Source organism: Mobula birostris, chromosome 9, assembly GCF_030028105.1.
Source record: "Mobula birostris isolate sMobBir1 chromosome 9, sMobBir1.hap1, whole genome shotgun sequence".
Lineage (NCBI taxonomy): Eukaryota > Metazoa > Chordata > Chondrichthyes > Myliobatiformes > Myliobatidae > Mobula > Mobula birostris.
Window position 1 is genome coordinate 104,591,734 of NC_092378.1, and position 468,025 is coordinate 105,059,758.

General features: G+C 41.2%; 6 protein-coding genes and 1 long non-coding RNA gene across 15 annotated transcripts; 4 read left to right on the top strand and 3 right to left on the bottom strand.

The window, feature by feature from the left end:
- Positions 1–1,692: 1,692 nt before the first annotated feature.
- Positions 1,693–156,576, bottom strand: unkl (unk like zinc finger). Of its 4 annotated transcripts, XM_072268524.1 has the most exons (17): positions 156,499–156,576; positions 155,996–156,205; positions 100,310–100,486; positions 71,959–72,092; positions 61,554–61,689; positions 58,395–58,512; positions 56,582–56,666; positions 50,199–50,380; positions 48,651–48,690; positions 48,502–48,575; positions 44,425–44,490; positions 38,729–38,894; positions 23,394–23,486; positions 20,098–20,316; positions 11,781–11,983; positions 10,812–11,069; positions 1,693–8,691 (listed from the first exon to the last, which is right to left on the bottom strand). In XM_072268524.1, the coding sequence occupies exons 1-17, from the start codon at positions 156,561–156,563 to the stop codon at positions 8,536–8,538; spliced, it is 2,382 nt and encodes a 793-aa protein (XP_072124625.1). In that variant the 5' UTR covers positions 156,564–156,576; the 3' UTR covers positions 1,693–8,535. The 4 variants fall into 4 exon arrangements, with proteins under 4 accessions (XP_072124625.1, XP_072124624.1, XP_072124626.1 ...); XM_072268523.1 differs by having other exon boundaries at positions 48,502–48,690; XM_072268525.1 differs by lacking the exons at positions 61,554–61,689; positions 71,959–72,092; positions 100,310–100,486; positions 155,996–156,205; positions 156,499–156,576 and adding an exon at positions 60,029–60,217.
- LOC140202927 (uncharacterized) lies at positions 155,876–171,671 on the top strand. 2 transcript variants are annotated; one of them, XR_011887234.1, is made up of 3 exons: positions 155,876–156,225; positions 160,161–160,241; positions 170,625–171,671. It is a non-coding gene; the product is annotated as an uncharacterized lncRNA (long non-coding RNA). The 2 variants fall into 2 exon arrangements; XR_011887233.1 differs by lacking the exon at positions 160,161–160,241 and having other exon boundaries at positions 155,876–156,201.
- A 1,340-nt stretch (positions 171,672–173,011) lies between these two features.
- On the top strand, positions 173,012–178,165 carry LOC140202928 (histone H3.3A). Of its 4 annotated transcripts, none has more exons than XM_072268528.1 (4): positions 173,012–173,143; positions 174,207–174,349; positions 177,076–177,229; positions 177,803–178,165. In XM_072268528.1, exons 2-4 carry the CDS (start codon positions 174,222–174,224, stop codon positions 177,929–177,931), a joined length of 411 nt encoding a protein of 136 aa, XP_072124629.1. In that variant the 5' UTR covers positions 173,012–173,143; positions 174,207–174,221; the 3' UTR covers positions 177,932–178,165. The 4 variants fall into 4 exon arrangements, with proteins under 4 accessions (XP_072124629.1, XP_072124631.1, XP_072124628.1 ...); XM_072268530.1 differs by lacking the exon at positions 173,012–173,143 and adding an exon at positions 173,670–173,766; XM_072268527.1 differs by lacking the exon at positions 173,012–173,143 and adding an exon at positions 173,774–173,859.
- Positions 178,166–187,985: 9,820 nt separating this feature from the next.
- Positions 187,986–239,105, top strand: top3a (DNA topoisomerase III alpha). 2 transcript variants are annotated; one of them, XM_072268532.1, is made up of 19 exons: positions 187,986–188,229; positions 198,855–198,914; positions 202,746–202,819; positions 204,104–204,179; positions 207,253–207,361; positions 208,449–208,592; positions 209,724–209,894; positions 214,084–214,184; positions 215,122–215,196; positions 216,637–216,719; positions 217,529–217,736; positions 220,174–220,359; positions 220,836–220,965; positions 221,596–221,709; positions 229,205–229,370; positions 232,483–232,626; positions 234,495–234,617; positions 234,700–235,373; positions 237,890–239,105. In XM_072268532.1, the coding sequence occupies exons 1-19, from the start codon at positions 188,092–188,094 to the stop codon at positions 238,012–238,014; spliced, it is 2,901 nt and encodes a 966-aa protein (XP_072124633.1). In that variant the 5' UTR covers positions 187,986–188,091; the 3' UTR covers positions 238,015–239,105. The 2 variants fall into 2 exon arrangements, with proteins under 2 accessions (XP_072124633.1, XP_072124634.1); XM_072268533.1 differs by lacking the exons at positions 187,986–188,229; positions 198,855–198,914; positions 202,746–202,819; positions 204,104–204,179 and having other exon boundaries at positions 207,263–207,361; positions 208,445–208,592.
- Positions 239,106–248,114: 9,009 nt separating this feature from the next.
- On the top strand, positions 248,115–309,186 carry flii (FLII actin remodeling protein). The gene is made up of 30 exons (XM_072268534.1): positions 248,115–248,222; positions 251,071–251,181; positions 252,139–252,210; positions 252,696–252,776; positions 254,825–254,910; positions 258,291–258,452; positions 259,049–259,152; positions 260,359–260,534; positions 261,910–262,067; positions 262,544–262,628; positions 263,175–263,322; positions 265,900–266,033; positions 267,368–267,580; positions 269,817–269,996; positions 274,435–274,514; positions 275,646–275,720; positions 280,977–281,060; positions 282,271–282,442; positions 288,025–288,129; positions 288,227–288,418; positions 290,960–291,145; positions 297,389–297,528; positions 297,831–298,038; positions 301,806–301,960; positions 302,548–302,608; positions 305,663–305,791; positions 306,435–306,541; positions 306,948–307,053; positions 307,854–307,919; positions 308,480–309,186. Exons 1-30 carry the CDS (start codon positions 248,160–248,162, stop codon positions 308,612–308,614), a joined length of 3,774 nt encoding a protein of 1,257 aa, XP_072124635.1. The 5' UTR covers positions 248,115–248,159; the 3' UTR covers positions 308,615–309,186.
- A 9,422-nt stretch (positions 309,187–318,608) lies between these two features.
- llgl1 (LLGL scribble cell polarity complex component 1) lies at positions 318,609–416,186 on the bottom strand. Its single transcript, XM_072268535.1, has 23 exons — positions 415,962–416,186; positions 414,182–414,279; positions 370,927–371,008; positions 367,417–367,547; positions 360,287–360,445; positions 353,657–353,819; positions 351,875–352,007; positions 349,987–350,041; positions 349,200–349,354; positions 348,394–348,611; positions 347,872–347,939; positions 346,491–346,644; positions 345,281–345,385; positions 344,244–344,536; positions 343,278–343,431; positions 341,993–342,146; positions 339,373–339,489; positions 334,108–334,274; positions 332,411–332,675; positions 331,592–331,718; positions 325,882–325,976; positions 322,628–322,751; positions 318,609–320,258 (listed from the first exon to the last, which is right to left on the bottom strand). The coding sequence occupies exons 1-23, from the start codon at positions 416,040–416,042 to the stop codon at positions 320,249–320,251; spliced, it is 3,108 nt and encodes a 1,035-aa protein (XP_072124636.1). The 5' UTR covers positions 416,043–416,186; the 3' UTR covers positions 318,609–320,248.
- A 12,201-nt stretch (positions 416,187–428,387) lies between these two features.
- Positions 428,388–461,548, bottom strand: alkbh5 (alkB homolog 5, RNA demethylase). Its single transcript, XM_072268536.1, has 4 exons — positions 460,485–461,548; positions 437,036–437,116; positions 431,767–431,922; positions 428,388–429,364 (listed from the first exon to the last, which is right to left on the bottom strand). The coding sequence occupies exons 1-4, from the start codon at positions 461,222–461,224 to the stop codon at positions 429,169–429,171; spliced, it is 1,173 nt and encodes a 390-aa protein (XP_072124637.1). The 5' UTR covers positions 461,225–461,548; the 3' UTR covers positions 428,388–429,168.
- Positions 461,549–468,025: the final 6,477 nt, after the last annotated feature.

Below are 468,025 nucleotides of genomic sequence, written 5' to 3' on the forward strand. Positions count from 1 at the left end.
GGAACCGAGTGGTATATGGATGTGACCAAACATTTCTCTTTGTTGCAACCTAATGCTGAGAAACTGTAGGTTGGAAACTATTTTCATTGACATTTTCAGTACAAGTTCCTTATTTCTCAAATCAGAATACTATTTGAGTATTAGCTATATGCAATTTGGATGTGGTACTTCCTACAAGTGAATGCATTTTTTAAAAATGTATTTCATAAACTTTGGAATGCTCCTGGGTAATGTTACATAGATGCACATTCAATCTAGCACAAATAAGCAAAATAAATATTTGGCTTCTCCCTGCTAGTAATTGGTTATTCTTCAGTTCATTTGAGCATGAGCACTTCAGCCTAGGAGTGCATTTTAAAGCATTCAATCTCCACTCTCTTTATGGATGCACCTGTTTCATTGGAATGAAGTCAATTTGGTGAGGTGCTACCAAAAGCTTGCGATTGCATAGTGGGATTAACTGAAGATTGAATGTTAACTTGCAACTTCAGCCTGAAAATCGAGTAGAGCAGGAAAAAGTTATTTTTAAATTAACATGAGCATTTCAACTCCAGAGCACCATGTAGGGTGTTAATGAGCACAGTGCTACCACCTGTAGTGCCTGCTGGTTAGTAGTCCCCACCCTCCATACTATCTCACTGTGGTAATGAACAGTTATTTATCCTTTGTAGAGCAATAAAAATAAGTGACCAGAGATTCTCAGCAGGTTGAACAGCATCAAAGAGAAAAGTATCTCTGTTTTGGGTCAAAACCCTGTATCAGGAGTATTTCTTTTTTTAAGTTGCTGTTGACACCACTGTTAAATTGCACTACTAGTAAAGCTAGCATAGTGTAATTTGTTATTTCCCATTGAAAATTAGGAACTATAATTGTATGGGAGGAATAGCACTGTTGATTTCCAAAGTTGCAATGTGTCTATGGCAGGAGCTTGGAAGCGGACAATATGGATCAAAAGTGATGGTTTCATAATACAGCAGGACATGATCCAGAATTTATAACCTAAAATTAGAAACTGGCACCAAAAATGGAACTAAAGAAATAGCTGAAAGCAAGAAAGCTTTTGTGATAGATACTAATTATTTTTGTCCTTCTGTGCCATTGACCACTCTGATAACTTCTACCTCAAATGCACAGCATATGGCTTAAATTTGGAATCCAGAACGAAGTTTTTAAATGTATTGTCAATAGTAGAAAGGCTCATTTATTAAATACTGGTGGGCATGAAAAAAAATCCCAAATAGCACCATCATGGCCCAGTTTACACCAAAACTTAACATTTATTTTCTCCCCATGGCTAACTCTATTCTGTTAGAGGAGCACAGTGAATAGTTTACTGAATATATCGGGGTGATTAGGCATTAAACTAAGTTCAAAGAGCACACTCCATACTTGTAGCCTAATCACAAATTAAGGCACTTGGCACAAGAGAAATTTTTAAGTGTTATTCCCTTTCTGTAATCCCAAATAAACTTAGTTTCGTTTGCAACAACCAGATTGGAACAGGTTACTCAATCACCCACTACTGCAAATTTCCAAATTAGATTTGGGGATCACCTGGTTCTGAAGTTTCAAGGCACAAATTTAGCTAAGACCAGTGAATTAAGATTAGTCATACTCAATTTATCTCTTCATTTTTAAATCCTTAAGAATGATAGTAGTCTGGGAGGAGAGAAGCAATGAATAATAACACACTGAGGATCAAAAATTATTTTAATTCCCATATTGATAATAAAAATAATTCCATGAATTCTGTAAACCACTGCATAAATGCTATAGTGTAAAAATCTTAACAAGTGTTAACAATTTAAACAATGAACTAGAGTAAAATGATTATGCATTTATAAATACCTTCTGTAAGAACATTCCATTCAGATCGCCATTGTTTGTGTACACTCACCTAGACTGCATACAACAGGCTTCCATAAATTAATACACAAAATGAAAAATTCCAATAATATTCAATTAAGGTCTTGTTTTGACCACACAAAATTAATATACCATGACAATATTTCAGTAATATTTAGACACTAGTTAAGATATGAGCTATTCCACATCAATACATAAATCACAGAGTCAGGGATATGTTACTAATGTAATACATTTTGCCAGTAATGTAATTGAATTCTTGCACCTTATGTAATTGAATGTCAAATTTTCATGAGAACAAGGTGGCTAAATTAGTTTGTTGCAGATCTGAAGCAACTATTTACTGGTTTAGCTGTTTTCTATTCATGCAAAGTTTTAGATTGGTCAGTCCTGTATGCCCTCTGATTTAAAAAAAATGCAAGCGGCATACATAATTATGATTGGATTAAAGCAAAAAAAGATAAAGGGGCCAGTTGGGTATTTCATTTGAAGTGAAATGGTGATGTGCACAGAAACTAGCACAAATACATAGCTGCTGGATTTTTCCAACAGTCCATCATGCCTGCTGCCCTGGTCATAACAATAACCCCATTCAAAGAGCTTTCAAAATAAACAGATCTATAAATGCAGCTTAACTGCTACAGAATGGTTTACAGATTGTTCCTTTAAACCCTGAGAAAATACAAGTTTTTTTCCCTCCCATTTCATTGCTCTTCCCAGGCTGAGGAACTTGCATATAAATATTCTGAAAGTGTGTTCACATAGAAACTAATTCCATTAAAAAATTAAATTTTTACAGCAAAGTTAAGATCTTAAGACTGAAAATACTTTTACTCTGTACATTTACATCAATGGAATTATCGTCAGATAAAAGATGAAGGCTAGTCTCAGTAATTGGCCATCTCAGCACATCTACCACCCGTCAATTATGGGCTATTATATAATGAACCAATTTGTTTCCATGAACAATTCTGGCAGTAAAAAGTTACAATAACCAAGATTAACTATTTGTTGTTGCTTAACTTGTTCGTCTTTGATTAATGTTGCCCATGGTGATTTTCTATAGCATGGACCAATTGTGAAGTGGAGCAAATTATGTTATAAACTTAATTAGTTATTACAATTTAATTAATTCTACAAACCTTGCAGAAAATAGGCATTACTGCAATAGCCACAGGATTACATTTTATTGACATGGCAACAAGCTATTTCTATACTCAAGCATGTATTACAATAAATGAGCCTTAAAACACACCTACTGATGTGCAACAAAGTTATCACTTGCTGGAGGATACAAGTTTATTCATATACTAAAATGCTGCACTTCTGCTAAGGGCAATTGGGGAAGACCATAAACACAGCTAATTAATTCTCCAAAAGGGGTAATCAGAGTATGACAAGGAACTGCACTACTCCCATCCTCATTAAGAGGGAAATAATTAATAGAAAAAGGTTCAGCCACAAAAGAATGTACCTATTGAATCAAAGGGCACAGGCACTGGATAGAATTCAGGAATTGTTAACATTATCCTTCCTGGCTCAATAGAATAAATTCAGACTGCTTAAAGTATCGCTGACAAATCACATCAGTTAGCCGATATCTCACTGAACTATCTGTAAGTGGGATTGATAAAATTCTTTAAAAATAGCAATGGAGATGGATTCATAAAATAAATGACGTTCTTTCAGCCCATTATGTTTGTGGTGGTTGAAAAAGTGCAAACCCACCTAATCCCATCTCCCAAGCACTAGATTCTTAAACCCTGCATTTCACAATTTTTAAATACGTCAAGCTGGTGCAGAATTCTATTTCGGAACCACTGGGCAATGCGGTTAACCGTTATGTGGGGGAAATAGTTTGTATACCAACACACATTCAGTGACTTCACATACCTGGGAAAGATTTATTTCAACCCTGACAAGCTACTCACTATGGGAATTTCAGCAATTTATTCGTTATCACACTGCATGTAACTGTACCACCTTCCTAATCTTAACTGACCGAACCCAAAACTCAAGTCTGTTAACTATAAAACACATTAGATAATGTAAATGTTTATCTTTTGATATATTTTTGTAATATAGTTGGACAATTTTTTCTATACAATTGGTTCCTTGAGGATGGGGCATAGTATTCAGCATTTAATGTTTGAGTGGCTCTTAAGGCAGTTTTGGCACTGTAGGTTACTTTTTAAAATGCTCTTTGTTGACCATTTACACTTTTCTACCAGTTTGGCACCATTAATGCTAACCATTTCTTCCACAGGTTACTTCTGCGCATACTTCATACTTAATATATAGCACAAAGTGTGCAGGTCAAAGAAAACTTACATTTAATATATACATTTTCCCACTATCACTCAGCAAATGGAAGGAACTACAGAAAAAGAATCAAACATTAATTCACTGCAAATATTTAGGACATTTTGTGTTCAGGGTTTTATGTTTCTTATTAAGTGCTCTGCAACTTCAACTTTGCATTTCATTTTTTTTAAATTGGAGTTCATTGAGTTCTTTCTTGTACAAAAGTCACAATAATGCTAAGTAGTGGGGCTGCAGAGGGTAAATGCTCAGCTGGTGTTGTGAGGCAGTGGTTTACTAGGCCAGGTCACTCAGCATCTCCAAAGTATTTTATGATTTATAACTGACAGATCAGGGAGGAAAAAAAAGTTAATCTCGTGCTATCTAGGTTTAAGACAGTGAATGAGTGATCAAACGGTTCATTGCTGCAGCGATGTACAAGCTTTGGTACAGCACTGACGTTGTGCAAAGAACAAAAAAAAGGTTAGTTAGGACTAACAAGATCCAATGAGAATAGTGACAGCTAGCTCATGAAAATCTGGATGATAATCTTAGCTTGGGCTGAATATATAATTTTAGAACATATCAATTAAGGAAATTAAGTTGATTGGGCTTTCTGAACAAGTACTGACCCACAAAGCCGAAGAGGGAGGACACCAATAAAACTACAGGCAATCTGGTATTTGTTACCTTTATAAGTCTTTGGCGTGGGCAGCTAATAGGCAAGTACTTGGAGAAAGCAGTTAAGAAATTGCCTTGTCAAATGTATTTATTTAGAGATACAGCATAGAATAAGCCCTTTGAGATGCACCGCCCAGCAGCCCCTGATTTAACCCTCACCTAATCACGGGAGAATTTACAATGGCCAATTAACTTACTAGCCAGTACGTCTTTGGACTGTGGCAGGAAAGCAGAGCAACTGGAGAAAACCCATGCATTCCACAGGCAGAACGTACAAACTCCATACAGGGGATACTGGGATTGAACTCCAATACCCCAAGCTGTAATACCATCACGCTAACCGCTGCGATACTCTAAAGTTGACTAATAATCTTGCTTTAATGCAACAAGAATTCTTAATATTGATTTATATCAACTCTTTTTTTCCTACCATACTGTTTCCTTCCAATTACTAGATACTGGCCAAATTGCTAGTTTATGAAAAGAGAGTGAATACTTAAATGTATAATGAATACTGCACGTCAGTCAATGACGCACATTCAGCACACGAAGTGAAAATAAATGGGGTCATTGGTTTTCTATCATAATGATGGCAGAGTACAGTACATGCAGTAATGAACGAATTTAGTTACATAGTTCCTCATGAATGCCAACAGTAGTGCACAAGCAATAATATGTAATAGGTTTAACCATTAACATGTTTCAATACAAAAAAAACCTACAAAATTCTTCTAAGCAGTTTAATTAAGCATTGATGCATATGGCCACTATTTCTTTTGGAAAAAATAACAAATACCAAGCAAAAGTTTTCTTCACAATAATCTTGAATACATGAAAGTAAACCTTGAATTGTTGACTGCTTATGTAAAGTTGCTATTCTCCCCCAATAGTTTACTTAGTAGCTGCTGAACTCAACACAATCCACATTCTTTTAAAGAAATGTTAGCAATCTGTGATCAAAGAGCATTTCATGTAATGTTTCATTTTTATACAAAAAGTGGAATTTTTTTCCCTTATTGAGAACATGATACAGAATTAAAATTTCTAATTTTGGTCACTGTTTCAGCAATTCTGCCTATAACAAGCTACCGTTTAGTATATACATGTCTTGTTAAAACTACAGATAATAAATTGCTATACAGAGAAGTTCTTTGGCAAAGACTACATGTGATCCAGAAGTCCATTATAACACTTCACCAAAGTGCTTGTTTGGTTTGTGCACACAGTTCAGCAATAGTAGAGGATAGGGAGACATTGAGATTTGGTGGGTGGGTGAAATAAATGAATTTCACATGGTAAAATTTGTATTACTCCAGAACAGGGGTTTCCAACCTGGGGTCCATGACGAAAAGAAAGGTTGGGAACCTCTACTCTAGAAGCAAGTTCAACTCAGTTGCAAAATTTATACTGATGTGCATAGAATTTTAATCAGAGGTGGAAAATTACCCACCCAATGACATGATGAAAACAGTCTCTAAATCCACAGCGTACCAGGACACAAGTTCCTCAGTTTACTGCATAACTACAAATATATTTAAAGGTTAGTGGCAGTGTGTTTCATGAAATTGGTCCTTAACCACTGCATTTAGTTTACTGTACTACACAGAGTTATAGTCATTTAGACTTTCAATCAATAATGGACCCATCATCGAAAGAGAAGTATACACATAAATTTAAGGACATTAATTCTGGCTGCTTTTGAGGTTTTGGCTTGGATAAGTTAATCCAATATTTAATGTCATTGATACTTTAAAGACTTCAAATTTATTAATTATACATAGAATGGGAATTTCAAAGTTTTCCTGATTACATGTTACTGTAAACAATTAAAATTTAGTTCAGCTGCCTTAGTTCAGATTTCTTCCAAACATGCTGTTTTGGTGGAAGCTTAACTAGTAAGGTTGGTTGTAATGTCAAATCCATAACTGTAATGATTAGTTTCTACCAAATCAGCCACTTCCTCAGTTACTTGTTTCAAGGATGTTCCAATAAGGACTTGGACTCCTCTACATTTACACATGGGGCTAAACAATATGCAAGTCTTAAAAAGATCTCAAATTTTAAAATTAATGGTCAACAACACTTTATGATCCATTCACTCAGGATTTAAAGTATATGTTACTATAGGTTTCTTTGAGCACTTTGTTGGCAATATTATTAATGGACTTCTAATACAGAATGACAAGAAGTAAAGACAAATAATTTAAATCAACACAGTAATAGGTCAGTTTTTTTCCATTCTTAATTACAACTTGTACATACAATGCTGTTCAATCAAGTGACCAATGTGAAAGAGAGGATAGGTCTTAGCCCTCCTGTAAGTATACTCAGAAATCAGATGGAACAAGTGGTGGAAATTTCAACATCCACAATCAGTATGGTTTTATCCTGAATTTTATGCACCTTACCTCTGTTCTATTAAGAGAAAGCTGGTCTGTGGTTTTGCATTAATTATATATTTAAGTATAAATCTGTATATATAATCAGTGCAAACATTTCACAAAGTACCTTTGCCTGTCTGACAAAAGTTGTCATTGCAATTCAGGTTTAGGCAAGGCAGAAGGCACTTGGTAACAGTGGCCAGAAATTAGATAGTTATTTAAAATACTTAAAAGGCTAGGAGTTGCACCAACAGAGGAGGAAAAAAAACTCATTAAAAATTTTCGTGATGCTAGCTACAAAATCTCCAACCACAAGCTGGTCAATGCAGCTTACTTTGGAGAAAAGAAAAACAAAAAAAAGACTAGTTCATTTTATTATATAAAATAGCAAACTTGTCTTCAGACTATTTGTTTGCTTAGTTTAGCATATGTGCCTTTATGAAACTGCTGCTGGTTATCCTTTTAAGCATTAAAAGTTTGCATTTAATTTATAAATTGAAAAATGTAAAAATCCTAGCAAGTTGCACAATACTAATATTTATAATTGTACTTAATTAGAATAGGAAATCTAACAATGTTCACTGTACTATAATTTAACAGTAAGAATTGGAATACCAAATATCTATTAATAGGTTTCACAGTACACATACAAAGCTTTATATCATCACATATTCTGAAAAAAAACTACAAAGCAGCTTGAAAGCAATTTATTATATCTTCTAAATGAAAAAAAAAATACCCAGGTTAACAAAGTGCTTTACAGGAAATTAAACCTCTTCACATAACCTAGTCTTTTTTTTCCTTTTTAAATTTTATATGTAAAATACTAGAACATAAAAATGCTAAAGCTGCAGTGCTCTGCATGCAGTATTCATTGGAAATACACAGCAAGTCGATCCTACACTAGAACTTGGTATCTGAAGTGCCTACAGTTTACTTCAATTGCATTTCTGAATGCATGCGGTAGAGTCCAGTTGTAAACTTAGAAGTGATGGAAATGCAGCAACACTGTCTATGAAGCACGGTCAGACTAAAGCAAACTGTATAGCTAAACGTGCTTAACAAAATACCAAAGGAGTTACTGTGAATAACAGGTTTACCAAGATGCATATAGCAAGCTTTCCTAGTGGAAAGAGCTATATGCATTTTTTTAAAAATTAGAGACGAATGCTGTATTTTGTAGGGTAGGATGTACTCACTGCGTAATATAAAATATTTCCAACATGAGGGGGCACTACAGCTTTGATTTGTTAGAATAGTGTAGTCGTTCTTCAAAAGGCTAGTCCCTGTACCTAGAATATATTCATCACCAGTTCATTACTTTAGTTTTACAATAGGGACATTCAATTTTGTTAGGTGCACAGTGCTCACAGAGGACATAATGCTGGCAAGGCTGGAGTAATATAGAACGGTCACGTTCCTGGCATACAATGCATTTCTTCGACTGGAGCTGATATATTACCTGTATTGAATGAAAAAAATATTGTGATCTGAACATAGTAATTTCTTTGCCAAGTTTATAACATTATGTACATTTTTTTTAAATTTGTAGAGATTACATAAAAGCTTTTTATGAGAGGTTACAAAAACTATTGAACTGTTAGCCTGACATCAATGGTTATGAAGTTGTTAGAATTGACTGTTAGGGATGAGATTACAGAGAATCTTGAGGCACATGACAAGATAGGCCAAAGTCAGCATGGTCTCCTGAAAGGAAAATCCTGCCTGACTAACCTACCGCAATTTCTTGAGGAAATTACAAGCAGGCTGGACAAAGGAGATGCAGTAGATGTGGTGTACTTGGATTTTCAGAAGGCCTTTGACAAGGTGTCGCACACGAAGCTGCTTAGCAAGGTAAGAGCCCGTGGAATTACAGGGAAGTTACTAGCATGGGTGGAACATTGGCTGATCAGCAGAAAACAGAGTGGGAATAAAGGGATCCTATTTTGGCTGACTGCAAGTTCCCAGTGGAGTTCCACAGGGGTCAGTGTTGGGACCACTGCTTTTTACTATGTATGTCAATAACTTGGACAATGGGATTAATGGATTTGTGGCTAAATTTGCCAACGATACACAGATAGGTGGAGCAGCGGGAAGTGCTGAGGAAAAAAAAGAGCCTGCAGAGAGACTTAGAGAGTTTAGGGGAATGGGCAAAGAAGTGGCAAATGAAATACAATGCTGGAAAGTGTATGTATACTTTGGTGGAAGAAATAAACGGGCAGACTATTATTTAGATGGGGAGAGAATTCAGAATGCAAAGATGCAAAGGAACTTGGGAGTCCTTGAGCAGGATACCCTAAAGGTTAACCTGCAGGTTGAATCAGTGGTGAAGGTGGCGATTGCAATGTCTAGAGGTATAGAATGTAAGAGCTGGGATGTGATGTTGAAGCTCTATAAGGCACTCATGAGACCACATGGAGGACTGTGTGCAGTTTTGGGCTCCTTATTTCAGAAAGGATATACTGACATTGGAGAGGGTTAAGTAAAGATTCATGAGAATGATTACAAGAATGAAAGGAATGAAAGGGTTACCGTATGAGGAACGTCTGGCAGCTCTTGGGCTGTATTCTCTGGAGTTCAGGAGAATGAAGGGGATCTTATAGAAATATTCTGAATGTTAAAAGGCCTGAACAGATTAGATATGGCAGAGTTATTTCCCATGGTAGGGCATTCTAGGACATGAGGGCACGAATTCAGGGTTGAAGGATGTCCATTTAGAACAGAGGTGTGGAGAAATTACTTTAGTCAGAGGGTGGTAAATCTGGAATTTGTTGCCACAAGTGGCTGTGGAGGCCAAGTCAATGGGTGCATTTAAGGCAGAGATAGATAAGAATTGGATCAGCCCATGATTGAATGGCAGAGTAGATTGAATGGCAGAGTAGACTCAATGGGCCAAATGGCCTATTTCTGCTCCTATATCTTATGGTCTTTTGTAACATGCATCTATGACCACTGCTGGGCAAGAAATATTCTAGTTTAGTACAAGCTCTGCATCTGTTAGTCCCTTTTCCCCACCTTCAAGCAAAATATCACAGCCCTATTAATGGAACCTCCTGGCCTAAAGGTCTGGGCAAATAACATAGTTCCCAGTTCATGATACTCAAAATAAAATGATTTTATTCCTCAGGCTCCACTCTCTGATCACGAGGGCTGAGGCAAGTAATTTCCAAGGTTTTGTTATATAGCAGAATACAATGAAGTTGGCCTCTGAGAGTGCCAACACTCAATATAGTCAGCCATCATTTAATTCTTCAAAGCCAAGTTTACATTACTTGTGCAAATATAATTCAATCTGTGGGTAAAACTTCACACACACAAACATCAACTGGAAAGCAGAAAGGAGAGCTATATTCTAGAAGTGACATGGTGAATTGAAATCAGTCAATTCAACCAGATAAGCAATGAAACTAATTGCTTCCTATTACGTAGAGGTTAAGTCATACAGTGGGTAATGCATGCTTACTTAGGTAAATAATGCAATAGAGGTTTCAAAATAGGGTGGAGAGTGGATAAGAACTGTATAGTATTTTTTCAATGTATACATGCCTCTATTTTCAACACCGTAAACAAATTCCAACTCACCCCATCTACAAGGTCCAAATCTGCACGCAATTGGCCTTGTATAGAATGTAACTTTGGTAAAGGAAGCTTGTCTATATCCCCATAGTTTCTAAGGAGGAGAAAGTTTGGAGAACGACATAAAGCATCAAAATCCTCCTGAAGCTTTTTTAGCTGTTTATCCACTTCTTCCTTCTGTTGTATTACTACTTGCCGTTCTGTATCAGCCACTTTTGCCCTTTCTTTGGCCTCCTGAGCTTCCTTTTGCCATGCATCACATGCCTAACAACAGAAACAAATTGTAAAACAAGCAGAGGAAGAATGACTACTGTTAATGGACATTAATTCATTCTCAAAAGTAAATGAGCAACTCCATCAGAACTCTTTTTTTAAAAAAGAGATGCTGCATTCAGAACCCAACACCAATTAATGATCATTCCATTCAATCTGGGATTGAAGGAAGCTATATTATGCTAATAAAATAATTGGCTGAAGCAAAGCAATAACAATGTACACTTGGAGCTACACTAAAGTGAAGTCTATTTCTATTGTGATGACACCAGTGAATGTGGTTCAGTTCAGTATATAGTCACTTAATTACACGATTTGTTATAACAGATACCAAACATTAGTTCACTATATGTAGTTTGTTTCATGTAATAGCAATGGTACACACTGAAAATAAACTGGAACTTAACAAATAAACAAACAATGAAAAAACACAATTCATATAAAGCCCATGCAAACCTCTTGCCACCATCTCACCCCGGTGGGATTTCAACATTCTCTTACTAACTTTCTGGCAAACTAAACATCTATTAATAAGTGTAGAACCTCAGATCCTTCTTTTAATACTACTCCAATTCCTTGCAAATATATCAAATGATTCATACTTTCTAGTAATTTGTAGCATATCTGCACTAACTGGTGGGAGGTGAGCATTAGAAAGTTAAAGAAATATTTAAAAGTTACATCCACCTCCTTCACACCCACCTGTTTCACTTGTTGCCAAGAGTCTTCCCACTGTTTTATCTTGCGCTTTGCCTCCTCAAGTTCTCTCCGCACTCTGGCAAGCTCATTGTTACTAGAGCCAGCAGTGGTCGTTGTGGCACTACTACTGAATACAGGGGATGGACTGGGAGAGAAATTACCACTAACAAAGTGATCCCAGATACTTCCAGAAACACCATTCAAACCTAATGGAAGGAAAACAGATATTAAAGTGCACAATTCATTGAGCAAGCATGGGAAAAAAAAAATTCAGATTCTGATACTTGTGGCCTATCATCCACAAAATCTGGCCTTAAAGGCAAAGGAAGCATGGCAGTACCTCTACTTTCTTAGGAAGATTTAGCATGACATCTAAATCTATGACAAACTTCTACAGATGTGTAGTGGAGAGTATACTGACTGGCAGCATCACAACCTGGTATAGAAACACTGATACCGTTGAACTGAAAATCCTACCAAAAAGTAGTCCATTACAGGTAAACCCCTCCATTGAGCACATCTACTTGAAGCATTGTTGCAACAAAGCAGCATCCATCAGGGACCTCCACCACCCAGGACATGCTCTCTTCTCACTGCTGCCATCTAGAAGGCACAGGAGCATCAGTACTCACACCACCAGGTTCAGGAATAGTTATTACCCCTCAACTATTAGGCTCTTGAACCAAAGGGGATAACTTCACTCAACTTCACTTGCCCCATCAGTGAGGTGTTCCTACAATCTATGGATTTGCTTTCAAGGACTCTTCATCTCATGTTCTTGATATTTATTGCTTATTTATTATTTCTTTCTTTTTGTATTTGCAGTTTGTGTCTTTTGCCACCAGATGAATGCCCAAATTGGTGTGGTCTTTCACTGATTCTACTATGGCTATTATTCTATTACAGATATATTGAGCATACTCGCAAGAAAATAAATCGAGGTTATAAATGGTGACATGCATGTACTTTGATAATAAGTTTACTTTGACTTTGAAATCAACATGGAAGTGGCAACTTCCAGCATTTAATTTTCTACTCTGCTCTTGATACTTATTTAGCTAATTTCTTTATATCAAGGCATTATGCTTCTTTGTACTATTAATGTCCCAACCCAGTGTCATGCCCTTTCTATTCCCTCTCCATCCCCTCACCTAGAACTCCATCCTCAATTTGTGCTCCTTCATCTAGTTATTGTGCTTTGGTTCTCCCTAGACCCAATGCAATTTGGCTGGAGTATTCACGATGGTAATCAAATTTGAGAGAAAGTTTCCACCAAAAATTGGTAGAAAACTGGTACCAGTTTCCAGAAGGAACTGAGGAACATGTGACATAAGGGAGTGGAGGTGGCAGTTGGCACAAGAGTATGAAGTAGTAAATGAAGCGGGGCTAAGAGAATGACGATCATGAGTTCAGAAAGCATGTACAATGTATACTGTAAATGCAAAGTATGGTGAAACATGCAGGTGAGCTGCAGGCACAAATAGATGTGAGATATGTGATGTTACAACAATAACAGAACATGGTTGGAAAGAGAAAAGAATTGAATATTTTATAAATCTAGATGGTATAAGAGAGAAAATAATGGTATAAGAGAGAAAAGTTGTTCTTGAGGAAATAAAGGACAAATTAAAAAGGACAGCATTATCAAGCAATTGGGATTATTCTGTAAACACCAAAAGGTGAGAGTGGGCTGAAGGAAATCTCCAGAGCAATTAGAGAAGTGTGCATGCAAACCTTCAATTACCACATTAGAGTATGAGGGAGAAGAATTTCTGAAATCTGTTCAGACGAACTTCCTTGATCAATACTTTTTTAACCCAATGAGGAAGAATGCATTAATGGATCTCCTTCCAGGGAATGAAGTGAGCCAAGAGGATCATGAAACTGTGGAGAATATCAAAGATGTGGATTATTCGCTCCCCCTTTCCATTACCAATCTAAATCAGAACTTAATTGGAAGAGGTCTAACAACAGAATGAGGGGGAATCTTGGCCGAGTGGACTGGCAGCTAAAATTGTAATGGAACAATGAGACCTTTAAAAGAGATGTCTCAAGAAGAGGTTACTTACATTCACACAAAAGTGAAAGACGGGGAACCAAAGCCAGAACTCTCATTTTAAAGATAATTAAAAACAGAAGAAATGTGTGTGACAGATATCAGATGAAGAATTCAAGTGAGAACTGGGCTGAATACAAGATGAGAGGAGGTATAAAGGAAAATGAGGGCAATTGGAGAACATGGAAAAAAGCACAAGTTAACATAAAAAGAACAGGAAGTCTTCTAAAGGTGCATGAATATTATGCAGGTGAGAGACATGGATCAAGAAGTAAATTTATACAGTGATGTAGGTGGCAAAGTAGAAGACAAATCAGTGTCAGAGAATAGAAGTCTTCAGGCAGGAATTCACTGGTTTCACTGCAATCACTTTCCCCACATAAAAAAGGCAGGAATTCACAACCTGATTACCCCTGGATAACAAAGTGCATATAAAACAATCAGTTTCATAGCATTAGTGAGGTATTTGGCTCCTTGAGCTTGTTCAGCTAATCAACATTACAGTGAATATGGTAGTAACCTGAATTCTGCATTCCTGCCAATTGCTAGTAACCTTACCCCATGCGCTTCCGGTTATCAAGCAGCAATCTACTTTTCCCTTAAAAAAATACTCAAAAGCTTTGCTTCCACCATCATTTCAGGAAATGGCTCAACCCTCTGGAAAAAAATGTGCGTTTTTCTGTCTCCAAAGGATGACCTTACTTTTGAATAGAAACTTCAAGTTCTAAATTCTCTCAGAGGAAATATTCTTTTCACACTGACCTCGTCAAGATGCTTCATGATGTTACATCTTTCCCCAATGGACAAATCCTCCAAAGATACAGAGAGGTATCAGTGAAATTAAGAATAAAGTGAACATTTTGGCAGAAGGACACAAGGAGTAATATAGACTAAGTAGTACAGATTTAAAAGGTACTTAGGGACACAGGCCCTAATTCTTTGAAAGTGACAGGATACTTGGCAGGTATATGGAACCTTCGGGAATAGGAGAGATCAGAAGCCTGACAAGACATAGTTCACTCAGGCTCGCCAACTGAGCAGAAAAGGCAGTGACCTGTGGCAGTTTTTGAGCTTTAAGCAGCAGCTAATCGGAGAGATCGGATGCCTAAGAAGATGTAGTTCACTGATTAAGTAGAAAAGGCAGTTTTGGAGCTTTGAGCAGTGGCCAATCCACATTTGGGATTGATTAGTAAGATCAAATTAAAGTAATGCAGAGATAAGTGGAGCAGCCATCATTGGAGTGCACAGAGTTAGAGTGGAGGTTTTGAGGTTTTAGCTCTTCAGTGAGAGGACTGAGTGAGAGAAGGCAAAAGAGCAGTCCTGCTGAAGGATCTTGGCCCGAAACATGCACTGTACTCTTTTCCATAGAAGCTGCCTGGCCCGCTGAGTTCCTCCAGCATTTTGTGTGTGAATGTGTATCTAGGTGCAACTTCTAACAACTCGTGTTGAAGAGCTGGAGCCGGAACTGGATGAACCTAGGATCATTCAACAAGCTGAGGGTATGATAGATAGGACATACAGAGAGGTAGTTACATCTACAGTGCAAGACACAGGAAACTGGATGATAGTCAGGAAGGGGAAAGGTGTTAAGCAGCTAATGCAGAGTACCCCTGTGGACATCCCCCTAAAACAAAAGATATTACTTTGGATATTGTTTGGGGCGGGGGTGCTGAAATGAACTAGCAGAGGAAAGTCAGAATGGTCAGGTCTCTAGCACCGAGTCTGACTCTGCAAATCAGAAGGGAAGGAGGGAGAAGAGGTGAGCTGTGGTGATGGGGGATTTGTTAGTTAGGGGAACAGAAAGAACATTCTGTGGATGAGAATGAGATTCCCAGATGCTAGGTTGCCTCCTGGGTGTCAGGGCCCAGGGTATATTGGATCAAGTCCTCCACATCCTGAAGTGAGAGTGTGAACAGCCAGAGCTCGTTGTCCACTTAAGTATCAAAGACAAAGGTAGAAAGAGTGACAAGGTTCTGCAAAGGGAGTTAGGTGCAAAGTTAAAGGCCAGGACCTCCAGCATTGATCTCAGGATTGCTATCTGTGCCACGTGCTAGAGAGGCCAGAAATATGAAGATTATACAGTTTAACACTTGGCTAAGGAGCTGGTGTAGTGGGGAGGGCACAAGATTTCTGGATTATTGGGCTTTCTTCCAGGAAGGTGGGACCCGTACAGAGGAGATGGTTTGCATCTGAACTGGAAGGGGACTAACATCCTAGTGGGAAAGTTTGCTAGTGCTGCATGGTGGGGTTTAAACTAGAGTTGCAGGGGGATGGGACCCAGAGTGCCAGAACAGTTAGTGGAGAGATTGTGGAATCAGATGTGGGTAAGACCTCAGACAAAATCAGGAATCTAAAGTTAGAGCACGGTGCGACTAGTGCCCTGAGCTGTGTATATTTCAATGCAAGAAGTATCATAGCAATGGTGTAAGACCTCAGGGCATGGATCAACATCTGGAATTATGATATTGTGGCCATTACTGACACTTATTTGCAGGAGGGACAGGAATTGCAGCTCAACATTTCTGGGTACAATTGTTTCAAACGCAACAGAGCAGGAGGGATTAAAGGGGGACAAGTGACATTACTAGTCAGGGAAATTTTTACAGCAGTGCTCAGTCAGGATGGCCTGGAGAACTCGTCCAGTGAGGCACTGTGGGTGAAACTGAGAAATAGGTATAACCACGTTAATGGGGCTATATTACAGACCATCCAACAATCTGAGGGATTTACAGGAACAAATTTGTATAGAGATCGCAGACTGTTGCAAGAAACACAAGATTGTTATAGTTGGTGATTTTAACTTTCCACATGTTGACTGGGACTCCCATATTATAAAAGGACTAGATGAGATAGAGCTTGAAAAATGTGTTCAGGAATGTTTCCTTAATCACTACATAAAAGTCCCAATGAGAGAGTTTGTGGTGCTCCATCTGTTATTTAGGAATGAGACAGGGCAGGTGACAAAAGTTTGTGTAAGGATCACTTTGCATTTAGTGATAACAATGCCATTAGTTTCTAAGAAAATATACAAAAAGATAGTAACACACACAAAATGCTGGAGGAACTCAGCAGGCCAGGCCGCATCTATGAAAAAGAGTACTGTCAACATTTCAGGTCGAGACCCTTCATCAAGACTGGCCTGCCAAGTTCCTCCAGCACTTTGTGTTTATTGCTTGGATTTCCTCTTAATAGGTCTGGTCCACAGGTTGAGATTCTAAATTGGAGAAAGGCCAATTTTGATGTTATCAGAAAGTATCTGGCAAGTATGAATTGGGAAAGGGTGTTGTCAGTAAGTGGGAGACCTTCAAAAAATTAAATTTTGAGAGTACAAAGATTGTATGTGTCTGTCAGAATAAAAGGTAAAGATAACAAGTGTAGGGAAACTTGGGTTTCAAGAGATATTGAGATCTTGATTAAAAAAAAAGATGCATAGCAGGTATAGGCAAGTTGGAACAAATAAGAAATGCAAGAGAACAATTAAAGAAATCAAGAGGGCTAAAGGAAGGCATGATGCTGCCCTAGCAGACAAGGTGAAGGAGAATCCTAAGGGATTCTATAGATATATTAAGAGCAAAAGGATTGCAAGGGACAAAATTGGTCCTGTGGAAGATCAAAATGATAATCCATGTGTGGAGCCAAAAGAAATGGGGGGGATCTTAAATATTCTTTTTTGCATTTGTATTTACTCAGGAGACAGACAGAGTATACAGAAGTGAGGCAAGGCGGCATCAACTTCATGGACCCTAAACAGATTCCAGTGGAGGAGGTATTTGCTGTCCTGAGGCAAATCAGGGTGGATAAATCCCCAGGGCCTGACAAGGTGTTCCCTCAGACCCTACAGGAGGCAAGTGCAGAAAATATCGGCACCCTAACAGATATTTAAAGCATCTTTAGCAACAGGAAAGGTACCAGAGGACTGGAGGATAGCCCATGTTGTTCCGCTGTTTAAGAAAGTCTCTAAATGTAAACCAAGAAATTATAAATCAGTGCGTCTGACATCAGTAGTGGGAAAGTGACTGGAAGATAGTCTAAGGGACCAGATAAACAAGTAGTTGGATAGACGTGGATTGATTAAGGATAACAAGCATGGCTTCATGCCAGGCAGGTCATGTCTAACCAATCTTAAAAGTTTTTCAAGGAAGTTAATAGGAAAGTGGATGAAGTCTACATGGACTTTAACAAGGCCCTGTATGGGAGGTTGGTCAAGGCTCAGTTGCTTGGCCTTCATGGTGAGGTAGCAAATTAGATTAGACATCGGCTTTGTGGGAGAAGCTACAGAGTGATCGTAGGTGGTTGCCTCCCTTGGACTGGAGGCCTGTGACTGGTGGAGTGTTGCAGGGATAGGTGCCGGGTCCATTGTTATTTGTCATCAACATCAATGATTGGGATGATAATGTGGTTAACTGGATCAGCAAAATTGTGGATGACACCAAGATTGTGTGGACAGCGAGGAGGAGTATCATGGCTTGCTGAGGGAGCTGGAAAAGTGGGAAATGGAATTTAATGCAGACAATTGCGAGGTGTTGCAAGGTTCAGCAGGACCAACTGGGATAGGTCTTACACAGTGAATGGTAGGGCACTGAGGAGTGCAGTAAAACAGAGGGATCTGGGAATACAGGTCCATAGTTCATTGAAAGTGGTGTCACAGATACACAGTGTTGTAAACAAAGCTTTTGGTACATTGGCCTTCATAAATCAAAGTATTGAGTACAGGAGATGGGATGTTATGTTGAAGTTGTACAAGACATTGATGAGGCCCAATTTGCAGTATTGTGTGCAGTTTTGACCACCTATCTACAGGAAAGACATAAGGTTGAAAGAATACAAAAAATTTACCAGGATCTTGCTGGGTCTGGAGGACCCAAGTTATAAGGAAAGATTGAATCAGTTAGGGCTTTATTTCTTATAATTTTGTATACCACTATCAAATCTGTTCTCAGTCTGCCACATTCTGAGGGATATAGATAAGATAAATGTAGGCAGACATTTTCCTCTGAGGTTGGGTGGGACTATAACCAGAGGTCATAGGTTAAGGGTGAAAAGTGGTAAGTTTAAGGGGAACATGAGGGGAACTTCTTCAGAGCGTCGTGAAAGTGTGGAACGAGCTACCAGCACAAGTGGTGCACGCCAGCTCGATTTCAATATTTTGAGCAAAGTTTGGGTAGGTACATGGGTGGTAGAGCTATGGTCCTGCTGTTGGTTGATGGGAGTAGACAGCTTAAATGGTTTCAGCATGGACTAGATGGGCCATAGGGTCTGTTTCTGCACCGTACTTTTCTAGAAACACACAGGTCAGGCAGCATTTGTGGAAAGTGAACGTTATTGTTACAGCTCAGAAGCCTTCATTAGAACTTCAGTTAACTGATTTTCTTCCCACAGGTGCAGTCTGAACTGATAGAAAATATTGAAAGCTCTTGTTTTTGTCAGATAAGATTTTTGTTTTACTTCCACATGGGATTCTGTGATTCATAAAGATATAGACGAAAGTACATTAGACTTGAAGTAAGATACTGGTTAAACCACAAATGGAGTACTGGTTATAATTCCCATCACCACACTTAAGCAAGTGTAAGCCTAAACAAATACAGAAGAGCTATAAGAAAGATGGATTTCAACTACAAGGTTAGACTGAAAAAACTGGGATGCTACTTGGAGCAAAGTTCAAGAGGAATTCTGATAGAAATGAACTTCATAGAGAAGCTACACCAATCAAGATATTGTTTCAAGAAGTAACAAATTAAAAGCAATGGCCAAGAAATGTAAGGGTTTTTTAAAAAAAATACATGAGCGTAGTTATGATTTGAAGCTCACAACCTACAAGGATCGGGTAATTACCGAAGCAAGGTTTTCAGAGAATCGTATAGGGATTTGAGAAAAAATATTTTTTAAGCTCCATGAGAAAAGAGCAGGGTAATGGGATCAAATTATTCAATAGAAGATAAGGGTCAGGGCTGTAGCCAGCAACACTGCAGGAACGATTTTGTAAATTTACATTTCATTCATGATAACACAAACAATGACACTATAAGTGTGCAAAATCTACATGCATGTGAATCTATGTGAGTATACCATGGTTTCTTCCCTAGAAATGATCAACACACTACAAGGACACATTATTTAATAATCTACAAGACAATAAAATAACAGATTATTGTAAATACAAGACCTACCATCAAATCATTAGTAGATTTCTAAAAGTTTAATTTAAGATTTCCCCAAGTCAAAATGCATAATAGAAATCTGAGAAAGATTATAACAACTTACCCAAGGAACTGTGAGAAGAAGCTGAAGTACCTAGGAGAGTATGCTCAGATTTTGATTGTTGCTGAGACTGCTGTTGTGGAGCCATGCTGGATGAAAGGAAAGACTGGGAAAGGGAACCAAGTGGAGAGGCAGATAAGGAGGAAGAAGAATGCAAAGAAGAAGAACGAGCAAGAGATCCCGGAATATTTACAGGAGCCGAACTGCCCAATAGTCTTTGACCTGTGAATGTAAAGTAAATGAGAACTGAATTTTTTTTTAAAAATCCGCTGTGCCAGAAGATACAACACATTACAAAGTTTATATCTCTATTGGGCCATTTTTAATTGGCACCAAGGCAAAAGCAACTCAGTGTTCAGTTAGAATTCAGCAGCAAAGCAGTAATACTCATGTACTCCCAGTAAATCTGTCTATGGGTCAATGGATCACAGCTTAATGATCTGTAGCCAAGGGGAAAGATGCCTGTACATACACATATTAATTAAAGGGAAAAGCTCTTTGACATTGCAATTTGCCTGAAGACATGAAGTTCAAGATCCACATCTGAAAAGTGAGCACATAATTCAAGGTAAGAGTGCATCACAATATAGCAAAACTTTGATCTGGTAGGCTGGGAATTTGGTGGTGTTAGACTTGCACATTTTCTAGACTATTGGACATTATTCCAACTAATGCTCCAACATTTCTAATTCACTTTATGACATCACAAAGTAGAGTAGCATAACATTTTCCAGCAAATCCAGTTGGTTTCAAGGGACTTTAGGAATGGGGGCCTTTGGGTGTCAGAGAGGGGCAAAACCAGAGCTGCCATGTGTCAAAGGGAGCATAGGAATTGGGATCTGTTCAAAGGGGACACACTGAGTGAATTTTCAATGTGTCAAATACTGTGTTGATACTAGAGCCCCAGTGTCAGAGGAAGCATGGGGATATTGGTCTCTGATGCTGTGAGCTTGTGATGCAAATAAGCTTTTCATTGCAACTGTGCATATACAGTGTCTATAAAAAATATTCACCCCCTTGGAAGTTTTCATGTTTTACAACTCTGAACCACAGTGGATTTAATTTGGCGCTTTTTTTTTTAAAAAAACACACTGATCAACAGAGAAACTATTTTGTGTCAAAGTGAAAACAGGTCTCTACAAAGTGATATAAATTAATTACAAATATAAAAACACAAAATAATTGATTGCATAAGTATTTGCCCCTTTTTATATGACACACCAAATCATCACTGGTGCAGCCAATTGATTGTAAAGTCACATAATTAGTTAAATGGAGATCTGTTTTTGAAGACCAGTGTACAGTGTGTTTCAAATGATCGTAGTAAAAATACACCTGTATCTGGAAGGTCCAACTGCTGGTGAGTCAGCATCTGGACAGAAACTACACTATGAAGTCAAAAGAACACTTCAAGCAACTCCACAAAAAGGTTATTGAAAAGCACAAGTCAGGAAATGGACACAAGAAAATTTCCAAGTCACTGAATATCCCTTGGAGTACAGTTAAGTCAATTATTAAAAAAATGAAAAGAATATGGCACAGCTGTAAATCTGCCTACAACAGGCCGTACTCAAAAACTGAGTGACCATGCAATAAGGGAACTAGTGAGGGAGGCCACCAAGAGACCTATGACAATTCTGGAGGAGCTTCAGTGGCTGAGATGGGAAGGACTGTGGATACAACTGCTGTCCTGGTGCTTCACCATTCACAGATTTATGGGAGAGTGGCAAAAAGAAAGCCATTGTTGAAAAAAAAATTCTCATGAAATCTTGGCTAGAGTTTGCCAGAAGGCATGTGGGAGAGTCCAAAGTCAGCTGGAAGAAGGTTCGGTGGTCTGATGAAACCAAAATTGAGCTTTTTGGCCATCAGACTAAACTCTGTTTGGTGTAAGCCAAACACAGCTCATTATCTAAAACACACCATCCCTACCATGAAACATGGTGGTGGCTGCATCTTGCCGTGGGGATGCTTCACTGCAGCGGGCCCTGGAAGGCTTGTGAAGGTAGAGGGTAAAATGAATGCAGCAAAGTACAGTGAAAACCTGATGCAGAGAACTGCGACTTGGAAGATTTGCTTTCCAGCAAGACAATGACCCCAAGTATAAGGCCAAAGCCACAAAGCTTAAAACAACAAAGTTAATGTCCTGGAGTGGCCAAGTCAGAGTCCAGACCTCAATCCAATTGAGAATCAAGCTGGATTCGAAAAGGGCTGTTCACTCATAATCCCCATGCGAAGAAGAATGGGGAAAAATTACAGTGTCCACATGTACAAAGCTGATAAAAGACTTATCCACATAGACTTGAGGTGTAATTGCTGCCAAAGGTGAATCTACTAAATACTGACTTGGAAGTGAGTAACTATGCAATCAATTATTTTGTGTTTAATAATTGCAATAAATTTAGACCAATTTGTAGAAATTTTTTTCATTTTGACACAAAAGGGTCTTTTCTGTTGATCAGTATCAAAAAAGGTAAATTATATCTACTGTGATTGAATGAAACATGAAAACTTCTTGTAGGTACTGTACGTATTTGTGCTTTGACAATAAACTTGAACTTCTAACCTTGGAGTCAGTAACAAGTGTTCAGATGCTAAACCACTGAGATTTCTGAATTATTTGTTAATGGATTATCAGAATTTAATTGCACTGTTGAGATTAGTACCACTGCAGTTTACTACTGCTGAGATTTTCCTTGTATTTTCTAACAAGAGTGCTCACAATTCAAATTAAATACCAGATAAACTTTTTACAAGAAATTACATATGCAAAGGAGCTTGATAAATAATTTTACTAAAAGCCTTTTTTAGAATTGCCCTGCTGAGTCTCCGAGCTTAACAGATTGTGGTCAATTAATCACTACATTCTAAGAAAAGGTTGAAGAAAATCATCGAGTAAAAGTTGTGAAAATAGTTCAAGGCAGAGGACATTTGAATGAAGATCAGAAAGTCACGGATCTATTTACTGTCCTAAGCCACGATGACAATTTTGTAACTTAATGTTTGTATTTTTCTGTGGAGACTTCCTTCCATTAAGTGTGCATTAAAGTATCCCCAAGTTGTAAAGAAAAATAAAATACCCTTGCTACAAGACCCAGGTATGTGGTGAGATAACATTCTCAGTGCCTCAGTGATCAGTCAAGTAACTTGCAAAGCAACGTTGCCTAAATTCAGCAGAGCTAAGTAAAGAAAGATCAGCTACTCTGTGAAACCAAAGCACAGTGCTAGCCATCAAGAGGAGAACACCGGAGAAAGTAAGAATGAAATTACAATATTCTAGTGATTAAATACTTTCTGATTACCTTTTAATCCTATGTCACCAGTATCTTGATCCTCTAATTCTTTATCAAGAGATGCAACATTTACATCACCAAAATGAAGATCTAAAGCAGAACCTAAGGTGTGAAAAGAAATTTAATATTCAAATTAGAATCACAGAGAATTTATGGGACACACACAAAATGTTGGAGGAACTCAGTAAATCAGGCATCTATGAAGACGTTTCAGGTCAAGACCCTTCATCAGCATTACCAGACTTGAAACACCAACTGTTTATTCCCCTCTGTAGATGCCACCTGACTTGTTGAATTCCGTAACATTTGATATGCGTTGCTCCAGATTTCTAGCATCTGCGGAATTTCTTGCAACTCAGATAAATTTTGGAATGGTGAGGCCCAAATATTTTTAAAATCTTCTCTGATGTAGACTTACCACAAGAAAAGCTGTCAATCTCAGAAACAGCAAGTGAAAAGTCACTGAATAGTTTTAAAGGACACAACTAATCTCAGCAAGGAATTTGTTGTACAGCAAGCTCTGCTGCCAGGGCACTGTTTGGGAAATTAGGAACTTCAAGTACATTAAAACCTCAAAATGAAAGTAATGTTTAAGGAAGATTAAGAGTAAAGAGCTTTGGAAAATAAGCCAGGTTATTATGGCAGCATAAACGTTGGACTTTAAAAAATAACTGCAAAATTCTAGTTCATATGGAATACAAGAATATAGGAAATAAATTGCTGCTGTGTTTAGGACCACAATTTAACAACTCAGTTAGTATAATCAGATATGGAAAATAACAATTGGAAATTAAATAATGCAGATGATGGTTTAATATTTACCGTAAAAATGATACCCTAATTTTCCAGGGAATGAAAAATATAAACAAATTCCTGTTGGATTCTAAGTCTAGTGTCATGAGACATATTGACCAGAAATTTCTATTCCTGGTCTGTACAGACCTCACACAGATGAGGAAAGGCTGGTAGAATTGGCCTCAGCACTGAGCAAAAATAAAAATCAATCCTTGGGGTGGCATAGTAATGAGGCTGTTAGCCCAACACTATTCAAGTGCCAGCTGTAAAATCAGAGTTTAATTCTCACTGCTACCTGTAATGAGTCTGTACATTCTCATGACCTCAAGGGTTTCCTCCAGGAGCTCCAGTTTCCTCCCACATTCCAAAGACCTACTAATAGATTTAGTAAGTTGTGGGCATGCTCTGTTGGCACTAGAAGCATGGCAACACTTGCAAGCCACCCAACACAATCCTTGCTGATTTGATTTAACACAATGGTTTTCACTATGTTTTGATGTACGAGACAAATAAATCTAATCTTTAAATTTGATCACTGACTAATGACCGCTATATTCAGAATATTCAGAAAATATAGTCTGCAGCTCAGGAGAACAAGAGAATCAGAGCGTGTCACAGTAGCACAACTAGTAAAGCTGCTGCCTTAATGTTCTAACAGTCCAGATTCAATTTTCTATATAGGTTTCCCATCATGTCCCAAAATCGTGTGGGCTGGTAGGTTAATTGACCATTTTAAATTACCTCTCATGTTTGGGGGGGGTGGGGGGTGAAGGGAAAATCTGGGGAGGGGAAAGAAAAGGGAATTTGAGTGAGTGAATGCTTGATGGCCAATGGGCCTAAGAACCTGTACAATGACCTTATGATTATAGCACAAACTAGCAATCAAACAAATTGAATTTTTTTCCCCCACAACAAATTTTGCAGACTTCTATTTTTTGTTGCCAAGTTCCTCATTCTGCTCCTCTTTAAGATAGTACTGTTACCAGGATACAATTCTGTTAACCAGCATGGGAATTTACCCTCATTCATGATATGGCTTATTCTTCATTCGACAACCTCCAACATCCACTTAAATAGGAAGCAGTATACAGCAAATTAGATCTTCCCAACTACAGGTATGGGCCAGCTGAATGAGCCTACAATCTTTCTCATTAAGAAAAATGAACACAGAACAGGTCAAGGAATAAACCACCTTTTGTTTTTAAACTTATTTTTGGAATCTAAAAGTCACTAGCAATGCCAGTATTTTCTTCCCATTCATAATTCCCCTTGAATGTAAACTGTGATGGCCTTCTTAAATGAGTTGTTTGTACAAACGTTTGTAGATCATTCCAGAAAGCACTCAAAACTCAAGCAAGCGGAGTGACCACATGGGTCAGGATGGCTGATTTCTTCCGTTGAAGGCAATGAAACAGATTGATTTTCTTTAAAAATGACAATCCTGTAGTCTTCATGCTGATCATTACCTAGAGACAGTATTTCTTTTCCCTGCACAAATTCCAGATTATTCACTGAATTTAAATTCCACAAGTGCTGAATGCCAGTCTTGGAAATGTTAACCCAGGTCTCTCTCCAGATTTTTAGTCTAGAAATTTTAACAATGCACTCATAAAAGTAAACTCTGTTCCTAAATTAATTAGTTCAGATTTGACTGAGAGGTAGGATGAATGAACACCTCAGTTACAAGGCGAGACACAGTAATTACACCAAATTAAAGATAAACCTGTTTAAGGAAGCTCAGAATCAAAGTTAAAGAAATCCTTAATTGCACAAGGAACTTTCACTGATACCAAGAAATACAGCTTTCAAAAGCATCAGATCATTTTTTTTAAACTGGACTCCACACCAACAATACAAAGATACAGCAATAATTATCAAAGGACAAGCTGAACATCCCCAGGTTATTAATAAATGGGCAATACACCAAGTCAATTAGTGCAATATAAATACATGAGTAGAGGTGCAATACCAGGTCCTTCTTCGAAGTTTAAAAGCTCGAAGTAAATTTATTATCAAAGTACATATATGTCACCATATACATCGTTGAGATTCATTTTCTTGCAGACATACTCAATAAAACCAATAACCATAATAGAATCAATGAAAGACCCAACCAACAGGTCGGACAATGGGTGTACAAAAAAACCATGCAAATGCAAAATGAAAAAAATATTAATAACAATAATAATAAATAAGCAATAAATTTCAAGAAAATGAGATGAAGAGTCCATGAAAGTCAGTCCATAGGTTGTGGAACCTATGATGGGGTGAGTGAAGTTATCCCCTCTGGTTCAAGAGCCTGATGATTGAGGGGTAATAACTGTTACCGTTACGTGTCATTTATAATTAATCAAAACAAAATCAAGAACACAGTCCTAAATCTGACATCAGTAATCTGTCAAGCAGGGTACCGTGCACAATTCTAATTTGATGCAGACAGGCGTGAGAGGACGGAGGAACATCTGGAGAAACTTCTGAAATGCCCGCTTCGCTGCCGCTGCTACTGTGTGGTCCGGAATCTCCAGAGAAGGCCCCGAATCCTCAGCTTTGCTTGTTTTGGTGGGCGGGGTGAGGTCGAAGGCACTTGGCTAAGGATGGCACTCAGGAGGCTGTATCGGAGGCTTGAAGTTTTTGGATGGACAGACTCAGTGTCGGCTGTGGTCAGCTGCTTCCAATGCATCGGCAGTTGTTGGTGCCTGGAGGTTTATGGCGGGGAGTTTCTCCCTTTTGCCGCCTGCTATCGGGGACTCGGGAGTTGATCGGGACTTTGAGACTCTCTTTTTTTTTTACCATGCCCATGGTCTGCTCTTCATCAAATTATGGTATTGCTTTGCACTGTTGTAACTATATGTCATAATTATGTGGTTCTGTCAGTGTTAGTCTTTAGTTTGTCCTGTTTTTCTGTGATATCACTCTGGAGGAACATTGTATCATTTCTTAATGCATGCATTTCTAAATGACAATAAACGAGGACTGAGTGTACTCATAATCTAATCTAATGCTGTACAAGAACTGAGTATGCATCAATTCTGGGTACTATACTATAGCAAAATAGTTTAGACAAAATCTTTTGCTTAAATTGGGGAGGGGGCGTTCAATGTCAAATTTAAATTACTAATCCCACCTGTTGGCCTGAGGTATCATTGGAGTACGTTTGCAGAGATGATGCCCAGCCTCCTATTACCACACATATATCCCTACTATTAATTCAGATATCTCAACAGTGAGTGCTGCAGCCCAGCCATTTACTGCAGATCATGCTCTGTCACTTTCCACACACCTCAAGTGCAGTCAGTCTCTTGATATGCACTTGCACTGGGCTTTCCTCTTCCCCAAATTACAAAGCACAAAGGCCCAATGTATCAGGCCAAAGAGCACTGACATATTTTAAAACTCTTTCAGTCGTCAGTACAAAGATGCTGATACCATATAAAGCATACCTTTACGATTAATATGAAACTTTACATATGCAAGACCCTGTACATTACTTCTTATTTGACAACCTGAATCAATACTTTGTTTAAGTGTTACACAAAACTCTATGTAGCCTTTTACAGAGTTCAAAACCTAAATCACCTATTACAGAACATTCCTTCCTCAATCAAATACTTGCGTTCTGATCTGTTCAAGTAATGATGCCACTTCCTAACAAAGCAAGACACTCAGACAAGAATTAGGCTTAGCTTCCTTATTGTGAATGTTCTTAAAACATCAAAACGTCCAAACATCCGTAAAACTCAAGAGAAAATCTTACATAGCAACACAATACATTATAATGGAATATGACTGCAACTGAAAGCTTAGCAGTAAGAGGACACTACACTGCAGGAACTTATGCATTCTCACAGTAAATGTGTCCTCACCTTGGAGGAGTAAGCTGTTCAAGACTGGTGCTGGCCTTCTGACTGCTGAGTCACTCTGCACCAGCCTCTGTTCCACACCCATTTCCAGTCAAGCACTCCCCTCCCTCTTCACAAACTGACTAATCAAAGCAATTTGCATCACGTGTTCTCTGCAGCCTAACAGCATTAAAAGCAACCCGACACCTCTGAGGAAGAAGCAGGCTGTATTAGTAACAACTTCATTTAACACTGTAATTACCAAGTCCCTTGTGATGGAAATACTGATTGAGCAACTTGTGAGTAGTCAAATTCAGCGCATTAGCGTGAATAGCACCGTACCAATATATAAACCTAAAAAAAACTAATTTAACTAATAAATTCTACCAATTTATTAGAACAGATGGCTGGGTAGATGATGTGTTGCAACTGCAACATGTGGGATTGGTGGATCCCATTGTAGTAAACAGTGATTGTAGGTGCAGCATGTGTTGGCTGCTCAAGGAACATCAGCTCAGGGTAGGTGAGCAGAAATTCAGGTATTGACACTGCAACCCACCAGGGAGGGATAGAGTACCCTGGACATGGTATTTCAGAAAGCAGCCACGCCGCTTAGATTAACTACCTCAAAATTGGTGTATGGTCAGAAACAAGATGGTATGACTACAGACAGGCAGGTTGAGGGAGCCTGAGAACCTGAAGCCCAACTGTTCACATTATCTAATATGGTCTTGCTCCCTGTATAGATCCGACGAGAGGACTGCGAAGAGGATATGCAAACAGTCCATAGCAAATGGTGCTAGGAAGGCTGAAATGTAGCAGTCATATATGATGGCAAACGCGAGGAAATCTGCAGATGCTGGAAATTCAAGCAACACACACAAAAAATGCTGGTGAACGCAGCAGGCCAGGTAGCATCCATAGGAAGAGGTACAGTCGACGTTTTGGGCCCAGACCCTTCAGTTAGGGGAATAGACACTTCTCTGCAGCAAAATGGTTTCCTGAAGACTGTGTTGCTTGTCTGGTTCTACAGTTAACGACATCTTTTCTGGACTGGAGAATAACTTGGAATGGTAGAAGGTAGAACCAGTTCATGGTCATGGACTATGCAAGTACTAGTGACATAGCTAGATGAGGAAGTAAGTTCTGTTGAAGTATGAAGAGTTCAGGCAAAACTGAAAAACAGAACCACTACGGTGATAATATCCACATAATTATCTGAGCCACAAAGGGTAAATAGGTTTAGAGAAGTAAATGCAGGGCCTTAATTCACCTGGACAATGCAAATACATAAGTCAGGATGCTGATATTGACTATAGTTCAGCATTTAACACATCATTCCTACACTCCTAATCAAAAAGCTACAGAACCAAGGCCTTTGCACCTCCCTCTGCAACTGGATCCTCGACTTCCTAACTGGCAGACCACAATCTGAGCGGAATGGAAATAGCACCTCCACCTCACTGACAATCAACACTGACATACCACTGTGCTTAGCCCACTGCTCTACTCTCTGTACACCCATATCTGTGCGGCTAGGCATAGCTCAAATGCCATCTATAAATTCTGCCAACCATCAGCAAGACAAAAGAACTGAATGTGGACTTCAGAAGGGGTAAGACAAAGGAACACAAACCAATCTTCATTGAAGGATCAGAAATGGAGAGAGTGAGCAATTAAGTTCCTGGGTGTCAATATCTCTGAGGGCCTAACCTGGATGCAACATAATAATGCAGCTATAAAGGTGGCAAGACAGCAGCTATATTTCATTAGAAGTTTAAGGAGATTTGGTTTGTCAACTAAAACATTCAAAAACTTAAAACAAAAGTACCATGCAGAGCATTCTAACTACCGCACAAGATTCAAGTGAGTTGCAGAAACTTGTAAGATTAGTCAGCCCCATCATAGATACTAGCCTTCACAGTATCCAAGACATCTTCAAGGAGTGGCGACTTAGGAAGGCAGCGTGCATCATTAAGGATCCACACCACCCACAATATGCCCTCTTCTCGTTGTACCTCCTTCCGACAGTAACAGAAGCCTGAAGGCACACACTCAGCGATTCAGGAACAGCTTCTTCCCCTTTGATTTATAAATGGACATTCAATCCATCAATGCTACCTCACTACTTTTGTGTCTTTTTTTTAACACTACTTATTTTGACTCAACTATTTAATGGATAGTTGCTGGGACCAATGTGCTGGTAAATTGCTTATCTAGCATTGTAGATAGGTCTATAAACATACTAGGAAGGGGTGAGAGCTCCAAGAACATCAGATTTAATAAACTGGAGAAATCAGGAAGAATTGAAAGAGCAATGGTACAGGATAGCGACAGGGAAATTGACAGTCATAGTGTGACAGGCTTGGGCAGACAAAGTAAATAAGTTGTTAGCTCATGGTTGGTTGCAAGGTGTCCAGGATTAGTTGCTCAATATTTCAGGTTATACATTTTCCAAAAGAACAGGCCAAAGGGCAAAGAAACTGGGATTGTTTTGTTAATCAAGGAAGGTACCAGAACAATATCAAGACATGATATAATGGCAGTGCATTGCAGTGTCATTGGTTTGGGTGAAGTCATGAAGAGCAGGGGAAGGCAAGCATAGGCAGGAGTAATCTACAAACCCGCAAAAAAAAAGACCCTCAGTAAGTCACAGTATTAATTGGAAAATACCAAGGATGTGTTTGAAGGGTACTACAATTATCATAAGGGATTTCAGTTTATATATTAATTAGACAAACCAAATTGGCAAGAAATAAATTAGAAGAATATACAGAACGCATCAATAGTTGCCATTTAGAGCAGTAGATGCAGAATTAAATAATTCACATTTGAACTTGCACATGTGTTTATTTATTTAGAAATACAGCACAGAGTAGGCCTTTCCAGCCCTTCATGCCGTACCACCTCACAACACCCAACAACCCCAATTTAACCCTAACCTAATAATGAGACAATTTAAAATGACCAATTCACCTAACTAGTACATCTTTGTTCTGTGGGACAGAACTGGAGCACCCGGGGAAAATCCACACGTTCCACAGACAGGATTTACAGACTTCTTAAAGATGATACCGGAATTGAACTCCGAACTCTGACACTGCAAGCTGTTCTTACGTCCTGCTAACTGCTACTCCACCATGGTATGTAATGGGAAAAGATTAATAAGAGATCCATTTGGTTAAGGATACTCTAGTGCAGGGGTTCCCAACCTTTTTTATGCCATGGACTCCTACCATTAATCGAGGGGCCAGGGTCCCCAGGTTAGGAACTCCTACTCTTGTGGGTAGTGACCACAAATACAATAAAATTCCAAATGTAGTTTGAAAATGAAGACTAGATTTCCAACCAGTGTAATCAATTTAAATAAAGGCCATTATATTGGTACGAGGGAGGAATCATCCAAGGTGGATATATCTTTTGTGTCAGTCTTCTCCGTGGAAGACTCTGCTGCTATCACGGTAGCGAAGTGGTTAGCACAATGCTTCACAGTACAGGCAACCTGGGTTCAATTCCCGACGCTGCCTGTAAGGAGTTTGTATGCTCTCCCCGTGACCATGTAGGTTTCCCCTGGGTGCTCCAGTTTCCTCTCACAGGTTAGTTGGTCACTTAAATTGTCCCATGATTAGGCTGGGCTTAAACTGGAGGATTGCTGGGCAGTGTGGCTCGAAGAGCCGGATGGACCTATTCCGCGCAGTATCTCAACAAATAGATAAATAAATGGAATATCAATTTCAAATAACATGGTAGAACATATAAAGTTCCCCAATTACAACGGATAAATTATTGGAAAAACTCAGAAAACTAAAAGCTAACATTGGCAGGATCCAATGGACTGCACACTAGGCTTTTAAAGGAAGTAGCTGCAGAGATGGTGAACCCATAGGTTGAAAATTGTCGTAACTTGCTGAATTCCAAGGTACGAGAATATTAGAAGCCAATCTGCCTCCTCTGCTCAAAAAAAGGAGAAAGCAGAAGGCAGGGAACTTCCAGCCAATTAGTTTAACAGCTGGAGTCAATAATTAAAGTAATAGTTAATCATTTAGAAAACTGAATATAACTATATATTACACGGTAGAGCAGGCAGAAGGGCCTTATAGCTACTGCTCCCATTTTGTGTTCCCATATCAACTTCATTCTAAACAAAAGACAAAAAGAAACTGATCATGCTGCCTAACATATCCAAGATAAGAATTTCACAGAATCGTGGTTTTGCTTTCAAAAAGGAGAATGTGGCCATACACCTCATCCCACTTTTTTACTGTTTCAAAGAGTTCACTAGATGTTCTTATTTTCTAATATAACAAATCCAGATGTGGTGGGGTGATGGGGAGATCAGGAAGAACAAAGGAAACCCAACCTGACCAACTGGTTTACATGACAAGTGGAACAGAGAAATGGTATATAGGAAGGTATATATGGTGATTATTTTCCTAAAGAATGGAAACGTACCAACACTATACTCTAAAGTCAAACAATTTTTACTACTGTGCAATTCTTTTAGCTTCAGTGTTGCCAACATTTCATTGAAGGGTGCCAGAGATTTTCTGGAAAATTTATTTCAAATAAATTGAATGTTTAATTCCACATTACCAACCTGCTCTTGCAGCTATGGTTGTTAATGCAAATTGCCAGGGAAATCAGAAAGTAATGTCAATTGAATGTCAAATGTAAGCAGTTGCACATTTACTGGAGATGGCCTTTGGCTGGCACTTAAGTGGCATGCAAGTTACATCACTTGACAGCCCAACCTTCCAAGCTGTATACAGAAACACGCCGCTTCATTTACTGAAGAACTGAAGTGAAACTGATCATTGCACAGTAAGCACCCATCCTCCACCACTTCTGAAATTATGATGGAAGGAAGGTGGCTGAAAGAGCAGCAGGAGATGTCTGGTACTAAGACACTGCTTTGAGGAACTCCAATGATAATATCATGGGAGTGAAATGATTGACTGCAATGTCCACATTTTCTTTTGTGCAAAATACAATTCCAGTTAATGGAGAATGTCCCCATTTCTATGATTTTAGTTTTACCATTCTTGGTCACTTACTGCTCTGATGTGAAGATAATCAGTCTCAATTGACAACTGAAATTTTGTGCCTTGGTACAGACCAAGGCTGTAATGAGCTCAAGAACAGAGCAGCTTTGGAGAAATCCTAACCAAGCATCAGTAGAAAGGTTAATGATGAAAAATGTACTTCTTGCTAGCACTTTTGACAACTTCATCACCTGACTGATGAATGATATTCATGGGTTGGCAGTGGAAGGAATCAGCCAAAACAAATTTTAACTGGGAAATTAACTGGCAAACTCATTCAGTAGAAGTCAAATCGAATCAATTTGTCCTGGAGCATTCTTTGCTGTATCTAGTGCTCTCAGCAACTTCCTGAGATAGTATGGAATGTATCAAATCACGGAAATCATGAAATCTTTAACTACTCTTTGAGCTCTTTAAACATTCTGTATGCTTCTCCAGAAGTTTTTCTGAAATTAAGAGTTTTATAGAAGACCTGTTCATTTAACACCTTCTCAAATCAATCTGGTGAACCTTCACTATACTCACTCTATACTTGGTAGAAGTACCTGAGCTATCAACAAGGTCCAGTCTTACTAATGTTCTCCATAATTGGAGCAGTACCTCCAGCATAAACATTTATCTTTTTAACTGCTTGTTGAACCTGTACATCTACAACTCACGCACAGAACCACCCTCTAAACCGACCTTTCTCAACTTTTTCGTCTTGGAGGAATCTTTGAAATAATTTTCAGGTCTTGGGAATCCCTGCGTAAAAATTATACCCACAGCACACAGTACGTTAGAGTGATCAGTCAGTTTAATATCCAAAAATAATTGTCAATGCCCTTTTGAGTAGAGAATGTATTTTTAGCCAACCTTTCTTGGAAAAAAAAAGGCAGTTAAGCTTAGCTTACCTTTCTTGAAATTAATCTCTTTCATTCCCTTTCATAAATTTTAAAAACTCATAAGGCAAACATAATAAATTTCTGTTAAATAACTGGCTTAAATTAAAATGGGATTTAATGTTTCTAAAGGTAGGCTCGTTAGATTTAATTTAAATAAAGGGTGTAAATTGATTTTAATTAATGCTATTTACAACATGAAAATTTAGTGACATTGTTGAATAGTAAAGTTACTAAAAACCATAAGCCAAAGCAACACAGTCCAAGACAAACAATTTGTTTCCAGCTATGAAGACAAAACATTAAATACATCTTGGCCTTTGCTTGTTTCAGGCAGCTCTTTGCGCAGAAAAAGTTTTCTTGATTTTCATCATCATTTACTAATCTTACAAATGCTACAACATGATATTTATTGGTGAAATCCATTGACTCAACAACCTGGAGAGAGATGATGAGCCAATGGATTTTCAGTTTATCACACAAATGTGACATGTCATCAATATGTTGACTTATAGTACAGTTTGAGAGGAAACTTTTTCAATTTCTCAGTACTGCTTTTTGTCCCAACATTTTGCCCTCTATAATTGTACATGCTGGAACTATTAGGCTCTCGTCAACTGTGTGACTTTTCCTTTTCTGGGTACAAATTTTTGCTACTAAATAGCTTGCTTCCTGAACCCTTTTACTGACTGTGACTTTATTAACAAAAACTTTCTTTGTTTTGAGATTCCAATAGGCGTTTAAAATAATTGGTATTTTTAGATGTCCTATGGCTGTGATTTGTAGTCAAGTGTCTCTTCAATTTTGCTGGAGCTATTGCTGCATTTGTAGGTTATTTGCTATAGACTAGACACAATGGAAGAAGACAACTTGGATCGCTAGTCCATGTAAGACCCATTGACAAGTAGCTTTCATTGTAAAGACGGACTTTTTTTTTGTGTTTGTTGTTGTACCAGTGCAGTGCAATACTCAGAAGACTGTACTGTCAGACATGTCTGTAAAACACAGGGGTTAATAAAATATATAAAAGAACAGCATAATAAATAACTAAACAGGAAAACTGCGAAAAAATACAAAAACTTCACAAGACAATTCACTTCTAACCTACACAATCACTTTTTGCAATGTTTACAAAAAACAGCAAACTGGCAGGCCAGCAGCTGAGTCTCAGCGCGTAAAAGTTCCTTCTTTAGAATAAAAATTTCCCTCCAATTTCCACTACACCAGTACAGTAAGTCAGTTGGTGGCATGCAAGGGGAAGTTGGGGGAGGTAATTCAGGAGGGAGAGGCTAATGTCACAGCCCAAGTTGAAAGAGTCTATTAAATGCTCAGAAAATGCACTTCACACTTATCAGCCTACTGTCCTCCCTTCCGTGCAATGCAGCCATCACCAATTATCAGTGTCCTTCCCCATCTGAGAATGGACACAACCAAATAAAGTCTGTCCTACTGGGCTGAGAGGCCTTTAATGAGATTGCTAACGGGGGTGCTTGGTCACTGCCCACTACTGTGAGCGCTAGCACTGTGCGTCGCACAAAGATCACAAAGCTATGTTTATTTTTTTAAATCACCATCTTTTGCAGAACCCCTAACGACCTCTCGCAGAACCATAAGGATCTGCGGAATCCTGATTGAGAATCCCTGCTCTAAGCAATACCATTCTGCCTTTATTTCTTCTAGCAAAATAGACAACCTAGTTTTTTTTTCAGTTTCACAACTTGCATTTTCTTGCCCAACCATTTGTCCTGATTATATCTCTGCATCCTCCACCCAGCCAACAATGCCATCTACTTTTGTATAATTAGCACATTTGGATATATTACACTTGATCCCCTTATTGACAGCATTGACAAGAGATTGTGAACAGCTGGGGCTTCACCATCAATCACTGCAGACCTTCATTGATCACAGCCTCACAAACTAAAAATGACTTTTATTCCTGTCTGTTAAAAATTGTTAATCCACACCATTACATTATCCCAATATTATATGATATAATTTAGTTTAATAACCCTTCAGTATAGCACCTTTTCCAAGAAATTCTGAATCCAAATCAAAAGTTAAGCTCTTAGTTATTATAAACAATTTCAAACAGATTTGTCAAATATAATTTTACTTTCATAAGCCAGTGACTCTAATCCTATTATTGTTTTCCATGCATTGTGCTAACACTCTCTTTATAATGAATTCCAGTACTTTCACTTCTATTCACGGAAGACTAAGTGGCCTATAGTTCCCCATTATTTTCTCTTCCACCTTTCTTAAATAGTAGGGTTACATTTCCTACCTTCCAATTTAGTTCTAAAACCGATCATTATCTTGGAAGCTGGTGATAAGTGATCAATTATCTCTTGAGTTACACCTACAAAACCTTGGGATGTTTATCATACTTTTGGGATTTATTACCATTCAGTCCCACCAACTTTTCAAGGACATTTCTTTTTACTAATAATAATTTGAGATTTCATTTGCTTTAGATTTGTCATTTTCCATCATTTTTGGAGGATTTCAGTCTTCTTCCCAAGGAGACAAAATATTCAATTTCTCTGCCATTCTAGATTCATTTACTTGGTTAAATACAAACTCCCTTGCTGGTGCTAACAGATTTGAATTCACGTCTTTAGAACAATGATTCTGAACCACTAACCTAAAAATACAATGGAGCTACTGTAACATATGCTGCAATAGGGCTTTTGAACACTGATCTCTGCTGTTCAACTAGTAAACCAGACAATGACTGGAAGATAAACAAACTCAATTGTGCTGAACTTACTTGCAATCAGACTGCCAGCTCATTTCCCTTCCCCACCACAAATTAGAGGCTTTAAATAGAGAACCTATATGGCACTTCAGATGGTACCGAAATGGAATTTTTAAAATATTAAATAACAGCTGAGTCATTTCCAAACAGAACACTTCTGTCCCAAAACCATCTTCTGCAACATCCGTGTGAAATCCCCATCCGTCATGCATTCAACTCTCTCCAATCTCAAGGCAAATTCAATTTATTCTCTACACAAAAGAAACAATAAAACAATCAAGAAATATTTGGCACACATACCCAGAAGTGAACATTTTTCATGGCCTTGTAAATCTTCTCATATTGAGACAGCATTGAACAGTTTACAAACTAATCCACATCCACAATGAAAACTCAGATAACACATGATAAAAGCAACTAAAAATATGGAATTTTTAAATGCCAATTAAAGTTCTTGGCATTTTTTGAATACTGACATTATCCAAGGATGCATTTCACATCCAAAGCCACCACTGGCTCAGTTACTTCTGTGCTAATGAATTTCACTATTAAAAGCCAAAACAGAGTAATTTTCTCATTGCAATCAGAGACTACCTTCTCATATCTCTTTAGCTCATTTAAGTGCTTTATGCCCAAGGCTGGCAGATTTTTCCAATTCTTCTTCAAACCAAGTGTGGGTGGGCAGATGTTAACATTTTCAATCATTAATATGCTTTTAACTCACAGAACACATCCAAGAAACTAATGAAAGGATGTAAAATATTCAATACAGATTCGTGAGGTGATGCGTTTTGGAAAGTCAAACCAACATAGGAAATACTATGAATGACAGGGCACTAGGAAATATAATGGAACAGAGAGACATAAGAGTGCGAGTGCATAATTCAATGTCACAGGTAGACAAGAGTGGTGAAAGAGGTTCTTTAGCACACTGGTCTTCATCAGTTAGGGCACTGAGTACTGGAGTTGGGACACTATGTTGCAGTCGTACAAGTCACTGGTGAGGCCGCATATGAAATATTGCATAGTATCATCACGTTACAGGAAAGATGTGCTTAAACTAGGAGTGCAGAAAAGACTAGAGGGCCTAAGTTATAGGGAGAGGTTGACCAAGCTGGGTCTTTATTCTTTGGAACATAGGAGAACAAGGAGCAATCTTGTAGAAGTGTTTTAAGTTATGAGAGGCATAGATAGTTTAACAACCTTTTCCCCAGGGCAGGAGAGTCCAAAACTAGGGGACATTTAGGGCAAGAGCGATAAGATTTACAAACAGACCTGAGGGGCAATTTTTTCCACACAGAGGGTGCAAGTATATGGAATGAGCTGCAATAATATTATTTAAGCACCACCAGGATAGGTACATGGAGGTTACAGTACATGAAACATAAGATATTATACGCAGGTAGAGCAAGGAATTAGGAACCCTAAAGTAATTGATTCAACTTTACATAGTCTTGGGGGATTGTGTAAAGTTCTGTCTTCATGTTTAAAGATGGATGTACATACACCAGAGGCAGTGCAGGGGAGGTTCAGTAGGTTAATTCCTGGGATAGTTTGGCACAACAATAAAGGCTGATTACAATGATCCTATGTTCACTGAAGTATAGAATAGTTAGAGGACCTTATTGAAACTACGATTCTGAGAAGATTGACAATGTTGATGCTAAACTTACGCGTTTCCCCTAGTGGGTATACTTTAGATGAAGATGAGGAAAAATTTCTCTCAAAGCAGCATGAATCTTTGGAATACTCTACGCCCCAGTTCCGATGGGGGAAAACAATGAATATATTCAAGGAAGAGATTGGCAGGCATTTAAAGTAAAATATGTCAAAGAGCATGAGAAGATTTCTGTAAATGTTAAGGCCAACAATAAATCAATCATGACTCATAGCGAAATGGCAAAGCAGGTAGGAGGGGTTAACTTGCCTACTTTCACATTTTATAACAGATCTTGACACTTTCAGAGATCTGTAAATAAACATTTACTTATGTTGAATAGGTCACTGAATTATTGTTATCACTTACCAATTACTGACTCCACTGTATTGCTAGCAGGATAAAATGGGACTGCTTTGGCATTCATTGTTGACAAAGTAGAGGGAGATGAAGTATCAGATCCAATACTGGATGCCAAACTAGATGTTATACTGGATGTTAGTGGATTTACCACTGAAAATACATTTAAAAGGTTCTGCAGAGGATAGAATGAATTTGATTAGAACATATTTAACAACTTTTCAAAGAAGAGCTTTTAATAAAACTTATGATAAATTTCAATGTAAAACAAAATGAAATTCATACATATTGAGCTTTCAAGTATTATTCAAACTCACTTCTCTCCATTGAAATATAAATAAAGGAAAGGGACTGGAGGGGCAGGGGGAGGGCTGAGGGGGAAAATAAATGTTGACGAATTGCTTTTTATCTAATAAGGAATGCCCAGCCAAAATCTTAAGAGGACATCATGACTACAAGTGGCTAAACAAATACTTCCAAATCACATTGCAATGCTTACAGTGCCTTGTAAAAGTATTCGGACCCCAACACTTTGTTCACATAAGTGAATGAAGCAACTTGCAATTTTGAGTAATTTAACTGAGAATTTTCATTTGTGAACCAAATGCTCCTTAAAAAAAAACAAAAACACAGGGAAACTTGTAAATCATGAAAACTAAAACTTCAAAAAGTGAAATGTTGGCAGTTCAAGAGTATATATCCCCCTTTGTTCAGTGTTTAGTTGAACCACCTCTGGCAGCTATTACAGCCAGTCTTTTTGATTAAGTCTCTATTGGCGTTGCACAATGTGGTGGAGCAAGATTTGCCCATTTCTCCTTGCAAAATTGCTCAAGTTGTGCCAGCTTAGTTTGGGAGCAGCAGTGGATAGCCATCTCGAGATCTTGCCAGAGATGTCTGATCGGGTTAAGGTCAGGATTCTGACCAGGCCACTCAATACATCAATTTTCTTCATTTGCAGCCATTCCATGGTTGCTTGGGCAGTGTGCTTTGCGTTGCTGTCCTGCAGAAAGACCAACTTACTCTGGCAGAGGCTAGCAAGTTTTTATCCAGCATCTCTCTGTACTTAACAGCATTCTTCTTCCCCATCGATCCTGACCAGATTACCGGTCCCTGCTGCGGAAAATCATCCCCAACACATGATGCTATGCTATTCCATCATACTTTCCAGTAGGGATGGTGTTACCAGGCTGATGCACAGTATTAGATTTACACCACACATACTACTTAATGTTCAAAGCGTTCCACTTTGGTCTCATCCGACCTCAAGGCTTTAGAGATAGTGGAGCTTCCCAGCTCACACAGTGACTGTTGTGGTCACAATAGCTTTTCTCACAAGTGCCATTCTTCTCTGACAACTCAGTTTAGAGGGGCGGCCTGACCTAAGCAGTGTGGCTGTGGCTTCATATTTTTTCCACGATAGACTACACAGAGCTCTGGGGTATATTCAATGCCTTTGAGATGGTCTTGTGCCCATCCCCAGATTTGCGCTCCTCTATTATCATTTCCCTGACTTGTCTTGAAAGTTCTTTTGTCTTCATTTTGGTTTGGTCTGTTGAAAATCTACCTTACTGTTGGACTTTACAGAGAGAGGGGGTATTTATCCTTATGAATTCATTAAAAACAGGTGATCCTCCAGTTTTCTACGTCAGCAAATTGGGTGAGCTGGTAAGGTAAAATACAGTACACCTGAGGAAAATTAGCATAGTAATTACAGCTCCATAATTTTGGTTTCTAATTTTTAGTAAATTGTTGACAGGTTTTGGATTTTTTTTCTTTGATTTGAAATGATGCAGTGTTTTATAGATTGCTCAAAAAGTCTTACTTCAATATTTTAAATTTACAAAGTGAGACAGTAAAAAGTGAAAATCGTTGTTGGGGCTGAATACTTTTTCAAGGCAACGTATATTTGACATTCTTATGAAGACCACTCATTCTTATGCCCACAAAAAATACTGGAGGGATTCCACAAATTAGGCAACGTCAATGGAGAGGAATAACAGGACCCCACCACCAAAGACATCTTTACTACTTCCACCCCCACTCACTGCTATCTGCAGAGATCACTCTGTCTGTAAATCCCTTGCCCATTTGTCTTTCCCCACTGATCTGCCTTTTGGCACTTATCCCTGCAAGCAGAAGTAGTACTACATGTGTCCATTCACCTCTTCCCTCACCACCATTCAGGACCCCAAACAGTCCTTCCAGGTAAGACAATACTTCACCTACGAGTCTGTTGGAGTCGCCTACTGTATCTAGTGTTCCTGGTGCAACCTTCTCTACATTGGATCTCACTGATGGCAGACCGCTTTGTTGAGCACTTTTGCTCTACCTGCAACAAGCAGGATTTTCTGGTGGCCAATCATTTTAATTTCTCTACCTATTCCCACTCTGGCATGTCGGTCCAGTTTCCTCTGCTGCCATGATGAGGCCACTCTTAGTTTCGAGAAGTAACAACCTCATATTCCATCTGAGTAGCCTTCAAACTGACAGCATGACAGCAGTCTAACTTCCAGTAATTTTCCCCTCCCCCTTTTCCATTCTCCAGTGTGGCTCCCCTCTTACTGCTTCTCTTCTCCTACCTATGACCTCCTGGTGCCCCTCCTCTCCCTTTTATCCCCATGGTCTAACTAACTACCTTGCCCCTCACTTGGCTTTACTTATTATCTTCTGGCTTGTACTCCTTCCCCTCCCCCCACCTTATTCTGATTTCTTCCCCCTGCCTTCGCAGTCCTAATGAAGGGTCTCAGCCCAAAACATCAGCTCTTTATTCCTCTCCATAGATTCTGCCTGACAATAGACAATAGGTGCAGGAATAGGCCATTCTGCCCTTCGAGCCAGCACCGCCATTCACTGTGATCATGGCTGATCATCCACAATCAGTATCCAGTTCCTGCCTTATCCCCATAACCTTTGATTCCACTATCTTTAAGAAGTCTATCCATCTCTTTCTTGAAAGCATCTAGAGACTTGGCCTCCACTGCCTTTCTGGGGCAGAGCATTCCATATATTCACCACCCTCTGGGTGAAGAAGTTTTTCCTCAACTCCGTTCTAAGTGGCCTACCCCTTATTCTTAAACTGTGGCCTCTGGTTCTGGACTCACCCATCAGCGGGAACATGCTTCCTGCCTCCATCGTGTCCAATCCCTTAATAATCTTATATGTTTCAATCAGATCCCTGCTCAGCCTTCTAAATTCCAGAGTATACAAGCCCAGTCGCTCCAATCTTTCGACATATGACAGTCCCGCCATCCCGGGAATTAACCTCGTGAACCTACGCTGCACTCCCTCAATAGTAAGGATGTCCTCCCTCAAATTTGGAGACCAAAACTGCACACAGTACTCCAGGTGTGGTCTCACCAGGGCCCTGTACAGCTGCAGAAGGACCTCTTTGCTCTTATACTCAATTCCCCTTGTTATGAAGGCCAGCACGCCATTAGCTTTCTTCACTACCTGCTGTACATGCATGCTTGCTTTCAGTGACTGATGTACAAGAACACCTAGATCTTGTTGTACTTCCCCTTTTCCTAACTTGACACCATTTATATAATAATCTGCCTTCCTGTTCTTACCACCAAAGTGGATAACCTCACACTTATCCACATTAAACTGCATCTGCCCACTCACCCAGCCTGTCCAAGTCACCCTGCATTCTCATAACATCCTCCTCACATTTCACACTGCCACCCAGCTTTGTGTCATCGGCAAATTTGCTAATGTTACTTTTAATTCCCTCATCTAAATCATTAATATATATATTGTAAACAGCTGCGGTCCCAGCACTGAACCCTGCAGTACCCCACTGGTCACCGCCTGCCATCCCGAAAGAGACCCGTTAATCGCTACTCTTTGTTTTCTGTCAGCCAGCCAATTTTCAGTACTCTGCCCCCAATACCATGTGCCCTAATTTTGCCCATTAATCTCCTATGTGGGACTTTATCAAAGGCTTTCTGAAAGTCCAGGTACACTACATCCACTGACTCTCCCTTGTCCATTTTCATAGTTACATCCTCAAAAAATTCCAGATTAGTCAAGCACGATTTCCCCTTCGTAAATCCATGCTGACTCAGACTGATCCTGTTACTGCTATCCAGATGTGTCGTAATTTCATCTTTTATAATTGACTCCAGCATCTTTCCCACCACCGACGTCAGGCTAACTGGTCAACAATTCCCTGTTTTCTCTCTTCCTCCCTTCTTGAAGAGAGGGACAACATTTGCCACCCTCCGATCCACAGGAACTGATCCTGAATCTATAGAACGTTGGAAAATGATTACCAATGCGTCCACAATTTCGAAAGCCACCTCCTTAAGTACCCTGGGATGCAGACCATCAGATCCTGGGGACTTATCAGCCTTCAGACCCAACAGCCTATCCAACACCATTTCCTGCCTAATATAAATTTCCTTCAGTTCATCCATTATCCTAGGTCCTTTGGCCACTATTGTATCTGGGAGATTGTTTGTGTCTTCCCTAGTGAAGACAGATCCAAAGTACCTGTTCAACTCATCTGCCATTTCCTTGTTCCCCATAATAAATTCACCCGTTTCTGTCTTCAAGGGCCCAATTTTGGTCTTAACTATTTTTTTTTCCTTTTTACATACCTAAAGAAGCTTTTACTATCCTCTTTTATATTCTTGGCTAGTTTACCTTTGTACCTCATTTTTTCTACGCGTATTGCCTTTTTAGTTACCTTCTGTTGCTCTTTAAAAGTTTCCCAATCCTCCAGTTTCCCACTCGTCTTTGCTATGTTATACTTCTCTTTTATTTTTCTACTGTCCATTACTTCCCTTGTCAGCCACAGCCTCCCCTTAGGATCTTTCTTCCTCTTTGGTACGAACTGATTCTGCACCTTCCGCATTATTCCCAGAAACACTTACCATTGCTGTTCCACTGTCATCCCTGCTAGGGTATTGTTCCATTGAACTTTGGCCAGCTCCTCCCTCATAGCACCATAGTTCCCTTTGTTCAACTGTAATACTGACACTTCCGAGTTTCCCTTCTCCCTCTCAAACTGTAGATTAAAACTTATCATATTATGGTCACTACCTCCTAATGGCTCCTTTACTTTGAGGTCCCTAATCAAATCCGGTTCATTGCACAAAACTAAATCTAGAATTGCGTTCTCTCTGGTAGGCTCCAGTACAAGCTGTTCTAAGAATCCATCTCGGAGAGACTCCACAAACTCCCTTTCTTGGGGTCCAGTACCAACCTGATTCCTCCAGTCTACCCGCATGTGGAAATCCCCCCCATAACAACTGTAGCATTACCTTTGCGACATGCCAATTTTAACTCTTGATTCAACTTACACTCTACATCCAGACTACTGTTTGGGGGCCTGTAGATAACTCCCATTAGGGTCTTTCTACCCTTAGAATCTCTCAGTTCTATCCATACTGACACTACGTCTCCTGATTCTATGTCCCCCCTCGCAAGGGACTGAATATCATTCCTCACCAACAGAGCCACCCCACCCCCTCTGTCCATCAGTCTGTCCTTTCGATAGGACGTATATGCTTGAATATTCATTTCCCAGGACCTGCTGAGCTCCTCCAGCATTTTGTATGTGTTACTCCAGATTTCCAGCATCCGCAGAATCTCACATTCATTCTTATGCACTTTACATCAAGCCAACACAGAACATTGTTAGTGAGGATCAAACTGCCATTGGTAAAATACTTGTCAAAACTTAGCCTTAACTCACTCACCTGTTTACTATCATGTTCATTTAATTTCTGGTTATTTTCTACTGTTTGGTTCTTATGTTGTTTTGCCTGCAAGTAAACAAACTAATTGTAAGCATTCAGTTTTTATGCAAATATCTATCATTCTAATCACCAACATTTACTTTCATTGCTACTAACTACTCCCTCGCCACTCAGGGTGGAGAGGAATACAGCAAGATCACCAACTGCACCTGCTCACCATTTCTAGAAAAGGTAGTTGTGCATTAATCATTTCAGTAAACAGATACCTACACCACCAGTCAACAAATCCCACTATATTCACCTGTGTAATCTCTGCAAAGATGAAATTATCATCTCTGTTCAAACTTGGATGTGACTAATTATCCAAGAATGTTTAATTTACCTGAAAAAAAATCACTGAGATTCCAAACACTCTAAGCCTTCAAGTTGCCTTTTTTGATAAGCTCTTGTTCTTTACTGCAGGGTGGAAAATCCTAGATTGTAATGCTAGGTTCCTTCAGAGTCTGGAACGGTACTTCTTTAAATGGTGGTGGCTTCACAAATGGCACAAGTAGAATTTAACAAGTTGCGCTGTGACAAAGGAGGAACAAATCTCACCTGCTATGCAATTTCCAGAAGCTGGTTAAGTCAGCTCTAGGATAAACTGCAGTACAGATCAATCTGCTATTCATTTCAGGAAGATGTATTATAAACAATAAAGTTAAAACCAGCAAGTTGCAGGGGAACAACATCACTATTCCAAATTATTAAAAATCTAAAATTGATTTCCATTATCTTCAAATAATGCTTTTGAAATGTCTTCGGCTATCAGTTAGAATAGAACTCACCTGAATTGATCTGGAAAATTGGTTCCATGACATTACACTTCTGCAAATCCATACATCAGAGACATCAATTATCGAAAGCTAACACCTAATATGGTGGCCAAAACAGCTCTAAACTGTTGTCAGATTAGACAAGAGCCAAATTAGGTATATTGGAATTTTCAGTGTACAGAATAGAATGGGCTTAGATGATATAACCAATCTTTTCTGCACATCCCTAACTGGCATGGAGAGTATTGGTGAGCCAATGCAGTCCTTGTAACAAAGGTGGTCTGCTTGATGTATGGGGTTCCAGAATCTGGTTTCAAACAACAAAAATAAGTGATAGACTCAAAAATTATGATACTCTTCTACTTAGATGAGAACTGAAGTTGGTGTTCCTGTGTACCGTATTTATATGTCTTTTCAAGAGTTCTGTCAAAGAATGCCAAGTGAGTTGTTGGATTCATGCTGCACCTGCACAGGGCAGCCAAGATATGTCAATGACAAACAGAATTAATGTTTAGAATGAAAGATAGATACCAGTTGGCCTGGATGTTATTGACATTGAGGAGTTACGGAAACTCAATTTACAGCAGTTAGGCAACCAGTCCAACTAACTTTTCATGTGTGGTCATTCAGGATTGTGATCTAATTCAATGGTGAATTAGTTGTATGCACTCTTTCTGAAAATAGTTACACGCCACAAGTGTGAGCCAGGAAATCACTTCCACCATAAGGCATACGAACAGAATTAGGCCATTCAGCCCACTGAGTCTGCTCTGCCATTTCATCATGGATGATCCCGGAAGCCATTCAACCCCATAAACCTGCCCTCTCAACATATCCCTTGATCCCACGACCAATTAGGAATCTATCAACTTTTGCTTTGAACATACCCATGGATGTGGCCTCCGTCACAGTCTGCGGCAGAGCATTCCACAAACTCATTCTCTGGATAAAAAAAATTCCTCCTTACCTCTGTTCTAAAAGGTTGCCCCTCAAATTTGAGGCTGTGGTCTCTAGTTCTGGATTCCCTCACCATAGGAAACATCCTCTTCACTTCCATCCTATCCAGTCCTTTCAACATTAGGTAGGTTTCAATGAGATCCCCCACTGCATTCTAAATTCCAGTGAGTACAGACCCAAAACTGCCAAACGCTCCTCGTATGTTAACCCTTTCATTCCCGAAATCATTCTTGTGAACCTCTTCAATGACAACACATCCATTCTGAGATATGGGGCACAAAACTGCTGACAATACTCCAAGTGCAGCCTAACTAGTGTCTCAAAACGCTTTAGAATTACCACCTTGTGTTTATATTCTATCCCCCTTGAAATAAATGCCAACACTGCATTTGCCACCTTTACCACAGACTCAACCAGTGTATTAATCTTCTGGGAGTCTCGCATAAGGACTCCTAAACTCCTAAGACCCTTTGCACCTCCGATATTTGAATTTTCTCCCTGTTTAGATAATAATGTACACTATTGTTCTTTTTACAAAAATGCATTATCATACAGTTCTCAACACTGTTCCAATTTATCTAAGCCCTGCTGCAATCGCATTGCTTCCTCAACACAACCTATCCCTCCACCTATCTTCGTATTATCCACAAACTTTGCCACAAAGCCATCAACTCCAATATCTAAACACTTCTAATCGCTGGCAGCCAACCCTTTATTCCCACGTGTTATTTTGTTCTCCAAATCTGAATGTTACCCAGCTACAGTTAAAACTTTATGATTTGTGGATGCTCCTATGCTTTCCACTTCGATTAATTAAAGAATGCTCATTGATAAAGCACCTGAATGTTACTTAGCATAGAACACTGATCTCCAATAGCCCAGTAGATGAAATAACAGGCTTGCAACAATCACAACCATCATCTTCTGTGCCATATAGTCAAAACAGTGTTCTCCCTTGCTTCCCATTTATTTCAATATTATTTGGGCTCTATGCTGTCACACTTCCATGAATGCTGTCTTAACGTCAAGAGAATTTAAATGAATCTTTCCCCACAGAAGTCAGTCCTTATGTCATAAAACTCCACATGGCAGGCTGGTCCAGAAGGTTAAGTTGCTCAGCATTCAGGATGAAATAGTCAATTGGATCCAACATTGGGTTAGTGGGAGAAGCCAGAGAGTGCTATATGGCTGTATATCCACTGGAGCCCTGTGACTAATAGCGTGTCCCGGGTCTATTGTGGTTTATCATCAATATTAATGATGTAGATAATAATGACAACTAGAATGAGGGAGTAGTGGACAGCAAGGAAGGTTATCAAAGCCAGCAGTGGGATCTGGATAGCTGGAAAATTGGGCGGATCAATGGCCAATAGAATTTAACACAGACAAGTGTGAGGTGCTGTGCTTTGGGAAAATAAACTTGCACAGTGAATGGTAGGGCACTGAGGTGTATAATAGAATAAAGAGGCCTGGAAATACAGATTCATAATTCCTCAAAAGTGGCAACACCAGTAGATAGGGTAGTAAAGAGATTTGTTAGCACACTGGCTTTCATAAATAAGGGCACTGAGTCCAGGATTTGGGATGTTATGTTGAAGCTGTACAAGATGCTGGTGAGACCAAATTTAGAGTACTGTCTGCAGTTCTGGTCATCTACTTGCAGGAAAGATATTAATAAGCTTGGAAAGTGGAGAGAAAGTTTACAAGGATATTGCCAGGACTAGGGCCTGAATTATAGGGGGAAGTTAAATCAGTTAGAACATTATTCCGTGGAGCGCAAGAGAACAAGGTGAGTTCTTATAGAGGTGGACAAAATTATGAGGGTTATAGATAGAGTAAATGTATGCTGGTTTTTTCTCCTGGAGGCTGGATGAGTCTACAACTGAAGGTTTAGGGTGAACAGTGAAATATTCAGGAGAATCCAGTGGGGGGAAACTCCTTCACTCAGAGAGTGGTACAAGTGTGGAACAAAGTGCCAGCATGGGATCAATTGTAACACTTAAGCAAAGTTTAGATAGGTACATGGATGAGGAGCATGGTCTGGGTGGAGGTGGATGGGATGAGTCAGAAGATCAAGTTGGCATGTACTGAACAAGTTGATAGGCCTGTTTCTGTGCCGTGGTAAGTGCTCTGTGACTATTGTTGGACCAATATTCTAGTGATGCTTGGAACCAAGTTTCTGACAGACCCCAATTTGAATACCTGTCAACAGGTTACTGTAAACACAAAATGGGAAAAAGCATTTTCAGAAAAAGACTAGCACTTAGCCTCAATCAAAATGCAGATATTTTTGTATACAAATTACCTGATCTTCGCGTTCAAAGCCCGGTGCTTTTGGATACGTAGATGTGGGTGACGAAACACTGGATGTCGCAGCATCTGAACATAAACTAGAGTTAGTAAAATATTTGCACCTACTTATTTGTCCAACAGGATACAATGAACCGTTACTACCTGAACTTGAAGTAACTGTTGGACTGCTTGATGATGAAACCTGAAATGAAAACAAAAACATTTAATACCGAAAAAGAAAAGCACAATTTATTCCTTAATTGTGTCACTTAATAATATACTGACAGACATTTGATTTATACACTCAGAATTGCATACTTAATTTATATGCAACACTTTAAATAGAATTTCTTAAAACGAACAAAATATCAAACTTAAAGACATAAATGTCAATATTCTTGCTGCTCCACAATTAATTCCATGCTGATCTTGTTACTTCCCCATTGCCGTTGGGGAAAAGCGTTTGGATATATTTCAGGCTGAGATATTTAGAAGGGAATCAAGGGCTAAAAGGAAAGTGCAAGAAAGTGGATCTGAGAATTAAAAAGTATAGGTTTAAGGCGAGAGGGGAGCAATCTTTAGGAGTTCTGAGGAGATTCCCACACAGAGGTGGTGGAGGCAGATTCCATTATGTTTAAAGGCTCTTGTGCTGTTACTTCCATAGGAATCGAGTTGAGGGATATAGGGTAACAAGGCCAAATGAGATTTGTATAGATGGTCCTCCTTTTTTCCCCATATAATTATATGAATTTTAGTTGTACACTTAACTGGACATAGTTCACAAGAACAATATAGCAGGCATTTAATTATGGGTGAACCTATACCAACTTGTATCAGCTCCCTCATCTATCACCCTGTGCTTCTTTTGTTTTTGGCGTGTGCCTGCGTGCGTCTGTGACGATGCCTTTTTCATGGTTTTTTACAAGGCACGGAATGAGAGAGAGATAGAGAGAGAGAGAGAGAGAGATAGATAGATAGAGAGAGAGAGATAAATAGAAAGAGAGAAAGAAAGACTGTGCAGCCCGCCACTCCTCAGATACATCTTCACAGTATTTTCCCTTTATTTTACGAGGTCGAGTTGCAATCTCGACACTCAACCTGGCACGGATGGAAAGCGTACGCAGGAGCGGACCCGACTAGTTTCGAACCCAGGAACCTCCGCTCCCGGGTCCGGCACTGATGTCATTGCGCCACCAGCCGGCCCCACTCTGTGCTTCTTAATGTGTTCAGCCACAGTAAACTAATCAAATAGCGAATGGACAGCAGATCAACTGCATACAATAGGTAGCTGAGTTCCTCACATCAAAGCTTCCAGTGTGGCTTTGACAAACAGCAGCGGCAGAACTAATTCAGCTTTTTTCCCCTGAATACATTTATCTTACTACCTATCCTCCTATATATAACCAGAATGTATAGTCTCTCTGGACCCCTTTCATACCTTAACACCAATATGGCCATACAAAGGCTAATTCTTATTTGAAAATTGGAATTCTCAAACCTATTTTCAGGAATTATAGATGATAGAGTGTGCTTGTAGAACCTTCCTATTATTCACAAAGTCCTCAACATCTCCATGAAATGTTTTAGCAACAATAAATACACACAAGTTGCCCGTGAATGTCCAAGTTGCATTACGTTGACAAAGCTTGTCAGGATACGGATAGTAGAACAGACAGTTTGATAACATGAGGAAATAAGATATCTACTCACATTTCCTATCTGTCCATTATTGCTGGCTGGATTAATACTTGTGTTCCATTCGTTGGTAGATCCAAGACTTTCTGTAGAATAAAGTCGAGGGCCTTGCTTGGGCTGAGCACTTGCCACAGCTCCTGCCTGCATCATTGAGGCTACCTGATTCATGATTTGTACTTCCTCAGTAGAGGGTATTCCTACAAGTAAAAAATAATCAAAATTTATAATGAAACACATGACTTAATCAATAAAAGAACATTAACCTAACAAATAATGACCAGCTATTTAAGAACCAAGATTTCAAGATTGTAACTTGTTAATGCGGTGAAATTAAAACACTCCATTATTCATAACATCATGAACTGCACTAATTAATAAACAGTAGCTGTCCCATACATTCAAGCTGTAATATTTCTAAAGACTATACTAGCTTCATCCCCCTGAAAACATCACATCCTCCAAAACAAAAAAAAAACAAATCTTCAAGCCTGCAGCCCACAACAATCTCACTCTTTTGCTTTCCCCCATGCCCTTTTATTGCTATTTAAATATTTATCCCTTAAAATTTGCAAAGTATTTGAAGTTGCAATAAGCATCCATATAAACAAATATGCCCCAATTTCCTCTATCATACTTAGTGACCACTTTATATTGATCAGCTTTTACAGACAGTTTCTGAACTGATCCTTTTATGACTCTCTTTCTAGCTCTTCTTTGCACACTCTGCTTTAGTGGAAATTATAGTACTTCTAATAAAATTCACAACATTGTTTTTTCATCTTTGATGTTACTTTGTGGAATCTACAAGATGCTTTTCATGCTTGACAAGTCTGAAACTGCACTTTGGCCCTACACACAGACTTGAGGAAAAAAAACTTTGCAAGCCATGTCTGGTCAAATTTCATATTTTTAATACTTTTTTTTCCACTTTCAGGGATTTAGGCATTTGAAACCAGAGGATTTCTTTCATTAAAAACAACTTTTCAGCATCTTTCCATTTAGTATCAATAAATGGGATCAGTATTCTGATGGAAGTCAGTAAATTGAAACATGAACATTCTTTCTACAAAGATATTTTTTGACCTCTGATCATTTCCAGCACGAGTTTTTATTTCATAATTTCAGAATCTGCATTCTTACTTCCATTTCTGTTTTACTCATGACAGCACTGCAGAGATCCATAACATTGAGTGCTAATCTGCTCAATGTTGTTACTGCAGTATTTTCCAAACCTCTGATACTTGCTGAATTCTGCAACTAAGTTTCAATAGTTTGTTACTTACAATGATTCAGTTAGAGAAAAAGGTCTTCTCATCTTATGATAGCTCTTTGAAACAATTTGACTATTCCACTTCCTTTGTCTTTTCTACAAACACCTGCACAATTTTTTTTTCCTTTTCATTGGTGTCCAAGACAGTGGATTCCAGTTAATCCGGTCACATCGGGACCAGTACATTTTAGCCCAATTAAGTGACTGTCCCAATTATTCAAAGCTTCATAAAAATAGTTAGAACACACTACTGTTAAACTAAAAACAAATTATGTATTTAAGTTAAATACAGAATAACTTAGAACACTACCAATGCTACTATAATATTATAAAACTGTATATTATTTCCTAATAGTTATCGACAGTGGAATTCATCCAGTGTACACTACCCTATATGGGGTGTCTAAGGAGGCATAGCAACTCTGGTGAAGGGGCTTGTCGTGCTATTTAGGGGCAGCTCACTCTATCCCCACTGGACACTCAACTCTCACATGTGGATCCAAGAAACTGTTTTCAGCGACAGCAGCCACATCTCAATACACCGCTTCGACAGACAGGCTAATCCAGTTGAGGGTAGCCAATGGGCCTCATACCCAGTGAAACTGGGACATGCCTGTCCTAGCATGTGGTCAGTTCCAGTGGACTGGGCAGATGAGTTCAACAGTGGTTCTGTAACACTTCATGGAGAGCGAAAGGGCACAATAAGACACAGGAGTAGTCATGTTTATCTACTGCAACCAAGGAAGACCCCAGTTTGTGGCGACTACTCATACCACTGGACCTGGACTTCTGAGGTCGAGAGAGTGGAAGTGTCCTAGTACAAACAACAGGAATTCTGCAGATGCTGGAAATTCAAGCAACACACATCAAAGTTGCTGGAGAACGCAGCAGGCCAAGCAGCATCTGTAGGAAGAGGTGCAGTCGACGTTTCAGGCCGAGACCCTTCGTCAGGACTAACTGAAGGAAGAGTGACTAAGGAATTTGAAAGTTGGAGGGGGAGGGGGAGGGGGAGATCCAAAATGATAGGAGAAGACAGGAGGGGGAGGGATAGAGCCAAGAGCTGGACAGATGATTGGCAAAAGGGGATACGAGAGGATCATGGGACAGGAGGTCCAGGAAGAAAGACGGGGGGGGGGGGAGAGACCCAGAGGATGGGCAAGGGGTATATTCAGAGGGACAGAGGGAGAAAAAGGAGAGTGAGAGAAAGAACGTGTGTATAAAAATAAGTAACAGAAGGGGTCCGAGGGGGAGGTGGGGCATTAGTGGAAGTTAGAGAAGTCCAACATATTATTCTCCGTAACTTCCGCCACCTCCAACGGGATCCCACCACTAAGCACATCTTTCCCTCCCCCCCCCTGCATTCCGCAGGGATCGCTCCCTACACAACTCCCTTGTCCATTCGTCCCCCCCATCCCTCCCCACTGATCTCCCTCCTGGAACTTATCCGTGTAAGCGGAACAAGTGCTACACATGCCCTTACACTTCCTCCCTTACCACCATTCAGGGCCTCAAACAGTCCTTCCAGATGAGGCAACACTTCACCTGTGAGTCGACTGGGGTGATATACTGCATCCGGTGCTCCCGATGTGGCCTTTTATATATTGGCGAGACCCGACGCAGACTGGGAGACCGCTTTGCTGAACATCTACGCTCTGTCCGCCAGAGAAAGCAGGATCTCCCAGTGGCCACACATTTTAATTCCACATCCCATTCCCATTCTGACATGTCTATCCACGACCTCCTCTACTGTAAAGATGAAGCCACACTCAGGTTGGAGGAACAACACCTTATATTCCGTCTGGGTAGCCTCCAACCTGATGGCATGAACATCGACTTCTCTAACTTCTGCTAAGGCCCCACCTCCCCCTCGTACCCCATCTGTTACTCATTTTTATGCACACATTCTTTCTCTCACTCTCCTTTTTCTCCCTCTGAATATACCTCTTGCCCATCCTCTGGGTCCCCCCCCCCCATCTTTCTTCCCGGACCTCCTGTCCCATGATCCTCTCGTATCCCCTTTTGCCTATCACCTGTCCAGCTCTTGGCTCTATCCCTCCCCTCCTGTCTTCTCCTATCATTTTGGATCTTCCCCCTCCAACTTTCAAATCCCTTAGTCACTCTTCCTTCAGTTAGTCCTGACAAAGGGTCTCAGCCTGAAACGTCGACTGCACCTCTTCCTACAGATGCTGCTTGGCCTGCTGCATTCACCAGCAACTTTGATGTGTGTTGCGTGTCCTAGTGCAACATCTTTTCCACTTTAAAAACTCTCCTGCACAGGTTTTTGATCATTGTTGGATACGACATACAAACCACTAAATGAACAAAATCAGTGCAGACATCTCGTACAGATAATGCACTGAATTCATAAAATGCCTTTCACGATTGTAACCTCCAAATCTTCATTTTTATTGTAAAATTCAAGGAGATTGTCAATACCTTCAAATTCTTTGTAGTTCCTATCTTGTTGAAGTAGTCAAATTGTTTCCTTTTCACTTCCAGCTGTTTCTAGCATCTCCAAGCCTAAATGCTTGAAAGCTCAGTCAGCTTGTCTAAATCGCCTTACTGTTCATTTCGCACCAACCATCAGTGGAAAAAAAAATCACTTTTTTTTTTAAAACACAGGCATTCGCAACTGATGCTATTTAATAACTATTTACTCCAAGCATGATTTAGTGTCTAACGGCCACACAAGTTCATGCAACTGATGCTAGTAGAAAGCGCTCAGCAAGTCTCCTGTCCCATGTAAGCAGCACAGTGTCCCAAATAAATGAAGGAAATCCTGGCTATTTTCTCGATGAGTTTTTATTCTTTAAGAGTTGACCCATATAAGTGGCTGCCCCGATTAACCAATAGACCAATTAACCAAAATCCACTGCTTGAATTATGCCACTGAATCATTTTATGCCATTATTTTAGGCATCAAATTTCTGAGCACAAAATTCCATAAACTCTTCCTTCAAACAAAATCTGTGCCTTTTGATTACAGTCGGCCCTCCTTATCCACGGGGGATTGGTTCCGCGACCCCCCATGGATACCAAAAAACGCGGATGCTCAAGTCCCTTAATTAACCTGTCTCAGTGACTTTAGGACACGGGGGAGCTCAGAACCGCTGCCCGTGGCTGCTGCTGAATCTGCAGTGTTTCTGTTCCGTTGACGGAAAGCGATCACGATTGAAAATAAAGTGGAAATAATAAAGCGATCGGAAAGAGGCGAAACACCATTGGTCATTGGAAAAGCGTTAGGCTACAGTCGGTCAACGATCAGAACAATTTTAAAGGATAAAGTGAGAATAATGGAGCACATGAAAGGCCCTGCCCTGATGAAAGCTACAATTATTACTAAGCAACGCAGTAGTTTAATTATTGAAATACATGTTTCTTAAGTGTTTCATATGCATAGAAAGGTAAAATATATACTATATACTAAGACAAACATTTCACTAACAGACGTTAAATAATAAAGGATGTACCTGTTCCGACTTGCGTACAAATCCGACTTATAGGCTGCCTGTACTTTAAATCATCTCTAGATTACTTATAGTACCTAATACAATGTAAATGTTATGCAAATAGTTGTTATACTGTATTGTTTAGGGAATAATGACAAAGAAAAAAAGTCTGTACATGCTCAAACAACGAGTGCTGGAGAGAGAACCTCCGGGTTTTCCCAATCCGCGGTTGGTTGAATCCGCGCAAGCGGAACCCGCGGATACGGATGGCCAACTGTACTGACCTTTCTGTTATTGGAATAAGCTTCTCCTCACTTAACTTTTCAAACAATTCACAATTTTGAAGACATTTTGTCTTCAACATTTTGCTCAAAGGAAAACTATTGTGTTTTCTCATGCTACCACCAAACTGAGCTCATGCCAGTCTAGTAAACTGGAAAAGCACCCTCTCAGAATCCTCCTACAGATCCTTCCTAGAATGTAGTTGCCAGAATTTATCACAATCCAGTTGTGGCTTTATCAGTGCTCTTATAAATACTTGTTTAAAAAAAGTTTACAGATAACATTACATTTTTTTAATAAATATTTTCAACTTGTTCTGTTAACTTGAAAGGATCTGTATATTAACTGCCAGGTTTCTATAAAACAGTATTATTTTAATCATCTGCTCCATCTTGTTCTTACAATAAATTCTGTCATTTCATATTTCAATTGAGAATGAGAAGAGTCAGCAGGAAATGATGGTGTAAATAATTTCTAAACTTGCTCCAAATGGAGCTATGCAAAATCTGTGCAACACCGACTCAGCATACTAAAGCAGTATGGCTCTAGGTATAAAAATAGTTAACCCACTAAATAGTTTACAAATGATGTTAAGAAGAAAGAATTTTATGTAACAGATAAGCAGTAGAATATTTATTGGACAGATTTTTTTTTCCATGAGGATCAGTAATTAGAGGGCAAAATTTCAGTATAAGGGGTTTCCCATTAAGATAGCATGAGGAATTCCATTTCCGTAGAGCTTCATGGCTCTTTGGAATACTCTAGCCCAGAGAGCTGGCTGTTTATTTTGTGTATTAAGAGTTGGAAAAAGAAGTCTTTTTTGGATTTATAGGAATTCATGTATTCATAGGATCCATTGCACTTATTCTCAGAGAACTGAAAATTGTTAAGGACAGCTTATATTTGAAAGATCATCCAGGTCATCGTCATTCTAAATACTTCCAATTTCAATCTAAAATTAAGTATTCTGAATATACAACCCCTGTTAAGGTTTCAAGAGTTATAGCTGGTGAACCCCAGGACCAGTCATAGACTTGGTTTGTTCTCTCTTCTACAAACACCTCCATCAATCCTTTGACATATGCAAATAAGACTTAAAGACTTGTCTGCACTTCTGCTTTCTTTTATCCAATTTCCTTCATTGTGATTAAAAATATTAATTATGTCTTGAATATGTAATGGTTGGTTTCAAAAGGTCTCAAAATTAGCATCTTTGGATAAAAAGGCTATTAAAATTAAAATATTGAATCTTGTGACTCTTTCTACATGTTAAGAAATCAATCATGCTTCAACTAAGTAATCACATAATGTTGCCCAACAACATGTGAGAGAACTGAAAGAGCTTCAGGAAGATGAAGATTCTTAATGTGAAAAAAAGCCACAGATTGCCAACTTACGTTCAACATGTGCAAATGCACAGAAAGGCCCACGTGGGCAATATCCTGTCTGTCGCATATCATTGCATTTTGTGGATTTGTAGATCTAGAGGGTGGTGGAAAAAAAGTTAATGCAAATAAAAAATACTCTCTAGCTCACTTACATTCTGAAACTGATTATGCTCACCAACCACCTTTACTGTTCAAACTACCTCTTACCCAGTCTCAAATACTTCAGCTCTGCAAAGTTAAGTTTTCTTGCTGTGAATGGCAGAGCCCAGGGAATTGTTATTAAAAACAGAGAAACTGAAGAATACATGTACTTCCTTGTTCCTTGAAAGTGGCAATACAGGTATACATTCACCCAATCCAGTATAAAGAAGGGTAACCACAGTAAGAAAAACAGAAATATGGAAAGGGAAGTATGGGGTCAGCACAAAATGGTATCCATCATATAAAAAAAACTTAAATTTACATTCAAACCATATGAATGCAGAAAAGAACATAGCATGCATCCAAATAGGGCAATTTTCTGACCAATAGCTGGTATTATCAGTCAATCACATTATTTCTTATACAAAGATGATATTAAAAGAGCAGCAATGACAGACTATGGTTAAAATTTAAGTGTCTACCAGAATTTTTCAATAATACAGGCTTATTCCCAATTTGTAAATATGCAGGGTAATATTTGGGTTATTATTTTTGTTGCAAATAAAGTTTATATTTATTAAAGGTCTAACTCTAAGATTCATGCCAATAATAAAGAACATTTACTGAAACCACACATGCTTCCATCCCATCTCGTTACTGATACTGAATTCATTTTACAGATCAGGGCTGATGGAAACGGAGGCAGAAGGGGCTAATGGATCAAAAAATCCCACCATACTTTGGTATACAGCAACAAGAATTCAGCTTTAGCTGTATCCGCTACAAGGAACCCACTACAGGACATAACTTTTTACAATATGCAAGGACACCTTTCAAAAACGTAAAAGAGATGCAGGGAGGAACTCGCCTGCACTGTCCAATTTTATGGGCTGCCAATTTAATAAGAGAAAAATCAATGTGCAGCTTTCATGGAGATTCCTGTTGGTTCTGTAGGTTAAGTATAGATCTAGTGGTAGGAAGAGATACATGGATTGAAATAGCTATTTTCAAAAGCAAGTTACTTTTGAATTATTGTTGCAGTGCTTTTTAAAAATGTAAAAACAGCAGCAAATTTTTAGGACAAGATGCAAAATAGATAATCTGCTCTTGTGGTGATGATGATTGAGAAATAAAAGTTGGTCACTATACTATTCTTAGATCTTTGTCCACACAAGGAAGCAGATATAATTCTTGATTGAAAAGGCATGTATCAACATACCATTCTTTCAGTACTGTATTGAGGCAAAGCAGGCAAACAGCTTTCTATGCATTTATTATGTGCAAATTACTAGTTATGGGGCAGCTATTTAAAACTGAGATACATAGAAACGACTTCTTGTTCTGGGTAATTAATCTCTGGAATTCTCCATCCTGGAAGTTAGATTATGGGAATCATTTTTGAAAAAATATCAGTGAAGGTAAGGTCAGGAGATGAGGGCTGGAGGATTTCAGCCATATTCATACTGAACAGCAAAGCCAACTTGAGGAGTCGAATGGCTTATTCCTGCTTTTATTATGCTCTTACATGAAGAATGGTCACTGCTATGTCTAGACATAACTCTACCCAAATTTTTCAGAGTGAAGCCCATCTCAAGTTGCAGTCATAATTCCCTCCCTCCTTGATCAGATCACAGAATCCATATTCATTGCCATTTTGCGTGTTCACACATTTTAGACTTACCTCTGGATGAAACTGCTGCTCGGTGCGAGAGTGACAGTACTGACAATTATCTCCACTCTCACATTTTGTGGGCTCTCCCCATTCGTCCCCATGTTTGACATTAGGACAAGGCGTTGACCTAAAATGCAAATCAAAATAAGTTTATTCTGCAAGGTATGGGATACAAATATTGTAATCTGTAGACTTTTCTGTGCATTAACACATCTCAATTTATTAGTGATTGACAATAATAGTAAGACATTTACATAAAATTTACAGTAAAGGAATGACAATATAGCAGATACATCTGTCATTTTAAATGCACAACATAATCAACACATAATGCAATATTTTAACTGCTGTACTGGTTTAATGATATTTTGGTAAAGAGATCTCCCGAATTGTTGCCCACACTCAGCAATATGGGCTACCATCTTAAGTACCTTAGGTTATACAAATATAATGAAAGACTGAGATGACAGCTGCAAACTTTAATTTCAATGAGAAAGTGAAAGAGAACAATGTCATCTGATACAAACAAGCTGAAAATACAAGCAGAGACTTACCTTGTCTGACCAGTCTCCTTTCCCAAAGCCCCTCTAGTGCTACTATCAAAATGATAGAAACTCCAATCCTTGTGCTTCACTGCAACCTCATCCATTGCTGTATTCATGCTTCCCCAACCAATACTTCCACTTTTAAAGCTCTGAACAGCACCTCTTTGATAAAGCTTTTTGATTACTGTTACAAATTTGCTTTAAACTCCCAGCTTCAATCACACCCACAAGTGGCCCAAATCTCTATTTTCACAAGTTAACTCTTGTATTTGTTGACATGGTAGCAAATCTCAAGAGTGTCCAAGTAGCATCCCCTTGTGATCAGCTTCAGACATTTATGGCTTTTAGTGTTGAGAAGTACCTTCAGCAACAGATTCCAGCCATTAAACACAATGGCTGACCTGGATACTTTTAAACACAAACTCACGTGCAATAAATGCAAATGAGTAAACACATATTTACAGAGAAAATCCTGAAAATGCTCAGCAGGGCAAGTTATAGAATGAGAAAAAATATTAACATTTCCTCAGACCTGCCCATATTTTTAAGCATTTCTATCATTATATAAATTGTTGCTGCAGCATAAATTTGACAAAAGCACAGCCCAACTGCTATACTGAAGACTTATAACAAAATGAGTTTCAAGAAATTCCAATACTAAAATGAGCTACTGCTAAAGTGGGATCAAAAGCTGAGACCTTGCAACTTTATTAGCAAAGGGTCTACTTTCGTTAGTTTTGATTATCACCCTAAGTTCTGAATACAGTCAAAAGCAGTGAACTGCTTCATGAGTCCCATTGCAGCTTTGGGTGTTGGTTTATTATTGTCACATGCACCGAGATACAGTGAAAAGTTTGTCTTGCATACTGTTCATATAGATCAAATCATTACACAGTTTATTGAGGTAAAACAAGGCAAAGCAATAACAATGTACAGTAGAATAAAGTGTAAAGGCTACAAAGAAAGTGCAGGGCAGGTAAACATAAGTACAAGATCATAACAAGGCTGATCGTGAAGTCCATATTATCATACAAGTGGTCTGTCCAAGTGTCTACTAACAGCAGGATAGAAGCTGTTCTCGAATCTGGCGGTACGTACTTTCAGGCTTCTGTATCTTCTGCCCCATGGGAGAGAGAAGTGAGAATATCTGGGGTCTTTGATTATGGTGGCTACTTTACTGAGGCAGCGAGAAGTATAGACAGAATCCATAGAAGAGAGGCTGATTTCTGAGATGTGCTGAGCTGTGTCCACAACTCTTTGCTTATTTTGCAAAAGCACATCTTGCGGTCACGGGCAGAGCAGTTGCCATACCAAGCCATTATGCATCCAGATAGAATGATTTCTATGGTGAATAGATAAAAATTGGTAAGGGTCGATGTAGGCATGCCAAATTTCTTTAGCCTTTTGAAGCAGAAGTGTTGGTAAACTTTCTTCATTGTGATATCAACATGGTTGAACCAGGAGAGATTACTGGTGATGCTCATTTCTGGGAACTTTAACCTTTCAATCTCAACATTATGGATATAGACAATGAGGAAAAAGTTGTTGTCATGACACCACTTCACTAAGCTGACTGTGTATTAGGGGAAAATTGCCTGAGTTGACCTACAGATAAACAAAACTCAATGGGAGCAACATTCAGGGAGGAGAGCAGTGGCTTTAGTTCTGGATTGCTCTAAGAAGCAAACAAGCATGGACGCAACTATCTAAATGGCTTTTTCACCGTGCAGTAAAATATCAGGGTTCTATGAATTCCAAAGATCCATTACACAAAGTGATGAACAACCTGCATCAAAGTGTTTAATATGGTGCCTTTACAAATATTTAGTGTAGTCTGGCCTCCAATATTGAACATATCTGATTTAATTTTAAAGCTAGCCAGTTGTGAATTTGATACCAAAAGTCTAAGCCATATTCCTCAAAAAGGAAGAACAGAAACAAATCCCAGTATGGCTTTGAATACTTTCCAATAATTCAAGTTCCAGAGTAATTTGCAGTGTCTCTTCAGGGTAGGGAGAGATCAGGCATATTCCTATGACCTTATAACTTCATTCATTCCCAGTACCAAAAAAATTTTTCCTTTGAATCTTTTCTTCACTCTTATCTAAAAATTTTAAACCCAACCTGCAAGGACAGTATTATCTCCTCTTTCATCATATACTCTGCAAATATGATTTTATACTGGTCTTGCTTTACCTTAAACTTTTTTAGCAGACAATATGATCATTAATCAATTATGTCAGATTCAACCAGGAGCTTTCTTATTAATGTTTTAAGCCTGGCAAACTGAGAAGTAATAGCAGCATAACAGGCAATGAATATGATAAGTTAATTAAAATGGACACAGCTGTACTGTAGTGAAGAACATAATGGTAGACAAAATACGTATCCAATCTGCCATTTTATCCTGGTCCATCTCCCTGCCAAGTCATGATTTGTAATTAAACCCTAAATTGCAGCATACATCAAAATAAAATTTAAGTTCAAACTTAAATAGAGCTCACAAACCATGCTCCAAAAATTACTTGTTGAAATCTAGGAGAGGTAATACTTGTGAATGGTCAGGTGCAAATCAGCATCACACAAAAGCAAACAACACCCCCAAAATAAACTGATTCTTTACCGATATTTAAATTTTCGTGGATTCCTTCTTCGGTCTCGGCTATTGTGATAATGAGGACAAGCATATCCTTGTCGGCAGAGTCGAGGTGGTTTATTACACTGATCAGTCTTGTAATTTGCTAGCACAAAGTTCGTTTCTGCAAAGTAAGCAAATTTACATCAAGGTTACACTACTCAATAGTCCACAGCACAAAGTAGAAGATATAATATGGAAAATGAACTTTTGCTGAAAATAATGCACACAGCTCTCTTCCACACCAAACTAACAAAACCTCCTTCCTACACTAAGCCTCCTACAGATTCAGATACATTTATCTATCACATATACATTGAAGCATAAAGTGAAATGCCCTCTCATATCCTTTTTGCCAATCACCTGTCCAGCTCTTGGCTCCATCCCTCCCTTTCCTGTCTTCTCCTATCATTTTGGATCTCCCCCTCCCCCTCCCCCTCTCAAATCTCTTACTAGCTCTTCCTTCAGTTAGTCCTGACGAAGGGTCTCAGCCCGAAACGTCGACTGTACCTCTTCCTAGAGATGCTGCCTAGCCTGCTGCATTCACCAGCAACTTTGATGTGTGTTGAGTGAAATGCGTCACTTGCGTTAACAACCAACATAACCTAACAAATCTGGTGATTAAGAGTGTTCCACAGGGATTGGTATTGGGGCCGTTTCTTTTCACATTACATGACAATGATCTGGATGATGGAATTGATGGCTTTGTAGCCAAGTTTGTAGATGATACAAAGATGGACGGAGGGACAGCTAGTGTTGAGGAAGCAGGGAGCCTGCAGAAGGGCTTGCACAGAGCAGGAGAATGGGCAAAGAAGTGGCAGATGGAATACAGTGTAGGGAAGTGCATGATTAGGCACTTTGGTAAAAGAAATGATTGGAGTAGAATATTTTCTTACAAAAAGGAGTAAATACGGAAATTAGAGGTACAAAGGGATTTGGGAGTCTGAATTCAGGACTTCTTAAAGGCTTATTTGCAGATTGAATCAGGAGTAAGGAAGGGAAATGCAATGTTAGCATTCATTGCAAGAGGGCGAGAGTGTAAAAACAAGGATGTAACGCTGATACTTTATAAAGCTTTGGCCAGACCACTCTTGGAATATGGTGAGCAGTTTTATGGTGAGCATCTTTTATTTAAGGATTTGAGAGGATCCAGAGGAGGTTCAAGAGAATTATTCCAGGAATGAAAGGGTTAACATACGAGGAGAGTTTGATGGCTCCGGACCTGTGCTCTCTGAAGTTTAGAAAATGAGGGGTGATCTCATTGAAACTTATCAAATACTGAAAGGTCTAGAGTGGATGTGGAGAGGATGTTCATTTGTAGGGGAGTATAGGACCAGAAGGCACAGTCTCAGAATATAAGGACGCCCCTTCAAAACAGAGATGAAGATGAAGAGACAGGTGGATCTGTAGAATTTATTACCATGGACAGCTGTGGAGGCCAAGTCACTGAATATATTTAAAGAAGAGCTTTACAGATTCTTGATTAGTAAGGGTGTCAAAGGTTACAGAGAGAAGGCAAGAGAATGCGGTTGAAGGAGATAATAAGTCAGCCATGATGGAATGGTGGAGATGATTTGATGGGCCAAATAGAGTAATTCTGCCCCATGTCTTATGATCTTAACCTATGGATGTGTTGGGGACAGCCTGAAACTATCACCATGCATTCTGGTGCCAATATACCCTGTCCACCATGCTCTACAAAATAACACAACAGGAAAGCAAGCCCCTTACCCACCCTCCCAGTGACCCACACACAGAGACAGGCCTCCAACCCCATGACAAATTACCTCTGGGCCTCCAAATGCGAGTCCTTGGCCCTGAACTCTTAGAATCACAGACGAAACAAAAAAAAAACCTCTCCTTCCAACAGAACCCCCCACCCACCCCATGAACAGGAATGTGATTGTTTAGCCAACAAATCTGGCTGCCTGTCCCCCCCCAACATAACTTCTATCTAGCAAAGATCTACAGAATTTCCTCCGATCCTCAGAATTTCCCTTGAAGCAGAAAGAGACCCTCCCTGACAAGCAGCCACTACACCACAAACCCTAAAAATTGATTTCCTATACACTCGTACTGCCAAGACTCCACCTCCATCTTTCACATACTTAAAAACCATCCTTCCCAACTTCAGCATCCAATACAAAGAAACATTCTTCTGAAACTCCTCACAAAGCTCTGTTAAATTATAAACAAATACAAAGGTGTCACATACTAATCATAAATTTTAACATTTTATTGTTCAATTCACAAGAGTAGGATATTCAGTTAAATTCAGTTTCTCAATTACGTTAGAGCATTCAAGTGACAACTGCTTGTAGCAAACATATTAAGAACATCACTCACAATCAGAGTATATTTTCCTACTCAAAATTCTTAAACCCACTTCTTATATAGTTTACAATTCTGTGTAAAAGCAATAGCCACTATTAGGAAGCTGTATGCAAAATACTCATTTTATTGAGGCATTAATGCTTCACAATGAATTGGATACAAACTAGATTGAAGTTAAGAGTACACTTCAATCCCCAATTAATAATATCAATTAGAAAAGTGCACTTTTAAAAATGCTTTAGAGGGTTATAAGACCACAGTATATTTGCCATCTGATAATAAGAATTAATTTCACACTCACACGTTTAATTTCATACCCTGACTGATGGTAGAAAGCATCCCCATAATCTTTCAATGATTCTGAATTTTCACAAATGCATCTCAGAAGATTTGTATGCTCATTGCAAATATTACTGTTGAAATTGGAAAGTACATTAACGGAACTTCTTTCTTCACAGGAGAACACTGACTATACAATGACTGTTATGCAAACCCAAGCGCAATGACTGATTACTTTCGAGAGGAGATCCACAAGCAGAGCATGCTGGAATTGAATCTGTAATATGTCATTACTGTCAGTTCTTGAGGTCATTAACCAACTGAACTAACAGAAAAATTAAATTCAACCAGAAGCATAAACATGATTTACAACATTTGGACTTAACATATCATGGAACAAGATGGCACCGGTGATTGTCAGCAACATTGTGGGCTGCAGACAATAATTCTAAATATTCTTTCAAATATACCTCTTTCGAATTACTCTCACTGCAATCTGCAACATGTAACTTCCCTCTAAGCAATATACTTTTAAATCAACTTAATGAACTACAAATCTCACAATCGTCTGAAGGACGCAGCGGACCAATTGGGAATTGCACCTTTAAGTGGTCGAGGGTTCCTCGCCATGACCAGGCAAACGCGGGCAGACTACAAGCCAGGCTGAAATGCAGAGGGCCAAAGCCTCCTCCACCCAGCATCTTGTTGGCAAATGTGCAGTCACTTGAGAACAAACCTGGGGACCTGAGGGCAAGATTGCTGTATCTGAGAGAAATTAGAACTTGTTGTATTCTATGTCTGACAGAGAATTAGCTTTCACCAAGCACGTCAGGCACAGCGACCACAACCAAAGGCTTCGTGATTTACCGAATGGACTGAACTGCTGACTTGGAAAGGCAAAAGGAGGAGGTGTGTGTTTCGTGATAAACTCTCAGTGGTGCTCCAATGTGGCAGTTTTGTTGAACTCATGTTTCCCTGATTCGTAACACCAAATGGTCAAGTGTCGGCCATTCTATTTATCTAGGGAGTTCTCATCCATGATCCTGACCGCAGTTTACAAACCACCAGCAGCCAACTATAATCAGGCGCTTGCGATACTGCATGATGCCATCTCCAATCAAGAAAAAGTCCACGCTGATGCATTTCAAATCATAGACAGACTTCAACCAGGCTTGTTTGAAGAAAACCCTGCCCAATTACTTTCGGCCTATAATCTGTAGCACCAGAGGTCCCAACACACTAGACCACTGTTACACTAAGATAAGGAATGCCTATCATTCTATGCCCAGACTGCATGTCAGTAAATCAGAACACTTGGCTGTCCTTCTACCTGCATACAGTAAGAGGCTAAAGAGCAAAGCTCCAGAGATTAGGACAACAAAGGGGTGGTTGCGGGAGGCAGAGAAGCAGCTACAGGACTGCTTTGAGTCGGTGGACTGGGCCGTGTTCAAGGACTCATCTATGGATCTGAACGATACACCATGTTCGTAACAGACTTTACTAAAACAGCTGTACATGAGTCCCCCACAAAATCATTCAGAGTCTTTCCCAATCAGAAGCCCTGATAAACCATGAGATCTGAAATCTGCTGAGAGCCAGATCAGAGGCACTCAAGTCTGGTGACAAAGAAAGTCCCAGAAAGCCATCTTACGGGTGAAGTAGCAATTCTGGACGAAAACTGAATCAACAAAGGATGCTCAACAGTTGTGGCAGGGCTTGAATAAAATTACCTCTTATAAAGTTAAATCAAGCAACATAGGAGAAGGTAGGGCTTTACTTCCAGATGAGCTTAATGCATTCTACGCCAGCTATGACCGTCAAGACTCAGAGAAACCATCATGAACTCACACATCCCCCAATGACCCTGATTTCAGTCTGTGAAGCAGGCGTATGGGCAGCCTTCAGGAGGGTGAACCCATGAAAGGCATCCAACCCAAAAACTGTACTTGGCCAAGTTCTAATGACCAGTGCTGATCAACTGGCTGGTGTGATCACTAAGATCTTTAGCCTCTCACTTAGTCAGTGTGTGATACCCACCTGCTTCAAGCAGGCTTTAATTATACCATTGCCCAAGAAGAGCGTGGTGACCTGCCTCAATGACCATCGCCCAGTAGCACTTAGATCCACAGCAAAATGTTTTGAGAGGTTGGTGATGAAACACATCAACTGCTGCCTAAGAGGTGACTTAGAACTGCTCCAATAGGCCTACTAGAATGACAGATCAACAGCAGATGCCATCTCATTAGCTCTTCATTCAATCCTAGAACATCTGGACAGCAAAGATGCATATACTGAATGCATTTTACTAACTATAGCTTGCCATTCAAAACAATCATCCCCTCAAAACTAATCAATAAGCTTCAAGAGCTTGGCCTCAATGGCTCCTTGGGCAATTGGATTCTTGATTTCCTTACTTGCAGACCCCAGTCACTTCATTTTGGCAACAACATCTCCTCCACTATCTCCATCAGCACAGGTGCACCACAGGGCTGTGTGCTTAGCCCCCTGCTCTACTCGCTTTACATTTATGTCTGTGTGGCTAAGCACAGCTCCAATGCCACATTCAAGTTTGCTGATGACACTGCTGTCGTAGGCTGAATCAAAGGTGGTGAAGAATTGGCATATAAGAGGGAGATTGAAAATCTGACTAAGTGATATCACATCACAACCTCTTACTCAATGTCAACAAGACCAAGCTGATTATAGACTTTAGGAGAAGAAAACCAGAGGTCAGGAGCCAGTCCTCATCAAAGAATCAGAGGCTGAGTGGGTTAGCAACTTTAAATTCCTAGGTGGGGTCATTTCAGAGGACCTGTCCTGAGCCCAGCACATAAGTGCAGTTACAAAGCACAGCAGCAACTCTACTTCCTTAGGAGTTTATGGAGATTCGACATGACACCTAAAACTTCTGACAAACTTCTATAGATGTGCAGTGGACAGTATATTGACTGGCTGCATCACAGCTTGGTATGGAAGCACCTAGGCCCTTGAACAGAAAATCCTACAAAACATAGTGGATACAGCCCAGTCCATCACAGGTAAAGCTCTCCCAACCATTGAGCACACCTATGTGAAACACTATCGCAGGAAAGCAGCACCCATCATCAGGGATCCCTACCACCAGGAGATGCTGTGCAAGAGTCTCCAGACTCACACCACCAGGTTCAGGAACAGTCAGGCTCTTGAACCAAAGGGGATAACTTCACTTGCCGCATCACTGAACAGTTCACACATCCTATGGACTCACTTTCAAGGAATCCTCATCTCATGTTTGTGATACTTATTGCTTTCGTTTTTGTACTTGCAGTTTGTTGTTTCCTGTAACCTGGTTGAACGCCCCAGTTGGGCAGTCTTTCATTGATTTTGTTATGGTACTATTCTATAGATTTATTATGTCCACAAGAAAATAAATCTCAGTGTTATATATGGTGACTATGACAATAAAATTTACTTTAAACCTCCTTTAATACAAGAACGGTCAACTATTTCAAATAACTTGCAGCAGCCACAAACAGCAATCAAAAAAGCTATTTAATCTTAGCTTTCTTGATGAACCAAACTGTTCAGTAGGAGACAGTGTTTATTAGAGGTGCCTACAGACCCAACAACTTTAAAAGAGACTCAAACAATATTTCACCCTAAAATGGTTGAAACACGAGAAGAATTTAACAATTCCTTGTTGCTTGGTTCCATGAGCAATGGTTCAATTCTATTTCTGAATCTGAACATTATTCATCGTAGCAAGGTGTTGTTTCTTAGGCTTGTATTAGGACTCTGCAATAATATAAGAGATCACACAAGAATTGGCATGGTAAATTAATGTGGCAGACAACTGGAAGCTCAAAGTCACTCCTGTGGAATGTTTGGTTACTCTTTTGTAGAAAAGGCCACATTGTGAATAGCTAATACAATAGCCTAGATCAGAAGTGCAAGTATATCACTGCTTCAGCTGGAAAGACTGCTTTTATTTTCTGAAAAAAGATGAAAGGATAGACACTTCATCTTCTGCATTGGATGGAAAAGTACCTTAAAGATCATTACACTGGTAAAGCATCTCCTCACTCTCACTCTGATCTTCCTGTCTGTGACTTCCTGCACTGTTACAAGGAGGCTCAATGTAAGCCTGATAATTTATCTAAGCAAAGTGGAGCCTTCAGACATGAACGCTCCAACTTCAGGAAACATGCTTTCTTGTGAATTGTATCAGAACTAGCCACGTTTGATTAAGGATCTTGCCCACAACCTTCACTTCCATACATGGGCTTCTTTAATGGTCCCTAATAACTTCTTACATCAACCAACACACATCAAAATTGCTGGTGAACGCAGCAGGCCAGGCAGAATCTCTAGGAAGAGGTACAGTCGACGTTTCTGGCCGAGACTCTTCGTCAGGACTAACTGAAGGAAGAGCTAGTAAGAGATTTGAAAGTGGGAGGGGGAGGGGGAGATCCAAAATGATAGGAGAAGACAGGAGGGGGAGGGATGGAGCCAAGAGCTGGACAGGTGATTGGCAAAAGGGATATGAGAGGATCATGGGACAGGAGGCCCAGGAAGAAGGAAAAGGGGGAGAGGGGGAAAAAACCCAGTGGATGGGCAAGGGGTATAGTGAGAGGGACAGAGGGAGAAAAAGGAGAGAGAGAAAAAGAATGTGTGTATATAAATAAATAACGGATGGGGTACAAGGGGGAGGTGGGGCATTAGCGGAAGTTAGAGAAGTCAATGTTCATGCCATCAGGTTGGAGGCTACCCAGACAGAATATAAGTTGTTGTTCCTCCAACCTAAGTGTGGCTTCATCTTTACAGTAGAGGAGGCCGTGGATAGACATATCAGAATGGGAATGGGATGTGGAATTAAAATGTGTGGCCACTGGGAGATCTTGCTTTCTCTGGCGAACAGAGCGTAGGTGTTCAGCAAAATGATCTCTCAGTCTGTGTCGGGTCTCACCAATATATAGAAGGCCACATTGGGAGCACCGGACGCAGTATATCACCCCAGCCGACTCACAGGTGAAGTGTCGCCTCACCTGGAAGGACTGTCTGGGGCCCTAAATGGTGGTAAGGGAGGAAATGTAAGGGCATGTGTAGCACTTGTTCCGCTTACAAGGATAAGTGCCAGGAGGGAGATCAGTGGGGAGGGATGGGGGGGGGGGGGAGAGACAAATGGAAAAGGGAGTCGCAAAGGGAGCAATCCCTGCGGAAAGGGGGGGGCGAGGTAAAGATGTGCTTAGTGGTGGGATCCCATTGGAGGTGGTGGAAGTTACGGAGAATTATATGTTGGACTGGAGGCTGGTGGGGTGGTAGGTGAGGACCAGGGGAACCCTGTTCCTAGTGGGGTGGCGGGAGGATAGAGTGAGGGCAGATGTGTGTCTTACATGTCTATTTTTTTTCTTCTGCTCTTTATGCACTTAGAAAAGATGCTTGAATTTTCTTTGATTTTACTTGCCAGTGTTTTTTTTCATATATTCCTTGCATCCTAAAGAGTCACTTCTGTATTTTCTATATTCTCATAGGCTTTGAACTCTCACTATCTGACATGTACAGTATTTGGTTTTGTCTCACTTTATTCTGAAAAATTCCCAGTACTTAAAAGAATTTTCTGGATTAGTCAGGGTTAGGGACTTGAAACTGCAAATGAAGTAGGTAAAGAATATTTAGAGCACACGAGTCTTGACCTGTGCCATTATCTCAATCTCTGCGGTTGTCAACCAGGTATAATGGCCAACTGACCATAACATCGTGATGTAGGAAGTCATTTAAGTGGGTGCAGCCAACACAACTACAATGTTAGCAAAGGTCAGTAAAGCAAGGACACTGACACCAGTTCATCAACAAACAGCAAGATATCGGAAAGATATATTGCTTAGCCAATGTTTGGGTTTACAACCTGCAAGGGGGAGGGGGGGAGAGAGAGAGGAAGAGGGGAATAGTCATCATTGTTCCTTCAACACCAATAAGATATTATTGTGTTTTGATCAGGGATAAGAGAATGTGATGCAAACAAGGCAGGAGTAGCAAAAAGGTTCTGGAAAGTTGGTATAAGAGGGCCTTAAGATTAGTATTGTCCTTTTTCTTTATGGGAAAATATTTACTCCAAGACACCTTGAATCTTTCTTGAATGCCTTCAGTGCTCTGGCATCAATTTATATTCAAAAAGTTATTTCCAGTCCATAAGACAGAGGAATAGAATTTGGCCCATTTGGCCCATCAAGTCTACTCTGCAAACCCATTTTTGGTAAATCACTTCTAAGTCTCATTTCTAATTCAGAATCTTTCTTCAAATTTTATCCTTAGTCTATACCATAACAAAACAGAATTAAATGATCAATACTATGATTGATTTCCCACTGATACTCCCTATATTTATTCCTAAATGCAGAAATGCCCTCCAATTTCTTGTCGGGACTTTTTGCATTGTTGCTTAAAAATTCCACTGAATTTAATGCTGTGCCCTGTACCCCCTTACACTGACTGCAGCCCAGTTAATTTTAGAGCAACTGAGATCCCTCACTATTATTGTTTTGGACTGATATAAACGGAAAGAGCCCAAAGGATATGAGATTGGATCAATACTGGCTTGGTGGTGAAGTTAGAAGTTGACAGTTAATAGTTGTTTATGTTTTGGTGATTGGGAGCCTGTAACCAGTGGTGCACTGTAGGGATCAGTACTAGGAACCATTCTATTTGTTCCATACATTAATGTGAAAATAAATGTACAAATTGTGACTAAATTCAAAGAATACACAAAGATTGATGGTGTAACTGAAAGCAAAGAAGATAATCTTCAGCCACAGATGATATTGATCTGTTGTTATGATGAGCTGAAAAATAACATGAATTTCTGTCCTGAAAAATGTGATGTGATTCATTTGGGAGGACAAAATCTCAGGGTAGACACAATGAATGGTAGTATCCCAGACAGTACAGAAACAGATGACCCTTGGTTTCCATGTCCAAGGAACCCATAAGGTAGCAGCATAGGCAGATAAGGTGGTTAAGGCTGCAGAGAATTATTGTCTTCATTAGACAAGGTAAAGAATATAAAAGTAGAGAAATTATGGTACAGTCATACAAAGCATTCATTAGGCCACAACTGATATAGTGTTGGCAGTTCTGATCAGATTAAGAAAGATGTTTACTTTGGAAGAGATACAAAGGAGATTCACCAGGACGTTGGTCGGAAAGGAACCCCTCAGCGATACGGAGAAATAAGATGGGTGCACAAGGTGAAGGAGGAGATCTGATTGAGATACACAAAACTGTGGGCCGCAAATAGGAAAAAAATGTATCCCTTTTTAGTGGGGATGGCTAAATCAAAGTAAAAGGTTAAGGTAAGGAGTAAGAAATTTATAGGAGATTTAAAAGATTTTTCCCCCACTCAGAGGGTTGCTGAAATCTGGAATGCATGGCTTGAAGAAGTGTGAAGGCAGGTACTCACAATATTTTAGTTTCTAGACAAGCACTTGAAGTACCATGGCTCAGAACATGAACTATCTGCTGGAAAACTGATTTAGCATAGGAAGTATTACTAACTACAGCCAAAGGGCAAATAGACCAACTCTGTGCTTACTAACTCTATCACTCTGATTCATTAATACCTTTCTTGATGTGCTTTCTCATATTCTGAAGCATTATATAGCTTGGAGGTGTTCTGTTGCTCTTGCACAAGAGGCTGAACACTAACAAACCTACTGAAATAATGAAAAGCATCTAAAAAGACATGACACCCATTAAGGAACCAAGTTTTAAGTGATATTTCACATGTAGTTCACTCTATCCTTACCCTGCCATCTTGGATCTTCAGATAGTGTTTTCTCTATCATGGCTTGACTAGCTAGCACACCTGGTTGGAGATCAGGAAGGCCTTCCCCTGCTCCGAGCTGGCCATTCTGCAATGCTTCTTGTGCTTGGAGTTCCCTAAAAGAAAAATGCTTATTAAGAAAATGGATTAAGACATACATACTTTAATAATAAGCAGGTGATTGTAAATATAATCCCACTAGTTTGCAGGATATACCAGAAATCTCTCATCTCTTTTCAAAAACCTAAAATTTCACAATAGCAATCTTCTCTGATGTTTCTGCATAATGCTTCTCAATCAAATGGATAGCTACTTGCACTGCCCAGACGCCTATCAGAAACTACTCTAAGTGGCAGACCAACTTATTTCCATTTAGTATCTTTTATAACATAAAACACATTGGCAGCACTGAGAGGAATAAAGATCAAAGTTTTACAGAAAAGCTTTATGTAGACTTGAACCCATGTTCTATCATTCCAAATGTTTTAACCAAAACATCTGCAAAGGCTCTTAAAGTAAGATAAAAAATCACTCACTACCAATTTGTGTCTAACTGGGCAAGATCTCAATCTCAAACAAATTTTATTTTCAACAGAATTTAGCAGCATCTCTGACAACCACTTCCATGCAAATGTACTTAGCTTGCAATCATTCAAATGCTGAACTTAGTCAGAAAGTCAGATGGTATGGGATCCAGGGCAACATGACTGTGTGGATGCAGAACTGACTTACCCATAGAAAGCTGAAGGTGGATTATAGATGCAAACAAGAGGAATTCTGCAGATGCTGGAATTTCAAGCAACACACATCAAAGTTGCCCAGGCAGCATCTCTCGGAAGAGGTACAGTCGACGTTTCAGGCCGAGACCCTGGCTCCTGACGAAGGGTCTCAGCCTGAAACGTCGACTGTACCTCTTCCTAGAGATGCTGCCTGGCCTGTTGCGTTCACCAGCAACTTTGATGTGTGTTGGTGGATTATAGATGGAGCTTCTTCTGCTTGGAGGTCAGCGACCAGTGGTACTGCATAGTGATCTGGGATTCCTGCTCTATGATTGCTCTAAATGACTTGGATGAGGAAGTGGAAGGGTGAGTTAGTAAGTTTACAGATGACACAAAGGTTGGTAGTGTGGTGGATAGTGTAGAATGTCATTGTATTGACAGGATACAGAGCTAGGCCAAGAGGTGGCAGATGGCGTTCAACCCAAAAAAGCGTGAAGTGATTCACTTTGGAAGGCAGAATATCAGGATTCTTAACAGTGGGAAGGAACAGAGGAATTTTGGGTCCACATCCATAGATTCCTCAAAAGTTGATAGCATTTGGTGTATTGGCCTTCATTAGTCAGATGATTGAGTTCAAGAGCTGCAAGGTATGAATGTAACTCTATAAAAACCTTGGAGTATTGTTAAGGTTACCTCAGCAAAGGAAGGATAACTGCAGAAATGATGCAGAGTAGACTTACCAGGATGCAGCCTGAATTAGAGAGCATATCTTATAAGGAAAGATCAAGTGAGTTAGGGCTTTTCTCTTTGGAAAGGAAGAAGATATGAAGCGCCGTAACAGAGGTGTACAAGAGGCATAGATTGAGTAGATAGCCAGAGACCTTTTCCCAAGGCAGAAATGGCTAATATGAGGGGGCATAATTTTAAGGTGATTGGAGGAAAATAAAGGGCAGAATTCCTTTTGTTTGGGATGTCAGAGGCAATTTAAAAAAAAAACACGAAGTGATGAGTGCAAGGAAAGCTCTGCCGATGGTGGCGATAGACACAGATGCATTAAGGGTATTTAAGAAACTCTTAGAAAGGCACATAGAAGATAGAAAAACCTGGAGGGCAATGTAGGAAGGAAGAGTGACATTGATCTCAGAATAGGTTAAAAGATCAGCACAACATGGAGGGCCAAAGGGCCTGCGTTGTACTGTAATATTTTATGTTCTATGTTCTAACTCCTGATCTTAATATTGTTGAACAGGACTGGTGACATTTAGAGACAGAGTTCAATATAAAAAACAACCAGAGCCATGACATCTATTTTAGTTAAAAGAGCCACTAAAGTTTATAGACAGATCTTGCTGCATAGATTATTGCACTTTTTCTTGCTGCATTACAAATGATACATGGAAATTCAAACCTCTAAAAGCTCCAAATCAGAAATAAAAACAAAACAAAAATCCTCAACAGCTCAGGCAGATTCTGTGGAAAGAGAAATCAAGGCTACTTTTGAAGTCAAATACTCAGTCAGTTCCAAAGAAATTAACTGAATTTATATTATATCTTTTACAAAGTAGTACTGTGGTTCTAACGAGAAAGATACTATACATTCTGCAGCATTCTCCAAAGCAAAAGCACCTACTCTTGCAACACTACTTACCAAAAAATGCATGTAGTAAAACATACCGGTTGATTACAACATGACTTGATGACCACAGTACACAGGATATTGATTTTCTGGGCGAAAACCCAATTATCATTGCAGGAATTCAAAGCTTGGTTATATCAATGAGGAAAATGGGTACAGGAATGACAGATGGAATTTAACTCAAACTTGTGAAGTGATGCATTTTAGGAAGTTCAACCAAGGCAGGACAACACAATAAATATAGAGGACGCTAGGGAGTGTTGAAGTACAGAAAAACCAAGGGATACAGGCACAAACTTTCCCAAAAATGGTGATACAGGTCAAACAAGTAGTCAAGACATTGTTTGGCAAGCTTCACTTCATCAGACAGGACAAAGAATACAAAAGATGGGATGTCACTTTTCGCATAGGATGTTGGTGAAATTGCAAATTGTGTGCAATTCTGGGTGTATAACATAGGAAGGATGTGACAAAGCTAGAGAGGGTGCAGAAAAGGTTCCTAAGGATGTCGCAGGACTGCAAGACTCTAGTTTATAAGGAGAGACTGAAAAGGCTGGGACTGTTTTCCCTGGAGCAGAGGCAGAGAAGCGATCTCAGGTTTATAAAACACTGAGAGACACTCAGACGGTCACAGTCTTTCTCGCCCAAGGGGTCTAAAAATAGAGGCCTAATCTTAAATCTAGATAAGATTAGAAATCAAGATTAAGATGAGAGGAAGAATTTAAAGGGGATCCGAGGGATAGGCTTTTCCCACAGAGGGTGATTGGTATGTTGCCATTTGGAACAGTAATTAGCTGGACTGCATTTGTCATGCTTTCTGTGAAAAGGATTAAGAGCAAATTTTCCATATTGTCAGGTGTGACAGCTGTACAATTACAGGTTGGCCCAATGTATGGATACTTCTAGAGCTCAAATGATCATATATACAGTTGTAAAGTTATATTATTTCATTTGCATTTACTGCATCTACAAAAATATAAACATTAAGAGGTTTCTCAGCCTGTTCAGCCATTTGGTACGATCATTCACTTCAACGCAACTTTCCTGCTCAAACCCCAAATTTTTTGATTCTCATCTAACAAATTATCGGCTGCCAAGTGGAAGGTATGTAGCTACTAAATCATTAAAACTCCTTGGAAAGAAGTTACAAGTTTCATTAGTCTCTGATGAATGACTCCTGATTTGGAAAGTACTGTGCCTCATTTTGATGACGCCAACCCTACTTCTATCCTGTCAAATCCAAAAGAATTCTGCACATTCCAATGAGATCTTCTCTCATTCCTCAAATTTGACTGCTTAAATGCAGTCTGCTTAATTTTTCCTCAGACAACATATCTGCTATCCCTGGAACAGTTTCCATTTCATGCATGTCTGCTCTTACCCCACCCTCCGGCCACCCTACCAGGGATAGGGTTCCTCTTGTCCTCACCTACCACCCCACCAGCCTCCATGTCAAGCACACAATTCTCCAGAACTTCCGCCATCTTCAACAGGATCCCACCACCAAGCACATCTATCCTTCTTACCCCCCACCCCAAACTTTCTGCTTTCCACAGGTATCACTCCTATGCAACTCCCTTGTCCATATGTCCCTCCCCACTGATCTCTCGCCTGGCATATACCCTTGCAAGTGGAACAAGTGCTACACCTGCCCTTACACCTTCTCCTTCACTACCACTCAGGGCCCCAAGCAGTCCTTCCAGGTGAGGCGACACTTCACCTGTGAGTCCGTTGGGTCATATACTGTGTCCGGTCCTCCCTGTGTGGCCTCCTGTATATTGGTGAGAACCGATGTAGATTGGGAGCCTGCTTCACCAAGCACCTACGCTCCATCCACCCAAAGAAGTGGCATCTCTCAGTGGCCAGCCTTTTAATTCCACTTCCCATTCCCACATGTCAATCCATAGCCTGCACTACTGTTGCAATGAAGCCACACTCAGGTTGGAGGAACAACACCTTATATTCCTCCTGGGTAGCCTCCAACCTGATAGCATGAACACTGAATTCTCAAACTTCTCCTCCCCCCCTTTTCTTTCTTCCATGGCCTTTTGTCCTCTCCCATCAGACTCCCCCTCTTTAGCCCTGAATCTCTTTCACCAATCCACTTCCCAGCTCTTTACTTATCCCTCCCCCTCCTAGTTTCACCTACCACCTTGTGTTTCTCTCTCCCCTCCCCCACCTTTTAAATCTACTCATCTTTTTTTCCTCCAGTCCTGCCAAAAGGTCTCGGCCTGAAACGTCAGTTGTACTTTTTTCCCGTAGATGCTGCCTGGCCTGCTGAGTTCCTCCAGCATTTTGTGTGTGTTGCCCACTATCCCTGGAATCAATCTGGTGAGTCATCTTTTGATTACAAGGACATCCTGCCTTGGATAGGGAGACAAGCCTGTATACCACATATAGTTTCAGCAGGACCACATAATTCAATAGTTCCATTTAATATTAGAGAAATGTATACAATATACATCCTGATTTTTTTTTTGTAGACATCCACAAAAACAGAAGTGTGACCCAAATAATGAGTGACAGTTAAAATGGCAGAACCCCAAACCCACTCCTCCATTGGAGCAAGATTCCTGTTTTCTTATAATTAAATCTGTTTGACCCTTCGCTCTATCCACCAGATGGCCACTGGGAGATCCCACTTCCAAAGATGAGAATGCAACATTTGTCATCTTAATTACTTGCTGTAGCTATACATTAATTCCAAGTCCCTGCCAACAAATGTCAAAAGTCTACTAAAAGGTTTTCAGCTTAATTATCAACTCTGTTCTTCTTTCATAGATGTTCCTGACCTGACTATTTCTGGCATTTCCTTTAATTAACCAATACCATTTGGCTTTATATAATTGGCAAATTTGGATATGTTGTTCTTCATTAAGTTGATACAATTTGTGAAAAACTGACAGTAGCACTGATCTTTGCAGCAACCCATTAGTCAAAGCTTCTCAGCACTAAATAACTACTCTATTTCTATTCTGCTTTCCATCCAACATTCCCTCTCACTTTTTTTTTAAAAACACCTGCACGGAGCAACTATTGCTCTGAAGAGAATTTTTTTCCAGATTTTAATTTATTTACCTAGCCTTAAATCTGTGTGGCACTTTAAGTGTTTTTTGTAATATGTATACTCGGAATATTTAGAATGAAAACTGAAAAAAATCACATACTTTTGGTTTTATTTCTTAATTGAATGGAATAATGAAATACAGTACAAAACAAGCTTTCACATAAACTTTTTTATTACGTATCCATTGTCGAAAAACACTGTCCAGATTAATTTTGCATCCAGATGAAAGATGCATCTTAATCTTCATTAGATCATCCAAATGTTCTACTTCCGGGCTGTTTCTGGATTTATACTTGATTGAATTCATTAGATTGAATCCACGTTCGCAGACTGCACTAGAAGCTTGAAATGTTCCAACAATGTCAACAGTTCTTCAAATTCTTTGTTTCTAAGTACACAGTTCAACATATTAGTGAACATCTTAACTGAACCAGTCTTAACTTTTTCAAAAATTACAAATTTGAAATCACAGTATTGCTATGATATTTCTCAGGCAACACTTTTGTTGCAGTTCATAGTAGTAGCTGAGTTTTTTTTCTCAGTCATACAATATTCTCTTTTCGAAATTCAAAATGGGCTGCATTTGCAATAGTAACAGGGTCAAAAGCTTATCATTCTCTTAACCTATTATCAGGAAATCTACTATCCAAGTGATTACACACACGTTGACTGAATCAAATAATAGGTGCAGTATCAACATCAGAACTCAGATGCAGTTATTTCACTTTGTCACAGGAATACAGCGGTCCCCAACCACCGGGCCGCGGACCGGTACCAGGCCACAAAGCATGTACTACCCGGCTGCGAGGAAACGATGATTTGGCGATATGAGTCAGCTACACCTTTCCTCATTCCCTGTCACGCACTGTTGAGCTTGAACACACGTGAGCTCATTACGCATGTGAGGTCATTACGCATGCGTCGTCCATGTCAGTGCGGGAAGGAGATCAACTCCTGGAGCTTGCAAATGGTGGCGGGCTGAAAAGCATGTTTGACATAACATCTCTGCTGGCATTCTGGATCAAAGTCAAGGCTAAATATCCTGAGGTAGCCATGAAAGCACTGAAAACGTTGCTTCCATTTCCAACATATCTCTGCAATGAATGCAACGAAAACTAAATTGCAGAACAGACTGGACATAAGGAACTCCCTTCGAATATCGCTGTCTCCCATCACCCCTCGATAGGACCGTGTTGTTGCAGGGAAACAAGCCCAGGGCTCCCACTGATTCAGCGATATTGGTGGGTTACAATTATTTTATATGTTCATACGGGGAAAATATGTGCTGTATGTTTAATATCCAAACGTTACTTAAAATGTTATGATGTTATTGATTTATAAGTGACCTATATAACCATATAACAATAACAGCACGGAAACAGGCCATCTCGGCCCTTCTAGTCAGTGCCGAACGCTACTCTCACCTAGTCCCACCGACCTGCACTCAGCCCATAACCCTCCATTCCTTTCCTGTCCATATACCTACCAATTTTTCTTTAAATGATAATATCGAACCTGCCTCTACCACTTCTACTGGAAGTTCGTTCAACACTTACTTCAAGCTCTCCTGTCCTCCCCTGATAATTGACTTATCACTATATTCATGCGAGGAAAATATGTTGTGCGTTTAATATTAAATTCGTTAGATAAACCCTTTTAGAAACAAAATTGAGTGTATTAGCCACTTATCCCAGTCATGATTAACTTATTCCAGTCGGGATTAACACTCTACCCCACCAAAAGAATCGCCAAAAGCGACTTGTAGAAAAAAAATCTGCACATACACGCATGTACACTGGTGCCCGCGCAAGGCTTCATGGTAATTGTAGTCTTTCTTGGGGCAAACACAACGTATTTGACTGCTACTCTTGTCCGTTGGCAACCCTACCCACCCCCCCCCACTCCCCGGGTCGGCCAGTCCGCAAGAATATTGTCAATAATAAGCCGGACCGCAGTGCAAAAAAGGTTGGGGACCCCTGCACTAATAAACAGTATCGCCAAGATACTGTTACTGTAACTTGTTAATGATTGCTTTTGCAAACTGCAGTGCTTTATGTTCAAACAGCTTTTCTGAAGGAATTTATAAAGAGATGCTAGATCTTCTAAAACATCGTTATAGACAGTTAATTTAGTCAATATTGCGGATTGGTTAAAATTATCAGGCAGTAACTGCTGATCGGATTGTTAAATTCATGGACTTGCTCTTTGCAATACTGGATCAAGCTGTTGTAATTCCTCATTAAAGCAGTAACAGCAAAATGTCTCGACAGCCACCTTACTTCATTTAGTGGTCTAAATGACATAACATCACATTCAGTTACATTAGGTGATTCTTCTAGCTTTCTTTTTAAATGTTATGTCACTTCAACACTGGTAGCAGTGTTTCTATATCTTGCATATTTGATACTTTTTTCCCTGCATTGTCTAATCCCAGGACTTCTCTGTTTGCAACACAATATTGCTCAGACAGATAGTTTATTTCTTGTCAAAGAATTGCTGTTACACTATTATTTTCTACACCAAGAATAGCATTTGCCCTGTCTGGCGTAAACACCATCTTTTCAATATCTAGATTGTTATTGATAACTTTTTTTTATTGCTTCAACAATAGTGATATTGTCACATGCAGTTAGTTTCAAAATACCCACAACAGTTTCATTTACTGGTCAAAACTTAAATATAAAGTTAGCATTTTCTCTACCGAAATGTCTGTACTTTCATCAGCAATTAGTGTATAGAAAGCAGATTTCCGCAATTCTTCCATTATCTGTCTCTGAAGCACAAAGCTGATGCACCCAACAAACTCAACCTGTGCCAACTCTGATATATTTACATAATTGGCCACATATGCATGAATTTCTTGCACAGAATGCAAAGTAGCCATTGCTAAATTAATGCCATCAATTACCACTGACCATATTGGAGTTAGATTTCTTTAAAGCATCTTGTTTCACTCTTGCTGCGTGCTCATTTGGAGCTTCAATTAACATGCACATAATTTCAGATTTCTGACTGCATGATTTGGTAACTGCCATCAATACGAATTCTCTGGTTAAGATGTTGTTTTAAGTAATCTAAGTTCCATTCTTTCCATTTTTTTTCCACTACTCACCTCTCCCCTCACTTACAATTCTGCATAAACGGTGCATACATCACCAGTATCAAGTTAAAATTTTGCCAATTTTTATCTTTTGTTCAGTATCTATGAGTTGCAAAAGCTACCTTAAGTTTTATACAAGCTGTGATCTTCAAATCATTTGACCCTCTATTTTTCTTTTTGACAACCTTCGGATATTAACATTAATAATAATCTGAATATATTAAAAAGATTTTTTAAAATTAACAAGTGAAATATTTATAATTTTAATAAAATGACCAGTCAAAAAATCTACAGAAATGAATTTTTTCCTTTAACTCTTTAATTCAAAAATCTTATCTTATGATTTTTTTTAAAGAGAACTTACCAAATCAGAATATAGAATTTTACAGAGCATACAAACAAACCCCAACTCACAAAACGAGTAAACAATATCAGGCAATCAAAACAACCGATGGCACAATGGAAAAAGTAAAATGTTTTGACTGGACAGTGTCGACATCAGCAGGCTGGTGGTTTATTGACAGTGAGCTACCGACTTTAATTGTGTTTATTGTAATAACTTGTAACAGTATTGTAACTTGAAACACTGACAATGTAAATATGTTGAAGCTCTAAAATGTTTCAAAGGTTGTGGAATGTTCATTATTTAGAAAATTTACGGATTTATGCATTAACATATAATTGCATGGCATTTCACAACCATATTAACATGATTTCAAAATTATATTAACACAATTTCAAAATTTTAACATTAGAATAAAAGACAATTTCAGCCGCATGGCAACAAGAGCTTTGTGCGCGGCAGCATTTCAGTTACTGAAATTTTTTCTGAGTATTCAAATACACCACAATGATTCACATTTACCTATGGCGGTTAAAACCTCAGAAGCACAGAATTGTCAAACATTATTTTTCCTTCATTATATTCATATACAGTTGCACCATAAATAATTAAATAGTAATAAAACCATACAGTTGCACCATAAATAATTAAATAGTAATAAAACCATAAATAGTTAAATAGTAATATGTAAATTATGCCATGAAATAAGTCCAGGACCAGCCTATTGGCTCAGGGTGTCTGACCCTCTAAGGGAGGAGTTGTAAAGTTTGATGGCCACAGGCAGGAATGACTTCCTATGACACTCTGTGTTGCATCTCGGTGGAATGAGTCTCTGGCTGAATGTACTCCTGTGCCCAACCAATACATTATGTAGTGGATGGGAGGCATTGTCCAAGGTGGCATGCAACTTGGACAGCAACCTCTTTTCAGATACCACCGTCAGAGAGTCCAGTTCCATCCTCACAACATCACTGGCCTTACGAATGAGTTTGTTGATTCTGTTGGTGTCTGCTACCCTCAGCCTGCTGCCCCCAGCACACAAAAGCAAACATGATCGCACTGGCCACCACAGACTCTTAGAACATCCTCAGCATCATCCGGCAGATGTTAAAGGACCACAGTCTCCTCAGGAATTATTGTACACCTATTCACACTTTTCACTTTAAATGTCCAATTACTACTACTTAAATAAGATCCCAGCATTTCTCCTACTACTGTCAAGCTGAATTATAATGTCCTACCTTTCTTATAGTGAATAATAATTCTTAAATTATTCTTTTTTGAATGATCCAGTGCTTGAAGCCACTTTTGAACATCAAGATGGTGCCAGTGAACCATGCTGATGTTCTATGGGCTATGTACAATAATTCTAAATATACCTCTTTTGAATTACTCTCACTGCAATCTGCAACATCTAATTTCTCTTTAAGCAATGTAAATTAAGTAATCTACAGATTTCACAATCCTCTGAAGGATGCAGCAGACCAAGCATATAGAACGCCTTACAGATTCATTGCCATGACCAGAAGCGAGGAGGTGGTGGTGGTGAGGGGGGATACTCCAACCCAGGATGAAACACAGGGGGATGAGGCTCCCTTCTATCTAGCATTTTGTTAACAAATGTGCAGTCACTGGCGAACAAAACTGAGGACCTGAGGGCAAGATTCCTGCATCAGAGGGAAATGAAAGATTGTTGTGTTCTATGTCTGATAAGACACAACTTTCTCCCAGCAGGCCAGATATAGCAATCAGACCCAAAGGCTTCTCGATTTACAGATTTTCCGAAATGCTGATTCAGAAAAGGCAAAAGATATAGAGTGGTGCTTTGACGTGGCAGTTTTGTTGAGTTTGCGTTCCCTCGACCTTGAACACCTAAAGGTCAAAGGCCATCTACTTACCTAGGGAGTTCTCAATAACCTTGACTGCAGTTTACACGTCACCAGTGGCCGACTATAATCAAGCTCTTTGAGATACTGTACAATGCCACCTCCAGACAAGAAACAGTCCATCCCGACGCATTTCAAATCACAGTTGGGGATTTCAGTCAGGCTTGTTTAAGAAAACCCTACACAATTACCATCTGCATACAACCTGTAGCACTAGAGGTCCCAACACAATAGACCATCCTAATAAATAAAATAAGGAATGCCTACCGCTCCACGCTCAGACCACATTTTGGTAAATCACATCACTTGGCTATCCTTCTACCTGCAAACAGGCAGAGGCCAAAGAGGAAAGCTTCAAAGATAAGGACAACAAGGAGGTGATCATGCAAGGCAGAGGAGCGGCTCGAGGATTGCTTCAAGTTGGTGAACTGGGCAGTGTTCAAGGACTCATTTGTGAATTTGAATGCATACATAATGGTTGTCATGGACTAAGTCCCCACAAAATCATTCAGGGTCTTCCCCAATCAGAAGCCACAGATGAACCATGAGATCTGCAATCAAGATGAGGGTTAGATCAGAGGCATTCAAATCTGATGATCAAGAAAGTTACAAGAGGTCCAGGTACGATCTCCAGAAAGCCATTTCACAGGTGAGGTGGTAATTCCAGACTAAACCTGAATCAATGAAGGTAGCGCAAAAGTTGTGGCTGGGCTTGAATACTATCAAGCGACACAGGTGATAACAGGGCTTCACTTCCAAATGAGCTCAATGCCTTCTATGCTTGCTTTGACCATCAAAACATGGAGGAACCATCACAAACTCCCACAGCTCCTGATAATTCTGTTATTTCAGTTTCTGAAGCCAACGTGTGAGCAGCCTTCAGGAGAGTGAACCTACAAAAAACATTCGGCCCAGAGAGGTTACATGGCCAAGTACTAAAAACCTGTGATTGTTCACCAATACCTTTAACCTCTCGCTTCAGCAGTATGAGGTATCCACCTGCTTCAAGCATGCTTCAATTATACCAGTGCCTACGAAGAACACAGTAACTTGCCTCAATGACTATCATTCAGTAGCACTTACATCCACAGTGCTGAAATGTTTTGAGAGGTTGGTGATAAAACATATGACGTCCCGCCGTAGAAGCAAATTGGATTCACTCCAATTTGCCTAGCGAAGCAAAGGGTCTACAGCAGACGTCATCTCACTGGCTCTTCACTCAACCCTAGAACATCTGGACAGCAAAGGTGCATACATCAGGATGCCCTTTAATCGACTACAGCTCAGCATTCAATACTAATCAAAAAGCTTCAAGAGCTTGGCCTCAATATCTCCTTTTGCAATTGGATCCTTGATTTCTTCACTTGCAGACCCCAGTCAGTTTGGATGGACAATATCTCCTCCTCAACCTTAACCAGCATAGTTGTACAAGTCTGTGTGCTTAGCCCCCTGCTCTACACTTATGACTGTGTGGCTTAGCACAGGTCCAATGCCATATTCAAATTTGCTGATGACACTGTTACTGCAATGTGTTTCCATTCAACTGAATAGTGTTTGGACACAACTTCGTTTGTGGCAGTTGGTTGTGATAATTGAGGATTTGGTCCATATTTGTTCCTTTCCAGTAAACCGATGTTTTCAAATTTCTGTTCACATTCTTCCTGATCAGCACATCTAGGAAATGGAGTTGGTCATTCTCTTCAACTTCTATGGTAAAGCTCTAACAAACATCAGATAAAAGAGGTGCAAAGCCAATCAGCAATGTATGCAACTGTATTAAACTTTACTGCCAATTATCACAGCGATCACCCTAACTGCCACAAAGTTGCATCCAAACCCTATTCAACTGTGTCGAAACACACTGCATTGGCACGGACCTCAAGAAGAAAGAAGAAAATCACCTTTTCAAAGAATTCCCATGCAACGGCTATCTAAAAAATATCATCAGAAGGTGCCTTGTCCAGAGAAACAACCTTTTAACTTCTATTGAACAGACAAGAGGTGAACCCTTCCATACATCAGGAATATTTCCAAATTAATGGTACGACTGCTTCAGCCACATGGAATAACAGTAGCACACAAACCCAACACAACCATCAGAATGCTTGCCTCAAGACCCAAAGATCTAAAAGCCCAGCCCACCTGGAGAGAACAAACATAATATACCATGTCCAATGTGGAAAATGCCCCAAACACTATGTAGGACAGGCAGGGAGAAAACTATCACGAGGCTGCATGAACGTCAGCTAGCTGTAAGAAGACTCTATCCTCTGTCACATCCCAGTTCATGAAGACCAAGGAGGACACAAGTTCGTCTAGGAAACTACAAATCCTGGCAGAAACACAAAGCAAGAAATCAAGAAAATTCTTCGAAGCTTGGTTCTCAACAGAAGACTATATTGAATTGGGTGCAATTTATAAACCTAGGTGTCTGTGGGATCAGGGCTGAGGGATGAGCCATGGACACCCGAGGAATCAACATTCACAGTGACCGATAACCAGGGATATAGGACAATAGAGATCACTCAGCTAATTGGTTGGCCGAGACCAAGCAGAGTCTAGCAGCCAGTGCAAAAGCCAACCAATCAGAACAAGATGGACCAATATAGATGCAAACACTCAACAGAAACAGCACTCAATTGCACACTGATGATGTCACCTTGACTGGTAATCTAACCCCCATGCTCAGTGAGCAATCCAACAAACAGCCAAATCAATATACCAATCTTTTCTTTCATTTCACTTGCTTACACATTTACTTTAAACTTCGCAGTTGATTGAATCAATCTAGATGAAGACTGACTTCAGCCAGTTTGATTCATTCAATTTGCTATCAAACAATTGTACGGGGTTTCTTCTTTGTTATGTTAAAATTAAAATGGCTTCTTTGTTATGTTATGTTAAATGCTGTGGAAGTCTCTAGCTAGCACTTTGCTTGGGTTATAACAGATAGCAGATGTACTATGAGACAATTGGTGTCCATGTTATTCTTTCTTGGCGTGTTACGCTGTCTCATATCGCTGGGAACCAGGGCTTTTGGCGGGGAGTTGGAGGAGAGACCCCGAGGACGACAGACGTACTCAGGTTGATCACTCCAGGTGGTCCCGAGCTGCGAGTCGAAGGGGTCAGAGTGGTCCCGAAGAGGTCCCCAAGCTCCAACGTGTGCACGAAGAAATTGAACTTTGATAAGTCTAGCGCCTTTCCCATTCCTTTTTTGTATTGAACTTCTATTAATCTCATAGACAGTAATATCTATAAGGTGCTGGCTGATGATTGATGTTTGAAGCTGAATCAGGTGGCAGTTGTACAGCAACCGACATCACCGGGAGACCAGGTGGTCAGCGGACGGGGTCTCCCCTGAATAAATACAAGCCACTATAGCTGAGCGTTACACAATGATAGAAGCCTCAGCTTGCACCACAACTTCCTATTTAACTTCCATGTCTAACTTTCAAAACAAAATAATGGAAAATGGCAAGTCTGGCCAAAAAAATGACCACACTGTGTGGTGCTCAAAAAAAAAGGGTAAAATAGAAACATGGATGTTTAAAATAAGATGACTTTTCCTTCAAGTTTTGCTGAGTTTTAATTATTAGCTCCTGATCAAGCTGCTATCAACCTGAAAAATTGCCCAGCAGTTATTTTCTGCTTAAGAGACTATTGAAATATGCTTAACATTTCACTAAGCATTTGTTAAACAGGTCTGTACAAAAGATCAATTAAGCACAGCAAAATATTCCATTGCAATTTAAACATATTATGTTTATCTCAAAAGATTCACATGGTTTCAAGTATTTATCATTTGGCTCTTTTATGTACAATAGTATACTTTGTCCAAACAACAAAACAAAGAGATACTTAACTCTAAGGCTATGTCCACACTAGACTGGATAAATCCGCAACTGAAGCTTTTTCTGTTTGTTTTGACCCTCCGTCCACACTGAAACGGTGTTTTCCTCCCCCGAAAATGGAGCTTTTCTAAAACGCTCTCCAGAGTGTTTAAATCTGAAAACGCCAGTTGGACGGTGTAGTGTGTACGGGGTAACCAGAGCTTTTTAAAAACGCTGTCATGACGTGCCGGAGCAGATGGTGGCGGCAGCGCTGCATTTCATTGTTTTCTTGAACACAACCTCCAACACCACAACAGTATCTGACAACAGATGTGTAGATGTGTAACAGCCTAATGTAACATTGTATGGAAATACAAGATAACATTGACGCAGACATGTTTTATACATTTAACAAGGTGCTTTATTAATGTATTGCTTGTGCAAACAGTCAATAGATGCAATTGTTACTACTTCCAAAATGTCATTTTTAAGTAGTAGCTTATGTTTGGCACAGACGTGAAAATGTTAAGGCCAAAAAAGGAAAATTGTAACGTTCGCTTTTACTCAGGTAAAAATAAAATCACTTTTGCCGAGTAACTCGTTTTATTGCACATGTTAATTACAGCAAAATAATACAGAAAGACATGGTAAAAGTAAAAGCAAACAAATGAGGTAACAGCAAATCTCACTTTTGCCCAGTAACAAGTCTTATTGCATTTAGTTGTAGCTGTCGCCCCACTCATCGGTGAAGAGACTATGGCTGTTGGAAATGTTTCCAGGGTGACCCCTCTGTGGGAGTGGGGAAGGTATTGGTGGGGCCACCCAGAGGTCTGTGTGTCTGTATGTGTAGCTACTGTAATGGCTGTGAGGCTGGTATTGTGGCGATGAAAAGTATGGGGGGGGGTGGAGGGGGGCCATCATATTCCTCATCATTGCAAATCCCTCTGCACAGAGTTAGTCAGTTCTTCAATGTTTGTCGTCAGCCGGGTCATACTGTCTGTGAACTCCCTGTCGGTTGCCTCCATACACTCCAGTATTTGTTTTTTTTAATTTTAAGTCCTCCTGCGCGAGAGCCAACAGCTCGTTTGGCAATTTCCTTTTAAGTCTTTCTAATCTGTAACTGGACAAACGCACACCAAGTATACTGTTTCCTCTTCACTTGTTTTCTGTAGATGAGTCCCGCGCATGCCCAGTAGGAGGAGATTCGCCCAAATACCCGTTTTAATGTGGACGGAGGTATTTTCAAAAACGCCTGGTGTGGACGCCTATCGTTTTTACACGAAACCAGCATTTTCAAAATTATCCAGTCTATTGTGGACGTAGCCTAATTTTTCTTTTAAATAGCATAATTGTTCAAGGAGAATACAGGTGTCCCCCGCTTTTCGAACGTTCGCTTTACGAAACCTCACTGTTACGAAAGACCTACATTATTTACCTGTTTTCGCTAACAGGTGTTTTCACTTATGAAAAAATCAGTGCGCGCCCCGAGCAGCTGCTCTCCCTGGGATTCGGAATGGCATTCTCGCCGGCATTGCTTAAACACGTGCCTGTGAGCAGCCCTTAGCAAGATGAGTTCTAAGGTATCAGAAAAGCCTGAAAGAGCTCGTAAGGGTGTTACACTTAGCATAAAACTAGACATAATTAAGCGTTTTGATCGTGGTGAACAAAGTAAGGACAAAGTGAGTTTGGCTTGTGGAAGTTGACGAAGATGATGTTGAAGAGGTTTTGGCATCTCATGACCAAGAACTGATAGACGAAGAGGTGATGCAATTGGAAGAGGTAAGGATGACAATCGAAACCGAATGCAGTAGCGAATGGACCGAAAGTGAAGTTGTCCAGGAACTGAACATGAAGCAACTGCGTGAGATTTTCACTGCAATGGTAAAGTACGACTTTAATTTTGAAAGGGTATGTCGGTTTAGGGCATATTTGCAAGATGGCTTGAGTGCTTACAAAGAACTGCATGATAGAAAAATGCGCAAGGCTAGCAGTCAAGCATACTGTTGTTTTTCAAGGTTCCACGTCAGCCACAGCAGACAATGAACCCTGATCTTCGACATCAAGGTGGGCAGTCATAGGAGAAGATGACCTGCCTGCCCTAATGAAAACAGACAACGATGAAATGACACCCCAGTGTCCCACCACCCCAACCCCCAGGCTGCGGACAGATATCGATTCGCGGAGAATGCAGCGGTAGCTGGGAGGCACTCAGCACATCTTTAAGAAAAAAGCCAAAATAAACATGTTAATTGCATTAGGTGCAATTGGCAATTGCCTCTGATCTGGGCCGACAATTACGTGCTCGGCAGCACCTAATTAATTCACATGTTTATTTCGGCTTTTTTCTTAAAGATGTGCTGAGTGTGTTCCAGCTACCACTGTACCACTGCATTCTTCGTGGATCGGTATCAGGTCGCTGCCCAGAGGGTGGGGGCCACTGCACCACCCCAACCTCCGACGACTCAGCCTAACACACCATCATCAGTGTGTTCGATGTCTTCCCGATTCCCGTAAGTGATACTACACTGTACATATATTATTTCTACTTTATATAGGCTGGGTATTTTTAAGTGTTATTTGGTATGATTTGGCAGCTTCATAGCTTAAAAGTTATTGGAGAGAGTGTTTTTGCCGACAGCGCTTGTGCCATTTTTCTGCCGAGAGCGCTTGCATGAGATTTTCACTACGGAGAGCAGTGCAGTAATGATTGTGGAAAAGTATTTCTACTTTATATAGGCTGTGTATTTATCATATCATTCCTGCTTTTACTATATGTTACTGTTATTTTAGGTTTTGTATTATTTGGCATGATTTGGTAGGTTATTTTTGGGTCTGCAAGCGCTCAGAAATTTTTCCCATATAAATAAATGGTAATTGCTTCTTCGCTTTACAACAGTCCAGCTTACGAACCGTTTCATAGGAACACTCTACCTTCGGATGGCAGGGGAAACCTGTAAAAGCAGGGAGGAACTTCAGTCTTCCTTCAATAAATTTCAAAAGTGTATTAATACATCCAGACATTTATACTTGTTACAGCTGTAGACAATTCCAGTTTTCACTTTCATTCACAGATGTTTGCTGTTGACTTCATTCCAGTCCGGAATTTAAAAAAACCTAGATTTCATGCACATCTTTGCATTTCAACAAGTTTATATTGTAAATAACTATATGGCTGTAAAGAGAAATATTGAGCTAGTTAAGGTGTTTTTTTGTTCCTATTAGAGAGCTGATCCTCATCCTCTGAAGCAACCTTATTATACATAATAATATACACAGCACCAGCCAGCTTGTGGAAATCTGGCTCAAGTCAAATATATAAATAAAGCAAAATATTAAGTAGCAAACAAGACTGAACTGTAGGCTTAAATCAGAAGCACCATGGAACAACACAGAAAAGAAAGCAAAATACAAAAATAGAGGATATTAATAGTAGCATTTGCACCAGATGAAGTTCATGTTATCTTCTATTTTCTTGTATTTTCCATCCAAAATTCCTCTTGGACCTTCCTCGCCAATTACTTACAATCACTGTTTCCCCTAACCTGTGCACGTGAGCAGCTACGCAAAAACACACTTCCACGCACATAGCCTTTGTTGCCGCTGTTGAAATTGGACACAGCTAGAAAAACTTTACCAAACATGAAAGATTTTCTTTGTTGTATTCTCTTTCAGTATACCCTACAATTAATAAATATAAAGTATGATGTTGAGCACCTTTTCACTACGTCTTATAACAAAAAACTCAAGAGTATACCAATTATAACTGGTTTATTTTACTTGCTGCAAAAGAAGGCTAGCACTGCACAAGAGTCAGTGATAGCTTTGTGAAAAAAAGACAGCAGATCACCCCTTATCACCACAAGTGTTACTTACCTGCCATAAACAAGAGAAAATCTGCAGATGCTGGAAACCCAAGCAACACACACACACAAAATGCTGGAGGAACTCAGCAGGTCAGCCAGCATCTATTGAAAAAAGTACAGTTGATGTTTTGGGCTGAAACCCTTCAGCAGGACCGGACAAAAAACGCTAAGGAGTAGATTTTAAAAGGTAGGGGGAGGGGAAGGAGAAACACAAGGTGATAGCTGAAAACTGAAGGGGGAGATAAGGGGAGATAAGGTGAGAGAGGGAAAGGAGGATGGGGAATGGTGAATTGGGGGGGGGGGCGCTATACGTCGGGTCTCACCAATATACAGGAGGCCACACCGGGAGCACTGGACACAGTAGGTGACCCCAACAGACTCACAAGAGTCGCCTCACCTGAAAAGACTGTTCAGGACCCTGAATGGTAGTAAGGGAGCAGGTATAGGGGCAGGTGTAGCACTTGTGCTGCTTGCAAGGATAAGTGACAGGAGGGAGATCAGTAGGGAGGAAACAAATGGACAAGGGAGGATCGGAGGGATAGATCCCTGCAAAAAGCAGAAAGTGGGGGAGGGGGGAGAGAGAAAGGGAAAGATGTGCTTGGAGGTGGGATCCTGTTGGAGATGGCAGAGGTTGCGGAGAATTGTGTGTGCTGGACATGGAGGCTGGTGGGGTGGTAAGGGACAACAACAGGAACCCTATTCCTGGTAGGATGGTGGGAGGAGGGGGTGAGAACAGACGTACGTGAAATGGAAGAGATGCAGTTGAGGGCAGCATTGATGGTGGAGGAAGGGATGCCCCTTTCTTTGATGTAGGACAGCTTCGTCATTTTGGATTGAAAAGCCTCACTCTGAGAGCAGATGCAGTGGAGATGGAGGAATTGAGAGAAGGGGATGGTGTTTTTACAAGTAACAGGGTGGGAGGAGGTATAATCCAGGTAGCTATAAGCATCTGTGGGTTTGTACACACATCAATAGACAAGCTGCCTCCAGAGAGAGATTGAGAAAGGGGAGAGAGGAGATGTCAGAAATGGACCAGGTAAATTTGAGGGCAGGGTGAAAGATAGAGGCAAAGTGGATGAAGTCGATGAGTTCAGCATGGATGCAAGAAGCAGCACCAATGCAGTCGTCGATGTAGCGTAGCAAAAATGCAGGTGGTCACCAGTGTAGACTTGGAACATAGACTGTTCCACGTCGCCAACAGGCAGGTATAGCTGGGACCCATGCAAGTGCCCATGGTGACACATTTTGTTTGAAGGAAGTGGGAGGAGCCAAAGGAGAAATTATTTCGAATGAGGATAATTTCCACCAGGTTGAGGAGTGTGGTCCATTTCACGCACGGGTGCTCTCACCCTATCCTCTACCTCTTGTCCTCACCTACTACCCCACCATCCTCCACGTCCAGCACATAAACCTCCACAACTTCCGCCTTCTCCAATGGGATCCCACCACCAAGCACATCTTTCCTTCCCCCTCCACTTCCTGCTTTCCGCAGGGACCGCTCCTTACTTGACTCCCTTGTCCATTCATCCCTCCTCACTGATCTCCCTCCTGGCACTTACCCTTGCAAACGGAACAAGTGCTACACCTGCACCTATATATCCTCCCTCACTACCATTCAGGGCTCCAAATAGTCCTTCCAGGTGAGGCGACACGTCACCTGTGAGTTTGTTGGGGTCATATACTGTGTCTGGTACTCTGGGTGTGGCCTCCTCCTGTATAATCAGCGACACCCACATAGATTAGGAGATCGCTTCGCCGAGCACCTACGCTCCATCAGCCAGAAAAGGCGGGATTTCCCAGTGGCCACCCATTTTAATTACACTTCCCATTCTGATATGTCTATCCATGGCCTCCTCCACTGTTGTTATGAGGCCACACTTAAGTTGGAGGAACAACACCTTATATTCTGTCTCGGTAGCCTCCAACCAGATGGCATGAACCTCGATTTCTCAAACTCCTCCGGTAATGTTCTCCCCCCCCCCATTACCATTCCCCATCCCTTTTTCCCTCCCTCAACTCAACTCCTTGTCTACCTATCGCCTCCCTCTGGTGCTGCTCCCCCCCCACACTTTCCTTTCATGTCCTTCTGTCCTCTCCTATCAGACTCCCCCTCCTCCAGCCCCGAATCTTTTTCAATCAACTTCCCAGCTCTTTACTTCATCCTTCCCCCTCCCTTGGTTTCACCTATCCGCTCCTCTCCCACCTTTTAAATCTACTCCTCAGCTTTTCTTCTCCAGTCCTGCTGCAGGGTCTCGGCCTGAAACTTCAACTGTACTCTTTTCCATAGATACTGCCTGGCCCGCTGAGTTCCTCCAGCATTTTGTGTGTGTTATTTACCTGCACCAGTTCAAAGACTGTGTGCATTCTGTTAGTCTGCTTAATTAGTTTATTTGCCATTCTTCCAGTAACCAAATCCACTTGCCTTTTTGCAGTTTGCCAATGCCATGTTAATCAGTTCCCAGGACAATCTAGCCTTTCCCATATCCCAGACAGGCAATTATCCAAAATCTCTCCGCCTCTGTTATGGACCTTTGGTGCCACCTGACCAGAGGGTGGTGAGATAGTGACGCCAAGTGTCGCACGTGGTGCACTACGTAGGCAAGATAACAGCAGCCCTTCCAGTGCCACAGGTCTCTCCACTTCCCCAGTAACATACCCATTAAGTGGCGTTTAGCTGAAGAGAAAGGCTGGATTTTGTCAGTTCTGTACATGTACCTTTACTGCTCCCCAGATAGGGGCCCTTGCCCTTTCAGTTGCAGTGGCATGTTACCTGATGGCATGTTACCCTTGGTTCCAGAAGCAACCATTTGAATCATTTGAGAAGCCAGTGTATAGAGTAAATCTTTTGCAGAGCATTAACCAACAGGATGCTGTCTGTCTCCATGCTCTTGAATTAAGACTGCTATCACGTGTTTCTCATTGAGATACAGAGTGAATTGTCCAACTGCATCAAAGGTTCTTAACACAGGTACAGTACACTGTTACCGTTAAACATCAAAATACTTCCAGTTGTTCTTCATTAAGAGCCACAGGGTCGTCTGAGCATTTCTTGTCCTTCAGCAGATTGTTGAGTGGTTCAGCAATTATCAATTGAACTGCCACTAGCTTGTCAATAAATTAATCAGCAATAGTTTCATCTGACATAGCTGTCAATCTATTTGTTTCTTCACTGTCATTCTCACAAGTCACTTGGGGTCACTGCGGAGTCCATGTCACGTCCATTTTTGATACCTGGGAGTTCAGATGATGTTGCTGTTCCCGGGGTCCTGTAATTCTGAGTTTCAGTCATGGCACTGTACAGGGAGAATAATTGATGTGAGCAGTAATTCCTTGGGCAGAGCTTCAGTAGTAGGTGTTTCCCAGGGTGGAGCACCAACAGTAGTGTCACAAGCATGACCGCCCACTTGAAGTTGCTGCGGCACTTTTTCATTTTGTTTTTAGTTTGGTTTGAAACTTTATACAATCCATAATATGGTGTTTTTTCACTCATTAAGTTAATGCAAAGATTTGCTCTTTAGACTTTTCACTGTCTCTATCATGCTGTTTATCACATGTTTGGCATTTCTTTAGATTACTAAAAGATAACTTGCCTCATTAAATTTCAATCACTCACACATTTTACTAAGCTTGTTTTTAATCATTCCAATCATCCTTTTTACTAAGCTTGCTGACTGAGGATGGTAGCCATAATGGAAATTTTGGTCAATCTATAAAGGCTTACATACTCTTTTATTACCTTCCCAGTAAAATGAGAACCCTTGTCGCTAGACAGTTTCCAAGGGATCCCGAACCTTGGGATGATTTCCTTGAATAAACATTTAGCTACTGTAACTGCACCATTCTTTCTACAAGGAAATACTTCAACTCACCATGAAAATACATCAATAATGACTGAATCATATTTATATCATTCACATGAAGGTAATACTATGAAATCCATCTGTAAGTGCACGAACAGTCCATCAGAGGGTGCTGTAGGAGATCCTTCCAACTTCACTAGTTTCCCTGGATTTTGTAAAAGGCGTATCATATACAGGTGTCCCCCACTTTACGAAACCTCACTGTTACGAAAGACCTACATTAGTTAACCTGTTTTCGCTAACAGAAGGTGTTTTCACTGTTACGAAAAAAGGCAGCACACGCCCCAAGCAGCCGCTCTCACCCGGATTCGGAACGGCATTCTCGCTGGCATTACTTAAACACGTGCCTGTGAGCAGCCATATGCAAGATGAGTTCTAAGGTATCAGAAAAGCCTGAAAGAGTTTGTACGGGTGTTACACTTAGCATAAAACTAGACATAATTAAGCATTTCGATCATGGTGAACAAAGTAAGGACAAAGTGAGTTTGCCTTGTGGAAGTTGACGAAGATGATGTTGAAGAGGTTTTGGCATCCCATGACCAAGAACTGATAGATGAAGAGCTGATGCAAATGGAAGAGGAAAGGATAACAATTGACACCAAATGCAGTAGCAAATGGACCGAAAGTGAAGTCATCCAGGAACTGAAGGTGAGCAACTGCGTGAGATTTTCGCTGCAATGATAAAGTATGACTTTAATTTTGAAAGGGTGCGTTGGTTTAGGGCATATTTGCAGAATGATTTGAGTGCTTACAAAGAACTGTATGATCTAAAAATGCGTGAGGCTAAGCAGTCAAGCAAGCCTTCCACATCAGCCACAGCAGATGACGAACCTCGATCTTCGACACGGAGGCAGGCAGACATAAAAGAAGATGACCTGCCTGCCCTGATGGAAACAAACGACACCCCAGTGTCCCACCACCCCAACCCCCGGGCGGCGGACAGATACCAATCCGCGAAGAATGCAGTGGTAGCCGGGAGACACCCAGCACATCTTTAAGAAAAAAAGCCGAAATAAACAAGCTAATTAATTAGGTGCCACCCGGCACGTAAATGTCAGCCCAGATCAGAGGCGATTGCCGATTGTGTCGCCTCTGATCTGGGCCGACACTTACGTGCCAGGCGGCACCTAATTAATTAGCTTGTTTATTTTGTTTTTTTCTTAAAGATGTGCTGAGTGTGTTCCAGCTACCACTGTACCACTGCATTCTTCGTGGATCGGTATCAGGTCGCTGTCCGGAGGGTGGGGACCACTGCACCACCCCAACCTCCGACGACTCAGCCTAACACACCGTCATCAGTGTGCTCGATGTCTTCCTGATTCCCGTAAGTGATACTACACTGTACATATATTATTTCTACTTTATACAGGCTAGGTATTTTTAAAGTATTATTTGGTATGACTTGGCAGCTTCATAGCTTAAAAGTTATTGGAGAGAGTGTTTTTGCCGAACAGCGCTTGCGCCATTTTTCTGCCGAGAGCGCTTGCATGAGATTTTCGCTATGGAGAACAGTGCGGCAATGATTGTGGAAAAGTATTTCTACTTTATATAGGCTGTGTATTCATCATATCATTCCTGCTTTTACTATATGTTACTGTTATTTTAGGTTTCATGTGCTATTTGGCATGATTTAGTAGGTTATTTTTGGCTCTGTGAACACTCACAAATTTTTCCCATATAAATTAATGGTAATTGCCTCTTCGCTTTACGACATTCCGGCTTACGAACCGTTTCATAGGAACGCTCTACCTTCGGATGGTGGGGGAAACCTGTATTGTTCACAAACTCGTGATAAACCAGACACATACCATGTTTGATTTATATCATCTATCAATCCCCTTTTCAGGCTCTGGGAAAAGATTTCCAATTGAGTTAGAATAAGCCATGCAGTAAAGAGAACAATGCTGCTTACCGAGTTGTTGATCTGATAGAAATCTAGAAAAATCTCCTTAGGCTGTCAAGGCACTGTCGCAAAAAATGTTCCAAACTCCTTGATAAGTGAGTGGGGAGTAACTGCCACTTGTACAAAATAGGTTGACTACTACTGAAATAGTTTCACCCACAATGGCTTTCTGCTATACACACGTTAAGTCCCTCAGTAGTGTAGGTAATAGCAGCACACATTTTACACAATAAATCTCTTCCACATATATTTATAGGAATGTCCAGAGAAAAACAGGAACGCATGATATAAATCCTGGTCTCCTGCACTAACCTCCACTAGGTCTGAATTTGGGACATTAATAAGCTGTTCTGTTTTGGAAAGGATAGAATGCAAAGACCATTTGCGATAATACTAATTATAAGTCCCATAGTCTGCTCTTTCAGCAGTTCTCAATATTGTTCCATTTCTGTACCATCTTCTGTATATATTCTTTTAAATATTCACCTCTACCTTGTGTCTCCATAATCTTAGACCAATTAGCCTTTTTAGGAAAGGCAGCATGTAATGCATCATACATACTTTTATTAAAATCTTCATTTGGCACCATTACAGTGTTCCTGAAAGCCCTGAAATTTAACTTCATAAAAATTTGAATTTGGGGGCTAACCATGTCCTCATTAAGGTTTATGACAACAAACAATAGTTTAAGTTCTTGAATAGCTTTTCCCAAACCTGTCTTGGGTCGGGCTGTTCTTCTACATGGCCTGTAATTCTCCTACAGTCCAAGGTCGATGTACACTCCTTGGTTTCCCATCTGTAATTCTTCTACCAATCCCCTCCCTTAATTATTAAACATATACCATGCTGATGTCCCCATACTTGGGACAGGCAGGACTCTCCTTGTCCCATTATTACCAATTTCTAATCTCTCTTCCTCACCCTACTTACCAATTTTCTTTTTCTTTTGTTCACTAGAGTGTTTTATAGGGATTAAACTTGTGAGCTCAGATTCCACAAATCCCACTCTTACTTAAACTATTTACTGGTACCAGTATATCCCTGACGCCAGATTTTAGGTGTCCCTGACACTCTTACTGGTTAAACCTAATCATTGATACCCATACATTTCTGGTCACTTTGCCGTAAGCGTCGGAATCACGGTGAGAGAAACTGATCCACTCAACAGATAGTAGCTCAGATCACAGTGTACAGAATGGGAGCAGGGCAGATCTTGGTATTGGCCACTTGCCTAGAAAGACCACACAAAGTCAAAAGCAAATTTACTTTTTGGTGATCACTACTCCGCCGGAGCTTCTCCCAGGAGCAGGCAGACACCAGAATGCCCCTTGGGTCCCTTCTGCACTGAAATGTGATCACGGTGGAACATCCAAGTTCTGTCAATCACCTTTTCACTACGTTTTGCAACAATTAACTCAGATTGGATCAATCACAAGAGCATTTATTTTATGTGCAGCAAGGGAGGGCTAGTATGCACAAGAGCCGGTGACAGCTTTGAAAAAAGTCACTCCTTTCTACACAAGCGTCATCTACTTGTGCCAGTTCAAAGAAGGATACATTCTGTTTGGCTGCTTAACCAGTGTGCTTAGCATTCTTCTAGTAACCAAATCCACTTGTTTTTCTGTAGTTTGTCATGCACTTCAGGTCTATCGGTATAACATTGCACAAACACCATTAGCAAAGCACTCTGGTGCAATGAAGGTTCCATTTTGTTACAGTCAAAAAAGCCAATTTGTAACAAGTGAAATACATTTCCACAATGTGATTTTTAAATTGACATTCTAAATATTCATAGTATGCATATTACAAAGGGAAAAAATCATTTAAACTGCCACACAGTTTTCAGGCCATGTAAAATCTTCCTGCTCAGACCAAAGGTTGGTCCACATAGGTGTAAAAATTAGAGGGAACGTTACTTACAGTGTCCTCTTTCCTCCTGAATATACCTCTTCAAACTCATTTTCGAACAACTCCTTTCCATCACTGATGGCATCCATCTCTTGACACAAACCTTGTCAAGATCCACCTATGTGTCCGAGCTTTCGGTCATTCCAAATGACCTCATGTGACTGCCTGTCTTTTGTGCAACAATGAAAAAATCTTTCAAAGTACTAAATGAATTTAATGTTTGCATTAATCCCATGTTTAAAGAAATAACTCCTTTCCAGGGACATAAAGAAAGTAAGAGAAAGTGCAAGTTAGACTTCCAGATAAATATTTGGACCCAAGTTATACAGCTGACCTAACTTTCATTACTCTCAGGCTAGGATCGGGAAAAACAAATATAATCCATTGAAAAAAGTTACCTCTCAGAGGGGAACAATATTTTCCTTACTTACCCACAAGGCTGATGAAGTAACAAGTGACTCGAAATATAAATTGCAGGGACATTCTACTCCCTTCTCCAAAAAAATTGTCTGTAGGGTTCTACACCTCCAAAAAAATTCTCTGTAGGGTTGATTTTCATTGGTTCACAATGCGAGGGAAATCAGCCAACTCTGAAGTTGTTTTAAGCATGCCCACAGTAGAAGGCATTTTCATCTATTTTCAATCATGTCACATTATCACTCAGCTTGGATTAAAAGCTTAGATACAGTCTTCACTGACTGAAGAAATCCCTGTACAATCACTGGATATCTCAAACACTTTCTTAAATAACAAACTCTACAAAGACTAAAACTGGCCCGTAAGAGACAAGGCAGGATGTCATTTTCATAGTTAACAGCTATGCCCAGAACTTTCACATAACTACTGATGTAACTACCCTAATAGGAGAAGGTGAACCAGGGAATTGATATTTCAATGTAAATTAGGTGCAGCTGCTTGAAATTTTAAAAAAGTACTGGAAATGATGCTCAAAGTGATTCTGACGAACACTTCTGATGAAAAATCTAAAATACCAGTTCACTCTCTATCTACACATACTGCCTCACCTGAGTTTTTCCCAGCATCTTTCATCTTGACTTGATATTTCAACACTATAGCACAGCACATCAAATACAATGCACCACATTGTAAACATAATTCACTAACTGCTCACATATATAACCTCTGCTTTTCTGAAATCAGGGTGTAAATTCTAAAACAAACAGTACTGAGAAAGTACATATATTAGGAAGGCTTGAGGGGTGGGGATAGCAGAGAGGCAAGGCAGAGATTTTTTTCTCAAAATTCTCCAGGCAATAGATGAATTTTCAACACTTAATAATATATAAATCCCTAAGTTTGTATCAAGACATATTATCATCTTATTGAGGTAATAATTTCCCCTTTGTCTTCAAATTAAATCCAAAACAAAGTTCTGCATTTAAAATCATATTAAGTGGGTATTCATTCAACTCCTACAGGGTTTAAATTTGGAGCTAGAATGTCAATTAAAATCAACAAAATTTAGCAATCAACTTTGAATGGAAACATCAAGCCAGTGCCAGCGATTCATTGAAAGAAGGCACATTTGAGCAGATACTACCAAGTTCCACTCTGAAATCATGGACTGGAGATTACAAATGAGGAGTGCCACCGGCAAATGGAGAGTATATTTTTGACATGGACAGTATAGTGGAAACACCACCATTCTTCAACTCATGAGTCAACATTGTTAAAGAATGAACTAGACATTCCTTGATGTCTAAGAACTGTATGAATGGGTGCTTTCAAATGGATTTCTCAAATGCTTAAACCAAAACTTGTGTGATAAATCATTCATCAATTAGCAACAATATTTATATGCACAATATAAAACCTACAACAAATATTTACTGGTATTGACAAACCCAGCATATTTCTGCATTGAAACTATTCCACCTGTTGTGTAGATTATTAATGTATCTATACAACAGTCTAATGAAACAACGTATAACTGAGGCAGTGCATTACTAGGAGTCAGGCAGACAAGGGGAAAAAAAATAAGTGGCTTGATATACATGGAAAATACAAAAAGCAATCCAAGCACAATGCATGTCCAGAAAGTTTGAAAATTTCATTAGGAGAATGCATTTAAAGAAACAAATCTTACATGCCAGAAAAAGTTTGAACCAAAGATAACAGACAACACAAAGACAAGAGGTAAAAGGCAGACATAAAATTATGTCAAGTATGGTATAATCATAATAAAAAACAAAAATACCTTATATCATATACTGGAGGGCGAAGATCATGTGGTCCATGCGCAAATGCACAATGAAGTCCATTCTTCACACAATGCCCACGAGCATCTGTTTCATGGATACATGTACCAGTCTTATAATAACGTAGATGATACTTTCTTTCTGTGTCTCCAGTTGTTCGATGGAGATATGGACAGCTTTAAGAGAACAGAAAATATTTTTGCATCACTAGCTGCAGTTCACCCAAATACTTATTAATCAGTACAGACCTAAAAACATGCAACAAAGTTTACTTGACATAATGTTTTATGCACATTTTCCCACCATTCTTAGAAAATACTACTGCTTTAAGATAGCTCTGCTGTGGGCGAGGGGCAACTTACTCACAGTTAACAAAACAAGAAATACAACTAAATACCTTATTAATCACACTTTTTATGCAAAAAATGATGGTTAACGATCACCACAAACAAAGAGGTGAGTGAAGGAGAGAGAGGCTGAATTAAGAGTTGAAGGATGCGGGTGTAAGGCAAAGTTAGGGCAAGGTCGAGGCATAGTCGAGGAGAAGTCAGGGCGAGCAGAGCAAAGGAGAGGCAGATTCGTGGCTTGTCCACCTAAACCAAGAGTGAGGTTTGATCGATCCAAGTGCTGGGCTGATTTGGAAACGTTGGTTATAGGTCAAAATGTGGCTGCAGAGTATAGGCCCAGAGTGTAACAATGCAACAGGGCCTGGGTCTTAGAACGAGGAATGGGCGATTTAAACACTAGGCCAGATTAATTGAAAGGGCAAGGTTTCTGAACCAGAGACGAGAGTCGGGCCAGCTCCGTTCACTGCTTCACGATGTTTACTCTGCTCTTTGCTGAGGTTGTGGGCCTGCTCCAGGCTTCATGTCGGAGGACTCACTTTCATTCTAAATGCAATTTGCTTACTTTTATTGTTTGCACAATGTTTTATCCCTCTCTCTGCACAATGGGTGTTTGTCTTTTTGTTTTAAAATGGGTTCTTTCTGGTTTCTTGTTTTGTGGCTGCCTGTAAAGAGACACATCAAGGTTGTATACATACTTCGATAATAAATGCAGTTTGAACTAATAGAAACTCAAATTTCTAACTCCACTGATTAAGCCAAGTTCTTTTGTGCTCGTCTGTGAAGATAACTCAACTCATGATGTCAACTGTCTGCCTGTAACTCAACTGGTGGAAGTTGAAGATCATTAACTTCTCATGATCTTCAGGTGCCCATACTACTAGATACTACTTTTAGTTTGAGTTGATGACCTTGCAATGACAAAATTAAAATACAACCATATTCAATGCATTAGTACATTTCCTTTCAGTCAATCGTTTTAACTTATAATATTTTGTTCGGTGTCCTATTCACAGCCGATATTTTGTGGACAAAAGTGACAGAGGCTGGGAGCCCTGTGTTACTCTGTCCTGGTGTACAGTCCACAATGCAAAATGTCAACAATCCTTTTGCTCCAAAGATGCTGGTTGACTCAGAATTCCTGTTTTTTTTTTTTGGCCTGCATTACCTATTTGTGCCAACAATAAAATTCATCTTTTGCCATTATTATACTGTAATATTAATACCATCCTCCAAGAGGACCACAACCTTGTCGTGGCTTGGATGCTTGCATGCCTCAATGACTTGGAGAGCTATGCCGGCTGGAGTCAGGATCAGTTTTGGCTCTTGGTAGGGTCACCCATGCCAGGCAGGTCAAAATAGAGGCCAGACTAAGAGTTGTCCATCAGTCCTCTTGGTTCAGGGCTAACAACCCTGACTAGTCAAACAAAACTGTTACAGTAACAGCAATGACGAACCCTTCTATATCTAGATATCCAAGGACGGACAGATGGAGGACCTTTATTGCTGCCCAAATGCCAAAAGGTGTAATGGACAGTAAGTAAGTAATTGATACCAACACTGGGATTTCTGTGTGTGCAAATTTTTAATCAGAAATCATAAAATTCCTGTCATGTGTTGCTCTAAACTCTATGATTCAACCCTACTTCCAAGGCTGCACAAAGTGTCCACTGCAGTGAAGAGAAATCAATCAGACTGATGAAAAATTCATATACAGGTCCACAATCCCTTATCTGAAATCCTTGGGGCCAGATGCATTTCGGAATTCAGAATTTTTTGGATTTCAGACCTCCCCCACCCGATACCAAAAAACACGTATGCTCAAGTCTCACACATAAAAGTTGCTGGTGAATGCAGCAGGCCAGGCAGCATCTCTAGGAAGAGGTACAGTCGACATTTCGGGCCAAGACCCTTCATCAGGACTAACTGAAAGAAGAGCTAGTAAGAGATTTGAAAGTGGGAGGGGGAGATCCGAAATGATAGGAGAAGACAGGAGGGGGAGGAATGGAAAGTGTCCCGAAGGTATGGAAGGGCCTGGGATAGGGACACCAAATACCTCCTCATGGCGGAGAGGGTTGCCTTCAGAGCTTGACGGGAGAAGCGACGAGAGGCAGAGTCAACAAAATGTAAGAAATTACAGATGGGGAGCAGTGAGAGATGGTTTCATTGAACTCCCTTCAAAGAGAAGATTTAAACTTCTTCAGTGCAGGCATCACCGGAAGAGGCTTCACAGTAGTGAATTTCAAAACGCAAGCACAACGAAATCTGTAGATGCTGGAATTTCAAGCAGCACACATAAAAGTTGCCGGTGAACGCAGCAGGCCAGACAGCATCTCTAGAAAGAGGTACAGTTGACGTTTCGGGCTGAGACCCTTCTTCAGGACTAACTGAAAGAAGAGCTAGTAAGAGGTTCACTACTGCGAAGCCTCTTCCGGTAATGCCTACACTGAAGAAGTTTAAATCTTCTCTTCAACGGGAGTTCAGTGAAACCAACTCTCACTGCTCCCCATCTGTAATTTCTTACACTTTATTGACTCTGCCTCTCGTCGCTTCTCTCGTCAAGCTCTGAAGGTGACCCTCTCCGCCATGAGGTACTTGGTGTCCCCATCCCAGGCCCTTCCACACCTTCAGGACATTTTCCATCTCTCCCCCTCCTGTCTTCTCTTATCATTTCGGATCTCCCTCTCCCCCGCCCACTTTCAAATCTCTTACTAGCTCTTCTTTCAGTTAGTCCTGACGAAGGGTCTCGGCCCGAAACGTCGACTGCACCTCTTCCTAGAGATGCTGCCTGGCCTGCTACGTTCACCAGCAACGTTTATGTGGTATGCTCAAGTCCCTTATTTAACCTGGCTCAGTGTGGTGGACTTTAGGACCCGGCGGCGCACCAAACCTACGCACACCCTCCCGTATACTTTAAATTATCTCTAGGTTACTTATAATACCTAACACAATGTAAATACAATGTAAATAGTTGTTATACTGTATTGTTTAGGGAATAATGACAAGAAAAAAAATTATTTCCAACAAAAACATTCAATAAAACATAAAAATATACAGCTTCAAACAAACCGAATCAAACACATGGTAAAGGACCCATTGGAATAAATGTAGAACATCATTGTCACTATAAAACTTCAGTAACTTGTCTTTCTGTTTATTTAAATCATATACAGTAGTAGTTCCGACACTATTTTCTTCAGTAAGATTCCGCATAGACACACCACGATCAAGCTTCTGCAATAACTCCATTTTCTGCTTTATTGATAATCATAAATGCTTCCTTCTCTTTTTCTCATTGTTACCCATAGGGTATCTGCAGTTCTTTTTAACATTTCCACAGTGAAATTAAACACAAAGTCAACAGTGAACACAAAATATCAGTGAACAGCAAATGCACGTGTGACATTAAGGTCCCAAAGCACTTCAGATTTTCTCCCCTTGAACTATACACAAATTGCTGTAGTTTTCCAACAATCCTTAATACATTCCTCCAAATCTTCCCTTAAAACTTCAATACTTTAGAAAATGAGTGACAAGTTAAATGGTGAGATATGATGTACTTTAAACAGCTGAAAAACCAACACTTAAGTTAAAATTTAACTTTGAAGTTCCTATTCCATATCTCCCTTCCACTTCAACCAAAGCAGTATGTAGCAAGTTCAAGGAACCAGGTTTCCTACTTTATTACAGATTTTAGTTAATTACAAATAAATGTACAAGGTTAAGTTTTCCAAATATATTTTAAAAATGGCACTGTGCACATTTGTTTAAAGTAGTAGATTTCTAGCATCATTGCTTCTAGAATTTCAACCACAATTCCTAAATCAATTAAAACAAGATAGTGGTCGAAAGATCTGGGATTATTTGTCAAAAAACAAAATTAATGTTGCAAGTCAATTAACCTTTCAGTAGAGCTTTCATATCAATTGCAAAATTATGCAAATATATTGCAAAGTGCATGAAAGTGATTCAGAGGGGATGACTAAATTTTAAACTCTCATGCCAACAGAAGCAAATGTTGTATTTGAAGACAACATTGAAAAATTCCTTTGATTTTAATGCAAATGCTGAAAATGAAAAAAATCACATTCATAATAGTCTATCCATTTTTCTAAGCTATTTTGCAACATCCTACTATTCCCCTCCACCAATTATTCAAGAAACCATTCAACCAAACAGAAACTATTGCCTATAGTTGTCACAGGAAAGCAGCATCTATCATTAGGAATCCCCACCACCTAGGCCTTGCTCGCTTCTCGCTGTGCCATTGGGAATGTGATACAACAGCCTCAGGACTAAACATCACCAGCTTCAGCAACAGTTATTACCGCTCAACCATCAAGCACTTGAACCAAAAGAAATAACATCACTCAATTTGATAATAAATTACTTTGAATTTTGATGTATCCTATAGTGGGGGAGATTGGGACCAGACAGCACAGCCTCAAAATAGAGGGATGCCCCTTTAGAACAGAGATGAGGAGGAATTTCTTTAGCCGGAGGACAGGGGATCTGTGGAATTCACTGTCAGGAGAATGGGGTTAAGAGGTATAATAAATCAGCCACAATGGAATGGCAGAGCAGACTCAAAGGGCCAAATGGTCTAATTCTGCTCGTGGTCAAATAAGGCTTTTTGGGATTAATGACAATATTGAAGTCAAAAATATTTCAGACATTGCTTCTAAAATTTCAAAACAACATTTCAAAGTACTTTACAGCAAATGAAATGTGTGATAATGATAAAATATTAATGGGGATATGCCTACATAGGGAATTTTGGTTATAGCAGTAGAACAGTGAACTTCACTTATTGTATTAAGTAACCTTATTTTAGAGCCCAGTTAACTAACCTGACTGTAAAATATCAAGTCTGATTTTTTCTTTTTCAATATTTTTATTGATATTATATAAATTACATGAGTACAAGCACAAAATTCATAAGGATACAAATAATACGAATTACATTACGTTTAACAGTAATATGATCACAGTATCCCATATTCCAAATCAATCATGTATAAAAAAGATTGAATTATGAAATGAAATAAATAAAATAATTGTATTTTATTTTTTAAAAAAATCTACCCCCACTACCAAAATGAGCTGGACGGTAAAAAAAAAAGAAAGAAAGAAAAATACCTTACCATATGATATTATAATAATAATGGCTCAGATCCATACTTCAATAACAGTTCAAAGATTGTGAAAATAATTCAGAAAGGGTCTCCATAACATTAGAAAATCATGTTTAGAATTAGAAATCGAACAACGAATCTTCTCTAGATCAAGGCACAACATAATGTCAGATAGCGATTGAACATGAGTGGGCAGGGTGGCCTCCTTCCACATGAGCAAGATTGCCCTCCTGGCCATAAGAGACATAAAGGCCAATTCCCACAAATTAGATGGCTTCAGTTTTGTAGCACTATCCTCACTCAACAATACCAAACAAGGCAGTTAAAGGACTGGGCTTAAAGCTGACATTGAAAAGTGCAGAAAAAGTTTGAAATACATCTTTCCAGAATTTTTCAAGGCTCGACATGTCCAAAACATATGAATTAGTATGGCCATTCCATTGGCACATCTATCACAGTAAGGGGAAATATCTGCGTAGAAACGGGAAAGCTTGTCTTTAGACATATGAACTCTATGTACCACTTTGAATCGTAATAAAGAATGACGAGCACATAATGATGAAGAATTAATCAATTTTAAAATAATCTTCCAGCTCTCTTCAGATATGAAAATCTGTAAATCCTTTTCCCAATCTCCTTTAATTTTATCTAAAGAGGCCTTTTCCAGTCCCATCAGTAGACCATAAATGTAAGATATTGAACCGTTATCAAAGGGTTTCAGGTTAAAAATTGTATCTATTATATTCTTATCTTTTGTAGGAATTGTAAATAATTGAGGTCTTAAAAAATCTCTAATCTGTAGATATCGCAAAAAGTGAGTGTTGGAAAGGTTAAGTTTCATTGAAAGGTGCACAAAAGAGATTCCCTCCATCAAAGAAATCCTGAAATCGTTTAATACCTAATCTATCCCATTCTATAAAAGATAAGTCAATTAAAGATGGTTTTAAAAAAAAATTAGAAAATATGGGACTTGAGAGGGAGAATCTCAATAAATCAAAATGTTTTCTAAACTGTAACCAAATCCTCAATGTATGTTTAACCACCACATTGTCAATTCGTTTAGTTAAAGACAAAGGAAGCGAGGATCCAAGTAAAGAATTAATGGAAAATTTTATAACGGAGTTGACTTCCAAAGAAACCCATGTAGGGCAATTCTCATGGTTAATGTAATATATCCCAAACGTAACATTACGTATATTAACTACCCAATAATATAACCTAAAATTGGGTAAGGCAAATCCTCCATTCTCTTTGGTTTTTTGAAGGTGAGCTTTATTTATACGAGGTTTTTTATTCTTCCATACATAGAAAGAAAGAACTGAATCCAAAGAGTCCAAAAAAGATTCAGGAATAAAAACAGGCACAGCTTGAAAAAGGTATATAAATTTAGGTAAGATATTCATTTTAATAGAATTGATTCGGCCAGATTTTTTTAAAAAGGAAGAGACAGACAAATAAGGTGGGATGGATGGAGAGAGGGATCAGTGTGAGAGTGTGGAAGGTTACCGTGGATAAGCAGAAATCACGAGGTTATAATCAGATCAGTGCTCATCTAATTGAACGAAAAGCAGGAACCAGTTACACAATAACATATTCTTAGGTCTATTTTACTTTTGAATTTTCAGACAAATGCTTCCGCATTTCTGGATAGCTGTGCTGGTCTTGAAAGCCAGATTGGTCTTTTCATCAAAATTCTACAAAATTTCAATACAAATCCTGGTTCAAAGCAGTTTCATTTTCCTGTTGTAGCAAATACCACATCCATTTCCTCCAGAGTATAGAGAAGTATATCTGGCCTACAGAAGTATTCCACAGATTGCAATGGTGTTCCCTGATCTCCTCCATTCATCATTTCTTGTTCATCAACATTCCTGACATTAAACAAACTTTGGGATTCTAGAAGGCAAGTCACTGATCCATGCCATCACTTTTTGTAATATTTTCATAGAACAGTAAGTCTCTACTATAAACCAATAAAACATTGGAAAAAGCTGCAGAAAGTTGTGAATTCCGTCAGTTCCATCATGGACACTAGCAGCCCCAACATCAAGGATACTTTCAAAAGGCAATACCTCAAAAAGGTGGCATCCATCATTAAAGACCCACATCACACAGACATTTCCTCTTCCCATTGCTACCATCAAGGTGGTGGTATAGGAGCCTGAAGACACACGCTCAACTTTCTAAGAAAAGCCACCATCTTCCCCTACGCCATGAGATTTCTGAATGGACAATGAACCCACATATACTACCTTACTATTTTACTTTTCTTTTCTTGCTCTCTGCACTACTTACTTTATATTTATTTCTTATTTTAATTTATAGTTTATTAATTACTGTGAATTGCAAAATACTGTAGCTGTACAAAATTACACGACATATGCCAGTGATATTAAACTTGATTCTAAAAGAAGAGATGCATTCCTTGCAACAGCTCAGGGCACTGTTTTGTATAAAATACAATTTTTCTAAATTCAGAATCAGATTTAATCAGAAATAGATGAAATATCACTGGCATATGTCATGAAATTTGTTCAATTCTCAGCTTTGCCTCTATAAAATATGCCATTCAGTGCCAATCATGTAAATTGACTAAAATATACAGTGTAAGTTTAGCCATCTTTAAGTAATATTTGCTGAAGTCAGGGCTACTGAGAAGTCACCAAACACCCCTCTCAGTTCTTAGAAACCTGAAAGTGCAAGTGAAATGACTTAACCAGCCTCTCTGGCTAAGCAGTACTATACTCTCATGAATGGAAATTTCCCATACCAAGGAACAAATTTTGAATTAAATGAGATCCGGTATATCATGAGTGGAATACTAGAGTAAAGAGCTGTTGACTGGCTATTGACCCGGGGAGACCATCACTTCAAACACTTAATGGAGGGTCATGGTAGCACAACAGTAAGTGCAACACTATTACAACTCGGGGCATCAGAGTTTGGAATTCAATTCCAGCGCCATCTGGAAGGAGCTTGTATGTTCTCCCCGTGTCCTTCCTTCAGGTGCTTTCCTCCCACTATCCAAAGACATACTAGTTAGTAGGTTAATTGGTCATTGTAACTTGTCCTATGAACAGGCTAGAGTGTAAGTATGATGCCGGGCAGCACAGCTTGCTGGGCCAGAATGGCATGTTCTGTGCTGTACCTCTAAATAAAAAGTCAGGAGATATGGCTAGAAAGATTCTACAAAACTAATGAATAATGTTAGGCAAGATAATTTTTAACCAGTCATTATTCATAAACATGAGAAATTCCACAGATGCTGGAAATCTAAAGCAACACACACACAAAGTGCTGGAAGAGCTCAGCAGGTCATACAGCATGGAAATGAATAAACAGTTGATGTTTCGGGCTGAGACCTCGTTGTTTTACAGAATCTTTCCAGCTATGTACATTAAAAGGATATTTTAACAAAAATGTAAGAAAAATAGTGAAGTTCTCTGTTCTTTTTGATATGTTATAGGACCATTCTCAAGCCACTTGTAACAAACAGAGGAAAGATAATAAAGTGCCTTTTCATCTCAGGAAGTTTTTCAACTTAAGTACAATGGAGATAAAATCTAATGAAAACACTAACTAACCTACTTTTGGAAATTTTATTCCATCTTCATCAAAGAGGGAGCTAGGCCTTTTGTAACCAAACAACCAAAGCACAATCTGCTGCTAACAGCCAGGTCCTGGGAGATGAGGGTCGACATGGGAAGGAGGTTGCAGTTCCCGGATGTGGTGCACACAACCCTACATTATACTGTGGTCAACCGAAGACAAGAAAATAATTCTGGTTGAGCTGACTGTGCCGTGGGAGGAGGGATGGGAAGAGGCCCATGAGAGAAAGGCCTTGAAGTACCAGCCCTTAGTGCAGGAGCGTAAAGACAAGGGATGGCAGGCATGGTTGTTCCCTGTGGAGATCGGCTGCAGAGGTTTCCCAGCCAAATCAGCATAGCGGTTGTTGTCAGATCTGGGCCTGGACGAAAGGAGCAAAAAAAAACAAGCAGTTCGTAGGATGGGGGAAGAGGCAGAACAAGCCTCTTGGTGGATTTGGAGTAGGCGAGAGGAGGGAAGCTGGAAGCCAGGAGCAGATGGGCAGTGATTAGGCCACCACTGCTAGCCCACCAACTGGAGAGTGTCGTGGTTAAGGGTCGAAACACTGTGTAGGTTGGGAACCACCTGATGATATCTGCTCCCGGCTGAAGGCTATGGTTGGTTACCTTATAAGGTAACTGGAGAATGCACCCTAACAGGTGTATGTAACAAGGGCTCTCTATAAATAGCTTATCTAAACTAATTATTCGCTCAGAAATCCAATGCAAAATCAACAGCAATGAGTTTACTTAACAATAAGATCAGATAAGCCATGATTTCATTTAACAAGATGAGCAGGCTCAATCAGGTTTATAGCTAATTCCTGTTTCCTACTTTTTTTTGTTACATCCATAAATTTGTGTCTTCTGAGGAAAAAACTGCATTCTGTTATATATTCCCTACCAAAAAAGAAAACCAGTACTTTAGAAAAATAGTACAACAGAAATTCTACTGGATAAAATGTTATTTAGAATATATAGCACAGAAATATTTTTCAATATTTTTCATCCTTCCTTATCCAACTCTTAACATTATCCGGTATTGCCTTTCTTGTTCATTTCGCTTTTTCTTAAATTTATCAATGCTATTTCCCTAACAATATCCACCATTAACTTCCTCTCAATAGCTGCCCTCAAATAAAATTAACAACAAATCTAACCCAATGAAGGCCAATCTGAATCTGATCTAGCTAGAAGGCAATTGTTTTTGACACCTAACCAACACCCACAAATTATATCCTGGCCTGGATATGCAGAGCAAGGCACACCTCGCTCTCTCATTAACATGTGATAGTGAATTTACAAAGTCCTCAGCATGAGCATATTTATTAGTAGAGAGTCGGCCCACCCCATTCTGACTCAAATCCAAGTGCAATTTTGTTTTGTAAATTAGACTATCTGAAACCAATGCACAAAACTTGGTCATAGCAACTTTCCCATTCTCACCACTCTGGAAAAGTCATTATCTTCTCCCACCACCCACCCCACCCCCAAAAAAAACCTACTTGTCTTTTTTGGTAAGTTGTATGGAATGCTACTTATTCTCCTTTTCCATGAAAATAGGACCTTTCATAACTCTAAGTATTTCCATACTGTCACCTTTTAAACAGAAAAGGGCACTGGTCAGCTCCCCTCTCCAGTGCCTACATAGCCCTTTTACAACCTATTGATCAGAATTTCCATTTTCTCCAACTACAAGTTCTCTATATATGAAAGAGCTCTCATCTTGGCTATTCCTTTTCCCACATTTCTCTTTTCTTGCAGAACAACATTCTTGTCCTCAACATTATTCCCACCAGCCTCCATATTCACATTATTATCAACTTTCAACAATACTAACACAGCAGCAACACAACATCTTTTCATCTCTTAGCATTTTGAATGGGCTGTCCCCTCCAGAATATTCAAACTTTCCAACTTTATCAATGTCACTCCCATTCTTACATCTCTAGCAATGCTTGGCCTTCTTTTTACTATCTTCCCACTGACCACTGCACCTGATGTATGACTAAATTCAGTGAGTTCACTGCACTGTGGCGTTCCACAAGGATTAATGCTAGGACTTCCGTTTTCAAAATATTTATTAATTATTTGGATGAAAATAGTGTATCTGATTAGTAGTTCTGAAGATGACAAAAAAAAATCAGTGGAGTTGCAGAAGGCTGTCAAAGAATATAGGAGGATTTATATCATTTGAAAATTGGGCAGAGAAATACAGTCTAAAAGGAATGAGGAGATGGCCCAATGCAAAGGGAAAGTATATAAACAGCAGAACCCTTGGAAGCATTAATGTACAGAAAGATCTTGTAGTGTGAAGCCATGACTTCCTGAAACTGACAACACAAATGACTAGAATGCTAAAGGCAGCATAAAGCATACCTGCCTTCATCATTTGGGGTGTCAGCTATAAGTAGTCAAGTTTCTCGCAGCTGTATAAAACTTTGGTTAGGGCACATGGAGTACTGAGTGCAGTTCTGGTCACCACACCACAGAAAGGAACCAAAGTTTTGGAGAGGACGCAGAAGAGGTTCACTAGAGTGTCACCTGGATTGGAGTGTACAAGTTAAAAGGAGAGTTTGAACACGCTTACAATGTTTTCACGAGAGTGTTGGAAGCTGAGGGGTGACCTAACATAAGTATAGGAAATTACTAGATAGTGAGAGCCTTTCTCCCCGGGGTAGAAATGTCTAATATTAATGGGTCTATGTGCTGCAATGGAGGTTGTAGAAGCAGGTATGATAACAACATTTAAGAGGCAATTAGACTAACATGATCAGGCAGGAAATAAAGAGATGACAATCATGCCTGGCTAGATGGGATTAGTTAGATTAGTGTCATTGTCAACACAGACAGAGGGCTGAATGGCCTGTTCCTGGGTAGTAACTTTCTATGTTCACAATGTATTCTTCTCTAACTAGGGAAACTAAATGACAACTGGAGAAAAAAGACACACACACTTTCAAATGGCGTGCCTGGGCTTTCTGTCTTGTCTTCTGACTTATCTATCTATATACTATTAAAACTCTCAGGCTCTGTCTGTTTGTGACCTCTAACTAGCGCAAATGGTGCATTACATCGGCACTTATTTTTGGCTAAATCGAATTAAAATGCGCTAACTTACAGAATGCAGGCAAAGTTCAGGGTTATATGTTCGTATAAAATTGCTCATTCGCCAAAAATCAACAGGCTTGCTTTGACCCGAGACCCCATTGGCCATCATGGAAATCAGGACATGACAGCCCGATGCATGCGCATGGCCAGCCTCAGCAGCGACACCTACCGGAGCAAAAGGGCAAGGCAGCTCTATTTCGAGGGGTCCACATTCTGCTAATCACCAACAGCATGTGCAGGATTGGGACAGATCTAACTGCCACCCATCAATAAGAGATAATTAAATCTTATTGTAATGACGTACGCCGAGACACCCATAAAACCCTTTGCTGCAGTCAAAGGACAGTGGTGACTATATCACATCCATTTAGGAGAGCGCCAACCACATCACCAAGAATAATCAGCATCCTTTGGTGTTACTGCTTCGTATCTTCTATCCAGCATTAGGGTAAAAAAAAAACGGTCAACCTAATTATGCTGCGTGGAAAGAGAAGGGGGACATTATGGTCAAGAGATGACGCCAAACGTCGTCGGGAAGCGGTAAGGAGAGGGAGAGAACAAGAATCGAATGAGGCCAGGGCCGTACGACTCCAGGATCAAAGAGTCAGGACAAAAAAAAATGAGAGAAGAAGAAACAGAGGAGGAGAGGCATGCATGTCTCCAGGATCAGAGACAAACAACAAACAGCAGACGAGATGAAGAGATGGGGGATGAAAGGGCTGCACGTCTCCAGAATGACAACAAGAGGCACAAGGGTGGCAGAGCAACATTCATAACACGCTGGAGGAACTCAGCAGGTCGAGCAGCATCCATGGAAATGATCAGTCAACGTTTCGGGTCGGAACCCTTCGTCAGGACTGAAGAGGGAGGAGGCAGAGGCCCTATAAAGGAGGTGGGGGGAGGGTGGGCAGGAGAAGGCTGGTAGGTGCCAGGTGAAAAACCAGTAAGGGGAAAGATAAAGGGGTGGGGGAGGGGAAGCAGGGAGGTGATAGGCAGGAAAGGTGAAGGAATAGGGGAAAGCACAATGGGTAGTAGAAGGAGGCAGAACCATGAGGGAGGTAATAGGGCAGCTGGGGGAGGGGGCAGAGTGAAACACGGATGGGGGAGGGGGGGGGGGGGAATTACCGGAAGTTGGAGAATTCAATGTTCATGCCCAGGGGCTGGAGACTACCCAGAAGGTATACGAGGTGTTGCTCCTCCAACCTGAGTTTAGCCTCATCCTGGCAGTAGAGCAGGCCATGTATGGACATATCTGAATGGGAATGTGAAGTGGAATTGAAGTGGGTGGCAACCGGGAGATCCTGTCCATTGTGGCGGACGGAGCAGAGGTGCTCGACAAAGCAGTTCCTCCAATCTGCGTCGGGTTTCACTGATATAGAGGAGGCCGCACCAGGAGTATCAGATGCAATAGATGACCCCAACAGACTCACAAGTGTTGCCTCACCTGGAAGGACTGATTGCGGCCCCGAATGGTGGCAAGAGAGGTGGTGTAGGGACAGGTGTAACACTTATGCTTACAGGGATAAGTGCCAGGTGGGAGATCCATGGGGAGGGACGTGTGGACCAGGGAGTCGCGGAGGGACCGATCCCTGCGGAAAGCGGAGAGCGGTGGAGAGGGAAAGATGTGCTTAGTGGTGGGGTCCTGTTGAAGGTGGCGGAAGTTGCGGAGGATAATGTGCTGGATCCGGAGACTGGTGGGGTGGTAGGTGAGGACAGTAGGAACTCTGTCTCTGTTGTGGTAACAGGAGGATGGGTGGAGGAGATGTGGGTGAGGGCATCATTGATGACAGCAGAAGGGAAACCATGATCCTTAAAGAAAGAGGACACTTGAGATGCCCTGGATGGCAGATAAGCCAGAAATGATGTCATCAAAAGCGTCCTTCATTAAATGAGGAGGAGCTCTATTTGCTTTGCTACGCGTCATTCTTCTTTAATAAACTGAGGTTTACTACTTCAGTTTCCAAAGCAAAACGATACCAATAGCATTCAGGAAAACTTATTGTTCATTCTGGTCACATCAGATTGCACTACCCTTGTCTCAAAGGGTGCCCCAATGGGTCATTCCGTTGTCTAGTTGCTCCTACAATATTCCAATGAAGCTCAACTGAACGAGAAACATCACACCTTCTGACCTAGATACAATGCAGTCTTCCAAACTTAATGAAAAGTCCAAAATATCAAATAAATCTGTACTTCTGGCATTTTTATTTCAGAATTACTCCATTCATGGGTCTTAGTCTTCTGATAATTTCAGAGAACTAAACTGTTTCCCCGAACCACAACTCATCCAGAATGACTTTTTCATCCCTTAGCACTTCTATTAATATTAGCATACCCATGATTCTCTCTAACACTAATCAAAATTCCAAGAAAATTATGAGTATGATAGAAAAGCAGACAGAAATTTTTAAATTTCCACATATCGACTGGGACTAGATGGGATAGAATTTGTTAAGTGTATTCGGAAAGTTTCCTTAATCAGGACATTAAAGTCCCAATGACAGAATATGCAATACTTGATCTCCATTTAGGGAATGAGACAGGGCAGGTGACAGAAGTTTGTGTAGGGGAACACTTTGCATCTAGGTGATCATTATGCCATTAGTTTCAAGATAAGTATGGAAAATACAGGTCTGGTTCTCAGGTTGAGATTCTAAATTGGAGATAGACCAATTTAGGTGGCATCAGAAAGGATCTAGCAAGTGTGGATTGGGACAGGCTATCTTCTGGCAAAGGTGTACTTGGTAAGTGGGAGGCCTTCAAAAGTGAAATATTGAGAGTACAAAGATTGTATGTACCTGTCAGAATAAATGTTAAAGATGGTAAGTGTAGAAAACCTTGGTTTTCAAGAGATATTGAGTCCCAGGTTAAGAAAAAAAAGCAGGTATAGGCAGGTAGTAACAAACGAGGTGCTTGTGGAGTATTAAAAATGAAAGAATGCAAGGAGGACTGAAAGAAGGCATGAGGTTGCTCTAGCAGACAAGGTAAAGGAGAATCTACAGATATGTTAATAGCAAAAGGATTGCAAGGGACAAAAATCAGCCCTCTGGCAGATCAGAATGATAATCTATGCGTGGAGCCAAAAGAAATGGGGAAAGATCTTAAATGGATTTTTTGCATCTGTATTTACTTGCGAGATAGACAGAGTCTATAGAAGTGAGGCAAAGCAGCAACAGGGTCATGGACGCTATACAGATTAGAGGAGGAGTTGGAGGTGGTTACTGTCTTGAGGAAAATCAGTTTGGACAAATCCCCAGGGGCCTGACAAGGTGTTCTCTCTGACCCTGTGGGAGGCAAGTGCTGAAATTGCAGGGACCCAGCAGTGATATTTAAATCATTGTTAGCAAAAGGCGAAGTACTGGGAGGATTGGAGGATAGCTAATGTCGTTCCACTGTTTAGAAAAGGCTAAGAATAAACCAGGAAATTACAGGCTGATAAGCCTAACATCACTAGTGGGAAAGTTATTGGAAGGTATTCTAGGAGACTGGATATTTATTTGGATAGACAGGGACTGGTTAGGGATAATCAGCATGGCTTTGTGCATGGGAGGTTGTGTCTAGCCAATCTTAGAGTTTTAAGATGTTACCAGGAAAGTTGATGAAGGCAAGGCAGTGGATGTTGTCTACATGGAAGGTTGGTCAAGAAAGTTCAGTCACTTGGCATTCAAGATGAGGTAGTAAATTGGATTAGACATAGGCTTTGCAGAAGAAGCCAGCGAGTGGTAGTAGATGGATACCTCTTTGACTGGAGGCCTGTGGTTAGTGGAGTGATGCAGGGATCGGTGCTAGGTCCGTTGCTGTTTGGCATCTATATCAACGATCTGGATGATAATGTGGTTAACTGGATCAGCAAATTTGCGGATGATGCCAAGATTGTGGGTGTAGTGGACAACGAGGAAGACTATCAAAGGCTCTGAACAAGCTAGAAAAATGGGTTGAAGAATGGCAGAAGGAAGTTAATGCAGAGAAATGCAAGGTGTTGTATTATGGTACAACCAATCAGGCTGGGTCTTGCACAACGAGAGGTGGGGGCACTGAGGGGTATGGCAGAACAAAGGGGTCTGGGAATTCATTCAAAGTGGCATTACAGGTAGGTAGGGTCATAAAGAAAGCTTTTGGCATACTGGCCTTCATAGACCAAAGTACTGAGTACTGGAGTTGGGATGTTATGTAGAAGTTGCAGAAGACTATGGCAAGGACAAATTTGGAATATTGTGTGCAGTTTTGGTTGCCTACCTACAGGAAAGATAATAAATAAGATTGAATGAGTACAGAGAAAATTCACAAAGATGTTGATGGCATTGGAGGGCCCAAGATACAAGGAAAGATTGAATAAATTAGAAATTTATTCCCTGGAAGGTAGAAGATTGAGGGAAGATTTGATTAGAACTATACAATATTATGAGGGGTAAATACAAGCAGGCTATTCTGCTGATGTTGGGTGGGACTTCAACTAGAAGTCATGGATGAAGGGTGAAAGGTAAAATGTTTAAAGAGAACATGAGAGGAAACTTCTTCACTGAGAGGGTGGTGAGAGTGTAGAACAAACTGCCAGTGCAAGTAGTAGATGCGATTTTGATTTCAACATCCAAGATAAGTTTGGATAAGTACATGAATGGGAGGGTTTTGGAGGGTTATGGTCTGGGTGCAGGTCAATGGGATTAGGCAGTTTAAATGGTTCAGCACAGATTAGATGGTCTGAAGGACCAGTTTCTGTTCTGTAGTCCTCCATGACTAAAATGAATAGACCAACTGTGGCTGTTCAATGGGCATTCTACTTACCTTTCTGTACATATTTTATCAATATTAAATGATCAAAATTGTTTTAAATGCAAAACCTATTTTTTCCCCAAAATTGTTTTTGTTCCATGGTTTAAAGTACATATGTCACCATATACTACCATCAGATTCACTTTCTTGTGGACATTCACAGTAGATACAAAGAAACAGAATAGAATCAATGGAAAACTACACACAAAGACAAGCAGCCAATGTGCAAAAGATAAACAGTGAATACCAAAACAAAAACAACAATGAAAATATAAATTGTAGAGTCCTTGAAAGTGAGTCCTTAGGTTGTGGAATCAGTTCACTGCTGAGGTGAATGAAGATATCCACAATGGTTCAGGAACCTCATGGTTGAAGGGTAATAACTGCTCCTGAGCCTGATGGTTTGGAACCCAAGGCTCCCATCCCTACTTCCTGGTGTACAGTGTTGTCAGAGTTTGGACATGCAACCTCTGCTTCAATTAATGAACTCAGGATCATGGAGTAGTACCAGCTGAGAATAACAGCTTGTATTTGTATGATAACAATAGGTTACCAAGTTAAGAGCTGATACAAAGAGCCTGGAAAGATATACAATTGCGAGAAGAAGTTTGTGAACCCTTTGCAATTCTCTGGTTTTCTGTATTAATTACTCATAAATATGGTCTGATCTTCACCTAAGTCCCAAAAATAGACAAACATAATCTGCCTAAACTAATGACACACAAACAACTATACTTCTCGTCAATACTGAGTACACTATTTAAACAAGCACAGTCTAGGTTCAATCAAGTACGTGAACCTCTGTGATAATGCCTTCTACTAAAGCTATTTGGAGTCAGGTGTTCCAATCAATGAAGTTAGACTGGAGGTGTGGGTTGTGGAGGAGTCCTGTCCGATATAAGAAGAGACATACAAGGTCAGGTTACTGACAGAGAGCCTGCTCTTCAAGAAAGATCTGTTTATGTGCACCATGCCTCAATGAAAACAACTTTCAGAGGACCTTAGAGGTAGAATTAATTGTAGAGATACATGAAGCTGGAAAAGACAACAAAAGCATTTCTAAAGACATGAGTGTTCATCAGTCCACAGTCAGAGAAAATGTCTACAAATGGAGGAAACTCAGTACTGTTTCTACTCTCCCTAGGAGTGGGCATCCTGCAAAGATCACACTAAGAGCACAACGTACAATGCTGAAGGAGGCTAGAAAGAACTCAAGGGTAACAGCAAAAGACTTGCAGAAATCTTTAGAACTTGCTAAAGCCTTTGTTCATGCGTCCACTACAAGAAAAACACTGAACAAGAATGGTGTTCGTGGAAGGACACCACGGTGGAAATCACTGCTCGCCAAAAAACATTGCTGTTTTCAAGTTTGGAAAAGACCATCTGGATGTTCTGCAGCACTTCTGGGACAATGTTCTGTGGACAGATGAGACAAAAGTTGAATTTTTGGCAGAAATGCACACTGCCATGTTTGAAGAAAAAAGGGCACTGCACACCAACACCAAAACCTCATACCAACAGTGAAGCATGGTGGAAGGAGCATTGTGGTTTGGGGCTGCTTTGCTGCCTCAGGGCCTGGACAGCTTGCAATTGTTGAAGGAATAATAAATTCTAAATTGTATCAAGGCATTTTACAGGAGAATGTCAGGGTAGTGGTCTGTCACCTAAAGCTTAATAGAAATTGGATGATGCAACAAGACAATGATCTGAAACACAAGAGTAAATCAACAACGGAATGGTTTAAAAAGAAGAAAATTTGTGTTTTGGAATGGCCAGGTCAGAGTCCAGCTCTTAACCTAATTGACATGCTGTGGCATAAGCTGAACAGGGTTGCTCATACAAGGTATCCCAGAAATACTGATGAACTTAAAGAGTTTTGTATGGAGGAATGGTCTAAAATTCCTCCTCGCCCTTGCGCAAGTCTGGTCAGCAGCTACAGGAAACATTTGGTGGAGGTTATTGCTGCTAAAGGAGGTTCTACCAATTATTAAATACACAAAAGTTCACATACTTCTTCTAGCCTGGACTGTGAATGATTAAATATTGTGTTCAATAAAGACATGAAAAGTACAATTGTTTGTGTGTTATAATTTAGACAAGATAGTGCGTGTCTATTATGGTGACTTAGATGAAGATCAGATGACATTTTATGAGTAATTAATGCAGAAAACCAGGTAATTGCAAAGGGTTCACAAATTTTTTCTTGCAAATGTAGATTAATTAAAAGTTGGCAAATGGAGCATATAGGGGAAAATGTGGAGGGAAGATTTTGGAAGAATGAATGTAAACAGTAAGTCTGCAAATTGTTGCTACATAAAGATCTGGGGATCTCAGTAGATTAAACAGAAAAGGTTAGCATACAAATACAAGTGGAATTAGGTAGGTTAATGGAGTATAAAAGTAGGAAAATTTTGGATGCTCACAGGATGCTGGTGAGACCATACCTGGAACACTGCATTTAGTTTGATCTACATATTGAAGGAATGACATGCTTTCATTGAAGGCAGTGCAGAGAAGGTTTACTAGATTGTTTCCTGGAACCAAGAGATTGATGTATGGAAAAATAAAAGATCGGGCAAGCTGAGATATGCTCATTTAAGTATTATAGAAGAATGAGAAGTGATTTTATTGAAATTTACAAACAGTCTATAGGAAATTAACAGAAAGAAAACTACAAGGATGTTTAAGCAGAGGTATCTAGAACTGGAGGGCACCATTTCAAAACTAGGAAGAATTTCTTCACCAAGTTTCAAGAATCTTCAGAGTTCTCTACACCAAAGGGCTCTGGAGGCCAAGTTATTGATTATATTCAAGAAATTGACAAACATTTAAACTATAATGGAGTCTATAAGAATGGGAGGGTGCAGAAACTCAAACCAAGATTGGATCTTATTAATTAGATAAGCAAGTTTTCCCCAAGGGTAAACCAATCTACTATTGCTCCTGTTAAATCTTCTGTTTCCAAGAATTACTAATGTTCTTTTGAACTTTATTCTGCATTCAGTTATTTGCTTGCCTTGTTCTACATCAATTTGCTATGATATGATTTGATCTGTATAAACAGTATTCTAGACAAGCTTTTCACTGCATCTCCATTGATATAACAATAATAATAAACCAATTCTATTTCCAAATAGCTTTACCAATGATTTTAAAAAGTTTCATTGACTACTATCTTGCGACTTCTGAAAACCCAAATTCAATACAGGCAACACCATCTTACAGCTGTTTGCCTATGGATTCACACTTAAAGCATTCACTAATTAAACATTTTAGATACAGAATAAAATTCATTCCCAGAGAACTTAAGTGAAAAATAATGAGGACACATTTTTTCAACTTACTTCTTACTACCCTGGTATTTGCACTGCTATACTGGGTGGTGGGGCTGAACCCTAAAACAGGTATGGCTGACATGCATCAGACAGCCCAAATACTTCACACCTGGTTAGGGATTTGTAATCAGCAAAACAGAAGGCAAATTATTATTTTCACTTGTCTTTAATAGTTTTTAAGCATCCAATGTTTTTAACAAAAACATTTTTGTAATATTTACATCTTTTCTTGTGCCTACAAGTGTCAGTGAAATTCAAACTGCTTCACAGCAAAGCTTCAAGATGATAGTTCAGCAAAACTTTCTGTGGATATTTTTGGGACAGGGCCCCAGTATTCTGGCTCTTCCATCCTATTCTCTGTATTCCACCTTACGATTCCCAAGAGGAGAAATACAGAGGCCCAGTCTTGCTGGACACAGTTAAGCTTAATGCAGTGACCATTGTTAAGTATTTAGATACATAGATAGATAGATAGATATACTTTATTAATCCCGAGGGAAATTTGGTTTCGTTACAGCCGCACCAACCAAGAATAGAGTGTAAATATAGCAATACAAAAAAACCCAACAAACACACACCAAAATGCAAACTATGCCAGATGGAAAATAAGCCCAGGACCAGTCTATTGGCTCAGGGTGTCTGACCCTCCATGGGAGGAGCTGCACGTTCGATGGCCACAGGCAGGAACGACCTCCCGTGCCGCCAAGTGTTTTATCACGGTGGAATGTGGCCGAAGTCCAACAGTAAAAAGTTCAATATCCAGTCTGCAAGCATATTCCTCGATCGTAATGTACCACGGATTGCACCATCCATTGTTAGCCAGGTCAGTGAGTACCCAATTCCTTTACGCTTACCGCTCTCAGTGCACTTCCGGTCAGCCGGAACGGTATTACCCACCGAACTCTTCTCCAAAAGTCTCTGTTGTCTCAACCCGATCGTCTTTCCTCGGCTTTGTGATCCCCCTCTGTGTGTTTTCCTCCAGATTTCAGCAGGGGTGGCCGCCGCCGCTCTGTTTGCTAAGCCGGCCGGTGTTTGCTGGTCCGTGGAATACACAATGCGACCTTGTTTCTGTCCCGCGTGTCGGGATGTAACCATTTCCAGCGCTAAAGAAAACCCAAATAAAACACTCTCTACCAGCATGTTAGAGAGGATGCAGCTTCGACATGTTACCATGTGAAAAAAAATACAAAAAATAACGTAAATTAAAAAGTAAGAAGAAGGAAGTAAGAATAGATCGGAACGGCTGTACCAGGTTGCATGCACAACCGGCGCATGCACACTAATTCAGATGAAGATCAACTAACATCCAACCCAGTGACCAGGAAGTACCTCCAGTTCCCTGGGGGAGTACCAGTATCTACCTTCCTCTAAAGGCAACTGTCCACTACGAGTCAAAACGAGTTATTTCCATCTTACCATAGTCCCATTTATTACATGGGTTTCAAACTTACTGGCAAGCATATTGCATGGCAATAATCCATTCTGATTACTGATTTACTTTTAAGTACAGCAAGCCTTTCCATAATCTCATTGCTATGGGATTGTTGCCTCAGCTCCATCTTTTGTTGAAAATATGACAGCAATTTTTCTCATTAAGTGTCAGAAACGTTTCACTTAAAATTTCAACCACAACCCCTTTCCATCTCATTACCATGCAGCTATAACTTTTCAGCTTACACAAGTTAATAGTGACAAGTCTAGAGATCTGTTATTCTAATCTAGCTTCTTCAGTCTCTTTACTATTCACCTCCCTTACGGATCAGTCCCTGCCATGATCTTGACCACAGCTTACATCTACCAACGGCAGATGTCAAGCAAGCACTCGTACTGAACTCCATGATTAACAAAAGAAACGGCTACACTGATGCCTTTCACATCCCTGCTGGGGACTTCAATCAGGCTAACTTACAGAAACTTCTGCCCAACTACCATCAGCATATCACCTGCAGTATCAGAGGACCCAAACACTGCTGCACTACCATCATGAATGCATACAAATCGATTCCTTGACCACATTTCAGGAAATCTGATAATCTGGTTGTCTTCTTCTTAACTGCATAGGGGCAGAGATTATAGAGAAAGGCACCAGAGGCAAGGACAACAAGTTGGTGGTCACAGGAGGCACAGTAGCAGCTAGAGAATTGGACTGAGCCATGTTCAAGGACTCATCAGTGGACCTGAATGAGTACAAACAGTTGTCGCAGACTTTATAAAGACACTTGTGGATGAATGAGTTCCCACAAGAATATATATCAATAAATAGTGCAAAATAAGAGCGAAATAGTGAGGTAGTGTTCATGGACTGTTCAGAAATCTGATGTGGAGAGGAAGAAGCTGTTCCTAAAACACTGAATGTATGTCTTCAAGCTCATGTACCTCTTCCCTAATGGTAGCAATGACAAGAGGGCATGTCCTAGATACTGATGGATTCCATCTTCTTAAGGCATTGCCTTTTGAAGATCTGTTCGATAGTAGGGAGTCTAAAGTCCATGATGGAGCTGGCTGCACTTTCAACCCTCTGCAGCTTTTCTCAATCCAGATGGTGATGCAACACTCGCAACACGCTGGAGGAACTCAGTGGGTCGGGCAGCATCCGTGGAAAAGATCAGTCAACGTTTCGGGCCGGAACCCTTCGTCAGGACTGAAGAGGGAAGGGGCAGAAGCCCTATAAAGAAGGTGGAGGGAGGGTGGGAAGAAGGCTGGTAGGTTCCAGGTGAAAAACCAGTAAAGGGAAAGATAAAGGGGTGGGGGAGGGGAGGCAGGGAGGTGATAGGCAGGAAAGGTGAAGAAAGAATAGGGGAAAACACAATGGGTAGCAGAAGGAGGCAGAACCAAGAGGGAGGTGGTAGGCAGCTGGGGGAGGGGGTAGAGTGACATAGGGATAGGGGAAGGGAGGGGGGAGGGAATTACCGGAAGTTGGAGAATTCTATGTTCATACCAAGAGGCTGGAGACTATCTAGACGGTATATGAGGTGTTGCTCCTCCAACCTGAGTTTAGCCTCATCATGACAGTAGAGGAGGCCATGTATGGACATATCCGAATGGGAGTGGGAAGCAGAATTGAAATGGGTGGCTATTGGGAGATCCTGTCTGTTTTGGCGGACGGAGCGGAGGTGTTCGACGAAGTGGTCCCCCACTCTGCGTCGGGTTTCACCAATGTAGAGGAGGCCACCGCCTCCTCCTACTACCCATTGTTTTCCTCTATTCTTTCTTCACCTTTCCTGCCTATCACCTCCCTGCCTCCCCTCCCCCACCCCTTTATCTTTCCCCTTACTAGTTTTTCATCTGGAATCTACCAGCCTTCTCCTTCCCACCCTCACCCCACCTTCTTTATAGGGCCTCTGCCCCTTCCCTCTACAGTCCTGACAAAGGGTTCTGGCCCGAAACGTCGACCGATCTTTTCCACGGATGCTGCCCAACCTGCTGAGTTCCTCCAGCATGTTATGAGTGTTGCTTTGATCCCAGCATCTGCAGATTATTTTGTGTTTTAGATGGTGATGCAACCAGTTAGAATGCTCTCCACGGTACAGAAATTTGCTATTCTTTGGTGACACATCAAATCGCTTTAAACTCCTAATGAAATACAGTGGATTCCAGTTCATTGGGCCATTGATTAATCAGGGCAGCCATTTATTTGGGACAATATGCCACTTAACATTTTCTAATCAGTCATGTGCACCTCATGTGGTCATTAAGACACCACATCAAGCTTAAATTGAACAGTTGTTAAATAGTGTCAGTTGCATGTTTATTTTCAAAAAGCAGTGGTTTTTTTTAATATCAATGATAGTCGGCAAGAAATAAGCAGCAGCAAAACAATTCAGACTTGTTTTGTTCACCAGTTTCAAGCATCCAGACTTGGAAATAACAGTAAGAGCTAGGAGTGAAAATGAAACAATCACTATTGAACAAGTTAAGAACTACAAAAAATTTGAGGTATCGACAATCACCTTGAATGTTACCCTTGGTCCTCAGTGGACACGCAGCTCTCACCTGTGGCTCCAAGTAGTGTTTGCGTGTGACAGCAGCCACATCCGGTACACCACTACCACAGATGGGCTAAACCAGGAGCTGGCTGGTCTCCTACCCCAGTGAGATAGGGACATGCCTGTCCTACCATGCAAAGTCAGCTCCAGCACATGGCGCAGATGGGATCTACAGTGAGATCCAACAGCCAGAAAGGTGGCTCTGCAAAGCTATATGAACAGCAAAGGGCATGACGAGGTACAGAAGCAGTCATGGCTATCCACTACAACCAGGGAAGACCCCAGCTGCGATGTCTACTTGTCCTACTGGATCTGGTCTTCCAAGGTCTAGAGACTGGAACTGCCCTAGGACAATGGCTTTTCCACTTTCAAAATTCTCCTGCACAGGTTTCCTGTCATCAGTGGATACAGCCGCAGTATCAGAGGACCAGCAGTAGTATTAGCAGTGCTCCAATCTGTTATGTATTTCATTTAAATACATAATTATCCAGTTAAAAAGCAATTTGTCTTTTTTTAAATACTTTTTTGACTATTTCTATAAACATCGTCTATTTGAGACAACTGATTAATTGGGCCGAAATGTACTGGTCCCGATATGACCAAATTAACCTGAATCCACTGTATAGTCGCTGATGTGCCTTCTTCGTAATTGCGTCAATATGTGGGGTCCAAGATCAAACTTGAGATGCCAACTCCCTGGAACTTGAAGTCGCTCACCCTTCCCATTGCTGACCCTTCGATGAGGACTGGTATGTGTTCCCCCGACTTCCCCTTCTTGAAGTCCACAATCAATTCTTTGTCTTACTGAGATTGGGCGCAGGTTGTTGTTACAACACCACTCAACTAGCCAATCTATCTCACTCCCATATGCCTGGTTTGTCATCAACTGAAAACAACAGTTGTATCATCAAATTTATAGATGGTGTTTGAACTGTGCCCAGCCACAAGGTCATGGGTGTAGAGAGAATAAAACAGCGGACTAAGTACACATCTTTGAAGTGTGCCTGCGTTGACAATCAGCAAAAAGAGATATTTCTGACCTGTACTGACTGTGGTCTCTCAATGAGGAAGTCAAAGATACAATTGTAGAGAGAAGTAGAGACCCAAATTTTGAAGCTTGTTGAATGAGGGGAGGATAGTGTTGAATGCTGAGCTGTAATCAATAAACAACAAACTAACATCAATATTGCTGTTGATCAGGTAGGCCAAGGCCAAGTAGCGAGTCAGTGAGATTGTATCCACTGTCAGCAAGTTGTAGTATGAGGCCAACTGCATTCCACTGCCATCGCCCTAACTGCAGAGAGTAACATATTAAGAAAAAGAAACTCCTCAAAGTGTTGTGACTGACTCTTAATAAATCAATTAAATATTCCTACTTTTAATTACTTGATTAACAATTTTCTGGCAAATAATGGCACCTCAGCATATAAAGAATTATGACTAAACCCAAAGTATTTAGAAAGGATATCTATCACTTCATTTCTACGTTAGTAAAGTTTGTTGGATATTTTTGTAATATAAGGAAACAAAAAAAAATTGGAAAAGACTCCATTAAGAGCAATCAAAATCAGTAAATTAATCCATTTAAATCTGTTTTCCTTCCCATTCTATAAAAATATTTAGGAGCATGAAGCTTTAAATTTTACATACATTAACATGATGCAAGTCCAAATATATTTATTTTGAAGCACATCGATTTAGATCTAAAATGAAAGAATCTGTATTTAAATAATTTTAATTCTGATGTTGGGCGATGCCTTTATATTAAATTCTAAATTTATGTAGTTTATTAGTTTTCATCTGTACATCAGCTTTCAGTACAATGAAGGCCAAATATTTACAGAATTGCAATGGGGCAAAAAAATATCTGCAATAATCCACTTGAAGATGGTAACAGTGAACAACACTACCAAAGGCAGCATCCTCAAAGCCGCTGACAAAGCAATTCCTTTTACTTCTTTTACATCTTTTTATTTCAGATATGATTCTGCTACTGTAGAGCTTGTTACCTACATTCTAGGTGTGGTATCAGGACCCCTCGTGTGATCTGGCACTTTACTGAGTCAGAGAGTGTTCCACAAGGCTGTGATCAAAGTGTGTGGCATGGAGGCCAAGAAGCTAGGAGATAGGGTGTGGGCCCACGATCAACTCCTCCTCTCGCCAAGTAAAGTATCGAGGAAGATTGAAATCATCAAGCTGGTGAGTGTTCAGCACCATCCACCAGCCTCTCGCTCACTGCTGCCAGAGAAGTTGTCTGCAGGTGGCAGTCTCTCGCTCTCTGCTCCTTGCATTCCAGTGCTTTCTCTTTCCCCTCGGTGCTGTTGGCAGATTGCAGATTTGGACTCTAATTTAGGTTTATGTCTGTTCTGGTCACTTTTTTTGAAAAAATACTACTAATGGGCAATTTTTGAATCAGGATAATGAACACTGTGCTGAGCTGAGCAAAAATATGCATTTTGATTTTGTATTTTATGTTCTGTATCTTTGCTAGTTTTTTTGTTGCTGTTTGCGTGATTTTTTTTGCACGTGGGGGGACGTTGATGTTTCTCTTTGAACAGGTTGGTTCCAAGGTTCTTCTTAGTTTCGTGACTGTCTGTAGTGAAGACGAATTTCAGAGTTGTATACTACATACATACTTTGAAAATGAAAGTACTTTGAATCTTGAAACCGAATACCTTATTTCTTGATTAGAATTCAACAGAACTAATGGTAGTTTTGATGGGGGTGGAGGGCAGAGAAAGAATACATTCTAGCTCCTAACACCTAGTATTAAATAACAACTGTCAGAACGATTAAATAATACGACATCAGATCATAGATCATTTTTATACTGCCAATAAGACACCAAGTGTAATTCCCCTCAATAGTCTGGACTCATCTTGGCTGGAGTTATCGAGCTGTAACCAGGGCAAAATAATACCTCTTGCTATACTCAGCGTTACTCTTCGCTCACCAGTAGTATACAGTACCATTTCATCCTGTAATTCTTTCTGACTATATTTCATGCTTATTTATGTTGATATAGTTATTTCTTTTTTCCTTCTGCAGATACTCCAGCTATTGTTTCAACAGCTTAGACTTAGAAGAGCTCTTCAGAATAATGGCTGTGGTAAATGCAATGACTATACCAATCAGGCTCAAAACTACACTACCTGATTACATCTTTCTCTCTATACCTTTGTGATTTCTTCTTTTCTTTCTTGTATATTTTGAATTGCTTTCATCACTCCTCACTTCCTTGCTACGTCTCCTTTAATTAAAAGAATGATAACATTAGTTGCTTTTCCAGTACAAAACTGTTTCCTGACATCCATGTTTATTTCCTAACCTAATTTTTCATCACACCTTTACCATAAGTTTATCAGATGAATCCATGATGCATATTATGCAACTTCTGTGACTTTTTGGGTTCTGGCATTCAGTTTTTCACTTTGGCTTTTATTCTTTAGCATTGGCTCTGGACTGCACATCCTCCCCCAGTTTGTAAATATATCACCATTCCTTCATCATGGCTAATTTAAAATGCAGAAATTTACTGACTAACAGCATTTTACCATCATAGACTTTCAATCTTAAGAGACCGGTGCAAATCTTACAAATAAAGCCCAAAAAAAAGATTCGTATTCCTATCTTTGATTCTGCAATACTGTACTTCAGTCGTACTCAAGAGTATTTTCGCACTTCCAAAATCGTCACCACCTTCACTACTATTTTTATCCCCAGAATTCCCACCTAGATTTATTCGGCACTGAATGCTAAAGTACTTGGTATAATACAAAGTTATGTCAGTTCATAAACTTCCTGTATTGAAAAGAGAAAGGTGGTTATTAATTGGATGATTTAAATCTTAAAACATCTTACTAACTTTTTTTAAGATTTAAATTGTTCAACGAACAACCAGCTTTTCTCCCTTTTCAATACTGGAAGTTATGAACTGACATCTCCAACCCCTTCAAAAAGGAGGGAAAAAATATGATCTTGCTCTTAGGCATGGGTGCAAGATCTAAAAAATATAAAACACTAATAATCAGTCTATTACTGATCTTCCAGACTCAAAAACAAACAAGGAACAAATATGTAAAAATTAACATCCTTATATGCAGTTATGGGATTAAAAAAATCAATTAACTTGCTGTATGTTACCTACTTCAAGCCACAAACACTTAATATCTCAAGTTCAAACAGGAACCTAACATCCTATCTCAGGGCAGTAATGATCTTTAAACAATAAATCAAAAGAACTGTTAAGAGAAACAACACCAGTTTTGCTTTCTGCTTCCTATTTGAAAGGATTGACAACCAGCCTGAAAAAGACAGAAATTTTGTACCAACCAGCTCCTGGCTCAAGCTACAAAGAACCAACTGTCCTCATTGATGACACTCCTCTCAATGCTGTCAACAAGTTTTTCTACCTGGGGAGCACAATAACATCCTCAGCTTCTCTGGATGTACAGATTGAGTCAAGAACCAGAAAAGCCTGCTTTGCCTTTGGTCAGCTGAAAGATCGAGTTTGATCACAGAACATCGGGTTGGCCATCAAGTGCAAGGTATACAGGGTCATTGTCATATCAACCTTGTTATATGGATGTGAGAGATGGTGCCCATATCAGAGACACTTACGCCAGCTTGACCAACTGCAGCAGCGTCACCTACATTCTCTGATGAAGATCACCTGGCGAGACAAGGTCTCCAATACTGAGATCCTCTCTCGAGCCAGAATGCCAGCAGCTTCAGCCTTGGTGATGTCAGCCCAACTGCGCTGGGCAGGACACGTTGTCAGAATGCCTGACGTAAGACTGCCCAAGAACATCTTGTACGGGCAACTGTCCAGTGGTACCTGAAAAAGAGGAGGCCAGCAACTACAGTACAAGGATGTTCTGCACAGGAGCCTCAAGAAAGCTGACATTGCCCCATCAACATGGGAGGATCTGGCTCAAGATTGCTCACAGTGGAGGGATGCCATCAGAAAAGGTGTGGATGCTGCTGAGAACAAGCTCAACAAGGCAACAGAGGAAAGGCACAGGAAGCGCCACAACAGAGCTTCTGTCCCTGCTGCCCCTCCAGGCCTCACCTGCCAAGTATGTGGCAAACAGTGCCTGTCAAGAATTGGCCTGTACAGCCACTCCAGGACACACATATTAAACCCCAATAACTGACTGAAAAATCCCATTATCATCCTATGGGATGGATAGCCAGAGAGAGAGAGATTTGAAAGTACTTTTAAGCAGATCCTAACAGATGACTACATCCAAGTAACAGCAACACAACAATTTTTCCACAATGAGAATACGTTTGGTACAAATCATATTAACATTTTGATGTTTGCTTTTGAAGTTAAAATTTTTTTTTCTTTCTAAAAGTTCTATCAAATATAAAATTGCACTCAACAACTTAAACTGAGCAAAATGTCCTAATTATGTTTCCATAACACTCCAGCTGAGTAATTCTAACCGGCATTTCTGTTGATCTTAATCTAACATCTAGACCGACAGTGTTTTCCAGAACTCCCGCACGAAGTTGCTTAAAAGTAAAAGAAGCAATACTTTACGTTCTGCAATTTACAAAAGATAACTTCAACAAACTACCAGTTAGTAAATTCATTTTCTGTATTTTGCCAACACTAGAATTACAAAAATCATAAAAGAAATAGAAATTACAAACTGCCAGAAACATTTGAATGTATCTCATGGCTTGAGGTACGAGAATGTCACCTCCAGACTCAAGAACTTACTACATTGCTTACTTTCAAAATGTAGAAACGGAACAAATGCTGATCAGCAATGGAACTCAAATTTAGAGTCAGGGGAAACAAAACTGTTGTTTACTGTCATTATGCCCATGAGCAATGCAAACTTATGCATCAATGCATGGTCAGAAGTAGCAGAATGCTATACAAGTTGTGTTGCTGGTGTATTTTCCAAATTGAAATTCAAAGCCTACAGTAACATAATGGGCACACAATTAACTTCATGGTCTTAAAGACATTGAGTGCAAGGTTGTTGTTGCAACACCACTCAACCAGCTGATCTTTCTCACTCCTGTACGTTTCCTCATCACCATCTGAGATTCTACCGACATCAGCAAACTTATACATTTGTACATTTGCACTGTGCCACAAAGCAATAAGTTTAGAGGGAGTAGAGCAGCAGGCTACACATGCATACCTGAGGTACACCAGTATTGATTGCCATCAAGGAGATGTTATTTCCGATCCTCACTGACTGTGTCTCTGATGAAGAAGTCAATAATAATCCAGTTTCAGAGGGAGGTACAGAGGCCCAAATTTTGAAGCTTCTTTATTAGTATTGCAGGGATGATGGTATTGAATGCTGAGCTGTATTCAATATACAGCAATCTCACCTAGGTACTGCTGTTATCTAGGTGGTCCAAGGCCAAGTGGAGATCCAGTGAGATTGCATCTGCTCTAAACCTATTGTGACAGTAAGCAAATTGCAATGAGTCCATGTGCATACTTAGGCAGGAGTTAATGCTTGCCATAATCAACCTCTCAAAGCACTGCATCACAGTAGATGTGAGTGCAACTGAGTGACAGTCATTGAGACAGCCCCTTCTTGGGCACTAGTATGATTGACATCCTTTTGAACCAGATGGGAACCTCCAACAGAGAGTAAAGATGACCTTGAATATTATAGCCAGTTGGTTAGCATAGGTTTTCAGTACCCTACTAGGTACACCCTCGGGACCTGATACCTTCAGCGTGTTCACGCTCTTGAAAGATGTTCTGATTTGCCTCGGAGACAGGTATTAGAAGGTCGCCAGGTGCTGCAGGAATTCACACAGCTGTAGTCTTATTCTCGATTTCCAAGTATGCAGAAAAGGTGCTGAGCTCATCCAGGAGTGAAGCATCACAGTCTAACATGACATTAGGTTTTATCTTTTAGGAAAGCAATGGCCTACAAATCCTGCAAGAATTGATATGCATCCAATTCTATCTCTAACTTCAATTGTCTTTTTGCTCTTAAAATAGCCTTCAATAGGTTGCACCAAGACTTCTGGATCACCAGTCCTGAATGCCACAGACCTAGCACCCAGTAGACTGCAAATCTTATGGTTCACCCATGGTTTCAGGTTTGGTTTTGTCCATTATGTTCTAGGAGGATCACGCTCATTCACACAGGTCTTGAAGAAGTCAGTGACAACTATGGTATAGTCATTTAGACTTGAATTTGAATCTCTGAATAATATCCAGACCATGGATTCAAAACATTCTTGCAAGTGATCCCCCGCCTCCCATATATTTGAGGTGCTACAGTCCTCAGTCTCTACCTGTATTTTGGTAGTACAGCCAGGCAATCAAACTTGCAAAAATGCAGATGTGGAAAGGCACAGCAAGTGTTCTTGATGGTGCTGTAACAGTGGTCAAGTACATTGGCTCCTTTGGTTCCACAGGCGACACATTGGTGGTAGTTGGTCAGAGACGTCCTCAAGCTGGCCTGGATTGAAATCCCCTGCAATGATTGATAAGACATCAGGGAGAAATGTCTCGGGACTGTTGATCACTGTCTTCAGATCCTTCAGCGCCTGCCTGATGTTGGCTGAGGGGGTGGATCATGCTTCCATGAAGCAAAGTACAAAGCAGACCAGATGTCCCTCCGATACTGCCAGCTTGCTCTGAGGTCTTCAATTTTATTTTCCAGAGACGACATTAGCCAACAAGATGGCAAGGAGTGAGGGGGGGGACCCTTAGGGCCTGTGTCTCAATTTCACCTGCAGTGACAACTGCACTTCCTTTTTCTTAATGGAAACTGTGCTCATGACCCGAGTCTGCAGTCTGGACTCTGCTTAAAGGCATTTTAAAAAATTTATCTGTTTTTCAAGTTAGCAATGTTGCTTTTTGAAGCACCCACAGTTGTGACTGTAGATTTCAGCTGCAGTAGTCCTAAACAGGAATATTAGATGATTCCTTTCAGAGTTGCTTGCAAAGTCTCCAGTTGTTGTTCATGCAACGAGTTAGACTCAATCACAAGCAATATCAAGTATTGTAAATTCCAGTAAAACCTCCCATTGAGACTTTATACATAAGCAAGCTAGCTGTAAGAGATTTTGTCTTCAAATCTGGTGCTTGTTTGACTTATTTGACTTCTAGAGGAGTATTCCATGTGTTAAATAAATATTGGCTGTACAAATTAGGTTTTTATACTTTCTCCCTTGCATTTTCACCAACAAAGTTAATCCTATTTAAAAATTATATTGGAAGAAAATTATGCTGAATTTGCAAAAGTATGAAAAACTGCCAGATGTGATTGGTCACATTGTCAAAAAAGTCTTCAAGACTTTTACAGGATGTTGCACTACTGTCAGCAATTTAATCTCACACAATTGCATAAATAAAATGCAAAAATCAGATCAGGTTCAGACAGCTGCAGTAAGAATCAAATTTTCCCTCATGCTTCAGTGGCTGGAAATATGCTCAGTGCATAAAGCAGTTTTAAAGAAGACATTATGAATATAAAGTGTTTGAATACCGATTGTAGGTCCTCCTGAAACTATATTATCTTTATTATCCTGCAGCTCTATTGGATGACAACCACATAAGAGGAAATAAATCTGTATATTTTTTTTAAACCATCACCTTCCACAATTACAACATTGAAAAGCTCATTGTCAGAACGGTGTTGCATGAAGCTTGACATTAATCTCCTTAAGCAGGGCAGGAACAAAAGTACATCTTGATTTGCTCACCAGCAATAAATTCTAAGCTTATTTACATAACCAGGAACATTTATTCTGAATCAAGTATTAAAAATATTTAGTTCAAATTTTAAATACTGTTTACATGTGAAAACACAAACATCAATTTTTTAAATAGTTATGCATTATTAACAAGAACAGTGAAAATACCTTGTTAGTTATCAGTAAGACTTGCACATTAATTATTTTGTACAGACAAGGGAATCCTTGTTTTAAGTAGTCAAATATGCTGTCAGTAGTTGTTGATACCCCCCTACCGGACACTGGGATCAACTGTCTGCTGCTCAAATTTGAAGTTTTAGGATTTGCACAAGCTCCCTACTAATATTAACAAAAAAAAGCAGCTTGGAACAAAGCAATAAGCAATTCAACACTTTCAGCATAAACTCTCTCCTTTGCCATAGACTCTTCTTCATCCATTCATGTTTTGTTGATCTAGCAGCAGGTATCCAAGATAAACTCAAAACAAATAGTTGAGTTATTCCATTTGAAAATGGTCTTTAAGCCCAGAAAACACATTCAAGTCGAAGTGTGCTTTGGTGCTGATAATAAACATAAATGTCAGAGGCTAACAGGTTCTTGATTGGACATGGCATCAAAGGTTACAGGGAGAAAGCCGGAAAATAGGGTTGAGAAGGAGGCGAAAAAAAAGGATCAGTCATGATTGAATGGCAGAGCAGACTCAATGGGCCAAATGGCTTAATTCTGCTCTTATGTCTTATGGTCTATAACTGCCATGAATTAAATTATAATCTGGAAAATTAGTTGCACACAATAAAGAGTAGTGGAGAGTTCACAATCAATTTACTCTTCTATGGCTGGGGGTTGCAAAGTTTAACTTAACTACACAAATGATAACAAATTTAATCCATACCAGTAATGCTTCGCAGAAAAGTCAGCAATTTGGAAATTAGTATCAGAGTGTGAACAGCATCACAGCTACACCAAGCAACTTACCAACTCTTGCTCAGAAACAGATACTTGGACAAGAGCTGCAGCTCAAAAGCACCCATATTCACCCTCTGTTAGCTTTTCATAAGAAAAACAATAACAAATACGGCACTTTTAGAAGTTGTATCATCATACAAGAGTGGTAGCAACTTATAGATTGATATCCAGACTTTGAAGTCAAGCTGTGGCAACTGGTGTAGCCATGCTTTGAGATGAGAATCTAGCTGCTTTGAAGCTTTGCAGGTTTTTATCAATACTGCAAAGCATATTTTTACATACGCTTCGCATTTACAGAATAAACAATCTGCTTCAAGATATACATCTTCAAGTTTCCTAAACTGAAAGCAAAGTTTCAGATGGTTTTAACACATGACCAGTCTTGAACTCTCATAATTTTCACAACTCAAAATTAAAAGTTTCACACCAGAGCAAATATTGCCACCCATCACGAAAAACAGCATTTTCTAACAGTAGTTTAGAAATACCACTATAGTTCACTCAAAGAAATAGAACAAATATCTGGAGAAATGCCACACCACATTGAGGCCTGTAAAAGATTATGGTCACAAAAAATGGAAAAAGGGTGGATTTGAGCTAAACAGTGGAATATTCATGTTTTTACAGTATTTCACTTACTGCTGCAATTAAAACATACTGCTGCTATTACATTTGGTAAATTTGAGCATTAATTTTTAAGTTGAAGAGTTTTGGGGGTAAAATTCATATGCTTCCCTTAATTTGGAAGTAAAAACTGCTCTCAAATTAAGTAAAATAAACTTCTGAAATAAGTAATTGACCAAGTTATCGTATACCAGAACATTTTCAAAATATCTCAAATTGACTTCTCTGCCTGTGGTTTTATTAATAATAAAGAAATTGTTGTTCCACATCAATAACTGAATGCACGGGGAATTTCTTTGAATTCTTGAGGTTATAAAGCAAAAAGGAACAACGTATAATGAAAACGTCCTGCACATCTTTTCTACAGCTATTTCAAAGACCAATGCATTTCAAGTATTAAAATGAATTGCTGTAGAAAAGCGAATCAGGGTTAAAAAAAAAATCAGCGTAAGAAGTGTAAATGCAAGCTAGTTCATGCTTAACTGTCACTCAACCATACACAAATACTCATGCATACAGCCAAACAAAATAGCGTTCCTCGGGGATCAGGTGCAAATCACAGTACCAACAGTCAATACACAGCACAAGGCACATATGCACATAAGATAGCAAGTAAACTTACAGTCACACAAAAAAATATAACCCAAGTCAGTGAGTGACATATCCTATAAATTGATGCTGCATGGGTGTTATCAGCACAACTAAGCAGTTCTCAGATGAATGCATGCATGCAAGCACCCAATCCAGCATGTCATGCCACTGGGGGCAGCACCCAGACCCCAAATGAGCCAGCACCCAGACCCCAAATGAGCATGAACACTGCACTACACCACCACCAACATCTCCCCTCCTGGACTGCTGCAACAATCAAGCCCACGGCTTGAGGCCTAATTCTCACTACAACCGTGCTCAAGCAGCTCCCCCGCCATCTGTCTCATCAATAAACAAGGGAAATGGGCATACAGCATTTTACATTTATATCCAACAGGGTCTTATAATCGCAAGAGAAACATCACTGAGTCTGGCTCTGCAGTGCAGAAGGGAGGGTGGAAAAAGAGGAGAGCGGTAGTGATAGGGGACTCGATAGTAAGAGGTACAGATAGGAGGTTCTGTGGTCGTGACAGAGAATCCAGGATGGTTTGTTGCCTCCCGGGTGCCAGGGTCAAGGATGTCTCTGATCGATTGCATGACATTCTGAAGTGGGAGGGTGATCAGCCAGATGTCGTGGTGCACATCGGTACCAATGACATAGCAAGGAAGAGTGAGGAGGTCCTGGAGAGTAAGGAGGTCCTGGAGAGTGAGTATAGAGAGCTTGGTAGGAAGTTGAAAAGCAGGACCTCAAGGGTGGTAATCTCAGGATTGCTACCTGTGCTACGTGCCAGTGAGGGTAGGAATAGGATGCTCTGGAGGATGAACAAGTGGCTGAGGAACTGGTGTAGGAGGCAGGGTTTCAGATTTCAGGATAATTGGGACCTCTTCTGGGGCAGGTGGGACCTGTACAAGAGAGACGGGTTACACTTGAACTACAGGGGGACCAATATCCTTTCAGGGAGGTTTGTTAGTGCTGTTGGGGAGGCTTTAAACTAGATTTGCAGGGGGATGGGAACCAGAGTGCCAGAGCTGACAGTGTGACTGGGGTGAAAATAAATGATGTTAAAAGTTCAAGCAAATCCGCTAATAGAAAGGTTGGGAGAGGTGGTAAAAATCTTCTAAGGTGTATATATTTCAAAGCTAGGAGTATTGCGGGGAAAGCGGATGATTTGACGGCGTGGATTGACACGTGGAATTATGACGTTTTAGCAATTAGTGAAATTTGGGTACAGGAGGGGCAGGACTGGCAGCTTAATATTCCAGGGTTCCGATATTTCAGATGTGATCAAGGCAGAGGAATGAAAGGTGAGGGAGTAGCATTGCTTGTTAGGGAAAATATTACAGCAGTGCTCAGGCAGGACAGATTAGAGGGCTTGTCTACTGAGTCCTTACGGGTGGAGCTGAGAAACAGGAAAGGTATGGCCACATTAGTGGGATTGTATTACAGACCACCCAATAGTCAACGAGAATTGGAAGAGCAAATCTGCAGAGAGATAGCAGGCAACTGCAGGAAACAAAGTTGTGGTGGTAGGGGATTTTAATTTTCCATATATTGATTGGGACTTCCATACTGTTAGGGGTCTAGATGGTTTAGAGTTTGTAAAACGTGTTCAGGAAAGTTTTCTAAATCAATATATAGAGGGACCAACTAGAGGGAATGCAATATTGGATCTCCTGTTAGGAAACGAGTTAGGACAAGTGACAGAAGTCTGTGTAGGGGAGCACTTTAGTTCCATTGATCATAACACCATTAGTTTCAACTTGATCATGGACAAAGATAGATCTGGTCCTAGGGTTGAGGTTCTTAACTGGAAGAAGGCCAGATTTGAAGAAATGAGAAAGGATCTAAAAAGCGTGGATTGTTCTCTGGCAAGGATGTGATCGGTAGGTGGGAAGCCTTCAAAGGAGAAATTTTGAGAGTGCAGAATTTGTATGTTCCTGTCAGGATTAAGGGCAAAGTGAATAGGAATAAGGAACCTTGGTTCTCAAGGGATATTGCAACTCTGATAAAGAAGAAGAGGGAGTTGTATGACATGTATAGGAAGCAGGGAGTAAATAAGGTGCTTGAGGAGTATAAGAAGTGCAAGAAAATACTTAAGAAAGAAATCAGGAGGGCTAAAAGAAGACATGAGGTTGCATTGGCAGTCAAAGTGAAGGATAATCCAAAGAGTTTTTACAGGTATATTAAGAGCAAAAGGATTGTAAGGGATAAAATTGGTCTTCTTGAAGATCAGAATGGTTGGCTATGTGCGGAACCAAAGGAAATGGGGGAGATCTTAAATAGGTTTTTTGCGTCTGTATTTACTAAGGAAACTGGTATGAAGTCTATGGAATTAAGGGAAACAAGTAGTGAGATCATGGAAACTGTACAGATCGAAAAGGAGGAGGTCCTTGCTGTCTTGAGGAAAATTAAAGTGGATAAATCCCCGGGACCTGACAGGGTGTTCCCTCGGACCTTGAAGGAGACTAGTGTTGAAATTGCGGAGGCCCTGGCAGAAATATTTAAAATGTCGCTGTCTACAGGTGAGGTGCTGGAGGATTGGAGGGTGGCTCATGTTGTTCTGTTGTTTAAAAAAGGAACAAAAAGTAATCCGGGAAATTATAGGCCAGTAAATTTAACATCTGTAGTAGATAAGTTATTGGAGGGAGTACTAAGAGACAGAATCTACAAGCATTTGGATAGACAGGGACTTATTAGGGAGAGTCAATATGGCTTTGTGCATGGTAGGTCATGTTTGACCAATCTATTCGAGTTTTTTGAGGAGGTTACCAGGGAAAGTGGATGAAGGGAAGGCAGTGGATATTGTCTACATGGGCTTCAGTAAGGCCTTTGACAAGGTCCCACATGGGAGGTTAGTTAGGAAAATTCAGTCGCTAGGTATACATGGAGAGGTGGTAAATTAGATTAGACATTGGCTCGATGGAAGAAGCCAAAGAGTGGTAGTAGAGAATTGCTTCTCCGAGTGGAGGTCTGTAACTGGTGGTGTGCCACAGGGATCAGTGCTGGGTCCATTGTTATTTGTCATCTATATCAATGATCTGGATGATAATGTGGTAAATTGGATCAGCAAATTTGCTGATGATACAAAGATTGGAGGTGTAGTAGACAGTGAGGAAGGTTTTCAGAGCCTGCAGAGGGACTTGGACCTGCTAGAAAAATGGGCTGAAAAATGGCAGATGGAGTTTAACACAGACAAGTGAGAGGTATTGCACGTTGGAAGGACAAACCAAGGTAGAACATACAGGGTTAATGGTAAGGCACTGAGAAGTGCAGTGGAACAGAGGGATCTGGGAATACAGATACAAAATTCCCTAAAAGTGGCGTCACGGGTAGATAGGGTCGTAAAGGGAGCTTTTGGTACATTGGCCTTTATTAATCAAAGTATTGAGTATAAGAGCTGGAATGTTATGATGAGGTTGTATAAGGCATTGGTGAGGCCGAATCTGGAGTACTGTGTTCAGTTTTGGTCACCAACTTACAGGAAGGATATAAATAAGGTTGAAAGAGTGCAGAGCAGGCTTACAAGGATGTTGCCGGGACTTGAGAAACTCAGTTGCAGAGAAAGGTTGAATAGGTTAGGACTTTATTCCCTGGAGCGTAGAAGAATGAGGGGAGATTTGATAGAGGTATATAAAATTATGATGGGTATAGATAGAGTGAATGCAAGCAGGCTTCTTCCACTGAGGCAAGGGGAGAAAAAAACCAGAGGACATGGGTTAAGGGTGAGGGGGAAAAGTTTAAAGGGAACATTAGGGGGGGCTTCTTCACACAGAGAGTGGTGGGAATATGGAATGAGCTGCCAGACGAGGTGGTAAATGTGGGTTCTTCTTTAACATTTAAGAATAAATTGGACAGATACATGGATGGGAGGTGTATGGAGGGATATGGTTCGTGTGCAGATCAGTGGGACTAGGCAGAAAATGGTTCGGCACAGCCAAGAAGGGTCAAAAGGCCTGTTTCTGTGCTGTAGTTTCTATGGTTTCTATCACTCTGTTAGATGACACACCACCTTCCTGCACCAAGTAGAGTAACACAGTCCACACCAAGCAGCTACTTTTGCTCCTCTTTAATTAAGCCTCATACACACTAATTCAAACTCTGAAATTTAAAGCATTTTACAAGAATCACCTTCATTTTAAACAGATGCAAAAATCAAACCGAAAGATTAATGCAATATTGCCCTTTATCTCAAAGGAACTGGCTTTTCAAAAATAAGGAAGTCACTTGATAATTGTGAAAAGCAGGCATTTTAACCTGACAGTATATAGAGTCCTGCATTCAATTTTGGATGAAGTAGTTCTGGAGTGATGTACTGGCTTTGTAGATTTACCAAGCACCAGGATTTAAATAACTGTATCTTTCATCTTAAATTGGTTCGACTTGGTTTGCTTTTACTCCAGTTGAGACATCTGTGAATGATGTCATCAAACTATCAGAGATGCTCGGGCATTAAAGGTGGCTACCTGTTCCTCAGTGGTCCAGGTAATGTTTTCCCTTCGCTCAAGTCAAAGCACTTCTTTTCCTCTTTTTAAACACTTGTCACCAATTCTGATAATGCATCTTTACAGAAATGTAAATATTGACTCTTTTCAAGTTGAAAAGGCCACTGTACTGCATTATCAAACAGTTATAAAAATACGGTCAGGGAAGGCATGAATTTCATGCAAACATACTTTTCATAGTTAACCTCCATGATAATATTTTCACCACACCAATCAAGTTGCAATGCTTTTCAAATCAAGAAAATAATGCCTGTTACAAATTGATCAATAGCCTGGAATGAGCTATGTTGGGCCCAATCTGAAATCTACTTGTGACCTTAAATCACAATATTAAAGAATGGTGACTATTTTTTATTCAGGTAAATGATACTGAATAGATGGACATGACTTAAATCTAGTAAACATCTCTTTTCCAACAGATTGCCACAGTATAAGTAAAGCCAAGGTGGTCACTTTACATACAGTCAGATGGATTGCTGCTGTGTCCACGCGCATCATTAAGTAGCTGCTTTAAGATATGGCAGGTCAAAATTAATTTTCTGCTTATTTCTGTAACCTTAAGCCCTACATGTGTACTTGACTGAGAAGGTTCCGTCGGCCAACCTCTAGAACAGATGACAGCAATCAACTACACAAAAAAGAATTAAAGCACATATTAGACAATGAATAATTTTTTTTCTGCAGGATTAGAATCACATCATTATTCATTATGTGCCGTATCGTATGATGTGGGTCATCATGGTCTTTCCATGACCATGGAGAGTGATTTTGGAAACGTTTTTCCAACGAAGAGGTTTGCCATTGCCTTCTTCTGGTTGGTGTCTTTACAGAACTGGTGACCCCAACCACTGTCAATACTCTCCAGAGATTGTCTGCCTGGCATCTGCAATCCCATAATCAAGGCTTGTAATATGACCATCTACCACCTGCTCCTATGGTTTCATGTGACCCTGATCTGTAGTGCTATACCTTGCCCAGCGGTGACCTGCAGGCTAGCAGAGGGTAGAAGCGCCTTATACTTCCTTTGGTATAGACATATCTCCACCCCACTACTCATACATTATGACAGGATAAGGAAAACAGACATCCCTCTTCAAAGGACACTGATGAATCATCTGAATGGTTACAACAATGAAATATACTTTATCACATTTTTTTTAATTTACGCATTTTTGAGCATAAATTTAAATTGTTAAACTGTAATACTAAGATTTAGATATACCCCTAGAATTTGAATAATGTAGCATAAGATTTCTTGAAGGGAGAAAAGCAGCTGAACTCCTAAAATAGCTCAGAAAATTTGATTTGATACTTCCATTTGTAACCTGTGACTATATTCTGTAATTTGTGCTTTTAGAAAGTAATCCTTGTATAGTTGTAAGCAATTAATTCACTAGGTAAAGAACTGTTTCTAAAAAAAAATTATGACTAAATACTGGCTGAAAAGCCCAAAATATAAGCAAGCTTTCAGAATTAATTATGGCAAACTATACTACCAAACACAATAAGACTGGTGATAAATACCTTCCTTTTAAGCAATTATTAGTTTATTATTTTGTATTAATCAATATAGACACTAGACAACTCTTGGTGCCTTTCTTTGTGAAAAATAAAAATATCATTATGTTTTGCATGAGATTCCCTCAAATAATCCAGACTTTCAATTTCATCCATTTCATAAAAAGGTAGACTTAGATTATGTTAAAAATTAAAATTTACAGGAAAAATGTAGCATGGATAAAAGATTAGTTGACTGGCAGAAGCAGAAAGTGGACAAAAAGGGAGCCTTTTCTGATTGGCTGCCAGTGACTAGTGGTATTCTGCCGAGGACAGTGTTAGGTCCACTTCTTTTCATGTTGTATGTTAATGAATTGGATGAAGGAAATGATGGCTTTGGGACCAAAATTGTGAACAATATGAAGATAGGTGGAGGGACAGGTAGTGTTGAGGAAGCAGGGAGTCTACAGAAGGAGCTAGACTGGGAGAATGGGCAAAGAAGTGTTAAGTAGAATAAAGCGTAGGGAAGTATATGTTCATACAGTTTGGTAGAAGGAATAAAGGCATGAACTTCTTTCAAAACAGGAAGAAAATTTTTAAAAATCAGAGATGCAAAGGGATTTGGGAGTCTTTGTGTAGAATTCTCTAAAGGTTAGCTTGCAGGCATGAATAATGGTGAAATGAGGGAGGGAAAAATGGATATTTATAGAACATCACTATATAAAGGAGATAGACAGACTGAATGATACAAATACTACTACTGCTGCTGTCAGCTGAGAAGATGAAGGTGATAGCAGATTATCTGTCTGTCTGGAGATGCAAACACAGAAATGAAGTGAAAGTGAAAGAAAAATGCTGGAACTATAGGATACAAAACTCTGAAGGAGCAAGCCACTGCAGATGCTGGGAATACAAAATGCTCAGCAAGTTAGACAGTGTCTGTGGAGGGAACAATCGTTAATACATCAGACTGATAATTTTGTTTAAATGCTTATTATCTGAAAGTGCAGAATTCAATGTCAAATCCTGATATTTTAGGTATTCCAGCATTTTCCTTTCATGGTTATCTTTTATCTTATACTTCATTTTTCTTTTTGTTCCTGTTTTTATTCAACTCTTTTTTACATCTCTGCCAGACATATCTACAGCTAATAATCAGTCACCATTCTGTCTCAGCAATCACCAATACTTGTACCATTCAGTCTCTCTTGGTCTCCATGCTATCACAAAACATCCAATGGATTAAGACACAGAAACCCGAACATCCTGGAATGAAAATACAATACTGGAGCTGGAGACTAAGAGCAGAACTGTCTGGAAACGAAATAGTGGGAAACTTCAATTATACCTTCAAAAACTTGAAATGAACTGAATGCCAGCACATCCCTTTTGTATATCACCTCAGGAAAAGTCTGGCAACAAGACAGTATTCATTCAGAGACCAGCACATTTAGCAGCTGGAGTCACTAGCAAGAGCACTCTGAATCAAAACAAAAATTTAAATTTTCCAATTATGATTATTTCCTTCAGAAGTTCCTTTCACTACAAAAATGCACATGGGAGTATTGGAAGAACCAACAAAAGCACTTTTTTGGGTGTTGGTATCAACCTAAATGGAAAAAAAAATCTGATATCTGTCCAACTATACCCTAGCAAACACAAGTCTTGCCCTGAATCCATAACATTTCCCATGGCTCAGCAACACAATGTTTATTTACCAATTAAGCAAGAGTGATATGAAAGGAACTTACCTTACTGGCAATAACAACTGAACTCCCATAATCCACTATCTAACTCTTTGGAAATCCTCTTGTTTGTCACCTGGCTGATGATGTGATGTTTCCCTGCTCCCCTTCCACTCAGGCAGGAATATTTTTGTTTTAAAATCAGTCTATTCACCCATGCTGTATAGCTAAACCTGCTGGTTGACTAGAATGAACAACGGGGAATCCTCCCCAAAAACATCCTTGCGACTATACATGTAGTCTGCAAATAGGCTTCCCCAACATAAACCAAGTTCAGTGCAGAATAACAGCTGCTGTTGCACCTCCCATGCAAAGTTAAAAAACACTGCAATACTATTCCATGGAAGAGCATGCTGAAACCTGTAGATCATTATACCAAATATCATATTTATATTTTCTTTAGACATGAAGGGGTTGGGGTAGGTATAGAGTAGGGGAAAAGAGCCCATTTGGCCCATTGGTCTGTCCAGCTCTCAGAACAATCCGATTAAGCCACTTCCTCCTCTGATCTTCCGTGTCACCTACGGAATTTTTCTGTCATATTTCATGCACAGCAACCTATTAGTATTTATTACATATGCAATCGCAAACACACACTATATTGGAAAAAAATTTGTAACACAAGTAGAACAATGTAAGCTACATACGTCACATATTTACTGTGCCATTCAGCATGATCATCAATGCAATTTTAGTGCACTGTCCCCATTCTTTGAATACAGGTGTCCCCCGCTTTTCAAACGTTCGCTTTACAAAACCTCACTGTTACGAAAGACCTACATTAGTTACCTGTTTTCGCTAACAGGTGTTTTCACTGTTACGAAAAAAAGGCAGTGCGTGAAAAAAAGCAGCGCGCCGCGTGCCCCGAGCAGCCGCTCTCCCACGGATTCAGAACGGCATTCTCACCGGCACTGCTTAAACACGTGCCTGTGAGCAGCCATTTGCAAGATGAGTTCTAAGGTATCGGAAAAGCCTAAAAGAACTCATAAGGGTGTTGCACTTAACGTAAAACTAGACATAATTAAGCGTTTTGATTGTGGTGAACGAAGTACGAAAAAGTGAGTTTGGCTTGTGGAAGTTGACGAAGATGATGTTGAAGAGGTTTTGGCATCCCATGACCAAGAACTGATAGATGAAGAGCTGATGCAATTGGAAGAGGTAAGGATAACAATCAAAACCAAATGCAGTAGCGAAAGTGAAGTCGCCCAAGAACTGAACGTGAAGCAAGTGCATGAAATTTTCGCTGCAACGATAAAGTACGACTTTAATTTTGAAAGGGTACGTCGGTTTAGGGCATATTTGTAAGATGGTTTGAGTGCTTACAAAGAACTGTATGATAGAAAAATGCACGAGGCTAAGCAGTCAAGCATACTGTCGTTTTTCAAGCCTTCCACATCAGCCACAGCAAACGACGAACCTCGACCTTCGCCATCGAGGCAGGCAGACATAGAAGAAGATGACCTGCCTGCCCTGATCAACGATGAGATGACACCCCCGTGTCCCACCAACCCAGTGGTCCCAACCCCTGGGCCGCGGACAGATACCGATTCACGGAGAATGCAGCAGTATCCGGGAGGCATCCAGCAAATCTTTAAGAAAAAAACCAAAATAAACAACCTAATTAATTAGCTTGTTTATTTCAGCTTTTTTCTTAACGATGTGCTGGGTGCTCCCGGCCACCGCTGGACGACTGCATTCTTCGCAGATCAGTAGCGGTTCACTGCCCGGAGGGTGGGGGACACTGCACCACCCCAACCTCCGACAACTCAGCCTAACACACCATCATCAGTGTGCTCAGCACAGTCCCAATTCCGGTAAGCGATACTATACTGTACATACATTATTTCTACCTTATATAGGCTGTGTATTTTTATGTGTTATTTGGTATGATTTGGCAGCTTCATAGCTTAAGGGTTACTGGAGAGCCCTTGCGCCATGTTTCTGCCGAAAGCGCTTGCATCAGATTTTCGCTACGGAGAACAGTGCAGGCAGTCGTTGTAGAGAAGTATTTCTAATTTATACAGGCTATTTATCATATCATTCCTGCTACTATATGTTACTGTTATTTTAGGTTTTGTGTGTTATTTGGCATGATTTGGTAGGTTATTTTTGGGTCTGCGAACGCTCACAAATTTTTCCAATATAAATGGTAATTGCTTCTTCGCTTTACGACATTCCGGCTTACGAACCATTTCATAGGAATGCTCTACCTTCGGATGGCGGGGGAAACCTGTACCTAAGTATTCAAATATCTATCAATTAGTCATTAATCAGTAACTAGGCCTTCAAAGCCCTCTTACATGAAGAATTCCAAAGATCCACTATCTGGATGAAGGAATTTCTTCAGATCTATGTCCTGAATGACCCTTTGTGACAACCCAGCTATGAGAAACTATGTCTCTTTATACAGTGTTAAGTCGCATTAGAAACTTATATATGTCAATTACAGCACTTTTCATTCTTCTAAACTCCAGTGTATCTCACCAGTCATCTTATGATTAACCTACCATTTCAGAAATAAACCTTGCTAGCCTATACTTGTTTTTAAAATGGCAAATTGTCACAGCGAGTACTGCATTGTCACAAGTTCAACATGCAGGGTTTCCTCTGAATGCTCTAGTTTACTCACAAAGACATATGGCCTGGTCAGTTAATTGTCCACTTCAAATTGTCCCTTAGTACATAGGCAGTGTTAGAATATCTGGAGAGTTGGTGAGAACGTGAGGAAATATTTTTAAATGGATTAATAATAATAATAATGATAGAGGTCGATCGGTGGTGTAAATTTGGTGGACTGAAAAATTTATTTCTCTATAGCAATATACCATTTATTTGCAGGGGAACAAGACAACTGTAATTTCAATGGGGCCTTAAATAGCTGCAGGAAGGTTGGGCATACTCTTCATTAACCAAGAGTTTATGTTGAATGAGGATTGATTTATGTATTTGACATTTACGCTCCATCAAGAAAACAGGTTGAAACCTGTGACTTAAGGAGAATTGCTAGTAAGTGAGTTGACCTGGCCAAGGTTACAAACTCAGCAAAAGGTTCATATCTAGTTACTTTGATGAACAAGAGTTGTCAGAGGTTACAGCAGGACATCGATAGCAGAACTGGGTTGTGAAGTGGCAGATGGACTTCAACCCAGACAAGTGTAAAGTGGTTCATTTTGGTAGGTCCAATTTGAAGTCAGAATATAATATGAATGGTAAGACTCTTGGCAGTGTGGAGGATCTGAGAAATCTTGGAGTCCATGTTCATAGGACACTCAAAACTGCTGCGCAGGTTCACAGTGTTGGCATTAATCAACCGTGGGATTGAGTTCAAGATCTGTGAGGTAATGCTACAGCTATACAAGACCTTGGTCAGACCTCACTTGGAATATTGTGTTCAATTATGGTCACCTCACTACAGGAAGGATGTGGATACTATAGAGAGTGCAGAGGAGATTTACAAGGATGTTGCCTGGATTGGAGGGCGTACCTTCTGAGAATAGGTTGAGTGTACTTGGCCTTTTCTCCTTGGAGCGACAGAGGATGAGAGGTGACCTGATAGAGCTGTACAAGATGATAATGGGCATTGAACGTGTGGATAGCCAGAGGCTTTTTCCTCAGGGCTGAAATGGCTAACATGAGGGGGCATAGTTTTAAGGAGCTTGGAGATGGATTTCAAGGGGGTGTCAGGGGTAAGTTTTTTTTTACACAGAGAGCTGTAGGTGCATGGAATGCACTATCAGTGGCAGTGGTGGAAACGGATACAATAGGGATTTTAAGAGCCTCTTAGATAGATACATAGATGTTAGAAAAAATAGAGGGCTATGCCGCAGATAAATCCTAGACCAGGGGTCCCCAACCTTTTTTGCACCGCGGACTGGTTTAATATTGACAGCAGTGTTGCGGACCGGCCGACCCGGTGGCGGGGGTGGGGTGGGGTGTTCAAGTAGGGTTAAACTCACCTCAACATGTCTTTTACAGTTAGGGCTGCCAATTTTGTCACTCCCAAATAAGGGACAAAAGTAGCAGTCAAATACGGGACACTTTACCCCAGGGAAGACTACTATGACCATGAAGCCTTGTGCGGGCATGTGTCATGCGCATGTGATGTGCGCATGCGCGTACCTGCCAAGTTTTCCCCCCACAAGTCGGTTTTGCCTTTATCTTCCCAACTATACTGTACATACATTATTTCCACTTTATATAGACTGTGTATTTATCATATCATTCCTGCTTTTACTATATGTTAATGTTATTTATTTTTGGCTTTATGTGTTATTTGGTAGGTTATTTTTTTTGGGCCTGGGAACACTCAAAAATTTTTCCCATATAAATTAATGGTAATTGCTTTTTCGCTTCACGCCATTTCAGCACGAAAGGTTTCATAGGAACGCTGCACCTTAGCGGGGGAAATACGGGACAAACCAATTTAGCCCAATATATGGGATGTCCCGACAAATACGGGACAGTTGGCAACCCTATGTTCAAGTTCAACAATGCGTGACAGGGAATGAGGAAAGGTGCAGCTGACTCATATTGTTTCCTCACGGCCCGGTAGTGCATGCTCTGCAGCCCGGTGGTTGGGGACTGCTGTCCTAGACAGTCTCCAGAGTAGATTACATGGTTGGCACAACATTGTGGGCCGAAGGGCCTGTAATGTGCTGTAAATTCCTATATTCTATGTTCTCAGGAGGATCCGTGCAAATTGATGTTGAAATGTTAATATTCTTAAAATCATAAAAAAAAATCAAGAAGCCAAATATTCACATCACTAGACAGGTATATGGAGACTACTAGACAGGCATATGGAGGAATTTAATGTGGGGGGTTATATGGGAGGCAGGATTTGAGGGTCGGCACAACTCTGTGGGCCGAAGGGCCTGTAATGTGCTCTACTATTCTATGTTCTTATTTCAGTTTTGTTGCACTGTTACAAGACAAAAATATGGAGGATAAATAACATAGCAATTACAAGTTTGGAATGAATGTGAAAGGCTACAAATAACTGGTTAGGTTTAAAGTTGCTTTTTTAATAGAAAAATCATGGCCAGCTATCTGAAAACTCCATCAGAATGAACAAGAACAAAGTGCTACAATAGATCACAACTTTATTTAAGTAAACTCAAATTTGTAACTAGAGGTGCAATACAACAGATGTAAAAAGTAATTTTTCTGGCTGCAAAGGGCATTCAGCCTTCTTACAGCCAAAAGAAATGTAATCACTGTTGTAACATTGGAATCACAACAGTTAACTTCTACACAGCAACTTTTCAGGAACAGCTACAAGATAAAACATATTAACTGGTTTAGTAATGTTGATGGTGGTTACATTTCTTTGGGTTGTAAGCACTTTAAGTCACCCCAAAATGAAAATGGATATTATAAGCTATCATATGAAAGCTGTATTTAAACTTTACAATGTTATATATTGCAACCAGAGGTTAGACTGAATAGACCATTACCTTTCTCCCAAAGAATTTCATATGTGTATTTGCTAACAAAATTAATGACAACTACTTTGACTTTGGCAATTACAAAATTGTACAGTTAACTCACAGCTGGGCCATGCTCAAATCTCACCTCTCATTGACTGGCCTGATTTTCTTTCCCCATTCTTGAATGCTCAGGAGTTCTTTATTTTGTAGACTACCATCCTGATTGAAATCAAACAAGAGTTACATTTAGACCTACACATTTATGATTTGCAACCAAAAAGGATATAAGGACTGAACACAACATCCCACAGATGAACCAGTTGCTTTTTGTTCTGCTCACCCACCTCAAAAAGTTGCTCAGTCTGCTGAGTTCCTCTACAAACCATTTGTAACTCCAGACTCCAGCATCTGCAATTGCTAAAATAACTGTCATCACCGATAACAACTAACACAAATAACTGAGCCCAAAACATACACACTCTAACAACTCAACCATTTTTAATTTTATTAGTGCACAAGGAGAACGCATGGGTCCATGTCATAGACAGGGTGTTAAAACTACAGAGGCTTCACTTGCTTGGCTTAAGTGCACACTGCTGGTCAACCCAGTCATCTCGTCTGTAGTATGCAGCAGTGTCTCTGGCAGTCTCACCTCAACTGCCCAAGGCTGTTTTCCTTACCATGACTTCCACACAGTCTCATATCTCCTCTTTATTTCATAGTTTGAGATCAATTGAGGCTTGATTATAGAAAACTGTATTACATTACCTTGAACATGGATCATTATAAGGTTATTTAACTGTAGTGTTTAAGTTGATTGAAACACAAATAGAATTCACATAGAAAAAAGGTGGAAGAAGACTGTTTCAAAGAGGCAACACTGAATGTGAATGATTAGATTAGAGGGCAAGAGACTTTGCAAAGCTGTGTAATTCATTTCAGAATTATTAACTCAGCAAGAAACTATGAAATCAATAAATTGATTGCATAGATGAATGGAGACAGAGGCTGAAAAGTTATGGGAACTGAGTTGACAAATATATTAACCGTTCACTCACAAAAGATTAAACAGACTAGTTGGACTGACTGGTCTATGGTATTGGGATAGATCTGCTGGAACCCAGCCTGCCATCCAGGATCAATACTGATGGTCCCACCCATCTACAAACACTTGTGCATTTATAGAGGCTACTCTCACTAGCAGGCAGTGACTTCTAGCCTGCAACTAGGTCCTGGGCAGCTCAATAGAGATAGTATCGAATTGCCCAAACAGAAGGCAAAACTGGTGATGGAGCTTTGGCCCTGCAAAATTTTGAACCAAAGTAAACAGCTCCAACTTCAAGAGCCATTACTTACATCAAATTTTAATAAATATTTAGTTTAACAAGAATGTTTATTAAAATACTTACAAACATTTAGAAATGAAGGAATTACAAATAATAACTTCTCCATCCATACAAATAGGCTCTCCAGTTCTACACCAGGTCTGACCTAACACAGAAGGGAACAGGCAATTTCCCAAAGTAATATTGGGTAATGTTACCAAAATAAGGTTCTACCAATGAGCTCCATATGGTCAAGTGTTAGAGCACAGTGAGAGATGCTGTAATGTTTATCCTTTAACAAGTCTTGAACTTCCAATGGGTCCCATTATAAATTTACTTCCACTGTGATGGTTGAACTTCAGTGGCTCCCTTTGGAACTGCCAGCCACAGTAAGAAAGATTCAGTTTTAATTATATTTCATTACTCAGAACTAGGAAAGATTTTAATAATCCATGTCCCTACTCAAACCTAAGGTTACAGTTGTGGAATATTAACACTACCACTGTCTTATTTCAAGCACAAATGCCAAATTTTAAAAAAACTGTGAAGAATTTGAAAAATATTTTGAATTTATTCTTATTCTAGGTATAACAGGGCCGATACACAAAATCAAATACCCATATACTTTAATGGACTGAAAATCATGCAAGTTAACCAAGGCTTTGGTAAAGACAAAACTGAACAGGATATATAGGTTATGTACAATGTGGAGATTAGGAACAGTGGACATAGGACAAAATAATATTTTGATGGTAATAAAATGGAGCTCAGCAAAAGGTTGTAAAACATTTGGTTTGGCATAAATCATGAATATCGAGAGAAGTTCCTTGGATTACAGATGACCTGACTAATGGAAAACCAACTTTTAACAACATATTGTTATTAATAATAACTTGAAAATTTGCTTTATACTATTTCGTAATGTTCACTAATGATAAGATACAGTATATATTCTGTTAGTTAATTATAGGTAGTGTTAGGGTGATTATTCAATTAAACAAAATTATAGCAAGTGTACATAAAGCAATACAACATAGTCTTCTGTAGAAAACCACATTTCTGATCTGAGGAGAAAATCACTTTAACAGTTCTCCAGAAAGGAACTGTTATGTAAACTGAAGATTTTTATATTTTACAAAGAAAAAGGACCCTTGACCCAGTTAGTCCATGACATTTTAGCTTCATTAAACCACCTTTCTTTCCTCACAAAATATATCAACATAATTCCCTATCCCCTTCATCTGCCCCTTATATTTTGCTTTAACCACTCCATCTGTTCACAAGATCATTCACACCATTCTTTGGGTAGTTTCTTTTGAATTCCCTATTGAATTTCTTGGGGACCATCTTATTTTGATCTTATTTTCACTATTTTATAGACTCTTATTAGGTCATATCAATGAAAAATAGAGTTTTCACATTTCTGCCATCATACTTGCAAACTCACATTGCACCCTTTCCATTTTCTCCATGTCCCTTTTAACATTACGGCACTTCAGAACTGCATGAGTACTTCAGCATGGACTAAACAAGATTGAATTCACCATCTGCTCTATTTCAAACAAAGTGGATCCTGGTTAATTTGGCCACCAGTTAATCAGGGTAGCCACTTATTTGGGACAACCCTTAAAGAACAAAAATTAATTAAGAAAATAACCCGGATCCACTTCATTTATTCGAGACACTATGCTGCTTAATTGGGACAAAAGACTGCAGCCAAACAGTCTCTAACTAGCATTAGTAGTCCACGCGTGGTCACTAGACACTGCACCATGCTTAGGGGAACAGTTTTAAAATATTGACAGTTGAGTGTGTTTGCATTCACAAGGCAGTGATTTTTGTTACTGATAGTCTGCAAGAAATAAGCAGTAAGACAATTCAGAACTGTTTTGCACACTGCTATTTCAAGCATTCAGGCTTGGAGATGCCAGAAATAGCCAGCAGTGAAAATGAAAATTTCACTACTTGAATTCTTCCAAACTTGTTGAAAAGTATCAACAATCATCTTGAATGTTACAATGAAATTGACAGTCCATTATCTGCACTGATTTTGTTCATTTATAGTCATTCAAAAGAACATGGTGGCATACACTGGATGAATTCCTCTGTCAATAACTATTAGGAATTAATACACTCAGACTCCACATAATGTTACCCCACATAGCGCTGATTCGTTACCACACGATTATTCAATTCTTTATTGAATTTTTTTAAATGACCAAAATTCATTCTAAATAACCCTTAAAACTTCAAGAACGCCCGCCATTACAGTTAGTATTCAATCGGTCAATGAGAGCACTTTACTTACGCTCAGCAAATCACATATTAGTTCATGCTTTGCCTCCCCCACGTGTAAATGTTCTTACTCCCTTGCCCAACTTATTCACCCATAACGTCTGGAAAATGGCCTGCAACTTCCAATGAGTGTAGTACATCTAAAGAGTTTCAAAAATCGGTAGAGCAACATATCCTGGGTGAATCTGAAGACATGGATAGAGAAGAGGAAACACAAGCAAGAAACCTCACCACAAAATTCCTCAGCACTAGCATCACCACAATCACACAAATCATGGATCAGTTCATCGTTAACGACCCTGACTGGAAGCGAAGCAAAAGGCAAAGAGAGGTATCATCAACGTGATTTCTTGCTATCAAGAACTGTTTCTTCCTCTAAGATGTAACCACCACATGTCTCTCCGTCGCTGCTGCGATGTGTTGCAGCAGCACTGATGTACAGGTTAGGCCCATTTGAGTTATTGTTCCTCCATGAATTACTGTGTATACATAAAATAATATTCTCAGGTTTGGTATTTTAAAATCAGACACACGTCCATTTACATCACGTTATAATGACCCTGCATAGCGCTGATTTACATAGTATTCCACCTCCGCTGAACATATCCTCAGCATTAAGCGGGGTCTGAGTGTACATAGTTTCATAGTACTCTAGTAGATAACTGTCATTCAGTTAAACAGTATTTTGTCTTTTTTATATCTTTTTAACTATTTCTATGAAACTTCAGCTATTTGGGGCAACTGCTTAATTGGGCAAAATGTACTGGTCTTGATGTGCCCCAATTAATTGGAATCCATTGTATATCCCTCTAGAATTAAACCCCAGTACTTTGCTTAAGGGGAATCAATTTGAAGTATCAAGATAAAATCTTTCAAAACCACTGAAAATCATTCCATAAGGTAACAAAACTCATAACTAAAAGAGCTGAAAGAATAACAGGATTTGGGAACAACATGGGTGAATTGCAAAATTGTACATAAAATCTATAAAACAACAAGGTATGGGAGAGGGAACTTAATGAGGCAAATTATGTAGTAGAGATGGGAGGTCAAATACTTTGAAGCAACAGCCCATCCCCATCAATAATACACCTAATACACTGTGGAATTCCAGGTAAAATCCGTCAAGATCAGTCAGGACATTACAGCATATTAGGCCATTTAGCCTCTTGTACCATTCCAACTTCATGCAGAGCAACTGAACCATTCTCATTTTCCCACTATTATCACAGCCCTGAAAGTACTTACACTATCCTCCCCTTCCCCCTCTCTCCGATTTGGTATCAGAGACAATTTTAGAAATGTGTTTTTTAAACCACAGTCAAAACCATGAACACAAATTCTGAACAACAGTGCTCCCAGCATCGATTCTCATGGTACACTAACTACTTACAGAATTTCCACTGGCCTGAACTCTCACCTGTTTCCTGACCCAAAATAAAAGTAACAGTTTTCTGGGGTACCTTTTGAAAATACAGATTAAATACATCTATTGGATTATCACCGTTTCCAACTACATTTTCAGTAATTTAATGTTATGAGCAAAATCTTTTCTTTTGAAGTCAAAACCAACTGTTGTTACATTTGCACAGCTAATTTCTATGAAGATTTGTTTCTTGCTCTTTCCCCAGCTATTTGGTTTACAGAATAACCCCAGCAGGAATTTACACTATTTCTGCTTCTATTTCTAACAAAATGGGCATCACCTTTCCGAAAATATAACATCTCCCTGTCAGTTTTGTTGTCTTAACTTAAATGCTTCATCTTTTCTGAGCACTCTGAATCCAAAAAGATTATGTATTACAGTCCTTACCATACTTCAACTACATTTCTGTTCTTGTCACCACAATATTCCCACATGGTTATTTGGACTGATGTTCATCTTATTCACTTTGCTCATTTATGTACATACAATCTAAAAATAAACTTGCCTTCGTATTTCTCATGCTATTTCTTGACCACATCTCATTTCTAATGTGATCCAATATTCACTCCTTTATGTGCCTCTTGCATGTTTCTCTGCTTAAATGCTAAAAACTGATCCTCCTGTGAATTTAGTTTAAATCCAAATGTTTCTTTCAACAGAAATTGACAACTTTAAAAAAAATACTAAATTTCACAAAATATACACAACGTCCAGAAAACAATGCTCCAGCTGGACTAATATTTTGTTTACAGGTTAGAACAAAAGTTACCTCACTGCCTACAAATATAGCAAAAAAAATGAATCACAAGAACTTCAGACCAACATACAAATGGAATCCACAATACTGCCTTCACAAACAACCGCTTGTGAATCAAAATTCACAATCAAATTTTGATTACACTTAGATCAATATTAATTTTCAATTTTGTCCACTGCACTAATTAAAATAAAGATAGCAAGCAATAATTTTTAAAAACTCTCATAAAATATCTTGCAAACAATTTATTTGTAGTTTCTGAGAATCCCAACCAGTTAGTTGTAAGCATGCACTTTATTCAACTTTTCATGATTTTAAAGTGATGCTTTCCAACATTTCCTCTAATTTTATGACTTTACATTTAATTACATAAACTATCATTAAAAATTAATTGTACATATAACCACAGAGTTTAATTTACATATTTTAAAATAAGTGTCTTTTTCTAATTGCAAGTAGATGAGGGGAAATAAACCATACAGCTATATGGCAATGTTGTTTAAATATATTTAGTTGGCCATGATGTAATTTGGGACAATAAGTCATGAAACTATTTAAATAGCTATCTTCCACTTTTTACATTGCCAGAAAATGCCATCCCAGTAAAACTTTGAAGCACAGAGAAATACATTTCATAACAAGAAGCATTTTCAATTTGTTTACAGATTTATGTTTGATAATGTGACCTGTAATAAACTGCAGAGCTGTTCAATGTTATGACGTCAGGAAATGCCACTTCAACTTAATATGAAAAGTTCATATAAAGTTTCAACTTTAAAAATCTACTTCAAAATACATTAATGAATTAATGCAATACATTTCTTTCTCAAAATTGAAAAATTAGGAAACTATACACAATTCAACATTGCAACTGATACAGAATTACTTTTTGACAGTGTGCATCTATAGATGTGGATATGGTATCATGAAAACAAAACAAGCAAAAAAAATGACAAGTATAAATAAAATCACATATGTAGTCACAGGAAACAACTGGAAAATCTCCAAGCCCATGTGGCCTAGCTTCATTAATTTTCAAACACGTATTGCTTTCAAGTGCACTGACTAAAATTTACAAAATGAAGATTAAGCAAATTGTATTGCTAGAATATATCTAAATGATTGCCACAGCTCACACCGTAAAAGTTTGTTACTTCACCACCCTCTATCCCTAGAAAAAGACCTCTATCAATACACTGAAGTAAATTCGGAGGCAGTACTTTAGTTAATCTAATAAGCGAATAAAATGTTTGTTTTAAAATGAAATAAACCATGCAAACAGAATATCGCTTTTCCAAGTTACGGAATCTTGGACAACTTCACAATCCTGAGGCAGAAAAACCCAGCCTACCACAGATCAACACGGGGGACAAGGGTTGTCACAATGGAAAACTGCAGACCTGAATCAACAACCCGCCATCGAGTAACATTCCATTCACCAGCCCCGAACCCCAAGTCCGTGGCAACAGTGAAACTCCTGAGGGGGCGGGCCCAGGCGCGTCCCTCTGGCTATTTCCTCGAACACACCTCCCACGGCCCGAGTACCAAACAGTGTCCTATTCACTCACTCGTCTCCGTCCGGGCAGATCCCTGTCGTCTCATCGTATTTCGTGCAATAGACGTCTGGGCTGTAGTTGAAGGTACCATCCCGCCTCCTGATGGGCCTCCGCCGTCTCTGGTTCAGGAAATGCCAGTGGAAGCAGGTGAAGGGCCTGTGTTGGGCGCACTTGTGCTGCAAGAAGAGCGGGCATTGCTCCGTGCGGAACTCTTTAAGGTACCTGCAAAATAAAACGCGAAGGTTAGAGACTGACTTGCACAAGACGAGCCGAGGGAGGTATCTAACCGAGGTTGGGGGCGGGGGTAGGGGGGGACAGAGAATGGGCCTGCGGACAGGGGGGCCGAGGCCTGGGCCTGGCGGGCGGGGGAGGGTCGCTACTCCGAGACTAAATTAGCTAGCGTGAAGAGATTTGTTGGATAGCTTTCCTGCCGCTGCGTTTTTCGCTTCTAGCTGGTTGCAGCGTGCTCCGTGCGCGCTTGCGGCGCTGCGGCGGCGGGTGGGCTCGGTACCTACGTGTAATGAGACGGTTTCTCGGTCTGAGGAGAAGCGCTCGGCGCAGCTTTCGAAACCGACGGCATTTTTAGTCAAAACAATGAAATGCGCGTGCGCGGCGCAAAGCGCGCCGGGTAATTGGCGGGACGGTTCAAACGCTGGCCAGGGACACGTGGCCAAAATTGGGGGCGAGTCCAGCCGGAGAGCGAGTGGTGGGGTCGGCGGGGCGGGGACCGGCGCGAGCGGGGTGGGGTCGGCGGGGCGGGGACCGGCGCGAGCGGGGTGGGGTCGGCGGGGACCGGCGTGGGCGGTGGGCCACTACCGTACCTGAAGAAAATCACCTCAGTGGTAAAATACATTCGAGAAAGTCCGTCTCTGGTGACCGGCACTTTATGAGAGAGATTTCAAAATAGTATGCAGAAACCACTGTCAATTAGTAAGTCAAAAATATTATCTCTCTTTCCTTTTTTTTAAATGCCTGCTATGTTGTTTATAATCAAGTCGTCACTGGAAAATGTAAAAATGTAGGATTCCGTTGAGGGAAATGGTCAGTGTTAGGACTTTTTATTCGTCAGCATTTCGCTAAATCTTGGTAGTTGCAAAATTGTCAATGGAGGCGTTGTGATTTTCTCAGATCGCGAAGGGTATTGTAGAAATGTCCAAATAATTGGCTAAAGTATTCTGTTGATTATAGTTACTTGCTGAACAGATATGACTGGTGAAAGTGTTTTCTCTAACTATACACATTTGAACTCCAGTCTACAGCTTGGTCTTGTGTAGAGATAATAATTTGAAGGGAAAATTGGAAATATAATCTAGAATCCCCGTCAATATAAATTACAACCCTGGATAACACGTGGAGTTTCTATCGTGTTTGTGGTGACTCAACCGGCTGAGTCAGATTGTCAGCGAGTAGCTGAATGTTTTCATCCTGTAAAGGACTTGTTTGTCTTAGTCGAGCGGCGCTGAGGTTTTCGATATTTGTTTGAACGACTAATATTTTAAAATGTAAAGAGGCGATATCCGTAACAGCTGGGTCACTCGGGCCCGAGAGCGTCAGCAACAGGAAATCTACTGTACCTTAACCTCTGATTCAAAATTGGAAGTGTGTAGTCAACAGAAAATACGGTCCGGTCTCTGTTGGGAGGAACTACGGTGCAGCGGTCAGCACCACAGCCTCAGTGTTTCGGTCAGTCTGCACTCGGGTCCTAACCTCAGGTCTTCTTTATATGAAGTTTTCATGTTTAGTCCGAGACCTGTGTGAAGTCCCTTCTTTTCCGTCGCCTTCCAAAAACGGTGGGTCAATTTGCAACTGTACGTTGTAAGTTATCCCTTGGTGTCGGTAAATGGTAATGTTGAAGGGAACTCGGCAGGTCGAGCAACGCTTGTGGGAGGGAATGAATTAGCGACGTTTTGGGTCGAAACACTGCCTCAGAGGAAGTAAAGGAATTAGAACATGTGTGTGCGAGATAATAAGTTGCACGACTACAGAGAGTTAAAGAGGAGTATTGGACTCTGGGGAGCCGGCATTGTAGTACAGTTAATTGGCCAATGCCGGTTATGACAGACAAAGGGGGAGTTGTAGTTTAGCAGATTGACCTCAGTCTTGCTGAGGCCAGCCGGCAACTCTCATACCTCCTCTTACTTGCCCCTTGAAGAGGACCCCACTCGGTACCAGCGGAAAATTGTCTCGGACACCATCACCAATCTCATCAACTCTGGAGAACTCCCATCCACAGCCACCAAACTCATAGTCCCCTTACCCCACACTGCTCGTTTCTACCTCCTATCCAAAATCCACAAACCTGTCTGGATAGACCAATTGTTTCTACCTGCTCCTGTCCCGCTGAGCTCTCCTATCCGCTGTGATGTTCACTCCCAAGAAGTTAAAGATGACGACCCTTTCCACTGCTTCACCGTTTAAGAGCAGTGGAGTTTGTTCATATTTTCTTGATTTCCCGATGTCGATAATCATTTTTTTTCATATTGAGTGAAAGATTCTGGTTATTGCATCATTGACTACAGCTCTGCCTTTAACATCATCATTCAAAATAAACTGATTCCTAAGCTCCGGAACCTGGGCCTTAGCGCTCAGATCTGCAGCTGGATCTTCAACTTCCTCACAGACAGGACCCAGGCTGTAAAAATAGGGGACAAGCTCTCTTCTACAATCACTCTGAGCACTGGTGCCCCCCAAGGCTGTGTACTCAGCCCCCTGCTGTCCTCACTGTACACCCATGATTGTGTAGCCAAGTTTCCATCAAACTCAATATATAAGTTTGCTGATGACACAACAATTGTAGGCCATATCTCGGGTAATGATGAGTTTGAGTACAGAGAGGAAATTAAGAACCTGGTGGCATGGTGCGAAGACAATAACCTATCCATCAATGTCAGCAAGACGAAGGAATTGGTTGTTGACTTCAGAAGGAGTAACGGACCGCATGACCCAATTTACATCGGTGATGCGCAAGTGGAACAGGTCAAAAGCTTTAAGTTCCTTGGACACGACCCACCCAGCCAACAGACTTTTCGTCCCTCTTCCCTCCGGGAGAAGGTTCAGGAGCTTGAAGACTCGTACATCCAGATTTGGGAACAGCTTCTTTCCAACTGTGATAAGACTGCTGAACGGATCCTGACCCGGATCTGGGCCGTACCCTCCAAATATCCGGACCTGCCTCTCGGTTTTTTTGCACTACCTTACTTCCCATTTTTCTATTTTCTATTTATGATTTATAATTTAAATGTTTAATATTTACTAATTTTAACTATTTGTAATATTTTAAATATTTAATATTTGTAATCCAGGGAGTGGGAAGCGCAGAATCAAATATCGCTGTGATGATTGTTCGTTCCAGTACCAATTGTTTGGCGACAATAAAGTATAAAGCATAAAAGTATAAAAAGTATTCTGACAGTTTCTGCACCTCCCCTCTATGCTGTTTCCTTGTTATTAGTAATTAATCCAATCACTGTGGTGTCCTTTGCAAATTTGATGATGGAGTTGGTGGAATCCCCCACAGTCATAGGTGAAAAGCGAGTAAAGAAGTGCGCTCAGTACATGTCCCTCCTGTGCATGGGAGTTCAGGGTCAGGGAGGCTGATGTGTACTTGCCCAGTCTGACTGTCTGGGTGCAGTTGATAAGAAGGTCCAGAATCCTGTTGCAGATTGATGTTTTGAGTACCAGATTGATTAGATTAGATTAGATTCAACTTTATTGTCATTGTGCCGAGTACAGATACGAAGCCAATGAAATGCATTTAGCATCTGACCAGAAATGCAAAGAATAGTGTTATTTACAAAATAACTGCGAATTTTAAAAAAAAAGTGCTAAAGCACACAAATATAGAAGTACTGAGACAGTACAATATGGATGCAATACTGCTTAGCGCTGTGATGAGAGGTTCAGCAGTGTCACAGCCCAGGAAGAAGCTCTTCCTGTGCCTGCTGGTGCGGGAACGGAGGCTCCTGTAGCGCCTACTGGAAGGGAGGAGAGTAAAAAGTCCATGGTTAGAGTGAGATGCATCCCTGATAATGCTTTTTGCCCTGCCCAGGCAGCGTTTATGGTAGATGTTCTCAATGGTGTACTTTACTGGCCAACTTGCTGGGAAATATGGTGTCGAAGGTAGAATCGAAGTCAATAAAAAAAAATGTATTCTGACATGGTTGTCCTTCTGCTCCAGGTATTCCAGTATGCCATGGAGAGTGATGGAGATGGCATCTTTGGTTGATCTGTTTTGCCTTGTAGTTGAACTGGTGCTGAGGTTAGTAACAACAACTACTACTACTACTAGTATGTTGACTGAGGCCTAGGGGGCCATCATCTCCACTTCTCCCTCTCCCTCATCAGTGTGTTCAGTTCATCTACATTAGCCGCGCCGCTGTCTTCTAGGGGCATGTTGACCACGGTCTTGGGAGGGCGCCCAGGGTTCATCCTCCTGTGCTTGAGCTCCCATATGATGACTAGGCTGGCAGGTAGCTCTGGGTGGCATAGACAGTGCCCCGCTAGTTGCAGTCTTCTCGCCTCGATTTTAGTAGTGAGCACTGGTAGGTCTTCATAGAGCTCGACATTCATCATATGTTGTTGCCAACACACGTCAAGAGCCTCCAGAGCATTCCTGTATAGCAACCATTAGAGACTTTCACATAGTCTTGGTGAGTGTCCACGTCTCGCATCCATACATGGGAATGGACTCTATGACTGCTATGAAGATTCTCTTTTTAAGCCCTCTGGTCAGGTTTGACTTCCAGATTTCCTTCATGTCGTTCATAGCCTTCCACGCCAGCACCTTCTGTATCTTTATGTCCTTCTCCGAACTCATCATTCTTGACCCAAGGTACTTGTAGTCAAAAATATTCTTAATGGTATCATTCTTTACGGTCTTGAGAGTACCTTCGTCGCAGTTAAACGCCATGTACTCTGTCTTTGTAGCGTTTATATGAAGTCCAACTTTATTGCACTCAATTTCCACTTTTGTCAGTAGCTGTTGTGCTTCCTCCATCTGGTCAGAGAGCAGGACTACGTCATCTGCAAAATTGAGATCTGTGAGCGTAACTGACAGGGGTTAGTAATGCCATTCTGTAAAAACCTAGAGCTGCAGAAACACCAGCAAAAACTCCAAAAGACCTCATCCCTGGGAGAGGAAGGAGCTTTGAAAGGAGGGTTACATCTAACGACAACTTGAAAGGCTGGCCCAGGACTGAGGACTCTAACGAGTTGCTGTCAGTGGCCTGTGCCCAAGTAGGAATGATGGGCTTAAGTAAGTAAAGGAAGCACCCATTCTCTACTGTTTGACTTACAGCCTTGTCTACAGCCATTGTTAGCTGATTTATTTTAGCCTAATTCAAGTAAAGCCCATCAAGCCCTCCAAACTTGGCATCATCCTTGTGAATCTGTTTTGCACTCTCTTAAGTAGTGATCAGAAATGCTTACAATACTTCAAGTGTTACCTAATGTAGGTATGGAACAACTATAACATTCAGAAAATAATTTTATTGCTTCCTATTACACCTGATTGAGGGTCAGATTGTGTTTCTTAATGGTCCTGCTGCCATTCCCTTTTGCCTTAAACTATCAACCAAATCACAACCTTCCATTTTGCCATTTCCTCCTTTCCACACTTTCTCTGAATCTTAACACCTGTTTTTATCTTTGACCTTATCTAATTTGGATTCATTGAGTTAAAGGATTATTTTGCCTACAGTTTGGAAGAGAATATCACATCTGAATTCCCTTCATAGATCTGTGCATTTCTGACTTCTACACTTGCACACTGCAAAACAGGTTGGGAATTCAGATTCTCGGACTTGTGACCTTCCAGTCTGCTATCAGAGAGTAGAGGATAATCAAATTGATCAGGGGCTGTGGATGCAATTAGTATCTGGCCCCCTAGCTTAATGTCAGACATGGCTGGCTTTTTTTTTTTTTTGGCGTTTTGTAAAATAAAGCCATCAAAGGCAAAAACAGTTTTTATTGCCCAATGATAACAGCCACCAAGGAGTCACTTCCTTGGATCACTGCAGCCATTTTGGTAAAGGTGATTTGGAGCAGAGATTTCAAGAGCAAGACCCAGCAGTGATGAAGGAACAGTAATGTATTTCCGAGTTGGGATCACGTCTTGCTGGAGAACCTGCAGATGTGATGGTCCCAGCACCTACTGTTCTTGTCCTTTTTGGCAGTTGGGTTTATAGGTTTTGGAGATACTGAGGAATTACCTAGGAGAGTAACTGCAGAGCATTTTATAGATGGCACACACCTCAATGCATTATTAGTAATACCAATGAATATTGAAAGAACAGGGTGATATGCAGGCAGCTTTGTTCTAGATGAATTGAGCTCCCTGAGAATTGTTGGATCTGAACTCGTGCAGGCAAGTATAGAATATTTCATCACACTTTTGATTTGTGCCTTGTAAACGGTGCAAGGACATTGGATAGTCATGAAGTGAGTATCCTCTTCAGATCACCTCTTGGTGAATATTACTTGCCACTTAACAGTCAAATTAATTTTGCAATGTTTATGTGACTGGCCCAGTTAAGCTCTTGGCCAGTGGTGACTCCAGGATATTAATAGTATGGACTTGGAATAAGAATGCAGCCATATGTAAATGATATGCAGTTCAACTGTCACGTGTGTTCCACCAGCGGTCTCCAACCACCGGGCCGCGGACCAGTACCGGGCCACAAAGCATGCACTACCGAGCCACGAGGAAACGATATGATTTGGCGATAGGAGTCAGCTGCACCTTTCCTCACTCCCTATCATGCCCACTGTTGAGACTGAACGCATGCGTCATCCATGTCAGCGCAGGAAGGAGATCAACTCCTCGAGCTTGCAAATGATGGCGAGCTGAAAAGCATGTTTGACATAACATCTCTGCCGGCATTCTGGATCAAAGTCAAGGCTAAATATCCTGAGATAGCCACGAAAGCACTGAAAACGTTGCTTCCATTTCCAACATATCTCTGCAATGAATGCCAACGAAAACTAAATTGCAGAATAGACTGGACATAAGGAACCTCCTTCGAGTATCGCTGTCTCCCATTACCCCTCGATAGGGCCATCTTGTTGCAGGGAAACAAGCCCAGGGTTTCCACTGATTCAGCGATATTGGTGTGTTGCAATGATTTTATATGTTCATTATGGGGAAAATATGTGCTGTGTGTTTAATATCCAAATGTTACTTAAAATGTTATGCTATCGATTTATATAACCATATAACAATTACACCACGGAAACAGGCGATCTCTGCCCTTCTAGTCCGTACTGAACGCCACTCTCACCTAGTACCACAGACCTGCACTCAGCCCATAACCCTCCATTCCTTTCCTGTCCATATACCTATCCAATTTTTCTTTAATGATAATATGGAACCTGCCTCTACCACTTCTACTGGAAGCTCCCCTGATAATTGACTTATCGCATTCATGCAAGGAAAATATGTGCTGTGTGTTTAATGTTAAATTCGTTAGATAAACCCTTTTAGAAACGAAATTGAATGTATTAGCCACTTATCACCTATATTGTGTTCATGATTAACACCCCCCCCCAACAGAATCGCCAAAACCGATTTGTAGAAAAAAATCGGCACGAACACGCATGCGCACTGGTGCCTGCGCAAGGCTTCATGGTCATTGTAGTGTTTCTTGGGGTAAACCCAACGTATCTGACTGCTACTCTTGTTCGTTGGCAACCTTACCACCCCCCACCCCCACCCCGGTCAGCCGGTCCGCAAGAATATTGTTAATATGAAACCGGTCCGCAGTGCGAGAAAGGTTGGGGACCCCTGTGTTAGGCAATGAGCATCTCCAGCTTTAGTGGTGAAAATGCTACATGTAATCTATCAACTCGTGCCTGAATGTTATCGTGGTCTTGTGTATGGCTCATTTTGCGAGGAGTTGTGAAAGTAAAGGAACATAGTGCATTTCTTGCTGAACATTTTTACTTTTGACCTTCTGGTGGAAGGAAAATGGCCAAAGATGATTGGGCTTGGGTCATTGCCCTAAGGAGTTTCTGCAGTGTTGACTGGGCTCTGGTCTCCAGTAACAACAACCATTTTCCTTTGTGTAAGATATGACACTAACCATTGGTATGGTTTCCTCTTGAGGCCCTTCAGTGGCAATTACCAAGGTTCCTTAGTAGCCCAACCAGTCACTTGTAGCTTTGATCTATTGGGCAGTCAGTAATGCTTTACTTCTGAAATTCACCAAATACATCTTTACCTCCTTTTGTTTTCTTCCCCCCCCCCCACTCCATTCTCCACTTTCTGCTGGGATCACCCCCTCCTGGCACTTATCACCCCGCAAGCAGAAGAAATGCTCCACCTGCCCAGTCATCTCTCTCCTCTCTGTCCTTCCATGTAAGGCAATCCTACAGCTGCAAATGTTGGGCTTGTCAACTGTATATGGTGCTCCTGATGGGGCCTCCTCTACATTGCAGAGACCCGGCATAGATTGAGGGACCACTTTGTCAAGCACCTCAGATCCATCTGCAAAAAACAGGATTTACTGGTGTCCAGCTATTTTAATTCCAATTCCCATTCCAACATTTTGGTCCTTGGCTTTCTCTACTGCCACGAAGAGTCCGCACAGATTTGAGGAGCAACACCTCATATTCTGTCTCAGTAGCCTCCAACCTGATGGCGTGAAGATAAATTTCTCCAACTTCTGCTCCCCCCCCTTTCTATTTTCCTCTCTTGCCTCTTCACCTCACCTGCCTATCACCTCACTCAGGTGCCCTTCCTCCTTCCCTTGCTCCCATGGTCCAAACTCCTCTCCTATCAGATTCCTCTTCCATCAGTCCTTTACCTTTCCCACCTATCACCTCCCAGATTCTTACTTCGATCCTGCCCTCCCCTCCAACCCCCCAGCCCTCTTGGCTTCACCTATCACCTTCCCAAGTAATTCTCAACATTTTTGAATAGATACCAGTGTTGGAACTGTTTCGGTACTACTCTTTGGTTGGAGGTGTGCATGGTTTTTTGGGTAATGGACATTGAAAAATCACTTGGAGTAGGTTATCTTCTGTAGGCAAGGAGGCTTTGACTAAGTGTTCCAGGGAATCATCTTAATAGCAGGAAGGCCAAATAAAAGGTCTATCTCCAGTTCACCCATAACAAGCCTCAAAATCATTGATACCAGCAGCACCACCTGAACATGAGAGCTAAGATTATCACAAGTGAATCTCAAATTAAGGTTGACAGGTACACCAACTATGCTCTGCCATGAACATCATAGCTACAAAATACTTCTGTTCATCTTGGCTCAATAGCCATCTTACCAGACATGCTAGACATCCATATTGGAACATGATCCAAACCCTACAAACCAGTGATAGCCCCATCTCTATGGTGCACATGTTGGCCGATGATAAACAGCTGTCATCACAGCCTGGTTACAAATTAGAGTAATGAAGTGCCTGGCTTTATCCTTTCAAGAAAAGACCAGGGGTGATGGGGGGGGGGGGGGGGGGAACGGAACATGGTAGGAGTATCAAAACCAAGGGGAATTAGCTTGAAGGTGAAAGGAAAGACCTTTAAAAGGGATCTGAGGGGTAAAGATTTTTTAAACAATGCTTGATATCTGAAATCTGCCCGAGGTGGTGGTAGAATGACAAAAGACAACATGTACCAGCTACCAAGATATGCCGATGACTATGTAGTGCGTAGACCATTCAGTAATGGAGCAAGACCCTCAAAGAGATGCTACTACAGCTCGAGGCAACAGAGTTCAATTCTGGCGCTGATTGTAAGGAGTTTGTACATTCTCCCCATGAGCGCTCCAGTTTCCTCTGAAAGTCCAAAGGCATACCAGTATGTAGGTTAATTGGTTATTGTAAATTGTCCTGAGATTAGACCAGCGTAAATTAGGTGGGTTGCTGGGTGGCATGGCTCATTGGGCCAGAAGGGTCTGTTCCACGTTGTGTCTTTGAATAAATGAATAGGTTTGCGGGTATTTTTGACTGCATCTTACTATTTAAAAAGTAATGCTCATTTCTGCACATACCCTAGAGTAGCATATATAATTGAGATATGAAGTGCTTAGTTGCCCAAGGATAGTCATGGTTCTGTTAAGTGTGACAAACTGCACTTTAAGCCACACACATCAAAGTTGCTGGTGGATGCAGCAGGCCAGGCAGCATCTCTAGGAAGAGGTACAGTCGACGTTTCAGGCCGAGACCCTTCGTCAGGACTTTGATGTGTGTTGCTTGAATTTCTAGCATCTGCAGAATTCCTCATGTTTGCACTTTAAGTCAGTCCCTTTTACCAATGCTATCTTAAAGTTTTGGTGTTTGTATTTTCCATTTTCTTGCATTTTAGGAAATATCAATGCTCTAGAGCAGGAAAACTTGTGCATCAAATAGGACCATTTGCTTTGTTGTGAATCTGAGTGAAAAGGGAGAAAGAAACACTTTCAGTTGAACCAATGGTACCAGCAGAGACAGAAAGTGTTTGGATAGTTTAGAAACCAAACCACATGCCTAGGAAGAGGCATGGCTATGTGAAAGGTAAGCCGCAGCACAGTTATTATGAGACACGTGACAAAGATGATACTGCAGTGCTAGCAAGAGAAATTGTCTAGTTCTTCAGAAGAGTTGATTACACAGACTACAAAGAGCCAGTTGCAAGAGGTTCAAAGCATCTATCCATATACAACTCTGAAATTTGTCTTCTCCAGATAGCCACAAAATGAAGAACATGAAAATCTCAAATAAAGAACATGAATGCCACTTAAACTAAGAAATCCCGAGCAACACTAAAAATAATCAATTGCATTCCAATGTTTGGGAATAGCTGCACCAATGGTTCAGATATCTGGAAAGGCAGTAAGAATCCATATACTTTAGAAACCATAGAAAAACTACAGCACAGAAACAGGCCTTTTGGCCATTCTTGGCTGTGCCGAACCATTTTCTGCCTAGCCCCACTGACCTGCACACGGACCATATCCCTCCATACACCTCCCATCCATGTATCTGTCCAATTTATTCTTAAATGTTAAAAAAGAACCCGTATTTACCACCTTGTCTGGCAGCTCATTCCATACTCCCACCACTCTCTGTGTGAAGAAGCCCCCCCTAATGTTCCCTTTAAACTTTTCCCCCCCTCACCCTTGACCCATGTCCTCTGGTTTTTTTTCTCCCCTTGCCTCAGTGGAAAAAGCCTGCTTGCATTCACTCTATCTATACCCATCATAATTTTATATACCTCTATCAAATCTCCCCTCATTCTTCTACGGTCCACGGAATAAAGTCCTAACCTATTCAACCTTTTTCTGTAACTGAGTTTCTCAAGTCCCGGCAACATCCTTGTAAACCTTCTCTGCACTCTTTCAACCTTATTTATATCCTTCCTGTAATTTGGTGACCAAAACTGAACACAATACTCCAGATTCGGCCTCACCAATGCCTTATACAACCTCATCATAACATTCCAGCTCTTATACTCAATACTTTGATTAATAAAGGCCAATGTACCAAAAGCTCTCTTTACGACCCTATCTACTTGTGACGCCACTTTTAGGGAATTTTGTATCTGTATTCCCAGATCCCTCTGTTCTACTGCACTCCTCAGTGCCTTACTATTAACCCTGTATGTTCTACCTTGGTTTGTCCTTCCAACGTGCAATACCTCACACTTGTCTGTATTAAATTCTATCTGCCATTTTTCAGCCCATTTTTCCAGTTGGTCCAAGTCCCTCTGTAGGCTCTGAAAACCTTCCTCACTGTCTACTACACCTCCAATCTTTGTATCATCAGCAAATTTGCTGATCCAATTTACCACATTATCATCCAGATCATTGATATAGATGACAAATGACAATGGACCCAGCACTGATCCCTGTGGCACACCACTAGTCACAGGCCTCCACTCGGAGAAGCAATTCTCTACTACTACTCTTTGGCTTCTACCATTGAGCCAATGTCTAATCCAATTTACCACCTCTCCATGTATACCTAGCGAATGAATTTTCCTAACTAACCTCCCATGCGGGACCTTGTCAGAGGCCTTACTGAAGTCCATGTAGACAATATCCACTGCCTTCCCTTCATTCACTTTCCTGGTAACCTCCTTGAAAAACTCGAATAGATTGGTCAAACATGACCTACCACGCACAAAGCCATGTTGACCCTCCCTAATTAGTCCCTATCTATCCAAATGCTTGTAGATTCTGTCTCTTAGTACTCCTTCCAATAATTTACCTACTACCGACGTTAAACTTACCGGCCTATAATTTCCCGGATTACTTTTCGATCCTTTTTTAAACAACGGAACAACATGAGCCACCCTCCAATCCTCCGGCACCTCACCTGTAGACAGCGACATTTTAAATATTTCTGCCAGGGCCCCTGCAATTTCAACACTAGTCTCCTTCAAGGTCCGAGGGAACACCCTGTCAGGTCCCGGGGATTTATCCACTCTAATTTTCCTCAAGACAGCAAGCACCTCCTCCTTTTCAATCTGTACAGTTTCCATGATCTCACTACTTGTTTCCCTTAACTCCATAGACTTCATGCCAGTTTCCTTAGTAAATACAGACGCAAAAAACCTATTTAAGATCTCCCCCATTTCCTCTGGTTCCGCACATAGCCGACCACTCTGATCTTCAAGAGGACCAATTTTATCCCTTACAATCCTTTTGCTCTTAATATACCTGTAAAAGCTCTTTGGATTATCCTTCACTTTGACTGCCAAGGTAACCTCATGTCTTTTAGCCCCCCTGATTTCTTTGTTAAGTATTTTCTTGCACTTCTTATACTCCTCAAGCACCTTATTTACTCCCTGTTTCTTATACATGTCACACAACTCCCTCTTCTTCTTTATCGGAGTTGCAATATCCCTTGAGAACCAAGATTCCTTATTCCTATTCACTTTGCCTTTAATCCTGACAGGAACATACAAACTCTGCACTCTCAAAATTTCTCCTTTGAAGGCTTCCCACCTGCTGATCACACCTTTGCCAGAGAACAACCTGTCCCAATCCACGCTTTTTAGATCCTTTCTCATTTCTTCAAATTTGGCCGCCTTCCAGTTCAGAACCTCAACCCGAGGACCAGATCTATCCTTGTCCATGATCAAATTGAAACTAACGGTGTTATGATCACTGGAACCAAAGTGCTCCCCTACACAGACTTCCGTCACTTGTCTTAACTCGTTTCCTAACAGGAGATCCAATATTGCATTCCCTCTAGTTGGTCCCTCTATATATTGATTTAGAAAACTTTCCTGAACACATTTTACAAACTCTAAACCATCTAGACCCCTAACAGTATGGGAGTCCCAATTAATATATGGAAAATTAAAATCCCCTATCATCACAACTTTGTTTCCTGCAGTTGCCTGCTATCTTTCTGCAGATTTGCTCTTCCAATTCTCGTTGACTATTGGGTGGTCTGTAATACAATCCCACTAATGTGGCCATACCTTTCCTGTTTCTTAGCTCCACCCATAAGGACTCAGTAGACAAGCCCTCTAATCTGTCCTGCCTGAGCACTGCTGTAATATTTTCCCTAACAAGCAATGCTGCTCCCCCCACCTTTCATTCCTCTGCCTCGATTACATCTGAAACATCGGAACCCTGGAATATTAAGCTGCCAGTCCTGCCCCTCCTGTAGCCAAGTTTCACTAATTGCTATAACGTCATAATTCCACGTGTCAATCCACGCCCTCAACTCATCCGCCTTTCCCGCAATATTCCTAGCATTGAAATATATACACCTCAGAAGATTTTTACCACCACTCACAACCTTTCTATTAGTGGATTTGCTTGAACTTTTAACATCATTTATGTTCACCCCAGCCACACTGTCAGATAGAAAGTTGGGATACCTGTTCTCTTCATTGGTGGTCTTTTTTTTTAATGGGTTCATTGGTGTTTCTTTGTTTTGTGGTTGCCTGTGAGGAGACAGATCTCAGGGTTGTATAATGTATACATAGATTATAAATGTACTTCGAACTTAATAGCTTTGAGGGTAAAGGTTACTATAGGAATATAGAGTCACAATCATCTTGAGGATGTATTTAATCATTTGCTCACTTCCAGGCCATGCTTGCACCTTCAGTTGACTGACTGTCACAATAAAAGTTTAAAAACTGAATTGCAGGAAATTTTACAACTCAGGATTCTATTCAACCTGTTTCTGTATCGGTTTAAAAAAAAGCTTCTCAGCCTAATCCCAGTTCTAGCGATTGATCTGTTTACTTGTAGTTCTTCAATACTCAGGTTTTTTTAAACAAGTGTTTGCAATGCTTGCTGTTCTTTTCCACCGTTTCAGTCAGCAGTCTCAGACCCTTGAGATCCTTTGAGCAAAAGCATTTTTCTTACCTTGTAGAAGTCGTGGCAAGGCAAGGAGGGTCTTTGAAAAGCCCAGCTTTCCTTTTTTACAGCAGCGAACCAGACTTTACTAAGATGACATAAGAATACAACGTATAAAAGAAGGAATCAAGGGGCGATTACTTGATTAATTTCAAAGTATCATCAGTTGTTAGCTTATAGTTTCCATTGACTTAACACCGGCATTGTGAATTGTCAAACGTACAACTTATCAGAGGGCAGAGTTAAAAATGATGCCAAAGAGCGACTTCTCCCAGCTTATCAGCAAAGCAATTAAATTCTTCCTATTCTAATGTCTCTATTATTCTTTTCAGGATGGCTGGGGTCCTATTGGGATCTTTGATCTACAGTGACCCCCAAAGACTTTTGCACAATTGTGTATTCCCGTTCTCGGAGCTCGCCAATCGGTCGCATTTCAATATGTCCAGGTTTGGCCTGATGTCGGGCAACTTTGGAGCCTGTGGACACTAATTCTCGCAGGTGTCGCAAACTAAAGTGTAGCAGGAACTGGAACATCGAAGACAGTGGGAGTGGCTATCAGGGGGCTCTACAATCGAGTCGGGGAACTCTAAATAAAAAAGCAATCCTTCAGACTGACTGCAACATTGATATAGTGACTGGTGTCTCCCCTGTTGCTATGGAAGGAGCAATATCTGACTAACAGAGAGACAGAGAAAGCCTGTGGGATGTTGAAATGTTGCATTGAACTGTTAGGTTTTGATGGACTGTAGACCATGATCTCTCTGTGGGGGGCTTTGCTTTTGCTTGCATGGTGAGTGCTGGGTATGCTGATGTTTTACACTAGAATAATGAGGGGGAGGGGTGATGGTTGATGCTCTTTGTGTGTGGGAGGGTGCTTTGGTGTTCTTGTGTCTTTCTTCTGTCATTAATTCTGTGAGTTTTTATCTTCTGTTTCGAGGATATCTGCAGAGAGTAAGAATTTCAGGTTGTATATTGTATTCATTCTCTGATGTTAAATGCAACTATTGGAACTATTGAAATTATGAATATCAGTTCTTTTTAATAAAGGCATTTCTCTGTTCCAACTTCAGAACAGTGAAGTGACAAGGGCCATGCTGTTTTCCTTGTGCACAAGTGAATAAAAGTACGATTGAGTTTTCAAAGTTTAATTAATCAGCATAGACAATCTCTTAGAATTTATCAATTTTATTTATTATTATTATTTATTTTTGTATTTGCACAGTTTTTTGTGCACTGGTTGAACACCCAAGTTGGTGTGGTTTTTCATTGATTGTATTATGGATTTATTGAGTATGCCTGCAAGATATTGAATATCAGGTTTGCACATGGTGACATGTATGAACTTTGATAATAAACTTTGAAATTTGAATTTACTTTAATTATTTTTTTGTAATATAATTTTTATTGAGTTTTCAAAAAGAATACATGACTTTAATTATTTTTAAATATATGCCCCTCTATACTTGGGTGGAAAGGTCCTCATTGGGTCTAACATTCACTTCAGTGAAATTTCCATTCAGTCTCCCCTGTTGGAGAAAAATGAATCCTGCCTTATAGCTCAAATTTTCCATTCCTGGTAATTTCCATTTATGCCTCCTTAGCACCCTCTCCAGCTTTGCTTTAGCCATGACTGTGTGCAGACTCAAGCGGTGTCCTAACCACTAATCTATGTAATCTTACTACATCTTTCATAGTCTTATATTCAGTCGCTCATCTCAGAGAGAAAAGCTTTCCATGTCTCTTTAACCGCCTTTTCTAATTTGACCTATTACATTTCAAATCTTATTACTGAACGTAACAACCATACACTATCCTCATGAAACCCCATTGGGCCACAGTGTTCCAGTCATGTAAACGTCTATCAACCATTGCATTGTATTCTTCCCGTCCCTTCACAAATTTTTATCCAAAATTGGCTTATCTCCCCAGGACCACTAAGGCCTTGTATATTTGACCAGCCTGCCCACTGGGACCTTTCTATTGCCTTTAGAAAATCTATATATACTACTTTATTCTTTGCAGAAAATATTGAATAAAAGTTAGCCAGACGGGACCCTTCCTCGAGAAATCCATGTGGAATGCTCTTGTTTAATCTTTGTGTTTCAGATGTAGCTTTAGAAATCCTCTTGAATTAATTCTAAAAATTTATTTGGGACTGTAATTAAATTAACTGGCTTTTTAGTTAAACCAAGAAGTTTATCTCTTTTTTTTAACAACAATTCAAAGTTAGCAAGCCTTTTTTAAAAAGGAGTTAGGGCCTCCACAATTTGCTCCTTTGCTTTGCTATGTTTAATTGTCTGGTATATTTCAAGACTGATGATTTAGCCGTTTTAAGTGTTTCTAAATGTAATGCTTCCTCTCTTTGCTTCTGCCCTCACTATTTCACACTTCCTCTTCAACTACCCGATTAGCATCTTTTGTGTAAACAGTGGCAACATATTCATTTTACCGCATCCTCGGCCTCTGTACATGGGTTATCTATTTTGATCCCATATCGGCCCTACTCCTTTCTTGCACTTTGTGCGTTAAAGCACCTTTTGGAATTTCCTCATTTTGTCTGTCAATTTGTGTTAGTGGCCAAATAAAACGAAGTGATATTCAACTCTGAGTAATTCAGAAACCGCAATACACTGCGTCACTCATGTTATGTTCATGAGTTACAAGGTTATTTCCGCAGTGTTGCAACTCTGTAAACTACCGAATTGTGGCTTGAATTTCTAATTCAAAAATGATACGAGTATATGTGTACGGACTGTTGAGTGGACGAGGGATGGTGTTTTAAAGAGAAGTCTTGCTTGAAAGCTACTTCATCCAGGCCAAAAAATAGTTTTTCATCGCGGAGGAGAAATATGTAAGGCTATTCCACTGAATCGCAACACTTTTATCATGGCATATAAACGAAGTGTAAAATGAGATCTGGAAACGAACGTTGGTTTTTAAGAGGGGGTTGGTGAGTGCAGGTCTGATTAAATTACAGGATGAACAGCTCCTAGACTGTACCTCGGCCTGACCTAGGGATTGTCCACAGTTGCAAGAAGAGAATGGGAATGTATCTCGTAAAACATGACTCCCTGTCCTCTCTTTACGAGAACAGAAACGAGCAAAGGCGGACTGGCCGCCTTTCATCAGCAACTGGTGGTCATCGCCAAACCATTGGATTTTGACTTAATTTATTTGTTCAATTTCCAGTAACGTTGGCGTAAAATAACTTCCAGTTAGCAATCAATCTAAAACGATAAGTGAAGAATCTAAACTTTTGTTTTGGAATTTAAAAAAAGCTGAAGCAATTCCTTTTTGAAAATCAAGGTGTGAATTAAACACAGATGGGGCGGAGCCAGCGTTGTTTACTATCAGTACGATTGCTTCAGCAGTTTTGGCCAATGGACTTTAAGGAACGCTCATGGAACGTTGGCCCTGGAATGACGTCAAACGTGACACAAAAGTAGAGTACGACAGTCAGAGCGTGTAAAGCTTGTGCGTTAAATTTTGAGTAGAGATTTGTAATAGGAATGTCTCTGGTCTTTCCGTCTTCGGTCGGTTTTGCGTGAATACTTTTGCCATTGGATTGTGTGTACTATTCCCTGTAATTTCAGATTCGGGGCATGGGTGGGAATAAACAATGATAAACTATTATCTATTCAAAAGTTAATTTTATTGTCAAAGTATGCCACTGTGATCGGTAGCAGGATATTAAGTACGGTTTGGCTGGGCTCCGAGATGAAAGTGTTGCCATCGGGAGGGTTATGCGACCGCCATTTCATTACAAGAATTCGAGCCGGGGACCCGCCCCCATACTCCCCTTTGGAGCCACAGCGCCGCCACGAAATGCAGGAAGGCTGGTGTGTGAGTGGAGGCCCTGGAGATTGGCGACGTAAACTTGAACGTAATGAAGTTTAATCTTTCCGTGTCTACAGATCCTATGAACGGAGATGGCTCGTACAAAGCAGACCGCCCGTAAATCGACCGGGGGTAAGGCGCCCAGGAAGCAGCTGGCCACCAAGGCAGCTAGGAAAAGCGCTCCGTCCACCGGTGGGGTGAAGAAGCCTCATCGTTATAGGTGAGTGGACTCCGGCTTGTACGGTCTCCCTCCTGTCTTTTAAGGCCATGGAATAATTCCCCATTAATAGATGTCCTCCTTTACGGTCTGTAATTACTTGTACCTTATTCCTTGAGTTATTTTAACTGAGCCTGTGGTTCAATTTGTCTTATAGTTAATATGTTTCGGTCTGTAAAGTCTCTTGCTGCTAGGGCCTGATTGACAGTAGGAGGCACTTGTTGACCGCTCGGGTCAATGTAGAAATCTTCCAGTCAGAGCCGTCCGCGTCAGTCGTCACTTCGGTTGTTTTTGATGTTGGGCTCCCCACGGAGACAAGTGGCGACTCCCTGCACTTTCACTGGATGAATTTGCCTGTTGAAATTGTACTGTGAACGCCGTTTGTGAAACAAAAACAGTGTGATGATTCGTCGACCGTTCATTCATTTTCATAAATGCGGCCTGACCTACTGAATTCCTTCAGCATTTTGTGTGTGTTTTCTGTAATACTCAAGTCAGGTAGCATTTGTGGAGAGAGAAACAGTTAACTTTCCGGGTTGCTGCTGAGTTATCACCAGAAACGGGGGAAAATTAAAACTGTAGAGAGAAGTCCGATTGTATGTTATGTGGTGTGCATCAGCGATACAGGTGGTATTGGGGCAGGGCCGAAAATGGGAGAGAAAAACTTTGAAATGGCAGTAGAGGAGAAAGGAAGAGTAAAAATTGATCCCGGGGTGGTTGAATGTCTAAAGCTGGTGTATTTGTACTCCAGAAGCCTACTTCGAGCAACTGAACTGTGTATATTCCTACTCCAGTGATACTGATACGGTGATGAGGTCAGTGTGATATCTGCCACTGGCATGAAGGGCTTAACTTTCGTAGACAGCTTGGGAAGTGATGTGCGCTTCTCTTTTGATGCAACCATGTTGGTTTTCCCCAGGCCCTTTGGCTTCTCCCTATATCCCAAGGCTATGTGGATTGTTTGGTTTTAAATACCACTGTAAAATGTCTTTCCTGTGTATGTGAATGGTAGAATTTGAAGGTGTGTGGAGAAATAGGTTGCAGGGAAAATTAATGGGGAATAGAATAGTTATTTTGAGCTGGTATCGGCTTTATTGGCTGAAATTTCCTCCCTCCTGCCTTAAAATAATGAAGAAATGAAATTGTAAATTTGTCTGAAGGTTTACTCTGCCAAAATTAGAATTCCATTAAGGACACGCACTGCTACTGAAATGCTGATGTTGAACACTGAAGAATCTGTACATATTATGATTTATCTTGTGTTGCAGACCTCCATCCACTATTTGTTAAGTGTAACACTTTCTGTTGGCCATTTGCCAGATGTCCATTTCTTTCCCTTGATGTGTCAGTTCAGAGTTTCCAGTTCAAGAATAAAAACTAGGCTGGTAGACAGAATGGTCAGGCTAGGCTATTATATCAGCACTTGTAACACCATGTTCATATAGATTACTGTACCTTGCTGTTCCTCACTTCCAGCAGATGCCTGTGCCTTGATTGAGATGAGGGGACAGTAGGAAGGGTGTTGTAGAGGCCCTTCACTTTTTTTCCAATTAAGTGGGATACTGTTTAAAATGACAGGTAATTGAAATCTTGATCACAAACACCATTCTTTTCAATGAAGAAAAATGACAGTAAGTCAAGATTTGTATTGTTTCCATTTTATTAATATTATACATATTTATAGTTGAGTCAACTCAATTAAATAGATTTGTTTTCTACTATGGTCCAAGTTTTAATGGATCGTTTTTATTCTGAAATTTTGAAAATTATTTTAAATTGTTTATGAATATTATTAACTTTGAATTTTTTATTTAGAAATACAGCGCAGTAACAAACCCACCCAGTCCAACACCATTCAGTTACACACCTGACCAATTGACTGACTAACCAATATACAGTTTTGGGGAGACCGTACGTACTCCTTAGTGGCAGAACTGAACCCAGGGTGCTGGCACTGTAATGGCATTATGCCAGTTGCTCCACAAGTGTGCCACTCTTTTGACAGATAGAAGTATTTCTGTCTGTCAAAAGGGCTTGTTACTTTAGGCATGAACATTCAGCTCATCAGCCAGAAGTTGTCTTCGAGAACATGGCAGTTTTATGGGTTTTTTTTTCATGAAAGTATATCAGTGATATATGCAAACTGCAGATACATATGTAAGAAGAGGCTTATGCTATTTGATATACAGAAACAATTTACTTTCCATATGCTTGTCATTTGTCAATTAATCTTTGAAATATCATTGATCTTAGCAGCATCCAAAGATGGCAGTAAAACTATCACCTGGTCTTAATCACTTGCCAGCTTGTACTCTTTCCCCACCCCAACACCACTTTATTCTGGCTTCTACCCCCTTCCTTTCCAGTCCTGATCAAGGATTTCAGCCCAAAATGTCGACTGTTTCTTCCCCTCCATAGATGCTGCCTGACTTGCTGTGTTCCAGCATTTTGTGTGGCTGAAATAACTGTTGTGCAAATGTGGATGTGCTAATTTGCTGCCAGTCACACAACCAACTGGGAATGCCCTTCTTCAGAAAGGATTATGTAGGTAAGCACAGATATGAGAGTAGCAAGTGCAGAGAGATCATGTTATGAGTATTTTGTGGTTACTGTGGTTTCCCTTATGGCATTGGAGAAATGTCAGCTGAAACTACTTTGACTTAACCTGACTGCTTTGCTAAATAGAGTGCATTTGCATTTTTTAGTAATGTTTATCTCAACACAAATAGGCCGGGCACAGTTGCTCTACGAGAAATCCGCCGATACCAGAAGTCCACTGAATTACTTATCCGTAAACTACCCTTCCAGCGTCTGGTCAGGGAAATTGCCCAGGACTTCAAAACTGACTTGAGGTTTCAGAGCGCTGCAATTGGAGCTTTGCAGGTATGGTATCTAATATTAGAAACTTCAAACCGAGTAATTCTGTTTGTGCCTATAACTGTAGGCTCAAATACCGATATAAAATCAATATCTAATACTTTGCCATTATCCAGTCACTTACAGTAAATACTTGTAGTCTGCTGATTAGATGTGAAGTACATTTAATGTTTGCATGTGGAGCCCTGCATTAGTTTCAAGTACACTTTAATTCTGAACTTGTTTAACTTATACAGCCCTATCAAGAATATAAAACTTGCCGTCATAGGATACTAGTGCCTGATATTGCACATTCCTTTTGAGGATATAACATCAGTGTTTGAGATTTCTTTGGGACAATATCTAATTCTGTTCTCTAGCCAGGTTGAATACCTTGGCTCAAACTTTCAAGGAAATGAATGGATAATGTGGAAGGAACAAACCATGAGCATGTTACATGTGGGGAAAATCTCAGGCAGTTTATATTGTTTTACAATGGGATTTTGACCCATTGGAAGTTAGAGTATAAAGGTAAATGTATAAGAAAGTAAATGTTAATTTATTACAACTTTTTAAGTGAAAGATTTAACTTAATTGCAGGAAGCCAGTGAGGCCTATTTGGTTGGCTTATTTGAGGACACCAATTTGTGCGCCATCCATGCTAAAAGAGTAACTATCATGCCCAAAGACATTCAGCTGGCCCGGCGAATCAGAGGAGAACGTGCTTGAAATTATGCATTATGTAAAATTTTCTGTAAAAGTTAATTGTATTTTGGAATCAGTATTTGAAAATGATAATTTCTAAAGCATTTTTGGACTGTAGTCTTGACTTGTGAAGGCTAGGCCATGTTTCACATCTTTGTTAGTATTGACAGCAACTTGCAGCATTGAAGTAGCAGATCATTTTGTAAGCATTCCATGACACTTGGCTCAGGTTTCAAAATAAAACATTTTGTATCTTTAGTCTGTAATGTTTTTACATCACACAAATTGGGGATGGGAACTGCAGACTTCGTATTGCAGTTTTTTTTTGGGGTGGAGGTTGTTTCCGCCAAGGTTCTAAATTAAAGTTCACTACCTCAGCTATGTCAAATGGCATTTCTTCAAATTCAAAGTTTTATCTTGAAAGGTGAAAGCTGTTTTGAAGATCTGTATTTATTGCTCAAGAAGCTGTTGGTGAGCAAAGTTGTAACTTGCAGTCAGGAAAGTTTTTTTTAGAAAAAACTGTCCTGAAGGTTTTTTGACATGAGTTATTAAATCTTTTTTTCCCCCGGGGGGCTACCTGACCTGGTGTTTTTCTAGCATTTTCTATTTTTATTTCGTATGAACTAAAATATTACACTATCTGGATTTCAACTATTATTGGCCAACACACACCCCAGCATCCTTGCTCTATATGTCTATCCTTCCAAAATATGAAGTACTCTAGAGAATATTTTAGATCCCAGTCTTCACATAATCAAGAATATGCATTTTAAACATGTGTGAAGGTGGAATTGAAAACTTATATAAAGTTGGAAAAAATGGGGATGGAAACAATAGGCCAACCAAGATATTACTGTTAATTAAAATACCAGATTTCTACTATGGTTTTATTTCTGGTATTGTATTCCCCAGTCTACTATGAACATTGTGAAGGGCCTACTGATGGAGCCATACAAAAGAGTACACAACAATATTCCAGTTCTTGTTTTCAAAAATATAATTACAGAAGTACTTCAGTTTTAAAAAAATCAACTATTTAGAACAATCACAATGATCGAATGCAAATGGTTCCTTTGTATCACAATTCTTACCTTTCCATCTGACAGATTGTTTGTACCAATGATTCCTGTGTTAGTTTTACCTGATTAATGTTGCCTTACATATCTAGAAACATGCTGCATTCCAGCAATTATGGTGTAGCAAGATGGAGGTGAGAAACATTAGCATTATATAATTGCACAATAATGTATTTACAGATGGTAAAGCAGGCTTTAGATCAGATGACATGCATATTAAAGGACAATATTCAAAAGACTCACCTGCCTGTCTCCCAGAACAAAAGAAAACACCACCAACCACCTTCCACTCATTCAGTACAAATCCCTCTACCTCTTTTTGGGATCTCAATTAAATGGACACATGCTTCAAGTTGAATATAGAGTAGGAAACCAGGCTGAGATGTATTTGGCTTGTTGTTACCATCTGCCCATAGATACACAAGGGAAGTTGCATTACTTATGGTTGCAGGTTTGCTGAAACCTGCCATGTCTCACTTCACTTCCACCATTAACATGCTGTGGTTAAACTGCAATATCAGACTGATATTAATAATGCATTATTGTCATCAATAATCAGAGAATGTGAAGGGCTAAAACCTGAAACTACTCATGTAGTTTAAATGTTTTCTCCCCAATGACTGCTCTGATAGGAGAACTCAGTTCCTCAGGCAAAGGCCTCCCCAGATTATTGAAACTTTATAAATAAGGTATTAATAGAAATGTTCAGTCTCAACATTGCAAATTAGGACTAAGAGGTGAAATAGTGACAATTTTGGACTAGCTCAAAGAGCTAAATAACACAAATTATGTTGGTGTCACAAAGACTGTAACTGAGTAACCACACACACAGATCAAGGATTAAATGTGAACAACTGGTGTAGAAATAGATTGGAATAATTGATGCAAACAGAATATAACTTTTACCATTCAGAGGCAGGTCATTCAATGCTTAGTTCTCAGTTAATACTAAGTAGGAAGAAAACCATGAAGTGTTGTATCTCTCAAATTCTGCTTCTGAAAGAATCTCAAGAACTTGGGTGGAATATTCCAACAATAACATTTCAACCTGTACAAATTTAAACTGAGGTTCAGCCAGTGTGCAGTTAAAGGAAATAAAAGCAGAAAATGCTATAAATACTCAGCAAGTTGGGCAACATCTGTAGAGGGAGTAACAGAATTAACGTTTCAGGTCAACAATCCTTCATCAGAATTGGGAATAGTTAAGGAAATTAAACAAGCCTACATTGCAACGAAAGGAAATGTCTCTATCCTGCTGTTACCTAACTCCTATATTTAGACTCTTGCATTCCTCCAGTAAAGCTTAACAGAAGTTAATGGAACAGGATCAAAGGATACATTATAGGGTTCAGAACTCAAAAATTTTAAGTTAATCAACCAATTCAATGTTGGCATCCTATTTTTACTTTCAGCTTTTGTGGTAATTTTGTAATTTGTTTTTTATTTACATCACTTCTAGACATACCTTGCTAATCTTTCTCACTCTCTAAGTTTGCACCACTATTATTGGTGTCTTTCACTCTCCCTTGGCTTCAACCATCTCAGACATTTTTGTCTGCCTGTCCCTCCTTCCCATCTCTTCCACTTAAAACAGTTCATTTTTAATTTTATTCAGTTGTAATGAAAGGTCATCAATTTGAAATATTGTAAGTTCTGTCTCCACGGATGCTGTCTGAACATTTGAATATTCCCAGTATTTTCAGTTTTATTTCATCTATCGAACCTCTGCAGTGATTTGCTTCTGGACAGTAGTTACATATTGTGTTTTACCATCTGTACAATTCACATTATTGGTCTCTAATTGTGGGAGTTACCATCCTCTGTTTACTAATTTGCTTGTCTGGTTGCTTGGCATCTTCTGGCTCAGCCTTTGACAGTTCGTAGTCAGGTAAGTGGTCACCCAGTGTTTGTTCCATGACTCTATCAGCATCAGTTTCTTTCCTGAAGAAGCACCAAGCTAAAAATGCAATTCCAGCAAGGCTGAAGGGAAGTACTTTCCACAAAGATCTCTGATAACTACTGCCCATGGCTTTCTCCACAGAACAAACACGACTGTTTGCCTTACTGGTACTGAATTTTATGGCTCCAACTTCTTCATTAGTAACGTCCTGTAGTGATGGTTTGTGATCGCCTGGAGCTGTAGAGAAGAAAGCTCTTGCTGCGATGTTCTTTCTGAAGAGAAACAAAATCAACAACAGTTTGTCTGAGTAGGCCATTAAACTATAAATTATGCTGGAAAAAAAGACCATCTTTCTCCTCTCCCTAAAGGCGACTCCATCTCTCAATCCCCTTCTAGTAATCCAGATAAGAAGCTCTTGCATACGTTTACTGGCTATGAGGATCTGACAGGATTAGAATATGTGCTGTCAAGGGTGGCCACCCCACGAAACATTTGTTGCCCACAATCTGCATCTTATGTTACATTCAATAGAATTAATCATTCAAGTTCCTTAGTCACTGACACCATCTCTCTTGGCATTGGTTTAAAACACAATGAGGATTTTCACAAAATGTATTTGTCTCCTAGATAACATCATAAATGGCAGTGATGTTTCACTCCCCAAAAGAGCTGAACACATGCTTTGAAAGGGAGAATAAAACTATACCTGTGTGAATTCCTGCAGTGTCTGGTGACCCTGTGACATCTGTCACAAAGGCTGACACCAAAACAGCCTTCAAAAGGGTGAACCCTCGCAAGGTGCCAAGCCCTGATGGTGTACGTGGCAGGACATTGAAAACCTGTTCCAACCAACTGGGTATAGTGTTCCAGGGTCATCTTCAGAGTGTCACTCCTTCTGTTGGACACTCCCATCTGTCCAGAAGAGCAGGGGGAGATGCCTCAGCGATTGCTCAGTAGCACTCACTTCTACCATGATGAAGTACTTTGAGGGGTTGGTCACATCTAGAATTAACTCCAACCTAGGCAAATTGCAGCGGATCCAGATCCTTGCTTATCCCCACAATAGGTCTACAGCAAATGCAATCTCACTGGCTCTCCGCTCAGAGAACAGCTAAACCTATATCAGGCTTATTGATTACAGTTAAGCAATCAACACCATCGTCCCATCAGTTTTAATCAATGAGTTTCAAAACCAGGGCCTCTACAACTAACTTCCACATTGAGAGACCAGTCAGTCCAAATTGGAAATAATATCTCCTCCTTACTGACAATCATCACAGGCCCAATTCAGGGATATTTGCTAGGCCCACTGCTCTATTCTCTCTACGCCAATGACTGTGTGGCTAGGCACAGTGCAGGCTTCATCTATAGATTTGCTGATGACACAACTGTAGTCAGCAGAATCTCAGATGGTGCCGAGGAGGCGTACAGGAAATTTATAGATACATCAGCAGATTGAGTAGTGCCACAACAACAAACTGGCACTCAATGTCGTCAAGGAACTGAAGATCTATTCTGGGCCAACATTTTGATGCAAATATGAAGAAGGCATGCCAGCAGCTATATTTCATTATGAGTTTGAGGAGGTCTCGGTATGTCACCAAAGACTTGAGCAAATTTCTACAGACGTACTGTGTACAGCATTTAGCTGGTAGCCTCACGGTGTGGTATGGAGGTGCCAACGCACAGGATCAGAAAAAGCTGCAGAGGGTTGTAAACTCAGACAGCTCCATCATGGGAACTAGCTTCCCTACCATTGAGGACATCTTCAAAGGCAGTGCCTCAAGAGGATGGCATCCATTATTAAGGACCCTCACCATCCACAGCATGCCTCCTTTTCATTGCTACCGTCAGGAAGGAGGTAGAGGAGCTTGAATACACATACTTAATGTTTCGGAAATAGCTTCTTCCCCTCTGCCGTCAGATTTCTGAGCAGACCATGAACATGAACATGACCTCACATTTTGCTCTACTTATTTTTATATATATTTATTGTAACTTATTGTAATTTTTCATGTATTGCACTGTCTGCTGACACAAAATGAATTTCACTACATACTACGTCAGTGATAATAAACCTGATCTGATTTGCTATATAATAAATCAGGCCATCATCAAGATGGAGTTACATTGCCTATCTTTTGCCAAAAAACTTACCCGTACCATGATTAGTTCCTAAGCGCGACCATTCTAACGCACTCCTGGCAGCCCGATCATCTGTCTTCTAAATCACACTGCATCTCATTCACCCTATTTTCCTTTCTCAACCACAGTTTTAATTTTAGTAGCTACACTGTTGCTAATAACTCCTTCCTTAGCCTTGCCTTCTCTTCATGTTACTTCATTCAGGTTTGCAAGATGTCTACTCTCCTTGAGCCCTGTCATGCTGTTCATCCTTGATTTTAATGATCACTTCTGCAATCAGCTGCCCACACCCTAAGCTCTGCCATCTCCTCCTTTAAGGTGCTCCTCAAAACTCTGACTAACCTTTTGGTCATCAGTCCAAATTGCACAGCTTGATGTGAAATCTTGTTGATAATGCTTTGGAGCAATTTCGGAATGTTTTGCAAGAAGTGTTACATTAGGGCAATGGATGTGGTGAATCATAAACTCGAGATTCTGCGACCAGCATTCTATTCCTCTCCATGGATGCTGCATGACCTGCTGAATTCCTGCAGCATTTTGCCTGTGTTACACTGGATGTGGTGGTTTGAATACTTCATCCAGCAGTCTTGATTAACAAACTGAGGATATAAAGGAGTCCAAACTCAGTTATTGGATTACCTGAGATTATAAGTAAACCTGATTCTCTGTAATGGTGGCTCATCTGGTTCACGTTACAGAGACTAGCCTGTGTGTAAACATGAGAAATAAGAGGACTAGTTCATTAGATTCTTCACATCCAAAGGTTTTTAGTTTCTATGTTGTGCTAAATCCACATCCATTCACTCACATAATATCTACAACTGCTGAGACCCACAGTCACAGCAACAGTTATACCTGGAAGTCTTATAAAGCATTTCAATCCACCATATTAAAGTGGATTAAAAATTCAACTGGCCATATCACCCACTTTTAACTAATATGAACTGATTGCCATGAGGCATCCACACTCAGCTAATGAATCAACACTCTTCCATCTGAAACTACTGAAAGAAACAATGAGTAATACAGAGATTGAATAAGTACTAGGTGAGACATTAATGTCCAAAAGCAAGAATAGAATCACTACTGACCAGATTGACTGAGTCCTGATAGCACAAAACGTATGGGTGAAGGTGAGGTCGAGCACATTACCTACTGCACACCCAGTCTGCCGTGGGCAGTGTTTAGATAACATGAGGGATAGACATGCTTGACCTCACCTTCACCAATATGCACATCACAGACACAACTGCCCATGACAGTGTTTATAAAAGTGACCACTGCACAAAATTCCTAAAAGACTTTTTTGTTAAGGATATAAACCCTTGCAATTTAAGTCCTGAAGAAGGGTCTCAGCCTGAAAAATCGACTGTTTATTCTTTTCCATGGATCCTGCTTGACCTGAAGAGTTCCTCCGGTGTTTTGTGTGTGTTGATAGCAATTCAAAACTGGGCATTTCAAAGTTCAAAGTAAACCTATTAAGAAAGTACATATATGTCACCATATATAACCCTGAAATTCGTTCTTTTGTGGGAATTCACAGTAAGTACAAAGAAACACAATAGAATCGATGCGAGACTGCACATGATAAGACGGACAAACGACTAATGTGCAAAAGACAACAAACTGCAAATACAAAAACAAAAAAAACATGATAATAAATGAATTAGCAATAAATAGAATATATGAGATGAAGAGGAATAGATAGAGTGGACAGCCAGCGCCTCTTCCCCAGGGCACCACTGCCCAATACAAGAGGACATGGCTTTAAGGTAAGGGGTGGGAAGTTCGAGGGGGATATTAGAGGAAGGTTTTTTACTCAGAGAGTGGTTGGTGTGTGGAATGCACTGCCTGAGTCAGTAGCGAAGGCAGATACACTAGTGAAATTTAAGAGACTACTAGACAGGTATATGGAGGAATTTAGGGTGGGGGGGGTATATGGGAGGCAGGGTTTAAGGGTCAGCACAACATTGTGGGCCAAAGGGCCTGTACTGTGCTGTACTGTCCTATGTTCTAAGAATCCTTGGAAGTGAGTCCATAAGTTCTGAGAACAGTTCAGTATTGGGGTGAGTAAAATTTAATAAAGTTATCCCCTCTGTTTCAAGAGCTTGATGTTTGAGGAGTAATAACTTCCAGAACCTGGTGGTGTGGGTCCTGAGGCAACTGTACCTCCTTCGAGATGGCAGCAGTGAGAAGAGAGCATAGCCTGGATGGTGGGGGTCCTTGATGATGGATGCTGCTTCCCTTCGACAGTGCTCAATGCTGGAGAGGGCTTTACCCGTTATGGACTATATCCACTACATTTTGTAAGACATTTACCCTTAAAGAGCTGTGCCCATCATGATATGTGATTTCTTGTCCTCCTATCCACAATCTTCCATTACAATCAAGCCAGCAGATCAATAATAAGTGTAAAAGTTCAGAAGCCGCACCAGGGAATCAATGAAAATAAGATGTTACCCTGACGAAACGGCATCAAAAGCGAACATCATACGCAGCGCATACTGCAGCTCAGTGACCCCTCAACGAGTCAATAGGATCAAAACTCTGCAGTCCAGTCACATCCAATCATGAATGTTGGTAGTTGATTAGAGAAGGCTTCAACCTCGACGATGAAGATCAGAACCAAAGACAGGGCTGAAGTATTTGCCACCAGGCATACTAAGATGATCTATCTTGGATTCGTCCAGAGATCCTCACCAAAATACAGAACAAATCCATCCGTCTTTATATGGCCAAACATAATCTAGTTCCACACCGTACTGAGGAAACTCTCGAAGATTCCTCGACATGAGTCGACAAACCTTTAGAATGCCTTCTAATACGCTTGAAGATCCCCGGGAAGTAAGACAATCTCCTTTACAACACTGGAGACACAAGATACTGCAAATACAGAATTATGCTGCAGAAAGAAACAAGGTCCCGTACGAACTCGGTGGGTCGAGCAGCATCAATAGGATGAGGGAGGGGTGGCTCCCATCTGTTCCATCCAGCAGTTTGTTTTCAGTTCATTTACGATATTCCCTGGCGTAAAGGTCACAAAATTCAAAATTGATCCACGCCAGTATTAAATTAAATTAAAGATCCCTTCAATCCCAATATTTAATTCTGAAAAGGACGACTTTCAAGGTCATGTGCTTTAATATACAGTCAGCGATGCCTCCCAACCTCTCAACTCAGTTGCCAAAGTTTCTCAATTGTTCTATAATGCACGCACCTGCGTCCCGCGAAAGCCGTTCCAATCAGGCGTCCTTCTGAGGATAAAAAGGCCTGTAAACTTCTCGTTAATGTCACACATACCACCATCATTCCCCACACAACTAAGGAACCGGTCCACTGGTGTACCAGTCCAATCTTCCCCAGCCCCGTGCTTTGCCCTATCTTTGGTTCCGGATACTTCAGCAGAGAGCTGTCACTGAGCACATTCGACGGGCATTAATAGCAGTAAACCGGTTAATTTGATCAGGGGAACAGCATTATCGTCTATCTCAGTATCTCGTAAAATGTTATTGTATCCAAATGGGAAAAAAAAAGTTTTATTATAATTAGAAATGGATCGCTCTGGCTTAACAAGGTATATTTCGCAAACGGGTAAAACCAGCAGAAATATGGCCTGATTCAACAGCTATTATTTGTTATAACATCATTAAAGATTGAGATTTTAATGGGGAGAAATTATATTTAACCTTTATTTTCTACCTTCATTTTCTATTCTTATATCTGAGTTTGGATACAGATTTTTTGATATTTCAGTGTCTCTTTCGTGGTGTGTCACTTATGTGAATGTGTTTTTATTTACATTGGCTTATATGGGGTAAAAACCTAGATTTTAAACGCATATTATGTCTGTTAATTATTTTGCTTGTCAGATATCTTGGAGCTCTCTAGTAGGCAATTAACTTTGGTCGGGATTCCTAGCTTCTTCTTGGGCAGTCCCATGGGATGAGGATGATCTATTTCCATTCCTGCAATTCTAGGGTGATTGCTGAGACCAAGGTAGGACCACTGGTGGCACAGAAGGCACAGAGGGAAGTGCTGAGTGATTAGGGAGTAATTGTGTCCACTCTGCTATTTGCAGAGTCAACCCGGACCATCGCGGTTCCCCACCATCCCCACCATTCCCCTACACTGAAGCGCTGTCACAGGAAAGCAGCATACATCATCAAAGACCCCCACCACCCAGGTCATGCTCTCTTCTCACCCCTGCCATCAGTAAGAAGGTACTGGGGCCTGAGAGCCCAGACCACCAAGTTCTGGAACAGTTATTACCCCTCAGCCATCAGGCTCTTGAACCAGAGGAGATAACTTTGCTCACCACATCACTGAACTGCTCCCATAACTGATGGACTCACTTTTGATGACACTTCATCTCATGTTCTTGCTATTTGTTGTTTATTTATTATTATTATTATTTCTCTTATTTATTTGCATAGTTTGTTGTCTTTTGCACATTGGTTGTTTGTCGTCCTGTTGGGTGAGGTCTTTCATTGATTCTGTTGTTTTTCGGATTTACTGTTTATGCCCGCAAGAAAACGAATCTCAGGGTTGTAATGGTGACATGTATGTACTTTGATAACAAATTTACTTTGTACCTTGATACTTCTCCAGGTTGAGTAGACATGGGTCAGGAATTTTCATGACTAAATGGGGATGTTATATTTGTCATTATTGTTATAATCTGATTCTAATTCAACGGGGGGGGGTTCTGAACATCCTTGAATAATTGTCCTCTATAACTGCTTGCTTTTACAGAGTAATCAAAACCTCCTCGCTGCAGATGTTGGCTTGAGAGGGGACAATGATATTGATTCCCTTGTTTTGCAGAACCATGTGCAGATACTGTTAGTAATCACCTATATTCTGAAGTCTGTGCTGTGGGTAGCCACTATCTCAGAAGATTGGAAGCGAGTGGGGATTTACTGTACCTGGCTCGAGTTTGTGATCATTAAAGATTGTTTTCCTTGGCGACAGCTGCGGGAGCTGAGCGCCAGGGGGCGCTCGCGGGTAGCGTGAGGCGCCAACGCTGATGGCGGGGTGAGCGCCGGGCCTGGTCTCGTCTCGGCATGATAGCGGTGCTCAGGCGAATGATGAGCAGCGTTGTGGGTCGCCGGTTGCAGGCACGTCAGGTGCTGTGCGTGGCCGAGAAAAATGACGCAGCTAAAGCCATTGCGGAGATCATGTCGGCCGGACGCTTCCGCAGGGTAAGAACCTGGTGTACAGTTTTGACATTTAGGACATGGAGCAACCACTCACAACTTTATCCCGCCACTATCCCTCCTGGGGAACCGTTCCCAAGCACCAGACTTTACGCCACCATCGCCACACTGCCCTGATTAAGTCAACCCCTGCGTACCTCAAACCCTACAACTAACACAGCGCAGGCAACAGAGTCCACTGCCTCCTCCCCTCCACTCCACGTTGTTGAAGGACTGCCATCTAATCCTCCCACCCCCCATCCTTCACCTCCCACACCCCCGTCCTTCACACCCACCCCTCACTTCCCACCCCCACCCCCATCCTTCACCTCCCATCCCCCATCCTTCACCTCCCACCCCCCCCGTCCTTCACACCCACCCCTCACTTCCCACCCCCATCCTTCACCTCCCACCCCCATCTTTCACCTCCCACCCCCCCGTCCTTCACACCCACCCCTCACTTCCCACCCCCATCCTTCACCTCCCACCCCCCCGTCCTTCACCTCCCACCCCCCCGTCCTTCACCTCCCACCCCCCCGTCCTTCACACCCACCCCTCACCTCCCATCCCCCATCCTTCACCTCCCACCCCCCCGTCCTTCACACCCACCCCTCACTTCCCACCCCCACCCCCATCCTTCACCTCCCATCCCCCATCCTTCACCTCCCACCCCCCCCGTCCTTCACACCCACCCCTCACTTCCCACCCCCATCCTTCACCTCCCACCCCCATCTTTCACCTCCCACCCCCCCGTCCTTCACACCCACCCCTCACTTCCCACCCCCACCCCCACCCCCATCCTTCACCTCCCACCCCCCCGTCCTTCACCTCCCACCCCCCCGTCCTTCACCTCCCACCCCCCGGTCCTTCACACCCACCCCTCACTTCCCACCCCCACCCCCATCCTTCACCTCCCATCCCCCATCCTTCACCTCCCACCCCCCCGTCCTTCACACCCACCCCTCACCTCCCATCCCCCATCCTTCACCTCCCACCCCACCCGTCCTTCACACCCACCCCTCACTTCCCACCCCCACCCCCATCCTTCACCTCCCACCCCCATCCTTCACCTCCCATCCCCCATCCTTCACCTCCCACCCCCCCGTCCTTCACACCCACCCCTCACTTCCCACCCCCACCCCCACCCCCATCCTTCACCTCCCACCCCCCCGTCCTTCACCTCCCACCCCCCCGTCCTTCACCTCCCACCCCCCGGTCCTTCACACCCACCCCTCACTTCCCACCCCCACCCCCATCCTTCACCTCCCATCCCCCATCCTTCACCTCCCACCCCCCCGTCCTTCACACCCACCCCTCACCTCCCATCCCCCATCCTTCACCTCCCACCCCCCCGTCCTTCACACCCACCCCTCACTTCCCACCCCCCACCCCCATCCTTCACCTCCCACCCCCATCCTTCACCTCCCATCCCCCATCCTTCACCTCCCACCCCCCCGTCCTTCACCTCCCACCCCCCCGTCCTTCACACCCACCCCTCACTTCCCACCCCCACCCCCATCCTTCACCTCCCACCCCCATCCTTCACCTCCCATCACCCATCCTTCACCTCCCACCCCCCCGTCCTTCACACCCACCCCTCACTTCCCACCTCCATCCTTCACCTCCCACCCCCATCCTTCACCTCCCATCCCCCATCCTTCACCTCCCACCCCCCGTCCTTCACACCCACCCCTCACTTCTCACCCCCACCCCATCCTTCACCTCCCATCCCCCATCCTTCACCTCCCACCCCCCCGTCCTTCACACCCACCCCTCACTTCCCACCCCCATCCTTCACCTCCCACCCCCATCCTTCACCTCCCACCCCCATCTTTCACCTCCCACCCCCCCGTCCTTCACACCCACCCCTCACTTCCCACCCCCATCCTTCACCTCCCACCCCCATCTTTCACCTCCCACCCCCGTCCTTCACACCCACCCCTCACTTCCCACCCCCACCCCCACCCCCACCCTTCACCTCCCACCCCCATCCTTCACCTCCCATCCCCCATCCTTCACCTCCCACCCCCCCGTCCTTCACACCCACCCCTCACTTCCCACCTCCATCCTTCACCTCCCACCCCCATCCTTCACCTCCCATCCCCCATCCTTCACCTCCCACCCCCCCGTCCTTCACACCCACCCCTCACTTCCCATCCCCATCCTTCACCTCCCACCCCCATCCTTCACCTCCCATCCCCCATCCTTCACCTCCCACCCCCCCGTCCTTCACACCCACCCCTCACTTCCCACCCCCATCCTTCACCTCCCACCCCCATCCTTCACCTCCCACCCCCATCTTTCACCTCCCACCCCCCCGTCCTTCACACCCACCCCTCACTTCCCACCCCCATCCTTCACCTCCCACCCCCATCCTTCACCTCCCACCCCCATCCTTCACCTCCCACCCCCCATCCTTCACACCCACCCCTCACTTCCCACCCCCACCCCCACCCCCACCCCCACCCTTCACCTCCCACCCCCACCCTTCACCTCCCACCCCCACCCTTCACCTCCCATCCCCCATCCTTCACCTCCCACCCCCCCGTCCTTCACACCCACCCCTCACTTCCCACCTCCATCCTTCACCTCCCACCCCCATCCTTCACCTCCCATCCCCCATCCTTCACCTCCCACCCCCCCGTCCTTCACACCCACCCCTCACTTCCCATCCCCATCCTTCACCTCCCACCCCCATCCTTCACCTCCCATCCCCCATCCTTCACCTCCCACCCCCCCGTCCTTCACACCCACCCCTCACTTCCCACCCCCATCCTTCACCTCCCACCCCCATCCTTCACCTCCCACCCCCATCTTTCACCTCCCACCCCCCCGTCCTTCACACCCACCCCTCACTTCCCACCCCCATCCTTCACCTCCCACCCCCATCCTTCACCTCCCACCCCCATCCTTCACCTCCCACCCCCCATCCTTCACACCCACCCCTCACTTCCCACCCCCACCCCCACCCCCACCCCCACCCTTCACCTCCCACCCCCACCCTTCACCTCCCACCCCCATCCTTCACCTCCCATCCCCCATCCTTCACCTCCCACCCCCCCGTCCTTCACACCCACCCCTCACTTCCCACCTCCATCCTTCACCTCCCACCCCCATCCTTCACCTCCCATCCCCCATCCTTCACCTCCCACCCCCCCGTCCTTCACACCCACCCCTCACTTCCCACCCCCACCCCCACCCCCATCCTTCGACTCCCACCCCCCGTCCTTCACACCCACCCCTCACTTCCCACCTCCATCCTTCACCTCCCACCCCCATCCTTCACCTCCCACCCCCCCGTGCTTCACACCCACCCCTCACTTCCCACCCCCACCCCCACCCCCATCCTTCACCTCCCATCCCCCATCCTTCACCTCCCACCCCCCCGTCCTTCACACCCACCACTCACTTCCCACCCCCATCCTTCACCTCCCACCCCCATCCTTCACCTCCCACCCCCTATCCTTCACACCCAACCCTCACTTCCCACCCCCATCCTTCACCTCCCACCCCCATCCTTCACCTCCCATCCCCCATCCTTCACCTCCCACCCCCCCGTCCTTCACACCCACCCCTCACTTCCCACCCCCACCCCCACCCCCATCCTTCACCTCCCACCCCCATCCTTCACCTCCCATCCCCCATCCTTCACCTCCCACCCCCCCGTCCTTCAAACCCACCCCTCACTTCCCACCCCCATCCTTCACCTCCCACCCCCATCCTTCACCTCCCATCCCCCATCCTTCACCTCCCACCCCCCCGTCCTTCACACCCACCCCTCACTTCCCACCCCCCAGCCCCCACCCCCATCCTTCACCTCCCACCCCCATCCTTCACCTCCCATCCCCCATCCTTCACCTCCCACCCCCCCGTCCTTCACACCCACCCCTCACTTCCCACCCCCATCCTTCACCTCCCACCCCCCGTCCTTCACACCCACCCCTCACTTCCCACCCCCACCCCTATCCTTCACCTCCCACCCCCTATCCTTCACCTCTCACCCCCCCGTCCTTCACACCCACCCCTCACTTCCCACCCCCACCCCCACCCCCATCCTTCACCTCCCACCCCCCCGTCCTTCACACCCACCCCTCACTTCCCACCCCCACCCCCACCCCCACCCCCATCCTTCACCTCCCATCCCCTATCCTTCACCTCTCACCCCCCCGTCCTTCACACCCACCCCTCACTTCCCACCCCCACCCCCATCCTTCACCTCCCACCCCCATCCTTCACCTCCCACCCCCATCCTTCACCTCCCATCCCCCATCCTTCACCTCCCATCCCCTATCCTTCACCTCTCACTCCCCCGTCCTTCACACCCACCCCTCACTTCCCACCCCCATCCTTCACCTCCCACCCCCATCCTTCACCTCCCATCCTTCACCTCTCACCCCCCCGTCCTTCACACCCACCCCTCACTTCCCACCCCCACCCCCACCCCCATCCTTCACCTCCCACCCCCCCGTCCTTCACACCCACCCCTCACTTCCCACCCCCACCCCCACCCCCACCCCCATCCTTCACCTCCCATCCTCCATCCTTCACCTCCCATCCCCTATCCTTCCCCTCTCACCCCCCCGTCCTTCACACCCACCCCTCACTTCCCACCCCCACCCCATCCTTCACCTCCCACCCCCTATCCTTCACCTCCCACCCCCATCCTTCACCTCCCATCCCCTATCCTTCACCTCTCACCCCCCCGTCCTTCACACCCACCCCTCACTTCCCACCCCCACCCCCACCGCCATCCTTCACCTCCCACCCCCCCGTCCTTCACACCCACCCCTCACCTCCCACCCCCATCCTTCACCTCCCACCCCCATCCTTCACCTCCCATCCCCCATCCTTCACCTTCCATCCCCTATCCTTCACCTCCCACCCCCCCGTCCTTCACACCCACCCCTCACTTCCCACCCCCCACCCCCATCCTTCACCTCCCACCCCCATCCTTCACCTCCCATCCCCCATCCTTCACCTCCCATCCCCTATCCTTCACCTCTCACCCCCCCGTCCTTCACACCCACCCCTCACCTCCCACCCCCATCCTTCACCTCCCACCCCCATCCTTCACCTCCCACCCCCATCCTTCACCTCCCACCCCCCGTCCTTCACCTCTCACCCCCCCGTCCTTCACATCCACACCTCACTTCCCACCCCCACCCCTATCCTTCACCTCCCACCCCCTGTCCTTCACCTCCCACCCCCCTGTCCTTCACACCCACCCCTCACTTCCCACCCCCATCCTTCACCTCCCACCCCCATCCTTCACCTCCCACCCCCTATCCTTCACCTCTCACCCCCCCGTCCTTCACACCCACCCCTCACTTCCCACCCCCACCCCATCCTTCACCTCCCACCCCCTATCCTTCACCTCCCACCCCCATCCTTCACCTCCCATCCCCTATCCTTCACCTCTCACCCCCCCCGTCCTTCACACCCACCCCTCACTTCCCACCCCCACCCCCACCCCCATCCTTCACCTCCCATCCCCCATCCTTCACCTCCCACCCCCCCCGTCCTTCACACCCACCCCTCACTTCCCACCCCCATCCTTCACCTCCCACCCCCATCCTTCACCTCCCACCCCCTATTCTTCACCTCTCACCCCCCGTCCTTCACACCCACCCCTCACTTCCCACCCCCACCCCTATCCTTCACCTCTCACCCCCCCGTCCTTCACACCCACCCCTCACTTCCCACCCCCACCCCCAACCCCATCCTTCACCTCCCACCCCCCCGTCCTTCACACCCACCCCTCACTTCCCACCCCCACCCCCACCCCCATCCTTCACCTCCCACCCCCATCCTTCACCTCCCATCCCCCATCCTTCACCTCCCATCCCCTATCCTTCACCTCTCACCCCCCATCCTTCACACCCACCCCTCACTTCCCACCCCCACCCCCACCCCCACCCCCATCCTTCACCTCCCACCCCCCGTCCTTCACACCCACCCCTCACTTCCCACCCCCACCCCACCCCCATCCTTCACCTCCCACCCCCCCCGTCCTTCACACCCACCCCTCGCTTCCCACCCCCACCCCCACCCCCATCCTTCACCTCCCATCCCCCATCCTTCACCTCCCACCCCCTATCCTTCACCTCCCACCCCCCCGTCCTTCACACCCACCCCTCACTTTCCACCCCCCACCCCCATCCTTCACCTCCCACCCCCATCCTTCACCTCCCATCCCCTATCCTTCACCTCTCACCCCCCCGTCCTTCACACCCACCCCTCACTTCCCACCCCCATCCTTCACCTCCCACCCCCATCCTTCACCTCCCATCCCCTATCCTTCACCTCTCACCCCCCCGTCCTTCACACCCACCCCTCACTTCCCACCCCCATCCTTCACCTCCCACCCCCATCCTTCACCTCCCACCCCCATCCTTCACCTCCCACCCCCATCCTTCCCCTCCCATCCCCCATCCTTCACCTCTCACCCCCCCGTCCTTCACACCCACCCCTCACTTCCCACCCCCACCCCCACCCCCATCCTTCACCTCCCACCCCCATCCTTCACCTCCCATCCCCTATCCTTCACCTCTCACCCCCCCGTCCTTCACACCCACCCCTCACTTCCCACCCCCACCCCCATCCTTCACCTCCCACCCCCATCCTTCACCTCCCACCCCCATCCTTCACCTCCCATCCCCCCGTCCTTCACCTCTCACCCCCTCGTCCTTCACATCCACCCCTCACTTCCCACCCCCACCCCTATCCTTCACCTCCCACCCCCTGTCCTTCACCTCCCACCCCCCTGTCCTTCACACCCACCCCTCACTTCCCACCCCCATCCTTCACCTCCCACCCCCATCCTTCACCTCCCACCCCCTATCCTTCACCTCTCACCCCCCGTCCTTCACACCCACCCCTCACTTCCCACCCCCACCCCATCCTTCACCTCCCACCCCCTATCCTTCACCTCTCACCCCCCCGTCCTTCACACCCACCCCTCACTTCCCACCCCCACCCCTATCCTTCACCTCCCACCCCCTATCCTTCACCTCTCACCCCCCCGTCCTTCACACCCACCCCTCACTTCCCACCCCCACCCCTATCCTTCACCTCCCACCCCCCCGTCCTTCACACCCACCCCTCACTTCCCACCCCCACCCCTATCCTTCACCTCCCACCCCCTATCCTTCACCTCCCACCCCCCATCCTTCACACCCACCCCCACCCCTCACTTCCCACCCCCACCCTTCACCTCCCACCCCCCCGTCCTTCACACCCACCCCTCACTTCCCACCCCCACCCCTATCCTTCACCTCCCACCCCCTATCCTTCACCTCTCACCCCCTATCCTTCACCTCTCACCCCCCGTCCTTCACACCCACCCCTCACTTCCCACCCACCCCTCACTTCCCACCCCCACCCCTATCCTTCACCTCCCACCCCCTATCCTTCACCTCCCACCCCCCCGTCCTTCACACCCACCCCTCACTTCCCACCCCCACCCCTATCCTTCACCTCCCACCCCTTATCCTTCACCTCCCACCCCCCATCCTTCACACCCACCCCTCACTTCCCACCCCCACCCCCATCCCCATCCTTCACCTCCCACCCCCCGTCCTTCACACCCACCCCTCACTTCCCACCCCCACCCCTATCCTTCACCTCCCACCCCCCATCCTTCACACCCACCCCTCACTTCCCACCCCCACCCCCCACACCCCCATCCTTCACACCCACCCCTATCCTTCACCTCCCACCCCCGTCCTTCACACCCACCCCTCACTTCCCACCCCCGCCCCTATCCTTCACCTCCCACCCCCCCATCCTTCACACTCACCCCTCCATCCTTCACACTCACCCCTCACTTCCCACCCCCACCCCCGTCCTTCAAACCCACCCCTCACTTCCCACCCCACCCCTATCCTTCACCTCCCACACCCCTGTCCTTCACACCCACCCCTCACTTCCCACCTCCACCCCTCACTTCCCACTCCTCACTTCCCACACCCACCCCCCGTCCTTCACATCCACCCCTCACTTCCCACCCCCACCCCCATCCTTCACCTCCTACTCCCACCCCCCATCCTTCACCTCCCATAGAACCATAGAAACTACAGCACAGAAACAGGCCCCTTGGCCTTTCTTGGCTGTGCCGAACCATTTTCTGCCTAGTCCCACTGACCTGCACACGGACCATATCCCTCCATACACCTCCCATCCATGTATCTGTCCAATTTATTCTTAAATGTTAAAAAAGAACCCGCATTTACCACCTCGTCTGGCAGCTCATTCCATACTCCCACCACTCTCTGTGTGAAGAAGCACCCCCTAATGTTCCCTTTAAACTTTCCCCCCCTCACCCTTGACCCATGTCCTCTGGTTTTTTTCTCCCCTTGCCTCAGTGGAAAAGGCCTGCTTGCATTCACTCTGTCTATATCCATCATAATTTTATATAACTCTATCAAATCTCCCCTCATTCTTCTATGCTCCAGGGAATAAAGTCCTAACCTATTCAACCTTTCTCTGTAACTGAGTTTCTCAAGTCCCGGCAACATCCTTGTAAACCTTCTCTGCACTCTTTCAACCTTATTTATATCCTTCCTGTAATTTGGTGACCAAAACTGAACACAATACTCCAGATTCGGCCTCACCAATGCCTTATACAACCTCATCATAACGTTCCAGCTCTTATACTCAATACTTTGATTAATAAAGGCCAATGTACCAAAAGCTCTCCTTACGTCCCTATCTACCTGTGACGACACTTTTAGGGAATTTTGTATCTGTATTCCCAGATCCCTCTGTTCCACTGCACTCCTCAGTGCCTTACCATTAACCCTGTATGTTCTACGTTGGTTTGTCCTTCCAACGTGCAATACCTCACACTTGTCTGTGTTAAACTCCATCTGCCATTTTTCAGTCCATTTTTCCAGCTGGTCCAAGTCCCTCTGCAGGCTCTGAAAACCTTCCTCACTGTCTACTACACCTCCAATCTTTGTATCATCAGCAAACTTGCTGATCCAATTTACCACATTATCATCCAGATCATTGATATACATGACAAATAACAATGGACCCAGCACTGATCCCTGTGGCACACCACTAGTCACAGGCCTCCATTCAGAGAAGCAATTCTCTACCACCACTCTCTGGCTTCTTCCATCGAGCCAATGTCTAATCCAATTTACCACCTCTCCATGTATACCTAGCGACTGAATTTTCCTAACTAACCTCCCATGCGGGACCTTGTCAAAGGCCTTACTGAAGTCCATGTAGACAATATCCACTCCCTTCCCTTCATCCACTTTCCTGGTAACCTCCTCGAAAAACTCCAACAGATTGGTCAAACATGACCTACCACGCACAAAGCCATGTTGACTGTCCCTAATAAGCCCCTGTCTATCCAAATGCTTGTAGGTTCTGTCTCTTAGTACTCCCTCCAATAACTTACCTACTACTGACGTTAAACTCACCGGCCTATAATTTCCCGGATTACTTTTCGATCCTTTTTTAAACAACGGAACAACATGAGCCACTCTCCAATCCTCCGGCACTTCACCCGTAGACAGTGACATTTTAAATATTTCTGCCAGGGCACCCGCAATTTCAACACTAGTCTCCTTCAAGGTCCGAGGGAGCACTCTGTCAGGTCCCGGGGATTTATCCACTTTAATTTTCCTCAAGACAGCAAGCACCTCCTCCTTTTCAATCTGTACAGTTTCTATGGTCTCACTACTTGATTCCCTCAATTCCATAGATTTCATGCCAGCTTCCTTAGTAAATACAGACGCAAAAAACCTATTTAAGATCTCCCCCATTTCCTTTGGTTCCGCACAAAGCCGACCACTCTGATCTTCAAGAGGACCAATTTTATCCCTTACAATCCTTTTGCTCTTAATATACTTGTAAAAGCTCTTTGGATTATCCTTCACTTTGACTGCCAAGGCAACCTCATGTCTTCTTTTAGCCCTCCTGATTTCTTTCTTAAGTATTTTCTTGCACTTCTTATGCTCCTCAAGCACCTGATTTACCCCCTGTTTCCTATACATTTCATACAACTCCCTCTTCTTCTTTATCAGAGTTGCAATATCCCTTGAGAACCAAGGTTCCTTATTCCCAACCCCCGTCCTTCACACCCACCCCTCACTTCCCACCCCCACCCCCATCCTTCACTTCCCCCACACCCCTTAGCTGCTCCCCAACACTCCTTCCCCCTCCCCTTCACCCACCCCTACACCTCTCAACCTCTGTCCCTACTCCTTCTCCCCTCAGCTCCTGCCCCTACCCATTCCCCCTCAACCCTCCCTTCCCTCTCAACCCTCCCTTCCCCTCACCCCCTTCCCTCTCACCTGCCCATACCTGTCCCTCACCCCCATCCTCCCCTCAAAACCCCTCATCCTTCTCACTCCTCACCCTCCGGAAGGTCTGCCAAATATTGCCACACATCTCCAGGATATTTCTCTACTCTCCCCTCTGCAGCCCCAAGATCACCACCATCACTGTAAATGGGTGTTCTCTTCCCACTCGTCACTGGCCTGAATTATCAAGTCTTGTATCATTTTCTGCAGGTGCTGCCTGGGCACTTTCTGGGCAAATCATTTTAGATTTTCACTCTAGTGTGGTTTGGTTTGGTACAATGTCAATAACATTCACATTTTTACTTCATTTAGAGAGAAGGGCTTTCAAAATTCAACAAGATCTATGAATATGAGTGTAATCTGTTTGGTCAGGTATGTGTTTGTTTTTCTACTCCTTTAAATGGAACTTTGTTTGTTTGATGCCATTCCTTCTCACTGCTATATCTGTGCTGGGGGTGACTGGGAGAAATGAATTGCTCCAACTCGCCTTCCAACTCTTCTTGCCCTCCCCTCCCCTCCCCATCCTGCATCTCCCCCCCCCACTCACACATTTTTCCAACCTTTATAGCTGAACATGTTTTCATGTTGCTGAATGGTGTGATTTTTGGATAATCGAGCACTCATAAAAATGTCCTTCTCCTTCTAGAATGGCAATTGTTTTATTCTAGCATCATATACTGAGGTGCAGTGAAAACAGTCACCCATACAGGTCACTCCAAAACATAAAGTACAGTACATCAAAGTGGTACAAAAAGAATAACAATGCAGAAACTGGTGTTACAGAGAAAGGTCTGGGCAAGGGTCATGATGAGATAGACTAGGATAGGCAAATCTTTCTTTCTTTTTAAATCTTTTTATTGAATAAGTATACAAAAAGGTAAGCCATATAGGCATTAATACACTGTTAGAATATAATAAAATTACAGGAGATATTAATACAAAAAAAAATACAAACAATGTAATTTAAACATAACATACCAAGGTAACATAACAGTATACTAATTTTTATATATATCAATAGAGAAAAGGAAAAAAAAACCCCAAAAAAAACCCACAGTGCAACTAACTAAAAGCAAAGCAAAGCAATGGGCTAACTTGAAACCAAATAGAGTTAAAAAACTTAAAATCACATCCTCAATCCCGACCTCCATTAAAAACAGTAAAAAAAAACAAGAAGGGTATATATTACATTAAATGAAAATATTGAATAAAAGATCTCCAAGTCTGTTCAAATTTAAATGAAGAGTCATAAAGATTGCTTCTAATTTACTCCAAATTCAAGCATAATATCGTCTGAGAAAACCAAAAAAAGGTAGTTGGAGCATTAAGCTCTTTCCAATGTTGTAAAATACATCTTTTCGCCATTAAAGTAAGAAATGCAATCATTCTACGGGCTGAAGGAGAGAGATTACTGGAAATTTTAGGTAGTCCAAAGATAGCAGTAATAGGGTGAGGAGAGATATCTATAATCAATACCTTGGAAATAATATTAAAAATGTCTCTCCAAAAAGTTTCCAGAATAGGACAAGACCAAAACATATGAGTTAAAGAAGCTATCTGCCCCGGACATCTATCACAAAAAGGATTATTATGAGAATAAAAGCGAGCTAATTTATCTTTGGACATATGTGCTCTATGAACAACTTTAAATTGAATTAGGGAATGTTTAGCACAGATAGAGGAAGTATTGACTAATTGTAAAATCTGCCCCCAGTCATCCACGGAAATAATAGATCCCAATTCTTGTTCCCAATCTGACCTAATCTTATCAAATGGAGCTTTCCTAAGTTTCATAATAATATTATAAATAATAGCCGATGCACCTTTCTGACATGGATTAAGGTTAATTATAGTATCTAAAATGTATGTAGGAGGAAGCATTGGAAAGGAAGAAAGTATGGTACTTAGGAAATTTCTAACTTGTAGATATCTAAAAAAATGTATTCTTGATAAATTATATTTATTAGATAATTGTTCAAAAGACATAAGGGAACCATCTAAAAATAAATCCAAAAACCGTGAAATACCCTTAGTCTTCCAAATTTGAAAAGCATGATCTGTAAAAGAGGGAGGAAAAAATATGTTACCTAAAATAGGAATCGCTAGCCCAAATTGGTTAAGATCAAAAAATTTTCTGAATTGAAACCAAATACGTAAGGTATATTTAACTATCGGGTTAGACACCTGTTTAAGGCAGGCAAATCATTTTCATATTTTTTGGGATTGCCCTAAATTAAGTCTATTTTGGGAAGGTATTCATAGAACATTAGTTAAGGTACTTAGGTCCCAGATACCTCTGAACTTTGAGACGCTCTATTTGGGGCATGTATTGTTTCTTGAACAGAAGGAAGATATAAAGTTGCTGCAGGCCCTCTTAGCGGCAAGTAAGAAATCAATCACTAGAAAATGGCTAAATCCAATACCACCTACATTAGAAGATTGGTACGAAATTATGTTGGAAATATTTAAAGTGGAAAAGTTGACTTACTCCCTGAGAACTCAAAAAGAAAAATTTTATCAAATCTGGAATAAATGGATTGAATATATAACCCCAATGCGAGCAGACTTTAGATGACTCTCCTAATGATTTATACTGCTCTTCTCATCAACACAGTAATATTGCTAACGTAAGCACCCCTAGTCTAAATGTTTATTTTTTTTGTTTTCTTTTGGAAAATAGAGAATTAACACAAGTAAAGGGAAAGATTTGGGAAAGGGATAAAAAAATGAAATAATTAAGTAAATAAGTACATAGGGATTGAATAATTATGTCTGCGGGCAGGAGCAAGCATGAACAAATTAGGATATAAATACCTACAATGGTTGATACATAGGCTTATATACAACATTTTGGACCAGTGGAAATGGTCCAGAAGGGTTATATGGAAACTATTATTACCATTTTTCTTAACAACTAATTCCATTACTTAGCCTAATAGGTTAGATTTACCACAGTACATAATTATCTATTTAAATGTTTATTTTCCTTTTATATCATCTCAATGTGTACTTAAGAATGTATAAATAATTGTAGTTTTATACATATAAAAAAATGGAAAAGGTTATATGTGTGAAAAAAGTACATGATATTTGTGAATTCCTTATCCAAATAAAAATAAAATTAAAAAAAAGAGATAGACTAGGATGTCAAAAGTTCATCTTTATCATACAAGAGATCTGTTCCATAACCTTATATCAGAAGGATAGAAGCTGTACTTGAGCTGTGCAGTGTGAGTTTTGAAGCTCTTGTATCTTCTTCCTGATGGAAAGGGAGAGAAGAGAAAATATCCAAGGTAGGAGGGGTCTTTGAATATGTTGGCTGCTTTCCTGAGTAGGAAGTGCAGACAGAGTATGTGGAGGGGAGGCTTTTTTTTTATGATGAATTGTGCTGTGTCCACAACTCTCGATGTTCAGTTTAAAGAAAAAGTTCTTTTTAAAGTACTTGGACTAATCTTCCCAGACTTGTGAAAATTAGAGAAGTGTTCATAGAAGTAGAATGTGGGATGAGAAGTTTAGTGTACCCAAATTTGAGTTCCCCGTAGAAAGATTATTTTAAAACATTAAGTTCAAATGAGGAAGGTGTACATAACTAACCAGTCTTTGTTCAGTAAGAAAGTTAGACATCCATGCGCTAGTATAAAAGATCATAGTCAAAACCTAATGTACTGGTAGATACTGTCTCTTGAGAACTGGATCCTACCTACAAGCTCGTTTTAAATTAATACTAGAATGTGTTAAATAAAAACTTACTTTGTCAAGTGCAAGGGTGTGAAGGAGGAAAAAAAACCACTACACAATTAATTTTATTTTACTGTTGGTAAAATGCTGCCTCCATCCAGTCCATTCAAACAGCACCCACCAATGGAGTTAGAGAAGCCTGAAGACTCATTACTGGGTTCAAACATAGCTGCTTCCCTTCAACCACTTCGATCTTGAACCAACCAGCAAAACTACAATGATATCACCACTTTGAACTAAAATGGACTTTTTAAAGTTTTTTTCTAATCATGTTCTTGTAAAAACTACCTATAATTTGTTGAGTTTATGTTTTACTTGTGAATGCTGCTTATGTGATAATGGTGCCGATTAGTTTTTATTTCACTTGGGCTTACATGTACTTGTGTGAATGACAATAAACTTTACTTTGGTAATGACTGAATGTGCTTCTTTTTCTTTTATTCCCTCCCATCTTCAAATCTGCAGAATGTTGCTATTGTGATGACTTCTGTCTCAGGTCACTTACTTGAGATGGAATTTAAAGCACCTTTTCAGAAATGGTAAGTTTTTATTTTAATACGAATTTCATTCCTCAAGCATAAATTAGGTTTGGTTTATTTTGGGATAATATGATTTGAATTTAAAACCCCAGAAAACATTAAAACTGCATGTAGAACTGATAATGAGAAAGCTTGCAGAAAAATTGCAGAATTTGTAAATGTTTCAAAGCTTTCCATGACTTAATCCAGTTGGTTGATGTGTTAGTGCCCGAAATTGAAGACTTCAGTTAAGTGCAAAGTCAAGGTCTGCGTAGTCTGCATTATGGAAGCTAACTAACTGGAGTATTTCACTGGACTAGTGAGTCATCTTTGTGTCTTTTAGTACCTGAATTGCTGATACTAATTTAGTACTGTAGTTTATATGCAAAGGAAATGTGTAGATTCTACTGAAATGTTACACATGTGTTTGGCAATCAGGGCAGACCCATCTCTGCACTGGTAAGTTTAAAACCCATTTTTTTGAGCCCTGAGATCTGAACATATCTGCCTCAATGAGCAGTAAGCTACCAATGTTTAACCATTTCGATACTCACTTAAGCATATTCTGGATGGGTGATGTTATAATGTGTTTATTGCTGACTGTCCGTGGCTTCCATAATGGGCAAAAGATAAGCTGGTTCATAATTACTGAGGCTTTGGTTGTCAGAACTCTGGCTTTCAGATTCCTTTAAATTTCTGAGTGTTAAAAATATGTAAATCATACTATTGAAAAAGCTGTAAAAATAATAATTGAAATGCTGGAAATTACAAATACAATTAAATGCGTACCATTTAAAGCATTTGTTTACTGTTATTTCAAGAAACTTAGGGAGCTGTGACTGTCCATCAAAATAAAAGTTGTCACCGACACACGATCAGATTTCATGCAAGAAACTTCATTGTGCTGTTGCTTATTTTTGTGAAGAACCGAGTATTGGAAAATGGCCAGAATAATATCACTGAAGACCCCCTAAGAAGTTTGAGACTTCCCTGCTTAATTAAGCACCCCTCTTAGTATTTTATATTGTGAATCTATGCCTTGCCACAGAATGGTTCAGCATTGCTGTTGCTGCCCAATAATCAGGCGTCCGACACTCTATTGTAAACTTATTGACTTAAATTGATCTAACCTGAAGCTTACATTTAAGCAAAAATCATACTATAATTTCCTCCATCTACTTTTCATATCAAAATTGTCCTGTCCTCCTTTAAAACAAAAAATGATTTTCACCATTTTGCTCTAAAAATGCGACACTAGGCTCTGTCTGGAATTTGCTCTGTGAAGTTTTTGTTTCCAATACCTAGGCGCAGCTGTAACCCTGTGACCCTTTTTGAAGCTGAGATCGAGAAGTATTGTCCGGAGAACTATGTGGACATTAAGGTATATTCATTAATATTATCAGGATCATATATTGCATATACTTCATTCTACACATATACCTGTCCATGGGACAGTCTAAAATGAGTTGTATTTAACTTATACTTCCTGTAGCAGTTTTAAAAATGTTAGAAATAAGAGCATGAGTAGACTATCTAGCCCTTTGTCTGCTTCACCGTTCATTAAGAACATGGCTGATACATATCCCTATTTTGAATGAATACAACAGTTAAGCCTAGGATATACAATTCCAAAGGTTCACTGAAAAAAAATTTCTCATCTTGGTGCTTCCACATTATTCTGACACTGTACCCTCTGGATCTAGGCTCCTCACCCAGGGGAATTATTCACCCTGCACATGGTCTGTTGAGCCAGTAATAATGGTGAATGTTTTGATTATAATTTGACTTGTTTTTAGTCTATGATTGTGAACACCTGTTTGACAAGCACTAATCCCTGTAGTTACCTACCAGTCATAACCTGAAACTTAACAATACATTTATCCCCACATTTCATTTTCTGTCTGATAACCATTTCTCAATCCACATTCATTGTGTTACCTCTAATTGCATGAGCCCTGACCTTGTTGATCATTTTCCTGTCTTAGACCTTATTGAATGAGTTCTAAAAATCAAAACCCTTCACGTCCACGGCTCCCTCAGTATGTTCTATCAGGTTAGTCAAACGTGATTTTCCTTTCATAAATCCACGTTGGTTCTGCTCATTTGTATCATTCTTTTCGATCTGTTCTGTTACTACATGCTTCTTAATAGATTCTAGCTGTTCCCTACCACTAACGTTAGAGTAACAATTTTCACTTTCCTCTTTTCACTTTCCCTTTTTTAAACAGTGAACTAATTAAATAATGAACTATTTTTTGAAAAAATAGGTGGCTTGTTTATTAGCTTCCCTCCATGTGGAATTCCAGAATCAACAGAAACTTGGAAAATGACAACCGAAGGATCCACTAGTTTTAAAGCAACCTCTTTCATAATTCTAGGATGTAAACCATGAGGTCCTTGGCATTTATCAGCCTCCAACTTCTTTTGTACGTGTTTAAAATTTTAAACCTACTTCCTTCATTTCCCTTTAAATCCTGTGATATCCTTGATTCTGTGATATCTTACGCAGATTCCATGAAAGCATGTAAGTAATTATTGAGCAACACACAGAAAATACTGGAGGAAGTGAGGCAGGCAGCATCTATCAAGGGGAATAAACAGTTGACATTTTGGGCTGAGACCTTCATCAGGACTTGAAGGAAAGGGGTCAGAAGCCAGAATGAGAAGGAGCAAGGTGGGTGGATGGAAAAGGTAAAATGCTGAAGAAGAAGGAATCTAATAGGAGAAGACAGTGGACCATGGAAGAAAGAGAAGGAGGAGAGGAACCAGAGAGAGGTGAGGAGAAGAGAAGGGGTGGTAGGGTAACCAGAATGAAGAATGGAAAAAGAGAGAAGATGGAAGTGGGAGAAATTACCAGAAAAGTGATGTGTTACTCCTCCTGAGTTTGCCTCTTCATGGTAATGGAGCTTAACCAACTGGCAGTGCATTTCTGGAACTGGTTCTTGCCGTTTAATTTTTATTTAGAGATACAGTGTGGAACAAGCCCTTTGAAACCCAGCAAGCTGCTCTGCCAGTAACCCACCTATTTAACCCTAGCCTAATCACAGGACAATTTACCTTGACCAGTTAACCTGCTAACCGGTATGTCTGTGGAATATGGGATGAAACTGGAGCACCTGGAGGAAACCCATGTGTTCATGGAAAGGGTGTGCAAACTTCTTACAGACGGCATTGGAACTGAACTCCAATACCCTGAGCAGTAATAGCATCTCACTAACTGCTGCACTACTGTGGTGCCTCACTGAAGGAAGTCACTGTACCATGCTGGGTCTCACTAACTGTGCTTTTTGGAGCTCGCTCCATTTAAGTGTGAGCCCAGCATTTCCAGAGGTGAGCTGAACTTGGATTTTCCAGTAGGTTGGATGGTGTGTGCCACTGGTGTAGATGCATACAGATCACCTGAAGGCAGCCGATTAAGTAGATGAGCTCTTTAAGAAGGCTACCAAGATGCTTAATTTTTATTTGTTGAAGCAAAGGTTACAAGAGCAGGATGGTAATGCTGAAACTATAAAGGACTGGTTGGTCCAGTTAGAATACATTGTACAGTTCTGTTTAACACACTCCAGGAAAGATAGGGTAACAAAAGGTGCAGGAAGGCTTTACAAGGATAATGACAGATTTGGAGAAGTGTAATTGGCTGGTCTGAGAGTTTTCTTTGAGAAGTGAGACTTGAAGGGGATCTTGGGGATACTTTTTTTTTACAGAGTGGTTGCTGCCTGGGACACACTGCCAGAGGAGATGGTGGAATCATTTACAATTACTACATGTGAGAGGCAATTAGACAATCAGTTACAAACACTAGAAAACCAACACACACAAAATGCTGGAAGAACTTGGCAGTGCAGGCAGCATCTATGGAAAAGAGTAAACAGTCGAAACCCTTCTACAGGACGGGTCAATCACTTAAATAGGTAATGCATAAACAGGCAGCCTTCTATTAGGATAAATGGGTTTAGTGCAGGTAGGTAACAAAGGTTGATATGGACATAATGAGCAGAAGGGCCCATTCTCTGCTGTACAACTCTAACAGAAACTGAGAGAAAATGTAATTGTATAAAAGTGAAGAGATAAATAAGTGGATAAATGGGAACTTTTTATTTTCCTCAGAAGAGAGGTTCATGATAGGGAAGGTAGATTTAAGATAGTTGGAGGAAAGATTAAAATGAATTTGTGGAAGATGTCATGTGTAGGAGGGTAGACAGGAAGGAGGTATGCCGTATGAAAGGGTGGTGGAGGCAAAACCTTCGGCAGTTTGGGGAACAAATACCTGGATGTACTCCTGATAGTGATGACATGAGCTTCATGGGCAGAATGGCTTATGTAAGTGCTTATCGTACCTAACTCGTGCTCCACTTGATCAAGTAGTCATTTATCGGATAATGTAAAGGATAGTGACTTTGTATCTGCAGAACTTAATTGTTGCTGCTGTTTCTTTAATTTTGTTGACTTTCTAGAGAACCCTGGAGCGAGAAGTGAGGAAATGTCAGGCTCTGATCCTTTGGACTGACTGTGATCGTGAAGGGGAGAACATTGGATTTGAAATAGTTCATGTGTGTAAAGCAGGTAAATATGCATGTGGCGCTAGATTCTACTGGTTCAATGTGCCTGTGTGTTTGAGTATTAGTCTTAAACAAAAAAGTTACAGAAAACGTGCATTGTTTTGGACAGCTGATAGGAAGGGTTAAAATGTTCATCAGAGTCATTGTAGCTTTGCAATGCCTACATCCAGTTTCTAATTCCTCCCAATCCTGACTGAGCTGGCTCTCAGAAGGCATGCAAGATAGCTAGTGTCAGGTTGGAAAATTGCCAGTGCTGTATCAATGGTGTGTATGTACTATAGCTGAGTGTGGGCACATGGCCAAGTGGTTAAGGCATTGGACTAGCTACTTGAAGGTCGTGAGTTTGAGCCCCAGCCGAGGGAACGTGTTGTGTCCTTGAGCAAGGCACTTAATCACATGTTGCTCTGCGACGACACTGGTGCCCAGCTGTATGGGTCCTAATGCCCTTCCCTTGGACAACATTGGTGTCGTGGAAAGGGGAGACTTGCAGCATGGGCAGCTGCTGGTCTTCCATACAACCTTGCCCAGGCCTGCGCCCTGGAGAGTGAAGACTTTCCAGGCGCAGATCCATGGTCTCGCAAGACTAACAGATGCCTTTTTACTATAACTGTACAGCATTGATGGTGCTGTGCCAGTGTTTTGTGATTATTTCAAAAAATAACTCAGGAGGCTGGCATCTGAATTGAGTAAGTAATTCTGTGGAAATGTAATGAAAAGCAAAACTTGGTCTTTCCTTGTTTAAATCTCAGCCCTGTGTTCTCTCTGGCTGACCACACTCCCCTTCAACCACCTACTTTGATGAGAACCTCTCAGGTTTTACATTGTTGGTCCTTAGTCATTAGTTGGTAGCTGGCACTATAAATAGTTTTAATTGTCCTTGAGAAACAGGGCATTTAGCCTTTTGCTGTTGGGGGGCTCTGCTGAGGTATTCTCTTTGTCATGGAGGAGGAATAGGTAAGGCTTTGGCTGTTCCTAGTTGTATTATTTATCCTCAGAACAGCTTTGTTGTATTGAAGAAACACTTTCCTATGTGTTTTGTGAAGATTGAATTTGATAACCGTTTTCACTCTGCGTGCTCCTCCCTGAGACAGTGAAGCCCAACCTGCAGGTGCTCCGAGCACGGTTTTCTGAGATTACACCTCATTCCATCAGACGAGCCTGTGAGAATCTCGGGGAACCCGATCAGAAAGTCAGTGATGCCGTTGATGTAAGGCAGGAATTGGACCTTCGGATAGGTAAGAGGCTCAGCCTATATTTAATATGGTTGCCTTGAGCTTTCTATGTTCACACAGCACACTTGCTCCTGTCAGGTAGGGAAACCGTTTCACTGAACACCTACGCTCTGTCCGCCAGAGAAGGCATGATCTCCCGGTGGCCACACATTTTAATTCTACGTCCCATTCCCATTCTGATATGTCTATCCATGGCCTCCTCTGCTGTCAAGATGACGCCACACTCAGGTTGGAGGAAAAGCACCTTATGTTCCGTCTGGGTAGCCTCCAACCTGATGGCATGAACATTGACTTCTCTAACTTCCGTTAATGCCCCACCTCCCCTTCGTACCACAATCTGTTATTTATTTATTTATTTTTCTCTCTTTTTTTTCTCTCTCTCTCTCTCTCTCTCTCCTTTTTCTCTCTCTGTCCATCTCACTATACTCCTTGCCAATCCTCTAGGCTTCCCCTCTCCCCCTTTCTTTCTCCCTAGGCCTCCCGTCCCATGATCCTCTCATATCCCTTTTGCAATCAACTGTCCAGCTCTTGGCTCCATCCCTCCCCCTCCTGTCTTCTCCCTTCTTCTTCTTCTTCGGATCTCCCTCTCCCCCTCCCCCTTCCACTTTCAAATCTCTTACTATCTCTTCTTTCAGTTAGTCCTGACAAAGGGTCTCGGCCCGAAATGTCGACTTTACCTCTTCCTAGAGATGTTGCCTGGCCTGCTGCGTTCACCAGCAACTTTTATGTGTCTTGCTCCTGTCATATTTGTTTCCTTTATCACACCCCCAGCAACTCTATTGTTCAGGTTCAAGTTATTCACTCTGTTACTGTGGTTTAACCCAACATTATGGCCACTTCTTTAATCTGTATTCCTATTGCCAGGATTTATTTTAATCCTCCTCCTCCAGTCAATTGCCCTTTACCCATCATCTTCTCCCTGATCTGTAATCTCCTCATTCCTGTAATGTCTTTCCTAACCTCAATAACTCACATATACTCCTGTAATCAGGCCTTTCCCCATTCCCTGCCTTCCAAGTGAACTTTTGTTTCCAAACCACCACCTCCCCGATGGTGCCTTTGAGACCTTTTGGTGCTTTTTTTGTGTCCCTCACTTCTGCCTTTTTGAAGTGAGCTGTGTGATTTTCTTTATAGGTGCTGCTTTCACCCGGTTTCAGACCTTGCGTCTACAGAAAATATTTCCAAATGTGCTGGCAAATCAGCTCATCAGCTATGGCAGCTGCCAGTTTCCAACACTGGGGTTTGTGGTTGAACGCTTCAAAGCGATCCAGGCTTTTATTCAGGAAATATTCTATAAAATCAAAGGTATAGTACAATTCTCAAACCTTTCTAGAAATGTACAAAATATTAGTAAGTTCAAACTGGTGTATTATTCCTTCCTGCCCCTTTGGTTGAATAGTTCATAGGAGCTTATATCTGAAACATGGGTACTTGAAAAGAAAGCACATGGAAAGTAGGAATGTCTGTGAAATTAGACCCGAGGATGAATCTGCTTTCAAAGAAAGAGGTGGGCAGAACATTGCTAATTTTCATGAGTGTGTTATGTACTAAAGTGTTGATATGAATATAAGTACTGTAAAATAAGTCATGGCTAGATATCCAAGTAATCTAGACACAAATGGTGATAATTCTGTATAATGATCGCTGGAACTAGATTTTTTTCTTTTTTTTAAATTTTATTTTTATTTGGATAAGGAATTCACAAGTATCATGTACTTTTTTCACACGTATAACCTTTTCCATTTTTATATGTATAAAACTATAATTATTTATACATTCTTAAGTACACATTGAGATGATATAAAAGGAAATTAGACACTTAAATAGATAACTATGTACAGTGGTAATTCTAATCTATTAGGCTAAGTAATGGTATTAGTTGTTAAGAAAAATAGTAATAATAGTTTCCATATATCTCTTCTGGACCATTTCTACTGGTCCAAAATGTTGTATGTAAGCCTATGTAACAACCATTGTAGGTGTTTATATCCTAATTTGTTCATGCTTGCTCCTGCCCCCAGACATAATTATCCAATCCCTATGTACTTATTTACTTAATTTTATCATTTTTTATCCCTTTCCCAAATTTTTTCCTTTACTTGTGTTAATTCTCTATTTTCCAAAAGAAAACAAAAAACAGTAGACATTTAGACTAGGGGTGCTTACGTTAGCAATATTACTGTGTTGATGATAAGAGCAGTATAAATCATTAGGAGAGTCATCTAAAGTCTGCTCGCATTGGGGTTATATATTCAATCCATTTATTCCAGATTTGATAAAATTTTTCTTTTTGAATTCTCAGGGAGTAAGTCAACTTGTCCATTTTAAATATTTCCAAGATAATTTTGTGCCAATCTTCTAATGTAGGTGGTATTGGATTTAGCCACTTTCTAGTGATTGATCTCGTACTTGCTGCTAAGAGGGCCTGCAGCAACTTTATATCTTCCTTCCGTTCAAGAAACAATACATGCCCCAAATAGAGCGTCTCAAAGTTGAGAGGTATCTGGGACCTAAGTACCTTAACTAATGTTCTATGAATACCTTCCCAATATATACTTAATTTAGGGCAATCCCAGAAAATATGAAAATGATTTGCCTCCTTGGAGCCGCACCTTCTCCAACACGTCACGTTTGTGTCTTTATATTTTTCCTGATATGGGGTCTTGAGGTATCTTATAATATTTTTCCAACAATGTTCTCTCCAAGTCAAAGAATTAGTCGAGGACCATTGAAAGCTGCAGATTTTCCCCCAAGCCTCCTCTGAAAGTACCAACCCCGCTTCTTTCTCCCACTTCTCTTTAATATACAATGTGTTTACATTTTTAGCATGGGAGAGTGCATTATATAATCGAGAAACTGATTTACTAGGTATTGAACTGCAAGCCGAATTCAGAATCTTGAAAAATTCTAATTCTACTGTTGATGGGTCTGTATATCTACAACTCTGGTTAACATAGTTTCGTACTTGAAGGTACCTAAAAAAGTCATTGTGTTCTAGGCCATGTTTGTCTGCAGGATTTGGAAATTTTGTAATACTCTTTAATCTATAAATGAGAAGTAGGTTGTAAGACCTTTCTTTATCCATAGCTCAAATCTTTTATCTCCTCTGTTGGGAAGGAATTCGGTATCATATGCACACCATCTGAAGAGTTTTAACATGTTATTAATTCCACACGAATTAACCACCTTCTGCCATACTTTTAATGTAAGATTTATCCAACTGTTTTGAAATTTTTCCAATTGGGCCATCAATCCTTTGACAGCTATTGAAGCCTGTAGAGGAAAACTGTCAACTAATCTAAATTCTATTTCCTTCCACCTAGCCTTATATTCCCAATATAACAGAGGGGTTATCTGTGAGGCATAAAAATCATTTCTCAGGCAAGGAAGAACCATACCTCCTCCTTCCTTCCCTAACTGTAAGGTGTTATATCGAATTCTAGGTTTCTTTCCTTGCCAAATGAAGCAGGAAATCCATTTGTCCCATTCCCTGAATTGATTATCATCCACCTCCACAGGTAAAGTACGGAAAAGATACAGTAACCGAGGAAGAATATTCATTTTTATAGTATTTATCCTTGAATTTAAACTTAAAAAGGGGATAAGATTCCATCTATGCATATCTGCTTTTATCTCTGCGATTAATGGCCCATAATTTACCTGTGACAGCGTTGAAAGATCCTTCGGCAGGGTTATTCCTAAATATTTTAATGATTTAGCTTCCCACTTAAAATCGTATGTATCCTGCAATTTTTTGGATGGTGTATAATTTAGGGACATAACCTGCGTTTTCTTTACATTTATTTTATAACCTGATATTTTCCCAAAGTCATCCAACAGTGTAAACAATCTTATAAATGAATTTTCTGGTTCGCTCAGATAGACCAAAACGTCATCTGTGAATAACGCCACTTTCTGTTCAATCCCTGCCACCTTGATACCTTTTACGATTTCGCTCTGTCTTATTAGTTGGGCAAGCGGTTCAATATATAACGCAAAAAGGAGAGGAGAAATTGGGCATCCCTGTCTAGTGCCTCTTTCTAAAATGAAGGAGTCAGAGAAGTCCCCATTTATCTTAATTCAGGCTGTAGGGCTGTCATATAGAGTCTGAATTACTTTAATAAACTTTTCTTGAAAGCCGAATCTTCCTAACACTCTGTATAGGAATGCCCAACTAACCGAATCAAAAGCTTTCTCAGCGTCCAATCCTACTACCATTGTCTCTGTCTCGTTCTTATTAACCTGTTCTAATATGTGTAGAGTTCTCCTTATGTTGTCCTGTGTTTGTCTTTGTTGAATAAATCCAGTCTGGTCTAAATGGATTAGGCCAGGTAAAAGCTTTTCCAATCTGCGCGCTAATTTAGATGTAAATAGTTTGTAATCTAAATTAAGAACACTAATTGGCCGATAATTGCCACATTCTAGTTTATCTTTACTCTCTTTAGGAATAACTGAAATAATCGCTTCTCTCCAGGAAGGTGGAGTTTCTCCTCTCTTAAAGGTGTTAAGTAGTAATGGGGCTAACTGTGACTTCAGTGATTTGTACCACTCTGAGGTAAACCCATCAGAACCCGGGGACTTTCCAGCCTTTAACCTAGAGATGGCCACGTTCAGTTCTTTGACAGTTACTGGTTCTAATAAACTTTCATTTTGTAAATCTGTAAGTTTAGGTAGATCTAAAAAATTCAATAAACTGTCTATATAGGGCTCATTGGGGGCCCAGGGTTGTGAGTACAGCTCTCGATAATATGTTTCAATACTCTCTTGAATTTTCCCTATTGTACTCTCCACAAGCTTTGTCTTTGGATTCTTTATTTTATGAATTGTGTTGTCTGCTTGTTGTTTTTGTAATTTATATGCTAATAATCTAGCTGATTTACCTCCTACTTCATAATTCTTTTGTCTCAGGTAAAGAAAATTTCTTTGAGTTTCCGATGTATAAATATGTCAATTTCACTTTGCAATTTCCTAATTTCCTGTTTTAGATTTGAATTACTTTTGTTGCTATCTACAACTTGAAGTTGTTTTAATTTTCCTTGAAGGTCTGCTAATTTTTGTGCATTGATTTTTTTCATGTGAGTGGTAATGGAAATAATTTTCCCTCTCAGTACAGCTTTCAATGTATCCCATAAGATCACTGGTGATGTTTCTCCTGTGTCATTAAGGTCTAGATATTCTTTGATTTCTCCCCTTACTCTCTCCATTACTTTTGGGTTATTGAGTATATGTGAATTTAGCATCCATAGTGTTTTCCTCATTGTCCTTTCCAGGATTAGAGAATAGAGACTGGGCTATGATCCGACAGATCAATTGTTGCAATATTACAGTTTTTTATCCTGAGTCTAGAACTAGATTTTTTTCAACATAATTCTTGTAATTCAGACCATTTTGTCGCCACCTTGCTCTGCTTTTTTACATGGTTACACAATATGATGGGTTTGCTTTTATAACTAGTCTGCTAAATGTCATTGGGGGGGCTCTTTTCGTCTTTCAGTTACTCATGAGAATGAAGATGGTAATGTAGAATTTAACTGGAAGCGACATCGGCTTTTCAACCACACAGCATGCCTTGTACTTTACCAGATTTGCATGGAGGTGAGCATGTGTTTATCTCAATTATTGCGCTGTATCTCTAAAATAATTGGACGTTGGGGAGGACAGCAAACTGCATTAAAATTGGTTTGGAGAAGCAAATGAAGAATATAGTTAATATTGTTATGGTAATTGGAGATCAGTACTTTGGATACAAGCAGAGATGTGTCAACATTTATTGATGCAGAATTAGGCTGCGTAAATTCTTCAAATGACAGGAAATTGGCAATGGATGTTAAGTGAAAAAAATCAGTTTAATCATGAGCTAATAATTTTGTTACAATAAAATTTCTGTGTTGTGAAGCGATGTAAATAGAGTTGGAACTGGGAGAGCGGAAGAATTTGTAGGATAGGCTAATGTAATTGATGTGGTGGGGGAGGCTAGGAATTTTGATAATATTTTGTAGTTCAAGCAGTATTTGTGGAAAGAGGAAGTATTTATCAGGACAATGACCTTTCATGGGCTGGAAGTAGAGGTAGAATATAGGTTTAGACATTAGGACAGGTTAAAAGAATAGGTTTAAACAGAAAACTATGTATGCCAGGCAAGTTTTTATTAAAGTGCATAAACAGAATGGAGATGATCATGATTAAGAGCATTAGTAGAGAGCAGGAAAAACTCTTCACAGATGACTGCAAAGGTGATTTAGGCAGAAATAGTCAAACATTCATATTATTTTGATAATGTGCATGATCATGTTGAGAAAATCGGGAGAGAATTTGGTCAAGTAAATGTTTTTCAATGTCAAAACAAATTACTTTGTGCCTTTGAACACAAGAAATCAACCCTTTAGTGAAAAGATTTCAAAGGTAGCTTTTTTGTCTATTGTTCCATAGGCTGATATTAGAATAAAGCAATTAACAAAGTAATACCTGATTTTGTAGAGCCTTTGTTTTTTTTATATATACTGTCTTGATTTTTTTTGTTTGCTAATCACAGGATCCAGTTGCTACTGTATTTGATGTCTTTACTAAACCGAAGAGCAAATGGAGACCTTTGCCTCTTGACACTGTGGTGTGTATCTATCTGGATGGAGCACAAATTGCATTATGAAAAGCTACAATGATTTAAGAACAACATAGGCTTGTATAAAATTGTGCTAAAACATGCTGCTATGTTACTTCTAGGAGTGTTAGTTTCAGGATTTAATTCTTTACTGCTGTATGTCTCCATGGTTTCATCCACCTCTATCTATTTCTTTAATCTATATCATCTAGGCCTCTAGCCTTCCAACATATTTGCACTCCCTCGATTCAAATTCAACCATTTGACTCACAATCCGTTGCATTTCTGCTGTTAGGTTCTACTTACCTCCCTAAACTCTTTACTCCTTTAAATTTGTTCCTTTAAACCAACTTCTTTGACCAAGCTTTTGGCCCTCATTCCAACTACGTCCTCATGAGCTTGGCATTAACATTTTTGCTTCTTATGAAGCACTTTGGAATATATTTGCCATATTAGACATTCAATAGTAATAGTAAATATTCACATTTTGTGTGTCTTCATAAGAATGGAATAGTACTACTTTGATCATTACTTTTGGGACTACCATTATACAATCCAAGAAGTTTCGTGCTTCAATTCTTGGTCTATACTTAGGTAACTGACCTTGGTTAAACTAGTACTGGTCCTTTGAAGCTTGTGAAGGCCTAACTTATGCACACCTTGTAGATGCATGCAAATGTTTAGGAGACTGGTGGATTTGTCTACCTCCTGAGCTACAAGCTACAAGGTAAGAACTGGGTTTGTGGCCACGTTTCTGACTTGGGCATTGTTTAGGTTCACAACTCCAGAACCCTACTGTAATCTGGGAAGAGCCTGTTTCTCTGGATTGGAAGGAGATATGAACCAGAACTGTTGCTCATGTTGACTATGTGGAGTATTGGGTGAGACCTGGAACCCAACTCTTTTGATTGTTTGCTTATTGTGCTTGCTCCTCGTACAATATCCACATACACGGTCATAAAGAAATAGTTTCTAATCAAGTAAGCATCATGCTTTCGCCTGAATTTAAGAGATTTTAAGTTTTAAAAAGGGTTACTGACATTCTTCCTGCCTGGTGAATAATGGGGGTTCTGTAAGCATGCTTTCGCGTGCACATTAAAGCTGATGCTGCTCAGCTGATTGGAGAACATACATTTTGTTTAATTTTTGTAAACTCTAAATTTTAGGTATCCAGAATTAATGATTTTTGTGATTAGACAAAATGAAATACTGATGTTTAATAGCATTGATCCTTTGCTGCCCTTCAGCACCTTCAGAAGCTTCTCTTAGGGTACTATTTACCTGTAGGTTACTTCCATTAAACCCAGCCTTCCTTACTGCTTTGCCTTCATGGAACCTCTTATAACCCTTTACTATATTAAGGGCACTGTTATTAGGAGAAATTTGAATCTTAAACAAGAGCTGAAAATTGAATTAAGTTTAAAAATTAACATTTTGTTTACAAAACAGGAATTGGAGAAACTGGCTTCAAAGAAGTTGAAGATCAATGCAAAGGAGACGATGAGAATAGCAGAGAAGTTATACACACAAGGGTGAGGTTCTGTGTACTGCTGCACGTGAGCTGTCAGAGCAACATCAGCAGCTTTTTATGCGATGTTTGGAACTTCCTGAGATCCTACTCTTAAACGCCCTCCTTGGGCACATACAATATTGTATTTCCCCGCTTCTCTTAAATCTCTTCAAATATTCAGTTAGATCGTCCTTCCTGTCTCCACTGCATGTGTACTCTGAGCTAATCAGTATACAAAATATCCTGCATATGACTTATGTTTATGAATGGTGAGCATAAACATGAAATCTGTTTGAAGGAATTGATGATAGTTGACGAGTTGAATTATTCACTTCTGGGTTGCCGGGTTTGGTTAGTATATGACAACTAGAACAAATTTAAGTGCACAGCCCTTGCCCATGTGGCTAATTAATCCATCACCACTGTGTCCAGACAAATTTCTTTCGATTTCCTTAAGATTCACGGTAGCGTAGAGGTTAGGAGAACACTTTACAGTAAAGGTGACCCAGGCTCAATTCCCACTGCTGCTGCCTGTAAAGAGTTTGTACGTTCTCCCCATAAACGTGTGGGTTTCCTTTGAGTGCTCCGGTTTCCCCCCACAGTCCAAAGACATACCGGTTGGTAGGTTAATTGGTCATTGTAAATTGTCCCGTGGTTAGACTAGGGTTAATTCTGGGATTGCTGGGCAGCATGGCTAGATGGGCCTGTTTCGCACTGTATCTCAATAAATAAAATTGATAAAAAGATTTGAGTCAGATCAGAGTTCCTGCCACATGAAGGACCTAGCTCAGTTTCACAGCGCGTTACTGTTCCTTGTTCCTGTTTGTGCAGGTATATCAGCTACCCTCGTACAGAAACCAATATCTTCCCCAAAGACCTGAACCTCACCCTTCTGGTGCAGCAGCAAACCGTGGACCCACACTGGGGGACATTCGCTCAGGGTATTTTGGACGGAAGTGGGCCAAGACCTCGAAGTGGACATAAGTCTGACCAGGCTCATCCACCAATACATCCAACTAAATATACTAACAACCTGCAGGTATTCTCCTGGAATTGATTTTCTTATCCGCTTGTTTGTTTAATTTCAAGACAATGCAGACTCAGGATGAGGTTGCAGGAGGACTATGAGATTATGTACTGCAGTAATTTGTATTTCTTCTGTTGTCGACAGTTCACATTGCCTTTCAGATCCTAGTTCTGAGCAGCTTATCTCTTCTGTGATAATCCTGTTGGTGTGATTGTAATGTTCTACAACGTAATGTTCCTGATATGAAGATGGGGCTTTGTCTCCATAGGGAATATGCTGAGGTTACTTCTACCAAATATGAACATAGATAGATGCACCTGTCACATGTAAGGATAAGATCATTTAAGTTATTTCACTTGCAACCTGACACCCTGTCTGGCAGCTGCATCCTTCATGATCTGATGGTGCCACCAGTTTACTCTTGCAGATTGATGTTCTTGCCTTTGACATAATCCCAGGAAAAGTAATTTGTTAGCTAATACTTCTTCCTTTTGGACATTTTAATGTGTTCATTAATGTAATTTTATTCTTTTAGAGTATTACAGAACAATTCATGTTTATTTCAGTTTGTATAAGATTCAAAGGAGGTACTTTCATGGGAAGTCTGTGCCCCTTTCAATACTACCTGTTCTAGTGAGTCTGACTTGCCAGTAAGATGTGCTATATCCAGGGATTGTGATAAATGATATGGCACATTGTCTGTAAAATATGATTCTGGGACAATGACTATGCCGGGTTTTATTGCTTGACCGTGGGACAGACCTCCTGACGAAGACACAGCTCATGAGGAACCATCTATAGTACCCCTCCCATACAAAAGTGCTGTGTTCCTATAACATCCTCTGCATTGTGATTTTGCTTAATGTAAACTTGACAAAATTGGTTTTTTTTTCAATTTTGTGTTTATTCAGTTAGTTTTCTCTCATAAGTTCAAGAAATGTGAATTTGTATTCCATATCTCAAACTTTTGGTCGTGATTTTTGAATTCCATCTGGGTGAATTTCCATTAGCCAAGCTGCTGTAACATGGGGTGCATTGTGGAATGTTGACTGTACTGGAAGCAGCCTTACCATAACCCAATTCCGTGAATAGGTCAATGCTAGGTGCTTCATTTGGTTATATACACTTTTTTGATGGAGTTATGGCACAATTATATGACTTGCCTAGCCTATTTTGGCAACCTGGTTGATGGGTCTGGAGTACATATAGGCCAGACTGGTTAATGATTGTTTTTTTTTCCTCAGCTGAAGACAGAGAGCCAGATAGGATTTTACAGCAATTCAGTAATTTTGTGAACAATGCTGGATTGTAGTTAATTCTATTTTATTAACTGAATTTAAATTCCACAACCGGAGTAGGATTTCAATTTGTGTTATTAAATCGTCTTTTCAAATCTATGAGTTATAGTTCCATTAATTTAACTGCTTCACTCCTAATATCCTCTGCTGTTAGTGGGACACTCCTTCCCTCTTTACTCTGATGGTGCAGCAGTTTCAAACTCTTGGGAGTGCACTTCACACACAACCTCTCATGGTCCCAGAGCACGTTATACATAATCAGGAAAGCTTCTCTACTTCCTGAGGAGGCAGAAGAGGGCTGGACTGTGCACATCTGTACTCGTGTTGTCTTACAGATACACAGTAAAGAGCATCCCACTGCATGGTATAGAAACTGCACTGGACAGGATGGCTCTACAACAGGCTGTCAGAACTGCCTAATGAATCGCCAGCACCAGCCTACTCACCATCAGGATGTACATACAGAAAGGTGCTGGGAAAGGGCCAGTAACATCCACATGAAAGATCCCATCCACTCTTCTCAGGGACTGTTTGTTTCACTGCCATCAAGAAGGAGGCTATGTAGCATCCGCACCAGGATCACCAGACTCAAAAAAAAAAAGTGTTACTTTCTGCAAGTAATAACACTGATCAACACCTCCACCCACTGACCCACCCCTCAATGCCCCCAACCACCACTACCTTCTCAATCCTGTCAGACACCTGATGTACAGACATTCCTGGACTTAGTGTCACTTTGTGGACATACAATCAATCTATGTCTATAAGCTATCTTACGTACGAATGTTTAAAGATTTTTTTATTTTTACTGTGTTCTGTTTTGGACTGCATTGGATCCGGAGTAACAATTATTTTGTTCTTTACACTTATGTGCTGGAAATGACATTAAGCAGTCTTAAATCTTACTGAACGAAGATCAGTTTAGGGGTATCTCAAAGAATGATTTTGGAGATTGAGGAAGTCAGCAAAATCCTGGGGCAGGGGATAATGGGAAGGACATAACGAGCATATCCTTAAACTACAAACTGTACTTGTGCCTCCTTGAGTTTGAAAAGATTGGACTGAAGTATTTTTCTAATTGGAAGTGTTCTGCTTTTCTTTAGAATCGATTATTGAATTGTAATTGTACTAAACATTTTCTTTCTTTTCAGGGAACTGAGCAGCGTCTTTATGAGTTTATTGTCCGACACTTTCTAGCGTGTTGCTCCCAGGATGCACAGGGACAGGAAACGACAGTAGAAATTGACATTGCAGGAGAACGTTTTGTTGCTCATGGACTTATGATCATTGCACGGAATTATCTTGAGGTTTATCCATATGACAAATGGAATGCTAAGGTACTGTGTGAAGAAGAAAATAACTTATTAACATTTCCTTGAGTCTGGCATTGCGTGGTTTATTATATTGCAGGATACAATCTGGTTAGGGAAACAATTTTCATTCTTTTTGACGGGGAAAGAGTAAAACCAAATGATCAAATTTTGAGACACAATACCATCAAGTGTTTTTATTTATTCTGGATTATGGGCTACAGATAGTTACAACACTTCTTGAACAGGAGGATGCCTGTTCCAGTCTCTCTGGAATTCCAGTGACATTCAATTGATGGATCTGTTATGATTAGTGTATGTCAGGATGGGGATGGAAAATGTACTGGGTTTGGGTATAACTGCATTGTCTATACAATCAAAAACAATGCTTGAATCTCTTCTATCTTACTTAATTTTCACATAAGGAATTTGTGGTTCAAATGGGAAACAGAAATTGTTTGTTTGAGAGTTCCTGTAGTTCTAAAGTAAATGGTCTGTTCTAGATTATACCAGTATATGAGAGAGGGAACAAGTTCCAACCCACCACTATCGAGATGGTCGATGGAGAGACGAGTCCACCCCAGCTTTTGACTGAGGCTGATCTTATTGCTCTGATGGAGAAGCATGGCATAGGTTAGTCTGAAGTTCAAGATCTCTTTAGTTTGGCACATCTTGTGTTCATAGACTGTATACGTTGATTGGTGCGACCCCCATATCATGCTGACCTGGGCTTTTGGTTCTATGCTTAGTCTAAGATGAGCTGGCTGTACTCTGCAGTGGACGGACACCAAATGCTTTCACATCTCTGAAGAAGGCAAGATCACTCTGATTTTGAGTGAAGCCATTTTCACGTCCTGACCATCTGCATGGTGGAGTTTGCATTTTCATCCTGTTACTGTGTGAGTTTTCACCAGGTCTTCCAGTGTCCACCCTCATCCAAAGATGTGGGTTGGTAGGTTGATCGGCCATTGTAAATTGCCATGGTATGCAGATGAGTGATAGAATGTGGGGAGAATTGATGGGGACTTGGAGAGGAAACATGGAAGAATAAAATTGGGATTAAGGTAGGAATAGTGTAAATGGGCATTTAAAGGTTTGCATGACCCCAGGCCTGTATCCATGCGATACCCCACTGTGATAATGAATTGGGTTTGTGGTAGGTGTAGAGGCACCCTCAGTGCCCCAGCGCTGGGAGTGAATATGACATGTAAGAAACCTATGCAGTGGAGCTGTGTTGCTAATGTGTAGTTGTTTTTTTCTCAGGGACTGATGCCACTCATGCAGACCACATTGAGACGATCAAATCCCGAATGTACGTGGGCTTGACTCCAGATCAACGATTCCTCCCAGGGGAATTGGGAATGGGTCTAGTGGAGGGTAAGTACTTACACCAACAATTTTAAGAATGGAACAATTTCTTATACTGTTTTACTATAAACCCAGCGTACTGGGCCTGTCTTGTTTCCTTCTGTGATGTTGGCACTAAAAAAAATTGTAAAAAAAATAGGACATTTGTGACCATGAGTTACTTTGAATGATATTTGGGTATTTTAACAATGTATAGAAATCTCTGCGAATAATGCCATGGTGTGTTTGGCGGGCAGTGATTGTTGAGGTGGGAGAAGTGATCTCTCAAAGCTTGTTGTAATCTCTGGGCACTGACTATGCAGCTGGCTGGCTGCAGCAAACCTTGATGCTTCACTAGCCCAAAATTGATAAGCATAGGGATCCGAGTCACAGTTTTCTAGTTATGAGACATGGATGCAGATGCTTTAAACCACAAAGATAAACTTCACTGTTGTTGAATGACTAAGGAATAATAACATAGAAATTAAGAGCAAGAGTAGGCCACTTAGATTGCTATTTCATGAGATCTAATTGTGACATCAGCTCCACATTCCAGTTCTATCCCATTAACTTTTCACTACCTGCCTTATAAAGAGTCCATCTATCCATGTCTTTAAAAATTACCCATGGACTCTCATTTCACTACCCTTTGAGGGAGAGAATTCCAAAAACACTCAGTGCTGTGGAAGAAATTTTTTTGCCTAGTTATTATCTTAAGTTGTTGGTCTCCTATTGGTTTTTTTTTTAAAAAGTGACTCCTGGTTGTGGGTTCTCCCAGCAGAGGAAACATCCTGTCTACTTCCATACTACCAAGACACTTCATGATATAATATGTTTTAATCCAGTCTAGAGTGGATACAAACATAGCCTGTCTAATCTTTCAAAATAAGGCAATATCCCTGTTCCAGATTTCGGTCTTGTATACCTTTACACTTCTTCCAACACAATTACAACCAACCTTAAATCTGTACAGTTTTGTACGTACACTCCAGATGTGACAGTATCAATGCCCTAAATAACCAAAGCACAGACTTCCTATTTTTGCAATAAGCAAGAACTCTGTTAGTTTTCCTAATTACTTGCCATACATGCATACATATTTTTTTTTGAATGATGCAAGAGGATGCTCAGATCCCACTGGATCTCAGAGTTCTGCAATCTTTCACCATTTACTTGATTAATTTTCCTAGCAAAATGGGCAATTTCACATTTTCCCCACATTTTATACTCTTTTAAGTTATCCAGATGTAAATTATTCTATTTATCTTTGTCTCTTAGATACCTTTGCTAAGTTGTTAAAAGATGATGCTTTGATCCCTGTGGCACACAACTTATGCCATCTTGTCATTCAAAGAAAACTCATTTATGCCTATTCTATTTCATGTATGCTAGCCAATCTTCTATTCCCTTCCTTTTTAAGTGTTCAAAGTATACTTATTACATTCAAATTTGTAGATAAGAATTGAACAATCAGATAGCCCCTATTCAAATCATGCAATACCCGAGAAGCTTCCAGAATAATACAAAGAAATATAACCACTAGGAGACGCACTGAACAATTGCATATACATAATGTGACCACCAGGGGACATGCCGAACAATCGTATCTATATAGGTAATCAAATAAAATACAATCAGGCATGAGAAAGTTCATTCTACAAAGCAAGTTACAATTAGCAACTGTCTCTTGGGCTATAAGCCAGGGGTCCCCAACCTTTTTTGCACTGTGGACTGGTTTAATATTGACAATATTCTTGCGGACCGGGGGGTGGGAGGGGGAGGTGTTAATCATGACCGGAATATAGGTGACAAGTCAACTATAAGTCACTTGTAAGTGGCTAATACACTCAATTTTGTTTCTAAAGATGTTTATCTAATGAATTTAATATTAAACACACAACGCATATTTTCCTCACCTGAATATAGTGATAAGTCAATTATAACGGTGGTCCCAAACCTCCGGGCTGCGGACCCATACCGGGCCGCGAAGAATGCAGCGGTGCAGCTGTGGCCGGAACGCACCCAGCACACCTTTAAGAAAAAAGCCGAAATAAACAAGCTAATTGATTAGGTGCTGCCCAGCACGTAAATGTCCACCCAGATCAGAGGCGACGCAATCAGCAATCGCCTCTGATCTGGGCCGACATTTACGTGCCAGGCGGCACCTAATTAATTAGCCTGTTTATTTCAGCTTTTTTCTTAAAGATATGCTGGGTGCGTTCTGGCTACCGCTGCATTCTTTGTGGCCCAGAGGTTGGGGACCACTGAATTATGTCAATAGCATCATAACATTTTAAGTAACGTTTGGATATTAAACACACAACGCATATTTTCCTCGTATGAACATATAAAATCATTGCAACACACCAATATCGCTGAATCAGTGGGAGCCCTGGGCTTGTTTCCCTGCAACAAGACGGTCCCATCGAGGGGTGATGGGAGACAGCGATACTCGAGGTGGGTTCCTTATGTCCAGTCTATTCCACAATTTAGTTTTCGTTGCATTCATTGCAGAAAACTCCGCTTCACAGAGATATGATGTTGGAAATGGAAGCAACATTTTCAGTGCTTTCGTGGCTTTTTCAGGATATTCAGCCTTGACTTTGATCCAGAATGCCGGCAGAGATGTTATGTCAAACATACTTTTCAGCCCACCATCATTTGCAAGCTGGAGAAGTTGATCTTTTTCCCGTGCCGACATGGATGATTCACCGGGGACATTCACAAATGGGTCATGGACCCATTTCTTTGCACGTCTTGGGTCATTTGCATCTTGGGTCACTAATGACCTCGGGTGCGTTAAAGTTCAACAGTGGGCGTAACAGGGAATGAGGAAAGGTGCAGCTGACTCATATCGTTTCATTTCGCCAAATCATATCGTTTCCTCGCAGCCCGGTAGCACATGCTTTGCGACCCGGTACCGGTCTGTGAGCCGGTGGTTGGGGACCACTGCCCTAAGCCAACGTGAGACACTTCCTGTGAAAACACCTACAGCTCTTGATTTGTAAAAAATTATTTGCTGTTCATTCGACAATAAAGACAATCCATGAAGTCCATAAAGCTTGCTCATCAACCCCTCCTGGAACATAGGATTCAGACAGTAGCTTACCAGAGTCCTCTGTCATGGGCCAATCTTTCAAGTTGTCACATGTGTAGCCCATCTTCTTGATGTGTCCTTCCTCTCCCAGGATGAGGTGTTTGGAGCTTCTGTTGGCTTTTCTGTAGCACTAAATTTTTATGGGATAGAGTTGCTAGTCCTATGCCCAATCCTCCTTTTGCAGCTGAGCTTGGGACCTTCCGAGACAACAAGACATAGGTGCACAATTAGGCCATTCGGCCTGTTGGGTCTGCTCCATTATTCGATCACGTCTGATTTATTTTTCCTCTCAACCCAGTTCTCCTGCCTTCTCTCTCTAACATTTGACACACTTACTAATCAACAACATCTGCTTTAAATATACCCAATGACTTGGCCTCCACAGCCATCTCTGGCAATGAATTCCCTGGCTTAAGAAATTCCTCCTCATGTCTGTTCTGAAGTGACATCCTTCTATTCTGAGGCTGTGCCCTCTAGTCCTAGACTCTCCCACAATAGGAAACATCCTCTCCACTTCCACTCAACCTAAGCCTTTCAATATTGTTAAGTTTCAATGTGATTCCCCCGTCATTCTTCTAAACTTGCAAGTATTGGCCCAAAGCCATCAAATGCTGCTCATATGTTAACCCTTTCATCCCCAGGGTAATTTTCATGAACCTCCTCAGTATCCTTTCTAACGCCAGCACACCTTTTCTTAGATGAGGTGCCCAAATCTGCTCACTATACTCCAAATGTGGTCTGACCAACAAAGTTCAAAGTAAAAATTATTATCAGAGTACATACATGTCACCGCATACAACCCTGAGATTCCTTTCCTGCAAGCATGCTTAGCAAATCTATAGAACAGGATCTGTAAACTGTAAACATCAGGAACTGTAAACAAGCTGCAAGTGCAGATATAAATAAATAGCAATAAATAATGACTATGAAATAACAATATAACCAAGTCCTTAGATGAGTGTAGCTATCCCCTTTTGTTCAAGAGCCTGATGGTAGCTGTTCTTGAACCTGGTGGTATAAGTCCTGAGGCACTTGTACCTTCTACCTGATGGCGGCAGCAAGATGGACTGGGTGGTGAGGATCTTTGATGATGGATGCTGCTTTTCTACAGCAACATTTCATGTAAACGTGCTCAATGGTTGGGAGGGTTTTACCGATGATGTACTGGGCCAAATCCACTTCCTTTTGTAGGATTTTCCACTCAAAGGCATTGGTGTTCCCATACCAGACCGTAATGCAGCCAGTCAACACACTTTCCACTGCACATCTATTGAAGTTTTCCAAGGTTTTTGATGGCGTGCTGAACCTCCGCAGACTCCTGAGGAAGTAGAGGCATTGTTGTGCTTTCATCACAATAATATTTATATGATGTGTCCAGGACAGGTCCTCTGAGACAGTGGCACCCAGGAATTTAAAGTTACTGACCCTCTCCACCTCTGATCCTCCGCTGATTACAGGTTTCCCCCGCCATCCGAAGGTAGAGCGTTCCTATGAAACGGTTCGTAAGCCGAAATGTCGTAAAGCGAAGAAGCAATTACCACTTATTTATACGGGAAAAATTTGTGAGCGTTCACAGACCCAAAAATAACCTACCAAATCATGCCAAATAACACATAAAACCTAAAATAACAGTAACATATAGTAAAAGCAGGAATGATATGATAAATACACAGCCTATATAAAGTAGAAATACTTCTCTACAACGATTGCCTGCACAGATCTCCGTAGCGAAAATCTCACGCAAGCGCTCTCGGCAGAAAATCTCACGCAAGCGCTGTTGGCATAAACGCGCTCTCCAGTAATCTTTAAACTATGAAGCTGCCAAATCTACCAAATAACACGTAAAAATACACAGCCTATATAAAGTAGAAATAACGTATGTACAGTGTAGTATCACTTACCAGAATTGGGAAAACAGCGCCAAGCACACTGATGATGGTTTGTTAGACTGAGTCGTCGCAGGTTGGGTGGTGCAGTGGCCCCCACCCTCCGGGCCGCCAACCCGATACATTGCCGTGAAGAACGCAGCAGTAGCCGGGAGGCACACAGCACATCTTTAAGAAAAAAGCCGAAATAAACATGCTAATTAACTACGTGTTGGCGGTACCTAATTAATTAGCATGTTTATTTCGGCTCTTTTCTTAAAGATGTGCTGTGTGCCTCCCGGCTACTGCTGCATTCTTCGCGAATCGGTACAGTATCTGTCCGGGGCCTGGGTGTTGGGGTGGTGGGACACGGGGGTGTCATCTCATCGTCGATCAGGGCAGGTAGCTCATTTTCTCCTATGACTGCCCGCCTCTATGTTGAAGGTCGAGGTTCGTTGTCTGCTGTGGCTGATGTGGAAGGCTTGCTTGACTGCTGAGCCTCGCGCATTTTTCTATCATACAGGTGTTTGTAAGCGCTCAAACCGTCCTGCAAATATCCCCTAAACCTACGTACCCTTTCAAAATTAAAGTCGTACTTTATCATTGCAGCGAAAATCTCACGCAGTTGCTTCACTTTCTGCATTCAGTTTCGATTGTTACCCTTTCCTCTTCCAATTGCATCAGCTCTTCATCTATCAGTTCTTGGTCATGAGATGCCAAAACCTCTTCAACATCATCTTCGTCAACTTCCACAAGCCAACCTCACTTTGTCCTTGCTTCGGTCACCATGATCGAAACGCTTAATTATGTCTAGTTTTACGCTAAGTGTAAAACCCCTTACTCTTTCAGGCTTTTCCGACACCTTAGAACTCATCTTGCTAACGGCTGCTCCATGCAACGTGTTTAAGCAATGCCGTTCCAAATCCGGGGCAGAGCGGCTGCTCGGGGCGCACGCTGCCTTTTATCGTGCGCTTATTTTTTCGCGCGCTGATTTTTTATCGCGCACTGCCTTTCTTCGTAACAGTGAAAACACCTTCTGAAAGCGAAAACAGGGTACTAATGTAGGTCTTTCGTAACAGTGAGGTTTCGTAAAGCGAATGTTCGAAAAGCAGGGGACACCTGTACTGGCTTTTGGATCTCTGGTTTCCCTCTCCTGCTCTACAATCAGTTCCTTGGTTTTATTGAGATTGTGTGAGAGGTTGTTGTTATTACACCAATCAGCCAAGTTTTCAATCTCCCTCTTGTATGCTGATTCATCACCTCCTTTGATACAGCTTACAATAGTTGGCAACACACTTAAATCCCATCATTACCAACACAGTTACTCATCAACAAGCCTCAAGCCTCAGCATTACACCCTTGTTTTTGTATTCTAGTCTCTCAGAATGAACACTAACATTGCATTTGCCTTCCTTGCTACTGGCTCAACATGCAAGTTAACCTTCAGGGAATCCTGCACTAAGTCGCCCATGTCCCTTTACATCTCTATTTCTGAATTTGCTTCCCATTTAGAAAATATGCTACACATTTATCCCTTCTACCGAAGTGCATCACCATACAATGCCTTGCACTGTATTCCATCTGCTACAGATTTGCCCATTCTCCCAATCTGTTCAAGTCCTCCTGCAGATTCCCTGTTTCTTCAAAACTACACTACCTTCATCTCCACCTATCTCTGTATCATCCACAAGTTTGGCCACAAAACCACCAATTCCATCACCAAATCTTTAACATACTGTATATCATGAAAAACATTGGACCCAACGCCATCCCTTGTGGAACGCCACTGGTCACCGGAATCATTGTTTCCTTTTATTCTGGGTGGGGTTTAAAGAATTGAAGGGCAGCACCACATGCCAACAATACTTTTCAGTGTGCCATAGGTTTGATACCCCGTCTATACAATGAAGTTTTAACTTCCATGATAATTGTTCATTTAGCTCCTTATCAAATGGAAATCTTAATACAAATATCCGATTCCACTTAAGTCACTGAATGTGTCTACTTCATTGGGCTCCAGTAAATTGGTGAAATGTATTTCATTTTTGCAGCTTTCACAAAATCATGTTTGATTATCTTGAATTTTTCTAATTGTTTTTCTATAATGTTCTTAATAATTGCTTCTTATATTTTGCCTATGATGGGATATAAAGCCAAATGTCCTGCAATTTCAGGGGTTCTGTCTAGCTCTGAATAAAAGAGCTTAATTTTCTAATTTTTTGGAACCTTCGCTGAAACTAGGGAATTTAGGGAAAATAGAACTAGCACATCAATTATTGTTAGATATTAATTTTAAGACCCTTGTTTAAAGTCTGTTAGGATCTGTGTTCTTGTCAGCCCCAAGCTTCAACAATTTGCTGAATTTCCTGGGATTCCTGGGATTCTATGTTTTCTCTGTAGTCAAGGCAACAAATTTATGTCATCTGCCATCTTCTTTATTTTCCATTAGCAATTCCCTGGACTTGAGGACTAACTCTCACTTTAATTTTCTTTCTTATAGAACCTATAGAAATTCTTGCTGTGTGTTTTATCACATTTGTGAACAATTGTGCTCCTACTGCAGGGTATGATTCCATGGGATACGAGATGTCCAAGCCAGATCTACGCGCTGAGCTTGAGGCGAATCTGAAACTGGTTTGTGAGGGGAGGAGGGACAAGTTTAGTGTGCTGCAAGAGTATGTTCAGAAATACAAGCAGGTATTCATCGAAGCCGTGACAAAAGCAAAGAAGTGAGTATGTGTAATAAATTGAATATTCTCGCTTCACGAGTGTTTTTGACAAAGTGCCCATGTACTGTTCATCTTTAGTTGTCTTGTAAAGTTAGGTAAAACTTCGTTGGATTCCAATATTAAGGATGAGGTTTCGTGGTACTTGGAGGCACATGATAAAACGGGCTGAAGTCAGCATGGTTTCCCCAAGGGGAAATCTTGCCTGACAAATCTTTTGGAATTCTTTAGAAATAACAGGCAAGATGACAAAGGTGGGTCAGGGGATGTTGTTTACTTGGAGTTTCAGAAGACTTTTGACAAGGTGTCACACATGAGGCTGCTAAACAAAATAGGAGTCTGTGGTGTTACGGGAAAGAAATTAGCGTTGATAGAAGATTGGCTGACAGGTGGGAGGCAAAGAGTGGGAATAAAGAGAGCCTTTTCTGGTTAGCTGTTGGTGACTAGTGGTGTTCCACAGGGGTTGGGATTTTCAGTTATTTAGATGACAGCGTTGATGGCTTTGTGGCCGTGTTTGCAGTCAAAAGAAGCTGGGTGGAGTTGCAGGTAGTGTTGAAGAAGCAGGGAGTCGCAGAAGGGCTTAAACAGATTGGGAAAATGTTTAAAGTTCAAACGGGCAAAGAAGAGACAGATGGAATATAGTGTAGGAAAGTGTATGATCATGCACTTTGGTAGAAGGAATAATGCGCAGACTATTTTCTGAATGGGGAGAAAATTCAGAAATCAGAGGTACAAAGGGATTTGCGAGTCCTTGTGCAGGATTCCCTAAAGGTTAACTTTCGGGTTGAGTCAGTAATAAGGAAGCCAAGTGCAGTGTTAGAATTCATTTTGAGAGGACTAGAATATTAAAGTAAGGTTGTAATGCTGAGACTTTATAAAGCTTTGGTCAAACAGGACTTGGAGTATCGTGAGCAGCTTTGGTCCCCTTTTCTAAGAAAAGGTCTGTTGACATTGGAGAAGATTCATGTGAGGTGCATGAAAGTGATCCTAGGAATGAAAATGTTAACATATGGGGAGCACTTGATGGCCCTGGGCTTGTACTTACTGTAGTTTAGGAGGGGACCTCATTGAAACCTATCGATACTGAAAGGCCAAGATAGAGTGGAAGTGGAAAGGATGTCTCCTCTTGTGGGGGAGTCTGGGACCAGATGGTAGAGGCTCAGAATAGAAGGATGGCCCTTTAGAACATAGATGAAGAAGAATTTCTTTAGCCAGAGGGACATGAATCAGAGGAATTCATTGCCACAATGCTTGCAGGACAAGTCACTAGGTATACTTAAAGCGGATGTTGATAGGTTCTTGATTAGTAAAGGCATCAAAGGTTACGGGGAGAAGGCAGGAGAATGGGATTGAAAGAGATAATAAGTCGGCCATGTTGGAATGGCTGAGCAGACTTGATGGGCTGAATGGCTTAATTCTCTTCCTATGTCTTATGGTCTTGCAGTCTCAGAGCTGTTTTGCAAGGTCGTTTTAGAATTGAAAGTCAGCTATATGTATATGGGCCCAAAGCCAAATGTTAGGACAGCTGATTTTCTTCCAACAAGGACATTACTGGCTCAGTGGGTTTTATTGCAATCTCATAAGATTATGGTTAGTTCAGCTGACTCCAGTTTTTCCTTTTTTGTTGTTGTCTTTTAGTATTAACTTATTATTGGTGTGGGCTTGAAGGTAGTTACCAGATTATTTTATTCTTGATCAAAGCAGACAAGTAGAATTTCAAAGAATATGCCGAAAGGGAGTTTAAGAGATGACCTTTCTTTTAAGAGATTGTGAGCCAAATAATGAGTACCTGCTGTGAACTGCCAGAGGAAGTGGTCAAGTCAGCAACAATTTCAGCATTAAAGAGTCATTTGGTACATTCTTGGAGGGGAAGGGTTCAGAGAGTTATCGGCTGAACATGGAATATGCATCTGGGAACAACAGGGAGGATGATGTGATCAGCATAGATCATTTAGGTCAAAGGACCTGTTATTTTGCTGTATTACTCGGTGACTAATTTACCCTGAGGCTGTCCTGTGGCACCCCGCTCACCCTTGTTGCCACTGCTGCCTTGTCTTCTCTTCCCTCCCCCCTACTTCTCCTCTCTCCTAGCTCTCCACCTTGTTGATGGCCACTTCTTTCTCCTTATCATATGGGTGGTCTCCCCAGCCACGACTGTCTTACTCCATCCCATGAAGGGTGCAGAGTGACCCTTTTTTGTGCAACCATACTCTTTTTACTGCCCCACCCTTCTCACTCCTCATCTTCCATCATTTACTTGCAACACCTCCCATTGCTGTCCAGTTTACCATCCCCATTTCGGAGCTACCAGATCCCTTCAACTGTCACTCTAGGCATGGTAATTCCCTACCCCGATTTTCCCTTGCTGGCTTCTATCCTTTTCCTTGCCATGCCAGGCCCCACTTCCCCACCTGTTTTAGAGTCCATGTAAGGGATACCAAAAGTACCTCACCCAGCCTTCCATCAATTACTCTTCCTCCTCCCACGTAGCTTAACAGCTCCATTTCTTGCCCCTGACTGCCCTCTCAATTGGTAGCACTTCAGTCTTCATTCTCCCTGGCATATTCCCAAGAATGTCTTCATCTTGGTGGTCCTGCTGCACTCTAATGGACCCTTCTTTTTCGCTCCATTGTTCCTCTTCCATCTTGAAGGCTCACTGTCCTCCTATCTTGATAGCCCAATTCGTCTTCCCTCACAGTAGACCCTCCCAATGCCCACATCGTTGGGCCATGAACCCTCCATTTCCCTGAGGATTGTCCCATTTCTTGCTCCCCCTTGTCACCTTTCAATTCCTCACTGTGAACATGTTTTCCTGATTTTAAGTGCCAACCTGTTTTCTTTCAATTCATTTGATACATTTTGGTTGTTGGACCTCATGCTGCTTGAGAACTTTGCCTCTGAAATATCTGACAAGGTTATTACATCAAGAGTACTGAATAAACACAAAATATTCTGGTAAAGGCATTGAGTTATGCCATTGGTGCTACAGAATCCAGGAGGTACTAGGGAGGGTCCCCAGGGTGTGTGATGTTGGGAAAGTAGTATGCGGACTGTTTTTTAGTCTGAACTCTGAAAATGAAGCTCACAGACTAGATGTTTGGTCTTGTTTTGATAGGCTGGATGAGGCCCTGTCACATTACTTGGGAGAAAGGACAGAATTCACACAGTCTGAAGAGTTCTTGATGGAGATTTCAGAACCTGTTCGAAAATGCCCCCAGTGTGGCAGGGACATGGTTCTCAAACCAAAGAAAGATGGAGGGTAAGTAGCTGCTAAACTGGGCCAGGAAGTTGACATTACTCCCCTCAGGCCGATTACACAGGAGCAGGAGGTTGGCATATGTACTTCAATTCATTGCAGTGACAAAAGTGGCAATTTCCTTCTCGGAGCCTGATGGCTATTCGTTTACGAACTGCACTTTAATTTCATTTACTCATCTTTGCTTCAATTACCTGATGCTCCGAGACCATATAAAAAAAACTATTAATTTCTCTTTGGTTAGCTCATTATTCATTCCCTTGTGAAGCAGAGGTTCAGTTTTAATGTACGTATTCTATGTGTTACCCCTGCCCCCAGCCCCTTGCATCCACTCCTTTACAGTCTCCTCTCTAGCTCTCTTTCTCCTTTTTGTTGTGTATACATTTCTACCAGTGAACTTGCTACTCTTTTCCACGGAGTGAAAACCCCTAAAGAAACTAGCCTTGTGGTAGCACTGAGCAGATCCGTTCTTGAGAGGTTTTCAGTCAGTTGTGTGTTATTTACCATAGTTCCTAACTCAATTTCTCGGGTTTCAGACACTGCTATAAATCTGCATAGTTCATACCTTGCCCCTCAGTTTGTTTACAGGAAGTTTTAGGTAAGAGGCAAGAATGAATTCTGTGAACACAGTAAGATGGAAGAGGAATTCAATGAACACATAAATGATTGGGGTTGTGGAGAAGTAATTCTGTGAATTTAGTATGGAGTTGGGTTTTAGTGGTGTGGGGGGCATGGAGAGGACATAATAGATAGGAAAATTAAACCTAGTAAGAGCTCCACACTCATCATTTCCTGCTTCCCCAAATTAAATCTGCAACTGTTTTATCTCTTACGGGAGTGAATGAGTTAAGCTTATACAGGTTGAGTACCCCTTATCTGAAATTCCAAATCCACAAACCTCCAAAATCTGAATTTTTTTTTTGAATGTCACAAATGGGAAACTTCCACAAGACACTGGGGAAGTTCCCTGGCGATGTGCAGGTCTCTGAGCACCACAGACAGTTCTGAGAAGTGACATCACATATGCAATGAACAGAAGTTGATAAAAATAGAAAAACACTGCTTAAAGATTTCAATCGTATATTATCAGCATCAGCGTGAACATATGTCGCTTAACAGTGTGCTGATCATGAAACAAGCAAAGATCTAACATGACGAACTGAAAATTGAATTCAACAGGCTGGTTGCAAAAATTTAAGAAAAAGTCCAATGTTAAATTTTTAAAGCCTCTGCTGATCACAAAATTCTAGCACCAGAACGAGTCTATGATGCTGATTGTTTCTATACCTTGCATAAGATCTACAAAAAAGTAAAATATAAAAACACAGCGTCGTAGGTGGAGACTGAAAGCCCGCAGTTGTTCAACAGCTGATTCAGGTATTCTCCCGATGCTGCCCTACACACATTATATTTTCATTACATTAATGGTATGTAATGATTTTTACTGCTAAGTAGATATATGTGATGGACAAGTGTAAGATAAAAACTACTTACCAGTAGTACATAAATTCAGAGCCGGAAATTAGCCATCTCATTATATATTCCAAAATCCAAAAAAAATCCAAATTCCAAAACACTTCCAGCCCCAATCATTTCGGATAAGGGGTACTTGGAATTCTGTGTTTGGAACTCTCTCCAGATTTCTCTCTGACTCTGCAAATCTTCTTTAATTCCATACGAACCCACCTCTGTGACCATGTGCATCACTTTAATGTTGTCTGAAAACATAGCTGTGAAACACTTATTTTACTACATTAAAGGTGATGTACAAAACAATTATTCTGTTGCCATGATGAGGTGTCACCCTGTGACAGTGTTGGTAAATTGCACTGCTAGTTCTATTACTCACTGTATCTTTGTGTTGACAACAGGTTTTACCTTTCGTGTACGGGGTACCCGAGCTGCAGGTCTGCAGTCTGGTTTCCTGATTCTGTCCTTGGGGTCAACAGGGATGACAGCATTTGTCCCACTTGTAAACCACACCCAGTTCACAGGTAATGACTAAGGTAGCAGAATCTAAACCTAATAGTTTTGTTTTGAGAAGGCATATTCATTTTATTTGTTCTACACTTTCAGGTTAAAGTTTAAGTTCAAACGAGGCAGTGTGCCTCCTTTAGTCCCCTTGGAGTTCGTTGGCTGTATTGGGGGTTGTGATGAGATGTTGAGGGAGGTCCTGGACCTGAGGTATTTACATGGAGCGTCACATTCAAACAGTCAAACTGCCAACCAATCGTCACAGAACAGAACAGAGAATCAGCTGCGGGATCGCGTACATAGTAGGAACAACAATCCAGATCTGGCTGTGCCAACTGTGTCCATGGGCCGAGTATCCAGGACTGTACAATCAGTGCTGGCAAGTGATGATAATGTAGTTGTATGCAACTGTGGCCAAAGTGCCCTGCTTCTGACTGTCCGCAAGGACGGACCAAACCAGGGACGGAAGTTCTACAAGTGTAGTGTGGGCACATGCAACTTCTTTCTGTGGGCTGAGCAGGATGTTGAAGAATCGGGGAGTCGTGGAGGAGCTGTCAGCAGAAGGAATGTGACCCCAGGTGCCGGCTACTTCCGTCAAGCTGAGAGCAGAGGGACATCTGGCAAAGGGGAAGCAGTGTGCATGTGCAACCAGCCAGCTGTCACACGCACAGTACAGAAAGACGGACCCAACAAGGGACGGGCATTCCACACCTGCTCCAAACCCAGAGAACAGCAGTGTGGCTTCTTCGAATGGGCTGATGAGAATGCTTTACGTGGTAAGTTTCACTACTGAGTTACAGCGACATACTGCAGAGAAACCATGCCAATTATCAAACACCGTTTATACTACTTTTACATTAATCTCAATGTTTTACTTGCTGCAATTCTTAAATACTATTCCCAGATTCAGAATCAGGTTTATTATCACTGGCATGTGACGTGAAATTTATTAATTTAGCAGCAGCAGTTCAATGCAATACATAATATAGAAGAAAAAAATAATAAAGTAAATCTTATTCAGTATACTTTATATGGTATATGTATATTGAATAGATTAAAAATTGTGCAAAACACAGAAATACTATATATTAAAAAAAAAAGTGAGGTAGTGTCCAAGGGTTCAATGTCCATTTAGGAATTGGATGGCAGAGAGGAAGGAGCTGTTCCTGAATCACTGAGTGTGTGCCTTCAGGCTTCTGTACCTCCTACCTGATGGTAACAGTGAGAAAAGGGCATGCCCTGGGTGCTGGAGGTCCTTAATAATAGACACTGCCTTTCTGAGACACTGCTCCCTAAAGATGCCCTGGGTACTTGGTAAGCTAGTACCCACGATGTAGCTGACTAGACTTACAGCCTTCTGCAGCTTCTTCCGGTCCTGTGCAGTAGCCCCTCCATGCCAGACAGTGATGCAGTCTGTCAGAATGCTCTCCACAGTACAACTATAGAAGTTTTTGAGTGTATTTGTTGACATGCCAAATCTCTTCAAACTCCTAATGAAGTATAGCCGCTGTCTTGCCTTCTTTATAACTACGTCAATATGTTGAGACCAGGTTAGATCCTCAGAGATCTTGACACCCAGGAACCGGAAACTGCTCACTCTCTCCACTTCTGATCCCTCTATGAGGATTGGTATGTGTTCCTTCGTCTTACCCTTCCTGAAGTCCACAATCAGCTCTTTCGTCTTACTGACATTGAGTACCAGGTTGTTGCTGTGGCACCACTCCACTAGTTGCCATATTCTCACTCCCGTATGCCCTCTTGTCACCACCTGAGATTCCACCAACAATGGTTGTGTCATCAGCAAATTTATAGATGGTATTTGAGCTATGCCTAGCCACACAGTCATGTATATATAGAGAGTAGAGCAGTGGGCTAAGCACACACCCTGAGGTGCACCAGTGTTGATCGTCAGCGAGAAGATGTTGTCACCAATCTGCACAGATTGTGGTCTTCAGGTTAGAACATCAAGGGTCCAATTGCAGAGGGAGGTACAGAAGCCCAGGTTCTGCAACTTCTCAATCAGGATTGGGGAATGATGGTATTAAATGCTGAGCTATAGTGATGAACAGCATCCTGACATAGGTGTTTGTGTTGTCCAGGTTGTCTAAAGCCGTGTGGAGAGCCATTGGGATTGTGTCTGCCATTAACCTATTGTGGTGATAGGCAAATTGCAATGGGTCCAGGTCCTTGCTGAGGCAGGAGTTCAGTCTAGTCATGACCAACCTCTCAAAGCATTTCATCACTGTAGATGTGAGTGCTACCGGGTGATAGTCATTAAGGTGTGATAGTCATTAAGGTAGCTCACATTATCCTTCTTAGGCACTGGTATAATTGTTGCCTTTTCGAAGCAAGTGGGAACTTGCACCCGTAGCAGTGAGAGCTCGAAAATGTCCTTGAATGCTCCCACTAGTTGGTTGGCACAGGTTTTCAGAGCCTTACCAGGTACTGCATCGGGACTTCCCGCCTTGCGAGGATTCACTCTCTTTGAAGACAGCCTAACATCGGCCTCTGAGACAAAGATCACAGGGTCATCAGGTGCAGCAGGGATCTTCACAGCTGTAGTTGTGTTCTCCCTTTCAAAGCGTACATGGAAGGCATTGAGTTTATCTGGTGGTGAAGCATCGCTGCCATTCGTGCTTACACTGCTAAACATAATGGCCAATTAAGCTACCAACCTGCACATATTTGCGGTGAAACTGGAGCACCTGGGGGAAACCACTTTATTCCAGGGTGAATGTGCAAATTCTACAGAAGCATTACCCAGTGTCAGGATTAAACTTGGATTACTGGCATTGTGAGGCAGTGGCTTCATTAGCTGCACCACAATGACTGGACAGCATCAGTAATATCCTCATTTAATTACCAATTACCCTGCACAATACTCATTGGGAAAATGTAGCTTCTAAATTACCATCTAAAGTCCTGTGATTTATAATGCAAAGCTCTGAATCAACATGGCCCGGCCTTGATTAATGTTTTTGAGTGGTGTGTACTTTTCCCAATATGATTTACTTCTTATTGAAACAAAGGTTGCATTTGTAAACTACCTTTGAATATGTTCTTATAGTTCACTGTGCCAAGGCAGGGCTGCTGTAATGCTCAGGTTTACTGATCTGACTGAGCTGTGTTAAGAGTTGTGAGTGGCCTCAGCTGTTAAATATTTAAAAACTAACTATGGAGTGCCATTGAATAGGTGTTTCAGTCTGCACTTAATTTTAGGGTCATTCACAGTTGGAAGAGTACTTGGGATGTTTGAAGGTTCTGATCTAGTTCTGTTATTTTTACCTTTCAGGTTCAGTAAGTAATCGGCGGGATGGAAATTCTTTTCAGAATGGTCCCACAGCAAAGAAGCCACGGACCTGTGGGTTGTGCCATCAGCCGGGACACACCAGGACAAAGTGCCCCCAAAACCGGTGACTCTTCTTATCCTCACATCAGTGATATTTTATCATAAGCTGGAGGACTGCCTGCAGAGAAATCCATCAGCTTCATCAAAGTTCTGATCTTTCTGACAAAAACTAACCAGGCCCTTCATAAGGAGCTCTACATTCTGTTATATTGAACGTAGAGTTTTGAGAGCTCTTGTTCAAAGAGGGACGGTGAATTACATGCGCAGTGTCATCTCATGTGCTGGATCCAAAGAGATAAAGAATGAAATTCATTACCTAACACTACCTTCAGATGCAGCTGTTCTGTATCCTCCATTGCTGGATTTTATTCTTGGAATAACATTGCAACTTCTGTCAAACAAACTTTTCTGGAGATGGTACATTTTAGAATTTGGAAATGGGAGGTGTGGAGGAGCTCTGAGGAACAGTACTTTAAAAATTAGTTGGATGCTCAGCATTTGATTTTTGATTTCAACTTCTTGAATTGAGAAGATAACTTTTGGTTATGTCACAGGGTTATTTGAGAGTTTAAGTTCCAGTTCAAATAGTTTGCATTTGACTTTGGGATAAATCATCTGTAATTGTCAACCAGGGAATTAAATTTCTATTTTTGGGTGGGCAGGTTATTTACTGTACTGCTCCACTACCTCCTTTGGGTCGTGTTGTATGTTGTGCCATGAGATATAAGGAGTACTTCAATGTCTGCATTGTCAGTAGAAATTCAGTAAAGTGCAATAGATGTGCAGGCATCTCTATTTCCCTCATCTGGGGAAGAGAACAGCCATACTTCTAAACTTCAGCCTTGGCTCATGTTTATACTGGGGCACGGTACTAATTCATTATCTAAATATTGTAGGTACAAAAGTCTATAGTAACTAAGAATAGATGCAGGGGTTCACTGTATAATTCAGGAATGTAACACGAGTGGGAATGATCTGTCATAGTGTGACATGAGGCTGCTTTAACAGTGTGAACATCTCTGTAACCTACATATTGGGTATGTGCATTGAGCCATGGACAAACGTTGTACTATAGAGAAGAAAGTTCTTGAAGAGTTGGAATTGTATGAAATCCAGAATATACTTAGACATTTGAGAATTAAACTTAATTTTATTTTAACACTGGTCTTTTTTTTATTTCAAAATACAAAGAATAAATCAATATTTACTTCAGTCATTTTTATGGTAGATCACTGGAAGTATGATTTCCCTCAATGTACCGATATATTGACTGTCTCTTGCATGTTTAATACAGGAATACCATCCCAAACTGGAACATTTTGACCAAGGGAATATAATAGAATTGTAATTTGTATGGTAAAATAAGAGTTCCCAACTTTTCTTTGTAAAGAACCAGGTGGGAGTTATTCAGCACCTCTAGCTTGTATCAACATTGCTTCAATATAATTCAAACGGTAGATTAACAACAATGGTTGCATGTTGTCCTCAAATCCACTGGATTAAATTACTACATTGCCCTAATGAAATAAAACAGATTACCTGATAAAATTTGAACACATAATTTACATCATTAAAGACTACAAAGGCAAAGCATTTTCATTTGGGCATTTCAAAAATATCAATAATCCAAAAAGCAAAACAACCTATTTGCTAAAAATCGGAATGTTGTATTCTCATGTTCGTAGTATAATTAAATTTGATTTTTAAACCAGAACTTCCTTTATTGCCTGACAGCCTTATATTATACTCTTGTGCTTTGTTGACAGAATGAGCCTCCAAATCACCATGAAATTCAATGCTCTTATTCCACAAAGATTACACAAAGTTACCCATGTCCTTTAGTTTTTATTTGGTTTAAATTTTGTTGCATTGAAGCAAAAAGAAACCCGCAGAACAATTAAATAAAACAGTGCTCACTTTGTACATTAGCATTAATTGGACTGGGTAGTGTGCAAGATATGGATTTTTAACATGCTGATTGTAGGACATTATAAATCTCAAAGCATCTTCTTTTAATCAAAAATAAATTTATACCCTGGAACTGCATATGCTCCCAACAGAGAACTTTAGTGTATATGACCTTTCAAATATTCCCAGAGCACATGAAGTGCAGATTAGATGAGGAATAAACACTTCTATATTGTCCCAGCTGATCCCAATAAAGCAATTCAAGTTGCAGAAATGTAATTTCTAATTATGTACTGTAGAACATAGCTAGTTTGAATATGGCAATATCTCCATACACTTCAGTGATATTATCCAGAAAGATTTTGTCAAACACAGTCAGAATATGTGGCTGAGCAGCTATAGTTCAGGGTCATTGATTCAGAGATGCAAGTCTGGAATCCAACCAGATGAACTCAATGCCTTCTATGCACACTTTGAAAGGGAGAACACAACTACAGCTGTGAAGATCCCTACTGCACCTGATGACACTGTGATCTCTGTCTCAGAGGTCGATGTTAGACTGTCTATAAAGAGAGTGAACCCTCGCAAGGCCGAAGGTCCCGATAGTATACCTGGTAAGTACCTCTGAAAACCTGTGCAGACCAACCAGTGGGAGTGTTCAAGGACATTTTCAACCTCTCACTGCTAGTTCCCACTTGCTTCAAAAAGGCAACAATTATACCAGTGCCTAAGAAGAATAATGTGGACTGCCTTAATGACTATTGCCCAGTAGCACTTACATTGACAGTGATGAAATGCTTTGAGAGGTTGGTCATGACTAGACTGAACTCCTGCCTCAGCAAGGACTTAGACCCATTGCAATTTGTCTACCACCACAATAGGTCAACAGCAGGCACAATCTCAATGGCTCTCCACACGGCTTTAGACCACCTGGACAGCACAAGCACCTAGATCAGGGTGCTGTTCATCACTATAGCTCAGCATTTAATACTATCATTCCCACAATCCTGATTGAGAAGTTGCAGAACCTGGGCCTCTATACCTCCCTCTGCAATTGGATCCTCGACTTCCTAACCGGAAGGCCACAGTCTGTGTGGATTGGTGATAACATATCCTCCTCACTGGCACACCTCAGGGGTGTGTGCTTAGCCCACAGCTCTACTCTCTATATGCACATGACTGTGTGGCTAGGCATAGCTCAAATACCATCTACAAATTTGCTGATGATACAACCATTGTTGGTGGAATCTCAGGTGGTGACGAGAGGGCATACAGGAGTGAGAGATGCCAGCTAATGGAATGGTGCCACAGCAACAACCTGGCACTCAACATCAGTAAGACGAAAGAGCTGATTGTGGACTTCAGGAAGGGTAAGATGAAGGAGAACATACCAATCCTCATAGAGGGATCAGAAGTGGAGAGAGTGAGCAGCTTCAAGCTCCTGGGTGTCAAGATCTCTGAGGATTTAACCCGGTCCCAACATATCGACATAGTCATAAAGAGGGCAAGACAGTGGCTATACTTTATTAGGAGTTTGAAGAGATTTGGTATGTCAACAAATACACTCAAAAACTTCTATAGATGTTTATAGATGTACCATGGAGAGCATCTGACAGGCTGCATCACTGTCTGGTATGGAGGGGTTACTGCACAGGACCGAAAGAAGCTGCAGAATGTTGTAAATCTAGTCAGCTCCATCTTGGGCACTAGCCTACAAAGTACCCAGGACATCTTCAGGCAGCGGTGTCTCAGAAAGGCAACGTCCATTATTAAAGACCTCCAGCACCCAGAGCATGCCCTTTTCTCACTGTTACCATCAGGTAGGAGGTACAGAAGCCTAAAGGCACACACTCAGCGATTCAGGAACAGCTCCTTCCCCTCTGCCATCCGATTCCTAAATGGACATTGAAGCTTTGGACACTACCTCACTTTTTTTAATGTACAGTATTTCTGTTTTTGCACATTTTTAAAAAATCTATTCAATATACATAATTGGTTTACTTTATTTATTACTCCATTCTTTTTTTTCTTTCTCTGCTAGATTACGTATTGCATTGAACTGCTGCTGCTAAGTTAAGAAATTTCATGTCACATGCCAGTGATAATAAATCTGATTCTGATTCAATAGTGAGAGTTGTGAAATTTAAATATATCTAGAGTTTAAAATTACTCATTTTGGTACTGGAATGTTTGAAGATATCATGAGGAAAGGAAACATCTTTGCACTAGTATGCAAAAGGACTTCGACAGACTTGGAGACTCAGCAAAGAGGTGGCAGATGGAATGTACTGTAGGGAATTATGTGTTCATACTTTTTGGCAGAAGGAATAAAAGTGTAGATTGTTTTCTAAATGGGACTCAAATTCAGCAATCAGAGGTGAAAAGTGACTTGGGAGTCTTCTTGCAGGATTCCCTAAAGGTTTATTTGTGGGTTGAATTGATGGTAAGGGAACAAGTGCAACGTTAGCATTCATTTCCAGAGGACTAGAGTATAAAATCAAGGATGTAATGCTGAGGCTTTGTAAGGCATTGGTCAGGGCACATTTGGAGTATCGTGAGTGGTTCTGGGCCCTATATCCGAGAAAGGATGTGCAGACATTGGAGAGGATCCAGAGATTTTTAAGAATGATCCTGGAAATGAAAGAGTTAATATACGAGGAGCATTTGATGCCTCCAGGCCTGTACTTGCTGGAGTTTAGAAGAATGGGGGGGGGGAGGATCTCATTGAAAACTAGTAAATATTGAAAGGTGTAGATGGAGTGGACATAGGGAGGATGCTTCCAATGGTGGGAGAGTCTAGGACCAGAGGACACATCCCTTGAGGACAGAGATGAAGAGGGTTGTGAATTTGTGGAATTCTTTCCCACAGATGGCTGTGGAGGCCAAGAAATTGGGTATATTTAAAGCAGACGTTGATAGTTTCTTGATTAATAAATCAATACCCCTTTTAAGCATCATCTCATAATAGAGCTGTTGAAAAGGTTCTGGGAATATTTTTTAACATTTTATTACAAAAATAATAAATGATTCTCAGAGAAATAGAAGACCTAGATGGGATAAAAATTGGAGGTGTTAACGTCAACAATATAAGATATGCAGACGATACCACCCTAATAACAAGTGCTGCAGAGGACCTACAAATCCTCCTAGACAAAGTAGTACAAACAAGTGCAGATTTTGGTCTAACCAATCAACTGTAAAAAAACCAAATGTATGGTAATATCAAAACAGCAGGATACTCCCAACTGCGGTAACCAAGAGGTTGAACAAAAGACCAGCTTTAATTACCTTGGTAGCTTTATATCACAAGATGTTAGAAGTAAAGTAGAAATAAAAAGAAGAATTGCCATTGCCAAAACCAACTTCCAAAAAATGAAACAAGGCTTAGGTTACTAAGATGTTACATCTGGTCAATCTTGCTGTACGCTTCTGGAACATGGACTATAACACCAGAACTCCAAAGAAACTTAGAAGCAATAGAAATGTGGTTTCTTAGAAGAATGCTGAAAATATCATATAGAGATAGGGTAACTACTCCAACGTGCCCATACAAAAAGATCTTTAATGAGAACATTAAATGAGAGGAAACTTAAATTCCTGGGCCATGTCATCGGAAAGGGAGAAATAGAATGCCTTACATTATAAGGCCGTATGCCTGGGAAACACGGAAAGGGAAGGCAAAGAAGAAAATATATGGACACTGAAAGAACCAACAGATCTAGGTGTGTGAGATATCATTGACGCTGCGAGGGATCATTTGATGTGGAGAGCCATGATCGCCCAAATGTGTAACGCACAAAGCACATGAAGAAGAAGATTACAAAAATATGGCACAGGTTTGCTTCACTGGGAGGAAGCCTCTTCAATGATGTCAGCAACACCAGCCCTTTCCTTTGACTGTTACTGCAACATAGTGGGTATAGCAGTCCATAACACCCAGCATTAGCTGGACATTTGCAAGCAATGTCAATGATACCCTCCAGTCCATTGTCCCTCTGGTTTCTTTTTCATATGCACTATACGAGGGGTGATTGGTAAGTTATTAACTTCAAACTTCCTGCATCTTCACTCAGAGTTGAACTGCATGTGCATGTAACAAGAGCTGTATAACTCATCTCCTTCTACCTAAGGCCACGACCTTATCAATCACCCCTGCTATGGACCACCTGGAGGTCCAAGATGCTCTCATTACATGCACGTGCAGTTCAACTCTTTGAGTGATAATGCAGAAAGTTTGAAGTTAATAACTCATCTCCTTCTACCTTAGGCCAAGAACTTATCAATCACCCCTGCTGGGGACCACTTCTACAAAGAAGGGATCCGTGTGCTCCATGACCGCTGGACTAAGTGTGTACTTGTAGGAGGGGACTATGTTGAAAAATAAATGTGCTAGGTTTTCTAATATTGACTCCTTCTACCCGAGGCCACGAACTTATCAATCACCTCTTGTACTTGTCAACCATAGTGGGACACCACCAAGAATAGCAATTGGGGGAAAAAGCAGTGAACAATTATTTTCCCATTTGTTAATTAACCCATGTGCAGTGGTAGTGATATGTACTGAGATCAGGCTCCTTAAATGCCAGAAGACTTGAGGAGCAAGGCAGGACAGTGAACACAAATTGCTTTTTTGACTGTGGGAGTTAACACATGAATATCCAATCTTGTCCTATTCCAACTAGCAAATGAAAAATATTCATTCCTTCCATTGTTGTATTGGCACCACAACATGCAACATTTACATTTACTTGCACAGGTTACGCCAATAACACCTCACAAACAAATGACTTCTATTAGCAAGAAGGACAATGCTTTCCCAATTATCTGTTGTCATGTCTTGCAGACTTATCCCCAAGTTTGCAGGAAGTTTCTCATTTCAGGTTTAAATGACTGGCCTCTACTTCTATGTAGGTTAACAATCCTTGGGAAACATCTGGTCCAATTTAGTTAGAGGTCAGGGGTAGCAAATGAATCGTTGGGCAGGAGCCGTGGTGATCAGATCAAGTTGGAACCAAGCTGCAATGTCGGTCAATGTTGTGGCTCCGACCTAGATTCATGGGGATGGTTTTTGGGACAAAAGGGGAGTTAGGGTTTAGGAACAGGGATGAGGGAGAATGAAGAGTCAGGGCAGGAGCATGTGTTCAGAATCTAGGTTGGAACACTCTGTGGTCGAAGGTCAGCGATCCAGAGGTCAGGTTGGCAGGCGCTGAGTAATTGCCAGGTTGCTGAATCCATGGCCGTTTGGGTGGGAGTTACAAGAGCCAGTGACACCCCCCTGAGGCACTCCATGTCGAAGACCAGTGATCCTGGAGGTGAGGTTGTTTGAGGCCTGACGGTCAAACCCATGATTGGCAAGTCTAGGGTCAAGGCCTGAAGGTCAAACCTGTGACCGGCAAGTCCTGGGATCAATATCCGAAGGTCAGTGAAGTTTGGAGGGCAAAGCCAAAGGATGAAGTCAGAGCCTGGAAGGTCAAAGACTGAAGTCAGCGAGTCCAGAGGTAGAGAGCGAGCCTGGACCAGAGACTGGAGTTTGGAGACCCGATGTCTGTGAGTTTGAAAGTCCAGGGCCAAGGGCTGGAGGCTCAGAGGTGGCCTGTCCTGTGGTTAGAGGTCTGTGTGTGTGAGGGGGTGGGAAAGGGGCTTGAGTTGTGGTTGCTGTTTTGTTTTGTTCTGTTACTGTTGTTGCTGTTTGTATCATTCTGTGTTGAGTTTGTGTTGAATATTGTGGGCACGCTACGTTGGCACTGGAATAGGTGGCGGGCACTTCTGGGCTGCCCCCTGCACACCCTTGGGTGTGTTGGTTGTTAACACAAATGACACATCTGATTGAATGTTTCAATGTGCATGTGATAAATAAATACAAATCTGATATACCCTACGCTTAGTCTTCAAAGCTTTATGTTTCTGAGAGATCACCTAGCATTCTTCCACGATTGAGAGTATAAAAGGTTTTGTTGTTAGTTCCTTTGTGTATCAAACAGGATCCTCTTCACTTTCTTCCTAACAGAGATTTCTTGGTGGTGCAGGCAGACGAAATAATATCACTCAGTATTCAAACAACAGGGTCCTGACGAAGGGTCTCGGCCTGAAACGTCGACTCTACCTCTTCCTACAGATGCTGCTTGGCCTGCTGCGTTCACCAGCAACTTTGATGTGTGTCACTCAGTATTCAATTGCCAGGGTACAGATATATGATTACAGAATTGAAGTGATATCAGGAAAAATAACTGTTTCAAATACTGAGTAACATTGATTGATTGTTTGACTGATTTATTTATTTAATTCTTACATCCAAGGGAGTAAAAATATTCATGCTGTGTCTCCATTGCAATGTACAAGCAATAACAAGGGGAAATGTGGGAGGATATTTCCCAAACACTAAGATTGTACATGTAATTGTTTTGTATACATCTATGTACGGTCAGATATGCAATCGGATTAACGTACAGTCAGATATGCAATCAGATCAATGTGTATTGATAAATCTGATAGCCTGGTGAAAGAAGCTGTCCCAGAGCCTGTTGGTCCTGGCCTTATTGCTGTGGTACCGTATGCCAGACAGTAGCAGCTGAAACAGACATAATGAGGATATATCTGAAGTAATTTGGATGCAATAGATATCAGGAACCATTGCTGCCTTGTATTGTAAAAGTGTGTTGGATGGAAGGGGATTAGCCCACTTCCTCAATCCTGCACCAAAATTTAACAAAATTTCAGCTGGTCTTATTTTAATCTCAAGAAGATGAAATCTCAAGCAGGTGCTGGAATCTAGAACAAAATGTCTTGATGCAGGGTGCCAAACCAAGACATTAACTTGCACCTTTTGCCTCCACAGATGTTGTTTGACCTGTTGAGTTCTTCCAACTTTCTGACTTTAACCTCAACTTTGCATTCTCATGTTAATTCTGTTTCTACTTACCTTCACTGAAAATAAATCATTTTGGGATTGACTACAGTAGGCAACATTGTAAATAAATAAATGAAATTGTGTTTTCTTTTTAGGAAAAAAACTGTAAGTGCTCTATGGGGAAGGGCACAGCTCAGATTCCTCCTGCCATTACAAACAAATTAATTAAACTTTATGATAAAACCTTTTGAATATTTGGTTTCAAGCTTACCAGTGGATAACTGATCATAAAGGAAATAATTACATTGTTGACTTTAATAAAATTTATAATTTATAAATTTTTATATTTTTTCTATAAAGAAGTATATTTTGAAGTTTAAAATAAAATGTGTTTGAAGTCATTCTGAATTCTGGGCAGTATAATTGTATTTTGTCCAGGTGGATGACAAACAGCCTATAACGGCAGCACCAAGCTGCAAATCCATTTTATAAATAATGGTAATTTTTAAACAAAAATTATCCAGTACTTCAGAAGGGAGCACAGCAAATACTTCCTGGTGAGCCAGATGATGCACCATAAGTATTTCCAAATGGTTGGATGGTGGATTACTAGTTTTGTTGTCATTGTTTTCTTTCCTTTCCACTTCTGACGAGGAGTTCTGGACCAGAATTGGTAATGTTTCCTTCACCACACTTGTTGCCCGACGTGCTGAATATTTCTAGCATTTTCTATTGTGTTTCAGATTTCCGGCACCTGCAGGATCTGCATCTAAAATGGTTTTAGACATAACCTCCTTTTAATGAGACTACAAGTCAATGAAATCCGAAGATTTCAAGTTCAGCGGGGAATTCCACCCAGGTCAGGAATGAAGAACAACACTTAAACATAAATAGAAGTTGGACCCCCCCCCCACCCACCAGCCACCACTGTCTTATCATTTCCTGTCAGTCATCTTCTGTAGAGACATTCCTATGCCTAGAGTCACTTTAATGGACGCACAATCAATCTATGTATATAAACTGTCGTTTATTATTTATCTTTGTGGTGTATTTTATCTTGGAGTAACAATTATTTCGTTATCCTTTATAACTGTGAACTGGAAATGACATTAAACAATCTCGAATCTTGAAAATTGCTAACGTCCACTAGGTCTCTTTGGAAGCCCGACAGAGGGAACCGCCCACACACTGTGACGACCGTTTCTCCTGCCCAATCAGTAAACGGTAATCTTAGAATAGCCAATCAGCAAAAGGCAGACACTTTGTCTCACATCCGGAAACGGGACGGCTATCGTGCAACCAAACCTTTTCGAAAAGCTTTGTGTTTGATAGACGTGTAGACCAATAACAATTCCTAAAATCAGTAAGGTCCCGCCTTGGTGACTGGTCTCTGCCAATAACCTGCGAAGGAAGGGCGGGGTTAATGATGGTAGGTTGAGGTGGACTGTCATAGCGGTCATGGCTGCCACTGGAGTATTGCCTTTCATCAGAGGTGTGGATCTCAGTGGAAATGATTTCAAAGTAAGTGGGTAACACCATGGTGACTACAAATATTTGGCGTAGAAGGGAGCTAGTGGCTAGTTGGTAGTGTGGTATTGGAATTTCATTATTGAGTAGCAGTCTGCTTGGGTGAGGTAAGTAGCCTAGGCCCAAGGTGTTTATAAATAGTAAAGTACTGTAATGTAGTATATTGCAGTTCCCTCTGATCTTTCTTCATTTTTCTCATGGAAATATTCCATGTTTATTTAACTTTATGACTAGTCTTCTTGGAAAGTTATGTTAATGCTCTCAGTTACACAATAATAGCTTATTTTTTTCTGTAAACTGTTAATATGTGTTTTTTGGCAAATGTACGTTGTTAGAAACAAACATTTCTGGAGGTATTGCTGAATGGAGAATCATAAAATTGTGCAAATTTTAATAACACATCATGCCCTTCATGTACATGTTGGTTGGAAAAGTTAGAAACTAGATTAACTTTATTTTCTAACTCTTAATCTTAATGACTTAATTGTTTCTTTGACCATTAATGCCTCATCACTTTTTTCTTTAGTCCCCTTCTCTCTCAGCTCCTCCCTAATTAGTCTGAAAGCCCAAATAAGCAGGAATATTAAATAGTTCTACCCAACTTAATAGTATGTTTCAGTAATAACAGAAATGTGTTTTTCCCTGATCTCCCTATGTTATTGGTATATTTGATCCATTTTGCTATATTCTAGTACATACTGCCTGACTCCTTTTAACTTCCAGCCTTTGTTTGCATTTCCTTTTAAATGTTCTTGCCAGTATGCTGTCTTACACTTCCAAGTCCGTTTTTCTGTCTTCTGAATCTACCCTTAACTAATTACCCATCAAGCCCATTTCAGCACTGTCAAATATCCCTTTGAGGTTGTTGGCCTCAGTTCCGTTGAGGTGTAGCTTGTCTGACCTTTATAGTTTCCATCTTCCATGTAGTGGCAAAATTGATCCAAAATCAAAAAAAAATATTTCTGCCAGCCTGTGACTCCAGACAGAGTTGTTCTACTTGCATGACATGTCCACAGCTCCAGTGCTTGTTCCAAAGAGTTGAATTCCTTATTTCGATCCTTTATTAACAATTAGCAAACATACCATTAAGCATTGAGCATTATCTCAGCAAACATTATTACTTCTGCAGTCCCAAGCTACAAACTGCCACAATAGAAGCATGAATGTGTATTTCCTTGGCTTTTATCATGCCCCTACTAATACGACTAGTTACCATAATACATATAAATGCACAGCACAGAATACCATAAGGTTTTGCAGCAGCATTTGGCCATTTGGTTCTTCCAGTCTGTTCCCCCATTTCATCATGATTGATCCATTATTTCATCTCAGCCCCAATCTCCTGCCTTCTTTCTCTGTCTTTTCATGCCCTAACCAATCAAGAATCTCTCAACCTCTGTCTTAAATATACATAAAGACTTGGCTTCCACAGCTGTCTGTGACAACAAATTCCACAGATTCACTTTCTGGCTAAATAAATTTCTCGTCATTCCCATTCTGAAAGATTGCCCCTCTATTCTGAGGCTGTGTCTTTTCATCTTAAACTCTCTAACCATAGGAAACATTCACTCCACATCTACTCTATCAGGACCTTTCACCATTCGATAGGTTTCAATGAGGTCACCCCTTGTTCTTCTGAACTCCAGTGACCAAGGGCACGGTGATGTCAAATGCTCTTTATATAACAGGGAGAAGTTAGGAGATTGGGGCTGAGAGGAAAAATGGATCAGTCATGATGAAATAGCGGAGCAGACTCAATGAGCCAATTAGCCTCATTCTGCTCCCATGTCTTATAGTATTCTGTTCTGCGCATTAGCCAGAGAGTGGTGCCTGTATTCACCCCTCATTCTTCTGAATTCCGGTGAATACAGACACAGAGTTAGCAAATCCTCTTCACATGACAAGCTGTTCAAACCTGGAATAATTTTCGTGAACCTCCTTTGGACCCTCTTTGAATACGTAGCTCCTACATTCCCCGTAACTTTACCTGATGCCCCAGGAATCCAAAACCTTCCCTGTGGCACATGCAGGGTATGCAATATGCATTCTGTGGGTCTGAAGTGCCCTACCATGTCTATATTTAATAGATCGGCTCACTAGTTAAGCATTAAATTCCTCTTCCCTGCTTTGTGATCCCACCCCCATGTTACCCAGTCTCTTGACTGGCCAAGATCTCATGTGCTCTGTGGCTATACCCTGTGAAACCGGGCATGGTGCCATTTACTTTGTGCATTAACTAAACTGCCCAATCACAGGCAGAAGTTGTTTCACTTTTTAATCCCTTGGTCAACATCTCGTAGATACTAATCTGATCATTTATTATTGTTGTTAATGGGATATGGCTGTGCAATACATGGGGGCTTTATATCTTGCATTGCAGCACGTCAGGAGACAGAGAATGTATGAGCTGGTTTGTGGAGAGTGGCAGGGATACTTGCTAAGTACATTTTAGCAATGACGTAATGGCTAAAACATTTAAGGTTAAACTTGTTCTGAAATTTCATTGCACTCATGATTAGGTTCTTGAATTCTAAGTCTCTGCCAGAAAAGCAGTCTTATCAACTTCAAAGACAGTGGATGGTTGAGCAAAGTGGAAGTGTTAGTGTTGGTGTAAAGGTGAAAACTGAGGCTTTGTTTTCTGATGATGTCACTGAGTGGTTAACTTTTTAGTCAATCCCTTTGACATTTTGAATACAGTCTTGAAATTTTGTTGACGGTATAGCTTGTGGAAGTAGTTGATGTTGTTATTTTAGCAAAATTAAAGCCCGTTTGAAATCTGTTGATGCCTAACCAGGGCACATTTTAGAGCTGCATACTTTAATATGTTTCTTCTTTTGCAAAGGGTGGTTATTTTCCTGAACACGTTAAATGCATGAGCAGTTTGAGATGGCTGAAACTGAACCGGACTGGACTTTGCTACTTACCAGAGGAATTGGCTTCTCTCCATAAACTAGTAAGTGTTGTATTGAAATACAAAATCCAGTCCATAAGTATTCTTTGTTCCTCACCTTCCATCCTTAATTTTAGCACTGAGCAATGTCTCCTCTAAGAATTGTTCAATATATATTTTCAATAGGTGTGTATGATATGGGATCCATTTTGATTTGTGCACAATGAATTTTGTGGATTTCAAACAATGAATTTCTGATTGCAACTAAGTTACAGTATGTCCTTACAAAGTGCAGCCAGGCAGTCGAAAATGACCAGCTATTCAGTAAATCAATTTGTCATAAAATTATTTCGAAGGTTGGAAGTTTGGACAAAACTCATGCTCGTTACCTTGTGTGTGTCCAGTATCTTTTTACAATCACGAGTAATGTGGAGACTGTTCCAATTGTAATTAATTCCAGTTTCTGAATTGAATGGACTTGAAGTTGCACTGAAGGGAGGGAAATGCTTTGTAATGCTAAAATTGACATCAATGGGCTGGGTGGAAATCGCCCGAAGTTCAGCCATTGTTCACCATTCGATATGAGACACATTTGGGCTTATTTATGCATTGGTGGAAGGACCTAGCCAAGGTGAAGTTTCCTATGATCTGGTATCTCTTTAGTTGTTTGTGTTTATACTTAAAGGATAATACAGGAAACAATTAATGTGGAAGTCATCTCCAGTTTGTGTCACCCCTATTAGGAAATGTTGCTACTTCTGATGAAATTGTTTTGTTAGTTGGACCAAGACTGCTTCTGCAAATTGTCTAATAATAGTTACAGTCGTTCAGAACTACACTTGGGGTTTGAGATCTTGGTTAAGTAAAGTTTAGAACTGTAGATTATTTCCCCGTGCATGTCTGTTTACAAAACAGGTCCAGCTTCTGTGCAGTGTTTTTTTTTCAAAGTGTACTTTAAGGACAGAAAAAATGTGGAATGGTTTACCTTGCTCTAATTTGAAGCTTTTGTTTTCAACGTAGGAACACTTATCAGTGAGTCATAATAGTTTGACAACACTTCATGGGGAGCTCTCTAGCCTGCCTTGTTTACGGGTGAGTAATGAGGTACAACATTTTGTAAAGGATTGTGGGAACTATTTCTAACAATTCTTGAAATAATCAGCTCTTTAAAATGGAACTTAAAGGGGAACTTTTTCAGAGTGTTATGCGTTATTATAGATGTTCCCTTCATAAATCATGTTCCTAACTTGGGTTTCCAAGACTCTGTAGATGTTTCTGTTTCATTGGGCTCATTATAACAATTTTACATTGTACCTGATCCTTGGGGTCTCCAGATTACAATGAACTTTTGAACATTAAAGTTTAAGAGCTTGAAGTTGTAACTAAGCTGTATTTAGAAGGTGGGCATTATGTATAGTTCATGGAAGTATTTAGACTCTTGATTTTGTAATTTAGTCAAATCTTCAGACCATTGGTACTTTTGTGGTGCTTCTGTTCCCCCACCCATTCCAATTTAAAACATTTTTGCTGCCCTATCTGGAAGAGTCATTGTGTGTAATATTCCTTGTTTTCTATAGGCCATTGTTGCTCGAGCTAATAACTTGAAAAATTCTGGTGTTCCTGATGACATTTTCCAGTTGGATGATCTTTCTGTGCTGGTATGTTGAGATGATTTGTTATAAGGTAGTGTGGGGAAAATCTGTCCTGGGTATGTGTTTTTCTTACTGAAGAGGACTTAATACCAAATGCGTAAAGCCAGGGAAGCAGTCAGGAGTATTTTTATAGATCTATTTTCTATTTGTTAAATATTTGATATAAAACAAATTTAGAAGATTCAGATCCTCAAACACGAGGAAATCTGCAGATGCTGGAAATTCAAGCAACACACATAAAAAGTGCTGGTGAACACAGCAGGCCAGGCAGCATCTATAGGAAGAGATACAGTTGACGTTTCGGGCCAAGACCCTTCGTCAGGACTAACTGAAAGAAGAGATAGTAAGAGATTTGAGGGGGAGGGGGAGATCCAAAATGATAGGAGAAGACAGGAAGGGGAGGGATGGAGCCAAGAGCTGGAAAGTTGATTGGCAAAAGGGATATGAGGCTGGAGGATCATGGGACGGGAGGCCTAGGGAGAAAGAAAGGGGGAGGGGAGCCCAGAGGATGGGCAAGGAGTTACAGTGAGAGGGACAGAGGGAGAAAAAAAGGGGGAGGGGAGAGAGAGAGGAAAAATAAGTAAATATATTTATTATATAAGTAAATATAATAAGGGATGGGGTACGAAGGGGAGGTGAGGCATTAATGGAAGTTAGAGAAGTCAGTATTCATGCTATCAGGTTGGAGGCTACCCAGACAGAATATAAGGTGTTGTTCCTCCAACCTGAGTATGGCTTCATCTTGACAGTAGAGGAGGCCGTGGATAGACATATCAGAATGGGAATGGGACGTGGAATTAAAATGTGTGGCCACTGGGAGATCCTGCTTTCTCTGGCGGACAGAGTGTAGGTGTTCAGCGAAACGGTCTCCCAGTCTGCGCCAGGTCCCACCTATATATATATATATATATATATATATATATATATATATATATATATATATATATATATATATATATATATATATAGAAGGCTGCATCGGGAGCACCGGACACAGTACATCGCCCCAGCTGACTCACAGGTGAAATGTCGCCTTACCTGGAAGGACTGTCTGAGGCCCTGAATGGTGGTGAGGGAGGAAGTGTAAGGGCATGTGTAGCACTTGTTCTGCTTACAAGGATAAGTGCCAGGAGGGAGATTGGTGGGAAGAAATGGGGGGGACGAATTCAGTTCCTGATGTTTTTGAATGTTTTATAAATGAATGATCTCACTGAATTTTCTCCTGTCAAAACTACAGTAGGTGTAATTTTTCAGGGAGAATGGGGTTGTTGGTGGGGGAGCTTGGTGGGGAAGAACTCACACAATATTTCGAAGGACACAAGACACGGGATTGGAAGCTCCACTGTTGCTTCCGTAAGACCATAACTATAACTCTAATCTCTTCAAACCTGTGCCATTTCTGTGAGATAGTGTATATTTAATTCAAAGAGTAAAAGCAAAACAAGCAAAATGCTGGTTTATCCTCTGTTTCTTTCTTGCATGTTATGATACAGAAGGCCATTCAGCCCCTCTAGTCCCTGCAAGTTGTGGCAGAATAATCCCATTAGTTTATTTCTCTCTGATTTCCCTGTGAACCTGCAATTTACTCTCAACATGTCTATCAAACGGTCTTCATTTTCCATCTAACTGCTGTAAGGGATAATTTACAGTCACCAATTAACCTACCAGCGTGTCTTTGGAATTATCAGAACACCTGATAGAATTCTGCAAATACAGGGAAAACTTGTAAACTCCACACAGTCAGAAGCTGAGATCAGAATGAAACCCAAGTCCCTCTCATAACCCTTGTGTCTACAGTATATCTAAATATCTTGAGTGGTATTTTGTTAAATATGAACTCAGTGATCAGACAGGATTTATTTTTCATTCCCATGCTTTTTATCTCCTTTAATGCTGCAGTTGTTAGCAACAATAAGTCTAGGCAAGCACTGAAAATGAGTTCTACGCAAAAACATGGCAATCTCTGCGGGACCCAAAGATATCAATTTGTAGGAGTGAATTTATTGACTCTATATTTGAGAAAGCACTTGATTAATGCGGATTTTATGTTTCAGGACCTCAGCTATAATCAGTTAACTGAGATTCCTAGGGAGCTGGAGAATGCTAAAAACATGCTGGTGCTCAACTTGAGTCACAACAGGTAGGCATGAATCTCATAGTAAGCACCTCTGTACCTCCCCCTGCAATTGGATCCTTGACATCCTAACCTGAAGACCACAATCTGTGCGGATTGGTGATAACATCTTCTCGCTGGCGATCAACACTGGCACATCTCAGGGGTGTGTGCTTAGCCCACTGCTCTACTCTCTATATACACATGACTGTGTGGCTAGGCATAGCTCAAATACCACCTATAAATTTGCTGATGATACAACCATCAGCAATCTCAGGTGGTGACGAGAGGGCGTACAGGAGTGAGATATGCCAACTAGTGGAATGGTGCCGCAGCAACAACCTGGTACTCAACGTCAGTAAAACAAAAGAGCTGATTGTGGACTTCAGGAACACATACCAGTCCTCATAGAGGGATCAGAAGTGGAGAGAGTGAGCAGTTTCAAGTTCCTGGGTGTCAAGATCTCTGAAGATCTAACCTGGTCCCAACATATTGATGCAGTTATAAAGAAGGCAAGGCAGTGGCTATACTTAATTAAGAGTTTGATGAAATTTGGTATTTCAACAAATACACTCAAAAACTTCTATAGATGTTTATAGATGTACCATGGAGAGCATTCTGACAGGCTGCATCACTGTCTGGTATGGGGGTGGGGGCAGGGGCTACTGCACAGGACCGAAAGAAGCTGCAGAAGGTTGTAAATCTAGTCAGCTCCATCTTGGGTACTAGCCTACAAAGTATCCAGGACACCTTTAGGGAGCAGTGTCTCAGAAAGGCAGCGTCCATTATTAAGGTCCTCCGGCATCCAGGGCATGCCCTTTTCTCACTGTTACCATCAGGTAGGAGATACAGAAGCCTGAAGGCACACAATCAGTGATTCAGGAACAGTTTCTTCCCCTCTACCATCTGATTCCTGAATGGGCGTTGAACCCTTGGACACTACCTCACTTTTTTTTTAATATGTAGTATTTCTGTTTTTCTGCATGATTTTTAATTTATGTATACTGTATAAAGTATACAGAATAAGATTTACATTATTATTTTTCTATATTATGTATTGCATTGAACTGCTACTGCTAAGTTAATAAATTTCATGTCACATGCCGGTGAAAATAAACCTGATTCTGATTTATAATAAGCACATTAGGCTCTTTGGCCAACAGTGTTGTGTCGACATTTTAATCTACTCCAAGCTCAACCTAACGCTTCCCTCACACATAGGCCCAACATTTTTTCATTCATCCATGTGTAAGAGTATTTTAAGTGTCTCTAATGTATCTGTTTCCACCACCATCCCTTACCGCACATTCTATGCACCCACCACACTCTGCATATACAATGGATTCTTGTTAATTGGGACACATCACGACTAGTATATTTTGGTCCAATTAAATGGCTACTCCAATTAGCCAAAGCGTCATGAAAATAGTTTTAAAAAATGGTTAAGAAGGTTTTTTTAAAAAAAAGGCAAACTAGAGTTCAACTGGGTAAGAAATTATTTAAATGAAATACAGAATAAATTAGAACATTACCAGGACCACTACAGTACTATAAAACTGTATTAGTTTCTAATAGTTATTGACGGAGGAATTTAGTGTGCATCATTTACAGTCAAGCAAAAGAACACCGACTGTAAATGAACAACATCAGCGCAGATACCTCTGTGCAGATAGTGGACTGCCTTCAAACAGTGCTTTTGATGATTGTATCCTCCAAGTCTTCATTTTAATTGAAACATTCAAGATGATTGTTGATGCCTTCACGTTCTCCATAGTTCCTAACTTGAAGAAGTGAAATCACTTTTTTTTTTCACTCCCAGTCGCTACTGGCATCTTCAAGCTGGAATGCTTAAAACCGCAGTGATCACCACAGTTCTGAATGTTGTTACTGTTTATTATTCATCAACTGACTGACAAAAATCACACAAGTGATGCTATTTAGAAACTGTTCGCTCTAAATCCAGTGCAGTGTCTCATAGTTCCATGACATGCATGCGACTGACACTTGTTAGAAAATGTTTGTCTCAGTTAAGCGACATAGTGTCCCAAATAAACAAAGGGAATCCCGGCTATTTTCTCAATTAGTTTTTGTTCTTTAAGTTTTGTCCCAAATAAGCGGCTGCACCAAATAACCGATGGTTCAATTAACCAGAATTCACTGTATTATTTTTTTAAAAGCTACCTCTACCTATACTTCAATTACCTTAAAATTATGCCCTCTCATATTAACCATTTCTGCCAAGGAAAAGCTAATTCTGACTCCACACAGCCGGGTTTCCCTGGATCCCATCCCTTAACTTTCTGAATGGGTTGCCATGGGGAACCTTATCAAACGCATTACTAAAATTCATATAGACTGCATCCTCCGCTGTACTTTCTTCAATTTGTTTTGTAATTTCCTTGAAAAGTTCACAGGTTCATGTGTGAAGACTTTCTCTTCCCTGACTTCTGCACTGACTATCCCTAATCAGGCTGTTGTGGCATGGCAGCATAGCATTCAGTGCAGTACTTTACAGCGCCAGCTGTAAATCAGTCTAAAGCTGTTTGTAAGGAGTATGTATGTTCTCCCCATGACTGCATGGGTTTCCTCGGGGTGCTCTGGTTTCCTCCCATAGTCCAAAGACATATGGGTTAAGGTTAGTAATTTGTGGGCATGCTATCTAGTGCAGCAAACTTGGTGACACTTGCAGTCTGCCACAAATACATCCCCAATTTATGTTGGTTGAAGATGCAAATGCCGCAATTCATTATGTTTCAATGTACATGTGACAAATAAAGCTAATCTTGTGTTTCTCCAAATGCTCATAATCCTGTCTCTAGGAATCCTCTCCAATACTTTGCCCACTACTGATGTAAGACTGACTCACTGGTCTATAATTCCCTGTTACTTTTTGTTGAACAAAGGAACATTTGTAGTAGTAGATTTTTAAAAAATTTATTTCTATTTTACTGAGGTTTGTATGTATTATTTTTTCCAATTTGTTCTTCTGTCTAGTTGAAGATTGGGCAATCATGAATAGGGTATTGAAGATAAAAGTTTGTATTGTGGAACTGCAGGACCAAAGTTCCTCCTTGCTCACATAAGCACCTTAACTGCTGGAGCTTATTTTCTGGATTTTGCTATTGAAGTTCTGAGGCTGGCTGCTTGTTGTTATATGCTTGAGTTGATTTTTAATTTCTGACCACACCAAACCCAACCCAACCAAGTTTCCACTACTTTCTCATTTTACCTATACCCATACACACAGCAGGGAAAACCACCTTGATACTGCCTTCCACAGGTACATCTATGATTCATATGTGCATCAGCAAGCTTTGTTGCAATATAATTCTTTTGCTACGTTGTTTGGCTTTCTGTCCCAGTACTTGAATATTGTATAATCCTGCTCCTATCACCTTGTTTTTCAGTATTGACAACATCCCAAACCAGCTGTTCATAAATCTCACTGATTTGTTGTATTTGGACCTGAGTGAAAATAAGTTGGAGAGTTTGCCTCCTCAGATGAGACGCTTGGTTCATCTTCAAACACTGATATTGAATAACAACCCACTCATGCACGCACAAATGCGGTAAGGGGTAACCAAAAGCAAATTGCTCTGTTTAATGTTATGCCATAAATTAAGAATAACAGAAGATGATGAATTATTTAGATGAATGAATGCTGTAGTAAAAGGGAAAATCCTTTCAGAAATTGTCAAATACTGTGATTATTGTCCTTCTGGGTGATGAGCCATCCTTGTGTCAATGCATGACCCTCGTGAAGTGCACAGAACCATGGGGTATTCAGATACAGATAAAGTTCAAGAGTTAATTTTCCCCTATTCTACTGCTCCCTGAGGCCTTTTGGCACACACCAATGAAGTAGGAACAGGACCATTCTATCAAACAACATTCTTGTGTCACCATTCACAATAGTTATAACTGCCAACACAATGGTAATTGGTGATAAATCCTGACACTGGATCAAGTGACAATCTTATGTGCTTCACATGGGTATGATTCTGATGCACCTTTACAGAGATGATAGTTTTGAACTATGACCATTTACTATACAGCCGAGCAGTTATCTATAGTGCATGTCGATTTTGTGTGGTAACCTGTGGAACTGAGGAGTCTTGACTGAATTCTAGCAGGGTGTATAATTCACTATACTAATCTTTTGTAGGCAGCTTCCTGCAATGTCAGCTCTACAAACATTGCATCTCAGAAATACACAACGGACACAAAGTAACTTGCCCACCAGCTTAGAGAGCCTGTCTGGTTTGTTAGGTAAGTTTAACTTTTTTAGTGAAATTAAACTGCTTCTTCACATTTTAGTCAACCTGTTCCTTTAAAAGACTGTTCCTGTCCTACATGTTTTTACTTGCAAATCTGGCATTATGCGTGCCTTCCACTTTGAAATTTTATAAAGCCCAATGTTTTGGTGGCCATCTGGTAGTTTGGCTTTATGTACTTGTAGGCTTCCCTATTTCTGCTCATTGGTGCTTTGTGCTACACCAGGATTTCATATTGCACTAAGCTATTGTTCCATAATTCTATCTCTTGGCCTGATATTGCTGACCTTCGTCCTCATCCTGGGTGGGAATGTGCCAGAATTTTACAGTGTGCAATTGTTCAGTTACTCATTTGTAGTATTTGGTTATGTCAGTATTGATCTGTGACTGTGTCTATCTCAATTGCTTTGTGCAAGTCCTGTTGAATGTGGCTGGCAACCATCCCTTTCCCTCTTTGTTCTGACCCCTGTCTCTATGATTCTCCCTCAAGAAGAGATGAGTACAGGCAGCTCCTGTATACAGGAGGATTGTATTCCTAAAAAGTCTGTATCATGACACTGCACTCTCAGCACACGTGTCAAGAGACAAGTTGAAAGATATTGTTTATATACCGTTTCCCCCACAAATTCAGTGAGGGAATTTATTCTGTATCTCAGATTTTTGGTATTGATTTGTGAATTCTGGCCAATTTCCTTTGCATGCCATTAACACAGGTATCACCCACAGCTATCATATATTTTATTTTTTCCTGTCATGATGTGGAATCGATGTGCTGTTTTTAATTAGTGCTGGGCTGTAAGAGAGCCCCAGAAGTAAAATTGAAACAACCAGGAATGCCCTGGATTTATCCTCCTGATAGATACAGAGAATAATGTCACCCAAGGGCACTGGTGGTGGTGGTAGTATCATTTGGCACTGCTGAAATGTTGCTACTGGAACTGGGGTGCATAGGATCATCCTCTGGTACAGAATTGCCTCCATAAACCAAACAAGATATTTTAGAAATGGTGCCTGGCTCATTCTTCCCAATATTAACTGATGTCCAGGTAGAGGGTGATAAAGTACTTCTGAGATTCATTTTAAGGTTTTTTCAAATTATAAGTGCCTGCCAATCAAGTTAACATGTAGTTTCTGCTTATTTGAGCAGGATCAAACAAACATAACTTTTCAAATCTTAAAAATGTTGTCATTTATTTCCCAGATGTTGACTTGTCTTGTAATGACCTTAGCCGTGTACCTGAATGCTTATATACCCTCTCATCTCTGCGGCGGCTGAACCTCAGTACAAATCAGATCTCTGAGCTCTCGCTCTGCATTGATCAGTGGACGCAACTGGACACACTGAATCTCTCCCGGAACCAACTCACTTCACTTCCTGTATGATGGTTAAGTTGTTTTAAAGATGGGCCTTGCCTGTTCTGACAATCAGCATGAAAGATGATGTCAGTTATTGCTCTGGATGCTTATTTTTATGGTTCTGTTCTTGCTTTATTAATCTGCAGTTTCATTTGAGAATGTTTACAAATTAAGTGGTGTTGGCTATTGTAACAGAGTTTTGTCTAATTTATTTTAAATCATGATTGTACATTGTCTGGAACAAACATCTGCCATGGACACAGCTTGTGTTGCATCTGGGTCAATCTAGTGAGTGTTTCATGAAAATCAAACATTAAAGGTTGAAATTTTATTTTGTCCCCTGTGGAATGAAAGGAAAGATGAAAGTTAATGTAATGCAATTGTCTTGTTTTTAAGCTTTCTGCCCATAAGTAGCAGCCTTCATTTGGGAAATGTGCTAGCATTGTATTTGAACTTGAACAAGCTGGAGTTTGATGGAATCCCATCAGATATTGAGAAAATATCAAGCCCAGAAGAATGCATAGCATCCATTAATAATTTTGAACTGATCCCACATTATTTGTACAGGCATAAGCTGTATTCATCTTGTAATTAGCAGCAATTTGGAAAGCTAGGGAAATTTGGTTCTAAAATTAATGTTGTCACCTTTTATACTTGGTTACTGATAGTGTGTTGTATCAATATCCAGTAGTGAGGACTGAAATACTGCAGTTGTCCAGAATTTCCCCCTTGTGGTGGCTAGGAGCTTGGTGCCATCATAGAATCCATGTAATTAGTGATTTTCCTTTCACTGAAATTAACATGCACATCCTTTCTAAATTGTGGAACCCACACGCTTTCATCACTATGTATAAACACATTTCACGAGGAAATCTGCAGATGCTGGAGATTCAAGCAGCACACAGAAAATGCTGGTGAATGCAGCAGGCCAGGCAGCATCTATAGGAAGAGGCACAGTGGACGTTTTGGGCCGAGACTCTTCGTCAGAACATCAGCTGTACCTCTTCCTATAGATACTGCCTGACCTGCTGTGTTTGCCAGCATTTTTTGTGTGTGTTGTATAAACCTATCACTTGTTTTGTGTATCAAGTCAAAGGTAATTTGTTAGTATGGATTTGGTAATCTGAGGCATCACCATCTCCTTTTTCTATCCCTTGTAATAACAAAACATTCCTTTTGCTGTTTCGATTGAAGTGCAGAAAAGAACTAATGGAAATAAATATGATTGCTTATAAACACTAGCACAAATGAGTTTAGTTGCACCTGTGTGCTAGAGTGAACTGAATGTGATCGATCCAAAGCAACCGATTATTTATAATGAAAGTGACAAGCAGTGAATAAACTTCAGATACATAAAATGTTCAACTAAAATTCTGGATGTATTTTTCCCTTTCAGTCAGCCATCTGTAAGTTAACTAAGCTAAAGAAGTTGTACTTGAATTCAAACAAGCTGGATTTTGATGGCATCCCGTCAGGCATTGGGAAACTAGCAAACCTAGAGGAATTCATGGCTGCCAATAATAACCTTGAGCTGATCCCAGAGAGTTTGTGCAGGTATGTGCTGTGTTGATTCTTCAAGTTCTGCTTTGAGTTTAAAGTTCTCATATGGCAGTATTCAGAATTAATTAATCCCTATAGTCTTCAATCCGTAGTTCTATTTGGGACGATAACATCTCTGATGCTTCAGTATTTATTAGCTGCTTTTTTGTTTAAGCTGAGATATTGAATGTGAATTAGTAATATATAGGACTAAACAGCCAAACTTTATCCTTTGGAGGTGGGTGATGATCAGTGGTGACAACCTCCATCACTTACTTTCATCATTTAAATCCAATGCCTTCTACCCACCACTTTTACCTGGAGCTGTCACAATTTATTTTAGTCTTCGTCCTCTACCCAGTTTGCCTGGGATTATATGCCAGTGTAGATCTGACACTGACTTAAGAGTTTCCTATCTTTCAGAGAAAAAAAATAACCATTGGAAGAGTTTGTTTTGAAGTGAAAGTGTTAACATAAATTTTTGTTTGCAGATGTGGAAAACTAAAAAAGCTAGTTCTTAATAAAAATCGGCTGGTCACGTTGCCTGAAGCTATCCATTTCCTTGGAGATCTACAGGTAGGATAATTCCAACACAACTATAAATAAAATTCTTGTAGAATACCATGTTGCAATAGTCAGCAAGAAGAGGCTTATTTACATGTGGTGGTACACATTTTCCTGAATTTTGGAATTCTGTTTTCAGAACATTGTGCGGATATATAAAATTAGGTTCTCTATTCCAACAGTACAGGTTTAGTGGGTAGTTTTTTTTCAGCAAAACTGGTGTGGGCTTACAGCATGTTGCAGCTGGACTCTGAGGAGTCAGCTGGAGTATAGTCTGGAAAACCCCAGCACAAAATGAACATTTTGAAAAACTATTTGAATAGATTTACCAAATATTCATAATTGTTTAAAATAACTTGATAGTAATAACTGGAGAAGATGGCAATATTTGTAAAGAGAAATTACACCATTTAAAATCACCAAAGAAAACGAAAGCTTTGTTAACGTTTCCTTGCTGTGACTTCTATTTCATATTTCTAATATTGTATAACTTAACCCTTTATTATAACAAATTATTTGATCTTATTATAATTAAAATTAATATTTATTTATTTTTAGGTTCTGGATGTTCGTGAGAATCCTAACTTGATAATGCCTCCTAAGCCAGTGGATCAGTCAGCAGAGTTCTACAATATCGATTTCTCCTTGCAGAATCAGCTTAGATTGGCTGGTGCTTCAGCAGCTACTGTGGCAGCAGCTAGTGGAGGTACAGATAATAGAGACATAATGTTTTTCCAGACCCAATCAGTTCCCCTCACCACTCTGCTCCGTCTAGCGGAATTAGTCCTTACTCTTAATAATTTCTCCTTTGGCTCCTCCCACTTCCTCCAAACTAAAGGTGTAGGGCACCCGTATGGGTCCTAGCTATGCCTGCCTGTTTGTTGGCTTTGTGGAACAATCTATGTTCCAAACCTATTCTGGTATCTGTCCCCCACTTTTCCTTCGCTACATCGACTGCATTGGCGCTGCTTCCTGCATGCATGCTGAGCTCGTTGACTTTATTAACTTTGCCTCCAACTTTCACCCTGCCGTCAAGTTTACCTGGTCCATTTCTGACACCTCCCTCCCCTTTCTAGATCTTTCTGTGTCTATCTCTGGAGACAGCTTATCCACTGATGTCTACTATAAGCCTACTGACTCTCACAGCTATCTGGACTATTCCTCTTCTCACCCTGTCTCTTGCAAAAATGCCATCCCCTTCTTGCAATTCCTCCGTCTCCGCCGCATCTGCTCTCAGGATGAGGCTTTTCATTTCAGGACAAGGGAGATGTTCTCCTTTTTTAAAGGAAGGGGCTTCCCTTCCTCCACCATCAACTCTGCTGTCGAACGCATCTCCCCCATTTCACGCACATCTGCTCTCACTCCATCCTCCCGCCACCCCACTAGGAATAGGGTTCCCCTGGTCCTCACCTACCACCCCACTAGCCTCCGGGCTGTTATTCTCCGTAACATCCGCCACCTCCAAAGGGATCCCACCACTAAGCACATCTTTCCCTCCCCCCCCTCTCTCTGCATTCCGCAGGGATCGCTCCCTACGCGACTCCCTTGTCCATTCGTCCCCCCCATCCCTCCCCACTGGTCTCCCTCCTGGCACTTATCCTTGTAAGCGGAACAAGTGCTACACATGCCCTTACACTTCCTCCCTTACCACCATTCAGGGCCCCAGACAGTCCTTCCAGGTGAGGCGACACTTCACCTGTGAGTCGGCTGGGGTGATATACTGCGTCCGGTGCTCCCGATGTGGCCTTCTATATATTGGCGAGACCCGACGCAGACTGGGAGGTTGTTTTGCTGAACACCTACGCTCTGTCCACCAGAGAAAGCAGGATCTCCCAGTGGCCACACATTTTAATTCCACATCCCATTCCCATTCTGACATGTCTATCCACGGTCTCCTCTACTGTCAAGATGAAGCCACACTCAGGTTGGAGGAACAACACCTTATATTCCTTCTGGGTAGCCTCCAACCTGATGGCATGAACATTGACTTCTCTAACTTCCGCTAAGGCCCCACCTCCCCCTTGTACCTCATCCATTATTTATTTATATACATAGATTCTTTCTCTCTCTCTTCTTCTCCCTCTGTCCCTCTGACTATACCCCTTCCCCCTTTTCCTTCTCCCTGGGCCTCCTGTCCCATGATCCTCTCATATCCCTTTTGCCAATCACCTGTCCAGCTCTTGGCTCCATCCCTCCCCCTCCTGTCTTCTCCTATCATTTTGGATCTCCCCCTCCCCCTCCCACTTTCAAATCTCTTACTAACTCTTCCTTCAGTTAGTCCTGACGAAGGGTCTCAGCCTGAAACGTCGACTGTACCTCTTCCTAGAGATTCTGCCTGGCCTGCAGCGTTCACCAGCAACTTTGATGTGTGTTGCGAGACATAATGTTTGTTCATTTTGTACAGTGTTTTTATCATCCTAGTACCAAATGCTGAAATATCTAGCTCCAAAAGATTATTAATTTTTATCTTAAGTCAGCTGTGGTGACATTGCTTAGTGAATTACAAAACAACTCTGTTTATGTATGTTTAGCAATAATGTATAACAGGGTGGAGATGTGGAGAAAGTTGACGTCCAGACGGTATGTTGTGGGAAGTAAGTTGTCTCAGACCAGTGAAAGAAGTGGTCTGTGGGGGGAAAAAAAACATCATGCAACAGGGAAGAGGCCAGGATCACAACTAACAGGAAGGCAGTTCAATCACAATGAGGTTAGAATGTGGCCATTTTAACTCCTGCGTACAGTCTTGTCTTCCAATAAAATTAATTGTGTCTACCCATGTTCCAACTCAGACCTTGGACCAACTCAGACTCTCTGATTGTTGTAATGACTTCCTTAAGGGTGAGTAGGAAGGAAAAATATTTATAAAATCATTTTCTTGTGTAATTTCCCAGAAACATTCTTTGTTTTGCTGATAGACTGTCAGATATGCCTAACAGGCCAGATATACAGAAGAGCAAAAACTGAGCCAAAGTCCTAGATGGACTACTGTCAGAAATGTCCACTGCTGAAACAGATAGCAAGGGGAAAAAAGACACAACAAAATTTGGGAGTTCAATACTGAGTCCAAAAGGTGCAAATGTACCCAAAGATGAAATTTTGTTCCTGAAGTTTGTGTTGGGTCTCATTGTAAGTGCTTCTGGGCCTTGAAAGCTTTTCAGTACATGCTGGCATTAATTGTATGCATGTTCAACGTACATACTTTGGAATAATTCGGTACTGGAACCTAAATAGAGAATAAACAAACATTCGTCACAAACCTTATCATTTTCCCTTCGGACACCAGGAGTCACTGCTCGAGATCCAATCGCTCGGAAGATGCGCCTCCGGAGGAGGAAAGACTCCAGCCAGGATGACCAGGCCAAACAAGTACTGAAAGGAATGAGTGATGTAGCACAGGAAAAGAACAAAAAATTAGAGGTAACTAGTTGAAAAATGATTCTATATGAAAACATGGAACAGAATAAATGTGGTAATCTGTTAATATATGACTCCTTTCCAATAATAAATTTAATTTGCAAATGCATGAACAGTATAGGGAGGTGGACATTGTGATCACTTGGCAGGTTTCTATATGTTCTTTTTAAAATACATATTGTCAGCACAGATTAAAACAACAAAAATAACAGACTTGTTTCAAAACATCTGTGAGGACAGGAGAAAATTAAAAGAGCCTTCTGTTATGATCAATGTGGGGAGTAGGCTATGTGCTACAATGCTGAGTGGCAAAGAATCAGGTTAAATCTACAACTGCTGTTTTACCTAATCTTGTGTACACATTTATGGCATATCCTGCTGACCAAAGCAAACTTTAGGTCTATCCCACCTCCGAGGTTCCTTTTCAGACCTTCAGGCCCTGCGCTTCCCCTACCCCAGTAACAGAGCACAAGTCAACTCCCTCGTCTGAACTAGGAACCTGCATGATTCTAGACAGCTAAGCAATAAAGCGTTATCAGTTAATATCTGAACGACTACCAAACTCAATTGTAGAAATGCAAATAAAGAATGGATGTGCCACAAGAAAAATCAACACATTCAAAGGCAGCCACAAAGTGGGGAAAAAGAAATGTAGCATTTTGATGCAGTAATGGGCATCAGTGCTGAACGCTCAAACAAATCTACTTCTTGCAGTATCTTTTCACATCTGAAAGATTTTGCATGTTAATCAGGTTGACCAATTCCAAGGTTTACTTCCCTCAGTTACCACATTTCAGCTGTCAACATATCACTCTGGTTTCTTCTTTCAGGCTATGGGTAACCCTTGGTAATTTCTGAAGTAAGTACATGTACGGCACAGCATTGTGGGCCAAAGGGCCTGTATTGTGCTGTAGGTTTTCTATGTTTTAATGTAATATTATGGAATGGAGCTCCACACCAGAATAGACCCATGAATCAGCTGGCCTACAGAAGTAGTACTGAGAAACTAGTCATTATCAGTTTGTCATCATTTAAAAGGGAATGTGGGATTCTCATGTTGTACCAGGCAATGTACATTTTTATTTAGCATGTGTTTTGCATTGTCATAGTTGGATCATAGAGAAGGTCAGAGACTGATCATTGTCTATACTCAATAAGAAGAAAAAATAATCCTAAATCTTAAGAAAACTAAAATGAATTGTGGATCCCTCAGAACATTGATGGTAATAGAACTTTTATTTTGCTCTGCACTCACACAGTTTGTTATAAATGATAAACTGCCCATATACAGCATATTTTTAAAAATGCTTCATTACAATTTACCTCTTCCCTTGCAGGAGGTGGGCGAAGTCAAGCACACAGACCTGAAGACAAGGCGATGGGATCTTGGTCTTGAGAAACCTCCACTTGATTATTCAGAGTTCTTCACTGAGGATATTGGTCAGATCCCAGGGGTCATGGTTTGGCACATAGAGAATTTTATTCCTTCTCAGATTGATGAGGCTTTTCACGGCAAGTTCTATGAAGCAGACTGTTATATTATCCTGAAGGTAACCATCACAGGAAAAAATAGAATAAAATGTTTGACTGGCAGAATTCATGTATAATGCTTAAATAGATACCATGGTAAAGTGAACAATCAAGAAATGTATTATTTTATGCCCTATTGTTATTCACGAGCTCTCCAATCAGATGAATACCTTTGGTGCAATTTAGGCTTTCTACTATTTAATTTAGTCCACAAAAATGGGCAGTACAGGCTGTCTCTGGTCAACAGATGGATACCATTTTCACAGATGTCCAAAACTGTTTTTGGCTGTAGTCAGAAAATATTGAAATATCACTTGATACTGTAACCAAACCTCTGCAACCTTATAATAAACAGCATCAAAAGCACATGAAATGGATAAGAAAGAAATAATTATTAAAAGTAGAGGGAAAGGGGAAATTAGTTTTTGTACGAATTAATGTATGTAATTAATGAGTTTTGAATTTGATGAGGTTCATATAGACAAATGTCTGTTCAAAGGGCATTCTTAACCTAGGGATGGGCTGTATCCATATATAAACCTATGTCTCCCAGCTGCATAATGGTATGATATAAGGGTATTATCAATCTTCTACCGTAATGCAGTGCATTGGGTATTATAATCAGCTAAGTTGGAAGGATGGAAATGCCATACTAGTAATCCCATTTATTTATAGATAGATAGACAGTTATAAAATACAGTGAGAGACCAATCTAACATAATTGGAAAAAGATTGTCCTGAATACAAAGTACAGAATCTAATAGTTCTTCCTAGAATAATTTAAACTGATCAGCATCAAGCATATAATTCCACATTTCATAGTCCCAACAATCTGTAAGTATGACTGACAGGATTTCTACTTGTATTTGACTATAAAATGAAAGCATTTTCTTTGTAGAAGAAATTTGTATCAGTGAGATGGTAATAAAAATTTTAGTCTTTTGAGTAGATAACCAATGAATAGACATCCCATGACTTGGTTTATTCTGATTATTTGACTGCAACAAAACCTACTTGGAATAGAATAATTAGAGGCCTTGTCATTTCAAACCATTTGAACTAGCCTCTAAATTCATAATTTTTTTTGTGAGAGACTTGTGCTTTGCTGGCAAGGCCAATATATTGCCCATCCTTGAGTTTATGAATTTCTGCAGCCCTTTGTGGTGAAGGTACTCCCACAGTGCTGTTGTATAGGGAGGTCCAGGCTTCACAGCCCAGTGATGAAGAAGCAGCAGTGTTGAGCTGATCAGATTCTCATGATGTCATCATTAATAGCGGTTTGACTTCCATTAACAGCTATCTGTAAAGGTTTTACTTCATAAAGATAATCCTTAAATATAACTTTCATGTAGATTCTGCTTTAACTTATTTATGAAGATCAATTCAGTTTGAGATGCACCTGACAAACAGAATTGTTCTTTACTGTGCTACTTTTTAAAATATTTTACTGGACTGGACTTAAATCATTCAAGGCCACAGTGATTTGTATGAGTGATTTTTTTTCTACTCCCCCTCCCCCCCCCTCAGTTTTATCCCAGCCTTCTAGCCCTTACCATTACTGAAATTGCTAATCTGTCTTAATGTACAATGCCACAGATACCAGGGTGTTCAGGACCTCCGTGTTGTAAAACAATGACTGTTAATATGCTATTTTACATTAAGAGTAGTACTGACGCTTGATCTTGTTTGTATTTGATATCAGACAACTGACATCTGTAGGGGGAAGAAATTTGTAATTCTTCCTTTCCCCCTGCTCCTGCTTACTCCACAATTCCTAGCTTTTGGTTTAGGCTAAGAATACTAGACTGTTTTACTTTCTTATTGCTGTTTGGCTTAAAGTTAATGTGTACACTCACACACTCTATTCCATAGAATCCGTTCTGAAAAGCTTCACAGTCATCACCTCATTAATTATAGCACCATCGATGATTATTGTGCTTGTTTAACTTTAGCTATCTTTATAATCTTTATAATCTGACTTTTAAAATAATCAATCATAGATACTACGGTCTATAGAAGTCAGGTTAAACCACTGCATTTCTGAAAAGCCTTTATGTATTAACTTTTCCTGTACCTTCCCCTTCAATCTACCATTGATAATCTTGAAGTAGAATAAAATTTAAGCAGAATAATGATCCTTGAGTTGTTGCAATTTTGGTGAAGTAGATTTATTTTTGATTACTGTAGTTTTTGGAAGCAATCATATTTTCTGTAGTATTTCAAAGGTTTTTAAAAATATTTGTCAATATTTTGCAGACTATACTGGATGAGAACGGTGCTCTCAGCTGGCAAATTTTCTACTGGATTGGACAGGAAGCTTCAATGGATAAAAAAGCATGTGCTGCCATCCATGCAGTCAATCTCCGTAATTTTCTTGGGGCACAGTGCAGGACAATTCGTGAGGAAATGGGCGATGAGAGTGAAGAATTTACTGCGGTCTGTATATGGTTGTGTATCAATGTGACTGCACTTAAAAATCAGTACTCTTAGTTCTTTGGAATCAGTATTTGAGAGCAATTTACATTATCAATTGCATCAAGTCATTTTTACTTCATCCCAGTATCATCATGTTCATCAAGGGAGAATGCTGACTCAGGTTGGAAGTAATGGACTGGAGCTATTGGCAGTATTACTCTTCACCAAAATAAGCAGCTGTATAATCAAAAATGGCTAAGGAGATCTCCTGATTTTAACAAGATTTCCATGAATGGGTACATAAACTAGAAAATAAGAAATTTCATTCTTTATTTAGTTTAATAGTGATTTGCAGATTGGGATTAGACCCAGGGCTCATTAGACATAGATCTTGATGTGATATGAATCAACTTGTCTGTGTCTTGGGAAACTTCTCATGTGCTGACTCTTTTCTGTGGAATGTCTCAGAATTATAGTCTAAATAAATAATTCCAGGAAAAACAATCCAATCCAACTTGTCAAATGATGCAGTTAACAGAGGTCACAAATGATTCTAAATGGTTCATACCCAACAGCATACATTGGCTATTAAAGATTCACCCCACCCCACGGAAGTTTTCATGTTTTATTGTTTTACAACATTGAATCATAGTGGATTTCATTTGGCTTTTTTGACTCTGATCAACAGAAAAGACTTTCATGTCAAAATGAAAACATTTCTACAAATTGGTCTAAATTTATTATACTTATTAAACACAAAATAATTGATTGCATAATTACTCGCCCCCTTAAAGTCAGTATATAGCAGAATACAGTCTTGAGTCTCTATCAGCTTTGCACATCTGGACAATGCAATTCTTCCCTATTCCTATCAGAATCAGGTTTATTATCACCAGCATGTGTTGTGAAATTTGTTAACTTAGCAGCAGTTCAATGCAATACATAATATAGAAGAAAAATAAATTGTAAATCGATTAAAAGTATATTGAATAGATTAAAAATCATGCTAAAAGAGAAATAATATTTTTAAAAAGTGAGGTAGTGTTCACTAGTTCAACATCCATTTTGGAATCAGATGGCAGAGGGGAAGAAGCTGTTCCTGAATCACTGAGTGTGTGCCTTCAGGCTTCTATACCTCCTACCTGATGGTAACAGTGAGAAAAGGGTATGCCCTGGGTGCTGGGGGTCCTTAATAATGGACGCTGCCTTTTTGAGACACCGCTCCTTGAATATGTCCTGGGTGCTTTGTAGGCTAGTACCCAAGATGGAGCCAACTACATTTACGTCCCTCTGCAGCTTCTTTTGATACTTTGCAGTAGCACCCCCCCCCCACCAATATCAAACAGCGATGTAGCCTGTCAGAATGCCATCCATAGTACATTTATAGAAATTTGAGTGTTTTTGTTGACATACAAAATCTCTTCAAACCCCCAGTGAAGTATAGTTGCTGGTTTGCCTTTATAGATGCATCCATATGTTGGGACCAGGTTAGGTCCTCAGATCTTGACACCTAGAAACTTGAAGCTGCTCACTCTCTCCACTCCTGATCCCTCTGAGGTTTGGTATGTGCTTCCTCGTCTTATCCTTCCTGAAGTCCACAATCAGCTCTTTTGTCTTACTGACATTGAGTGCAAGGTTATTGCTTCTGTACAAAACTGCTCAAGCTCTGTCAGATTGCATGGGGATTGTGAGTAAACAGCCCTTTAAGTCCAGCCACAAATTCTCAATTGGACTGTGGTCTGGACTGTCCAGGACTTGGCCACTCCAGGACATTAACTTTTTTTTTTTGTTTTTAAGCCATTCCTGTGTAGCTTTGGCTTTATATTTGGGGTGATTGTCTTGCTGGAAAACAAATCTTCTCCCAGGTTGCAGTTCTCTTGCAGACTGCATCAGATTTTCCTCCAGGATTTCCCTGTAATCATTTCACCCTGTACCTTCACAATCTGCCCAGGGCCTGCTTTAGTGAAGCATCCTCACGGCATGATGCAGCCACCACCATGCTTCACGGTAGGGATGGTGGGTTTTTGATGATGTGCAATGTTTGGCGTGTGCCAAACATAGGGTTTAGTCTGGTGGCCAAAAAGCTCAATTTTGGTTTAATCAGACCATAGAATCTTCTCTCAGCTGACTTCAGAGTCTCCCACATGCCTTCTAACAAACTATAAGCAGGATTTCATGTAAGTGTTTTTCAACAGTGGCTTTCTCTTTGACACTCTCCCATAAAGCTGTTGACTGGTGAAGTACCTGAGCAACAGTTGTTGTATGCGCAGTCTCTCCCATCTCTGCCTGTGAAGCTTACAACTCTTCCAGAGTCTTGTTGGTTTCCCTCACTTGTCCCCTTCTTGTACAGTCACTCAGTTTTTGAGGATGGCCTGCTCTAGGCTGATTTAGAGCTGTGCCATATTTTTTTCCCCTTTTTCTCGATTGACTTAACTGTACTCCAAGGGATATTCAGTGACTTGAAATTTACTTGTATCCATCTCCTGTCTTGTACTTTTCACGGAGTTGCTTGGAGTGTTCTTTTCCCTTCATGGTGTGGTTTTGCCAGGATACTGACTCACCAGTAGTTGGACCTTCTAGATACAGGTGTCTTTTTACTACAATCAATTGAAACACCTTGACTCCCCCACAGATATCTCCATTTAGCTAATTATGTGACTTCTGAAACCAATTGGCTTGCACCAGTGTTGATTTGGAGTGTCATATTAAAGGGTGGGGTGTGTATAGTTATGCAATCAATTATTGTGTTTTGTATTTGTAATCAATTTGTATCACTCTGTAGAGATCTGTTTTCACTTTGACACAAAGGAGTCTTTTTCTGTTGATCAGTGTCAAAAAAGCCAAATTAAATCCACTGTGATTCAATGTTGTAAAACAATAAAACACGAAAACTTCCAAGGGGGGTGGATTCTTTTCATAGGCACTGTATATTTGATCTTTAACCACACTTTGTTAAATTGAAGACCAATCTTATTTAAGAAAAAGCTCAGTAATAAAGCACCTTTTATGACTTCAATGTACATATTACATTGGTTTCACCCAAATAGTTAATTTTAAAAGGCTGTGACAATGGATGTGACAGCATATCATACAAAAACAAAAGTCTGAAGACGAATTTGCCCAGCATTCCATAGAAACTTCCCTGTTCTTCAAAGTAATTTTTTTTTCTGCAACCACCCAAGGGTGCACACAGTATGCTCTAAACAATTAGCAAGATCCAGTGGGGCACTTGAGTTTCTATCCTCCAGATGGGTCTGGAACCTATGTCCAATGAGCCAGGCACGAATGATATTGCTGAATTTAGACTGTCATTAATTTGATTCCATTCAAATGTTCAGAGCACTAAACTAGTTTATATTAAACTTTTGGTATTACGGATATATTGTATAATTACACTACAAGCTTGTTGAAAAGAGGGGGCAAGGAAGTAGAAGAATTAAGATTAAGTAGCCTGACATACTTTATTGGATAAATGCTGAAGTCCTCCAGGAAACTGGTGATGGGCGTAAGTCGTATTGAGCCAGGTTGGCTTGACATCTGTCTGAATTTCACCTCGCAGTTGTAGCCACAATTGCATAGCCTGAACTGACCATATGCTGAACTTCCTTCCATTGCATGGAGTCATGTGACCAGCCCTTGTGGAGGCTGATGGTGCATCTTCCTTTCACAGTTGACATGGAAACCAGGAGATGCTGCTTGCGCAAGGCTTTGTACCAACTCCTAACTTTAAGTTGGTACAAGGGTGACAAATGTCACCAAGGTTTCTACTACAATCATTTGGTGGAGATGTAGATGTAGAGATTTTAAAACTTTTTTTACAAAAAAAATTGCCTACAATACCTCTCGTTGGTACATTTTAAAATATGTACTTTACCAATTAAGCTGATTTTGTCTCCGGCTGTCAACTCACTTATGCAACTTAATATAATTACATATGCAAATTGAAACCTTGTAAATCAATAGTCTCGTGATTAGCTGACAAAATAAAGATTTTCTGCTGCCATTAGTTGCAGATCGGTAGAAGTGAAGAAGGTCAACTTTTTCCAATCAGGCTGATTTTTGTATTCTTTCCTGATTATGTTTGTTCTTGCTTAGATCTTAATTTCATATTGCCCATCATTGACTGTAAATGGAAATACTAATAGTAGACCATTATGACTTTGAACCTGCTTTTCAGGGTTTAGTGAAGAATTGCTTTTTTTTATAATTTTGGTCCCAGGAGCAGCCCATAATAAAAACGTTATAAGCAATTGCAATTCATAGCAATTAGCTTGTGGTGTAATTAATCAGTTTTAAATTAAAACTCCTGTTGGGATTGATAAGATCACCAAATGTGGCACCTTTTTCCTTGTAAACAGGTGCTGATAATGTACCCAATAATGAACATTGCTTTCAATTGTGTAAAAATCATATCTAATGAATTCAACCTTTTTAACTATGATTTTTAAAATACTTGTAGATATTTGATAACCTCGCCTACATTGAAGGAGGAACAGCAAGTGGCTTCTACACAGTAGAAGAAACACAGTATATCACCAGGTAAAGAACAGGAGAATGGTTTTCTGAAGGAAGATAGGAATGGAAAGAGTGTAAGGGTGGATCACACTTTAACAACAATTTTATTACATGTATATAGTTATACAGCACGAAGACAGGCCACTTGACCCACTATATTTATGTCAACTACTGTGCACCCATCCATTTTACTCCCATTCCTAGCACTTGGCCTGTAGCCTTCAATACCTTGTCATTTCAAGTGCACGTTTAAATATTGTAAGCAACATTGCTCCTTAGCAGTCTTTGGTTATAAAGGATTCCTCTCAGATCCCCTTTGCATTTCTTCCACCTCAAATCTCTGTCCTCTAGTTTTTAATTCACCTCTAATTAGAGGAAAAGATCCATCCTTAATGTTTTGAATTCACTACAGCACTTCCATTGTCCTGATAATTAGTACTTAGTTTTCACCCAGCTTGCAGAAATCTATATCTATTAACCAAAATTTGGAAATATCACAGTATGTTCAGTACATTTGTTTTAATTTAGTGGTTCTCTACATTGAACATGGGACAAGAGTTGAAACCAAATGTCTTGAAGAGAAATGTTTAGAAAGTGTGGAAAGATTCATCCAGGATGTCTACTAGTATTAACTCCAACTTCATTTTAAAATTGTACATTGTTTAAATTAGGGGGAATAAAAGATTTGCATTTATGGGACATCTTTCATGGTCTCAGGTCACCTAAGAATCTTTCATAGCTAATAAAATATTTTGAAGTGTAGTCACTGATGTAAGAAAAGTAGCTGTGAATTGATTTTCATATGACCCATTTGGATGTAAATAAATTGTCAGCATGAAATGATGAGATTGCACTAAAAGCTTTTTTAAAGGAATTTTCTACCATTATTCTCAGTAACTATAATGTCTAAATTAAGTTTTCTAAATTTTAACCCTACTATAATCAACTGAATTTTGTCGAATAATAACTTCCTGATTAACATCGAAAGATCTTTCTCCCAAAAGCCTAACCTAATTTGGTATTTTGCCCATTGTAGTAACTTTATTAGCTCAAGACTGAACACTGGATTTGAGTATTACAATTTACTGACTCACTCATCTTTTGGCTTGTGTAAAATACTTGTCTTTCCTCCTCCCTCTCCCCCCCCCCCCACAGGTTATATCGATGCCATGGTAAAAAGAATATAAAATTGGAATCTGTTCCACTTAAAGCCTCAAGTTTGGATCCTCGGTAAGTTATTGAAGCACTTTCAGCAGGAGTTATTTTAACTTTTTTTGTACTTTATTTGATAAAATGGGTAAATTCACTTGTGGTGTTCTTAATTCATCATGTCAGATTACCCCCAACTGCAGGTTTGCTTTGTTTTCAAGTTGAAAACGGTAACCAACTCTTAGGGCTGCAAACCACAAAATCTAGGTTTGCAGATGACACAGAACTTGGTAATCTTGTGAACTACAAAGAGGAAAGTGATAAGTAGCAGCCAGTACAGTCTGGTGGAATGGGCAGACAAGTAGTGGATAAAGTTGAACGTGGAGAAATGTGCAACTATGCATTTGGTAGGAAACATGAGGAAAGACAACAGAATGAGGGATCAAGTTTCAAAATTAATACAAGGAGTAGAGAGACCTGGTGGTTATGTTCACATCACTGAAAGTAGCAAAGTAGGTCAAGAAAGCATTAGGTAGATTTTGAGCTTTATCAATTGAGGCATAGACCATTTAAACATGCTAACATTTATAAGACGTTGATACAGTCTCAGCTGGAGTATTGTGTTCAGTTCCGATCATCTCATTGTTGGAAGCACAGTAAACTTTCATGCCAAATAGTGAAGGTATTTGAGGGTCCAAAAAAGATTTGAGTAGCTTCCTGAGTTGAGATATTACAGTTACAAGGATAGATTAGAGAGGAGTGGGATGTTTCATATGTAGAAAAGTTAAGTATTCAAGTCAGGCTGTCATATTGCAGCTGTATAAAACTCGAGTTAGACCATATTTGGAGTATTGTGTGCATTTCGAGTTACTGCGTTACAGGAAGGATGTGGTGGCTGGCCAGATGTTGCAGAAGTGGATAATCAGGATGTTGCTTGGATTAAAAAGAAAAGTTGGAGAAACTTCTCTGAAACATTGGAAGTTGAGGGGTGACCTGATAAAGGTATATAAAACTGAAACACGGTAGATATTCAGAATCTTTTTCCTGAGTTGGAAATGTTAAATACTAGAGTGAGGGGGGGGGAAAGTTTGAAGGAGATTTACAAGGCAATTAATTTTTTTTGGCAAAGACAACACATCATTCTACACAACTTCTGCCATCTCCAATGGGACCCTACCACCAAACACATCTTTACCCCCCACCCCTTCTCCCTGCTTTCCACAGGGTTTGCTGTCTCCATGATTCCCTTGTCCATTCATCCCTCCTCACTAATCTCCGTCCTGGCATTTATCCCTACAGTGACCAAAGTGCTACACCTGCCCATTCACCTCCTCCCTCATTCAGGGTCCCAAACAATCCTTCCAGGTAAGGCAACGCTTCACTTGCAGATCTGCTGGGGTCATCTTGTTATGTTTAGTGCTCCTGATGCGGCCGCCTCTAAATTGGTGAGACCCGTCATAAGTTGGGGGACTGCTTCATTGAGCACCTTTGCTCCATCCACCAAAAGCAGAACTTCCCAGTGGCTAGACATTTTAATTCAAACTCCCAATCCTGTTCTGATATGTCGGTCCATGGACTCCTCTTGTGCCACAATGAGGCCACCCTCGGTGGAGGAGCAACATCGTGTATTCCATCTGGGTATCCTCCAACCTGATGGCATAAATATCAATTTCTCCTTCTGTTTAAAGAGAAAACAAATTCTCTTCTTCTCTGCCCCCCTCCAACTCTTCCCTCTTCTCACCTGCCTATCACCTCCTCCTGGGTTCTTTCCCCCCGACCCTTCCCTTTCCCCTATGGCCCACTCTCCTCTCCTGTTAGATTACTTTCTCTCCAGCCCTTTGCTTTACCAACTCACCTGGCTTCACCTATCACCTCTAGCTATCCTTCTTCCCCTCCCTCCACCTTATTCTGCCCACTTCCCCCTTCCTTTCCAGTCCAGAAGGAGGGTCTCTGGCCAGAACATCAACTGTTTGTTCATTTCCATAGATGTTGTCTGACCTGCTGAAGTTCCCCAGTATTTCGCATGTGTTGCTTTGGATGTCCAGCATCTGCTGAATTTTGTGTTTTATAATGAGTGCCTGGGATATGCTACCAAGGAAAGAGGTGGAAGCAGGTGGATAGCAATGTTTAAGAAGCACTTAAACAGGAACATGCAAGAAATGGAGGAATATGGATTATGTGCAGGGAATGGAATTAGTTTAAGTTGGTATTGTTGTCAGGATGGATAAAATGGGTCAGAGTCTGTTCCTGTGGGGGGGGGGGGGGCGGGGGATTGGAACTTTGTTGCTTTAGTAGAGTCAGCATGGAATCAATGGCCCAAATGATCACTTCCTATGCTGTTACCATCCTAGCTGTCGTCATTGCTAATGGTTTTCAAGGCTTACGTATGAAGGATAATTAGCCGGAACAGTTAGCCCTGAACTTCTATATTTGGCCAGTAGAGAGCATTCTAATATGCTGCATCACAACATGGTATGGCCACGGCTCTGCAGCGGTCAGGAAGGGTTTACAGCAGGTAGTTAAAACCGCCCGATGCATTACCGGCACCAGTCTGCCTGCCATCAAAGACACACAGTGCCTATTAAAACTACCTCCCCCCCCCCCCCCGTAAGTTTTCATGTCTTATTGTTTTAATATGGCACTGTATGTCTTTGGATACAACAGTGGATTTAATATGGCTTTTTTTTTGACACTGATCAATAGAAAAAGACTTGTATCAAAGTGAAGACAAATCTCTACAAAGTGATCTAGATTAATTACAAATCTAAAACACAGTCGATTGCATAATTACTCACCCTCTTTAAGTCAGTATTTAGTAGATGCACCTTTGGCAGCAATTACAGCCTTGAATCTGTATAGATAGGTATTTATCAGCTTCGCACATCTGGACACTACAATTTTTCCCCATTCTTCTTTACAAAACTGTTCAATCTCTGTCAGATTGCATGGGGGTCGTGAGTGAACAACCCTTTAAGTCCAGCCATAAATTCTCAATTGGATTCAGGTCTAGACTCTGACTTAGCCATTTTGATGTTTTTAAGCCATTCCTGTGCAGCTTTGGCTTTATGCTTGGGGTCATTGTCTTGCTGGAAAACAAATTTTCTCCCAAGTCACAGTTCTCTTGCAGACTGCATCAAGTTTTCCTCCAGTATTTTGCTGCATTAATTTTACCCTCTACCTTCACAAGCCTTCCCCACAGCATGATGCAGCCACCACTATGCTTCACAATAATTATGGTGTGTTTTTGATGATGTGCAGTGTTTGGGTTGCGCTAAACATAGTGTATGGTTTGATGGCCAAAAAGCTCAGTTTTGTTTTTATCAGACCATAGAACCTTCAAGCTGACTTCAGAGTCTCCCACATACCTTCTGGCAAACTCAGGCCAAGATTTCATGTGATTTTTTTTTTCCAAACAGTGGCTTTTTCTTCGCCACTCTCTCATCTCAGCAACTGAAGCTTCTAACTCCTCCAGAATTGTTATAGGTCTCTTGGTAGACCCCTTCTTGCATGGTCACTTAGTTTTTGATACAGCCTGCTCTTGGCAGATTTAGAGCTGTACCATATTCTCTCCATTTCTTGATGGTTGACTTAACTGTATTCAGTGACTTGGACATTTTCTTGTATCCATCTCCTGACTCCTTAGAGGGCCAGACACTCTGAGCCAATAGTCTGGTCCTGGACTTATTTCCATCTGGCATAATTTACATATTTAATTATTTGTAGTTTTTTATTGCTATATTTATACTCTATTCTTGGTTGGTGCAACTGTAACAAAACCCAATTTCCCTCGGGCTCAATAAAGTATGTCTATCTATCTATCTTCTGTTTTTCAATGACCTTTTCATGGAGTTGCTTGGAGTGTTCTTTTTGTCTTCAATGTCTAGTTTTTGTCAGATGCTGACTCACCAGCAGTTGGACCTTCTAGGTACAGGTGTATTTTGATTACAGTACAATCAATTGAAACACATTGACTGCACACAGGTTATCTCCATTTAACTAATTATGTGACTTCTGAAACCAGTTGGCTGCACCAATGTTCATTTGGAGTGTCATATTAAAGGGGGGGGGTTAATACTTATGCAATCAATTATTTTGTATTTTATATTTGTTATTAATTTAGATCACTTTGTAGAGATCTGTTTTCATTTTGACAGGAAAGTCTCTTTCTGTTGATCAGTGTCAAAAAAGCCAAATTAAATCCACTGTGAATCAATGTTGTAAAACAATAAAACATGAAAACTTCTGGGGGGGTGAATATGTATTATAGGCACTGTGTCCGGAAAAGGCCAGCAAAATGATGAATGATCCCACCCTTCCTGCTCATGGACTGTTTGCCCCACTCCCATTAGGGGGAAGGCTGCACAGAATCCACGCCAGGACCACCTGACTCAAAAACAGTTGCTTTCCCCAAGCAGTAAGGGTGACCAACACCACCTCCCATCACTCCACACTCCCCCACCACCATTGCTTTATCATTTCCTGTCAGTCTCCTTTTGTACAGGCACTCCTCTACCTAGCATCATTTAATTTACATACAGTCAATCTATGTATATAAGCAATCTTTATGTATTTATTTGTGTTTAATTTTGTACTGCATTGGATCTGAGGTAACAATTATATAATTGCCTGGCCTGCTGGGTTCCTCCAGCATTTTGTGTGCGTTGCTTGGATTTCCAGTGTCTGCAGATTTTCTCTTGTTTGTTAGCTATTATTTTATTCTTACTTACATTATGTGTACTAGAAATGACATTAAACAATCTTGAACTTGTGGAAAAAGTAATCCTGTAACAGGCATCAGTAGAGCAGGCTGGGGAGAATGGCTGCTGAGAAATGTATAAACAGTGGTTGCACAAAACTTGTTTTCCCCACCTCTTCCGTTTTGATTGTTGTGGTTAAATGCAGCTGCTCGACCAAAGCAGGCTGAAATCAGAAATGTAGGGAGGTTGTGAACAGTGCCCTCCATTGAAGAGTGAGTTAATGACCGTCATGCTCTGACCTTTTTTTTCCCCTTTTAGAATCATGGAAAATATGTAGCACAGAACAAGATCATTTGACCCATTGTATATCTGCACTGTCCTAATCCCACAATCAGTGCTCTTCAATGTATATATTCAGTCATTTTTAACTGTTGAGTATTTCTGGCTCTCCCATCCCGTCAGATCCCTACCACTAGCTGGGTGAAAACCCTGAACCTAGCAGTGATATTGTCAGTAAACCATTTTGATGATAAGTAATAAAGAAATGCTATAAAATTTTTAACTCTGTGAGAGTCTGTTATTTTCTTTACTGAATATAGTCACCTTTTAGGATGTTAACTATTTACCTTTTATCCCCCAGCTTTGTGTTCCTCCTTGATCACGGACTTGAAATCTATGTCTGGAGAGGCTCCCAGGCCACTTTGAGTGCAAGCACCAAAGCGAGGTAAATTCATCTGGGGCATTGTCTATGATCTTGTTCACCAGAAAAGGACATAGAATACAGAAGGATGCAGCAAGACAATTTCAGGTGTTAAGGAGATCAGCCACAAGGAAGGATTGTAGAAGCTTCAGTTTACTTAAAAGGTTATGGGAAGCCTCCCAGTGCAATGTATTGATGAGGTGAATCCCAGACATCCCACCTCTCCCGGAAGTTCCGGGAGTCTCCCACATATGAATAGTGGCTCCCTGATGTCAGCAAATTATGTACAATATCCCGGAAATCGATTTTTTTGAAAGCGAGAGAGAAAGAGAGCGAGAAAGCAAGCGAGAGCGTGAGAGAGAAACCGAGCGAGCGACCACGAGAGAGAGAGAGAGAGAGAGAGAGAGAGCGCGAGAGCACGCCATGGCAGAGTGTTCCAAAAAAAAGAAAACATAAAACGTACGTCACCCCAGACTACACTAAAGTGTACCCCTGCTTAACAGGGGTCAAAAATAATGACAGTGTTGCTCGCTGCGTTGTTTGCAACAGTGACTTTTCTATTGCCCATGGTGGGTTAAAGTGTAAAAGACATGTTGAGGTGAGTTTAACAGGTGTCATTCATTCATTAGCATAACTAACGTTATTTAAACTAGCCGGCTGGCTGCTAAGGAGCTACTCTATCACAGATATCCCATCTTTCCGGGGAGTCTCCCACAAATTGATGGTGCTACCTCCCTGAAATCAGTTTTTGCAGGGTGGGATGTCTGGAATCCACCATATTACTTAAAGGTCAATCTGGCAGTGGAGCTAGAGTCAGTAAAATGAAATGTATGTAATTATAAAATATCCAAAGAATTTTTTAAAAAGTACTTATTTGTATTTATCTTCAGCTAAGACAGTGGTATCAAATCATTAAGGGCAGGAGAGATGCAGTAACTTGTTGCCTGGATGGGTTACACTGAATGGGCCATTTTTCCTGAAGTTCTTTTTTCTTTTGTTCATCATATAAGAGGTGGTATCTTCAATCCTGATGAACTGCTTAGATTAGATTAATGAGATGAGATCTGAGTCCTGCTGACGGAAACACTAAGATGGCAGCCAGCTGTTTTTTTTCTGTGAGGCCTATTTCCAGTTTTTTTTTTGAGGTTCAGTAGGATGACAATTCTACAAGGACCACTGTTGAATATATTGAACTGTTTAGTCATGGTTAATAATGGAATTTCTTGCCTTTCAGGCTATTTGCTGAAAAGATAAATAAAAATGAGAGAAAAGGAAATGCAGAGATTATACAGTTAACCCAGACTCAGGAAACACCAGAATTCTGGGAGACACTGGGAGGACAGCCTGAGCAGATTACATGTCATGTGGCTGACAACTTCAAGCCAGTAAGGCCTAAGCTTTATAAGGTAAAAATAAGACAGTATTTTTAACCTTAAGCATAAATGGCTGAAAAGCTTTTTTTTTTAACCTTTCTTGGTTCTGCTCTTTTAGTATAATGCATGTATTATGTGCATACTATCTTTATTCTGAGAATTGAGCCTTTTGGAATGGCGTATTGAAAGTAGTAACATTTCTCTTTCTCCTCGCCTCAATTCCCCACCTGGTTTACTCTCTCAATAAATGCAGTGCCACTAGGGGTCACATGAGACTGGTCAGGACTTCTTTTCTGTCCTAAATGTGGCACAATTATTTTAGCTGGCTACAACAACACTGAAGTTGGGATCTGTTGGACTTGCATCTGCATCCTGGTGCTGTAGCATTTCCTCTTCCTTGGGCACAGATGCTCAGTCTTGCGGGAGGCTTTTTGACAACTGTAATAATCAGCTTGTAGAATTGTGAGACACAGGAAGACAATCAACCCATCCTGTTGAGCTATTAAGTATCTCTAAAACAAGTGCTTAGGGGTAATTATTGTTTGCAAACTCCTTTGTGTCACTGTATTGTGCAAATCATGCTCCTACTTGTTTGTTTTTTTTTGTGCCTGTTTGTGTTCATGTTTAAGTTAATTATTAGAATTTATTTTACTAATCAGGCTGCTGCTAATTGTTGTGATGCATAACCAGGATTGGGATAAGACAGCGGCTAATGTCTGCTAATCCTTTCTGTGGGGTCATGTAGAAGCTGGCTATGTGATTTGGCATTAATTTAGTTTACAGCATGGTGCATGTTATATGCTTTCTCCCATGCTGCTTTACCCTTGGTTGCTAAGTTGCTTCTATGCAGTAAGTTCAATGTTGTAACAGAATACAGTACATGCACTTCCTTCCTGTGCTTGAGCTGGCTGTATTTGTTTTCACCCTAGGTGTCCATTTTTGATCTGTTTGCTCCTGACAATGAATATTGGTAACAAATCTATCATGTCCTAGCCCAGAATCTTGGACTGTCCAGAATGGTCCATTGCTATTAATCTGATAATAATCAGCTAACCCTAACCCTTTTCTTTCCAGGCGTTTGCTCTACTCTTTCATCTCTTTTTGAATACAAAAACCAGCAGCTGGGCTCAGAGTGAAGCTTTCCAGCCTTTTGTAACTTCGTTGGAAACTAGATGATGTAGTTGCTCACTCAGCTTTGAGCAGGTTCAGCAGGTTTTGGCAGCAAATGCAGAAACACTAACTGCTAACATTTCAGGGCCAGGACACTTCCCCACTTCAGACCTGCTGAGTATTTCTAGCATTTTCTGTTTTTATTTCAAATTTCCAGCACCTACTGTTCTAGATTTCCATTAGAAAAATATTATGTTCAGGGCTGTGGCTGTTTATATAAAAAAAAATTGTCCAGAGATCTAGTTTAAAGATGACTTTTTTTGACAGTGACAAAATTGTTTGTAATTTATTTTGTAAAGTCATTCAGATTTAGTTTTAAGAATGTGTCTTTAACATGAAGATTCTGCCTATAGACCACCAATGAGCTATGGGTCTGAATTAGGCCATTTGGCCCATTAAGTCTGCTCCACCATTTCATCGTAGCTGATTCATTTTCCCTCTCAGTCCCAATCTCCTCCTTTCTCCCTGTATTCCTTTTAGACCCTGATTAATCAAGAATATACCAACCTGTGCCCTAAATATACCCAAACAACAGGAATTCTGCAGATGCTGGAAATTCAAGCAACACACATAAAAATTGCTGGTGAACGCAGCAGGCCAGGCAGCATCTCTAGGAAGAGGTGCAGTCGACGTTTCAGGCCGAGACCCTTCGTCGACTCTTCCTAGAGATGGTGCCTGGCCTGCTGCGTTCACCAGTAACTTTTATGTGTGTTCCCTAAATATACCCAATAACTTTGCCTCCATACCGCCTGTGGCCACAAATTCCTCAGATTCACCACTCATTTCATGAGGAAATTCATCCTCATCTCCGTTCTAAAAGGCCACCTGTCTACTCTGAGGCCATGTCCTCTGATTTTAGACTCCCCTCACGATAGAAAACATCTTCTCCACACCTACTCCACATCTACTCTATCTAGGCCTTTCAACATTTGATAGGTTTCAATGAGGTCACCTCTCATTTTTCTGAATCCCAGTGAGTACAGGCCTAGAGCTATCAAACATTCCTCATATAACAAGCCTTTCAATCCCGGAATCATTTTTGTAGACCCCTTGGACCCCCACCAATGACAGCACATCTTCCTTAGATAAGGGGCCTAAAATTGCTCACAATACCCCAAGTGATTTATGAAGCCTCAACATTACATCCTTCCTTTTGTATTCTAGTCATCTCAAAATGAATGCTAATGTCAAATTTGCCTTCCTTACCCCGGACTCAGCCTGCAAATTAACCTTTAGCAGTCCCAAGTCCCTTTGCACCTCAAATTTTTGAATTTTCTCTCCATTTAGAACATAGTCTCTGCTTTTATTTCTTGTACCAAAGTGCATGACCATACACTTCCCAACACTGTGTTCCATCTGCCACTTATTTGCCCATTCTGTCTAAGTCCTTCTGTAGCTTCTCTACTTCCTCAAAACTACCTGCCCCTCCACCTAACTTTGTACTGTCCTCTAACGTGGCCACAAAGCCATCAATTCCATTATCCAATCCACTGACATATAACGTAAAAAGAATCAGCCCCAACACAGACCTCTGTGGAACACTAAAAGTCACCAGCAGCAAGCCAGAAAAGGCTCCCTTTATTTCCACTCTTTTGCCTAATGCCAATCAATTCTATCCATACAAGTATCTTTCCTGTAGTACCATGGGCTCTTAAATTGTTAAGCAACCTTGTGTGGCACTTTGCCAAAGGCCTTCTGAAAATCTAAGTACACAACATCAACTGATTCTCCTTTGTCTATCCTGCTTGTTATTTCATTAAAGAATTCCAACAGATTTCTCAGGCAACATATTTTCCCTTAAGGAAACCATGCTGATTACGGCCTATTTTATCATGTTCCTCCAAGTACCCTGAAACCACATCCTTAACAGTAAGCTCCAACATCTTCCCAACCACTGAGGTCAGACTAACAGACTAGGTCAGACTATAATTTCCTTTCTTCTGCCACTCTCCCTTCTTGAAGAGTGCAATTTTCCATTCCTCCGGAACCATGTCAGAGTTAGTTGATTCTTGAAAGATCATTATTATTGCCTCCACAATCTCTTCAGCCACCTCTTTCAGAAATCTGGGGTGTACGTCATCTGGTCCAGGTGACTTATCTACCTTTAGACCTTTCAGTTTCTCAATAACCTTCTCCCTAGTAATGGCAACTTCATGCATTTCTGCTCCCTGATGCTCTTGAACTTGCATACTGCTAGTATCTTCCACAGTGAAGACTGATGCAAAATACTTGGTCAGTTCTTCTGGCACTTCCCCCAGTACTACCTCCAAAATCACTTTCCAGCGGTCCGGTATCAAATCTTGCCTCTCTTTTACAATTTGCATATCTGAAGAAACATTTGGTATCCTCTTTAATATTATTGGCTAGCTTAACTTTGTATTCCATCTTTTCCTTCTTGATGACTTTTTAAATTGTCTTCTGTTGGTATTTGAAAGCTTCCCAATCCTCTAACTTCCCACTAATTTCTGCTCTATTATATGACCTCTCTTTGGCTTTTATGTTGGCTTTGACTTCCTGTGTCAGACACTATTGTGTTATCCTGCCTTTAGAATACTACTTCCTCTTTGGGATGTATATATCCCGTGCCTTCTGAACTGCTCCCAGAAATTCCGGGCTTTGCTGCTCTGCTATCGTCCTGTGTGCTCTGCTAGTGTTCCTTTTCAATCAATTATGGCCAAGTCCTCTCTCATGCCTCTGTAATTCCCTTTACTCCACTGTAATACTGATACATCTAACTTCAGTTTCTCCTCGTCAAATTGCAGAGTGAGTTTGATCATATTAGGATCACTCATTCCCCTAAGGGCTCCTTTACCTTAAGGTCTTTAATCAATTCCAGTTCATTGCACAACACTCAATCCAGAATAGCTGATCCCCTGGAGGGCTCAACCACGAGCTGCTTTAAAAAGCCATCTCATGGGCATTCTAGAAATTCTAGAAATTCGCCCTCTTGAGATCCAGCACCAACCTGATTTTCCCATTCTACCTGCATGCTGAAATCCTCTGTGACTATTGCAACACTGTGCTTTTGGTATGTATTTTCTAACTCCCGTTGTAATTTGTAGACCACGTCTTGTTTGGCGATCTGAATATAACATCCATCAGGGTCTTTTTACCCTTGCAGTTCCTTAGCTCTACCCACAACAATTTAATACCTTCCAATCCTATGTCACCTCTTTCTAATGACTTGATTTCATATTTTTTTAACCAACAGAGCCACGCCGCCCCCTCTGCCTACCTGCCTGTTTTTCTTCAATACACTGTATATCCCTGGATGTTCAGCTCCCAGCTGTAATCTTCTTTCAGCCTCGATTCAGTGATGCCCACATTGTCATACATGTCAATCTGTAATTGTGCTTCAAGTTCATCTATCTTATTCCATACTGCGTGCACTCAAATACAACACCTTCAGTCCTGTATTCATCCTTTTCAATTCTGTCCATCTTTTACATTGCATCTCATCTAGATGACTGCAATTTTGCCCTAGCATCAGCCTCTACTTGTTAGCATTCTCACCCCACACTGCCTCTGTTTTTATAAACCAACAACCTGAACCTCAGCACTATCACTCCAGTTCCCACCACAGTGCCAAATTAGTTTAAACCCTTCTGAACAGCTGTAGTAAAGCTGTAGTGAATAAGGATATTGGTCCCCCTCAGCTTCAGTTGTTTAAAACTCGTACTTTGTACTCATGTAAGTGTGTACATTTAAGTTTAAATCTCCATATTTAGATCACAATCCTGTCATACCCAAACTAAATTTTCAGTCATATTATCAGTCTTCCACAGAAGATTATTTACTTTCTGTGTATTAATCTTCTATCTTAAAACAAGTTCTTTGGGAGATTCCACTATGACCTGTTCCAGAAATCTTTACAAATGGATTCTACAATCTTAAAAGCAGATTTGCTGATTTGATTTTCATAAACTGATTTTAGTCTTAATTATTGTAATGCCTTTCATTACCTGTCCCCACTGCTTTTATGTTGGTCTTTTCAAATTGTAGCTGCAATTTGAATACTACTACTTATAACTTGCTATATCTTATTCTATAGCTCCACCCAAACTGATCGGACCGGCTGAATATTTCCAGTATTTACTGCTTTTATTTCACATTGCAAGCACCTATTTTCTGAAAAGTCATGTACCCTGAAGTATTCAGTCCCCCCTGCTGGATTAACCGTATCTTTTTCTCGTTTTCATTTCTGATTCACCAGTGATGTTGTGAATGCTTTGTGCATTCAGATGGGAACTTAGTCTTCACTTTGCGTCCAATTTTCCCTACTTTTGTCTATATTTGCTCTGTATTATACTCAGTCTCCTCCTGTCATTCTGCTTTTCATCACCCATATTGCAACTCTGTATTTCCCCCACGTTTGAACCTTCCCTCTCCCTTTTCCATCCAAGTACAGGTTTTAAAATAAAATGTTATTGCTTTTTGTTCCTTAGGTTGGATTAGGCCTTGGATATTTGGAGCTTCCTCAGATTCATTACAAACTCTCTGTAGAGCATAAAGTGAGGCCAAAGGTTGACCTGTTGCCCGAAATGAGACTGGTATAGTGGTTCTTCCCTTGTATAAACTTTAAAGTCATCTTTGTAGCTTTCCTTTCAGTTGCCCATGAAAGACTTTGAGCTTTCACTCTCATTTCAGCTCCAGAGTCTTTTAGATACAAAATCTGTCTATATTCTGGATTGTTGGTCAGATGTCTTCATCTGGATTGGACGCAAGTCTCCGCGATTGGTCAGAGCTGCAGCCTTGAAGCTGGGACAGGAACTGTGCTGCATGTTACATCGACCCAAACATGCTATTGTTATCCGAAACTTGGAGGGAACAGAATGTCAGGTAGGAAAATATGGCTTGGGTTGTATTGGTAATATATAGTCAAGCAATGGGGGGGGGGGGGTCAGTACATCTCAGTGTTGAGTTTTTGTTTTAGTAGTTTGTAGATTATGGAGGCAGTGAAAGAAGACTCCAGTGGTAAGAAATAAATTATTCTGAGGACTGAGCTAGGTGAAGGTTAATGTGGTGAACCTTGATTCCACTGAAGTGATTTAGTCATGGGAATGGGGAGTGCAATAAATCATTAATTTAGAAAAGAAAGAAAACAAAGTTGTGCCGAACATGTCCCAACCTTAGAAATTACCTAGGGTTACCCATAGCCCTCTATTTTTCTAAGCTCCATGTACCTATCTGAAAGTCTCTTAAAAGACCCTATCACATCCGCCTCCACCACTGCTGCTGGCAGCCCATTTCACGCACTCAGCAGTCCCTGCGTTTTAAAAAAAAACAACAACTTACCCCTGACATCTCCTCTGTACGTTCTCCTGAGCACCTTAAACCTATGCCCTCTTGTGGTAGCCATTTCAGCCCTGGGGAAAAAACCTCTGACTATCCACACGATCAATGCCTCTCATCATCTTGTACACCTCTATCAGATCACCTCTCATCCTCTGTCACTCCGAGGAGAAAAGGCCGAGTTCACTCAACCTGTTCTCATAAGGCATGCTCTCCAATCCAGGCAACATCCTTGTAAATCTCCTATGCAACCTTTCTATGGTTTCCATATCTTTCCTGTAGTGAGGCGACCAGAACAGTACTTCAAGTGGGGTCTGACCAGGGTCCTATATAGCTGCAACATTACCTCTCAGCTCCTAAATTCAATTCTGCGATTGATGAAGGCCAATACACCGTATGCCTTCTTAACCACAGAGTCAACCTGCGCAGTTGCTTTGAGCGTCCTATGGACTCAGACCCCAAGATCCATCTGATCCTCCACACTGCCAAGAGTCTTACCATTAATACTGTATTCTGTCATCATATTTGACCTACCAAAATGAACCACTTCACGCTTATCTGGGTTGAACTCCATCTGCCTGATTAATGCAGTCAGAATTCAGGAATGACAATGGGGATCAGTATGAATTGCAGTGGCAAGAGGGCTAGAAGTTTCCATGTAGGACTGTTGTTTAGGTTTATAAAGAGGGGTTTTGAAATTTTACTAATTGGACAATTAATAATTTCCTTTTTCCTTGAGTTACTCCTTTTTTCATATCAGTAACATTTACTGTATTATAGTGACAGGAGATTTTTGGTACTTAGATGGAATCCATTTGTCAGGTTAACTGTTCTGCTTTCCATAGATGCTTCCTGACTCCTAAGTGTTTTTCTTTCAAACTTCCAGCATCTCCAATTCATTTGATTTTTCCCTCTACCTCGGAGACTGGATGCTAGCTGCCTGGGTTATGTCTGACAATACTGAACACCAGTCTCTTCTTTCTCAGATAGTCACTGACTCATTTCTTCTAGAGCAGGAGTTTCCAACCTTTCTTGTGCCATGGACCGATACCATTATGCAAGGAGTCTGTGGACCCCAGGTCAGGAAGCTTGCGTCTAGAGAACTCCCCTCTGCACCCTCCAACCTCAAGTCTACCAGGGTCATAGTCTCTTCTGCCTCATCTCTATAATCTTGCATTGAACAACTTCTCCTTTGATAGTACTTTCTTCCTCCAAATAAAAGATGTTACTTTGGAATATGTTTAGGCTCATGTCCCTGTTTAAGTGGAAATACTGTATATATGCATGCTGTATTTGTATCCTACTTTGGTCTCTATGCTTCTATTGATGCATTTTAGTCACCTCTGTGGCCAAATTTCACCATGCTGTCACCATCACGACTCTTCTCTGACACCTCCCTTCCTTCTCGGTCTCCATTTTGATCGATGCCGAGTGAGCCAATTACTCTTCTGGCTACCTTGCCTAATGTTTCTTTCACCCTGCTTCCTGCAACATTATTCCATTTTCACAGTTCATCCACCTTTGTTATATTTCTTTTTCTTTTCTACTTTTAAGAGCAAGTGCTCCCAGTACACTTTTTTTTCCTTATCTAGTGATTTCTTTCCTTAGTTGACAACCATGTCCATTCCATTTCCCACTCTTCTCCAAACACAAATCAGGATAGAATCCCTCTCTTCTTTCCCTCTCAGATACAACAGATTATTATCCTCCACAATTTTACATACCATGCATATGATCCCACAACTGGATTACTTTACTACAGTCTAAAATAACTGTTCCCTCTGTGATGTTCTAATACACTCTTCCATCTTCACTAATTTCCAATGATACTTTTCTTTGTTATTGGAGGAGATGAAATTAATGATTTTAATTTTGTCTCACTCCCATTGGATCTTTCCATCTGTGGCCATCTCTCCAATTCCAAGAAAGCACGACATAAGCTGAAGGAACTGCACCTTCTCTTCTGACCTAGTCATCCAGACTCAACCCTGACTTTAACAGTTTGTGATATTTGGCATCCCAGAATATCTTTTGATGGAGTAGTAATCATGGTTGTTCAATAACAAATACGACTCTCTTTGTAACCAGGTGTTTAAATCTAAATTCCGTAACTGGGATGACGTTCTGAAGGTGGATTACACAAGAAATGCAGAGACTGTGTTGAAGAAGGGACTTGCAGATAAAGTGAAGAAGGATGCCGAGCAGAAAGACCAAATAAAGGCTGATCTGACTGCCCTGTTTTTGCCTCGACAGCCAGCGATGCCACTCGTGGAGGTATTAATTGTGCCAAAGCAGAACTGTTGTTGAATTTGGGTCCATAAACAAGTTTGAACAAATAGTCGTAAGGAAAGGAATTTTATAAACCTCTCTGAAGATGATTTTGGGAAGTGGGTGGTCATAGTCTTAGGATAAAGATTGGGCCTTTGGAACTGAGATGTGGGGAAATTTTCATTATTTGAAAGATTTACAGTCTGCTCTCAAACCAGCCTTGGAGAGAAGTACAGTTGCAAGAGAAAGTTTGAATCCTTTGCAATGGGTTTTCTGCATTAATTACTCATAAAATGTGGTCTGTTTGTTAATTAAGTCACAATAATAGACAAACACAATCTGCCTGAATTAATAACACACAAACAATTGTACTTTTCATGTCTTTATTGAACACATTGTTTAATCATTCACAGTCCAGGCTGGAAACAGTATGCAAACCCTTGTATTTAATAATTGGTAGAACCTCCTTTAGCAGTAATAACCTCCACCAAACATTTCCTGTAGCTGCTGATCAGACTTGCACAACAGCGGGGAGGACTTTTAGACAATTCTTGCATACAGAACTATTTCAATTCATCAATTTTTCTGGGCTGCCTTGCATGAATAGCTTTCTTCTGTTCATGCCACAGCATCTCAATTGGGTTAAGGTCTGGACTCTGACGGAGATTACAAACACAAATGTTCTTCTTTTTAAACCATTCTGTTGATTTACTCTTGTGTTTTGGATCATTGTCTTGTTGCATCATCCAAATTCTATTAAGCGTCAGGTGATGGACCACTACTCTGACGTTCTCCTGTGAAATATCTTGATACAATTTTGAATTCATTTTTCCTTCAATGATTGCAAGCTGTACAGGCCCTGATGCAGCAAGGCAGCCCCAAACCATGGTGCTTCTTCCACCATGCTTCACAATTGGGATGAGGTTTTGGTGTTGGTGTGCAGTGTCCTTTTTCTTCCAAACATAACGGTGTGCATTTCTGCCAAATTATAACTTTTGTCTCATCTGTCTACAGAACATTGTCCCAGAAGTGTTGTGGGACATCTAGGTGGTCTTCGGCAAACTTGAGGCACGCAACAATTTTTTTTTTTGGAGAGCAGTGGTTTCCTCTGTGGTGTCCTTCCATGAACATTATTCTTGTTCAGTGTTTTTCTTGTAGTGGACACATGAACAGAAAATTTAGCAAATTCTAGAGATCTCTGCAGGTCTTTTGCTGTTACCCTTGGGTTCTTTTTTTTACACCCTTCAGCATTGCCTGTTGTGCGCTTGGTGTGATATTTGCAGAATGCCCACTCCTAGGGAAAGTAGTAACAGTACTGAGTTTCCTCCACTTGGAGGCAATTTCTCTTACTGTGGACTGATGAGCACTCAGGTTTCTGAAAATACTTTTGTAGCCTTTTCCAGCTTCATGCACCTCTACAATTCTGCTACGGATCTCTGGAAGTTGTTTTGATCAAGGCATAGTGCACATAAACAGATCTTTCTGGAGAAGAGCAGGCTCTGTCAGTAACCTGACTTTGTGTGTTTTTTTGTAGTGCAGGGCACCTCTATAATCCACACTTCCAATCTCATCTCATTGATTGGAACACCTGGCTCCAAATAGCTTTTGCATAAGGCATTACCCCAGAGATTTACATACTTTTTTGAATCTGGACTGATTGTTTAATGGTATACTCAGTATTGGCGAGAAGTATAATTGCTTGTGTGTTATTACTTTAGGTAGATTGTGTTTGTTTATTATTGTGACTTAGATGAAAATCAGACCACATTTTATGAGTAATGCAAAAAACCAGGTAACTGCAAAGGGTTCACAAACTTTTTTTCTTCCAATTATATGTATATGTAAATATTTGAGTATATTGGGTGGGGGTGGAGGTAGAATTACAATACTGTGTGAAGTTGGACAAGACAGGAAAGTGGATCCTGGTATGATCAGCAGTTATTTGAATGTGGAACAGATATGAGACTGTATGGATGTCTATTGGTTCAATTTTGTATGTTCTTATGGACCCAATTTTTATTTTCTTTAATCTGGAAGTTTAAGGGAAGGCCTTACTGAGATGCTTAAAGTGCTAAGTAGTTGATAGGGTTGATAGAGGTATTGTTGACTGATGGGAGAGCTCTAATAGATTCAGAGCAATACAGCACAGATACTGACTCTTCAGCACAATGAGTCCATACCAATCTGGCGTACACCCATCTAGTCCTAGTTTGCTGTATTTGGCCTATATGGTTCTAAGGCCCACGCCTCCATGTACCTATTCAGTACTTCTCAAATATTACTTGCCTCAACTATTTCTGCCAGCTCATTTCCATATGTTCATCACTCTTTGCATGAAACAGTTGTCCATTTGCTGTGTAATTAACCAATTTGATTAGGGAGCTTAAGGTAAATGAACCCTCATTATACAGTAATCATAATTTGATAGAATTCACTCTGCAGTTTGAGAAAGAGCAAGAGAAGATAAAGTTAGATCTATCAGAATTCGTGGGTGAAAAGGGAATTACAGAGGCATGAGAGGGGAGCTGGTCTAAGTTAATTGGAAGGGAACACTAGCAGGATTTATGGCAGAACAGCAATGGCTGGAGCTTCTGGGAGCAATTCAAAATGCCCAAGAGAGGTACATCACAAAGAAGTAGTATTCTGAAGGGTGGATGAGTCAACCGTAGCTGACAAGGAAGTCAAAGACAGCATAGAAACAAAAAAGAGCATATAATAGAGCAAAAATTAGTAGGAAGTTAGAGCATCTTAAAAAAAAAAACCATAAGGAGAGAAATGATGAAATGTGAAGGTAAGCTAGCCAATAATATTAAAGAAGATGCCAAAAGTTTTTTCAGATATATATCAAGTAAAAGAGAAGCAAGAGTGCGTACTGGACTGCTGGAGAGGGAGTATTTGGGGGGGGGCGCTGGGAAATGAAGAAATGGCGGACGAACTTAATAAATATGTTGCACCACTCTTCATTGTGGAAAACACTAGCAGTATGCCAGGAATTCGAGTGTCAGGGGCAGAAGCTTAATGTAGTTGCTATTACTAAGGTGAAGGTGCTTGGGAAGTTGAAAGGTCTGAAGGTAGATAAGTCACCTGGACCAGATGGACTACACCTCAGGGTTCTGAAAGAGGTAGCTGAAGAGATTGTGGAGGTATTAGTAATGATCACTAGATTCTGGAATGGTTCCAGAGAACTGTAAAATTGCAAATGCCACTCCACTCTGTAAGAAAGTAGGGAGGCAGAAGAAAGAAAATTATAGGCCAATTATCCTGGCTTCAGTGTTTACGAAGATGTTATAGTCCATTATTAAGGATGAGGTTTTGGGGTTCTTGGAAGCACAAGATAAAATAGGCCAAAGTCAGCATAGTTTCCTTAAGGGGAAATCTTGCCTGACAAATCTGGTGGAATTCTTTGAGGAAAAACGGGCAGGATAGACAAAGGGGAGTCAGTGCTTCTTTACTTGGATTTTCAGAAGCCCTTTGACAAGGTGCCGCACACAAGGCTGGTTAACAAGATCAGAGTCCATGATATTACAGGAGAGGTACTAGCATGGATAGAAGATTGGCAGGGGGCAAAGAGCTGGAATAAAGGGGGCCTAATCCGGTTGGCTAATGGTAACTGGTGGTGTTCTGCATTGGGACTGCTTCTTTTCACATTATATGTCAATGATTCAGGTGTTGACATTTATGGCTTTGTGTCCAAGTTTATGGATGATACAAAGATGTGTGGAGGGGCAGATAGTGTTGAGGAAACAGGATCTTTGCAGAAAGGCTTAAACAGATTGAGATAATAGGCAAGAATGTGGGCGATGGAATGTAGTGTAGGGAAGTGTAGTCATGCACTTTGGTAAAGGGAATAAAGGTGCAGACTATTTTCTAAATGGGACAAAAATTCAAAAATCAGAGGTGCAAAGGGACTTGGGTGTCCTTGTGCAGGATTCTCTAAAGGTTAAGTTGTAGTATGAGTCGGTTGTAAGAAAGACAAATGCAATGTTGGAATTTTGAGAGGCCTAGCATATAAGAGCAAGGAAGTGATGCTAAGGCTTTATAAAGAGTTGGTCATTCTACACTTGGAGTATTTGGAGCAGTTTTGGGCCCCTTGTCTGAGAAAAGAAATGCTGACATTGGAGAGGGTCCAGAGGAGGTTCATGAGAATGAGGAGTATTTGATGGTTCTGAACCTGTACTTGCTTAGAAGAATGGGGGGTGGGGAATCTCATTCAAACCTATTGAATATTGAAAGGCCTAAATAGATTGGATGTGGAGAGGATGTTTCCTAGAGTGGGTGAGTCCAGGACTTGAGGGCACAGCCTCAGAATGGAGGGATGTCCATTTAAGAACAGATGAGAAGGTATTTTTTTAGCCAGAAGATGGTGAATCTGCGAATTTCATTGCCACAGAAGGCTGTAGAGGCTGTCGCTGAGTATATTTAAAGCAGAGGTTGGCGTTTTCTCGATTATTCTGGGCATCAGAGGTTACAGAGGATGGGGTTGAGAGGGATAATAAATCAGCCATGATGGAATGGTGGAGTAGACTTGATGTGCTGAGTGGCCTAATTTTATTTGTGTCTTGTGGTCTTCTTTCCCTTTCACCAGAGTTCAATACTCCCTGGATTTGGGTTCCCTACCCTGGGGAAAAGACTTCTACCTTCACCTTATTTATGCCTCAATTTTAAACATTTCTATGCAGTTGTCTTTATTTTCCTATGTTCCAAAGGCCTAGTCTGGCTAATCTCTCCCTATAAACTCAGGCATTCTAAGCCCTGGCACCGTCCTCAAATCTTTTGTGAACTTTTTTCCAGTTTAACCATCTTTTGTATAACAGGGTGACCAAAAGTGTAGCTTCATCCACATCTTTAAAGAAACTGCAACATAGTGTCCCAAAACCTAACTACTATATTAAGTGCTCTGACTGATGAAGGCCAGCATGCTAAATGCCTTTTTGTTTTTTTAACCACCCTGTCGCTGTGATGCCACTTTCCCTCCATTCCATTACACTCCTTAAGGCACTATCTCTCATACACCTACCTTGCTTTGACTTTCCAAAATGTATCATGTCACAGTGCACAGACCTAAACCCTGTAGCTAGCCCCTGGAAGAATATCCCCCTAAACAATATTCAAGGAAGTATATCTGTTAGTGAGGGGAATGACCTCATAAGAGCCCTACACTGATTGCCTCTCCTCTAACCTTCCCTGGTGTTGACTAATCCATTTCAAGCCTGTACCTTGGGTGTGACCCACCTCAGTAAATATCTCATCTACAAGGTTCTCGCCCTCCCAGATGGTCCTGGGTACATCCAACTCCAGTTCCAGTCCCTTGACCTGGTCTATCAGGTGATGCAGCTTGGTACACTTCCTACATCTTGCAAGTGGTGCATCCCACTGCTTGAACTACCAAAAACCTGCACTGACTCGGACTGAGGATGACAAGCAAAAATAAAGCCTTACTTGTCCCTTGCCTGTGCTTCTTCATCAAAGCCTTTTGAACCAAGGCCTCAATTCCTTATTCTCATTATTTTTGCTCCAAAAGGCCACCTTGTTTTATTGGATAGAATGCAAATTAACCGTCTACGAAACTTGCCATATTAAAGTTCCTTTCTCATCTCAAGAACCTGGGTCACTTATTCAGCCTCTTGAGCCAAAGCCTTTCCATTCCTACAGTGCCCCACTGTAGCATTGCTTGCTTCAACTTTCTTGGCTGCTGATGATTATTTAACCAATCACCTATTGACTGATTTCTTTTAAAGTCCTTAAAGTGAAACTCACAAGCAAGCACCCACTCCTCATTTAAGCACTGAATCTCACCTTTTCGTAACATTAACACATAATATTAGAGCTTGACTAAACAGGGTGATCTTAGAAACAATGCTATATTAGTGGAAATCCGGAGAACTCTCCTGTTACATAGTGATGAGGTAAGAATAAATGGGGAGGTTGGAGTGGTGAAATGATGATTGTCTATTGAAAAAATCATCTCTTTTTGAGATAGAATCTTGTTAGGTTAAATTAAAAAGTATCTATTCAAATTAGTTTTGAAGAGTGTGATTTAAACTATGATCTAATTTAATCGCAAAATTGGTTGAATGGTCTGCCTTCTGTACTGTAGATGTTGGTACTGGCTGTAAACTTTTGCGAGAAGTTACCTTGCTAGTTCTTGAATTAAATGGTGTATCCTGTGTTAACCCTACAAACTCTGTATTGGTGAGAATGAAATTCAACTTGATTAGCAAGCATTTGACTTTTAGTTTTAACCTTCAGGCTGAGCAGCTGATGGAGGAGTGGAATGAGGACCTGGATGGAATGGAAGGCTTTGTTTTGGAGGGAAAGAAATTTGCACGCCTTCCTGAAGAAGATTTTGGTCATTTTTACACACAGGACTGTTACGTCTTTCTTTGCAGGTAAGCATTTAAAGTAACTGTAATGGTACACCCTTGTATTTATACGAAAAAGAATGGCTGGCAAATGTTTAAATCCAGGGCATAATTATCTGCAGTGAACCATTTGAATTCTGTTGTACCTTGCTCACTTTTTGCTTGAGCTTATTTCACAAATCTTGTTTTCAATTGTTTGGAAACAACTATTCCATGATGAGCTTCTCAGATCTGTGTATCTTGCTGATAAGCCCTCACTGCACTACATCGCCAATTATACACATAGTAGGTATGTTCTCAGTGGTCTTTTTGAAACTTGCTTGAATCAGGTATTGGGTTCCAGTGGAGTATGATGATGAACAAAAGGACAAAGAGAAGATGGAAGAAGATGCAGACGATGAAGAAAAGCAGCAGGAGGAAGATTTTCAGTGTGTGGTGTACTTTTGGCAGGGCAGAGAGGCTTCCAACATGGGATGGCTAACTTTCACCTTCAGCCTGCAAAAGAAATTTGAAAGCCTTTTCCCTGGCAAGCTAGAGGTAAGCACTTGGTATCAACATTACAAAAGTATTTCATCAGTCGGCCAAGATGTAAAATGTAAAATTTGTGTTTACTCATTATGGGATTCCTTCTTTAAAGATTCTGACGTTTAGGCAACAGTGTTAGGACTGTGCTAATGCCATGCAGGATTTGAGAAACACTGTCAAGGCCAACATGTATTCCCATGGTAAGTGGTTAGTAAAGGTGGCAGTGAGCTGTCTTCATATCCACTCATCCTGTGGTAGAAATGCTGTCACAGTGATACTAGGATGTGTTTTGGGATTTGCCCAATGAGTATGAAAAGTACATGATTGTGTCATATATGGATGAGATCATCACAATGATTGTACTCCCATGTACTTGGTCTTTCTCTTTTTAGCAATTAGAAATCTCATCAGTATCACCTTTGTGTGGAAGCTCTAATCTTCCATCCTTTATTCCCCCAGTAATTTGGGTTATGTCATGACTGCAGAGAATGGCTGTTCTACTCCTCAGAACTGTAGATGCATCTACATTATAATTAATATGGTTTCATTGTTTATAAAAAAGCTTTAAGAATAAGCCAGGGAATTGTAGGCCAGAGAGCCTAACATCAGTAGTGGAAAAGTTATTGGAAGATACTCTATCATATAACAATGGATATATAAGCAGTTAGATAGACAGGGACTGATTAGGGATAGCTAACATGGCTTTGTGCGTAGAAGGTCTAACCAATCTCAGAGCTTTTCAAGGAAGTTACCAAAAAAGTTGATAGAGCCAAGGCAGTGGATGTTGTCTATTTGGACTTTAGCAAGGCCTTTGCCAGAGAGTGGTAGTAGATGGTTGCCTCTCTGACTGGAGGCCTGTGACTAGTGGTGTGCCAGAGGGATCGGTGCTGGGTCCGTTGTTGTTTGTCATCTATATCAACAGTCTGGATGATAATGTGGTAAACTGGATCAACAAATTTGCAGATAACACCAAGGTCTAGTGTGTAGTGGACAGTGAGGAAGACTATCAAAGCTTGCAGTGGGATCTGGACCAGCTGGAAAATGAGCTGAAAAATAGCAGATGGTATTTAATACAGACAAGTGTGAAGTAATGCACTTTGGGAGGACAAACCGGGGTAGGATTTACATGATCGGTGGTAGGGCACTGAGGAGTGTGGTAGAAGAGAGGGATCTGGGAATATAGATCCATAATTGCTTGAAAGTGGTATTACAGGTAGATAAGCTTGTAAAGAGAGCTTTTAGCACATTGTCCTTCATAAAAAAAAAAGTACTGATTACAGGAGTTGGGATGTTATGTTGAAGTTGTACAAGATGGTGGTTAAGCCTAATTTGGAGCATTGTGTCCAATTTTGGTCACTGACCTACAGGAAAGATGTCAGTAAGATTGGGAAAGTGCAGGGGAAATTTACAAGAATGTTGCCAGGACCTGAGGTATAAGGAAAGGTTGAATGGGTTTGGATGTTATTCCCCAGAGCAGGGGTTCCCAACCATTTTTCTGCCAATGAGCTTTGCCGCTAACCAAGGGATCTGTGGACCCTAGGTTGTGAACCCTGACCTAAAGCATAGGAGCATAAGGGGAGATTTGATAGAGGTATTCAAAATTATGAAGAATATGGATAGTCTTTTTCCAGTGAGGTTGGGTGAGACTAGAATTGGAGATCATGGGTTAAGGGTGAAAGGTGCAATGTTTAAGGGGAACATGAGGGGGAATTTCTTCACTCAGAGCATGGTGAGAGTGTGGAACGAGCTGCTAGGGCAAGTGATGGGTGCCAGTTCGATTTCAACATTTCAGAGAAATTTGCATTGCTACATGGATGGGAGGTGTATGGAGGGACTAGGCTGTTTAAAGAGTTCAGCACAGAATAGATGGGCTGAAGAGCAAGTTTCTGTGCTGTTGTGATTTATGACTCCAATACGCTTGTTGGTACTGGAAGTAGTGAAGCTAAACTGCTTATTTTGCATGGAGGTTGTTAAATCTCTTGAGTTTTGTAGTAGTAGTTTGCCATTGTGTATTCCATCCTGTTCCCTACTAATGCCCGGACTTTGGTTGAGAGAATCTGAGGAGATAGCAAGTGTGATGTTTCCTAAAGTATATAACCTGATTCAGTAGCTATAGCATTTGTGTTTTGCCAAGTTGATTGTATGGTAAATGATGATTCAGAGATGTTGATGTTGGAGGCTCTGTGGTGATAGTGCCTTGAATTCATGGAAGGTATTTTAATCGTCAGAGATAGTGATTAATACTGAATGTAATAACCACTACCAGCCAGAGCCTGAGTCTTGCTGGATACAAGTAGGAGCTGCTTGCTTATGGAAAGAATCTTGATTGAAACACGACACTGTGATACTAGTTAGTTACAGAACTGGGAGTGGAAAGCTTGAGCCTAGACTGCTGCTCTGAGGAATTCATGGTGTCATACGGCTGAGATTTAAATGTCAACAGCTACTGCTGGTGCTATGGTGTTCGTTTCCCTTTGATCCCTATAAATGTTAACAGTACTGCTGTTCATTGATTGTTCTGCATTCCTTGGCCAGTGTACTGTAGCAGTCTCTACATGGTCATGCAGAGTGAATGTGAATGAAGTGCTACTTTAACAGAGTGCTAATGTGGGAATTAGTTACTTCTGGTTTATTGACTGCATTTGCCAGGTTCATTTTGCTCCTCTTTTTAAAATGATAATCTCCTGGATAATCTCTGAGATGGAAGGTTTTTATTTTGGAAAATTAGAGCTTCCACATTTCTATCCTTCATTCCCTCAGTAACTTGGGTTACATCACTACTGGGGAGGATGACTGTTCTACTTTTGAGAACTGTTAATCACTAATTAGTGATCAACAATTAACTAATTCCTCTTAGCTATTTTTATCCAGTACACTGACAGCATTTTGAGATATGGCAGATGTGAAGTTCCCAGGGAGCATGCAGAAAGGGTTTACCAGGATGTTACCAATGTTGAGTGGGCACGTGGCCAAGTGGTTAAGGCATTGGACTAGCGACCTGAAGGTCGTGAGTTCGAGCCCCAGCTGAGGGAACGTGTTGTGTCCTTGAGCAAGGCACTTAATCACACATTGCTCTGCGAGGACACTGGCGCCAAGCTGTATGAGTCCTAATGCCCTTCCCTTGGACAACATTGGTGTCGTGGAGAGGGGAGACTTGCAGCATGGGCAACTGCTGGTCTTCCATACAAACTTGCCCAGGCCTGCGCCCTGGAGACGTATTTTATAGGACACGTGAGAAAGAATGGAGCAATGGGACTGACGGGGTTGCATCACTTAGGATCCAGCACTGACTCAATGAGATGAATGAGCCCAACCTTTGTTGTAACAATATAGTGATTCAGTTAGTATCTCCTTTTTTAAAAAGAGTACCAGAATTCTCTCTGTACATGTAGCCAAATATTGTGATTCCTATTGTATCTTCAGCACTGGTAGAAAGAGAACAAAATCCTGCAGATGGATTTTGGGGAGGGAGGAAAGAGATTGAAAACCAGAACCCCTCAAAGTACTATCAGTGAATTACTGTGAATAAGAGGAGTGAGGTTTGATGATTGCGACTGAAGAGATGGTGCAGAAAGGAAGGTTTTATATCCCTACAGCATTGGGACAGGTTCCTGTACAGGCTGCATCAGTTGCATCTCAATAAAACATGACCAATATTCCAGCTGGGCTATTTGTTGGTACTACGAAAGCAGGGTGACACGAATTTGACAGGGCAATGGGAATAAGGATGTAAAATTAGATAAAGTTTACACAAAGGATTTGTCTTTTTTGTGTGTTAGGTGGTACGGATGACCCAACAGCAGGAAAACCTTAAGTTTCTATCTCACTTCAAAAGGAAATTCATTATTCACAAAGGAAAAAGGAAAGCTCCAGAGAATGGACTGCAGCCCAGCCTCTACCATGTTCGGACCAATGGTAGTGCCCTCTGCTCCAGGTTTGACTTTACAGTTTTGTCTTCAATGTGCGTTGTTCTTTTTCCTTCTTCCCTTTTTGCCAATGGACACCAATTTCCTGGGTCATCTCATTACTTTGAGGATACGGTTGTCACTGTAGAGAATGGTTTTCATTGATAGCCATCTTCTTCAAGGACTCTTGTTCTCAATATTTATTTCTTATTTATTTATTATTATTTTTATCTTTCTTGTATTTGCATAATTTGAGCATATTGGTTATTTATCCGCCCTGTTGGGTGTGGTCTTTCATTGATTTTAGCGTGTTTCTTGTGTTTACTGTGAGTGATTCTCAGGGTTGTATGTGGTGACATACATGTACTTTTATCTTAAATTTACTTTGAAATCTGAACTTTGCACTAACCTTACTTCCCCTGAATGTATGTCATAAACTATATCTTTGCACTATTTGCATAAAGATTTATTCTGGATTCCCCTTTTGGTTTGCTTGTAAATTTCTTGTAATAATGTCCTTTTGGTTCTGATGCACCTTCTCTGATTTAAATGTTAATGCCCAGAGATGGGTAGAAGGTATGAAGTTCACATTTTAATGAATGTTTGTTGTTTCCAGGTGTATTCAGATCAGCACAGATTCTAGTATGTTAAACTCAGAGTTTTGTTACATCCTGAAGGTAATTTATGAGCAATTTATCTTAAATTGAAGTAATACTCTCACCCTATGCCCTGTGTATAATCAGGCACTGTACAAGTTTCTAGGCCTGTTGAATAAAATTTTACTGGAAGATGGGATATTAACCTTAAGGGGCAGTATTATTGTATTGGTGTTGGTCAGACAGCTGGAATGTGTACAATCTCTGGATTGCTGCCTGTGCTACACACCGGTGAGAATAAGAATAGGATTATTTAGCAGGTGAACGTGTAGCTGAGGAATTAGAGCAAGGTTTCAAATTTCTGGATCATTGGGATCTCTTCTAGGGAAGGCATGACCTGTACGAAACGGACAGGCTACACCTGAACCTAAGGGGGACAAATGTCCTTGTGGGCTGGTTTGCTAGAGCTATTGGGGAGGGTTTAAACTAATTTGGCAGGGGGGCTGTTTGTTTACAGGCAGAGATGGTGTGTAGTGAGACTGTCAGGAAGGACAGGCGGATGATAGGGCAGAATTACAGTCAGTGGGATGAGTTGCATTGTAAAAGGGGGACAAAATTGAAAAGGATGACAAATACAGGACTGAAGGTGTTAAATTTTAATGCACACAGTATACAGAATAAGGTAGATCATCTTGCAACACAGTTAGAGATGGGCAGATATGATGTTGTGGGCATCACTGAGTCATGGCTGAAAGAAGATTATAGTTGGGAGCTTAACATCCAAGGATATGAATTGTATCAAAAGGACAGGCAGATGAGGTGGCATGGCTCTGTTGGTTTAAAACAAAAATCAAATCACATCCTTAGAAAGAAGTGACATAGGATTGGAAGATGTAAAATCCTGTGGGTAGAGTTAAGAATTGCAAGGGTCCTGATGGGAGTGATATACAGGCCTCCAAACAGTAACCAGGATATGGGCTACAAATTACAACAGAAGGTAGAAAAGACTTGTGGGGGATTTCAACATATAGTTAGTTTGGGGAAAATCAGGTTGGTGTTGGATCCCAAGAGAGAACTTGTAAAATGTCTATGACAGGGGTAGGCAACCTTAAGCACAAATGAGCATGCATTATTTATTTATTTGAGGTAAAACATAACTAGATTTATTTAAATGGATAATTCCCATATTTCAAGTTTTTTATGGCATTTATCTGGCCCACTGTCTGCTCATTAATATGCGATCCGGCCCACAGAGGCAGAAAGATTGCTGACCCCCTGGTCTATGAGATGGCTTTTTAGAGCAGCTTATGGTTGAGCCCACTAAGGGATCAGCTGTTCTGGATTGGTTGTTTAATGAACTAGATTCGATTAGGGAGCTTAAGATGAAGGAAGCCTGAGGAGGCAGTGAACATAATATAGTATTCACCTTGCAATTTGAGAGGAAGAAGCTAGTTACATGTATCAGTATGACAACGGAGTAAAGGGAATTAGAGGCATGAAAGAGTGGCTGGCACAAGTTGATTGGAAGGGGACACTAGCAGAGTTGATTGCAGAGCAGTAATGGCTGAACTTCTGGGACCAACTTGGAAGGTGCAGTATAGATACATGCTAAAGAAGAGGGAGTATTCCAAAGGGTGGATGATACAACTGTGACTGACAAGGGAAGTCAAAGCCAACATAAAAGCAAAAGAGAGAGCATATAATAAAACAAAAATTAATAGGAAGTCAGAGGATTGGGAAACTTTTAAAAGCCAACAGAATGCAATTTTAAAAAAAGCCATGGGGGTTGGAGGGGGAAGCTGGCTAGCTTTTCTCGTATATAAGGTGTAAAAGAAAGTCAAGAGTAGACTTCTGGAAAATGATGTTGGACTGGTAGTAATAGGGGACAAAGAAATGGCAGGCAAACCGAATAAGCAGGAAAGATATTACAGCAAGGATAGAGGATTGGCTGATTGGCAGGAGGCAAAGATTGGGAATTAAGAGAGCCACCTCTGGCTGTTGGGACCAATTATTTTTACATTGCATATTATTTGGATGGTGGAATTGATGGGTTTGCGGCCAACTTTGCAGGCACAACAGTGATAGGTGGAGGAACAGGTGGTGTTGAGGAAGAAGGGTGGCTGCAGAAGGTCTTGGATTAGGAGTGTGAGCAAGAAGTGGTAGATAGAATACGGTGTCAGGAAGTGTATGGTGATGCACTTTGGCAGAAGGAATAAAGGCTTAGACCATTTTCTAAATGGGGAGAAAATTAAAAATCGGAGGTACAAAGAGACTTGGGAGTCTTTGTGTAGGGTTCCCTTAAGGTTAATTGGCAGTTTGAGTTGGTGGTGAGGCAGATTAGCATTCATTTCAAGAGGACTAGAGTATAAAAGCAAGGATGCAATGCTGAGGCTTTATAAGGCACTGGTGAGGCCTCACTGGATTATTGTGAGCAGTTTTGGGCCCTTATGTGCCGACATTGGAGAGGGTTCAGAGGAAGAGGTTCACAAGAATGATTCTGGGAATGAAAAGCTTATCATATGAGGCACGATTGATGGCTCTGGGCCTGTACTCACTAGAATTTTGAAGAATGAGGGGTGGGGGCATCTCTCTGAAACCTATCGAATGGTGAAGATAGAGTGCATGTGGAGAGGGTGTTTCCTATGGTGGGGGAATCTAGGACCGGGGGCACAGCCTCAGAATAGAGGGGTGACCATTTAGAATGGAGTTGAAGAATTTCTTTAGCCAGGTGGTGGTGAATCTGTAGAACTCATTGCTCCAGCCTATTGTGCAGGCCAGATTATTGCATGCATTTAAGGCAGAGGTTGATAGGTTCTTGATTTGTCGGTGTGAAAGATTATGGGGAGGAGGCACGAGAACAGGGTTGAGAGGGAAATGGATCATCCATGATGAAATGGCAGAACAGATTCTTATGGGCCGAATGGCCTAATTCTGCTCCTATGTTGTTTGGTCTTGTGGTAATCCAGGGATGAGTTGCATTTGCTTTCTCAGCTGTCTTTGTTTGTTGTCCATCTTCAGTGCATGCACAAATTGGTCAGAGTGCCTGCTTCTTGCATGTAAATGGTGCTTTCTTTAAATATTCAATATGAGGAATTCATCTATACTATTTGCATACTATCTATGCTAATTCCTCAGGTTCCCTTTGAGAGTATTGATAACCAAGGTATTGTCTATACCTGGGTTGGACGTGCAGCGGACCCAGATGAGGCCAAACTTGCTGAAGATATCATGAATAATATGTTTGATGAGACATATAGCAAACAGGTGAATGCTCCTTCAAAATTATCTTAAATTATACTTCATTTTCTGTTTGTAAAATCACTTTCTATCCTGAGATAGTTAAAGTTGCTTTGAATTGACATGGGAACCAAAGGCCAATTACCTCTTAATCATGTTTAATTTTGCTTCAGTAGAGCTGGTGTGTATAGTGAGCCCATCACCTTGCTAGTCTCATTTTGTTTCAGTGGCTCAGACAGACCTTCCTTTAATGTTCTTCTTGTGACTTCTCTATTCACCAGCTTCCCCTGTAATTTCTCCCTTTTTATTTTGGTACCTTGGAGAAAGGATATCGTTGTCAGTGATAAGCCACCTGAATGAGGTCTATCTGATTAAAAACAAAGTGCAGAGTTAATTCCGCGTATGTTTTAGAACTACATTGTATAATTGTGATCCACTGAACGTGAAATAAATTGGGTAATATGAAGGAGGTGGATGCAGATGACAATGCCCATTACACAATTTCTTGATCTTCTGAGCCTTTTTTTTAAAAATTCTGTTGCTACCAGTAGGTGTATAAAATTTTGTCATTAGTAAGAACTGAGCAAGTTAAACTCCACAGCTCCTCCTTGACCCACCAAGCTCCTCCAGTTTTTGTTTTTGCTTTAGATTCCAATTTGCTTTATTTTAGGTAATCAATGAAGGTGAGGAGCCTGAGAATTTCTTCTGGGTTGGAATAGGTGGAGAGAAGCAATACGATGAAGATGCAGAGTACATGAAGCACTCTAGGCTTTTTAGGTAAGTGAGCAGAGATCTTATTGCTGGGGGGAGGGACTATGTGTACCATAAGAGTTCTGAGCTACCCCATGATACAACCTGTAAGCACTATGTGGTTATACAAGAAATTGGCTACAAGCTTCAGTCTTTGTCATGTTAGCTTGCCCCTGGTCATGATGCGAGGAGTTTTACATTTAATTTGTGGTCATGATCTAGAGTTTAATCTCTGAAAGGTGATGCATTAGCTGCTCTGAAAAGAGAAGTGGATTATTGGAAGAAAACTAACAGGACTACAGCTAAAGTGCTGTGCAGTGGGACTGCACAAGACTAACTTAAGCACCATGGCCTCTACCTGATGTTGCTTGAGTTCTGGAAAAGTGGTGGGATAACCACTGAATGTGACATTTTACACTGTTCTTCCTTTAAGGTGCTCCAATGAGAAAGGTTATTTCTGTGTGTCGGAAAAGTGTTCGGATTTCTGTCAGGATGACCTTGCAGATGATGATATCATGTTACTTGACAATGGAAAAGAGGTTGGTACTGAGTGAATGAGAAAGAGGAACCAAGCTAAAATTTAAACATGATGAATTTATTTTGGTGATGCACTGAGTTAAATGAGTCACCTTTATAGGGTACACTTGTTTTTGGAAATAATCTCTATAAATATATATAAAGTGATAGTTCCTTAATCACAGATGCAGTTGTCAGCACACAACTGCCAAATGCAAACTGGATGAATCTTAGCAATGTGTTGTATATAAACATTGAAAATGCTCTTACATCTTAATTTATCTGTACTGCACTTTCGCTGTTGCACTTTATTCTGCATTGTTATTGTTTTACCTGGTTCCATCGCAATCACTGTAATGATTTGAGCTCTTTGTATCAGGATACACTGAAACCTTGTCTTGGATTTGACAATAATAAACCAATTCCAAAAAGGCTATGCAAATGGACTTAATAGAGCTGGTCTTTTGATCCCTGTATTGTTGCAAGGTAGCAATGTGTGGAATTGTTATATTGGCCTACAATGCATTTGGGTAATGGAATTGCAGGTAAGAATATCTGAAGAAGGGTCTTAACCCAAAACTTCAACTTCTTACTCTTTTCCATAGATGTAGCTGACCTGCTGAGTTCTTCCAGTATTTGTGTGTGTTGCTGAGATCATCTGTGATTAATAGTACCATTGTTGCACAGAGAACACAAGGCAAAATTGGAATTACGGCTGGAATCACATTGTAGATGCCCTGTAGGACACCACAGTACTATTGCTAGAATAGAAAATACTAGGAAAAGGGTAAAGTTTAGAATTTTTTTTCTTCTGACTTTTCAGGTTTACATGTGGGTAGGAACACAGACCAGTCAAGTGGAGATCAAACTAAGTCTCAAGGCTTGCCAAGTAAGTGAAAGGTTTACAAACAGTGATAAAGACACTCTGGTCAATTCCATTGAAAGAAATGCAAAACCACAAGATCTACACCTAACTCAAAGAGGGTGTAAAATCTACCAGTTACAGTCTCCCTACTTCATCTGGATAATTGAAACCGGTTTCTTTCTGGGAAGTTACATCACCTCAAACAGAAATCGATCCAGCTTTGCCTTGAAGATTTAAGCCATTCAAGAAACCCACTGTTTTCATGGAATTAAATCATCTCCGGCCACTGCATCTATATCTGATGCAGCAGAACAAATTGTAAATCAGAGCAAAATTTTGTATTTCTTTCCTTGAACTCTTTGACTACCTGTCAACTTATATTTTTTAGTCCACATTGATAAACAAAATGCTTGTTTCCAAGCATTATTATTAAAATTAATTGCTCAAGTTATAGTCGGGCTCTGATACGATTTCTATCTCCAGATTTAAACTGTTGAACATTTCCATATTTGTTAATTCATATTTTGTAATTTTTTTTTTGTAAACCTTTATCAGCCATGTAACAAAGCTATTTCTCTTTATAGGTTTATATCCAACACTTGAGAGCCAAAGACAGCGAACATCCACGTAAATTACGGCTAGTCCGGAAAGGGAATGAACCCCATAACTTTACACGCTGCTTTCATGCTTGGAGTATCTTCAAAAAACCACCTGCTTAAAGCACTTGCCCTGGAATGGGCCATTTTTTTTGACCATTCCGTTACACAGAAATAGGATGAGTAGTGAGGGAGTCTGCCCTCACAAGGATGTTTTTTAAAGCAAAATTTTGCTCTGCTCAAAGTGTTTTTTTTTCATTCAGCTGCCTGGAACTGCACTGAAGACTTGATCAGCCTGCTGTTAGTCTATAACTGGGATAGTATATAGTTATGTTCTTTGGGTGAAGAAAGGATGTTACTGCTGGATCAGGAATAGAATTGGGGTGTATCCTAATTTAAAACTTTCTACACTAATGCACAGCCTGATTCATGCTGTGTGATCGAACGTGGTGCTCAGTGTGAAACCAATATTCCTCCCTCTGTCAGTTTCAAGAATGTTACTGTGCCAGGTCTGCACTTCAGAAATCATAATTATATAAAAAGGGTGATGCTATCAGTTGAAATGGTTTGAATGTGCTGATAAATTTAACTAGAGCCATTGTGAAAATCAGTTCCATAATCCCTGTTGGCCAAAACCTTAAATGATGCTTTGGGAGGAAAGTCAGTGCCAAAATAAAGCATTATTTAATTTCAAATGTCTGGTGGTCTATAACTTCGAGAAAAGTAATAAAAATTTGATTATTGTACAATTTGCATTAGCCAAAGCATACAAGAACCACCAGTGTTACATTTTTTTTATTATATGGTTACAAAGCTAAGGAATTCCATTGTGATCTTGAATAGTTATAGTTGGGCATTTAGAATTATTTTACCCTGAAAATGGGTGATCACAAACTAGCCTTGGTGTGATGTCAAAGCAATTTTATTAAGACATTTTTGACATGTAATAAGTTATTTAATTTGTGAAAATAAACAAAGTGCTAGCATATAGTTTCTGAAGGAATAATATTGTTCTTACTCAAGTGCTATATGTAATAATTATAGATCATAGAAAGCTACAGCACATTACAGGCCCTTCAGCCCACAATGTCATGCTGACACTGTAACCTACTCTAGAAACTGTCTAGAATTTCCCTACTGCATAGCCCTCTATTTCTAAGCTCCATGTGCTTATCTAAGAGTCTCTTAAAAGACCCGATTGTATCTGACTCCGCCACAGTCACTGGCAGTGCATACCCACCACTCTGGGAAAAACTTATCTCTGACATCCCCTTGATACCGATTTCAAGCACCTTAAAACTATGCCCCCTCATGTTAGCCATTTCAGCCCTGGGAAAAAGCCTCTGGCTATCCACACGCTCAATGCCTCTCATCCTCTGTCACTCCAAGGAGAAAAAGGCCAAGTTCATTCAACCCTACTCTCATAAAGCACACTCTTGAATCCATACTTACTCTCACCTAGTCCCACTGACCTGCACTCAGCCCATAACCCTCCATTCCTTGCCTGTCCTTAAAGCTGTCCAATTTACCTTTAAATGACAACATCGAACCTGCCTCAACCACTTCTGCTGTAAGCTCGTTCCACACAGCTACCACTCTGAGTAAGGTTCCCCCTCATGTTACCCCTAAACTTTTGCCCTTCACCCCTCAACTTATGTCTTGTTTGAATCTCCCCCAATCTCAATGGAAAAAGCCGATCCACGTCAACTCTATCTATCCCCCTCATAATTTTAAACACCTCTATCAAGTTTCCTCCCTCAACCTTCTACGTTCCAGAGAATAAAGACCCAACTTGTTCAATCTTTCTCTGTAACTTAGGTGATGAAACCTAGGTAACAGTCTAGTAAATCTTCTCTGTACTCTCTCTATTTTGTTGACATCTTTCCTATAATTCAGTGGCCAAGCAACATGCTTTTAAATCTCCTCTTCACTGTATAGTACTGTATCTACATCCTTCCTGGAGTGAGGTGACCAGAACAGAACACAGTACTCCAAGTGGGTCTAACTAAGGTCTTATGTTGCTGTAACATTACCTCACGGCTCCTGAACTCAACCCCACAGTTGATGAAAGCCAACACACCATACATCTTCCTAACAACAGTCAACCTGTGCAGCAATTTTAAGTGTCCTATGGACATGGACCCCAAGATCTTGCTGATCCTCCACACTGCCAAGTCTTACCATTAATATTATATTTGGTCTTCAAATTTGACCTACTGAAATGAACCACTTCACACTTGTCTGGGTTGAACTCCATCTGCCATTTCTTAGCCCAATTCTGCATCCTATCACTGTCAACCTGTAACCTCTGATAACCCTCCAGACTATCCAGAACTTGTTTATATACAAAAAAAACTGCAGTAAAAGCAAAGTCCTTGGATCATACTGCTCAAGGCCAGTAAGGTAGGAAAATAATTCTAGGCAATATAAATCACTGACAACCTTAAAATTAGTAGGGAACAAATATGGTTGCAGCAGGAAAATAAGGTGTGCCATGATAGAAAGGTATCAGAGCCTTCATTAGTTGTAGCTTTCACCTCCAGTCTCAGGTAACACACACATGTTGAGTCTCTACTATTGTAATTCAAGGATCAACCTGACTGCAGGCACAGAGAAGACAACGTGATCTGACTAATAAAACCTATAATCAAGGTAATCGATTTTACAACATTGCCATTCACTGATAAATGAATATTTTTGGGAATGAGCCACAAGATTTGCAAAGTTTGAAGTGAAAAGCTCGCCAAACTCCTTTTAGGTCAACGGGAGAGGGGATTGCTGAGAACCTTCAGTATGCTTTCCATATCAATCAGTGAGGAGGAAAGATACACATTGTACCAAAAGAACAGGCAAGTAGGCAGAGGATGGAGTGCCTCTGTTTTAAAAAAATGAAATCAATTCTTTAGAAAGAGGTGACATAGGAACAGAAGATGTAGAATCCTTGTGGCTGGAGTTAAGAAACAGCAAGGGTAAAAAGATCCTGATGGGAGTTTTGTACAGGCCTCTGTTCAGCCAGGATATGGGCTACAAATTACAATGGGAGATAGAAAAGGCATGTAACAAGGGCAAGTCATGATAGTCGGGGGGGGGGCGGGGTGAGGTGGATTTCAACATACAGCTAGATTGGGAAAATCGGCTTGGTGCTGGCTCCTATGAGAGAGAATATGTAGAATGCCCAGGGCTTTTTAGAGCAACAAGGGAAACAACAATTCTGGATTGGGAGTTATGTAATGACCCAGACTTAACTAGGGAACTTAAGTTGAAGGAACTCTTAGGAGACAATGATCATAATGATAATTCACCCTTCCACGAGAAGCAGCAGCTAAAATCCGATGTATCAATATTACAGTGGAGTAAAGAAAATTAAAGAGGCAAGAGAGAAGAGCTGGCCAAAGCTGAGTGGAAAGGGACACTAGTAGAGATGTCAGAACTGCAATGATTGGTGTTTCTGGGGAAAATTAGGAAGGCATAGGGAAGATACATCCCAAAGATGAAGTAGTATTTTAAAGGTAGGATGAGGCAACTGAGGCTGATAAAAGTCAGACAGTATATAATAAAGCAAAAAAAGTCAGTGTATGTTGTTTATTGGGTTTTCAGAAAGTCTCCCAACAAGGTGCCAGGAGGCTGCTTAACAAGAGCCCATGATATTGCAGGAAAGGTAACGCATGGATAGAAGATTAGATTATTGGCAGGCAACAAGGAGTGGAAATAAAGGGTGCATTTTTTTGGTTAGCTCCTGGTGACTAGTGGTGTGCCACAGAGACTGGTATTGGGACCACTTTTCACATTGCACGTCAAATGATTTGGATGAAGGAATTGATGACATATGACCAACTTTGTGGACGATACAAAGATAGGCTGAGGGACAGGTGGTATTGAGGAAGCAGGGTGTCTGCAGAAGATTTTTCTCAGAGATCAGAAGCGAGAGGTGATTCACAGGTAAGTGTGCATTTAAAAACAATGCTTCACAAAGTTTTAGCATTGATACAGCAGCCAATCAGAGGTGGGGATTCATTAGCAAGGGCAATTAAAAAAGGCAGGGGCTAGGAGGTTGCTGTTATTGAAGTGGACAGTGTTAAAGAGTGGGGATTTGAGGCTTCAGCAAGAAGAGGCTTGAATGAGAAAAGGCAAAAAGCTATAGTTTATTTATTGATTTCTTCTTTATACAGTGGCATGCAAAAGTTTGGGCACCCCGGTCAAAATTTCTGTTACTGTGAATAGCTAAGCGAGTAAAAGATGACCTGATTTCCAAAAGGCATAAAGTTAAAGATGACCCATTTCTTTAAGCAAGATTACTTTATTTCCATCTTTCACAGTTTCAAAATAACAAAAAAGGAAAAGGGCCGGGAGCAAAAGTTTGGGCGCCCTGCATGGTCAGTACTTGGTAACACCCCCTTTGGCAAGTATCACAGCTTGTAAACGCTTTCTGTGGCCAGCTAAGAGTCTTTCAATTCTCATTTGGGGGATTTTCGCCCATTCTTCCTTGCAAAAGGCTTCTAGTTCTGTGAGATTCTTGAGCCATCTTGCATGCACTGCTCTTTTGAGGTCTATCCACGGATATTCGATGTTTAGATTGGGGGACTGTGAGGGCCATGGCAAAACCTTCAGCTTATGCCTCTTAAGGTAGTCCACTGTGGATTTTGAGGTGTGTTTAGGATCATTATCCTGTTGTAGAAGCCATCCTCTTTTCATCTTCAGCTTGTTTTTTCCCCCAGACGGTGTGATGTTTGCTTCATGACTTTGCTAGTATTTAATTGAATTCATTCTTCCCTGTACCAGTGAAATGTTCCCCATACCACTGGCTGCAACACAAGCCCAAAGCATGATCGATCCACCCCCATGCTTAACAGTTGGAGAGGGGTTCTTTTCAAGAAACTCTGCACCTTTTTTTTCCTCCATACCTTTGCTTATTGCGGCCAAAAAGTTCTATTTTAACTTCTTCAGTCCACAGGACTTTACCAAAATGCATCAGGCTTGTTTAGATGTTCCTTTGCAAACTTCTGACACAAAATTTTGTGGTGAAGACACAGGAAAGGTTTTCTTCCAATGACTGTTCCATGAAGGTCATATTTGTGCAGGTGTCACTAAATCTTCCAGAGTCTGCTAAATCTTCCTGAAGGTCTTTTAGGCACCGAGTCTGGCTCTTTGGCTCAGAAGTTAGGCAGGAAGGAGAAAAAGAGGCGAGGCCTAGTGATAGGGGATTCATTAGGGGTACAGACAAAAGGTTCTGTGGATAAGAACAATATTCCTGGATCGTATGCTGCCTTCCAGGTACCAGGGACCGTGATATCTGGGACCGAATTCTCAGCATTCTTAGGTGTGAGAGTGAGCAGCTAAAGGTCGTGGCCCACGTAGGTACCAATGGCCACAACAGAGGCCACGAAGTGAATTCAGGGAATTGGGTATTAAGTTAAAGGACAGGACCTCCAGGGTTGCAATCTCAGGATTGCTACCTGTGCCATGTGCAAGTGAGGCCAGAAATAGGAAGATCAGTTTATCACGTGGCTAAAGAGTTGGTGTAGGAGAGAGGGCTTCAGATTTTTGGATCATTGGGCTCTCTTCCAAAGAAGGTGGGACCTATCCTGAAGAGATGGTTTTTAGTTAAACTAATATCGCAGCGGGGAGATTTGCTAGTATGGCACGGGGGAGGGGGGGGCGGGATAGTTAAAAATTGAGTTGCAGGGGGAGTGGGAACCAAAGCTCCAGAACAGATGGTGGAGAGGTTGTGGACGCAGATGTTGCCAAGACCTCAAAGTCAGAAATCAAAAGGTTGAGCAGGGTGCGACTAATGCAATGAGTTGTGTATATTTCAAGACAAGCAGTATTGTGGGAAAGGCCGATCAACACATGGAATTACGATATTGTAACCCTTAGTAAGAATTGCTTACAGGAGGGACACGAATGACAGCTCAACATTCTGGGGTACAATTGTTTTAGACACGACAGCGCGGGAGGGATGAGTGACGTTACTAGTCAGTGAAATGTTCACAGGAGTGCTCAATCAGGATAGACTGAGACCTCAAGAGTAAAACTCAAATAAGAAAGGTATGACTATGTCAATTGAGCTATATATAGACCCCCCCCCCCACAAGGAAAAAAGTCTGCTGGATTTAGAGGAACAAATTACTAGCGAGATTGTGGACAAGAAATACAAGGTTGAGATAGTAGGTGATTTTAACTTTCTATAGTGACTGTAACACCAATACTATAAAGGACTAGATAGGATAGTTTGTCAAATGGGTTCAGGAAAATTCCCTTCATCAGTACATTGAAGATCTAATGAGAGTGTGTGCAATACCCGATCTATTAGGGAATGAGGCAGGTGACGTTTGTGCAGGAGAACATTTTGCATCTCATGATCATAATGCCATTAGTTTCAAAGTAAATATGGGAGACAGAATCTCAACCCATGGACCAGACCCAAATTGGAGAAAGGCCAATTTGACGGTAGGAGTGGATAGGATGTAGCTAATGTTGATCCGTAAGCCAGGAAATTATAGGCTGGTAAGCCAGTCAACAGTAGTGAGAAAGTTATTGGAAGGGACCGAATAAATGAGTATTTGGATGGACAGGGACAGATAAGGAATAGTCTGCACAGTGTCGTGCATGGTAAGTCCTGTCTAACCAATCTTGAGTTTTCATTCCCCCCAAGGAAATTACCAGGAAAGTTGATGTTGGCTGTTGTTTACACGGACTTTGGCAAATCATTCAACAAGGTCTTGCAGGAGAGGTTGGTCCAGAAGGTTCAGTCGCTTGGCATTCAAGATGTGGTAGTAAATTGGAGCAGGCATTGGCTGCAGTAGAATGGTTGTACATGATAGCCCTGAGACTAGGACCATAGGGAGTGGTGCCTGATCCATTGTTATTAGTCACCTATATCAACATTCTGGATGATGATGCAGTTAACTGGATTAGCAAATTTGCAGATGACACCAAGATTGGGCAGTAGTGGACAGTGAGAAAGACCATCAGGGCTTGCAGTGGATCTGGAAAAATGGGGTGAAAATTGGCAGATGGAATCTAATGCAGAGAATTGTTGCATTTTGGGAGGACAAATTGGGGTAGTTCTACACAGGCAGCGGTGAGGTCTGAGGAGTGCAGTAGATAGGAATGAAGTCTGTAATTCATTGAAAGTTGCATCACAGGTAGATAGAGTCATAAAGAAAGCTTTCGGCACAGTGACCTTCATTCATCGAAGTACCCAAGTACAGGAGTTGGAATGTTATGTTGAGGTTGTACAAGACATTGGTGAGGCCTAATTTGGAGTACTAAATGCAGATTTGGTCACCTACCTACAGGAAAGATTGTAAATAAGGTTGAAAGAGTACAGAGAAAATTAACAAGGATGTTGCTGGGACTGGAGGACCTGAGTTATAAGGAAAGATGGATTATGAGGGATATAGATAGCAGGCTTTTTCTGCTGAGGTTGGGTGGGACTATGATTAGAGGTCATGGGTTAAGGGTGACAGGTTTAAGAGGAACACGAGAGGAAACCTCTTCACTCTGAGGGTTGAGAGAGTGTGGAATGAGCCACCAGCGCAAGTGGTGGATGTGATTTCAATTTTAACGTTTAAGTTTGGATAGGTACATAGATTGGAGGGGTATGGAGGACTACCTAGGTTGAATGTGGCACGGAAGGCAAATGCAATGTTAGCATTCATTTCAGAGGACTAGATTACAAAAGCAAGAACATAATGAAGTTTTATGGGGCATTGGTCTGTCCACACTTGGAATATTGTGAGCAGTTTTGGGTCCCAAGAAAGACCGTGTTGGCATTGGAGAGTGTTCGGAGGAGGTTCACAAGAATGATCCCAAAACGAAAAGGGTTATATATGAGACACATTTGATGGCTCTGGGCCCTTACTTGCTGGAGTTTATAAGAATGAGGGAGATCTCATCGAAATGTATTGAATATTGAAAGGTCTAGATAGAGTGGATGTGGACAGGGCATTTCCTATACTGGGGGGTGGGTGGGGGGAGTCTAGCACCAGAGAGCACAGACTCAGAATTGAGGGATATCCATTTGGAACAGATGAGGAAAATTTCTTTACCCCGAGGGTGGCAAATCTGTGGAATTCATTGCCACAGACAGCTGTGCATGCCAAATCATTTGGTATACTTAAGGTGGAGGTTGATAGGTTCCTGATTTATCAGGACATCAAAGGTTATGGGGAGAAGGCAGAATGGCGTTGAGGGATAACAAGTCAGTCATAATGGAATGTCGGAGGAGACGCGACAGGCTGAATGGCCTCATTCTGCTGCTGTGTTTTATGGCAGGTAATAATGTATGGACAAGTTAATGCATTGCATAGATGTGGACTTCAGCTGTGGTGTGCAGGTAGAAGGGAGAATACTTGGAGTGGTAGGTGCAGCGCAAGTGGTTTACTTTAAATTGGATGGTGTCAACCTTCCCTCAGATGCACGTCCAGAATTACATGCTGCTGTGCAGAGGGACTTGGGAGTGCTTGTGCATCAATCACAAAGGTTGGTTTACAGGTGCAGCAGGCTATCAAGAAGGCAAATGGAACGTTGGCCTTCATTGCTAGAGGGATTGAATTTTAGAGCAGGGAGGTTATGCTGCAAATGTACAGGGTGAGCCCACACCTGGAATACTGTGTGCAGTTCTGGTCTCCTTACTTGCAGGATATACTGGCTTTGGAGGCAATGCAGAGGTGGTTCACCAGGTTGATACCAGTGATGCGTGGGGTGGGGGGGCACGTGGCCAAGTGGTTAAGGCATTGGACTAGCTACCTGAAGGTCTTGAGTTCGAGCCCCAGCCGAGGGAACGTGTTGTGTCCTTGGGCAAGGCACTTAATCACACATTGCTCTGCGACAACACTGGTGCCAAGCTGTATGGGTCCTAATGCCCTTCCCTTGGACAACTCAGGTGTCGTGGACAGGGGAGACTTGCAGCATGGGCAACTGCTGGTTTTCCATACAACCTTGCCCAGGCCTGCACCCTGGAGAGTGAAGACTTTCCAGGCGCAGATCCATGGTCTTACAAGACTAACGGATGCCTTTAAAGGGGTGGGGGGGGGGGGTTAGACTATGAGGAGAGATTGAGCCTCCTGGGACTGTACTCTGGCATTCAGAAGAATAGGAGATCTTATAGAAACAAGATTATGAAAAGGGATAGATAAGACAGAGGCAGGAAAGTTGTTTCCACTGGTAGGTGAGACTAGAACTAGGGGACATAGCCTCAAGATTCGGGGGAGTAGATTTAGGGCAGAGCTGAGGAGGAACTGCTTTTCCTAGAGAGTAGCGAATCTGTGGAATTCTCTGCCTAATGAAACAGTGGAGGCTACTTCAGTAAATATATTTAAGACAAAGTTGGATAAATTTTTGCATGGTTGGGGAAATAAGGGTCATGTGGAAAAGGCAGGTAGGTGGAGATGAGTCCATGGCCAGATCAGCCATGATCTTACTGCATGGTGGAGCAGGCTCAACGGGCCAGATGGCCGACTCCTGCTCCTATTTCTTAGGTCCCTTCTTTGTGTCTTAGGGATTGGGCACAAGACAGGGAAGAATCAGTGAACAATTACAGAGGAATAGCCAGTCCATCAGCTGCATTTAAGGCTCCATACAAAAACTCCTTGACTATTGATTACAAGGGACTTCACCTTAACTGCATTAACATTGCTCAGTGGTTAAAGACCCCTTCAAGTATGTTCAATGGATGGGTGTTACCCTTTAAAATCAAAGCAAAACAACTGCAGATGATTGACACCTGAAATTTTGTTTTTTAAAAAAGGAAAATGCTGGTAACACTTGGATCAGGGAGCATCTGTGTAAAGAGAAACAGGTAATATTTCAAGTCAAGGATCCTTTATCACAACTGGATCTTCAATTTGCCCCTTGTCATCTCTGACTACAGGTCATTTGTAGGTTTTTAATCTTCGAGTTCCACATAAAGCAACTGAAGGGGAATGTCACTGTTTAAAGGTTTCTCAATTATTGAGCCAAGCACTTGAATGATCTACACAGCAGGTGCTTATAAATGGGATTAGTAATGACTGGTTAGAGTGAAGTGCCGAGTTCTGTTGTGTGATGGACTATCTTTACCCTCTCCACAATAGTTCGCCTTCAGAGCTCTAGGAAAAAAGCTAGCACTAGTGAGTTAAGTTCATGAGACACTAGATGCTTTATTACTGTTAAAAGCAAAATCCATTAGATAATGTAATGAGCTTTTGTTCAACAGCACACATTCTACTAGAAAATGGTATTGTAAACAGCACAGTCTTAAAAAAATACTGGAATTTTCACAGTGCCTGCGGAGTCAATATCAAAGTGTCTAATAATGACAAGTACAGACAGAAGAATGCAAGTACCAACCGCTTTCCACACAAGGGAACAATCCTGTGAGCAGCCCTGTAGAAATTGCAAAAAAAATCCTTCAAAAATAAAGGAGGCATATTTACAAATAAATTGTACCATTCTGCTTGACAGTCAGTAAAATTAAAGACAAAAATCACACCAGTGCAATACCATTCTATTCAAGAGATGTGACCTATGTAACACTGTTGGAAGCACAGTTAGATATGATATCCAGGGTAATGAGATTCAGCAACAGCAGAAAATGATTAAACATGATTTAAGACCATCAAACTTTGAGAACAATTTCAGATTTCTTCTTCTATCCGAAGAAACTGTGTGAAACAAGCAGTTAAAACATTATTCCCTAATTGTAGAAAAGGTCATCGCACCACTGTCATTTTGATGATCAACGCTAGAAAAATAGGAGAACCCAGGAAGATATTTTTCCATTTTGTGCACAGGTATTAGGGAGGGGTGGAGAGGGGAACCCCTATTACTGACACATTCAGATGAAAGCCGAACATAAAAATTGCTTGAGTCTAGCTATTGAAAACTGTACAGTTGAATTATTAAAAACAGCTTAAAACTGGTCATATGCCATCTAAACCTGGCATTGTAGAATGCATGTATGCTACAGTGAGGTTAGTCACACCCTCAAGCCCATTGAACGTGCAAGTGCATTGGCGAATTACATTGAATGTCAAGGGACAATTATACATCATCTCAGAAAGTGGTTAAAATGTAGCATAGTTAAACTTGCTCCAAGGTGTAGATTGCACCGAATTGGTTCAGACACCTGTTTCATTCAAAATTCAACCATTACTATGCTGCAAACTGGAAAACTAAATCAGCTCTCTGTTCTCCCAGGGCTAATTCAGAGAGGCTTCAGTAATCATTGCTCAACCCTTTATAGGAAGGTAAACATTAGTCAGGAATATCTACTGAAGGATTCTTATTCATTGAAACCTTCTGTACAAAACAGAAAAGCTGTAAAGGAGAGTCAAAAACTTCCTTGAAATTTAATTCCTTTTCAAAGTCTGGAAACAGAATGTGATTATGTCATTTAAAGCTGATTCTTAGAGAGGCAGATTTGTGGGGAAACTGATGATCAACTTTCTAAATTCGAAGTTTCTTCCTGTCAAATTTTGGATTTTTTTTCCAGCCATGATATCAGAGGGGTCCCTCACTGACCATATGAAATTCAGTCTTTATAAAGTTATCTGTGTGTAGTGTTGGGTAAGAATGAAGGCAAGTCGGAGGCCACTGGTGCCACGTGTAGATTCAGATAATAGTCTTAGAAGAAAATGTCTTTTGGCACAGAAGCTGTGACAATTTAAACCTCCGTGAAATCGATGTCCATGACCCCAATGCAAGGTAGATAATATTCCCTTTTCTGCACAGCTAACCAGTCACATTGCAAGGTATCCAAAGCTCCTCATTCCATTAACAGTCCCTGAAAACAAAGAGATTCCAGATTACAAACACAGAAGTCTTTCACACATTCAGCAGATGTACTGAACCCAAATCGGTCACTTTTCCTCTTTTCACTTAAATCAGTGACTCAGTTCTGCTTGAACCAAATCAGCCAGTAACTGACAGTGAAATCACCCATTTTCCTTTGTTAATGGCTCCTGTGAAGCACTTCAAGACAATCAGCAGGTTAAAGGTACTACACAAACACAAATTGTTAGCAGCTGGTTTATTATTAATGAAAATCTTTGCAAGCCATACACAAAAACATCAAGGTAGTACGGGGGTGGGGTGGGGGAGAGAGTGCAAAATACAGCGTCCCAGAGACAGCGCAGTGCAGATAGACAGAGTGAAAGGCCAATTACATAGATAGAGGTTCATCTAAAGCACGAGAGGAGAATCCAGCAAGGAGGGAGACAAACTTAAATAGTTAACTGTTAAACACACTGAAGAGCAGAGCAGAGATTTGGGGAGGTAAGCATGGAACTCTGCATGGGTACTTTTATTCTCATAGGTAGACTAGATAGAATGCTGCTCAATATTGCAGTGAAAGGGCTGCGACAGGGAGGAGATTAGGGAGCAAGGCCATGAAGATAGCAGAAAAGAAGTCATCTTGAACAGCAAACACCAAGCAGCAATAGAACAAAGTTACAATAGCTGGCTTTAAACTGAGTTGCACTTGCCTCTTCTTAAGGCTAATTCATCTCATGGGAACTTAAAAACTGTCATCTCTTGTAATTCTTGGATATTGTAGTGAAATTGAAAACAGTCCTCCCGTCTCTCATAGGCCTGGTTTATGCGATCAGCTCTAAATCTCCAGTGGACTCATTTGTTAGAAAACAACTGACTCTTACGTAACCTGGCCTCAACGTCTGCAAACACACACTTTGCTGTGCAAGTACTTGGGGACAGATTTCTTGGCTCTTTTCCCATCTGATTATGGAAAAGCAAGTTTGTAGTTTCCCCATATTCTAACATATAGTATAGTCAGTTCCTGGGGGAAGAAAGGGGAGGTCAAAAGTAAATTGTGAGTACAGAGGTCATTGATGGATACTCTGCTCAGAGTATTTCTGGCAGTAGTAGTGCCAGGTATCAACTCTTTCCTGGTCAACAGATTCAAGCTTCTATTTGATCAGTCATAAATGCTGCTGGCTTTTGAACATCAACACTCCCCAACTTCTCATTTGGGCAGCTCATGCTGTTGTGTCACAGATGATGAACAAAGCAGTTTTAAGTTACAGGACACTGATTTAATAGCAAATTAGCCTGGCAATGGGCCCCCTGGTTGCTATGCCAACAATGAAAGTGTGCCTAAAGCAAAAAAAAACAACGCTGTGAGGAACACATCGACAAATCTAATCCACATGCTTCAATGTAGCGTTCCTCTAACATACAGTCCAATAATCTACATTCTGGCCATGGACAGGATGGACAAAAGGGAAGCTGAAACTAAAGTAATGTAGGCATGAACATTACCATCAGCATAACTGTGATGAAAGAATCATTGACAATAACATCACACAGAGAGATAAAGAGCAAGTGGGAAAGTACATGGGGTTAATGGCATTGGTTGTTCATTATCTCTGCCTCTTTGGGCACCTCATAGGCAAAAGCAGGAGAGCAATAGGTGGTATCTGGAATTTGAGTATATAAAGTGAGCAAGCAGATAGAAGAAATGATACTATATCAAAAGAGAACTGCAACAACATGAAATGAGATTCATTATCAGTTTTGCCCGTGCACCACATCTCTCTCATCTGTCCACAAGTCATCACATGAAAGGGTGTCATTCTCCAACCTGTGAAATCTGCTCCATGGAATGAAATGGAAAGCCACAGGAACGATGTAATCAGTAATTCACAAAAATTAATATCTGGCCTTCTGTTTGTCAGCACTATGCAAGACCAAACCAAAACCACGGATCGGATAATAATTGTTGATCTTTTGGCTCCATTGAAGGAGTATTGTTTTGACTACACCACAATCAGACCATTTCACAGTGCAATGGAGAACACTGGGATCTTTGAAACACAATGATAATGTTACACAATGAGATCACAAAGGCCTTCTATGGAAGATCTTTAAAATGTAGGATTACGAACTGATAAAGCAGTTCTGAAGCAAATTGCAGCTTCATCTTCGTCCCCCTTTAGGGGTACGCAAAACAGACAGATCCCTACAGAACAGAGATTGCAGCCGAGTCATTGCAGAAGCAATGACAACAAAATTATTCAAATGGCCAAAGCTTTGAATTCCCACTTTCAAGCAATAGTAGAAATGAAGTGGAGACCTGAACCCTAACCACCATCCCTCCCCCACTCACTGCCACATCTCATGGCAAAATATACTCACGGCAAATAGTCTTTCACGTCCTCCACTGTCATGTCACCACTCGCATCAAGGGTGATGTCAGTGCTGCTGATGGGGGAGTCGAGTGGTGTCTGAGACAAAGCCAGTGAGAAATTATCCATCACTCCTGTTCACAAGATAAGCAGACAATTTTATACTGGAATTAATAATGCCCAATTGTTCAAAAACAGCCTGCTTATACTTCATAGTTTCTTGCTCTTCAAAATTAACAACTTAATCCATCACCACAATAACTTAGGGCTTACAAAAAAAATATTGAAAAAAGCCACTGAAGGAACATGCTTTCCAACTGACTGAAAAATGTGATCAAACAGGCTTGGCCTTTTCCTACATCTAGAATTGGTACAAAGCCTAATCTTACCTTTCAATTTCATCTCCCTGTACAACTGGATAGAAACCACTGGCTGTGTACGCCACAGTAGTATAGCGGTTAGCACAACACTATTCACCTTGGGGTGTCCGAGTTTGGAGTTCAACACATGGTTTCCTCCCAATCATGAACTGGGTCATGATAAATTGTCCCATGTTTAGGTTAGGGTTAGAAAAATAGCTAATAGAAAATGACGCTGGAGATATTGTAATGAGAGACACAGAGATGGCAGACGAACTGAATGCATACTTTGCATGTCTTCACAGTGGAAGACATTACTGTATATACTAGATATTCAAGCGTGTCAGGGAAGTGAAGTAGGTGCAGTGAAAATTACGACTGAGAAGGTGCTCAGGAAGCTTAATGGTCTGAGGGTGGATAAATCTCCTGGACCTGATGGAATGCACTCTCGGTTGTGAAGGAAGTAGCTGGAGAGATTGCAGAGGCATTAACAATGATCTTTCAAGAATCAATAGATTCTGGCATTGTACCGGATGACTGGAAAATTGCAAATGTTACTCTGCTACTTGAGGAGGGTGGGAGGCAGCAGAAAAACTATAGACCCGTTAGCCTGACATCAGTGGTTGGGAAGTTGTTGGAATTGATGAGATTACAGAGCAGCTGGAAGCAGCTGGAAGAAAATCCTGTCCGACTAACCTACTGCAATTTTTGAGGAAATTACAAGCAGGGTAGAAAAAGGAGATACAGTAGACTTGGTGTACTTGGATTTTCAGAAAGCCTCTGACAAGGCCGCACGTGAGGCTGCTTAGCACGATAAGAGCCCATGGAATTACAGGGAACTCACTAGCATGGGTGGAGCATTGGCTGATCTGCAGAAAGCAGAGAGTGGGAATAAAGGATCCTATTCTGGCTGGCTGCTGGTTACCAGTGGAGTTCCACAGGGGTCAGTGTTGGGACCGCTGCTTTTTATAATGTATGTCAATGATTTGGACTATGGGTTTAATGGATTTGAGGCTGAATTTGGTGGGGGGGGGGGGGGAATCTTGGAAACATTTCAAATGTTAAAAAGCCTGAACAGTTACTTCCCATGGTAGGGAAGTCTAGGACAAGAGGGCACAACTTCAGGATTGAAGAACGTCCATTTAGAACAGAGATGTGGAGAAATTACTTTAGTCAGAGGGTGGTAAATCTGTGGAATTTGTTGCCACGAGTGGCTGTGGAGGCCAAGTCTTTGGGTGTATTTAAGGCAGAGATAGATAGATAGATTCTTGATTAGCCAGGGCATCAAAGGGTATGGGGAGAAGGCAGGAAGAATTGGATCAGCCCATGATTGAATGGTGGAACAGACTCAATGGGCTGAATGGCCTACTTCTGCCCCTATATTTTATGGTTAAATCAGAGTTGTCAGAAGTTGCTGGGCGGTGCAGCTAAGGGCCAGAAGGGCCTACTCCACAATAAAAAATAAAATCTTACCATCCTTTCCTCCTCACTGCATTAGCTATTGCATTTTCTAAGTGCCCAAGGAATTCCTACTTCCAAACAATGCAAAAATGAAGCTGCAGTCTATTAGATCAGCTACATCCAAGTGACTCCCATGGAATTAAGGTGAGTGATAAATTAGTCCCAAGTTGGACGGTGGCAGGAAACAAAGCTAATTGCAATTTTTTTGCAACTGGAAGGTTATTGATTCAATATTCACTTCCTTTGGATGAATGAGGTCATTTGCACACAAGTGCACAAATGGACCTTGTGGTTTTAGTGAGGAGGAAAGCTCGACAGCACTGGAAGTTATAGGCGGATTTTTCAGTTGGGCAGAAGTGGCAAACTGAATTCAGTCCAGACAGAGACATTGCATTTGCAGAAATACCATGCAGCATATGAATAAAGGATAAAAAACACGTGTGAAAGGACAGATGGACCTTGGAATGTGCATCAATACATCTTTAAAAGCTCAATACGGTGGCTGAAAAAGCTATGTTGAAACAAAGAATTTGAGAGACAGGACTGCAAACAATGTTGATTAGAACTCTGAGTATTACATAGTCCTTGATGCAGTGGGAGAGATGTGTATGCACTGGGGAGGGTGCAAAGCACATTTACAAGGATGATGCCATGACCCAAAAACTGTGACTATAAAGGAAAGACTTGATATACTCAGGCTGTTTTTATCTGGAACAAATGGAGAGGAGACTTAACTGAAGTGCATATATTTAAAGAACCTAGCAGTACACCAGAGAGATCCATTGTCCTCAGCAGCAGTTAAAGGCCAGAGAGAATAGATTTAAAGTAAGTGGTTGAAGGATTAAAGGGATGCTGAGGAAAAATACTTGTACCCAGAGAGTGAGTAGGGCCTAAAATCCACTCCCTGTTGAAATGGTGGGGGCTCTTCACATTTAAACCTGACTTCAATGTGTACTTGAGTCATGAGGTGCCAGGCTGGGTAAAGTGGGTTTACCAACACAGACAAAGGGATGAATGGTCTCCCACGATGTAAACCTAGGATTTTGCAATTCCTGATCCTGCCCTCCAGCTACATTTCATTCTGACAGTGAAGCTCCTCGCCAAGTTGGAAAACTCAAGTCTCTGTAGGCTTTTCATGTAAATCAGACACCAAGCCCTGATTAGCTTCAGGTCCCTGCTTCTTTCTGGTTAAGGAGAATTTCAGCTGTGAAGCCACAGTTCCTACGGTGAGGAAAAGCCCTGTACTCATGTCCCTTGACTGGTTTTCTATTCTAAAATTCTTCCAGCTTCATCTAACACAGTTTTTGCTTTTTAAAATGAACTCCAATTTCTTCCTCAGTTTTGCTTTCAAAGTTCTTCCATTCATTCCCAAGCTTTGTGGTGAATAGCTTCTAGCAGATGTTTGAGAGAGCATCACCCAAAGACAGAGGCTAGCGAGACATACCGTCAGTAGCGCCCAGCGAGTTGTTTTCTTCTTTGTTCTGAACCCTGTGCATTCCATTGGAATGATTCACCTTGGGCGATCCCTGCAAGTTATTGCTGAATATTTAGGAAGGAAAATCTCAATTACTGCAGGAAGCTACAATGGAAGCCAAAACCAAGATAAAAAAGATCAGCAAGAATCCAGCGAACATGCTGCTGTGCTCAAACGGAGCTTGTCTACAGACACCACCTGGCTCAGTATATATTCCCTACAACGTACTGGCAACAAACAAGATGCAAAGCCACAACTTGCCCAGACTACATCAAGAGTGTCACTTTGTATCACGAACCTTGAAAATCAAATTCTATTGCTCCATCTTTGTGAACCTGCCATTCTGGGAATTCAGTCATCCCAATCAAGTTGCTAAAGGAGAAGATGCAGCATTTTAAGGTGATAATGATCATACAGAAATGAGAACTGAAAGTACAATACATTGCTTCTGTTGCACTGGCTTTCTAACAGTTTGATAGAAGCAATGTATTGTAGTTTCAGTTCTCATTAACACTGCATTGAAATGATGATCCTGGATTTAGAGTCAAGAGTACTAAATAGAAACAGGTCCCCTGGCCCACCATCTAGTCGATGCTGAACTCTCCTTCTGCCTAGCCTTATTGACCCACCCCTCGACCGTAGCCTTCCATACACTTGTTCAAACTTCTCTTAAATGCTGCCAACAATCCTGCTATTAACCCGGTACTCTGCCTTGAAATTCAACCTTCATACTTTTCCAGATTGAACTCCACCTGCCACTTCTCAGCCCTGCTCTGCATCCCATCTCTGTCCTGTTATATCCTACGGCAACCTTCTGCACTATCCACAACACCACCAACCTTCATGTCATCTGAAAATTAATAACACTCCTCATCCAAGTAGTGCAGGGGTCCCAGATCCCTAGGGAACACAGAACGTAGAAATTTACAGCACATTACAGGCCCTTCGACCCACAATGTTGTGCAGACCATGTAACCTACTCTAGAGACTGCCTAGAATTTCCCCCAGTGCAAAGTCCTCTATTTTTCCAAGCTCCATGTACCTACCTAAGGGGATCTTAAAAGACCCTATTGCATCTGCCTCCACAACCGTCAGTGGCAGGGCATTCCACACATCCACCCCCCCTTTGTGTGAAAAAAATTACCCGACATCCCCTCGATACCCATTTCCAAGCACCTTAAAACTATGCCCTCTTATGTTAGCCATTTCAGCCCTGGGAAAAAGCCTCTGACTATCCACACGACCAATGCCCTTCATCATCTTATACACCTCTATCTGTTACTCCAAGAAAAGGCTGAGATCACACAACCTATTCTCATAAGGTACTCCCTCCAATCCAGGCAACATCCTCGTAAATCTCCTCCACACTCTCTCTCATATCCACTTCCTTCCTGTAGTGAGGTGACCATAATTGAACACAGTATTCCAAGTGGTGTCTGACCAGGGTCTTATATAGCTGTAACATTACCTCACAGATCTTGAACTCAATCCCAAGGTTGATAAAGACCAACGCATCATACGCCGTCTTAACAACACTGTCAACCTGCACAGCAGCTTTGAGTGTCCTATGGACACGGATCCCAAGATTTCTCAAATCCTCCACACTGCTAAGATTCTTATCATTTATATCATATTCTGTCTTCAACCTAGACAAGTGTGAAGAAGTTCATTTTGATAGATCAAGTTTGAAGTTCATCCACCACTTCTCAGCCCAGTTCTACATCCTACCGATGCCCCGCTGTAAACTCTGACAACCCTCCAGACTATCCACAACATCCCCAACTTTTGTCATCAGCAAACTTACTAACCCACCCTTCTATTTCCTCATCCAGGTCATTTATATAACAGAATCACAAACAGAAGGGGTCCCAGAACAGATCCCCGCAGAACACCACTGGTCACCAACCTCCATGCAGAATACTAAACAACTAAAACCACTCTTTGCCTTCTGTGGGCAAGCCAATTCTGGATCCACAAAGCAAGGTCTCCTTGGATCCCATGCCTCCTCACTCTCTGAAGGAGCCTTGCATGGGGAACCTCATCAATTGCCTTGCTGAAATCCATATACACTAGATACACTGTTCTACCTTCAATCAGGCTCATAAGACACGACCTGCCCTTGACAAAGCCATGCTGACCATCTCTAATCAGACTATGTCTTTCCAAATGCTCATAAATCCTGCCTCTCAAGATCTTCTCGAAAAACTTGCCCACCACTGAAGTCAGACTCACTAGTCTACAACTTCCTGGGTTGTCTCTACTCCCTTTCTTGAACAAAAGAACAACATTTGCAACCCTCTAATCTTCCAGTACTTCTTTTGTCCCTCCTGATGACGCAAAGATCATTGCAAGAGGTTCAGCAATCTCTTCCCTCGCTTCCCACAGTAGCCTGGGGTATATCTCATCTGGTCCCAGTGACTTATATAACTTAATGCTTTTCAAAAGCTCCAGCACATCCTCTTTCTTAATGTCTATATGCTCAGGTGTGTCAGTCCGCTGTAAGTCATCCCTACAATTGCCAAGGTCTTTTTCCCTGGTGAATACTGAAGCAAAGTATTCATTAAATACCTCCGCTACCTCCCCATCTCCATGCACACGTTTCCACTATTGCACCTGATTGGCCCTATTCTCACACGGCTCATCCTCTTGGTCTTCACATATTTGTAGAATGCCTTGGGGTTTTCCTTAATCCTGCTCACCAAGGCCTTCTCATGGCCCCTTCTGGCTCTCCTAATTCCATTCTTAGCGACCTTGTAATTTTCTAGAGCTCTCACAGTACCTAGTTTCTTGAACCTTTTGTAAGCTTTTCTTCTTAACTAGATTTTCTACATACTTTGTACACCATGGTTCTTTAACTCGACCATCCTTTCCCTGCCTCAATGGAACATACCTATGCAGAGCTCCATTCAAATGTTCCCTGAACATTTGTCATATTTCTGCCATGCATTTCCCCAAAAAAATCTGCTCCCAATTTCCTGCCTAATAGCATCATATTTCCCCCTACTCCAATTAAATGGTTTTCCCAAATTGTCCACTCCTATTCCTCTCCAGCACTATGGTGAAAGAGATACAGTCGTGGTCATTACCTCAAAAATGCTCTCCCACTGAGATCTGACACCTAACCAGGTTTATTTCCCAATACCAGATCAAGTACAGCCTCTCCTCTAGTTGGCTCTAGAAATCTTCCTGAACACACCTAAAACTCCACAACATCTAAACCCCTTGCGCTAAGGAGATGCCAATCAATATTAGGAAAGTTATAATCTCCCATCACAACACTGGTCACTGACTTCCAGGCAGAATACTCCCCATTTACTACCACCCTCTACCTTCTATGGGCAAGCCATTATTGTATCCACATAGCCAAGTTTGTCTAGATCCCACATCTCTTGACTTTCCAAATAAGTCTACCATGGAGATCCTTGCTGAATATTTTACTGAAATCCATACCCACCACATCCACTGCTCTACCTTCAATGTTTTCTTATTTCCTCAAAAAGAGTCAGACACTTGAGGTATGACCTACCTCTCACAAAGTCATGCTGTCTAACCCTAATCAGACGGTGCTTCTCCAAATGCTCATAAATTCTGTCTAAGAATTCTCTCCTGCAGTTTACCCACTGATGCAAGACTCACTGGTCTACAATTCCCAGGATTATGCCCATTACCTTTCTTGATCAAAGGAATAAAACTTCCCACCTCTGGTCTCCTGGTACTACACCTGTGGCCAGTGTGGGCGTGATCATCAGCTGCACAGTAATCTCTTCTTTTGCTTTCCACAGTAACCTGTGACTCCAGGGACTCACCTAGCAACGCTTTTCAAAGTTGAAACTTCATGTTCTATGCTGACCTCACATCACCTTTCACTGATCAATACTGAAGCAAAGTATTCATTAAGGACCTCCTCCAACTACATGTTTCCTCCTTTATCCATGATTGGTCCGACCAGTCACCCTCCTGTTCTTCCCCTACCTAGAGTGTGCCTGGGGTTTTTCTTAACCTACTCACCAAGGTCTTCTCACATCCCCTTCTCACTTTCTCAAGTCCCTTCTCAAGCTCTTCCTCAGCTACCTTGCAACTCCTAAGAGCCCTGTCTTATCTTTCCTTCCTAAACTTCCAGTACGTTTCCTTCTTCATGACTAAATGTTCCAACAATTCTTGTCATTATTTCACCTTTTGCCTCACTCAGTGAGGAAATTGTTCCAGAACCCCATGCAAATGCTCCCAAAAAAAACCTCTACAATTCACTGCATTTCCCTCAGAACATCTGTTCCCAGTTTATGCTCTCAAGTTCCTGCCTAATAGTATAATCAGCCCTCCCCCAATTAAATACTTCCCATACCATCTGCTCCTATCCTTGCACAAGGCTGTTCTAAAGGTCAGGGAGTTGCGCTTACTGTCTCCGAGAGATCTGCCAGGTTCATTATCTAGTACAAGATCCAATACAAGGCCTCTTTTCTAGTTGACCTGTCCACATATTGTCTCAGGAATCTTAACAATTCTGAATCATCTAACCCTCAAAATAATGAGGTGCCAAATAGTATAAAGGAAACAGTTAAAGTAACAGTTAAAACTTGGTTATTTTTGAACCTTCCCAAAAACTACCCGATGATCTGCTCCTCAGTGTCCCTGTTATGGGGGCAGGGGCGGGGGCAGCACTCAGAGTGATTGCTTCCTTCCTCCTTCCGACTTCCACCCACACTGATTCAGAAGACAATACCTCCATAACGTTCTCCTTCTTAAACTGTGATAGTGTCCCTGATTAGCAATACCACCCCACCTCTTACCTCCTTGCCCCTTCTAAAACATCCAAACCCCACCAAGCACCCCACCCCGTGTAACAGCCAAGTTTCTCTAATGCTCACGTTGTAGTTCCATGTACTTGAGTTCATCACCTGTTCCTGATGCTTCTCATTTCAACCCATCCAACTGACTGCATGTATGCCCTATCCACTGCCCATCTTTCCTCACTTTTTACACATTGCATCCACCTTTACACTAACCGCTCTATCATCCAGTCTATCACACTTGCTCCCATTTCCCCACCAGCTCCAGCAAACATTGGTTCTTCAAGTTCAGGTGTAACCCATCTCTTTTGGATAGGTCATACTGTCCCAAGGACCCACAAATCTGAAACCCCGCCCCCTACACCAATATACCCTTCAGCCACACCAGCCCATTCCTGTCCTGGGGGGGGGGGGGGGGGGGCGGGGGGTTGCGCCATAGGCAGCATTGCACAGTTCTTGACAACCTGCTTTTGCAGCAATGACGTTGGTACCAATATGTACCACGTCTGGCTGCTCACCCTCCCCCTTAATGCTGTGGACTATTTCAGATGTCCCCAACCCTGGCACCTGGGAGGCAACATATCATCCAAGAGCCTCTTTCACATTCACAATTTCCTGTCTGAATCCCCTATCACCACCACGCTCCTCTTCTCCCCTTTCCTTCTGAGCCACAGAGCCAGGCCACGTGCCAGAGACAAGATCACTGCGGGTTTCCCCTGGGAGGTCAGCCCTCATCCCTTACCCCCCCCCCCAAAAAAAAGTATCAAAGTGGCACACTTGTTACTGAGGGGAATGGCTACATGCCAAGTTCTCCCCTCTGTCTGGCTCCACCTCAAAAATATTTCCACTCACTTTACTGTGAAATTGCCATATTGTGATTTTAAAAAACTTACCATAAACTAGAGACAGGGCTCAGGGGCTCTCTTGCACTTTCCCATGCCACCACACAACGTGGTTCAGTTATGTTTCTGGTAGACAGAGAGAATCGCTCAAATTCAGATGGTGATATCAAATAAAAGCCTAAAAGAAGAAAGAAAACACAATTTATATCACATGGCAGTAATGTCCTGGAATATCAATGGTCCTAAAGTTCCAACTCAAAGGCTTGTAACCCAAAAGTTCTTTACAGAAATGTTGCATTATTTCACTCGAAGATGAGATAAATATTTCAAGGGTCACCCAGTCTCCCTACCTCTTCACAACAAGCTTGCATTTAACATGTTAAATGAGAGTACAGTTCTCAAACAGACCCATCAACTGCACATTACATCATCCTGAACTGATAAAACATATCGCGAACAAATTAGTTTCAAACCAACTGGAGCATCTTGAAATTAAAATACAACACAGAATTAAAGATAGCAGAGGGAGGTGGGTCTAATGTGTAGGCTCCTTCAAAAGAGCCAGACAAAACAGAATGTGCTTTAAGATTATAGGGTATACAATCTCTATTAAAAGGGGGACAGGGGACAACTTTGTATTAAAAGCATGTCAATGCTCCACATTTGAATAGCAGAGTCACAGCGACTGGGTACACAACTGAACATTGCAACATTGACTCTCCTGAATGTCAGCACCAGAGAGCAGCCAAGCACACTGACCAGCACAGGAAAGATTAAAGAAAAAGTGAGAAAACAGCCCAGGAGAACACGAGTGAGTACTGTACCACAAATTGCTTTGAACATATTCATATCACTTTGCGTGCAATTTACCCTGGCCTGTCCTCGTGAAGACACATGAAGCTATGCCACTGATGTCTTCTTTCCTTATGCAGTCGTAGCGGATCTGAGGCCGGAGTCCAGGGATGGTGAAGATGTGAATGTCTCCCAGGTTTGTTAAACACACCAGGCAGTTCTCCGAATATTCATCCGACACAGCACTGGGGAAATTCATCAAGCCCAGTTTCCTTACTCTGGAGCCTTCGTGGGCAGTCAGCTTGAATTTTGTCTTTGCACTCACCCTCGGCAGCGTGAACACCTACACACAATGAATGTTTTAGTGAGATTATGGTGCAAAGGATCACAGAACTCCCACTCAATGACTAAGAGTGAAGGTGGAGCACTGCTCTGAAATATTACCTCACACAAGTAAGGTTATTTGTGTGCCAGATGCAAGATTTTGTGTGGCTAGTTAACAAAAATCAAGATTCCATCTTTAGTCAATCCCACACAGAAGTACTTCTGGCCAGATGAGAGTAGAAAAGGAACTCTAGCTGTTTTACACAAGCATGCCCTGCCCAAGATCAACAAATAAAGTAACAACTCGGGATAGTTCAGAACTGAATGTTTTGTAAAATTGCTAATTTCTTGCCTTCTGATATTGGAATGTAACCAAACTAAGATAAACAGCTATCACATGGTCAAGTCAAGGACTAGAAATTAATCCTAGTTCCTGCTGACCCAGTCTCAGAGAGCTCAGACTCCAAGCTAGGTGCACTCAGTACTAGTTTTCACTCACAAGAGGTGACATTATGCATCTCCAAAAGGTGGATGAGTGCAAAGAACTTCACATTTTAAAGCCAACAGCAACAGAACCCATGAACACAAGTGCACCAGTGAGGTGAAGCAAATCTGGAGGGTATGGTGGGTAAGGAGCATGGAGATATCTCAGCAGAATGGACCAAAATTTTCATAACTCAAGGCTTTGCCAAATGAGGAGACTCTGTATATCAGACAGGTAAACAGGATTAGGTGGGAATTTGAACAGAACAAATGCATTTTAGATTACACAAAGTCTCATGGATAGAAAATAAAAGGTGATAGGAAAGTATTTGAACAACTGAGAATGAGGGAAAACACTGGAAATATTGTGCAATAGCTACACTACTTTTTCCACATTATAAATGCAAGCCCAGTAGTTCCCACTGGATCACAATTTACCTCCCTGATATACACTGATCTCTCAGTTTCTTGTTCCAAAACACCCAGATATTCTACCAGCTAATCATATGGAAAATCATTCATTTTCATTTCAAAATTTTAAAAGTACAATTCACAACCGTGCACCAATACTTCTTTCAGACCTGGAGGAGGTTAATCCTGGCGACGATCACTTCCCTGTGGGGCCACCCATTTTCATTGATTTCTTTATTTGGAGATACAGTTAGGAACAGGCCCTTCCGGCCCAGTGAGCCGGCCACCAGCAACCCACCAATTTAACCTAAATCTAAACCACAGGACAATTTACAACGACCAATTAATCTAGTAGGTCTTGGGCTATGGGAGCAACCCGGAGCAACCCAGAGCACCCGGAGGAAACCCATGCAATCACGGGGAGAATGTACAGACAGCAGCAGGATTTGAACCCTGTTTGCTAGCTCTATAATAGTGTAATGCCAATTGCTCCACGACCATGCCACCCCTTTACAGCGTACTCTGCACTCAGTTTCTGAGCTGCTCCAACTAGTTACCTTGAACTGTTCCTCCGAGATGATCAGCACAGAATGGCTGCCCTGCATCTCTGGGGCTTTGGCCAGATCGCGAGATACTTCAAGTGGTTCAGGGAGTGGGTTTCCTCGCCCATCCAAGACCGCAATCGACACCACAGGGGCTCGGTGCATCAGCTGAATTTCTTTACCTTAAAAGTGAACATGAAAAAAAAAACTCCATTTCGGTGACCCAAAGAAACAATATAATCCAGGTGAATGCATGGTACAAGATGGAACCTACACTTTACAGACCGGTCAGAGCTGGTATTTAGTCCTCACACAAGCCTCCACCAATCTCACTCCTTTCTGTGTTGTCTTAGCCCTTCTCTACAATGTATTGATGCTTGGTTTTATCTGCTCCCTATGACAACAGGTTTCATATCCTTACCACTCTGTACAAAGTCACTCAAGGTTGAGTTAAACTGTTAGTGTCAAGTGCACTTGCTGCACATTGAAGGGAACAATTTCCTCACACCTACCCTATCAAAATTTCTTTTAAAAGATATGCAGGTAAAATAACAAGTGGGCAGGGTGCAAATCGACTTCCCACGCTTTCATGGCATCATTGCTCAAAGAAAATAAAAGTTTGAATTTGAAATGGCTGAAGAAATGAAAATTCCCTAGGTGTATTGCTCAGATAGAGGACTGGTCCCTTTGCTCATATGATTTACAAGTTCCTTTGCACAAATTATGGTTTTTAAATCGCTGTATTCTTCCCCATTTCCTCATCTACTCTCACACCCAATTCTAAATATTACTTGAGAAATGAATACAACTGCACGCTACCTAACCTTGTCAGCATCTTTCAGCTCCTTGATCTCAAAGCAGCCTCTGTTGCCATCAAAACTGCAATTGGCAAGGGGAGAACCTGTCATGTCTCTGCTCACTGCATTGCCTTTCTATCATAATGCTTGGATGAGACAAAACCCCACCTAAAGCTCACGCCCCACAACACTTAACAATTCTTACAGGATATCACCACTACTTGTGGGGGGGGGGGGGGTGGAAGAAAGAGAATGAATCATAATTTACTAACCAAGTCCTCACATTGTAATTAACCAATGAGATTTAGAATGTACTAGGGAAGAAATGAAAATTTTCACCACACACGTGAGAGACAAATTATTCAATTAGCTAGATTGAGCTTTTTGAAAATGTAAGGCACTGTTATTCACAGATGTCAAGACGATATAAAGGAATTTTACTGCAAATTATCTGAAAATAAAGGTAGTGTAATTCATGTGGACATACAAAAGGCTTTAGATAAAGTACCACAAACTTCAGCAAAGTTACAACTCATAGTAAAGGTCCGGTAGCACAGATAACAAACTACACAATGAACCCCAATGCTGAGAAGTACAAATGTTATAATTTGGTAGGAAAGTTTGAGTACAGGAAAAAACTGTGGGTGCATGTTTACAAGACTTAGATGGTGACAGGACAAGATGAGGAAGTTCCTGATAAAGGATACAGACAGCCACAGAGGGTGTCACGGTAGCATAGTGGTTAACACCTGGGTTCAATTCCCACTGCTGTCTGTAAGGAGTTTGTATATTCTCCCTGTGACTCTGCAGATTTCCTATGGTGGCTCTGGTTTCCTCCCACAGACCTAAGATGTACAGTTGGTAGGTTTATTGGTCATTATAAATTGCCAAATGATTAGGCTAGGGTTAAATTGAGGGTTACTGGGCGTTGCAGAACGAAGAGCTGGAAGGGCCTATTGCTGTATCTCAATAAAATAAAAAAAAATGCAGAGGTTACACTAAACCTTTAACCCTCTGACAAGGGAAAAATGGATTATAACAGCCAGTTCTGGATGTTATACATTTCAACATAAATGTCCAAGCCATGGAATAGATGTAGAGAAGAGTTAATAGAATAGAACCAGATGAGGAACTTTGGTTAACACACGTCAAAGTTGCTGATGAACGCAGCAGGCTGGGTAGCATCTCTAGGAAGAGGTACAGTCGATGTTTCAGGCCGAGACCCTTCGTCAGGACTAACTGAAACAAGAGACAGTAAGAGATTTGAAAGTGAGAGGGGGAGGGGGAGATCCAAAATGATAGGAGAAGACAGGAGGGGGAGGGATGGAGCCAAGAGCTGGACGGGTGATTGGCAAAAGGGATACGAGAGGATCATGGAACAGGAGGCCCAGGGAAAAGGAAAAGGGGGAGGGGGGGAAAAACCCAGAGGATGTGCAAGGGGTATAGGGAGAGGGGGGGGAGGGGGAGGGGGAGAAAATGTGTGTATATAAATAAATAAATACAGATGGGGATGGGGGAGGCGGGGCATTAGCTGGAAGTTAGAGAAGTCAATGTTCATGCCATCAGGTTGGAGGCCACCCAGACGGAATATAAGGTGCTGTTCCTCCAACCTGAGTGTGGCTTCATCTTTACAGTAGAGGAGACCATGGATAGACATATCAGAATGGGAATGGGATGTGGAATTAAAATGTGTGACATATCAGAATGGGAATGGATTTTAATTCACACATCACGACAACTCAAGCATGGTTAAATGCTTTTATTAGTAAGAATATAACTTCCTTTTTAAAAGTATTTACAAATGGTTACTATGAATGTTAATATAAACGATGCCAAGTCATTGCAAGGCACTTGATAAATTCTTCATTTCTTCACTGATGTTGCTCACAGTGTGTCCTTTCAGTCTTTAAATTTTGTTCTTCACAGAGGCATCTGGTAAAGCCTCTTCACCACTCTCGTCACCTTGACTCGATGCACATAATGTCGGAGAAGCTCACCAGCTGCTGCTTTTCAAGGTAAACACTCTCCAATGAATTGGGTAGTGGATTTTGAGTGGAGTGGTACTGTTCAGTACCTGTACGATCATATCTCAGAACCTGCGATCCATCCTCGACACAGGTGTATGGGCTGCCATTCTCTATTCCCAAAAATTGATGAAGGTCTGGGAGAACACAGATTATCTTCTGCACCATCATGAACACCAACCAACCTGGAACTCTCATGGTGTTGATTTCTAGCACTCAGGAGTGATATTGCTGAGTCTGACTGCAGAAACTGGAGTTGTTGCTGCTATTTATTGGGGGAAGATAAACACCGTGCTCAAATATGGTCGTTGTAATGATGGCTTCATCATATTAGGACATTAACATTATATCTGCCCATATTTAGACATTTGATTCATCTAGTTGTCAACCATTGTTGATGTGTAACTATGTCACACAATTTATCTTCCCCCAATAAATAGCAGCAACAACTCCAGTTTCTGCAGTCAGACTCAGCAATATCACTCCTGAGTGCTAGAAATCAACACCATGAGAGTTCCAGGTTGGTTGGTGTTCATGATGGTGCAGAAGATAATCTGTGTCCTCCCAGACCTTCATCAATTTTTGGGAATAGAGAATGGCAGCCCATACACCTGTGTCGAGGATGGATTGCAGGTTCTGAGATATGATCGTACAGATACTGAACAGTACCACTCCACTCAAAATCCACTACCCAATTCATTGGAGAGTGTTTACTTTGAAAAGCAGCAGCTGGTGAGCTTCTCCGACGTTATGTGCATCGAGTCAAGGTGACGAAAGTGGTGAGGAGGCTTTACCAGATGCCTCTGTGAAGAACAAAATTTAAAGACTGAAAGGACACACTGTGAGCAACTTCAGTGAAGAAATGAAGAATTTATCAAGGGTCTTTCAATGACTTGGCATCGTTTATATTAACGTTCATAGTAACCATTTGTAAATACTTTTAAAAAGCAAATTATATTCTTACTAATAAAAGCATTTAACCGTGCTTGAGTTGTCATAATGTGTGAATTAAAATCCATTCCTATTCTGATATGTCACACATTTTAATTCCACATCCCATTCCCATTCTGATATGTCTATCCATGGTCTCCTCTATTGTAAAGATGAAGCCACACTCAGGTTGGAGGAAGAACACATTATATTCCATCTGGGTAGCCTCCAAGCTGATGGCATGAACACTGATTTCTCTAACTTCCGCTAATGCCTCACCTCCCCCTCATACCCCATCCGTTATTTATTTATATACACACACACATTCTCTCTCTCTTTTTTCTCCCTCTGTCCCTCTGACTATACCCCTTGCCCATCCTCTGGGTTCCCCCCCTCCCCCTTTTCCTTCTCCCTGGGCCTCCTGTCCCACGATCCTCTCATATCCCTTTTGCCAATCACCTGTCCAGCTCTTGGCTCCATCCCTCCCCCTCCTGTCTTCTATCATTTTGGATCTTCCCTCCCCCTCCCACTTTCAAATCTCTTACTAGCTCTTCCTTCAGTTAGTCCTGACGAAGGGTCTCGGCCCGAAACGTCAACTGTACCTCTTCCTAGAGATACTGCCTGGCCTGCTGCGTTCACCAGCAACTTTGATGTGTGTTGCTTGAATTTCCAGCATCTGCAGAATTCCTCGTTTGAGGGACTTCGGTTATATGGATATATTAGTACGACTAGGCAAGTTTTACAACTCAATATCAAAATTAGCAATATTCAGCCACTTCAAGTGAGACAGAATGAACGGCTGTGAAACTACCAGAAATAGATATAGGAGTTGTGGACTTGAATGATAGTTTAACTTGGATGGCCAGTGTCATAATTTGGAATATTGCTTTTGGGCCACTTGTGAAACACTTGACCAGATCTCTCCTGGCCTTTCCTCCGGTAACTGAGGATAACCAGGTTTTTCTTGAAAAGTTAAAGGTCTGAATTTCATTTAGATCAGTTAACAGGTTGCATTAGTAATGTTTGCAGTCAGCCAAGAGAGACTGCTGAGAGATGGGAATGTTATTAGTTTTGGGGTTTGAAGTATGTTCCATTTGGGGCTGTGGGACTTCAAACTGGGTGTGTTTAGCTTTGCCAGTGTGAGTACTCCATTGACTTACAGCCAGTGTTCTGTAAGTGGTATGCATTCCCTATAGAGAGTTCAGAGTTATGAGAACTGTAGCATTTTCTTCATTAAAGCAGAGAAATTTAAACATTTCAATAAAAACATTGAAAAACCATGAATAATTTCTATTGGTTTATTTTCAGAAAAGGAAATAAAAGAGTGGCAGGAGAACGGAGCCAAGGTTGGAAAAAGAATAAAGAGTCATGGGGAAAACCTTTTATTTCTTAGAAAAAGACAAGTTATGGTCTGGAAGAGTGCCTCAAATGGGAGACGATTCAATAGTAAATGTCAGTGAGCTAGCAGCACCAGGACCCAAACTGAATGACCAACAGAGGAGGAACAGTGTAGTGTTACCCAGTCTTACCCAGTACAGCCTCCGTGGACCTCTCTGTCCACTTCTCCCTGGATGGAACCTCCAGTGCATATGCGTAAACAGACCCAGCATTTGTTCCTGCCCACAATGTAGGGCCATGGTGCGTGGCTGCAAAATGAAGAGGTTACACTGACGTAAGAGCAGTGTCTGCAATGTGACCACTGTCTAGGCAGTAAAGCTACTGTGGAATAAAGTGGTACTCATCATGTACATGAGCAGAGCATCACCAACGTCAGACTATCTGGCTCTCATCAAAGGTTACATGCAACAACACATAATTAATGCCAATAACAAAAAACAGAGCTAACTACATTTGGTTTGAAATTATTCAATGTGACATTTCAGTAATAACCATTTGGTATTTGAAAAAAGCATCAAAACTCAAAAATGGGTTTCCAGCCACTCTTATTTTCCCCGATGATTTTTTAAAATTTCATTACGGGACGTAGGCGTTGCCAGCTAAGCCAGCGTTTGTTGTCCATCCCCAGTGCTCTTGAGAAGGTGGTGACGAGCTGCAGTCTGAGGTGCAGGTACACTCTGTGCTGTTAGGGAGGAAACTGCATGATCTTGACACAGCAACAATGAAAAAAATGGCGATATGTTTCCAAGTCAGGATGGTGAGTGACTTGGACGGGGATTTCCAAGTGGTGGTGCTCCCAGGTATCTGCTGTTCTCATCTTCTGGATGGTAGTGGTCGTGGATCTGGAAGGTGCTGCCTTGGGAACTTTGGTGTGTTGTTGCAGTGCATCTTGTAGATAGTGCACACTGCCGCAACTGTTCGTCAATGGTGGAGGGATTGGATGCTTGTGGAAGGGGTACCAATCAAGTGGGCTGCCTTGTACTGGATGGTGTCAAGCTTCTTGAGTGTTAATGAGGCTGCATTCATCCAGGTGAGTGGTGAATATTCCATTACACTCCTGACCTGAGCCTTGTAGACGGTGGACAGACTTTGGGGAGTCAGGAGGTGAGTTACACACCACAGGATTCCTAGCCTTTGACCAGCTCAGGTAGCCATGGTGTTTATATAGCTGGACCAGTTCAGTTTCCTGTCAAAGGTAATCCCCAGGGCTGACAGTAGGGGTTCAGTGATTGTGATGCCACTGAATGTCAAGGGATGATGATTTGAGCCTCTCTTGTTGGAGATGGTCATTGACTGGCACTTACGTGGCTCAAATGTTACCTGTCACATGTCAGCCCAAGCCTGGATATTGTCCAGGTCCTGCTGCATTTGGGTATGAACTACTTCACTATCTGAGGGGTCACGAATGATGCAGAACATTGTGCAGTCATCTGGGAACATCCCCAATCCAGACCTTATGACACAAGGTCGATCATTGATGAAGCAGCTGAAGGTGGTTGGTCTGAAGACACTACCCTGGTGAATTCTTGTAGTGCTGTTCTGAGGATGAGATGATTGACCTCCAACCACAAGCATCTTCCTTTGTGTCAGGTGAGATTCCAACCAGCGGAGGGTTTTCCACCTAATTCCCATTGACTCCATTTTAGCTAGGGCACCTTGATGCCATACTCGGTCAAATGCTGCCTTGATATCAAGGGCCATCACTCTCACCTCACCTCAGGTACTTCGCTCTTTGGTCCATGTTTGGACCAGGGAGGTGATGAGGTCAGGAGCTGAGTGGTCTTAATAGAACCAAAACTGGGCAGCCACAAGTAGGGTATTGCCGAGTAGGTGCTGCATGATAGCACTGTTGATGACCCCTTCCATTACTTTGATGATTGTGAGTAGGCTGATAGGGCAGTGATTAGTTGGGTTGGACTTGTCCTGTTTCTTGTGTACAGGATATACCTGGGCAATGTTCCACATTGCTGGGTAGATGCGGGTGTTGTAGCTGTACTGGAACAGCTTGGGTACTGGTACAGCAAGTTCTGGAGCAAGAGTCTTCAGGATTATTGCCAGGATTTTGTCTGGGCCCATAGTCTTCGCAGTATCCAGTGCTTTCAGTCGTTTCTTGTATCATGTGCGGTGATGGCAAAGATCTCACCATTAAGCCTAGGTCCCAGGATAAAAGCAGAAAATGAGGATCCCAGTCCAGCTCTTCACTAACAATGACTTTCAGCCACTTGGAAATGGGAGCTGTAGGTTGGTAGGACAATTTGGGAGGGTCGGTGTACAGCCTTACAGCTCCAGTGACTCGGGTTCAATGCTGACTTCCAGTGCTGTGTGGGGTTTGCATATTTGCCTTGTGATCGTGAAGCTTTGTTCAGGGTACTCTGGTTTCCTTCTGCATCACAAACCCATGCAGGTTGGCAGGTCGGTTGACTGCTCAACATTGGCCTATCATCACCTCCCAGATTCTATCACTCATCTACAAACTAAAGGGCAAAGGGATTGTTTCTGTGAAGATTAGTAAAGTGTCAACTCAGTACTGGGATGCTGACATCCCCACTGAAGACAGCCCAGGGTAAGTTAACTTTTGAATAGTAATGGAAAACCACTGGAAACCTAAACAAAACAAATACTGAAAGAACTCAGCATCTATGGAAAGACTAATCCATGTTCCAGTGACCCTTCCTCAGAATGACAAGGAACTTGGTTCTTACCTATTCCCACTTTATACCAAACCCATCACCACAGCAACAAGTCACTCACCATCTCGCAAAAATGTGTCAGCAAAATAAAGGCAACGGACAACACCCGAAAGAGAGTCGTCTGCAGAACGTGGCTCTATCCGTCTCTGTACTGGAGTCACCTCCACATCACAAGGACCATCCTGCTCAGCAAGTTTGGCGTTTGCTTCTTGGATCTGTTACAACCAGGTTTTTGGAAAGAAACATAGATAGCAAACTTAATTACCTCAGATTCAGTGCATTTTTCCCAGATTAGAACAGGTTAACACCTGCCTGATGAAACATGGCCCAAGGACCTATTCATCACTGTACCACATCCAAAAGTTTAAAATCAAATTCAGAAGGCGATTACAATGTTACAAGCAGCTTAGAACATTAATTAAATGAAAAGGGAAGAATCATGCTTTATGTCACATTGCCTAAATCACACAAGTTACTTTAGAAAGGCATTACTTTTCTATCACAGAATGCACTTGTCAAAAAGCACTCAGTGAATGAATATTCAAATCAGATATTACATGTCTTCACCCTCTCTATATGCAACTCAGAAACATATCTGAGTTGGTCAATAGGGAAGCATCGCTGCTTTCCGGAGTCAACAACATGCAATGCTTAAAACACAGAAAATGCCTTCTGATATTCTTGCAGCATTGACAAACATGAACCCAGCCCACATAAGGCAGTACTGGGCTAGTGGAAGTATGTTTAAGGATGGTTTTTAAGAGATGGAAAACAGAGATAGGAGTTCAGAAATTAAAGACCAGGATCAGCTGTGGAAGTTGAAGACACATTTGCCAGTGGTGGAGTAAATAAAACTGAATGGCCAGTGCTAGAATCATATGAGGACAAATATTACAAAGCAAGGCAGGAGGCAATTTCAGATAGATAGGGTCAAGAGATGGGAGACTTCAAAACAAGGATAAGAATTTAAGACAAATAAGGTGTTGTTTAACCAGCATCTAACATGGAAGAGGAAACACGTAGGTGGGGAGTGAAAGGGACCTGGTGAATTAGGATGAAAGGTCATCCCAAGCTTACAGGGGATAAAAGACAGTCACTCAAGGCATACCTATGGTTTAGAAGTAACAATGACAAAGACACAAATTTTATCAGGAGAGCTAAAGTCCACGATGTTTAAGCATTACAGGAATTGTGGCCTAAACTTCAATTCAATTATGATTTCTAGATTGAATAGTCTGGCTTGGTTTAAGGAAGTTAGCAGCAAGGAAGGTTTAGGTGGTTCAGAGAAGTGATAGTTCTCTGCCAGTCTACAGCAGAAGTAAAATCTGAATACTTAAGCTGCCAACCTTGCTGGTGGGGCTGCTTGATGATGGTCGCTTCTTCCCAGAGACCCTGCTTTTCCGAATCCTTCTGAATGACTGACGCAATGACTTCTTCAGTGATTTCACCCGGGACAGTGGACCCTCCATTGCTAAAGAATCATTTGGATGCAGTGTGCACCTAGGAGGTCAAATAAACGTTAGGAAAGTGCTCCATTTCATTCTCTACCAGTACCAGTTAAAGATGTAACAAAACCTGGGTGAAAGACAGCAGCCCTGAAAAGCAGCTTTGCGAGCACAGAAACAGATCCTTTGCCCATCTAGTCCATGGCAAATTGTTAAACTATCAGGCAGAAAGGTGACAAGGTGCTGGAATTAACTTTCATGGTGTTGATCAAACAAAATTACCAGTGGGGTAAATGAGAGTTATGTGTGCCAGCAAATTCTGATTGCCCCTGCAGATTACAACATTGAGAACCACGGAATGCATGTTCCATCCAGACAATGGAAATGTCACCCAACGAGTGCTTCAGTGGCTTAAAAGTCAATGCTCAACTTATCCTTACTACATTAGGTTTAGCTACAAGTCCATCATGCACAATCAATGCAACTGTGGTGAGACACTAGGGAGCCTCAGGTGGTACTGGGGGACCAGTGGCTCCTCCTACATAGGGTCACCAAGGACTGCAAGTCCACAAAGAACAACAAGAGTGCCATAGCAGGGAGGCTGGTGATAAATGTTTTTATACATCATTTCTCTAGAAACAACTGTTTTTATATAAATGAATCTCACTGGAATTCTGAAGTAGCAAATATCACTTCCATTGATTACTAAATTCTAATAATTTTTGAAAAGAATAATTTGCTGGGGGGGGGGGGGTGACTAGTAATAAGGATGACTAATGAGAATCACCAAACATCTGCCCATTTTCTTCAATTAAAACTACTTGGAACAAGTGTGAAGCAATTACATTTGCAGAAATCAACACATACCTAGCCAGCACTGGCTGTTGCCTGTGGTAATCAAAGATGCCGAAACCATGACTGGTACCAAAAGCCACAAGCTGCCACTCAGTGTGCAAAGCCACTGCTGTCACAGCCGCTGGAGGGACACACTGAAGCAGGAAGCTTGGCTGGAAGCCACTGACGAAGCTGATTAAACCATCTTTTGGGTTTAACCTGTCATGGCCCTTCCACGTGAAGCCTTCACGATCCTGAAGGAGGTCAACTGTAGAGAGACTGATTTTTCGTTCTGACTTTTCATCATTAAATTCCATTACGATAACCTGTAGATTGAAAGTGTATTTTATATAAAAGAAAATTAATGTTAATTGTGCAGAGCTGAAGAGCACTGCAGCACAGAAACAGGTCCTTTCTCCATATAGTCCGTGGCAAACCTATTATTTCACCCCATCAGCCCACACCTGAACCATAACCTTCCACATCCCTCCCAAGGGATGGAAACACAGTTTGGGTGGCAGCATTGCCTCCCTGATGTTATGTTCACACAGTCTTTAAACAGAGAGAAGCACAGTACCAAGTGTTATTCTTTATGTTTTATCACTAACTGCACAAGGACACACATTTAGTAGCTCTCCCCCACCCCACTCTCCAGTTTCAAGGTAACACAACAGCCTTTACTCATTTAGACAATCACACAACACTGGAATATTTCAACCTATCGTTCTCACATGGATTTCAATTCCAGAATAAGTGAAAAGTTCAGGTGTTCCTTCCTTTAACTTATTTCTTCCTGGTATAAAACCAGCCATGCGTTTTAAAGAAGGCAGTACTCTCTCTCTCCAAGTATTGTAGCCATTGGAGAAGCAAGATGAATATCTGCAATACTTTGCATCTTTCTGCAGGGAGATTTTGGCTTTAAACTGCGACAGGTTGTTTTAGATCAATTAGAAGCAAGTGTCGCACCCAGCCAGCCCAAGTATAATTTCCTCCCTCTTCTCCACTCCCATCCTCAAGCAAGTCAATGTCTTTCAACTTTCTAAACAGAAACTAATAAGAAATATTAGTACCTGTCCTGCTGTGCCAGCAACCACCAACCGACTGCTATATTTACATAATGAAATCTTCTGAATTCCCAACCTTGGATCATCACTATAAGGATCAAAACAGCCAACCTACAAGACAGATAGAACAAATTCAAAAATACTTAAGGGCAAGGAGAAAGAAGCGTTAAATTGTTAAAATGAGTTTGCACTCAGCACTTACTCTGGTGTGACTATCAGTGCAATTTTCTCATCTGACTGAACTAGAAAACTTCATCAGTATCGTTTCCAACTTCCATCCTTTTCTCCCGGCCACGTGATTCACCTTCAAATCTTGACTTCTCTATCCTTATTTCTGGGAAGGGATTAACAAATGATTCCTACTCATAACTAGCTGGTTCCCCTTGTGCTGCTCTGCTGAATTCTCAGTTTCTCTGTTGCATCCGTCCTGAAGCTGTCACATTCTATCTGAATGCTTTGGGCTTGTCTTGACTACCCCCCCCCCCTTCACTCCTCAATCTTCAATACACACATCGTGCTGGAGAACGTGGACCTCACCCCTTCCCCTCAGCCCAAGCCTTAAGAATTCCTTCCAGATGCTAGAAAGATTTACTCAGTTTGAGTACATACAGTGTTCTGCATTCTGCTCCAGGGTCCTCCTTTACATTACAGATAACAAATTCAAGTGGTTGCTTTACAGAAGACTACTTATGTTCAGACTTTCAGTATGATGTTAAAATCAAAGTCACAGATGACCGGGAGTTCATTCCCACACTCCTTCTAGCATCTGAGTCTCTCACTGTTTCACCTAAGCCCATCATTCGCTTTTAGGCCAAGTTCAGCTAATTAAGATCATGACCACTGCTCTCACCTCCTAGTCAACAGCTGCTCCCAAAGACTTTCCTCTTTTCAGTTTGATCTTTGGATGCCATTTGTGCTTCTTAGTGCCAAGTTGTAATCCCTTCTTGTTATTTACTTTTGCCTCTATCCATTCAGAAATATGTCTGTTTTGTCACTACTGCTTAAAAACCATTTTGTGCAATATGAAATGTCAACAGATGTTTTATGACAAGCCAAGTACTTCCAGCCCTTCCATTGCTGCTTGATGCACGTAATTGTAAGATTTTGTTTTAATTTCATTAAGCACTGTTCTCACTGGAGACATGTCCGTAATCATCTTTGTACCCCAGTGCCTGCACAGCTGAGAACTATCTGCCGTCGAATTGCAGTACGTTACCTTGCGGAATGGAGGCCATTCCTCCTCCCCACACTGGGAGAAACCCTCATTGTGGTCTGCATCCGTCTGGAAAATATTTGCTGTAGCTAGTTTATAAAGAGGTTTCAGTGACACACCAGATGCGTCCCAGAAACGTACTGTCCCGTCTTCATGTCTGAGAGCAAGAGGAGTAATGAGTAAGTATTTCCATTGCTTAAACACCACACTAATGTTTCATCCAATCATCATGCATTTCTTGCATGGTTTTCTTCCCAGAATCTGACAGGATGCAAGCACTTCACAATACCAATTACATGCAAATCAATAGTGCAGCAAAACTCTTCAACAAAGTAGTTCACAGGGTAAGCAAGTAGCTGACATTGCTTCTTTAACAGAAATTACCCAAGAGTAATCAGAATAGCAACCCCACTAATGGGGCTAAAAGCACAATACCAATTTGATCAAGAACTAAACAGAAGAGATCAAATCTGCAATCTTCTGTGGCAAAACCACAAGCACCAGCTTTAACAAAGTCAAAAGTAGTTGTACATACTGATAGTTCAATGTTGTACTGAGAGAAGTTAAAGATGTGAACTTTAAGATGAAATTTTGAATGAAGAACTTGTGAACACAAGATCACCTCTTTTAAAGTTTATTCAGCCACCTGAGCAACAATAAGCAAAGTAAAAAGCAATTGGCTGTTGACTTGCTCTTTGTGAATCTTGCAATGGCTAACATGATTGCTAAATCTGCCTACACCATAGACACCACTTCCAAATTAACCCATTCCCTGAAGCATTTTTCCTTTCATATCCTACAGCAGTTATTGCAGCCAAGTTTAAACATGGACTCAAGTTTAAACTTAGTGGTTTCATTATAATGGTTCTTGTTAAGCACCCATTCTACTGCTAACACTCAAGTGATTTGTGACAGCTAAGTTTATTCATCACCACATACCAGCTGGTAAACGTTCAATTCTGAAACAAACTCTTTGCTGGTTGTAGGGTACAATCCATGTACAGGAAGTTGTACAGAACTGCTGATGACCAAAAGGTCCGATATGTTTGATCAGTTCTACATTACAGTAGAACATGAATTACTTAAAAAAAAACACAAATGGGGGGGGAGGGGGAGAGAAATCAGTCACACTACATGGGCAAGGGACAGAGCATATGAGACACCGGTCATCAATAATTCCAACTGGATGTTACACACAGCCTCCATGGTTCCCATTTCTGGTCAGATATGGCCATTAGGAGCAATGCAAACTCAAGAGAACAAACAGCAGTGCTAGAAAACTAAATTCAAAACCAATTTGTTTAAATATTTAAAAAACAAGATTGCTAACAGCACTTGCTAATGAGAAAAAAAAAGGAACAACAAACAGGCATGGAAATCTTACCCAGTGAGCAGAAGTCCCTTGTGGGCAGGTTCTGGGGCCAGATTTTTCCCACCATTAATTGGCCACTCCTAAACAATATAGAATGGCAATAAAAACACGCTATGCAATCAAAAACAAGAAATTAAGAAGTGGCACCTCAAATCCATCAACTTTGCCAATCCCATCAAGAGCTGCTAGGTGCAAGGCAGATGTTCAGTTTATAAAGGTTTGAGAAAGATGGATAATCAAGAATAACAATTCAAAAGAAAATATTCAGCAATCCCATAGCAGAAGAATTAAACTTGACATTTAAATAAAATCAATGGGTAATAATAGTTCCTCCAAGGCTTTCTAAATAGAGCCTGTTTCAGTCACTTAAAAAATTCACCATTTTAAGGAAAAATATTCTGGCTGCAGCTGCAGGAGCTGGTCACGTGAGCAAAATCATTCTTGGACACACTATTTTTGTAAAACAGTATTGTTATTAGCAGGACAATGAAGAGTTTATACTTTTCTGAATGATTATCCAGCTCAACTACTCACCACTGTTGAAATCTGAGGGTTCTGTTGCTTCCCTGCAGAGATGATCCTCTCCCAGAGCTTGGCTGGAATGTTGGAAATGTGATAGGAACAAGTGATGGCCGAGGAATGGAGTGGTGCTAGGTATGGTGGAGTGACGGTTGGCCAGCTCGGAGTCTGCAGATCCACTGCCACCAGCTCTTCTTCAACCAGCACGAGAAGGGCTCTGGGATTGTCATACTCTTAAAACCAAACAAAGCAAAATCTACCATCTGCATTCGCAAGCAATATGAAAATGAGCTCACAAGACAAAGAACATGTAGATTGAGTTGCATCTAAATTACCCTTTACAGGCTGTCTAACTGACATGTTAAATTCAAGCTTTCAACAGTAGCTAGATCTGTCATTAAATGCACTACATAATTCCAGAAATTATCATGTCAACTTCCTGCAGGAAGTACAGCTTATGATCATTTTCGATTCGGAATGCTGAACATTGCCATTAGCTCACTTTCTTTGTTCTTGCTATTCCCATCGACTTCCCAGTGCCCTGCCAATTCTATGTCAGGACATCACTAGTCTAGAAAAAAATTCTCCTCACTGAAACAAATATCTGTTTTATACTTAGCCACTCAGCCTTTCACTGCACATGTAGATATATTGTATAGGAACAGTTTTCTGGTAGATAGTCCACACAAATGTTTCATCAACCCGATTCTATTCAAGTGAGGCACAATCCATTATTAGCCTGTCAACAATTATCTAGCCCCCCCACCCCCCCAACCTACAGAGCAGCAAAGGCCAAACATCATCCAGGAGGAGGATATTACCTTGGTCTGGATCCATGTTATGTACTGTAAAGAAGTCAATCACACGTGAGGTGAAGTCCAGAGTAACTTGGGTCTTGCCCTGCATTATAGTAATGCAGTGCCTGTCTCCATAACTAGCTCTTGGCATTCCTCCACTGAAGATTATGAACGGACTCCTGGAGGGGCAAAGAGCAAAGGACGTTTACTGTTAAACAGATAAATCATCCAAATAACAATGAATTGAAATCTTCTTTCTTACACAGAGGAAAAATGTCAAATTAAGGCAGCAGTTTCTACGGCTCATGCACAGCCATCTGTGCTGAGCCACCTAGGAGAGGGGATGGAATGCAACGCAAGGCCTAGGGAGGTGGAGGTGGAGGTGCAACATGCAAGGACTGCCAATATTTGTACAGCAACTTGAGAAAAATGTTCATCTGTGGACTTTTAGCAAATAATGCTCCACCAGTCAAATCCCCTCAGCCCCTCCCCTCCTCCCCCCCCCCCCAAACACCAGGAACTTCATGCATTTAAAACCCTTGGGAATGCAGCACTCAGAACTAGATAGCAGTTCGAGAATTCAAAGGAAAGAACAAATATTCAGTCAGCTGTTTAACACCAAAACAATTGGTCAGTACAAGCACAGGGCTTGCCAAAGAAAATGTCAACGTTGGCACAGTGCCAGAGTAAGACTTGTGTTCATTCTGTTTCTGTTCCCCAGAGCTGAAGTAACTGAGGAGAGAAGTATGAAAGTGTTCAGAGAATTAACTGCTCATTGTGGGAGTCTGTTTCAAATCAAAAGTATACTTGCCCCGTTTCAGAGGTTCTCCAAAGGATTTTGTTGATAGCTTTGCAAGGGAAAGGGCCTGCAGGAGGAATGAAATTTTATTCAAACTTTCAGCCATCTAGAAAATAATCTAAAATGGAATAATCTGAGGTGTAGGAGCAAAGTTATGGTAGCAGAGTTCTCAAAATTCTGAGGAGGAGGATCAAAAATAAAGCACAAACAGCATTTCACCAGCTTTTTTAAAACTCGGTACAGCCCCTCCCTCACTCACTATTTCCTCCAAGAATCAGCTGGAGTGAGAGGCCAGCCTCAGGTCAGTTCAAACTTGTGTTGAGCTGAAGCTGACTGGAGCCCACCCACCCACACACACAAGCTAAACACAACTGTGCAAAGCATTCTTTTTTTTAAAAAAACACAAGTTCAGGAGGCAGGTTCACCAGAGGCATATAGGAAGAGGACTTATTTGATAAGTGAACGGAGGGAGGGGCTTAACTGAAATCAAGACCAAACAGAAAGGCGGCTTTAATTCAAAAACAATTTTAAAGAAAGAATGCAGAAAAGGAAACTCATACATAGCAAGTTCAAGAAACAAGAGGAACAAGCGTAGTAAACAAGGGTACAAGGGAGGGTTAGTTGCAAGGGGGAGGAGAGGCACAAATTTATTGAACCAGAAAATATGGGAAGTAATTACTCAAACTGATAGAAATAATGTGCTTTCTTTGGAAAAAACATTATGCTGAATATTTAATCCACTGGGAACAGCGTAGGGAATGAAGTGTGTGGTTGAAGTTTATAGAGAGTGCCAATACTTCAAACTCGCCTGGGAAAACTGAAGGAAATGCCATAGTCCTCCTGTGGCTTTTATCTCACAAGCTATGCTGTCCAATTTTAAAGATATGCACTTTTTAAGTAACAAGGTCCACCCAAAAGCACCCAGCCAGCAAAAGCACACGTGTGCAGTCCCCTACTTGTGAAATGAATCTCAATTCCATGTCATTATGCTTTCTGCTCATGCAGCTGCACTGAACTGCATTTTCCAACTCATAACCAAATGAGAATGCCAGAAATTGAGCAAAGCCTCTCACTATTTCACTTGGGATTCTAGCAAAGTCACAGCATCAAGAACTGTTGGTTTCTCGGCAAGGATCCATTTCTACAGAGAAAGCAGTAAGGATTATGACATTAAATACAATTTAAAGTGAAGGACAATTGGGCTTCCTAGTTATATAGTGCAGATATCTTTCAACATTTGTTCTCCATTTCAGATAGCCACTTTCTCAAAACATTTTACATCAATAGATTACAGCTTCATTTAACTACAAATTCTGCACACAATAAACAAAGCAGAAATCGTTAAGTGGATGGGAATCTGCCTTTCACACCACAGAACAGAACAAGTCACATTGCTTTCATGAAGCAATTCTCATTACCGTTTTCTCACTATCCCAGTAGCTCCTAACATTAAAGCACATAGCCACCCATAACCAAGTAAGCCCTCCCCCACCTTCTTGCTCTGACTTGTCATCTTCTTCCCCCCTCCCAGTTCTGAAGGGTCTTGGCCTAAAACGTTGACTGTTTACTCTTATCCATGATGTTGCCTGCCCTGCTGAGTTCCTCCAGCATTTTGTGTGAATAACTAAATCATCTTTCCATTCCTGGAGACTGCAGCACAAGTTACAAAAACAATAGTCATAGCTTCATTACCCCCCACTTACAGCCCTAATGAAAATCAGTTTGCACAATATTTTTCTTGGAATGACACAGGACTTCAAAGCAAGTGTACAGGGCTCTATGTTTTCTAATCTTAGGCAGATTAAATGCATACAATTTAAGCAAATCAAGTTTCTCCCATCCTAAAACAAGTTTCTATAGCGTGCAAAATGGAATTGTAAAGCTCCAAGATGGCACTCACCAAATGGAATTGAAGAGGTGATGGGCTGGTTCTTGTACTTTGCATTGTTCACTGGCCACACCATGTAGCTTCCATCACTGTGGGAACTCACAAATGTCCTGCTGCTTCGCTCCCAGCTGAGGCTCTCAAGCTGCTGCAGGACAAAATTCCTAAAGTCACCGTACTGAAGCACACATTGCACCAAAATCATCTTATTATGCAACTTTAACCAATATTGGGGAATGTATTATGCAATTTCTCTATTCAAGCCCAATGCTTTTGCCCTGCTCTGTCAAAGTGGCTTACTTCATCTATGATACTGAGCACAACTGAGTTCACTAGTGGGGAGCTGGACCACAAGAAGGGCCTCTTGCACTTTGTTTAGAAGTCTAGATATTACTGGGCCTATTGAGACAAAGGTGCTGCTTGGAAGTACATTGAAATGCTTTTGAACTACAGAACTAGCAATCGGAGTTCTAGATCAATGGATCCAGAAACGAGTCTGAATTCCACAACAGCAGTTGCAAAATTGAAAATCTATTCTCAGTTACAGTAATCTAGAAACCACCAAAACGTTGTAAAAATCCCATCTGGTTCACAGATGCAACAAAACCCTCACTGCAACTCCAGATATGCTAATGTTATTGGCTCTAAGCAGGCTCAGAGCATTTAAGAGGCAAGAAATGCTGACAATGCTAGTGTTAATCACAACCCATGAAAAAATTCAAAGCCGTGACTGAGCAGATCAGATGCAGCAGAATGTGGTACAGTACAGATTAAAACCAGTTATAAAAATTCAATACAACAACATTAATTTAGAATAAAGCAGATCTCAAAGTTGAGGAATGAACTAGCAAAGCTTTCTTCAGAGCATAGGGAAAATATGGTTCTACTGATATCAAAGATTTCTTGTGTAAATGGTGGGTTACTGAGGGTGTCTGTGGAAGGAAAGACTGCCTCCTCTGAACCAATTTCCAATGTTTGACCACATCAGCCATTTGTAAGGATAGGCAGTGGAAGATGAGGTCAAGGGGAACCCTGCTGTGCTTCTGGAGATGGGAGGGAGAAAGTCAGTGTAGGAAATGAAACACTGAGCACCTTGCCAACCACAGTGAGGAGCAATGCAACCACTAGCCTGGAAAGTGATATTGTTGGAGATGTAGAAATACAAGAATCAGATCTTTACAGGAAGCAAGTTGGTGGGATCATTAAAAGATTGTTGAGAGTGTCAATGAATAATCCCATAAATTATGTTTGAGAAGTTGAGGGAAGGAAGAAGTGATGAGATGGGAGATTTGGAGAAAGTGGAATTTGGAAACAAATACAGAAATCTTTCATTTCAGGCCAAGAGTAGGAAATAATAAAATAATCACCGACACACAGGAGAAAATAAGAGGCAGGGGAATGACAGTGACAAAGAATACACTAAGAAGTTGCAGGGATCTACAAAAATAAATCCAGACATTAGGATGGCCTTGAAATATAGCCAGTAACAAGACAACTGAATAACAAAGGATTATATTCCCAGTGGTGGTTATAGAGATGACAGAAGGAAAATTGCAGAAGCATTTGAATACGAGAACAGCAGCTTGAGATTTAGGGAGATAACTTAGGACATTCACAGGAGTGATAGGTGAACTAAATATGCACAAGTTAAACTTCAGAAGGCACAATGTAGATGGTTCTTGGTCAAACTACTGTCATGTTATATTATAAAAGTCATTATTCATGAAAACTGCTGGCAGTGAGCTCAGTTTCGCAATCACAGACAGACATTTTTGGTGCTACTATTTCTCCAGGTACCTGATTGCTTAGAAACAGATTCTCCACTTGCCGGGTGCTCTGGCCCCACAGGAGCACCAGGCCTCTGCTGTAGCCAATCAGAATCTTGTCTGGATCAGTTGGATGTTCCTGGAGAGACTCTACTGCTCCCAGAGCTTTTCCACATTTGTAATCATCTGGAACACTAAAAAGTACACCAAGAAATTACAATAAACCAAGAAATTGGCTTCCAGTAAGATGTCAACACAATTGGATGCAGTGTCTTCTCTGGGGCCAACCGAAGGAGTTATTTTCTTTCTTTCTTTTTTTTTTAAAAAAAAAGAAAGAAGGACACTTGGCGTTCACAATGTTTAACGTACTGTAGGTCTACCCCATCAGTGAGTTGCTCGGTGGCAGAGAAACTGAAGGAGCTGGACTTGGTGTGGTACTTGACTGCAACAGAGGTGCCAGTGCACAAAGGAGGTATGCAGTCTAACAGCAAGTGATTGCCTTAGTCGCTTTTCTTGTGGTCACAAGACTCTGTTGGATATTGATGGTAAAGAATGCTGCGTGCCCAATTAATTGGTTTATTGATGAACAGCGGGGGGGGGGGCAGCGTGGCCTCAGTTGTAGTGAGGACTAGGCCTCGAGCTGTAGTGTCACCTGACTGCAGCTGTGCAGCTGCCAGGGGGTGGGGTGGGGAGAAAAAGAAGAGAGGATCAGATCAGGTGCTCCACTGCTGTGCCAGAGGCAGTTTGGCATGGACTATATTTTTGCACAACAGTATTTTACTGATAGCTGCCTTATATGTGCTACATATACCTTGTGCTCTGTATGACTGTTGGTACTGAACGAATGCTGTTTCATTTGGCTATATTCATAAGCATTCATGTATGGTTGAATGACAAACTTTAATAATCATTTCTTAAAAGCAGCAAGCTAACTGAGCCCACCCCTTTATCTTTCCTCTTATAAAAGTTGCTGGTGAACACAGCAGGCCAGGCAGCATCTCTAGGAAGAGGTACAGTCGACGTTTCCGGCCAAGACGCTTGGTCAGGACTAACTGAAAGAAAAGCTAGTAAGAGTTTTGGGAGGGGGAGGGGGAGGGGGAGGGGGAGGGGGAGGGGGAGGGGGAGGGGGAGGGGGAGGGGGAGGGGGAGGGGGAGGGGGAGGGGGAGGGGGAGGGGGAGGGGGAGGGGGGAGGGGGAGGGGGAGGGGGAGGGGGAGGGGCCAAGAGGTGGACAGTTGATTGGCAAAAGGGATATGAGAGGATCATGGGACAGGAGGCCCAGGGAGAAAGAAAAGGGGGAGGGGGGGAAACTCAGGTTGGAGGAACAACACCTTATATTCTGTCTGGGTAGCCTCCAACCTGATGGCATGAACATTGACTTCTCTAACTTCCGCTAATGTCCCACCTCCCCCTTGTACCCCATCCATTATATTATGTATTTATATACACACATTCTTTTTTTTTCTTCTTCTGTCCCTCTCACTATATCCCTTGCCCATCCTCTGGGCTTCCCCCCCTCCCCCTTTTCTTTCTCCCTGGGCCTCCCATCCCATGATCCTCTCATATCCCTTTTGCCAATCACCTGTCCAGCTCTTGGCTCCATCCCGCCCCCTCCTGTCTTCTCCTATCATTTTGGATCTCCCCCTCCCCCTCTCAAATCTCTTACTAGCTCTTCTTTCAGTTAGTCCTGACGAAGGGTCTCAGCCCAAAACATCGACTGTACCTCTTCCTAAAGATGCTGCCTGGCATACCGCGTTCCACCAGCAACTTTTGTGTGTTGCTTGAAATTCCAGCACCTGCAGATTTCCTCGTGTTTGTATCTTTCCCCTTTCTGGTTTTTCACCTGGCACCTACCAGCCTTCTCCTTCCCACCCTCCCCCCACCTTCTTTACAAGGCCTCTGCTTCTTCCCTGTTCAGTCCTGACGAAGGGTTCCGGCCCAAAACGTTGACTGGTCGTTTCCACAGATGCTGCCTGGCCTGCTGAGTTCCTCCAGCGTGTTGTGAGTGTCCCTCTGAGCCAACACCAGACCCTCTGCTTTAGTAGTGGTATCCGAGTGCAGAAGCTTTTCTAAACACAACTGGCACTTCAATATAGGCTCTTGATGGAACAAATACTGTTCGGAGATAAGCCTGCTCCAAGGACATAGTATAGAAGTAACAGACTGCAATACCCTCCTCAATAGATTACCATTTATGCTCTGCCACCTTAAATGTATATTAAGTTATAAACAAAACCTTAAAATAAGCCAATTAAAAGTAGTTCTATAGTTGGGTATCCTGAAGATCACACAAAATTTCCTTCCAAATTCTATTAACAATTTTACTAGCTCCGTGAAGATTTTTTTTGCACACTTTCCCATGTATTCGATTAATTTCTTCCCTGAATTCAGGAGTTAAAAATCAGTGTAAGGCATGAAAAATCCTAGCAGGATTCATATCTTACTAAAACTTAACCCGGCAATGAACCAAATTGTCCCAGGAAATTGCAAACAACACAGCCTGGAAGGTGCAGTGTGATACAGGTTGATTCACAGATACAGTTTTGCAAGTTAAGCATCAACCACATTCTGATGTTTATCAATTGGATGTAATAAAACATACAAGGGTCACACTTTACAGGTGAATTTCTGCCAGTTCAAGAAGGTTGGACAGGAAATTGTACCATTAAGTACAAGGTGACAGCAACCAAACGTTACTGCAGTATAGTCAGACAGCAACTCAAAAGCAATAATTAGAAATTGATTGAGCAAGCAGATTAAAGCTAACACCAAGTCTTCACAACAAATTACCCTACAGAAAGGATCAGGGCTATCTGTATGAGCAAGGCTGCTTGTTTACAAATGTTTAAGTGGCTGGAAAAAGTGGATAACACCAGTTGAAGACAGACTTGAATGCTCTGTGCAATTATTTCACAAATGAAGGGATAATTAAAACTGCACCTCAAATCTGGTGAAATGTGGTTGTTGGACACATCTGTCACTGCCAGTGGGAACAATGCTCTCTGTATTACTGTCATTACATAAGAAACACTGACATACCAGAATGCAAGGAACAAACCATTTACCCTTTGAAATATTTGTAATAATTTGTCAATTTGATAACACTACCAGTTTGCTTCAGGGATTTCAATAGAGGTGGTCACTTTCCCACCAAGAGACAGGGCTTCTTTTTAATCTCACTGGTGAGAATCAAACAAATTACAACTGAAATGGGCCTTACATGACAACATCTTATGAGGGAAGCATTTGAAGTACGAGAATAAACATCATTGTTGATTCTTTGAAATATTTCAGAAACACGGAGTTTCAATAATAATGTATTCATACACATTCTCAGCTACACAAGCTAAGTCAATGGCCTTGCGTAGAAGATTTGTCCAAGGAATTTGCTTTATTGTACCTGTACAGTTGAGGGGAAAAAAAACTTCAGATCTGCCATTTTTAAGCAAATGTAGTAGGCACTTTCAGTCATGGTGCATAGAGACCCATAATGCTTATGCCAATCACTTAGCACTGCCCAATCAATCCTAATTCTTCTAGGCTTTAAAATTGTTTCCTCTGCCATTTGGAAAACACCAGCATATCCATTCTTCCCCAATGCTCTCATCCCTCGTTGCATTCTAATAAATGTCTACAGCCCCTGCCAGGGTTTGAAATCCTGCCTAAACTGATGTCTCAAGTGTGAACATTACGACAGCTAAGGTCTGGTTAATTCCTCTCCTTTTATACTCTATCACCATGAACAATATCAAAAGCTTCCATACAGATTTTTAAAGAAAAGCAGCTTTCACAACTTGCCTTGCTCCCTACTTCATATATTTCAGTACATACACACCAGGATCTCTCTTGCTGCAGCTTCAAATGTGGTTCTGATGAAACGTTATTGCAGCCTTTCATCACAAGTGTGAGCTGACCCACTGAGTATAACCAGCAATTTGGATATTTAAATTCTCAATGTCTGCAGTGCTTTACATTTGCTCTAATTGTGCCATTTGGCGTTGAACCACTCTTTTCAAACTAGTTTAAACTTTATTCATCATACATCTGGTTCTTTGTCTAGGCCTTCCAAGGTCTGATTATACCTTCTGTGCTCACTATATTTAGTTTTCATTTCAACGACAAACTTTGAAATGCTACCCTATCTACTCAAGTTCAAGTATCAGCAGCTTTTCTTTTCTTCCAGAAGGGCAAACACAGACGAAGTACAAGCCAAATTCTCCAGAAATGAAGTGCAAGTGAATACTGACTGTGGCAGCAGGGCAGGTCTCCACTTAATGGATGTGGCCAAGGACGAAGAGCTTCCAGTCAAAGATCACCAATTTAGTATCAAAGGATTTAAGGATGTAATGTGACAAAATGCTGGTGAGGCCTCATTTAGAAGATTTTTGAGCAGCTTATCATTTCTTCAACACTGGAGAGGGTTCAAAGGAGGTTCACAATGATTCTGGGATTGAACGGCTTGTCACATGAGGAGTGTTTGATGGCTGTGGGCTTCTGCTCAGAAACCTATCAAATGTTTAAAGGCCGTTTCCTGTGGTGGCAGAGTCTAAGACCAGAGGATGAGACCTCAGAATACGGGGTACCTTTTCAGAATGGAGATGGGAAGGAATTTCTTTAGCCAGAGTGATGAATCCCTGGAATGTTACCGTCACAGGCGGCTGTGAAGACCAAGTCACTGGGTATATACAAGGCAGAGATACATTGGGTATATACAAGATAGATTCTTGATTAGTCATTGTATGAAGGAATACAGGGAGAAGGCAGGATATTGGGGCAGAGGGGGAATTGGATCAGCCATGAAGTGTCAGAGCAAACTTGATGAGCCAGGTGATCTAATTATGCTCCTACAGCTTATGGTCTTATAGATTTTCACAGATAATGACAGTAGCTGAACCAAACTCTTTATATAAAAAAAAACTGCAGTCAGTATAGAAACACAACCAAAAAAACACTAATCTACCTGAACAATCTGTAGGAAAAGTAGCCAGTTTGAATTATGATGCTGAAGTAAATTTGAAAAGGTGAAAAAAGATTTACAAGAATGTTACTAGAACTGGAGCGTTTGAGTTAAAGGAGATGCTGGAGAAGCCAGGACTCCCCCCGCCCCCTCCCCCAGAACATTCAAGGTTGATCGTATAATAGGTTTATAAAATCATTGGGGGGGGGGGAGGGGGAAATAGATGAGGTGAAAAGATTGTAGCTATTCCTAGGTAGGAGGGTCAAAAAACTCAGGGGCATCAGTTTAAAGTGACAGAAAGGATTTAAAAAGGACCTTAAAGGGAAATTTTTGTTTCACCTCCCCCTTCAGAGGTTAGACCATATATGGAGTGAGCTCCCAAAGGAAGTGGCAGAGGCAAGTACAATGACAATACTTCAAAAACATTTGGATAGATCAAGGTTAGGAAAGGTTTAGAGCAGGGGTTCCCAACATGGGGTCCACAGACCCCTTGCTTAATACTATTAGTCCATGGCATTAAAACAGTGGAAACTCCTGGTTCAGAGAGATATGGACAAAATGGAAGTAAATGGGACGAGTTTAGCTGCCAGGCCAGCTTTCCATGCTGGGTTAGCTCTAGGACTCTAGTAACGCAGAAAGTCCAGGAGTGAAGTTACAAGAGTGGATTTGCAAAGGAAATTAGGAAAGCAAAAGGTAGCACATAAAAAAATATTGTCAATCAAAATCAACAAATACATATGGTGCAAAATAGTAGGCATAGGGCCCAAAGACAAAAGTGACCTGACAGCAGAGAAAGGTATTAGGATGGGTGTAATATATTGTCCTGCTCAGTTTTGTACAGAGTGTCCTTGTTATCAACAGCAGGGCAAACAGACACAGCACACTGACCGAGGCAGAATAGGAAAAGACCAACAGAAAAGACATTAATCCACAGACTGGCACAATAGCGTGACCTGGGGTCAATTCTGCTGTTGTGTGTCAGGTGCTTGTATGCTCTCCACAAGACCCTGTGGATTTCCTCCTGGTGCTCCAATTTCCTCCTACGTTTCAAAAGATGGGTTTAAATGGGTGGCGCAGGCTTGCTGGGCCAGAAGGACCCATTACCAGGCTGCATTTCTAAATAAAATCCAGCTTCGACATCTACACAGGTTTAAAATTTAAATCTGACCTGACCCAAGGTACTTTTATTTCACTACCCAACATGAAGGACATGCATTGCCAGAAATCCAAAACTTACTGGCAAAGCAAGATCATGATGAGTTAAACATGACCACACTTTATAAGTACATGGTTTTACCATAGCAAATTGTAGAGCAATTTTCCTTGTGAGAATTTTAAAAGTGCAATTACAAAATTTTATACTTTAAAACATTACATATGCCAAAACCACATTGTGCACAAGGATATACAAAATATTTCAGGGTCACATTTACAAATCAGCACAGGTTTAAACTATTTATTAACCTCTCTTGCCCACGGCCACACAAGCAGCCAGTTCCTAGCTCAATCAAAACTTTGACTATAGGCAATGCTAAACTAAATTAATTCTCCATCTTTGTCTTTCCCAGATGGACAGCAGAGAAAATGGAACACAAGTTTCCCAGAGACCAAACGTTTTCCAGTACTAGTTGAGGAGGAGGGAGATATCAGCTAATGTGCAACCATTTAATATGTTACAATTTTAATATCCCAGAGGAAAACTTACCCTTGCAAGATTTCATCCTGAAGGAGAGTTCTGTCGTCCAGCAGCTGCACTGAAGGCAAATCCAAGTAGTACACACCTCCACCTTCTGTCCCCAAGCATGCCACTTTGCAGCAAGACCTTAACATGATCACAGTAATTCTGGTAATGCTGGGAGGAGCACTATATCAGGAGAAAATAATATTTTAACATGTTAAACATCAGTAGAAAGACCACTCTTTTTTCAGCATATTAGAACAAATTTGGTAGAGTTTCTCATCTACTACAGAAAAATGTGAACACTAGAATGGGGATTAACAGCAATCGGTCCAAATGGGAAATCCTCCTCTCTTAACCACCTAAAGGTACTGTAGATCTCACCTGGGCAGTAAAAACTGTAAAGATGCTGATGCAAACTGACAACTGCACAAACTGCTGTAGATTTACATCAACTCCAGCTCCCTCACTTCTCTGCACTAGTGGCAAGCTAGTGTGCAAGGTGTACAAACACTCTTATCCACCATTATACACTGCTTTGCAGCAGGGATCACTGTCTCACTACAATAGATAGACCCTTTTTTTACATGCAAAACGCTCACTGATTTGAACATCCTAGCCAACATACCAACTTGAGTCTTACACCTTGGTTAATTACTCAGACTAAAATGATAATATTATACTTTGGTTAGCAAACCATTCAAGTTACCAGAACTGAGGGGCAAGAGAACAAGTCTAGTAACTAAAGGCCTGGCCTCTTCTACAGACTTCCCTCTATTGTATATTACTATTCTAGCACCGCATCCAAACTTTAGTAGAATTCTCTGGATTCAAGAGTAGACAAAAGAAAGAAAAGTTGGGGTCGGGGGGTAGAGACAATCTAACCAGTATAGATAATCATGAAAATGTTTCTGGGATGGGAATGTTCTCCAATACATTTTGGAAATTGGAAAGTTGCAACTAAAAATTGCATTGCAGCACCCAGGAAACAAAAAAGATACAACTTACAAGGCAAGATGTTCTAATAAAAGGAATTAAATTCTACAGTTCAGTATACGCGTCACAACTGAAGCCAAAAATACACACTGGCAAGGAAAATTCCTACTTAAAGGATCTGCTACCACAGACTAACAAAAATTGACCACTCTCAAATTACAGCAGAAACTCCAAAAAAAAAATCACCAAAACAGCTCTGTTTACCAGCAATTACCATAAAGTTACAGGCACAATTACTTCTTCAGTATTAAGTTCTCTCCCTTGCCACATTTAATCAATATAAACATTAGCAAGGTCCAGCATGTGAGGTTAGTTAAGCAGGTTCAGTTGCATAGCATTCAGGTTGAAGCAGTAAATTACACTGGACATTGGCTTCGCAAGAGAAACCAGAGTGGTCACGGATGGCTGCCTCCTTGACTGGAGGTCTGCGTAATACAGATCAATGTTGGGTCCATTGTTGTTTGTCATCTATAATCAATAATTTGGATGATAATTTTGCTAACTGGATCAGCAAATTTGCAGATGAGACCAAGATTAGGGGTGTAGTGAACATCTAGGAAGGCTATCAAAGCTTGCAGTGAGATCTGGACCAACTGGAAAAATGGACTGGAAAAAGATGGTAGAAGGAGTTTAATACAGACTAGTGTGAGGTGCTGCAATGTGGGAGGACCAACCAGGGTAGGACTTGCACAGTGAATAGTAGAGCACTGAGGACTGTGGTAGAAGACAGGGATCTGGAAATACAGATTCACAATCCCTTGAATGTGGCGTCGCATGTAGATAGGGTTGTAAAGAATGCCACAGAAGGCGTTAAGAGTTTGGAGATCAATTCCGGTGCTATTCTGTGAAGAGTATCTCTATGTTCTCCCCATGGAATATGTAGATTTTCTCCAGGTGTCCGGTTTCCCCTTGCAGTCCAAAGACATTCAGGGTAGGGTACTTGGGCACTGTAAATTGGCCCGTGATTAGATTAGAGTTATTCAGGTTTGTCAGGGGTTGCTGGGATGGCATGGTTCAGAGGGCTGGAAGGGCCCACTCCATGATGTCTCCCTAAATAAATACAAGTTGTACAATTTGCTGGTGAGGCCCAATTTGGAGCAGTGTCCAGTCCTGGTCACCTACCTACAAGCAAGACGTACAGAGAAAATTTACAAGGATTTTGCCAGGACTCGAGGGCCCAAATTACAGGGAGAGGTTAACAAGGTTTGGACTTCATTCCCGAGAGCATAGGAGAATGTGGGGAGATTTTATAGAGATATATCACAAGGGTATAAGATAGGAATCAGAATAAGTTTAATATCACTGCCATATGTACAGAAATTTGTTTTGCAGCAGTACATTGCAATCCATAATAAAAACTATAAATCTCAATAATAATTATTAAATAAGTTGTGTAAAAAGAGCAAAAAAAATAATGCACATGGGTTCATTGTTCATTCAGAAATCTGATGGTGGAGGGGAAGTAACCATTTCTGAAATGTTGAGTGTGTCTTCAGGCTCCTGTCCCTCCACTTTGATTTTAGCAATGAGAAGAGGTTATGTTCCAGATGATGGGGGACCTTAATGATGGACACTGCCTTTAGAAGATGTCCTCCGTGCTGGGGAGACCGATGGAACTGGTTGAGACTACAACTTTCTGCAGCTAGGGATACCGATTCTAGGACAAATACAAGCAGAATTTTGAGGCTGGGCGAGACCAGAACTAAAGGTCATGGGTACAGGGTGAAAGGTTAAATATTGAAGGGGAATACGAGGGGGAGCTTCTTCACTCATAGGTGGCAAGTGTGGAACAAGCTGCCAGTATAAGTGGAGGATGCAGTCAATTTCAACATTTAAGAGCAGTTGGATAACTACATGGATGGGAGGGGTAAAGAGCACTATGGTCCAGGTATAGGTTGATAGGACACAGGAGATTAAAAATTTAGCATTGACTAGATGGGCCCAAGGGCCTATTTCTGTGCTGTAGTGTTCTGACTATGACAAGCTTATTCAACTAATACGTTATAGAATTAGAGAACACGCCCACTTCTCATTGGGTAATGCAAAGTGAAATGGAAGATAATTGGGCTAAGGATACTGCCCTTGAGGAACTCTTGCAAAGTCCATGGGCCTATGCTCAACTCCTCATTCTAGTTCCCCATAACCTTCAATAAGCAATACCACCTTCTTCGAGGTACAAGTCCAGTCAAGGGAAGAGTTTTCCCTCAATTGCCAGTGTCTTCAGTTTGATTCCTGATCGTTATACATAATCAAATGATGTCTTCATGCCTTAGTAATCAGCTCTTTGGTTCAAGTTTGGATCAAAGCTTGAATGCCCAAATCACCAGTGACAGACAATAGTGCCAATTGATAGTGGAGTTAGTAACATATTCTATCACTTTTGTTGATAACAGAGCAGAGTGATGGGTTGGTAATTAGCCAGTCCTGACGAAGGGTCTCAGCCTGAAACGTTGACTGCCTCTTCCTAGAGATGCTGCCTGGCCTGCTGCGTTCACCAGCAACTTTTATGTGTGTTGCTTGAATTTCCAGCATCTGCAGAATTCCTGTAGTTAGCCAGTTGGATTTATTACTTTATGGGCAGTTCATACCTGGATAATTTTCCACAACTGCATGATGACAATATTTTATCTTTACTAGACGAGAAGCACATTACATTCTGGAATGCAAACCTCTAGCAGAACAGACAGGATGTGGTCTGACTGCACAGCCTTCATTGTACCCAGTGCTCTGTTGTTTACTGACAACACATGGAATGAATTGAACTGGCTGAAAATTACAGTTTCACATAAGAGGAATTGTGATTAAAATATTGCATCACTGGATGATTTATGCAAGATTTCAGCAGCCAATTTCCAACTGAAAGCAGATCACTGCAGACCAGGTTCAGATTAAAAAGCAACATTTTAGTATTTTGGAGTAGTTAAAACTTTTTGATGCCTTGTGCATTGAGTTGAATGGTGATTAGCAGCTGGATGGGAACTGGCAAGGGAAATTTGATTCATGCAATAACCAATGTTCAGAAACAGTGAAACTAGCTTTCAGACTGTTGAGTCAAACTGAGTAAATACAGAGCTTGAGTGGAGGCAAGGCACTTATTAGATTGGAGGTAAAACAAGCAGCAAATTGATAGAAGCATTCAAAGAACACTTGGCTGAAATGTTTAACTACTATCTCTGCAGCAAGGAATTTTAATTTTCCTATATAAACCCAGTGTTGGTGTGTGTGGGGGGGGGGGGGGGGAGAGAGAAGAATAGAACAAAAAAGACTTTCAATGAATGATCTACCACTGGGCTAGGATCCAAGTGTAAACAGATTAAAGTGGCATCATCCATAATCACCTGTGTATCATCTCTGACAAGTGTTTATTTTTAAAATTACATCAAGACAGTGCCTTGTAAAAGTATTCAGTTCCCAACTCTGCTCGCAAAACAATACAACCAGTTTAACTGAGAAATTTAACTGAGAAATTTATTTGTGAATCACATTCCGCCCCCCACAGTACAGCCCAAGTTTTAAAAAAGCAAGGGAAATTGTAAAGCATCAATAACTGAAATGTCAGCAGTTCAAAAGTATTCATTCCACTTTGTTCAGTATGCAGTTGAATCACCTCTTGTAGCTATTACAGCCAGTAGTCTTTTTGGACAAGTCTCTATTATCTTTGCACAATGTGATGGAGCAAGATTTGCCCACCCCTCTTTTAAAAAAAAAATTGCTTAAGCTGTGCCAAGTTAGTTGGGGAGCAGCGGTGGACAGCAATTTTGAGGTCTTGTCGAGATGTTTGATTGGGTCAAGGTTACGACTCCAATGGGGCCACTCAAGGACGCCAGTATTTTTTCCCCATTTGAAGCCACTTCATGGTTGCTCTGCCAGTGTGCTTGGGTGGTTGTCTTGCTGAAAGACCAACTTCCTCCCCAGTTTAACCTTTCTGGCAGAGACCAACAGGTTTTTTATCCAGGATCTTTGTATTTAGCAACATTTATCTTCCCATCATTCCTAACCAGATTTCCACTCCCTGCTCCTGAAGAGCACTTCCACTGTACAATGCTACTTCCACCATACTTTACAGTAGGATGGTGTTACCTGGCTGATGTGGAGTACTAGATTTACGCTACACACACTGCTCAGTGATGAGGCCATATTATATACTTTGGTCTCATTTCACCACAAAACCTTCACATCTTTACAGTACCTACAAGAACTCCTTGTTCTCCCTTTTGCTGAAGATAATTCTTTATGACCTTGCCCCTGTGATTGCAGTTGTTATCCTGCTGCAGACTGAAGTTGCCTCCCAGCGGGATCAGACACCTTCCTGATGGTCTGCTTGGCTTCTCAACATTGAGAATCCCACTAATTCAAACTAGATTACCAACTCCATTTGCAGAAATGCTGCCCCAAAACTGCAGGGAACCTTTGCCGTGCTCATTGTTGGCTCCAGATACTCATTCATGTAGCACTCTCCAACTTTTGTACAGATAAACCAACTCCTGTTTGAGCCAAAAATTTCAAGTTTTGACTCATCAATCCAGAGCACTTGCTGCCTTTGTTCAGCACTCCAATCCTTGTTTTTGTGCAGCAAGTTTCTTGGCTTAGTTTCCACTTTGGAGGAATGGCTTTTTGGCTGCAACTCTTCAATGAAGACCACTTCTGACAAGACTTCTCGAGACTGTAGAGGGGTGTACTTGGGTTCTTGTAATTTTGGTGAGTTTAGGGCTAATAACAGAGTTGAACTTCCAGTTTAGAGAAGTCAGTTTGATGCATCTCTTGTTTGTTACACTCAGTTTCCATGGATGACCACTGCATTTTTGGTCCTCAACCTTAACTGCTTCTTTCGCACTTCTGCAGAAGAGCTTGGACAGTACATCTTGAAACTGCTGTCTGCCGTGAAATTTCTGCTTGGGATAGACCTTCTAAATGCAAGGATGACCACTTTGTTTTGTTGCTATGTTCACTCTTGCCATAGTGTAAGAGTTGATGATTTGAAGGTTAAATTGTCACATCTGCCCACACCCTCACCTTTTAGTTTGGTTGTCTTTGCCCAGTTTGATTCCTCTACACCAGTTTGTTTCAATTAATCAGTTTAGTTCATTCAACTCGTTATGTTATTGATCATTAGCACATGTGATCTGTTTAATCATACACTAGGCTATAAACCGACAAAGTCACCAAGCCTTTATTTAAAATGTGGTCTATTACTTAACATTACTTTAATGAAATAAAAAATCTAATATTTAATTTTTTGGAAAATATTTGGAATCTAACATTTGCTCTTTTCTATGACACACTAATGCAAAAGACTAGAAATAAATATCTGGTGCAAAATTGATATAAAAATCTGGTTGCCCAAGACTTTTGCATAGTACCGTACATCAAATTGGATGAGTTGGTAAAGTAATATACAGTACTGTACCCAAGGAAAGTTAGCACAGCAATTACAAAGAGGATGAATACTTTTCCAGCCCCACAATTTTGCTTTACTTTTAGTAAATTGTTGACAGGTTTTGGAATTTGATATGATGCACAATGTTTTGTAGATTAGCTCAAAAACCATAAATCAATATATTTTAAATTTAGAAAATAGTTGTGGGAGCTAAATACTTTTCCCAAGGTATTGTACATTATCCCTCAATTGACAAATAACATTAGTAATAGCTCTCTTGGACAAAGATAAAAGACTGTTTATTAATCAATGTTAATAAGCTTCATACATTGGAAGCATCAGTTTTCTCTACATTCACATCATGGCCCATACATGGAACTCCAAACCAGCAACATTCCTCATTTGGAATCTGCCAAGCTATTAGTCCTCACCATCAGATTACTTTGATTAACTTAATGTTTGCCATTTTCCCAGCTCCCTTCTAAATCTTTGTCCATAGTCCAGCAATTCCAATGTCAAACACCCTTTCCGACACCTACCTTTGGTCATGTGATCTCACTATTCCCATCACTCCCACCATAACCCTTAATACCCTCCACTCTCAGAGCAACGGGCATTAAATGCTCAAGACATGAAATGCTAGAACAGATTTAAGTGTAGAATCAAAAGCAGGATTATAGCTTCAAGCAGAGCTGTTCTGATTTGCCTTCATCATACAAACAACCTGCTCATCGTTCCTTCTCTCTCACTATTTGCATCAAAAGAAAAGATTAGGTTTTTGTACTTTGCGCCATCGAATCCTGGCCGCCCAGGAAGTCTGAAAGTTCGGACTTCTTCCAGGAAAGAATAGTTGTTCTTTTGATTAATCTCCCACAAGTGAATGGTATTATCATCCAACAAAGACAGTAGGCGGCCCTGGGGAGAGAAAAAGTGAAACATGGTGAATTACAAAAAAAAATCTGCGCTTGCTGGTAGTGTGAAACAAAAAACAAATGCTGGAAATACTTAGATCAAGCAGCATCTGTGCAGAAAGAAACAAAATGTTTCTGCCCAATGGTTCTTCAGAATTGGGACTATTTAGAAAACTCAAGCTTAAAACACACAGGAATGGCGTATAGAATAAACCGGAATTTTGTGATAGAATGGGGACAAAGACTTGATGACACTGATTAGTGCCTGATCTGCTGGGCTTTCCCCACCATTCCACTTTACTCTTCCCTTCTCCCATTCCCTACACTTTTAGATTGATTAGCTACCATTAATTACAGGCTTTCTTAAATCAATGCCAATCAGTGTCTTCCATCTTCTCTTCATCTCCAGCCCATCACGGACACTGCCTTTGTTTTCTCCATCCCATCTTCAGATTTAACTATGCTTATTTTCTAATTTTCCCAATTCCAGACGATAACCAACTGGAAATGCTAATTGTTTTTCTGTTCGTGGATGATTTCCAACATGCTGGGTATTCCTATCAATTACTTTCATTTCAAATACAGAAAAGGGGAGGTGACTAGTGCTTTTATAGGTGTAAGTAACAGAACTGTGCCTTTTAAACTAATTCTCTCCAACTTGGTTGCCTCACCTTGGGCATCAATTATCCTGAGCCCGGTTTTCAGGTGAATGCAGCCTCAGGGGAAGCAAAGTGAATATTGCTTGCTAACTTGCATACATGCACAGTACTGAATAAATTAGAGAGGGACAGTTAACTGTGGAAGAGACCCTGCAAACAACCCCCACTCTCTAGCCTATAGAGAGCAGAGGTGTTGCATTAAAAAAAAATCACAATTTCCTGCTGTTAATATGACACTTCTCAAACAAGACTGAAAATCTCATTTGAGAGGACAATGAAACTCAAGAGCCTGAGTCTATCAAATCTGCACGAGTTTCTCCAGGAAATGATCAGCTGAGTTCCAAGAGTGAAATCAATTTTTAATCCCTTGCGTTTATCAGTAAGACAGTCCAGCTGCAATAGTGTGCACTGATTGTATTGTCCCATTATAACATTGCATTAAATATTTTGTTTATTGAGACATAGTATGTCATTGTTTAAATTAAGCCAATGGCTCCATGATAGTCTGCTTCACTCTCACTAATCTATCTCAAATGCAGATGTTATAGATTAGAAAAGCCAATTGGTATAACACTATTTCATCTGCCTGAAAAGACTGGGTACTATTTCATGATGTCACTAGATATTGAAGCTCATCTTTATTGCTTTTGAAAAGAAGTTTTTATTCCATGCATGTTCTGTAGTTGTTCATCCTAACTGAACACAAATATCCCAGCTTTTATTTCTCTGCTTTCTTGACAATATTGTCTGTTTAATACCGTATGATGTCTCTTCAAATGGCAAACACCTGCAGTCACTCCTCACAATACAGCCTTTGACATTGAGAAGGAACGCAAATGACTCCAGCAGCTGAATAACATTCTTACATCTTAGAATTAAAAATGGGCACAGTAAATGTATGCTATAATAACTTGACAATGCGATCTTCACCTATTCTGACAATATTGAATTACAAACCAAAACAATAAACAAGAGATTCTGCAGAAGCTGGAAATCCAGAGTAACACAAAATGCTGGAGGAACTCAGATCAGACATCTATGGAAATGAATTAACAGTCAAGGCTTGAGGCAGACACACTTCTTCAGGACTGGAAGGGCAGGGAGAGTTGATGTTCATACCATCAGGATAGAAGCCAACTAGATATAATATGAAGTGTTGCTCCTCCACCCTGAGAGTGGCCTCATGTCAGAAGAAGCCATGGACCAACATGTCAGAACAGGAATGGGGATAGGAATTAAAGTTGTTGGCTACCAGGAAATTCCTCTTTTGGCTGATCGAGCCGAGGTGCTCGACAAAGCGGTCCCTCAATTTACCTCAGGTCTCTCCAATGTACAGGAGGCTGCATTGGAAGTGCTGATTACAATAGAGCACCCCAACTGATTTGCAGGTCAAGTGTTGCCTCACATGTTTAGGGCAATGAATAGAGGTGAGGGAGGTGGCGAATGGGCAGGTATGGCATTTCTCTCACTTGTAAGGGTATGTGCCAGGAGGGAGAATGGGGAGGGATGAATGGACAAGGAAATCATGGGAGTGATCCCTGCAGAAAGCAGAGTGTTAATGGGGGGGGGGGAGAAGAAAGGGGGAAAGAGAGGAGGTTTATAATGCACCTCTGCTCCATCTGCCAAAAGAAGCATTTCCCAATAGCCAACGATTGTCATTCCTATCCCCAATCCTGTAAAGACATGCCAGTCCATGGCCTCTTCTCCCACAATAAGACCACTCTCCGGGTGGATCAGCAACACTCCATTCTGTATAGGTAGCAACCGACCTGATGGTATGAACAACTTCTTTAGTAATTTTTCTTCCTCTTTTCTTTTTCCCTCTCCCTTACCACTTCTTCTATTCCCTACTCTGTCTGGCCTCTTACCACTTCCTTATCTGCTACCACCTCCCCCCTCTGGTGCCCCTCCTTCCCTTTCTCAAATGGTTGATTCTCCTCTGTCAGATTCCTTCTTCCCTATCCCTTTACCTTTCCCAGCCACTTGTCTTCACCCACCATCTTCTAGCTTGTCTTTCTTTGCCTCACCCCACCTTTAATTTTGACATCTCCCCCTTACTTTTCAGTCCTGAAGGGTCTTAGCCTGAAACAGTTTATTCATTTCCATAGATGCTGCCTGAACTGTGAGTTCCTCCAACATTTTGTGCAAGTTAAACCAAAACAAGTGTTACTTATCAATTGCTGCTCTGCACTGGCTCATAAAGGTACCAGGTAAGTATTGGTTTCATCTTTAGCTCTTATTATTTGGGAGCAAATATTGCTCATTTTCTTTGTGATATTCACACTTCCATTAAGTTTTACTTGCCATTTTACCTCCCACAATCAGATCACAGGTGACCTGTTATGGGGGAAAGGGGAAGAGTGGTGGTGGTGGGGTCGTCACATTCCTACAAAGTTGTCCCTGTCATTTCGTGGCAGTGTCATCTGCGCTAGCTTGACTAAATGAGGTGTGTTAAAAAATATATACTTGCTACCACAAAATTTTATTCTAATCTATATCTCACACATTTTTAGCACTGATTTGTGAATACCGCAAGGGGGAGTTTCTATTGCCCAAACAGGACTGTAAGTAATGCAGGCTGTGTGGAAGGGTGGGTTCCTGTACAACAGGAACACCATTCATGGTACCTCTTCTCCAAACCCCTCTAAGTAACACAGAATAAGGCTTTTTTGCAAAACCATTTTGCTTGGTGTGCCTCTATTTGCACAATGAATATTGGCATACCTGGCCAGGTAGAAAGTGTATCTGCGTCACTGTGCCAGTTTCTTTGTGTAGCCCTGTAAACTCCACGCCTGGAACTCCATAGCTTAAAAATTAAAAGTTAAGGAACAAACACCTGTAAAGTTACCATAATTAAATGAAGTTTGTGCTCAGAACAGTTCTGCTCCTCTGCATTCAGCTTTGAGAACTCTAGAGCAGGAATGCATCACGTTTGAAGGTACATATCACACTGCCCATCAGGTGCAAAAGTACTATATGGATTGACCATGCCTGGCTCCACTTACCCACCAGTGAGTTTCCGCTCACCCATTTCCTTCAGCAGCCAAGCTTGATCCCTGAATTTTAAATGATGCCTCTCTGCCATTCACTTTATCACCAGAAAATACTTCAAAAGCCATTGTCCTTCGAAAGGACAATGGTGCAGCTAATCGAGCAACTACACCCACAACACCAACAATCAAGGTTTCAAGCATCGTCTGCAGGTGGGTGAAGAGAACCCGTGTTTTAGATCAAAAGTCCATTGGACCATAGGATACAAGAGCAAAACTAGGCCATTTGGCCCTTTGAATATTCTCTGCCATTCCATCATGCCTGATTTATTAATCCTCTCAACCACATTCTCCTGCTTTCCCCTTGTAACCTTTGACATTCTAACTAATCAACAACCTATCAATCTCTACTTTAAATATATTCAATGTCTTGGCAGCCACAGCCATATGTGGAAATAAATTCCACTGATTCACCACCTTCTGGCTAAGGAAATGCTTCCCAATGTGTTCTAAATGGACGTTCCTCTATTCTGTGGCTGTGCCCTCTGGTCCTCGATTCACCCATTACAGGAAGCATCTTCTCCACATCCACTTTATCGAGGCCTTTCAATATTCGATAGGTTTCATTGAGATCCTCCCCCCCCCACCCCATTCTTTTAAATTACAGCAAGAACAGGCCTAGAATACATTAACCCTTTCATTCCCAGAAACATTTTTGTGAACCTCCTCTGGGTCCTCACCAACATCAGCACAATGGTTTTTAGGCAAGGGCCCCAAAGCAGCTCTCAATACACCAAGTGCAGCCTTATAAAGCTTCATCACATCCTTGCTCTTATATTTTAGTCCTCTCAAAGTGAATGCCAACATTGCATTTGTCTTCCTTACCATCGACTCAGCCTGCACGTTAACTTTCAGGGAATCCTGCACAAGAACTCCTAAGTCCCTTTGCGCCTCCAATTTTTAAATTTTCTCCCGATTTAGAAAACAGTCTATGCCTTTATTTCTTTTACGGAAGTGCATGACCATACACACTCCTGCACTAAATTACATCTGCCATTTCTTTGCCCATTCTCCCAATGTGTTTAAGTCCTTCTGCAGATTCCCTGCTTCCTCAACAGTACCTGCCCCTCCACCTAGCTTTGTTTTGTCCATAAACTTGGCCAAAACAGCATTTAATTCATCATCCAAATCAACGATATTGAATGCAAAAAGCTGTCCCAATACCATTCTGTGCAGAACACCACTAGTTGCTGGAAGCCAACCAGAAAAGGCCCCCCTTTATTCCCACTCTGTCTCCTACCAGTCAGCCAATCTTCTATCCATCCATAGTATCTTTCCCATAATACAATGGGCTCTTATCTTGTTAAGTAGCCTCATGTGCAGCTCCTTGTCAAAGGCCTTCTGAAAATCCAAGCATACAACATCTCTGACTCTCCTTTGTCTATCCTGCCTGTTATTTCCTCAGAATTACAACAGATTTGGGTTGAACTTGTGCATCAGGCTTCAATCTGAAACATCGCCAAATCATCCCCACTAAGGTGCTGCAGCAGACTCTTGTAGACCCAGGTTTCAATCCTAACACCTACTACAGGCTGTATGAAGTTTCTACATTCGCTCCATGACCATAGATTTCTCCTGGATCCTTAACCCAAAGCCCAGGTTGGTAGGTTAAATGGAGACTGAAAATTGCCTCTTGGGTGCAGGTGGATTCTAGGAATTGCCTAGAATAAAATGTAGCAGACAAACCAAGAGGCTATTTTAGGTCTTGTATAATGAAACAGAATTATGATCACTTTTATCCAGTGGATTAACTTTGAGGGTATCAGACACTGTTAAATTCTTCATCTCAAGTCAAAAACTAATCTTAAACATGACACAAGGGAGGTATCAGGGGCATTTTTATCACGAGTTAGGAAATCACATTTTAAAAATCACATCTGCTGATGGCAAATTATGCAAATTTTAAAATTCTGAATGAAATTACATACTATTGAAAAATAAAAGAACTCAAGTATTCTATGAGTGGCCATCTAAAATTAATAATGGTATTACATTAAAACGGAGATTGCAGTGTGAAGCAGAGGGTAAACCTGGAGAATGTAATGGCTATTAACCAAACGTTTACAAAAAATTTAAAACCTGAAAATAAGGAATTCAGGAAAAACTGAACAAATTTGGAGAATTTTACAAGTATGCAAAAACAAAAAACTTAAGTAAACACGATAACTGAGAAGCGAAGGCAGGAAAATCTGAGGAGTAAAGAAATAGCTGAGATGTTCATTAAGAATTTTGTCCCATCTTCACATATAGAACAGCAGTAAAACCCAAATACAGCAGCAAACTAGACTACTTAAAGCAGGGAACATTCAGTGACGAGTGGTAGAAGAACTAATGGGGTTAAGGGTTGACAAATCCACAGGACCTGAAGGCCAGGATGTTGAGATTCTATGAGTTGAATGAAGAGACATTAGGTATGATAGTGTCAGTGTGAGACAGCACAGAAACAGGTCCTGGGGCCCAGTGAGTCCTGACGAAGGGTTCCGGCCCGAAACGTCGACTGATCTTTTCCACGGATGCTGCCCGACCTGCTGAGTTCCTCCAGTGTGTTGTGAGTGTTACACAGTCACGCTGACCTGCATCTATCATTGATCTGAAAACTTATCTATATCACTCTGCACACTCTTCCCATCTTCTGCAAAATTTGCTTTATCACTCAATTCAGTATCATCAGCAAACTTAGATAGAGTCACTTCTTTCAGTCCCCTCTTCCAGATCGTTAACGTATATAGTGAACAGTTGTGGGCCCAGCACCGACCTCTGTAGCACACCACTCACCAAACAGAGTAACACCCATGTATCCCAACTCTGCTTTCTATTAGTTAACCAATCCTCTATCCATGCTAATACGTCACCCCTTAACTCTATGCATCCTTATCTTATGGACAAGCCTTTTAAGTGACACCTTAACAAACACCTTCCGGAAATCTAAGTAAATAATGTCCATCTGTTCCCCTCTATCCACTGTGATATACTCGTGTCTTTTGTTCCTTGCTATCTATACCTGCTATGCATCTTAACCGAGGCCTCAATCTCTAGAAAACCAGGCACCCCTAAACCTGTTAGCCTTGACTTTTACATACAATATCCTAACAGGAACAGACAAACTCTACTCTCAATTGCACTTTTGAAGTCCCCCCACTCATCATATATCCCTTTGCCAGAAGGCAACCTATCACAATCCACAGCTGCCAGATTCTTCGATGCCATCAAAATCAGCCTTTCTCCAATACATAAATTAGATGACCAGACCTATCATTCTCCATAATAATCTTTAAAATAATAGAATCATGAACAATCCCCAACACAAACTTCTGCTACTGGACCTTGCACCCTAATCAGATGCAGTATCATGGCCCCTCTAGCTGGGACCCCTATATTGATTAAAGGACCTTTCCTGAACATACTTAGGACTTTTCCTGAACATATTTAACAAATTATTTTACAGTATGGGAATCCCAGTAAGTGCAAAGTTAAAAATCACCCATCACAACTTTATTTTTCTTGCAAATGTCTGCTATCTTGCTACAAATTTGCTCCTCTATATCCTGATAACCACTGAGGGGATCTATGACCCCATTAATATGGTCATCCCTTTCTTATTCTTCAGTAAGCAAGCCCTGCAGTCTGTCCTGTCGGAGGGGCTGCTGTAACATATTCCCTGAGGAGCAATGCCATACCTCCCCCTCCAATACTTCCCCCTCCATCACGTCTAAAGCAGAACCCCAAAGCACTGAGCTGCCACTCTCACCCCTTCTGCAACCATGTCTCCGTAACAGCTACAGTATGTTGAGCCATGCTCTAAGCTCATATGCCTTATCTACAATACTTTTTGAACTGAAATAAATGCAATGCAGAACATTAGTCCCGCCACACTCAACCTTTCTGTCCCCATCTTTGAATGCAGGCTTAACATCTGCTTTGCCCACAACCATTCTAGTTGCTGCCCTGACACTCTAGTCCCCATTCCCCTGCAACGTTTATTTAAAAACGTCAAAGCAGCACAAGCAAGCCTTCCTGCAAGGATATCAGACCCAAAAATCCTTGTGATGTGTTTTCAAATTCCTCCATTGATTTTGGAAATATGTAAATAAACTCCATAAGCAAGATGAGATCATGTAACAACGAACTACAAAAATGATATCAGGCTAACCATGAAACTGCTGGAATTGATTAAGTTAGTTTCAAAAAGAGCACATGATTAAGCAGAGTTAACACTCTTATGAAAGGGGAACTCATTTGTCAAATCTACTTTTTGTTACTGTGACCACCAGGTCAGATAAAGGGAACTAGTTAAGTACATTTAGATTTACCTCTAACAGGAAGAACAAAAACTATTTATAAATATTTTTCAAATATTTTTGCGTGCCCTTGTAAATAAATCAAAGTGAGTACGTACAGCAAATAATTAGGACAAACATGATTTTTTGCAAACAGGCTTAAAAGTAGTTAGGAATGACAGGAATCTTAAAGCAATATTCTGAAAAGCTTTGGCATCCGGCTGACGTCGAGTAAAATGTTTTCGCTGGCTGAAGAGTCCAAGATAAAGAAGCACAGTATCAAAATTAAGAGCAGACCTGAAACTCAGAGGACTGAAAATTTTCAGAATCACTGACCCTTGATATTTATAGAACATTAGAGATGTGCAAAAATAAAAATAAATGCAGGTAGGGATGAAAAATAGCCATGAAATGCTTTGAGAGGTTGGTCATGATTAGACTGAAGTCCTGCTTCAGCAAGGACCTGGACCCAATGCAATTTACCTATCACCACAATAGGTCAACGGCAGACGCAATTTTAATGGCTCTTCACTAGGCCTTAGACCATCTGGACAACACAAACACCCATGTCAGGATGCTGTTCATCAACCATATCTCAGCATTTAAACACCAACATTCCCACAATCCTGATTGAGAAGTTACAGAACCCGGGTCTCTGTACCCCCTCTGCAATTGAATCCTTGACTTCCTAACCAGAAGACCACAAACTTCCTCCTTGCTAATATCTCCTCCTTGCTGATGAGCAACACTGGCACACCTCAGGGGTGTGTGCTTAGCCCACTGCTCTACTCTATATACCCATGACTGTGTGGCTAGGCATAAATCAAATATCATCTATAAATTTGCGGATGATACAATCATTGTTAGTAGAATCACAGATGGAGACGACAGGACGTACAGGAGCAAGATATACCAACTAGTGAGTGGTGTCGCAGCAACAACCTGACACTCAACATCAGCAAGACGAAATAGCTGATTAGGGACTTCAGGAAGGGCAAGACGAAGGAACCCATATCAATCCTCATTGGGATCAGAAATGGAGAGAGTGAGCAGCTTCAAGATCATGGGTGTCAAGATCTGAGGATCTAGCCTGGTCCCAACATACTGATGCAGTTATAAAGGCAAGACAACCACTATACTTCATTAGGAGTTTGAAGAGATTGGGTATGTCAATATACTCAAACACTTCTATAGAAGTACCATGGAGAGCATTCCAACAGGCCGCATCACTGTCTGGTATTGGGGGTGGGGGGGGGGGGGGTTTACTGCGCAGGACCAAAAGCAGCTGCAGAGTTGTAAATTTAGTCAGCTCCATCTGGGGTACTAGCCTACAAAGTACCCAGGACATCAAGGAGTGCTGTCTCAGAAAAACAGCATCCATTAAGGACCCCCAGCACCTAGGCTATGCCCTTTTCTCATTGTCACCATCAGGTAGGGGATACAGAAGCCTGAAAGCACACACTCAGCAATTCAGGAACAGCTTCTCCCCCCACCATCCAATTCCCAAATGGACATTGAACCTGCCAACTCTACCTCACTTTTTAAAATACATTTGTTTTTGCATTATTTTTGATCTATTCAATATGTATATTTTTATTCATTTTTTTCCCTGCTAGATTATGTATTGCATTGAACTGCTGCTGCGTTAACAAATTTCACGACACATGCCAGTGATAATAGACCCGATTCTGAATTTGTCAAATGACAGTAGGTTTTGTGCATTCATTTTTTAGGTTAATAAACTTGGATGAAAGAATCCTGTTAGTCAGAGTTACATTGACCAAGCAGGCCAATCTTTTATTTCACTTGGTTCACTCGAATGAAGAGAAGAGGAATGCTCTCATCTTCTACTAAGATGCATTGGGAAATCCAGTTTTGTAAAAGCTTGGGAATTCAGAGGAGTACAGACCCAAATCAGTTCACTGCTTATTCCCTTAAATAATGATATTATTAATTGAAAATCATGACAATCCAAGACCATGCAGGTTCTAACTACGAGCCAGTATGCACAAAATAAGCCCAAGTCCAGTCTAGTTTTTTTTAAAAAAAATACTCCTAATGTAGTCCATGGCATGCCCCAATTTACAACCAAATGCAAAACCAAGGCAAGCTTAAGAACGTAGTTAGAATTATGCCATTTGGCCCATTGAGATTGCTCCACCATTTCATCATGGCTGATCTAATTTTCCACTCAGCCCCAATCTCCTGCTTTCTCCCTGTATTCCTTCATGCCTGACCAAAAATCTATCAACTTCTGCTTCAAATATACAAAAGACTTGCCTCCACAGCTGCCTGGGGCAAAGAATTCTACAGATTCACCACTCTCTGGCTAAAGAAATTACTCTTCATCTCTGTTCTAAAAGGATGCCCTTCTATATTGAGGCTGTGTCTTCTGGTCTTAGACTCACCCATCATAGGAAACATTCTCTCCACATCCATCATCACAGACTTTCACCATTTGATAGGTTTCAATGAGGTCACCCCTCATTCTTCCGAATTCTAGTGAATACAGGCCTAGAGCCATCGAACACTCTTCAAATGAAAAGCCATTCAATCCTGGAATGATATTTATGAATCTTCTTTGAACCCTCTCCAGTTTCAGCAACATCTTTTCCAAGATAAAGGGGCCCAAAACCTGCTCACTATACTGCAAGTGAGGCCTCACTAGTGTTGTACAAAGTCTCAACATTACATCCTTGCTTTTATATTCTAGTCCTCTTGAAATGAATGTTTACATTGCATTTGCCTTCCTACCACATATTCAACTTGTGAATTAACCTTTAGGGAATCTTGCACAAGGGCTCTCAAGTCCCTTTGTGCCTCAGCTTTTTTTTGTATTTTCTCTCCATTTAAAAAATAGTCAACCTTTTCATTCCTTCTACCAAAGTGCATGATCATTCATTTCCCAACACTGTATTCCATCTGTCATTTCTTTGCCCATTCTCCTGATCTGTCCAAGTCCTTCCAAAGCCTCTCCATTTCCTCAAAACTACCTGCACCTCCACCCATTTTCATATCAGTAAACTTTGCAGCAAACCATCAATTCCTTCATCCAAAAACATTGACATACAATTCAAAAAGAACCTGCCCCAACATAGACCCCTATGGAACACCACTGGTCACTGACAGCCAACCAGAAAGCCTCCCTTTATTCCCAGTCTTTGCCTCCTGCCACATCAGCCACTGCTGTAGCTTGTTAAGCAGCCTCATGTGTGGCACCATGTCAAAGGCCCTCTGAAAATCCAAATACACAGTATCAACCAATTCTCCTTTATCTATTCTGCCTGTTATTTCTTCAAACAATTCCAACAGGTTTGTCAGATTAATAGATTCACTCCAATCTGAAAGCAGTAAACTACAGCACAAACAATGACAGCTCATTCCTTTCTGGATAAAATCCAAATATCATGTCCACATTCAGAGATAGGGGTTCATTTTCAGTGTCCTCCGAGGCCCTCCTCGTGGAATACGTGTGTTTTCTCCGGATGCTCCTGTTTCTTTCCACAGTCCAAAGATGTACCAGTTAGTAGGTTAATTGGTCATTGTAAATTGCCCTGTGATTAAATATAAAAAGGCATCTGTTAGTCTTGCGAGACCATGGATCTGCGCCTGGAAAGTCTTCACTCTCCAGGGCGCAGGCCTGGGCAAGGTTGTATGGAAGACCAGCAGTTGCCCATGCTGCAAGTCTCCCCTCTCCACGACACCGATGTTGTCCAAAGGAAGGGCACTAGGGCCGATGCAGCTTGGCACCAGTGTTGTCGCAGAGCACTGTGTGGTTAAATGCCTTGCTCAAGGACACAACATGCTGCCTCGGCTGGGGCTCCAACTCACAACCTTCAGATTGCTAGTCCAATGCATTAACCACTTGGCCACGTGCCCACACCGTTGCGTGATTAGGCTAGGGTTAAATCAGGGGTTGCTGGGAAGTGCAGCTTGAAGGGTTTGTTCTGTGCTGTATCTCAGAGTAAAATTTTCCATAATTAAGAGTGTATTTAAGTTGCAGACAACAACAAAAATAATTCCTAAATTTACCTTCCTTTCTTCTCTGGCCGTTAGCAGCCGCAACATGGCTCACAGGACAACTCTTACTGACAAGTTGCAGTGCATTTAGCAGCCAATTAAGCCACATTCCTGGCTTGCTATTTGTCATGATTATGAATGCTTCATGGACAGTCAGAAAAAAAACGTGCAGTTCAATACATCTCATCTTCTCCCCAAGATTCAAGTCGCAGAAACCTGTCTCCATGCAGTTTAATTCATATCATGCAATATTAACTGAGTGATAGGTACAGAGGCTACAGAACAAAACAACACTCCTGCTACAATACTAAACTTTAGAACAAGTACCTCCTGCCATTGTGTTTCAGCTGTGGTTTACTGCTGTCAGATTGCAGTGAATCTGTCTGGTTTTGCATTTGGTTGCAAGTCAGGAACATGCCATGGACTGCATTAAGAGGGTTTAAACCTGGGGTCGGAAACCTTTTTGCCTCTGTGGGCCAGATCGTGTATTAATGAGCGGATGGTAGGCCAGATAAATGCCATAAAAAACTTGAAATATGGGGATTATCCATTTAAGTACATCTAGTTATGTTTTACCTCAAATTAGTGAATAAGGCATGCTAGAAAATTATTTATGCTTAAGGTGGCCTATCTCTGGTTTAAACAAACATACTAGATCTGACTTGGGCTTGTTTTGTGGGTCCATGAGCCAGTCTTCATTAGGGGACTAGAGTGGAGAGGTCAGTAACTTTAAATTCCTTGGAGTTATCCTATCAGATCTGTCCTGGGACCAGCACACAAGGACAACACAACAGCACCTCTGCTTTCTTGGATGTTTGTGCAGATTTGGCACATCAAAAACTTTGATACAACCAGTCAGGATACTCTCCACTGTGCATCTATAGAAGTTTGTCGAAGGCCTGGTATGGAAATACCAGTGCCCAAGAATGGAAGAGTCCACAAGCCGAGCTCATGACAGGAAAAGCCCTCCCTTCTACTGAGCACATTTACAAAGAGCGCTGCTGCAAGGAAGCAGCATCCAGTATCAAGGGCCTCCACCAACCACGCCTGCTCTCTTCCCGCTACTGCCATCGGGAAAGAAGTACAGGAGCCGCAAGTCCCACACCACCTGCTTCAGAAACAGTTATTACCCTTCAACCATCAGGCTCCTGAACCAGTGTGGACAACTTCACCCACATCACTGAACTTATATCACCACCTATGGATTCATTTTCAAAGACTCGACAACTCATGGTGGAATGCTCTTTTAACTGACTTTTGGTATCATTTATTATTTGCTCAGCTTGCCTTTTGCACATTGGTTTGTTCATTCATCTTTGTAGTTTTTCACTGATCTTATTGTATTTATTTGTTTTACTCTGAATGTCTGCAAGAAAATAAATCACATGGTGACACATACGTATTTTGATAAATTTATTTTGAACTCTGAACACTGGCCAAGCTGGTCCAGTAAAGTTACAACTTTGACATCAATCTAGCTTTGAAAAGTTACACAAGTAGATTCATTCACAAAAAAGGAGAAATGCATTCTGGCTAAGTAAAGCCCTCAGTCTACTCTCAAATCAGTAATGGGAGGTGTTGTCGACAGTACTCTCAAGCAGCACTTTTGCTCCAATAACTAATCAAAACTAACCAGAGTGAAACTGGTAGAGGAACTCAGCGAGTTGTGAAGCATCTGGACATGCTGCGGGGCGTTGATCTAAAATCTCAAATGCTTTTCTCTGCAGATGGCACTCTACCTGCCTAGCTTCTTCAGAAGTTTACATTGCTCCAGGCTATATCATCGGCAGTCCTTGGCATCTCCAAGAGACTGCAGATGCCTAGCTGATTTTCCTAGTACCACAAAGCTCCTAACCATATCACAGACTTGGTCAAACTGTGGACCAAAGCCAAAGAAAGCCTGCATTTGAATGCAGCATCTGGATAAAACTTAGTAAAGGGGCATCAATGGGAAAACACTGAGCTTGAATCACTACTTGCACGATCATCCCAGCCCAGGACATCATTACAGCAGCTCTTCAGAGCAACATCCCAAGCCTAATCTTCAGGGACCTTGTCAATGAGCTTACTTCAATCTTAAGGTCAGACAAGGAGATACTTGTTAAGCAACTAATGTTCAATTTGATAACAACCCAAAACAAAGCACTCAACGACTCAGAGGACATTAAATATGGATGAGAAATTCCGAGCAGCAACTGCATCACAAAAGTGCAAGGCAAACATCAACAAGTACACTAACTACGTAGCCTGGATGTTTGCAAACACAAGATTCTGTAGATGCTGGAAATCTTGAGCAACACACACAAAATACCGCAGGAACTTAGCTAGAGTGGCAGAAACTATGGAGGGGAATAAACAGTTGATGTTTCTGGCCGAGCCCCTTCATCAGGAATGGAGAGGAAGGGGGAAGTACCCAAGGTTGGGGGTGGGGGTGGGGGGTGGAATGGGGAGGGACACAAGTTCAAGCTGGCAGATGATAACTGAAACCAAGTGAGGGAAGCGATGGGTGTGTAGGGCAGGAGAATGAAGCGAGAAGCTGGAAGGTGACAGGTGGACGAGACAAGGGCTGAGGAAGCTGCAATCTAATAGAGTACAGTGGATCATGGAAGAAAGGGAAGAGAAGAACCACATGGAGGTGAGTAGGGGGGAAACTTACCACAAATTAGAGCAATCAATGTTCATGCCATCAGTTTGGAGACTACCAGACAGAATGAGGTATTGCTCCTCCAGCCTGATTGTGGCCTCATCATAGCAGTACAGAAGGTCACAGACAGACCTGTCAGAATGGGGATGGGAGGTCAAATTGAAATGGTTGCTACTGGGAGATCCTGCCTTTTGGGACAGTCAGACTGAGAGTACTCAATAAAATGATCCCCTGATAATGAACAGATTGCACTGGGAGCACCCTGACAGACAAGTGAAGTACTCTGGTAGTGGTGGTGAGAGGGGCAGTGTAGAGGCAGATGTAGCACATCAGTGACAGGGATAGGTGCCAAGAAGATGATCAATGGGGAGGGAGTAGACAAGAGAGTCACTTAGAGAGTAAATTCCTACAGAAAGCGGGGGGGGGGGGGGGGGGAAGTGAGGAAGAACTAAGCTTAATGACACGATCCTGTTGGAGATTGGCAGGAGGATGGGGTGAAGGAATATGTGCAGGAAATTTAGGAGATGCCGGCGAGAGCCGTATCAATGGTGGTGGGATGGAAACTTTGGTAACGGTTAGGTCTGATGTCCAGAAGTTGAGAAATTTTAAGGCCTTCCTGAAGGGGAATGGAAGTGTATAGGGACTGTATGCCCATAGTGAAAATAAGGGCCAGAGAACTGAAAGTGACAGGGAGCATGTGAAGTGCCATGGTTGTACGTAGGAAGGATCTGAACCAAAGGGAACAAAATGGAGCCAAGGCATGTGGACACGAGTTCAGTGGGGTAGGAGCAGGCAGAAGCAATGTGTCTACTGGGAGAGTTAGGTTTGTGGATCTTGGGTGAGGTAACCTCGATGTTTAATGGCATTACCATTATCAAGTCTCACAAAAATCTTGGGAGTTACCTTTCACTACATATTCACCTACACCAGCCACTACTGCTGTCAGCACAAAAGGAGATCAGAGTCTGGGTATGCTGCAGAAAATTAATCTACAAGGCAAAAAAAAACACCGAGAGTATTCCTCTTGCTTGGATTAATGCAACTGAAGTTCACACTATCCAGCACGAAACAGCTGCTTGATAGGCATCCTATCTAAATCATTCATTCCCTCCACCATCAGCATGCAACTACTGCTGCCTACAAGTGTACTCTAGGTACTCACCCAAGCCTCTAACACCACCTTCCAAACATCTACTACTAAAGGGGACCAGGGTAATACACAAAACACTCTTACAGATTCTCAAATTATATGCCACCTTGACTTATAAATACAATTGCAGTTCCTTTATCACTGGGTCAAAATTCTGAGACGCCATACCCAATAGCAGTGCAAGATCTTCAGCACAAAGACCACAGCAGTTCAATGCATCCATCAAGGATAGGCAGGCAATACCACTTGTGAGAAATATTAAAATAAAACCTCTTTGTTTGGGGCTCTCAGATTGATAGAAAATGTCAGGCCATCAATCTGACCTTTCCTACAAAAGACTGTTGCAGCACAAAGTCTTTTACTGGAACTAATCAGTACTCTCAACTAGCTCAACTGATAATTAATACATGCCAGCACAAAGGTGGTGGCGAACCATGCAGTGGCTGTATCGCTTCATCACTCAGTAAGATTACAGCTGATCTTATGATTTCACAGCATTTATTTTGCTCAATGACTGTATTCCTCTATCTCCTTCTCAGCATCCAAAACCAGAGTCTTGAATATGCTGAAAAACTCAGAACAAGTTTTGGAATGTTGCAGAGGGAGGGAATTTTATTTTTAAAAATCTTATTTGGATGCTTTTTTTAAAAAAAAAGTCAGCATCCAATATGCAAATCCTGGCATCTCCCCAAATAAATTTATTGTTGATATAAAACCAAAAGCTACAGATGTTTAATATTAGACCAGGCAGCAACTGTGGAGAGTGTAAAAGTTAAAATTTTAGGTCAACTAAAAAGATTTATTTTGTTACTGAGTACCTAGGCTAGGGCCCCCATCCTTTTCTCTGCTGAAGTTGCACATGCTAGCAATTACCCTCTCTTAAATCAGATAACAAAAACAGTGGGGACTGTTGTTCATCCCTATCTTTTAGTTCACTGCTTACACGACAGTGAAGACCAGAACTGGGTGTAGCAATCTCCAATTTCAAGCTTGGGGTCGATGAGAACAAGCTTCAGGTCATCTCAAAAGTTAACACTGGAACTGCATTTCAACAAAAGTCTACATCAGAAAAAAAAGAGGAAAGGTAGGGAAGCAATTAAGGACAAACCCAATCCTTCATCTGGAATCTGTTGGCAGGATCCTGTAATTAAACACTGTTATTTGAAACATGTTTAGATTCCCTTGTTAGTGGGCAAGTACAGTGATTGGTCTCTCAACAAAGTGTAGCAGCCAACAGCAACACAGCACTGGGGATTACAACAGGAATGCAACTTTACAGAAGAACCATATGCAGTTAATTACAATGAAATAAAACACGGTACACACTTTGCAAGAGAAGAATCAAGATTAGTTTTACAAAAGCACTAAAAATGTTTGTTCCAAGTGTCTTTCTACCAAAGGATTCCTGGAGTGTCTACAGAATATTTACTTAAAACTATGAAATTGGCTTGGAGAACTGCACCTCATACTGGGTTAATTAAAGCCTTTCAAACTAAAGCCATCAGCGGAACATTCTCTTCCAATGTTTCCCAGCAACATGATCCATTTTTCCAAAAGCAGTTTTTCTCATTAAATAGCTTGTGCATCAAGTCTGATGTTAAGGGATGGAATGTGAATTTTGGTCATAACACTAGAAATTTCCCCAAAGCTGCTCATTTTAACGCAGGATAGCACCATGTCCAAGAGAGGCAAAGTTTATCCTCATTGAAACGGGAGTGAAATTAAACAAGGGTACATGCCCCACTTCAAGGCCCAAAATAAAAGAAATTACTTATAACTGCTCCTGATGGCAATAGCTTTACTTTCCTGTTCAACTTCCCATCTTTCAGTCTCTAAAAATGTGCACCATTTGAAATCTGCATCTTCACAAAACAGCCTACTCTACACATTGGTACTTGTTGATTAACAGCTACTGGTTAAGCAAAAAAGTGCTTTTACAATTCACATCCTCTTTCAAGTCCTTCTATGCTCTCACTCAACCACAGAACCATAGAACACTACAGCACAGCATACAGGCCATTTGGCCCTTCTAATCTGTGCCAAAACTATTCCGCTAGTCCTATTGACCTGCACCCAGTCCATAATCCTGCAAACCTCTCCCATCCATGTATCTATCCAATTTATTCTTAAAACTTAAGAGTGAGCCCACATTTACCATATCAGATGGCAGCTCATTCCACACTCCCACCACTCTGAGTGAAGAAGTTCCTCCTAAACCTTTCCCCTTTCACCCTAAAGCCATGTCCTCTAATATTTATCTCTCCTAATCTAGGCTCTCCTGAAGAGCCTACTTGCATTTACTCTGTCTATACCCCTCATAATTTTGTAAACCTCTATCAAATCTCCCCTCATTCTTCTAGGCTCCAAGGAATAAAGTCCTAACCTGTTCAATCTTTCGCTGTAACTCAACTCCTGAAGACCCCGCAACATAGTCATACTTTATTGATCCCGGGGGAAATTGGTTTTTGTTACAGTTGCACCATAAATAATTAAATAGTAATAAAACCATAAATAGTAATATGTAAATTATGCCAGGAAATAAGTCCAGGACCAGCCTATTAGCTCAGGGTGTCTGACCCTCCAAGAGAGGAGTTGTAAAGTTTGATGGCCACAGGCAGGACTGACTTCCTATGACGCTCTGTGTTGCATCTCGGTGGAATGAGTCTCTGGCTGAATGTACTCCTGTGCCCAACCAGCACATTATGTAGTGGATGGGAGACATTGTCCAAGATGGCATGCAATTTGGACAGCATCCTCTTTTCAGACACCACCGTCAGAGAGTCCAGATCCATCCCCACAACATCACTGGCCTTACGAATGAGTTTGTTGATTCTGTTGGTGTCTGCTACCCTCAGCCTGCTGCTCCAGCACGCAACAGCAAACATGATCGCACTAGCCGCCACAGACTCGTAGAACATCCTCAGCATCGTCTGGCAGATGTCAAAGGGCCTCAGTCTCCTCAGGAAATAGAGATGGCTCTGACCCTTCTTGTAGACAGCCTCAGTGTTCTTTGACCAGTCCAGTTTATTCTCAATTCGTATCCCCAGGTATTTGTAATCCTCCACCATGTCCACACTGACCCCCTGGATGGAAACAGGAGTTGCCAGTGCCTTTGCTCTCCTCAGGTCTACCACCAGCTCCTTAGTCTTTTTCACATTAGGCTGCAGACAATTCTGCTCACACCATGTGACAAAGTTTCCTACCGTAGCCCTGTACTCAGCCCCATCTCCCTTGCGGATGCATCCAACTATGGCAGAGTCATCAGAAAACTTCTGAAGATGACAGGACTCTGTGCAGTAGTTGAAGTCCGAGGTGTAAATGGTGGAGGGAAAGGGAGACAAGACAGTCCCCTGTGGAGCCCCAGTGCTGCTGATCACTGTCGAACATCCTAGTAAATCTTCTCTACACTCTTTCAATCTTACTGATATCCTTCCTATAGTTAGGACCCTTCAAACAGATGCATTTGTTTAACTCTGACCCGAGATCCCAGATTTTAATTACGCATTCTTGTTTTCAAGTGCCTACTGGGCACCACCCCTCTCTCAAGTTCTACAGTCAATTTCAAATCCACTTCATCTGGTTTCCACTTAAGCCAATGCACGTTTTGTCTGAATACGTTAATACCTTTGTGCTTATAAATCAGTAGTTAATATGACAAATTACAAGCTGCTACCATATAAAGAGACCCAAAATATTCTTAGTAACTCAAGGTCCTATGGCTTTGTGGCCAAGTTTACAGATTAAACAAAGATCAGTGGAGGCAGTGTTGAGGAAGCAGAGTGTATGGAGAAGAACGAGCAAAGCAGTGGCAGATGGAATACTGTATAGCGAACTGTGTGGTCATGCACTTTGGAAGGAACAAAGGCTAGACTATTTTCTAAATGGGGAACAAATTCAGAAATCAGAAGGTGTAAGGGGACTTGGGAGTCTTAACACAAATAGGAGAAAATCTGCAAATGCTGGAAATCTAAGGAACACACACAAGATGCTGGAGGAACTCAGCAGGCCAGGCAGCATCTATGGAAAAGTACAGTCAACGTTTCAAGCCGAAACTCTTCGGCAGGACTGGAGGGAAAAAAAGCTGAGTAGATTTAAAAGAGGAGGGAGAGAAAAATCACCAGGTGAAATTTGGAGAGGGATGAGGAAGAGCAGGAAAGTTGATTGGTGAGATAAGGTGAGAGGGGGAAAAGAGGACAGACAGTGGGGGGGGGGGGGGGGGAGAGAAGAGTTGGGAGGCATTACTGGAAGCTTGAGAAATTGATGCTCATGCCATCAGGTTGGAGGCTACCCAAACAGAATACAAGATGTTGTTCCTCCAACCCAAGTGTGGCTCCATCATGATAGTGGAAGAGGCCATGGATGGATATATTGGAACGGGAATGCTGATATGTCCATTCATGTCCAAATTTCCAGTAATGCCCCCAATTTCCTCCCCCTTCTCCATTACCCATCCTCTTTTCCTTCTCTCACCAATCAACTTCCCAGCTCTTTACTTTATTCCTCTTTCTCTGGGTGTCACCTGGTTTGTTCTGCCCTCCCTCCACACCTACTCCTCAGCTTTTATCCTCCAGTCCAGCCGACCCAAAATGTCGACTGTACTCTTTCCCCCCCACCCACCCTACCCCCATTGATGCTGAGTTTCTCCAGCATTGTTTGTTGGGAGTCCTATTGCAGGATTCCCTAAAGGTTAACCTGCAGTTCGAGTCAGTGGCGAGGAAGGAAAATGTAACGTAAGTATTCGAGAAGACTAGAATATAAAAGCAAGGATGTAATGCTGAGGCTTGGTAAGGGCATTAGTCAGACCACATCTGGAGTTTTGATGGGCCCCATATCCAAGGGTTGATCTGTTGGAATTGGAGAGGATCCATTGGTTTATAAGCATGATACCTGGAATGAAAGGGTCAAGATGAGATTTTGTTTGCTCTGGCTCTGTAATTGCTGGAGCTTAGAAGAATTGGGGGGGGCGGGGGGGTGGTGGGAGGAGAAGAAAGGAGAGATCTCATTGAAACCTACTGAATGGACACGGAGAGGATGTTTTCAGAAGGAGAGACTTGGATAAGAGGGCACAGTCGCAGAATTAAAGGATGTTCCTTTATAACAGAGATGAGAAAGAACTTTAGTTAGATGATGGTGAACGTGTGGAATTCCTTGCCATAGATGGCAATAGAAGCCAAGTCATTAAGATATTTAAAGCAGAGCATTCTGACTTAGTAAAGATTTAAAGGCGGCAGGAGAATGGGACTGAGGGAAAAATTAAAATCAGTCATAAAGCATATTCAATGGGCTGAATGGCCTAGACTGTTCTCTCTCCCTTCCCCCCCCCCCCCCCCCAATCTTATGGTCTTAACCCCCAACTCATGATTTAGTCATCCTCTGGTAGCCGTACTTCTAGGAAAGCACCCCCCCCCAACGTTACAGCCAAGCATTCAATTTTCCCACAGCCCCCCTCCTTCAAAGTATAATATACATTTAACAAGGCATTCCTGATAAAACTAGTTCATTTTCAGAGCAGCACTGATAGATCCAGACAGCACAAGAGTTCACAGAAGCATTACGGAAAGCTTTGGAGATCTATGTGCATCTTTTATAGCTTTACTTAACCTTCACAATTAAATGTTGCTGGTTTATTTAAAAAGCAACCATGCATACAGCTTGGAGTTCACCAACCTAAGGGCATAGAGAGTTCGAGGACCAGATCAGGGAAGGATCTCAACGTAGGGATTGTGCAGCATCTGAAAAGTGCTTTGCTTGGCCAAATGCCATAATCCACAATTCAGCAAATCACAAGTTATACCAAGGTACCAGCAGAGTTCCACACAAAATGCCTGCAGGAAATGCCAGTAGAGAAGTAGACCAAGATATAGAAGCAGAATTAGGCCATTTCGTCTACAGAGTCTGCTCTGCCATTCCATCATGGCCAATTTAATATCCCTCTCAACCCCATTCTCCTGCCTTCTACCCAAAAACCACTGATGACCTTACTGATCAAGAGCCTATCAACCTCCGCTTTAAATATATCTAATGACTTGGTTTCTACAGCCATCTATGGTAATGAATTCCAGATTCACCACCCTCTGGCTAAAGAAATTCCTTATCTGTTCTAAAGGGGACATCCCCCTATTTAAAGTCTGTGCTAGACTCCCCCACCATAGGAAACATCCCACCTGAAAATACTTCTGTGGAGAGGATGAGGCAGAAAAGAAATAGGAACATGGTAAGTATTTTTAGGTGAGAATTATTCACTCACTTTAGCTCAGCAATACAGTGACCTAATACTGTTTGCAGCCACGGCTGAAATGCTGGAAAGGGCTAAACAAAACTAATGTGTGACCTCCAAGGCCAACATTCAGGCTGGCCAACAGCAGACTGCAAAGCTTCCTGCATATTAGCTTAAGGCCACAGTTCCCCTCAGTTTCATATAGTGTGCCCCTTGTTTACTCAGATTTTGCTAACTCAATTCTACTTTTTCATGAGCCACTTTTAATCTGCAACATTAAAAGAAGTGAGACTAGCTGAAGGAGCATTGGTATCCATGTGCAATCTATACCAAATGTACAATTTCTCCCTAAATAAGGTGCTCATTTTTGGAATAGTTTCTTATTCCGGAGCCTTCACCATTTCATTTCAAGTGCATGTTGGTCATAAGAAATAGGGTGTGTAGGCCCATTTGAGCCTGTCCAATTTTATGATAAAACAGCACCGACTGACTTTGCAACATAATCCTATAAGGTACAGATTCATGTCAATCAGCCTGACTGAATACTGGAAAGAAATTTACAAATTTAGTTTGAATTGACACCAGCCCCGGAATGAAATATCAACAGAATGAACTTCTTTCACATAAATGCATAGATCTTTTGTTTTATAGCCATTTCACCTACAATTTTGTTTGCTTCTCACCATCACACGGATAAATGGGATGACCAGTAATCTGTGTGTACCCTTGCAAGTTGCAAATAAAGATTTCAAACCCTCTGTTTCCATTGATTACCAGCATGCATTGTAACAAACACTCACCAAGTCTGCAGAGTACTGGTTTATGTTTTTTTTAAAAAAACATCCCCCAAGCTATTAAATCATTTGTTGACACTTTCCAACAACCCCAATTTCAGACTTGGGACAGTGGGAAAAAAAAATCTGCTCCAGTTAAGTTCTTTTCCATGTTTATCTGTCAAATCTACATCATTTCCCAGTTGACCTCAAATCAATGCCCAACAGACCATGGACATTTAATTTTACTGATAATAATTATTTTCCCCCAGATGACTTAGAATGAGATTACTAATTAACCCTGCCCTATTATATGTAGCAAGTCTAACCAATCATTTCACTGGTTAGTTTCATTGATGCATTGTTTCAAAGGCAGCCTTCAGTTTTCTTGCATCCCACACAGAATTAACATCGCCCTCAGCTAAAAGTGTCTCACTTGAGGTATCAGGTAATGCTGAAAATAACTGTTGCCCCCATTAACATTTGTTTACACTGCACTGATTTTCCATTGGTCTATATTCCAAATATGCAGTGTTGAGCTGTCAGTTTTCCATTTTAAAAAAAACAAGACCAGAATCTGAATCTTCTGACTGCAGCAAGTGCATGTCCCGAGACCTTACTTGGAACAGAACCAGGAAATGAACAGGGAAAGCATTCATAAATCAACCATATTAGTGGAGTATCAGCTTCCCCACCTGTGAAAAATTTACTACAGGGCTCCAAGCAATTGCATTGCTCTCAACCATAAAACTTCTGCACCGTGGGGAAGCTGGAAGTAGTCATTCTACAAAAAAAAGTTGCCAAGATATTAATATCTCCTGTGACATATTGCAGTACCTACATTGTACTATTGATTCATCAAGGAGCACAGTTATTTTCAATGAACAAAAGTAATTTTGCTGCAACTAAACCAGAACAACTGCTTAGATAATGAGAGGCGATCAAACAAAAAGCTTAGTTCCCCAGAAATTGTTCTGCACACAAATGCTAACTCCTGGCTCACAATCACCTCATTACTGGATTGGAATTAAAGTCAGTGAGTAAAGCCAAATTCCCCAAAATCTCATTCATCCTAATCCATCAAAAAGGCAATTACTGTCTGAAACCGGCAAAGTCCTTTTTGCAGATACAACCCAACGTAACACCACCCCATAGGTAGATAGGGTCTTAAGAAGCACTCACAACACGCTGGAGGAACTCAGCAGGTCAGGCAGCATCCGTGGAAAAGAAGGGTCTTAAAAAGCACTTTAGGCACATTGTACTTTAACTTATGAAGGCTAAAGCTGGGATGTCATGTTGAATTTGTATATGACATTGGTGAGGCTTAATTTGGAGTATTGCATGCAACTCAGTTACCTGCTCAATACACTGCTAAAACACAACATCCATGGTCAACCCTGACTAACTGGGGCCTCTTTGGTCACCTACCTACAGGAAGGAGCAAAAAGATTGAAAGAGTACAGAGAAAATGTACAAGGATGTTGCCAGGCCTTGAGGACCTCAGTTTAAGGTTGAATAGGTTAAGATTTTATTCCCCAGAACAGAGAAGACCGAGGAGAGATTTGATGGAGGTATACAAAATTTGAGGGGTATAGATAGGGTACATGCAAGCAGACTTTTTCCAGAGATTGGGCGAGACTAGAACTGAGGTCATGGGTTACAGGCGAAATTTTTAAGGGGAAACAGGAGGAGAACTTCATACAGAGGATGGTGAAAGCATGGAAAAAGCTCCCAGCAGAAATGTTCAATTTCAATGTTTAAAAGTTTGGATAAATACATGGATGGGAGGGGTGTAGAGAGCTATGACCTGCAGCAGGACCAATGGGACTAAGCAGATTAATAGTTCAGTATTGACTAGATGGGCTGAATGGCCTGCTTGTGTTGTGCTCTATGACCAAGATTTCATAACATCAACTGTCAAAGTAGGCTTTTGACTTTAATTGCAATACCCAGTCTGGTTAAAATAAAACAGCCAATTCAGCAAAGACTAATGACTTGAAGTGTAATTTCTCTAAACTATTATAACTTTATGTCTCTTGAAATAGGAATAAATTGGAATGAAGGGGGCCAAAAAGGGCAACTTGAGAAGTTTACAAAGTAATGAGGGGCACTGATTAGGGTAGTCATGGTGCTTCCCAAGTTAGAGTCTTAAAAATATAGGTTTAAGGTGAGAGGGAATTTGAGGAGGCCAACTTTTACCAGACTGCAGTGAGTGTATGGAGCGAGCTGTCAGATGAGTGGTACAGGCAGAAACAATTACATTGCTAAAAAGAGATTGGGAGGTACATGCACAGGAAAAGTTTACAGCAATAGGGACCAAACAGGCAAACGAGAACAGCTTAGATAGGCACCATTGTTGGCATTGACTAGTTGGGCAAGGAGCCATTCCCATGCTATGTTATCTGTACGAGTCTGAGCTTATCGACACTGATACAGTGATCTCAACATACCTGGCTTCCTTATTTCACAAGGCACTTTTCCACAAATGCAGCAAGCAGCTAGAGGGAGGGAGGCCTTGCAATTCCTTCACCTGTGAAGTCTATGAATGATCTTTCTTCCCACCCTGACTTTCAATTTGAGAATCAGTCCTTCATTCAGCACAGAAACTAGGAACTCAGTACTACAAAAAAAACTCTCCATGTACCAATCATATCCAACTGCCCACAATCCAAAGAATTTCCAACTCTTCTACATTCTTGTCTTGGTTTCATAACTCTGTTGATGATGGCTCAATTGATTTTAAATCTGATTTAATAAATTTGAGATCCAGGCATCCAGCCTTCTGTACATTGGAAACTCAATCCTTCTATTAAATGCAGCCTGGGCCAGCAGGAAGCCCTGCCTATTTTTTATATATATATATATATTACTGAGTGAAACAAGCAGGGCCAGAACTTACTGTCTACCCCCAGCTGTTTAGAGAAGGTTACTTGAATTATCATCAAAATATTACCTGCAGCACCAGGGTTCCCAACACACTCAACGTGTTACACTATGCCTACCATTCTATGCCCAACCCACACTTTGGGAAATCTGATCATCTGGTTGTCGTCCTCCAAGCTGCAGAGAGGCAGAAGCGAAAAAAGCAAGGCACCAGAGGTAACAATGAGGTGGCTATGGGAAGCAGAGAAGTGGCTATGGGACTGCTTTGAGTTGGTGGACTGGACCGTGTTCAAGGACTTGAAGGATCCGAATAAATATGCCACAGACTTCATAAAGACTCACTCCCAGGTGAACTCAATGCTTTTTAAGTTTGACTTGACGAACAGAACATTGAAGAAACTTCCAATTCCTAGAACCATTGACAACCCTGTGATTTCAGTCTCTGAGAGCAACGTTGTAGCAACTACAAGAGGGCGAACCCATCTCACCCAGACCGTGTACCTGGCCAAACTACTGAAGACCTTCACTAAATCAACTGACTGAAGTGTCTATTAACATCTTTAACATCGTGCTTCAGCTGTCAGAGGAGCCCACTTCAAACAGGCATCAATTGTATCGGTGCCCAAGAATATGACGACTATCCTCTAGTACCACTTGCATCCTCTGCGATGAAGTACTTTGAGAGGTTGGTGATGAAACATAACTCCTGCCTAATGAACAACTTGGATCTGCTCCAATTTGTCTGCAGTCACAACAAGTTAACAGCAGATTCCATTTCACTGGCTCTTTACTCAACTCTGGAAAATACAGACAGTGATGATGCAGACATCAGGATACTCTTCAATGAATGCAGAGCTGCATTCAACACCATCATCTCTTCACAACTGATCAATTAGCTCCAAGATCTAGACCTCTGTTTCCTTGTACAAATTAATCCTCGATTTCCTCACTTGTAGATGCCAATCAATTCAGATTGGCAACAACATCTCCACAATCTCCATCAGCATAGGTGCACCACAAAGCTGCGTGCTTAGCACCTGCTCTACTCGTTCTATATTTAAGACTGTGAGATTAAATATAGCATTGGTGCTGTAATTAAATTTGTTGATGACACCACAGTCATAGGCTGAACCAAAAAAAGAGTGGTGATGAATCAGCATATAGGAGGGAGATTGAAAAATCTGGCCGAATGGTACAACTACCCCTCACTCAATGTCAGCAAAACCCAAGAGCAGATTATTGACTACAGGAGGAAACCTGAGCTCCAGGAGCCAGTCCTCATCTGGAGAAATCGGAAGTGGAAAGGGTTAGCAACTTTTAAATTGTGTTATCATTTCAGAGAATCAGTCCTAGGTCCAACACGCAAGTGCCGTTATGAAGGCGGCATGGTAGGCCCTCTGCTTTTAGAAGTTCACGGACATTTGGCGTGTCATCCAAAACCTTGACAAACTTCTATGGATGTGTGGAGTGCACTTTGCCTGGTGTTTCCATATTGGGCTGCGATGCAACCAATACCCTTTAACTGAAAAGCTGACAGAAAGTTTGAGTACTGCCCACTCCACAGGCAAGTCTCTCCCCACCACTGAGCACATCTACAAGGAGCACTGTCGCAGGAAAAAGCATCCATCAAGGACCTCCACCATTAAGACCACGATCTTTTCTCACTGCTGCCATCAGGGAGGTGGTTTAAGTCTCACACCACCAGGATCAGGAACATCTATTACCCCTCAAGCTCCTGAACCACAGTGGAGAACTTCACTTACCCCACTAAACTGATTTCACAACTACAGACTCACTTTCAATGACTCTACAACTCATGTTCAATATTTATTACTCATGTTTTTTTTGCATTTGCACAATGTTATCTTTTGCACATTGGTTGTTTGTCTTTGTCTGCAGTTTAATTGACTATTGTGTTTTTTCACATTTACTGTGAATGCCCACAAGAAAATGAATCTCAGTCATACTTTCATAATAAATTTACTTTGAACTTTGAAGGAGGTAGTGTAGCATGAGAGCTGATCTAGTATAGATTCTACTGTGAAGGCAATCACAGTTTTTCCTCAGGCAAGGCATTCCAGTATTTAGATGCAGCAACAATATAGGAACCAGTTATTTCTAAGTTTGAGCATTGCTTCGGATTCCCAATCACTTGCAGCAACCAGTCAGTTAAGTGGCAGAAGTTTTAGGCTGGGCAAGTATTTGTTGTTTAATTTCTACTGGAAAGGACATGCAAATATCAAGTAGCAACTTGACCACAGAGCTCAAATCAATGTCCTCATGGCAGGATAATTTAGCTAAATTAGATCATACATTTTTGCTTGTTTTGAAAATAAACTATGTTTACAAGCATCCAGCTGACTTTTACTATTAAAGTCAGTGTGAAATCAGTCCCTGGAGACATCTTTCAAAGTACACGTGACAAACAAAAGCAAAACAGACTAGAACAAAACTGCAAATCTAATTTTCACCTTGCTCACATAAAATCTAGAAACAAGACAATTTAAGAGGTGTAGAATTACACTGAACTGGAATATTCATTACAAGTCCCACACCACCTACTTCCCTTCAACCATTGTCTTGAAGCAACCTACACAACCTAATCACTACCTCAGGAATAGCACCAGCCTGACTACTTTGCACTACAATGGGCTTTTTTTTGCTCTAATTGTGGTGTTTTCTTGTAAAAACTGTATTATATTTATTTCTTATGAATGCTGTTTATCTGATAGTACATACCTGTGATGCTGCTGCACGTTTTTCCATCGCAACTCCACGTGTGTAATTTGTGCATAAAACAAACTCAATTTTAGAGTAAGAGTACAGGAATTCCAATAATGGCCACTTGAAAAACAAAGATGTAGCTGCCCAAACACACATTTCAACAGAAAGGAAATTTGGGATGCTGCTGAGAGTGAAAGGCATTCCCCTCAAGGTGGTGCACAATTGCATCTGGTGGGTCAAACCCTCTGAATGGCATGATGGCAGCAAGTCTGCACTCAAAATGCGAACCTGCTCAAGAAGTGCCCAATAATACATTTGGACATCTTTGCTCAGACACTGCATTGTGTTGATATTGCGACAGTGTACTTGATTTCTGAATACCATGCAGTGGATGCATTGACTAATATGCAGTCAGTGCAGATTATTGACCAGTGCAAGTGTTGCCAAGTATAGCAGCATAACTTAAGTCTCCTTACTAGTATTACTTCCCCAGGCCTTTTTAAAAACTTAAGTCATACAGCAATTTCAATTTTGATATTAAATTCCAGTTTAGATCCCACTCACTAAAAACAAATATTAAAACTATGACACAGAAAAGTGGAATAACAATGAGGAACAAGACTCAACCACCCTGACAAAGTATGGTAAATTTCCCACTGTAGCTGTTGATACAATGACATGTGACAGCAAAATGCACAACCTCAAAGGCTAAAGGCTGAAAATTTCCCTGAAGAGAAAGCAGGAAAGCAGACTCCTTCCAACACCTCCAAAAGTTTCACAGCTTGCACTGGCAATAACTTGCAATACTCTTAAACAAAGCATGTCTGTGCAATTTTTACAAGGGGCAGGAGACAGCTGGTATTTCACAATGGGAAGTGTCAATACGAAAAGATTCAAACAAACAGTACAACAGACGCTTCTGCTGTGCAGGTGTCCAACATGATCAGTGAGCAACATTAGGAATGTCCACATCTGGGAGTCTGGAAACCATTTTTGGTCAATAAAATGTGAATATTGGGTTAGGGCTTAAATTGTGCTGAGGCACAGAATTAGATTATGAGAACACTCAGTCCTCTTTTATTGTCATTTAGAAATGCATACATGCATTAAGAAATAATACAATGTTTCTCCGGAGTGATATCACAGAAAACAGGACAGATCAAGACTAACACTGACAGAACTACATAATTGTAACATATAGTTACAGCAGTGCAAAGGAATACCATAATTTGATGAAGAACAGACCATGGGCACAGTAAAAAAGTCTCAAAGTCCCAAGTCGATCGACTCCCGAGTCCCCAATAGCAGGCGGCAAAGGGGAGAAACTCCCTGCCATAAACCTCCAGGCACCGTCAACTTACCGATACCTTGGAAGCAGCCGACCACAGCCAACACTGAGACCATCCATCCGAAAACTTTGAGCTTCCGACCAGCCCCTCCGATACAGCCTCCCGAGCACCATCGACCTCGCCCCGGCCGCTGAAACACGCAAAGCCGAGGGTTTCAGGGTCTTCAGCTCTGGAGATTCCGGTTACCACACAGTAGCAGCAGCAGCAAAGCAGGCATTTCAGAAGCTTTCCAGATGTTCCTCTGTGCTCTCACGTCTGTCTCCATCAAATCAGAATTGTGCACAGTTCCCTACTTGACAGATAACAGGTATCACCGAAGTGGCCGTGCGTGCTGCCATCGCGTCGCCACCTTCTCCCCCCCCCACCTCCCAGGAGGAGCCAAGATCTTATTGAACAGTGAAGGAGATCCAAGGGTTTACACCCACCCATTTTTTCCTGATCCATTATTCTGGCATGCCTAGGACTTCAGTGGTGTTGGACTATCACATTAGACAAGTAGATCTAGTTTATTAGCAGTTTGAACTTCTGATTCTTATTTTAAATAATGATGCTCTGCAATAACACTTCAGTGAGCTCAGCAAATTACAGACTGGCTAGAGAATGAAAGGCCTAACCGGTTGGAAGGGAAACATAGCAACTAGGGTCTAGTTATCTTGAGATTGCACGCAAAACCTGGTGAGCTCGACACCAAACCATCACAAATTCCAAACAATGGGATAGTGAGTTTCACTATTTATCAATTAACCATTAAATACCGCTTTACCCAACAATGGATGGATCCACAACAGTGGATGGACATGAGAAAGCAGTAAGGGTTCTTCTCCATTTTATGACTACACATGCTCAGACTATTTTATTCTCTTCCCTCTATTCCATTAAATTGCAGAAGATGACTTCCTCCAAAACCCAGAGAGATTTTTTTAAAAATATAAAACATTGCTTACAAATCCATTCACACACACCAGTCTCGGAGGAAAACAGTAATTCGCATCTTAGATCTTACTCCATTGATAGCATAACATCCAACTTACTGGGACAAGCAATTTCAGATGCCGGTATTTGAACAAAACAGAATAGAGGAAAAACTCAGCAAGTCAACCAGCAACTATAGAGGCCAAAGGTACAAGATGATATTTCAGGTTCAGTCCCTGTATCAAGTTGAGACAAAAGAAAAGATTGTCATTATCTACAGTTGCAAGTAAAAAAGTTTGTGAACCCTTGGAAATTACTTGGTTTTCTGCATTAATTATTCATAAAATGTGGTCTGATCTTCTAAGTCACACAGACAAACAGTCCACCTAAATTAACACAAACAACTGTACTGTATGTCTTTATTGACACATTGTTTAATCATTCACAATCCAAGCTGGAAAAAGTACACCCTATCCTCGTTATATGCGAGGGATATGTTCCTCGAAGTCGACGCATAATGTGAAATCAGTGTGAATAATTATTTAAATGGAGAAAATAGGGATGCGTTCCAGAGAGCTTCCTGAATATATTTTATCTATAATTTTATTCACATTTTCATACCAATACGACACAAAAGCAGTACCACAAGACAACATTTGTATTATATTTCATCAATTTAAGGTAATATTCAATGTAATAAATCATAGGAAGTTAAGATCCTAGGGTGTATAGTACTCACCAACAGTGGCAGGTGTGTTCGCTCCGGGAGATGAGTGGTTGTTGTGGTGTCGGGCAGCTTTACACGGATAAGGTGGATGGTTGTGGTCGTCAGGATCATATCAAGCACAGCAAGGGGTGAAGGAAGACTCACAGAACTCTTAGAACTGCCAGCAGAAGATGACATCGATTTGAAGAAAGTGGTGAGGGTTGTTTGCTTGGCAGCATTTTGTTTTTCAGCATAAATGTGCTTGTAGGGAAGAAGGGTTAACGGCAGGGAACGACTGAAATGCTGACTGTTCTGAACTTGGGTCCATGTCCATCGCCATTTGTGCCAAGTGTTCCGACTCCCACCATTCCCTCACCGTTGGTAAACTCCCAGAGTTTTCAAAATCGTCTGTTGCTTACAGCATCTGAGAGATAGTTCGCCATTAAAAAAAATGTACACCTTGAATGTGGATTACACCTTGGTCAAGTGGTTGAATCAGTGATTTTGTGTTAGGCGGCAGAAAACGCACTGTTATGTTAGGATGAATGCTATCCAAATGTTTAGGATGGGCTGGCACATTGTCAAGCAACAAAAGAACTTTAAAGGCAAGATTCTGTTCTTGGCAGTAGCGTCCCACAGCTGTGTTACCTTCAGCTGATGCCGCGCTGTTTATAATTTCCAACTCCCCCCCCCCCCCCCCCCAAGTGTTAAAGCGGTTCTCTGCTGCTTGGCTGATGGCCCAGGACATGATATCGGATGCTTAGGAGGCATAGTTAAATATTTCAAGCACAAAATCACTGCACCATAGGTAAAACCAACAAGAGATTAAGAGCGCAGACACGAGGAAATCTGCAGATGCTGGAAATTCAAGCAACACACACAAAAAATGCTGGTGAACGCAGCAGGCCAAGCAGCATCTATAGGAAAAGGTACAATCGACGTTTTGAGCCGAGACCCTTCATCAGGACTAACTGAAAGAGCTAGTAAGAGATTTGAAAGTGGGAGGTGAGGGGAGATCTGAAATGATAGGAGAAGACAGGAGGGGAGGGGTGGATCTAAGAGCTGGAGAAGGGAGAGGACCATGGGATGGCAAGCTTGGGGGGGGAAGGAGAAGCGGGGGGAGGGGAGCTCAGAGGATGGAGAGCAGGCAAGGCGTTATAGTGAGAGGGACAGAGGGAGAAAAAAAGGGGAAAAATAAAAAATATATTTTAAAAATATATTAAATAAATAAGGGATGGGGTGTGAAGGGGAGGTGGGGCATTAACAGAAGTTAGAGAAGTCAATATTCATGCCATCAGGTTGGAGGCTACCCAGACAGAATATAAGGTGTTGTTCCTCCAACCTGAGTGTGGCTTCATCTTGACAGTAGAGGTGGCCGTGGAGTGTAAGACGACACATCCACACCTTGCCAAGACCAATGCGAGACTGGTAGGAGTGAGATTGCGAGGCGTGCACACCTACTTGTATTGGCGGGAAAGCAGTGCTTCTCATCCCAACAGTGAGACTGAGATGTGTGCACGAGACTTGTATTGACGGGAAAGTAGTGCTCCTCGCATAACTGAGTTTTGGACACATACAAGGAGACATTGGTAGAAATAGGTTCCTTGCATAACTGTGAATCCGCATAGTCTGAAGACGCATATAACGAGGATAGAGTGTATGTGAAACCTTGTATTTAATAACTGGTAGAACTCCTTTAGCAGCAATAACCTCCACCAAACGTTTTCTGTAGCTGCTGAGCAGACGTACAACAGAGGGGAGGAATTTTAGACCATTCCTCCATACAAAACTGATCCAGTCCATCAATATTTCTGGCATACCTTGCATGAACAGCCCTCTTCAGGTCATGCCACAACATCTCAATTGCGTTAAGGTCTGGACTCCGACTTGGCCATTCCAAAGCACAAATTTTCTTATTTTTAAACCACTGTTGATTTACTCTCGTCTTTTGGATCACTGTCTTATTGTTATCATCCAGCTTCTATTAAGCTCCAGGTGATAGACTGCTCCCCTGACATTCTCCTGCAAAATGTTCTGATACAATTTTGAATTCATTGTTCCCTCAACAAGCATGCTTCACAGCTGGGATGAGATTTTGGTGTTTGTATGCAATATCCTTTTTCCTCCAAACATAACAATGTGCATTTCTACCAAAAAGTTCAACTTTTCTCTCACCTGTCCCAGAAGCATTGTTGAACATCCAGGTGGTCTTCCGCAAACTTGAGACGTGTAGCGATGATCGGAGTGCGGTGGTTTCCTTCATGGTGTCCTTCCATGAACGGCATTTTTGTTTAGTGTTTTTCTTAGAGTGGACACACGAACAGAGACTTCAGCAAATTCAGGAGTTTTCAGCAGGTCTTTTGTTGTTACCCTTGGTTCTTTTTTTCCACCTCCTTCAGCATTGCACGCTGTGCTCTTGGCCCAATCTCTGCAGGATGCCCACTCCTAAGGAGAGTAGCAACAGTGTGGAGTCTCCTCCATTTGTAGACAATTTCTCACTGTGGACTGATGAACACTCAGGTCTTTAGAAATGATTTTATAGCCTTTTCCAGCTTCTATAAGTCTTCTTTGGGGTCCTCTGAAGTGTCTGAAAAGAGGATGCTGTCCAAGTTGCATGCCATTTTGGACAATGTCTCCCATCCACTACATAATGTACTGGTTGGGCACAGGAGTACATTCAGCCAGAGACTCATTCCACCGAGATGCAGCACTGAGTGTCATAGGAAGTCATTCCTGCCTGTGGCCATCAAACTTTACAACTCCTCCCTTGGAGGGTCAGACACCCTGAGCCAATAGGCTGGTCCTGGACTTATTTCCTGGCATAATTTACATATTACTATTTAATTATTTATGGTTTTATTACTATTTATTTATGGTGCAACTGTAACGAAAACCAATTTCCCCCGGGATCAATAAAGTATGACTATGACTATTTTGATTGAGGTATGGTGCACATAAACAGGTTTTTCTTGGGAAGAGCAGACTGTCAGTAACCCAACTTGGCACATGTGTGTATACAATACATATTGCATCCACATGTTATACATGTGGCAGGATACCTCTACAATCTCATTGACTGGAACACCGGACTCCAAAGAGCTTTTGTAGAAGGCATTACCCCAGAGGTCTGCATACTTGTTTGAACCTAGACTGTGATTGTTTAAATGGTACATTGATGAGAAGCACAATTGTCAGTTATTAGCTTAAGCAGATTGTGTCTATCATTGTGATTTCGAAGATCAGATCATATTTTATGAGTAATTGATGCAGAAAATCAGGTAATTGCAAAGGGTTCACAAACTTTCTCTTGCAACTGTACAACATTATCATGTCCTTACAGGAAAGTTACAGCATGGTAAGAGCACTGGCTGATTGGTAGGAGGCAGCGAGTGGGAAGAAAAGGATCCTTCTCTTTGGCTGCCAGTGACTAGTGGTGTTCTGCAGGGGTCAATGGGATTTTTTTTTTTTTTTATGGTGTATATCAATGATTTAGATGATGGAATAGGTGGCTTTCTTGCCAAGTTTGCAGATGTGAAGATTGATGGAGGGGCAGGTAGTGTTGAGGAAACTGCTAGGCTGCAGAAAGACGAGATTAGGAGAATGGACAAGAGTGGCAAATGAAATACAATGTTGGAAAATCCAAGGTCATGCATTTTGGTAGTAGAAATAAATGTGCAGACTATTTTCTAAACGGGAAGAAAAATCCAAAACTCTGAGATGCAAAGGGACTCGGAAGTCCTTGTGCAGAACACACTAAAGGTCAACTTGCAACGACAGTCAGTCAGTGGGGAGGGAGGCAAATGCAATGTTAGCATTCATTTCAAAAGGTCTAGAATACAAGAGCAGGGATGCGTTACTGTGGCTTTAAAAGGCACTGGCGAAGCCTCATCTTGAGTGAACAGTTCTGGGCCCCTCATCTAAGAAAAGATGTGCTGGTATTGGAGAGGGTTCAGAGGAGGTTCACAAGGAAGATTCTGGGAATGAAAGGGTTACCACGAGTTATGTTTGAGAGCTCTGGGTCTGTACTCGCTGGAATTTAGAAGGATGAAGGGGGATCTCATTGAAATCTTCCAAATGTTGAAAGCCCTGGACAGAGTGGATGTGGAAAGGATGTTTCCCATGATGGGTGGCAGGGGCAGAAAGAGTCTAAGACAAGAGGGCACAGCCTCAGGTAGTGGTGCGCCCATTTAAAACAGATGCAGAGTAATTTCTTTAGCCAGAGGGTGGTGAATTTGTGGAATTTATTACCACAGGCAGCTGTGGAGGCCAGGTTGTTGGGTGTATTTAAGGCAGAGATTGATAGGTTCTGATTGGATACGGCATCAAAGGTTACTGGGAGAAGGCTGGGCATTAGGGCTGCAGGGGGAGAAAAAAGGATCAGCCATAATTGAATGGCGGAGCAGACTCGACGGGCCAAATGGCCTAATTCTGCTCCTATGTCCATGGTCTACAAAGGATGAGGGTGTGGGGAAGAGAAAAAGCTGGTAAGTAGAACAAAGTGGGGAGGAGATAACTTGCAGATATAAATAGATTGGTGAAGTGGGGAGTGAAGAGAAGGTAGGAAAGGTGAACAAAGGGGGAAGAAAACAAGGTGAACAAGGCAGTGTGGGGGGAGAATACCAGGGGTATGGGCCATCTAAAAATTGAAAATTAAATATTACAGAGAGGCAAAATGCAAACTGGAAGAACATTGCACATTCTGCTTGGGTAGCTTACAACCCAGAAGCAGGAATACTGAATTTTCTAATCATCTATGTATCGACGACAAAGCACTTTATTGCAGCAACTGTGTATACATTTAAACTCTGGTGCGTTTTATTCTTTATTAACACTAAAACAGTCAAAAATTTCAGTAAAGACAATGCTTTTTGAAACAGCGTGCAAAACCACATTACTCCAGAAAACTAAATATCAAAATTGAATCCCTTATTGAAGAGAAAGTAGCATCATTGTTTGAATTACTTTTCCTGCAAATTTCCATTGCGATCGGTAGTAATTTGCGGTTCACAGAAGCTTATACACATGTATGCAGCAAGGTCAATCCCGAGTAAAACATTTTTGCACAGTACGGAGACCCATTTCTATTGTATTTCTGCAAACAGAGCCAACTCTTTCTAAAATGCAATATTGTTCTCAAAACATCTAGACAGGTGGCATACACAAGAGGTGCAGTTTTTCAGGTTAGTGGCAATAGTTGCAACAGAATTCTGCAACTGGTAACCAGACTAGATTCTAGTTCTTCAAAATCTTCTTCCTGTTGATGGAATAACCATTCACGCTCTCGACATCAAGTTCTGAAACTCGACACTAGAGAATTAAACACCATTTGGGGAACATCTTATGTTTTGGATAAGAGTTAGATTCCAGACAAAATTCTCCACCTGAACAAAAGGCCACCGAGCCTGCAGTACATTTCCAGCAGTGTTTGAGGCCTCCAGTGTTGTTTAGTCAAGATTTGTTTTTTTTAAATCCCTAAACTTGGAACAGTGCAATCTTTCTCTTTCCTTAAAGTGGGATATTTTTCCAAGTATGTTGCAATATTGTGGGGGTGGAGGCTGTTGCATAATTAGAAACATTTATGAGTTGGGCCCAGCAGAGGAAAACAAAGACATCCATTTTTCTTTTAATGGCAGAAGAAAGCCATGTCAGCCAGACACCTCGACTGTCTTAAGATAATGGATTGAGAAAAATAATCCTATAGAAGCATTTGTAATAACTGCACTTAGAGTCTACTTCACATGATAAAATTCAGAGACAGATACCAGATCCATTGAGAGGTTTAGTGCAGATCGTTACAGGGCATGTGAAATACAAATGGAGCAATGTTTATTGTTGAGGGTTTTATAGAGCAATTGGGATAGTTGAAACAGCAGCATTTAAAAGGCAGCAGAAAGTTTTGTTTCCTTGTAGCTGCTGGAGAATGTAGCAGATAATTGGACGGTGGGAGGATGGGCTACAATTGTCATATCATTAAAGTGGCGAGAGATATCTCGTGTATGAATTGGAAGTTATTTTTGTGCACTGCTTTCAGATCAAGAGGGAGATGGGTTTTTGAAATTCATCTTTTCTGTATTTCACACAGCCCCTCTAGCATCAATACGATTTTGTACATCCCCATCTCCCACCAGAACAGCTGCTCTTAAATGCTCTATTAATGGGTTGAAGTTAAGAGACAAGTTCACAGGAGACCTATGCGTACATTTATAAAGCACAGTCAAAATGATGAATTAAATGCAATGCTACTGAAGTACCATCATACAACTAGAAAACAAAAGATACAGAAAGTTTCCACAAATGACAAATTACACTCAAAATTTAAGTGGCACCAGAAATCAAATTTCTGGCTGCTAAACAATCTTATTGGATATAAACACAAAGTGCTGGAGGAACTCAGCAGGTCAGGCAGCATCTATGGAAATGAATGAACTGCCGACCCTTCATCAGTATTGACGGAGGGGGAGAAAGAAGAGGAAATAGGTGGGGGAGAAGGAAGTCAAGCCAGGTGATGTCATGTGGGTGAGGGAAAGGGCAGATGAAGTAGAAGCTAGAGGTGATTAGTGGAAAAACAAGTGGAGAAGAGGCAAGAAGCTATAGTGGCAAATAGAAGACGGAAGAGCAGGGGCAAGAAAAAAAATAACAGAAGTTGGAGAAATCATGCCATCAGGTTGGAGGCTACCTTGACGGAATGAGGCGTTTCCCTCCAACCTGAAGGTGTCCTCATCATGGTAGTAGAGGCGGCCATGGACCAACATGTCAGAATAGGAATTGAAATCATTGGTCACCAGGAATTTCCACTTTTTTGCAGATGGAGCTGAGGTGCTCAGTAATCTCACTGGATGTTGATCAACACACAAAGGCAAGAGCAAAGACAGAACAGAGCGATGGCTAAGGCTGTTAGAGCAGATTCAACCCCTGGTCTGATGAAAGTACATGCTAGGAAGTATAGCATAATTTATTCTTGAGAAGCACCAGAATTAGTTTCTTTTGCTCCAAGATACTCCTCAAAGACCTCACTTCAGTCATCACCAGTCTGAACATCTTTGTCACCTTTTTGTATTTGACAGAGCTCCGGAGCAGCTTGAGAGGTTTATGCTCTGCCAGAGATGCTGAATAAATAGAAGCCACTGGATCCCAATGCCAGAGCAGAAAACACTTTAATGGCACTGCATAAATTTATACTTGGCTTACATAGACATTGCAGGAAGGATTCTTTCCTTAGTTGAGTGCTTAATTACCATAGTGTACAGATTCAAAGTAGTTGGCAGATGGATTTGAGGAAACAGTGCTGAAAGATGGTTTAGGCTAGATAGCATTTTTGTCCAGTATAAATTTACAAATGGCTTCATCTCTTATAAATCTGTGAATCAAAGACAACACCTGAACATTTATGGGATCATCCTGGTGATGGAAGCTCTTGTAGGTCATGGGTAAATAGTTGAGTGAATTAATTGGTTGGTAACGTGCAGTTTTTTTTTTAAACAATATAATCAGTCTGTGCCTGAACATTGTCAAAATCTGGCTGTACAAAACCAGGGGATGCTTTGTTTCTTGTGGAATCCAAATAGAAATGAAGCAGTTGAAGATGGCATGAACTCTGACACTGCCCCAAGAAACTCTTGCAGCACATCTTGAAGCTAACCATTGAATATCAATTGCCATCTTTTTTTTTTAAATTTATATACACACACACAACTTTTCTCCTGATGACTTTACTTTTGCCACAGTCAAGAATCAATGTCCTGTTTACATTGCCATTATCATTTCCACTCAGGAGATACAACTTGCCCAACTCTTCAGCATTGGCTTAAGAGGAACAACCCACTCCATTTTCCAAAATTTGTACAGATATGTAACATCAGTAGCTGCAAAGACTGAAAGCCATCTTTGATTTGTAGCCCCTCAATTTTGCTGGCCGACTCCAAGATCACTGTAGTGTCTGCCAAGGCAGAGAGTGGGTGCTCAGTGGCACTGCTTTTGGATTTTGTGGGCTCATTCTTCAGTACACTACGCAGTTAAAGGCTTGATCACTGGTAGGGGACTGCATCTTAAGCAGCCCAATCAAACTAGCAACTCCAACTTAAACTGAGAAAATAAGCATTCTTCATGCTCTGATGAAATATGAACTCCATCTCTCCACCAATGTTGCCCGACCTGTTTGAGCATCTCCAGCATTACTTCAATAAAGAATGCATTTTGTTCTGCATAGCAAGATTTTGTACCTACCAGATAAGAGGTCATTTGCAATATACACCCACAGTTACATCAACTATTAAACATTTAATCTCCATGAAAGTCAAAATAAAATGTTAAATGGCAGATGCTGGGAATACTAACAAGTCAGGCAGTACCTCTGGAAAGATAAACAGGTATGTTTCTGCTCAAAGATCCTTTGTCAGAACAGGGAAAGTGCACATAAGGCAAGTACTCAACAGCGCTAAATGTCAGAGCTGTAATCTCAACTATTTATACTTCTGTCCTATTCAGTATTACCACCTGTCAGCAGTTACAGAAAGTTCATTATGTAGATGTTTAAGGGGAGCATAGGAGTAGAATTTTATAATTCTGTAATTTTGACTTCAGCAGTGTTAAAATATTGCTACAAAATAAAATGCAAAATCCTGCAGGAATTACAGGGACCTAGTGCTACTTCGGCAATTATTTTCCCAGTTCTTGGCTCATTCAGTAATTATGAGACACAAATGAGGTTCCAGACTTCAAAAGGAATAAAGATGGAACAACCACAGTTGAACATTTTGTGGACTAGTACAACATACAAAATTAAAGTCACCAAATGATGGGAATGTCACATGGAGTTATTCCCAATTTCAATAAAGGACCACATACTTGCACATTTAATCAAAGCTAAGCGCAGCACCACAATGCAAATCATTAATTCCACAGTCCACAATTAGCTTGACCTACTTCCTAACAATTCACTCTGCAGCCTAGTGCCAAACACATACTACTTGGCAGACAACAGCAAGTGCTTCAAAGGGCCCTTTCTTTGTATTCTTTAGCATTTCCCCATCATTAAGAGGCAAAATAACACAAATAGATTTGCATCACATTAACTGCCCACAATACAAATGTGTTTTGTTCCCTCCCATACAGGAATAGCTCTTAAACAGCACAACATCATTGTTATCCACCTTATTGGAGTACGCTTTAACATTAAAGCCAGTGCCGGATCACATCTTGCTTCAAACACATCTTTCCCTCCCCCCAAAATCACCAAAACTGGGAGTCTGCAATGCCCTCTGTGGATTCCCCATCGGACTTCCCTCTTGCCAGGATGAGGCTAAACCCAAACTGACAGAACCACCTCATATTCTGCCTAGATTGTCCACAACCCAAGGCAGTGAATATGGAGGTTTCCAATTTTAAGTAACCCTCTCTTTAGTAGGTTGTTCCCCACCCCCAGGACAAGCTCTTCCACGTTTGTCTCTGCCATGTCCTCGCCCATCCAATTAATCAATATTTCCACAAGGCCTTTCTGCATCAAAATGCACACCCACAAACATTTTTGCTTCCCCAATTTTTAACTGCCCCAAAGATCTAAACTTGAGAAGCACATAGATAAAACCCTTCTACAATTGGAGGAGAATGCACTATTGTTTGTTACTAGGAACCCAGGCAAGTTAAACAGTAAAGGAAACAGGTTAATGGCACTTGGTGAATTACTGATGACTAACATAGGCACATTACAAACAGAGGTAGGAGAAACTACAATGGCAAGAAAGTATACAGCTTTAGCAGTCCACAAGACACCAATGGTGGGGGGTGGGGGGCTGGTGGTACAAAGTGAAACATACATCAGGACTTTGCACTGGTACAAAATGCCTTTACCGTGGATTCAAAACTGGATTGGCATTAGGATATAAAGCACAAAGATGGAAGGATTCCACTCTGATTGCAAGCCTGTGACCACCTCATTAGTTGTGATATTTATCACCAACTCAGATGTGAATGTAGGAGGTATGAATGGCAAATTTGTAGATTACAAGAAAGTTGGTAATGTTATGGATAGCAAGGAATAATTGTCCAATACTGCAGCAAGACACAGATTGGAAAGTTAGATGGGCACTGGCAGATAAAATTTAATTCTGACAACGAAGTGCTGTACTTTGAGAAGTAGAACATGTACTGTAAATGTTAGGGCAAGAAGAAATGTTGGACAGAAGAACTTTAGGATTCAAGTCCAGAGTTCCCTGAAAATAGCAACCCAGTTCAATAGACGGTGAAGAAAGGCATTTGGTAACTTGACAAAACACTGGTTAAACCACAGTAATGTGTGCAGTTCTGATTGCCACACTTTAGGAAGGATGCAGTAGTGCTGAAGAGAGTGAGGGATTCGCCAGGCTGTTGCTTGGAGGATTCCAGTTATGGAAAGATAATGGACAGGACAGGCTTGTTTTCTCCAGAACAAAAACTACTGAGAGAAGTATACAAAATGAAAAATGCAGATAGAATCTTTTTCCAGTGGTAAAGGAAATGAAAGACAAGAGGGCACAAGTTTACAGTGAGAAGTTTTAAAGACAATTATAAAGGAAAGTATTTTTTTAAATTTAAAAAAGTGCCTATCAGGAATTCACAGCCAGACAATAGCACCTTCTACAACTGTATATGACACCAGTATTGAAATCACTGGGATCAGATACAATCACTACATTCAAGAGACATTTAGACAGACAGGCAAGACAAAGAAGATTACAGATCTAATGTAACCTTTCTGCCCATTTACAGAGTTAGGATAGATGGGCAAAAACATTGGCACAAGTTTGGTGGTCTGAAGGGCACACTTCTGTACTTTACAACAGGACCCCAAGGAAAGAAATACTCTACCTTCATTCTTCAACAAAAAGGACAATTACCTTCACAGAAATGCCAGGAAACCATGGAGTCCAATAAAAACAAGGAATTAAAAGGTGGTTTAAAAAGTGCTAGAGATTATTACCAAAAGCAGATACCCATGGCCCAAGAATCTGCATCCACAGTACCCAATATTGGTAGCCATGGAAACAAAAGGATATGTTGATCATCATTATCCACAATTCTGCAAATTATGAAACAGTTCCAGCAGATTAGAGGGTAGCAAATGTATCTCCGTTATTTGAAAAGGGAAGGAGCAAAAACAACTATAGACACTAACATGAGTAGGGAAAATATTAAAGTCTTGATATTAAAGGGCACACTAATAGCAGTTAGAATATATCAACAGGGTTTGAATGTTATTAAAAGGAAACAGCATTTGACAAATAATGATTTTTTTTTGATAAGGTAACTGGTAAAACAAATAAAGGAGATCAGTAGATACATTCCATTTGATGTTGTGAAATGAAAAAATGCACATGCACACAATGTTTGGTAGTCCTTCTTTGTTTCTGTGGCTACCTGCAAGAAGAAATTCAAGGCAGTATATGGTATATGTAATAAATGTACTTTGAATTTTGGTATACCAGCTTCTGAAAGCAAACATACAACTGCAGCACACAACTAAGATAGCAGTTAACCTCACCTGCATTACACGAGATTGTGTACAGGACTTGCTACAACTATACAGGGCTTTGCTCAGACCATACACAATGATCTGGAATATTGTGTGCAGTGTCTGTCCCCTTAACTGAAAGATACTGTTGGCTGAGTGGATGTAATAACACTTACCAGACTGATTTCTGGAACTATACAAGAGATTGGGTCAATGGTGTTTGTGCCTACTTGAGTTTAAAAGAAAGTGAGGAAATCTGATTTTCAAATGTTGACAGGGCTGGTCAGATTGGATTGGGGTGGAGTCAGTGAAGAAATGAGTGGAGGATACTTTCTTTGGTACTGAGGAAGATCTAAAATGAACAGCCAAAATATCAGTGTTTGGGCAATATGGCTAGAACTGAAAATGAGAAATTTCTTCACTCAGTGGTCAACGTGAGGAATTCTTTGTCACAAGAGGCTGAATAAGTTTAACAAGGAGGTGAGCATTTCTCTAGACAATAGGTACTGGTGGCAGGAGATTGCATTCAGACAGAATTAGCCAACATCACAAGAATTTGGACAAATGGCTTTGTAGTACTATTTTCTATGGTATAGACAAGGTTCTGGATGCTGACTATCAATACAATGGAGCAGTTGTGTCTAAAATCTGAAGGATGCAGATGAATTGAGGAATGGGTGGAATCAGACAGCACCGAAGCTGCATCTTCTGATGCTCAGGAGCAAATGGAACAAGAATATTGAATAGCTAGCACTGTTTCAGGTCTTTCCTAGGTCGCAGGAGTTAGCAGGTTCGTACACAAAATGCTGGAGTAACTCAGCAGGTCAAGCAGCATCAATGCAGGGGGAATTAACAGTTGACTTTTCAGGCCCAGATCATCTATCAGGATTGATCCGATTAAGGTTTATGAAGCTAATGCTTAACAAGAAATGGGAATGCATTGAGGTAACATCTAGCAGGGTTTCAGTACAATAGTGGAGTGGGAAGAGATTCGAAAAGTAGGACGATAGGAGAAGATGGAAAGCAGATTCACTGCCTGTTCTTAGTTAGAAGTATCAACCCTCAAAAGAAAATACAACCAAGATCAGAGTTCAACATTGTTCACACAGCCAGTCAGGAAAACAGCATCAATTCCAGCAAGGAAAGGGCACAAACAGGTGCAAGAAATTAAACATTACAACAAATGGTCACAAAACAATATTGCTGCAGTCACAAACATCAGACTAAAGAGAAAGACTGTGCACTGCTCTGAAGGGTCAGCAGGCCCACCCCTTGTCCAGCAACGCAGAGTTTGTGCGCTGATGTGCAGTTCAAGTCATTCTCCCAGGCAGATCTCAACAATACCACAGACACTAGGTCTTTACTAACAAAGGGGCCCTTTGCACTGCTCTATTGAGCAGTCACACTATAAAAGCCAAACCATTTCCCCCCATCTAACACATCTTGCATTAAAAAGACTCTTTGCTTGGAGAGAGAACTAAAACCAAAGCGCAGCTGGGTCAGCTGTGAAATATTGCTTATTTAGAGCAAGTCACTAGGAAGCATTGTGCAGACAGCAATACGTTAATTTTAGGATAAATTCCTTCACGTTACATCTATGCAATTGCAGTCAAATTTGCTCTCTGCTCCCCCATCTACCGTCTTTCCACTGCTAAAGTCCTGAAGACTCTTAGGACATATTGCTTGTTCCATCTTTATTTCACAGAAGAACAAAAAAATCATTTTCCCTCTACAGTTGCTGAACTGGCATTTAGAGGTCTGGATCAATGATCCAGGTGAACCAATCTGAATCCCAGTAAGATTACAAATTGCTATTCTGACACTTATGTCCCTCCAACATTTATGCAACCTTCAGTAACAATATCAAACAATGTAAAAAAGGGATTGTCAAGTGTCTTGGAGGTCAGATATTTATTTCATAATTGAGGAACCTTCTTTTGTCTATGCTGCCTTGTAATCAATGATCAAGGCCAAGTTACTAGCTTGGTAAGTAGCACGAGATTTCTTGCTTGACAAACTCAAACTGTAAATAGCATCTATGCCACAGCCAGGGTAGAAATAACTGAGCAATATCTTTATCAATCAAGCTTGCAAATAAAAAAAATTGATTTTATGCTTTATTTACGTACAACTAGTCACCACTCATTTAGGAAATACAATCAAAGATTCCTCTTTCCTCTGCTCTTTAAGGAAACTGTTTTCCAGTGAATTACTCTGCTGTACCATAAATGGCTCAAGGGGCTGTTGGGTATATACCCCACCTTCAACCTCCTGTCAACACTGCTGGTCAATAAACAATCCAATATATATCGATTTGCAAGATCTTTAATGTATACATGCACGCATATATGATTTATGAAGCTTGTCTCACTTTTGTACTCCAGGCCCTGTTGATATTGGCACCAAGTGGTAAGCTTAACATTAAACAATTGCTGACTGCGTTTTCCATTCTATACATTGTCAAAAGAATTTCAGGAATTAGAACTCAGAATTGCCAACAAGACTACTTGAATATTATATATTGTCTCTTCTGCTTGGACTCTACAGTGGTGATCTCTAGAAAGAACATTGAGCCATGGTTGGGGCATTTACCCAAGAGACTGCCTTGACTTGCCCTGCATACATATATTGCAACTGTTTTCAGGGCAACTATCCTTCATCCAATCAGTTCATTGCAGACAAGTCAATTTGTTTAAGCTTGATTAATTCATCAGTTAAAGAAAACCTGAAATTAAACTGTTCTAAACATTTACTGTAATTTCACCTTGCACAGGATGTTATGATTTATCTGCACCATTAATTAGGTTCTTGCATGAACAGAGGTCAGTGACCACATCAGGAACTACTGCATAGGCAAGTCTCAGCTACCAGAACCACAACAGACAGCAATCCACCAATATCATCCAAGCATAGACACTACTACAGATACAGTGGCACTCTTCCAGGGAACACTGTCACCTGCACCTCTCCTATTCCCAACCATGTTAAACCAGGCAGGGTTCAACTACACATTTTGGTTAAACACTATGGTAAACGCAAATGTCACTGAACACAGGGAAATAAGAATGCCTCTACACCCTTGACACACTTGCTTGCAGCAATCGTCGAAGGAAGTTTATAATCTTCTTCCTTTGCAGTAGAGTGCAGAGGATGTGGGAATTAAATCCAGGTCCTAAATTTACTAAATCATTCTTTCTATTCCATCTTCTAGAAGATATACTGTAGGATAGAAAAGATGCACCCAAAAGAATCTCCAATCAAATTCAACAATTTAAAATACAATAAATACAAGACAGTGCAAAGTATTATATTCTTAGATATCAGATTACAAGCATGATATTAGAGTCTAAAAGTTTATACCCAAATGGCAGGCATTCCCCATTTCACCAAATTTACTGGGATCACCTTATATAGGAAGAATTTCTTTACACTGTTGCAATCAATCGCCAATGAAAAAGGGAAAAGTGTCAAATTTTAATGCCATTCTTTCTGGAGATTTCATTTAACTGAAGGTGAACATGTTGGAAAAAGCAATGGAATCAAGCACAACCTAACTAAAATAAATTGACAATAAAATCCAAAATTCTGAAGTGTGTCACTCATCTTCCATAATGTTGTCATGGTAATCAAGTCAGATGCCTTGTATGTAATCCATAGAAAGCTCCTGCAATTCTAAACTACCAACACATTTACTACTTACTGAAGTGCTTTCGAAAAAAAACACAAAATGCTTACCTACACAAGGATCAGCAACACCCCAGACAAGGATCTATTTTATAAAAAGGATACATTTTCAAAGATCCTGATTTGGTTGCAATGGCCATTAGCCGGAGTTTCGGATCATGTGCCAAAGAGCTAGGCTGATTTGGAAATCCATGCTCGACTGTCTATGGGGGTGGAAATAACTGTAGTTATGATTTATTCAATTAAAATACTCTTTACAATAACTAGCACACATATAATGCTTTAAAAATACAAATCATTTGGTTCCTTATCACAAACCTTGGCAATGAGCCACAGGAATCAGATTAGTTGACTAAAAGCCTGGTCAGAAAGATATTTTAAGGAATTCCAGAGTTTATGCCCATGCAAATAGGGGGAAAACAATAGGATATGGTAATGCAGAAATCCTGCTCTGGAATCCAAGGAGAACTCAGAAAAAAATCCAAGTACTTTTACATGTGCACAACAACAATTTTAGCTCAATGTTTTTCCACTGTTGAAAAACATAAAAGGGCATTTGGTAACACACACAAAATGCCAGAGGAACTCAGCAGGTCAGGCAGTATCTATGGAAAAAAAGTCACACTGAAGGGTTTTGGCTGAAACGTCAACTGTACTTCTCCCCCCCTCCCCACAAATGCTGCCTGACCTGCCAAGTTCCTCCAACATTGTGCGTGTTGCTCAGATTTCCAGCATCTGCAGATTTTCTCATTTGTAAGGGCATTTGGTAACTTTCTTTTGCAAGTAGCCATGATGAACCAATCAAATTCATATCATAGTTGCCATCAGTTTAGTGAATCATTTTAATATGTACTTTCTTTTATCTGAAGACCAAAAAAAAACCCCAAAGGAAGGGTAAAACAAAATCAGGTAAATAACTTTCCAAACACTCAGGTTCTTAAACACCATCTCTCTCAACCCAATCATTTCAGCCTTTACCAAAGGGTTTTTTCAATGCTAATGGCAATAATGACTTTAGAATAATGAAGACTGTACAAGCAGCTTACTACACAAAGTACCTGTACATTGAGCACAGGCAAATTCCATTCATTTTCCTCTGAACATCCTCCATGTCTCCACACTCCACTCCTTCCTACTTCCATTCCATTGAGTCCCATGAACATCATACCCTCTATTTTGGCACCCAATGTCACAAGCTAAACTTTACTTCAAATCCTCCACCACTCTAACCTCCCAAATTGTCTTCTACTGACTTCTATCTACATAATCTCTTACCCACCCCAGGTCAACTCCTTTGTACCAACACCTTTCCTATCCTCCCCATTATCCCCAATTCACCCCAATCCTAATAAGGCACAATTCCAGTTTGTATATCATCTCATCCTCTCTCCCCTAACCTCCCCCTTCTATCTCTAAGACAAACAGCTCCAGTTTAAGTTACCTAAACCCCGCATTTGCTCCCTTTCTCTCTTCCCTCCCAATCCCTCTTCTCTCGCTTCTCTTTTCCTGCCCCCCCCCAAATCTTCCTTCGCTTTATTGAAGGCTAACAGCTCCAATTCAAGTTACCAAAAGCCCTCTTCGCACCCCGCCCCTCTTCCGTCCCAATCTCTCTTCTCTCGCTTCGACCCTTCACCTCCCCCCACTCCCTATCTTCCTTCACCTCAGTGAAGGCTAACAGCTCCAATTCGAGTTACCCCTAAGCCCTCTTCAATCTCTCTTCCCCCGCCTCTACCCTTCACCTCCCCCACTCCCCACCTTATTGAAGGCGAACAGCTCCAATTCGAGTTACCAAAACCTCCTCTTCGCACCCCCACCCTCTTCCGTCCCAATCTCTCTCTCTTCTACCCTCCACCTCCCCACCCCCCAACTCCCCATCTTCCTTCACCTTATTGAAGGCGAACAGCTCCAATTTGAGTTTCTCCCGCTGCGGGTCGTTGCCCGGTCGGCGGAATCGAAATTTCATCATGGTCTCGACTCAGACCCTAGGTGGGCTGGGTGCAGGCACGCGTTATCTCCGGGAGCGGGTAGATCTGCGGCTGGGTGAAGGGGAAGCGAGCCGGAACGGCTAAACTCACGCCGACAGCTCTCGGTGGCTCCACGGCCGCTTCTTTTGTGGCGGCTCTGCAACTGTTAACCCCGCCCTCGAGAAGGAGCACAGCCATTGGAGCTTCCCGCTTGATTGGCATCACAATCTAGCCAGCGAGGCCAATCGCTGGAGGCAGTCTCCTCCTGTCTGATGGTGTATCTCCCAATCGCATGGCGCAGCCCTATCGAGTGCTGCACGCTGGGAAAAGTAGTTCATCTCAAGTTTGCAGCCACAGGCCGGGTTCGGCGGGTGTTACGTCACTGTTCTCGCGACCGTCTGCGATTCCAACCGTACTTATTAGAAGAGTGCTCCGTTGGCCAGCTTTTCTCCTCAGTTAATTAATAACATTCCCCTCAAATGGTTCCTGCAGCAAAAACACCTTATTGGTGCTTTATTTTTAGGTTATTTCTAATGAATTCCACATGGTATTCATTAGTGTCATTGTATGCCGAATCAAGACACAGAAGCTCATGGGGTTCGAACGTTTCATTTTGCTCTCCCACTCTTGTAAACGTGAACAATTACATTCGCTCAAGTGTTCATACATTTCCCCTTGGAATCACAGATTAAGTGTTTCCACAATCTTACAACCTTAACAGGTTGATATAGCCCACAATATCCTGACTTCCAACAGGTTAACAGATTGTCCAGTCTGGTCAATCTTTACTAATTGGTAAGACCTCACAGTTCTAATATTATTCCAGTGAATATAAACAGACAGATATATATATGTAAAGAGAGAGAGGGAGACACACACACACATACAACCAATTAGCCCATACCAACCAAGAGCTGCATGCAAGCTTGTTCCCATTTGTCAGGATTCAGCTCATATCCTTCCTGACCCTTCCAATCCAAGACAACTGCCTTTTATTAAGTTGTTATTGTAGCTGCCTCAACCACTTCAACTGGCAGCTCAATCCATATATGTTACCACCCTTTGTTTTAAAAAAAAACCCTCAACTTTTGTACCTTTGTCAATGACTCTACCTCTATTTTATCACATGGATCTCACCAAATTTCTCAACAAGTTTAGCACCACGGCTCTGATCTTTAATTCCGTTCATCTGGAAATGAATGTATGTGTTTTGTTTTTCTCATGGACAGTATGGGAGAGGAGGCAGGAGAGTTTGGAGCTTGAGTGACTACAGCCTATCCATGAGGATGAGAGATTTAACATTTCAGGGAATGAGTATTCCATAACATAGCGAGGGGCTGGATGAGTGCTAGATCAATAAAAAGACCAGGAAGATAGCTTAGCAGATCCTGAAGGACATCTTGGCCTCTAAAGAGTATTCATAACTCCTTACATTACCTAGTTGATCCGTCAGATCTACGCTGTTTCACCGAACACTCCACCTTTCATTATCAACCTATTCTTGCCACATTCCCTTCCACTGCCCCTCTTCCCTTCCCTCCCTCCGCCCCAATTCTACCACTCACCTATGTACCAGTGGTCAGTTTAGAGGACAACACACAGAAACTTGTGCACCAAATCAAAACCCATCTGGTCAAGAAGTGATCTTCATGGTGATGTTTAGAGGAGGAGAAAGGTCACCAGGGAATAATTGTTGCGGTCAAAGACAACAGTGAGTCATTACAAAACATTGGGGGGGGCAGTAGGGGTGAACTTCCAGAATCAGGGTCCTAATTGGTATTAACAGCATAGGTCAGTGAGATCATAAAGTGTTAGGAAATGGATTAGGAAGTTGTACCTCAGAAGTTTGTAACCTCTGGATGCCAGTGAGTACAGAAAGGGGAGGACAATGCAGCTAGAGAGATGATGCAAGAAGGAAAATTTTAGATTTTCAGAACATTGAGATCATTTCTAAAGAAACCAGGATCTGTAATCGGTTACATCCTCATTGGCAGTGTTTGTTACTGGGGGGAGCCTCAACTGGCTTGGTGGAGGGGCAGTAAACTGAGAAAAGTTTCAGAAGGGAGACAGCAAAAATTAATATGGAAGGCAAAAAATTAGTGACAGAGTTTATAAGACAGAGCAACCAAAGGTTACAGAGAAAACAGGCAAAGAAAAAGGAGCCTGACTGTGCCTTATGTATATTACCAAAAGCAAGGAGTTTAGTGAATAAGCAGATAAGCTGAAAACCCCAAATAAAACAAATCAACAAATAATATTTTAGGTTTCGCAAAAATGTAATGTGAGGCAGATCCCAATGTTGCTAGTTACAGTATAGAGTTTTTAGATGAAAGAGTGAGAGAGATGCTGAAAATGGATTATACTAGAAATATCATCAAATGAGAGCGTAGGGGCTGAACAAGAAAGGGCAATCACATTGTTTGGAGTGTATGATAGTCCTTCACACACTCTGAGGGAGACAGAAAATGAGATTTCTTACAAGTGCATAAATGCCAGGGTTAGTAGAGAGGAATTGCAACTATCCTAATAATAACTGAGATATAGTTGGTGTAAAAGATAGACACAAAATTCCTACATTACATTTATGAGAATTAGATAGGATACAGCAAGCCTAATAAAAGGACTGAGTAGGGTCAGTTTTAGAGAATGAAGCAGGGCAGGTGGAAGGAATTATTGAGTCAAGCAAACAGGCCCTTCACAGGCTCCTGATCTAATCCCATTTTTATTTTATCTAAATTCTCACCAACTTTTCCCAGATTCTGCCACTGACCTTGCAAAGAACCAATCAACTTATCAAGCTGGGCATCCTGTGATGTGGGAAGAAGTCGTTGTATGAGCATGGAGGGAAGCCGGTCACAGGTGGAATGAAAAAACCTCACACTGACGGCAAATGGAGGTCAAAATTGTCTTCAGGTCGCCTGAGTTGGGAGGCATCAGCTCGACTAATGGTATCACTGTACTGGTATCTGTGTGGGAGCACGCATGTGGAGGTGCTGATTTGTATCATGGAAAAGAACAAGAATAACATTGGAGTAAAGGCTTTGAATTATGAAAATCACCTTTTACTGGATAGTGAACCGATGAAGAAAACGTGAACTAGGACAGTATTTAAAAGCATAAGCAATGAGAGATTCAGCATTGGGTGAACAAGCTCCCTCAATAATAAGGTGCATTGAGAATATGATAAGACCAAAAAAAAAGGAAAGCTTACGTTAGGCATACATCAAGTTTCTATCTCTAAGTATTGATACTTTTATTCCATTTTGGACCTCAGGCTGATGAGTATTTGAAGGACAGATTGTTGACAAAGGGCTTGACAACACAGGCCAATGCAGTATAATTATTAAGTCTCAGGAAGATACACTTGAGTTAGGTGCTACATCAGAACTGCTTCAGGTGTGTAACACGTAGATCAGGGAGAAAAGAAAAGCTAACATCTGGGAAACAGCCATAAAAATATACATCAGTGTGAGTGACATAATGTGTCTAGGTTACAAAAATGCAAAGGATGATGAAATGAGGAACAGTACCTGCTGGAACTTTCAGCTAACTTCAAAGATATTTTTTATATTCTGTCCATAATTGTAACAGGAGAATCACATGGGGAGTCACTGTATCTACAAACTCAGCATACCCAAAGCTATTTAGTAATTTGTTTTTCATAACTGAAGATATTTTCATTCAGGATCTTGAAGTTTTCTACCGAATTTTGTTTAGAATTTCATAGCACTAATGAGCACTGAACACCTTCAGTATGTGAAACACCAGATAATCCATTTAACACTTCTTCCCACCAGAGATCAGTTACTTCAGAAAAGTTATAGAGAGGTCAAACCCAGATTCCCGACTGCTCTATTTTTCAGTATTGACATGGTGAAGTTTTCATATTATAGAAAACACAGAATTTTATTCAAAGCTTTTACAACTTTGAACAAGCTTTCTGTGATCTGTCCCAGTAGTTCCTTCTTTGGCTGTGAGATTGTGTGTAATCATGCTCCTTTGCCTTGTGAAAATAATACACAGGTTGTGCTTCAGTTTCTAACTTCATCCATCTATTTATAACACTAAGGCTCACTTGTTTTCAATACTTTTTGCTTATTTATTTATTGTAAATATTTTCTTTTTGTATTTGTGCAGTTGGTTTAGTTTTACACATGGATTGTTTGTGTTGTGTGCGGTTTTTCATTGATTCTATTGTGTATCTTTGTCATTTACTGTGAATGTCCGCGAGAAAACGAATCTCAGGGTTGTGTATGATGACATATATGTACTTGGATAATAAATTAAAGGAATGTTGACTTTTTTTGCTGAAAGCCGTAATTGCCTCGGCTCCTATTTAACTCTTCTGCCATCTAGTGGTATCAGTTAGAAATCAATACTGTATTTAAGGCTCCAGCTCACATTTTAAAGGTGCAAGATGGTAACAATACCAACTCCCGCAAAACCTAGGAGTGGGGTTAACTCAGGAAAATGTTTCTGGGAAAGGTAAAGAGCCAGTTACTATGAATTCATTATTATCTTAGTACAAACAGAATTATGGGCATTAAGCCTCTATTAAAAATAAAGTTTTTAAAATTGTTTAAAGTTAGGAGTTTTTATTAGGATCAAAATTGAAAGAAAACCAGATACAAAAAAATGAGAACTTCAAATTTTCCCGAATAAATACGCGGGGGGGGGGGGGGAGATATGCATTACATAAAAAGGTAATTTTTTATATAGAAAATCATTAACCTTTTGATAACAAAAAAGGGACTAAATTGGTGAAAAATGCTAAGTTATTTGAGGTGAGATCTGGCTTCTTGCAAAACTCAGAACCTTATGTAGGCTTGCAATTTAGTGTAGAGTCAGAGTGTGTCTAAAGCAGGGGTTCCCAGTCTCTTTAATGCCATGAATCCCTACCATTAACCGAGGGATCCGTCGACCTCAGGATGCGAACCACTGGTATAAAGGAACAATGCACAGATGAATGGGTCTACAGTTCGCATAAAATACTGAATCAATCTTGTTTAGTCCTGCGGACAATATCCTAATGACACTATTCAAAGGAGAACAGACGTTTTCTGGCCAACATATATTGTTCAAGCGTTTGCTGTTCACGTATTAGACAGATGTTGCCGAGTGGAAATGGGAGCATAACAGCATTTCAAAATTCATTCACTGACTGTTAAACAAGATTGGACAATGAAGTTAAAGAGGCGTACAAATGCCTGGTAATTACAAGATTCACTAGAAGTTCCAAACATTCTTGTTGGCCGAGGAAGAGTAGAACAATACTAAAACTTGTACAATTATGTTGATTCAAGGGCATTGCAGTGTATGGACTGGGAGACGAGAGCATGACGGAATATTTGCTGCAATGTTGGAGGAGAGAATTAAGGCCGAAAGTGGTCTGTAGATGGAGAGATATTTGCTCCAGAGTATAAGATTTGATTCAATGTAATAATCAGTTTTACTTTAACGTCACATTACCAGGATTTATAAAATATCTTAAATATACTATGCCCTTATGCTATCTGGAAAGCATATAAGTGCAAGTATGCAAAGTAGGTGGAATGAGTGACACTGAGTCAGCCTACAGGGTAGAAACAAGCCCTTTAGTTCACTGAATCCATGCAGACCAAGCAACGATCATATTCTAACCCATTTTATTCTCCCACATTCCCATTAATTTCTACCATTCATCTTCACACCAGTGGCAATTTACAGTGGCCAATTAACCTTCCAATGTGTATGCTTTTGGGATGAGGGAGGAGACCAGGGGACCTGGAGGGATCTATGTACCCACAGAAAGGAGTAACAAATAGCGCCAGAGGTTAACATTGAACATGGGTCACAGGAGCAGTAAGGGAGCAACTCTACTCACTCTGCTACCCAAGGTGCCTGTGGCATAACAAATAGAAAATTAGATTTTACCTGACTCTGTTTTCTCTTTGTTTGGATAGCCCTTGGTACTATCTCCGTAGATTGGTGACTTCCTCCAATTTCCTCTGGCTTCAACCATTTTCCTTTAAAGAACTTGGCTAGCAACCTGAAGAGTTACATTCCTCTCAGAACTGTGCAGCCTTCTCAGCAATTTCCTTCTCACTTCATAATAATGTCCTGCCCCTCACCTCTTAGATACAGCACTTTCTGCTCACTATTCCATTATTCTTACCACCATATTGAATCCTTGGAATTCTCCATTCCAGAGTAAACACTGAATTATTGCATATATGCAAGGCCAAAATATAGACCAAACTTTGCTCTTCAGGAGAGTTAAGGGCTTGAGGAGAATGAAGAAAGTGGAGCTGAGCCAAGGTGAGATCGCCTATGATTCTGTTGAATGCCAGAGCAGGCTCCAAGGGCCTCCTCCTAACTACGTTCTTGTGTTAAAGCCTTTATCTTTTCCTTCATCTTACTGATGTCACTCACCTCATCTCTAACTCCAGTTCCTTCACATGTGCCAAAGGCTCCTGCATCCTTATTTTTCTCTTCCATTTCCCACAGAAACTTCCAAAGTAATGTTAGAAGTCAATTTTACTGAATTGAGAAACTATTTAGCAAAAATAGATTGCATGTAGGAACTTGAAGCAGACTTAGAGCAATGGAGGCATTTAAGGAAATTCAAGGGGTCGGAGTAAACATATTCCCACAAAATAAAGCCAATGGAATGGACAAATTTACAGCTCCTTATGACAAGACTCATAAGTGAGATAGGGCATTCTCTTGTAAAATGTCTTGACAGAATTTTGAATTCATTGTTCCCTCAACAATTGCAAGCTGTCCATTTCCTGAGGCAGCAAAGCAGCTCCAAACCATGATGCTCCTTCCACCATGCTTCTCAGATGGGATGAGGATTTGGTGTTGGTGTGTAGTGCCCTTTTTTCATTCAAACACAGCAGTTCAACTTTTGTCTCATCTGTCCACAGAATATCGTCCCAGAAATGTTGTTGAACATCCAGGTGCTCTTTTGCAAACTTCAGACATGCAGCACTATTTGTTGGAGAGCAGTTGTACTTCCACAAAATCCATTCTTGTTCAGTGTTTTTCTTACAGTGGACACGTGAACAGAACAAGTTCTAGAGATTACTGCAGGCCTTTGGCTGTTACCCTTGGGCTCTTTTTCACCTCCTGCAGTATTGCACATTGTGCTTTTGGCGTGATCGTTGCAGGATGCCCACTCCTAGAGAGAGCAGCCAGAGTACTACATTTTCTCCATTTGTAGACAATTTCTCTTACTGAGGACTGATGAACACCCAGCGCCTTTAGAAATGCTTTTGAAGCCTTTTCCAGCGTCATGCATCTCTACAATTCTTCTTCTAAGGTCCTCTGAAAGTTCCTTTGATCAAGGCATGGTGCACATAAACAAATCTTTCTTGGGAAGAGCAGGCCCTGTCAGTAACCTGACTGTGTGTCTTTTTTTAAGAGGCCAGGGCATCTCTACAACCCACACTTCCAATCTCATCTCATTGATTGGAACACCTGACTCTAAATCACTTTTGTACCCCAGAGGTTCACATACTTGTTTGAACCTAGACTGTGATTGTTTAAATGGTGTACTCAATATTGATGAACAAGAGTAGAATTGTTTGTGTGTTTTTAGTATAGAGAGATTGCGCTTGTCTATTATTATGATTTAAATGAAGATCAGACTACATTTTACGAGTAATTAATGCAGAAAACCAGGTAATTGCAAAGACTTCACAAACATTCTTGCAATTGTGTGTGTGTGTGTGTGTGTGTGTGTGTGTGTGAGTGAGTGAGTGAGTGAGTGAGTGAGAGAGAGAGAGCGACTGAGACTTTTGCGCAGTACTTTAAGCAGGATTCTTAATGAATATTTTGTGGTTCCCTTTACAAGACATGGACGATATCAATATAGTAGTCAAGACAAAAAAAAGAAATACTGAAGAGATATCATAGCAAATGAGGAACTACTAAGAATCAATATTGATTAATGACCAAGCCAGGGTGAAGTATATCTCAGGCTATCAGAAGTGAAAACACCTCAAAGCCTCTGATCATAGTTTTACAAGTGGGTCCAGCGGATTAAAATGCAGCTAACACTGTCCTCTTTAAAACCAGTGAATATAGGTACACAATTTTACCTTTGGAGGTGAATGATTTGATTGAAAAGAACAAGTTGAACTTAGAAGGGCAAAATTAAGTATCAGACCAATAAGTTGTCAAAAGGCATATAGAATGCTTTCCTCAGCTAATTTACACATGGAAGAGCAGGGCAGTAATGTTAGAACAGTATGCAACACTAGTTAGATAACAGATCACCATATTACAGAACTAACTCGGTCACTTAGCATGATGGTGACGATCAAACGTGTCAGTACTGATAAAACACAGGCAAATGCTTGGATGACCCAAGGGGAAAGCTGGTCAGATGTTTGTTGAAATAGCCAATTCTAAGGGATAATGAAGGTATCATCTATTTAGGAATAGACAAGTTTAAATTTGAAGATATATAATAAGATATAGGAGCAGAATTAGGCTATTTGGCCCATCAAATCTGATCTGCCATTCAATCATGGCTGATCCTTTTTCCCCTCCTCAGCCTCACGCCCTTGTTTGTTCACGTCCAATCAAGAACCTATCAAGTTCTGTTTTAATACACCCAACCTGGCCTCCACAGATGCCTGTGGTAACAAATTCACCACCCTCTGGCTAAAGAAGTTTCTCTGCCTCTGTTTTAAATGGAATCCCCTCGATCCTGAAGCTGTGCCCTCTTGTCCTAGACTCTCCCACCATGGAAAACATACTTTCCACATCTACTCTGTCTAGGCCTTTCAATATTTGAAAGGTTTCAATGAGATCCTCCCTCATCCTCCTAAATTCCAGCGAATACAGACTCAGAGCTATCAAACGTTCCTCGTATGATAAGCTTTTCATCACGGGAATTATCCTTGCAAACCTCCTCTTGACCTTCAATGCCAGCACATCTTTTCTTAGATGAGGAGCCCAAAACTGTTCACTCAAGATGAGGCCTCACCAATACCTCATAAAGCCTCAGCATCACATCTCTGCTCTTGTATTCTAGACCTCTTGAAATGAATGCTAACATTGCATTTGCCTTCCTCATCATTGACTCTAGCAGCAAGCTAACCTTTATTGTGTTCTGCACAAGGACTCCCAAATCCCTTTATATCTCAGATTTTTGGATTTTCTCCCCATTTAGAAAATAGTCTGCACATTTATTTCTACTACCAAAGTGCATGACCATGCATTTTCCTGCATTGTACTTAATTTGCTACTCTCTTGCCCATTCTGTTAATTGAAGTCTGTCTGCAGCCTACCAGTTTCCTCAACACTACCTGCCCCTCCACCAATCTTCGTATCATCCGCAAACTTGGCAAGAAAGCCAGCTATTCCATCGTCTAAATCAACATAAAAAGTGGTCCCAACACAGACTCCTGCAGAACACTAGTCACTGGTAGCCAACCAGAAAAGGCTTATTTTATTCTCACTCACTGCCTCCTACCAATCAGCCAATGCTTTATCCATGCTAGATTCTTTCCTGTAATACCATGGACTCTTAACTTGGTAAGCAGCCTCATGAGTAGCACCTGGTCAATAGCCTTCTGAAAGTCTAAATATACGTCAACTGCATCCCTTTCATCCAGCCTACATGGAATCTCCTCTCCAACAGGTTCCTCAGGCAAGATTTTCCCTTACCATGGTGGCTTTGTCCTGTCTTGTCCCGTGTCACCAAATACTCCATAATCCTTAACAATTGACTCTAACATCTTCCCAACCACTGAGGTCAGTCTAACTGGTTTATAATTTCCTTTCTGTTGCCTTCCTATCTTAAAGAATGGAGGGACATTTGCAATTTTCCAGTCCTCTGGCATAATGCCAGAGTCCAATGATTTTTGAAGAATCATTACTTTTACCTCCATAATCGCTATCGCTCTTTCAGAACTCAAGGTTGTTCTTACAAGAAGGTGCAGTTCTTACCCTTAGGTCTTTCAGCTTTTTGAGCACCTTCTCCTTTGTAACAGTAACTGCACTCACTTCACTTCCCTCATACCCTTCAATATCTGGCACACTACTGTCCTCCACAGTTCATCTGCCATCTCCTTGGCCCCTGTTATTATTTCTCCTGCTTCATTTTGTAGCAGTGCCATATCCACTTTTTTTTTAAAACCAACTTAAAAAAGCTTTTACTATCTACTTGGATATTGTTTACTAAACTGCTTTCATATTTCATCTTTTTCCTCCTAACAATTCTTCAAATTGCTCTCGTACGGTTTTAAAAGTGTGATGATACTAACATAGTTAAGATGAGCTTCAAACACCACAATGTTGAAGTAAAATGCATTGTGAACTGTCTGGTTGTGCTTTGGGCAGCCAGCCAGGAGGAGAGTGGAGCTCAGTGATTGGTAAATGGATTGTAAGTTTATAAAGATCATTGGACTTTAATTTCCCAATATATAGTTGAGAGAAAATTCTTGCTCAGCAAGTTGAGCAATCTGATGGAACAAAGAGACTCAAATAAGTAAAAGTGAGGTAAAATTTGAGGTCGTAGTAGATACAATATTTATTTTCTAATAATATTATCCAGGAGCACAATGTAGATAGAGGACCGAGGAATGCATCACTGGCAAAGCCAGCAGTAACGCACATCCCCAGAATGCCTTTCAGAAAATGCAGCAGGCTATTTTAAAAGAGAGGGGTCTCTAGAAATTACAAGTACAGGAAAGGAACAAATGAAATGTTCAAATATTTGACAATTTAATGCTGCTGTAAATTATGCAATTTCATTCCATCTGAACCTTTGAACAACGAAATTTTTCTTATCAAGTGAAAAACAGAATTTTAAAAATTGAGAAATTGTTTAAAAATTAGTGGGATGTATGCTTAGGCCACTGCTCTGTTCTCTATACCCATGACTGTGGGGCTTGGTATAGCTCATATTCCATTTATAATTTTGCTGATGATACATCCATTATTGGCAGAATCTCAGAATACACGAGGGGAGGTATACCAGCTAGTTGAGCGTTGTCACAGCAACAAGCAACAACCGTGCACTCAACATCAGCAAGATTAAAGAGATGATTGTGGACGTCAGAAAGGGTAAGATGAAAGAAGACGAATCAATCCTCATGAAAGGATCAGAAGTGGGGAAAGTGAGCAATTTTAAATTCCTGGGTGTCAATACCTGAGGATCTAACCTGGTCCCAACATATTGATGCAGCTATAAAGAAAGCAAAACAGCCGATACATTTCATCAGAGGTTTGAGAAGATTTGGATTGTCACCTAAATACTCAAAAACTTCTACACATGTACCTTGCAGAGCACTCTGACAGGCTGCATCACTGTCTGGTTTGGAGGGTAAGGGGGCGGCTACTACACAGGATCGAATGAAGCTACAGAAAGTTGTAAAAGTAGTCAGCTCCATCATGGGTACTAACCTCCATAATATCCAAGACATCTTGAAGAAGCAGTGCCTCAGAAAGGCAGTGTCTATTATTAAGGATCCCCATCACCCAAGACTTGCCCTCCTCATTGTCAGGAAGGAGATACAGAAGCCTGAAGACACACACAGGAAGCTTCTTCCCCCCTGCCATTTGATTTCTAAATGGACACTGAAGCCACCAACACCTCACTTTTAAAAATTATTTCTGTTTTTGCACTAGTGTAACTATTTAATTTACATATACACTTACTGTAATTTTTCCCCTGTATTTATCATGTATTGCATTGTACTGCTAAGTTAACAAATTTCATGACATATGCTGGTGACATTAAACCTGACTCTGATACAAAGGACAGACATCTGTGGTCAACAGAAGCAAGCATCAGCAGGACCCCTAATGTGAGCCAACACAGCAGACACCCCACTCTGCACTCAACCAATGCCACCAAAACAGACTTTATTCAGCTAAGCAACACACATCAAAGTTGCCGGTGAACGCAGCAGGCCAAGCAGCATCTGTAGGAAGAGGTGCAGTCGACGTTTCAGGCCGAGACCCTTTCAGCATCTGCAGAGTTCCTGTTGTTTTTATTCAGCTAAGGATCAGAGGTAAAAGAATCCCAAATTGTATCTCCAAGGATATGAAGTTAACTGTAACAAGAGGGAATGAAACTACCTTGGTTTGTGATTTTAAAAAATAACATTCAGTTGAAGCGAATGAGTCACAATTAAGAGTCCTGTAATGAAACAATGCTGGAATGCATGTGTAGCGTAAGGGTCATAACCCCAAAACAATTATTCTGTTTCCCTCACCACAGATGCTACCTGACCTAAAAATTTATTTGTTTTTGTTGTTACAGATTGCTAGTATCTGCAGTTTTCTTGCATTCAGTCTGTTTAAGACTATTCGTAATACTTTTTCAGGGAATTTAGACATAACACTCGTTAAAGTGATGCTCTTTGCATTTAATCAAATTTAGCATTTGTACAAGAGATAAAGCAAGCATCCAGGTCAAAGGCCCTGCTGACAGGCAAACTTTTTTTGACAGTTACCCAAATTAAAAGTTTTTTTGTTTTTTTTACATAAAATACCTATTTTCATTTACATAACTCATTCCTTTGCGTACATTAAACTTTTCTAGAACTGTACAACTTTGTTACAAGCCAACACGCAGCTTTCTTTCCCTCCCCATACATGGAAACAAAATTTGCTCTCAGTAAGAGTTCCTCTGCAACAATACATTTAACATCACTTTGGGAACTTTCCCAAAACTTGCAACCCTAACAACGGAAGCGCTGAAGTTTGAAGAAGCGCATGTGATACCATGATACTCTGGCTGCTTCTCATTTCAAAAAAAAATTGTAGTTAAAAAAAAAATTAATTAATATATATTTTAAACAATTTTCTTTAACACAGAGCTGTGCGAGTTATTTCGGGTTTTAAATACATAAAACAAAAGATGGGAAAATAGGCTATACAATGTTACCCAATAAGAAAGGTAGAATGAAACAGAGGCCACCTGGCTGCAACAGAACAGCAATCTCCTGCCACTTTCCCACCCTCAAGGAGTTTAGTAAAAATCCTTTTGATTGAAAGAGTGTTTCTTTTTAAAAACTTTCTCTTTGAATTTGAAAGTTGCTGTTGAGTTGTCCCCTTCAGAACCGAGTAGTGCATTTCTTGACCTTCAGCCTTCAAGTTAAAGTCAATTTTATCTCCTCTCTCCAATCAGTGGCGTCGCATTTTTACTTTTCGGACTGGACTACCTGCTACTCCACCTTCACCACTCTCATCGTCTTCTTCATCCACACAATCATGCGCCTTTCGCCAGTAATTTTCTGTGGTACAGTCACTCCTCCTGCGGTGTTTTGGTAAAATAACAGATCGCCGATTCTCCTCCTTGTCCATTTCCAAAATCCTAGGCCTTTGTAAAGGAAGCAATAGGAACAGAGTCAGTTTCTGTCATACCACAAATTGATGGCAAGTGCATTCAAGAGTTAACACACTTTTCACCGTTGCTTATTACTTTAATATCACAAGTTGACATCACTCTAATCAATCGATTATCAGGTCATACAAAAGCAAATAGGTCCTTAGACCCAGCTTATCCATGCTGACTGTGTTGTCCAATGAGCCAGTTCCACTTTCTTGCATTTGGCCCATAGCCTTCTAAAATCTTTCCTATCCATGTAATTAACCAGATGGCTTGTATATATTGCTAATGTGCCCTCCTCAATCACTATTTCCAGCAGCTCATATCAAAACACACACACACCATCCTTTGCATGAAGCTGTTCCCGATGTCCCTTTTGAATCTGTTGCCTCTGATCCTAAACCTATGCCTTGTTTTTGCCACCACCTTCCTGCAGGCAACAGTATGTACTTTCACCCTGTTTATGCCCCTCGTGATTTTGGTCATTCAAGGGAATAAAGTGACCTCTCCTAATAACTCACTATGCCCCACACATTCACACCCAAATCATTTGTGTAAATGACAAAAAGTCCCAGCACCGTCCCTATGGCACATCAGTAGACACAGGCCTCCTGAACTACCACGCTTTGCTTTCTACTACTGAGCCAATTATGAATCCAACCCCATTTCCCCCAGATCCCGTGATCTGACCTACCAGACTACCTGCCATGAATCAGCGAATTAAAGGTCTTGCTAAAGTCCATAGACAGTGCCCTTAAAAAGTATTCACACCCCCCACCCAGAAGTTTTCATGTTTTATTGTTTTACAACATTGAATTACAGTAGATGTAATTTGGCTTTTTTTTTGATACTGATCAACAGAAAAAGACTTTCATGTCAAAGTGATCGAAATTATTGTGTTTTATATTTGTAATTAATTGATTGCACAAATATTCACCCCTTTTAATACAACAAACCATCATTGGCACATTCAATCTTTTTTAGAAGTCACATAATTAATTAAATGGAGATCTGTTTTTGGAGACCTGTGTACAGTCAAGGTGTTTCAATTGATTGTAGTAAAAATACAGCTGTATCTGGAAGATCCAACTGCTGGGGAGTCAGTATCCTGGCAAAAACTACACCATGAAGACAAAAGAACACTCCAAGCAACTCTGTGGAAAGGTCATTGAAAAGCGCAAGTCAAGGAATGAATACAAAAACATTTCCAAGTCACTGAATATCCCTTGGAATACAATTAAGTCAGTCAAGAAATGGAAAAAAAATGGCACAGCTCTAAATCTGCCTAGAGCAGGCCGTTCTCAAAAACTGAGTGACCGTGCAGGAAGGGGACCTATGACAATTCTGGAGGAGTTACAAGTTCCAGTGGCTGAGATGGGAGAGTGGCAAAGAGAAAGCCACTATTTTAAAAAAAACTCACTTCAGTGTCCCACATGCTTTCTGGCAAACTCTAGCCAAGATTTCATGTGAAACCAAAATTGAGCTTTTTGGCCATCAGACTAAACGCTGTATTTAGAGTAAGATACACACTACACATTATCAAAAACACACCACCCCTACTGAGAAACATCGGGGTAGCTGCACCATGCTGTGGGGATGCTGCACTGCAGCAGGCCCTGGAAGGTTTGTGAAGGTAGAGGGTAAAATGAATGCAACAAAGTACAGGGAAATCCCGAAGGAAAACCTGATACAGTCTGCAAGAAAACCGACTTGGGAGAAGATTTGTTTTCCAGCAAGACAATGACCCCAAACATAAAGCTAGAGCCACACAAGAGTGGCTAAGTTAATGTCCTGGAATGGCCAAGTCAGAGTTCAGACCTCAATCCAATTGAGAATTTGTGGCTGGACTTGAAAAGGCCTGCCCACTCACGACCCCCATGCAATCTCACACAGCTTGAGCGGTTTTGTAAAGAATGCAGAAAAACTGTAGTGTTCAGATGTGCAGAGCTGATAAATACCCATCCACACAGACTCAAGGCTATAAATTGCTGCCAAAGGTGCATCTACTAAATACTGACTTGAAGAGGGTGAATACTTATGGAAACAATTATTTTGTGTTCTATATTCATAATTCATTTAGATCACTTTGTAGAGATCTGTTTTACTACCTGTTTTTAAAGCAATGCCATTTTAGCCATTCTAGTCCTCTGCATTTACTTCTCTAGTTTCCCACAGGTCTGAGAATGTGCCAGACAGGCCCTAGGGATTTATTCACCTTAAGGAAACTTCCTTCCAGTCCAGTTTGATAACAGTAGCATTCCACTCAATGCAAGATACAACAAATTTCCTTCCCCTGATAGCACAGGGAAAACTTCCAAGCACAGCACAATTCACCCCAGTGTGTTCCAGCATGCAATCTCTCCCCAACCAACACAATTCCCCTTCCTTCCTACCTGTGTGCAGCATCTGGATCAGCCTTCCGATGAGATCTTTTCTGTTTCAGCAATGATTGATACCGGTCACTATTCAACTGTCTGTTGGACATGTGAACTGGTAAGAGTGAGCTAGTTAATGATTTTGACTCCAAACGTGGTGCATCCGTCCTTGTTCTATTGGAGAAGAAGATGATTTTATAAAAACTAGCAAATCTTACCACTGAATACAAATGCACAAAACTACTGCATATGCTGTTCAACACATCTTTGCTATTATGCCACAATCTTCATAAGCAACTGGGAATTAAAATTTAAATAAAAAGTGAAATAAATGACAAGTGCACAAGAGGTCAATGTTCATATAACCATATAACAATTACAGCACGGAAACAGGCCATCTTGACCCTTCTAGTCCATGCCGAACTCTTATTCTCACCTAGACCCACCGACCTGCACTCAGCCCATAACCCTCCATTCCTTTTCTGTCTATATAGCTGTCCAATTTAACTTTAAATGACAATATTGAACCTGCCTCTACCACTTCTGCTGGAAGCTCATTTCACACAGCCACCACTCTCTGAGTGAAGTTCCCCCTCATGTTGCCCCTAAACTTTTGCCCCCCAACTCTCAACTCATTTCCTCTTGTTTGAATCTCCCCCATTCTCAATGAAAAAAGCCTATCCACCTCAACTCTACCTCTATCAAGTCCTCCCTCAACCTTCTACGCTCCAAAGAATAAAGACCTAACTTGTTCAACATTTCTCTGTAACTTAAGAGATGAAACCCAGGCAACATTTTAGTAAATCTCCTCTGTACTCTCTCAATTTTACTGACATCTTTCCAATAATTCAGTGACCAGAACTATACACAATACTCCAAATTTGACCTTACCAATGCCTTATACAATTTCAACATTACATCCCAACTCCTATACTCAATGCTCTGATTTATAAAGGTCAGCATACCAAATGCTTTCTTCACCACCCTATCCACATGAGATTCCACCTTCAGGGAACTATGCACCATTATTCCTAGATCCCTCTGTTCTACTGCATTCTTCAATGCCCTACCATTTACCATGTATGTCCTATTTTGATTAGTCCTACCAAAATGTAGCACCTCACATTTATCAGCATTAAACTCCATCTGCCATCTTTCAGCCCACTCTTCTAAGTGGTCTAAATCTCCCTGCAAGCTTTGAAAACCTACCTCATTATCCACAACTCCTCCTATCTTAGTATCATCTGCATACTTACTAATCCAATTTACCACCCCATCATCCAAATCATTAATATATATGACAAACAACATTGGACCCAGTACAGATCCCTGAGGCACATCACTAGTCACTGGTCTCCAATCTGACACACAGTTATCCACCACTACTCCCTGGCGTCTCCCATCTAGCCACTGCTGAATCCATTTTACTACTTCGATATAAGTGCCAAACGATTGAACCTCCCTAACTAACCTTCCATGTGGAACCTTGTCAAAGACCTTACTGGAGTCCATATAGACAACATCCACTGCTTTACCCTCGTCAACTTTCCTAGTAACCTCATCAAAAAATTCAATAAGATTCGTCAAACATGACCTTCCACGCACAAATCCATGTTGACCGTTCCTAATCAGACCCTATCTATCCAGATAATTATATATACCATCTCTAAGAATACTTTCCATCAATTTACCCACCACTGACATCAAACTCACAGGCCGATAATTGCTCGGTTTACTCTTAGAACACCCTTTTTAAACAATGGAACAACATGAGCAATACGCCAATCCTCCGGCACCATCCCCATTTTTAATGACATTTGAAATATTTCTGTCAGAGCCCCTGCTATTTCCACATTAACTTCCCTCAAGGTCCTAGGGAATATCCTGTCCGGACCCAGAAACTTATCCACTTTATATTCCTTAAAAGCACCAGTACTTCCTCTTCTTTAATCATCATACATTCCATAACTACCCTTCTTGTTTCCTTTACCTTACACAATTCAATATCCTTCTCCTTAGTGAATATTGAAGAAATTGTTCAAGATCTCCCCCATCACTTTTGGCCCCGCACATAGCCGTCCACTCTGATTCTCTAAGGGACCAATTTTATCCCTCACTATCCTTTTGTTATTAATATAACTGTAGAAACCCTTTGGATTTATTTTCACCTTACTTGCCAAAGCAGCCTTATATCTTCTTCTAGCTTTTCTAATTTCTTTCTTCGGATTCTTTTTACATTCTTTATATTCCTCGAGCACCTCATTTACTCCAAGCTGCCTATATTTATTGTAGATCCCTCTCTTTTTCCGAACCAAGTTTCCAATATCCCTTGAAAACCATGGCTCTCTCAAACTTTTAACCTTTCCTTTCAACCTAGCAGGAACACAAAGATCTTGTACCCTCAAAACTTCACCTTTAAATGACCTCCATTTCTCTATTACATCCTTCCCATAAAACAAATTGGCCCAATCCACTCCTTCTAAATCCTTTCGCATCTCCTCAAAGTTAGCCTTTCTCCAATCAAAAATCTCAACCCTGGGTCCAGTCCTATTCTTCTCCATAATTATATTGAAACTAATGGTATTGTGATCACTGGACCCGAAGTGCTCCCCAACCCTTACCTCCATCACCTGCCCTATCTCATTCCCTAACAGGAGATCCAACACTGCCCCTTCTCTAGTTGGTACCTCTGTGTATTGCTGCAAAAAACTATCTTGCACACATTTTACAAACTCCAAACCATCCAGCCCTTTTACAGAATGGGCTTCCCAGTCAATGTGTGGAAAATTAAAATCTCCCACGATCACAACCTTGTGCTTACTACAAATATCCGCTATCTCCTTACAAATTTGCTCCTCCAATTCTCGTTCCCCATTAGGTGGTCTATGATACACCCCTATAAGCGTCACTACACCTTTCCCATTCCTCAATTCCACCCAAATAGCCTCCCTAGATGAGTCCACTAATCTACCCTGCTGTCATATTTTCTCTGACAAGCTTAAGGAAGTCGCCCAAGAAGTAGTGAATGCATTAGTGATAATATTTCAAAACTCTTTAGATTCTGGACTAGTTCCTGAGGATTGGAGGGTGGCTAATGTAACCTCACTTTTTAAAAAAGGAGAGAGAGAGAAACCGGGGACTTATAGGCTAGTTAGCCTAACATTGGTGGTGGGGAAAATGCTAGAGTCAGTAATCAATGATGTGATAACAACACATTTGGAAAGCGGTGAAATCATCGGACAAAGTCAGCATGGATTTGTGAAAGGAAAATCATGTCTGACGAATCTCATAGAATTTTTTGAGATGTAACTAGTAGAGTGGATAAGGGAGAACCAGTGGATGTGGTATATTTGGATTTTCAAAAGGCTTTTGACAAGGTCCCACACAGGAGATTAGTGTGCAAACTTAAAGCACATGGTATTGGGGGTAAGGTACTGATGTGGATAGAGAACTGGTTGGCAGACAGGAAACAAAGAGTGGGAATAAACGGGACCTTTTCAGAATGGCAGGCAGTGACTAGGGGGGTACTGCAAGGCTCAGTGCTGGGACCCCAATTGTTTACAATATATATTAATGACTTAGATGAGGGAATTAAATGCAGCATCTCCAAGTTTGCGGATGACACGAAGCTGGGCGGCAGTGTTAGCTGTGAGGAGGATGCTAAGAGGATGCAGGGTGACTTGGATAGGTTGGGTGAGTGGGCAAATTCATGGCAGATGCAATTTAATGTGGATAAATGTGAAGTTATCCACTTTGGTGGCAAAAATAGGAAAACAGATTATCTGAATGGTGGCTGATTAGGAAAAGGGGAGGTGCAACGAGACCTGGGTGTCATTATACACCAGTCATTGAAAGTGGGCATGCAGGTACAGCAGGCGGCGAAAAAGGTGAATGGTATGTTGGCATTCACAGCAAGAGGATTCGAGTACAGGAGCAGGGAGGTACTACTGCAGTTGTACAAGGCCTAGGTGAGACCACACCTGGAGTATTGTGTGCAGTTTTGGTCCCCTAATCTGAGGAAAGACATCCTTGCCATAGAGGGAGTACAAAGAAGGTTCACCAGATTGATTCCTGGGATGGCAGGACTTTCAAATGATGAAAGACTGGATCAACTAGGCTTATACACATTGGAATTTAGAAGACTGAGGGGGGATCTTATTGAAACGTATAAAATCCTAAAGGGATTGGACAGGCTAGATGCAGGAAGATTGTTCCCGATGTTGGGGAAGTCCAGAACGAGGGGTCACAGTTTGAGGATAAAGGGGAAGCCTTTTAGGACAGAGATTAGGGAAAACTTCTTCACACAGAGAGTGGTGAATCTGTGGAATTCTCTGCCACAGGAAACAGCTGAGGCCAGTTCATTGGCTATATTTAAGAGGGAGTTAGATATGGCCCTTGTGGCTAAAGGGATCGGGGGTATGGAGGGAAGGCTGGTACAGGGTTCTGAGTTGGATGATCAGCCACGATCATACTGAATGGCAGTGCAGGCTTGAAGGGCCGAATGGCCTACTCTTGCACCTATTTTCTATGTTTTTCTATGTAAGCAATGCAACACTTCCCCCTCTTGCCCCGATTCTATCACACCTGAAGCAACGAAATCCAGGAATATTTAGTTGCCAATCACACCCCTCCTGCAATCATGTTTCACTAATAGCTACAACATCATATTTCCAGGTATCAATCCATGGTTTAAGCTCATCCACCTTTCTTACAATGCTCTTAGCATTAAAATAGATGCATTTAAGAAACTCTCCACCTCTTACTCTCTGTTTATCCCTAATGGAGCAAACAACTTTGTTGTTATCTTTTTCTTCCTTCTCCCCTACATCTTCGGTAGAAAGAAAGGCGACTTGTGTGTGTGTGTGTGTGTGTGTGTGTGTGTGTGTGTGTGTGTGTGTATATATACAAGATAACATTGAAGACAGGCAATAACAAACTGAGAAAAAGACACTGTATGTTGAGATTATTAAAAATATTATTTTGCCGCTGTTTCATAACCAAATGTAGGGCTCCCAACCTTTATGCCATGGACATATACCATTAAGCAAGGGGTCTGTGGACCCATGGTTGAGACTCCTGGCCTGAAGTCTGAAATATAACTGACCTGATATGTTAACTTTGATTCTCCCTCCTTGTACATTTGCTGCCTGCAGTTGTGTAGAAAGCACAATCTCCTGCACTCAAAGATTATTTTTCTGTTCTCCCATTCCAGAATTAAAACAAGCATTTAACCACACACACAAAAAAAATAGCATTAAAGCTACTACAAAGAATGAGAAAATCTTACTTTCGGAGTATGATAACAGCTCTTCGCTCCCTGATATCTTGCGGCCGAATACAGTGAGTGATTTCATCTGCTGCATAATCACTGGAAAGAAAAAAAGTCAAGAGTCAGTGAATCCAACCATAATAACCAACATGTGAAATAGTTGAATTGCACAGAATACTATAGTGCATATTAATTAACCAAGAGATAATCATTATTTACAAATTTTGTTGCACAAAGCCACTAATACAAACTGCACAAACAAGGTGATGGCATTTTGTGCAGGCCACAAATGAACATGAAAATTCTAAAGAGATATGCTTTTTTTTAATATCTCACATGTGTCTTCAGATACAACTGTATACTGTAAAACCTTGTGACAAGTATCAATTATTGCCAGTACTTACATACTAGTTTGAATCCAATGATAAAGTTAGGAAATGGCAAGGTACACAAACTAACATGTTACAACAGCAGACACTAGTCAGAACTAGCTTATATACAGAAGATTCTAGAAAGTGTAATTACAATCTGTCTGAAAATACATGTAAAATTTCATGTACCAAAGTACTGAGGATAAGAACAGGTAAAACATCTTAGCATTGACAAGTTCTACCGGAGGAACACTTAGCTGCCTGTTGGTAGAAAACATTAGCACGAATATCTAGGTCAGTAGAAATGACAACAGCAGCAGCCTCTCACACATGTGGAATGAACAAGAGAGCATTTACGTTGTACGTGTCCATGCTGGCTCTTTGATGCAGCAACCAATTAACCCTACTACACAGTTCTCACCATACTACCTGGCCTCTTCTCTTAGCAAGTTTCCTATTCAAATTTCACGCTCACCTCATGTTCAGTTAACACATCGGTTATAGTACAAAACCAATAGTCATATGAAATGATTTTTCCAGTTTTCCTCTGCTGATTTTGTTAAATTGCTGGCAAGTGCCAGCAAGTTCAAGACTCTTGTGTAAATGAATTCTCAAACTTACATGTCATGCTACATTGGGAGTTTCCCCATGCTAGAGATCCCAGAGGTCAGTAATGATGCGTGAACCTTGGTACAATTTCCAGCAGGGAGGCTGGGGAATCTGCCTGCCAAGTTTGTGCACCAGTGAAAAACAAGTTCAATTATTTTAGTGGAGTGAAAGCTATGGGGAACAAATATCAGCTTATGATTTTTAAAAAATTAATTTTGAGAAATTTTAATTTTAAAATGTTTAATTAATTTTATTAGGTTCTGAATATTCCCAAATGCCATGGACTTCAGAAGCATTCAAAATTACTGATAAATTTGACAGTTGTTCAGGGTAAACCATAAGACATTACATCATACAGGAGTCCACTGTCACACAAAGCTTCACTACTCCTAATGGGAATGGCACTTTCTAGTAGATGAACCCTGGCTGATCCACAAAAGGCTAATATATACTTGCTACGTGGCAGAAGTTCACACTGGCACCAAGTACTGGTCCCATTAATTTATGTTGCCTAAATGTTATAGAACTCAAATGCTGAATTTACATCCTACCAACAAAAAAAAACAATTCTCCTTACTTTCCCTTTTAAAATTTCATTAGCTTAAACAACATATCTCTGTTTCCTTATTTTTCTTTGCTCTAAAGAAGCAAGCCAGCTTCACAGCTCAGGTATTACATCATAAAATTCCTTTAAGATGAACAAAATACAGTATTTGTGATCCAACTAGATTCTACACATGGTTCAGCATAACCTTTAATATGTACTCAATTCCACAAATGAAACTACACTAGTGGTGAGTTCCTCTTCTAAATATGCTTCATCAACATGTCTTGCCACCTTCAAAGTACGTAACAACCCCAGCCCCGACACCTTGTTCAAATCCTACAGTGCCAAAGTAAACTAATGTAAACAAATTTTGGCAAAATGTATAAATATTGAGAAAGCACAAGAAAATGATAATATTACTCAGAATTTCAGGTGCAGGTATTGATTATAACCAATGTTTTGATGACAAACACTGCCATCTTTGTCAGGGTATGAAGGTGGCAGAGTTTGTCATTGAAATGTCAGTTATAATTGATACCTGGTATGGCTCTGAAAACCTGCGCCAGCCAACTCGCGGGAGGATTCAAAGACATTTTCAACCTCTCACTACTATGGGTGGAAGTTCCCACTTGCTTTAAAAAGGCAACAATTATACCAGTGCCAAAGAGGAATAATGTGGGCTGCCTTAACGACTATTACCCAGTAGCACTAACATCGACAGTGATGAAATGCTTTGAGAGGTTGGCTGTGACTAGACTGAACTCCTGCCTCAGCAAGGACCTGGACCCATTGCAATTTGCCTATTGTCACAATAGTTCAATGGCAGATGCAATCTCCATGGCTCTTCACATGGCTTTAGACCACCTGGACAACACAAACACCTCTGTCAGGGTGCTGTTCATCAACTATACCTCAGCATTTAATACCATCATTCCCCAATCCGGATTGAAAAGTTACAGAACCTGGACCTCTGTAATTGGATCCTCTACTTCCTAACCGAAAGAACGCAGTCTGTGTGGATTGGTGATAACATATCCTCTTCGCTGAAGATCAACACTGGCGCACCTCAGGGGTGCCTGGCCCACTGCTCTACTCTCTGTATACACATGACTGTGTGGCTAGGCATAGCTCAAACAGCATCTATAAATTTGCTGACAGTATAACCATTGGATGGTAATATCTCAGGTGGCGACGAGAGGGCGTACCGGAGTGAGATATGCCAACTAGTGGAGTGGTGCCGCAGCAACAACCTGGCACTCAACGTTAGTAAGACGGAAGAGCTGATTGTGAACTTCAGGAAGGGTAAGATGAAGGAACACATACCAATCCTCAGAGAGATCAGAAGTAGAGAGAGTGAGCAGCTTCAAGTTTCTGGGTGTCAAGATCTGAGGATCTAAACTGGTCCCAACATATTGATGTAGTCATAAAGAAGACAAGACAACTGCTATACTCTATTAGGAGTTTGAAGCGATTTGGCACGTCAATAAATACGCTCAAGAACTTCTATAGTTGCACCATGGAGAGCATTCTGACAGGCTACATCACTGTCTGGTATGGAGGGGCTACTGCACAGGACCGAAAGAAGCTGCAGAAGATTGTAAATCTAGTCAGCTCCATCTTGGGTACTAGCCTACAAAGTATCCAGGACATCTTCAGGAAATGGTGTCTCAGAAAGGCAGCGTCCATTATTAAAGACCTCCAGCACCCAGGGTATGCACTTTTCTCACTGTTACCAGCAGGTAGGAGCACACACACACACTCAGTGATTCAGGAACAGCTTCTTCCCTTCTGCCATCTCATTCCTAAATGGACTTTGAAGCTTTGGACACTACCTCACTTTTTAAAAAAATATACAGTATTTCTGTTTTTGCACATTAAAAAAAAATCTATTCAATAGATATAATTGATTTACTTCTTTATTTATTATGAATAAAATAATACATTTTTTTACTCTCTCTGCTAGATTATGTATTGCATTGAACTGCTACTGCTAAGTTAACAGATTTCACGTCACATGCTGGGATAATAAACCTGATTCTGATACCTGTACCCAGCTGGAAGCCGAGAAGAGTTTATTTGTCATGTACGCTGGGAAGGCACTAGATTCTTTTTCACAATTTGACAAGTTAAAATGCTCGACACGTAGCTCACTTGGAAGACACGCCATTCACCATATACTCACTTCATCACCAATGCAAGTAGCAACAGTTCATATTTTTCACTACGGCAACCCACCAAGACTACTTAGACAGTTCCTTCTAAATTCTGTACCTGCTATGGCAAAGGCAGCAGAGGCACAGAAACACCATTTCGAAGTTGCCTTCCAAGCCAAATACCAGCTTCACTTAGAAATGTATCACTGTTCCTTCACCATCGCAGGGTAGAAGCCCTGGAACTCCCTTCCCAAGATCATTGTAGATATAGCTGTATCTCAAGGACTGCAGCTCACAACCACCATATCAAGAGGAATTACATATAGACAATTACGCTGGCTTAGACTGTGAAGTTCACATCCCCAGAATAAAGAAAACTACACTGCTAGAGGAACTCAGCATGGCCAGACAGCACCAAGTACAGTCGACATTTTGGGCCAAAACTCTTCGGCAGGACCTCCAGCATTTTGTGTATGTTGCATCTGCAGATTATCTCTTGTTTGTGAAAACTACACTGCTTCTTGAAACCAGGTGAGTTTATATATAGATAACAATCAGGATGACAAGGAATAGTCTCCAGATATCTGGGCTTAGTGGAAATGGCTTGAGTGGAGAGCAAAAGCTGGACCAAAGAGCAAGAGCTAATTGACAGGTGTATGACCATTAAATCTTTACTTTTTTTGTACTATTTATTTGTAACATAGTAGTTTTGTCATTGTGTTGTTTGGCTGCTGCAAAGCAACAAATTTTACATCATATAAGACAGTGAATCTGATTCAGAATACAAAACATGAAATGGTGGTGGGATAAAATTATTCACAAACTGGCTGATTACACTAATTCTTTTGATTTAAAGTATGTTGAACAGCAGAATTCAAATTATCCACAAGTACGAGAACCAAATAACAGTTCATTCTACCCATGGAGATGAAGTTCATGGCTTCACTATCTCCAAGATCCTGCATAAAAAGGGTATTTATGGAGGACTGGCAGGGAAGAAGCCAACTAAAGTAAACATTTCCTTGCCAGTAAAGACTTTGCAGAGCATCACTTAGAAGAAACTGTAAAGATGTGGAAGAAGGTCTTGTGATCCGATGAACTGAACTGGAACTTTATGGCCACAACACTAAGCAGTACATGTGGTGTTAATTTAATACAGGTTGACCTTCACTAATCTGACTACCTGTAATCAGGTTCCTTCGATAATCCGCACTGTTTTCAAATTTTCCGGGCCACATTGTTTTGGTTGCGCTAGATCTGTTCACGTGTTGGCACGCTCTTGTAAGCGCAGACAGGCGATTCCTGCTTATTTTCCTGCATTTATTAATATCATTTGCATGAGGCATGGCCGCCCGGCACCCGTCTGTCTCACCCGCCAGCGGCGGGGGAGCTGGCACACGCTGGGTCAGTGCGCCTTCTTGCCCACTTATCAGCAGTCGCGCACTGCCCTCCTGCATCACCTGGCCAGCGTTCCGTTCTCTTCTGCCTCGGAGCTCAGATCAGATGTGGTGACCCGCTGAATTTAAGCATATTACTAAGTGGAGGAAAAGAAACTAACAAAGATTCCCTCAGTAACTGCGAGTGCAATGTAGTCTTTGGGGTAACTGCAAGTCTGTGTCTTTGCTATCGTTTAGCTCATGCTTGAGTGCTGGTAGTGGGTGCGCTTTATTTTTTGCTGGTGGGGAGGGGGGATTGTTGCTCGCTGCCACTTACGCGTTAGAGGGGAGCAAAACTTAGGGGTTCTAACATTTAACTGTCGTTCATTCTTTGGGGCACTCCTGTTTTCGCAGATGGTTGCGAAGAAAAAGCATTTCAGGATGTATACTGTATACATCTGACATTAAATGAACCTTTGAATCTTTTGATATTTTAAAGGTATGATGAGGCGATTAGCTATTGCTTAATGTGATCCTTCTGTAGTTCGGCATTTTCACTAATCTGGCACTCCTCAGGTCTCAATGATGCTGGATTATAGAAGGTCAACCTGTACTGTGCATCAGCCAGGCAACACCATCCCTACTGTAAAGTACGGTGGAGGTAGCATCATGATATGGTGATGCTTTTCAGTAGCAGGAACTGATAATCTGGTCAGGATTGATGGGAAGATGAATGCTGCTAAAGACAGAGAGATCCTGGATAAAAACCAGCTAACCTCTGCCAGAAAGCTTAAACTGGGGATGAAGTTTGCTTTTCATAAGGACTGCGACTGAAAGCACCCTGCCAGCACAACCATAGAGTGGCTTCAAATGAAGAAATTTGATGTCCAAGTGGCCTAGTCAAAGTCCTGACCTTAACCCGTTCAAACATCTCTGACAGGACCTTAATATTGCTGTCCACTGCTGCTTCCAACTAACCGGTCCCAGATTGAGCAATTTTGCAAGGAGGAATGGGCAATCTTGCTCCATCACATTGTTGAAAGCTTATAGACATCCAAAAAGACTACTGCTGCAAGAGGTGGTTCAACTGAAGCTATGTCCACACTACGCCGGATAATTTTGAAAACGAAGCCTTTTCTCTTCGTTTTGACCTTCTGTCCACAGTGAAACTGCGTTTTCAGCCCCCGAAAATGGAGGTTTTCAGAAATGGTCTCCAGAGTGTATAAATCTGAAAATGCCTAATATCCGTCGCAGTGTGTACAGGGTAACCGGAGCTTTTTAAAACCGCTGTCATGACGTGCTGCAACAGATGGCGGCAGCGCAGCATTTCATTGTTTTATTATTATTATTATTACTACTTTATTGTCGCCAAAGAATTGATACTAGAGCATACAATCATCACAGCGATATTTGTTTCTGCGCTTCGCAGAACCTAACAATTTCAGAACAGACTGCAATGAGACTAAAGCCAGAAGAGTTAGAAATGTACTCACCAAATACTTTGACCCATAGCTTACTGAATAAATAAGCGTACTCACTTTGCCCTGTTTTCTGTCCTTGCTTGTATGAAGGTGGTTTACCTATTGATGCAAGTACTTCTCTGACAATAGATGTGTGACAGCCTAATGTAACATTGTATGGAAATACAAGATAACACTGATGCAGACATGTTTTATACATTTAACAAGGTGCTTTATTAATGTAAGAGAGTTAGTCAGTTTTTCCAATGTTCGTCGTCAGCCGGGTCATACTGTCCGTGAACTCCCTGTCGGTTGCCTCCATACGCCCCAGTATTTGTGTTTTTTTTTTAAAGTTTTAAGTCCTCCTGCGCGAGAGCCAACAGCAATTCCTTTTAAATTTTTCTACTCTGTAACTGGACAAATGGGCACTAAGTATATCGTTTCCTCTTTGTTTTCTGTGTGTCCTGCGCATGCCCAGGAGGAGATTCGCCCAAATATCCATTTAATGTGGACAGAGATATTTTGAAAAACGCTTAGTGTGGACGCCTATCATTTTTACTCCAAACCAGCATTTTCAAAATTATCCGGTATAGTGTGGATGTAGCCTAAGTCCTGAGCAAAGGGGGAATGAACACTTCTGAATTTTTGAATCAAAGGTTACGGGAGAGAAGGCCGGGAACTGGGGCTGAGGAGGAGAAATAAAAAGGATCAGCAATGATTGAATGGCAGAGCAGACTCGATGGGCCAGACGGCCTAATTCTGCTCCTATGTCTCATGGAACTACTCACATTTCAGTTTTTCATGCTTTACAATGCTCCTTTTTTTTAGCTCAAGGAGCAAGTGCTTCATAAATAAAAATTCTCAGTTAACTTGATCAAAATCCCTTACTGTAATTCGTATTTATGTGAACAATGGGTTGGTGGCTAAATACTTTTATAGGACAATGTATCTGGTTAAGAAAAGCCTCACCCAGATATAAAAAATTAGTGACAGAACCAGTATCGTCTGATTTTGGCAGATGAGTTCAAACTACTATTAAAACCCTTTTAATGTGAATGTTCCTAACTTCACTTAAAGGGATTAGCTTTATTTGGTGCATGTACACCAAAACAACAAAACAAAATGAAATGGCAATGTTTTGCGTAAACGATCAGAGTCTGAGCCCGCACTTGTCACCATACTTCCAGCATCAAAACAACTCACAACCTCTAACCGTACGTATCTGAAACGTCAGCAGAAACTGGAGCACCTGGAGAAAGTCCATGTGGTCACTGAGAGAACGTACAAACTCCTTACAGGCAGCAGCAGGAATCAAAACCTAACCAGATTGCTGGCACTTTTGATAGGCCTAGCACTACACCTGGATTCCCAATCTACTTTCAACACCCTTAAAATACCAATAACTCAATATAGCCATTGTAGACACAGCGTAGGTGCTTGGCAAAACAGCATCTACACTTGGTCTCATTGAGGTAGAGAAGGCCACATCACAAGTACCAAATGCAAAAGGCAAGTTAGGAGGAGGTTCATGGCTTCTCTTGGAAGAACCATTTAGGCCCCTGAATAGTGGTGAGGGAGGTGGTTTAGGGACAAGTGCTGCACCAGGGAAGGAACTATAGGACAGAAACAAGCAAACATGAATTCATGGGCAGTGGTCCTTGCAGAATGGTGGTAGGATCATGTAGCAGCCAGTGGAAATCAAGAAAACTGATCTGCTGGATGCAGAAGTTAGGAGACTGAAACGGAAGGAGTCATCTTGAGAGCAGAAATGCAGGAATTGGCCAGATCCATCAATCATGAGGAAGCATGCATCTTGAAAAGCTGGAAGAGGTGAAGCCTAGATAGCTGTGGGAGCCAGTGGGCTTACAACAAAGGGTAATGGATAGTTTATCTCCTGAGATAGAGATGCAAAGTGAGGAAGGAAGTGTCAGAAATGATCCAAGTGAATGAAGGTAGGATGGAAGCTAGCGAAGTTGATGTCACTCAGGTTCCTGATGACATTAAGTACTCATTAGTTGGACAATAATGAATTGAGCAAACTACTTCGATCTTTTTTGTGGTCTACTGAATGGCATTATTTATGAGATATCAAAGTATTGCCTTCTTTCACTTGGACAGAATTTGCCCTCTTCCTGCACATTACACCGGGGGGGGGGGGGGGGTAGGGGACACTGTCAAACTAAACGTTTTTAACCTGCTGAAAGTCAATTATACATTTAACCAAACAGCTGGTTTTTCCCCCTTTTTTTTCCTGTTTTGTTATGGGGTTTTGATTTTGCTTTAGATTAAGATAAAATATACCTTTTCAATATTATGGTAAATTTACTATACATACTTATCCTCGAGGGAGTCTTGATCATAAGCCGGCCGAAACTCCTGAAGGCAGGTGGCAGATCAACTGATGATCCCACTGGTGATAGCACAGGACAGTTAACATCTTAGTCCACATGTACTGGGGCAATTCAATCTTGTTTCTGTTTCCATAATATCATAATGTATTTTGTATTTGTCTAGGCAAGTAATTAATAAAAATATTGAAAAACAGTCAAGTGCTGTAATCTTAATAGTGTGTACCTTCAGAGTACAAGTCTGCTCTGCCCTCTGGTGTTAACTAATTAACACTGCCATAGGTTGAAGTCAAAAATCACTTTCAACTGTCCATCTGAAAACACAACTAAGCACTATCAAATAAAAAACCATTGTTAAAATGTCACAGGATTGAGTGCTCAGTGGAGTTCAAACAAACTTTCAAAAGGAAGTCCTAAAAGGCCAGGTAGCATGAAAGACAAACACAAGTTTCACATTCAAAGTTAAACATTAAATGAAGCATAGATCATGTATATCAGAGATAAAGCATTCAAATTGTGTTATGGCATTTTCAATGTTTAAAAAGGCTTGCAAAAAATCAGTAGTTGGTTGAGCATACAGACATTAAGAGGATGTGCTGGAGCTTTTGGAAAGCATCAAGTTGGATAAGTCTCTGGACGAGATGTACCCCAGGCTACTGTGGGAGGCGAGGGAGGAGATTGCTGAGCCTCTGACAATGATCTTTGCATCATCAATGGGGACAGGAGAGGTTCCAGAGAATTGGAGGGTTGCAGATGTTGTTCCCTTATTCAAGAAAGGGAGTAGAGATAGCCCAGGAAATTAGAGACAAGTGATTGGTAAGTTGATGGAAAAGATCCTGAGAGGCAGGATTTATGAACATTTGAAGAGGCATAATATGATTAGGAATAGTCAGCATGGCTTTGATAAAGTCGGGTCATGCCTTACAAGCCTGATTGAATTTTTTGAGGATGTGACTAAACACATTGATGAAGGTAGAGCAGTAGATGTATGTAGTGTGTATGGGTTTCAGCAATGCATTTGATAAGGTACCCCATGTAAGGCTTATTGAGAAAGTAAGGAGGCATGGGATCCTAGGGGACATTGCTTTGTGGATCCAGAATTGGCTTGCCCACAGCATATTCTGCATGGAAGTTGGTGACCAGTGGTGTGATCTGTTCTGGGACCCCTTCTCTTCATGATTTTTATAAATGACCTGGATGAGGAAGTGGAGGGATGGGTTAGTAAATTTGCTGGTGACACAAAGGTTGGGGGTGTTGTAGATAGTGTGGAGGGCTGTCAGAGGTTACAGTGGGACATCAATAAAATGCAAAACTGGGCTGAGAAGTGGCAGATGGAGTTCAACCCAGATAATTGTGGGGTGGTTCATTTTTGTAGGTCAAATATAATGGCAGAATATAGTATTAATGGTAAGACTCTTGGCAGTGTGGAGGATCAGAGGGATCTTGGGGTCCAAGTCCATAGAATACTCAAAGCTGCTGCGCAGGTTGACTCTGTGGTTAAGGCATACAGTGCACTGGCCTTCATCAATTGTGGGATTGAGTTTAGGAGCCGAGAGGTAATCTTGCAGCTATATAGGACCCTGGTCAGACCCCACTTGGGAGTACTGGGCTCAGTTCTGGTCGCCTCACTACAGGAAGGATGTGGAAACCATAGAAGGAGTACAGAGGAGATTTACAAGGATGTTGCCTGGATTGGGAAGCATGGCTTATGGGAATAGGTTGTGTGAACTTGGCCTTTTCTCCTTGGAGCAGTGGAGGATGAGAGGTTACCTGATAGAGGTGTATAAGGTGAGAGGCTTTAATCGTGTGGATCCTCAAAGGCTTTTTTCCTCAGGGCTGAAATGGCTAACACGAGAGGGCACAGTTTTAAGGCTTGGAAGCAGGTACAGAGGAGATGTCAAGGGTAAGTATTTTTATGCAGAGAGTGGTAAGTGCATGGAATGGGCTGCCAGTGGCAGTGGTGGAAGCAGATACAATAGGGTCTTTTAAGAGACTCCTGGATAGGTACATGGAGCTTAGAAAAATAGAGGGATATGGGTAACCCTAGGTAATTTCTGAAGTACGTACATGTCCAGCACAGCATTGAGAGCTGAAGGGCCAGTATTGTGCTGTAGGTTTTCTATGTTTCTATTGCCACCAATCATCTGCACTGACCAACAAAGTGCTTAAAAATTAAACTTTCAAAATCCATGACTTATGTATTCAAGAAATTCACACTTGCCAACCAGATTGCATTTATGTTAAATACAGCACTTCATCCCTTGTACCTGGAACACCTCCTCTCAGTCATGCAGACTCTTGGTCCCCAAAATGTGGGCAGCAAGTGGACGGTGACTGTCAGTAATGTATGCAAACCAGAACACCACAGGATAATCAAATCCTGCAGCTACTTGCATCTCACTTTACATATACATACAATCTAATTGAACATTAAATTAAATCAGGTTGTTCTAATTTGAATAGTTCTGGCCTTCCATTGATCTACTTGTGGGAAACTAAATTACCCTGTAATTACAATGGAGCGCCCAAAAGGTAACACTTGCACTATCTTCAAAATGACAAAAGCAACTGCAAATAAAACCTGCTTTATTTTAAATTTGTTAAGAATAATTGACAGAAATAAGCGTCAGAGGAAGAAATAAAACAAAGCAGACAATGCCCATTTTGAAGTCAAAGTCATCCACATCCATTTTCAGTGACACCAAACTATGACAGCTTTCTTTAGACTTGGTATGAGTGGGAACTGTATTCCACCTTCAGTATGAGCCCCAGAGAAACAATACGAAGGAGAATGCAGAAGCTGAGATTGGAGCATTACTAATGAGAGTCAGTGAAGAATGCCATTTCCTCACCAGTCATAGTAGAGAAAAGATACAAATACATTCTCTAATGACTCAGCTAGCTAGAGGGGTCTTTCAACAAGAGATTTCCTGTTGAGCCAGTACAGAGGCATAGCTTGCTTGCTCCAAGTGGCTAAGTCATCCATCTATTAGTCATAGTCATACTTTATTGATCCTGGGGGAAATTGGTTTTTGTTATAGTTGCACCATAAATAATAATAGAACCATAAATAGTTAAATAGTAATATATAAATTATGCCAGTAAATTACGAAATAAGTCCAGGACCAGCCTATCGGCTCAGGGTGTCTGACCCTCCAAGGGAGGAGTTGGAAAGTTTGATGGCCACAGGCAGGACTGACTTCCTATGACACTCTGTGCTGCATCTCGGAGGAATGAGTCTCTGGCTGAATGTACTCCTGTGCCCACCCAGTACATTATGTAGTGGATGGGAGACATTGACCAAGATGGCATGCAACTTAGACAGCATCCTCTTTTCAGACACCACCGTGAAAGAGTCCAGTTCCATCCCACATCACTGGCCTTACGAATGAGTTTGTTGATTCTGTTGGTGTCTGCTACCCTCAGCCTGCTGCCCCAGCACACAACAGCAAACATGATAGCACTGGCCACCACAGACTAGTAGAACATCCTCCGCATTGTCCAGCAGGTGTTAAAGGACCTCAGTCTCCTCAGGAAATAGAGACGGCTCTGACCCCTCTTGTAGACAGTGTTCTAGCAACCTTGTATTAATAGAAATAGCAATGAAGACTGGGAGGTATTATTTTTGCACTACTACAACCTCATTGTGTGGTTTCTCCAAAGTGCTCATCAATAACATGACTATCATTGCGACTCTCTTGCAAGTTCCTGGGTGTCAACATGAGGATCAATCCTGAGCCCAACGTATTGATGCAGTTGCAAAGAAGACATGACAGGAGTTTGAGGAGAATTGGTTTGTCAACAAACACTTGCAAATTTCTACAGATGTACCATGGAGAGCATTCCAACTGGTTGCATCACCGACTGGTATGGGAGGGGTGCCAATGCACAGGATCAGAAAAGGCTGCAGAAAGTTGTAAATGTAGCCTCCCTAGCATCCAGGACACCTTCAAAAGGTGATGTCTCAAAATATCAGAAACCATCATTAAGGACCCCCATTACCCACAACATGCCTTCTTCTCATTGCTACCATCAAGGACAAGGTACAGGAGCCCAACGACACACACAGATTAGGAACAACTTCTCTTCCACTATCAGATTTCTAAACGGACAATGAGCCTATGAACACTACCTCTATTCCCCCCCTCCTTTTTGCAGTAATCATTTTCTCTTTATATATACTTATTGTAATTTATAGCTTTTATTATGTATTGCAATGTACTGCTGCCACAAAACAACCAATTTCTTGACATATACCAGAAATATTAAACATGATTCTGATTATCCATGAACCTTTTGGCAAAGGTACAGCATAATAGAGATCATTTTGGAGTTATGACATTGTGGAGAGCAAAAGTATACATGACCTGATATGAGAACCAGTCTTCAGGAAATAAAACCTGTACAATTTAACTTCTAACTGGTACTTTGCGGCCAATGAAACCAATCGATGATTTTGTCCTATTGAAATTATGCAAGGCAATAGATGAAAGTTCCTGCTAAAGATGTATCCCTGTCACTCAAGGCATAGTTCGGGTTGGTTGTATATCCATAGAGCAATCTTTCAACACTAATAAATGGGGAATATTTTGGGTGTCTGGCTTTTGGAACAGATACCACTATTGAATATTCAAAGGGGTTCTGCTTGTTGAGATGTACTGTCACTGTAAACATGCAATTCTGTAAATTTACCCACCTAGATTCCAAATGTTAAAGCAACTGAAACTGCAGTTGATCTTTTACTGTTGTATTGAAGCATAAAACAATGTGTCAGGAAGAGTGAGATTTTCTTGGACACTCTCTCTCTCTCAAAGGTCTGCTGTGTGAATAAGACATTTATATTTCTGTAAGTGTCTATGTGGCTCAATTTTAGACAGTCACAACACAGCATATGTTATCAAAACAGTTTAGGTTTGGGCCCTTGTCCATGCGGACTAGGATAGGAAAAATGAGGAAAATCAAGCCAGTTACTTCTGCTGTCTTTGGTTCATACTCTGAATGAGCATAACCTCTATGGTTATATAAAAAAAATGACAAACATTGAGAGCATTTACAGGTCTTCCGGCTCATTTATATACAGCCAGGTGATCATAAAAGTAGATTACTGTTGGAAATTTGATATATAGGAACACTTGTGCAAAGAGAAACAAATGTAAAATTTCAGGTCAATGACCTTTCATCGTAACTGTAACAAACAAGTTTCAATTAATAAAAGAGCCAGGGAACGGGAGAAGAGAAATGCTACCATTTGTCTGGAAGTAAACTTTTCTGCCTACTTGCTATTACAAAACCATACAGGGTGATCAAAATTCATCTTGAACACCACAGTTATTAAATACAAAATTAGCCTGACGATGAAATGCAGATGGGTGAAATAATTTCTAGACATAATATATTATAATTTTGAAGATTTCTTAATCAGGTTAAGTGACTTAGCTAAAATGTTACTGATATTTATGATATAACCCATTGCTCTGTCAATAATACTTCTTACTGAAATTGCTTCAAGCTTTTTACTTTGCTAATCTACATTGTGACCAAGCCCAAACAAAACCATATAGATACTGAAATACTATGCCCCACCGCACTCTCATAAACATTGACCCTAAGATTCCTCTTCCCTTCACCCTGCAAATATTAATAAATAATTCAACCCCTTCCCATGACTATGTAGACTATTGGGAAGTCTTGCCACAAATACCAACACCCTAAGTAACCCTCTCAGACGACCTGTAAATACAAAATCCCTTCTGAATACTGATATGTTGCCAGGAGCCCCAGGCAAGTACAGGTTCTTGCTCAAATATGCTTTGTACAAGATAGAGAGTAGACCAAAGATTACCAGTAGCTCTCCCTTCTGATAGAGACTGTTTATTTTTGCTTACAAGTCCCTCAACACATTCAACTTCAATCAATTCTGTTTTTTTTTCTCTTTACCACATCTAGTGGTGCTTCTCTTCTGAATTTCATCACAGAACATGGCTGAAATTCTAGAGAACTGGCAAATGGCCCACATAGAAGATCTCAGAATAGACACCCGCTTGAAATAAGTCACCGCATGACTAGCAGCAGCAGCTGGTTCCTTTAATCAAAGATGTTCTTTCTAGAAAACTGCTTTAAATCAAGAGCATTCTGGAATGACCTAAACTACTTTACAATAGAAGTCTGAAGCAGAACATGGTAACATATGCAAACTATTGTACATTAAGACTCTTTCCTCCTACGCCCCTGCCACTAACATTTCCCTCTAGTCCAAATATTTAACAAATTCCATCATTCAAGATATCAGGACTGATCTACTCTTCAACCCCAATTACATGGATCTAACAAAAATCCACTTCGGCTTAAACTTTCAGTCAACTCAGACTTCGCTACCACAGACATACTGTGTAGGCCAAGTCACTGGGCATATTTAAGTTGGAGGTTGCTAGGTTTTTGATTAATCTGAGTGAAATTTTACAGGGAGAAGGCAGGAGAATGCGGTCGAGAAGGATAACAATCAGCTACGAGGGCATGAACAAGCAGGCTCAATGGGCCGAATGGCCTCATTCTGCCTCTGTCTTATGGTTATATTCTTTATTTCAATTTTCCTGAATTGAGAACATATAATACAGACAGGTTACAAACATTACTACCAAGAATAGAAATACTGCTCAGTAGAACAGCCTTTAATGAATTTGTGACATTGCCATTATTGCCCAGATTACAATGATATAAATTTAACTATCATGGTCACATAACCGAAACTCAATGGATTGACAATTCATGCAATTAAATTGCACCAATTTTTGTGTTTCAAATAAACTCCTATATTAACTTTACAGAAACTCAGTCCAGGACTTACTATTTGTCTTTCTTTTCCCTCTACGATTGTCCCTAGATTACAAATGCCCAATTTATGGACACTGGCATATGTGAACAAGCTCCCACAATATTAAATTCAAAAATATGAAGTATGTACATTTGCCCTAGTTTTCTGTCTTTTTTTTAAAACTTTTAGTAATCATTTTTCATCAGTTGTGCTTTTAACACTATCTATTACAACTGAGGAGATGTGAGTATTTTCTGACTCGTAAGCAAACTCAATTTATGGATATCTGCAAAAACAGAACCTGTTTGTAACCCAAGAATGATCTGTATGACTTGTACATTCAATGCAGATGCTCCAGTGTCACACTGAAAGCTGAAAATTTTACAGTAGCTTTACAAGTTAACTGCTTAGAATAATCAACGTTCTTGTCAAAAATTCGACTCGTTTTATCAATTGTTGTTAATGTGCAAACAAGAGTCCAAAACAAAACATCTGTACAAAATTTATCTCTTTTGATAATCACACAAAATAGCAATTGTTTATGAATTACCGAACAGGTACATTCACTACAATCCCCAACCTTCCTCCAATCTCTCTTCCACTAACATAATAGAGAAACATCAAGCAATTCTATCGACTCTTAAAAATTCAAGGCTGTCCCTCTGAACATTTTTGCAGTTATTAGACTGACTAGTAGAGCATCCCTTTTTCCTTCTTAAATACTGACAGTAGAAATTTTCCAATCCTCTGAAACCATCTCAACAGCCAAAGAGAAAAAAGAGACTCCATGTGGTTTCTTACATGGTTCACTTCAGTCTTGGATTTATTTTATCTGGATCTGGTGATTTAACTATTGTTTTAAAATGCTAGTTAGAGTCTTCTGCAAAAATAACAAAAGACAAAGAATGTGCCTTTGGTGGAGAGAACAGCAAAATTAGCTGGTTGTTATTACCCCAACACATACTGGAATGGCTAGTAACCAAAACAAATGGACAAGCCCTACCAAAATAAGTATTTCCCTTAAACGGATATCAGATCTTTTTATTAGAATACAAGAGGAAGAATACAAAACAGGAATTACAGAGACCATACAACACACAAGCGTGCACTAAGTTAGTATACAGATCCTTACATCCAATTCTACACAGACATTAAAGACCTGATCATTTCACTTTCTATTGGACGATCGGTGTCCATTGTAAAACTGTACAGTGCTAAAATGCTTAAGCTAGTCAGGTCATTGTTTCCAACATTCAACAATGAGAAATTTATCAATTCCAAGAAATCTATAATCCTATCAGATTGCCTTTCATGTAATGTGACAATTTAAAGCAGAAAGAGAGCAAGTGCATAGTCACAAGAGAATGGACCAAGCGTTTAAAAAAGGTAAAAAAAAAGGTACGTATGACTGGCTGGTTTATTCTTTGAGGGCTGGTGTAAATTATTCTAAGATAGGCTAACAAAAAAATCTTCAAACCTTTAACAATTAGGTAAAGCAAAATGGAGATTGAAAGGCAGTTAGCTGCAGACTGAGGACATGTGGTCCCCAAGAGCTTAATCTCTGGAAAATGTTTCCAGCATAGGGAACTTCAACTCAAAACCGTTGGAATCTGAGCTGTAGACCACAACAGAGCAGAGAAAATTATCTGAGATGCAGACATGTCTCCTAGGTTAGAATACCTTTAGATTTATTTAATCTACCTTCAGGAAAAATCAAGAGCAAAATGGAGTCAGGCAGGTGTGGGGATCTGGGTTATAGCAATGAAGACACATCTATTGCATCTGCAGTACTGGAGTTAATTTTATGTATTGCACTGTACTGCTGCTAGGTAAGTGATGATAAATCTGATTCTGATATGGGTCTCTATTGTGGACTGAGAGTGGGAGGGGCAGGAAGAGGAGAGGGAGCTGGAAGCAGAGAGATATTGTGTAACGATCAATAAAGCAATTGTTTGGAATCAGATCACCTTGCCTATCGCTTCAGGGCTGGGTGCGTCTGTACCCCCACCACCCCAGCACTCTTCTGCCCTCCCCCCAACCCACACTCCTCCACAGTACTCCACCCTCACCATTCCTAACATCCTTTGCTCCCGCCAGATTTATAATCTCCGTTTCTGCTCCAGGTCAACAAATAAGGTACTGTGCAAAATCTAAGGCACCTAGGCTCAGAGCGCTAGGAGTGTGTCGAAGAGTTTTGCACAGTACTGCAGGTATGAGGTGCCGTGTAAAAGAGAAATGTGGATGAGTAAACCAGCTAAATCAGAATGCAGATTTCAGGACTACTCGGGGAAGAAATGTGGGGGAAGGGGTGGTGGGATAGTTGTACAGGCAGAAAAACTGGAGTTATAAGGAATGTGCCAGCAGTTCAAGGCAAGTAAAATCTGGGGAATAGAAACTTTGTAACCACAAACTTGAATATCAAAGGCTGTGGATCATATCTGATGGTAGGATCAACAATATTTTCTCTTGGTTGGACAGGAAACTGGGAGAAGGGGGAGGATCCAGTTGCTGTGATTATACATGAACCCAACATGGGTAGAGGAAAGGACATTTGCTGAAAGCATGAGGGCAGTTAAATTAACAAGGAGATTAGAAGCCAAACTAAATACCAATTGATACAATCTCAAATACACCAGACAGGCTTGGAAAGTCATTTTTGAAAAGTAAATTCATTTGCAAAACCTTGGCTCTAGTGATAGGAAGGTTATCCATATGGACAGATTATGGCTTCAGTTGAAGTTCAGTACAGCCATTGAAACAGAACTAAGTTTAATATCACCGACATCTGTCATGAAATTTGTTAATCTGGCCTGGTAAATCAAATGAAAATATTGTAGACAAAATTTTAAACTCAATATTGGAAGTTGAGGCGGAAGAGTACCCTGGAAAGAACCTAGAAAGTTGAAGAGAAATAGTGAGATTACAGCAATGATGGGGCTGCACAGTAGCATAGCAGTTAGTACAACACCAGCTCCAAGACTGCAGTTCAAATCCTTCACCATAAGGATTTTGCATGTTCTCTCCACAAGCTCCAGTTTCCTCCCACATTCCAAAGGGTTAGTCAGTTGTGGGTGAGCTAAATTATCACTGGAGGTGTATCAACTCAGCATAATGTTCACTGATTTGATCTAATGCAGGCGATGCATTGCACTGTGTGGTTTGATATACATGCGGCAAATAAAGCTAATCTTTAATCTGACAAACAAACGTAACAGAAGGGAATAATGTATAACAGTACAAGTTCAGCATCATAGATCAAAGGAGTGAAAACAGATTTAAAAGTCAAAACTATAAACTTTATCCAAATACAAGTACAAACTTATTATAGAAGTGGTCTGGCAAAGTTTATTAGGGTGCCAACAAGAAAAATCTGAACAATCTCTGGAGGTCAGGAAAGCGAGATGTATATTGAAAATCTGCAACTGAAAAAAAAGTAGCGAGAATTTTATTGAATGCAGCAGGTTCAAGAGGCAAAATGGCCTTCTTGTGCTCCTACTTGTTCAAAATAGCAAATGCGGGGAAGAAAAAAAAAACACAAAATACTTCTGGTTGAGGAAAGACTGCTCAAGATCTGGAAGGAAAATGAATGAAGCCTGGGTATGGCTGGGGTTCTTCTCTCTCCAATTTTCAATCTCCCAAACATTGGTGAGTTATTTAAGGGTAACCAAGGATATCCAGTGCACTGCACAAATGACCTTTCATCATGTGAGCCTGCATTAATAACCAGTCGAAACACGTGGGAAAATTCCAGCCAAGACAGAAAGTCTTCAGCTATCAAGCTTCTAACTGCTACAGTACAACTGACGATAAAGGAAACCATAGCTGATTCTTTCACACATTGCAGAATACTTCAGGTAAGTCAGCAACATAAATGCAAGAGATGCTGGAAATCCACAGAAACAAAAAAGAATGCTGAAGAAACACAAGTCAGGCAGCATCAACGGAAATGAATGAAGAGTGGACATTTCAGGCCATGACCATTCATCGGGCCCATTTTAGCAGACCAACGATGGTGACATGTACCACAAGGGTACTTAAAACAGGCATATTAGCAACATTTAAAAGTGATCTAGATAAATCCATGGATAGAAGAGGTTTAGAGGGCTATAGGCCAAACATGGACAGATGGAACTAGCTCATGCAAGTGGTGCAGATATGCTGAGTAGAAGGGCCTGCGTCCATGCTGCAAGACAGCTAGTTGAGTGCAGTTAAGATATCGGCATCTATCCAACAATATGTAAAATTGCCCAGGTATGCCTACTCACAAATAGGATTTATTCAACCCAGCTAATCAGCAGCTAGCTTCAAAGTGATGGAAGTGACATCAACAGAGCTAATCTCTAGTAATGGGCTCACTGGCTCCAGGTTTCAACACTACTGAATTCCAGAGATGAGGTGACTGCCCTTGAGATCAAGTCAGCACCTTGAGAAACCTGTACGATTGAAATCAATGGTATCAAGACAATGAATGTAGTAATATCTCACAAGAAAAAGTGGAAGGGTTGTAGTAACTCAACCCAACTCAGGATACAGTGCGAATGTTCCTCAATATAGATCACCCATTCAATTTTCAGCCATATTGTCAATTCTCTTCCTTTCACCATGAAGTCCAAAGTCACAGTTCCCCAAAACTTGAATGCAGTCCATGCCTGCATGTAGTGACACCAAGACTACAAGTCTAAACTGGACAGTGGCAGGTAACATTCACGTCACACTAGTGCCAGGTTAACAATTACTTTACTGAATGGTAGAACAGACATGAGGGGCCAAATGGTTTACTTTTTTTATATACAACTGGAGAAAAGTAATCTGTATGGTGGGCATAAGATCCATCAGCCCAAACATCCTACTAATGAACTGTAAAGGCAGAGAGCCCCATCTACTAAATGCACAAAGATTTCTCTTTCCTAACCAGTATTTGATTCCAACCCAACCCCAAACTTCTTTGTTAGAGATATATAGATAACCTATTAACTGCCCGCTGCCAACTAGCTAATTAAAACACCTTCCAAATGATGGCCTTTTCCCATATAAAAAAAAATGCTTTACTTTTCTCCTTACCACCTCAATCTTCACTTAGCAGGGAACAGTCAACTCGACCAATGTAATTTGTGGCATGTCACACTGATGTACATTTTCACCCTCCTCACACTCAATCACACTCCATTAAATCTCCATTAAATTCACACAACAGCATAGCTGCTATCAAGACTGATTAATGTTCCATGGAAATTACAGATAATATTTATTAAGTTTTTAAAATTAAATGTTTTATAGGTGAACTACTGCACACAATTGTGAGCATTATAACTAAAGATTTCAAATTTAAACAAATAGTAAGACCAAATAATAGAATTTTTTTTAGCAAGTCAACAAGCTTTTATAAAGAAAATGAACTTCTAGCAAGGATAATGGATTCAATTATAAATTTCCAGACGAGAAGTAGATGCAAAAAGACTTCTGACCAAAGGACGATTCGTAGCACAAAAACCCAATTAGCTGTAATTTCTGTATGTGTAAAAGGCCATATGACCCATAAACCAGTACAGCCATGAGTGACTGTGTTCTAAGATTATCCACCTACCTTTCATTATCTTCCCTGAAAAAAGTTGTTTTTTTAAAACTAACTTCTACCTTTTGTGAAAAAAAACTTTTCTTCCCAACTTTGATGCTTATTATATTCTCTTGTTCCAGCTACTAGCTGGAAACATTTTATCTTATTGATTCCTCTTAACATTTAATTGAGGGAGCTTGGATTTTATGCTACAATTATGACCATTCCACAAAGTACAAATGTAATTAAGATTCTCATGTTGACAACTTAATGAATATGCATTAATTCCAATGACAACACGGCACTCAATTGCTCAGAAATTCTGATGACCCAGCATGTGTCTCACTTCTTACACAGGAATCTGAACAGGACAAGGGGAGAAAAGCCTTGAGATCTGGAATGTAGCCAGGACTGAGATCCAGACAGTAGGCTCGATGTGCATCTGAAGCCTAAGCTTGACCACCTTAGCTGTGGATACAGTGACACAAGTAGGTTTACAGCTGGAGTGCACAGAGTTTTTGTGCATTTCCTGCTACCTGTAAACTTACCAAGTTTACAGGAAAAAATGAAATTAAAATGTTTTGTACTAAGAGGAACAACAGCCAATGGAGCATAAAATCTACCAGTTGATCACTACCAAAGCATCAATGACGCCTGATTATTGAAGCTTTAATACACATCTTTTCCAGCTAGAGAAACCAGCATGACGCACAATGTGGTCTAAATAAAGCTTTGTACTGATGAATACAGCTTCAACTCTTATAAAAACCAAATTTTCCCTCTTTTAAAATATCATTTATTCACCTTACCATAATTTAGTGAATTTTTAGTCGGCGACAATACCAACATCTCACCACTTATAAGTTAGATCTGGTTTTCTATCCAAATGAACAAGCTCAGACTTAACTATTGAAACCCATTTACCAGTTTTGCCGACTTGCTTATTAAATCACCTGTACGGCTTTGTGATTTTGCACCTCTACTTCCTCCAGCTGATAATGCACATTAACTGCATTTCAGCACAACCGTATTATTGCAAGGACATTGAGGTTTAATATTTCCTTTACCTGGGGTAGCTACAGTTCAACAACCTCAAAATAAGCAGTTGGCCTATTAGGACAGAAATGAAATTTCTTCACTCAACAAGTATTAAATAGAAAAGTGCCATACAGGTTCAGGGCAGATATTGAGAGATTGTTTAACAGCAAAGACAACTAAAACGAGAAAGTTACTGAGATAAAAGGTCAGCTTGTTGAATGGCAGAGCAGAAACTACAGGCCAAATGGCATGCTTTTCTTTTGTGAAACTTTGTCAAAGGCCTTCTGGAAATCCATATAAACTCACTCCAGTCCACGAGTTACTTTCAGCAAAACAAGATTACAATTTTATTAGCGGGTCCTAATGAAAGGTCTTGGTCGAAAATGCCAACTGTTTATTCCTTTCCATAGATCAGGGGTTCCCAACCTTTTTATGTCATGGACCAATACCATTAAGAGGTCCAAGGGCCTCAGACTGGGAACCCCTGCCATAGATGCTGCCACAGCTGCTGAGAACCTCCAGCACTTTTATGTGCTACCCTAGATTTCCAGCGTCTGCAGAATCTCATGTTTACAATTTTATTGTTCTGCATAAAGATCTAATGATTCTAGCTAATGAAGTACTTCTGAACTATAATTACTAAATTTCTTGTAGAAATTTCAAAAAGGAAAATAACCACATGGCAACACACTGTCAAAAAAAAAATCACTGCCAAACAGGCTAATGCTCTTTGATCTTCTGAACAGTTACAATAACTTGTAACTGTCCTAATGTAAAAATCCTCATCTACAGGAAACCAAAAACCTACAAATTTGCATACGGCTGATGCTAGAAGTTCTAAATACTCTTTTGGCCCAAATCATGTTTTTGAAAATGTAACAGCACAGACCCTGAAAATCTGAAATTAAACAAAAATTAAGGAAACTCTGATCATTTTCGAACCTGAAACGTTACATGTCCCTCTTTCCACATGCCGCCCCACCTATTTCCAATATTTTCTTTCTTGTCATTTCAATTTATTCCTCTTTTCCTCCCCCCACCCCCAAACCACACGTACCTACAAACAGAAAGCAACAAACCAGCCACGGAATCTTACTCTCACGACACACCTCAGCCAGAACAAGGCATGGCTGACCTGAAACTTTTGAAATACACATCAAGTACAATGTTACCGTATTTAAGGTTCTCACTCCGACTCACCTGAGCACAGTAACACTCCCTCTTCGGACAGGCAAGAAGTATACTGGCTCTGACACCCTAATGGGTTTGAATTGGAATTTGCAGCCAAAGCAGAGAGCTGAATCGCTGAAGAAGGACACGGAAACGATAGGCCTCTCGAAGATGTGGATGGGATCCACGTGCGAGACGATGCAGCCACCAGGCTGGTAGTCGTTGATGACGGCGCTGTTGACGAAACCCTCTGGGATAATGCGGTGATCGACCAGCTTCTTGATCACTAGGTCGTGGACCCACTCAGGGATGTCGTCAACATCTCCCTTGGGATACAGGCGCTCCTGACCGGGGCCTCGCTTCTCCAACTGCGAGCCGTAGGTGTAGCCTTCCCCAAAGAAGTATTTGTTGCGCAGCGGGGCCCGGTCTACCGTGTGATCACGGTAAATGCCCTTCTCGGCCCGGGAAACCACGTCGTCGATTTGCGTCTCGATCTGAGTGCACTGATCGGCGGTGAAGAGGCGCACCTGGCGGATGCCCTGCTTCACCCGCCGGGCTTCTCCAAGCCGATCATCATCGTAGTCGCTGTGATACTTGCCGTGCTCGTATTCCTCACCGCTGCACGCCCCGCTCAGGCTGATATCGCCCGCTTCCGCCTCGTGTTTCCGCTTACGGCCGTTATAAAGCGCTGCTCCCGAGGCCAATCGCTGTTTCTCGCGGTGAGGCGATTGGAGCTTCTCCCTCAAGTCTGCGTAGCCGCCTGCCGCCATCTTGGCCGGGAAGGGGCTGGGCCACGGCGGGAGGCGGGGTTACAGAGGTGGGGGGCGGGACCAAGGGGTGGGCCGAACCGGTGACCGCGGCCAGCTACTGCGCATGCTCCCCACCGCTCCACTTAGTAACCGGCCCGAATTCGGTTGCGTATACCCATAGTTGGTGTACGACGACGAACGCAGCTTAGGTATTTCACATCATTAACGTCTTCCATAAACTAACCGCATCTGTGGTCCAAACTGCAAATCGTGAGTCCTGTAATATCAGTGGCTTCCACCCGACCCTCCACATACGCTCAAACCTCAGCCTATCATTGCACCGGAAGTTCTGCCAACACTATTCAGCGATTCGTCTAGATCTCCACGAGGTGTTGCCCACCCAAGCTTTCCACCAATCAGGTTGCGCGATTTTCCCCTGACCCTGTCAATCCGGTTACATCATTTCCCTCAGTTAGCAGGAGTCATCCTGTAATTTTGCCAGTAAAATTCTCTTTATTGTTACTGACCTTATTATAAATTCGTTTGCTATTGGATATTGATGAATAGGGAGTGGAAAACATTTCTCATGTGGGTATAGGACATTTTCCTGGCAATAAAAGTGGCGCAGCAATAGAATAGGCAGCTAAGAGCAGAGAAAGACCTCGGGGAAAGCACATGATTTTATTCAATGTCGAACATAATGGCGTTTATTCCAGATAATGGGATTGTGCAGCAAGAAACTAACATGTTCATTCCCTCCCCCATTCTCAGCTAATTAAGTTCTCATCTACTTTATAAACAACTCCAATAAATCCCATGTATTTTATAAAATTCCCTACTGTTAGGCAATTTACATTCTATAGGCAATTAACTCCAGATTGAAGGTTACCTCTAGCTCTTTTGCTAATAACTAAATATGTGGCCTCTGATTGTCGATTCTTCTGAGTTCCTTCATGTTCGCTTTAGTCAGATCCTTCATTATTTTGAACACTATAATCAGATCTCTAAGAAGAATAATTCCAGGCCCTCATTCAGACTCAGAAACCTGGCACGGGCCAGAGCAGAGCAAATATTCACGGGGAGGAAGCCTATTGATCTGGTTCAGAACGCCAAGGAGGCTGCAGGTGAAGGACAGGTTTACCCTGCGCTCAGTTTCACTACTTAGTGAAATTCTCAGCTTGGAAATGGAAAGAAGAGGCAAAGAAAGTTCTTCAGCTCATCATTTCAATAGCCAATTCCGCACAATAATCCTGAACTAACATAATAACAACAAACTCAACCCTTAATATTATAATTCAATGCAATTATCTGCAAATATTTATCTTTCTGTGGTCTTAGCAGTTCCTGGGTAAGCATGTCCTGCAACACTCCACATTGCAACAATCATTTGTGTGAAAGAATTCATCTAACAACATTAAACAGATTAATGCCTTATCATTGATTCCACAGTAAATGCAAAGAAATAATCATTTTATTTTTGCACTATCAGAACCCTTTTATCATTCAATTAAATACTACTTTAATGTCATTACTATTCTTTGCTCTGTCTCCAAATGTTATTCATTCATTTCTGAGAGGTTGGTAATCTGTGCCTTACACTCTGTAAAGATTCAATGTCCTTTGTTCAAATTGCTTGTTATTGAATAAAATGTTTTTGTTGAGATGCAGATAGAACATCCACAAACACGAGAAAATCTGCAGATTCTAGAAATCCAAGCAACTCACAAAATGCTGGAGGAACTGGTAGCAGCAGAGATACCGAGAAGCAGATTGGGAGGTAAATTTTGGAAAGGTGAAAAAATAACCGGGTTGTTATCATGGGTGACTTTAACTTCCCTAATATTGATTGGCACCTGATTAGTTCCAATGGTTTAGACGGGGCAGAGTTCGCTAATTGTGTCCAGGACGGATTCCTGTCACAGTATGTGGACAGGCCGACTAGGGGGAATGCCATACTAGATCTAGTATTAGGTAACGAACCAGGTCAGGTCACAGATCTCTGGGTGACTTTAACTTCCCTAATATTGATTGGCACCTGATTAGTTCCAATGGTTTAGACGGGGCAGAGTTCGCTAATTGTGTCCAGGACGGATTCCTGTCACAGTATGTGGACAGGCCGACTAGGGGGAATGCCATACTAGATCTAGTATTAGGTAACAAACCAGGTCAGGTCACAGATCTCTCAGTGGGTGAGCACCTGGGGGACAGTGACCACCGCTCCCTGGCCTTTAGCATTATCATGGAAAAGGATAGAATCAGAGAGGACAGGAAAATTTTTAATTGGGGAAGGGCAAATTATGAGGTTATAAGGCTAGAACTTCTGGGTGTGAATTGGGAAGATGTTTTTGCAGGGAAATGTACTATGGACATGTGGCCGATGTTTAGGGATCTCTTGCAGGATGTTAGGGATAAATTTGTCCTGGTGAGGAAGATAAAGAATGGTAGGGTGAAGGAACCCTGGGTGACAAGTGAGGTAGAAAATCTAGTCAGGTGGAAGAAGGCAGCATACATGAGGTTTAGGAAGCAAGGATCAGATGGGTCTATTGAGGAATATAGGGTAGCAAGAAAGGAGCTTAAGAAGGGGCTGAGGAGAGCAAGAAGGGGGCATGAGAAGGCCTTGGTGAATAGGGTAAAGGAAAACCCCAAGGCATTCTTCAATTATGTGAAGAACAAAAGGATGACAGGAGTGAAGGTAGGACTGATTAGAGATAAAGGTGGGAAGATGTGCTTGGAAGCTGTGGAAGTGAGCGAGGTCCTCGATGAATTCTTCTCTTCGGTATTCACCAATGAGAGGGAACTTGATGATGGTGAGGACAATATGAGTGAGGTTGATGTTCTGGAGCGTGTTGATATTAAGGGAGAGGAGGTGTTGGAGTTGTTAAATTACATTAGGACAGCTAAGTCCCCAAGCCTGATGGAATATTTCCCAGGCTGCTCCACGAGGTGAGGGAAGAGATTGCTGAGCCTCTGGCTAGGATCTTTATGTCCTTGTTGTCCATGGGAGTGGTACCGGAGGATTGGAGGGAGGCGAATGTTGTTCCCTTGTTCAAAAAAAGGTAGTAGGGATAGTCCGGGTAATTATAGACCAGTGAGCCTTATGTCTGTGGTGGGAAAACTGTTGGAACAGATTCTTAGAGATAGGATCTATGGGCATTTAGAAATTCATGGTCTGATCAGGGACAGTCAGAATGGCTTTGTGAAGGGCAGATCGTGTCTATCAAGCCTGATAGAGTTCTTTGAGGTGGTGACCAAGCGTATAGATGAGAGTAGTGCAGTCGATGTGATCTACATGGATTTTAGTAAGGCATTTGACAAGGTTCCACACGGTAGGCTTATTCAGAAAGTCAGAAGGCATGGGATCCAGGGAAGTTGACCAGATGGATTCGGAATTGGCTACCCTGAAGAAAGCAGAGGGTCGTGGTGGAGGGAGTACATTTGGATTGGAGGGTTGTGACTAGTGGTGTCCCATAAGGATCAGTTCTGGAAGCTCTACTTTTCGTGATTTTTATTAACGACCTGGATGTGGGGGTAGAAAGGCGGGTTGGCAAGTTTGCAGACGACACAACGGTTGGTAGTGTTGTGGATAGTGTAGAGGATCGTCAAAGATTGCAGAGAGACATTGATAGGATGCAGAAGTGGGCTGAGAAGTGGCAGACAGAGAAGTGTGAGGTGGTTCACTTTGGAAGGACAAACTCCAAGGTAACTCCAAAGTAAATGGCAGGATACTTGGTAATGTGGAGGAGCAGAGGGATCTTGGGGCACATGTCCACAGATCCCTGAAAGTTGCCTCACAGATAGATAGGTTAGTTAAGAAAGCTTATGGGATGTTAGCATTCATAAGTTGAGGGATAGAGTTTAAGAGTCGCGAGGTGATGATGCAGCTCTATAAAACTCTGGTTCGGCCACACTTGGAGTACTGTGTCCAGTTCTGGTCGCCTCACTATAGGAAGGATGTGGAAGCATTGGAAAGGGTACAGAGGAGATTTACCAGGATGCTGCCTGGTTTAGAGAGTACGCATTATGATCAGAGATTAAGGGAGCTAGGGCTTTACTCTTTGGAGAGAAGGAGGATGAGAGGAGACATGATAGAGGTATACAAGATATTAAGAGGAATAGATAGAGTGGACAGCCAGTGTCTCTTCCCCAGGGCACCACTGCTCAATACAAGAGGACATGGCTTTAAGGTAAGGGGTGGGATATTCAAGGGGGATATTAGAGGAAGGTTTTTTACTCAGAGAGTGGTTGGTGCGTGGAATGCACTGCCTGAGTCAGTGGTGGAGGCAGATACACTAGTGAAATTTAAGAGACTAGACAGGTATATGGAGGAATTTAAGGTGGGGGGGGGTTATATGGGAGGCAGGGTTTAAGGGTCAGCACAACATTGTGGGCCGAAGGGCCTGTACTGCGCTGTATTGTTCTATGTTCTAACTCAGCAGGTCGGCAGCATCTATGGAAAAGAGTAAACAGTTGACATCTCGGGCTGAGACCCTTCATCAGGACTGTGAAGAAAGAAGAGAGGTCAGGATTAGAAGGTGGGGGGGTGGGAGGAAGAAGTACAAGGTGGTAGGTGATAGGTGAAACTGGATGAAGGGGAGGGGGGTGAAGTAAAGAGCTGGGAAGTTGATTGGTGAAAGAGATAAAGGGCAGGAGAAGGGAGAATCTGACAGGAGGGTGTCGAAGGCCATGGAAGAAAGGGAGGTGATGGGCAGGTAAGGAGATAAGGTGAGAGAAGGAAATGGGACTGGGAAATGGTGAAAAGGGGGGAGGCAAAACCCGGAAGTTAGAGAAATCGATGTTCATGCCATCAGGTTCGAGACTACCCAGGCTGAGTGTGGCTTCATTGAGGCAGTAGGGGAGGCCATGGACTGACATGTCGGAATGGGAATGGGAAGTAGGATGGAAACGGGTGGCCACTGGGAGATCCTGCTTCCTCTGGCGGACGGAGTGTAGGTGCTTGGTGAATCGGTCTTCCAATCTACATCGGGACCCATTAATCTACAGGAGGCCGCACCGGACGCAGTATATGACCCCAACAGACTCACAGGTGAAGTGTCGCCTCACCTGGACAGACTGTTTGGGGCCCTTAATGGTAGTGAGGGAGGAGGTGTAGGGGCGGGTGTAGCACTTGTTCTGCTTGCAAGGATGCGCCAGGAGGGAGATCGGTGGGAAGGGACTAGTGGACAAGGGAGTCGCGTAGGGAGTGATCCCTGTGGAAAGTGGGGGGAAGGGAAAGATGTGCTTGGTGGTGGGATCCCATTGGAGATAGCAGAAGTTACAGAGAATTATGTACTGGACACGGAGGCTGGTGGGATGGTAGGTGAGGACACTCCTGTTGGGGTCATATACTGTGTCTAGTGCTCCTGGTGTAGCCTCCTGTAGATCAATGAGTCCCGATGTAGATTGGAAGACCGCTTCACCAAGCACCTACACTCCGTCCGCCAGAAGAAACAGGATCTCCCAATAGCCACTCATTTTAATTCTACTTCTTATCCCCATTCCGACATGTCAGTCCATGGCCTGCTCTACTGCCCCTTGGTATTGTGGCAGGAGGATGGGGTGAGGGCAGACATGTGTGAAATGGAAGAGATGTGGGTGGGGGCAGCGTTAATGCTGGAGGAAGAGAAGCCCCTTTCTTTGAAAAAGGAGGACATCTCCTTCGTTTTAGAATGAAAAGCCTCATTCTGCGAGCAGATGTGGCAGAGACAGAGGAACTGAGAGGATGGGATGGGACTTTTACAAGTGACAGGGTGGGAAGAGGTATAGTTCAGATCGCTGTGAGAGTCAATGGGTTTATTAAAGATATCAGTCGATAGATTGTCCCCAGAGATGGAGACGAAGAGATTGAGAAAAGGGAGGGAAGTGTCGGAAATGGAGCAGGTATATTTGAGAGCAGGGTGGAAGTTGGAAGCAACGTTGTTGAAGTCAACGAGTTCCACATGGGTGTAGGAAGCAGCACCAATGTTGATGTAGTGTAATAAAGCTGGGGGATGGACACCAGTGTAGGCTTGGGACACAGACTTTTCCACATAGCCGATGAACAGGCAGGCATAGCTGAGACCCATGCAAGTGCCCACGGCTACACCTTTGGTTTGAATGAAGTGGGAGGAGCCGAGGGAGAAATTATTGAGGGTGAGGACCAGTTCTGCCAGATGGAGGAGAGTGGTGGCACAGGGGAAATGGTTGGGTCTGTTGTCCAGAAAGAAGCGGAGAGCTGTAAGTCCCTCCTGATGGGGAATGGAGGTGTATAGAACTGGATGTTCAAAATGAAAGTGAGATGATCGAGGCCAGGGAACTATAATCATTGAAAAGATCAAAAGTGTGTGAGGTGTCATCGATGTAAGTAGGAAGGGATTGAACTGGGGGGGGGGTGTAAAACAGAGTCGAAGTACGCAGGTAGAAGTTTGGTGGAGCAGGAACAAACAGGTCTACCTGGACAGACAGGTTTATGGATCTTGGGTAGCAGGTAGAAACGGGAGTTTCGGGATAAGGAAACTGTGGGGTTGGTTGATGAGAGCTCCGCAGAGTTGATAAGGTCAGTGATGGTCTGGAAGACAGTGGCCTGAACATCCACTGCATGACTTGAAGGAAATGGTCCGTATAGTTTTGTATAATTGCCGAGCTGCTCTCTGTTATGTTTGAGACATTTCCCCTACAGAAGGATGTTAGTGCTCTTTTCCTTTACTTCTTTCCAAGCAAGCAGAATGAACCTGCTCCGTAGGAGTTTTGCTATCACAGACTGAGAACTTCACTTAGACTTTTTCTTACATGTCAACTGATATACAACCACATAGGAAGCTGACCAATAGAAAAATAAATCACCAG

Coding starts and splice junctions, on each gene's coding strand:
- unkl (XM_072268523.1), bottom strand. CDS start 156,563: ATGCCGTCGGTTTCGAAAGCTGCGCCGAGCGCTTCTCCTCAGACCGAG. Junction 56,667..58,394: donor AGCAGCAGTTTCATCCAGAG/GTAAGTCTAAAA, acceptor ACCACCCTCTAG/ATCTACAAATCCACAAAATG. Junction 48,691..50,198: donor ATAATGGACAGATAGGAAAT/GTGAGTAGATAT, acceptor TTTTCATTTCAG/GTTTCATCATCAAGCAGTCC.
- LOC140202928 (XM_072268528.1), top strand. CDS start 174,222: ATGGCTCGTACAAAGCAGACCGCCCGTAAATCGACCGGGGGTAAGGCG. Junction 174,350..177,075: donor AAGAAGCCTCATCGTTATAG/GTGAGTGGACTC, acceptor CAACACAAATAG/GCCGGGCACAGTTGCTCTAC. Junction 177,230..177,802: donor CTGCAATTGGAGCTTTGCAG/GTATGGTATCTA, acceptor ACTTAATTGCAG/GAAGCCAGTGAGGCCTATTT.
- top3a (XM_072268532.1), top strand. CDS start 188,092: ATGATAGCGGTGCTCAGGCGAATGATGAGCAGCGTTGTGGGTCGCCGG. Junction 204,180..207,252: donor AGAACTATGTGGACATTAAG/GTATATTCATTA, acceptor TTGACTTTCTAG/AGAACCCTGGAGCGAGAAGT. Junction 221,710..229,204: donor GGGAATGGGTCTAGTGGAGG/GTAAGTACTTAC, acceptor CTCCTACTGCAG/GGTATGATTCCATGGGATAC.
- flii (XM_072268534.1), top strand. CDS start 248,160: ATGGCTGCCACTGGAGTATTGCCTTTCATCAGAGGTGTGGATCTCAGT. Junction 251,182..252,138: donor TGGCTTCTCTCCATAAACTA/GTAAGTGTTGTA, acceptor TTTTCAACGTAG/GAACACTTATCAGTGAGTCA. Junction 302,609..305,662: donor AGTTTTGTTACATCCTGAAG/GTAATTTATGAG, acceptor CTAATTCCTCAG/GTTCCCTTTGAGAGTATTGA.
- llgl1 (XM_072268535.1), bottom strand. CDS start 416,042: ATGATGAAATTTCGATTCCGCCGACCGGGCAACGACCCGCAGCGGGAG. Junction 360,446..367,416: donor CCAGGATTCGATGGCGCAAA/GTACAAAAACCT, acceptor CTCCTGATATAG/TGCTCCTCCCAGCATTACCA. Junction 347,940..348,393: donor ACCCTCAGATTTCAACAGTG/GTGAGTAGTTGA, acceptor TATATTGTTTAG/GAGTGGCCAATTAATGGTGG.
- alkbh5 (XM_072268536.1), bottom strand. CDS start 461,224: ATGGCGGCAGGCGGCTACGCAGACTTGAGGGAGAAGCTCCAATCGCCT. Junction 431,923..437,035: donor GCTGTTATCATACTCCGAAA/GTAAGATTTTCT, acceptor CTTCTCCAATAG/AACAAGGACGGATGCACCAC. Junction 429,365..431,766: donor GATCCAGATGCTGCACACAG/GTAGGAAGGAAG, acceptor TCCTTTACAAAG/GCCTAGGATTTTGGAAATGG.